This window comes from Panthera tigris, chromosome D4 (assembly GCF_018350195.1).
Source record: "Panthera tigris isolate Pti1 chromosome D4, P.tigris_Pti1_mat1.1, whole genome shotgun sequence".
NCBI lineage: Eukaryota > Metazoa > Chordata > Mammalia > Carnivora > Felidae > Panthera > Panthera tigris.
The window spans coordinates 70,788,096-71,196,106 of record NC_056672.1 but is presented as its reverse complement, the minus strand read 5'-3'; the positions used below and the strand labels follow the sequence as shown (position 1 = coordinate 71,196,106).

Sequence of the window (408,011 nt, the reverse complement as noted above, 5' to 3'; positions counted from 1 at the left end):
AAACTGAGAACTCTAGCTCACCTTGGATTCCAAGCACAAAATTGGTGTTACAGTCAATACTGACCGCTTACTGACATTAACACCAGGGTGGAAACTCCATGGTTGTTATTTTTGGTGGTCTCTATAGGCCATTGTATTGACTGTGACCCATAATAAAAGTAACTTCTTACATCTTGACCCAGAATTGTGTATGTGTGTATGAATCAATATAAAATCTTTAACTCAAATAAATGTTTTGTGAAATAATACACATACTCTTAACTATGTGTGATCTACTTTGATCCCTCCTCCACCCCCCCCCCCCACCATTTTAGATTCTTTTCAGACCCACTAAATTCATTTCCTGTCTTACAAATGGGTTGCAATTCACAGTTTGAAAAACATAGCTGAAAATAGTACTTAGGCTTGGCTGGATGTACTACGTTTTGGAGTTGCTTCCTATTTGGAAAGGGAGTCTACAAATGAAAATGTAGGTGTTTATTATTAAAACGTCCTCTTAGCTGATACTAAATATAATTGTGGGTTTTAGTAGCATTATGGATTGTAAGGAGCTTCTCATGGACTTCAACTTAAGAATGGCTTTTACTTGGCGGAAAATCAACTTTGGATATTTTTCAGAAGGCATATGGCCTCATAGAATTTGGTGTTTTTCCAGACCAGTATTTCCCCCTCTGCTAAGTGCCCTCTTTCATTTGCAGGACCTGGGACATGTCTCTAAGGCAAGAATGCAGTACAGGTCGGCTGTTTTCAGAAAGAGTGTAAGGGCAAGTATTGTGCTCTCGGCCCATATGGAGTGTTATACCTCATCAAATTGTATGCTTTTTAAACCTTTTGTTATTTACCGTTGGGAATTTCCCATGGTGCTGAGAGAGTGGTGCTGACACTTGAGCCTTTGCGCTCAGCGCTGTTTAGTTCATTTATTGTCGCTTTCTATAAGCACAGTTCCAATTTACACTCTTAATGCCTTCATCTCAACCAGCCAAGTCATTTGCACAACTAGTAATGTGAAATCATGGTCTCCCAGTGCAGCTTGTGTTGGGTGTGCACGGGTGCACATATCTCCTAAAAGGGTTACTAACTTAGTCTGTAATTGTGGGATGGTTCTGGTGAACAAATGGCAAAAGGACCCATGCATGGTTATGTCTTTGGCCCTCATTTTCCAAAGCTGTCTGGAACTGATTTTTTATTATTTTTTTTTCCCTGAGAACACTCAGTGCTACCGATCATACAAGTGGCTGTTTTAGAGTCTAATTACTGAATTCCTTATTCCTGGAATTAGGGCACTAGCTAGAGCTTCACAAATCTATTGATAACGTGACAAGGAGGGACCTGAAGTCTGACCATTGGAAATCAAAACAATGAAAGTAGTATAAAATCGTGTTTTTGGTGATAAAGAGCGGCAGTTTCTTTAATTAATGTTTGTGTCCAATTTGCAACTGCTGGCGTGTCTGCCTGTGGCAGCGTACCTGCCAATAAAACTGACTGCCACCAAATCCCCACTGCTTTCCCCTTCCACCTTTTCCTTGTGTATGCACTAACAAGAAAAAAGAAAAAAGATGTGACCTTGTTGATCTGTGCTCTCGTAGCGGTTGCACTGTGTGAACACTGTTTGCCCTTTGCGGGGCGTCTCCACCGGCTGCCGCCACAATATATTCATGCTGCTTGTTAAGTACAGGGAGTTCTTTTGACATTGGCACTCATTGTAATGTACAAATGTTGTTAAATGGATGTATATGTAACAGATTTTTGTATTTTATATGCAAAGTCTTCATAGAATCCTTTGCAATTTGTGCTGAACTAGTTAAGCATGTGATAGTCTTATTTGAAAGGAAAACTCTACCCATGCCCAAGAAGATAATACGTGGTAAATAAAAGCTGCATGATCAGTTCTTTTGAAGTAGTGCATTAATTTTTACTGGTTCTCATGGAAAATAGTTCAACTTCCAGGGAATTGGCTAGTTACATTTTAAAAACTGAAAAGGCTCCATTGCCTGCCATATCCTGAGCAACTTCTACTAAGCAGACATTTTTGGCTTAACTGGAAGTTCCAAGGCAAAGCAGAAACGCAGGCAGGATACCTGAAAAACTGCAGTCAAATACTTGGAGAAACATAATCACTGAAATAATTATTTTTTTGAGCAAGGTAATCTCAGATGAACACATAGAAGCAATAGACCAATCTTTTGACTAAGATTTTTTTTTTTTAATTTTTTAATGTTTCTTTTGAGAGAGAGAGAGAGACACAGAATCCAAAGCAGGCTGCAGGCTCTGAGCTGTCAGCACAGAGCCTGATGCAGGGCTTGAACTCATGAACCGCGAGATCATGAACTGAGCTGAGGTTGGACTCTTAAGCAACTGAGCTACCCAGGCGATCTTTGACCAAGATTAATGTACATAGTTGTGGACATAAAATGTCCAAAGTACAGGCACAGCCTACCCTAAACTGCCAAATAAATTTTTATGCTGTGGCAGATAGGCTTAAAAGGTGAGAGACCTTATTTTATCTGTAGTAGCAGCCAACAAGCCTAAGTCATTCCCCTCTGTTTCCTTTTCCCCTAAGTGCAAGTCCCAGATTGACTGATTGGATTAACAATTTGTTTTTAAAAAGAGGAATTTAAATCATAATGTTACAAAAAACCTGGAAATAACCAAACTTCCCAACAAGGCTTTTTTAAAGAAATGACATTTCTTTTATATTTAAGAACTGTTGATAAACCTGCCTTAGAAAGTTTAAAGGACAGGGGGCTCCTTGGTATCTCAGTCGGTTAAACATCCCACTCTTGATTTTAGCCCAGGTCATGATCTCATAGTTTGTGGGTCTGAGCCTTGTATTGGGCTCTGTGCTGACCATGTGGAACCCACTTGGGATTCTCACTCTCCCTCTCTCTCTGCCCTTCCCCTGTTTATACTCTAAGTCTCCTTCTCTCTCTCTCTCTCTCTCTCTAAATAAATAAACATTAAAAAAAAAAAAGTGTAAAGGACAGGGAGAAAACAGGTAATGGTTGAAGGACACCTAGTTTTTGTTTGAATATTCCTGAAAAGAATATTTTAAAACTGATTTTGGGTGTTAGCAATTAGATAACATTATTCTATTATGCCACTTTTGACTTCAGAACTATCTTCAAACACAAAATATTTTCTAAATAATCATTTGAAGCAAATGTTTTTTGAGTATTTATTTCAGAACTATAAAGATTTCTACTGTTTCTAGCCCCCAAGATCCCCAGTGTGATAACTGGTCATTCAAGCTGTTGTTTCCTTAGATGCATCATTTTTTTTCTGGCTTCTTTCATGATTTTCTTTTTGGATTTCAGCACTTTGACTACGATGTGCCAAGGTGTACTCTTCTATGTATCCTGTTTAAGATTTGCTTAGATTTTTGAATTTCTAAGTTTTGTGCTTCACCAAATTTGGGATATTTTGGTCAGTTTACTCAAAAGTTCTGTTTTTGTTTTGTGCCATATGCTCACTCCTCTCCTCCTGGGACTCCAATGACAGCTATGTTAACTCATTTGATACTGCTGTACAGACCTCTGAGGCATTTTAAAAAATCTGTCCTGGGGCACCTGTGTGGCTCAGTTGATTGAGCTTGATTTCAGCTCAGGTCATGATCCCAGGGTCGTGGAATCGAGCCCCGCCTTGGGCTCTGCACTAAGCGTGGAGCCTGTCTAGGATTCTCACTCTCCCCCTGCCCATCTCCCCCACCCCCCTGCTCACGCTCTCTCTCTCTCTCAAGCAAACAGAAAACCCCACAAACACCCTCAAACGCTTCTGTCTTTAATTCACTCACTTTTTGTTTACTATATCCATTCTGATATTAAAGACCATCCTGTGAAGTTTTATTTCAGCTCTTGTTTTCACTTTTAAATTTTGACTTCTTTTTCTAATATTTCCAATCTTTTCATTCATTAAGAACTTTTTTAAAGTTCACAAAGCATACCTATAATAACTGATTTTAAGTTCTTGTCTCATAGTGTCATATCTGGGTCACCTCAGGTTTAGTTTCTGTTCATTGTCCCCTTCCCACCCTCTGCCACCCCACCTTTTCCTGGTTCTTCATATGCCTAATGTTCTGGGATTATAGCCCGGACGTTGTGAATGTGGTAGAAATTCTGGACTCTATTACATGTATTCCTCCCAACGAGATGCTTTTCTTTTAGCAGGCACTTAGCAGGCTTAGACTCAAAACTGCAAACTATCTTACCTTTGGTGGTGGCAGCCCAGATCTCAGTTCAGTTATTATTTATTGTTATGTTTCCTTCACAGCTGTCTGCAACCTGCCATGCAATGTGTGTGCTTTCAGAGGTCAGCCACAACTCGGGCAGAGCTTACATGTAGAATGGGGAACTTCCCCTGCTGCCTTGTTTTTTTCTTTTTCTGGAATTTCCCCTTCACTTTCTGTCTTGGGCTCTGCCTCCCTTAGGCCAGAAAGCAGTGGTTTTTAATGAGAACATCAGCCCTTCTTTGCTCTGTTTTGGCTGTGTTTCACTTTAGACAAAAGCCCAAAATCCAGGGAACTTACCCTGTGTTGATCCCTTCCATGTTTTAGCTCTTTTCTAGTCTGCCTTTGTTGACTCCAGAACCGGTTTTGTGTTTTGTCCAGAGTTTAGTTGTTATATTATGTGGAAAGGTCAGTCTTCTGGAAAGTTTATAAATTACATTAAACTAAATACACCCCGGGCGCCTGGGTGGCTCAGTCGGTTGAGCGTCCGACTTTGGCTCAGGTCATGATCTCCTAGTTTGGTCTGTGAGTTCGAGCCCTGCTTCGGGCTCTGTGCTGACAGCTCAGAGCCTGGAGCCTGCTTCAGATTCTTTGTCTCCCTCTCTCTTTCTGTTCCTCCCCCGCTCACGGTCTGTCTCTCTCAAAAATGAATAAATGTTAAAACAAAAATTAAAAAAAAAAAAAAAACAACAAAAAGTAAATATACCCCCACCATATGATCCGGCAGTCAAACTCCTTGGTATTTACCCACATGAATTGAAAATTTAGGTCCACACAAAAACCTGCACGTGGATGTTTATATCAGCTTTATTCATAAAAAATTTCCAAGAAAGACTTGGAAGTAACGAAGATATCCTTCAGTAGGTGAATGGAAAGTTAACTGGAATATCCAGACAATGGAATATTTATTATCCGGCACTAAAAAGAAATGAGCTATCAAGCCATGAAGAGACTTGGAGGGAACTTAAATGAATATTACCAAGTTAAAGAGATCCGAAAAGGCTACATACTCTTATGATTCCAACTACATGACATCCTGGAAAAGGCAAAACTATGCAGACAGGAAAAAAGATAGTGGTTGCCAGGGAGGAGTGTGGAAGAAAGGATGAATAAGACAGGATTTTTAGGGCGGTGAAACTATTCTGTATGATACTATGATGCTGGTGTAGGACGCCAGAGTGAATCCTAATGTACACCTGGAGTTTGGGTGATAACAATGTAGCTTAGGTTCATCGATTATAACAGATTATAACAAACGCGTTGGTGCCAAATGTTGACAGTGGGGGAGGTTGTGCGCGCTTGAGGGCAGACGACATACGGCGGCGAATCTTTGTACTTTCTGCTCAACTTTGCAGTGTGAATCTAACTAACACTGCTGTAAAAAATAAAGTTAAGAAATAAATTATTTTTTAGGTAAATCTAAAAAGAGGATTTTATAGATTTGTTTTGGATTACAAAGGTAACAAATGCTTTTTGCACATATAACAAAACTAAAGATGAAAATAAAGATCACCTATCTGCAACTATTCAAAGATAGTATCTGTTAATATTTTAATGGCTACTCTTCTAGGAATAATAACAGTGACATAATTATTAATAAAAATAATAAAATGTTATTAATTTTTAACTTAATTTGTTTAATGTTCGGCTACTATTGACCTTCTGATGCTGCATTAGAAGGACGGTCCTCCGCTTCTGGACCTCGGTTGACTGTGGCCAACTGAAACAGTAAAATAAAAAAAAAAAAAAACGTGGTATGGGGCGCCTGGGTGGCTCAGTCAGTTGAGTTGACCCCCTTCACTCAGGTCTTGATCTCACAGTTAGTGAGTTCGGGCCCGCATCGGGCTCTGTGCTGACAGCTCAGAGCCTGGAGCCTACTTCTGATTTTGTGTCTCCCTCTCTCTCTGTCTCTCCCCCACATGCGCTCTGTCTCTCTCTGCCTCTCAAAAATAAAACTAATAAAAAAAATTTTTTTTAATAAAAAAAAAAAAAAGAAACATGGCTAAGGGGAGGTGGGGAGAACACAGCCTGTCACAAACATTACCTTTAAATAGTCTGAATTCCTGACCCAGACATCCATGAGATAAAAGAAAATGGCTAAAGGCACTGTTTTTGTTACTTTGTTATGCAGTAAAAGGACTGATAGTAGTTAAATTTTTATACCATGTTGGAAAATCATTTCACACTATCTACTAAAGGTGACTTAAGCATGTTCTGTCACTCCTAAGTATATATCTATCCTAAGTGTGCATATCATGTACCAAAAGACATACACATGCAGGGTTATAACAACATTAATTGAAATAGCCAACAAGTGGGGCCAATTCAAATATTTCACAATAGAACAAATAAAGTGTGTTGTGATCGTAAAATAGACTATTGAATACAGCAGTGAAAATGGGCAAACTGTAGCCATACACATCAACATGGATCTTGTAAGCATATTGTGGAGGGAAGCCAATCATGCCATCTGGCACACTATATGATGGCACAAAATCAGCAGGTAATGTTCTGCATGCACTTGAGAAGAATGTGTGCATGTGCATGTGTGTGTGCATGTGTGTGTGTGTGTGTGTGTGTGTGTGTGTGTGTGTGTGTGGTTGGGTGGGGAGTTCTATAAATGGTATTAAGTGTAATTGGCTTGTAGTGTTGTTCCAGTCTTCTCTCTCTTCTTGATAGGCTATCTAGTTGTTCTATCAATTGTTGAGAGCTGAGTGTATTAAAGTCTTCCAACTATTATTGAGTTGTCTACTTCTCCCTCTAATTCTGTCAGTTTCTGTTTCAAGTGTTTTGGGGGCTCTGTTTTTTAAGCGCATGTATCTGTATTTACTACTGTTAAGTCTTCTTGATGGATTGACCCCTCTATCATTATTAAATATAGGCTATCCTTTCCTGTTCCTTTGCATGTCTCGTATCGATTCCCCTCATGCCAGACTTGTTGCTGTTTTCTTTCTTTCTTTTTTTTTTTTTTAACGTTTATTTATTTTTGAGAGAGAGAATGAGACAGAGTGTGAGCGGGGGAGGGGTAGAGAGAAAGAGGGAAACCCAGAATCTGAAGCAGGCTCCAGGCTCTGAGCTGCCAGCACAGAGCCCGACACGGGGCTCCAACCCACAAACTGTGAGATCATGACCTGAGCTGAAGTCGGATGCTTAACCCAACTGAACCACCCAGGCGCCCCTCTGTTTTCTTTTTTAGTGACTTCCTGAACGATTCTGTAAAGTGTCAATTCTTTATTGTATGTGACCACGGAATGCTCTGCTCAGTTAGCTTAGCAATCAGCTATTAATTGGACAGAGATCTCTTCAGATGCCTTTCACCCAAAAGTTCTCTGTTCTGGTAGCTATTCCTGTTCCTCTGTTCCCCAAAGCTCCGTTACTCAAGACTGTTGTGTTTATATGACTATAACTGAAATTTTGGGAGTAATAGAGGGAGTAGAGCATACCTAAGACCAGCCAACAATCTAAAGTTCGAAATGAAGGATGAGTATTTTAATAGATCCCTAGCCTTCCCTGCTACTAGATATTTTTCATTGGTTATTACTCTGGATTCCTTTCAGTCTTCAGGGTTTCCAGGCTTTCTTCCTAATACTCTCTCCACTCTCCTGTCTTCCAGTTTTCCAAACCCTTCTCAGGAGCCAGGATTGAACTGTGCAATCCCATAACTTCATTTTTAAATAGAATAATTCAGTTGTCTTTATCATAGCCTTTTCCCATTGGCATGAGCCAGGGCCCTGCTTTCTCAACAAAACAGCCCCAGGGAGGTGGTTTTCTAAATAAAAGAACCACATAACCAGGAGATGAGATAATGCCACTCTTCTGAAAGGTAAAGTGGCTGGAGTCAGTTTTGCTATTAAACAGCACTTTTTCTTTTGTTTGGTTTTGTGAGAAATGATTATGAAAGCCTCGTTCACGTCTACCGTCTTTTGTAGAAACTCCTCCTGCTTCAATTTTGAAGGTATCACTTTGACACAGTGATTTTGTAGTTTGCCAGTGTTGCATCCACACGACTCCTGAAACAGAATGCTACGGGCACCAGTGAGAGTCACAGCAAAGTCTATTGCAATGAGAGGCAAGGCCGACCGATCGGGACCAACACTCTTGATAAGAGTGCGGCCCCGAACAGCCGGGGTACAGAGTTTTTATAACCGATCACATCGTTTTATCATCACCTGGGAACAGAACAAAGAAACAGGTTCCAGATGAGTTAGAAACAGTTGCCTAATGAGGTGTTTACTTTAGACTTTCTGCCTCTAAGTTGCAACCAGTGGATCTCCTTGACCCTGCCTCTCATGCTCTTTTCTTTGAACTTTTGTTTCCTTAATTGGTGAAGCCTAATTTACAAGGGTATGAGGTGTAGTTTACCAGAGCAAAGCAAGGCTGTTATCTCTTAACCTTCAGTGTCAACACAAAGCTGTTATTTTTCAAGCTAAGCATTAGCCCTACACTACAATTTAACCCTTACATTAGCAAAGAATTATTTTTTGTTCACTGACAAAATAACACAAGTGAACTCTAGATTTTGCGTCAGGATTCATTTAGTTTACTGGTTATGGAACTACTGTTATAAACTTTTACTGTTTCCTTCATGTAAGTTCTGCACTGTTCTTGTTAGAGTCATCCTAAGATTTCTCACAATTTTAATATGATTGATAATGGCATCTTTTTCTGGTCAGTATATCTTCCAACTGGCCACAAGAAAATTACTGATTTTTCTTTATTTATCTGTTATTATGGCAGTTAAACTCTTCATTGATGGAGAACGGTTTTAATTGGTCCTCTTCTTTTTTCTTGCACTATATGTGAACTAACTTGGATGTAAAATTTAAAAAATAAAAATTAATGTAATTTTTATAATTATATAATTTAATTATAAAAACATACTTTTTATAGAAATTAATAAAAATAAAAATTAAAAAATAAAAATTAATTAATAAAATTAAAATAAAAAATCACATAGTTTGGAAGTGATAATTTTATCTCCTTTCCTCCAATACCAGTGCCTGTTTTTTCTACTTAGTATCTAATTGTCAGTCTTCTAGCAAAATTATTGTTCCCTTGTTGCCTGCTGATGGAGAGACTTATTGTGAGCACTGACTTTTAGGAAAGTAAAGTTTCAAGCTGAATATTAAAACTGTGAAGTCACTAACTCTATGTTGTTTGCTGTGTTTTACAATCAAACAAGCCCACTGGGTGCAGAAGGTTTAACTATTGCAAGCTTATCATGGATGGGTCACTCCAGCCCATCATCCCCAAAATGTTATTCTACAACTTAATTAGCTCTATTGTTAATTCTTACATTAGTCTATTTGTTACTTCTTTTCCTAAGAAGGAAAAAAAAAAATCTGCTTATTCATGTGGTATGACCAAGTTTTCCTGATCATCCTTTATCTGGAGAGTCCATTCACCCTTGGTGATCCAGAGTATGGGAACTGTCATAAGGACACAGGAAACTGTGTGGGAACTGCGTACCTTGCAAAAAGAATGTGGTAGGTAATACATGTACCTGCTCTCCACACACAACTAAAGTAAACTACTCCCCTCCCCCCAACAAGATCTGGTTTATTGTGCCTTGGGAAGGTGGTTCTGAGGGTGACAGGTGCCACCCTGTCCCAGGGGGAGGCCCCAAGGACCAGTTAAGGCTACTGGTGGGAGAAGTAGGGCAGGGAGGCAGCCCCTGGAATGTGGCGAGGCTAGGCCGAGGCCTGGCATTGGTGGAAGGCCAGGACAAGGGCCCTGGCTGCCCAAGGTGGAAAGCACGGGGCTGGGCCCAGCTATGCCTACAGGAGGACGCGGGCACCCCAGGAAGTGGAACACAGGGTCACATGACACACAACATGAAATACAGGCACATGACTCATGAGTAGGCATGGAGACAGTGTGCACAGACTCACAGGCCTGAGAGACGCCCAACCTTGCTGGACGCATCGGCACTATGATGATACCATCCAGACTGCAGGGACACATGGAACACGCGGACTTGGTGGCCACAGGGGTAGTCCCAGGTCACAGAGTGTACTGGAGGAGAGGGACGTCGGGGCCGGTCTGGAGGTGCCCGGGGGCAGGGCCCACACAGCCTCACGGGGCTCGGTCTGCCGGCCATACCTTGTTGAGCAGCTTCCCCGTCTCCCCGTAAATGATGAACGCAATGTCCACGTCCAGGCTGACCCGGCGCACGGGGTGGAGGTGGGGGCAGTGCCCTTGCAGAATGCCTCCAGCCCCTCATTCCTCAGGCTCTGCGAGCCACACCTTCACGGTTCCGGTGTCCCTGCGCCTCCAGGCCCTGCCCTGGGGCTTGCTCACACGCGCAGGTGTGGTCCTGAAGCCATTACTTGCACCTGTGCGAGCATGCGGCTCAGCGGGTTCACGCCCCTCGGTACCAGCTGCGCCGGGAGGTCGTGAGGAAGAAGCCCGTGGCCTGATGGGGGTCCTGTTTTGGCACGGTGGCCGCGAAGCCCGCTGTGGCCCCTGCAGCCCTTGTTCCCCGCCCCCAGTCTCCCTGTCCCCGCGACAGGCTCCTCTGTGCTTGGCTTGGGAGAGGGCTGATAGTGGACGCACTGCACTCTGATGGCCCCGCCGCGCTCGCACGTGGCTGCCGAGCCTCGGGGTGACGCCGCAGGTGGGGCCGGGGCCTGGGGACCGGACAGGCCCCGACGCCCAGGCTGCGCACTCCTGCCCCTCGCCGCCCAGGGCCCGGCTGCCCCCGGCACCTCCAGCCGCCACTGCGTAGCCGCCTCCTGGGTGGGGACTGTCACGCACCGCGGGATGCCAGCCCCGCGGCCCGTGGGGCCAGTCCGGGTTCCCCAGACCCCGCCCGCCGCTGCCGCCCGGGACTTTGCTCCAGGAGCCGAGGGGCCACATGCCGCGAGACCCTCCAGAGCGAACTTTTGAAAAACGAATTTTTAATGGACTCTTTGAGGGTAAGTTTAAGATATTTTGCCCCTTGGACACTAACTACTGAAGTATTTTGGAACAAGGACGTTCTCTTACATAGCCACTATGCAGTTATGAAGATCAGGAAATTTAACTCTGATACAATACTGTTATCTAATCTACAGCCCATAATAAAGTTTCGTCTACTGACCTAGTAATATCCCTTAGAGCTATTTTTTTCCTGGTCTAATACTTGGTGCTGGGTCATGCATTCAGTTGTCATGTTTCTTTAATCTCCCTGAACATTTCTTAGCCCTTTTCCTTTGTTTGTTTCCTGACCTTGACAGTTCTGATAAGTATAGACTGGTTATTTTCAGAATGTGCCTTAATTTAAATTTGTCTGGTGTTCCCTCATGGTTTGATTTAGGTTATGTATTTTTTAATGTTTATTTATTTTTGAGGGTGGGGGGAGGGCCAAGAGAGGCAGGGTGGAGGTGGGGAGAGAATCCCAAGCAGGCTGCCAGCTATCAAACCAAGAGATCATGACCCGAGCCCAGATCAAAGAGTCTTGTTGCTTAACTGAATGAGCCACGCAGGTGCCCCTGGGTTAGGTATTTTTGAGAGCAAGCCCACAGAAGTGATGCTATGTCCGTCCTATCAGAAGGCACGTGGAGTCAGTTTGTCCAGTGGTTGGTGATGTTAAGGTGGCCATCCTCCAGGTCTCCCTGCTGTAAAGCTATTATTATCTTGTTTTTGAAATTAATAAGTGGGATACTTTGACACCATGTAAATATCCTGTTTCTCATCGAACTTTCACCTCTGATAACTATGATACTTCCATTTACCTGCGATCAATTTAACCTGCTCTAATCTATTACTACAGCAACCTTTAATGTCTTTCTAATGACATCATTTTTTTATATCTATTTTTTTGGCATCCTCCTGTAAGAAAGAGTTTTCCTTACTTCCTTTCAGAAGAACTCATGCATTCTTATTTTATTCTATGGATTATAATGTATTTTAACCATTATTTATTTTGATGCTCGAAATAATCTGTCCCAGATTTGGCCAATGGAAGTCTTATCAAGTGGGATTCTATGGTCTTTTGAAATATTCCTGTAATTCTTTGCATACTTCCTTATATTCTAGTGCAGTAAGCTACTCCAGGCCAATTTTGTCCTTTTCTGGCTCCAGCCTTGGAAAGAGGAACTACATTTCTTTTCAGATGAGAACTGTATTTAGAAACCAAGATCTGAAAACTGGAGGCATCACAATTCCTGACTTCAAGCTGTATTACAAAGCTGTAATCATCGGGATAGTATGTTACTGTCACAAAAACATGTATGCAGATCAATGGAATAGAATAGAGAGCCCAGAAATGGACCCACGAATATATGGCCAACTGATCTTCAATAAAGCAGGAAAGAATATCCAATGGAAAAAAGACAGTCTCTTCAGCATATGGTGTTGGGAAAACTGGACAGCACCATGAAGAAGAATGAAACTGAACCACTTTCTTACTCCCTACAGAAAAATAAAATGGATGAAAGGCCTAAATATAAGGCAGGAAACCATCAAAATCCTAGAGGAGAAAACAGGCAAACTCTTTGTGGCAGCAGCAACTTCTTACTAGTCGTGTCTCTGGAGGCAAGGGAAACGAAAGCAAAAATGAATTATTGGAACCTCATCAAGATAAAAAGGAAGGAAACAATCAGCAAAACTAAAAGGCAACTGACAGAATGGGTGAAGATATTTGCAAATGACATATCAGATAAAGGGTTAGTATCTAAAATCTGTAAAGAACTTATCGAACTCAACACCCTAAAAACAAATAATCCATTGAAGAAATGGGTGAAAGACATGACCAGACACTTTTCCAAAGAAATCATCCAGATGGCTAACAGATAAATGAAAAGATGCTCAACACCACTCATCATCAGGGTAATACGAATCAAAACCACAATGAGATACCACCTCACACCTCTCAGAATGGCTAAAATTAACAACTCAGGAAATAACAGTTGTTGATGAGGATGCAGAGAAAGGGGAACACTTTTGCACCGCTGGTGGGAATGCAAACTCGTGCAGCCACTCTGGAGAACAGTATGGAGTTTCCTCAAAAAACTTAAAAATAGAATTTCCCTGTGACCCAGCAATTGCACTACTAGGTATATATCCAAAGCATACAAAAATGCTGATTTGAAAGAGCACATGCACCCTAATGTTTATAGCGGTGCTATCAACAATAGCCAAAGTATGGAAAGACCCAAAATGTCCATCAACAACAGATGAATGGGTAAAGAAGATGATATATATATATATATATATATATATATATATATATATATATCATATCATATCATATATATAATGGAATATTACTTGGCGATGAAAAAGAATGAAATCTTTCCATTCACAACAATGTGGATGGAACGATAGTATATTATGCTAAGTGAAATAAGTCAGAGAAAGACAAGTATTTCATTCATTCATATGTGGAATTTAAGAAACACGACAGATGAACATAGGGGAAGGGAAAAAAAAATAAGATAAAAATAGAGAGGGAGGCAAACCGTAAGAGACTCTTAAATACAGAGAATCAACAGGATTGCTGGAGGGGTGTGGGGTGAGGGTATGGGCTAAATGGGTGACGGGCATTAAGTAGGGCACTTGCTGGGATGAACACTGGGTGTTATATGGACATGATGAATCACTAAATTCTATTCCTGAAACCATTATTACGCTATATGTTAACTAACTTGGATTAATTAAAATAAAAAAATAAAATTCACTAGATGTAGAAAATAAACAATTAGATTTATAAAAAAATAATAAGATTTATTAAAAAAATAAAAAGAAACTAAGATCTGGGTGCTAGGTGTGTCCATTGCTGCTGAGAGTTCATTGCTTGAAGGCCCTCTTCACTATGTATGCATTGAATAAAATTTAAAATTTCTGATCCCTTGTTGGGACAACTGTCTTAAAAGAGTAAACTTTGAAAACTAGGAGTAGTTCCACGAATGAAAAAATGTGTATCTTAGAATTCTAGGGAGAACTTTTCTCTGTAGACTGTTAAATATTCTACACTGTAATCATTCAAGAAAAAAAAGATGTAGCAAGGATGGACAGGGAGGAATAGAAGACTTTGTTTTTATGAGTTCTTTGAAATTATTTTGGGAGAACTGTGGGTTACTCTTGGTTTTTCAAAGTTTGATATAATTGCATCATTGACACATTATCCCTCAAGGACCTGAAGTTTTAAATCTCTGTATATTATGGCTGCTGAACTTTAAATTGTTCAGGGACAACAGGTATTCCCCCAAAACAACAGATGATTTAAATTTATGTAGTATGTTACTTGCTATCCTTTGGCACTTTTAGCTATGGAGGTGACAGTCAATACTTTTGAAAGAAATGAACTGCAGTGTTGATCTTTATATAATATGTTTAACATTTTTAACATGGATACATTCATTCTTTTCTTGCACATAGCTAACTTCACATAGTACATCATAAAACAATATTTTATTTGGAGTTGGTGACAGGGAATTCAGATGGGAGGACCAATTTTTCCTGGCTACTATTTTTTAAAATATTTTTTTAATTTTTATTTTTAAGTAATTTCTGCACTCAGTGTGGGGTTCAGACTCACGAGCCCAAGATCAAGAGTCACATGCTCCACTGACTGAGCCAGCCAGGCACCCCTCCTGACTACTATTTTTAAACGGTAGAAAAATATCAAGTTCCAGGCAACCGGGCTGATTTTTCATTCTAAAAAATAATTGTCTTTTTTGCCAGTCTTAAGAGTAATACACACTCACACACAAAATTAAGTTTTTTAAAATAATCTCTTACAATAATAAGATAAAATGTTTGTACCAAATTTGTTAAATATAAAACCTGGCAGAGAAGTTCCTAAGAAATAATCTGTTAACTAACAAACGAATAAGAACTATCTCTTGTGATGTAGGAAAAATGAAGCTCTTAAAAGGCAAAGCAAAAACTCTGCATGCTCAACAAGTTTCCGCAGAGGAAAGCCATACTGGTAGGCTTTCCCTAGAATGCTAACAGCATATTGAGCATTAAATGATAATGTTTGAACCTACAATGCAACTACTTTGGGGACAGATGAGGAAAACAGAAAACAACGGCGGGCTTGGTAATAGGCTAAGAATGAGATACAGTGAAGCAGAAGTCACAGAGAATAATGTAATATAATGAAAACTATTTGAAAACCATTGCGCTCCTGTTCTAGGCGCATGGTATAAGCTGTTGTCCCCAACGTGATTATTTCCACCATCCCCCTGCATGCCAGTTTTTGAAACGTGGAGAACTGGGGGGCAAATGATAACATTGACGGAAACTGGGAAACCGAGAAGGAACACCAGTGATAAGAAAGTGAACAGTGAAACATTGTAAAGTGAGCCACATCATTGAGGAATTTGCCTATGAAAGAAAGAGCAAAGCCTATGGCAGTGCGAGGGAAACAGGACAAGGGAGGGAAGTTTTCAGAACAAGGATATCTGAAAATAGAAAGGAAAAAACTAGTGGGAAAAGGAACACAATTAAAGGTGAAAAAGAGCAATCCGTGCAGAAGGAAGGTAAGTTTTTGTCTTTTCTTTTTGTTAACATGAAATGTGAAAAAACCCCAAAAACACTCAGCATCTCGTTTATAATTAGATGATCTATAATATTCTTTTCCAAGAGATTTTAAGGTAGCTTAAAAAGGGAGTTCAGTTTCTGCACCTTCTAGATCTTCATGGATTGTAATGTATAAGAAGAGTATTGCCTGGGTATAATTTTTAGCACTATTTACATGCTCACAAAAGGTATGGGTCCCAGTAATGAATGATACTGTCCCGTGGATGTGTCAGTGTTTAAAGAAGGTGGGCTATTTTGTGTGACTTGTAAACTGGTTCTTAAGTATAATCAGAATGGGTACCTACAATGCTTTAAACAATGTCATCATTTCTGAAGTGTATTGACCTCCAAGCTATTTGCTGGAAAGGAAAGAGTTCATTTAGACTCAGAACTTCATAGGTGTTAGTTTAAAATTCATTTATTTGTTTCTTTCAATATCCCTCCTCTTCTTTCAGTGAAGATCACTGCTAGTTTTTATTGTACAAGTAAGGTTTCTTTATCTCACTTATCTGGCTTACTTTTCTAATCCGTGCTCAGTTTATTCAGTGTTTTTTCATATTTTTTGGTCACACGGTACTTTCAAATCTACTGAAAAACTGCGTGCCGAGCAAGATAATAGGCTGAGATTCAGGTATTAAATATGTTTATCCTTGTTTTCAAATTTACTCTTTTCTAAATTTTGTTGTGGAAGAACCAACTTTTTATGTAGATCAAACCTGTCCCTCCCCCTTAGATAAACGATAAGTCTTGTGATTTCTTGTGGTCAAATAGAATTGTGTTTATACTAGTGAATATAAGTTTGAGAAGTGTTTTCCTAACTAAATGAACATTATGCTTGATCCATCTCTTTATGTCCTCAGATGAAATGAAGATTAATATTAGAATCACTACAGGTGCAAAAAAGGAGATGCAAGGAGAAAACCTCACCATTTGGAGCTTTTTTTTCCTGGAGGGTTTTTCTAGATACCCAAAGTTAGAGATTGTTCTCTTTGCCTTCAGTCTTGTGATGTATCTGATAACCCTCTTGGGCAACAGCACTCTTATTTTAGTCACTGTCCTAGAGTCACGCCTTCAAACCCCCATGTACTTATTCCTCGGAAATCTCTCTTTCATGGATATTTGTTACACGTCTGCTTCTATTCCCACGTTGCTGGTGAACTTGCTGTCATCCCAGAAAACCATTGTCTTTTCTGGGTGTGCTGTACAGATGTATCTGTCCCTTGCCATGGGCTCCACAGAGTGTGTGCTTCTGGCTGTGATGGCGTATGACCGCTACGTGGCCATTTGCAACTCACTGAGATACCCCATCATCATGAACAGGCAGGTCTGTGTGCAGATGGCCGCTGTCTCCTGGGTGACGGGTTGTCTGACTGCCCTGCTGGAAACCACTTGCGCCCTGCAGATACCCCTCTGTGGGAATCTCATAGACCACTTCACGTGTGAAATTCTGGCCGTGCTGAAGTTAGCTTGTGCACATTCCTTGCTCATGGACGTGATCATGCTGGTGGTCAGCGTGCTCCTCCTGCCCATCCCAATGCTCTTAATTTGTATCTCTTATGTCTTCATCCTTTCCACTATTCTGAGAATCAGCTCAGCAGAAGGAAGAAACAAAGCTTTTTCTACCTGTGGTGCCCACTTGACGGTGGTGATCTTGTACTATGGGGCTGCCCTCTCCATGTACCTAAAGCCTTCTTCCTCAAGCTCCCAAGAAGTAGATAAAATCATTTCACTGCTTTATGGAGTGCTCACCCCTATGTTGAACCCCATAATTTACAGTTTAAGAAACAAAGAAGTCAAAGATGCCATGAAAAAACTATTGTATCGAACACATGAAAATCTCTGACTGGATGCCCGCAGTTTTATCAGGGGGGTGTGCTCCTGGCAGAATTCCCCATAGAAATTCTAGACCGTACACTCACCCACAGAACACTGATTTGACCTTGAGCCCTATAATTTTACAGCTGTGAGGGATGTGTACACAGAAGTGACTGCCCGTGGACAATAGCAGGTTCGCGTTTGCATTTGGCAACATTTGCTGTCTCTTGTGTTTCACGGTTGGAGAAGTTTTAGGCTGCAGAGTCCTGACACATTGGCTCCTGAAAGAAATTTGGATAAATTTACTCAGTGAATGTTGGTGCCAGAAAAATTTTGGATATGTTCTCTGCCTTAAATCCTTTCTAGAAGGAGGTGGGACCATAGGAAAACAAACGAATAATAGAGATTGGCCTTGATTATGCAAACGAGAAAATTAAAGAAAAATTAAAAGGCTCGCTCACCATCACACAGTTGCAGAACTGGAACTACAACCCCATTATCCCTTCATCTTTGTAAACATGTTGGACCACAGCGTGGTGGCTCCCTAACTACCGTTCCTCGTTCAGAACTCCTGATCAGAGCTTCTGACTTTCTGAGTAAGGCATCCAGTACTCATCTGCCAACCTTGATTTGCTCACCTGCCAACCTTGCCTTTCTAACCACATTGATATTTGTGTAAATTTTATCTGTTTCTTTGCCAGTATACCACCCATATGCTAAGTCTTTTTGTGTGTTTGTCTTCTTTCTTCTTTTTGGGTGATTGACTTCGGAAGGGCAGGGAAATCTATTCTATTGTACCTTTCATGTTTACAGCAGTCATTCGGTAAACTAATAAATTTACCAGCTTTAAAGTAATCTGTTTGAGAAGTAAGTCCCCCTTGAGAAAATTAGGAAGAAACAATATAGGGCAATGAGGTATATTGCTTTATAAATAGCCAAAGATGACAGAGACAACATTTATATCCACGTTTGAGCTTTTATTTGTCTAAAAATATTGCTTGTTGAAAATGTGGACTCTAGGCCTCTACTCCCAGAATCTGATTCAGTAGCTCTGACGTGGGGTCCTGGTATTCTGCATTTATGATAGATCCCTGAGAAATTTTGATACAGATTTTGAGATGACCAGACTTTGGGAGACATTATTTCCAGCAAAAACTGATCATTCCAAAATAAATGTGGGATTAGTTCTCATTTCTTCCCTTTTTCCTTTTATTAAAGAATTAAAAAAATTTTTTTATTGTGTTTATTATTTTTTTTGAGAGAGAGAGATAGAGTGCGAGTGGGAGAGGGGCAGAGAGAAAGGGAAACACAGAATCTGAAGCAGGCTCCAGGCTGTGAGCTGTCAGCACAGAGTCCAATGTGGGACTTGAACTCACAAGCTGTGAAATCATGACCTGAGCTGAAGTCGACGCTCAATCAACTGAGCCACCCAGGTGCCCCTAAAAAAATTTTTTTTAATGTTTATTTTTGATATACAGAGAGAAGCAAACCATGAGCCAGGAGGGGAGGGGCAGAGAGAAAGGGAGACACAGAATCTGAAGCAGGCTCTAGGCTGTCAGCACAGAGACCGATGCGGGACTAAAACCATGGACTGCAGCTCATGACCTGACCTGAAGTGGGATGCTTAACTGACTGAGCCACCCAGGGGCCCCTACCTTTTTACCTTTTAATTTTGTTTTTCCTTTCATTGTTTGTGCCTCCATTGTACCTCCTCATTTGCCTACCTCCACTTCTAGAGTAGGGAAGGGGGGAGGGTTTTGAGTGGAGGAAGGTTAGCCCACTTGGTAAATTTTACCATATGAAAGACCCAAGAAGTTCTAGTATTGGATGTTGAGTTTGGTTTATTTAACTCATACACCTTTAGATCTAGGGCTTTCATGACATGTTTCTGGATGTGTAACCCCCATATAAAGACACTTGAAATAATCAACCAGCAAAATTCTAGTGATGCAGCAAGGGGACCAGTTTGATGCCAAAATTGCTAAGAGATGTTTGATAATGGAGGATGAAGACAAGCCCTGAGTAAATGGCTTTGGGGTAGTAGAGGAGAGCTGACCAGGAAGCTTTCATCCCTGGTGTGATTGTTCTTCTCTTTGGATACCTCAACCTTCACAACCAGATACCACATTCATTTCCTGGTAATTTCAGAGTCATTTTGAAGTGCCCTTCTGTGGGAGACTTTTATTAGAGTGGAGCTGGATTTCATGTTAGAGTAGAAGTAATGGCCTCCCAGAAGTAGCTGTCGTCTGTGTAGTACCAAGTATAAACAGGAATAACCAAAGTTCTAGAAACAGCTGAAATCTTTTCTTCAAAGAGTGAATTATGAGAACTTAAAGACACAGCAACTGAGTAACCTCTGTAATTAGTGATCAACTTTGATGCAAGGAACTGAGCAAATTGACACGGAGACCAGAGTTTCAGAATGGAATATGGATCAGAATGGGATGCTGAAACAGATTAGAGATGATCCAGATGTCAGAAAAGGACCCACAAAGGGACACAGGCAAATATCTCTGTAACAGCTCTTGGCTCAGATATGAGAGATTAGGAGTTATGGTAGTCACAGCCATATGTTATGCAAAGTTGCTGTGAAAAACAAGTGCATATAAATATAAATGTGGTTTATATAATATAGGCATATATATATCATATATCTATATGTCATATCTATATATCATCTATATATCATATATCATATATATATCACATATATATCATATATCCTATATATTCCTATATATATCACATATATATCATATATATTCCTATATATATCATATATATATCATATGTCATATGATCATATTTATATATATGCCTATATATGCCTATATTATAGGCAATCCTGAAGTTAATTATTGGTAACTTTAATAGGAGTGGTGCATTCCTTCATTTGGATTAGATTCCATCTCAACCAGTACTAACTACAATCATTACTTTTAGAGAGTCTCAGGTAAGGGATCCTTTTCAGGTATTGTTAAAAAGAGGAGTAAGGTAAAAGTATGCCTGGCACATCATTTCCTGGATGATTGCATAACCAGATTTATGCTGGAGAAAAATATGATCATGTCACTTCCCTGCTTAAATCCTTTAGTGGCTTTTAATTACCCTAAAAAAACTTGAAATCCTTAAGATGACATTCAAGGGTTTTCTTAATATGATTGCCCACCATTTACATCCTTGGCTCTGGGAACACACAACTCCTTTTGGTTTCATGGAAGTGGTATCCTGTGTCTTGCTTCTTCTCTTATTAGGAACGCTTATCACAATTTGTAACTTGATCATAATTTGTGGGTTTGCTTGTTTAATATCTATTTCACTGGTCTGTAGGTTCATTGAGGCAAAGGCTGTATCAGTTTCATCGGCTGTTGAATACCTAGGGCTTAGCACAAGGTCTGGCACAGAGAAGACATTTTGTGCATACTTTTTGTGAAGGACCAGCTGTTCAGTGAACATATGTTGAATAAAAATATGCATGTAATAAACCTTTGATGGCTATTGAATTTGGTGCTTGATCATCCCTGAAAGTGTCCCTGGTGACCTCTAGGTGTCAAAGAAGGCTGATAGTGGGGTTGGAGGGTAAATCATGAGTTGTATTTTAGACATGTTGAATTTGTCATTATTTTGAGATCTAGAAGTAGAAATATCAAGGAGTCAGTTGGGTATGCAGGTTGTAACTAATGAGAAAGATCAGCCTGGAGATACAAACTTGTGACATATTTGCACATATGTAATTAAGTGATGAACGTGGTTGACGTGAACTTAGGGAGAGGGTATAGAGTGAGAAAATAGCCTAAGATGAAACTAGAGAAACACTAATATTTAAAGCCCATCAAATAGGAAAAGCCAACAAAGGGGGATTGAAAAGGAGCTAACTCTAAGTAGGAAGAGGGCAAAAACCAGGACACAGATTCCAGTTTTGATCAAGATGAAGTAAACACACGCCATCTTGTTTCTCCCACTGAATGAAATTAAAAACTCTAAGCAGCCCAAATGTCCACTGACTGATGACTGGATAAAGAAGATGTGGTGTGTGTATATGTACACACACACACACACACACACACACACTGGAATACTACTCAGCCAAAAAAAAAAGAATGAAATCTTGCCATTTGCAATGACATGGCTGGAGCTAAAGAGTATAAATGCTAAGTGAAAGAAGTAGTCAGGGAAAGACAAATACTATATGATTTCACTCAGATGAAATTAAAAAAAACCAAAGCATATGAGCAAAGGAAAAAGAGACACAAACCAAGAAACAGACTCTTAACTATAGAGAACAAACTAATGATTACCCGAGGGGAGGTTGGTGGGGGGATGGGTGAAATAGGTGAGGGGGATTAAAGAGTGCACTTGTGATGAGCACTGGGTGATGTATGGAAGTGTTGAATCACTATATTGTGCACCTGAAAAGAATATTGCACTGCATGTTAACTGTACTGGAATTAAAATAAATACATACACACACATGCTCTAGACAGAATGTGTGGAGCAACTCTCTGAGGAGTCTGGAAAAGAAATGCTAACAGGCAGACCTGGGAAGGGAACTACCTTGCAAGCTACCAACAAACTCATGGTGAATTTTTTGCCTCTCCTCTCCCTGCCCCGATATCTCTTGGCTTTGGCTGCAGGGAAGGCTGAAACCCAAACCTGTGCCCTGGGATCAGATAGAAAGATAGACAGAAAGAGCTCCAGGTGACATTCCCTTTTCTTTTTTGGTCTGGAAGAGAGAAATGGGGCTCCTGTCCATCAGAAAGAGTGAAGTACATTCCCTGATGTTTTTCTGTTATCTCTTGCCCACATCCCCAGGCGGTCCTGTGGGGACAGTGGCGATACCAGCACTGGTGAATGGCAGGCAGCTGAAATCCTTAGGAAACAGCACTTCTTGACTGGAGGGCTGTGGTCCCAAGAGCATGGGAGGACCTTATAGTTTCTTCTCTCTCTCTATCTTCTCACTGTTTGGTACCTGAAGCAGGGACTTTTAGCTTCCAGAACTGTAAGAAAGTAAATTTTTTCTGTTTAAGTTACCCAGTCGGTGGTCTTCTGTTATGGCAGCTTGCATAGACTAATAGGTGGCCCCTTCCTCCATTTCCAAAGCCAGCAAATGAATCAAGTCTTTCTCATATTGCATCACTCTGACCCTGCTTCTGTCATCATATCTCTTTCTTCAATTCTGTTCTGTCTCTTCCTCCCACTTTTAAAGGCCCTTGTGATTATACTGGGCTGAGGCGGATAAGCTCTCTGTTTGTTGTAAGGTCAGCTGATTAGCAACCTTAATTCCATCTGCAACCTTATCTCCTTCGCCAGTTTGTATACAACACATTTTCTTTATCCATTCATCCATCAACGGACAGGACATTTGGGTTTCTTCCACCTCTTGGCTATTGTGAATAATGCCTTTGTGAACATGGGTGTACAGATATCTCTTTGAGATCCTGCTTTCAATTCTTTTGGATATGTAACCATGAGTGAGATTGCTGGAGCATATGATAATTCTATTTTAAATTTTTTTGAGGAAAACACCATACATTTTTTCCCAATTTCTCCACATCTTTGTCATCACATGTAATTTTCTGTTTTTCTTTTTTTTATACATTAACTGTCCTAATTGGTATAAGGCGATATTTCATTGTGGTTTTGACCTGCATTTCTTTAATGATTAGTGATGCTGAGCATCTTTTCATATAATTTTTGGACATTTGTTTACTTTACAGAAATGTTTACTCAAATGTTTTGCTTATTTTATTTTACTGTCTCTATTATGTCCTTGATTAAATTGTAAGTTCTTTAACATGGTACCTTGGCTCTCTTAAAATTCTTTTTTTCATTAGGCTTTAATTTTTTAGAGTAGTTTTAGGTTCCCAGTAGAGTTGAGGGGAAGGTACAGAGATTTCCCATACACTCCCTGCTCCTGTGCCCACAGCTTCCGCCATTATCAACACACCTCCACAGGAGGGGTACATTTGTTATTCAGTTGATGAACCTACGTTGACACATCACAATCACCCACAATTCATCATTTACAGTATGGTTTACTCATGGTGTTGTATATTCTGTGGGTGTGAACAAATATATAATGACCTGTAGCCATCATTATGGCTTCATATAGAGTATGAGGCTTCATGGTATTTGCAATATATAAAATAGAGTGAATTTCTTAAGCTTGAGAGTAATACTACTCTTGGACCCTTTCATGAATACTTTAAACTGTCTCTACCTCTCAATATTTCACTCTTTCTCTTAAGTAGAGATTACTTTACTTTGAAGGTACTTCAAATTTCCCTTAGGAGAAACTTTCTAAGAAGAAAACTTCTCTTACTAAGAAGTCTCAGTTGGATTTTCCCATGTTTGCTCTCAACCCCCTGCCTACCCAGGGGGCTGGGTCTCACGGTGTCTCATTTAACCTGTGTGCACTTCCAGAGCACCAGCGCCACTTGGGTTCTAAACTATAATGAGTCTCGACAAAGCACAGTTCCCTCCAGGGCAGTGAGAACCAGCCTGTGGCTTGTACCTGTGTAGTGGGAATAGTGTCATGATGAAGAAGTGAAGTGCTGCAGAGAAAGAAAAGCATTATGACTATTTTGGTTAGGTAGGTTTTGTCAACAAAGGCATTCTTGCACCATTGAAGAGTTGAGCCAAGTAGCTGCTTGTCCCAAAGGGCCATGGGAACATCTCAGAGGGTGATGGAGAATACGGAATAAGAGAAGTGGAGTGGTGTGCATGCATTTTCCTGCCCACTGAGCAAAGAAGTACCTTCTCAGTGTAACCCTCTTCTTATCTTCTATTTCTTTTTGTTTAACATTTATTTATTTTTAAGAGACAGAGAGAGACAGAGCACGAGTGGGGGAGGGGCAGAGAGAGAGGGAGACACAGAATCCGAAGCAGGCTCCAGGCTCTGAGCTGTCAGCACAGAGCCCAATGTGGGGCTTGAACCCATGAATCATGAGATGATGATCTGAGCTGAAGTTGGACACTTAACTGGTTGAGCCACCAAGGCATCCCTTATCTTCTATCTCTGTACCTCAAATGGGCCTCGTGTTAACCAATACGACTTTTCTCTATTTTTTTTAACTTTCCCTATGTTTTCTCTCTTTTTTTTAAGTAGTAAATAAGTCTTAGAGATTTAATGCACGGTATAAATATACACACCAATATTGCATTATAATCAAACTTGTTGAGAGACTAGAACTTAATTATTCCAACCACTAAAAAGAAATGATAATTATGTAATGTGATGGAGGTGCTAATTATCACTACAATGGAAATCGCTACCTTATAAAAATCTATCATATTAACATGTTGTACATCTTAAATTTATACAACATTGTAAGTCAAAAATATTTCAATAAGAAAAAGGAAAGGCAGTTTTAAGATAATAAACCAATACACACACATATATATATGTATAAGCAGATACATATATATGTGTGTATAAATATAAATATAAATATAAATATAAATATAAATATAAATATAAATAAACTGAAAAACAAAGATTAGCGTCAACTATCTTTGGCTTCCATAAAATGGTTCCACTACTTGCCTGTGAAGTGTTTAATGTTTTTCCAAGTCAAATCACTGAAAACAATTTTATAGAGTAACCCAGGAAGCAGAGCAATGATGTCATCAATTGAAAAGTTATAGGGGTGCCTGGGTAGCACAGTCGGTTAAGTCAGGTCATGATCTCACAGTTTGAGTTTGAGCCCTGTGCTGGGGTCTGTGCTGACAGCTCAGAGCCTGGAGCCTGCTTTGGATTCTGTCTCCTTCTCTCTCTGCCCCTCCCCACTTGTGCTCTCTCTGTCTCTCAAAAACAAATAAATGAAAAGTTATTAAACCTTTAGTTGCATTATATAATTATACAGGCATATCTTAAAGAATAGCTAACCCGTTGGCAATGAAGACAGACTGTCATTTACCTGACTTCTATATTAGAACTGAATTCAGGGATGCCTGGGTGGCTTAGTCAGCTACGCATCCAACTCTTATTTTGGTTTCAGGTCATAAACCCAGGGTTGTGGGATAGAGCCCCATGTTGGGCTCCACGCTGGGCGTGGAGTCTGCTGAAGATTCTCTTTCTCCCTCTCTCTCTCCCCTCTCCCCTGCTTTCATGCATTTTCTCAAAACAAAACAAAAACTGAGTTCAATTTACCATTTCTAATATTATTGAGAGAGCTTATTAGAACATAAGACTTTGATGACAGAGACCCAAATCTTTTTTTCCCCCAGAGTTTGCTAGTCAAACATGAATTCTTTTTCATACTTCTATAAATTCCTAACCTTTTTAGTCTTAAAAAAACCAAAAAGCCACAAATTAAAGTATGAAATTCGTAAGTTCCATTGTAATTATTAGCCTCAGCCTCCCCCATCAACATTTAGCCCAACTATGTATTTAATCTTCCTTTTTTCTTCACTCACCTGTATCTTTCAAAATCTCCCAGCGTTCAAAAAGACAGTCTTCTCCCTGATTAACAGCGCACAAAACTCTCACAAATTGCCTACTTTTTTTCCCTACAGTTTTATTCTATTAATTTGGGTTTACTTGTATATTATATTGTAAAACATTTTTTTAAAGTTTATTTATTTTGGGAGAGAGAAAGAGTGTGTGCGTGCAAGTTGGGGAGGGGCAGACAGAGAGGGAGAGAGAGAGAATCCCAAGCAGAGCCCGACATAGGCTTGATCCCACAAACTGTGAGATCATGATCTGAGCTGAAATCAACAGTTGGGCGCTTAGCTGACTGAGCCACCCAGGTGCCACTATAAAACATTTTAAATCAGCCTTTTCATTGGTATTTTGTTAACTAATTTAGAAGAAGTTCAAGTCCTGATGCCTTCTGTATGTATGGTAGGAGCACCAAAACACACCACAAAATATATTTTGTATTAGACATGGCTTTTTCAGTGAAGTAGAGCAGCTGTGCTCATCCAGTTAAACAAGTGGCCAATGGGGAACTGTAGAGTGAGGGGAGTCAAGGATCCAAAATAATCACATTCCAAATAATTAGTGAGATAGGAATATGTACGTTCCAAATGCCTATGTTTTATGAAAGTGTGTTACTGACAAAGGAGAACTAAAACAATTACTATTTTTTTTTTTTTTAATTTTTTTTTTCAACGTTTTTTTATTTATTTTTGGGACAGAGAGAGAGACAGAGCATGAACGGGGGAGGGGCAGAGAGAGAGGGAGACACAGAATCAGAAACAGGCTCCAGGCTCCGAGCCATCAGCCCAGAGCCTGACGCGGGGCTCGAACTCACGGACCGCGAGATCGTGACCTGGCTGAAGTCGGACGCTTAACCGACTGCGCCACCCAGGCGCCCCAAACAATTACTATTATTATTGAATTTATTTACCTTGAGAGAGATAGAACACATAAGGGGGGAGGGGCAGAGAGAGCAGGAGAGAGAGAATCCCAAGCAGGCTCTGCACTGTCAGTGAAGAGCACAGCTCAGGGCTCAAACTCACAAACCGTGAGATCATGATCTGAGCTGAAAGCAAGAGTCGGACGCTTAACCCACTGAGCCACCCAGGCACCCAAGAACTAGCAACAATTACTAAAGGACAAAGCGGCTAATTCTAGACGTTGGCTATACCTCTTGGCTGTATGTGTGTGTTCTCATCTGTTACTCCTCATCCATGTCCTTACCGGAACTGCTACAGTGGGAGGGATCCAAAGGTCTTCCATTTTTGCCAGAGCAGGCTACAGCTCTAAAGTGCATGGCTTTTCCACATTCTTTGACATCTCCTCTTACCCAAAATCCTCGTTGAGACTCCCTTCTGCCTTTTGGAAGAATGCAATCTCACCAGTTTCCCTAAAGTTGAGATAGAAATACATCACAAACGCAGAGTTCCATTTCCATAAGAAGGTACAGGTCAGAGCCTTGGCATTTCTCCTTCTCACCTTCTCCCTCTTCCCTGTGGGCTGTCGCCATGGACTTAGGGCTGTTTCACAGTTCGTGGAGCAGGGTGTCAACTTGGACCATGCTGTGAAGTTGCAGTCATCTCCACTGTGCATTCTCGCACAAGGGGAGGCATGCCATTTGTCTGCTTGAGGCATTCTGTCATTTCTGCTGACTGGGTATCATCAGAGATGCAGGACACCAAAATTCTTGGGACTCTTGAAGTCTGACATCAGTTTCACAAGGCTGAAATCAAGATGTCAGCAAGGCTGGTTCTTACTGGAGGCTAGGGAGAATCAAGTATCTCACCTTTTCCAGCTTCTAGAGGCCACCTACATCCTTCACTGCTATGCCCTGGCTCCAGCTTCAAAGCCCACAGTGTAGTATCAGCACACCTCCGCCTCTCTGTCCCTTGACACATCATAAAAGAAGACTGTTTCCCTGACAGAATGTGAATGGTAGCATAGTGCCCAGAACAAATTAAGGCTGTGGGTCAGAGCTATGCCTTCAACATCTGTTGGGTTTTTTTTTTTTTTTCATTTTTATTTTTTTAAATGTTTGTCTATTTTTGAGAGAGAGAGAGAGAGAGAGAGAGAGAGAGAGAGAGAGAGAAATAGAGAGGGAAGGAGTAGGGGAAGGGCAAGGAGAGAGGAATACAGAGGATCCAAAGTGGGCTCTGCACTGACAGCAGAGATCCCAACGTGGGGCTCGAACTCACAAACGGTGAGGCCATGATCTCGGCCAAAGTTGGAGGCTTCACTGACTGAGCCACCCAGGCGCCCCAATGTCTGTTAGCTCTAGAGAACATGTACCATCTACTCTAATTATCCAAGCAGTCCTGGGAGGCTCCGTCCACTCTCACATTGCCTACCAGCTGTGCTTCAAGGAGAGGAATTTTAGTAGTTCATCAAAATTCTTTTTAATTTCCTTTCTAGCATGTGCTGTCTTTCAGCCACAGGCAATAGTTAGCTCGATGGAATTTACATCTGGAGAACAACATTCCAATGTAAGAGAGACATTGATAAACAGGGACTATGTCATATTTTATGCACATACTTCCCGAGTACATTTTCCTTGAAAAATTATTTTGTCTTTTTTTGCATAGTCAATGAATAAATACATTCTTGTGAAAACCATTAAAGCACAACGATTTATCAGGCTGCTCCTTTGGATATATCCACAGTTCATCCCACTCTCACCACCAGGGTTAATTCTTCTAGTCAGACCTTTCTTATTCTTATTCAGCACTGTGGCAGTACTCAAACTTTATTGTGCTTAAGTATTACCTGGAAAGCAAGTGGTGGGCAAGCAGCTTGATTCCTCAGCCCTACTCTAGAGATTCTGATTCAGTAGGTTTGGGGGGAAGTGAGAATATGTTTTTCTGATTAAATCTTAAATAATGTTGACGTTGCTGATCCACAGACCACATTTTGAAAGGCACTGCTATTGGCATATGGTATAGAAGTGGTATAGAAATATTTAGTATAATTTTGTGTATATGGTGTTATGCAAATATTACACTGTTTATAATTTGCTTTTAAAAATTAATGTATCTTGGAAACAGCATCATGGCAAGAATATGGGTCTACCATGCTCTTTTAAGCTCCTACAGAGTATCTTATATTTCCTTCTGTTTCATTAGGTGCTTACTATAATTTGTTAGGATTTCCTTTCTTGTACAACAATTTGTGTTGATACTTGTCTGTTTAACGTTTGGTTTTTAATGTTCTTTTTATTAACTGAAACACAAGCACTAGCCAGAGGATGTATATCTTCTCTAAGTATAGTCACACACTTTAACTATTGTATTTCATCTTTTAAAGAAATCTTTCCTCAGAGACTCCTAACTTGCTAAAGTCTTTCCTGGTCATTCTCTAGACTTGGTATAGAACTGTGATCTCTATCAGTAATCTGTGGTCTCTATCAGTAATCTGGGATTGCTTTTGCTTCTGACTTGAGCTGTGTTCCCCAGTTCCTGATTTGATATTTTCCTCTCGCCTCTTCCCAAACTGCCTTGTTTTGTTAGTTCAATAGCTTTCCAGAAAAGGGTGCATGAGTGGTAATTTTTTTGTGACTTTGAATGTCTGGACATATCTTTGTTCTGTTGATGGTTTGGCTGGCTATAGAATTGTCAATATTTTGAAATTTCTTAATGATGTGTCTTTGTATGGATTTTTTTTTCAGCCACAGTTTGGGTACTGCTTGGAAACTTTCAATCTGAAATCTGATTGATTTCAGATATATATCTACATATATACATACTGTGATGATTTCCTTCTCTTTATTTTCTGGACTTTAAGTATTATGTTGGAACTTCTGGATTGGTACTCTAATGGGCTAATCTCTTGTCTTTGTGTTTTTGCTCTATCCACTGGGAGATTTTTGTAACTTCATCTTCCAACTTGTCTGTTTAGTTTTTCCTAGTTTTGACCTTGTTTTTACTTTCCAAGAACTATTTTTATTCTTTGAATGATTTTTTAACTTTTTTATGAATAGAATTTATTGTCAAATTGGCTTCCATACAACACCCAGTGCTCATCCCAACAAGTGCCCTCCTCAATGCCCATCACCCACTTTCCCTTCTCCCCCACCCACCCTGAGTTTGTTGTCTGTATTTAAGAGTCTCTTGTGGTTTGCTTCCCTCCCTCTCTGTACCTATTTTTTTCCCCTTTCCTTCCCCCATGGCCGTCTGTTAAGTGTCTCAAGATCCACATATGAGTGAAAACATATGATATCTGTCCTTCTCTGACTGACTTATTTCACTCAGCATAATAACTTCCAGTTCCATCCACATTGCTGCAAATGTGGATGATTTGCATTTCATCCACATGATTTCATCTGAATGATTTTTATACACTACAACTTCTTTATCCACTTATTTGTCAATGGACACCTAGGTTGTTTCAACATCTTGGCTGTCATAAATAAATAATACTGCCATGAACATGAGGGTGCAGATATCTCTTTGACATAATGTTTTAGTTTCCTTTGGATACATTCACAGAAGTGGGGTTACTGGATCATATGGTAGTTCTATTTTTATATTTTTGAGGAACCTCTATATCATTTTCCATAGTGGCTGCACTAATTGATATTCCCACCAACAGTATACAGGGCTCCCTTTTCTACACATCCTCACCAGCACTGTGCCTTGTCTTTTTGATGCTAGCCATCTTAGTAGATGTGAGGTGATATTTCATTCTGGTTTTGAATTAATTTCCCTGACGATTAGTGATGTTGAGCACCTTTTGATGTACTTCTGTTGGTTATTTGTATGTCTTCTTTGCAAAGGTATCTATTCAGATCCTCTGCCCATTTTAAAATTAGACTGTTTTTGCTATTGAATTGTGAGTTCTTTGTATATTTTGGAAATTAACCTCTTATATATAATTTGCAGATGTTTTCTACCATTCCACAGGTTGCCTTTTCATTTTGTTGATGGTTTCCTTTGCTGTGCAGAAGCCTTTTATATTAGATTTTGATTTATATATTTCAAAGCTGTGTAGTTAAATCTATAAAATATCATGACTGTTGTGTCTTTTTGATATATTGAAATGTGCTTGCACAGTTATTAATATGTAATAGTCCTCCTGGGTTACTCTAATAATTTTCATCTTGTATTTATTTCAATATTAATATTGTTATGGTTGGTTTTCCTCTAAGCATTCTCTTGATATACCGTTTCTCATCCCTTTATTTCAACATTGTCTTGTTATTTTAAGCCCATCTCTTAAATAGTTGAGTTTAATTTTAACCTCCTCAATCTGTGAGTCTGTCCTCTAAAATGAATTTTACTTATTAATATTTATTGTTATTTTATATTTAAGCCTGTTTGTACCCCTTATTTATTTGCTCATTCTTGCTATTCTTTTGTATTATTTTTTACTTCGCTCCCCACCCCCATTCTATTGTTTGTTGAATTGATGATTTCTTTTTTTTTTCCTGTTAGTGTATTAGAAGAAATAATGCCATACACATATTTAAACTTATATTTTCTAACAATGTCTATAAGTTAATACCTACATCTGTAGGGGCTCCTGGGTGGCTCAGTTGATTGAGCATCTGACTTTGGTTCAGGTCATGATCTGGTGGTCTGCCCCTCCCCTGCTTGCACTTTGTGTCTCTGAAATAAATAAAAGGTTAAAAAAATTAAAAAAAAACCCTACATCTGTAGAAGTTAGGTACTGTTATAGTGATGTTTTGTAATATGCTATCCCCCAGATAAACCCAAATAATAGCAGTCTTTTCACCATTCATGCATCTATGTAGTGGCTGAGGTTCAGCTGATATAGGCTGGGTGTGGTGACATAGCTTTGCTACTCATGGTGTCTCGGTTGATTGGTTGGAATACCTGTGCTCCATGTGTCTGTCATCCTCTCCTTGGAACAGCAGGCTGGGGCATGTCTTAATAGCAATAGTGTAGGCACAAGAGGGTAAGCTTAACTCTGAAAGCCCGTTTTAAGTCTCTGGTTGAGTCATAGCTGCTAACATGTCACATGTTCTAGCACACGGTGAATAGATAAGGATATATACTCCAAGGCATTATGAGGGCATTGCAAAATTACATGATAAGGAGTGTGGATGTGTGATCCCATTACTAAGGAGAGAGAGAACAGAGTAAGGATCCAGTCTACCAGGACGTTCTTCCCTTTAACAAGATGACCTTTAAAAAAATTTGTACAGTCCCTCTTTTTTTCCTCCCTACCATCTTCTATGTATATATTTGAGATTTTTGTTATTTGATATTGCTGTTATTTTTAATTTAAAAAATGTATACTTATTGAGACAGGGATATCCAGGGTGCTGCATGGATCTGAGTTCTGGCAGTGGCTGCTATGATGCACTGATCAGAGTCTCCATCAGGAAAGAGGGACTCTCAGCTGTGGGGATGTTGCCCCCATCCAGACTATTCTCAACTCTCAGACACTGTCAGGGATTGCCTTGACCGAAGAAGGTGCCTTGCCAAGACCATGCCCTCCTCCCAGGTGGTCCCATCCAATGACTGTTGAGTATGTTGAGTATGAGGATATCAAAGTCTGGCCCTTTTGCTCTAGTTTAGGGTGGTCCTCAAGGTTCATCCAACTTTTGGAACTCCTCAGAGAATCAGCTAAGGCTTCTTCTTCTTTTTTTTAATATGAAATTTATTGTCAGTTTGGTTTCCATACAACACCCAGTGCTCTCACCTAAGGCTTCTATTGCAATACATTGTATCACTGCACAGTTTCTGCCTAATCTTGCTCCCTTACCCTCCTTTCTCTTCCTGAAGTGTTGATTCTCAGAGCACTCCCAATTAAGCTTGTTTACATGCTAATTCCTATTTCAGATAACTTACCTGGGAACCCATCCCTGAGAGTTGACGTGCGTGGTCCCCCAAACCCAAACCAGATCAAAACAAAAGACACATGCTGGGATAAGATCCTGGAGCAGAACCACACATTACCTGGTTGGCAAAGAGAACTGTTACTGGTGGTAGCGGGAGCACCACGAGACCCTGACAAAAAAGCAGTATAATTGTGAAAAAATCTACTGTTGGGCAATTGGGACAGTGGATCAGTGGAAGGTAATGTGTTAGCAGGTACAATGTGTAAAGCAGATAGTAAAAATGAGAGAAAAAGCAACTATAAGTATAATAATATTGAATGTTTATTACTAAACTCAATTGAAACTTGGAAAAAGATAATGAAAAGTTAAGAAAGAGCAATTAGAAATTACAAGCTAAATGTGAAAGTCAAAGGGCCTACTTGGTATCATATGCAAATGTTCTCATGTCCTATGGCTGGAAAGCAGAGAAAACAAAGGACCAGGGTCATGAGATTAATTGTGAGTAGATGAGCCCTAAACCAAGGTATATCTGCAATGTCAAGGTTGGGAAACAATAGGACCCTGCCATCTTGGATGGGGACAGTGATATTAATGCATCCTAAAAATCTTGAATCCTCCAGATTTTTCTGAGTCTTTGAGCCTGAAGAAGTGGCCCACTTTCTTATAAGGGCTAGAATTCCTTCCTTGCTTGAAGATGATGCAAAGGCACCTCTCCCTTACCCCCATCAGGATGTATACCTGTCTCCCTTCCTGGCCCAAAGCCAAATCTCCCTTCCTGGGATTAAGTTATAATATCACCCAGGAGGGGATGTACTAGATCTGAAAGACAGGAAAAGAACACAACCTCAAAGGAGCCGTAGTATTTAGCTAGCATGTTTCAGCAAAAGCTGGGAGAAACATGGGGTTGGGTTTTGAGGGTCCCTGATCAAGAGGAGAGGAACAGGATTTAAGGTAGAGGAAAGGAGAGTGTGTCAATTTGAGAGCACTCTGTCAGGAATAGGATGTATATAAATAATATATAAATGTTTCAAATGTGAATATTTTTTGTGTTTTCATGTAACATAACTTTTCTTCAATTGAATACAGACCTCCATCATTTTCAGTCACTGCATGGTGTTCTATTATGAGGATGTATCATAATTTTAATGTTGTTTTGTGTGTCTCTGAATGAACACTGCTTTTCCTTTTTTGAGTAATTACATTTTGTCCATTGGTCAAGCAGCAAATTTTGTCCTACTGTTCTGTTACTCAGTCTTGCCATATTGTTTGCACTTTGGATGTCATTCACTATTCTTGATCAGCTTTTCCCTCTCTCTTTGGAATTGCTTCACATTTGTTTACTTTAGTGGAACAGAAAGAAAGAATTCTCAGTGATGTTGCTTTTACTAAAGACAGTTCTGAAAATACAGCAGCTTTTAATAAGTCTTATTTCCTCAACACATGCAGACTCTTTTAATTAAGAATTTTGTGTTGGTCTGAAAACTGCAAAGTTCTTTCACTATTGTGCCTTGTGGTTTTGTGATATAGAGAATGTACACAAAAGTAAGGATTAATTCTATGAAGACACACGGGTCTGCTCACCTGTTTGCCTCCACATTTTGGAAACCAAATAATCTAATAGGATAGTCAAGTGTGACTGGCTTCATCAAAATGTATTTCCAAAGCATACATGGAGGAAGTCTTTACATTGAACCTTTTGAAATGCCGTAATGGGAAAGAAGTGTACAAAATCTCTTAAATGGTCAACTTAAGGAGGATTGTATACAATAAACATATACATATATAATGGGGTCCTGATATTAACTTACAGTTGGTGTATAACTATGAGTGCTTTCCTTATTCTGTCAGGCTTAGACTTCTCTTCTCAAATAATTTAGGTTCTCTTGATGTTTTTCTATCTAGTGGTCATGAGGAAGCTTAATTTGCAAGACATATTTGAGGACATTGAGATAAAGTACTGGCCAAGTAAGATTTCTTCAAAGTAGTGAAGGGAATGTTGAGGACAATAGAATTCAAACAAAGAGCAGATAAGAACTCTACATACGTTTTTGGTGAAACAAAGAAAGAATGAAGACATGAGAGTAGAAACATTGGGTGAATTTGCGGATATCAGGTGGATCCAGCAAGGGGAAATTCTTTTGGGCACAGATTCATAGCCAAGTACTCCTCACTCATCTGAGTACCTTCTTGCTGGGTTTCATGGCATTACTTCTTTTCATGATCCCCAAATGTTGTAAACCCTCAGATATCAGAAACTTTTGGAAAAAGCTATGATCATTTAAGCAGAAAAAACTAACTTCCAACTTTAGGGGCCGTGGTGGAAAGCACCAATAATTGCATAGACGTGTGAAGACCTTTGATGCTACCAATGGTAGCTGGTGGGCAAGAAGAACATTGATGATAGGAGTTCTTTTATTTTTTTTTAAATATAATTTATTGTCAAATTGGCTTCCATACAACACCCAGTGCTCATCCCAACAAGTGCCCTCCTCAATGCCCATCACCCATTTTCTCCTCTCCCCCACCTCCCACCCACCCTCAGTTTGTTCTCTGTATTTAAGAGTCTCTTGTGGTTTGCTTCCCTCCCTCTCTGTAACTATTTTTCCCCCTTCCCTTCCCCCATGGCCTTGTGTTAAGTCTCTCAAGATCCACATATGAGTGAAAACATATAATATCTGTCCTTCTCTGACTGACTTATTTCACTCAGCATAATACCTTCCAGTATCATCCACGTTGTTGCAAATGGCATGATTTCATTCTTTCTCATTACAAAGTAGTATTCCATTGTATACATAAACCACATCTTCTTTACCCATTCATCAGTTGATGGACATTTAGGCTCTTTCCGTAATTTGGCTGTTGTTGAAAGCGCTGCTATAAACATTGGGGTACATGTGCCCCTACAAATCAAGACTCCTGTATACCTTGAGTAAATTCCTAGTAGTGCTATTGCTAGGTCATAGGGTAGTTCTATTTTTAATTTTTTGAGGAACCTCCACACTGTTTTCCAGAGTGGCTGCACCAGTGTGCATTCCCACCAACAGTGCAAGAGGGTTCCCGTTTCTGATAGGAGTTCTCTTATGGGGAAATTAACAAAGGTGGGTGTTGGCTCAGAGCAAAATGCCATATTATCATTATCCAAGTTTGTGATATTCCTTCAAGTTGGTATGCTCTGGGGGCAGTAAGAGTCTTTTTCCACCTTCTTCTCCTCCTTCTTCCCTTTCTTTCTCTTTCTTTAAAAATGTGTCTTTATCTTTTGCATTATCTCTTTCCACATGCCTTTGTGCCATTTCCTTCCACCTGAATCTGATCTTTCTCAATGCCCTGTTTTTATTTGAAAATAATTTGTGTGTCTTGTTAAAGTAAACAGGTTCATTCCGAAAGACCGATTCCTGGATGATTTAAAGGGATAAATTCATTAATGTCTTCTAATTTACTTTTTTCCAGCCTGATTTATTTTGCATCTTGGGCTCATGCTAATTTTTATAGGTGCACTAGGAGGCGCTGTTGAGTTTTAAATATCCCAGTAGTGTTTTCCTGGTTTATATTAATGCTGAACTTGCAATTCCTTTCATTTATGTCAGTATTTCACCTTCTGTGCTAGCAGTAGGGTATGAAAAAGATGTGTAGATTTGCTTCCAGTGCAGAAAAAAATAATGATGATTTAAAACAGTGCTTGTTGAAAGTTAGGGTAAGAAAAATGCATATTTGTGAAGGAGTATTGATTTTTTTTCTTTTGGCATTTATGGGTTATAAATTCACATTAGTGATACAGCCAATATACAAACCACAGTTGTAGCAACCAGAGAAGGAAACAGGATATGGCCCCTTTTGTAAGATGCTCATAATATTCCCAAGGAGGCAGGGGAAAACTCCATTCATCTGCAGTTTATTCAGAATGTTCTTTTCTTTCGCTTGTCATTTTGAAATGGATTTAACTGCTGGATTTAACTGGATTTAATGGATTTAACTGTTGCTAAAAAGTTACAGGAACAACAGCCTCATAGCTAGAAATCATCTGTTTCTTCACAAAACAAGTTCGCCCAGATCAGTCATGTGACCTCCCCAGCAGTGCCCAGCCCTCTGACCTGAGTCTTGTTGGAACAGCATCTCTTTGGGATTGAAAAAGAATTCATGTTCTAAGTCTTTCCTGCTATTTCTCTCAAGTTTGTTGCCTGCTGTAATGTCGAGTCCTTTTTCCTTTTAAACCACGTACTGCAAAGTCAACCTAAAAACCCAAATCCTTTCGACAGAGAATTCAATGTGCGGATTTGGGATAATATAAGCCACAAATGTCTGATCAGTATCTTACCACTACACAAGTTAAAAAAATTGATTAGGTGTGGTTTGAGTTTTCTCATTGGTAAAGCAAGGTTAGTTGTGTGAACATTTAAACTGTTTTTAGTATAATTCAAGCTGAACCTCAGAAGATTCTTAAATTTATGTTTGATTTTTTTGTGTATTAACAGAATCAAATCTAAGTCTGTTTTTTAAAATCTGAATTTAATACATATTCATCAGTTTACAAATATTTTGGGAATGATTAATTAATTTCCCTTAAAAAGCATTGATTAAAAACACATTTGTTTATGTAGTTACTATGTGCAGCTAATTACTTGTAATTCTTGTTCACCTGGTGTCCACACTCCACTGAGGCACCAAATATATCTGGATTTGCATCTGGCTCTCTTGGACAACCTATTTGATTCTCTGAGTATCAGACTGATGAGGACAAAAATACTTTCATCATAATGGCTTTGTAAGGATTAAATGAGGCACTGATGTAAAGTAGTCAAGGTAGCAAAGTGTTTGGTGGAATCTAGCATGTTCCCTTTTGTATCTACATAAGACCAGCGATGACGCAATAGGCAGAAACAGCAAGAGTCCAAACTGCTGCCTTGTGGTGTGTTCCCACATCATGGTGGAGAAATCTCACAAAGGTGAAGAAAGTAATACAAAGGGGTATGCACATTTCTTGCACTATGGTGTCAAAGGAAAAGTATATCTACTGTTCAAAACCTAGGATAAATTTGAGCTATTTATAATATATGCTGCACTCCAGAGTATTTTTTAAAAATTTTTAAATGTTTTTATTTATTTTTAAAGGAGAGAGAGAGACAGAGCATGAGCGGGGGAGGAACAGAGAGGGAGGGAGACACAGAATCCGAAGCAAGGCTCCAGGCTCTGAGCTGTCAGCACAGAGCCGGATGTGGGTCTCAAACCCATGAACCATGAGATCATGACCTGAGCCTAAGTCAGACGCTTAACAGACTGAGCCACCTAGGCACCCCTGCACTCCAGAGTATTTTAATCAAAGTTCTTGTGAATGACTTTGGATCAAAGAAATGAATCAAATAATCAACGGAAGTAGAGCCTCTATTTCCTTAGCACCGTATATTCGTGCTTAGAATATGGCACCTTTGAAAATTTATGTTAATTTTTTTTTTTAATTTTTATTTATTTTTGAAGGAGAGAGAGACGGAGCATGAGCAGGGGAGGAGCAGAGAGAGAGGGAGACATAGAATTTGAAGCAGGCTCCAGGCTCTAAGCTGTCAGCACAGAGCCCGATGCGGGGCTTGAACTCACGAACTGTGAGATCATGACCTGAGCCGAGGTCGGATGCTTAACCGACTGAGCTACCCAGGCGCCCCTATGTTAAATTTTTTTTTTAAGAGATACCAGGGCTCAAAGCCCAAGAAGTGCAAATGAACATGACTAAATATAAATCACTCTACTCTCATTGCCCTTCCTAGGGTCAGCCTCTGCTACATTCTTGGGTATCTTTCTATTGAGAGTAAATAGGCAGATAGATAGATAGATAGATAGATAGATAGATAGATAGATAGATGAATGGATATGGATATGGACACAGATATACATGTAGTTACAATCTTTTCACTCATTGGGATATAGCTTTAGGATACATTACTAGAAAAGGAATTGCATCAAAGGCCTTGTGCATTTATAATTTTTATATTGCCAAATTGCCCTCTGTAGAGAATATATATATATATCCTCTGTAGAGAATATATATATATATCCTCCCCATATATAAATATCACCAGTGCCTATATTCTTTTTGTTTGTTTGTTTTTAACTTAGGAAAAACTGGTATATAACATTATATTAGTTTCAGGTGTACAACATAGTAGTTTGATCTTTGCATATACTACAGAGTGATCACCACAGTAAGTCTCATAACCATCTGTCACCATACGGTTGACCCCCTTCACACTTTTTGCTCACTTCCCAGCCCCCTTCCCCTCTGATAACCAACAATCTGTTCTCTGTATCTATGAGTTTTGTTTGGTTTTTTAGATTCCACATATAAGTGAAATCATACAGTATTTGTCTTTCTTTCTCTGACTTATTTCACTTGTCATAATACCCTCAACAATACCTATATTCTTCAGCAGTACCATTTATTACTTTTTGGATCACAATTTGATAGGTAGAAATGATCTTTCAGTGCAGTTTCAGTGAAGTGTCTTTATTATGAGTGATATTATTACATTTTAGGAGCCATTTTTATTTTTTTCTGTGAATTGTCTTTTCATATCATTCACCTATGTTAGATTGGTCTCTTAGTCTTGTCATTAATATATTAAAAATGCATTAGGAAAATAAGACCTTTGTAATTTGAGTTGTGATTTTTTTTCCAGCTTTTTATTTATCTTTTGGCTTTTTTTTACGTGAATTTTCATATGCTGGCATTTTACATTTTTCTGTAATGTGGTCCCACTAAGATTATAAAAGCATAGAATTTGCCACATACTGAATCCCCATGTGTATTTTGCTGTGTTTAGAAAATTGCATTTTAAGATAGTTTACTTTTTCCTGGAATTATTATCTTTTATTCCAGAAGAAACATAATACTATTTCTAAAAGAGTTGGAGGAGACCAATATGGGTTATAGAAAGGGATTGTATTAAAGATTACATAATATCTAAGGCTAGATAGAGTAAGGCATCATAGCTTATTCAAAACCTTTGGAGGTCTTGCCTGGTGAATAGAAACAAATTATTTTAATCAGCACATTCATTGTATGCCTGTAAATGGATCCTTCTAAAAGCCTGAAACTCGTCCTTCTCTTATTTGGTTAAGACAACTTCATTTGGTGGGAATCTCTGTGAGCTTTAGGAATATCCCATTTGCATGGCCAATTACTTTTTAGCATTCCTGGGCATGTCTGTCATAGATGACAGGCGTATCTAGTCCAATAGCACAAAGTTACACTCCTAATATAGAGAAATGTTTTTTTTCAATTAGCTTGCTTACATGATTGATATATGTATGTGCATGTGTGTCCTTTAAAGGACAATAACGAGCCTTAGCAGAAAACTTCCAAAATATTTCTTATAAAACAGTAGAGCCCAACCTGATGAAGTTTCTCTACAATATTTGAAGAACTTCAGACAATCACGTGCTTATAATTGTAAATATTTAAATAGTGCCATTGGGAGAAATTTTGGTTTGTAAAAAGCTAGTGTAGAAATGTACTTGAAAACAATTTACATAACTGTAAAAAAAATTCTCAGTGATTAAAAATGGCTAAAGAAAGGCAAAGAGTGGGTTTCTTCCTAGCCCCTCTTAGAAGTCTCTGGTTTGTATTACTAAATGGCTACCTATAGCTTTACTCAACAGTTGTAACTTAAGGCCGCCAAGGCTGATTTCTTTGAGTGAAGGTTGCTGGATTGCTCTTTTTCCAATAAATGTAGAGTCTGATTTATTTCATGTTAAGCAGACAAAGATTCCCTTTGAAATATGTAGTCTGAGCGCCAAACACTAGACCCATTGTCTCTGAAACAATAAGCGCCACATTCAGGCCTTGGGAATGGTGAGCGATTTGCTTGTATTCCAGAACCAAAGAAGTTTTACACATCTAGAAAAGTGATGCACAGCTGAGTTTTCAATAATGCTAATACTGTGTGTATGAGTGCGGACATACACTGTGTGTATAGTGTTGTACCCTGGCTGGTATATGCCACTCATGGATCAGCCTTGCACTGACTTCTCATGATGCATTATTTATATATGTGTATGCTAATAGAAACCAATCACTTCAAATGGAAGTAGAAAGGATTTCTATTCATGCTCCATTTTGCAGATGAGTATATAGAATTAGATTATATTTGTTACATAAATTCCAGATGTAATGTGGCATTCAAAATTAGGGATTGCCTTGTGTCAGTTTCTGCAGATGCCAACCCTGAACTGAGTATTTATGTGCAAATGATTTATTAGGGAATTGCTCTCAGGAGCAACAGGTAAGGGAGTGGGAGAAACAGATCAGTGAAAAGAAGGAATCCAAGCAAGGGTACAATTCCTGGCACAGTTTTAGTCTCAGCTGGATTGTACAGGAGAGCTTTGGAGAGCAAATTAGCTCAGATTTTGTCCCAATTTGAAAGAGCTGGGCTTTGTGCTCGCTTCGGCAGCACATATACTAAAATTGGAACGATACAGAGAAGATTAGCATGGCCCCTGCGCAAGGATGACACGAAAGAGCTGGGCTTTCATAAGTCGTTCTTTGGCTCAGAGCCACCCAAACTAAGCTAAGGGGTACCTCATCTCTCAGATACTTCCAGCTTTTTGCACAGGCGTGCAAAGTGGTGTCTGTGGCTGAGGGCAATCTTCTGAAGATCATCACAAATGGGAGTCCATAGAAGCAAAAGCACAAAGAAGCTGGGGATGGGGGGTGTGTACAGAGAAATGGCTCAAGAGTTTCAAGGGGATCTGGATTCGATATCAACTGTTATTTGCTATAGGGATCACTTATTAGTTCTGATTAAATGATCCTAGTCATTAAATGAATAATTCATATAGTGATTCTAATACATTCCTTTTATTTTATTTATTTATTTTTTAATATGAAATTTATTGTCAAATTTGTTTCCATACAACACCCAGTGCTCATCCCAACAGGTACCCTCCTCAATGCCCATCATCCATCCTCCCCTCCCTCCCACCCCCCATTAAGCCTCAGGTTATTCTCAGTTTTTAAGAGTCTCTTATAGTTTGGCTCCCTCCCTCTCTAACTTTTTTTCCCTTCCCCTCCCCCATGGTCTTCTGTTAAGTTTCTCAGGATCCACGTAAGAGTGAAAACATATGGTATCTGTCTTTCTCTGTATGGCTTATTTCACTTAGCATCACACTCTCCAGTTCCATCCACCCTGCTACAAAGGGCCATATCTCATTCTTTCTCATTGCCAAGTAGTATTCCATTGTATATATAAACCACAACTTCTTTAGCCATTCATCAGTGGATGGACATGTAGGCTCTTTCCATAATTTGGCTATTGTTGAAAGTGCTGCTATAAACATTGGGGTACAAGTGCCCCTATGCATCAGCACTCCTGCTAATACATTCATTTTAAAAGAATTGTCAGTAGAATGATCCTTATCAGTTATTAGCTTAGCCAAGTGCTACAGTATAGGGAATCTTTCTCCTTACTATTTCTCAAGCACACCAGACGTACTTCTGTCTCACAGACTTTGTACTTGTTTCTTCTGCTTGGGTCTTACCCCATGGACTGATTTTTGGTAAAAGGTGAAAAAAATATGACTTTGTGATGGAGGCATTTGGCTGTTTCACCCTGATCCAGTCTTGCCACCATTGACTAGATGTCGTGTACCTCTTAATGTGATGTAATATGAAGTATATACAACATCCTCACAAAGTATTCTTTCCCCAAACTAAACAGAATTTGATCAAACCTTTCCCTAACTTCTGGTGTACGATATAAATATTATTGTTTTAGACAGTCAGTGTCCCTTAGGGCCATTGGGTTTGCCCAAGTTTTTACCACTTGTTTTGCTCATCTTCTCTTCTTGCATCTCAGCCATTTTACCAGGAATAATCTTCCTTCTAAGTATGTCTCTTAACACTGTGCTGACCAATTGGTAACCACCAGTCATATGGATATTGAGTACTTGAAATATAATTACTAGCCTGAATTGAGATTTGCTGTTAGTATAGAGTGTGTACCGGATTTCAAACACCAGGTACCAGAAAGGGTGAAATATCTCATTAATGGTTTTTATATTGATTACATATTGAAATAATTTTTAATATATTAGATTAAATAGACCAGTATTAAAATTAATTTTACCTTTTCATGCATTTAAAAATGTGGCTTTATGCCAGAGCATTTAAATTTACATATTGCTCATTATATTTCTATTGGGCAGCTTAGTTTTAGAATTTTCTTTAATGATGGTCTAATGGTGACAAATTCCTAATTTTTATTTTGTCTGAAATGTCTTTATACTTGCTCTCGAAACCTTTTTAAAAAATGTTTATTTATTTTTGAGAGAGAGAGAGAGGGAGGGAGAGGTAGGGGTAGAGAGAAGGAGACAGAGGATCCAAAGCTGGCTTGGTGCTGACAGCAGACAGTCTATAGTGGGGCTCAAAGTGGGACACAAACTCAAGAACCATGAGATCATGAGAACCATGAGATCGTGACCTAAGCCAAAGTTGGATGCTTAACTGACTGAGCCACCCAGGTGCCCCTGGATTTCTTATTATTTATCCTACTTGGAATTCACTGGATTTCCTGAAACTGTGTATTAGTTTCTTCAGTCAGTTCTGAGAAATTACTAGTCATTTTCTCTTAAGGTATTACCTCTTCCCCATTCTATTTCATCCCTCCTTCTGAAATTCCAAGTAGATGTATGTTAGAAATTTACTTTATCTTCTGTTTTTTTACCTACCTATTATGTTTTCCGTATTTTTTCCTCTGGAGGGTGCATACTGAATTAATTCTTTATAACTACCTAACATTTTGTTACTACTATTATTTGTGTCCAATCTTCTGGTTCAACTCTTCCATGGACTTTGCTAATTTCAATGATTTTATTATTATTTTTTGTTACTAGGAATATAATTTTGTTCTTTTTAAATCTGCTTATTTTTGTCTTAATCTCTTCAGGCTGCCATAATAAAAATACTATAGATTGGGTGGTTTAAATAACAAATATTCATTTCTCACAGTTCCAGAGGCTGGGAAGTCTAAGATCAAGGTGCTGGCAGATTGGTGTTTAGTGAGAGCCTGCTTCCTGGTTCAGAGATGTCTGTCTTCTCACTGTGTCCTCACATGGCAGAAGAGGTGAAGGAGTCCTTTGGGGTCTCTTTTTTAAGGGCACTAACCCATTCATGAAGGCTCCACACTCATGATCTAATTACCTCCCAAAGACTCCAACTTCTAATGTCATCACATTGGGGGCACGTTTCAACATACGAATTTTGAGGGGGCACAAGCATTCAGTCTATAGCATTTTTAATAGTCTCTTGTTTGTAATCATATTTTATTTTTTATTATTTTTATTATTTATTTATTTTTAAACTATTTTAAAACAGTTGATAATTTTCACATCTCACAATACAAATGAAAATTGCTTTTTTTTTTTTTTTTTTTGGTCTCACTACTCTTCTGCCAAAACTATTCTTTCTTTAATAGGAAGTGGGGGGGCAAGTCTTCCTTGTCATGCTGTTAGAAAACACCCAGAGTCACAGCACCATGATCTCCTAGTGAAGTAGAACGAGTAATATAAAATGGATATAAAGAAGCTCCCCTCTCTCCTTATTTGCCTGGTTGAGGCATTCCTGGCTGAGTGGGCACCATCACGGAATGGGTGGGAGGTCTCATCACTGGGGGCCCAAGTGTCATTGGCATGTGGCCTCCCATAGGTGGCCTCATTCCGGGAGCAGGTCACACTGGCATTGTCCCTGGCAGAGGAGGGCCTATCATCATGGGAAGGGCCTATATCATGGGAAGACCCAGCATACGGGGAGCTGGCATCATACCAGGGCAAGGAGGACCCAGGAAACTGGTGGGAGGTGGGATCATTGCCCCTGCAGGAGGAGAAGCAGAGAATGGAGTAGGAGGCATCTTGCCTTGTTGATATGCAGTGGTTGTTTTGTCGATCAGGCTCTGAGACTGCTTTCCCATCCATTTCTGATAGCATTTCACATTCTCTTTGTGCTTCCTACCTCTGTGGTGTGTCTTCCTCACAGATGGAGAGTCATGGGTGAGGTATGTGTCACTGGAGTCACAATAAAACTTTGGCATGTTGCTCTGCAGGCCACTGGCCATTCCCCAGCCCCTGAATCATATTTTAAACACTTCTTCCTTTTTCGTTTTAAATGTTTATTTATTTATTTTGAGAGAGAGAGAGAGAGACAGAGAGAAAGGGAGAGGAAGAATCCCAAGCAGTCTCCAACCTGACAGCACAGAGACCCAGATGGGGATCCATCTCACCAACCGTGAGATCATGACCTGAGCCGAAACCAAGAGTGGGTGTCTTAACCAACAGCCAACACTTATTTATTTCTTTAAATATCTTAATCCAATATACTTTTCCATATTCTGTGTCTAATAGTTGCAATATCTGAACTCTTTGAAAGTCTGCTTTTGCTCTCTACTATTACTATAGATTTTCTCTTCTGGTACCCTCTTTCCTTGTATATTTTGTGATTTCTTACTGTATGCTGTTCATATTCCTTGGATTTTTTTTGTGGGGGGGGGTGAATTCTTTGAGGCCTGTGTTGAAGGTTGGTTCATTCCAAAAGGATTTCTGTTTCCTTCTTCCAGGAGCCTAGGGGCATTAGTAATCCAGTGGGACAACTTTACAATTTCAGTTCCTCAAAATTTCAGACTCCTGTAGGGGTCCACTTGTGGAATGAGCTTTCCTTTTAGTTCATCAGAATATCATAAATGGCAGTCTTACGATTTCTTAAAAATAAAGTTCAAAAAATACTTTTCAACTTGCTCTACTTCATGGTGAGGAATTTATTTAGCTTTGGCATTCTCTGTCCTTTCTGTGATTTATTCTCGTGGAATTATTCCTAAATAGCATTTTCTTTTAACCAATGAAAGTTTCCTTGCAACTTCTTTTTTTTATTGGCTTTGAGTGCAACTCAAAAATTATATTTATAATAAGTTTTGTAGTTATTTTCTGTGTCAAATTGTTTTCTATACGTGCTGACAGCAGTGCCTGCATAGTTTGACTGTTGACTTCTGAAATCCTCTTTTGACTTCCTCAGCTATAGAATGTACTTTAGGACATTTCTATGAAGGGTGTACATTTGTGGCATTCCTGCTGAATCCTTGTATGAGAAGTTCTTTCTGTTGCTTGTGTTTGTGAAGGAGAAACTAAGTTTGGTATTTTGTTTCACTAGGATTTTTTCCCTCAACATTTTACAGAACACCTCCATTTTATAACAGAATTTAAATGTGTAATGGAGACTGGGGGAAACTTGAATTTCTTCCTTTCTAGGTAAGCTTTTCTTCCTCTTACATCTTATAGTACTTTTCTTTAGCTACATAATTAAAATAGTTTGCCTTTTTGTGTCTAGCAATGGTTTCTATTTCAATAACTGTTCCTGGAACATGATGAACCCTGTGTGTTTTGGTTTTTTTTTTTAAATAGATTCAGGCCTTTTTATTTTTTTTTAGCTGGAAAAATGTTCTTTGTTTTCTTCTTTCTTTTTTATTTTATTTTTTTTTATTTTTTTTATTTATTTTATTTATTTTTTTTAATTTTTTTTTCAACGTTTTTTATTTATTTTTGGGACAGAGAGAGACAGAGCATGAACGGGGGAGGGGCAGAGAGAGAGGGAGACACAGAATCGGAAACAGGCTCCAGGCTCCGAGCCATCAGCCCAGAGCCTGACGCGGGGCTCGAACTCACGGACCGCGAGATCGTGACCTGGCTGAAGTCGGACGCTTAACCGACTGCGCCACCCAGGCGCCCCATCTTTCTTTCTTTTTTAGTTTGTTCTTGGGTCCTCCTATTTCTTATTTCTTTCTTCAAGACACATCAATCTTAGGTTGGATTTTATTCCCTGTTCTTCTGTGTATGTCTGTTAAGTTCATGTGGTCAGCGTGTCATTGAAGGCCAATGTTTCGTTGATGGTTTTCTGTCAGGATGATCTAGCCAATTCCATGTTCTTAAAACTTACTATTTTTTCCTGTCATAATTAACATTTTTGTTCTCATTTCCTCTCTGTGTAGTGATACCTTCTCAAGTTTGTCTTCAATATATTGTTCCAGGTACATTAATGTCACTTCTGCTTTTGACCTCCTTCAATGGATTTCTAACTTTGTTATGATATATTGGACTTTCTTGTACTTTTTTCTAGCTTCTTCAGCATCTCTTTCCTCATTAAGCTGTATTCTTCATTAAAAGTTGCTATTTCTGTTTTACAAAAATCATATCTTCTGTGTCTTTGGGAACACTAGTTGCTAGAGTTTTTTTCTGGTTCTTTTAGAAATCATTTTATTATTTTTAACAGTATTTCTAAGTGTTTATTTATTTACTTAGAGAGAGGGAGAGAAAGAGCACACAAGTGGGAGAGAGACAGAGGGAGAGGGAGACGGAGAGGGAGAGGGAGAGAAAGAGACCCAACCAGGCTTCATGCAGTACGGAGCCTGATGTGGGGCTCAGTCCCATGGCCATGAGATCATGACCTGAGCCAAAATAGAAAGTTGGATGCTTAACCAACTGAGTCACCCAGGTGCCCCTTTTTAACAGTACTTCTATTCTGAGGTTTCATGCCTTATGGCTGGCTCCTTTCTTTGTTGCAGTATGTTTTCATTGATTCTATGTTGACTTGTTCATATACTTTTTAATATTTAGACCTATCCAAGCGTGACATGGTCTACAAATCAGGGTAGAACTTGTCAATATTTATAAGGTATTTAAAGAATTCAGATTCCTTTAGTACAAGTTTTTTCAAAATGTGGTCTACAGATTCCTAGATTTCTGGAAAGGTCCTTCTGGAAAGCCTCAATGAGCACGAGCCCACCTATCTGGGTTCTCCCACCCCTGAAAACAGAGCCACTTACACATCAAGTTTTTTTTTTTTTAATTTAACTTTATTTTTTATTTTTAAAAATTTACATCCAGATTAGTTAGTATATAGTGAAGCAATGATTTCCGGAGTAGATTCCTTAATGCCCCTTACCACATCAAGTTTTTATATTAGACACCATTTGAAGGAAGGGGCTAGCTGTGTAAGATATTTCTGAAAACTACTTTTTATATGTATGAATAACATCTTAGGCTAAGTTAGTCACTTTTGAAAGCTTTACTGTTTTAAGATATTAGGATACCAAAAAGTATGAAAGCTGAAGGAAAGAGGTCCCAAGAGAAAATAATGGATTAATAGCTGCCTGTTAGGCTTATGGGAGGAGTCAGTGACGTAACAAGAGGAAATGGATGTAAATTACTTTTACAGAAATTAGCCAGCTACCATGAAGAAGTGCTTCACTAAAATGAAATATGACTTGCAGGTGAATTCTGAGATCATGAGTAGGTCAGCTTAGGAGTTGATAAAGTGGCAGCTCCTTTTGTTTCCACTCCTTTGTGAGTGTCTAAAATATAACTGTTCCTCCACTGAATGCACAAGGATGTTGGTAATTTCTGCTAAGGGTACACAAGGGCACTGATTGGTTGTAGGGAGGGCAGATGACTTCAGAATGTCCACGGTAGGGACATCAGTGGGATTGAAGTCTCAAGATGGGAGATGAGACTTAAGGAACCTTCAGACCACTAAGAACAGAAGTTTTCATAGTAGTGTGCTTATTATGTGATGGCGATTGAATGGATTGAAAGTACAAGATTAAAATTTGAGGAAGGGTCTAGAATGAACATTAGTATAGAGTTTGGGAACATGGTAGAAGATGTAGATGGGAGTGTAGTTTTGGGAACTTGATCATTTCGTGCTTGGATCTTATAGTTAGCTTCTGTTGGGCTCAGCCAGAGTAAAAAGATGTATTGCATTTCCTCCCCCTTCTCTGTTTTCTTCTTCCTGTCACCTCATATTTTATTTTATAGATATAATAATCATAAACCTTTAAAATGTTTTTGTTTAAAAGCTTTCTCTTCCTATGCAAAGGACCGGTTTTTTTTTTTAAAAGGAATGAATAATTTGACATAAGACTTTTAGATGTCTATCTGTCTATCTATCTATCTATCTATCTATCTATCTATCTATCTATCTATTGGAACACTAACTGTAGAGTTTATGAATTCTAAGATATGTGGAGACTAAGAGGCCAGAAATGAGTTAGCTACCTTGAAGGGATGGTAGTTACTTACTCAAGATTGCCTTCGAGGCATGGAAAACTTTTTCCAAGAGTCTGCTGGTGTGTTGATGCATTCCAATGCTCCTAGCTTGAAGCAGTTGAGGCATGGGTTGAGGATGGGGAAGATCAGCAAAACACTTGGAAGTGTGGGCTTTCCTCTTTGAGAGAGTTGGCTTCTCTTCTGAATGAGTGCTGGGAATGCTATGAAGCCAGCCAGGCCCTCTGCCCCTCAGGCTGTGTCATTAGGAGGCAAGTGAGCCTGCCCCACCTTGAGAACCCTTCTTTCTCAGGAGAGAACACTGCCACTGTCTCCAAAGGTGGCCCAGGCTGCCCAGAAGTACCTGTTCAGCTGGAGTCATTTACACCCTTCAGCTAAACCTCACACAGTCCATGATGGCTTTTAGTAGCCTTTTCTGATATGGCACCACATAGAACGTGGTGCCTAAACTATGTCTGTGCAGCAAGATCTAGGAGGTTGTAGTTTAAGTAAGTATTCTGGTGATTTTGGTATAGACAGACCAGCATTCTTTCAAAAGATGTAGTTTATGGGATGAGCGCTGGGTGTTGTATGGAAACCAATTTGACAATAAATTTCATATTAAAAAAATTAAAAAGGCAAAGAGAGATTAAAAAAAAAAGATGTAGTTTAGAACCCCTGATTTAGTGCACAGACAACTGTGATATTGCATCTGCAGAGAGGACAGACCTAGGGGCTTATGAAGTAAATAGCCCTACCCAGTCTTGAAACATGAACTTCCCTGGGGCACCCCCATAGAATTTGTGTAGCATTAATAAGTCACTCTAATCCTTTATCCAGAATGTCCACATACATAGCAGTAATGACTTGGGACCACATTATCCCTTTTCTCTGTACCTCTGTGTAAGAGACTGTGGGTTGCCTTTTGAATATCTACTCTTCTTCCTTGCCAACAGATCTGGATTTTATTGATGTTAGTAATATACCCACCTGAAACACTACAAATTCCTGCCTTCCTTGATCATGGGGTAGCCTTTGACTTAATTCTACTCAATGAGATATAAGCAGAAATTGTCAGGTGAGGCTTAAGGAAAAGTTACTCATGCCCTTCTCTTTATTTCTGCCTGAAACATAGACATGATGGCTGGAGTGTTGGTAGCCATGTGGAAGGCAAGGATTAAAGTACAAAGCCAGAAGGAAACTGGGTACCTGGAGAGTGCTACTGTGAAGTTTTTGGGCTTCATAGAACTGCCAAAATAGCTTTAGTCTGCTTACCTCTGGACTTCAGTTATGTAGCAGACAAAGTAAACTTTAAATTTGATTAATCCACTGTTTTTGGTTTGCTATTAATAATCACTAAACTACAAGGTACCTGGTGGCTCAGTCAAGCATCTGACTTTGGTTCAGGTCATAATCTCACCATTTGTGAGTTCGAGCCCCACATCAGGCTCTGTGGTGACAGCTTGGAGACTGGAGCCTGTTTTGGATTCTGTGTCTCCCCCTCTTTCTGCCCTCCCCTGCTCTCTGTCTCTCTCTTAAAAATAAATAAACATTAAAAAATTAAAAAAAAATCACTAAATGAATTCCTAACTTTAACAGTTAAATAGTTAAAACCTCATAATATCTACATTATATCAGCATTTGCCTACTTTCTGGAGAAGCTTCAGGACATTCTAAAGCATCTCCAAGACATGCATGTAACCATTAACTTGTGCCACAAACCAAAGGGCCACCCCTTGTCAAACCAATAGAGATCACCAATTCCATGGCTTTTCAGCTCTAATTGCAGCTTCTAACTCTCCATACATAACCAGTGTGCTTCTCCACTCCTAAGCTTGAACGTCCAACCCTGATACCTTATGATGGGAAACCCCACATATACTGTGGGGAATACCAGAACCTGGGGCCCTGGCTAAGAGTGAAAATCATGGAACTCTGTATTCCACCTCAAGGATATCTCTCTATACTTCAAAGCTTATGGCTAGGTAAACCCAAGGAAACCTTGACTTTACTCCATGATGGAAGGGTAGGTTTCAGCACTTTTATGATTTTAGGCACCTTTCCTATCTAGCATGCTGCTATGAGCTTGTAAAACTTAGGCAGAGACAATAGCTCCTATCTCAGGTGTTTGGTTATTACTGTTCGTTGCTTCACCCTTTACTTTGGTCTCCATTTCTCTGATTTTCATCCTCTAGCTCCAGATACTGGCTTTTGGTCATCCCTTATGATGTTCCCTTCAGGCTCCCTTCCTCTGGTTTCCTGATCCCATTCTCCTGCTCATCTGTGTCTGGATGCTTGACTATAGTTCTGGGTAAGGGACATACTCATCTAGCTTTTGCGCTCGGCCTCTCTGCTGCTCAACCTCCTTATCAGAAATGGCACTTAGGCATCGAAACTTCTTAGGCATTGAAAACTTCCTTGTTTTCATAGGATTTTTTTGCCTACATGCTCCTCTTAGAGTCTTTCCTCAAACCCTTCTCACATAGGCATGGGTGGAGTAAATTACCTGATTTAAGATTTTAAGAAAGGAACGGGGCATGCATAACTCATCCCTTTATTTCCTTCCTTTTCTTAGAAGCAAACTTTCTGAAGGAAGCCCCACATACCGATTGGCTCTTCTATGCTGTACACTCTACAAGTACAGGCCCCAATGTGGAAAGGGCTGAGATTGTCTAGTTGGTCTGTGGTAAGGAGGCAAGCCTGCCTAATTCTGGGGGTACATATTATATCAGAAGGCCCACTTGGCAGATAGACTGAAAGCCATGTCCTTCCCTTATCAAAAATAAAGGAGATATTTTTGCCCTCCTCTGCTCACTTTTCTGTCTCTCAGTAGGTGCAGAATTCAGGCAGGAAAAGAGGAGTGCCATTAATTTGGGATCACTCAATTCTATGATATTTGAAATCAGCTTTTCTAATAGCCTAATGTACTCTGAAATCCTAATGCATTATGCAGATCGAGTGCAAATCCACATCTTCCTCTATACACTTCCTGAGCTTTTTCTAATGCAAAAGAATATGAGCCAAACACGAGACATAAATTGTGTACATATTTGTACTTTCTGGTACGCAGAGCTCACTTTGCTAAGGAACTGTTATGGTAGAGTGAAAAGGTCACATTATGGTGTAGTGGCATCATGGTATAGTGAAAAAGCATAGGAAAATCATCATAATCAGAGAAATCTAGGTGTAAATAATACTCTATCACTCAATTGTTGAGTTACCTTAGACATTTTACTTACGCTTTCCTTATTTCTTCTTAAAATGAGAATAATACCTAGCTCTTAAGATTATAGTGATAAGTAGTGTACTTGAAGGACTTGCCATGTAGAAGGAACTCAAAGTGTAAGTTTCTACTTCCTGTGTGGATCCAAAGAAATAGATCTCCTGTAAACTACATTGTTTGTGCTAAATTTGAATGCTTTCTAAATGATATTCCACCATGTCTAGTAAGAAATTTGGGATATTGTTTTACTCCCATTATCCTATGGAAATTTCTCCTTTGAATGCCTTTTTTAAAAATGTGGTTTACCAAGGTGAAGGAGTAAAAGGTACTCATCTGCCAAACAAATTAGCTAAATACTATTGTTGTCCTTTGTGCATGGCAAATCTTATGAGTAGACTTGGAAGATAGATTAAAACTAAAGTACAGGAAAGTACCTTTAAAATTAAGTTGGACTTCACTGTGTTTCTTTTTATGTCAATAGTTTACAAACTTTTAAAGTTTGCAATGTCATTTTTCCCCATCTTGGTTGTATTTTAGGGTATCTATCTGTTGAAAAGGCGCATATGCCCTATCAGTTTGTACAGTCCTTGCATACAATTTGCAGCCCCCACAGTTTCAGATCCCTCAGATTGGGAAATACTGCCTTTTGGGAGACGTTTTAAGGTTGAAAGGGTCTTATTTAGATCAGGTAACTCAAATCTTTCCCTTGGCTTTATGTTGATTTATTTTTTCAGGACACTGTGCTTCCCTAAACTCCAGATGAATCTTCAACATTAGGATGATGGGCACCAGATTCAGCACGCTGAAGGTTCAGCATTCAGTTGGAGTCAGATAGAAGGGCGCTTTCATATCCTCCTACTTTATCTGTAATCTTCAATGGCACGCAACATCTCCCAGGTGTATCAAATAGTTAATGGGCTCAGAGTTAGCTATTTCTTCAGTAAAAAGGTAAGTAGAAGATTATATATTCTCAGGTCAAAGTGATGACTAACAATACCTTCTCTGTGTGTGGCGGGGGGTGAGGGAGAGAGAGACATAGGGGAACTTATTGCTTTGTCTAATTTGGCTCAGTGGGACTGATGATATGTAAAAGTGTTCTTCCTCTTATTATAACACAAATGTTGGGACCCATCTGAGAAATTCATTCATGTAAAAATCAAAATAAAATACAGGTCTAACTTGGGGCGCCTGGGTGGCTCAGTCGGTCAAGCGTCCGACTTCGGCTCAGGTCACGATCTCGCGGTCCGTGAGTTCGAGCCCCGCGTCAGGCTCTGGGCAGATGGCTCAGAGCCTGGAGTCTGTTTCCGATTCTGTGTCTCCCTCTCTCTCTGCCCCTCCCCCGTTCATGCTCTGTCTCTCTCTGTCTCAAAAATAAATAAACGTTAAAAAAAAAAATACAGGTCTAACTCAAAAACATTAAAAAAAAGATGTTGGTTTTTACTGCTGCTTTATCATGGATAAGGAAGATAGGGTTTCAATGCACACCTTAGAACAAAACTTCTTAAAAATCCTCCTCAAGAATGTTTCTTCCCTAAAGTTTCACTCCATATGGTGGTTTTTACATCTCTCCCTTTCTCTTTTTCACCCTTTCCCTGAAACTCTTCCATCTCCTTTTTCATCCCTTATAGAATTCTACCAGCATATATTATTCAGGCACCCGTCAAGAAAAGGGCCACCTGAAGGCAGTGAGCTGAATGAAAACCCAATCCTGATCATTCTTGTCCCCCAGGCATGCCACTGGGAGCCTCTGTTCATCTTACAATTATATCATGGAATAGCACAGTGCAATGGAACAAGCACTATATTAGGACTCAGAAGACTTCTGCCACCAGCAAGTGGTGTGGCTTCAATAAACTTTTTTAATGCTGAACCCCATCTTTCTCATTACAAAATGGAACTAGTAATATTTACCTTACCAACCTCCAAGGGCTGTATGAAGGTCAAATTTAGTGGTGCATTCAAAGAAAGTATTTTAAGAATTAGAAACTACTTTGATGTTGCTATGAGTTCAAGAATGAGAACATGGTAACTGGAGGGGGACTCGGAGTTATCTAGTCTTACCCTTCACTTTAACAACAGGGAAGTTAAAACCCAGAAAGTGTCATGACTCACTCAAGCCCGTAAAGTCAGGTAGAAGCAAAATCAGGTTACAGACAATATTCCCAATGTTAGAGACTGGAGTTAGAATGAGTTTTCAATTGTTCAGTAATGAATTAACCACAGATTGATCCACTGGTTGTCAGTGCTGGATGTGATGCCAGTAGATCAAGGATGTGAAGGAAGAATAGAGTCAGAGACATTGCTGATCGTGGACAACAAGGGAGAACAACATAAAGTCGGGTGTAGGAAAGGGTGATGAGTTGTCACAAGAGGGTGGCTAGGAACTTGAAAAAGTCTGTAGAATCTGTTATTCTATCTATTCTAAAATGCTACACAAAGATATGTTTTGTTTGGAGTACCTATTTATTTTGAATGATTAATGATAGATTATCCACTCAAATTGAGCAGGTCTTAATTATGGCTATATAACAGCTGTGGATATGTGTCAGAAATTCATTTACTGGAATGAGAAAATTTCCCTTCCCCATGAGTCATGAGAATCTTCTTTCCACTGGAGTTTTATTTTGTTGAAGCCAGGGATTAAGCAATTGGTAAGTTATTTGGTTCATGATGTCCAGGATCTCATAATCTGTCTACACGTGTTGCTTATCTTTTAGACTTGGGTTCTCTACCACTCGTGTGAATAAACCTCAGATGAGGCAGATGGCCAGAACATTCTCTTCCTTGTAACTGGCAATATCATGAGAGGTCCAATGATGAGATAGTTTTTGGGTAGGGAGCTGGCACTCTCTAGGCATCAGATCGATATGTGTTAGGAATGAAGTTAGTGCGTTTACTCTTCTTTTATTTTTGTTTTTGTTTTTTCCACTTAAGTGTCACATGGTGTGTGTTCTTAAAGATTATTCTATTATCAAGTGTTACCATTTTTCTTAAGCAATTTCTTCAAGGGAAGTTTCATTACCTCTTTCTTTGAAATGATACTCTCCATCTGTTTTTCGTTGGCAACACAAGGAACAATTTCCAGTACCCAATTAAAGTTATGCAGGCTGACTTTCATTAATATGTCACCAAGCATTTCTAACTGTTGTGCATTATTTTCTTAGAGAATACAAAACCAAGGGCCCTTGATACTCAGTTTCTGAACTTTGTCTAGAGTTTACATATATTCTTAGGCCCTTCTTTAGAGGTACTAATGCTTTTTCTTGTTATGGAGAGAGCAGTGTTTAACGTGAGAGACAGTTCCTTGGAGAACTCTATGTTTAATAGGTGATTTAATAAGCTCATTTAGGTTCTTACCATGAATGTAAGTAGATGGCTGTGGTGAAAGTGTGTAACTTTAATACACATTCATGGGTTAGACTATCTTCTTATAAAATTTTGACATTCTCATGTCCTAGAGCACATTTCATTCATCACATCCCAAACTCTTGAACCTATTCTCAGGATGGACTTTTGTACAATATGAATATCTCTCATTGCTAGATTTGCAACTCAACACAGTTGATCTCATTGGAAGCAAAACAGACTCTGAAAGGGACTTTTTCAATTATAACATGGTTGGATTTTTTCCGGAAAAAAAAACAAACAAACCATCCCTGGAGAATGAAAAGGGGGACGGATCTTGAGAATGAAAAGAAGTGAAGTATTCTGCTCTTGGGAAGTAGGGGTTTTGTGGGGAGACAGAAGGGAGGAGGTGCGGGTGGAGGGAGGGAGGAAGAGAGGGAGCAGAGAGGAAGGAAGAAAGAGAAAGAGGGAGAGAGAATATGATAACTCTTAGCAGATGCTGAGGTCTGAAATCCTGGATCCAGTCATCCCAATCCTGACTGTGTCTTGGGGAAGATGGCTGCTTGTGCATATGGATAAGGCTGAAATAACTGAGAAGCAAAATCGAATTTGGACGATCTGTTGAAATGTCCAGAAGCCCATGGGCCCAAGTGACATGAATCCAGTCAGTATAGCATGGGGGCTGTGTTTACCATCCCCCCTTTTTTTTTGGCCTTGGGGTTTTATTTTAATAAAACCAATGATTGATCAAGTGGTAATTTATTTGGTTCATGAAGACCAGATTCTCACAGCCTCCCTACATGTGTTGCTTATCTTTCAGTCTTTTGTCCTCTACAGGCTGGTTGAATAAACTTCAGGTAAGTTCCATTCCCATTGGTAGAAAAGCCTGAACTGAAGGAACTCTCCCTGGTAGTGGACAGTTGTCATAGAGCTGATGGGTTGAAAGATTTTTGGTGGAGGTGTGTACCATTTTGCCATAAATCTGTCAGGAAACAAGCTGGATCATGCATAAGTGATAGAACTATCTGGGTTTCAACAGGGACACCATGTGACAATGTCAGGCCCAGTAGTGGTAGAGAAGAGAGTTACCTGGTAGGTGAAATTTTCTCTCTAAAAGGGACTTATAACCAGGAATGAGGCCTTGAAATGAGGAGTCAGTTCCTGGTGTTGGTGGGCTTATCTTGGATGAGGCAGTGGTGTGTGGAGAGAGATGAAGTATTCAAAAATGTGACTTTGTGTTCTGTCCTCAGCTGTTAAAGCAGGGAAATATCTATTGCACAATACTGATTCTATGGGATTTTCCTTAACACAAATCTATCTGGGACATACTTTGATAGGTATAAACAATATTTAACAATTCTAGGGTCTTAGTATTTATATTGTGTTTGTCTAATTAGAATCTTATTTAACTGCACATATTCCCAAACTAATATAGAGTTTTTAAAAAGCCATAAAATTATACATCAAAAAACATAAATTATGAATGTTAGACGAGAGAGGAAATAGGAGTCTTATGATCTTTTAACTCATATGACTTACCTTGCAACTCCCTAAGAAGAGCACTGTATGGCAAGACCATGACTTTGAAATTATGCTGATCAAGATTTGAATTATTTTTTAGTATGAACTTGAGCATCGATTTCCTTATGAATAAAGTCTACTTTGTTATAAGTCTTTTAAATAAAATTCTAGGTACCTGGTAGTTGCCTAGTTGGTAACTATTATGAATATGCATCATTTTTGTTCATGAATTATACTTTTATGTATATACATTCAGGTTCTTACATAATTAAAAAAAGATTCTTACATTTTTCGCCATCTTTTTTCCATCTTTTTCAGAAATTGTATGCATCGTATTTGTAAGCCTTGGCAATTTACCTTATCAGTAACAAACACCTCCTTGTTCAAGGGTGTAGGATTATAAATCTGTAAGTTAAGCATTGTTATATAGATACCATTTTACATTAATTTATAACCTGAATCTATGATTCTTTTTCTACTTGGGCATAAGGTCTCAATATTGGATTCAGAGTTATCTAAAACCTATGAAAAATTACTGGAGAGGGAAGTGAAATAGAATTTTATTTTATTATTTTAGAGAGAGAGAGAGAGAGAAAGTGGGGGAGGGACAAGGGGGAGAGAGAACCTTAAGCAGGCTCCATGCTCAGCTCGGAACCTGGTGCAAGGCTAGATCCCACAACACTGGGTTCATGACCTGAGCTGAAACCATGAGTTAGACACTTAACTGACGGAGCCACCCAGATGCCCTTCAGTGAGGTAGAATTTTAATGGACAAAGGAAATGAAAAAAATTATTAAGAAAGATAATGAAGTTAAATAATTGTGGGGAAAAAATCTCTGTTGGAAATGAAAGAAACAAGTAGATACCATTTCCCATTTAATGAAGTAGCAAAGTAAAGAAGAAAATGGTCAACCAGAACTTGAAGTTTTTTGTTTTTTTTTTAAGTTTACTTATTTTTGAGGGGGGAAGGGGGGAAGGGGTAGAGAGAGAGGGAGAGAGAGAGAATCCCAAGCAGGCTCTGTGCTGTCAGCGCAGAGCCCGAAGTGGGGCTTGAACACACAAACCGTGAGATCATGACCTGAGCGGAAATCAAGAGTTGGATGCTTAACCAACTGAGCCACCCAGGCACCCTGAATTTGGAAGTTTTTATTTTATTTATTTATTTATTTATTTATTTATTTATTTATTTATTTTTAACGTTTATTTATTTTTGAGACAGAGAGAGACAGAGCATGAACAGGGGAGGGGCAGAGAGAGAGGGAGACACAGAATCCGAAATAGGCTCCAAGCTGTCAGCACAGAGCCCGACGTGGGGCTCGAACTCATGAACTGTGAGATCATGACCTGAGCTGAAGTCGGACGCTTAACTGACCGAGCCACCCAGGCACCCCAATTTGGAAGTTTTTAAATGACAACATCAAACATTTGAAGAGGGAGTAATGAAAATGATAATTTTTTTTGTTTTTGTTTTTAGTGATAGTACCTTTTGCAGTAGAAAAAGTGAAATTGAAAAACTAATTTGATTATATTTATCTATTAAGACTCAAAATTATTTCATCGCATTGACTCACTATCTAACCCCTTCTGAGAATTTAGAATGTTATGAGTCAGGAAAAGGCTGAATATTCTCCTTACAATATTGGAAACAGCTTAAATGTGTAAATCTTGGGGATAGTTCAACAAATTTTATGGTGAAGAAATAATTCAACAAATATTATGAAGCCAGCAGAAGAAAAATGAAGACCAGGAGGCACCTGACAAATTGCTAATGATAAACTTTCAGGGAGAAAGGAAAAATGTAAAGAATGAATGTATGCTGTGGTAACAAGTGGAGAGATCTGCAATGTCCCTTTTCTGTTCAGGTGGAGGTCTGGCTTACTTCTCCCGGCTTTACATCCTCAGGTCTCATGGGTGACGGCCTCCCTTGAGTCCTTATTCCCCATTCCTAGTGTCCACTTGCTGCTTACGGAAAATACTGTTTGCCCTCCCTCCCATCCCTTTGGACCACACTTCATCCCGCATTAGGCTGAATTCTTTAGAGGGGAACTTCACCTAGTGCCTCAGTGGAGTAAGGGAGTTCTCAGCCCTTTTATATTTACCATTTACTGCCCACAGGGCCCCAGCACAGGTCCTTAGTGGAAAGGGATGGTGCTGAGACAAATCTGAACAGAGTACACAAAACTGAACTGGAGAGGACATCTGACTTCTTGGCCGAAGGATGTATGCTCCTTGTTCCCTTTTCTTATGTTGTTGTTTTTTCTTAATTTCAGAGAGAAAGAGAGTGCAAGAATGAGAGAGCATGAGTTGAGGAGAGGCGCAGTGAGGGAACAGAGAGAGAGAGAGAGAGAGAGAGAGGAGAGGGAGGGAGAATCCCAAGCAGGTTCCACACTCAGCATGGAGCTTGATCCCATGACCCTGGGATCATGACCCGAGCTGAAATCAAGAGTCAGACACTCAACCGACTGAGCCACCCAGGTGCCTCTTTTATGTTTTTTTATTTTTTATTTTTTATTTTTTTATTTTTAAACAAAGGAGCTTCTCACTTTTTAAGAGTACATAGCCCTGGATGGGCCACTGGATGCCCAAACCCACCTCAATTTAGAACGAGCACATTCTAAATGTTGTTATACTGACACCACTTGCACTCCCTCATCTCTCACACAAACTTCTGGGAGGTATTTGTACGGCATATGGTGAGCTTTGAGCGGACTATATAATTATGTAAAATCCTGACACTTTTTTTTCTGAATTACTTTGGTATTTACAGGATGGTTTTCACTGGATGGATACATTTATTTTTGTTTCTTATACAATATAGTTCTAGTTCTGCTACTGAATAGTTGTATAAACTTGGGAAACTTTCACTCTGAATTCCAAATTTGTGAAAAGGGCAGGTAGATATTGATGTTATTAAGACTCTCATTAGAAAACTCTGGGTGTCTTGGTTAAAGTTCAGAGTGAGTTTCCTATGGGCCTTTAATTTTCTGCTCACTCAGCTTGATTTCCTACTTTTCTCTCTTGGGTTTGTATAGTCCTCAGATTTTTTCTTTTTTTTTTTTTGGTGTAAACTTCAGTATTTTCAGATCCTATTTTCTTTTTTTGTGTGCTGAAAGGAGGCAATTATGTCTTTATGGCTTTGAGTTTTACTGTTGTGAGAAGACAGACAGGGTATAACTCAAGTAACAGTCTAGGAAGTTAAAAAATCTTCATAGTTATGTTCCTGAGCTGTATTTCCCAAGTTCCTTTTCAGCATGATAGCTGGAAATGTCTCTTAGATGGTGCTAAAAGTTGCTTTTATATAACTGAGCTTCCGAGTAAGCTACTTAGAGTAAGTTACCAGGTCTGGTAGAATTTTCAATTCATATTTTAGTCTTCTTTAATTTATTATTTTCATTTATTGTCTACACCTCTATGTCCATGAGTCAATCCATCTGTTTGTTGTTTTGCTAGATTCCCTTTTTAGCTTTATTGAGGAATAAATAACAAATCAAATTGTAATATATTTAAAGTATACAATGTGATGATTTGATGATTTGATATAGGTATATACTGTGAAAGGATTAACATCACCTCAGTATTACCTTTTTTGTGTGTGTGTGAAACATTTAAGTTCTACTCTCTTTGTAAGTTTCAGTTAAATAATATAGTCAATAGATGCTGGAGAGGATGTGGAGAAACAGGAACCCTCTTGCACTGTTGGTGGGAATGCAAATTGGTGCAGCCGCTCTGGAAAGCAGTGTGGAGGTTCCTCAGAAAATTAAAAATAGATCTACCCTATGACCCAGCAATAGCACTGCTAGGAATTTATCCAAGGGATACAGGAGTACTGATGCATAGGGGCACCTGTACCCCAATGTTTATAGCGGCACTCTCAACAATAGCCAAATTATGGAAAGAGCCTAAATGTCCATCAACTGATGAATGGATAAAGAAATTGTGGTTTATATACACAATGGAATACTACGTGGCAATGAGAAAAAATGAAATATGGCCTTTTGTAGCAACATGGATGGAACTGGAGAGTGTGATGCTAAGTGAAATGAGCCATACAGAGAAAGACAGATACCATATGGTTTCACTCTTATGTGGATCCTGAGAAACATAACAGAAACCCATGGGGGAGGGGAAGGAAGGAAAGAAAAAAAAAAAAAAGAGGTTAGAGTGGGAGAGAGCCAAAGCATAAGAGACTGTTAAAAACTGAGAACAAACTGAGGGTTGATGGGGGGTGGGAGGGAGGGCAGGGTGGGAGGGAGGGCAGGGTGGGTGATGGGTATTGAGGAGGGCACCTTTTGGGATGAGCACTGGGTGTTGTATGGAAACCAATTTGACAGTAAATTTCATATATTAAAAAAAAAAATAATATAGTCATATAATATAGTTATATAATACAGTATTATCAATTATAGTCACCATGTCATATTTAGACCCTCAGACCTGATTGATCCTGTAACTAGGAGTTTGTATTCTTTTTTTAAAGTTTATTTTTATTTATTTTGAGAGAGAGCAAGTAGGGGAGGGACAGAGAGAGAGGGAGAGAATTCCAAGCAGGCTCCAGACTGTCAGCTCAGAGCCTGATGCAGGGTTCGAACTCAGAAACCATGATGAGATCATGACCTGAGCCCAAATCAAGAGTCGGTTGTTTAACCGACAAGCCACCCAGATGCCTCTAAAAGTTTGTATTCTTTTATCAGCCTCTTCCTATTACCCCCACCATTTTACTCTGTTTCTTTTCTTTTCTTTCTTTTCTTTTTAGATATAGTGATACCATACAGTATTTGTCTTTCTCTTGTCTGGCTTATTTTACTTAGCATCATGCTTTCCAGGTTCATCTATGTTGCGGCAAATGGCAACATTTCCTTCTTTTTTAAGGCTGAATAATATTCCATTACAGCGTGCTCTGTCTCTGTCTCTGTCTCTGTCTCTCTCTCTCTCTCTCTCTCACACACACACACACACACACACACACACACACACTCTCTCTCTCTCTCTCTCTCTCTCTCTCTCTCTCTTTGACACATACTTAGGTCGTTTCCCTGCCTTGGCTGTTGTAGATAATGCTGCAATGAACATCCAAAAATTCACTGCCAAGACCAATGTCAAGAACTTATCCTTTATATTTTCTTCTAGGAGATTTACAGTTTCATGTCTTATGTTCAAATCATTAATCCATTTTGAGGCGATTTTATGTATGGTATAAGAGAGTGGTCCAGTTTCATATTTTTCATGTGGATATTCAGTTTTCCCTACACCATTTATTGAAGAGACTATCCTTTCCCTAATGTACATTCTCAGCTCCTGTGACACAATTAGTTGTCTAGATATTCATGGGTTTATTTCTGGGGACTGCATTCTTTTCCCCTTAATCTTTGCATCTATTTTTATACTAATACTATGCTATTTTAATTACTATAGCTTTGTAGTACAGTTTGAAATCAAGAAGTATGATGCCTCCAGCTTTGTTGTTCTTTGTCAGGATTATTTTGGCTGTTCAGGGTCTTTTGTGGCTCCATATAAATTTAATTGTTTTTCTATTTCTGTGAAAAATGCCATTGAAATTTTGATAGGGATTGCATTCACTCTGTATATCACTTCAGGTAGTATGGACATTTTAACAATTTTAATTTGAATATGGAGTATCTTTCTGTTTATTTGTGTCATCAGTTTCTTTCATCAATATTTTATAATTTTCAGTGTGTAGATCTTTTACTTCCTTGGTTAAATTTATTCCTAAGTATTTTATTCTTTTGATGTTATCATAAAAGGCATTATTTTCTTAATTTCTTGTTCTGATAGTTCATTTTTAGTATATAGACATGCTACTGATTTTCCCCCTGACTTTTGTGTATTGATTTTGTATCCTGCAACTTTCCTGAATTTGTTTATTAGTTCTAACAGTTCTTTGGTAGAGTATTCAGGTTTTTTTACATATAATATCTCATCATCTGTGAATAGAGGTAGCCTTTCTTATTCCTTTCTGATTTGGATGCCTTTTCTTTCCGTTTCTTGCCTCATTGCTCTGCGTAGGACTTCCAGTACTATGTTGACTAAAAATGGCAAGAGTGGGCATTCTTGTCTTGTTTCTGGAGCTGTAAAATTTGGGGCACTAAATGTGTGGTCCAAACCCTTTGTTCCTCAGGGAGAAGCTGGGAGTTAGGGATTCCCTCCCAACTGTATAGCACTGAGATAGGAGTGGGGTTTATGGTGAGACTGTGTCTCAGCCTTTCCTATCCATTTCTGTGTAGGTGTTTTCACATTTGTTGGGCATGTAGGAGTCACTCAGCTAGTTTCTGGACTTTTCTCAGAGGGAGTTGCTCCATGTGTAGCTGTACATTCAGTGTGTCTGTGGGAGGAGGGACATTGGGGAGCCTCCTGTATCACCATCTTGGTCTGGAGCCTCTCAGAGTTTATTGTTTAATGTGATAAACATAACACAATTGTGTACAAAATGAAGGGCAGCACATTGGAGAGACTGACTAATTTTCAGGAGAGACTTCAGAGAGAAGATGATACCTGAACTAAGTCTTAAATAAATAAATAAATAAATAAATACATACATACATACATATATACATAAACCAATATTTTTTCCAAGAAGACAAGAAAGCACAGAGAAATTCTAAGCAGAGGAAACTACATGGAAAAGCACAGAGATATGAAATAGAGTGGCGTGGGCCATAAGGAGAGGTCAGTGGGGTGAACAGGAGTTGCATCACTAAGAGCTTTGGGGGTCTTGCTAACAAGTTTGGATTTAATATTTTTGAGAATGGGGAGCAATTGAAGGGTATCAGTCAGAGGTGTGATCTTTTTTGTTCCTTAGAAGGCACCTGGGGCTTGTCAGTTAGGGTCTGACTCTTGATTTCAGCTCAGGTCATGACCTCACAGTTGTGAGATAGTGTTGGGCTCTGCACTGGACAGGGAGCGTACTTAAGATTCTCTCTCTTCCTCTCCTTCTGCCCCTCCCCAGCTCACACACATTCTCTCTCTCTTTTAAAAAAAGATAAAGAAATGTAGATTGACAGCAAGCAAGGCAGGAGGCATGGAGAGAAGCCATGAAGATGTCTAAATCAGAGAAGATGGATGCAGGAATTATCACATGGGGTGGAGAGCAAAGACAGGCTTTAAAATATTTAGGAGATAAATTTGACATGAATTTATTTTTGTATTTTTGGTAGTGGTATTTTTGGTATTGGAAGTGAGGAAGAGAAAGGAATCAAGGGTTACTTCCTGCTTCTGGATTGGGAAACTCAGTGACTTTTGTGGACATACACATAGAGAGAGGTGCTATAGAAATAAAAACCTTGCAATAGGATTCCAGATTAAGCTGCTCTAATAGAGACAAAACATAATTGCTTAAAAAAAGATAAAGTTTATTTTTCTCTCCTGTAAATATCAGCGTCTGACGTCGGCTCAGGTCATGATCTCACAGTTCATGAGTTCGACCCCTGCATCAGGCTCTCCACATATGGTCTAGTGAACTCAAAACTTTTGGAGATCTAGTCTCCTTCTCTCTTGTTGCTCTGTCATTTTCAGCATGTGGCTTCTATGTCAAGATCTAAGATGGCTGGGCCATCTTTGGCCATTGTGGATACATATTGTGCACATACCTTCCCTTCAAGGGCGTGATTCAGAAGCTGAACTTGTCATTTTTGCTTACATCCATTCTGCTCATATCCATTGAACAGTCTGAATCACAGGGCCATAGCTGTATGTGAAGAAGGCTGGAAAAAGTCTTAGCTTGGGCAGCTCTGTGCCAGTTAAAATTGTGTTCTATTATTTTTTTTTGAACTTTGTTTGTGTATGTATGTATATATGTATGTATGAATGAAATCTCTACACCCAGCATAGGGCTCTAAACTAACAACTCTGAGATCAAGGGTCATTTGCTTTTCCAACTGAGTCAGCCAGGTGTCCTGGTTGTATTCTATTATTAAAGGAATAAGGGGAGAGTGGATAGTGGAGAACTACCAGCAGTGCTTGCTGTATGCATGTTGATTTTCAAGTGGAAATGTCCAGTTTAGACTTGGCATATATAGGCGCAGATTAGAAATGGGGTCTGAGCTAAAGGTAAGGAATTTGCATTTAAGGCAAAGGTAAGGAATTTGCATTCTTCCCCAGTGGCAGAGACTGCAGATTCTCTTCAAGTAGACATTCTCCTTATCTTCCTATTAGTAATAGGGGTTTTAGAAGAGCAAGTGGCTGCCTTGCTGGAAACTGGTTATTAGCTTCTTTTGCAGATAGATGTTGTCATGTGATGAAGGAATGGACTTTTTAAAAAATTGTTTTTGTATTTTTTTAATATGAAATTTATTGTCAAATTGGTTTCCGTACAACACCCAGTGCTCATCCCAACAGGTGCCCTCCCCAATATCAATCACCCACCCTCCCCTTCCTCCCACCCCCCCCCATCAACCCTCAGTTTATTCTCAGTTTTTAAGAGTCTCTTATAGTTTGGCTCCCTCCCTAACTTTTTTTTCCCCTTCCCCTCCCCCATGGTCTTCTGTTAAGTTTCTCAGGATCCACATAAGAGTGAAAACATATGGTATCTGTCTTTCTCTGTATGGCTTATTTCACTTAGCATCACACTCTCCAGTTCCATCCACATTGCTACAAAAGGCCATATTTCATTCTTTCTCATTGCCATGTAGTATTCCATTGTGTATATAAACCGCATCTTCTTTATCCATTCGTCAGTTGATGGACATTTAGGCTCTTTCTACAATTTGGCTGTTGTTGAAAGTGCCGCTATAAACATCGGGGTACAAGTGCCCCTATGCATCAGCACTCCTGTATCCCTTGGGTAAATTCCTAGCAGTGCCATTGCTGGGTCATAGGGTAGATCTATTTTTAATTTTTTGAGGAACCTCCACACTGTTTTCCAGAGCAGCTGCACCAGTTTGCATTCCCACCAACAGTGCAAGTGGGTTCCCATTTCTCCACATCATCTCCAGCATCTATAATCTCCTGATTTGTTCATTTTGGCCACTCTGACTGGAATGAGGTGATATTTCAGTGTGGTTTTGATTTGTATTTCCCTGATGTGGGGTAAGGTTGAGCATCTTTTCATGTGCCTGTTGGCCATCTGGATATCTTCTTTAGAGAAGTGTCTATTCATGTTTTCTGCCCATTTCTTCACTGGATTATTTGTTTTTCAGGTATGGACTTTGGTGAGTTCTTTATAGATTTTGAATACTAGCCCTTTGTCTGATATGTCATTTGCAAATATCTTTTCCCATTCTGTCGGTTGCCTTTTAGTTTTGTTGATTGTTTCCTTTGCAGTGCAGAAGCTTTTTATCTTGATGAGGTCCCAATAGTTCATTTTTGCTTTTAATTCCCTTGCCTTTGGAGATGTGTCAAGTAAGAAATTTCTGTGGCTGAGGTCAGAGAGTTTTTTTCCTGCTTTCTCCTCTAGGGTTTTGACGGTTTCTTATCTCACATTCAGGTCCTTTATCCATTTTGAGTTTATTTCTGTGAGTGGTGTAAGAAAGTGGTCTAGTTTCATTCTTCTGCATGTTGCTGTCCAGTTCTCCCAGCATCATTTGTTAAAGAGACTGCTTTTTTCCATTGGATATTCTTTCCTGCTTTGTCAAAGATTAGTTGGTCATACTTTTGTGGGTCCAATTCTGGAGTCTCTATTCTATTCCATTGGTCTATGTGTCTGTTTTTGTGCCAATACCATGCTGTCTTGATGATTACAGCTTTGTAGTAGAGGCTAAAGTCTGGGATTGTGATGCCTCCCGCTTTGGTCTTCTTCTCAATATTACTTTGGCTCTTTGGGGTCTTTTGTGGTTCCATACAAATTTTAGGATTGCTTGTTCTAGCTTCGAGAAGAATGCTGGTGCAATTTTGATTGGGATTGCATTGAATGTGTAGATAGCTTTGGGTAGTATTGACATTTTAACAATATTTATTCTTCCAATCCATAAACATAGAATGTTTTTCCTGGAATTGACTTTTTTTAATGAAAAAAAAATTTTTTTTTGAGTTTTCTTATATCTTAAATGCAACAGGAAGAGAGAACCTGAGTTGACATTCTGGAGCAATAGGGGAGGACAGAATGTTGACAACTCAAGGCAACATAATTTGGTCTGATGCCTCCAACTTTCATGTTTAAATTACTTTTCTTCAACTGTTTTAGTTCTTTTCCAACCACCAGACTCAGAGAGCCTTAAATTCACAGGGTTACATAATTCCCATGTAACCAGGAGCAGCACCTTTTTGTATAAAAACATTCTTTAATGTTCACTGTCATTTACATTTAATTATTTTAGGGAAATAATTCTAGCCTTCTTTTCCTTCTGCCTTGTATTATAGTTATGTATGAAATTGTGACAGTTTTCACCGTTGAACTTAGAGTCCTTAGACCCATATCAACTTTACTCATTTTTGTACCTTTATGCCTGTCATGCTGTAGGTTCTGTAGAAATATATCTTGAGGTGAAGACAGTGCTGCTGGCCCAACCAGCTGGTCAGAGCAGCAGCTCTCCTATCTCGCCTTCTCCTTCTTCCATCTCCATTGCTATCATGTTTATTTGTTCGAAAAGGCAAAATGGAGGCATTTAAAAGACTAAGAGAACAGATGGGGTGCCTGGGTGGCTCAGTCTGCTAAGTGGCTGACTTTAGCTCAGGTCATGATCTCACAGTTCATGAGTTCGAGCCCCGCGTCGGACTCTCCACTGACAATGCAGAGCCTGCTTGGGATTCTCTCTCTCCCCCTTTCTCTCTGCCCCTCCCCCTCTCCTGCTCACTCACTCTCTCTGTCTCTCTTAAATAAATAAAATTAAAAATTAAGAAGATATTATTTAAAAAGATCAAGAGAGCAGAAAGCTGCTTTAGAAATTGTTTGAGTCCACAGGAGGGAAGCATAACAGGAGATGAGATAATGGGTTTGATACACTGCATAGTAAGTGTAATAAACTCCAAGCTGGGGAGACAGCAAGGGTGCTCTATGTGGGTTAATTGGTGCCCTGCCTACACTCAAGAGGAAAATAAATTTTCAACCACATCAAAGTCTTCTCCAGAAGAAAAAATGCTCATTAAAAATGCCACTTCCAGGAACCCTGGCAGCCAGACAATAGGAAGTCTGAAAAATCACCTCTGTTTGCCCTGCTGCTCCCTCAAACCTTGAACTATTGCCTTGAGAAGAACAAAGAAAGTATGTAGGTAATATATTTAAATTCATCTTCTTAGAAAGTGGAGTGATTTCATAGAGTTGGCTTCGATCCGTTTGAGGCCTCCCAAAGCCTCAAGATTTATTACTAGGAACATGTAAAAATTCACCCTTTGATACACACACACACCTCCATCCCATTCTTATGAAATGCTTACAGCTTAGGACATGGGTGCATGCAAGGTCATTCCACTTGCGGGGAGGTAAAATGCTGAGAAAAAGCAGATTGGTTTCTATATTTAATCCTGATAGAAAATTCCGTGGTTCAGAATTATTTGACTATCTCCCTCATTTATCCTAAGGCTGTGGGTCATTGTAAGATCTCTGAAGGCAGGGACCATATTTTATTACCTTTAAAACCTTTTTATTTTGGGATAGTTTTAGATATGTGGAAAAGTTGCAGATATTATAGATAATTCCCATATATCCTTTACCTAGTTTCTTCCAATGTTGTAACTATGGTACATTTTTTATTTAAAAAAATTTTTTTAATGTTTATTTATCTTTGAGACAGAGAGAGACAGAGCTTGAGCGGGGGGAGGGACAGAGAAAGAGAGGGAGACACAGAATCTGAAGCAGGCTCGGATTCGTGGGGCTCAAACTTGTAAAACACGAGAGCATGACCTGAGCTGAAGTCACTTAACTGACTGAGCCACCCAGACGCCCCAATGATACATTTTTTAAAACTAGGAAAGTAACATAGCACAATACTACTAACTAAAATAGAGACTTCTTTCAGATTATATCAATTTTACACTAATGTCCTTGCACTATTTCATAATTCAATTTAGGATACAGATTACTTTTAGATCTTACTCACTTTTATTTTCTGGCATGCAGGGCAGTGCCTGATACGTGCTCAGTATGTGTTTGCTGAGAGACCAAACTGGAGAAAACAACTAGAATTTAACAGTCAGTTACTTAGGAGGGCGCCCAAAGTGGGAACCATGGAGGTATCTGTTGCACAGAATTTAGGTTGGGGGCATCTGGGTGGTTCAGTCAGTTAAGCATCTGACTCTGGATTTCAGCTCAGGTCATGATCTCACGGTTCATGAGTTTAAGCCCTGTGTCAGGCTCTGTGCTGACATTGTGGAGCCTGCTTGGGATTCTCTCTCGCACTCTCTCTCCGCCCCTCCCCTGATTACATGTTCTCTTTCTCTCTCAAAATAAATAAATAATCTTTAAAAAAAAAAGGAATTTAGGTTGGGGGATGGTTAAGCAGTGGACCCTGGCATGGCAGCTGGCGAGTCATGGCAAACATGTGTTTTGAAAGCATCAGTAGAATGGTGGGGGCAGCAGACAACTTCAGTGGGCTGAGGAGTGAGTGGGGGGGGGACAGTGAGTGTAGAGAGCTTTTTAAGGAGTTTGTTCATGAAAGCGAGGGCAGAAAAAGCTCAGTGATGGGGAGAGAGAAGGGTCATGAGAGAGTTTTAGGAAGGGGAATGGTGAGCTGGCTTGTAATCAGAGAACGAGAAACTTGTTACCTAAGGTAACGCCCAGGAAATAGCAGAGGGAAATATGATTTGGAGTCTCGGTGGAAAAGCCATCCTTTGGAAAGGAGAAGAATAACTTCCTTCCATAGAACCAGAAAGAAAGGTGGGGATATGTGGCTGAATGTCATGCGTGCACTAGCCCAGTTTCCCTCTCTTCTTTCTCATTTGGTTTAATGGCTTCTAATATTCAAAGAGAAGTGGAAATACCAACCTTGGATAGGGAAGGAAGCAGGAACACATTGTAATAGAGGCTCTTAGAGACGGATAAATACTGTTGGAGTATCTGCTATGGGGTAAGGAAAATGAAAACAACTCAGAGTGGAAAAAAAAAGTATGATAAAGCATCACTGAGGGCCCAGAGATCATCAGGCTATAACATTTTGGGTCTGGAGCTAATGATACATTGGTGCCACTCTTAGGCAACCAGACTCCCCTGAGGATACACTAGCTTTTTAAAATTCACTTTTCCATTTCCTTTCATATTGTTACATCATTGGACAAATTATTTACTTTGTTCTAAAATTCTAAAAGTAACAGACTGTATTGAACTAATAATGAATAACTTTTGTTTTGTATTGTGGTTTCACAGAGTAAACTGTCATAATCACAAAGGATTTTTCTACTTTGTTTATAGTAAATAATTCTAGCAGTATTTGTTCTTTTTTTTTAAGAGCAGTTTTTTTAAAGTTTATTTATTTTGACAGAGAGAACAGAGGAGGGGCAGAGAGAGAGAGAGGGGGAGAGAGAGAGAGAGAGAGAGAGAGAGAATCCCAAGTAGGCTCCATGCTGTCAGCGTGGAGCCCGATGTGGGGCTCGAACCTACGAACAATAAGATCATGACCTGAGCCAAAACCAAGAGCCAGATGCTTAACCAACTGAACTACCCAGGTGCCTCTAGCAGTGTTTGTTCTAATAAAAGCAATAACTAAATCAGAATTTCTTGATCTCTTCTTATGTTATAGCACTTTGTAGCAGACATTTTACATATATCTACAAGGCATCTCAGTTTCAATGCGGGAACTGAGTCTTGGAGAGATTCATTCTTCTGACAAATATTGACTAAGAGCTCTTTATGTGTCAGGTTCATTTGAGGCTATTGGGATATATCAGTGAATGAACTAGACAAAGACCCCTGACCTGTGAAGTCACATTTTAGCAGAAGGTATAAGTGGGTAAGTATCTTACTTTGGGCTGCTATAATAGAATACCATGGACTGGGTTGTTTAAAACAACAGAAATTTATTTCTCATAGTTTTAGAGGCTGGAAGTACAAGATAAAGGCACTAGCAGATTTGACATCCGGGGAGAGCCTGATTCCTGGTCCATATACAGCTGTCTTTTCACTGTGTCCTCACAAGGCTGAAGGGGTGAGGGGCTTTCCCTCTGGGCGAACTCTCTGGGGTCTCTTTTATGAGGGTACTAATCCCATTCATGAAAGCCCCACCCTCATGACCTAATCATCTCCCAAAGGCCCTACTTCCAAATATCATCACATTGGGCATTAGATTTCAACATACGAATTTTGGGGGGACATGAGCACTGAGTCAATAGCAGTAAGTGATTTGCTTAAATTCACACAGATAATAACTAGTTGCAGAGACCGTTACTAACTTTTAACTGCCTTGTGCCCATTTCACCTTTTTTGGTTAATTTTTTGGGGAAAATTTGCTGCTTTTCCTATTTGATACAGTTTTGTAGTACTGTTAATCAAAGTGTCCTCTTATTAAGACTAGACATATAACTAGTCTTGACTAGGCTGGTTGACTAGGCCAATTGGATGCTTTTTCCCCCCATAAATGTGAATCCTGTATAAAGAAACAAAGTACTGAGAATCGCTGAAACTTGTCCGTCCTTCTGGTTTCCCAAAGACTTTTCTGAAATGAGATTCCCTGATGTGTCTATAGTTTTTGTCTTTTCCAAGTCTGTTTGCCAGCTTTCCCTTCAATTCTGAGAGCTTCATCATAATGTTGCTCTATCATCATCATCATCATCATCATCATCATCATATTTTCTTAAGTTAGTTATTTTCTGTTGCTTACCATCGAGGAAACTACATTTGTCTGATTTCAGAATCTATTCCTTTAGTGCACTAAAGTTTCACTTAGCATACATTCCACAACACATGGGAATTCCTGAGACATTGTTCCAGGGATTTTTTTTGTTGTTCCTACACATATTCTGATTTGAAAAATTTCTGTGTCTAGACAAAGTGAGACACTGAACCATCTGTGTCTCTTGATATGGAGTATGACTTAGAAAGGATGATCCCTGCTTTATTTCTCTTGGGGATATGTAGCAAGATGGACAGAATACCAAATTAACTTTTGCTCAGTTGGCCCTCCTATCATTGGGAAGTACTTTCAGGGTTTGCAGTTGTCTTGTGACAACTACATGTGCTTCGTTTGACATTATTCTAGTCCCATAGGTCCAGTCAACAGTTCCTACCAACTCTGGAGACTTACACTGCTAGAGTCTTATATTGGCTGGCCCTGGCTGTCCGTATTTAGCAGATGTTATAGGTACAGGAGGAATAACTGGTGCTGCTGTCACTTGCAGGGGTCATCTATATTGGTGGAAACATAGAAATGCTGTTCCTAGCCTCCCTGCAGGGCTGCAGCATTGTACAAACACTAGGGTACCACTCACATGGTAAGCATCACAAATGGCACTCCCAGGGGCAAACAAAGAAGTGTCTCTGACTCCTGGTGTGGAATTGGCTTCTTGCCTGTTTCTTCCTACTTGGTGTATACTCCTGGATGCTGGCCCAGACTTCTTTCTTAGAACTCTTAGGATTGAGAGCTGTTTCCTTAGGCCTTTGCTAGGAGTTTCAGATTCAGAACTTAGCTCTACCCTCTGGGTATCTTTTTCTCAGATGTTTTACATAAGAATTAATTCCTCCATATGCTCTGTGTGTGCAGAGACTCTCACTACTTGCTCGCCTGCCTCTTCTAGCTTTCTCTATAGAGTGTCACTAAAGAACCAGTTCTACCACTTAACAGCTTTCTGTAGTGTAAGAGCAGTCCCATTCCTCAAATTGGCAGAGCTCAGTGCAAAGATATAAATGAGTGCCCGCATATTATGATGACTAAATATTTATAAGTTATACTTTAGGCTAACACATTGTTACATAAAATATCTTCTATTCACCTACCTTGACTTATATATCTTCATAATGACTTAGAAGGTCAAGTTTCTTGGACTTCTAAGAGTTCCACATCTGAAAGTGGCAGCCTGGGGGAACCTGCACTCCCAGTCCACACTTTAGATCTTCTCTTCTCTCCCCTCCCCTCCCCTCCCCTTGTCTCTTCTTTTCCAACCTTTCCTCCCCTCTCTTCCCCTCACTCCCCTTCCCCCCCACCCCTCTCCTCAATGTGGCTCTGTGGATCATGTGCATGTGTGTAGGTATGCTAACCTACAGGTAGAAGTGCCATCCACCTCACAAACAGGCATCTCTTGGCCCCTCTTTGACTGTAGGGACATTCTTTTCATTGGTATGGTCTGCTCTTAGGAGGAAGGGCCCAGAGAAGAGGCCTGCTCTGGCTCTGAAAGCGACTCAGGGTAATTTTGGCAAAGGATTCAGGGGTCCAGGTGCAAGAAGCATGGTTTTGAGGGAGAAATGTAGGCTGTGGGTGACCATGAACCCTTGGCTCTGGGCAAGCCTTGGTCTATGAGAAAGAACATGGTCACAGAAGGCCAGGGATTCTCTTCCCAAATTTAAGGGTTTAAGGGTAGAGGATTGAGCCAGTCTCATTCTACTATAGTGCTGGTAGTGTATGCCAGTTCAGCCATGCTCTTTCTTCATAGGGAGCATTTGGGGCAGTAAGTAAATAATAGTTCTCTACATGTTTAAGATGGTGAAAAAAAAGTAATATATGATGTTTCTGACCTACTTCTTAGAAAGCAATGAACATGGAAGGACTCTCATTGTCTCTGGTTCTTCGGGTACATATGTGATATGACAAGTTGTTTCTGAATAGCGCTATGGACTAAAAAGACAAGCATGAATGAGAACTCAAATATCACATACATGGAAGAAAGCTTTATGCAACCCAAAACATCAGTGAGTATTTCACTCTGAATTCCATGCAAGAATTAATGACAAGTTGCCTTCCAGCCACTCTGTCTTTTTTCCATTCAGCAAACATTGAACACCTATTCTGTTTTGAATTCTGACTGGATGGCTAGAGAGAAAGGAGGTAAAATTTGAGCTGTACCTTGAGGGATAAGTAGGTTATTACTGGATGAGCAAATTGGAAGATGTCATTCAGGGGCAGGTTTCCTAATCTGTAATGTGGAAATAATAATAGTGGTTATCTTATAGGGATTTTATGAAGATTAAAAGAGTAATAAAGGAAAGACACATAGATCATAGCTCATACTCAATAAACATTCATTATCCCTATTATTTTTTCTGGGGAGAACAACAAGACACAGATAACTTGCCTAAGACACTGGGAGAAGGTTTTTGCATAAGGATAGTTTACACAAGAGGAGTGACAGGAGATTGGTTTGATGAACTAATTGAAACTATACTGAATTACCCAACAGAGTTCAAATATTGTTTGATAGGCAAGGGGACTCACTGATTGGATCAAGGGGAATCTTGAGAGGCCTGACATAGACTGACCATTTTAGAAAATTCACTCTTATGGTGTCAAAGAGGATGATTTGGAAGAGACTTGAAACAGGATGATCTGTAGTAATTCAGATAACAAAGGAGAAGGACTTGCATTAGGTTGAGGTTGCAGAATAGATAAGAGAGGGCAAATGTGTCAGTGAAGTTAGTGGTGCTTGGTGCAAAGGGTTAGGAGAGCAAAGTGACAAGGATACTTGAAGGTTTCTGGCTACTGTGGTAGCATGGATGGAGAGACTGTTGGTTGAGATAGGGGATGAAAAACCAGAGAAAGATTTTGGGGGTTTGGGGAAACCTAGAATTTGAGACATAGCTGTCTGGCAGAGACATCTAGTTGGCCATTGGTCACAGAGAGATCAGGTGGAAATACAAATGTGGAGTCTTCTTCACTTGTGTGATAGCTGAGGTCACGGGCAATGATCAGATATGTCAGTGATATTACAGAGCGAGAGAAAGGAGGCCTAAAAACATTCAGTAGAGAGGATAGGAGGAGGAGTAACAAAGGAAGGAGTGAAGGAATAATGAGAACGAGAAGCGATGGTGCAGAAAGTGTTACTGGAGCTGCAAGGAAGTGGGGTTAAGGTTGGCGAGTGCAAAGATAAGATGCTAAAATAAGGTAGAGGTTGAAAGGTGGCCATCGGGTTTGCCAGTTGGGAGGTCATTAGTGATCCTAGTGGGGCTGAGAATTGAATAGATGGCAACAAGAGGAAACAGCCAGTCAGATCTTGTTCTTATGAATTTTGGGGACATTTTTTGTTTGTTTGCCAGATTTGAGTGAATATGATATTACTTTTATAAAAACAAAAATAAAACCTCATATATATATATACATATATATATATATATATATTTGTGCATGGATATATTTATATATTTGTTTCTCATAGAGATTATGGAAAGATAATACTTTGTGGTTAGTCATGTTTGCCTTAAGATAATGGGAATGAAAGGGTGGGGGAGAAGGATGAGTGATATTTTCTTCATAAAATTTGTGTGTCTTCAGTGTTCATGAGTATTTATGTTGTAATAAAAATATTTAAAATATGGCATTGACTAATGGTTGACAACTTGAAAAATTAGATTTGTGCCTACCCAAAACTAAGGTGAGTATTAGTAATAATAGTAAGAAATAAAACACTGAGCATAAATAAGCCACCCAGGAAAATAGGATGAATATGCCTCAAAGCTCTGAAGTGTAGCTCTAAGCTTGGAAAAAAGTAAAGCAGAAAGTCTTGTATCTTTATTATGCAGAGTCAGGCACATGTAGGCTGTTATCAGATGGGTGAGGGCTTCCAGAAACTTCTGGTACAGTATTTCTGCAACCTCTCTGTTTTCTCTCTCTCCTTTGAAAGTTGATCAGGCAGGAGAGTGTGAGAAGTGACCCCTGAGTGTGCTTCCTGTGTGTCAGATTTTAGTACAAGAGAGCAATTGTCTTTTCTAATTGGACTCACCCTCCTTGAGAACCAAGAGTCTTTTTGTTCTGCTTTGTTTTTTGTTTTGTCTTGCAGAGTGCCAGGTTGGTCTTGCTTCCTCTCTGAACCTCGAAGCATTTAAAAATAAAATGACTGTACTTATAATCTTCTCGACTTTCCAAACTTCCTTGACTCGAAAATGTTAAAAGTCTCACTTCACCAAAACATCTCAATCCACTTAAAAAAATTTTATTTATTTTTTAAGATTTACCTCCAAGTTAGTTAGCATATAGTGCAACAGTGATTTCAGGAGTAGATTCCTTAATGTCGTTACCCATTTAGCCCATCCCCACTCCCACAACCCCCTCAGCAACCCTCTGTTCTCTAAAGTCTCTTATGTTTTGTCCCCCTCCCTGTTTTTATATTATTTTTGCTTCCCTTCCCTTATGTTCATCTGTTTCATATCTTAAAGTCCTCATGTGAGTAAAGTCATATGATATTTGTCTTTCTCTGACTAAGCTCGCTTAGCATAATACCCTCCAGTTCCATCCAAGTAGTTGCAAATGGCAAGATTTCATTCTTTTTGATTGCTGAGTAATACTCCATTGTATGTATATACCACATCTTTTTTATTCATTCATCCGTCTATTGACATTTGGGCTCTTTCCATCCTTTGGCTATTGTTGATGGTGCTGCTATAAACATTGGAGTGCATGTGCCCCTTCGAAACAGCACACCTGTATCCCTTGGATAAATACCTGGTAGTGCAATTGCTGGGTCGTAGGGCACCTCAATCCACTTTTGAGGAGTTCCTAACAAAGAGGTTATGACTTAGGATGAGGTTTTCCAGTTTTCAGATCAAACCAGTCATTTATCCTGGTCTCTGAAATCATGCTAAAGAAGAACTTCCAAAACATTTTAAAAAGCAGAAAAACCAGACCCAGTGATTTCCAAAGCTTAGAGTCCGAAGCATTCACAGTGGGAGCAAGACTCAAAAGGACCTCCCAAGATACCTTCTCTGTGTATCATTTAATAGTGACATAGGAAGAATAAAGCTTTAGTAAAATAGGTTTCTTACCTGTTTTGACTCTTTGAGCACCACCTCTTGGTTCTTTTTTTTTTTTTTTTTTTTTAACGTTTATTTATTTTTGAGACAGAGAGAGACAGAGCATGAACGGGGGAGGGTCAGAGAGAGGGAGACACAGAATCTGAAACAGGCTCCAGGCTCTGAGCTGTCAGCACAGAGCCCGACGAGGGGCTCGAACTCACGGACCGCAAGATCATGACCTGAGCCGAAGTCGGCCACTCAACTGACTGAGCTACCCAGGCGCCCCCCACCTCTTGGTTCTAAGAGTCAAGCAGTGTTCAAGTACTTTGCAGTATATGATAATTTTTATGGGATTTTTTGAGGATGACATAATTTGTCAAGAATCCACATGCTGAAAGCACATTGCTCTAAATTGGGCACATCCACATCTAACAACGTGTAAAACATTATTAAATGGGATTCTCATATCAGTTCAAGTTTTCCATCCTTAGTACGTGGCAATATCCCTTAGAAGTTGAATAATTTGGTTCTGATCCAGCCTAGCATCTGAAATTGTGTTTCTTCATGTCTGCATTAGAATGTCCTTTGCTTGTTTCACGTGTCACATCAGGATTTGCACACAGTTCTTAGGTTTGCATCTATGAACGTTCAAAATTTACTTTCTGTACAGAGTTTTGATTCTCTACAGTTTTTCCAGTAAAATGCTCATCATATGCTTGATGTTAACTTTGGGGGTAGGTGTTAGTCTGTTTGCTGGATCTAAAGGTCTGAGGTTCTTGGTGCTCCATCCTGTTTTTAATTCTCTCTGCTGGGAGTTTTCAGTCCAACAGTCTACAATAGCATTTCTGAACCCTGGATTCCCCTTAGAATCTCTTGGGGGATCTGTTAAATATAGATTATGATTAATCCATAGGGGTGAGACTTGAACATCAGTGTATTTTCTAAAGTCATTTTATTTTAAAAATGGTTTTTAATGTTTGTTTATTTTTGAGAGAGAGAGAGAGAGAGAGAGAGAGAGAGAGAGACAGAGTGCGAGTGGGGGAGGGGCAGAGGGAGAGGGAGACACAGAATCTGAAACAGGCTCCAGGCTCTGAGCTGTCAGCACAGAGCCTGACACGGGGCTTGAACTCACGAACTGTGAGGTCATGACCTGAGCTGAAGTCGGATGCTTAATCACTTAACAGACTGAGACACCCAGGCACCCCTAAAGTGATTTTAATGTGCAGCCTGGTTTGAGAAATATTACTCTAGAGTTAAAAGGGGGCATTTTTATGCTATTTCTTTTGGTAGGAATTTACTTCCTTGTTGGATGCCAAAAGTAATTAATCATCTGATTCTATAATGCAATGATACTTCCTGTGTAGCTCTATTAAATATCTCCCTAGCAGCAGTAGCTTGTGAATATGGCTCTTTCAGCATTTCACCTTCAATATTATGTAGGCTGGTAGCTATCATTATTAGTATAGGAGAGCCTTCTCTAAGACTTGGGCTTCTGGTTGCAGTTACTTGTAAGTTGACTTTCATAGGGTGTGTGGGCATCTGTCATCAATATTAAGTTGGAGAAGGACTAATAGACTTTTCTTTTTATTCTAGGTCTGGAATTTCTACGATATGGTTTAAATCTACAGGGTTTCTCAGAGATGCCAGGTTCTCTTTTTTTCTATTTCTCTGATCCCTACATGCAAGGATTTGAAGGTGCCATATCATCTACTATCTTCATACACAGTGATAGGTTGAAGCTTTCTGGAATAATGCCTGATTCACACTGCCCTGTAGGGGAGGCTAGCTTGGGTCGTACTATCTCTTTCTCCTAGCTGTTGTGTATAGAGCCAGTGGTTGAATTCTGAGGGACAATGCCCTATTTGAGACTGAGAAGCATGTACAAGATTGGCCATAAGAGCAAGAAGCTGGCATGAGGCTAGATTTAAAGGCCTACACAGTTCAACCTTGAACCCAACTCTGCGACCATCCAGAGTTTAATGAACTAGGAAAAATGACAAGTACATAGATCTCAATGAGTGAATGTGACGTAGCTCTGAAGAATTCTGGAGATAGAGGTCGGTGATTCTAACTACTTTTTTTTGTATTGTTAGGTTAGGTATCTCTGTGGGGAATACTATTTACTGGTGGCTGAGATGGGATAGACACTAAAGTAAACATTCTCAGGGTTATTTTGTCTGAATGGTTTGCTACATTCCAAAAGTATTGATATTGTTTGTGCAAGCATCAATTTTGTCTCTGCCTCAGTTGTAATGGATTTCAAATAAATATAGTGAAAATGATGTTTTAGTGAAGTTTATAAGGCTCACAGTTTGTGACCCTTGTGAATTGAAGACCATTAATTCCTTCATTTCTTCACTCAGCAAACATTTATTGGGTGCCTGTCATATGCTAGGTTTAGAATATAAAATTTATAGAACTCATCTTTACCACTTAAAAAATCTTTACTGACATATAATTCATACACTGTAAAATTCACCCATTAAAAGTATACAGTATACTTGATATGCCCATTCTGGACATTTGCCCATACATCTGCCTATTCTGGACATTTGATATAAATGGAATCATAATAAATGGTCTTTTATGTCTGGTCTCTTTCACTTAGCATAATGTTTTCAAGGTTCATTCATGTTGTAGTATGTATCAGTATTTCATTACTTTTTATTGCCAACTTCCATTCTATTTTATCGATATATTGCACTTTATTATCATTTGTTGACGGACATCTGGATTCTTTCTACTTTTTGGCTATTATAAATAAAGCTGCTGTGAACATTCATGTACAAAGTTCTTCTGGGTATATAGCAAGGAGTGGAATTGCTGCATCATATGTTAACTCAAAGTTTAACTTTACGTTGAAAAACTACCAAACTTTTCCAAAGTGACTGCATTACTTTATATTCCTATCAGCAACGAATGAGGGTTCTAATTTCTTTACATCCTTGCCAACTCTTGTTATCTGTTTTCTTGATTGTAGACATCCTAGATTTTGCTACTTTTACTGACCTCAAGTGTATGGTGTTTACAATCTTTTGGGTTTTCACAGTTGGGGTTTACAGATAATAGTATGGAAAATTATCTACTTTTAAATTGTGTTTTTCCATGGACAGTTTCACCGTGGGCTGTTTTAGTCTTTAAAAAAATAAAATGCGGTATGAGAATCTTTGCAGCAAAACAAGGTGGACTATGTGAGATCTATCAACTCTGAATGAACCCCATGAGTGAAAATTAATTCATACAGGAACAAGAGACCTCTGGCCCAGCCAGCTCTCAGCATTCTGAGAACCAGGGCTGTTCAGTGAGGCATGAGCCAGATCCTTGCGGTTGTTTGTCTGATCCCCATGGGAGAATACAGGAGGTCAACACAGCCTCTCACAGGCTTTCTCTTCAAAAATGAAAAGTGTGATTGGCAGGAGTGAGGAAAAGCGCCAGGATTGAGAGCCGGTCTGGCTCCCGATTCTAAAACTGAATAATGACCTCTGGATTAGGACATGAGAACAAGAGAGCTCTGTATTGCGAGTGTTGGACATAAGGGGCATGTTCTGTCCTGGCTGGCGATCTTGTACTGCAGGTAATATCTGGAGGCAGGAATGGGAGACAAACCTGCCAACCGCGGTGGCTGCTTACTGTCTGCCTGCCCAGAATCACACTGACAGTAGAGTTCCAATCCCGCCAGGCCTCACATTCTCACCAGCTGTGGCCGCCCCTCAAAATATAAACTCTTCTTGTCACCTGATCATTCATTTACATTCTTGCATTCTGATGGTGTTGTGTAAGTGCTCTTGCTTGACCCAAGTTCACACTATTCCTTTCCCTTTCCCACACCTTCCCTGTGCTATCTTCGGTCTCTTTTCTGAAGGATCCTCCCACCTCCTGCTTTAACCGAAATCAGGCTCTCACTTGAGGACATACCGCTTTCCCCACAGCCCTTGTGAGTGGAGGCTATAGAGCCTCATCTAAGTTTCAGGTACTACACAGAACAATGGTCTCCCCGATCCCTCTGCACCGTTCCCATTCCTCTCTTGGTTCCATTGGAAATTTTCCCTTTGGTGAAGTTCATCCTACCCAGCTAAGCCCCCCTCTAACTCCAGACGGCCGACGTCGCCCATGACTGCTCCTCCCCCTGTCCATGTATGTGATCCTTGGCTCAGTCCTTACAGTGTCTGAGTAAATACCATGCCGCGACAATGTTCCAGAACCCTATCTTCAAAGTTCTTTGACATTTTAAACTCTAACGACTCTCAGGCACCCGCTTCTAGAATTATACCTTACCTCCCCCATCACACACGGTGTGCTGATCTCTTAAATCTTATATTCCAACAACCCACTGTCTGTCATAATCTCCTATTCAGCCTGCTCCCTCTCTTGCATGTTCTATGCCTGTTCTCTCACCTCATTGTGGACCTACTTTCTCTCAACCAAAAATCTAGAATAGCGGGAAAAGTGAGGCTTTGGTTTCACTTTGCTGGTTTTAAGCCTACGTTTATTGTTCGTTAGCTGTCTTTATTTTTCTTATCTCTTAGTTATTTAGAATTCCTTTTTGAGTTATTTTCAGGGAAGATCAGTTTGGGGCCTTTGCATACCTGATTTATTTTTTATTGCATTTTCTCCAAAAAACTCAGAAAAACATTGTTGCAAAGCACTTATTGTTGTGGGTCAGTATCTGGGGCCAGACTGAGTTTTCTTTGTTGTATCTAGCAATAGACTGTGGTAGTTAGTGATTTCCCCATCCAGTTCTTCTGGTTCCTTTGGGAAAATCCACATGGTTCTGTTGAGTCTGTTAATAATGACGCCATGCAGGCTCCTTCCCCACTCCCCCTCCCCACATAATACAGGCTGGTGGATTAGGCAGAGTGGTATAATCACTAGAGATAGTGACTGCTTCTCAAATGGGATCCTGACTCAACCAGAACTCAATCAAGACTCACTGGGGATTGATATAAGGAACTGAGAAATAATTGTTTCTGCTAGGTTTGGTAAGTGAGCAATGTGAGTCAGAGCTGGTGGCTCTATCTACCTATCTATCTATCTGTATACCTACCTACTTACCTACCTACCTATGTGTGCATCATCGACCTACCTTACCTACCTCCTTATCTGTTATCCATCTACCTACCTACCTGTCTATCTATAGATATAATTACATATCTACCTATGTATAATATTTCTATATAGATATAATAAATATATTTATAGATAGATGATAAGAAAGGTAGGTAGCTACCAGTAATCTTCATAACCCCAGACTCACATGCTTCCTTACCAAATCTAGCAGAAACAATGATTTCCCCTAACTTCTTATACAGATGTATCTAAATAGGTATGTAGATAGATACAGATATCAATGGATAGACATAGAGGCAGAGAGATTGAGAGAATGAATATGAATATGAAGGTAGACAGAGGCACACAGAACTGCAAAATGGAAAGAGAAAGAGAGCCTGAAACCAAATTTGTCCTGAACTTCCCAGAACTTCCCAGAATACATGAATCAAACTTTTTTTTTTTTTTTTTTTGCTTAAGCTAATTTCTTGTCTTTAATCTCAGTTTCTTTTGCTTATACTTGAGGGACTTTTAACAAGTAGTAATGAATCCACTTTTTCTCTGAATATTTGTAGGATTTTTTTCTCACCCACGAAGTTCAAAAATGCCTGAAGAATATGGTTAAGTGGAGGTATCTCCTTAGTATCTTTGCCTGAATCTGTAAAAAAAAAAAAAAAAAAAAAAAAAGCCGTTTCTTTTATATCTCTTAATACTTTTGTTCTGTTTGTTCTTGTCTCTGTATGTTGAGTGTATTTAAGACCAATGATCCGTATTTGTCATTTCTTGACATTTCAACCTGTTGATCTTTTTCTCTGTAGCCTGGGAAAACTTCCAGTGTTGTGATTTTCAACATTGTATGTTCTGGTCTTCACCTCTCAGGAGGCAGGAGATTTTGCCTCCTGTTGTATTATTTTCCCGTCTACATTATTACTGTTACAAACTTCAGGTTTATTTTAAAATTTCCATCTATTTCTCAGCCTCTGCCTTTAAGTCTGTAATTTTAACGAGTCTATATTTTCTCAAATTTCTGGAAAGTACCAAGAAATTCACCTCACTTTTTTTTTCCTGTTACACGTCTTTTTCAATTTTTTTTTTCAACGTTTTTTATTTATTTTTGGGACAGAGAGAGACAGAGCATGAACGGGGGAGGGGCAGAGAGAGAGGGAGACACAGAATCGGAAACAGGCTCCAGGCTCCGAGCCATCAGCCCAGAGCCCGACGCGGGGCTCGAACTCACGGACCGCGAGATCGTGACCTGGCTGAAGTCGGACGCTTAACCGACTGCGCCACCCAGGCGCCCCAACACGTCTTTTTCAAATGCATATGCTTCCTCTGCAGAATATTTTCATAATCATAGGCTCATATATTTTATAGACTCCTTTTTTTCTTCTATTTATATCTTCGTGAATAAAGTGAGGTCTATTTACCTTTGGTGTTTACCTGTTTAAACAAGATAGCTGAGTTATCTTCGGATCTCCTCCCTGTATGTCTGATTACTATTAAAATAATAATAATAGCTAAAACAATATTATTTTTAGATTTTAAGCTGGAAGACTGACTGGCATATATTTACATTACTGGCAGATTAAGATGTGTGGAGAAGGAGCAGAATCCTGAACTATCACATGGGCAAGAATTTAGTTCTTCCTTTGAAGCTGTTGCACTGGATGCTAACTGTTCGTGTGTGGCCCTCCATGTGGCACGGCTTTATCTGTCCTCCATTCTTGTCCTGCTGACCAATGCCTCAAAATGAAACCTTGCCTCACTGGCGAGAAAGCGGTACTGTTTCAGAGGAGTCTTGCTACAGTGTCTGGAATAACAGCATGCTGTCGGGATCTCCTTGAACAGCTTCTTTGGAATGGTACTGATCCATGGCTACAAATACAATTCTAGGGAGTGTTTTCCTTATGTTCACTGCTACCTTCCTCCCAGCCCTTGCTCCTCCTCCACGTTGGCTGGTGTTAGTAGGGTTCTGCTAGGATGTTGTCTGCTCGCTTTTTTTCTCATTAGCAGATCATAAGTGTTGTCTCTCCATCTGGTTTTATAAGAACCATTCAGAGGCCATACAAAACCTCCTTTTCAATTTTTAGCACAGATGCAAGTTTTCTCCCATTTTTATCACCCTTTTCCCGTTTTAATGGGGCCTGGGAGGGGGGAAGAGGAAAGTTGGGCCCAGTTTCTCCAACTATCTCTTCAGTCTGTCCCTTTTATTCCACCCCCATTGCTACTGTTTTATCTTGTATCCCATCATGTCTAACTCTGTGTGTTTTTTGTTTTTTGTTTTTTACAGGAGTCCCCTACTGCATCTTTCTACCTCTTTTTTCAGGACTGCTCTTTTGGTGTTGACACCCAGTTGATTAGTGGCTTCACTCCAGGAGATATTTTGTTGTATTAGAGTTGTGTTTAGTTTCACATAATCAAAACAACTCTACTGTAGCTGAAGCAGAAAACGAGAAGACCAGAGGTGGTCAGTCTAGGACTGGTTGGGTGACTCAACCATGCCATCGGATGCAGGCTCCTTCTGCCCTCCTGCCCTTCCATTTCTGTGAGGTCTGCTGCACCTCCAGGCTGGGCCTGGGTTCCAGGAGGGAGAAAGGTGGGGAGGAAGACGCAGCACCAAGAGACTTCTACTTCCATTTCTTTGGCTGGGAGTTGGCTCGTTGCCACTCATACCTGACCAGAGGCAGGGAAATTGAATCTTTATCTTTTACAGACTCTATGGCAGAGGCAGGTGAGGAGGAAGGGAGTTAGAAAAGCAGGGAGGTCGATTAAATTCTGGTGTCTGCCACCTTCTTTGTTGCCAACATCTGTTGGTCAGAGGAAACTCTCGCAGCCCAGCACAGTCCTGGCCTCAGAATATTGTCTTTATACAGAGGGGAGAAAATTGGTTGGAGGGAGTATAGCTCTAAGTGGGTATTTTTTTTTTCTGCATCTACCACCTCCAGACTTCTGTTTCTCTAAATTAGGGAATATTAGTATTTCCCCTCAAATTCTGTCTGCTTTATTATACCGCACTGCACACTTAGTCAAGGAGAACAGTGATATATGGATTCAATAGTTGTTGAGGTTTGCACTATGAGGCTGGAACTTTTCCTTGGATTTTACATGGATTAGTTTTAATGATCATGCTTTCTTTTTTAAAAACAAATATAGTCTGCTTTCTTGATGGGAGATTTGTAAACATGTATGTATGTCACCAGCTTTCCCAAAGGTGTCCCTGTCTTTTTGTTTTTGTTTTTTGTATTTTTGGGTTTTTTTGGATGAAGGCAATTTTGTGGCCCCAGATCTTCAGGGCTCTTGCCTCCTTTATTTCTAGTAGCCCAGTCAGGCCTATTTATTTCTTTTCTTTCCTTTATTGGGTATGGCCTGGCCACTCCTTGGCATTTTGGATCACTCTAGACATTAAATGACTTTTTCCATTTCTTTTGTGTGTCTCAGTGGCCACAGCAGGTTCAGAGCTGCAGCCAGCTGTGCAGAAGGTCAGAGAATGCTAATGGGACATTTAGCACCAAGCAATCCTGCTTGCCTTTCTGTGGAAAACAAGACTGAATTGACAGAGGAGGAAATGCAATTCTAATTTAATGTAGAAGACAGTCCCAAGTTAGGACTGCCCGTTATATTAGTCATTGACAGATATAATTAAATATATTACTTCACAAGAAATAATGAGGGAGTGGGAGATCATTATGGTGTGTGTCACCAGACACATTCTGTACCAAGTACTTCTTTTGTAACATTGAAGATAGATTTAGATTGTGCTTAATAAACATACAGTAATTTGTGCACATTAGAATTATGTTGAAATTTGAATTTTGGGAATAAAAGTGTGATTTGGGGATGTATGCTAGTACAATTATAATTCGAAAGACTTTTAAGCTACATACCTATGGAAACATCTCTCCTTCTAAATGTTATTCTGCATTCTCACTCTCCCCCTGAGGCAGCTGGATCAATTGGAGAAATCAGGTAATTTGGAGTTAGAAGTCCTGGATCATTTACTAAATATGTCATTTCAGAGAAATCACTTGGTTCTTGACTCTCTGTTTTGTCACCTATAGGATGGTGATAGTGGCATATTTCAGAGTTGTTGGAAGTATCACACAGCAGGATGTACTTTGTAAATAGCAAAGTCTTACATATATGTAAGTATCTACTCTTTTGTAAACTGGTTTTTCATGTAACAGTTACAACACGCTTTTTAATTGGATGGATGGTATTCCATTTGTATGAATGAATCATATAAGTGGTTTAGGTTGTTTTGTATATCTATCTGTCTATCTGCCTGCCTATCTATCTATCTATCTATCTATCTATCTATCTATCTATCTATCTATCTTCCATCCCTATATATACATATGCTCTCTTAGAAACTTTTGAATATACAATACAGTATTAACTTTAGTCATCTCTCTGTAACTATGGGTGCAGTTTATTGTTGCTGCTGCTGCTTGTTTTAAATACATATACGGTATTTTATGTGTTATTCCAATTCATTGTAATGATCACTTATTGTTTGTACAATTGTGAAAAACTGTTCTGTGGTAAAACCTCACTCCCAAATTCTGCAGGGCAAAAATTCTACAAATAAGATAAGATGGCAAAAGATCGACTGTCAATGTCTTTTTACAGCATATATGGCAAGTAGGCTAATTTTCTTAATACATGAAGAGCTTTTAAATAAATCAACAAAAAAGTTGAAAACCCTAATATAATTTGGGTGAAGAACATGAATCAGCAGTTTATGGAAAAAAAATACAAATGGCATATATGTGAAAAGATGCTCATTTCTTTTAGTTAAAGAAATGAATTTAGATTCAGAGTGCTTTTTTTCACTTATCAGATTGGCAAAGAGGAAGAAATTTGAAAATGTTAAACATATTTGAAATTGTAGGAAAATAGAAATGCTTTATGGGCATATAAATTGGTGTGAATTTTTAGCAGTCAATTTTGCAATATTTTAAAACATTTCAATGCAAATTTTGGCCCATCATTTTCACTTCTAGGATTTTATCTTATACAAATAACTGGTGAATATAAAAAGATGGCATAAGAGTGTTCATGGTGACATTTTGCGTATCGATGTGTCAGCTAAACAAATAACCAAACTGTAAACTACCTGCATAGCCTGTATATCTCTCATTGTAGTACTGTTCAAATTATGTATATTCATAAAGTGAAATTTTATATAGCAACTAGAAAATGGACTGATCTCTATGTACTCATTTGAAAAGAAATTCCTGTTATGTTGATGACTGAGAAAAGGAAGATCAGACTTGCTTTTCATGCTTTAAAAATTTTTTTTAATTTTCTTAATTTTTTGGGAGACTGCAGGCAGGGGAGGGGCAGAGAGAGGGGAACAGAGGATCTGAAGCAGACTCTGCACTAACAGTGGTGAGCTGGATGTGGGGCTTGAATTCATGAACCCCGAGATCATGACCTGAGCTGAAGTTTGACGCTCAACCAACTGAGCCACGCAGGTGCCCCAAGATTTGTTTTTTATGCTTTTATGCACTTATGTCATATGTATGCAATCAAGTAGAAAAAAAATGTGATTGCTTATGCAGAGAGAACTTCTGGAAGAATATATAAGAAATTGTTGAAGGGGTTCAACTGTATGGTGATGGACGGGAACTAGATTTGTGGCGGATCACTTTGAAGTGTGTACAGATGTTGAATTGTAAAGCTGTGTGCCTGAAAATTACAAAATTAAAAAAAATTGTTGACAGTGATTATTTTCTGGGAATTAGATTGAAGTAAGCAAAAGAGAGGGGAGGAGTTTACTTTTTACTCACTTTATGTACCTTTGGAATTCTTCCTCCCCAGTATTTTATTATGAAAAAAATTACATTTTCAAAGTTTGTTTATTTTGAGAGAGAGAAAGAGAGAGAGCATGAGCAGGGGAGGGGCAGAGAGAAAGGAGAGAGAGAATCCTAAGCAGGTTTGGCACTGCCAGTGCAGAGCCTGATGTGGAGCTCGAACCCACAAACTGTGGGAACATGACCTGAGCCAAAACCAAGAATCAATCACTTAACTGACTGAGCCACTCAGGCGCTCCTGGAAAAATTTTAAAGTACAGAAAGTTTAAAGAACTATTCAGTGGACACCAATAAATTCTCCACCTAGGTGCTATGATGGTTTGTTATAATTGCTGTATCACTTAATTACAAAACAAGGATGATGAATTATTTTTACAATTTAGTAGGAAGTCAGAGTTTAAGCAAGAAGAGTACGTTAGAATAACGAAATAGAAAATCAAAGAAGTACATAAATCTATTGAAAGAGAAGACTAAATAGGATGATGTGACAAATATAAGCAGCTGTTAGGAGTACAAAGTTCAATGGAACAATTCTATGCAAGAGCAAAAGACATAGAGGCTCTGAAACAGGAGGAAACGGTTTCCTGCCTGCAGTTCTTCAGGTCTGAGGTCAAGGGAGAGTGGTCCCAGAGCTGAGAAACTCCAGGGAACAGGTAGCTTTCCGTCTCACATGAAAGGCCCTTTACGTGTGCCATGGTGATGGTCTTCAGACCCCTGAAGCTCTTCTCACACTTCAGCTAATATTAATCACCAGGGAAACTTGCTGACACATATTTGACCCTCACAAGCTCTATCTCTGTCCTTGTGTGGAAATGAAAGGTCTCACAAAAGACCTGTAACCAGTTAAGATCCGAGGGAGGCCTAGAGAGGAGAGTTTTGTTCTAAATTTCCTAGTTTCAACACTGAACCACATCTCTGTGTGTAAACATTGATTCAGTAGAAAAGAGTTGGGGTTCCCAAATCTGAACTCGTAACAAGCACCCTGGGTAACTTGATTGCAGGTAGGTGCTGCAGAGTATTGTCCTTCTCGAAGGATGTGGGGTTTTTTTTTAGCCCCCATGAAGATCCAGCTGCTCCAAGACCCTGCAGCATCCCTTTGCCAGGAATGCCTGTTTTCTTAAACAGCTCTTATTCATTTTCTAAATGATCTTAATTACTGAGTTCCTAAGGGAGTGAATCATAAAGAGCTTTATCTCTTGGTGCAGGTGAATGATCTCACCCACAGTGTTGTAAACCAGCTTGGACGGGGGTGGGGTCTAGAGAGAGGTGGTTATTATGATTTTTTAACTTTTAGTTCTTTGATTTAGCCCTGGTGCTGTGCCCCTCGGTGTAAACCTTCACTGGGGCATTTGATGCCATCTTCTCTAACCTCTGATTTATGGGAGGGGGGGTGAGGGGGTGGGCCTAACAGATTCATGTGTTTTAAATATTCTCTTTTCCGAGGGCTAAAAGTCACCAAGTCCCTTTCCTGGTGTTTTTCCTTGGAAGCTTTTTCTTACTGCTATCACAGAGTATTCGAATTCTCATCAATTTTCTTGTGACTTTTGTGGAATGTGCTGGTAGAATTGCAGCTGTCACATTGCCTACTTAGAACAGGTTTCCCTCCCCTGAAGGATTAGTAGGGACGCAAACTATTTGCAGTTGCCTCGACCCCACCTCTGACAGTTCTGTAACCCCATGAGAAAGAACAACCTCAGAGCTTCTCAGTCTTTCTGAGTGGCATGTTTCTCTTCCTTGTCTATTCTTGCCGTCTCTTTTTCCATTTTGGTTGGTCAATGTAAGTTAAAAAATTTGTTTCTATGGTGGCCCATCAGCTAAAAGAAAACATGCTGTCCCAAGTGATGAGTAACTTAATATTTATTTGTTTTTTTTAAATACAATGACCATTTCTTGAGCTCATCCTGTGCACCAGGCATTGTGCTAAATGCTAGAGACATGGGCGAAAAAGCAGACAGTGGCAGACAAGTCTCCCAAGAACCTTGACAAATCCAGGTTGAAAACACCCCATATAATGGGAACAGCCTGAGTAAAGGCCTGGGAGTAAGTCTGTAGCATGGAGGCTATTCAAATGTGGTTGGGATACAAAGTGCTTGGTGGGAAAGAAAAGATTTTTTGAAGACCTGGTATTACTGTCAAAAATCTGAACATTAATCAATAGGAAATTATTTCTTAATCAGTTTTTTTTTAAAAAAAATAAAGCTACAGAGGACATATCATTCTAACATAAAAATGCAGTAAGTAAAATAATGCTTCTATTTTCCTTTGTAATCAGTGAGGTGAGGGAAGTATGGCAAGAGCTGAGGAGGGTAGGGATGATGAAAGGAAAAGGGGAAGAAATTCATATTGACAGATGGTCCAACAGCAAGGATCAGCAAAGACAAAGCTACATAGAGAAGAAGGTAGATGGATGCATATCCTGAGGGCCTGGAATAGTGCCTGGTACATAGTAGGTGCTTATGAAATAGCTACTAAGTGAAAAACAGAATGAATGGCATGGGGAGAAAAAAATAAAAGGAAATAGGCAGATATTGCAAGGAAAATTTGACAGTACAGACAGAAACATCTATATTCCAAGGAAGCAGATTAGAAAGGGAGCTTGGGAGAAAGGACAGGGGGGACCCAAGGAGGCTCATAGATTAGGTGAGAGCTATTGAGCAAATGAGCCTTCACATACTCTGTGTCTTAGACATTGTGCTGGGTGAGGGCTGTAGGTCTGGGGAAAGTCACTCAATGCTTTTGAGTCTCATCTGTTAGAAAAAAAAGCATTGAAAGGAAATGGAATAGAATATAGTGTTGTAAAATGTTACAATCTGAGGCAGTTAGGTGGTGGGGATATGGGATTTTTGCTGTGCTATTCTCTGTATTTAAGTGTACTTTTAAACTTTTTCATAAAAAGATCTTAATAAATAATAGGAGGGCTAATGAACCGAGCATGGGCCCATCTCATTCCCTCCTCCCTGTAAAGTCACTGGAGTCACAGTAGTCAAGACATGGCCACAGACTGGATATGGGAGGGCAAATGGCAGAAGGTCACGTTTATTCTAACAGTTGGTGTTCTCATGACTAAGTGGGTGATTGTGTCTAATGGAATGACAGGTTTGGGAGGGAATCCAATAAATCCACTTGTCAGTAATTTTGGGGGAATGCTCAAGGAAATATTTGTAGACCAAAGGAAGTTCATTCCTTCTAGAGTTGGGGTTTCCACAAGGCACTGTGGGGAGGTTCACAGGCAGGGAGGCATGGAGGTGGGAAGCAGGGGTGGGGGGACTGGTTGGGAGGGGTGAGAAGAGAGACTGGGGGCCTTGACTTACAATTTTTAATAGTGAAGAAGGAGGAACCTTGGGTGGAAGCCTAGATGGAGGGTGTGGCGAGGAGAACAGCTGAATTTGTTGAATTATCCAGCCACAGCGTCCCCGGTGGAATGTTGACTTGTTGGCCTCTGCAGAATTGTTGGCCTCCCAGGTGCTGGGCACAGTTGCTCAGAGCAGCTCCTGCGGGGAAGGTCAAAGGGTCAGGAAGGAAGGAGGTCAGAGGGGAGAGCTAGAGATACCAGGCTCTACAAAATGCACTTATTTTTCTTGGCATCTGACAGGTGGATTAGATGAAATCTAGCTGCGGGCCTAGCCCAGTCAGGCCACAGATTCCCTGAACTGTTCTCACCACCCAATAAGTTCCTACCTTTGTAAGGTATCTCTTCCTCACATTTTTTCTTTTTTGGTGGACATTCTATGTCAGTGTTTATTTGCTAAATGACAGTTTAAGGGAATAAGTGTAATAACCTATTTGACTAAAGTGGTTTTTGAAAGTGACAAATCAGTTTACTTAATAAAAGAAAATTTGATGTTATTATGAATTCCAGATATTTAACACTCTTTTTCTTGGGGCGGGGGAAGCCTAACTCATTAACTGAATTAGAGAAAGATTTTTTTGATGTCTGAGATTGAGGCAGATTTTTAATTTTGTCTGCATGAAGGAAGATTCCTAATGCAATGATTGGTTTAGAAAATCATAAAACCACTTTGTAACATGTTCATGACAAAAAACAAATACTATGTCACCATGGATTCCAAACAAAATTAATATCATGTCCCAAATAAGTACTGCTGTTTAGAACATCGTAGAGGGGGATGGGAGAACACAAGCTTAATTAATTATTTCCTTGGTTGGAAAACAAAATCTTTGAACAAAGAGAACATTATCTCTATAAGACACTAACATTTCTAAGATTCCACCCCCAGTAAGGCCAGCAAACAATAAAGGCAAGCCTCTAACTGGGTTTCGAATCACTCACATCTCACATAAACTTGGAAAATTACAACAGAGAGTAATTGAGAGATTGTGTCTAGATAGTTGGAGTCAAAAGACTGGTCTGCTCCCTTTTCTGTATTTTCCCCTTCAGAGCATACGAACCAGGGTTCCTGTCCTTTATTTCTCTGCATCCACCCAGTCATCAAATCCTACTTATTATGATACTTCCAATGTCAGCTGTACTCAAACTTAAAATGTAATGGAGTGAGGGCTTTCACCAGAAGGGCTAAAATTATTGACTTCCAGGCACTGTCACGCACACTATTTTGTCCTTCTGGCAGCGCTCTGGTAAGGCCCTGTTAACTGTTGTCCTCATCAAGGTTTCACGGATGGGGAAACTGGTTCTCAGATGTGGCTGCCCATTCGCATGGCTGGGGTAGGGGTGGGGCTTTTAAAACTGTCAGTGCTCAGGCTACCATCCACTTGGACCAATTAAATCAGACCCTCTGAAGGCAAGACCTAGGCTTCTATGATTTTTTAGACCTCCTTAGGTGATTACCAAATGCACCAAAGGTTAGACCTACCGACTGTTAGAGGAATTGATTAAGCAGCACAAGGTCACAGGGATGACTGAGTGAAGGAATAGGGGTTGGAATCCAGGTCTGTTAGATTTTAGAGGCTCATCTTAACCTCTCCACTATATTGCCTCTCAAAGTATTTAGCACTTCTGGGCATGCACCGAATATTCTTGCGTCAGGGACATGTATAAGAATATTCATGGCAGCCCTTTTGGTAACGGGTGGAATCTAGGAACAAACAGAAGTGTTCAACAACAGTAGAATGGGTAAACTGTGGTGTGTACTAAGACTGAATGTTTGTGTTCTCCCCCATCCCAAATTCATAAGTTGAAGTGTTAACTCCCAGGGTGATGGTGTCAGGAGGTGGGGTCCTCTGAGAAGTGATTAGGTCATGAGGGTGGAGCTCCCGTGAATACAATTAGTGTGTTTGTAAAAGAGGCCCAAGAGAGCTTCATCATCCCTTCTGCCATGTGAGGACATCTTTATCAGACACCAGATCTTCTGGCACCTTGATCTTGGACTTAACTTCCCAAACTCCAGAACTGTGAGAACTTAAACTTCTGTTGTTCACAAGCCACCCAGTGTGTGGTATTCTGTTATAGCAAGCTGAATGGGCTAGCACAGTGTGTTAAGGGAATGGAATACGATACAGCAATAAAATAGAATTCCACCTTTTCACAAACATGAAACCATACAATTGTGTGTTTGGGTACATAATCATATTTGGAGAAATTTTCATAGAGAAGCAAAGCAAAGTTCATGAAGCAGAAATTGAGGGAAGGTGTTGGGTTATGGAAGGAGCACATAGAAAGCTTTGAATATAATGTTCTATTTCTTAAACTGGGTGGTGGGTAGGTATAAAGGTATTTTTGAAGTTTTTTATATTCTCTGTATGTTTTATAAACATTCCTTTGAGATCTGTTAATGTTTTAAATGATAAGAAAATAATAATTATTGTTTTTATGAAATACATTTTATTAATGCAATTCCAGAAATATAAAGTACTAAGCAAAAAACTAAAGACAAAAAAGAAAAAGCCCCACCAAAGATGTCACCACCCAGAAACACATATTAAGTGATAATCATTTCACAGTATTTTTTATGCAGACATACAGAAAGGACAGATATGTAGACAAATGAATTAGGATTGCTTCAGTTATCTAGTGTGTGTAACAAACCACCTCTAGAGTTAGTGGCTGTGACAACAAAACCCAGTTATTTACTCATGATTCTGCAACAGAGCAGAGCTTGCTGGGATGCCAGTCTTCACTCCATGTGTTGGCTGGAGGTACTCGTGCAGTTGCATTCAGCTGGGAACGTGGGTGGGGTTGGAACATCTAAGATCACTTCCATGTTCAGAATCTCTGCCGGGATGGCTCAGGGCCTCCTGGCTAGGTTTCTCTTTTTCCATGGGTTCTCATTACCCCATGGACCCTGAGACGGAGAAAGCAGAGGCTACAGGTATTTTAAGATCTAGGTGTGTAAATCCCAGAACATCCCCCTCCCATGCATTCTGTTGCTCAAAGTAAGTCACAAGGCCAGCTCAAGCTCAAGGGAAAAGGGAACAGACTCTCCCTCTCAATGTGCAGAGAGACATGGGTCTATAGGGATGGAGGGAAAGTTGGAGGCTCTTAGGAAATGATCCACCACTGTGTCTGTAATAAGTAGGCTGCTTTTCATAGTCTGTTGGCAGAAAGCTGGGTTTTCATGATGTTTTGAACAACTTCATTCAGTAATTATTACTGAATATCTATTATGTGTCAGGGACTGTTTTAATCATCATAAGAGCAAAGAACCAAGAGACAAAAACTGTCTTCATGGAGCCTACATTTGAATGATTTAGGCAATCATTCAGACTATATGCTGTTTTATACTAGAAATCAATAAAATTTGGCTAAAGAAAGTTTGGTTAATTTAAATAAAAGAATAAGAACAAGTGATAGCTGCTGACCTTAGTGGTCTACCTGAGCTCTGATAGAACTAATAGAAAAAGTTTCCAGAAATAGAAATCTTCTTGGGATTCCATTCAAATGAATTCAGCAAATATCTATTGTATACAGAAATATTTCCTGGCTTCCCAGCATGGGAGACAATTTTGGAAGCATTTGATTTGATTCAGTTAAGGGTTTAATGGATATATATGTGAGGTGCCAAAGGACGTACACAGGATTAAAACACAGGATACCTTCCCTCATGGTGGCAGCTATGTTGAATACTTGGTTTTTTGTTTATTTATTTTTTAATTTTAGAGAGAGAGCATGCATGAGCAGAGGAGGGGGTGAGAAACAGAGAGAGAGAGAGAGAGAGAATGCTACCGTAGGGCTTGATCCCATGACCCTGGGATCATGACGTGAGCTGAAATCAAGAGTCAGATGCTTTCTTGGCTGAGCCACCCAGGTGCCCCCATGTTGAATACTTACGACTATATATCTAAGGTATAAGTACCACAAGTTGCTATCAATGTGGTGCTGAGATCTGATAGAAGCCAGTATGTCATTCATTTCTGGGAATCACTGAGTCTTCATGAAGGAGAGAGAATTTAAGCTGGTTCTTGAAGATTTTTGTAAAAATATTTTTTAATGTTTATTTTGGAGAGAGGCAGAGTGTGAGTAGGGATGGGGCAGAGAGAGAGGGAGATACAGAATCCGAAGCAGACTCCAGGTTTGGAGCTGTCGGCACAGAGCCCGATGTGGGGCTTGAACTCACAAACCACGAGATCATGACCTGAGCTGAAGTTGGACGCTTAACCAACTGAGCCACCCAGGTGTCCCTGGTTCTTGAAGACTGACAACATTTTCATGTGGGTGGATGCTAGCAGGCCTGTAGAAGGCCAGAATTATCTGATGTACCCTATTACCATCCGTTCACATGGTGAGTGCATCTTTCCTCTTTGTTTCTAGCTGAAGCAGGCTGGTGTGGTCATTAATGGTTCTTCAACGATTTCCATTTTCTACCTGAATTCCTTGTTTAAATGACCTGTTTACATTACTACTCTGGGTGACATCTATGCCTAGAGATGTCTGCTAGTTGAAAATGAACAAACAGTAGCTTGGTGTTTCTTATCTCTAATGGACGTTCTGCAAATCCCTTAGCTTTAGCATTTAATGTGCAATGGATTTCTTTTAAAAAAAAATGAATAAAAGGAATAGAGAATGAAGGGCACACACATCCAGGTGCTGTGTGTAAACATCATGTTATTCTTATGTCAGGTGACTCTAAGCAGAGGATATGCAGTGCGAATGCAGTTGACATCACAGAACTGTGTGTGCCTCTCACTGACTTGGTAGCCTCTGTGAAAAATGGACTTGTGTTTGAGGTTGAACTTGTTAATCTCTGCTGTATTGAAATTTGTAAAACCATTTTCATTTGGATACTTCTTTATACAAAAGGCTAAAATGAGTCTAATTGCCCATGTAAGTCATGTCTTCTCTTTTGGTGCACTGTGTTCTCAGAGTAATATTTGTATTATTATCATTAACATATTTCCCTTTTTCCCTTCTCCAACAGATATTCATTTATTCATTCATTAAACAAATAAAGATATATTAAGCAACTACTATATCCTAGCCACTGTTATATGGCCTTGGATTACATTTATCAAGAAAACAGACAATACTCTATTGGGACTTACATTCTAGCAGGTGGGGACATAAAATGAATAATAAGCTCAATAAACAAGGAAATTCATATAGTGTGTTAAAAGGGGGTAAGTGCTATGAAAAATATAAGGGCACAGGGCTAGGGATGAGTGTGTGGGTTACAACTGGAAGTAGATTTGTCTAGGTGGTCCTCATTTAGAAGTGTGTTAGCCTCTGGTCATCTTAGCGTGAGAGTCTTTGGGGAAAAGGCAGCCACCAGGCCCAAAGGGACTTTGTCCAGAATGTTCTCACAATAGGCGGATAGGTTAGTGTGAACGGAGCCCAGTGAGCAAAGCAGGGAGAATAGAAGGAGAGGAAGTGAGAGAATTAATAGGAACAGATGGCATGGGGATTTATAGGACTTTGTTAGGATTCCAGCTTTAACTCTTAGTGACATGTGGAGTTAAATGTGAAGTTCTTCAGGAGATGTGGCTCTCACTTTCTTTGTGATATCATTGCCACATATTTCACTTCTACTATTGTTGTTATTCTTTGTGCTTTAACCATCAGTTGACTTTTTTGGGGGGTAACTTTTGGATTCATGCTTGCACGATATATCTTTTCTTCATTCTTTTATTTTACTATTTTTATTTTTAAATTACTATTATTATTTTTTAATTTTTTTAATATGAAATTTATTGTCAAATTAGTTTCCATCTAACACCCAGTGCTCATCCCAACAAGTGCCCTCCTCCCTGCCCATCACCCACCTTCCCCCTCCTTCCCACCCTCCATCAACCCTTAGTTTGTTCTCAGTTTTTAAGAGTCTCTTATGGTTTGGCTCCCTCCCTCTCTAACTTTTTTTTTCCTTCCCCTCCCCCAGGGTCTTCTGTTAAGTTTCTCAGGATCCACATAAGAGTGAAAATATATGGTATCTGTCTTTCTCTGTATGACTTATTTCACTTAGTATAACACTCTCCAGTTCCATCCACGTTGCTACAAAAGGCCATATTTCATTCTATCTCATTGCTATGTAGTATTCCATCGTGTATATAAACCACAATTTTTTTTATCCATTTGTCAGTTGATGGATATTTAGGCTCTTTCCATAATTTGGCTATTGTTGAAAGTGCTGCTATAAACATTGGGGTACAAGTGCCCCTATGCATCAGCACTCCTGTATCTCTAGGGTAAATTACTAGCAGTGCTATTTCTGGGTCACAGGGTAGATCTATTTTTAATTTTTTGAGGAACGTCCACACTGTTTTCCAGAGTGTCTGCACCAGTTTGCATTCCCACCAACAGTACAGGAGGGTTCCTTTTCCTCCGCGTCTTTGCCCACACTTGTTGTTTCTTATGCTTTTGATTTTAGCCATTGAGACAGGTGTGAGGTGAGGTTTCATTGTGGTTTTGATTTGCATTTCCCTGATGATTAGTGATATTGAGTATCTTTTCATGTGTCTTTTGGCCATTTGTATGTATTCTTTGGAGAAATATCTGTTCATGTCTTCTGCCCATCGTTTAATTAGATTATTTGCTTTTTTGGTGTTGAATTATTAAAATTATTTATATATCTTGGGTACTAATCTTTTATTGGATATGGCATTTGAAAATATCTTCTCCCATTCTGTAGGTTGTCTTTTAGTTTTGTTGATTGTTTCCTTTACTGTATCGAAGATTTCTACTTTGATGTATTCCCAATAGTTTATTTTTGCTTTTGTTTCCCTTGCCTCAGGAGACATGTCTAGAAAGATGTTGTTATGGCTGATGTCAGAGAAATCACTGCCTGTGCTCTCTTCTAGGATTTTTATGGCTTCAGGTTTCACATTTATGTCGTTAATCCATTTTGAGTTTATTTTTGTGTATGGTGTAAGAAAGTGGTCCAGTTTCATTCTTTTGCATGTAGCTGTCCAGTTTTGCCAACACCATTTGTTGAAGGGGCTGTCTTTTTCCCATGTTATTTTTTGCCTCCTTTCTTGAAGATTAATTGATTATATAATCATGCACTCTCTATTCCATTCTGTTGATCTATGTGTTTATTTTTGTGCCAGTACCAAACTGTTTTGATCGCTACAGCTTTGTAATATAACTTGAAATCTCGAATTGTGATACCTCCAGTTTTGCTTTTCTTTTTAAAGAATGCTTTGGCTGTTTGGGGTCTTTTGTGGTTCCTTACATGTTTTAGGATTGTTTGTTCTAGTTCTGTGAAAAATGTTGATGGTATTTTGATAGGGATTGCATTAAATCTGTAGATTTCTTTGGGTGGTATGGATATTTTAGCATTTGTTCCCCTGATCCATGAGCAGGGAATGTCTTTCCAGTTGTTTGTGTCATCTTCAATTTCTTTGATCAATATTTTGTAGTTTTCAGAGTACAGGTCTTTTACCTCCTTGATTAAGTTTATTCCTAGGTATTTTATTATGTTTGGTGCAATTGTAAATGGGATTGCTTTCTTAATTTTTCTTTCTGCTGTTTCATTAGTAGCATATAGAATAGAAATGCAACAGATTCCTACACATTGATTCTGTATCCTACAACCTTGCTGAATTCCTTTATCAGTTTTAGTGGTTTTATAGTGGAGCCTTTAAGGTTTTCTATATATAGTATCATGTCATCTGCAAATAGTGAAAGTTTTACTTCTTTATCAATTTGGATGCCTGTTATCCCTTTTTCTTGTCTGATTACTGTGGCTAGGACTTCCAGTACTATGCTGAATAAAAGTGGTGATAGTAGACATCCTTGTCTTGTTCTTGACCTTAGGAGAAAAGCTCTCAGTTTTTCTCTATTGAGGATGATGTTTTCTGTGGGTTTTGCATATAAAGCTTTTATTATGTTAAGGTATGTTCCCTCTAAACCTACTTTTTTGAGTGTATTTATCATGGATGGAATTTGTACTTTGTCAATTGCTTTTCTCTGCATTTATTGAAATGATCTTACGGTTTTATTCTTTCTCTTAATTGATGTTATGTATCAGGGTGATTGATTTGTGAATATTGAACCACCCTTGCATGCCTGGAATAAATCCTACTTGATCATGGTGAAAGATTTTTTTAAATGTATTGTTGGATTCATTTTGCTAATATTTTGTTGAGGATTTTTTTTTCATCTATGTTCATCAAGATATTGGTCTGTAGTTTTCCTTTTTGTGATATAATTATCTGGTTTTGATACCTGACTTCTATGACTGGCTTCATAGAATGAATTTGAAAGTTTTCTTTCCTCTTCTATTTTATGGAAAAGTTTGAGAAGAATAGGTATTAATAGGTTTTTTAATGGTTTGGTAGAATTCACCTGTGAAGCCATCTAGTCCTGGACTTTTGTTTGTTGGGAGTTTTTTGATTACTGATTCAATTTCATTTCTGGTAAGGGGTCTGTTAAAAATTTTTTCCTGTTTCAGTTTGGTAGACTATATATTTCTAGGAATTTATGCATTTCCTCTAGGTTGTTCAATTTATTGCCATCCAATTTTGTCTTTTATAGACATTTACTGCTTGTTCTCTTTTTTTTCTGGAGCAATTCTTTTTTTATTTATGTTTCCTGACCTTGATTTTTTTTGAAGAGTAAAGACAATTATTTTCTAGAATGTTCTTCAATTTAGATTTGTCTGATGTTTCTTAAGGCAATATTCACATTACTTATTTAAAATAGAGTCAACTGGGGTGCTTGGGTGGCTCAGCTGGTTAAGTGTCTGACTCTTGATTTTGGTTCAGGTCATGATCTCACAGTTCATGGGTTCAAGTCCTGCATTGGGCTCTGTACTGTCAGTGCAGAGCCTGCTTGGGATTCTCTGTTTCTCTCTCTTTCTGCTCCTCTCTACTCTCAAAAATAAATAAATAAACATTAAAAAATTAAAATAAAATAGAGGAAATTTGGAAACAACTTAAATTTGGCATTTTAGGGGTTCAATTAAACAAATTAGATATACCTATACTATGAGATAGTATGTAGTCATCAAAATAATAGTTATTGGTATTTAAATATTGACATGAAAAGTTGTTCTAAAGGTATTGAGTGCAAAAGGCAGTGCACAAAAGCAGTCTGTAAAGATGGTGCAATTTTTGTAAGCAAATTTATATTTATTAACATGGGCAGACTTGCACAGGAAATAGTGTAAAAGGAAATACACCAAGTTATTAATTCTAAGTGTTATTGTTTCTAAGTGATAACCCAGAGATTTTTCCCACTTTTTTCCTTTCAAAGTTTTTTTCTTATTTTTCTGTAATGAAGATCTATTGTTCATGAAATTTTAAAAAGGAGAAAGGTTTTGTTTTTCCTTTAAAACTAACAACCTTTTCAATTTTAAAATAGGAGTGCCTTTATTTTTCCAGGAAAAAAAAAAGAGAGAAAGAGTTAGATGAAGGGGCATTATGGTTTAATGGGAAATACAGTGAACTGAGATCAAGGCCTAATATTTCCATTTACTATTTATAAGATCTTGATCAGGTGCTTTATGATTTTTGGTTCTCAGTTTCCTCATCTTTAAAATGGTAATCATAGTATGAATTTCCTGTTTGCTTTGCAGAGTTGCTTTGAGGATCAAATGGGATAATGTGTGTTTCTGCTCTTTGTAATCTTTATAAACCAGTATCAATACCAATAAAAGGCATTCTTATTTTATTTTTCACAGAAAATATTCCAAGATCATTGCATGCCAGAGATGAATTTTCCCCAAAATTATTTACAGTAAAAAAAAAAACCTCATCAAACTACCAGGAATTTGAATGTCATCCTTAAAAGTTTCCAGTGTTACTAATCTTTTCATCTAGTGGAATAGAAAGAGCACTAAGAGGAATTAGCAGTTCAACCACTGTAACATTTATGGCTTATCTGTGTCTTTAGCTTGAATAATTTGGTTTTCCATTTCTGCTTCAATTTTTCGTTTTTTTTTACTTATTGCATGATCAGTTATTTCTTAGCTCTGACAGAATGTGGAAAGTTCTCCTTTCCTCTTTATGGAGTTCTGATATGGCACATCCTAGGAAGTAGAAATAAGAAAAAGCTGTTAATGAACATGCAGTAAAACCCATATGCTTCTGGAGTCTCAAGATTTCTGACAACAGTACAACCCATTTCTGTGATGGGAATGCCTCACTATCTTTTGCTCTTACTGCTGCTTGGGACTGTAGAGCAACGGAAGTGGCAGGGACTAGGAGAGGCAGCAGCCATGGCTGAATGAGACAACCTATGAGGAAGAGCTTTGGCTATAGGCAAGAGACTTCTGGAGCCATCCAGGAATTTTGCTGGAAACCCCAAGAGCTGGGTAAGAGGAGGCGTAAGGAAGCAGGAGTAAGACTCTATCAACTAGTCTTACAAGATTGCAGACCTAGAACATTGGTTTTGGTTCTGCCTATTTATCTAGATTCATAGGATGGTCTTAGGCTAGTGGTCTGTCATGCCACACAGTCGTGTATATTTTCATTGTGAATGTTAAATCAGTATTTAAGAAATAATTGTCGTTCACATAATAGATTTTGGAGGCCAAGTGGGCTTCTTATATCCAAAATATGGATATTCATTATGTTGCACAGAGTTCATTGGGAAAGAATTCACGATGGCAATGCAAAAGAAACCATTTGCAAGCCCACAACACACAGGATCCAGAGGTCACTGATTTACTGTAATGTATGGTTCAGCTGTTTTTTTTTTCTTAAATGAAGGCTTAAAATGTGTCCCCAAAGCAATCTAAACAGCTTAGACATTATCATAAACCACTTTGTGAAACAATATATTATAAAAATGAATTTTTTCCCTTAAAGACAAAGGCTGCTGAAAAATGAAATCTTTAAGGCTTCTTTTAAAGATCTTCATTTTTTTCTTGTAAATTTAATACTAAAGAAAGAAATAGATAATCAAGTAAAGCAATTAGGTCTATTTATTAAAAGCATGGCAGATTTATCTCCATCATAATCCAAGAGCCTTTCAATGCTAATTGTCTTTTAATTACGTAGGCCTTTGGTGTCTATCCTAATCCTGCAATGTTTTAGTAATATTGATGATTTCAGTGGTATATGGACTGAGTCTATACTCAACATGCAAATTTGGGAGATGAGTCAGGCTCAGTTCAAGTACATAATTTAGCTTTTTTTCACATCTATTTTCCTTTGTGATTCTTCATAGTATTCTGATATCATGAGATAATTTTTGATGGAATTAAATGCAAACAGCTCAAATTGGCACAGTAATTGTACCCTACATAGTATTATGTGTGGAGTGATTAAATGGCAATGTCAGTGGCATACTTACCCCAGATATGATGAATGGGGTTACAAAAGAAGCATCGTAACATCTTTCAGGCACATAATGAGGAACCCAAAGGAGGATTTATATTATTTTTTCCATTGCCCCAAAGGATGATCATTGGGTTAGAAAGGACAGAGTTGCCTATGATAAAAAGCTCTTGACAGGGTCAGTTCACAATAGAGACACAGGGAGCTGCAGCATCACGTAGCCTCATTTGGAAGTATGGGACAAATAACTATTTTTTTGTCTAAATATTTAAGAGGAATGTGCCAACTTGATGCTCTGTTAACCCCTTCAGTGGGTGGGATGGGCTGTGTAAAAGTCCTCAAAATTCCAGCTTCTAATCTCTGGAACCTGTAAATGTTAGATTATAGGGAAAAAGGACCTTTACATGTGTGATTAAGTTAAGGGTTTTGAGATGGAGAGATTATCTTGCATTACCTGGGTGGGCTCCAAATGCCTTGGCAAATGTCCTTATAAGAAAGAAGCAAAGGGAGACAAGACAGACACATATACAGAAGCGGAGGAAACAGTGTGACCACTGAGGCAGAGAGTATAGTGAAGGGGAGGAGGAGGATGAGGAAGAGATGTGATTTACTTTTGATTATTTAAATGGATTTCTATTTCTAGTCCTATCATGCCTGGCAGATAGAAAATCTATCTTTAGCTTTTGTGGGTTTGACTCCAACTCTCATGGGGTTCATGAGACCTCTGGGATTAGTGGGAGGCCCCTCTGCTCCTTAAGCACTGGGCCACTCAGGCCAGGACTAAGAGCCCCATATTTTCTGCATAGCCTCTTCCAACCAGGAGTCCCCTGCTTAATTGCTATATTGGGGGAACCACATGGCTCTCTCTGATGCTTCTGGGCCCCACTTTGGAGGTAAGTCCCAGGCAGATCTCTTCCACTTCCTTCCCTCTTCACTCTATCCAAGAGAACATGATTCTGATATGGGCAGGCAGCAAGGAGAACCCCATGCTCTTCTTCCTGCTATTCCCAAACATTGATTTATGAACCTAATCTTTTTTTAAGTTTATTTATTTTTTAGAGAGAGAGTGCACAAAAGTGGGGAAGGAGCAGAGAGAGAGGGGGAGAGAGAATCCTAAGTAGGCTCTGCGCTGTCAGCATGGAGCCTGACACAGGGTTCAAACTCATAAACCAACTGTGAGACCATGCCCTGAGCCAAAATCAAGAGTCGACACTTAACCAACTGAGCCACCCAAGTGCCCCTATGAACCTAATCTTTTAAGTTCTCTTTTTACTTATTTTTTTTAACATTTATTTATTTTTAAGAGACAGAGCACAAGCTGCAGAGGGGTAGAGAGAGAGAGGGAGACACAGAATCTGAAGCAGGATCCTGGCTCTGAGTTATCAGCACAGAGCCCAATGTAGGGCTTGAACCTACAAACAGTGAGATCATAAGGTGAAGTAGGACACTTAACTGACTGAGCCACCCAGGTGCCCCTTAAGTTCTCTCTTTAAATGCTTGAACTATTGGAGGACAAAAGCCAGAGCGAACCACATGGTTTCTCTGCATGCCAAAAAGAACATTATTTTTAAGGTGAAATGTGACAAACTGAAATAAACTCTTCCTTCCTTCCTTTTTTCCTACTTCAGTCAGTAATAATTCTATTTACTTAGCACAGTGCTTAGCAGGTGATATGGATTTAATAATTATATACTGAATACGATAAAGACCTTGCCAAAGGTTAACACTTGCCAACTACATGATTGAGCCAACTCAGATGTCTAGCCAGGCAAGTCTTTGGGTGACGGCAGCCTCAGCTGACATCTGAATGTAGTGGCATGAGAGACCCCCAAAGAGAGACTTAGCAAAGCCTGTCCCAAATTCCTGACCCTCAAAATTGTGAGCAAAATCAAATGATTGTAGTTTATACCACTAAACCATGGGACAATTTTTATACAGCAAGAGTGACTATAACAATCATGTGGCTTCGTGCATTTTAAGGAAAAATAAAAGCAAAGGTTTCAAGTGTCATTACTCTGCTATGCAAATACCAAAGCAGGCAGTTCCCTTGCCAGAATTCAGTCTTACATTTCATACATTGCGCCCTATCCCATCTTCTCCCTTGGTCTCCCCCTCTAGCCCTGCACCATTGTCCCCAACTCTTAGCAAGTCAGGGTGGTTCAGGATTTTCCTAGACTTGTTCATTATTCCAGTAGTCTTTAGCTCTATAAATTCTACTGTGTGAGGAATTCTTGTCCAAATCTAGCAGGAAAAAGGAATATGTGTTTTGTTCAAAGCCACTGATTGGATTTTGAATTATTTTGATTCTCTCTGACATTCCAAGAACAAGATGCTTGTTTTTCCAAGATTCTTTCCTGCTGAATAACAGACTACAAATCACAACGGAACGGACTTTTGTTGTGAACGGGCCACGTGGGCTCAACATTGTTTTTCCCTTCTCCCTTTTTGATTTTGCTTATACTTACCTTCCTTAGGTTACCATGGAGGCAGGAGGAACATGTAAGAATTGAGATTTTTCTTGAGAAATGTATAGACTTGTCACCTCTTGCCTTCATTACACTGACTTAATACTGCTCTGGCCAAAATTTAAAGAAAATCTAATGCATGACATAGGGAAAGTTTTGCGGACCAATAACAGAGAGATTTCACAATTCAACAGCAATTTGAGGAGATGCAGTCTATCCTTTCTTCCTTTATTTTTGTTATTTATTTATCAATACAAGAGAGTTTGTCATCTCTGGTATTTTTCTTGCCCTGGAAACAAGTCATTTTATTTTTTCTGGTTCATTTATTCATTCAGCAAACATTTATTGAGCACCTATAATGTGCTTCCCACTCTTCTAGCTATGGGAACCCATGGGTAAATAATATAAAGTCCCTGGCCTGATGGAGATTGCATAAATTAGATGGTATAAAGTGCTAAACAAAAGAATAAAATACAGTGAGAAGCAGAAGCATAGGTTTAGGGATGGAACAGAAGCTCTTTCTGTTTTATTTAGGTATAGTGTTGTCTTTTTGATAAAGTAACATTTGAGCAACATCTGAAGGAAATTTTGTAGACAGAAAAATGCCCTCTCCAAAGATTTCTATGTCTGAATCTCTGAAACTTGTACATGTTACCTTACATGTAAAGGGGATTTTCAGGTGTGATTAGGTTAATAACGACCTTGAGATGGGAAGATTAGGCCCACTGTAAGGGATTGTTACGAGAGGGGGGTGGGAGGTCAGTCAGAGAAGGAGATGCAACATGGGGAAGTAGAGTCAAGGAGATTTGAAGATTCTATGCTGCTGGCTTGAAGATGCAGGAAGGGGCTGTGAACCAAAGAAGCAAAGCTGCCTGTGCAGCTTCTAGAAGGTGAAAAAGGCATGCAAACAGATTCTGCTCTAGAACCTCCAGAAAGAGTACAGCTCTGCTGGCACCTGGGTCTTAGGATTTCTGACATCCAGAAGTATAAGGTAATAAATTTACAAGGGTTTAAACAATTTTTTTAGCTTATTTATTTTGAGAGGCAGAGAGAGGGGGAGAGGGAATCCCAAGCAGGTTTCCTACCATCAGCTCAGAACCCAACATGAGGCTTGGTCTCATGAACTGAGAGATCATGACCTGAGCCAAAATCAAGAGTTGGATGCTTAACCAACTGAGCCACCCAGGCGCCCCTAAATTTATGAGGTTTTTAAGCCACTAAGCTGGTGGTAATTTGTTACAGCAGCAATAGGAAAGAATACGCAAAGGCAGAAGCAAGGTTTGCAGGTAAGTGGGAAAAGAAAACCCAAAGGAAAGCAAAGCAAGGGCTAAGGCATTGAGGTGGAAGCAGGGTGGGTTGAAGGACAGGAAGGAGTTCATGTGGTCAAGAGTTGGTGGGGAGGACATAAGCGTGGGGGAGATGAGGCCACAGAATTGCTGGGTTATATGGATTGGGACCTTCTCTGTGAGCTGGGAATACAATAAACTATAAAGCATTCATTACAACTAATACGATATTGCTCAGTTTATTTGCTCTTTGTTTTCCCTAATTGCCAAAGCTCTTGATTTTTATGTTATTGAATATGTTAAAATTTCTTTTAAAGATACCTCTATTGCTATATGCTTAGAACTTCCTTTCACACCTCAAGGTCAATTAACCAGTTGTAATATCTTCCAGTTTTTAATGGTTTCATATGTACATTGAGATGTGTATTTCATATGTACATCTTAAATCTGGCTTGTTAATTTTTATATCTAGTATTAAGTAGGGCTTTCAACTTTATTATTCTTAACTTTTTTTTCCTCAGTGGAGGCCAATATTCTTGCATAATATTTGTTAGATAATTAATTATGTTCCCACTGATATGTGACACTTTATAGCATATTAAATTCTTACATATATTAAAATTTGTGTTCTCGCTATGTGTTCTGGTTTGTCTGTTCTGGACCAGTCCCTTCAGGCCTAAAACAAAGTGCATAGAAATATAGATTAGTAAATATTTTCTGAACAACTTGCAGAGGTCCGGAGGTAAGAAGGAATTTGACTCTTTGGGAAGCTAAAATCAATTGTTCATGTGGTTGGAACATAGGAGAAAAGAGGAGAGTAGGCAGTTGGGAGGGGGCAGTGTCTGGAAATGGAGGCACATGCAGGATTTGTAAGTCAAGCTGAGTAATTTACACTTTATTACAAGGGCAATGGAAAAGTACTTATTAAAAGGTTTGTGGCAGAATGAGCAGACACTTTTCCAAAGACATCCAGATGGCCAACAGACACACGAAGAGATGCTCAGCATCACTCATCATCAGGGAAATACAAATCAAAACCATAATGAGATACCACCTCACACCTCTCACAATGGCTAAAATTAACAACTCAGGCAATGACAGACATTGGTAAGAATGCAGAGAAAAGGGAACCCTCTTGCACTGTTGGTGGGGATGCAAACTGGTGCAGCCACTCTGGAGAACAGTATGGAGTTTCCTCAAAAAATTAAAAGTAGAACTACCCTATGATCCAGTAATAGCACTGCTTGGAATCTACCCAAATGTTACAGGAGTGCTGATGCATAAGGGTACATGTACCCCAATGTTTATGGCAGCACTTTCAACAATAGCCAAATTATGGAAAGAGCCTAAATGTCCATCAACTGATGAATAGATAAAGATGATGTAGATAAAGAAGATGTGGTATGTATGTATCTGTGTATATATACATATATATATATATATATATATATATGTATGTATACACACAGCACATATATACACAATGAAATACTATGCGGCAATGAAAAAGAATGAAATCTTGCCATTTGCAACAACGTGGGTGGAACTAGAGTGTATTATGCTAAGTGAAATAACTCAGAGAAAGACATATATGTCTCAGAGAAGGACCTATGATTTCACTCATGTGGAATTTAAGAAACACAACAGATGAATATAGAGGAAGGGAAGAAAAAATAAGATAAAAACAAAGAGGAAGGCAAACCATAAGAGACTGTTAAATACAGAGAACAAACTGAGGGGTTGCTGGAGGGGAGGTAGGTGGAGGAATGGGCTAAATGTTTGATGGGAATTAAAGAGGACACTTGTTGGGATGAGCACTGAGTGTTGTATGGAAGTGATAAATGACTAAATTCTACTCCTGAAATCATTATTACATCATATGCTAACCAACTTGGATTTAAATAATAATAATAATAATAATAATAATAATAATAATAATAATAAGGTTTGTAGCAGAGAAGTGACAGGACCAGATACAGCACATGCCAAGGCAATCATATTCTAAATGAACTCAGTGCAGAGCTAGAGTCAAAGCCAGAGATAACTGCAGGAATTTAAATTCTGCAGGAATATGTGAAATCTTGGGGGAGGGCAGTGGACTTCTGACCAAATGGACATTTGGATCACAGGTAATAGGTTAGATAAATGGTGGCACATCCATAATTTATTATTCTCCATATTGGAATGAAGTCTAAGTTCTAATCCCAACATTGTAAATGACGCTATAAGAGAATTTTAATGAGATGGGCAACAATTTGTGACATATTGCTAAATAAGCCTGGAAGGTGATTTATAGGTGATTGTTATCTTTTCTCTTGCTTATTTGAATATTGTGTTTTGAGAGAGAGAGAGAAAGAGAGAGAGAGAGAGAGAGAGAGAGAGAGAGAGAGAGAGAGAGAGAGGATCCCAAGCAGGCTCGATGCCCAGTGTGGAGCTGAGGTGAGGCTCCATCTCACGACTGTGAGATTATGACCTGAGCCAAAATCAAGAGTCAGGTGCTTCATTGACTGAGCCATCTAGGCGCCCCTGAATATTCTTTTTATAATACATTTGTTACATACATTTTATAACTAAAAAGGAAAAATTTACTCTAAGGAAAAAAGGCACTTGGATTCTGTATTTTCTGGGCTTTGTTTAACTGGAATGATGATTTTTTTTCTTTCACACAGGAATAACTACTCATGTGGAAATAATATTCTTGTGTTAGAGCTTTACCTCCAGAAAATCCTATGGACTTCTCTGTTTTGTTTTGCCTTTTTTTTTTATTGGATAGAATTTTGAGGCCAGCATAATGTCATAATGTTGGAGTTTGTTTTTGGTTGTTGTTGTTGTTGTTGTTGTTGTTGTTGTTGTTGTTTTATTTTTATTTATAATTTTTTAAAAAATGTTTATTCAGTTTTGAGAGAGAGACAGAGCACAAGCAGGGGAGGGACAGGGAGAGAGGGAGACACAGAATCTGAAGCAGGCTCCAGGCTTCGAGCTGTCAGCACAGATTCTGACCCAGGGCTTGAACCCGCAAACCACGAAATCATGACCTGAGCTGAAGTTGACTGCTTAACCGACTGAGCCACCCAGGCACCCTGTTGTTGTTTTTAAAATTTCCTTTGTGCCCCTGAAGGCTTGTAGGATATTTTCTTTATCCTTGTAGTTCAGAAATTTCAGCATGGGTCTGTTATTGGTAATTTCGTTTAGAACGTGTTAATTACTTTTGATATGAATAATCTTTATGTTTTTAAGTTCAGAAAAGTTATATGACTTAAAATTGTTCTGGTCTTGTGGGTGTGACCATCATTAATTCCTTGGTTAGATTTTCAATGTAAGTCCTTGATATTTAGAACTTCCCACATGAAATTATGTCATGTCCTTTACAGCTATTCTTTTAGAAGACTCTTCAAGTTGTTTCCCACATTTGCTTTCTTTGCCACATCATTTCTTCTCTTTGCAGATCTTAATTCTGCTATTTCAGTATCAGTTTCCTTTTTGTTCTTCCTTCTTTCATTCCACCCCCCATTCCTCTCTAATTTCCGTCCTGGTGTCTCTGTTGGTTGCACCATTTTACCTGTTCCTGTTCTCCCTCTTTCATATTTGCTCTGTCATTTTGCAACCCACTGAAGATGCCAAGTTTTAAACAATTTTCCTTTAGTTTCCCACCCAACATCATTTTCAAAGATAGGAGAGTCTCTTTTAGGTCTTCAGATTGATGATATGTTTTCTTTGTGATACATCATCTTTTCCACGGGGCTCCTTGACATTTTTTTTTCTTTTTAGGTTTTGGGAAAAATTTGAATGTGTAAGTTTTTACAAAAATCTAAAATGAATTAAAATTGAAACAATTTTAATTAAACATAGAAACTAAAATATTTTAGATTACAAAATTGACATCAAACATTTTTTTCTTTTTTTAATAAATGGAAAGACCTAATCAAACCTGGTGTTTACCTATATCATCAGTCAAGATGAGAGGATTCTCTTTGAGTCTTGGCACTATCTTATTGGGCGTCCCTTAGCCAAAATGCACCATGTTCCATACATTTATAGAGTGCATTCTGCTGAAACAAGGCATGTTTTTCTCTTACTTCCACTCTGTGAATCGAAGAGCATGTGAAACATCACAGTTAGCATATTGTACATTCTTATCAAGGCTCTTCCTTTTTCTGCCCTTGTGATGCATCTCTCCTTGTGTGGAGTCAGAGAAGGAGAGCAGAAGGATGAAGTGTCTGTACCGTCGTCCTTCAACTAAGCAGAGCCCTTTCTTTCACTTGATGAGGCTTGAGAATCTCTGGATTATTTTTCCTCAATCCAGCTCCACTGACATTTTAGTCAGTGATCATTCCTTTCCTTCCACACATTTCCATCACAGTGTCTATGAATCTTATTGCTGCTCTCAGAGATTTTACCACAATGTTACCACTGTTAAGCAGATGCCATTTGATACCAAAGTCTTATATTTCCCTCTATTTGGTGGAAATATCTAAGTCTTGTGTTTGATTAAAATATGTTTCCTCAACATAGTTTTCTTGCATAATTACTTATTCTACCACATTCTTACAATGTCTCTGTTAGTCTTTCCTTTCATTTCTTTTTAAGTCTCTTAAAATCCTTTTTGGAGTCTGGAGGGACATCAATAATAAATGAATACATGAAATGGGTCTTTAATTTAATAAAAGTAGCCAAATTACCAAGACTAAAATAATATATAACTTCAGAAAGTAATAATACTCAGAATTTCCAAGCCAGGTTGCAAACAGCGAATGCTTCCTGTATATGATTAGGCGAATTGTCCACTCAGCATCCTGGGTAAACGCTATCACATTTATCCCTGGGCCAAGAATGAATGAACTGTGACCCTAGAAGAATTAATTTGATGTTTACACTGCACTCTTGTTTTGAAGCAGCTCATGGCTATTTGCAGACTTTTCATTCATTCTGTAATAGTATCCTTGAGGAAGGAAGTGTTTCTATCTCTATAGACAAAGGGTTGGCGGGGGCTTCCAGATGGACATACAGGCATTCTTGACTGTATGTTTTTCAGTCCAGACCTGTGTATCTCCAAATTCTTTGTTTTTTTCCTCCATGTTATGCTGCCTCAGTATTGCCAAATAGTCCTGTCCTAATAACAAAGATTCTCTCTATCCTGCAGGAAACTGATAATTATACTCAACTGCAAATATTTTTGGTGCTATCATAGTTGCTGTGAAATCTTATTAGGTCTAAATTCTCAAAAGTATGACAGATGTTGAGAGAGCATTTCAAGACTACAGGAAATTTCCAGACAGTTCTCTGTGTAAAATAATCTCCCTTCCCCAGAATTGTTCAAGAATGTAAAATGATATAGATTATTTCTTAAAATGTGTGTGTTCCACACACCATTAGGCACTCTCGATCCTAAAAAATAAATAAGGCTAGTGAATAATTTTTCCTACTTTTATAAATATTTGATCTGGTCTCCCTAAATACCAGATTAATCTGGTGAAATCTGATGGGACTGTTACAAGTCTCGGAAAATTGTTTGAGAAATTGATGTTTTAGGTTCATGCATTGCTATGGTGTATATAACAAAGGGAGTAAATCTCTTTCCAAACATATTTTGGGTTCTATCATGCTTAATAATTGTGTGTACATTGTTTAGCTTGGGTCTTCTTCATGTTCCCAGTCTCCGTCTTTTATAAAGAATGTTGTTAATGCTCAGCCAGAAAGCTTTGTCACAGAAAAAGGTGGTAGACCACTGGAATTTCACTCTAGCAAGACAAAATAGCATTTGTGCTATACATTAGCTCCTTCCAAAGAGCTGAATTATTGAGCACCAGGAAACATGCCATAAAAACTAAGGACCATATATTTTACTTTGAAATAATGTTGGGGGAGGGAGGGAGTGAGAGAGAGAAAAAGAGAGAGACACAGAAAGAGATTGTTGATAGAAAATACTACTTAGGGAAGGATAATTTTAGAGTATGGTTGATTTAAGACAGTAACATCTAATTGCTTCATTAAACTGATTATCAAGTCATTTACATTTTTTGTCTCCTTTATTCTGATGACAAATATACCATTTTCCCATCTTGTGCCCTAATTTTCTCATCTATTTTTACAGCCAATGAATGTTGCTGCATAATTGGGCATTCTCTCTTTTGTTAGTGTTTTATTATACACCTCATACAAGACATGGTAGAAGATTGTTTCTGGTCCATGTCTTCACTGTGCCCCGAGAGTGACAGGAGACCCTAGAGAACCAGTAGTTCAGAGAGAGATCATTCAAATGAAACATGAGGTCGTAAAAAATGCCAGCAAGAGAGCTTGACGCAGTCACTCACACTATCCTAAAGATACCAACCATACCTCTCCGTACAGTGAATTTTACAGATTCCACGTATCTGGATTGGGTAGTGAAGAGTCTAGAATCAGACTGTCCAGGTTTAAATCCCAGTTCCATCACTTCTTAGCTGTGGGATCTTGGGTAGGTGGCTTCACCTTTTCTGGTGGTGGCAGCAAAGTCTGCCAGACTGGTTCTCTGATGTGACCTTGGCTGGGACTGCTCAGCCTGCCCTTGTTCTGCTAGGTGAAAACTTCCCAGCAATTTTAATAAACTTCTTATCACTTAATTCAGCCATAATTTATTCTGTTGCTTGTAACTAATGCCTCTAAATAGACACAGCCATCTAAAAGTAGCATGACCATGTCTCCATACATTTTAGTTCCCTTCTACTACCAAACTTCCATTGTATTTATTGTCCTAAAATGGACATGTAACATTCCATACCAAAACCAGTGGTGCTGTAGCCAGCCATTCAGTGTTTGCAGTGCCATCTGCTTTATCCATAAAATAGCAGTCTGCAATTATTTGATATTTCTTTTGCCTGTTCTACCAGCAAGTATTTATTGAGTACATAACAATGCTGGATCTACGTTAGGTATTAAAGTTTCATTATTTTTTAATGAATTTTTATTGCATACTTAATATAGCAATCTATTCTTTTTATTAAAAGTTGGAACGTTACAGAGTCAAAGCATGACCCCTCAAGGCCTCTCCACACCTTCATTAAAAAAAATTTTTTTTTAATGTTTATTTATTTTTGAGATAGAGTGCCAGTGGGTGGGGGGGGGGGTGCAGAAAGCCAGGGAAACACAGAATCCAAAGCAGATTCCAGGTTGTGAGCTGTCAGCACAGAGCCCGACACGGGCTTGAACTCACGAACCGTGAGGCCATGACCTGAGCCGAAGTCAGACGCTTAACCCACTGAGCCACCCAGGCGCCCTTCCACACCTTCTTAAGTGTAAATATATTTCAAGTTTAAAGTAATTTTCTAGATATCTTTCTCTACATATAAACAATAATAGAAACTAGATGGAAAAACAGCCACTCTACGTGTTCTGGGTGTAAGGACTTAAGATAGGTAGTAGGGACTTACACAGTCATTGGACCAGAAGGACTAGAGGAATGAAGGGCATGCTACTTCTAAATGGGTTTATCAGTTAGAGGGATTAGTTGTATGCAACAGAAATGTCTTTAGCTGATTGAAGCAGAAAAAGTCCTTATTAAAAATGATTAGAATGTTGAAATAATAGAAGAATCTTCTGGGTATCCTCTAATGAGCAAAGGACTGTTCAAAAATATACAACCAGCTCAGACCCTGGGAAGTCCATCTCTCTGCCTCCAACATATTACCCACTCATGCTGGCGAATGGGTACGTGCTACCGCGTCCCTAAGGAGTCGTGGTGGGAGTTGCCAATCCTGCAACCTTGGGAATGCAGGTGCTTTTTCCATATAAATCCACCCCATCTTTCACTACTTCCCGTTCCTTCATCCCACCAAAATCTCATTTTCCACTTAGCAACCCTGGGACAGAGTATGGAAAAAGTACACAGGGAAATCCTGGAATCATGATGATACACTTGGATGAATGTGGGGACTGACAGAACAGTTCAGAGACTTTAGGAATACTGTACAGTGAATCTTTCTTATGTAATGTTCTGTCTCCACCAAAAACATTACATAATCAATGGGCACTTGTGCACCACTGCCCTAGGAAACTTTCTGGTTTCTGCCTCATGAATCCCACTGACCATTCTTGTGTGTGTGAGTGTGTGTGCGTGTGCGTGTGTGTGTGTGTGTTTATGATATTGGAGCATGCTTCCAACTTTGGGTAGCACAGTATTTAATAGTGAAAAGAGTAAAACAGATTCAGAACAAGAATTCTTGATGCCACTGTTAGTATATAGTCCTGTAGAGGAATTATTGCCAATACAATAAAATCCAAGCGGTCCGAGAGCCCTTATGAACTCTTCACCTTCACACCTTCTTTTTTTTTAATTTTTAAATTTGTTATTCATTTATTTTTATTTAAGAAGTTTTAGTTAACATGCAGTACAATATTGGTTTTAGGAGTAGAATTCAGTGATTCATCACTTACATACAATACCCAGTGCTCACCACAACAAGTGCCCTCCTTAGTATCCATCACCCATGTAGCCCATCTCCTACCCACCATCTCCCTCTATCAACCCACTGTTTGTTTTCTATCATTAAAAGTCTCTTATGGTTTGTTTACCCCTCTTCCCTTTTTTTCCCCTTCCCTTATTTATCTGTTTTGTTTCTTAAATCCCACGTATGAGTAAAATCATATGGTATTGGTCTTTCCCTCCTTGACTTATTTTGCTTAGCATAATACATTCTAGCTCCATCCACATCATTGCAAATGGCAAGATTTTATTCTTTTTGATGGCCGAATAATATTCCTTTGTATATATACCACATCTTCTTTATCCATTCATCAGTCAATGGACATTTGGGCTCTCTTCATAGTTTGGCTATTGTTGATAATGCTGCTATAAATATTGGGGTGCATGTACTCCTTCAAATCTTTTTTTTTTTTGTATTTTTGTATCCTTTGAGTAAATACCTAATAGTGCAATTGCTGGATCGTAGGGTAGTTTTATTTTTAGTTTCTTGAGAAGCCTCTGTACTGTTTTCCAGAGTGGCTGCACCAGTTTGCATTCCCATCAGCAGTGCAAGAGCGTTCCCCTTAATAATTATAAATAAGGCAACTATTTGTGTCAGTTTCCCTAGGAATGTCCTGGTTTACCATTGTTGTCTCCAATTATCAATAGTGTTCAAGATTGAATGAAAAATTCCATAATCACCCTGTTTATAAAAGATTCCCTCCCTCTGGGAGTCATTATCCCAGTAAATCTCTATAGGGTTTTAAATCCCTAACTAGTTTAGCCATGTTCCCTAATGTTTGGAACAGATGTTTTCTGATTTCTTGTTTTCCACTCATGCCTTTTGAAATAATACTTCGGATTTCCCATTGCCTCTCAAGCATGCCCTCGTCTTGCTGACTTTGGTTACCTTTTTCTCTATGAGCATATTAGCAGACAGGCACTATGTTCCTTTCACTCTCTATTCTATGATTAGAATCCTTGATGGCCAACACCCAAAATTACAAGGTTGGCAGTTTCTGGAAATTTGTAATGGCTAAGGGAAAACTCATGATGTAATGTTAAGCAGAAGAAGGATATACAACTATTTCCATGTGTGTTACTAATTATGATTTTTTAATAGCTATGACTGGAAACAGTAATTTGAACTGGTAACTTTTCTTATCACCTCATGAGAAGATTATGAATCAAATATTATTTTGCCTTTTCTTCATGCAAATTATTTTTATTTCACAATTCAAACAAAGTCATATCATATTTTATAATCAGAAAAGGGATGTAAAATTAATGCAAAAGTGTTAGTGGTCTCTTTGGCCTTAAGAAGTTCAATGTCCAGAAAGTTCTAGAGGTGCTCCATCAATCTTTTAGTGGATGGATTTTATTTTTATTTATTAAAAAATTTTTTTAGTACAGTTGATACACAATATTACATTAGTTTCAGGTGTACAACATAGCTATTCAATTTTTCTTCTGCTACCCCAAGTGCTCACCCCAAGTGTAGCTACCGTCTGTCACCATTCAAGGCTGCTACAATATCATCAATTATGTTCCCTGTGCTGTGCCTTTTATTTTCCTGACTTATTCATTCCATAACTGGAAGCCTGTATCTCCTACCTCCCTTCATCTGGTTTGCCCATCCCCCTACTTTACCTCCCCTCAGGCAACCAAGTAGATGGATTGTAGATTAGTGACAAACTCCTCTACTTTTCCTTATTGACATATGAAAAGAGACTCTGAAAGACAGATTTTTAGGGCTTCTGTACAGAGTCTTGTGTGTTTCCTCCAGAGGAAGTAGAGTCAAGGTCTCCTTTGTTTTTCAGAAAACCTCTCATTAGAAACTTTCAGGAACTCCTAAATTTGTCAAGCTTTGTATTAACCCAGTTCGCAGTGAACCAGGGAAATTTGACTGGAGACTTCTGCATCACTGGGACAGATGGCTGGTTCTAGGCCCAGCTATTTCCTCTTCATATTCCAAACATTGGTTATATTATTTAATCCAGAATAAGACAATCAGTTAAGCATTGTGGAGGATCTCTGAGTAACTTGACCTTGTGAGAATGCTCATCTCTTCAGAGATGGCCAGCATGGTGTTGTGAAAAGAATATGACTTTCCAAATCAGGTTGGCCTTCGTTTGAATCTTTAATCCACCACTATCAGCTTTGTGTCTTTGGACATTATTGTTTTAAAACCCTTGTGACATTATTTCCTTAGAATAATCACAACTTGTCATTGATGGTTGGGAACATTTTAAAAGTGTCTTCTATGGTGCCTGATTTTGTAACAGGTACTCAGTACCTGTTAGGCAAATGATCTGCTTTAGCAGCTGGGATACAAAGATTGGCAAGTGTCCTAATTTTCAATTAGTTTTCCATGAATGCAGGGCCACCCCCAGTCCAGAGGGTGTCAGTGTTACTTCTGAATGCATGCAGGGGAGAGAAGGGGGACCAGCAAGTGGAGTAGGATTATTGGTGTTACTGCTTTCATTTTTGCCATGTGTTGTTGCTGTTACAAGGCTAGTCCTGCTCAGCTGGATGGGTGCCTGTCTACAGTTGAGGAAATGATTTTTTTAATTAAAAAAATTATTTTAATGTTTATTTCTGAGAAAGAGACAGAGACAGAGCATGAATGGGGGAGGGGCAGGGAGAGAATGGGAAACACAGAATCTGAAGCAGGCTCCAGGTTCTGAGCTGTCAGTACAGAGCCCCATGTGGGGCTCGAACTGACGGACCCATGAGATCATGACCTGAGCTGAAGTCAGATGCTCAACTGATCGAGTCTCCCAGGTGACCCTAGGAAATGGTTTTGAAGGTCTGGATTCCTGCCAGTGTCGTAGTGGTTCCTGGCTGGGCTACTGTGCTCTGTCCTTGGTCACATTCTTCAACCAGCTCAGCACTATGATAGAGTGGCCAAGTCTGCAGGACTTATTGCCCCTAGCCACCAGCTGCCTTTCTCCCTAAAACCTAGCCTTGTCTTGAGGCTCCACCACCTTCTCAAGGAAAATCAACCTTTTTTGTTTTCTCTCAATGACTTCTCCTTTTTTGTACTTGTCACTTACTTCTAGCATTGGCACCCTGGTTCATCCCATGTTTCCCTGATCTTGGACTTTTAGGGGGACAGGGACTGCAGTCTCCATCCTTTCCTCTTTGTAGATTCTGGGCTTCTAATGCACATTGATACATTCCCTACCTAGAGCTTTCAGGGAAGATGGACAGCCTTTCCCCAGGTGAAAAATGACTGCTGGCTTTATAGTGGCATAATCAACAGTAGCCACAGAAGTGAACTTTCACAGAACATAGACCAGGTCACAGGGGGCTACTTTCTGGGTGTCTTCTGCAATCAAGATGTGACTGCAGAATAAACACAAAGCAAAACAAAACAAAGCAAATAAAGCCCTTGTGCTTCATCAGTCATCGCTATTAGAGTTGTATTTGGCCAATTCTAAGACAACATTAACAATGGATGCAGCATTATTTTGGTTCCACTAAGGAAAATACAAAAGTAAGCAGGTAAGCAAACCAAAAAAACTTTTGCCGATAAAACCACAAAGCATCATTGATTGTAAGATCCATCCCAATTGCAGAGAGGGCAAAATATGAAAACAAAACAAAACAAGGACAGGGGCTTCTGGGTGGCTCAGTTGGTCAGGCAACCTACTTTGGCTCAGGTCATGATCTCACAGCTTGTGGGTTTGAGCCCTGTGTTGGGCTCTGTGCTGACAGCTCAGAGCCTGGAGCCAGCTTCGGATTCTGTATCCCTCTCTCGCTCTGCCCCTCACTTGCTCATGCTCTCTCTCTCTCTCTCTCTCTCTTAAGAATAAAGAAAACATTAAAAAAAATTAAAAACAAACAAACAAAACAAGGACAAAAACTGAACGCAAGAAAACAAACCTGAGACTTTAGAGTGGATGAAAGACGATAGATGACTTTTCCATCAGTGGGAATAAAGGAACCTCCTCCCTCAGTCAGTGGTTAGGAGACTACCCAGGCCAGACAGCATCCTGCAGATTCAGAGTAAGGCTAACAGGTTTGGGGTAAGGAGGCCGGGAGGAGGGAATAATGAGGTGGCTTTACTTGGTCTGCATTAAATGCAAGCATGTTAAATTCATGAGTGAACCACTCCCCCCCATTTTAAGTCTTTGTTTCAAACTTAGAATATATATATTTCTCCCTTCTTTCCATCTGGACTTTGTTGAAAACCTCAGGTCAAGCCAGCTTGAAAAAAAATACAGTGGAGTTACCTTCTAGAGTATGACATCATGTCTCCTCTGTTTCTCATTATAAAGTTGAGTTTCAGATGTTAAAATCATATCCTCCTCGCCCTTCTTGGCTTTCTTTTCCCCCTCCCCCCACAACTATCCCATCTTGTTGGAGTTCCATTGTTTTTACAGTTGAACCACAGTGCCAGACACACAAAATTATTAACCTGACATTGGGAAAACATCTTCTGACTAAGAATTCAGCCTCTATAGTTTTTAACTCTACAGGGTTTTTCATGTTTCTTCACCAGCTGCAGGTCTGCATATCATTTTTAACTTTCCAGTTTTGCCTGCTCTACAAGACGCTGTACTGATAAAATGAAAAACTTAGGATTTGTTAGAAAACATTACATAGTTTTTTGGGCAACATTTGAGATCATAACATAGCTTATAAAATAATGTATACAGTTTCATTTAAATTTTATAAAATAAATACTGATATAATTTTTAAAAAATTTAAAATAGTGGAAATATGGCACAATAATGGAACAGTGTTTTTTATTAACACTGGAAGATATAGAAAGACTATATAAAAATTTTAGCTATCAGCACAGAGCCTGACATGGGTCTTGATCCCACAAACTGTGAGATCATGACCTGAACCAAAATCAAGAGTTGGACGCTCAACCGACTAAACCACCTAGGAACCCCTGAAAAAAATTTCTTAGGAACAAGAATTCATAGGGAAACTACAACTTGAAATATAGCCCAAGTTATTATTTGAGTAAGTGTGGCCCCTACTATTTTATTAAAGAGGCATATTTGTCCAAGGTACCTATAAATATGAGTGAAAAATAGCAAACTAGTCGTTTCTAAAATAAATTACATTTTACAGAATTATGACAGTGGGATATATGAAGCTATCATCTACTTCTACTCTGCCATCTCTAAGCATCTATTCAGAGAAGCTGTAGAAAACTAGAAAGCAAGTAAAAGGGAACTAGCAAAAGTGTTGGTTGTGGAAGGAATGTAATCAGCAGGTAAAGTGCTTTAGGTAAGAATAGACAAGGAGAAACAGATGGGAAGGTGCATTTATAAATACGTATAAAACTTTGTACATTATAAAGGGAACACATTTTTTTCATAATCTATGGATATTTAAAAATATATGATCATCTATTAAGGTATAAAAATTGTCAATATGTATGGAACCACAAAAGCTCCTGAATAGCCAAAGCAATCTTGAGAAAGAAGAACAAAGCTGGAGGTATCTCACTTTTTCAAGATAACTACAAAGCTGTGGTAATGGAAACAGTATGGAACCGGCACAAAAGTAGGTATCTAGATCAATCGAATAGAGAGCCCAGAAATGAACGGACAGTTGTATGGTTAATTCATCTACGACAAAGGAGGCAAGAACATACAGTGGAGAAAAGATAGTCTTCAATAAATGCTGCTGGGAAAACTGGACAGCTACATGCAAAACAATGACACTGGGCTACTTCATTACACCATATACAAAAATAAACTCAAAATGCATGAAGGACCTAAATGTGAGACCTGAAACGATAAAAATCCTAGAAGAAAACACAGGCAGTGATTACTTTGACATTGGCCATTGCAACACTTTTCTAGATAGGTCTCTTCAGGCAAGGGAAACAAGAGCAAAAATAAACCATTTGGACTATGCCAAAATAAAAAGCTTTTGCATAGCAAAGGAAACCATCAACAAAATGAAAAGGCAGCCTACTGAAAGGGAGAAGATATTTGCAAATGATATGTCCAATAAGGAGTTAATATCCAAAATATATAAAGAACTTATTTGATTCAACACCAAAAAACCCCCAAATAATCCAATTAAAAATGGGCAGAAGACCTGCACAGACATTTTCCCAAAGAAGGCATACAGATGGCCAACAGACACATGAAATGAAACAGACACAGATATAAGTGAAACCACAATGAGATATCACTTTATACCTGTCAGAATGGCTAGAATGAAAAGAACAGGAAATAACAAGTGTTGGCAAGGATGCAGAGAAAGGGGAATCCTCTTGCATTGTTGGTGGGGATGCAAACTGGGAAACAGTATAGAGGTTTCTCAAGAACTAAAAATAGAAATAGCATACAATCTAGTAATTTCACTACTGGGTATTTATCCCCAACCCCCAACAAAATTGAAAACTCTAATTTGAAAAATATATGCACCCCTATGTTTATGGCAGCATTATTTACAATAGCCAAGATATGAAAACAACCCAAGTGTCCTTCAATAGATGAATGGATAAAGAATTGATACACACACACACACACACACACACACACACACACACACACACACACACTGGAATATTACTCAGCCATAAAAAGGATAAGATCTTGCCATATGGACAACATGGATGGACCTAGAGGGTATTATGCTAAATGAAATAAGTCAGAGAAAGACAAATACAATGTGATTTTATTTATATGTGGAATCTAAAAAGCAAAACAAATGAATAAGCAAACAAAAACCAGAAATAGACCCATAAATACAGAGAACAAACTGATGGTTGCCAGAGGGGAGGTGGGTGGATGGGATAGGCAAAATGGGTGAAGGGACGTGGGAGATACAGGCTTCCAGTTGTGGAATGAATAAATCACAGGAATAAAAGGTAGAGTATAGGATAAGTAGAATATAGTAAATGGTATTGTAATAGTGTCATATATAGTGACATATATATATATATATAGTGTCATAATAGTGACAGATAGTAGCTACATTTCTGGTGAGAATAGTATAACAGATAGCCTTGTCCAGTCACTATGCTATATACTTGAAACTAATGGAACATTGTGTGTCAAGTGTACTTCAATTAAATCCGTTATCAATAAACTTAAATACTAAAAATAATTCATATCCCATTGTTTGATCCACTGAAACAAAATTAGAAATTAAAAATTAAAAATTAAATCAGCTCACTGGAAACATTTTAAAAACTGTCAGGTGCTGATTCTTTTTTGCTGTTTATGTGTTCTCCCATTTTATATAGTAATAGAATTTTTAATTTAGCACTTGGCCATCCAGCGAAAGACTACATTTCTCAGGATCCTTTGATTCTAGATGTGGCCATGTGACTAAATTCTAATGTGGATGGCAGTGATATGAGCAATGTATACTTTGCAAATCCTTTCCTTCCCTCTTCTGCTTCTTCTGTGGGCTAGAATGTGGATATGATGTTAAGAACTACTTCAGTGATCTGAAATCATGATGTGGAGACCACATACTGTGGAAATTGGGTGGTAAATATCTTAGCAAGATAGAAAAAGGTCGAGCTGTCCTCAGCCCTAGCCTCCTACATGGACATTTACCTTATTTTAACCACTCTCCGCTAGGGCCTCTCACAGCAGCCAAACCTGATTTCTAACTAATTTGTCTCTTTTCTTGAGTTAAGTAGGAAAAAAAATTGCAGCTAGGATTATTGAAAATGATGATGAGAACACTGAATGTAAGTTCTTTATTTTAGCGGGGGAGGGACAGAGGGAGACGGAGAGAGAGAACCGTAAGCAGGATCCACCACGGCTTGGAGCCCGAGGTGGGGCTTGATCTCACAACCAGGAGATCAGGATCTGGAGATGCAAAATTCTATACCCATCTGTGATAAAATTCAAGGAAAACTTAAGGATAGACAGAAATACCTTAATATGAGAGTAAGTCTCTCAATCTAACATCAACATTCTGCTAGTGGCAAATGCTAAAGGCATTTTATCAAGAGGACAGGAATATTAGCTCTCATCATTTTTCTCCTTTCAAAATTTTTTTAACGTTTATTTATTTTTGAGACAGAGAGAGACAGAGCATGAACGGGGGAGGGGCAGAGAGAGAGGGAGACACAGAATCGGAAGCAGGCTCCAGGCTCTGAGCCATCAGCCCAGAGCCCGACGCGGGGCTTGAACTCATGGACCGTGAGATCGTGACCTGAGCTGAAGTCGGATGCTTAACCGACTGAGCCACCCAGGCACCCCTCCTTTCAGTTTTACTGATACGTAATTGATATATAGCACTGTATGACATATTTCCTCATTTTTAAAAATAGCTTTTTGGTAGTTCAAGCCAAGAACAAGGCAACACTGTCATTATTTCTTAGTGATATGCTCAGTGAAAAACAAACAACAACAACAACAACAAAGCCTAGACAGAAAAGAATAATGGAAATAAGGAAGTCAGTTAAAAAAACTATACTATGATTTTGCTATATATGAGAAACAACCCACTGATGAGTATGATGGAAAATATATAATTATAATTTCTACAAAAGTAATTTTTAAATTAACTAAGGAAGAAACTTAAAATGATATACAGAGAGTGTTCAAATACAAATGAATAAATGGAGGTATAACGTGTTTCTGATAGATTGACCCAATATATTACCAATTCTTCTTGGGTTAAAAAATAAACATTTTTAACACTGTTTTTAGTGGGCATAATTAATATAGTAAAATGTAAAAACTTTGATTTTATAGTTCAATAAATTTTTACAAATGTATATACCCCTTATGACCACTACACAAGATATAGAACATTTTCATATCCCTAGAAAGTTTCCTTATGTTCCTTCCCAGCCAACATTCCAACCCAAAAGTAATTACATTGTGGTATCTGTTATCGTGGATTAGTTTTGCCTGGTATTGAAATCCATAAAAACGCAACTCTACAGGAGGGTCTTTGACATATATCATTTTTTGTTTCTTTTCCTCTGTGGGGGAAAAATAATCTTAAAATTTGAATAGGTTTTTAAATGATAATTTAAAAAGGAATAAAAAAAGTAGAGAGTGAATTGCCTACAACATAGCTAACATGAAGTACTTCACAAACCTGCTTTGCTTCCGTTCAGTCTACTTCACTAGCTGATTTTTTCTGTGCTCATTTTGTGGTACTAATTTTAATAGTGTTCCTTTGTGTAAATTGATTTTCCCAGAACTCACCAGACCATAGGTCTGGATAGGGTGATTGTAGTAATAAATTCTCCTGGCACTTGTGCAAGACTAACAAAGAATGTCCAGGCTTTTAAAGTCTTACCTGGTTATTTTTGTGGTGTCTTACTTTAGCTCATGTTGTTCCCCCCTATGCACTGTTTTGAATATCTAATGTTCACGAAACTTGCCGAGAATTTTAAGTCAGCATCATCACTGCTGCTGGTGTCCGCCATGATGACATTGATGACATTGCCAAATGACTACATTTCTTTTCCTTCCTTGGGGAAGTAGCTCCTTTACCTCTCTTCTGCTGTCTACTCCAAGGTACTAGGTATGCCCTTTTATTCCATCCCAGTTAGAGAGTAGTCTCCCAAGCAAAGTTCATTTGAACTTTTTCCAGACACAAATGAAGGCAGACAAATGAATGCCCAAGCCACCTAGTCCACCTCTATGTGTCATGTCCAAATAGGAATGAATCTTCCTTACGATCATCTATAATACCCAAGAACGCATTCCTAGGCTGAGTTAGAAGGGATGGTGCTCCATTCCATTATCAATTTTCGCATTTTCCTTCACACAGGTGGAAACTCTACATCAGCAATGACTGTATTGCTAATACTTGTTTGACTTCAGTTAAACATTTGGCTTAATGGCCCTCATTTCCTTTCTCCAAATGACAAGTCACTATCTTTCCCTATATTCCAGTGACACTGAAGCACAACTGATGGACTCTAGTGAAACAAGTGGCAGGGAGGCCCAGGACAGACAGTGAAAAATCTTGACTCTAAACCAATGAATCAACTAAAGAGGCAAAAACCTCCCTAAGAAAGAGGACTGACCTTCTGAGCTTTTGCCCCTCAGGGAATATTAGTTTCACCTTTCCTGCTAACGTGATGGCAACCAGGCTGGGAACTTGGGATAGATTATTTATTCAATGTGACAGCCTCTCCTCCTCTTTCTCTCCCTCCTACCCTTTACCCATGACCTTTCCAGACTCTTCAAGGTTTCGTAAAACAAATGTCATCAAAGAATCAGACTTAGGTGGTTAGGCATTGATCACCTGAGTTACCTTTGTTTCCCTTTGTCTCAGAAAACAAAACTAAACAAAACACCCCACTCAAACAAAAAACCACATTTAAACATTTCCCAGGCGCTCTTTACCTATAGAAATTAATGGCAGCAACAGCAGCCTTTTAAAAATGTTAAATTATCTCACTGATTCTCAGAAAAAACAAAAGTGCTGTAGTTCCAACTGCCTGTGTGGTAGAAAGAAAGATGAATTCTTGAAAAAGGCCGGTTGAGTACGGCTTTCTCTTGTTAAAAGAGAGATTACTCAATGGGAACTGAAAGATCACAAATCTGCTTTTGGAACCGAAAGATAGAGTTATAATACCTTCGCAGAAATAAAACCTCCTCCCTCATTGAGCTACTCAAACACTGCACTGCTTGAATAATGTGCTAAGTTAAGTAGGGAGGCCTGTGATGCAGTAATTACCCCAAGGAGGCTGCAGGGAAAGGAAAGTACATTCCAGACACCTAATCATTTACAATTGAGTTTAATGAGGTAGTAATTTACAGCTTTGGGGGTGGAAGTATGGAAAGGTCCCTGCCAGTAACTGGGCAGACTCTTTTAAAATCCTGAAGTTTAATGAAGGCATTGGAGGGTGGAATCATGCGGCCAACCTTGTGTAATTCCATCTGCTCTGTGCTTGGACAGGAAGTAAATGACAGGGCACTTGGGACCTACATCTGGAAACAACATGTTTCAAAGGATTTTATAAATCCTGAAGTAAAAGAGGAAGAAGAAGAAAGAAAAAGAAGAAGAAGAAGAAGAAAAAAAAAAACAGGTGAAAGGGCATAGTTATGCGGGGGATGGGGAGGCACAACAGAGAAGGGTCAGTGCAGGTTCTTTTTAGTTGGAAGAAATAACATTTTCTAATGTCATGGTCAGTCATTGATAATAACTGACAAAGCATGCTCACCAAGCCCTGTGTGCAAACACATCGGACTGAGCTTTCCTTTTTGGATAGGATTTGGGTGAAGACTACAAAGCAGTCCAGGTCCACTGAACTTACCCGAACACCCCTTGTCAGTCTTTCAGTAATGTTGCTGGCACCTTCTTTATTGTCATCACTGAATGGTTCATAATTTACTGGGTTAATTGAGTTGTTCATTGGTACTTTTTAAATGCAGCTAGCACATGAAGGGGGTTTATCTTAAAGAGGCAGAAAAGGCTCAAGGCACAATTACGGAGCACGGGGGCAAAAAGTAGCTACTAGACTGGCTTTTCAGTAATCACACCAATGATGGACATATACACAAATCAGGATTTGATAGTGTTTTCTTCTCACTAGGGCTGGCTGTTCTTCATATTTTATTTTGTGTTACCCCGTTTCAACTCTCCCAAAGCAAGCCTCGTGCTCCCCAACATCCAAATCCTCCAAAACACTCTCCTGTTTGTAGCCAAGTTTTCTCATTCTTCTCTAGATGTTTCTGAAAGTAGGGAAGAAAGTGGATGGAATAATGAGAGTAGATGAAATGGAATAGAGAAGAGTCATTACATTTCTTGAATTTTAAGAGCATGGATCCAGGTTCAAACTCCTCTTTCCAGCAGTCTATCACAAAATATTTAAGAAGAAGGTATTATGTGCCTGTGCGCCAGGCAGGCGAGTGGTGTTAAAGGGAAACCAGACTTAACAGCAATCGATGCTACTTATCGTGATCACAATCACATTCATAATTGAAATCAGTGCTTGAGCATTTACCCCATGGTAGGTGGTTTCTGTGTATTGTTTTTTGATACTTTCTGAAAGTATGAAACAGGCCATACTTTTATCCCATTTTGCAGATGAGAAACCAGAGGCTCAGAGAAGTAAATAGCTCAAGGATAGGAAGGATAATAAGTAGAATGGAGAATTCAAACTCAAGTCTCTGATTTGAGAGCCTGCAGTCTTAATTCCTTTGTTATATTGCCTTCAATGTTATATGTTTGGATATCAGATTGTAGGGACTTTAAAAAGACTTGGCCACAAGGCAGAGTGAGGGTCCCGATGGCATTTAGGAAACCATTCCATTCCCCCCAAAGCAAAAATTCAATCTTTAAAGTATCTCATATGATATTTGAACTACCGAATACAGGAAAAGAAGGGTTTTTTTCTCATGTAATATATATTTTTTTACCATAGCTTTTCGATTCTGGCTCAGAAAAAGGGGGAAATTAGTGGGAAATTAGTTTTCCAAAGCTTTATTTTTCTATTTTCCAGAGAATGAATTGTTTTCCATGTCTTATTTTGAACACAGTCTTTTTCTGATTAAAAATCATAAATAAGTTTTTTAGTTTCTCAAGATCTATAATCTACCTTTTGAAAGTCTGGGTAAAATCTGCACACTGGAATAATAATTATTCTTTGGAAAGCTATATGTGCCTATTCACAATAGGAAACATGTGACAAGGTGTTTAGTTATGGTTTCAATCCGCATGAACTGGGGAGGGCTTTCACGTTAAATAAATCTTCACATATGTGACAAAAACAAGCTTCCATACACCACCGGTAATGCCAGCAGTGAAATCTGACACCAGAAGTGCTAATGAGGGTGGAAAAAATTTGAAAATTTTAATATTAAGCTCCTATTTCTCTCTCTTTTCAAGCCTGCAGAGTTAAAAGCCTGATTTTTGGAGTTTTCTTTGGTACTGCTAATTTATTTCCAGTTTTAAGGACATTATACTGCTAATCTTAGAAAAACAAATCTCTTACTTGGAAAAAGTATACTTAGTTAGCCACAAATAAGACTATCATCACTCTATAGAAGGTCATAGAGCTATTAAGTCAGCAACTTCCCATTCCCTGGACCAGTGGGTACCAACTTGTCTTGGATTGTTGATATCAGATATTACTCTCATGATGTAAGTTGTGCCGTATTTATCACCTCTCATATACCTTTGGCATGACTCAAACACAAATTGAAAATAAAAATTAAATCCGTGTATCTACTAAAATTCACTTTGATTCTCTTTTTTATCCTTTGGAGAAGGATACCAATGTTCCATTTGTTTAGCATAAAAGGGGGTTGGGCTCTTCTATTAAATAGATTTTCTTGTTTGTTTCTCCAGAAATTTTACCTCTTCAATTGCAGGCTTTAAAAACTTGCAGCCAGATTCTGTGGATATCTCTAAAATGTATGAGTTCCTTATGTACTTTTTCAAAAAAGGTACTGAATACAACTCAGTCGTATCCTCCCAACCTCCGATCATTGTTCTAAACACGTGTCTTATGCTGCCCTGTATTTGGACATCTTGCAGGAGAATCACTGCTGAGGTGTGAAGGGCTCTGGAGGTGTGAAGGGCTGTGGTAAGGCTGAACGAAACCAGACTAGGTCATTTATGTTCTTGTAAAGGCTTCTGGAAATTGTGTGTGTGTCTATGTGGGAGTGTGCTCTCTCTAGTACCTCACCGTTGGTCACTTTTAAGCTTCTGTGGTTGGAATACCTAACCCTAAACTTGTGGCTCTGAGAGAACTCACTAAGCTTCTTGTGTGTAAGCTTGGGTTTTGTGACATCTGCTTGGGTCATTTAGAGGCTGTGGTTGTTCCATTTCTCATTCTGGATTGTGTAGTAGATATATGAGATTGCCAGATTACTCACCTCTGAGTAAGTAGGCAATTTCTCTAATGTTATGCTTATTTTGCCAACTATTAAATGATTTCACAAGTCTCCATGGCAAATCTCCCTTCTATTATAGACCCTACTTCACTAATGATACTGCCATCTATTTCAATCACCTCATCAGAGGCACAGGTTGTGGCATGAGGCTTTGGGGTACGTGATTTGAAAGTCAGGTACAGCTGACTTTAAATATCTGCTCCCTAACTGGATAATTGCATCATCTTAGGCATGGTCATTTATTTATCCCACTGATCCATTTAACAAAAATTTATTGAATATTTGCTATGTGCCGGGCAATGTTCTGGGCCTTCAGGGTAGAGTTCCTGGAAGCTATAGATCAGTTGGGGACAACAGGCAACAAACAAGTGAGTGATTATATGGTATGTCAAATGGTGGTGGGGCACAAGGGAGGTGGAGGACAGGGTGTGAGAGAGGGAGACAGGTCAGGGGATATTTACGAAAGCTGTTTCAGTGGAGTGCTTGGGAAGAAAGCCTAACAGGAATGCATTCGAGAGAGAATGGGAAGAGTGGGATTTGAGACACTCTGTATAGTCAACATTTCATAGAATTTTTGCAGTGGGGTAAGGCAGAGATGTATTGCGGTAGCTGGGAGGGAATGTGGGGTCAAGTGAGGGTTTCATTTTAAGATCTAGCATTTTTGTGTGCTGTTGTGAACGACTCAGCAGACAGAGGGAAACTGAAGAAGCAGGGGAGAGAGGAAACAATTGTTGAAGTCGTGTTCTTGAGTTGGTGAGAGGGATGAAATCTCCCACACAAGTGAAGGGCTTGGTCTCAGCTCGGAGGCCATGAGTTTATCCACAGCCACAGGAGGGATGATGGAGGATCAGGGCACACATGCCCGTATGTCAGCAGACGTGGTGGGGAGTACATCAAAATCTTTTCCTGTTGCTTCTGTTTTCTCAGTGAACAAGCAAGCAGTCTCAGCATCCGAGAGAGAAGGGGAGGAAGCGTTGGACATGTGAGGACACAGAAAAAGGTACAAACTAACCGTGTAGAGGAGGCAAGTGAATGAGCTACTTAAATACAGTTGAATCACCTGGAGGCTCTAGGGGACCATTTGAGATTAGTGATCATCAGCGTAAAGCTACATGAGTTAGTGGAAGCACTGGATATTTCTGCCTCCATCCTCTCCTCTACTATGTATGAATTTCTATTCCCAGCCCCGAGTACACTACCTTCTCATTATAGATTTTTTTTTTTTTTTTGGTAAGTACGTACTGAATGGAGGAAGGAAAGAAAAATAAAAATTCTGCCTCTTATTTCCGTATTCAGTCCTTATAGATACCCTATTTCTGGCATTCAAAGATTAAAAAGCAAATCACTCTATACTTTGTATCTCTAGAGATAGATTAACAGTGATTTTTCTTTGGATTTACTTTGGAGATTCCATTTATTTTACTGAATATTTCTTATTTTTCTTCTGGTATGTCCGAATGATGAAGAACATTTCTTGGCACCCCTTTAACAAGACAAAGTCAGAAGAGATTTATTTTCTAACAACTGTTTCCCTTCCAGATAATGGCAAATTACATAAAACATTTCTAGGTCAACCAAGGCAACTGAGAAATTTTGACTTTGACCACGGCTGAGGCAATTTGCTGTGGAGATGGCTGGAGGCGCACACAGCCTCCTGAAGCCAGTTGGGGGGCTCTAATTGATTTCAGATGTGCTCCAAATAACACCGAAGATAAATGTCCCAGAGGTAGATTATTGGAGAGCTCTTTAGCTGTTTCTAATAAAACTTTCTTAAAAATTCCAAGTTTTTTTTTCTACAGATGCATATAATAATTCTAGCATGAACTAGAGGGCCTGAATGCAAACTACACATGTTTGTTAATAATTTTCCATTTCCCCCTAATAATGAAAGGAATTCATGGTTTTGGTATGAAAGCTGAAAATTATGGATAACTTTAGAGAAGAAAATAGAATCACCAGATATTTACATACATATATTTATCTAGTTGTGATCATATAAAATGAAGTTTTGTGTATATTAATTTTTATGTGATATATTATGAGCCTTTGCTCTCATCATTACAAATTTTTTGAAGTATGAATTCAGTAGTCTTATAATATTGTATAGTGGTGTCTTTTCTTCTCAGTTTTCCATGTAGTCTTGGGGATTCATAGAGGTGTCTTAAGGGCCACCACAGGGCTTGGGAGAAGCAAGAATTGGGAGAAGCAAGACCAATGGATTCCATGGCTTCCCTTGCACTTTTCAAACAGGTTCACAATGAACTACTTTAGATACTGGGCTTCTGCACAAAATTCTCCTTAAAGAAGAGTTCCCAAGCATATCAAAATTTGAAATCAATTACCGGTGAGCCATAATTTATTTAATCATTTGGTATTTCATATTCAGTTTTTCTATAGTTCATGTCATATCATGAACAATTTTGTACATACATATATATACATACATATATATACATTCACACATAATTCCATAATATAGATATATTAAATATAATAATGTATAAAATATATGAATAAATATATATATTAAAAATGTATAAAGTATGGGGGCACCTCAGTGGCTCAGTCGGTTGAGTGTCCAATTCTTGATTTTGGCTCAGGTCATGATCCTAGGATTGTGGCATCAGGCTCTGCACCGAGCACCGGGTCTCCTTAAGATTTTCTCTTTCTCGGGGCGCCTGGGTGGCTCAGTCGGTTAAGCATCCGACTTCAGCTCAGGTCATGATCTTACAGTCTATGAGTTCAAGCCCCGCATCAGGCTCTGTGCTGACAGCTCAGAGCCTGGAGCTTGCTTCAGATTTTGTGTCTCCCTCTCTCTCTCTGCCCCTCCCCTGCTCATGCTCTGTCTCTCTCTGTCTCAAAAATAAATAAAAACTTTAAAAAAAATATTAAAAAAAAAAGATTTTCTCTTTCTCTCCCTCTGCCTCTCTCCCCCACTCGCACACTGTCTCTCTCTCTCTCTTTCTCTGTCTCTGTCTCTGTCTCTCTCTCTCTGTAAAAAAAAAAAGTATAAAGTATATAAATATATAATTATTTTCTGGGATATGCAAATAGATAAAGGATATATAAATAGGTTTATAAATGGACCTGGATAGTGGGTCAGACATAGTATGTTATATTGTGCTCTGTAAATACAGCCCAGAGTACGGTTGTGTATCTTCAACTCCTAATGGCAATGTGGGAAAAGACTTGTCTCATAGCACACAAATTGCATTTTCCTGGTGTTATTTTCCATTTGTTGGTGAAAAAGTAACACATCACTGTTATTTTAATAAGCAATTATTTTATTATGGTAAGACTAGCCTTTATTCACATGATTATAGGTGATATTTTCTTACACAAATTTTCTTTGCTACTATTTTTATTGGGAGCAGTAGTGTTTTTCCAATGGCTTTTAAGACTTAGAAGTATGCTTTGCATATTAAGGGTATCAACTTTTTGCCTTATTTGTGGCTGTTTTTCCAGTACATCACTTAAGTGTTATGATAGTTTTTATATCATTTAACATGCTTTATGGAGTCTAATTTATCAGTTATTTGCTTTATGAATCTTTCATGGCCTTTACACTTGGAAAATCTCTTTCCATTTACTTAGACATTCATCTATAATTTCTGATATTCCAAAAGCTTCATTAAAACATTAATATTGGGGTGGCTGGGTGGCTTAGTCGGTTGAGCATCCAACTTCAGCCCAGGTCATGGGCTCGTGGTTCATGGATTTGAGCCCTGTGTCAGGCTCTGTGCTGACAGCTCTGGAGCCTGAAGCCTGCTTCAGATTCTGTGTGTCCTTCTCTTTCAGCCCCTCCCCAGCTCATTCTCTCTCTCTCTCTCTCAAAAATAAATAAACATTAAAAAATATTTAAAAAAATTAATATTAATTCACAGGAGTTTCCTTGGGATCAAGATATGCTTTGTTTTAAATTTATAATAGCTAATTTTAATGCTATTTTTTTGAATAACCCATACCAGCTTTATTGGATTATTAATGTAGGAGAATGCACTGATTTTATATATTGACCTTTTATACAACAATTTAGCTAAATTGTGTTGTTTGCTCTGGTAGTTTATGTGAAGAGTTTCTTGGAGTTTCTGAATGTTAAAAAATATCATCAGGAAATAATTGTTTTGTTTCTTCCTCTCCAACCTGTATGCCACTTATCTTTTCTTCTTTCCTTACCCCTCTGGCTAGGGCATCTGGTACAATGTTGAATGGAAGTATTGATTGTGAGTACCCTTATCATGTTCCTGTCTTTGAAGCAATGCTAACTTCTCACCATTCAGGGTTATTGTTATAGGTTTTCAGTAGATTCTGTTTATCAGGTTAAGGAAGCTCACTTTTACTTTTATTTGCTAGGAGTTCTTTAAAGTCATGAATTATTTTTGAATAATAAAAAATAATTTCCCTCATCCATTGATATGTTCATTTCTTTCCTATTCTATTTTGTGAAAGTGTTTAGATTAAACTAATTAGGTTTTCAGATGTGAACCCATCTGCAATTGAACACCATGTATTATTTATTTTATACACTGCTGGATTCAATTTGATAATATTTTATCTAGGTACTTTTTGATTTATATTTTTAAATAAGACTGGCCAATTCTCCTTTCTTGCAGTAGTATATACCTTGGAATCAAGGTTATATAAGCAATACAAAGTGAACTGGGGAGCATTCCTTATTTTTCCATCTTTTGGAAGAGAATATTTGATAGAGTTAGTCTGCAAAACCAAATGGGCCCAAGTAAACACTCGGTGTATGAGTGTGTGTGAGTGTGTGTGTGCATACATATTTCATAATAATAACAAATTTATTCTGGCAGGTTGTCTGCAGAAGTAGACATGAGCAATGGGACAATGTATACACATGAAAGTCCCCCAGTCAAGAATTAGTCTATTCACCGTTTTTTGAACTTGGGCTGGTGTGCCTTGCTTTGGCCAATAGAAGCAGCTTTGGTTGTGCTGTGCTACCTGTAGGCCTTTGAAGACCAGACAGCTTGGGTTCTGGTTCTCTTGACATGATCAGCCGCTGTGTAAAGAAACTCACACTAGATTACCAACAGAATCCAGGGGGAGAGATATTGATGGTGGGGGAGGGAGAGAGATGAGTGTGTGGGAGAGAGAGAGAGAAGAGAGGAAGGGAGGTGGGTGGGGGACAGGGAGGAAGGCCCAGCCAGTCTCAGTCCAATCCTGCCACCCCAGATGAAGCACCAGACACATGGTCAAAGCCATCTTGGAACATCCAGCCCCAGCTGAGGTGCTGTAGTCCACACAATATGAGGTGGAAATAAACTGTCTATTCAGAGACATACCAAAATTTCAGAATCATGAGAAGCAATGAATGCTTTTTTTTTTTTTTTTAATTTTTTTTTAACGTTTATTTATTTTTGAGGCAGAGACAGACAGAGCATGAACGGGGCAGGGGCAGAGAGAGAGGGAGACACAGAATGGGAAGCAGGCTCCAGGCTCTGAGCCATCAGCCCAGAGCCCCACGCGGGGCTCGAACTCATGGACCGCGAGATTGTGACCTGAGCTGAAGTCGGACGCTTAACCAACTGAGCCACCCAGGCGCCCCAATGAATGCTTTTTATACTAAATTCAAATGTTATCCTTGGGTCCGTTTCTGTCTCTTATCATTTATGGGATTGATATCATTGGGCATTTTTCCTGCCCGTCTCTCACATTGCTGTTAATATTATTTCATTACATATTTTACTCTGGTAGTGCAATTCCCTTGTTTTATTCTGGATTAAAAAAATTTGTAGCTATTCCTGTCTCTTTTTTCATTCAGGTGAACTTCAGAATATTTTTGTCAATTTTCTAAACCCTTGGGAAATTTCATTAGAATGACATTAAAGTTATTAGTTATTTTGGGAAGGATATTTGCATTATTATCTTTACAACCCAAATCATGATTTGTCTTTTCATATTTTCAAATACTTTTGCATTCCTTAGTAATTATTGTAGTATTTACATTTATTACTTAATTCTTCACTCACTCATTCATTACTAATTCAGAGGGTACATTTCTTTCTTATTTTTTTAAGATTTTTTCAATTGCAGTGTGGTTAACTCACAGTGTTATATTAGCTCTAAGTGTACAATATAGTGATTCAGCAATTCTCTACATGACTCAGAGTTCGTCATGATGGGTGTACTCTTAATCTCCATCACCTATTTCACCCATCGCCCCACCCACCTCTCTTCTAGTAACCATCAGTTTTCTATAGTTAAGGGTCCGGATTTTTTTTGTTTTGTTTGTTTTCTATTTTTGGTTTGGTTTTGTTTTGTCTCTTTCTCTTATTTCCCCCTTTGCTGCTGTTTTTTTTTTTTAATTTCTTAAATTCCACATATGAGTGAAATATGATATTTTTCTTTCTTTGGCTTATTTCACCTAGCATTTTGCTCTCTAGATCCATCTGTATTGCTGCAAATGGCAGGATTTCATTCTTTTTTAATGGCTGAATAATATTCTATTCTATTATATATCTATATATTATATATATTCCATTATCTATATAGCTATCTATTTACTATCTGTCATCTATCTATCATGTCTTCTTATCCATTCATCTATTAGTAGATACTTGGGTTGCTTCCGTAATTCAGCTATTATAAATAATGCTGCAATAGATACAGGGGTGCATAAACCCCTCAACTTATTGTTTTCATGTTCTTTGGGTAGATAACCAGTAGTGCAATTACTGGCTCATATGGTAATTCTATTTATAATTTTTTGAGGAACCTAAATACTATCTTCCACAGTGGTTGCACCATTTTGCATTCCCATCAACAGTGTGCAAGTGTTCCTTTGTCTCCACATCCTTGCCAATACTTGTGTCTTGTGTTTTTGATTTTAGTCATTCTGACATGTGTGAGGTTATATTTTGTTGCAGTTTTGATTTGCACTTCCCTGATAATGAGCATTTTTTCATGTGTCTGTTTGCCATCTGTATATTTTAACTGGATTATTTGCTTTTTTGGTGTTGAATTATTTAAGTTCTTTATATATCCTGGACACTAATCCTTTACTGGGTATGTCTTTTAAAAATATCTTCTCCTGCTCAGTAGGTTGTGTTTTAGTTTTCTTGGTTATTTCCTCTGTGGTACAAAAGTTTTATATTTTGAAATAGTCCCATCAGTTTATTTTTGCTTTTGTTTCCCTTGCCTCAGGGGACATATCTAGAAAGATTTTGTTATGGCCAATGTCAGAGAGATTACTGCCTGTGCTCTCTTCTAGGATTTGTATGGTTTCAGGTCTCACATTTAACCAGGTCCTTAATCCATTTTGAGCTTATTTTTGTGTATGGTATAAAAAAAAAATGGTCCAGTTTCATTCTTTTGCATATTGCTGCCCAGTTTTCCCAACACCATTTGCTGAAGAGGCTGTCTTTTTCCCCATGGTATATCCTTGCCTCTTTTCTCGAAGATTAATTGACCATATAATTGTGGGTTTATTTCTGGACTCTCTATTCCATTCTATTGATCTATGTATTTATTTTTGTGCCAGTTCCATACTGTTTTGATTGCTACAGCTTTGTAATATAACTTGAAATCTAGACTTGTGATACCTCCAAATTTGTTTTTCTTTTTCAAGATTGCTTCAGCTCTTTGGGGTCTTTTGTGGTTCCATACAAATTTCAGAATTGTTTGTTCTAGTTCTGGAAAAAATGCTGATGGTATTTTGATGGGGATTGCATTAAATCTGTAGATTGCTTTGGGTAGTATGGGCATTTTAACAATATTTTTTCTTTCAATACATGAGCATGGAATGTCGTTATTTGTGTCATCTTACATTTGTTTCAGCCGTGATTCATAGTTTTCAGAGTACAGGGCTTTCACTTCCTTGGTTAAGTTTATTCTTAGGTATTTTATTATTTTTGGTGCAATTGTAAAGGATTGTTTTCTTAATTTCTCCTTCTGTTGCTTCATGAATAGTGTATGGAAATGCAGTGAATTTCTATACATTGTTTTCTATACATTCCTGCAACCTCACTGAATTCCTGTATCAGTTCTAGTAGTTTTTTGATGGAGTCTTTGAGGTTTTCTATATATAGTATCATGTCATCTGCAAATAGTGTAAGTTTTACTATTTCTTCCTTACTATTTCTTCCTTTCTTACTATTTACTATTTCTTCCTTTACTATTTCTTCCTTACTAGTTTGGATGCCTTTCATTACTTACTCTTGTCTGAGTGCTGTGGCTGGGACTTCCACTTCTGTGTTGAATAAAAGTGGTGAGAGTGGCCATCCTTGTCTTGTTCCTGACCTTAGGGGAAAAGCTCTTAGTTTTTCCCTGTTGAGTATGGTGTTCGCTGTGAGTTTTTCATGTATGGCTTTAATTTTTTTAAAAAATGTTTTTTTTAATGTTTATTCATTTTTGAGAGAGTGTGAGAGAGAGAGAGAGTGAGAGAGAGCAAGCTTGAGCAGGGGAGGGGAAGAGAGAGGGAGACACAGAATCTGAAGCAGGCCCCAGGCTCTGAGCTGTCAGCACAGAGCCCAATGCAGGGCTCAAACCCATGAATCATGAGATCATTACCTCAGCCGAAGTCAGATGCTTAACCGACTGAGCCACCCAGGCACCCCTCATGTATGGTCTTTATTATGTTGAGGTATATTTCCTCCAAACCTACTTTGTTGAGTGTTTTTATCATGAATGGAATTTATACTTTGTCAAATGTTTTTTTCTGCATTTATTGAAATGTGCATTTTTTCTGCATTTATTGAAAAACCATATGACTGTATGGTTTTTATCCTTTCTCTTAATTGATGTGACGTATCACATTGGTTGGTTAATGAATGTTGAACCACTATTGCATCCCTTGAATAAATTCCACTTGATTGTGGTGAATGATTTTTTTTCAATATATGAAATTTATTGTCAAATTGGTTTCCATACAACACCCAGTGCTCATCCCAAAAGGTGCCCTCCTCAATACCCATCACCCACCCTCCCCTCCCTCCCACCCCCCATCAACCCTCAGTTTGTTCTCAGTTTTTAAGAGTCTCTTATGCTTTGGCTCTCTCCCACTCTAACCTCTTTTTTTTTTTTTTTCCTTCCCCTCCCCCATGGATTTCTGTTACGTTTCTCAGGATCCACATAAGAGTGAAACCGTATGGTATCTGTCTTTCTCTGTATGGCTTATTTCACTTAGCATCACACTCTCCAGTTCCATCCACGTTGCTACAAAGGGCCATATTTCGTTCTTTCTCATTGCCACGTAGTATTCCATTGTGTATATAAACCACAATTTCTTTATCCATTCATCAGTTGATGGACATTTGGGCTCTTTCCATAATTTGGCTATTGTTGAGAGTGCTGCTATAAACATTGGGGTACAAGTGCCCCTATGCATCAGTACTCCTGTATCCCTTGGGTAAATTCCTAGCAGTGCTATTGCTGGGTCATAGGGTAGGTCTATTTTTAATGTTTTGAGGAACCTCCACACTGTTTTCCAGAGTGGCTGCACCAGTTTGCATTCCCACCAACAGTGCAAGAGGGTTCCCGTTTCTCCACATCCTCACCAGCATCTATAGTCTCCTGATTTGTTCATTTTGGCCACTCTGACTGGCGTGAGGTGATATCTGAGTGTGGTTTTGATTTGTATTTCCCTGATGAGGAGCGACGTTGAGCATCTTTTCATGTGCCTGTTGGCCATCCAGATGTCTTCTTTAGAGAAGTGTCTATTCATGTTTTCTGCCCATTTCTTCACTGGGTTATTTGTTTTTGGGTGTGGAGTTTGGTGAGCTCTTTATAGATTTTGGATACTAGCCCTTTGTCCGATATGTCATTTGCAAATATCTTTTCCCATTCCGTTGGTTGCCTTTTAGTTTTGTTGGTTGTTTCCTTTGCTGTGCAGAAGCTTTTTATCTTCATAAGGTCCCAGTAATTCACTTTTGCTTTTAATTCCATTGCCTTTGGGGATGTGTCGAGTAAGAGATTGCTACGGCTGAGGTCAGAGAGGTCTTTTCCTGCTTTCTCCTCTAGGGTTTTGATGGTTTCCTGTCTCACATTCAGGTCCTTTATCCATTTTGAGTTTATGTTTGTGAATGGTGTGAGAAAGCGGTCTAGTTTCAACCTTCTGCATGTTGCTGTCCAGTTCTCCCAGCACCATTTGTTAAAGAGACTGTCTTTTTTCCATTGGATATTCTTTCCTGCTTTGTGAAAGATTAGTTGGCCATACGTTTGTGGGTCTAGTTCTGGGGTTTCTATTCTATTCCATTGGTCTATGTGTCTGTTTTTGTGCCATGGTGAATGATTTTTTAAAATGTATTGTTGGATTCAATTTGCTAACATCTTGTTGGGGATTTTTGCATCTATGTTCATTAAAGATATTGACCTGTGGTTCTCTCTTTTTGTGGCATGATTATCTGGTTTTGGAATCAGGATAGCGCTGACCTCATAGAATGAATTTGGAAGTTTTCCTTCCTCTTCTGTTTTATGGAAAAGTTTGAGAACTATTTTTTTAAATTGAATTTTTATTTATTTTAAGAGAGAAAGAGAGCACAAATGAGGGAGGGGCAGAGAGAGAGGGAGAGAGAAAATCCTAAGCAGGCTCCATGCTGTCAGTGCAGGCCTGATACAGGGCTTGATCTCACGAACTGTAAGAATGATTCATAACCTGAGCCAAAATCAAGAGTCAAACACTTAACTGACCGAACCACCCAGGAGCCCCAAGTACTGTTTTTTAAATGTTTGGTAGAATTCTCTTGTGAAGCCATCTGGTTCGGAACTTCTGTTTGGAGTTTTTTGATTACTAATTCAGTTTCCTTTCTGGCAATCAGTCTGTTCAAATTTTCTATTTCTTCCTGCTTCAGTTTTGGTAGGTTATATGTTTACAGGAATTTATCCATTTCTTCTAGGTTGTCCAGTTTGTTGGAATATGCTTTTTCATAATATTCTTTTAAGATCCATTACATTTTTGAGATGTTGGTTGCTATTTCTCCTCTTTAATTTCTAATTTTGTTTGAGCTCTCTCTCTCTCTCTTCTTTTTTTTTTTTTTTTTTTAAATTTTTTTTTTTCAACGTTTTTAATTTATTTTTGGGACAGAGAGAGACAGAGCATGAACAGGGGAGGGGCAGAGAGAGAGGGAGACACAGAATCGGAAACAGGCTCCAGGCTCCGAGCCATCAGCCCAGAGCCTGACGCGGGGCTCGAACTCACGGACCGTGAGATCGTGACCTGGCTGAAGTCGGACGCTTAACCGACTGCGCCACCCAGGCGCCCCTCTCTCTCTCTTCTTGATGGACCTGACTAGAAGTTTACCAATTTTGTTGATCTTTTCAAAGAACCAGCGTCTGGTTTCATTGACTTTTTTTAGTTTTTATATCATTTATTTCTGCTCTAATCTTTATTATTTCCTTTCTTCTGTTGGTTTTACATTTTATTTGTTCTCCTTTTTCTAACTCCTTTAGGTGTAAGTTTAGGTTATTATTTGGGTTTTTCTTGCTTCTTGAAGTGGGCCTGTATTGCTATAAACTTTTAGAACTGCTTTTGCTGTGTCCCAAAGATTTTGGACCATTGTATTTTCATTTTCAGTTGTCCCCCATACATTTATTTCTTCTTTGATATCTTAATTGACACATTTATTGTTTGTAGCATGTTATTTAATCTCCATGTATTTTGTGGTCTTTCCAAAATTTTTCTTGTGGTTGATTTATAATTTCATTGTGTTATAGTCAGAAAAGATGAATGGCATGATTTTGATCTTTTTGAATTTGTTGAGACTTGTTTTGTGTGCTAACATGTGATCTATTCTGGAGAATGTTCCATGTGCACTTGAAAATAATGTGTATTCTGTTCTTTTAGGATGGAATGTTCTGAATATATCTGTTAAATCCATCTGGTCCAGTGTGTCATTCACACACTGCATGTTTTACTTGTAGATTTTCTGTTTGGATGATCTGTCCATTGATATCAGTGGGGTGTTAAAGTCCCCTACTATTATTGTATTACCATTGATTAGTTCCTTTGTTTGTTATTAACTGTTTTAGTATTGGGGTATTTCCATGTTGAACGCATAAATATTTACAATTATTATGTCTTCTGTTGGAATGCCCTCTTAATGATTATGTAATGTCCTTCTTTGTCTCTTGTTACAATCTTTGTTTTAAAGTCTACTTTATCTAAGTATTGCTATCCTGGCTTTCTTTTCACATCCATTTGTATGGTAAATATTTCTCTACCCCCTCACTTTCAATCTGCATGTATCTTTAGGTCTGAAATGAATCTGTTATAGGCAGCATATAGGTGGGTCTTTTTGTTTTTATCCATTCTGTCCCCCTATGTCTTTTGATTGGATTGGAGTATTTAGTCCATTTATATTCAAAGTAATTATTCATAGGTATGTATTTATTGCCATTTTGTTATTTGTTTTGTGATTGTTTTTTGTAGATCTTCTCTGTTCCTTTCTTCTCTTGCTCCCTTCTCTCACCATAAGTTGGCTTTCCTTTCTCTTTATTTTCTTGAATATATATTACTGGTTTTTGATTTGTGGTTACCATTTGTTTTGTATATAACATCTTAGGCATATAGCAGTCTATATTAAGTTGATGGTCACTTAAGTTTGAGCCCATTCTTTACTCCTCTCCTCCCCACATTTTAGTTATGTGGTGTCATACTTTACATCTTTTTATTTTGTGAGTCCCTTGACTGATTTTTATAGATAAACTTATTTTTACTGGTTTTGCACTTCCTACTTTGCTTACTTTTACTTATGGTCTTTCCTTTCCATGCAAAGAGTCCCCTTCAACATTTCTTATAGGGCTGGTTTAGTGGTGATGAATTCCTTTTACTTTCATTTTTTTGGGAAACTTGTTATCTCTTCTATTCTGAATGATAGATAGCCTTGCTGTTAGAGTATTCTTGGCTGCAGTTTTATTCCTTTCAGCAATTTGAATATATCATGCCATTCCCTTCTTGACTGCAAAGTTTCTGGTGAAAAATCCACTGATAGCCTTATGGGGTTTCCCATGTGTGTAATTATTTTCTTTTCTCTTGCAGCTTTTAAAATTCTCTCTTTACCACTATTTTTTAGACTTGTTAATTATTATGTGTCTTTTTGTGGATCTCCTTGAGTTAATTTTGTTGGGGTATCTCGGTGCCTCCTGGATCTGAATTTTTGTTTCCTTTGCCAGATGAGGAAAATTTTCAGTTATTATTTCTTCAAATAAATTTTCTGCCCCCTTTTCTCTCTCTTCTTCTGAGATCACTTTAATGCAAATGTTATTAGTAGATGGAGTCACTGAGTTCCCTAAGTCTATTCTCATTTTGCATAATTCTTTTTTTCTCTTACCTGTTCAGTTTGATTAGTTTCCATTACTGTATCCTCCAGGCTGCTGATTTGTTCTTCTGCTTCCTCTGACCTGCTGTTTATTCCATCTTGTGTATTTTTAATTTCAATTGTGTTCTTCATCTCTGAATGATTCTTTTTAAAATCTCTTTGTGAAGGGTCTCACTAATGTTCTCCACTCTTAACTCCATTGAGTATCTTTATGATCATTACTCTAAATTCTCTATCAGGCATATTACTTATCTCTGTTTTGCTTAGGTCTCTTGCTATAATTTTGTCCTGTTCTTTCATTTGGGACATATTCCTCTGTCTCATCATTTTGTCCAGCTCTCTGTGTTTGTTTCTGTGTTAGGAAAGTCAGCTAAGTGTCCTGCTCTTGAAAGTAGTAGGTGGGGGACACACTATTACTAGGTGGTGGTGGTCCTCTGCCAGAGGCTAAGCTATAGCCAATGGAGGCCAATATGCAAAACATGTATGGGTGTGATGTGCAGTGCCTGCAAGTTTTACAAGCTTGTTCTCTGCCACAGGGGATGTGCAGCTGCCACTGAGACCAGGGCTGGCTGGGCCCATCTGCAAAGCATGTGGGGGCAGGTGTACAGTTTTAACAAAGTGTGCATGTCCTCCATGGGAGGTGACTGGTGGCTGCTTCTGGGACTGAAGCCCTGCAAAGCAGGCAGTTGGGAGACTTGGTGTTGGCAAGGTTTGTTGGGGGAGGTGACCCACAAAGCCAGGACTGAGGCTAGCTGGCTGCACGGGGTGGGGTGCTGTGTAAGCAAGTTATGTAGTAAATGCTGGTGCCACGCTGGTTCCCTGAGGTGGCTGTGTGTTTGTGCTGGGAGGGGGGTGAGTAGGGGTGGTAATGGCACCTGCCATATCCTTTGTTTCTGGAGGTGTCTCCCAGTGATCTCTGTCCTTCTGGGATGGTAAAGAATTCTCCCTTCCCTATGTCCCAGGCGTTTCTCAAACTGATACTTGTATGCTGAATTTCTGTGGGCTGTTGTGCTGTCTCCTTAAGAGTGGGGACTTGGCTTCCTATCATCCTCTCTTTCCCAAAGCTGAGCTGACCAATTGTTAAAGTTCCCAGCTTTAAGTCACTGGTTGTAAGAATTCATGAAATTTGGCCCCTCTAGTTTTTACCAAATATTGTGGGGATTCATCTTCCCTGTGCAGGCTACCCAGTGTGATAGTCTTTTTCTCTCCATACTGGCAGCTCCCTTCCTCCTACAGACAGGCCCACATGTCCGTTTAGCTCCCTATCAAGTCTCTGTCCTTCCTACCCATCTGATGTGACCTCTTCTCTACATTTAATTGTGGAGCTTATTCTTCTAGTCTTTGGGCCATTTTCTGGGTTATTTGCATGAATATGAGTGTTACCTAGTTGTATCCATAGGAGGAAGTGAGCTCAGGGTTCTCCTATTCTGCCATTTTCCCTGGAACCAAAGGACACATGTCTCATTGAGCTCAAATTTACAACCCATTACTAGCGAGTGTACAGGACTTTATAGAATGTGCTTTGGATACTAATCCTGTCACCTGGTATTATTTTATTCTCTCCTTCACCCTCTTTTTTATTTCATTTTTTATTTTATTGTGGTTCTGATATATTAGGGCTATCTGGAATCATACTGCAATACATTAATGACTGAACTTTTATACCCACACCTTGCTAGGTCATTGGATCCAGGCTGCCCCATGATGGGTATGACCATGGAGAAAGCAGTTCTAGGTAGAGGAGGCTGACCCTGAAGTTTCTGTCAGCTGGAGGCTTGCTACTGACCACATTCCTCTTAGCTGAGCAGTGAGTCCATTCTTGAAGGGGGACCTGGACAGTGTATTGCTGTGTTCAGCACAGTTCTGAGAAACTTGGGAAGGTCATGTCTTTGGCCATGCCAAATGGAGGTGGACAAAGTGGTTCTCTAAAGTATCTGCTGTTTCTTGCTGTTTTAAATTCTCTGTTTCTCTCAACCACAGCTTTTCCTCTTTTCCCTGATGGGTGTTTATTTAACTTGCTTTAAAGTCACTGGAGAAGCTTGACTTACAGCTTTGATGTAAAGAGTGACTGCAAGACCCTCAGCATGTAGCTGTTCACACATAAGCCACAGCAAGGCACAGCCCTGACAGAGCAAGAGGCCCCATTTCTGGCCCTGGAAGGAGATTCCAATTAAATAGTATTCATGGACTTACATTTAATTGAAACCTTTTGGCATGCCATTTTCATTGTTTCATCTTTCTATAGTGTTTTTGTGCTTGAAGATTTGCATGCAGTGCTAACTCCTAGACTTTCTGTAAGTAAATAGACCTAAACTTTCATTAATACATAAATTGGCTGCCATTTGCATTTCTCTCCATCTGGAATATGATGTCTCATATTTCCAATGGACATTTTGTCCCTGAAGCAATTTAATCAAATTCATCTGATGCCATCATTTTTTTAAAAATCTGTAAATTAAACAAAATTATTTTTCTCTTTTTATATTACGTGTTTCTTAAATCTCAATTAAACATTTTCCTTAGGATCGTTATCTACGGAAAGGAAGACAAATTTTGAAATGGATATAAAGGGGGGCACCTGGGTGGCTCAGTCAGTTGAGCTTCTGACTTCAGCTCAAGCCATGATCTCATGGCTTGTGAGTTCCAGCCCTGCGTCGGGCTCTGTGCTCATGGCTCTCGGAGCCTGGAGCCTGCTTTAGGTTCTGTGTCTCTCTGTCTCTCTCTCTCTCTCTGACCCTCCCCCTCTCACGCTCTGTCTCTCAAAAATAAACATTAAAAAATCTTTTTGAAATGGATATAAAGGTAGCAGAACCCCAAACAGGTTTTTTAAAATAAATTATGTAAATAAACAAGTTATTTACATAGTTGTATGCATTGAATTTCCAAAGAAATATAAAAATCTATTTACAATGAGATACTCTCAGGAACTAATTTAAAAGAGAAATCTGTGATTAAGGTATTGTAAACAATTAATGGCAACTGTTTAATAATGCTTACTTAGATATGGTGCTGCCAAATATGCTTTTACTTATTTTAATTTTTAATTTTTTCTTATTTTTTTAAATGTTTTTTTTTATTTTTTTATTTTTGAGAGAGAGAGAGACAGAGTGTGAGCGCGGGAGGTACAGAGAGAGAGGGAGACACAGAATCTGAATCAGGCTCCAGGCTCTGAGCTGTCAGCACAGAGCCTGATGTAGGGCTTGAACTCACAAACTGCGAGATCATGACCTGAGCCAAAGTTGGGACCTTTAACCGACAGAGCCACCTAGGTGTCCCCAAATTTGCTTTTATTTATTTATTTAAAAAAAAATTTTTTTTTTCAACGTTTTTTATTTATTTTTGGGACAGAGAGAGACAGAGCATGAATGGGGGAGGGGCAGAGAGAGAGGGAGACACAGAATCGGAAACAGGCTCCAGGCTCCGAGCCATCAGCCCAGAGCCTGACGCGGGGCTCGAACTCACAGACCGCGAGATCGTGACCTGGCTGAAGTCGGACGCCCAACCGACTGCGCCACCCAGGCGCCCCCCCAAATTTGCTTTTAAAACACAGTGTATGATATGCTCTTTCCCATTATTTCATTAGGCTCTTGTTGGTATGTAACACTAAATAAATAAAGACCCTAAAACCAAACCAAACTAAATGAATAAAGCCCCGAGAAACTACAGGTACTAGGAGACCACATTCCAAAGAACAGAAGGAAATTCCATCTGCTGCTGTGACACAGAAGCTGGGTTGAATCTAAAGGATCATGACCTCTACCCTCCCCTACTAACGCCATAGTGCACGGCAGGTGGGAAAATACAGCAGAAGGAGATTTTTACTCATCTCCAGTCTCTGGCCTTAGCTCTGAGACATGGAAGGCTTGCAAGCTGGCCCTCTTCACCACCTCATATATATGCACTTTTTGATAAGGGTGCCAAGTATGCTTCTCTCTCTCTAGTTCCTAGCCCCCATCAATATCTTCTCTTTTTCACTCATGGCAGCAACCTGACGGTTTCACAAACTATAGGAGAGGAATACAAGGATGTGTTGTTTCCCAAGAGGTGTATTTACTTCAGTTGAGAGGTAATAGGTCAGGGAATAAATGGAAAGAATGTGGAGGGTGGTAGGAAGCCTTTCTGGGTAGTAGACCTGAACAGAGTAAAACCTCAGGCTGTAGCCAGAGGCCTAGAGCCACACTAGAAGGTGGGGTACATCAGTGGGTCTGAGGTGGAGATCCAGTCAGGATGCAAATAAAGGGAAGAAGAGTGAAGATAATATACCTATTCTAGTGGAAGGCAAAATAAGGTCCAAGTTGATGTCTGCTTAAGCATGAAAAACAAGACAAAATGACATGCAGCCTATGAAATGTCCTTAAATTTGCATTTTTCATGCCATTACAACATAAGCATTTAAAAAATGTTATTAGAAAGTTACTTGCAACATATTTCAATGGCCATATATTACACTGAATGGATGTACTAATAGTCTCTTAATCTCCTAGTCTCAGGTATTTGTATTATTATTTTTCACTAACATAGACAAAAGTGTAATAGCCAAATCGGTGACAAAGATCCTATTGTAATCAATTTTTTTATTAGAAGGGAATTCTAGAACTGTGATTACTGGTAAATTACGACTAGTTTTTAAATTATCTTACTATACACTATACGGTTACTTTCCAAACACTGTAGCACTTTTTGCCACCACCACCAATTTATGAGAATGCTTATCTTAGTGGACAGCTACCATCAGTGGGCTCTTGTGTTTGTTTTCTTTTAACAACATCATGCCTGAAAATATTTCTATATTATCATTGTAATAATTTCCTTAATTAATAGGAACGTTGAACATTCACAATTATTGGAAGCAATGATTATTATACTCTCTCTTTTTTTTTAAATCTAATGTTTATTTATTTTGAGACAGAGAGAGAGAGCAAGTGGGGGAGGGGCAGAGAGTAGGAGAGAGACAATCCCCAAGCAGGCTCCATGCTGTCAGTGCAGAGCCCAACATGGGGCACAATCTCACAGACCGTGAGATCATAACCTGAGCCAAAATCAAGAGTTGGTCACTCAACTGACTGAGCCACTCAGGCGCCCCTATACTCTCTCTCTCTTTTGTGAAATCTCTTATCATATATTTTCATTTATTGTGCTAGTACTAGGAAAAATTTTAATGGTTTAATTTTCTATCCAGGTAAAGGGGGAAGACAGTTTTGTGATAGTCAAATTATAGGTTATATCACTAAATTAAACCATGAGAGCCATAAAATCCTCAGTATTTTTGAAAGCCTATTTTTAGAACTTAAATATCTATGATTTAGAGTGCCTGGGTGGCTCAGTCAGTTAAGTGTCTGACTTAGGCTCAGGTCATGATCTTGCAGTTCATGAGTTCGAGCCCCACCTTGGGCCCTGTGCTGACAGCTCAGAGCCTGGAGCCTGCTTTGGATTCTGTGTCTCCCTCTCTCTGTGTCTCTGCCTCTCCCTCGCTCTGTCTGTCTGTCTCTCTCAAAAATAAACATTAAAATTTTTTTAAAAAGAACTTAAATATCTATTATTAAATAGTAATAATTATAGTAATATTAATGACATATTTGTTATTTTTTGCTATGTATTTTAAGTATTAAATAAAAATTGTTTTAAGGTAAGAACTATATTTTATTTTGTTAATAGACAGGAAAAGCAAGACTTAAAGGGACAGAACTAGAATTCAAATCCGTATGTGACTCCAATACCTAGATTTCTACTCTTTGGACATAGTCCTTTATCACATTCACACCTGCAAGTCCTTTTTGGAAACATTATACTCTCTTGTTTAGCTCTCAGGATTCTGTAGCCTTTAGCTGTTTTTTTTTTTTTTTTAAGTAACACTTTTAAGAATGGAAATATAGTCTTAAAATTAATCATTATCCTAGGAAAACATAAATTTTGCTGGGTCAGTAGTATAAATTATTATAATGACAGTAATTGAGAATGTTTGTAAGATATTTCATATTTTACACACTATCTCACATATCCATATTTGCAACATATTGTGAAATAAAAAAGGAATTTATAAAACAGCATGTATCTCCGATCCTAATTTTGTTGTAAAATATGTATGTCTTCACAAATATCTGCAAATATATGCATCGTCAAAATACAAGTGTATATTCTAAAACACACACTAGTGAGTGAAGTTATGAGTAATTTTTAATTTTTTAAAAACTATAACATTATGTATTCTTTTTATACATCTTATTCTTTTTATAATTATTGTGCTTGATTATTTTTTATATTTTAAAAGCAACCTAAAGAGAATTAAAGGCAAATACCAGACTTAAAAATTTTTATGTATGATTAATATATTTGATATATAAAGAGTCTATATAATTTTATCAGACACAGATAGGAAACCTATTGTAGAATGGTAAAACATTATGACACTCGATCCTTATAGTAATCTAAGGTACATAGGACAGATTTTTTTAGACTAAGAAAGTACTACTTAGAGAAATTGGAGTGATTTTTTTTTTCAAACTCAAACAATTAATAATTTATGAAGCCAGCACTAGAATTAAAATTTTCTGAATATGAAAAGTCAGCTGTAAACTCTTAAATCAATTAATATTCCATTTTTAAGGACAAACATAGCCAAAGAAAGCAGCTGCAGTTCCTTGTAACTAGAAAAATAAGAAGAAAATGTCTTGGAGAAAATGAAGTCAGAACTTGGAAAATCAAGTGGTGATGGGAACCCCCCAGGTTGCTATCTGATGGTGGGTGTGCTCTTTCATAATGGAGCCAGTAGTGTGAGGACACCCTGAAAATCCAGGGGTGTGGTGCCCATGGAAAATAATTCCAGCTGGCCTCTGGCTTCCCACACTGGAGGGCCAATCCTTGCTGGATGCAGTCCAAATTACTCTGAGAGGCACCAGCCACAACCGTGCTAGTGTGTCAGCTTCAGAGCCAGATTTTCTCCTGACTCACATAAACACGGCCCAAATGTGCAGCTCCAGAGCCAAGTCTCCATTCCCTACTCACAAATTTCTGTTGAAATTGTTAGTTATTTCAAATACAGTTGCTTAAAATGGCTTAGTCTGCTCTGCAGACTTTCATTACTCTCCTGTGTCTCCTAAGTGGCTCTCCTAAGAAGCAATCATCCCAGAGCATTCCTGTTCTAGAGAGAGTGGAACTCAGGTGGATCAGGTTAGTTCCTTGGGCTTCCTTCAGTTCTGATATATTGTTGGACAAGCAGTTGGACTGAGGTCCCATCTTCACCAATATCCAGAGAAGAACTTCCCAGTTATGAAATAGATCCAGATATACAAGCTGATATAGCTTTAGATACACTAGTGTGGGATCCGCGATGTGACCCAGAGAAGTCTTAAATCCTTAGCCAGCATTGGAAGTGAGTATAAGGAGATGATGCTTCTTTATGAAATTTTGGAATCTGGGTTGAGAAGGGGAGCAAAAAATAGAACCTAGGAAATTTTGATGGAGATTTTAAGATAGCCACACAGTTGGAGTGACCAAACTCCATGTTTTCATGGAAGTGAAAAACAGTGATGTTCAAGTAAATAGTATGGTATCAGTGTCTGGTAAGGGTGACAGAATAACGTAAGTGCACTGCCCTCTTTGTTTTGGTCAGCTTTTTTGTCTTGTTTTTTTGGTTGTTCAGCACCTATTGCAGTATCTTTTGGAAATGATCTTTATTCCCATTAAATACAGTTTAGCGGGCCAGGAAGCCTAAGTGGAAGTTCTGTGCCTGAAGTTTAACTAGAAGCAGAATGATGAAAGGCTATTAATTCTTGGAGTTAATTTATTATGGCCTCAGCTCCTGGGGCAACAGTATGCTTGTTTCCTAAACTCTTTGGAGCAGTCTAGTGTCTGTATGTTCCTTGCTTGGTTTCCAAACCTTCCCTCCATCTGGTGAGCTTCCCTGTATCTTTCCAGTCAATTCCCTGTTTGTTTTTGTTTTGTGTTTTGTTTTTTGAGAGAGAGAGAGACAGAGGGAGGGCTAGAGAGAGAATCCAAGCAGGCTCCGGGCTCAGTGTGGAGCCCAACATGGGGCTCAATCCCATGACCCTGGGATCATGACCTGGGCTGAAACCAAGAGTCAGATATTCAGCCAACTGAGGCACCCAGGCACCTTTCCTTATTTGTTTAAGTTAGTCAGTATATGGTGATCACAACCAAAGAAACTTAACTAATACTCGAATATTCCAGGTGAGGCAAAGTAATTCAGTTTGAGCCTTGTGATGGTCACAGTACTAGCAGTATCCTGAGTCATTATAGGCAGTTCTATTTTTTGAGAGAAGAATGGAGCTATAATTCCAAAAAATTAAAATGATCAGGAGTGAAGGAGGTTACTGAAGGCAGACACAGCAAAGTAATAAATTTACTTCATAATTTATTTAGAGCTAGGATGGAGAATGCGAGTTGATTTCTTTTTCCCTACAGCATTTTGTTATGAAAAATTTTAAACATACAGCAAAGTTGAACAAATTTTACAGTGAACACCCCTATGTCTACTATCTACATTCTATTATGAGCATTTTACTCTACTTGCTTTGTCACATGTCTATCCAACCATCCCTCTATTAGTCCATCTTATTTTTGATGATGTAATTCAAGGTAAGTTGCAGGCTTCAATATATGGATATCTGTGTATTGTATTCTGTATGTCATCAACACGATCGAATATTAGTTTATGTAAAACCTACATACAATGTAAGTTTTTTTAATGTAAAACTTACAGTGAAATGTACAAGTCTTAGTTATTAATTTCCCGAGTTTTAACAAGTGCACATACTTGTTTCTATGGGTCTCTAATTATAGGGGTACTACAACATTACTGGAAATGTAATTATATGGAGAAAATTGTATTTAACACAGCTATTCTCGGGGAGAGTTCTATAGGTTGTTGAAGAGTGTTTTGCCTACATAGGCCCTTGGGGTGGGAAGAATTGGCTGCTAGAAAGCAAGCTCTAGTCACAGTCAGTGGGTCTGTGATTCCAGGGTAGTGTAGGCTGAGGTCCTCCTGACCAGCATTCAGTTGGTTTCTCCTTTAGGTAAAGGATGCTCATATACCTAAATAATATCCATTTGAAGATATACAAATGATTAGCTACCTGTAGTGTGAAATTATCTGTACGAATCCTCAGATGTCTCTGGGCCTGAAGTGAAAGGAAAATGCATGCTGACTAAATGTATGACAATTCTTTTTATGTCACTTTAATTACTAATTAGGAGACACATATTAGGTCTTAGTTCTTGTGCCCTTGCTACAGAATACTTGACTGAGAAGACTGGCAAGAAGGAGGAACAGTGGGTAGAGTTCTAAATTCATGAATGGTAGGCTCTGGACACTGGAACGGGATGGGCTAGAGTCTGGTTAGGACAGAATAAACTCCCTTTCTTCTACTCTTTGTTTTTCCTACAGAAGAATCTGTAATTGTCTGTGGTTGTCATGAATTAGTAAAACTCCAGATTCTGATATAGTCTCTCTACTTTTCTACTACCATTTCCTGCCCTTGACAGAAGAGGTGATCTGACCACTTAGCATAATTCGATTTTAAGCTTGACCCCACAGGGGTCTTTCAAAGGGTTGCCTTCACCTGGAAATAAAAGAAGTATGTGGTTCAATGAGACATCACCTCATAGCAGTTAGGATGGTTGTTATGAAAAGGACAAGAGATAACAAATGCTGGCTAAGATGTGGAGAAAAGGAAATCCTTATATACTATGGGTAGGGATGGAAATTGGTTGCAGTCATTATGGAAAACAGTATAGAGGTTCCACACAAAGTGAAAAATAGAACTTCCGTTCTACCATATGATCTACAATATGCTCCAGCAATCCCACTCCTGGGTGTATATCTGAAGGAAACAAAATCACTATTTTGAAGAGATATCCCCACTCCCATATTCATTATAGCATTGTTCACAATAGCTGAGATATGGAAACAACTTAATGTCCTTTGGTTGATGGATAGATCAAGAAAATGTTGTGTATGTATGTAATGGAATATTATCAGCCTTAAAAAAACAAGGAAATCCTGCCACTGGTGACGACATGGATGAACCTGAAGGGTGTTCTGCTAAATGAAGTAAGTCAGATAAAGACAAATACTGCATCGTATCACTTGTATGTGGCATCTTAAAAAAAAGCCAGTTTCATAGAAACAAAGAATAGAATGGTTGGCTGGGGCTGTGGGTAGGCGAAAATGAGGAGATGCAGATCAAAGGGTACAAACTTTCGTCTGTAAGATGAAGTTCCGAGGATCTAATGTATAGCATGGTGACCATACTTAATAGTATGGTACGGCACACTTGAAATTTGCTGAGAGTAGATCTGAAGCATTTTTAACACATACGCACACACACATGCACACATGCACGAGAGTTAACTACGTGAGATGATAGGTACACACTTAATTATCTTGGTCTTGGTAATCATTTCACAGTGTCAAATCACAAACAATATCAAATCATCAAGTTGTATACTTTAAATATATACTCTTTTTCTTCTGGGGATTTATTATTCATCTCTTCTATAAGAAGATCCTGTTTCTGGTGACCCTCTTTAAAAACTCAAGATGGTTGGATCGAGATGGTATGCAGACATAGGGGTTCTGACTCTTTGGGAGCACACACCGAAACTAGGGCTGAAAATGGGAATCTCTAGGTGCTTGGCTGCCCCAGAGCCCTAATCACCTTGAGGTTTTCTGGCTATGGGTCCAAAAATTATGGAAGCAGCCAGTTGTCACAATGTATTTTCATATATAATTTTTCTTATAAAATTAACTTCACTGTTCCAAAAAAAAATTTCATAACTTGTCATCCTAATTGCTGCTAGCATTTTGTTATGTGTTTCCTCTCAGCATGCTTTATAAATATGACTTAGGCTGGGGCACTTGGGTGGCTCAGTCAGTTAAATGTCAGACTCTCGGTTTCGGCTCAGGTCATGATCCCATGGTTTCATGAATTCGAGGCCTGGATGGGGCTCTGCGCTGACAGTGTGGAGCCTGCTTGGGATTCTCTCTCTCTCCCTCTCTCTGCCTCTTCCCCATTTGTGCTGTCTCTTTCTCAAAAAGGAATAAAAAAATTTAAAAAAAATATGACATCTGCCCATTATGTTTGTATATTTTATATTATTTTTACCTTTATTATTCAATCTTAAGATGTTTCCCAGGGCGTATCTTTTAGAGTTAACTTAAAATTTAATTAGAAAATTATTTTCTGAGGATTCCAAAGTATTTCAGTGAGTTAACTGATGATGGGATATTTAATGATTTTCCAATTCCTAGTCATATTTAGGTTGTCTCCATATTTTACTGGTATAAATAGCACTGACATGGGTGCTTTTTTGTACATAATATCACCATGCTTTCGTGCTTATGTACAAGTAGGAATGGAAGTTACTACTAAGGGCTATTACCATTTGCTGAGGAATGTGCATGTCCTATCCTCTGCACATGTAAGAACAGGTCACAAAGGGTAAAGAAAGAGAGAAAGCTAGCTCGTGAAGACAGTATAGATGTCTCCACTACCTGTGCAGGGTTGGCTAACTCTCCCGTCTACCAGCAATCTAAGCCAGGGAGCCTATTTTGTAGCGGATACACACTTCTGCCCTTTTGTAACTTAATATTTTAAATGTTGAAATACTTTTATTTACTTATTTTTTAAATGTTTATTTTTGAGAGAGAGAGAGAGAGAGAGAGAGAGAGGGCAGGGTGGGAGTGGGGGGGCAAGCAGGGGAGGGGCAGAGAGAAAGGGAGACACAGAATCCGAAGCAGGCTCCAGGTTCTGAGCTGTTGGCACAGAGCCTGACGTGGGGCTTGGATTCACAAACCCCGAGACCATGACCTGAGTGGAAGTGGGATACTTAACCGACTGAGCCACCCAGGTGCCCCTAAATATTTAAATACTTTTAATTGCTTAACATATTATTTGCCATTTTGCACTCATGCTGCTACTTATTTTACTTATGGAATTTTATATATGATTCCAAAACTTTTATACTGATAATGGCATAAATAACATACATTTCTCCTTATCATTATTATCAGCATCATCTCTACCAATGAATGAATATTTTTTGCTTTTCAGCCCAAAGTTTTAAGGCATTTTTTGTAAACCTGAAGTTTATTTTGTTTGTTAACCCCTTTTTGTGCCTTCCTTTACATTTTTTATTATTTTAAGATGTTTTCATTAAGTTGAATTTCTAGGTTAAATTATGCAAATATTCTGTGGCTCTTTATTCGTGGTACCAGATAAAGATGCCGCATTTGTTGTAGCTTCATCTACATTCAGTGTTTTTAAAAATCAAAACAAAACAAAATTGACATGATGTGTTTTGAAATAGAACTTTAGAACAGTAATCACAGTGCTGTGTAGCAGGAAGTTACAAAAGCATCTGGAAAAGGAGTTTCTGTCTCACTGACTGCCTATTAAGTGAATTTATTAGTATGTAACCCAGGGGTTGCTGACCTCTCCAGTTGTCAGAACTAGCACTTCCCTCTAATTCTGAATGAAAGGAATTATGTTTGGCCACAGGAAAGGTAGACTTTTCTCATTTTCCCCTCCCCAAGGTCTCTGGGACTCTCTATAGAATATTTGAGTGTTTCCCAGATCAGTCCTAGATTTCACTGCACGCTCGGGCCAGCGACCTCCCTCTGGCCTGCATCTCTGATCTTTGGATAATAACTTCTTATTATTTCTGAACTGGCTTCCGAAGGCCACTGCAGCTCACTCTGGAGAGCTGCAACCCAAATGGGGAGATAGGCCCATCGATTAGCACCCAGAAGTTAGCTGAGGCTGAAACATTTAAACAAAACTCTACTCATAATACCAGATACCTAAATAATACTAGATGCAGTATAGAGAAGAAAATGCTGGATATCAGATATGACTATTTCCAGGATTCATAAATTAAACCTATTCTCCATTTCCTGGACCCTCCAGGGCATCTATCTTGTTACCCTCACCCTATTACCAAGTTGTAGGAACTGGCTCATATCCCCCAAATGGAGTGTCTTTGACCTGGTGCCCTACAAGAGAGTCCAGACCTCTCAGTTCTTCTACAAAGAAGAAAATCCTTTCTCTCCACTCAGTTTTCGCCCAACATCCCGATTAAAAAATAAAATCTGTAGGTAAACACCTTTATCTATAATGAAGCCTCCAGAAGTTCGAAAGAGCACATGCTAAAAGACAGAGAGATTGATTTTTACAAACAGATTAAGCAAAAAACCCATCCATAAGGAAAATTTTAAAAATACTATACAAAATAGTATTGATTCAAAATTGAAATCTAACAATCAGGAATGAATATGAATAATATAATAAGTGATAAAATATAGCGGTGTTGCTTAAAGTGTAAGTCATAGTCATTGTGATTTGGAGAAAAATCTACACAATACATCTAAAAATTACTAGAATTAATAGAATAGTTCAGTAAAGGGTCTATAAGAAGAATATGTACAGAATTAAATGGTTTTAATTATTTACCATAATAGATAATGAAGAAGTATAATGAGGAAATGAAAATCCTACAAAAAGGAAATATTTAATGATAACTCAAGAAATGTGGGCATCCAATGAACAAAGTTATCAAATATACTAAGTGATTGAAAATTGACTTAAAGGTAGAATCCTATTATTTATGCATCTATTCTTTAATTCCACAATTATTTTTGCATGTGTATATTCCAGGGATAACGTTTAGCACTGGAAAGGAATACATCAGTGGACAAGACAGATACATGCTCTGCCTTCATGGGGATTACTGCCTATTATGGGAGATACATATTTTTAAAAATGTGCAGACTTAATTAACTTAATTAATTAAATGACTGTGCTAATTACAGCATAGAAAGTAGGGGCTACCGACACATGTGTAAACTATGAAGTGGGAGACAGTGGCACATTTGAGGAACTCCGGGAAGGCCATGGTAACTAAGGGCAGACAGAGAGTAAACTAGAGTTGCAGAGGGAAGGGAGCCCCGGATCATGTGGGGCCTTGTTGACCATATTAAAGATTCTGACCTTTATTCCAAGAGCAATTGGAAGCCATTGAAAGGTTTTATGAGGGTTTAAAAAAAAATATTAATGACAGGAAACAACCTATCCAACAGAAAGGAGAAGACTTTAAAAATTATAACTAGGGATGAAATATTTTCCATGATGAAAAATGTTTAGTGGGAACTTTTAGTGACATAGAAAAATGAAGGTAACTAAAATAAAATTTAATAGTAAGTATGGTATCAACTACGTTAATAGATGTACATGAATAGAAAAGGTCAGCAATGGTAAAATCTACGACTGAGGGTTTTAGTGAATCTTATTTCTTTAATATTTTTCTGAGTTTTCCCCATTTTCTGTAACAAATGTGCATTAATTTTACCCCTTGAGAAAAAAACTTTATGATATTTTAATTTCTGATCCCTTTTGAGTTGGTCGCTTCTGGAATAATTTATTTTGGGGCCCAATAAAAATGAATTTTAGGGTAAACTTCATGCATTTACTTTTCTTTGTTTAATTTTATTTGGGTATGAATGAGACTAATGTGTGTGTATGTGATTCCTATATCTGGTAACATGATAACTTGTACCCATGTGTGCGGAAAAGAATTAAGAAAGCAGGCTAGAAACTGCTATCCTTGGAAATGCCAATTTGCAAGTTGGCACTTGACTGGCATCTGGAAACTTGGATTTCTGGAAAATGGCCACCATTCACAGAACTGTTAAGAGTGGCTCACTGTGCCTAGACAGTTTGTACAAGCAATGTGGTTTCTGCTGAATGCTTGCTTTCCTTTTGGGAATCTGGAATTTCAGCACATGCTAGGCAGAGGGGGCCTGTGTGACCGGCCCCCAGTAAAAACCCCGTGTGCTGAGTTTCTAATAAACTTCGTTGGTAGACAACATTTTACATGTGTTGTCACAGCGCATTGCTGGGGAATTAAGTGCTTCTCCTGTGACTCCACTGGGAGAAAACTCTTCGAAGCTTTCATGATTCCTCTGGTCTTTTCTTTGATTTTGCTTTGATATTTTTGCTGTAATAAATCATAGTCATGAGTATGGCCTTGTGCTGAGTCTCCTGAGTCCTCCCAGCAGATCATCAAACCTGGGGTCTTGGGGACCCCCGACACAATAAGCCACCAACATCTTCATGTTGTTGAAACTCTTATGCCAGAATTGTGTTTTTAATTGACTATTAAAAGTCATTTAAATGTGGAAATTTAAGTGCAGAAGCATGCTGACCCCATATCAGTAAAACGTGATAGTATATTTATATTTGTATATGACACTTAGAAATAGTTAAACTCATGCTTATTTATGGCAAATATATTATTGACTTGGTTTGGGTATTGATGACTCACAATAGCAGCACAGTTATATTTGGAAACAAACATTTCTAAATAACTTCCAAATATTATGCAAGTCATCTAAAACCAAATAGTTGATACTTTGCCATATTTTCCTATTTACCTCAAAGTTAATAGAATTCAACACAGCATATAGTTTTAGCTTTGGACTTCATGAATGCATGTGTGTGTCTATGTGTAGTCTTGCTTTGTTTCACTGAACATTAAATTATGAATAATTTCATATAAGAAAATATCCCTTTAAACCAAAATCTCATGTGCCACAATGTTCTTTCTCATGAAAGTTCTACATAATCAACTAATCTCATCTTATGATACATTTACACAATTCCTCAATTTTTAGTATTTGAACAATACTAATTAACATTCCTGATCCAGATTTTTGAAGGATTATATTTTTAAAGAATTATGGGAATATATAACTGATAAAATGATATATAAAATTTAAATATATAAAACATAAAAGATTATATTCTAAAGATAATATAATTGAATATTTACATAATCTTGGAAGAAGATATTTAAAGCACGGTTTCTTTTTTTTCAAGTTGATTTATTTATTTTGAGAGGGCGGGGAGGAGCAGCAAGCGACAGGGAAAGAGAATCCCAAGGAGGCTCTGAGATGTCAATGCACAGCCTGACGCAAGGCTCCATCTCACAAACCGTGAGATCATGACCTGAGCCGAAATCAAGAGTCAGGTGACTAACCAACTGAGCCACCCAGGCGCCTCAAAGCATGGTTTCAAACAATGGCAGAAACCATAATGAAAAGATTGTTGGCTTTGTCTGCATAAGAATTTGAAACATATTTTCTATAAAGGAGAAAAATCATAAAAAGGTTAAAAGACAACAAAGGGGAACAGAGAAACAGAAAATGGAGAAAACTTTGCAACCCCTGTAACATTAAATATAACAGTGATAAATTACATGTTTATTAGAAAAAATAAACACAGCAACTTATATATGAGAATCAATGGGGAATTTGCAATGGCCCAAGAAAAATATGAAAAAAATATTTATCTTCATTATTGAAGATAATAAAAATATAAGTTAAAAATATGCAAATATATTTATTCTATCTTATCAGACTAAATACAAGGAAGAATTATAAGACCCAATGTGAACATGGGTGCAAAGAAGAACTCTTACCACAGGTGGGAATATAGATTAGCATAATATTTGGCATATACTAGTCCCCCCTCCAGATATTTGGTCATTAAATAAAAATGTATGAAAATAAACTTCTAGGATTGATTATTAGGAAAGGGTTTGTGAACACAAAGGCAACATTGTTCATAAGAAGGCAACAGGGGTTTTCTTGCACATTAACTCTATTCTTTTCTTTAACGTGGAGCCAAGTGGTGGGTGGAGTAAACTCAATAGACACTTCATCTTGCTTTCAGCAATGTGTATGACAGGACCTCTCCGATATATTTATAATCAGTAAAGAGAAATATATAGACTTAGTTAAATCTAAAGGTAGTTCTGTGGATGTTAGTTTTAATTAAACCTCATTCTAAGCCTATTGAATCAGAATCCCTACAGGTGAGCCCGGAGAATTTTTAAGCTACCCAGGTGACTCTTAGGTAAACTAGGGTCTGAGCACCTTTGGGCTAGATGCCAGATACAGTGGGAATTAACTAATGCATAAGGAGATTTTCATATTATCTTCAGTCTGTGTCCCCCAAGATGCCCTGATATTCTTTTCATAAATGACTCAGATCATGGTCTAAGGATCGTTCCTTACAAATTTTTAGATATCACGGAGCTGGAGGAGTTAATGAATACCTTGAATGATTGCATCAAATACAAAGGATTGGGACAACTAGATCAAGATGAAATTTGATGGAATTAGGTAAGGTCATATACTTTATTCCAAATATCACTGCACATGGGACAAGATGATAAAGATAGTTTTTGGCTTAGAATTACTGATTATGAATAAGATATGGGGCTTCAGGCACTCGTCTTTGACCCAATATCAGTAAACTTTGTGCATTAACTGCCCCAAAGGGGTAATATGGTTTTAGGATGCATTTATGTAAATGAAATAACCAGAATAACCAAGAAAATAAATGTTTATTGTGTGCCAATAAGTCCACATTGAATGTATTCAGGTTAGGTGCCAAATTCTAGGGAGGCTGTTCATAAATTAACCTATATTAAGAGAAAATCAACAAGGCTGAAAAAGTGACTTGAAATTATGCAGATGCAGATACATTGAAGAGGGATTTTTAGCCTAAAATAGAATAAACTAATAGTGGAGAAGGAGCTACATAGATTATTTATTTTTTAATTTTCTTTTTTTTGCTTGATTTAGTTTTATTATTATAAAATTAATATATTTGCATTATTTTAAAAATGAAAAATTGAAAAATATCTCTCTGCATATGCCTTTAGACATTATAGTATTTGGACACACACACAAATAACATCTAGGAGAGCTAATTCAATGTCAACCAACTTAAGTTTTGTAATATTTTGCAGATTTTTGAAGATGATTCTTTCATGCTTATTTTCTCAAAAAAAATTTACAATCATTTTGTCAAGTGAAAAAGAAGTCCTATTAAGATTTTTTTTGACGTACATGAATTTTATGGATTAGTTTAGGGAGTTTTCCTGTCCCAAATAAAACAGCCTTTATTTTACATCTTACTACAAAGTTCTCCAATTTTAAAATTGAGATATAATTCAAATACCATTAAATTTACCCCCAGCAAGTGTATAATTCAGTGGATTTTAATATATTCAGAGAGTTGTATAAACATCACCATTAATTCCAAAACATTTTCATTTTCCTAAAAGAAGCTCCCTGTCCATTTCACTGAGCATAATGTTTTCAAGGTTTGTCCATGTTGAGGCATATATTAGTACCTCATTTCTTTTTATGGCTGAATAATATTCCATTGTGTGTATAAACCACATTTTGTTTATCCATTCATCAGTTGATAGACTTGGGATGATTTATACTTTTTGGCCATTATGAATAATTCTACTATAAATGTTGCATGCAAGTTTTTGTGTGAACATATATTTTCAATTTTCTTGTCATATACCTAGGAGTGGAATTTCTGGATCATATGATTAGATTTTTGAAGAACTGTCAAACTAGTTTCTAAAGTGGCTACACCATTTTACAGTCCCACCAGCAATGTTCAAGGGTTCTAATTTTTGTATATCCTCACTTGTTATTGTGTATTTTTTTAAATTATAGCCATCCTATTGTGTGTGAAGTGGTATCTCATTATGGTTTTTATTTGCATTTCCTGATGGCTAATGACATTGAGCATATTCCCATGTGCTTATTGGCATATTTATATGTTATCTTTGGAGAAATGTCTGTTCAAATCCTTTGTACATTTTTTCAGTTGGGTTATTTGTTGAATTGTGAGAGTGCTTATGTATCCTGGATACAAGTACCTTATTGAGTATATGGTATGCAAATGTTTTCTCCCATTCTGTGGATTTTTTCACTTTCTTTCTAGTGTCTTTTGAAGCACATATGTTTTACATTTTTATAAAGTGTAATTTATGTGGGTTTTTTTTCTTTGTTTTTGGAGCTTTTAGCGTCATATCTAAGAATTCATTGCCTAATCCAAGTCATGAAGACTTGTGCTATTCTTTCTCCTAAGAGATTTATAGTTTTAGCTCTTACATTTAGGTCTGTGATCTGTTTTGAGTTAATTTTTAATGTGGTGTGAAGTAGTGGTCTAAATTCATTCTTTTGTATGTGAATGTACAGTTCTCTCAGCAACATTTGTTGAAAAGTCTATTCTTTCACATTGAATTGTCTTGGCACTCAAAAAAAAATCAATTGGCCATAAATGTATTTATAGCTTTATTTCTAGACTTTCAATTCTATTCTATTGATCTGTATGTCTATGCCAATGTAAGTGTCATACAATTTTGATTACTATGGCTTTGTAGTAAGTTTTAAAATTGGGAAGTGTGGGTCCTCCAACTTTGTAGTTCTTTTATAATGTTTTGACTATTCTGAATTCTTAGAATTTTCATATGATCATTTTGTTAATTTCTGCAAAAATAGAAGGCAACTGGGATTGTGTTAGGGAATTCATTGACTCTATAGATCAATTTGTAGAGAATTTCCCTTGTAACAATATTATGTCTTCCAATCCATGAACATGGAATGTCTTTCCTTTCATTTAGGTCTTTAACTTATTTTAATGATGTGCTGTAGTTTTCAGTGGTCAAATCTTGAACTTCTTTTTAGAAATGTATTCCCAAGTATTTAATTTATTTTTTGATAATATTGTAAATGGAGTTGTTTTCTGTAAAATAATTCCATTTATCTTTACTTTTTTTTTTGCTGTTGTCATATATTTTGCCTCTATATATGATATCAACCCCACAACACAATGCCATTATTTTTGCTTTTAGTTGTCAATTGTCTTTCACAGAAATTAAGGGGAAAAAGTGCTAGTCTTTATATTAGTTCAAGTATTTATCATTCACAGTGTTATTTATTCCTTTGTGTCAACACAGTTCTTTCTCTGATATGTCATTTCCTTCAGTCTAAAAAACTTCTTTACCTTAGCATTTCTTATAGCGCAGGTCTGGATACAAATTCTCTTATATTTCTTCTATCTGAAAATATCTTTATTTCATTTTTGTTTTTAGAGGATATATTCACTGGTTAAATAATTTTAGGTAGGCTTCTTTTGTTTGTTTAGCATTTTAAGATGACATTCCTGTGTGTTTTATCCTCCATAGTTTATGATAGAAAATCAGACATCATTTTTACCCTTGTTTTTCTGTATTTAATGCCCTTTTTTCTTCTATAGCTCCTATAAAGTTTTCTCTGTAGTAGTTTGACTGTAATATACCAGGTTTGATTTAAATTTTTTTTAGTTTATACTACTTGGAGTTTGCTGGGTTTCTTAGATCTGAAGGTTTATGGTTGTCACCAATTTTAGAAATTTTTAACCGTTAAGTTTTCAAGTATTTTTGACCCTTGCTCTTCTTATTCTTAGAATGTGGTTTTTACTTAAGGTTATGGTCCTTGTTTCTAAGACATGACATTTATGGCATTCTTAACAAGGCCTCTCCACACTGCCTGGACTAGGAATCTCATATCTCTCAATTCTGTATGATCTCTCTTGCCTCCAGTCAACCCTCAGTCCTGCATTATCTATGCTTTGCTGGACATTGTGGAGTCTCATCCTGTGAATATATAGCCTAGCCTTGTCCAGTAACCCACTGGGCACCCCATGCAGACTTCAGGACCCCTCCTCTGTGCAATTACTTCTCTTGAACCCTGATGCAAATTCCAGCTGCCTTAGTAGCTCCAAACTCTGGTTCCTACCTCATTAGCTCAGTGAGACTGCTGTGCTCTGCTTGGACTTCACCTCTCTACTCAGTCATCTGGAAATTGTCTCCAGGCAGAAATCTAGGGAAAATACGTCATTCATCTGCATTTTCCTTCTCTTAAGGATCATGATCCTACATTGCTTGTGGTTCAGTACCTGAAAGCAGTTGCCTTATATATTTCTTCTAATTTTAGATTTGTTTAGGGTGGTTACTCTGTCATGGCTGAAAATGGAATCTGCCTTTTCTTGTTAAATACTGTAGAGTACATAAAATATGGAGTCAGACCCATTTAGTTTAAATAAGGCTAGCAAATTTAGATGCCCACAGGAGTAATGCAATAACATTAAAAACAAGTAAGGTGGTCTAGATAGAACTCTTCTAGCTACTGACCTATATGTATTTCCTTTGAGAATGTGAGAGCCAAACAAAACATTCAAATTATGTTTCCAGCCTATTACAGTTCATGAGCCACTGGTAGCAATCTCTGTTAAATTTTGGATCCTGGCTTTGCTATGTTAGTCTCTTTAAGCCTCTGTTTTCAATTTGTAAATTTAGAATAGTTATACTTAACTCACAGACTTTTGTAAGGTTTAAGTGAAATCAATACAAATAATACTTGGTACATAATATTCTTTTAATAAATGGAAGCTCATCCAGTAGCTAGTTTTATCTATAGGTTCTGGATTCACCATCAACTCAGTCAAGTGAGTTAAGTCTTCTGGCTACTGTGACTGATGATTACCTTTCTCAGAAAGACTGTTGAGACCTGATCCTCCATGCTTCTCATTCCGTTGTAGTCAGTTACAGCATAAGTTAAATTTCTATTGTACTTGCGGCTTCCTTACTTTCGAACTAACCACTTATTTCTTCACCTCCCAAACTATTTTGCTGTTCTTTCTAGAATGGCTGCTCCCTAGCCAGCAACACCTATCCTCATATTTTCAATCTCTTGCCTGAGTACTCCTCTACTTCTTTGCCTTTAATGAAATCTGGGTCTTTCCTGAGAAGACCTGAAGCTCTTATAAGTGGCTGTGGCTGTTTACTTTCACAAAGCTTATGCACCTTAGGACCAGAAGGTAGTGTTGGTATCTTTCCAGCTTACTATTGCCACCTCCATTTCTCCACCATCTTATAAAAACCCTCTCCACTAGGCTTTTTCCATTGAAGCTCATTACCCTCCACCCTACTGCTTGCTGTCATATACCAACTTTCCTGGTCATTTCCCCACCATCCATCTAAAATATTAGCACTTGGCTAATCTTCTCCATCTCAGTTCCTCCCATCTTTCCACATCATCTATGGATAATGATTGTATGGATGATCCGTTCTGTGCCATTAACTCTACATTTTTAAAAGTAATCTCTATACCCAACATGGGGCTCAAACTCATGACCCCAAGATCAAGAGTCAATGCTCTACTACTGAGCCGGCCAGACACCTGTCTCCTTTGTAACCTAACATTCATTTCCAAAGGATTTTTCAGTACATTCAATTCTTTTATCACAACTATGCTTTACCCACAACAACCATGTCAATTCTCAGTCAATCCTAGACGACTTCAACAATTAGCTTTCTGCATTCCTTTTCCTGAGTTGCCAAGCCTTGTTGTAAAAAATAGCATAGTTCTGCAAATTTGTATTACTGTAAATTCATAGATGTTAAATTTAACATGGCACTTACTGCCATTCAGCAGTTCTTTGCTTGTTTTCTAGACAATTCCTTTTATAGGTAGCGGGTTGTATCCCAATTCTACAATTCACTAGGCTGTATGACCTTGGGAAAGTCTTTTAACCTCTCTGATTCTCCATTAATTAATTTCTAAAATGAGAACAGTGGTACCTACGTCAAAAGATTGTTTTAAGGATTAAAAAATGTATGTTAAAGAAATTTATCCACTGGATGGCACATAGTACTCAGTTAATGCTTGCCCTTTTTTTAATGGCAAATCCCAAATTTTACTGCTCTCTTTATGTCCTTTCCCTTGCATCTGCTTTCTTCCCCATTGCTCTCTACTCTTAGCAATTGTCTTGCCTTTGTGGACAACAGAGGTCAATACTTGTGGGACTTCTGCTTTCCCTTCATCTCCAGATAGATCAGGAACTGTATTCATTTTTTTTTTTTTTACTCTAAATGACTAGCGCAGGCTTGGCACATGAAAATATCCAATGTTTGTTCCATTGGATTTAAATGTCCTTATTTTTATGTTCCTTCCATGAAATTAGGAAAAGATAAGGTGGCAGGAATCACAATGCAATAATAAATTTGGAAATTAGGCTAAATATTTGCTTGTGATGGTTGGTGAAAAAAAAAATCCTCTGGTATTCAAAATTTGCCTGAAGGAGACTCAAGAATCAGAATCTGTCTAAACGAAAACACTCATTTAACTCTGATAATTAGTAAAATAAACAGAAAACAGATGAATACGCTGGATTTATTAGTAAACAACTATTTATGATCCAAATCATTTCCCCCCTATGATAGAGACTTCCCGGCTCAATATTGCAATATCTCAAATGTAAATAGTAAACCCAAATGGCTATTGACAACGATCAATGTGTTTTATGATAGCAGTATGGAGGGAGAATAAACATTCCCCTGCCAACTAAACACAACCAACCAAGCAAAACCATTTTAACCTTTCTTGGGTCAGGATTGGAGTCTAATAATGTTTTTTCAACATACACTCAAACTGAATTTCTGTGGCCAATTCTGACATTAAATTAACTTACTTTTCCTGAAGTAATCTTGGATTTAGGAGAGAACATTAAGATAATGTTATTTTCTTGAGGATATTTATTTTAGTGCATAAGTGTTTTAAGCTAAGATCTTGGTATAGAAATCTGAGATGGGGAGTTTTGGCAGAGAAAGCTTGTGGATTCAAACCCCATTGAAAAGTCATTTTCTCAACAACTTTTTTCCTCAAGAATATCCATTTTATTTGTGTTCTCCCAGTGGGGAGTATGTAGACTTTCATAAGGGTTTGAGAAGGGAAAAGGTCTCTGGTAGTTTCTGAAATGTGAGTACACTGAGAAAGTAAAATCAAACTAGTTGTGAGTCAGACACACTGCCAGGTAGGAATTGAGATAATTCAAAGATTGTCTACCTTCCACATGAAATTTAATGTACAGTTGCAGTGATCTATTCCTAGAATTGCTTATATAGATATAATAGGTTTTCTCCTTTTGTAGTAGAAAAACTGTAGCACACTTATCTCCCAATTTCTTTTCTTTGACTCCTCTCCGTTCAACCGATATATGTAATGTTCTTTTTCTTTTCATTAATTTCTCATATTTTTTTCAAAAAGAATCACCTGAGATTGAGAAGGAAACATTGATACAAGTTCAAATTGATATGCTATATTAATGTGTAAAGATGTGTTAAATCTAACTATGCATTCATAATGATGATCTATTAGTTAGAATTCTAGGTAACAGAAACCAAACTCCAATTAAACTTAAGGAAAAAGTGACCCTTGAATAACAGGGAGTTAAGTCTGGTGATCCTCCATGCAGTGGAAAATCTGTGTATAACTTTTGACTCCTTCAAAACTTAATAGTCTACAGTTGACTGGAAACCTCTTGATAACATAAAAAGCAGATCAACACATATTTTATATGTTGTATGTATCATGTACTGTAGTCTTACAATAAAGTATGCTAGAGAACAGAAAACATTATTAAGAAAATCATAAGAAAGAGAAAACACGTTTACAGTACTGTGCTGTATTTACTGAAAAAAAAATTCCTGTATGAATGGACCCATGTAGTTCAAACCCATGTTGTTGAAGGATTCTAGGGAATCTTATGGGATTCTTTTTTTTAATTTTTTTAATTTTTTAATATATGAAATTTATTGTCAAATTGGTTTCCATACAACACCCAGTGCTCATCCCAAAAGGTGCCCTCCTCAATACCCATCACCCACCCTCCCCTCCCTCCCACCCCCCATCAACCCTCAGTTTGTTCTCAGTTTTTAACAGTCTCTTATGCTTTGGCTCTCTCCCACTCTAACCTCTTTTTTTTTTTTTTTCCTTCCCCTCCCCCATGGGTTTCTGTTAAGTTTCTCAGGATCCACATAAGAGTGAAACCATATGGTATCTGTCTTTCTCTGTATGGCTTATTTCACTTAGCATCACACTCTCCAGTTCCATCCACGTTGCTACAAAAGGCCATATTTCATTCTTTCTCATTGCCAAGTAGTATTCCATTGTGTATATAAACCACAATTTCTTTATCCATTCATCAGTTGATGGACATTTAGGCTCTTTCCATAATTTGGCAATTGTTGAGAGTGCTGCTATAAACATTGGGGTACAAGTGCCCCTATGCATCAGTACTCCTGTATCCCTTGGATAAATTCCTAGCAGTGCTATTGCTGGGTCATAGGGTAGGTCTATTTTTAATTTTCTGAGGAACCTCCACACTGCTTTCCAGAGCGGCTGCACCAATTTGCATTCCCACCAACAGTGCAAGAGGGTTCCCGTTTCTCCACATCCTCTCCAGCATCTATAGTCTCCTGATTTGTTCATTTTGGCCACTCTGACTGGCGTGAGGTGATATCTGAGTGTGGTTTTGATTTGTATTTCCCTGATGAGGAGCGACATTGAACATCTTTTCATGTGCCTGTTGGCCATCTGGATGTCTTCTTTAGAGAAGTGTCTATTCATGTTTTCTGCCCATTTCTTCACTGGGTTATTTGTTTTTCGGGTGTGGAGTTTGGTGAGCTCTTTATAGATTTTGGATACTAGCCCTTTGTCCGATATGTCATTTGCAAATATCTTTTCCCATTCCATTGGTTGCCTTTTAGTTTTGTTGGTTGTTTCCTTTGCTGTGCAGAAGCTTTTTATCTTCATAAGGTCCCAGTAATTCACTTTTGCTTTTAATTCCATTGCCTTTGGGGATGTGTCGAGTAAGAGATTGCTACGGCTGAGGTCAGAGAGGTCTTTTCCTGCTTTCTCCTCTAAGGTTTTGATGGTTTCCTGTCTCACATTCAGGTCCTTTATCCATTTTGAGTTTATTTTTGTGAATGGTGTGAGACAGTGGTCTAGTTTCAACCTTCTGCATGTTGCTGTCCAGTTCTCCCAGCACCATTTGTTAAAGAGACTGTCTTTTTTCCATTGGATGTTCTTTCCTGCTTTGTGAAAGATTAGTTGGCCATACGTTTGTGGGTCTAGTTCTGGGGTTTCTATTCTATTCCATTGGTCTATGTGTCTGTTTTTGTGCCAATACCATGCTGTCTTGATGATGACAGCTTTGTAGTAGAGGCTAAAGTCTGGGATTGTGATGCCTCTGCTTTGGTCTTCTTCTTCAAAATTACTTTGGCTATTCGGGGCCTTTTGTGGTTCCATATGAATTTTAGGATTGCTTGTTCTAGCTTTGAGAAGAATGCTGGTGCAATTTTGATTGGGATTGCATTGAATGTGTAGATAGCTTTGGGTAGTATTGACATTTTGACAATATTTATTCTTCCAATCCATGAGCATGGAATGTCTTTCCATTTCTTTATATCTTCTTCAATTACCTTCATAAGCTTTCTATAGTTTTCAGCATACAGATCTTTTACATCTTTGGTTTGATTTATTCCTAGGTGTTTTATGCTTCTTGGTGCAATTGTGAATGGGATCAGTTTCTTTATTTGTCTTTCTGTTGCTTCATTGTTAGTGTATAAGAATGCAACTGATTTCTGTACATTGATTTTGTATCCTGCAACTTTGCTGAATTCATGTATCAGTTCTAGCAGACTTTTGGTGGAGTCTATCGGATTTTCCATGTATAATATCATGTAATCTGCAAAAAGCGAAAGCTTGACTTCATCTTTGTCAATTTTGATGCCTTTGATTTCCTTTTGTTGTCTGATTGCTGATGCTAGAACTTCCAGCACTACGTTAAACAACAGCGGTGAGAGTGGGCATCCCTGTCGTGTTCCTGATCTCAGGGAAAAAGCTCTCAGTTTTTCCCCATTGAGGATGATGTTAGCTGTGGGCTTTTCATAAATGGCTTTTATGATCTTTAAGTATGTTCCTTCTATCCCGACTTTCTCAAGGGTTTTTATTAAGAAAGGGTGCTGGATTTTGTCAAAGGCCTTTTCTGCATCAATTGACAGGATCATATGGTTCTTCTCTCTTTTTTTTTTTTGTTAATGTGATGTATCACGTTGATTGATTTGCGAATGTTGAACCAGCCCTGCATCCCAGGAATGAATCCCACTTGATCATGGTGAATAATTCTTTTTATATGCTGTTGAATTCGATTTGCTAGTATCTTATTGAGAATTTTTGCATCCATATTCATCAGGGATATTGGCCTGTAGTTCTCTTTTTTTACTGGGTCTCTGTCTGGTTTAGGAATCAAAGTAATACTGGCTTCATAGAATGAGTCTGGAAGTTTTCCTTCCCTTTCTATTTCTTGGACTAGCTTGAGAAGGATAGGTATTATCTCTGCTTTAAACGTCTGGTAGAACTCCCCTGGGAAGCCATCTGGTCCTGGACTCCTAGATTTTTGATAACCGATTCAATTTCTTCGCTGGTTATGGGTCTGTTCAAGCTTTCTATTTCCTCCTGATTGAGTTTTGGAAGAGTGTGGGTGTTTAGGAATTTGTCCATTTCTTCCAGGTTGTCCAATTTGTTGGCATATAATTTTTCATAGTATTCCCTGATAATTGTATCTCTGAGGGATTGGTTGTAATAATTCCATTTTCATTCATGATTTTATCTATTTGGGTCATCTCCCTTTTCTTTTTGAGAAGCCTGGCTAGAGGTTTGTCAATTTTGTTTATTTTTTCAAAAAACCAACTCTTGGTTTCGTTGATCTGCTCTACAGTTTTTTTAGATTCTATATTGTTTATTTCTGCTCTGATCTTTATTATTTCTCTTCTTCTGCTGGGTTTAGGCTGCCTTTGCTGCTCTGCTTCTATTTCCTTTAGGTGTGCTGTTAGATTTTGTATTTGGGATTTTTCTTGTTTCTTGAGATAGGCCTGGATTGCAATGTATTTTCCTCTCAGGACTGCCTTTGCTGCGTCCCAAAGTGTTTGGATTGTTGTATTTTCATTTTCGTTTGTTTCCATATATTTTTTAATTTCTTCTCTAATTGCCTGGTTGACCCACTCATTCGTTAGTAGGGTGTTCTTTAACCTCCATGCTTTTGGAGGTTTTCCAGACTTTTTCCTGTGGTTGATTTCAAGCTTCATAGCATTGTGGTCTGAAAGTATGCATGGTATAATTTCAATTCTTGTAAACTTATGAAGGGCTGTTTTGTGACCCAGTATATGATCTATCTTGGAGAATGTTCCATGTGCACTCGAGAAAAAAGTATATTCTGTTGCTTTGGGATGCAGAGTTCTAAATATATCTGTCAAGTCCATCTGATCCAATGTATCATTCAGGGCCCTTGTTTCTTTTTTTTTTTTTTTTTTTTAATTTTTTTTTTTTAAACGTTTATTTATTTTTGAGACAGAGAGAGACAGAGCATGAACGGGGGAAGGTCACAGAGAGAGGGAGACACAGAATCGGAAACAGGCTCCAGGCTCCGAGCCATCAGCCCAGAGCCTGACGCGGGGCTCGAACTCACGGACCGCGAGATCGTGACCTGGCTGAAGTCGGACGCTTAACCGACTGCGCCACCCAGGGGCCCCGGGCCCTTGTTTCTTTATTGACTGTGTGTCTAGATGATCTATCCATTTCTGTAAGTGGGGTGTTAAAGTCCCCTGCAATGACCACATTCTTATCAATAAGGTTGCTTATGTTTATGAGTAATTGTTTTATATATCTGGGGGCTCCGGTATTCGGCACATAGACATTTATAATTGTTAGCTCTTCCTGATGGATAGACCCTGTAATTATTATATAATGCCCTTCTTCATCTCTTGTTACAGCCTTTAATTTAAAGTCTAGTTTGTCTGATATAAGTATGGCTACTCCAGCTTTCTTTTGGCTTCCAGGAGCATGATAAATAGTTCTCCATCCCCTCACTCTCAATCTAAAGGTGTCCTCAGATCTAAAATGAGTCTCTTGTAGACAGCAAATAGATGGGTCTTGTTTTTTTATCCATTCTGATACCCTATGTCTTTTGGTTGGTGCATTTAATCCATTTACATTCAGTGTTATTATAGAAAGATACGGGTTTAGAGTCATTGTGATGTCTGTATGTTTTATGCTTGTAGTGATGTCTCTGGTACTTTGTCTCACAGGATCCCCCTTAGGATCTCTTGTAGGGCTGGTTTAGTGGTGACAAATTCCTTCAGTTTTTGTTTGTTTGGGAAGACCTTTATCTCTCCTTCTATTCTAAATGACAGACTTGCTGGATAAAGGATTCTCGGCTGCATATTTTTTCTGTTTAGCACACTGAAGATATCGTGCCAAGCCTTTCTGGCCTGCCAAGTTTCAAAAGAGAGATCAGTCATGAGTCTTATAGGTCTCCCTTTATATGTGAGGGCACGTTTATCCCTTGCTGCTTTCAGAATTTTCTCTTTATCCTTGTATTTTGCCAGTTTCACTATGATATGTCGTGCAGAAGATCGATTCAAGTTACGTCTGAAGGGAGTTCTCTGTGCCTCTTGGATTTCAATGCCTTTTTCCTTCCCCAGGTCAGGGAAGTTCTCAGCTATAATTTCTTCAAGTACCCCTTCAGCACCTTTCCCTCTCTCTTCCTCCTCTGGGATACCAATTATGCGTATATTATTTCTTTTTAGTGTATCACTTAGTTCTCTAATTTTCCCCTCATACTCCTGGATTTTTTTATCTCTCTTTCTCTCAGCTTCCTCTTTTTCCATAACTTTATCTTCTAGTTCACCTATTCTCTCCTCTGCCTCTTCAATCCGAGCTGTCGTCGTTTCCATTTTGTTTTGCATTTCATTTAAAGCGCTTTTCAGCTCCTCGTGACTGTTCCTTAGTCCCTTGATCTCTGTGGCAAGAGATTCTCTGCTGTCCTGTATACTGTTTTCAAGCCCAGCGATTAATTTTATGACTATTATTCTAAATTCACTTTCTGTTATATTATTTAAATCCTTTTTGATCAGTTCATTAGCTGTTGTTATTTCCTGGAGATTCTTCTGAGGGGAATTCTTCCGTTTGGTCATTTTGGATAGTCTCTGGAGTGGTGAGGACCCGCAGGGCACTTCCCCCGTGCTGTGGTGTATAACTGGAGTTGGTGGGCGGGGCCGCAGTCCGACCTGATGTCTGCCCCCAGCCCACCGCTGGGGCCACAGTCAGACTGGTGTGTGCCTTCTCTTCCCCTCTCCTAGGGGCGGGATTCACTGTGGGGTGGTGTGGCCCGTCTGGGCTACTTGCACACTGCCAGGCTTGTGGTGCTGGGGATCTGGCGAATTAGCTGGGGTGGGTAGGCAAGGTGCACAGGGGCAGGAGGGGCAGGCTTAGCTGGCTTCTCCTTAGGTGATCCACTTCAGGAGGGGCCCTGTGGCAGCGGGAGGGAGTCAGATCCGCTGCCGGAGGTTCGGCTCCGCAGGAGCACAGAGTTGGGTGTTTGCGCGGAGCGAGCAAGTTCCCCGGCGGGAACTGGTTCCCTTTGGGATTTTGGCTGGGGGATGGGCGAGGGAGATGGCGCTGGCGAGCGCCTTTGTTCCCCGCCAAGCTGAGCTCTGCCGTCCGGGGGGCTCAGCAGCTCTCCCTCCCTTTGTCCTCCAGCCTTCCCGCTTTCCGAGCAGAGCTGTTAACTTCTGACCTCCCAGACACTAAGTCGCGCTTGCTGTCGGAACACAGTCCGTCCGGCCCCTCTGCTTTTGCCGGCCAGACTCGGGGGCTCCGCTTGGCCGGCGAGCCGCCCCTCCGCCCCGGCTCCCTCCCGCCAGTCCGTGGAGCGCGCACCGCCTCGCCGCCCTTCCTACCCTCTTCCGTGGGCCTCTCGTCTGCGCTTGGCTCCGGAGACTCCGTTCTGCTAATCCTCTGGCGGTTTTCTGGGTTCTTTAGGCAGGTGTAGGTGGAATCTAAGTGATCAGCAGGACGCGCGGTGAGCCCAGCGTCCTCCTACGCCGCCATCTTCCCTCTCCCTATCTCTTGTGGGATTCAAGGGCAATATGATGCTGTACTTCAGGAATAAACTGCGAAGGAATTGCTTTCTATGTCTTCTTTCTCCATTTTTTCCCATGTTCTCACTGCACATCTGCATTATTCTTGACCCTACTTTTACTGGCCTATTCAGCTCTTCAGACTACATAGATGGACTTGTAAAAGGAGGGTGGAATTCCCAGAAAAGGTGTTGGGTTGGGCTAACCAAATTTAGTTGTTCACTATAAATCACTATGAAAATAACTTGTAGAAGTATCTTCATACAATGAGTGCTACACATTCTAGTTAGATCATTAGTTTAGTCCTTGTTATCTGAAAGCAGGGCCACATAAGCTTTTTGTTTATGCATTTCTGCGCTGATTATTCTGTCTCCTCACCCTTATACCCATTGTCTACCTTCTCTGTGTTGTTGTTTAACCTAGAAGAGTAACCTTTCCCCACTGTATCACCAAGACTATGTTGTCTCACTTCAAATTGGATTTAGCTGATGGAGGTCAGAAAGTGGTATGAGAGAGATATCAGAATATTTATTCCTTGATTCCAACTGCTTCAATGCTATATCTTTGACAATAGCTATAACTGTGCATGAGTACAGTTCGATACTGGTGACTCTCTTCTCACTGGGCCCCAGTAACACTAGTTCCTCCCCTTGTCTCTCAGCCTAGGGGTGGCAATGGCTCCCTATTAATGCTAATTTCAGAGTACCTTGACATTTCTTAATACTTCCCATATATTTGTAAGTAGCACTTTCATTAAAGTCTCATTTGAGCTACTGGGGAGAATTCTGTTTATTGTCAGGACTCTGGTATGTGGCAAAAAAAGTAGCCCTAGAATCAGACCCTCAGCATGGGAATTCTTGTGCAATGTTGCCCTCTCATTTAAGGAAAATAACCTGCCAGCTTGACTGTAAGTGGAGAATGAGAAAATGGTAAGAGGCTGTATGCAGTGGTATTACTAAAGTGGACTACTAAACTTACCATCAGTGGTATCTCTGATTGCAGCTGGTATTCCAAATGTGATATTTCTGCTGGAGGAAATGAATATACTTTCTGGTGTTTAGTGAGTTATATGCATTCCAAATGGTAGGAATAAACTCTGTTCACACTGTAAGTCTGGGACTTAGAACAGAATTGGTAATATGAGATATGTGGATGGACCTCACAGAATGGCCAAAGAGTTTGAAGATATTTGTATCTCATCAGATAGTAACCACTACAGAGGAAGATCTCAACAATCAGGTAGACAAGATGACCCATCCTTTGGATATCAGTCTCTCCCCTCAGTCCTCAAATGGCTTGTTTGGTGGGTTTATGCACAAAGTGGCCATATTGGCAGAGGTGGAGGTTATGCATGGATTCAGAAATGTAGATTTCATTTTATCAAGGTTAATTTGGTGGTTACCCTGATGATAGTCTACCTTATCAATAAGTGAGACCAATGCTGAGGCCCTGATAAGGCACCATTTCCAATGTGACCTGCCATCACCATCATAGAGCATGCAGCAATTCATTTTTAAAGAATACATACAGATTTCTGACAGAGATGTGCCTCACCCTGACAGCACTCCTCTGTGGATTTATAGACTGGACTGTCCATGGTCATGGTATTCCATACAATATTTCATCTGACTAGGAATGGTAAAAGAAGTATGTCAAAGATCTGTGCCTAAGAAATTCACTGGTGTTACCATGTACCTCATCCCTAGAAATAGTGAAGCACGTAGAGAAGGCAGTTGGGAGACAAAATTCTGCATGATTGGGATATTATTCTATAGGATGCAGCATATGCTTTAAATCAGCATGAATATTTGATCACACAACTCTTCAGGCTTTTAAAACATCTGGGCACTCTTTCTTTCAGAACTATAAGATTTAGCTTATTTGAGGCTACCCCTTCAGCTGATTTGAGGATCCTTCTGGAACTTGTATTCATATAGACTAAAAATCACTAAAGTACCTCAAGTGCCATATATTGGTCTCAATCAGTAGCAACAGCTTGTTAAAAGTTTTTAGTAGATTGACCAAAATCGTGCTAAAATATTTCAATACTGTTGTGCTTATGTTAGTGTTTATTTCTTTTTGTGTTTTATTAAAATGTGTAAACACTGTCATGAATATTATTCATTTTAAATAGATCTTTTGTTAATATGAATTGCTTTTTTAGACCCAATTCATGTTTTTTTGACTTTAATTCAAATTTATCTGATATTAATATTGTGATCATTGCTTTGTTTTTGCTAGCAATAACTTCATATCTTTGACCATGTCTTTATTATAGGCATTTTAATATTACTTTTGCTTTGAATTTGTTTCATAGAAATGGAATATGGCTGTACTTTGTTTTCTGACACATCTGAGAGGCTTTTTATTTCCTAGGGAAAGTGATTCAATTTCCATTTTATTATAGTTAATTTATTTTTTCTTATTTCTGGGATTTTCTATACTTTCCCATTAGTCTTTTTTTTTTTTTTTTTTCATTTTCTATCTTTTGCTCTATGGACTATGTTTTCTTTACTTTTACCTTTGCAATGCTTTGGAATATTACAAGTGATTGTCTTGAAATTCTTATACTGTTTTTCTCTGATTATCATAGAGTTGGGTATGAAACAGTGCGCCCCTCCCATTATTTTACTTCTTTTTCTCCCTTGTGTTAGCTGTTTGTACAAAAATCATATGGAGGTATTAATGCAAATTTTTCTGAAAACAATTTTTTGGATGTACATTTTCTGATTGTTTAATTTTTTTAATGTTCATTTATTTTTGAGAGAGAGAGAGAGCACACAACGGAGTGAGACACAGAATCTGAAGCAGGCTCCAGGCTCTGAGCTGTCAGCACAGAGCCAGATGCGGGACTCAAACTCATGAACCGTGAGATCATGACCTGAGCCAAAGTTTGACACTTAACCGACTGAGCCACCCAGGAGCCCTCATTTTCTGATTGTTTAGATATTTGGAAGTGTGAATTTCTTGCCTCCACTCCTGATAGGCAATTTGGATATAATCATTTGGATATAATCACTGAGTGTCTTCTGACATTTTAGTGGGGAGTGGGCATATGTGAAGTCGCCAGTTAAGAAAAAGAATGACCACAAAGAATCCAAAAACATCTTAAATTCTACATATAAGGACAGAGAGAGGGGGAGAATTAGGATCATGGAAAAGCTCATCGATATAGTGCAATACAAAATGGACATGTTCCTGCAGAACGTACAAGAAAAGGATAATAATGTAAAAGAAAAATGATAGGTATGGAAGACAGACCCAGAGCTTCCTCATAGGTAAAGCCTGTGATCCTGCAGAAGAGACCCAAAACAAATGTAACAGTAGGAACTATTCAACTGCAGGACAGGAAAACGTTCCTGAAGAAAATTAATCAAAAGAAGTTCACGATCAAATTCATTCTGGGAACACTTTTAATGATAAAGATGAAGGACAAACATCCTGTATTTCTAGGCAGATAAAAGAATTAATCTAAATGGGAAAGTACTTATTTGATTTAGTTTTGGTTCATGATCAGTTTTCACCTTTTCCCCAGTGTCTTCACAGTCTTTCTAGTAAGACATGGACAAGATAATTGGGGAACTGATGGCCAGATGTCACTGTAATCCAGAAGTATTTTACAGAGCTTTGAATAATCAGGCAAGGATGGGGCATCTGGGCAGCTCAGTGGGTTAAACGTCTGACTCTTGATTTCAGCTCAGGTCATGATCTCATGGTTCCTGAGTTCAAGCCCTGTGTCAGGCTCTACCCTGAGAGTGTGGAGGTTGCTTGGGATTCTCTCTCTCCCTCTGCCCTCCCCTTCTTTCTCTCTTTCTCAAAATAAATAAATAAACTAAAAAAAAAATCAGTCAAGGTTTAGTTCTTTTGAACTCTTAACTATCCCAGATCCAGCCATTGCTCCTTGTAAGTAGATGTTACTGACCAACAAAAGATGTTGGTGCTTTGTTACTGTCTCAAGCTCTTCTGTGTCTTGTGTGTGTTTCATTACAGAGATGCCAGTTTCCAGTTGGAAGCTTGGGCTGCTACACTCCAATCAGAGGAGACTCAAACTCTATTGGAACCTTGAACAATCAGCTATAGACGAGGAGAATAGAAAAATATCTGCCTTTTATATAAATTCTCTATTCTTGTGTGCCCTTGTATATTCTAGCCTGAAGTGATGTTATGTATCTTGGCCTTCTCGAGTCAGTTACCACAAGGATTTTAAGGCAGGTTGGCATACAAGTCATGGGTCAATGGTTTTGAAGTCTGAGTCTTCACACGGGTGGGTACTGAGTATCCTGGAATAGTCATGGTTCTTCTGGGATTTGAAATGCCATTCACTGGATGGGAGTTGTGTCTGCTGTCCTGGGGAGCCAGGTTTGCAGCAATTCGGCTGCATGAGTTGCTACTGACCATCAGGGACTTGGAGAAGATAGCTCCCTTCTAGTGAAAGAGAGCAAACAAATAAAAAGTTGTCTCAACCCTCTGGGCTATCTTACCTCTGTGCATTTTAGCAAACAAGTTGTGTTGAGGGACACGAAGGGCATAATGTTTGTAGGTGGAAACCCAAGCCCTATCATCCCTTCTTACAAAGCTTTAATATTTGAAAACAAAATGCTTTGAAATTTCAAACAGTCTGATAGAAACTGAAGGTGATAGAAGTCCCTCCTGCACCCTGCTGGGCTGCTGCCCTAGGAACGAAACTGTGGCTTGAAAGCAGTAAGTTATAGAATGTAACCTGGCTTGGGATCCGAGCACTGGGGTCCAAATTCTGCCCCTAAATAGCTGGAGGTACCAATTCACTTCTCCTTCCTTCACCTGTTTCCTCATCTCTAAAACAAAATGGTTGATCTTGAATCATATAAGGATCAAAGTAAAGAAGTAAAACATGTACAGTGCTTAGCCTAGCAGGTATATAGTAAGTGTTGTTAGAACTCGCTCCTCCATTCAACCTCCTGAGAAACATTCGGGATGAGAATGCTCTTAGCTAATTACGGAAACCACTAGGAAATTGCTTCCTATGGGTTAGACTTCAAATATTTGTTTGTTTTGTAGAAATGTATTGGGCTGCTTTCTGTAAGTGTTGTTCTGATTCAACACTTAATTATTGGGCAATCCAAAGAAGAAAGAAGTTGGTCTGTAAGTTATATGGGTAAGGTGACCTAGAAGGGGAACTGAAAAGGAGCGCCCAAAAGTGAGCAGCTGTCTGATAGTTAGGTCAAGACAAGTGCGAAAGAAACTCTTGAATAAATGTGGAAATTGATCAGCGAAAGGGAGGAAGCTTATTCATGTTTAATATGTCAAGTCTGGCACGACTTCCAATACTGCCTAATACATTTTTTTCCCAAGCAATATTTATTGAACACTTACTTTCTGCTGGCAACATAGATAGAACACAGATACTGGTTCCTGCCAGTAGGCTGATTATAATCCAGAGAGTTAGGGGGGCAAGTAAACAAACAACTGCAAATCACTAGGGTAGGTGCTTGGATAAATATGCGCACAAGAAACTCTGGTTGTACACAGGACAGCTGTGTGTGAGGGACTGCTTCAGGGCATCGGGGAAGGCTTCCTGGAGGCAGTGACTCCTGAATCTCAAAGGGTGAGCAGGAGTCCGTTAATCAAAGGAATGGATGGAAGAAACTTAGGGACGGGCACCATTGGAAATATGTGGACAGATTCTGGCAAGTGCGCTATATGAAGCATGGATGCACTGGGCTGTTTAAATGTCAACATGGGCATATCTGCCAGGTATAGGGTTCAATAATTGTGAATTGAGTGATTGAATGAGAGATTTTGTCATGCGTTCTACTGAAGCACAGATAAGTGTTTTCTACTGCCTTTTCCTGATCAGCCTATCATAAATCTGTTAAAAGAAAAATGAGATTAGTTTACCATGGCTCATTTTATGGAACCGTAATGGTTGTAGTGATCATGGATTTCTTTTTCAGTGGTTACAAGTTGCCCTCTTGATAAGAGTCAGTAATAAAATTTCTTAGTCTAGGGTTTGCAGAATTTACCTTTTTAAATATTAGAATCACATTTTTTCTCACATTTTCCAGAATTCAAGGATGAAGTGACTTGGAGATTTCATTGGTAGGTTCTCTCTGTAAACTTGTATATAATAATCACCTCCCCTTAACCAGCAGATTCCTCTGTGTTGGTTAGAATTAGGTTCCAGAAAGGGAATACTTTTGTAGAATAATTAAAAATATGGATTTGGGAATGAAATCAAGCCTAGCTTTGAAGCTTAGTTCTCCCACTCAATAGGTGTGTAACTTTGGGCAAGAGTATTAAATGTGACAACATCTGCAAAAGCAATGATTAATTTTCCTTCTCTGTCCTCTCTGCCTAGTTCGTTCTATTGATTTCCTCTTTTTTTTCCACAAACATTAAAAATCTTTAAACAGATAGTTTTTCCCAGTAGCCCTATCTTAATATAGAGTCTGTTTTCATTTTTCCATATTCAATTTTAATTCTTCTAGGTACTCAGATCCTTTATTATATTACCCGCTTTCACAATAGCACCTCAGCACTTGGATTGCTTTATAAATATAGTGTTTCGATGAGGTATATTGAAATTTGTTAGTTGGAAATTTTTTTAAAATTCAATAAACTTAGAAATCATCTTAGAAGTGAATTTCAGACTTTAATGACAAATTGATCATCACTCTAGATAGATGATGTAAAGGTCTGATAATGGTTTTATTCTCTTTGTGTATAGCTACATAATATTCTTTATAACCCACAAAGTAAATATCCTTGTACTCCTTTTACAAATGGAGAAATTGAGGCTCAGAGAGATTCAAGAGCTCAACCTATGGTGTATCTACAAAGTGACAGAGCTGGGATTCAAAGCCAGTTTTTTTCCCCACAACATTGTACCATGACACCTTCTATCTGATGACATTCATTAGTCTCATGTTTTATGCCTTTACACTTCTTATGAATTCTGCAGTAGCTTTATTCCTAGGTTTCTGTGGCTGTTCTTTTTTTTAAAATATAATTTATTGTCAAATTGGCTAACATACAGTGTGTAAAGTGTGCTGTTGGTTTTTGGGGTAGATTCCCGTGGTTCAGCTGCAGATGACCTCTATACCCTATTAATAGATGTTAATAATATGTCATGGTTGCTTCAGATAATTTCTTCTGTTAAAGAAATAAAATGTTACTGGTACAACAGAAGCTCATCTTTTCTTCCCCCGTCCCTCCTAGGAATGAGCTAGTACCTCAGAGTGCTCATGTAAGTCTTAAATCTTCGACCACAAACATATATGTGTAAACATAGTATTTAATTAACAGTAATACAGCCATTCTTTCATATATGTTTTCATATTTGAAAGAAGCAGACATCATTTCAAGATGACCCAATAAAGCCAATGTATCACTTAACAAGAATGTGGGAGGAAAAAAAATCTACCCAAAGCAGTATATTTAAAACAGATGCTCTAGTATCTGAACTGATTCAAAGAAAAGAATATTTTTAAAGCACAGGGTAAAAAAGGAAAAATGGTCACTGTCAAAAAATTTGTTGTTACTTTATATTTCAGGAGGGAGATATGTTAAAATATTTACTTTGGTTAAAACTGGTCAAGTAGGGAAAAATTGATACTAAAGGAGGAAATGGAATAAAAAGAAACCCAATGAGGCTTCTCTACACTTTGCATCCTGAGGACTGTAAGATTTCCGGCATGTTAGTTAAAGGCTCTGTAATTGGAGAGATTGCCTGATGAAACAAATTAGTACAGGCTATTTCTCCTTTGTCTTCGTAAACTTCCCAAATCATGGAATTTAAGTTATATGTGAAGATGCTCTGTCAAAATAGAATCTCCTGCTTCTTAAGTAATTGAAAGCACCTGGATGTTTGACCCTGGCTCACAACATCTGGGAAACATCCATCTTATTTTTTTTCCAAATGTACATTCACAAAAAAGCAAATATCTCTACGGTTTCCCAGGTAGATTTCAAAATTTTCCCTCATTCAATCTTTTGTTGAATTTTAATTCGTTGCTAAAATGATGCAATAGACATAGCAAAATAAAATCAAGGTGAAGGGAAACAGTTTAAACTTGCCTGCAATTCTTGGATGTTTTCACCTGGGCCTTATGCTTACCGTGGCTTCAGGTCTATGCCAAGACCCTAGCATTTCAGGGTTATTTCACTTGGATTTAGGATTCCTCTGTGGAATGTAGCCTCTGAATCGTAGCCCCTGGGAGCCAGGAAAAATAGGATGGAACTCAGGTGAGTTCTGCCTCAGATGTTGAGACATCCCCAGGCAATTAGTCTTCTGAAGCCAGGGAGTGCTTTCCAAACCCCTGGGACTATTTAATTCTGCATGATGGGTCCCAGTCCTGACTTCCTCTTATCGTTAGCTTGTCAGGTCCCTCTTTTGAAGTGAGGTGGAAGCAATTACTATAATTGCAGGATACAAGGGATCTTAAAATTTACGTGTCTGTAAATATTTTGATTGCTCATTAAAAACATCCATAGAATTTGTAGTAGAAATAACTAACTCTATGCTGAAGCCATAAACCCCTGATTTTCAAATAAATATCTCATGTTTGGAATAATACAGAGCAATCCTGTAACCATTTTAGAATACTTAGGCAAAAAGGAAAGTAAATCGTTAAACTCTTTAAAAATTTTTTTTAAGTTTTTTATTTATTTTGAGAGAGACAGAGACAGTGCGAGTGGGGGATGGGCAGAGAGAGGGGGAGACAGAATCCCAAGCACGTTCCGCAGTGCCAGTGCTGTCCGACGCTTAACCGACAGAGCCACCCAGGCGCCCTAAACTCTTAATAGTTAAGTTGGAATATGTCCATCCAACAGATATGTTTGAGGTGGCTGTTGGTAAATATGACTTTAGAAATAGTTTCTAAAGAGACTGATTTTTAAAAATGGCTTTGAACAGCAAAAGAATAGATTTTTAAAGAAAAAAAGAAACCTCCCTATACAATTGGTAGGGTTTTAGCAATAAAAACAGAACTCAAGCTTTGAAATCAAACAAGAAAGCTAAAAGTATATCAGGAAAAGACTTACTGATTTGTAAGCTCTATATCACGCAAAAGAAACAAAGGAAAGACATCACGAGAGGAAGAAACTTTTAGACATAACTCAAAAACCTCAAATTTTACCAATAATTTTTATTTTATTATTTTTTTTCTTTAAGAGAGAGAGAGAGTGCATTCATGCATGAGGGAGGAGGGCAGAGGGAGAGGGAGAGAATCTGAAGCAGGCTCCATGCTCAGCACCACCCTACGCAGGGCTTGATCTCACCCCTGTGAGGTCATGACCTGAGCCGAAGTCAAGAGACGCTTAACTGACTGAGCCACCCAGGTGCCCCTCATTTTTTAATTATTAAAATTTTTAAAATTTGGGTAGAGTTGGCACATAATGTTACACTGGTTGCATGTGTATAACATGGTGATGTGTGAAGCTATCCTATATGTCTCTATGTTAAGCTACCCTCACCACAAGGGTAGCTACCCTCTGTCACCATATGAGGCTATTACAGTATCATTGACTATATTCCCTGTGTTCTGCCTTTTATTCTTGCGACTTCTGCATTCTGTAACTAGAAGCCAGTGTCTCCTGCTTCTTTAACACATTTTGCCCATCACCCTACCTGCTTTCCTCTGGCAACCTTCAGTTTGTTCTCTGTACTTACAGGTCTGATTCTGCCTTTTGTTTATTCATTTGAGCTTTTTAGTTTCTGCACATGAGTGAAATCATATGGTTTTTGTCTGTCTCTGTCTGACTTATTTTACTTAGCGTTATACACTCTAGGTCCATGCATGTTGTTGCAAACGGCACAGCCTTATCCTTTTTTAGGGCTGTGTGGCATTCCGTTGCAAACAGAATGATTTTTATTTTTATCCTGAGTATTTGTCCCTAGAAGAATGTCTGCATATTAAGAGAAACGTGCTACCTACACAGACAAATTTCCAAGTCTCTGCAAAAAATCATCTCCTTCGTTGGTCTGTCACTGTCATAACCACCCTCCTCAGCTCTACTCAAGTTCCTGCCTGAGATCATTATCACTTAAAACCTCTTTGGAGAATTAGACAATTCATGAGAAAACATTAGACTAAAATTACCTCACATTAGACTGAACTGTTTGTATTTCATAACTTCTCACTGTTCTCTCTTAATGAATTCTTGCTTCCTCATTCTTCAAATCCCAACCTGAGGACCTTGTCCATGAAGCATTTAATAACATTCCCGCATGCTTCCTATGCAGATGGATGAATGGCATCTTCTTTTGTGCTGCCTCCACGCCTTGTGTAGACCTTGTTTATGACCATTGAATCACACTCGATTATTGACACACTTGTAAAATATACCGTGAGATCTTTAAGAATAATAATAGTTTTTTTTTTAAGCCTCGGAGCATTGCAAGGAACCTGTCGTATGGTAGGCTCAATATAATCCATGTTTCATGAGTAGACAATGGGAAGGTGAAGAAAAGTCCTGGGGCCCCACTGTGTGGCATATTGGTTTAGCTGAGTATGGCTCTAGAAGCTTGAGAGAAAGGATTACTTCAAAACTAATTTTGAGAGGAATGGGGAGTGGTTATTTAATAGGTAGAGAGTTTCAGGTTTGCAAGATGAGAAAGTTCTGGAGATTGATTACAGAATTTGAGTGACGAGAAAGAGGACATATGAACCCGAGAAATCATAGGTGGACCTAAAGCGCTCGTGACTGTGTCAAGTGGAGGTGAGAGCCACGTTAACTGATTACTTAAACATGTCTTTTTCCTTTTTGGTGCATAGTGTTTTGCAACTTCAATCTTGCTTGATTTTCTCAGCCACCCCGTGAACAGACACATTTTTAATCCTTTATTTTAAAGGCCAAGAGACTAAGATAAAAAGAAATGAAGTGATTTGTGTGAATTGAGTGGGAGGATCCATCGAGCCGAGCTGCTGAGGTGGACGATCAACTGTCCTGTGTTAACCATAGGGGCTGGGCACTCAGTCTCATGATGACTGGTCTCACCTACCGTGTACTAGGCTCAGAGGAAGCCACCTGCACCCACCTTCTACAGGGGCTCTCTGGTGGCTGGTCCAACAGGGTGCTTATAGGAGGTCATCTTAGAGCAAACAAGAGAGGAAGAGTTTTCTCTCAGAGATGGCAGCTGTCCTTTGTCAGGACCCGAGTTCTCTGAAGCAGCTAGTCTTTTGGTGGTAGACAAATTGAAATCTGTGGTATGGTCCACTCTCCATTCATGTTCCTTTGATGCTAATAGAAAAGTAACATGGGCCCTGATGGGTCATGAGAGCCTGAGTGCTTTGACTGTACAGGATCAATGTTTGTACCCATTTGTTCTTCTCTTCTTGGCCAGCCCTCACATTCAGCTGTTGTATAAGGGGATATTTGAGTGGGCATATGCCCCAGCAGACATTATTAATGCCACTTTCCAACCCAGCTTCAGCTGAGCCTATTGGATCAAAGCATTGATCTACCACCAGCTTCCAGGCTTCTGTATTGCCCTAAAATTATCCCAATTCGTCTCAGTGCTGGCTACTATAACAAAACTACCTTTATACCAACTCTGAGAAATCTCTCTTTGCATGGCCCCAAGATCCAGTTCTGGGAGTGTGACAGAGACCTCAAATTCCTCCCTGCTGGCTTCCCAGATGGAGACCAGGGTTCCTAGCCCCTGGGCAGTGGGATGTGGCCATGGAACTGAGTGTTGGCCAATAGACTGTGAGCAGGAATAGTACTAGCAACTTCTGGATTGGTTCTGTTTAAGCAAACCACTTTTCCTCTGCTTCTCCTCTGCCCTGTTCCCAAGGACTTGCCCAGTGAGCTCGCTTCAGTCGGGCTGACTTGGATGATAACCCTACAGCAGAAATTCTCATTTTTTTTCAGTCTCAGGACCTCTTCCCACTCTTAAAAATTATTTAGGACCCCAACTAGCATTTGTTTCTATGGGTGAATTTACCACATTTAGAAAGTAGAACCATGAAAATTTTACTAATCGTTTATTGAGTCATTTTAAAATAACTATAATAAATATTACATATTCACATAAGTAGTATATTTTTATGAAAACAATGTATTTTGCAATAAAAATTTAAATTGTGTATTAATTCATTTAAAATAATTGTGATATACCTAGTATATGTTAATATAAGTAATATTTTAATTAAAAAACTACATTTTCTAAGACAAAACATTTAGTGAGAAGAGAGTGATTGTTTTATACTTTTGCAGATCTTGTAGTGGCTGGCTTAACAGAAGACAGCTGGATTCTCACATATGCTTCTGCAGCCAATTTGTTGTGATATGTGATATGTTTGGTTGAAGTATATGACGAAAAGCAAGCTTCATGAGGATTCGTAGTTGGAAAAGGGAGGAGTGTTTTAGCAGCAATTTCAGAAAATTTTATTCTCCTTTGATATTACAACAAATGACAAGTGGTAGGTTTCCTTCCTTCCTTCCTTCCTTCCTTCCTTCCTTCCTTCCTTCGTTCCTTCCTACCTTTGAATTCAATAAAAAAATTTATTTCAACAGAAAACCCTAATAATGTACTATACATCAATGTGCTGGCTGGTCTAACTTTAAACTTATGACCACAAACCACAAGTGGACCCTTGGGGCTGCCTAGCAACCCTCCTCCTTTCTCTGCTCAGTTCCCTCTCCCTTCTTTGAAGCTCTTGCCTCTCGTTTCACTGAGAACATTGCTATAAGGACATAGTTTCTATATCCTCATGCTTCTTCCAAGTTTATCACATTGTCTCTATTTGTCTCCATATAGTCCACCTTCCTTTCTATTGCAATGGATTAATTATCTATGATCCTAAAAGCAATCTATCCATCCATGCCTGGGAGCCTACACACAGTCCTTACTCGAGAAATTAACCCTTGACAAGTGGTAGTATTTTTTTTTTTGAAAGAGGAAGACTGAGTGAGCACATGGGGAGGAGGGGTAGGGGGAGAGAGAAAGAATCTTAAGCAGGCTCCACGCTCAGTGCAGTGCCCAACATGGGGCTTGATCCTACAACCCTGGGATCATAACCTGAACTGAAATCAAGAGTTGGATACTTAAGCAACTGAGCCATGCAGACACCCCAACAAATGGTAGATTCTTAAAGATTAGTTGCATTGTGAAATCTGAAACTGTATCATAGAACTCAGTTTCATGAAAAGTCTATTGGTCTACTTGGTATTTTGAATGGATCTTTTGCCCATTCATGATGTTATAGTATTGGTTCACTGAGTTATCTAGATCTTTAAAATGTTGACGTATTTTGTGATACAACATCAAAACATCCCACCTCTTTATATCTGTACCAGTCACAGAAAAACAATTTAAACAATTTTTGATGTTTATTTATTTAAAAAAATTTTTTTAATGTTTATTCATTTTTGAAAGACAGAGAGAGGCAGAGCACAAGCAGGGGTGGGGCAGAGAGAGAGGGGGACACAGAATCTGAAGCAGGCTCCAGCCTCTGAGCTGTCAGCACAGAGCCCGACGCAGGGCTAAAACTCAGGAACCAAGAGATCATGACCTGAGCTGAAGTCAGACGCTCAAACGACTGAGCCACCCAGGCGCCCCTGATGTTTATTTTTGAGAGGGAGAGAGACAGAGCACAAGTGGGGGAGGGGCAGAGAGCGAGGGAGACACAGAATCTGAAGCAGGCTCCAGGCTCTGAGCTGTCAGGCCACAGCACTATACAGGGCTTGAGGCAACGAACCATGAGATCATGACCTAAGCCTAAGGTGGACGTTTAACTGACTGAGCCACCCAGATGCCCCTCAGAAAAACAATTGAAACAACTTAAAGATAGAAACACCTTTAAGTGCTGGGTAACTGTCAATTTCATGACACAGGTAAAAATATTCTGAAGTTGTAATTTTTGCTTAAAAGCTCAAATTTTGTAATTGGCAACAAACACTGTGCATTGTTTTAATTAAAGTTATAGAATCGCTTTTTCATTTTCAGAAAAATATCTGTCAGATACCCAAATATGAACACACATATTTTGATCTTTGATCTTTCTTTCAAGTAAAAATCATGCTTCAGGAAAAGAAAAAAGTAGCTAGCTCAGCTTGAAACTCAAAATTGCACAAGTGTGTTTCTTTGAGACAAACGTTACTTTCTATGCGTTAAGCTTCATGCATACAGCCAAATTCATCCGACAGAATTAAAAATTCTGAATTAAAAGAATCAAGGGTTGGGGTGCCTGGGTGGCTCGGCCGGTTAAGCGTCCGACTTCGGCTCAGGTCATGATTTCGCGGTCTGCGAGTTCGAGCCCCGCATCGGGCTCTGTGCTGACCACTCAGAGCCTGGAGCCTGTTTCGGATTCTGTGTCTCCCTCTCTCTCTGCCCCTCCCCTGTTCATGCTCTGTCTCTCTCTGTCTCAAAAATAAATAAACGTTAAATGTTTAAAAAAAAAAAAAGAATCAAGGGTTAATGAAGGTTCTACTTTTTACTGCTTCTTCAAAGACATTTTAAAGTGAAACTGGCTTTCCCTCCTGTGAATGTGTGGCAGTGAAGGGTACAGTGACTACTAGGCTCCTGGTACGCTGTGCTGTCCCTGCCTTGATTTGTGCCAACAATTTTATCTACCATTGCTTTTGTCCCATCAGCCCAAATATGGGTGCAGTGAAAAAGACATGATATCTTAGTATTATGAAAATAGTTTTGACCTATGGATCTCCTGAAGAGATCTCAGGGACTCTAATGCTGAAATATTGGGGAAGGCTAAAGACCTCCATGTTCTCGGATGTCTCTCCAGTGGCCATATGGAGCTGTCACAAAATGTTAAATGCAATGCCACAGTGAGGGCTACCCACAAAACTTAGACTTATGATCTACCGTTCTGAGTATTCTTTCTTCCTAGCTGAGTTAAGTGGTCAGGGATGGGAAAATGAGCTCCTTATGAAACCTTTTCTCAGGGCCTGGGAGGATGAGATAGGAACAGCAGGAGATATAGACTGGTGGTTTGCCAAAGTCCCTGTAGCCACAAGCTTCCTGGGAAGCATAACGGACCGTGTTGTTCCAATCTTCTGAAAACCCGGGCGACAAGGGATGTCAGAGGTTACTTTGCCTTGAAACTCTTCTACCAAAGACTTTGTATCTTCTGTAGCCCCACTTGGAGATTACAATCCCATCCCTCTGTCTGCTGGTCCTACAAACCACCTCCCCCATCCCACCTCAGCTCAAGGTATCAGAGGAGGCTAAATGCTGCGTGGGCTTTCTATGCTCTTTTCGTCTGCTCCACAGGGCTAGCAGGGTCCCTACCAGGCTTTTGGTGGCCTCCCTTGAAAAACAACACTCTTGTGACTGTAAATGAAGCTTGGTTCAAAGTAAAGAACATATGAGGGAAATGGGGAAGCCAGGTCTTATCCCCTTTGGAATGGGAATTCTGATGGCATTTTGGGAATTCTGTTTGTGGCAAGGATCTATTTGTGGTGTAACTCTGATGGTGACCTGACTTTCCTCATCGCTCATTTAGGATTCACCTTTCTTGGGTCTGCTAACTTGGTTACCATTCATCTGCCTGCATTTTTAGCTTCCAAGAATCTGCTGTTATTATTTTACTCTGAGTCAGCTCTGGGGGGGTGACAATAGACCCCCTTTATCTGGTGCTATGGTGCCCTGTGGTCATGGTCCATACCCTAACAAATTTGCTGTATTTCATCTGTAAATGAGAACCCAGGGCCACTTTAAATAGATGTAAAGTTTGTCCATGTGACAAAGTTGCCTGACCCAAGGAAGAAATGGCGGGTGACATCTAGCCCTGCTCTGCTCATCGAGCTGTGCTCCCCAGATGGATCTGTCCAGAGTGGGCATCTTTTTCTAATGTCTCTACAGAAGGGTTGCCTTTCTATAGCTCATACAAAGATACTTTCATAGAGGCTAGTGGCCCTCTGGGCATATATGTTGGCCCATCCTGGATCCTATGGATGGTGTTTCTTCTTCAGGACCTGTCCACGTAGGTTTTACCTGCAAGAGCTATCTATCAGGCCTTCCAGATACAAATACAATCGTTTGTGTTCTTTTTACCCAAAGGAACATGGCCCTGGAGGAGTGGCCCCCAGACTACACTTCCTTCTAGTTGGACAAGCTGGCCTTTCTTCTTTCTACCAACTAAGTTGCAATACCTAAGTTCTTCTACCAATCAATCTTCCTCCCATATCCACATCTAACATATACCCTCGTATGCTGCAAAGGAAGAAATTTTTTTTTTTTTTTTTTGCTGTGTGAACGTAGGAAGGAGTATCTGATAAGCCAGAGACCAATATGCAGCCAGTGGGCACCCGGTACTCACTGGTAGACCATGTGAGTGAGCACGCAAATGTGGTTCTGCTCTTATCACAACTAGATGATGTAGACTATGACAAGATCATGCACAGTCCTAGCAGCGACCACTCCTGTTGCTGCTATGGTTCCTGTTGTGCAACTCTCTGTCCAGGGCGACAGCACACAAGCAGAATCTGATACAGATATTTCTCCCCTTGCCACTGCCCCTCCCTGTCAGATTGTTCTATTAGCTTTCTGCATTTGCTGGTCCTGAAGTGCCTCCAAATCCCTGGGTTCCCTTCATCACAGCCTAGGTCACCAGTTCCTTTATTAAAAAGTCTAAAAAACTTTCATCTAGGAGTATGGTAGTTTCCTGCCCTTGGCTGGTACCCTCGTAATCATGAAATTACAGAACTCTGTCAACAAAGAGAAAGTCCTAGAAGCTTGGAGGTAGAGGGGGGTAGCTGGGTGAAGATGTTGGCACTACATGACTTTGGTTTTCTTAACAGCAACAGAGAAAGGTAGAATTTTTAAAAAAAATTTTTTTAACATTTATTTATTTTTGGGACAGAGAGAGAGCATGAAGGGGGGGTGGTCAGAGAGAGAGGGAGACACAGAATCCGAAGCAGGCTCCAGGCTCTGGGCCGTCAGCACACAGGGCTTGAACTCACAGACCGTGAGATCATAACCTGAGCCAAAGTTGGATGCCCAACCAAATGAGCCACCCAGGCACCCCGAAAGGTAGAAATTAATAGAGGCTTTTCTTATAGACTCTGAGTGAAAATTATTTTCAACCAAGATTCTATTCTTAGGAGAATATCCATTAAATATGAAATAGACTGAAGGTGTTTTCAGACATGCAGGGTCCCTGAGAATTTACGATCAAAGCATCCTTTCTCTGGAATTTATTGAAGGAGATGCTCCACCACAATGAGAGAGTAAATAATAAAAAGGAAGACATGGGACTGGGAAACAGGAAATCCCATGGGAGACGGAGGTGAAGGGCATCCTCAAGGTGAGGGCCCAGGGCGGCAACTGTGTAGCTGGCAGAGGGGAGCAGTGGACCAGTGAAAACACAGCAGCTGGCTCCAGGAGATAAGGCTCCAAAAGAAGAAATTAACAGAGTCTTTTTAAAAAAAATTTTTTTAACGTTTATTTATTTTTGAGAGACAGAGCGTGAGCAGGGGAGGGGCAAAGAGAGAGAGGGAGACACAGCATCTGAAGCAGGTTCCAGGCTCTGAGATGTCAGCCCAGAGCCCGTCGTAGGGCTCAAACCCATGAACTGTGAGATCATGACCTGAGCTGAAGTCGGGCACTTAACCGACTGAGTCACCCAGGCACCCCGAAATTAACAGAGTCTTAAAAGGAGATTTAGACAATGGAGAAGCATTTGAAAATCCATTAGTGATGAATATATAGAAAATAGAGCAAAATACAATTATTAATAGTGTAGAAGGCAGAGTTGTTTAAGAATGAAATGAGTAATTATAGCATACTTCCTGGCTCAACTGTAAGTAATGTAAAAACTGACTGTTGTTCTAACTAAAATTAATACATAAACATTTCGAGAGTACAAGGAGATAGGACATGTGTGATTGTGTGTGTGTGTGTGTGTGTGTGTGTGTGTGTGTGTGAGTGATAGGGGAAGTGGGGGAGAGATGCAAAGCAGTGTAGGCAAAGGTGCAGCCAACCAATAAATAACTGAGAAATCAAGAAATATTATGATAAGCATGCTATCGAGACATATAGAAGTAAACATTTAAAGAATAAGCTGAGGACTTTTTCAAAAAAAATTTTGTTTGTTTATTTTTGAGAGAGAGAGAGGGAGGGAGAGAACACAAGCTGTGGAGGCACAGAGAGAGGGAGACAAAGAATCCGAAGTGGGCTTTGCACTGTCAGCCTGATGCCTGAAGCAGGGCTTGATCTCACGAAATGTGGGATCATGACCTGAGCTGCAGTCAGATGCTCAACAGACTGAGCCACCCGGTTTCCCCTCAACTGAGGATTCTTTAAAGCAGTTGTCTTTGGGCAGCAGGACATGGGAGGGATCTCTGGTACAAAGGTTTGCTGTTTTATTTTTTTGTTTGTGATTTATTTTTATTTTGGTAACAAACATTATAAACTTTGAGTTTTGTGCAGGTGTAATTTTGAAAAATATGAAACGAAATTTAAAATGCAGAGAGTATATTAACATAATGGAAATATAACAGATTTTTCTTTTCTCTAAGTTGCCTTATTAATAAACAATACTTCATAGGACAAAACCAAAACCATTAACAAGTGGACCTGAAATGAGAGAGCTGGGCAGAAAAAAGTGTTCCCCTGGTCCCCTGGGCTTGCTCGAGGCCTCTCACCAGATGGCATGCTCAGCACCCACACAGCTCTTGTCTCTGACCCGCAGAACAAAATCCCATTTCCTTCCTGACCATGGTCAAAGTTCTCTGTTTTCTAATCACACCTCACCTCTTGACCTCTCTTACTCTTGACTGTTACAGTTTGTTGACTATAGTTTGTAGCTGTGTTTCCCAAAAAGATATGTCCAAGTCTTAACCCCAGGTACTTGTGAAGGTGGCTCTAGTAAGAAGTAGGGACTCTGCGTTAAGCATCTCAAGATGAGGTCATCCTGGTTTTAGGGTGAGTCCTAAGTCCACTGACTGGTGTTCTTACACAAGAGAGGGAAATTGAGACACAGAGACACAGAAGAGACATGGAAGAAGGCCACGTGAAGACACAGGAAGAGACAGGAGGGATATAGCCGGAGGCCAAGGAACAGCTAGAGCTACCAGAAGCTGGAAGAGGCAAGGAAGGGCAAGGAAGGGCAAGGAAGGGCAAGGAAGCTCCCCTGGAGCTTTTACAGGGAGCGTGGTCCTGACATCACCTTGATCTCCGACTCCTGGGCTTCAGATCTTCGAGATAAGAACTTTCTGTTGTTTTAAGCCTCGAAATCTGTGGTAGTTTGTTAGGGCAGCCCCGGGAAGCTGCTACAATAGGCTGATGCTCACGTTTTTTCTCAGGTATTCCTCTCACTGACCAAACATTTACTGAGCACCTGCTGTTCGTTAGGCCCTGCGCTGGGCCTCAGGGCTGGGGGGCAGTGTGTGGAGGCACAGGCTGCTTGTTTGATGAAGGCACCGTGGGCTGCATGGAAGCATCTGGGCTTCAGCTCAAACCGGAAGAGGCCACTTGAAGGATTGGAAAGCTGAGTGCTGCCCTTTGGAAAAAGAACTCAGGAGCTTTGTGTCACAGGGAGACTGGGTTACAATGGGGACTTGGGAAAGCCCAGTCAGTTAGGACTGGGGTTTTCACATGGGGAGCTTGGGTCCCATCATTGAGGAGACTCAGGCGGGTGGGAGGAACTTGTGATATTGGAAACAGGAAATTCAGCGTGTCTATTGAGTTCATAATATCAATTACAGGGGTGCCTGGGTGGCTCAGTCGGTTAAGCGTCCAACTCTTGGTTTCAGCTCAGGTCAGGATCTCACAGTTCATGAGTTCGAGCCCCGCATCGGGCTCTGTGCTGGCAGCACGGAGCCTGCTTGGGATTCTCTCTCTTCCCCTCTCTCTCTGCCCCTCCCCAGCTCATGCTGTCTCTCTCTCTCAAAATAAATAAGTAAACTTAAAAAAATAAATAAATAAAAATAAGAGCTTAAAAAATATATCAATTACAAGAAAGCCAAGCACAAGAAAATCTTGGCTGGTGGAATTATCAGAAGAAAGCATGACCAAACATTGTAAGGCGATGTATTTTAAAAGGTTAATAATAGTATACCTAATATTTTCTGAGTATTCTATGTACCATGCCAAATACTTTTTACTTGTTATTTCACGAAATTTTCCAACAGCCCTGTGAGGAGAGTACTGTTATTACCTCTGTTTTAATCATGAAAATTTGAGGCTTCTGTCTGGGGGAGGTCACACAATTTGTAAATGGCAGAGCTGGGATTCTAACTCAGCGACTTTCCACAATGTTGCATTCCCTTCAAAAAGTTTAGTTAGGTGGATAATAGAATGGGCCAGAAATTACAAAGTTTTGAACAAAGGCAGTCACAGTCAGTATGGGTGGGGAAAACAGAGGTGAGGCCTATTTCAAAAGTTGTATCCAATAGGACTTTGGTGACAAATTGAATGGGAAAGGAAAGGGGAAAAAATGATTGGTCCCACAAGCAGAGATGTTATCCACGAGTGGTTTTTTCTGCCTTTAAAATGTCATAATATATTCAGAATGTTGTGTTTTCAAATGTAAGAGTTTTGGAGAATAAACTCAATACAATCTGCCTAAAGCAGTTCACTACATCTTAAGGTACAAGAGACATGGGCCAAATCCCGTCCAAGCCACAGACAAGATGTAATGCCACTCACTGTCAGTGAGTTCTGTAGCAAAGATGATACAAAACCCAAGTACCCCGACAAACTTCTCTCCTGGATTGTCAGACTTCTGTAGAACTTAGTAATTGATTAACAGATTTTTACACAATACAATTGTGCATCATCAATACTCTTAATCATAAAATAAGGCTGATTTTTTTTTCCATTTAACTGCATCTTGGGAAATCCTTGGCACATATTTTATACCACATTTGTAATTGCCTTATTGGTTTCTAGGGCTGCATAACAAAACATCACAGCCTAGGTGACTTAAACAACAGAAATTTATTTTCTCACAGTTCTGGAGGCTGGAGGTCCAAGACTAATCAAGATGTCAGCAGGTTTGGTTTCTTCTGGGGCCTCTTTTCTTACCTTGCAGGTGACCACTTTTCTGCTGTGGTCTTCCATGGTCTTTCTTTTGTGCACATCAGCACCCAAATCTCTTCTTATAAAGACACCAGTCATATTGGGTTACTGTCCACCCTAAAGACCTTATTTTAACCTAATTACCTCTTTAAAGACCTTGTCTCCAAATACAACTACCTTCTGCGGTACCGGGGGTTAAAACTTCAACATGTGAATTTTGGGGTGGGGGTGGCAGTGGACAGTTCAGCCCATAATGTGGCCCAAGGTTAGAACTATATTCACACCATAGTAAGCCATTTCTTGAGATGATGGGATCCAGTCTCACAGGCCATTTGTGCAATCGGGACACAGCCAAATGTGACTTCACTACAAGACGCTTAGGGAAATGACCTCCTTCTTCCTTATTGTGTGGCCCGTTTCCCAGGGCTAACTAGGGGGTTCAGTCATTCTTTGGCTTTATTGCTGGCCATGGGGAAATCTACATCTGATATTTGAAAGGGATGAGAACATGGGTGGTGGAAGTTGAAACTGTTTGTTTAGATACAAGTCCATGGAGGAGCTGAATGAAATGTTGTGATCTCAGAGGGTGTCTTGGAACTGTCGGGAAACTTGGAAGGTCAATCCTATGGGGCTTCTAGAAATATGCCTCTTTTTCCCTAGTGCATCTCTCCCTATGAAAGGTCACCACACATTCATCAGTTTGACATCATGGAAGAAAGATCTCCTCCAATCTTGTTTTCCCATATATGTGGTTCAAAGTCCATTTTTTAAGGGGAAATAGTGTGGAGGTTTGTATATATTTCCTAATAAAACAAAGGGGGGGGGTAGTTTTTTCGCTACATTTTAATTGAAACACCTATTTCCAACTAATTACCTTTCTAATAATACGAAACACTATAATGGCCTTCTATTGTTTAAAACTCCTCCTCCCTCTCCCCAATGGAAAGATTCTTCTGTTCCCCTCTTCAGTGAAGGCCCTTCTATATTTGCCTCACCTATGGCCTCTCATTAAAGACTCAGAGCTGAAACTACTGCCTAGAATTTTCTCTTGAGCTGTAGAAGTCTATTGTCAGCTCCCTCTAGGTCTTGCCACTTGACAGCTTGATAGGCCCCTTATACTCAATATGTGCAAAACTGAACTTCTTAGTGTCCCTTGGAAATCTGCTCATCCCTCTATGTGCCCCATCTGGGTTCATGAACTTAATCACCCATCTCCTCAAAGAATTTAGGGGTACATTTGCTTTCTTCTCAGCTCTCATCTTCCACATCCAGACCCTGAATCCTACCGACTTCTGTCTTAAAAACATTTACTTCCTGGCAATGCTTTCCTCTTCATTCTTTTAAAATTAGGTCCCAACCAAGCCTAGTGCACTTGCTTCCCTGAGTGTCTCACTGTATCCCATCTCATCTCCTTCTCCTTTTGTTGGCACCCTAAGCCTATAAGAGGAATGTCAACTTCCTTAGCCAAACATTCCAGGCTCCCATCCTGGGCCTTAACGATTATCCAGCAACCTATCCTGAAATACATCCTTTGCCACAACTATTTACAAACCAACGTGCTGTTGCTTTTACATAACCTGATGTTCCCTGACTCGAGGTCATGAGCACTTGTGCACTTTGTCCTTCTGGCAAACTCCCATTTTTCTTGCAAGCGTTACATCCTTGTGATGCCTTGTGTGGTCCCCACAGCCCAGCCTTCGTGCCCTTTTGCTCTTTTCTGTGTGGCTCATGGCATATTTTGCAGCTCTTTCATTTTACTTATCAACTGAACTGGACCAGTTTCCTAGTCTGCCTTTTCAAAAATGTTTATTTATGTTTGAGAGAGAGAGAGAATGGCGCTCCTAAGTGGGGGAGGGGCAGAGAGAGACGGAGACAGAGGATCCCAAGCGGACTCCACGCTGACAGCACACAGACCATGAGATCATGACCTGAGCCAAAGTCGGACACCTATGCGACTGCGCCACCCAGGCGCCCCATCCTTGTCTGTCTTACACATCAGATTTCCAGTTCCTTATACTCAGGGACAGTTTTATTCATCTGCGTGTCTCCCTCCAGACTCTAGTCAGTGCATGGCACATAGTAGTCCCTTTAAGTATAGTGAGTAAATGTGAAAATACTTTGAAGGGTTTTTAAGTTTGATGGAAGCGTAAGGAATTTTGGAAAATGTTGTTACTTCAACATCTGTAATGAGTTATTGTTTTATTGCAAGAGTGATGGAATCAGGGTGAGAAGTGCCAGTCTGTGTCTATCTGTAGTAGTTAATTTCCTCAACTGTAAACCAGGAATAGTGATACTATCTAAGCCAGCTGTTGTGAGAATCAACGGTGATAAGGTGGGCAAAATTTATTTCTAAACTATAAATGCTGTTTTATGAAAACATGAGCTATGAACTAACATCAACTATGCTCAAGTCTGTCCCAAACTGAACGTATGTATTTTTATTTGTATGCACATGTATGTATACAAACATAAATACATGATTTTTTGTACTTTGTCTTGCTTGACAATTTAAAATAGGTCTCCACCATCTGTGTCACATTCCCTTGAATGGTGAGACAGTAGTTTCCTCATTTTTGAAGGAGAATAGTAGTTTGGTTTTTGTTTTTGTTTTTTTTTTTTTTGGTCAGATTAGGTCTCCATGAGCTGCTCATCGTCTATCAGTGTAATTAAATATAGAATTACCTATCAAAATTCGATCTGTTCTCAGAAATAATAGGAGAGAAATTGGATCCTACTTAGGTTAAGAGAATTGTTTCAAGTCAGAAAAATCAGTGGTTGAAAGACCTAAGCACATGTTTTTATTTTACATGAAAGAACCAATTGGTTTTACCAGAACCTCTTGGTGTTTTGAGAATAGGTAGGAGTTAGCACTGAGTTTTGAACCGAGGAATGATGAACAGATCTTTTACCCACCCCATTGGTATTTTCTGATTTTATATCAGGTATACAGACAGTGCCCATTTTGTTTACGACAGTCCTGGTGTATCCTTTCGTCTTGGTAGAAATAATGAAGCATCTTTTTCATTCTCTAGACTATCCCCATTTGGATAATAAATCATATATATGTTCATCCCAACCATAGTATATAGTGATCGATGAATGAATGAATTCCTAGCTTCATCCAACATGAAGGAAACAGAGATAAACATTTCAACTGTAGCATTCTGCATTGCATTATCCAGCAGTATTTTGCCTGGAAGCATAATTCAGCTATAGAAATAGATTCAGGTTCCCTAATATAGAAAAAGTAAAAAGATTCCTCTTCCCTCCCCACTTCTCCTTTCTCTAAACTTTCTCCATTTTCTTGTTTAAAAAAATCAATGTAGCAATAAACCCTGACAGTGCAGTGGAACCATCAAAGTTCAGGACAGGGAGAGGCTGTTGTGATAGAAACAGAGAGAATCTAAGGATTTCAGTGTTATTTTCTTAATATGTGTGGTTCTAACTTTAACCTGGTGATTAGATTTATAACATTTATTTGTAGAGTTAATATTGGTTCTATTTGATCAATAATTTGAGTTGCTTTAACCTGACTTTTAAAAATGGGATTCCTATTATTATAGTTATGGGTTTATTCTGCTTGTCCTTTGACCTTTCCATTTCAGAACACCTAGAAGTCATGGGAAAACAAGTCCTTTAATGTGGCTGAAATAAACACCTGCTGACCCCTCGGGAGACTGGCTGGGCATAAACACACATTTACGGAAGTTCTTTGAGCAGAAACTCAGTACTCCTTTGGCAAGAGCTCAGGCAGGCAGAGCAGCATCTCTCCTGGGGACAGAAAGTGTGACACAGCAGTCCAATTAGCATTAGTAGAAGCTGTCTGGCCAGGGAGCCTGCTGTGGACTGCAAAAAGCGTTCTCAAGCTACCGGGCGATCTCCTTCCCAGGTATTTACTTAAGCACCCTTGAGCCAAGACAAAGGGAAGTTCATGGGGTAGGATCTTGCTAAGGGAACAAATGCCTAAGCGAATGGAGGAAGCTAATTAAGGAGGAAAATCAGAATCCTGCTGGGATTTCATTTCCTTAAGTGCTCCAATCATTGGCTGGCTTACCTGGCTTTGCGAATGTCATTTTGTGGTCCTCCTCTGGGTGCAAATCCCCACCAAATGTCAGCCCCCCCCCCCCATATTGGAGAACACCCACAGGGACAGCTAGTGTAATGGGGCCTCCAACCTCCACCCTGGGATGCAGCAAATACAGATAGGGTGCCATGACTAGGAATGAAGGGAGGGATCATATGATCTTATTTATGTGTGGAATCTAAAAAAAGTGACTCACAGAAACAGAGACTAGAATGCAGGCTGCCACGGGCTAGGGTGGGAGAAGTGAGGAAATGCTGGTCAAAGGGTACAAAGTGCCAGTTATCAGATGATTAAGTTCTGAGGCTCTAATGTACAGCATGGTGATTATAGTTAATAATAACGTATCATATACTTGAAAGCTGCTAAGAAAATAAATTGTAAATGGTCTCACCAGACACAGATACACACAAACAGGTAACTGTGTGAGGTGGTGGATGTGTTAATTAGCTTGATGGTGATGACCAATTTACAATGTATACATATATCAAATTATCCCATTGTGGCTGTGCACCCTTCCCAGAAGAAGCACCGGGGGTCTGGCACCAGGGCGTCTGTAGAGTCAGGGCTGCCGATGCGCACAGGGTGCTGAGGGTGGAAGAAGACAGGCAGACGTGAGTTCAAGTTGGTAGGACAGGGGCTCAGACTGTTAATGGAGTCCTCCAGTGAGTAAGCTGACGATCTTCTAGCTCTGCCTGACACCCCAGCTCATCATTAAGAATGATGTTATTTCATAAAGAGGTAAATCAGGCTCAGCTGAACTGAGAGGTCTCTTGAGCCCCTTAATGAATAGCTGGTACATTTCCAACTTGTTTGGAACCTGACTTTTAAGAAAAAGAGCTTTACATTCTGTAACCTGAGATTGGTTCAGGGGGTAGAGGTCTCATTTTAACCTCGCGGAGTGTCGCCTTACAAACAACTTGTCTTTGCATATTTTGATAGTGTGGCAAAGTAAACATTTGTTGGGACGCTTAGGAACGGGAAGGTATAGAGTGGTTGCAACCTGGTCTAGGGAGACAGACCCAGATTTTAGTAGTTGCTTTGTCCTTTTCTGGGCCTTTCCCATTAATGAAGTGTAACTAATAACAATTAGGGATTTCATGAGATTTAAATCCCTGTGCTTATGCAGTAAGCTCTCATTGAATGAGACCAAATGGTTTATGAATGGATTTGTTAGGGAAAAAAGAATCAGTGCTGTTCTACTCACTTCCACCGTCTCTAAGGAGTTATCATTTGGTCAATCATTGACAGACTGTGGTTTTGCCTGATTGTGTTCCTGTCTGCAAGCTCTTGTATAATAGACATAAATCTTATAAGCCTTCTAGGACTAGTTATGACCCCTGAGGTGGAAAGGTATAGATTGAACTTCTGAGGTATGGATTAGACAAATTCCATCATCATAGTAAAAATAATATCTAACATTTAAAAAAAAATTTCTAGGTACCAGGTACTGTCCTAATGTGTTAAATGCATTTTCCCATTTAACCCAGTAATGACCCCCTGAACTGTTAATATTAAATATATGTCCTTCATTAAGAAAATCAGATAAGCAGAATTTATCAGGAGATTTTTTTAAAATTGCAAGCCTTTTCCCCCTGCTGTGGTGATTTTTCCTATCAGCTTTATTGAGGTATAGCTGACAAATAAGAATTGTATGTATTTAAGGTATTCAATATGATAATTTGATATGCATATACATGGTGCCACAATTAAGCTAATTTACATATCCATCACCTCACATAGTTACCTTTGTGTGTGGGGAGGGGTGAAAATACTTAAGATTTATTCTCTAAGCGACTTCCTAGTATATGATTGTTTTTAAGTTTTATTTTTATTTATTTTGCAAGAGAGATAAAAAGCAAGCAAGGGAGGGGCAGAGAGAGAGAGAGAGAGGGAGACAGAATTCCAAGCAGGCACTACACTGTCAGCATAGAGCCTGATGTGGGGCTTGAACTTATGAACTGTGAGATCATGACCAGAGCCAAAATCAAGACTCAGATGCTTAACTGACTAAGCCACCTAAGCGCCCCTCGACTTCCTAGTATATAATATAGTATTAACTGTAGTCACCATACTGTACAGTAGATCCCCAGAACTTATTCATCTTATAACTGCAAGTTTATTACCTTTGACCAGCATCTCCCCATTGCCCCCATTTCTACCTAGCCCCTGGCAATCTTGTCTAATCTCTTTCTGTGAGTTGACTTTTTTAGATTCCACATATAAGTGAAATTATAGAGTATTTGTCTTCTGTGTCTGGCTTAGTTCACTTAGCATAACATCCTCTAGATTCATTCACGTGACCTACGGTTGCAAATGATAAGATTTCCTTTTTATGGCTGTATAATATTCCATTTTCTTTATCCATTTATTCATTGATACAGGCTTAGGTTGTTTCTATATCTTGGTCACTGTGAATAATGCTGCAATGAACATGGGAGTGCAGATATCTCTTTGAGATACTGATTTAACTTCCTTAGGATATAGACTCAGAAGTAGGGTTGCTGGATCATAAGATAGTTCTATTTTTAACCGTTTAATGAAGCTCCATAGTATTTTTTATAAAGGCTGTACATTTCACTAATAGTACACAAGTGCTCTCCTTTCTCTACATCCTCACCAATACTTGTTGTCTCTTGTCTTTTTGATAGTGACATCCCAGGGAGCCTGGCTGGCTTGGTAGAGCATGCAACTCTTGATCTTGGGGTTGTGAGTTCCAGCTGCATGTTGGGTATAGAGATTACTTAAATTTTTAAAAATCTGATAATAGACATCTTAACGGGTGTGAGTTGATATCTGATTGTGGTTTGATTTGCCATTTTCTGATCATTTGTGATGTTGCATAAGGATCCAAAATATCATTTGATTTACAAGAACTCAACCTACAGTTGTTCACACACTTTGCTTCTATAAGACAAAGTGCATTGACGGATTTGGGGTTTTCAACAGTGTTCTTTCAAGTCGGGTTCTTCTGTTTCTTCTAATTCTTAATCTGGTGGGTCAGAAGGGACAAGGAAAACCTCAGGAACTCTGGGAAGCAACAGTTAAAAGCCTACATTGTCTCCCTCTCTTGAGATTTCCAAGAGGATGCTCATTGCACTTAGGCATGCTAGTGTTCCTCAGGCAGCATGGAGTTACTCGGACAGGAAGTAACCTGTACCCATAGCCTTGATCTTCACGGCTCATTCCTAGGGATTGTGCCACACAGTTCCATCTTTCTCTCAGTGACCTTTGGGGCTCCATCTTTCGCTTTGCCTGCATTACTTCTTTCTGTTCCCTCACCCTGTACTCTTGGGACTTAGATGTTCCCCTTTCTCTCCTTTTCCCCTGTCAAAGTCTACTCTCTGATTCTTCTGCCAAGCTAAAGCAGTGATTTTCAAACTATGACACAAAGACCACACACATCAGAGTTCCAACTGGGGCTTGTAAAAATTGCAGATTCTGGGCCCCATTCCCGATTTACCAAAGGAAACTCCCTGAAGTTGAGATGCTTGGAATCTGCATTTTGAATAAGCAATGCAGTGGCTGCCTTTACACATTAACGTTTGATAACCAATGACGAAAAATAGCCTAAAGTATTACTTTTTCCAGGGGAACTAAATTTTTAACAGAAATTGTCACTTTACATCGAAGGCTGTTACGTTAAAAGAAGAAAAAATTCTCTTTCTATAGCAATGGCTCTCAGCCCTGAATGTATATTAAAATCCCCTGGAAAGTTTTTTTTTTCTTTTTTAATGAAAAAGAGGTGCCTGTTAAGGCGACTTAACAGTCAGTTAAGTGTCCAACTTCGGCTCATGACATGATCTCACAGTTCGTGAGTTTGAGCCCCATGTGGAGCTCTGCACTAACAGTGTGCAGAGCCTGCTTGGGATTCTCTTTCCCTCTCTCCCTGCCCCTCCCTAGCTTGTGCACACTTACGTACTCCCTCTCAAAATAAATAAATAAACTGAAAAAAAAAATGAAAAATAAACCCACCTAAAACCATGCCTGACCCACACTTTATCCGAATCTCTGGAGGGAGGACGCACACATCAGTGTTTTTTAAAAGACCTTCCAGATGATTCTAATGTAAAGCCCAGGGTAAGCACTACTCTGAAGAATGGAAGGAGGATCAGAAACGTCGAGCATGTCTCACACTGAGTTTGCATTTGAGTTACGTGTGAGTTTTATTAAAAAGTGGAGATTCAATTCTGTGGATCCAGATGTCGCCTGCGATTTGCATTTCGAACAAGCTCCTCAGACCACACTTCATGTAACAAAGCAGTACAGACCTAGTTCTCAAACTTCGCTGCACTATGAGAATCAGCAGGGGACGATTACACTAAGCTGAAGCCCAGGCTCACTCTAGAGCCACTAAGTCAGAATTTCTGGGAATGAGTCCCAGGAATGGGAAGTTTTTGAGGCTTCCCAGGTGATTCCATTGTACATCAAGGGCTGGGAATCCATGCAGGAGAGGGTTGGTAAATTCATCTGAATCCCAAAGAAGGCGGGAGGTTTTAACCACACTGACCCTGAACAGCAGAAGAGGTTTAACCCTTAATTGATGTCGTCAGAATCTAGCATCGGTGAATTTTTAAATCTTAATTTGTTTCACTTGGTTTTTCGGAAAATTATTCTCCCTGAAGATTCCCACACGCACCTCCAGGCACCTGCCGTGTTCTGCCCTCATGGTGAGCACTCACGTGCTTCCGCTATTTCCTGGTCCCCAGCACGACCGGCGTGGGCTTCAGACCCAGTTCTTCCGTCATATCATGTTACTTTGCTCAGACATGGGCTGTGCTGACTTTCTAAGTAAGACATGAAAGGTCCAAAAACTGAAAAACATGTGAGGTCATAGGAAATCTTTTTAAAACAAATAATTTGGTGCTCATGGAAACAAGAAGCTTAATGACATTGTCTAAGAAAGTTGTCTGGAGAGACTTCCCACAGCTCTCGAGTGCCTCTTGGTTATCAGTTGCTGGAAGCATCCCAACTGGCTGGAAGGAGATCAGTTTGATGACATGTAAGGGCTGCTAGACGGAGGATTTTAGAATTTCGCTCCATGTTCAGCTCCATAGGGACAGATATTTCACTTTTTTCTCGGTGATCTAATAGAGAATTTTTGATTTGCAAACAAGTCTAAAAATAGATTCATATACCAACACTATTTCTCTTGACCTTCATTCTTTCCCCAGTGTGTGCTAAGATGGGTCTCATCTAAGTTCCTTACGTGAACCCTATTGCTTTTCTCCTGAGATTATTCTAGCATGTGACATAACCAGGGAAACCTTACCTAGTGATCCTTGTGTCTCCTGTAGGAAGTGACACACAAGCTTTCTGCTTCCTTGTCTGAGTCTTTTCGGGTCTTTGTCTTGGGATAAATGTCTCAGCACTATATTCCTGTGTAAGTTTTATAGTTGTTTTCTGTAGAAGGGAGGGGACTTACTCTGCTGCAACCCGCCCAATTATCTTTTAAAGAAATCTAAAAAACAGAAAAGGTCTTTTTTTTTAATTTTTAAAAACTTGTTATTTATTTTAGAGAGAGAGAGAGAGCATGCGTGCACAAAGGAGGGGCAGACGGAGAGGGAGAGAATCTTAAGCAAGCTCCATGCTCAGTGTGGAGCCTGGTGTGGGGCTTGATCCCACAACCCTGAGATCACAATCTAAGCTGCAGTCAAGAGTTGGATACTCAACCGACTGAGCCAGTCGGGTGCCCCCAGCAAAGGTCTTTTCATATTTACCGCCACATTTGCCATTTTACTTCTGTATTTGCCATGTTTACTTTGACTGCCCTTTATATTTTGCTGTCTTTTATATTTACTCTCAAATTTGTCATGTTAAATACATAAGGAATCATTAGGTTCTCAGCCAGAAGCACCAGCTAATTTACTCTTGAATTTCTGATTCTTGGAAAATATGAGATAATAAGTGTTTGCTATTTATGCTGCTAAATTTGGGGTTCATTTGTTACACAGCAACAGATAACTAATGCAATAATTTCATGTAGTTATAATTACTGTTTTAAAGTCCTTATCTGCTTATCCCGTCATCTCTTTCATCCATGGATTTGTTCCTATTGTCTGATTTTTCTCTGTTTTATAATACAAATTCCAAACAAGGGGAAAAAAAAACCACAAGAATTTTCCTACTTCTTGACACATATAGTAATAATTCTTAAAAAATTGTGGTAAAGTAGGGGTGTCTGGGTGGCTCAGTCGGTTAAGCTTTGATTCTTGATTTCAGCTCAGGTCATGATCTCACAGTTCCTGAGATCAAGCCCTGTGTTGGGCTTCACGCTGACAGTGTGGAACCTGTTTGGTATTCTTTCTCTCTTCTCTCTCTAGCCCTCCCTGGCTCTCTCTCTCTCTCTCTCTCTCAAAATAAATAAATAAAGATTTTTTTTTAAATGTAGTAAAGCATACATAACATAAAATTTACCATTTTAACTATTTTAAGGTGTACAATTCAGTAGCATTAAGTATATTCACAGTGTTTTGCAACCGTTACCTCTATCTAGTGTCAGAACAATTTTTTTCACCCCAAAAGGCAACATATACCCATTAAGTAATTATTCCTGATTTCCTTTTCCCAGCCCCTGGTCACCACTAATCTGCTTTCTGTCTCTATGTATTTGCTTATTCTGAATATTTCATATAAATGGCATCATAGAATATGTGATCTTTTGTGTTTGGCTTAGTACAATGTTTTCAAGTTTTCATGTCATAGCATGTATCAGTACTTCATTTCTTTTCATGACTAAATAATACTCCATTGAATGGACATACCACATTGTGTTTACCCATGTATCAATTGATGTACATTTGAGTTGTTTCTACCTTTTGGCTATTGTGAATAGTGTTGCTATGCGCATTCATGTGCAAGTTTTGTTTGAACATCTGTTTTCAATTTTTTGGTATATATCTTGAGGTAGGATTGCTAAGTCATATACTAATTTTATGTTTAATTCAATGAAAAGCCACCAAGCCATTTTTCACAGTGTCTGTTCCACTTTACATTTCCATTATAATGTGGGAATTTTTCCATACCTTTGCCCTTGTTATTTTCCGTATTTTCATATTATGGCCATTTTAGTGGGTGTGAAGTTTTGATTTACATTTACCTATTTACTAGTGATGTTGAGCATGTATAAAAATTTTTATTGGATTCTGGACATTGTGATGATTACCTTGTTGAGTGTCTAGATTTTGTTGCTTTCCTTTAATCAGTGTTGGATTTTATTTTGGAAAGCGATTAATTTACTTCTAGTTATTTTTTTTTATCATTTCAAGGCATTTTTAAAGCTCTGTTTGAGCATGTCAAAGGTAGCCTTTGTTCTAGGGCTAAGCCGTATTCTTAAAGTATAGACATCTGTAGATTCTAATGAATGCTATGAGTGTTCAGTGAGGTTTCTCCGCTTTGGCTCTCAGATTGAAATGTTTCTTAAAATCATACCATCTGCAGCAATGGGGATGGAACTGGAAGGTGTTATGCCGAGTGAAATAAGTCTGTCAGAGAAAGACAGATATCATATTTTTACACTCATATGTGGATCTTGAGAAACTTGACAGAAGACTATGGGGGAAGGGAAGGGGAAAAAAATAGTTACAAACAGAGAGGGAGGGAGGTAAACCACAAGAGACTATTAAATACAGAGAACAAACTAAGGGTGGATGGTGGAGATGGGGAGAGGTAAAATGGGTGATGGGCATTGAGGAGGGCACTTGTTGGGATGAGCACTGGGTGTTGTATGTAAGCCAGTTTGACAATAAATTATATTGAAAAAAGAAATGTTTCTTAACTGTGAAAGTTCTGGTAGTTGTTCAACTTACAGCTTCACATAAGTATTCTTGTGTAGTCTTACCCTATACATAAAAGCTTATTATTTGGTCAAACATTCAAGGTGATCCCCATGCAGATTTATGGAGCAATCTATCCATGCACCTCATTCCTTTCTGGTGCTCCATAAAAATTCTAGCCAGTTTGGCCTCCCTGAGCTCTGGTCGCTGTGTCCTCAGCTTATTAAGACCACTGTGCTCTGCTTACATTCCTCCTCCTTCTGTCGGTGTCTAGTAAATGCCTCCATGCAGAAAGCTGGGGTAATCCATTGGATTCAACTCATTTGTTTTTCTTCTATCAGGTGTCACAATCCTGTGCTGTCAATTGTATGCTGTCTAGAAATAGTTGTGATATATATATATATATCTCCCAGTTTTCTAGTTGTATACAATAGGAAGGCTAGTCTGGTATTAGTTATTCCGTCATGGCCAAAAGTAGAAATATAACTTTTTTTTTTTTAGATACTAGATCATGAAAGCTAGGAAGCTTCTTTCCCAAAGCTCCAGTTCACCTGCAAACCTCCAGTGCCTCTCATTAGTGACAGTGGGGTAATAAATTTGCTTGTTTCTGAACCAGACTCTTTGGTTATCTGATTATGCTCATTGTAAATCAATCACTATGGCAAGGTGGTCTGGAGTCCTTGATTTCCTTAATCCAATCAAGACTCACCCTTGACACTGAAGATGTAGTCAGGTGACCTCTAAAGTATTTGAAATCCATGGGGCAGGTGTGTATTCATAAATGAAAATTATGGGGTAGGCAATTTTAACAAATATTTGTTACATCCATGTTATAAATGTTAAGTAGAAGTACGGAGAAGTTAGGTGACCTGATCCAGCATCCCAAGTATAGTCAGTGACCAGATTAGGACTTAAACCCTAACCGATTTGACTCCAAAGGCAATGATGATGGCAGAGCAATATAATTAAATAGACTTCATAAATTATAAAACACTTTCACGTACCGTCTCTTGTTTTAATTTTTCTGTCAATCTAATGGGTTAAGCAACGCAGACATTGGCCCCATTTTACGGATGAGGAAACCGTATCTCAAAGAAACAAAGTGACTGATTCAAGAATGCATGGCTTGTGCAAAACTGGAACTGCAACCCACACCCTCATGTTCTTTCCGTGGAATACGATCATTCCAATATTCCTTTTAGTTATTTAGCCCAGTTTTTTGTTTTTTCCATTTCCCTTACCTGTTAAAGAGATAGATTCCAGAACTTCATCGTGAACCATTTGGTTTTTGTTTCTTAATTTTACAGCCGAGTTCCTTTCACTGGGAGTCACAAACCACATAACGAAAGATAAAACAATGTGTTTGTTTTATTCCTTTTCTTGGTGAAAGGTCTTGGCTCGTGGGATAAGTTAGCTTTGTTTGGCAACTTGAGATAATCAGAAATTGATTCCTTGAATCATTTTAATCTCTTTATCATTTTAATCTTTTCATGCAGAATTAAAGATGGTCATAGGTCAGAGACTACAGGCGAGAAGCTTGCCGTACATGCTTTTTCTAAAAGTAAAGAAAACAAGTGGAAGACAGTATCTTGGAAAGAACAAAGGCTTTGGAATCTGGGAGACCTGAATTTAGTCCCACCTTACTACTCAGTCACAACTATTTTAAGCCTCAGTTTTTTCATGTATAAAATGGGGATCATAATAAGTACTTGGTAGGGTCATTTTAAGAATTAAATGAAATAAAGAAGGTTCCTAATGTCACATAGTTAATGCTCAATAGCAGTGATTACCTCAGTTATTGCCTTATTATTGCCTTAGTACTATAGAAAATTCTCTGAGAATTTTCTGAGAGCAATATATTAACATTTTTATCTTTATCAGATCCTTTCTCCCAGGCTTATCAAATGCATCGGGAAGAGAATCAGGGTCCAAAGTCTTAGAAAAATGGGTTAGGCTGAAACAGTCACTTTCTCTTAGCCTGAAAACCATAGTAGACTTGAACAGTTGTGTGTAGAACAATTTGTAAGGACCCTGGAGCCAGAATGTCTGAGTTACTCCCTGGCTTTGTGATTTGAATACCTTTCTAAGCCTCAATTTCAACATCTATAAAATGAGGATGATGATAATAAATGTTAAATTAGTTAACAAAAAAAATGAGATAATCTATATAAAACACTCCATGACTGACACCTACTAAAAACTCAAGAAGGGCTGTTTCCTATTGCTCAAATTGGATAAGTACCTGAGGTAGAGAATGAAGACAATTTCTTGGTTCTCCATGAACTCTGCATTTAATTCCCAATATGTAGGCTTTCCCAACCAGTGGAATGCCAACGCCACTTTTTTTCTTTTTCTTTGTTATTATTATTTTTTTAGTCTCTCAAGAGCTGGACTATCTCTGGAAGCTAGATTGTAGAGAAGGTACTGAAAGTGTAATGGCCAAATGTTACCTGGGGCAGACCGATTCTGGTCAGAGGCTGTGAACCCTTAAAAAGAGGATGGGAGGAGCGCCTGGGTGGCTCAGTCAGTTAAGTGTCCGACTCTTGATTTTGGCTCAGGTCATGATCTCACAGTTTGTTAGTTCAAGCCCTTGTTAGTTCAAGAGCATTGGGCTCTTCACTAACAGGGCAAAGCCTGCTTGGGATTCTCTCTCTCCTTCTTTCTCTGCCCCTACCTCACTCTCTCTCTCAAAATAAATAAACTCAAAAAAAAAAAAAAAAAAAAAAGAGGATGAGAAAAATTACTGAGTTAGAAAATGCAGCCAGCAGAAGAGGGTGAGAGGCATGGAGTGGGGGCCAGAAGGAATTTGGGGAAACAGCATTCAGTGCAATGGTGTGGAGCAATGGCTTGAAGAAACTTCGAACAGATCTATGGCTTCAGGGGAGGAATAAGAGCATATTTCTAGGTCTGAGAATGGAGAAGTGGGTAAACAGACTTGAGGTCAGATAACACATTCATCTAGTGGCAACCCAGTGTGATGCCAAGTGGGAAACAGAAGAGTCCCCAAAGGGTCCACTGCCCAGACATCTCAGAAGGAGACTCCACTCACTGAGCACCTCTTATAGGCCAGTCAGTGTCGCATATATGTCATGTCAGTTAATCCTCACAGCAACTCTGTGGGGCAGGTACTGTTATCCAATCCATCCTAGTTCTAGAAATTTCCCCATGGTCACCTGACTAGTCAATGTTAGAACTAACCATCTTGTGTCATTCAGCATAACTTACGTTACCTTGCCCTCCGTAAAGCCCATGGAAAATACCACTGGAGATGGCAGCATATTTATATAAGCAAAAATTAGGTACATTAGGTATTAAACATCAGTAAGAGACTAAGTACAGCTGACAAAGAGAAATGGAGAGTGTAAATTTAATATAATGAGAGCAATTACTGATAAGCTAGGAATCATATGCACCGTAGATGTCAACTTGGAAACAGTCTAAAATTATTTGATTGTTCGAATGAGGACTCCATGTGTTAAAATAGTTTTTAATACAAAAATCTATGCTTCTTCCCTTCCCCCTGCCCCCAACATGAGAGTACTCCTTACCATATCTGGATTCATAGGAATCTAGGTTTACGGAGCTTTTTTAGAACTCTCAAGGAAACCATATGGTTCAGTAAGCACTTGCTACAGTTTTCCGCCAAACCCCAAGGAGCTCCTGCTGGTCACATATGGTGGCCTCTGTGAGCTCAATCTCTTCCCTCCACTCCCACCAAGAATGGGTGAAGGGTGTTTATCAGTTTTTAAAATCCATTGGGTACTTGGCTTACCTTGCAATCAACTCCTGCCTCAACAAATTCAGCCTAATGAGAGAGATCTGGGCCAAGGCATTCAGATTCTCTGCCTCCTGTGCTCTAGGAAGTTGGCTGGGCGGGGGGCGGATCTTTCACCCCTAAGACTTTTCTTTTAACTGGTTCCTTCTCTAAATAGCTGCTGGTCTGACAAAGTGACCTCAACACTGGCTTGAGGCCAGCAGAATATCCTCCCAAGAGAAGGCTGCAGCCCTCCAAGTCATCGCTTTCTGGAAAGAGGTCACATAGATCCTTCCGAGGATCTCTACAGACCCTCGGGGTAGACATTTTCCATCTGATCTCACAAAATTCTTATCAACGAGGTCAACTTGGCCTCTTTACTTTCCTAGGGGTCATGAGTAATGTGCTATCTGTTCTTTTTTTTAATTTTTAAATTAAAAAAAATTTTATATATAATTTATTGTCAAATTGGCTTACATACAACACCCATTGCTCATCCCAACATACCAGTTCTCTTTTAAAAGCTACCCTGCCCCCTCAACCAAGTTCGTATTTTCCAGTTCTGTAGCACCTGCTCTTTGTCTGGGTCAGTTTCCAGAACCATCTTCTAATTAAATTGGGGGTTTCTTTAGCGTTTCCATGTCTCTTCATAAATGCTTAAACCACCAGGTAACTAACTGTTCTCTTAGAGTAAATATGTCCCTCTGAGATGGACTTCACAGCCACACCATTTTATTTCAGGATGCACAACACCTTTCTCAGTGACTGCTTTCTACCAGTTGCCCCCAAATAGGGTTTTCCTGTTATTGATAGCTCTGGGCATTTTCTGCAGTTCTTCTGGCTTCTTCCTTTGTCCCTGGACAAGGACATTAATTATCACAATGTCCTACCCTCTATCAGGGTGTTAGTGGAAGGGAAAGTATTGGATAGAAAGAGTGCTGTAGTTTCTTTACAGTAGGGTATTACTGGTCACATTCTTGAATAACTTTTCCCCTAATACCTAACTCATCTGGAAGATATCCAGAAAATCAGCTGCCCCACTGAAGTCTTCTACCAGGAGGATTTTGATGTGTCCTTGATTTTGTACTTCAGAGCAGTATTTCCCCATGATATGCCTCTGGGAGAACAGAGTTAGGGATGAGAAAGTTGGGATCTTATTCCCTGCAGCAAAGGAGCTTTGTGGAATCATGTTGAGGATATATATAGGACTAGGTTCATTCTCTTGTGTGATTTAGCATCCCCCCCCCCCCCCCCAGGAAATAGGATGCCTAACACTAAAAACAGTGTTTGGCTTTTATAAGTCACTCTAAAAAATTTAATGAGACTCTAGTACTGAGATTATAGTGCTGAGGTGATTTCTTTTAGTCAATGACCAGTCCCTGTGGGCAGGGTTTGGACTGCAACCCCTGGTGAGCAAGAAGAGGAAGTGAGTAAGAGAAAAAGCTGATGAGGAGAGAGAAAGAGTGACAGGTTCCAGATCCTCCTTTGGTTTTCTTTCCTTTCCTTTCTTGAGCTCAGGGTGGGAGGGAAATAATAATCATCTTAGAAGTCTATAAGTGTTACTACCTTAAGGCAACAGATACAGAATCCTTAACAATAAGTACAAATCACTGAAAGTAGACATCTTTGGAAAATTTCAATTCAGGGAAAGTACAGAGACAGTTGTAGGATTTCTTTTCCACCCTACCTGAAGTATTCATTTACTACCTTCTCTTACACCTGCCAATTCTTTTAATCCACACTCTTTAAAAAAATTTTTTTTTAGTGTTTATTTATTTTTGAGAGAGAGAGAGAGAGTGAGCGAGCAGGGGAGGGGCAGAGAGAGGGAGGGAGACACAGAATCTGAAGCAGGCTCTAGACTCAGAGTTGTCAGCACAAAGCCTAACGTGGGGCTCAAGCTCATGAGCCCCGAGATCATGACCTGAGCCAAAATCAGACGCTTCACCAACTGAGCCATCCAGATACCCCGCTCTCCACCAACCACATTCTAATAAGTGGTACACTTCAAAGTAAAATTGTTCAAATACAAAACCAACAATAGCACAGTGGCATAACTAAGGTCAAATTTGAGAGTTACCTTTCTCACACATTCTGTGGATTTGGAAAAAAAAAATAGAAGTACAAAAATTGTGGAGAGATAAATGTCTTGATGTGAGAGTACATTTAAACAGGGAGAAAAGATCACAAACCCCGGGATTTCCTACCCAAGGAGATGGAAGGCATCCACTTCTTCAGCTCCCCTTCTCAGGCCAAGCGCTTCGCTAAAATCATCTTTTACTGAAAGTCTGCCGAAGGAAGGGGATCCTCAAATTCTGGAGCTTGGTTCCTAACTAAAACCCTGTGGGCTCAAAGTTCCAGCAATTCTTTGCTTTATGTGTGTGTGTGGGGGGGGGGGAGGGGAGGAGACATTCCTTTGTTATGGGAAGACCACAACAAATGCCTGATTGGGGTTGGAAAGGAGGGAGAACATGTAATTCCCAAGAACTAAAATCCTCTGCTATTCCTATAAAAGGTTGACTTCATTGTGGGCAGAGTTGGATCTTTGCAGATTTTGTTTCCTTTAGGAAGATACTGCTTTTCTAAATATGATTTAGACTGCACTGTTATTGAAAATTATTTGTTATTCTTATGAAGTGTGTGTGTGTGTGTGTGTGTGTGTGTGTTTTCACAGTTATCCATGGGCTATCCATACATAGTATAATATAATATACGTTAGTATTTTATATATGGTATATGTTACATATATTGTTATCTATGGTATATATTATATATATTATACATAGAAAATATATAATATATTCTACATGTAGAGTATACTGTATATTTTTACTCGAATACAATTTGCTTAATGAAAATCAATTGTTGAGTAAATCATTGAGGGGTCGGGGAATTGCTATGCTTATTTTAACTTTTTCTGAACAGACCTCTAATGAAGGCTGAAATTTTAAGAGCTCTTAGCACACAGAAAAGGCTCAGAACTTGACAAAGTACTGGGGGGTGGAGCGTAAGCTGATAGACATCAAAGATGGGAATGTGGGAATATTGGAATAGGAGGGTAGCAAGAAGTTTAGCCTGAAAGAAATGAAGTTGTGATAAGAGTAGCCTGGTGGGAATTAAAAAGGGGGAATTAAGCAGATAGTGCTGGACTCCATTTGCAGTGAGCTATGTGAGTTGTATAAATGAATAGGTTTGAAGCTTGGAATCTGTAATAGGATCCGTGTTTTAAAGCTAGAAGGGACTTTGGAAGGGAAAAAAAAAAATTGTCTATCAAGCACTAACTATGCACCAAGCATAATGCTTTCATGCATGTATTTTCCAGGGAGGTGATAGCTCTGAGGCTAGTTAGACATAGATTCAAATCTGGGCTCTTCCACTTTTTTGCTTTGTGACCCTCAGCAAATTAATTAACCTTTCTGAGCTCCAATGTCCTTATGTAAAACACAGGGAAAGAAAGTCTTCCTTTGGAAGGGTTTTGTGTGAATAAAAATTAAAGTGTTCTCTGACGTGCATGGAATATTGTAGCTACTCTGTGAATGTTAATTTTCTGCTATACCTTTAATAGTTTAGAACATCGAGGCTTAATGATCAGGTGCTATCTTTGGTAAGGAGATTTGGCCAAAATCAGGTATCCCTTTCCCTGGTCTGATTTTTCACTCCCATTACACTTTGTCACCACTCAAATTTGAATGACCTCTACTAGGCAACCTGGACACAGCTGGTGATGCCAGGTCACCAGGCGGTTTCTAGGAAGGCAACTACTCCTTTCTGTTTCCTAGAAAAGCATAAAAAGCAGGACTACTATGGAGACAGCAAGGCAGATCAACTGTCCCTGAAGGTACATCATTTAATCCAGTGGTTGGGCTAGAGAGAAAAGAACGATGAGATATTGTACAGTAGTAAATGGCAGGCACTCAGCAGGTCTGAGTAGAACAGTGCAGGCATTTATTAAGGAGAAAGTGTTTCTTGATGAGCCACTGGGAGAGTGAAGCTCAGCTTTGGAGTTCTTGTGGGTATAAGATGAAGCTATTTTTCAACTTTGAGATAATATTTCCTCTGTCATTTCCTGGCACAATTATCTGGACATTAACAAGACACATGACTGAACTTTGAACTCACTGATTGGGATTCACAGGGAGCAGAAGCTCCAAAATATCTGTGAGGTGGCTGTCGTCTCTTACCTACGCTGAGGCTCCAGCGCTGTCTTAGTCACTCTGGAGAGATCTAAAAGGGCACTGGTCCAAGCTCCTTCTCTTTTCCCATTTGTTTTCTATGGCAAAATTTACAAGGATGATCATGTCTGCGTATTGTACAAGTTAAGAGCCATGTGACTTGTGGTTTTTTGAACTTAACTGGTAGCTCTTTCCAGTGTGTAATATCCACCCTAGGAATACACCCTAGGAGCAGATACGTAGATCTGCTGATGTGCAGACATGAGACATCGTACCCTCTATTGGGGCTGTGGTCTTGGTGGGCAGACGGGAAACAGACACGCTGAGTGCTGTGTTCTCAGACAGTAACTGGAAGGATTGATGTCATTTTATAGTCCATATTTCACAATAAGGCACTAAGCCTACCTCTCTGTCCTCTCAGAACTGAACCATGTGCACGAGCCTAAAAAAGGAAAACTAAAAGCAGAACATGAAGAATATGTTCCATTATAAGCTTAGGAGGGAGGTGAAAAGTTTAAGCAAATGAAAAACAGGATCACTGTCAACGGTTGGATATTGTGATTCAACATACAAATGCACCCAGCCATTAAGCAACTGTCGACTGTCTTTTGGGGGCAAAAGAGAATACTACAGGTTATAAGATAGATGCCTAGCTGTTTTTCCTTAGCATGATAAAATGCAGGCTTTCCCCAGTTCTTATGTGCTACGGAGAGAGAGGTCTAGCGGAAATGAAAGAGCAGATCCTGCCACAGGGACATGAAGTTGGTATAATCAGAGCAGGGAAAAGACCATAGTATTTAGAATAAACAAGAAGGGGAGAGCCGTTTAATTGGTTCCTAATGTTCCATATAACACAGGCCAGAGCTCTTAAAAACCTAGTGGCTTATTTTTATTTGTGAATAGGCTTGATTTTTTTAAAAATGGGTTTTCCATCTGTGTTGGTAGAATTCCAGTCAAGAAACTCGGATTCTGGCCACTTTGATCTTGTGCTCACCTTTCAAAGCCATTAAAAAAAAAAAAAAAAGTCTTCTTTTTCCTTTATGTAAAAGTACTTCCAGCCAATATTTAATACGAAAGAGATGTTCATCAGACTTGGGATGGGCATATTGAAGCCATTCAGGGGTTGGCTCCTTCTTTCTGTCACTTCTTTTTCTCAAAGCCTACTTTTCTTCCCCACCCCGCCCCCCACCAGCCTGGATCCCTCAACGTATATTTCCTGCTGTGAATTTGTACAGCAGAGAGAGGTATAGGTGTCAATTAATCAAGTTATTATAAAAGTAAGTGAGAAGAATAAGGATTAAAGGGAGATTGCTGTGTAAGGGAGAAATGTGCATTAATTCAATGGCGAAAAGCTTTGACTGACAGCGGGCTGTGATTATTCCAGAGAGCTGACAATTTCAATACTGTGTCTGCCAGATCTTGATGTGAAGTCCAGACTTAGAGGCGGTATTTGGAAGATAATTCTCAGTGGGCACTGCTGATCCTTCCCCCACCTTCCTATCTCTAGGAAAGCTATCCGTCTATAAGTTACTTACATTCTGCAAATCAAATAGGTCTCTTTGTCAATTTTTGCAAACAAAACAATATTTTAAAAAGCAACCATTGATGATAAAATGGATCTTTTTTTTCAAGTGAAAGACCTTTTCTAATTCCTGGACACAAAGCTTAGTCATCTGAGACAATGCTACTAACCAGTTAACTTACATGAAATCAGCATTTTTCATAGAAGGTCAGCATGGGTATAGCATTTGTGCCTTTCCCAACGTTTAAAGGAAAACACTCAGGCAGACAGAAATGCCTCCACTTTAAGGAAAATGGATTTTTAATCAACCTTAATGTGCAAAAGAAGATGAATATTTGCATAGCAAAAAGAAGTCATTATTTGACCAAAAAAATTACTACAAATTTCCTTTAAATCACAGACTCTGGGAATACATATAGTTTAAATATACTTTATTAACCATAATTTCATTAATATACAGCTCTTTAGTAACATTGATCACCAGAAAAACAGTAAATTTCTAAACAGTTTTCTTTTAGCTTTTTGTTTTTAAGAAAACAACAACCACAGACTGCCTGTATTACTCACTTCTGCAGGCAACAGGTTTTGAAGAGATTTTTTTCATATTCTACTAACACAGAACTCTAAAAGCATATGGAAGAATGAAGACTTTTTATATAAGGCCCATAGGATGGAAACTCTCTTGAAAAATAATTAGTGAAATTGTGGTAAAGGATAAAGGAGGCAGGACAATGTCGGATTTTAAATATCTATTTTCACACATTCCCTATGATGGAAAAGAAACACTGGAGCGATAGGTCAGCTGTTTTAATGTCTCTCCCCAAATCAAAGAAGGAGGGGACTTTATGGATCCCAGCTGTGCTTACTTTTGGATTTCCTGGCTCTTTACCATTCTGTAGTCTGTAGTCTACGTGTCCAAAGCTCAAGGGAGATTTCAGCCCAGCAGCTCTTGCCCAACTTGGTTTTTTCCCTCCCTTCTCCTCCCTCCCCTCCCCTCTCCTTCCCTTTCTTTTCTCTTTCTTTTCCTTTCCTCTTTTCCGGTAAAGAGTATCAGATACTTGTATTGTTCAGCCTACTGCCATGATACACTTTAAATGCCAGAGCAAAGCAGGGTAGGATAGGAGAGAGAGACAGAGCGAGGATGAGAAAGAAGGCAGGAAGAAAGAGTAGAAGGGAAGGAGGAAGGCTAAAAACCAGAAAGTGAGTGCTCTGTATCATATTAAGTTCCAAAGAAGGAAAAAAGGAAGGGAGAAAGGAAAGGAGCCAAAAAGTTGAGTGGGCTGAAAGTCTGATCTATTTTTTTCTTTATTTTTTACTTCCTAAGGTCTAGTGTGCATCACAGTCATCTAGAAAGCTTTTTTTAAAAATGATTTATTTATTTATTGAGAAAGAGAGAGAGCACACATATGTGTGTGGGGGAGAGGGGAAGGAGGAGGGGCAGAGGGAAAGGGCGGGAGAGAATCTTAAGCGAGCTCCACGCTCAGCACAGGCTCAATCCCCAGCCTTGACTCAGGGCTCAGTCTCACAAATCATGACCTGAGCCAAAATCAAGAGTCAGACACTTAACAGAGTGAGCCACCCAGGCACCCCTAGAAAGCTTTTAAAATGAAGAATCCCAAGACTTGCTGACAGTTTCTGATTTGTCAGAGTCCCAGGAATCTGCATTTTAACAAGAAACAACTTAATAGCCATAATGTTGAAAAATAACAAAAACGTTGAAGGGCAGTTCTTCTCAGGTGTTGGGGCCTATAGATGTTGCCTGAAGATGGGCTGTATGGACACAATGAAGCCACAGAAGCAGTAGAAGAATGAACATTTCAGAAGGATCATGGTCAGGGAAGTGAGTAATGAATGAAACAGAAGTGATACTAATGAGATATAAAAGATGGGGTGAGTAGTTACAAAGATTCTTTTTAGATCGTAACATCCAGATTTGCCCGTTGAGATGAAATACAAGACAAGAAAAGGAGAAGAAATAGAAGATGACCAAGTTGTGTTAATTAAATTAGCCAAAACTCGTGGCTAAATTCCTTGATTACTTGGTCAGTCATATGTCCCAATGTTTCTCTCTGAGATACCTCTTGCACAATAAGGACGTCATAAGAAAGCACTGTCAGAAATAAATGACCGATTACATTTACTGCCCTTATTCCCAGAAGTTCTGCTGAGGAGCCTGCCTTTTTTTAGAGAGGAAGATGGAATTTTAAAATAATTTAAAGGAAATGGGATCCAGAAGAGATAGGATCTAAAATTGCCAACAGAAAGATGGAAGCCTGTTATTCCCTGCCTCAGAAGAGACAACTTCAAAACTTCAAAGTTCAAGTGCCCAATCTAAGAGTTGAGAGTTCAAATGGTATTTGGTTTGCCACTGGTGATTGCAAAATTTCTGTACATGAGGGAGTTGGAGACAGCCATACCGTTGGATGGAAGCCATCCTACGTAAGATTGAGAAAGTCAGCTGTTCATCTCAGAGAATAAAGGGGAATAGAGATTATTGGTGGTAGGGCGGGGTTGCTAAAGCCATTCCAGTCTCTTTTTCGCTGTGCCAATAAGGAGACTACTGCTCCCTGAAGCAGACTCACTGAAGGCCTCCCTAAAATATCTATAAAACCACAGAGAAAATGAAAACATGAGCCTTAAAGAGACTGATAAGCTATTGCCTGCATTCTGGCGGGGGCTCTGTTGGCTACAAAGACCTTGAATTACCTATGTACACCCTACCATCTGACATGAAGCCAGGTACAAAATCCCCACCACCGCAGACTCTTTGTTTCAACAACAGACACTCACTGGTCTGCCAATCCAATCGGTGTCCTCGGGTCATCCATACAAGGCCCTCCATGGGAATGTCTGGTTCCCCTACGTGGCACGAACTGGTGTGGGAAGCCATCTTTCCAGCCACCTCCCTGTGTCCATGTGGCATGATAGGTCTCCCACATTGTTGAACAGTGAATGAGCCAAGTATTGATAGGGCTTCCCTAGACCCCGGGAAGCAGTCCACTAGTTCCAGGGTCCTCAGTTTCCATGATAGCTTTCCAACATGTTTTTTACTGACCTCTACAATGCAAGGACAAAAATGAGATGACTGGTACCTAACCTCGTTGTATCTATTCTTTTTCTCCAAACTCTACTGTGAAACAAAGAATGGACTTTAACTCCTTCCTCTATGTCAGGGCCTTTGCTTCCTGAGTTCTCTGTGTTATACTTGCAGTGGAACTCTGTGATCAAGTTAGCAATTAAGTAAGTGAGAGCTTAAAGAATTTAGAAAATCCTTGTCTTTCTGAGCAAAGCCATTTGACAGTCAGAAGCTGAACATTTACTGTTTTCTTTCTCTTGCATTCCTGCTGTTAACAGTCCTAATTACCCCTGACGGTCATCCAAATTAGATGGATGCTCAAGAAAGGGAAACCACATTAAAATACTTACCATATTTTACAAATATTTACCCAGTTGATCATTTTTTAAGTGTTGCCTGTTTTTATTTGTAGGCTTTTTAAAGCGGTATGTAATCCCCTTCTTGAATAAGGGGAGAAAAGTACCATTGGGGGACAGTTGTACTTACCTTCCTTGCTACCTGGAGTGCTCACCTCCACCCCTTCCACACCCTCTTGTCTGCCTTCCTCAGGTCTCTGTCAAATGCCATGTTTCCAAAAGGTCTGACCATTCTGTCTCAATGAGTGCTCCCTTAATAACTCTGCATTCACTTTTCTCTCATCTTCTTTAAAGCTCTTACTGCTACCTGATGGGTAATTTGTTTATTGGCTGATTTTCTGTCTCCTGCTGGAATGTCAGCTCCTTGAGGGAGAGCTATGTTTTTTTCACTGATGTGTCCCCAAGGCCTAAAGTGGGACTTTTCTGTGTTTGTTAAGATGCGTGTTTTTCTGCTTTGACCTCATTTGGGGATGACTTATAACTGAAATTACAAATCACTTTTAAACCCCTAGAAGTAATTTTATGTAGTTATTTTGAAATCTTATGCTATTGCCATCTGTTTTATACTGTTGCTTCCAAAATATTTTCATCTATATTTATAAGTCCAATTGATTTGTACTTTCTTTTACTGTATGAAAACCTCCCTGTGCTTCTAATAATGTTTGCATTAGATGGTTAAAGCAATATTCTTTGAACACAAAGTTTCATGGCTATATCTTTTGATAAACTATAATATCTATTCATACGAACTGTCCATCTTAATCTCACTTAAGTTTTTTCCTTGCATATTACTTATTCTGAGCTTAATAGTGTTATCCAGGAGTTTTTATTATTTATTATTTATTTATTTATTTTATTATTTTTTTAATGTTTATTTATTTTTGAGAGAGACAGAGACAGAGTGAGAGCGGGGGAGGGCAGAGAGAAAGGGAGACACAGAATCCAAAGTAGGCTCCAGGCTCTGAGCTGTCAGCACAGAGCCCGATGTAGAGCTTCAACCCACAAACCATGAGATCATGAGCTGAGCTGAAGTCAGACACCTAACCGACTGAGCCACCCAGGGGCCTCCATGAGTTTTTAAACTATCGTTTGCATAACTTCTCATTTTGCTTATTTCCAAACTTCTATTTTCCTTTTGTTTTTGGTCTGCTTCTTTTAAACAATGGATAATTGTTATGTTATTCAAACACTCAGCTTTTAAAAAAAACTTCTAAAATTTTGTTCATTGATAACTGTACTTATATAAGTTTTCTGGTTATTTAGAAACAATTGTCAGACATCATATTATTTTATACTTAAATACTTCATTATGTATCTCTAAAAGAATATAACCCTTTAAAACATACCATAATACTATTATTACACCTAAAAATTAATAATTTCTTAATATCATCAATATCCAGTCTTCAAAATTTTCAATTATGTCATTTTAAAAAAAATTTAGGGGTGCCTGGGGAGCTCAGTTGGTTAAGCGTTGGACTTCAGCCCAGGTCATGATCTCACAGTTTGTAGGTTTGAGCCCTGCATCCGGCTTTGTGCTGACAGCTCAGAGCCTGGAGCCTGCTTCGGAGTCTGTGTCTCCCTCTCTCCTTGCCCCTTCCTTGTTTGTGCCTTGTCTCTGTCTCTGTCTCTCTCTCAAAAATAAATAAACATTAAAAAAAACAAAATTTATTTGTTCGAATCAGAATCCAACTAATGTTCATACATTGCTAATGTCCATTCATATTGACCATATGTCTCTTAAGTTCTGTCAAGTCTAAAGTTCCATGTCTCTCCCTGTGCTTTTTTTCTTACTGCTCTACCTTTCAGTCAAATCCCCCAAATAAAACCTTTCTGAGTTTTCAGGAGAGAGACTTTGGACTTGACAATGAATGGTATTCTTCACTGATAGCCTCTTACTTATTTGACATTTCTCAGGTCTTCACTGATATATTGGACTGAGTCAGGTGCAATAGGTCATCTGTCCCCGCTGCTTCTGCTATGTTCACTGCTCAACAGCAGTTTCACTAGATAATATGTATCATAAGTGAGAATCACATACAGTCATTTACATAAACTCTCTGAAAATCCTCATCTTTCTACTTTCTCTCGTTATATCCTGAGGTTGGGGGAAAGGGTTATATTAATGGCTAACGACCATTGTGATATCTTTTATTATACCATATAAATCTGTCCCCACTGGTTAGTACCTCTCTTTAGAAAGTGTGTGTATGGAATTTCTTTATTTTCAGCTGTCAACCTGAGTTACCATTTTTATAAAACTGGAAAAGTTTACTCAACATTCTATTAGATACATATAGCATCCATTCTCCTCTATTTCTCTTCCACATTCTTTATCTTCTCTATTAAGAATTCCACTGCTTTAAAAATAATATAAAAATAGGGAGAGGGACAAAACATAAGAGACTCTTAAATATGGAGAACAACAGAGGGTTACCGAGGGGTTGTGTGTGTGTGTGTGGGGGGGGTGGGCTAAATGGGTAAGGGGCATTAAGGAATCTACTCCTGAAATCATTGTTGCACTATATGCTAACTAACTTGGATGTAAATTAAAAAAATAAATTAAAAAAAAGAAGAAGAAGAACTCCACTGCTGGTCACCTGGGTGGCACGGTTGGTTAAGTGTCCGAATTCAGCTCAGGTCATGATCTCACAGTTCGTAAATTCAAGCCCCACATCAGACTCTGTGCTGACAGCTTGGAGCCTATAGCCTACTTCAGATTCTTTGTCTCCCTCTCTTTCTGCCTCTCCTCTGCTCGTGCTTTGTCTCTCTCTCTCTCTCTCTCTCTCTCAAAAATAAGTAAACATTAAAAAATTAAAAAAAAAAGAATTCCACTGCTTTGCTTTTTGCTGGGTGTTAATAATGATAACTAACATTTAAGTATTTTATGTGTTGGGCATTTAGATTTTGCATAAATTACCTCATTTAATCCTCATGGCAATCCAAGAAAAAAGGCACTATTATTAGCTCAGCGTTCTATATGAGGACTAGACACCTAGAAAAGTTAACTAAAACAGCACAAGATGAAATAGCTAAAAAGGGAGTGGAGCTGCTACAGATTGAACTTGGGGCACCTAACGATGAAGTCCATGGTCCCATCAAAACACTACCTTGTGATCACACTGTTCTAGGACAAGTCCAGCAGTGGATCTAACCAATTAATGTAATTTCCAGGAGTGTCCATTCTGCCCCTTATTGGTTTTGCTTTTATTTATTTATTTTTGACAATCCTATATTTAAATCTATAAGAATTTGTTCTTGCTTTCCACTTACTACTTTCTGATACAATCGAACGGTGGCCTGTTCTCATTTTATCTATGCACTATCCTTTAAATCTCATTGAAAATATCAGTTAGAATGTTTTTGAAAAGTTCTATTTTGTTTCCACCATTACTGCTGTTAACTGGGGACACTTTCTCTGATTTTTCAGAAGAGAACCACTCTTCTTTTGGGTGGCAGATTCTTTTCTTTTGTCTAGTCATTTTTCACCGTCCACTCATTAAGAACGAAGGGTTAGAACGACGAACAGCAGCCTCCATGGGCTTTGTCAACAGTCTTGTTGGATCACGTTTCCTTGGTAGTTCTCTTTCCTCCACTTCCCTCCTTGGGTAAGGCAGATACATGTAAGGATCTTGGATGAAGTGAGTTGGCTGGGCCGGGCCGGAAAAGTCTCTTCTTTTCAAGATATGCAAGCTAGAAGCCAATCTGAAGAATGGCCGCAGAACTGCTCGTTGAGTGAATTATTGGGTGCCAAAGCCTCACCTAGTTTACCCTATTAGTTGCCTCAAGTGAAGTTCAGGCTGAATGATGAGCCAGTCACTTTGTACGTGGGGTACTCCAGGTATGCTTTCGACATCCTATGGGTTACTCTCTACTGACTGATCCTCAACTTGCCTATTCACACAACCTTTGATCATGGGATTCCAGGGACATTGACATCTGCTTAGAAATGTAGTTGTCAGTAAAAAACAGCAAGGGGTTACTAGGGTGACGAAGCATGAGTGGGGTTTTATTGAAATACTGCCCTATTCCCCCCGCCCCCTCACCTCCGTGTGGTTTTGTGGTGGAAACTTTATTGAGCAGATTTTTTTTTTTTTTGAGCATCAGTCAACTTTAATAAAATAATCAAAAAAATAAAGAGACAAAGTTTAAACTAAAGGGATTAATATATCCATTCAACAAATTCGTATTTACTACATGCCATACATTATGTCAGGAACTGAGGATAAAGTAATGAACCAAACAGATACAAGTTCCTGTCCTCACAGAATTTACATTTTAGTTTAGAGAGGTGGGAAGGAACAAACAATAATAATAAATATACAAACAAGTATCAGGTGGTGATAAATGCCCTATGGAGAAATAAAGCTAGGAAGAAGAATCAGGAAGAGTAGGTGAAGTAGAGGAGGAGCACTGGGTGTTGTATGGAAACCAATTTGACAATAAATTTCATATATTGAAAAAAAATAAAAAATAAAATAAAATGATGAAATCATAAAAAAAAAGAAAAATACTGCTTTTGAAAGTATGTTTTTAAAAAAGTTTTCTGTCCAAATGTTTCCGTAACCATGAGGACTTCCCTAAGCATGCTTTAAAAAATAGCAGATTTTTTTAAAAAAGGATCGAATTCTAGTATGGTTAACTTGCAGTGTAATATTAATATCAGCTGTACAATATAGCCTTTCAACATTTCCATATATCACCAGGTGCTCATCAAGATAAATGTACTCTTAATCCCCTTCACCTTTTCACCCATCCCTGCCACCCACTTCCTCTCTGGTAAACCTCTGTTCTCTATAAAGAGTCTGTTTCGTGGTCATCTCTCTTTGTTTTCCTTTGTTTTTTTTTTGTTTTTGTTTTTTTTTGTTTTTTAAATTCCACATAAGGGTGAAATCATATGGTATTTGTCTTTCTCTCAGCATTATACTGTCTAGCTCCACCCATGTTGTTGTAAATGGCAAGGTTTCATTCTTTTTGTGGCAGAGTAATATTCCATTACATCTCTATATATCTTCTTTATCCACTTAGGTTGCTTCCAAATTTGGCTATTGTAAATTATGCTGCAATACATTTCCCTGATGATGTGCGATGTTGAACGTCTTTCCATGTGCCTGTTGGCCATCTGTATGTCTTCTTTGGAGAAATGTCTATTCATGTTCTTTGCCCATTTTTAATTGGATTATTTGTTTTTGTGTGTGTGTTGAGTTGTATAGGTTCTTTATATAGCTTGGATATTAACCCTTTATTGGATATATCATTTGTAGATATCTTTTCTCATTTAGTAGGTGGTCTTTTCATTTAGCAGAATTTTTGACTCCATTCTCTACTTTAGAAGCCTGCTACACAGAACTGTCCATTTTATTTATTGGAGCTGTCCTCACCAAATGAAATAGGGTGATAATCAGGCAGTGGCAGGAAGAATAGAAAAGGGTGTAGAGAGAGAAGTCTTGAGGTACTTCCAGGATCATCATCAAGTTAACGTTATAAAGAAGCAGAAATTTCACTTAAATATAAGACTTATAATCAAGGGTGATGAATTCAGTTGATAGTAGGAGAAACAAGAAGACACAGAGGGAACAGAGATTGAGATAGCAACTGAGTCACGTGTAAGGTGTGCTTTAAAGTGTCTATCAGCCTGCTGCTCTCAGAGATCCGGTTCCATCCTCATGAGATCTCTCACAGCAGCAGAGGGTATCTGGACTGAGGGACATCTGTGACAATCAAACTGTCTGACATTTGGGGGAAGATGATTGGCGTCTTAATCATCAAACCACACATACTTCTGAAGGTGAGAAAATAGAAAAGTGTTATATATTTTATGGGAAAAAAAATTCTCAACTTTCAATTTTTTTAAACTCTATTTGATGCACTTAAAATTATAGGGAGAGATACAGTATTTTTTGTTCTGGAATGTTCGTGAAAATCATTAGCAGGATGAGTGATGTCCTCCTGATGATTAAGAATGACACAGACATATCCCTCACAAAATCTAAACAGTCAAGTCTTAGAAATTAATTAAAATGAAGTTTTAATCGTTGAGGGGCTTCCCTCTTAATATTTAAGCGAGCTGTTTTCTCAATATTGTGTAATGAAAGTGTCAGCTTTGTTGTTAGAGGACAAAGCTGTAAGATGATGGCTGTAGTAGTGTAAGACTGAATACATTAGAAGACCCTGGCCAGATGGAATATAATTAAGGAGACATCATGGAATGGAAATCATCTGTTATGAAAAAGTGGAGAAGGAAATGGTGAAGGATTCAGAAAATAGGAGTAGTAGAATAGGTGCTAAGCTGCTATATAAAAAAAGAGAACTCCGAAATACAGGGGCTTAAATACGTAGGAATTTATTTCCCTGTCAAGTAACAGTCTAGTGGTGAGTGGTCCAGGGTGGTGGGAGCTCTCCTGTCTTGAGTCAGTCATTCAAGGACATTTTTTTCTTTCATCTTCTTGTTTCTCCAGTCTCTGGGGTACTATCCTTGCTAACTGAAATTGAATCAAGCTAGAAGGTGGAGGTCAAGCAATTTCCTTCTAAGCAAATGATATAGAAATGGCACCCATTTCTCCCACTCATACTCTTCCACTTTCATTGGTGAAAACTAGTCACATGATCATAACTGGTTGCAAAGTTGGCTTAGAAGTGGAGGCTCCAGCTGAACATCCACGTGCTCAGCTAAAATTCTACTATTAGGGAATGAGAAAAGTAAGGGTTTCTGGTGACCACTTGTAGTTGGCCACACCATGCTAATCCCTGTATAGGGAACAAATCTCTTGAAAAGCATGGAAACCCAGGTCAATGCCTTTCCCTAAAGCACGAGGCATCTTTGTGGGTTACTGGCTAAAAGGCAAGTCTCTGAAATCTGTCACAATAACACAAATGGAACCTTTCAGTTACTACCTGTTGAAAATGTTTTTTCAACTTTATCCCCAAGGATTCTGTGTGAAAGTACAAAACATTTTCTTTGCCTTTCAAAAAAGGGTAATGTAGACCCTCTCTTTTAATCCCCTAAGAGATTAGCTTTGCTCAGGGATATCCTTAAATCCCAACCTTTTTGTTTTTCTCCAGAGCCGCATTCAAGGGCTCCATTGTTTCCCCCTACAAAGGAACGCAAAGCAAACTCTCTCCAAAGGGGCCAGGGACTCTTAGTTCTTTCCTTCTGTCAGATCTCCTTGGGTAGCTCAAAAAACTTAAATAAGATTAGAATTGATTGGCTTATGAAAGTTAAAGATTTGAAGGACAGACTATAGATATACCTTGATCCAGGGGTTCAAATGATGTCTTCAAGATATTGTCTCACTCCCTCTATGTCTCTGTATGCTACTTTTCTGAGTGTCGGCTTACTCCTTTGGCAAGTTCTCATTCATGGTGCCCTCTAACATTTTAGGCATCTAGTCTCAGAGCTCCACTTATAACAGGAAAAGAGAATATTCTCCTTTCTCAGCAGCTCAAGCAAAATTACCCAAGATTGTACATCATTGGCTCTGATAGCATCACTGTCTCATCTTTGAATTGCTCAATGCGACGGTGGAATTGAATGCTTTCAATGGCCGGGACCACATCATAGGAGAAGGTTAAGTCAACAAAAAAACAGTATAAAGGAATATCAGGGTGTTGTTAGCAGAAGGGAGCATGGATGCTGGGGCAACAAAATAACAGCAGATGTCCAATACCCCACCCATTTGCCTATGGAATTGATGAATGAGAACTAGTCTTAGGATGACTTTTAAATACTTGCCTTTGAGTAAAGATATTTTCTACAGCCCTTTAAACTACTTGGTTTCCCTGAGTCATCCTCTTACAGTGCCATAGTCCAAATGTTTGTTGTTATCGTGTCCCCATGTCCTTTCACCTTGAAGGCGAGCATGTGCTTTCTCACTAGGACCTATCATGAGTTATATCACAGTAATTGCCATCTTGCAATTGTAATTCCATGTAGTTTTGATTTTATAGCCTGCTTCCATTTCCTTCACGCTGCACTTTATTTCTAATGCAAGTGAGTTGCTTTAAAAAAATCATGACCCACTTTAAGATAATGGGGGGACACCAAGACTAGAGCATTCATACCAAGAATAATTTGTGAAGGATTTCAGGAAAGAAAATCTCCTTTACTTCTTAAGCAGAATAATAGGCCTCTCCAAGATATAGATTTGATTGGTCCTACTGATAGGTAGTTATAGACACTGGCATATTCTCTAAGGTTTGTAACAGGTAAGACATTTGCCACAACCATAGCAAGACCCTTTCACATTAATGAGGACTAAGTAAGGAGGAGGGAATCTAGTTTTCTCATTATTGTCTTGGAACAAGCTATGTTAGTTGGGACTTCATGTAGTGTGACATGGGGTGGTCAAGAACACAGACTCAGACTTTTTCCCGTAGGTTGACATCCTACTTCTACCACTGACTTTTTTGACCTTAGGTAAGTTCCTTGACTTCACTATTCCTTGGTTTCTTCACTATAAAGTGGCAATAATAATAGTATTGACTTCACAGAGTTGATGTGGTATCTATACTAGTTAATATATATAAAATGTATAGAATAGTTCAAACTGAAAAAGTATGTAAGAGTCATGGAAGTGCAGAGCAAGAGCTTTGTTTCCTATTATTATTTAATTTTTTATGAATCATCATATATAAATATTCAAGTAACAAACTGAGGGAAGTGTTATTCAGTAGCACGTTCCTTGAAGACAACAACCAAAGCACAAAATCCACATTTTCTTTTTATGAATCCTGCCTAAATTATCCACATCTGAGCAAGAAAGTGGGAATGACATACTAATGGAAAAACAGGCTAATAAGCCTCCCCTAGTTTCATATTCAAGGGGTGGAATAATTTATGGGAAACCTCTCAAGGCTTCTAAATGCTGCAATCAAATCACTATATGGAGAAAGCTACAAAATCAAATTCCAAACAATGAAAACATCAGTTTCTTAATGGAACAGCTCCAACCATCTGGCATTCATATGTTGTTTGCAGGGGCAGTTATTGTGCAGACATAATGGCCCAATCCCACTTCTAGGCAAGAAGCTTTCATGAAGGAAGTTTACTCTGGCCATTTGTGGCTGGTTAATATTACCAGAAGAGGTGTTTTTTTTTTTTTTAAACTGTTCCACGGTTAATGTTTCAAATTCAGACTTTTTTTCGAGAGAGAGAACACAAGAAGGAGCTGCAAATATATTTGTAAAGCATAAGAGAATGGGCAGATTTCAACATCTCAGAAATAAATTTTCTTCAAGGCAATTTTTAAAAAAGAGGTGCTTTCACATAGACCAATGGAATAGAATAGAGAACCCAGAATTGGACCCACAAATGTATGGCCAATTAATCTTTGACAAAGCAGGAAAGGGTATCCAATGGAAAAAAGACAGTCTCTTTAACAAATGGTGCTGAGAGAACTGGACAGCAACATGCAGAAGAATGAAACTGGACCATGTTTTTACACCATACACAAAAATACACTTAAAATGGATGAAAGACCTAAATGTGAGACAGGAAACCATCAAAACCCTAGAGGAGAAACAAGCAACAACCTCTTTGACCTCAGCTGCAGCAACTTCTTACTTGACAAGTCTCTGAAGGCAAGGGAAATAAAAGCAAAAATGAACTATTGGGACCTCATCAAGATAAAAAGCTTCTGCACAGCAAAGGAAACAATCAACGAAACTAAAAGGCAACCAACAGAATGGGAAAAAATATTTGCAAATGACATATCAGACAAAGGGCTAGTATCCAAAATCTATAAAGAACTCACCAAAGTCCATACCTGAAAAACAAATAATCCCATGAAGCAATGGGCAGAAGACATGAATAGACACTTTTCCAAAGACATCAAAATGGCCAAGAGACACATGAAAAGATGCTCAACATCACTCATGATCAGGGAAGTACAAGTCAAAACCACACTGAGATACCATCTCACACTGGTCAGAGTGGCTAAATTTAACAACTCAGGAGACAACAGATGTTAGTGAGGATGCGGAGAAACGGAAACCCTCTTGCACTGTTGGTGGGAATGAAAGCTGGTGCAGCCACTCTGGAAAACAGTGTGGTGGTTCCTCAAAAATTAAAAATACAATTACCCTATGACTCAGCAATAGCACTACTAGGAATTTATCCAAAGGATATAGGAGTGCTGATTCATAGGGGCACATGTACCCCAATGTTTATAGCAGCACTTTCAATAATAGCCAAATTTATGGAAAGAGTCCAAATGTCCATCAACTGGATGAATGGATAAAGAAGATGTGGTTTATATATACAATGGAATACTATTTGGCAATGAGAAAGAATGAAATCCTGCCATCTGCAACAATGTGGATGGAACTGGAGGGTATCATGTTAAGTAAAATAAGTCAGTCAGAGAGAGACAGATATCATGTTTTCACTCATATGAGTGGAACTTGAGAAAATTAACAGAAGAATGTGGGGGAAGAAAAGTGGAAAAATAGTTCCAAACAGAGAAGGAGGAGGCAAACCCTAAGAGACTCTTAAATACAGAGAACAAACTGAGAGTTGATGGGGGTTGGGGGAGAGGGGAAAGTGGGTGACTGACATTGAGGAGGGCACTTTTGGGATGAGCACTGGGTGTTGTATGTAAGTGATGAATCATGGGAATCTACCCCCCAAACCCAGAGCACATTGTATAGACTGTATGTTAGCCAACTTGACAATAAATTTATATTTAAAAAAAAATTAAAAAGAGGTGCCTTGTTACATAGGCTGGATGCAGTCTTGATAATCAGTTATCTCTTCTAAATAGGTTTAAATTAAATATTGAATAATTCTCTTCCTGTACCTTAAAAACTGATTTTGAATAAAACTTGAAACACTTTTGATTGAACTGCCAATTTTGCTGGCATTTCCTCTTCCCCTTTGCTACAGAACTTGCCCTACAGTCAAAGTTTCATTCATTCACTCAAACTTAGTTAATCCAATAAGTATTTACTAAGTGCTAGATACTGAGTTAAGCATACACATTTAATAGAGGGTAAAAAGATGGGCTTTTAAGAAATGGGAACAGGTGTATTATGAAAAAGGCAAATTGATATAAAATGTTAAGAGCATGATAGGTTTTTGTTAAAAAAGATGATTAGAAGAGATGAAAAAGAAGATGGAAAACAAAAGGGAAGTGTGCAAGAAAATTTAAAAATAAATGCAAATAAAATCTATATTGGAGTGAAAAAATGCTATAGATAATAGGATCAATAATGTGGATTTAACACATTATAAGCTCTCCTAGGATGCAGGGAGAAAAGGCAAAGACATAAAAATGATAAGAGAGTAAGTGAATGAAGAATAGAGAACAAAGAGCCATTGTGTGGATAGGGCTGTTCCTGAAGGAGACAAAAAAAAAATAAATAAATAAATAAAAAAATAAGCAAAGGCAACAATTAACTATGTAGTAGAAGAAAAGTTTCCTGAACCTATTTTCTAAAGGTTTACAAACCTGTTTATAAACCTATTACATAAAGACCTATTTTTGTAGATTTGAAAGTGTTTCTAGGCTACACGGTAGTTCTATTTTTCTTTATCAAAACTTTCATTAATTTTTTTACATTTATTTATTTTTGGAGAGACATAGAGAGACAGAGCACAAGTAGGGGAGGGGCAGAGAGAGAGGGGGAGACACAGAATCGGAAGCAGGCTCCAGGCTCCGAGCTGTCAGCACAGAGCCAGGTGTGGGGCTCGAACTCACAAACCATGAGATCTTGACCTGAGCTGAAGTCGGATGCTTAACCAACTGAGCCACCCAGGGGCCCCCTTTATCAAAACGTTTTAAAAAATGTTTATTTATTTTGAGAGAGTGTACATGAGTGGGGGAAGGGCAGAGAGACAGAGAGAGAGACAGAGAGAGAGAGAGAGAGAGAGAGAGAGAGAGAGAGAGAGAATCCCAAGCAGGCTCCAGGCTATCAGCACACAGCCTGATGCAGGGCTTGATCCCATGAACCATGAGATCATGACCTGAGCTGAAATCAAGAACTGGATGCTTAACCAACTGAGCCACCCAGGCACCCCAAATTTTTCTTTTTTGGAAGAGAACAGAAAACAACCAAAGGCATGCAAAGACTATAATATATAACACCTGTAAAGTCTTGTTGAGAAATGTAAAAATTAGTCCAGGTGACCAAGTTATAGACCAAGTTGAAAGCATTTAAAAATTATTATTAAAAAGAAAGAATAAAATAAATTAATTAAGCATTCAGCACCAGAAACCAAAGAGAATTACAAAATAAACCTAAAAAAGTCAGTAGGAATGATTTCACCGTAAACAAAACAGTTAATGAGATGCCCACTAGAAAATGAATAACATTGATAAATAGACCCTAGATCTATTTTGTGTGTGTGTCAAAAGTAAAAAAAATACCATTATCAAAGCAAATCATCAAAAAAATAAAATATTAAAAAAAAAGAGGTTAGAGTGGGAGAGAGCCAAAGCATAAGAGACTCTTAAAAACTGAGAACAAACTGAGGGTTGATGGGGGGTGGGTGATGGGTATTGAGGAAGGCACCTTTTGGGATGAGCACTGGGTGTTGTATGGAAACCAATTTGACAATAAATTTCATATATTGAAAAAAAAATAAATAAAAACTTGAAACATAAACAAACAAAAATATTAATTTACAGTACTGGATAAACAAGAGTAAATACCCTATCAATTCCATTTCAAGCAATTTGAAAATCTCAACAAAGTGACTATTACATGGCAATTATTTAAATATAAGTAGTAAGATAATTTTAAAAAGACAGTAATTGTGGAACATATTTGTTACAGGTTGAGTTCTCTGGGAAGTAGACACTGGGGCTGAGTTAGGAGTGCAAAGGATTTATTGGGGAGTAACATCTATGAAAGAGGTAGAGGAAAAAGTGAGCCATCAGACCATGATACAGAACCAACAAAATTTTTGTGGGCCCAATACGGCTCTTGGGAACAAAGATGGTCCATTAGAGAAGTCCCACATTGGACAGTAATGACTAGGCCCTTGTATCACTCCCTTGCTCAGTCATTGGCCATGGTCCACTATGAGAAGAGCATACTCTTGGCTATCACTTTGCTCCTTTGTTGGCTGACGGGATGCCCCGGGGAGAATGTGGCCTCGCCTCAAAAGCTACAGAGGACCCTAAAGTACTAAAAACCATGGGTTATCTTTGCAGGTGGTCAAGGAATTCTTTCTTGAAACAGATCTGAATGACAGACCATCATGTCTGCCATAATGTACTCACTCTACGTGGATCCACTTCTGCAAACTTGTTGAGGTAGCAGGTATCTGGTGGGCCTCTCTTCTTGAAGATGAACTTAGAAGAGGGAGGTTAGTGCAGACTATAGCCTTTATCACTGCAGTTTGTCTCAGGACCACAACTGGGACTTCACTGCTCCCCTGCTCCTCTGCTTCCCACCCCTCATACGTTCTAAATTTCCCTCGCATCAGCTAACATCTCTGCCATGCTTAGTAACTTACCTCATGGTATGACTCAAACCCTTGTTTCTCAGGTGTCTGTGTCCTTGGTAACCACATTCTTCTTTAGTTGCTATATTTGTCTGTTCATAGTCATAACTTCCTGTCTGCTGGTCTCTAGACACAAGGACCCCAAAATGCCTAGGCAGAACCATAGCTTATAGTTCAATAGGACTTTGGCTGTAAGACTTTTAACCCTGGTAAGAGTACAGAACCTTTACCTTCTAGATCCCAGAATTGCATGGACAGAAGGATAAAGTCCTATAGTGAGTCACTGAGAGTGATGGTGAGTGGGGTCACTTCTTCTTCTACCCTCTAACTTCTGGGACCTGTGTATTTTTCCTGTTGGTGATGAAGCATCACATAAAGGTCTCTGATCCAATCCATACACTGCATCCTGAGAGATAGTTCCCCACCCTTGCAGGGTACTGTCTCCAAGTTGGTACTTCAGCTGTGTTCTTCAGCAGGACATTCCATCCCTCCACAGAAAGCTTCTGGGTGGGGTGATTTGTGATGAGAACACACAATGCACCTCCTTCATGGTAAACAAAATGCCTTGGTGGAATACTGTATGGGATTCCATGCCTGTGGATCTGGCATTTCATAACTCCTCAGTGATGCTGGCTGAGGTCCTGAGGGCAGGAAAAGCAATGCTATATCCAGAATAGATGTCTATTCCTGTGAAAATGAAACACAGGCCCTTCTAGCATGGAAGAGGCTCAACCTAGTCAACATGCCATTAAGTTACCAGTTGGTCTCTTCCAGAAATAGTCCATACAAGAGCTCAGAGTTGGTCCATGCTTTTGTCCACACCTGGGGCTTTGAATAGGTCTCTGGGGCTGATGGTTTGGACATTTAGAAGCAGCATGAGAGGGGTCAGCTTTGGTAAGTGGGGAGTGTCTACTGTTGGATCCATGCATAGACCCCCCTCTCTGTCCTGGTGGCCACTTCATTCATGTGTCCATTGTGGTGTTGACAAAGGCTGGTTCAGCATTCCTTCTGGTGGAGAAGTGTGGGAATTCTACCTCTTCCCTCTCCTTTACCAGTTGGAAGAATTATGGAAGCAGGAGGATCATGTTTATTCAAGTTAATCTTAGATTAGATTATGATACTACATATAATTTACACTTGCCAAAACCTATCCTTAATCGGTCAGATTCATGCTCTCTAGTTCTAAATTTCTACAAGTCAATGCCAATCTCTCTCTGGGAAGACGTCCAGTTGTGGTCGTTGTTGTTAATCTTTCAGAAACTTAAAGTCCCAGAAATGGGTTTTAAGGGTAACTTTTCACAGATATTGTTCTAGACGTTTTCATGGATATTAGAGATAAGTTAACCTCATCAGACAATTCTATCAAGGCTCAATTGTTATTGCTTCCTTCCTTCTGATCATACTGCATCTTCCCAAGAGTTTTAAGATGTTCAATGTTACTGTTTCAAACTCCTTACGGTCCATCTATATTGTGCAAATTTGCAGTGACTTCTGGAAGGTTATCTCTTGTCTGCATACTAATCGTCACAAGGCTGTGGCCACATCTTATATCAAATCGGTTCCTATTCTAAGGTTTATAATCTTTCCATGGTGCCAGCATGAGGTGGCCGAGGTTCTTAGAAATCATAAATAAGAACTCCAACTTTAGTAGGTGTTATGGGCTGAATTGTGTCTCTCCAAAATTCAGAAGTAGAGGCACTAACCCACAGTACCTCAGAGTGTGACTATACTTGGAGATAGGGCCTTTAAAGAGGAAATATAGGTGAAATGAGGTTCATTTGGGTGGGTACTGGTCCAATAGGACTAGTGTCCTTATAAGAGGATTAGGATACAGACACACACGCAGACTGAGGAAGACCAAGTGAAGACATACAGAAAAAACTGTCATCTGAAAGCCTAGGAAAAGAGACCTCAGAAGAAACAGCCACACCAACACTTTGATCTTGGACTTCTAGCCTCTAGATCAGCAGAAAAATACATTTCTGTTCTTTAAGCCACCCAGTCTGTGGTAATTTGTTCTGGCACTTCTAGCAACTATTGAATCTCAGTCAATGAACTTAGATATTCCAGAAATATTTTTCTATATTTCTGATTAAATTCTTACACTGGATCTCCCATTCCTCGGGGTAGGTGGGAAAACATGAGCTCAGTTCCTTTGGAGTTTTTATCCATTCTTGGGAAGTTAATTAGACACACCTATCCATACTGGTCATCCTTCCAGAGTTTGTATAATGTCTGTGTGTTGGAAGGGCCCATCCACCCACCATTGGTCCTTAAAGCTTGCCTTTAAGACTTCCTTTGTCCAAGTTCCTTGTTGGTGTGCCACCCATGAGACATGAACATACGTTACTAAGCTATTCTGGGTTCCATCTACCTAAACACACCTTGAGGTCTTTTCTTCTCCAGAGTCTTGCTTGGAACAGTTGCTACGAAGAAGGGCAGAAGTGCCCTCCGTTCTTGGGATACACAAAGCTTTCTTGGTTGCTCTCCTACTCCAAGAGTATTATTTTTCTTTTGGGTCCATACATACTACTCTATCCCTGTAAATCCCTTTATCCTAAGAGCTTAGGCTTTCTGCAAATATTTTTGGCTCTTTTGTTCTCTGTTTTGCCACACATTTTCCTGGGCAATGAGCAGAGAACATATGACTATTCAACAATGAGAGGGAGGAGAGTGGAAATACAAGCATAAGAAAACATCAGATAAAAATCTCAAAATGTAGTCTGTCATATAATTAGTATACCCCACTAAGAGCGGAAGAAATTATACACTATTGATTATAGAAATATGTTTTATGGTTACATAGAATTAGAATACTAGCTACAGAAAATCATAGGCTTTATACCTAGAAATAATCTACTGACTTGTTATAAAGTTAATTTTTCTCATGATATGTTTATTGTGCGTCTTGGTTTTACATAGGCGTACAATCATTTTCTGCTCTTAGGTGTGGTAGTGTCTCTATGTAATCACAACAGTAGCTCCCAGAGGATGTGTTGGCTGAGCATTATTCCATGTTTGTTTTAGGAATATTTTGTTAAATGTTTATTATTTATTTCTTTTTAATTTTTTTTAACGTTTATTTATTTTTGAGACAGAGAGAGACAGAGCATGAACGGGGGAGGGGCAGAGAGAGAGGGAGACAGAATCGGAAGCAGGCTCCAGGCTCTGAGCCATCAGCCCAGAGCCCGACGTGGGGCTCGAACTCACGGACCTCAAGATTGTGACCCGGGCTGAAGTCGGACGCTTAACCGACTGAGCCACCCAGGCGCCCCGTTTATTATTTATTTTTGAGACAGAGAGAGACAGAGCATGAGTGGGGGAGGGGCAGAGAGAGAGAGAGGGAGACACAGAATCCAAAGCAGGCTCCATCCAGGCTCCATCCAGGCTCCAAGTTGTCAGCACAGAGCCCTACGTGGGGCTCGAACTCACGAACCGTGAGATCACATCCTGTGCCAAAGTCAGATACTTAACTGACTGAGCCACCCACCCACCCCGGGAATATTACTGTAAGGATAGATCCAAATCATTTCACTTGCATTTAAAAATATATTATTTAGGCATAATTTCCAAACAATAAATTCTAGCAATCTTAAATGTTCAGTTCAATGAGTCTGGCCAATTACATACACCAATGTTACCACCACACAAAGCAAGATACAGGACATTTCCTTCACCCAAGGAATTTGGTCAATTTCTATTCCCTAGGCAATCATTGCTCTGTTTCTAACATTATAGATTAGTTTTGCCTGTTCTAGAATTTCACAGAAATGAAATCATAGAATATACACTGTTTTGTGTGTGCCTTCTTTTGTTTAGCATGTTTTTGAGATTCACCCATATTTTTGTGTATATCGGGAGTTTGTTCCTGATGTCGCTGACTCATCTGCATTCATGTCCATTTTTTTAAACCTTTGGAATTTACCCTGTCTCTGCTTCTGGCAGAGTATATGTTGGCAGAGCCATTCAGTTAAATGTAATCAGGGCCTAATCAAGCAAAGGTGTAACGTCTCTAACTTGCCTACTTTTGATGAGTGCCCACTCCAGAAGGCAGTACATCAGAATTTCTTTTTTTCTCGGATCGGTCCACAATCTAGGTATCACTGAACCCCTGAGATTACAGTCAAAATGTGTGTGAGTGTATATAATAGTTAAGCCAAGGTAACTGATAGATTCCCAAAATTTATTGGCTCAAAGAACACGAAATTTCTTTTTCAGGTGAAAGTCCAGAGAGGGTGTTCACATCAGTAGATAGACTCTCCCTCATATGGATGCTAAGGCATCAGGACTTTGGCTGCCTGTCATCTTCAACCCATGGTGTCCAAAGTTGGTGTGGGCATCACTATCCCAGTCAACCAAAAGGGACAAAGACCATGACGAAGCACATGTGAGAGAATTTTATAGGTAGTCCTAGACTTGGCAGATGTTACCTACGCTCAAATTCTACTGGAAAGAACTCAGCTACATGGCCTCAACTACCTCCAAGAGAGGCTTGGAATCTAGTCTAGCTGGTGCCCAAGAAGGCAAGAAAGAAGATTGTAGTCAGAGGCCTCTGCTACAATAGGTATCCTCTACATTTAGAGATATGAGCAGTTCATAGCTTTGATTACGTTCTGAAAAGGATCAAATCCAAAAACGTTTCAGAGGCTCCTGTACCACCAGTACTGCTGTTTTTACCTTACTCTCGAAGGTACAGTAGACAATGAGGTCAAAACAACAGAAACGACAGAATATACACAACTTAGGAAAACTCTCTGCCCCACTTTTGCACAGGGTGGCACAGTACTGTTCATATTCCTCGGAATACTCATTCCAGGGCTGGAGGCAGATATCATGTCAACCACCAGAACTCACAAGAATCCAGAATATTAGAATTAGTCATATCGTTTTTTGAAAGAAAGGAGCAGACTATGGTTTGTGCTTTTTGTACCTGGTGTAAGAAATTCTTCTCTGCTCTGAAACAATGAAGATAGTCTAAAAATATGGAGGTTTTGCTTTGCTAGATCGTCTAAAAATATGGAGGTTTTGCTTTGCTTTTAAAATCATTAAGAACTTATTTTTGTTCATGGTGTGAGGTGGGGATCCCATTTAAAACATATAGAGAGTGCTAATTATCTCAACATCATTAACTAAACAGAGTGTCTTTGATTTACTAATTTGCATTGACTTATGTCATTTATATGAATGGTTCTATTTCTGAACCTACATTTCTCTTTCACTAGATTATTGGGTGAGACAATAGGCCTCGCAGGTCTATGTGGCTCTGTTTCTGAACCTGCTTTTCTTGTTCATTAGATTATTTACCAATTACTGTACCAGTACCACATTATTACAATTGGTGAAGCTTTTGATATCTGAAGGGAAAATTTCCCCTCCCTATGCTTCTTCAGAACTATCTTGGTTATTCTTGGCCTCTTCCAATTCCACATGAATTTTACAATCACTTTGTCAAGGTCTATGAAAAACCCTATTACGATTAGGAGTAGGTTGAATTGTGGTCATGGAGTCTTCTCCTCCATGAACATGATGTATCTCTTCATTTACTTAGGCCTTTTTCTGTATTTCAATAAAGTTTTATATTTTTCTCTATAGATACCATACTGTTCTATGAGTTTTTATGCAAGTTATAATAAAGATTTGTTGCTATTATGAGTGAGACCTTTAAGAATTTATAATCTCTAATGGGCTGTGGCTTCTTTGTATATTGACCTTTTACTCAGCAATGTTGCTAAACTCTTATTTGTCTTATTAGTTTATTAGATTGGCTTGAATTTCTTATAGATAATGACATCATCTATAAATCATATTTTCTTGTTTTCTAACCCTTATGGCTTCTAAATTCTCTCCCCTCTTCCGTGTGTGTGTGTGTGTGTGTGTGTGTGTGTGTTAATGGCAAGGGGCTTCAGTACAATGCTGAGTAGAAACGCTAAAATGGTAAAGCTATCCTTGTTTTGCTCCTAACTTTAATATAAAAATGTTTAATAAATTAAAATTAAGAGTAATGTTTCTAGAATTAGGTTGTTGGTAGCAACTCTTTATTACGTTTCCTTTCCTAGTTTGCTAAGATTTAAAAAAAATAAATGAGTGTAAATTACTTTATATTTTCTAATCATCCTTACATTAGGGTATCGATCTCATGTGCTTATGTAGTACATCTTTAAAATACATGCTGAACTGGGATGGGTAATATCATATGTAAGAATAACATTTTTTAATGCCTTTCAAGATTGGCTAATAATTTTCCTTTGTATGTTTTCTTTCTGACTTGGGTATCAAGATTTTATTAGCTCGTAAGATCATTGAGATGATTTCCTCCTTTTTCTATTCTTTGAAACCATTTGAATAGAGATTGTCTGTAAAGATTTCATAAATCTTTCCCACTAAATCTTTGAGCTTTTTTATAGGTAGACTTAGAAATGGGAATTCAGTTTATTTAATGATTATAAATATATTCATGCTTTATTTATTTTTTTAGTGTTTATTCTTGAGAGAGACAGAGAGAGAGAGAGAGAGAGAGAAGAGAGAGAGGGAGAGAGAGAGAGAGAGAGAGAGAAGAGAGAGAGGGAGAGAGAGAGAGAGAGAGAAGAGAGAGAGGGAGAGAGGGAGAGAGAGAGAGAGAGAGAGAGAGAGAGAGAGAGAATGAGTGGGGAGGTGTAGAGAGAGAGGAGACACAGAATCTGAAGCAGGCTCCAGATTCTGAGCTGTCAGCACCAAGCCCAACCCTGGGCTGGAACTCATGGACCTCGAGGTCATAACCTGAGCTGAAGTTGGATGTTTAACTGACTCAGCCACTCAGCCATCTCTATATTCATATTTAAAATTTTTTGAATCAATAATTTCTGTAATTTATATTTTACTAAAAATATTTATTTTAGCTAAGCTTCTAATGCTCAGAATATTCTTAATATTAAAGAAATTCTACTGAAACTATCATCATAATCTCATTCATCATCTTGTTTTTCTCTTTTTTTCTCCACTATCAGTTTTAGTAGCAGTTTACCTATTTTTGTTTTATGATCCTTGCTATGATTTCTTTGTAGGTGAGTCTATTGTTAGCTCAAAATTATATATGTAGCACATACGCATATTTTTTTTCTTCTTCATTTTCTTCTTTTTCCCCCTTTGCTTTCTATCAAAGCCTTTTTATTTGGGCGAGGAAGACTGCAGGAAAGGATTTGCTTGTCCTTAATCTACTTCAGACTACCCAGATTACTCGTGCAGAAATGTGCGATAGGAAGCAGGGGAGCACAGAGGTCTCCATAGAGGACTTTCATTTTATTGCAGGGTAGTCCTCATACATGGCTGCTGCCCGGACAATCCCACCTTCCACTCCCCATTCCTGGAGTCTCCAAATGCCACTTCTATCCTCAAGAGTGTTATTTTTCATTTTTTTTTTTACTAAATTGGGTTGCCTCACCCACCTCTGCTACTGGCCTTTTAAAATAGAAAGGTTTCCTAAGGAGAATGCTTTCTTTCTAGTCAAAGGAAAAACACCAGACAGGCACCAATACCTCGTTTTAAGAAGGAAGAAACCTATGCCCCAGAGGCACCTGAAAAACTTTCCCAAGCAGGCTGAATTCTCTCAGGGGATTGTTTCACCAAAATATATTTTTTGAATCAGTATCTACATTAACAGATTGGAGGGAAAGTTTCCAACAGATCTTTCTGTTGATAGTTTTGATTACTCTCTTGTAGAAAATTTCAAAGGCTTTGTGCCAGACAGGAGGGAACATGGGGAGGCAGAGAACTGGCGTGACCAGCTCTGAACACATAATAGAGCCAAAAGCAGTGACAGCCAATTTTTCCTTCCTAAAACGCTTCGTAAATTATAGCCCTTGGACCACTCACTAGATAACATCAGGAATCTAACGAAGCCTATAGTATTCTTTAAGATATTAATGTAAACTGTACTTGAAATATTCCTCATTAAGATTCTCTTCATTTTGCTGAAAATATTTTTTCTCACATCTGACAGCACCAGCTGTCTTTGAGTCTTTGGCTCTGCTGAAGTCATTTGAAGAAACAAATCTAGAGAAACACTGCTTGGCAGACGATAAGAGAGAAAGGAGAAAGCATTTGGATGACTATCCAAGAAAGGGAATAGCCAGGACGGCAAGAGAGCCACAGGCAGGTAAAAAACACTGAAGAAAGTCTATCAAGGTATCCTTCATCTCTATTGAAACAACATCATCCATTTTAATGTTTTAAGAAGTCTGTTCAAATATATTTATTATCTTACTTTGATAAAGACAACTTGGAACCCAATAAAATAGACCATATTGGTATTATTATCCCATTTTACAGATGAGAAAACTGGCTCATTTGGAACATAGTACTAGTTTTGATGAATTAATCGCTGTGCTGAACTCAATTCTGTCTCGGACTTCATTTGGTCTCTCCTTTTACACTGGGCACACAACCTACATTGGATTTGAAAGTTATTGTCCTAAAGCTGGCTGCAGAGCAGTTTCATTCAGACAGGTCCACACTTGTCAGAAAGACAGGTCTGTCTAGGCTGACCTTGAATTTTGTTCTCCATCTCATGTTAGGCCATAGAAGAACAAATAAAGAGGAAATAAAGTGTTCTACAGCAAACAACTTAGAACTCTTGAATACATATGTCTTGTGTGGACAGAATTCCCCATTTGATGTTAGAAAGGACCAGTGTAGTTAAGGCAGTTAATATATAATCAAAGCAGAAGCAGCAATATTCCTTAAGACAGTAAGAGATAAAATCAATGTATTTGAAAAAAATTCAAGCTGAGTGGTCGGCAAGTAACTCATTTATACTTTGCTTTTGATTTATAAGGAGGGGCTAAACATTGAAATAATTTTTAAATCAATTAAATAATCTAATAATGTTTATTGATAAAGCCAATACTTTAAAAACTTAAAATATTCTTTTCAGTAGATATTAAAGTCTTGTCATTGAGAAACCTAGCAGTGAATAAAAAGAGGGTGTAGTAAGGAGACAGGAAAATTAGCTAAGTGATTTTCTGAGTTGGGTAGAGCTGTGGTTGAAAACAAAAGCCCTTAGAGCATGTATTCTCTTCTTATCAATGCATACTTTGTATTAGACTTTATAGTGGATATTGTCCTATTTGTCCAATATAATATGTTTTAGAGTTTAAGGTCAATGGCTCTCATTATTTGTGAGATAAGAGTATGTATATGCATTTCTGCACTGTACGTGAACATATTAGCACCGTGCATGTATTAACATTTCTAATTTTTTTTCACACTGTAAGTGGATTATTGTAAAATAAATCACAAATCGGCAGGAAAGGAGAGGAAGAATTGTTCGAAGTTGATTTTTTAAAAAAAGGAGGTGCCTGACTCGGTCGGCGGAGCGCGACTCTTGATCTTGGGGTTGTAGGCTCAATCCCCACTTTGGGTGTAGGGATTACTTAAAAAAACAAAATCTTCAAAAAAGGTGTGTGGGTGGGGGGTGGTATTTGATAGATTATGTTAAAAAGAACCCGCTTCAAGTAGTAACCCATGGCAGACAGGTCTTAGCCTTGCGTATCCACAAGGCGAACACAGTCAAGGTCCTAAGCAGTGACGGGCAGGAGATGGTCACGTTCTCTTACAAGGACACCTAACTGAAAGCTTGAAAAGTTTCCATCCCTTACAAGAAGCCTTCCCCTCCCCGCCCACTGCGGTTTAAAGGGACCTCTCCTTTCTGAGAAGCCCAAGATTACCGAGTGTCTACCACCAACGCAGCCCCCCATTGCTGTTCTGCGATTCTCAGACACAGTCATCCGTCCTGCCGAGTGAGTCCCCTACCCTATAGCTATCTTGGTCTCCTATGTACCGTTCCAGGCGAGAGCTCCCTCAGCTTTTACCCCTAAACAGCTACTTTTGATGTGTGGCGGCTTTAGCAGCGGAGCAACAGGCAGAGAATTGCCCAAAGTCCGGAAATCCTGGGAAGCCAAGGGTGGGAAGTGGGAGGTGGGTAGGAGGTGGCGCGGCTGGAAAGCCCCCGATGGACCGGGTGTGGCTGTAGGACCTGAGAGCGAACCTCTGTGGCTGCCACTTTCCTGAGAAGATCCCCAGGCCTCACTTAGTCCAGCGCGGCTCCCGCCCACACCTCCAGGTGTGCATTCCCCGCCCTTAATTACTCTCCTAAAACTGATAGTTCGCACTTGCAAAGTTTCACTGGGAAGGCGGAAGAGACGTGTATAATCCTGGCTATGGAGAACTAGGGGAGCACGGTCACACTTGCTTTGGTCTGCAGACCCAGTCAATCGAAAACTCAGAAACAGAAACGTGTGCACCTTTCTAGTAGAGAAGTCACCTCTTCGTTCTTTGCAGCCTCCAGTTAAAGGCTGTGCCGGGAGAAACTTTTATGTCTCCTGCAAAGTTCAGAAACTGAACTACCAGAGAGAGGCCATACTTCAGGGCTTTTGCGGGCCCCGCGATGTTTTCCTGAGCTTTTCAAGTGGGAAGAGTAGAGCGACAAAATGAAAATGCACCGTGTGGGGGAGCCCACCCAGCCCAGCACGCTGGCGGGCGCTGAGGTGAGCGCGCGCGGGTGGGGGGGGGGCGGTGAGCATCCGAGCCGGCGCCGCGGGTCTCCCGCCGCGGGTGGGTAGCACAGGGCTGTGGGGGGCGGCTAAGGTCGTGATGGGAGGCTTAGGTGCCCCTCCGCCCCCCGCCAGCCTCGGGGAAGGGAAGGGCAATGAATGAGGGAGGAGGAGCGCGGAGGGCCGGGGGGCCGGGGGCATCACGCCAGGTGAGGGAACGAGCTGGGGGGAGCAAGGAGGAGGGAGTCGGGGGTGCGGGAGTTGCTGACTTGTGCTACGTGGAGCGGGCAGAAAAGAAAGGCGGAGGAAGAAGAAAGGAGGCTGGCGTTCGCGCCGCTGCTTCGGCCCTCCCTCGGCGCCCCCTCCCCCGCCGCCCCGGCCAGCGCGCCAAAGCGCGAGCAGTCGGCCCGAGCCGCGGCTGGCGCTCCCCGGGCTGCGACTCCTCCGTCCGCTGCACAGCGCCGCCCGGATCTTGGGCGGCCTGGACCCCGGCGCCGCGGAGCCCTCCCCGGCTTCCCGGCGGGGTGGGCGCAGGGGGCGGCCCCGTTCCGGGCGACCGCCGAGGGGGCGGGCGAAGGGCCGGGGCGCGGGGAGCTACCGCGCTGCGGGAGGCCAGCCCGGGGGCGGCGGCGGCTGCGGCGGCGGCGGCGGCGGCGGGCGCAGGTAAAGGGGAGGGCGCGGGGCGGGGGACGGCGCCCCCTGGGCGCCGAGCCAGCGGCCGCCGAGTCGCCTGAGCCGCCACACGGCGCGCTCGTCTCGCGCCGTCCCGGGGCAGACGGGCTTTGTGGCTTTGCGTGCGAGTGTGCGAGCGAGTGTAAGTGTGTGTGCGCGCGCGCGCTCGCCTGTGTCGGCTGTGGGTGGGCGTGCGCGCTTGCGAGCTGGCGAGCGGGAGGCGAGGCTCCCCTGGTCTCCCCGACCAACCAGTTGACCGAGCCCCGGGAGGGAAGTTGCCGCAGCCGTCCGGGCCGCCGGCCCTTCCGTCCCCCGGCCAGGTCAGTGCGCCCCGGGGCCCGCGCTTTGTGCAGCGTCTGCGGCCCGGACCCGCCCAAGTGACACGTAGGTGGCCTCGGGTTACCTGGGTCTGGGTGGGAGCGCGAGGAGGCTTGCGGGGATGGGGGGGCCCGAAATTGCCCCAAAGCCGGGTCCAGGTGGACGTGGAACCCTGGGGCTCCCCGCGCCCCGCAGCCCGGAGCGCCCGCACTGCTTGCTTCTCACCGACTGCTTCGTAGTCTCTCCGGGGCTGCGGACTTTAAACTTAGTTTCTGTCCAGCCGCCTAACAAACACGCTTAGCAAGTAACTGGGAAATTGAAGGCAAGGGAGGGACCTGGCTTTGAATTGGTGGTTTTGAAACCGACAGGCTCGTTTGGTTTGTGTAGGACTAGCTTGTTATGAATGGATTTAAATTTTTTTCTTGTTTTTTTTTCTTTGCTGCCATTTGGCCTTTGATATGTAAGGGATGACGGCACCCAGGACTTGTTGCTGCCTTCAGCCTGGGGCCTGAGATTGTTGTTCTCCGTTGCTACTTCTCTTTCTTTTCTTTTTTGCTGAAATCTGTGGAGTTTTCATAAGTGTGAGCTTTCAGTGAGTGCTCGCTTGTTAAAGTTTCACCGTGAATGCGTCGTTTCCCATTGGAATAGATGCATATTTGCAAACCTGAGTATTGGAAACATGTAACTGCAGTTATTAGAGTAAAATCCTTTATTCCTTCAGGCTCTAACAGTCCGTGTTTTTCACGTATTTGCGTAAGTGTTGTTGGCCCAGCCTAAGCATAACTGTGAAGCCAGTGGTCTGTGACTCAAAGCCTGTGATTCTGGTTCAAGGAAGACTACATGGGGGGGGGGGGGGCGGGTGGAGACCTAAGTTCTCCTAGGAAGTGATTCCCTTGTCAAACAGAAGAGTGAGCCCGAGGGGAAAAGAGTGTATACTGGAGTTAGGGGCTATGTGGGCCGAACTGAATTACATTAACACTCACACTCTGCCATCTAGTTGTTTCTGCCCTTGGTTCTCTAAAAAGGGGTAGGAGTGAGCGAATTTGCCCCAAATGCAAAATTGTGAATAACGACTAGCATCGTAAGTATGTTAAGGCTGTGTTTTCTTGACACCGGTTAATGTCAGGGTGAAGAGCTGAGTAACAAGGGAAAGAGCGTAGCTGGAAGGCAGGGGCGGAATGAAGAGCCGGGCGGGAGGAGTGGGTTGTCATGATCTGAGCCCCTTGGCGCGCCGCGTCCCCTAGCGGTTCCACCTCAGCCGCTCAGGTCAGCTTGTCCTTCATCTCGGAGTCCTCATCTGGAAAATGGAGGGATGTGATGATCTTTGCTGTTCTTTCCAGCTTCCCCAAGTAATTAGAAACTGGTGGTTGGTTACCCCATGTTAGAACCATAGGAAACGAGTAAGGGAAAGTGCGGATGGGTTATTCCAGGAGGGACGTGACAGGACAAGAGGGCTAAAGGTACAAAACCTGCAGTGGGAGATGCTTGGAGGGGGAAGAGCCTTGACCTGGGGGTTGATTTGCCTCTGTTTTTTCTTTCCTTCTCCAAAAGGGCATCAACAGTACTCCCTCACCCCCATTCAATCTTCCATTATCCTATTAAAGTGAGTGAACCTGCTTAGCCGTAAGGCTGATATGAAGGTGAGTGATGTCTGTAGTCCAGCCTGACCCACTTCCCGTTTACATCATTGTCCCCAGATCAGCAGCTGCCCAGTGCTGTGAGCACTCGAGGATCTCAGTGTCCCTTTGAGTGATGGGGAAAAATACACAGACGGGAGCTTACGGGGCAGCCTTTTCAACAACTTGCATTTTGAAGCTTCTGTTTTTGCTTGAAGTTAATATTTACCAAACGGCGATTTCATTTCTTTTTTAAAAAAATTATACCCCAGACTTTTCGAGGTTTGAATCTGTTCTGTTAGACCTATTGGAAAGTTCAAAGAAAGTAAAACTCTCACGTGCTGAGTCTTTTTGATACATAATGGCCTTCAGTCTGAAGTTAGTGATTTTTAGGGCCAAGAATCTTATTTCAAATGCTTAGTAAGGAAAGTTGCAATCTGGGCAGAATACACTGTATCATTTTCACTGGGAAGCCCCAAGGGTTCAGCAAATAGCAAGACTTGAAATTTAGTTTGAGGTCAAGATTTTAATGTCTGTGCTTAATGTGTGGCTTGTCTTCCTTCTCTTTAGTTTTTTTGGTACCCATATTCGTACACACTTGAGGAACATGATTTATTTTAAAAGTGAAGTGTGATGTCATAAAACTGGGAACATAAGCTGTTGGCTTAAAGTCTGAAAGTTTGCTCTGGCCTCGTTAACTCAGCATCATACTACTTGGTTTCTTATTTTTACATATCATGTTACCCCGTCTCCCCCCCCCCCACCCCCACCCCATCTCTATTGTGTTATTATTTAAATATCTCATGGAGGAACTCTTATGGATGTCTTAGAAAGTTGGGAGAAAAGGAGGAAATTTTAATTGAATAAGCAATTACTGAATTCCTTCTATAGTGGCAGACACAAAGATGATGAAAAGGAGGCTCTAGAAAGAGCTGCATTGCAGAGAAAAAGCATGTAGCTAATTCCATTATGTAGTAGCTGGATGGTGGCTAAGAACCCTTGAGATGCTAGGGAATGGAAGGCGAACTTCTGACTCGGGAAGACTTCGCAGAAGGGCCTTGAAGGATGAAAATGATATGTCTCTTGAAAAACAAATGGTAGAGAGTGAAGATGTAGTTGGAGTCTGGGGTAACGAAGGCTGGAAAGGTTCCAGGCAGTAAGTTGTGGGGGGTGCAGGAAGCCAGTGAGTGACATTGCGAGGGGCGGGATGTCTCAAAGGGCTGAGCTTTTATTCCTTTCCATTTTTAAAAAAAGTTCATTTTCAGAGAGACAGAGACAGCATAAATGGGGGAGGGAGGGAGGGAGGGAGGGAGGGAGAGAGAGAGAGAGAGAGAGAGAATTCCAAGCAGGCTTCGTGTTTGCCAGTGCAGAGCCCTATGTGGGGCTCAGACCCATGAAACTGTGAGCTCATGACCTGAGCCGAAATCAAGAGTCAGTCACTTAAACAACTGAGCCACCCAGGCGGCCCTATTCCTTTCCAATTTGTTGTAATTCATGGCTAGTGAATTTCAGGGCGATGCTGCCCGCTTATCCAAATTATATACAAAGTATAGGATAAACAATAGGCAGTTTCTTCCTCCATAGTCCTGCCAAACTGGTAGTGTGGTCTTTTGAGAAATTTAATTTAGTAAAAATTAATGATGGTGGGATGCCTTTTGAGCATGTGAGTTAAAATCACTCTCCAGGCACAGAGCTGACCAAGAAAGCATTTTGTTTTGTTTAGGGAAGGGCCTGCTAGTTAATGCTAATTTAAACATGACTCTAATGGCAACCAACATTCTTGACCCTGTTTATGTTATACATAGTATTTAACGACAGTGGTTGAATATTTGTGGCACAGAAGAGAAAGAATTATTATTAGTTTCAAAATGGGGCTCATGCCCTTGTAAAGGGTCGTTGGGGGATGATCCAGTGGGGAGCTGGGGAGAGAGCAGCACTCTGGGTACTGCAGTGAGGGCTGACACAACTCTGAAAATTCTTTAAATTTAATTCCAGTGGAAGTGGCTTAATGGTGTAGACTGATACTTTTTTAAGAACCTCCTTTTCTGATTATCTGTTTGTCTCCTTCTAAATCTCTAGAGAGCTAAGGTGTCTAGTTCATTACCTCTCTGGATAGGAACAATCTCCATGGGATCTATTTGAGAGACAGGCATTCTGTGCATTTCTTTTCACACCACAATAGCCTCATGTCACAGGTGGGAATGGGTGGCTTTTCAGCTGTGTGTCAAAGGTGGGACTGGTTGGGGCAAGTCTTCTAATTGCCTTGAGTCTGGAGGTGCTGGGCTGCCCAGCCGCCCTACTAAGGGGAGATGAGGTCAGCTTCTTTCTTACTGTCTTTTTAAAAAAAATTTTTTTTAACGTTTATTCACTTTTTGAGACAGAGGGAGACAGAGCATGAATGGGGGAAGGTCAGAGAGAGAGGGAAACACAGAATCTGAAACAGGCTCCAGGCTCTGAGCTGTCAGCACAGAGCCCGACACGGGGCTCGAACTCACGGACCGCGAGATCATGACCTGAGCCGAAGTCGGACACCCAACCGACTGAGCCACCCAGGTGCCCCCTTACTGTCTTTGAATACAATTTGAATGAATGATTCTCCACCAGGTTATCTTTTGCAGGGCAACTGGAATTTGGCATGTTTAGTTCATTCATTTGAAGGAGTCCAGGATTCATATATTTCATTTCTTAGAAGAATGCATTTTTTGTTTCTTTGTTTTTTTGGGGAGTGAAGAGGGAAAGGGGGGTGGTGATTGTGATTTTATTTAAATACTCCCCCCCTTTTTTTCTCCCTTTCCCCTGCAGGGTTAGTATGGATTCAAAATCGTGTTGTTGTTATTGCTGACTTATGGGGGTGGGGCAAAGAAAATTATCTTAGTACTTTGATGTTAGCTCCTGTTATCTGATCAGTGCTAGAAACTTTAACCTTGAAGTTCATGTAAAATTCAAATTTCTTTCAGAAATGAAAGTGGACTGTTTTACTGTGTGCATGGATTTAGGTTATAATTTATTTTATTTTCATAGTACTGTTTTTAAAAAGTGCTATAATGATAGGGCAGACTCTTAACTTTAGTCCAGAGCTAAAACAAACGTGTACAAGCCTGAATGAGGTAGATCAGGCTGTGTTTGTTGTATTTAATATGGAGATAAAACAATTTCAAAACCAGTCTCTCTCTCTAAAAGAGAAAAAGTTTGACCAATAACACCTCTGACATGGATCTCTTTGCAGGGCAATTTCCATGATGGCCGTGATGGGTGCCTATGCTTTTGAAGGTTTAGGACTCTTTATGCAGAGAGTGCTACTGTGGAGCATTTCTTTGTAGCAAGTTTCCCTTTATCCATCTTCTTAAATATCAAAACGATGGACTAGATTTGATATCATGTAAATATGCTATCCTCAATTTTCTTTCTCCATGTTGAAGTGGTTCTCCTTGACCAATCCCTAAGCTTCCTTCATTCTGAAATTCTGCCCTAAGAGAAGGATATTCCTGGCTCTTTGGAAGGAGAAATGATTGAGGGGCAAAGGAGACCAGTTCTCTTCAACCCGAGCAGCACTGAATTGACTGTTGTATAACAAGCATTGTGCTAGGTACTCAGTGCTGGGAGTGGGGATAGGACTCCTACCTTCCAGGAGGTACAGGCATGTTAACAGATTCATTGTAACAAGCGATTCAGCGGCAGCAAGTGTGAGGAGCAAGATGAACACAGGGCACTATGGGAGCGCCAGAGAGGGACACCTGGCCCTCAGAGGTGTGGCGGTGGTGGTAAGGGCCAGGGTCAGGGAAGGCTGCTGGAGGCTTAGGATCTGGAAGGACCCTAGGAGATACATCAAGAAACCCAAAAGAGAAGAGAAGGGATCAAGAGAGAGGCAATCACTAGGCTTTGTATTTACAGATTTGCTATTGTCGGGTAAGTCAAAGTTTTTCTTTTTGTAGCTGTAAAATGGGAATAAGAACTGACATTATCTGCTTGCTAATTCTAGTTTTCATTTACTTGTTCCTTGATTTAATCTTTTATTCATTTATTCGCTCCATATTCAATAGATATTTGTTGCACTCCTAACATATACTGGGAAATTGTAGAAAACAAGACATGTGCGATTTCTTTTCAGGGAGCTTGCATTCGACCATGTTATTTTAATGGAAGTTCTTTTGAAATGCTTCAAATATCCAGCATGTTTGTTGAATTCTTCTTCTATTGGAGTCTCGGTGGCTTCGAGTAAGTTAGCTTTTCCCTTGTAAATGGGAGAAGAAGGAGGTAGAGCCTGGCATTCTCATTGTCATTTTATAAACTTGAAGTGTTTTGCTAGGATTTACCTGTTCATGTCAAGTCTAGAGACAGATGGAGCTGTGCCTTATCCGTAATCTTGGCCTCTTTCCATCTCATTTTGGATATTCTCGATTTTGACCCAACCTGTTTGAGTTTCTAGATTTAATTTATGACTTCCTAGAATAATCCAAATCTAGTGTGCATTCCGAAATCAGACTTATTTTGAGGTCACACGATGACGGTTCTTTGGTGTTAATGCATTTTACTTATCTTGTTTAAATCGCCGAGGGAATGAACACAGTAGGAAGTGTTCTAACCAGAAGAAGGGTGCTGCGTTCATTTACAAAAAGAACTGGGTTTTGTAATGATGCAGATGGTGTAGATGTGTTTAAAGCAATAACCTTCCTCTGCTCCTTTAACCTTACCTATGTGATGTACCTCCTTTGTCAACAGTTTGTTACAGAGCCTTCTGGACTTGTAGTGTTGCTTGCACAAAGCTACAGACATGTTTGTGTATGTATATATTTATATGTGTGTGCACGGGTATGTTTGTGTATACCCAAACACCTGTTTGTACGTGTGTGTGTGTGCACACACTCGCTCCTGCCTCTGTTCCTTCTAGAGAGTCTCCTTGAGGCCGCCACCATGCCTCAGAAGTGTGAAGTCCCCAAAGCACGTGTGACTCTTCTTGACTCTAAACGTGGTATTACTCAGCGAAGTTTCTGTCAGAGAGAGATGAATGTCTGGCTGTTATGAACAGGGAACAAGAAAATGATTTCCAGCTGCGTGACAAGCAAGACAAGAAGCATCCTTGCAGAGAATGTTATTCTCACAAGGACTCTGCTTCATCTGGGTCTCGGGTGTGGGGGGAGGGGCGGTGCGGAGCACGTGTTTGGCATGTGCGGACCTTTTGTTAGGTGGCAAACAGGGCGTCTGTGGTGGGCCCCTGACTACACTGAACAGAAGGCAGGTTTCATCGCACCAGTGTGCAGTGAGGACCCCTCTGAAGTCGGTGATCGGCTGGTGAGGGTGGCAGGCTCTTGCTCAGGGAGCATCACAGCTGAAACAGAATCGCCTTTTGTGAAGGGGCTGCTTGGCCATCTTGGGCTGTGATTTGTTGGAAGAGGGGTTATTGTCCTGTTAAGAAAATGAGGCATTCATTGTGGACTCCTCGGTGTTTATTGTACTTCCATACAGAACTGCTTGCTGTCCTTGGGGGAGACACAGAGACCTAGAGGTTCAAAGGGTAGGGCAGGATGGCTGGCTTCCAAATCCAGCAGAATCTGTTCTCTGGTCACTTTATCTGAGACCCTGTCAATTCAGTTGCATGCGGCTTCTGTGGTTAAGTTCTTCTCACGGTCTGCTGAGGACACTAAAACGCACACGTGAATGCCCGCACACACATACACACACACGCACGCACACACACACACACACACACACCCCAAGAAAGTATGGTCCCTGCTCTCAAGTAGCTCATAAACAGAGATAGCCCTGGAAACAAATCCCTCAGATGAGGTAGACAGTGATAAATATTTTCAACTGTGGTTTAAACAAAGTGCCATCTGAATATCTGAGGGTGGAGACAGTATCTCTGCCTTGGAGTGAAGGAAGGAGTTGCAGTAGGATTCTGGCCTCGGTGCACAAGTTGGCTGAGAAGCTCGGTGCATAGGGAACAGCAGAAGGCCCAGGCACTGAGTGTGAGTGACAGGTTAGGGTTTGTGGCAGAATGGTGGTATGCTTTGGGACAACCTTGCAGTGCCAACAGAAGGGTGTAAAGCCACTGGGACCATTAAAAAAAAAAAAAAAGAAGAAAAAAAGGACATTTGTTGCCATTAGCAGGTGGAACATGACAGTATGAGGATTCTTCCAGCGAGGCGTGTTGGTTTTAGGCAGAGATTTTCAGTTGATAGTTGGAAATTTGAGTTGGAAGCTTAGCTGAGAGGTCAGAGCTTGGCAGTATTGGGGGGGTGATTGTGACATGTCCAAGTAAATCGTACCAGTGAAATTTATGGGATAAGCTGAAGAGAACTTTTAGAGTGAGAAGAGCAATATATGCTTGGTGATTTTTTTTTTTAAATATAACAAAAATCTCCCCTTGCCCCTTTATTGAGGCATAATTGGCAAACAAAACGGTAAGATATTTAAAGTGTACAGTGCGATGATTTGATATATGTATACATTGTGAAGGGGCCTTCCTCCCATCAATATATTTGGTGTTTTAACAAGGACAAGATGTATTTTGATTCTGTAGGCTATTTTTTCTTTCTAGTAGGTGATTGAAATAGACTTCTTGGTTATCAAGCATTCACTGAACACCCACCGTGGATTCTCTTGATGGGATGATACAAAGAGGGTCGAGTTCCAGCTTGATGTTCCTGTGGGTGCATAAAAACTCCTGAAACCATCAATTCCAGAAAGGAAAAGACAGTTCTGAAACTAATTAGAACACTGGTGGTGGTTTGGGGGCTGAGAGGAATTGCAAAATACAATTTTAATTTACTGTAGGAATAGCAGCAGTGAAAGTCCCATTACTGTCATTGCTACAGTAAAAGACAAGCGGAGAAACTCAGCAAACTCTGGGAACCCCACTATCTTAAAGACCTGACAGAGAAACTCCCGACAGGTTTGTCGTGGGGATTTATAAAATCTGATCAAGTAAATGTAAGCTTCCGTTACCTAAGTAAGGTGTAAGTAGGATATGGTATAACTCTGCTGTTTTCTTGGTTTAAACAAACAAACAAAAAAACCTTTTCCAATTAACAGCGTATTTCCATTTTATACAATTATGTTGGCATGGCTTCTTGCATGTAAGAGAACAAAGATAAATCTGTTCTTAGTTGTTTTCTTTCTAAGCCATTATGATTCTTTAAAATTATACTCTTTTCCATTTGGTAGTAAGAACAGAACATGCTCATTTTAGAATTTGGACAGTACAGGAGACTCATCCATAGTTCTGCCACTCAAGAATAACTTCCTCATTTCAGGGTGCCTGGGTGGCTCTATCAGTTGAGTGTCTAACCCTTGATTTTTGCTCAGGTCTCGCTACTGTGAGATCAAGCCCTGAGGTTCTACACTGAGCATGGACCCTGCTTGAGATTCTCGCTCTCTCTCTAACCCTCCCGTGCCTGTCTGCGCTTTCCCTCTTTCTCAAAAAAAATAAATTAAAAAAATAAAAAATTAAGATGAAAGGATAATTTCTTCATTCCATTTTGGGAAAATTTCTTGCAGTTTTTCAAATATTTGACCTTATCAAATATTCAGTAGCATTTTCTGCATAGTATCGTAAGTACATCTGCCATTAACATCTTTCATTTTTAATTTCCAGTGACTACATGATATTCACAGTATTTAATATGTATCGTGTTTAATTATTTCTATCTCTGTTTGCTTCTTTTCTCTCTTTTAAGGGTGTCTGCTCCTCCACCATCTTTAAGTGCTGGTGTTCCCAGAGCTCTAGGCTTCTTCTAAAGAGTCTCCATGGTTGAGCTGATCTACACAGTGGACTGTGGTTTCGGGCCTTTGCCACATACAGTCTCTTCTGCCTGGAGTGCTCAGGTCCCTTGTATCTGTATGCTGTTCTCTCTCCATTTTCTGGTCTCAAGTGTCACCTTCTTAGTGTGACTTTCCCTAATAGCTACATTTAAAACAGTAAGACTTTGCCCATTTTTCTGCCTTGCCTGATATTTTCTTCTCCGCTGTATTTCCTTTTGACTTTTTAAAGGAGGGAAATTTATATAATTTCCATCACAGTTACTGCTGTTTTCCCAATGTATAGTGCAATGCCTTGCACACAGTAAAACTCAGAGTTCTTGAATAAAAATTTTTTGAGCTGACATGTTTTGAATTAAATATTAAATACTTACCGTCTACTGAGCGTGTTTTCATACATGAAATATGGTCTTGACTACCTGAGATTTACAATCTAGAGAAGGAGGTGACCATGAATAAGTAACTCCAAGCATGATGGGAATTACTGAGAAAAGCAGGGTATCCTGGAAGAGTGTAACGGGGAGACTAGCTTTGGGAGAGTGGGAAGAGTTTCTCCGAGAAAGTGGTATCTATATCGGGGCTGGAAAGATGAGTTGAATTCGTTTAGTAAAACTGGGGGGTGAGGATAGAAGAGGAAAGAGACGTTGATAAAGAAAAAGAAGGGCTAATTTGACTGGAAAAAAAATTAGGAAAATAGGCAAAAGTCTCAGCCTCACTTCTTGAGTTGGAATTAGGTCACTTGTTTTAAATGATGGAATTGCATAAGGGTAGAGATTGATTAACTTTGGCATTTTTGATATATAGTACTTCATTTTCAATAATTTTGAATTATCAACAGTATTTTTTACAAATTTTGTCAGTCATTGAGGGAGGAGGAATTTTCAGTCTAAAAGTAACAATGTTTTTAATGGAACCAGCTTAAATTCTGTTTTGTGCTAATAAAAATTGCTGTGAAAATGTAAAACAATACAGGGAAAGTAATCATTCTTGATAATACTTGACTTCATGGGAACACTACTGGTGGTTTGCTATGACTTGGCTGATTATTGCTTTATTGTGTACATGTAAACTTTTGTATAAACTTCGGTTTATTTATCATGGTAACTAAGTGAAGTTTGTATAGTTTCTCTTTCTGGTTGAGAGTTTCTGTGTCGTGATTCTTGAAAAGAGCAGGATGTTCTCTGGGTGACAAATACAGATATGTTACTAATTCAACCACTATAATATAATTCACATTCTCTGTGCCCTGATTCTATACTTGAGCTGTCATAGACTGATAATTGTCCTTTAGTCTCTATTTACAAATGGGCTTTTGTTAATTTCTTTATGGCACTTTCTATGTGTTAGCATAATATTAAGTAAAGGTTCCTGCTGGGCCTTTATTATGTGTTTATTAATATAAAATAACCTTCTGTGCATTTGGAGCTACATCCTCCTTTTTTCCTGCAACTGATGTTGTCAATACTCTTTTCTTTTTTGTTTTTGAGAAGACTTCACTTATCCTTCTGATTTTAAACTTTGGGTGTCATTTTATTTAATGTATTTTCCCTATAAACAGCATTTAATTGGATTTTGTTTTTACATACCCTCATAGGAAACTTACTGCTTTTACATTTATTGTTACAACTAACATGCTTGAACTTATTTCTTACACTTCCGTTTCTCTTTGTTATGAAAGGTACTATAGCCTTGAGTACAATGTACTGGCTTGCCTTTTTCCACCAATATTCAGCCACATGGGCTTACATAGATTACATGAAGTCTCTAAGTCTATGGATTTCTATTTGTAAAGAAACAACACACACACACACACACCCTGAATTAATGGTTTAAAAATGGTTGGCACACTGAATGTGTCAACTGCTGTTATTTTCATTGTTGATAGCTTCAGTCATATGAAATCGTTGGTAGTTGACTGCCGTTGACCTTTAAAAATGGCAGTTCTGTATGGTTCAATCTAATATCCTTCCTACCTTTATTTTCTTTTTCTGTGCATTGTTTGTTTCAGTACATCCATAGTATTTTGAAATGGCCAAGTCTAGATTTCAGTTGTACTAGTGACTGCCTCTATATTTCCAAGTACATTCCTAAACCTGGGTTTCTTTGTTCTCAAAGTCAAAGAACTAAATAACTTTTGATCCCACTCCTCTGCACAGCAAAGAATTTAGTATGCCTTAATTTTTCTTGCCTTCTTTTCCCTTCCCGATTTCTGCATAAATTTATATACATTTTTCCTCCTAAATTTTAAGTATAGACTTCAAATTTTTGTCTTCTATTTTGTAATAAAATCTGTCGCTGTATTTTGTACGTGTCTATTTTGACCCTCATTAGCTCTTGGGGACACGTAGGCCACTTGCTTTAGCTGGCTTGGAAGGTGTCTCCTATGTAGTTGGGGGATGTCCTCATATTTATCTGGCCAATGCATTCCTGAGCTAGACTTAGGAATTTTTCCTACATTAATCAGAGCATCTATCTTATTCAAGTTCAAAAGATGCAGTGTGCATCTTTCAGATTTATATGGTCCAAGAAAGTGCTTCTTATCCATCTTTCAAAGAGTGTGGTAGAAATAATGGCTTGATTTTTGGCTTCTCTCCCCTCTTTTTAGTCCTATTGCTGACTTTTCCCATTTTGTGCGCCTTTTTGAGCATTTTAATGGAAATTGGGAGGAACTGTATTGATCTGGTGTAGTGGTTTTCAACCTTTTTTTTTTTGTCCATGATCCAAGGTTACCAATGGTCATATACACGAATGAAACAAGTTTCATGCAGTTTAACTACATACAGTAAACTATAATACTTTTTGTTCCTATATTTTCTGTTATAGTCTGTTCATTTTCAGTAAAAAGTGCCAGTCGTAACTCAGAAATTTTGCAAACATTGATTTGGTCTTTTGCTGTTCCATGTGGAATTAGGGCCATTCATTATTCAACATGTCTTTATTGCATCCAATACCAGTTCCTGGGCTAGTAGCTGGGAATAGAGTGGTGCATAAAGCAGCCATTATCACTGGAGGCATGAAGCCTAGAGTCTACTGGGAAGGGGGATATTGACCAAAGGATCACCCGAATGTTTATGTACAAAATGTTATGGATATTAGAAGGGAAAAAGAAAAGGGAGTTTCAAAAGTGATTAAATGGGGAACCTTATCTGACTTTGGGGTGAGTCAGGATTTCCCGAAGGAAGTGACATTTGATGAGATCTGCAGAATGAGAAGGGGTTAAGTCTGCAAGGCTGAGGAGGGATGTGTGCACATGAGACAGTAGAGTCATAGAAGAAATGAGTAATAGAAGCGAAATAGAGCACTAAAAATGAATGACAGATGGAAAGCAAGCGTATGGTTGGGTGAGTTGGCAATTTTTTGTGATACTTAGTGGGCCTTCCTACTTGTGATTCCCCCTTCTCCCCTGCCACTTGATAAAATTCAAGTAGGAACAGAAAGAATATTTTGGGGGCATAGATGTAGATATATGTTGAAGCAGTTTTGTATTATAGCAGTTTTGTGTATTGCTAAATAATAATATTTGTTGCAAGCTTGTTCTTCAGTAGGAACTGTACAAAGCTCTGCATGGATTTGTAGATGTAGTTTTGGTTGGATTCAAAAATACTTTTATTATATAGTGTTGTTACCAATTCAGTAACTATGCATAATTTGTGAGAGTGTGAAGCACTGAAGTTAAGATTTGGTAAGTGAAGACCAGGTGACGGGATAAGTGTTTCATGGCTTTTCAGTAATTTTTTTTTCAATAATAGTTAGGGATTATTGCTATTAGGATTTGATTTTATGGCTTTTTTTTTTTTTTTTTTTTTTTTTTTTTTTTTTTTTACTTATTTTGCCATAGTAGGATTTTAGGGTTCTCCCCTCACCCTTTTTAAAAAGCTGTGTGAAGAGTTTAAACAAAATCAAATGGAAATCCATAAAGTAAGTTTGAAACTAAATGAGATGGATGGAAGATCAGGATTCAAGTGTCTGTTTTGCCACTGTCCATGGGGCCTTTAACGGTACCCGCACTTCCCAGGCCGTTAGGTCCTTGTCCAAAATAGATGACTTGGGGGCACCTCGGTGGCTCAGTCAGTTAAGCGTCCAACTTTGGCTCAGGTCACGATCTCACAGTTCATGGGTTCGGGTCCCACATCGGGCTCTGTGCTGACAGATCAGAGCCTGGGGTCTGCTTTGGATTGTGTGTCTCCCTCTCTCTCTGCCACTCTCCTGCTCATGCTCTGTCTCTCTCTCAAACATTAAAAAAGTTTTTAAAAAAATAAAAACAATAGAGGACGTGGTCAGACTGAGAAAGATAAATACCATATGATCTCACTCAAAAGCAGAATCTTAAAAACAAGTGAACAAACGAAAGCAGAATCAGACCTGTGAATACAGAGAACAAACTGGTTGTTGTCAAAGGGGAGGGGGTGGACAGATGGGCAAAATGGGTGAAGGAGAGTAGGAGATACAGGCTTCCGGTTATGGAATGAGTAAGTCACAGGGATGAAAGGTACAGCATAGGAAATGTCGTCAGTGTAATAGCCTTGTATGGTGACAGACGGTACCTACCCTTGTGAGCATATCCTATAACCTACAGAGAAATTGAATCACTGTGTTGTACACGTGAAACTAAGATAACATTGTCCACTGTACTCAAGTGAAAAGTTAAAAAACAGAGGACTTGGAATCCATTGCACTAATCATTCTCTTATTTGGTGACTCTGGACTTCTTATTTTCAACTTTGCTCTGGCTGTTTAATATTCAAAGAGTTGATGACCCCATGCCATTGAGCTAATTTAGTGTAAAAACTCCAGGTATTTACATCCTTATGTGTATTGTAAGGTAAGGCTAATGCTTCCCTTGGGAACACGGAAGGGGGGGGCAAAGATTAGGACTTTCCTGAGCAGATCCTTAGGGCTTTAACATCCTGGTTTGCTGTTTGTCCACACTTGAAATTAAATTTGTTTTTTTTAACCTTTGAGAGTCCATGAAGATGAAAAATCATTATCTTTGGTTTATATGCTGAGTGTTAGCTTTGGGGGAAATGTGCACTATCTAAGTTATATATAATCCACATTTTATAAAAACCCACTGGACAGTGAGTGATGTTATTTCAAGGAGATTTAAAGGGCTAAGGAATCACATGGAGGACTAATGCAGTTTTAATGACTATTCCAGGTTTAAGGAATATTTGGTAAAGAATGGGTCTTATGTGAAACAGATGAAAAGTACTTGACAACTCTGTTTTTCTTATACAAATATTAAGTCAGTTGATTAAATACATTTTTTTTTGTAATTTCAGAATAATTTTAAGTCCTTCTATTTCTCTTAGTGCCTTATATCACTTGTTCTTATTTTTGAGTAAAATATATTTGAGGAATAAAAAGACAAGATGCATGCTTTTTCTGTTTGAGCTTTACCAAATTCCTCATTCATGATAAATATTTATTCAAGAAGTCCAGGTAACTGTGGGTATTTTACTTAGTGTGTTTTGGTGCTGATTCATCAGCTCCTTTTCCTTTATTTGATGTTGAATATTTTCTCCTTAAGCTGATACCGTATGGAAGCCTGGCCAGGACCTCAGGGCTCCTGATCTGGGACAAGGCAGGGGTAGTGTGTGCAGTTGGTGTTAGGGATCTGGATTGAGCTTCAGTCCAGGCAGGTAATAGGCACAGGCATTGCTCAAGGCTAGTTAGTACTAGAAATAAGTTGGATCAGAAGGGTTTGGAGTTAAGGAGTTAAGTTCAACGCAGACAAAGCCAGGAGGAGGCACAGAGTGTTCTCATGCACCGCCTGGTGTTCTAAGGAGAGGCATTCTGGATAGCTTGAAGAGAGAAGTTGGATAGACAGAAGTCTGAAGCTCCCTGGAGGAATTTTATTTTCAGGAATGGGAGCATCATTTGAACGTCTCTGCTTATTCAAGGGAATGTCAACCCTTGTGTAGGACTTTGTCACCGTGACCTTGGGAAATGCAGTCTTGGCAACTCTTCTCGAGTGTTTGGCCACCTCAGAGTGGGGGACCACAAATCACAAATTCTTATCTGATTTAGGAATTAGAGACCTTGCTGAATATCTTCTTTAGGAGTAAAGATCAGCTCAGGTTTCATGTCTAAAAATATTATTCCTGTAAGAGTTACTGTAAAACATATTTAACATTCCATTAATTTTGGAAAAAAGTTTTAAGCATGTCCATTGTTGTTATAACAGACATTAGTGGACTATTTAGGGCTTATTCTAGTACAAGGAAAATGTACTTACCTAATTATTTGCTTACCTAGATCCTTTCCTTTATCGTCCCATTTTCATAATAGAATAACTCAGCTAGTAAAAATTTTTCAGTAAACATATCTTAAAGAATTTAAAACTGTTCAACTCTTCTAAAAATATGTATCTTAGTGTAAAAACACTGATTAGAATATTCTCTAAAATGCTTAAAATGTTTCTGAAGCCAGACATTATGAAACCATTGCATTATGGCAATATTTAAATAACAAACCCACTCACGTTTGCAGTTCCCCATTTTCCATTTAATCATGTTAATTTATGGCCTGTTTCCACTATGGTCTCTTTTATGGTCTACTTCTGCGTAGAGTTAACAAACGTGTTTTTGTTTCTGCTGACCATTTTCTTTAAAAAAAATTAATTAATTTTTTAATTCAAGAATAATAAACATCCAGTGTTATATTAGTTTCAAGGAGGTTGGACTTGAGGCAGTAGGGAAATGTGGGAACAGTGTTGGCATGCTAGATTGCTATTTCAGGAAGGCGCTTCTCCACACAGCCAGGAGAAATGGTGGTAGGTGGAAGCGACTGGGATATCCTAGCGGGGATAATGAAGGCCTGAATTAAGGCAGTGATAGTGGGTTTGGAGGGAAGGAGGCAGATGTGAAAGATATGTAATAGTGGAGTCACCAAACATTCACCAAGATGGAGGAATAAGAGCGAGTAAGGAGGGCACGGGAAGTGTACGAATTTGCCAGGGCTGCCATAACAAAATACCACAGACTGGGTGGCTGAAACAATGGAAATTTTTCTCACAATTATGGAAGCCAGAAGTTCAAGATCAAAGTGTTGGAGGGTTGGTTTCTTCTGAGGCATCTCATCTTGGCTTGCAGATGGTCACCTCCCTGTATCTTCACATCTTTCCTCTGTGTGTACATGTCTGTGTCCAAATTTCCTTCTCCTGGAAGGACACTAGTCGTATTGGATTAGGGCCCACCCTGATGACCTTATTTTAACTTAATTACCTCTTTAAAGACCCTATGTCCAAATAAGGGTAGATTTTGAGATAGTAGGATTTGGAACTTCAATGTATGGATCTTTGGGGGACACAGTTTAGCCCGTAACGGGACGGCCACCTGGTGATTCTAGTGTGCTTCCAAGTTTGAGAGGAGTGGTCTAGAGTGTGTGTGGTGGGTAAGCCAGAGAAGACACGTGCAAGAATGGTGCAGATTATTCCAGTGATGGGCCATAGGGGAGAGCAGGAGGGGAAGGGCAGAATTTAAAGAGGGTTCTTGCCTGATACTGACTTCTCCATGATGGATGCAAGAGTTACGGAGTCTATTTGAAAGGATTAGAGGCTTAGAAGAAATTCCATGAGAAATGAAAGAGAGCAGAGAGAAGTGGCAGCATTAATGGCTGCTGTTGGGGGCTCTGCTGAGATTAGAATACATTGATATCTTCATCTTGTCCTTAAGTTTTCTCCATGGGACCCCTGGAGGCTGTGAATGGAAGCAGAACAGGAGTTTGGAGTTTAATCAAAATTGGGGTGTTAAAGAGCAGAAAGGAGCATAGCAGGCTGGTGTGTGGGGAGCTCACGGGGTGGACTGTAGCATTTTGACTGGACAGGGCTGATGAGCCAGGGAATTGGAGGGGTGGGAAGCTGGGTAACTTGATCCAAGGCCAGACGTGTGATATGTAGAACAGCTGTATGGATGTCCAATTCCAGTTAGAAAGGGGGATTTTGAAGTGTCATGGGGGGAAATTCTGGGTAATGAGGGGCTAAGCAGAGAGGTCGGACTTTTGAATATGTTGAAATTGCCCTTGATAATGATTTGCTTAACGACTGAGTGTTTTGGAGGAGGGAATAGAGGGTAGGGGAGATTTACTAGATAATCTTTAAGATCCTTTCCAGCCTCATGATTTAAGAAATGTCATTTTTCTGAGTCACTATCTTCACCCCCCCCCCCCCCGCTTTTGGTATTTTAAAATCAGAGCAATCTAGAAAGTACCCATTTGACAATTCCAGTTTTATTGATCCCCTTGTAATTGTAAATGTTTGACAGATTATGGAATCCACTAATGCCTGGTTCGTAGAGTTCACACAGGGTGAAGAAGTACATTGGTCAGAAAATGTCTCCACCAAACTGCTGGCTTTTGAGGCCTATCATGGGCAATTGTAACAGGAAAGAGAGGAGTTACCGAAATTCTTTTTAAGGTAACATTAATTGGATTCATCTTTTACCACATGGTAAGGGTCATCGTTATTACATTTACCATTTCGGGTTTGGAATTTAGCCTCTTTATTGTGGATTTGTTGGTCCTGGGCATTTTCAGATTTAGTTTTGTGGTAGGATGTTTTGTCTGCAGTCTGCATCTGTATTTGGCAGTAGAATGAAATGTAGTTTTAAAAAACCAGAACCCAAAACAACAGAAAGAATTGTATGGGCCCATTTTGTGTTCAGTGTTAGGATTTCTTCTTGATATGTAAGGAAAGAACGCACCCCTGCATATAAAAATGATTGTTGAGTTTTTTTGTTGTTGTTGCTCACGTTGCCACAAATGTGGACATCAACAACTTTGACCTGGGGAAGAATGTATTCTCGGTTGCATAAAGCTTAGTTTGCGTACAAGAAAACTTGACAAAATTCTGAGAGAGAAACGAGAGAACCTCGCAGAAGCTACAGGCTGAATCCAAGTGGTGTTTCCTGCAACCCCTTTCTCTGTTGGGATTTCCTCTTTCTCTCCTCTTTTGGCGGGTTCCTCCAAATTGAGCAGTTCTCAGCTTTTTATCACTTATCTCCAAGGATCAAGTGTGAATAAATAATTGCTTTAGGCTGTTTATTTCCCCAAATTTAGCCCCATTTAATACTCTGCCCCTTTCCTCATTCTTCTACTACATCCCAGATACTGTTCTCCTTTTTAGGGACAACCTTGGACTGGAACTAAGAGAAGAGATTACCATTACTTGGTTCTAATCCCAAGTTAGCCATCAACTGAAACCAATTTAGATTATACTGGTCTTTTCGTTTCTGCCTTTATGGACTGCCAGGAGTTAGAGGGTGAGGGAGATTTGTGTGTGGCAAAGCCACAATAATTGAGCAATCATGGGGTAGGGCATTGGTGCTCACTCATTACTTTGCATCACAATCACCAGAGAATGTATTTAAGATGCAAAGACCCAGGTCCCCTGACAGTGGTTCCGATTCATGCAATCTGGGAAGGATCCAGGACTTGGCATTTTTCAGAACATGTGGGCCACATGATCTTGGAGAAACAATGGATTACAGGACTTCAATTTTTATAATTCTTAGATTCATAGTAATAGCATTTTCTGAAGCTGGGCCCATGTGAAATGGCGATTCTACCAAAATGTAGACTTTATTTCATTGCAGTAAGTATGTTCTCTAAGCACCTCATATATGAAAATTAACATGAGGGCAAGTGAGAGCTTGGTTTCACCGTATTTTGGCTTGGACAGAACCATCCAGCAAGGGTTCTGTACTGTCAGTAGTTTTAGGTGCCATCCTTTGAGAATAGCTGTGTTCTGAGTGGAGAGTGAAAAGGAGTTCTCTGAAGGATCTGTGAAATGCGTTGTGAAAGAGGAAAGAAAGAGAGAAAGGGATGACCTGATCACTACGTTCCTCTGCCTGCTACACCAAGTGTTTGAAGGATGAGATTCGGTGTAATTACAAAAAAGCAGCAACTACATACACCAAGAGAGAATTTCTAGTGAGTAGCCTGCCCAACGACTTCATGGCTGGCCTTGGAAGGTAGTGAGCTTCCCATCATTGGAAGTTTGCAGCAGCTACGGGAGAATGTAGATGAGATTAAAACATTGGACAAGAGGTTGTACAAGATGACCTCAGAAATTTCCTTCCAATTGGGAGATGCTATTAATTTTACACACAGCACTCTTAAAAGTTCTAGGACACTATTCAAGAATCCAAGGCTAAAGAAGACTAGGTAAACTATAGTTGGTCGATTGATTATACACACATACACTTCTGCGCACTGATGATAAATGCCAGGCTAGTTTGGGGTTGCTTTTGAAGTTTATTATTTGCAGGTGTAGAACCTCTTAGTTTTCCCTTGTAATGTTTCTGGAAGCAAAGTGCTCTCTTGAACTGTCTTTGATGATTTGATGTTTATACATCAAGTCTGCTGTGAATTTGGAAAGCACTGCAGAATCACTCCTTGAGAGATCAGAGGAAGACTGGATAGAACAAATTAAAAGTTTTGTCCTGAGACTTTGTATTCCTGTTCTTTGGCTAGGGATCTGCTTGTAGGAAGAGAGGGGGAGTCATGACATTTTGTGTGAAGTCAACCAGGCAATGTGAGGTTTTCCTGTCATTAGCTAGTAATAATGCATATTGAAGTCTCATAAAAGTATGTTGCCTATGATAAGAATCTTTATTTCTGAATAAATTAGAGATTAAAATCTGGTTTCTAGTTCGAAGACATTACATACCAACACACAAATCGTGTATCTGATGCGGATTTTGATGTCCTTAAAGAGAAGTGATAGCTGCCATGCAGTATTAGCTTTGCCCCCTTTTCTTGGTTTCATTGGTCTTTTCTCCTTATATTGAAAGGCCCTAGTAAATGTTGACTTTTCCCCTCTAAATGCCAATAATTGTAAATTTTAATGTGTTTTAAGATAGATGGTTTTAGTTCCTGTCTTATTTTCCTGGTTCTCGTTTCCACTGCTCTGATTCCCAAGACTCAAAATTGGGGCCAGATGTGTGTCAACATTGAGAAACCCTGACTGGCCCTCTTGTTCTCTCCCTCCCCTGATATTAATGCAAGAAGGAAACGGCACCACCAGGGATAGCCACTGTTAACATTCTTCTCTTATTTCTGCCAGTCATCCCCCTGCAGATTGCTTAATCAGCTCTGCGCATATTTTTGTTGTGCGCTTTAAAATTGTAACATTTAAAGGCCACGCTTTCCCATAACATTGTAAGTCTCTGCAAACACTGTATATAAATGTGTGGATATGCCACATATTTATTTTCAATTTTGAGGATTTTAAAATGGTGTTTTCTTGCACAAAGTTCTACCAGAATTCTAAGACACCTGCTTCACCTATGTATCCATATGCATATGTTATTTGCATATTTTTGAAACAAATGGAAATGTATAAAATGTAAACAACCCTAATAAAATAACAAATGAAAAATTTTAAAATATAAAAATCATAAATCACGCAGCAATTTAGCATCTATAGTAAAACCACTGTTAAAATACCAACTCTTTTATTCCATCTATATTTATACATATAATTTGTTTGATCATGGATTAGAAACTGTAGGTAAAAATCATTCAAATTCTTACAAACTAGAAATATTAGCTGTTAGCAGTTTGGTGTGTTTCTTCATGTACTCAAATACATAAATATGTTCAGCATTATTTTAAAAAGTTTTAGTAACTTTTCTTCTTATAAAAGTGATATATAGTTCCTTGAAAAAGATTAAAGAGCATAAATAAAAATTTTTTCCACTTAAAAATAAGCATAAACTAACCATTTTAAAAACCAATTCTTCCTGGGCACCTGGGTGGCTCAGTCAGTTGAGTGTCTAACTCTTGATTTTGGCTCAGGTCATGATCCCAGGGTTGTGGGATTGAGCCCCAGTCAGGCTCTGCACTGATTATGGAGATTGCTTGAGATTTTCTCTTTCTCTGTGTTTTCCTCTGCCCCTCTCTCTCATTCATGCTCTCTCTCTAAAACAAAACAAAACAAACAAAAACTCCCAAACCCCTAGTTCTTCTAAGTATGTGCACATGTCTGTAAACCCACACTTCTTAAAAATGACCCTAGAGCATATACTGCTTTTTTTTTTTTAATTTAAACATTTTTGTGTCAATAAATGCTCTGTTTTGGTGTGGATTTCTTTTTGATTTTTCTATTTCTTGAATCTGAGAATTCAAGTCTACCACCAATTCTGGGGCATTTTTGTGCATTATTTCTTTGACTAACATTTTATTCCTGTTCTGTCGGTCTTCTGGTTCTGGATGTCTATTTAAATGTTTGAAACTTTTTTGCCGTCTTTCCTACCTCTAACCTCACTTTCAAATTTCATCTGTCTGTTTCTGTCTTCCATTCTGTGTTATTTCTTTGTAGTAATGTTCCCATTTACTAACATTCCTGTTGGTTGCATTTAATCTGCTATTTCATTCACTCATTGAGTTTCTAGTTTGAAATACTATGTTTTTCATTTCTAGAAACTGGATCTTTTTCAGAGTTGCATGGTCATTTTTTAATATATCACACCTTTTATATATCCTCTTTGATTGTTAAACATATGAACATTTTTATTTTATAGGTTGTATCAGATAATTCCATTATCTATAGATTTTGTAGGCCTGACTCTACTTGTTGTTTTTAATGATTCTTGTATGTGTTGGCATGCTTCCTCATGTGTTTTGTGATTTTTTAAAAATGTGATCTCATGCTTCTAGGAATTTTTTCTTTGGGAATTCTTTGAGAACTCAAAGTGAATCAGTTCGGAAAGAACTTGTATTTCCTTCTACTGGATGCCTTGAGGCTGTCGAGTCCTGTCACATCAATTTAAATGTTCAGCTTGAGCTTTCTTGAGTGGCCACGTAGATTGTGTGAATTCAAGCCCCCAGTCTATTAAAGATAAGTGTCTGGATGTAAATTCTCAGGGGGAGACTCTCTCCTATTTATATTCAAGTCTGAGACAGTCCTATTTCCTCATGCACTTCCTATGTGATGCAGGTCAGTATTTTTTTCCCCACAAGTCACCTGTGTGGGTGGGATATCCTAAGTTTTTGTAGAGGTCTTTGATCTGACTTTGATTTTTCATTTGCTTTCTGCCTGTGAATTCACCTGGGATTGGGATGTAACTGGTTACTCGGTTCAGTGTTCTTTTCACCTTCACTGATTTCCTAAAACGTTTTGGCTTTCCAAGAGTTTCATGACTTTTTTGGGCCAACTTGGCTAGGCATTTATGAAGGCAGATGTGTGTGTGTGTGTGTGTGTGTGTGTGTGTGTGTGTGTGTGTGTGATGCATATGTGTACATACTCAGCAGTTTTAGATGACTTTGTACTGGAAGGGTGTTCAGGATATTTTGTCTTCAGTATTCCTGGCAAGTAAGTCTAAAGTGGGACTTTTTAATAGTAGGACACGTTTCATCCTTCAATTATATTTTTATTTACTTAAATTATTCCCTTCCTTGGAACCATAGGGTTGCTTTCAGTTTCTCTGTTATAAACGTTGTTGTAATGGATGTCCACATATACATGTCTTAGCATACGTCATTGATTATTTCCCCAGGATAAATATCTTGAGGCAGAATTGCTAGGTCAAAGATTATGCTTGTTTGGTTTTTGATAGATGATAGCAGAGTCCTCCTGAAGGATCAGGATAATTGTTCCATATTGAAACTCATGTTCATAGTACTCAAAAGTGCCATGCTTTATTAATACTGAGTGTTCGCTCATCATTTCTTTGAAAGGTGAATTATAACTTTTTCTTATGCTTATTGACCATTTGTGTTTCTCATATAAATTTCTGTTCATGTTTATTAATTGTTTTTCTATTAGGATGGTTATTTGTAGGTTTACTTTATTTGTTTAAGCTATATATATCATATATAATTCTTTTAAAACTTTTAAAATGTCAGTGGCTTTTCATATGATCTAAAACATTTTTCCAGTGTGCATTTCCTTTTTTTTTAATGCAAAGAAGCTTTAAATGTTTAGTCACCTTTATCAATCTTTTCTTTTATGGTTTTTGCTTTGACATTACGCTAAAATAGCCTTCTCTTTCTGTACAATTATATAAATGTTCTGTTATGTTTTAGGTCTGTTAAAACTTTATTTTTTATAGAAAATGTATTTGTTTATGTAATGTAAAGATCTATCTCTCACCGTAGGCCACTGTGAATTTTTATTCATGTCGATTTGCCTTGGTACCTGTTTGGAGGTATGAGTTGGATAAAGCCAAATTATTTGGAATTTTTTTTCATATTGAGACTGTTACTTTTTGAAATAGAATTGGCATAATAATGGAATTGGTAATGTAGATATTTATACAGGCAATGTTAACTCCAAATTCAAAATGAAAAGAGCAGATGAGTGTGTTGAGGAAGAAGGAATGAGCTAAGGGATGTGTTAAAGTAGATTAAGTATAATGCTTAACCACCATAGGGTCATCTTTCTACCAATTTGTGTATGTTTTTTCTTTATCTTCCTAGTGATCGTTGGGAATAGAATGTTTGGGGTTGACCAGCAAGGCTCTTGTGTTGTTGGGGTTTGCAGTGATTTGAGAAAGCTGAGAGGTCTCTGTTACTAGCACATTGTTTCTTGTGTGATGACCTTTTGTGTGTATTGGGTGGTCAATAAACATTTGTTGCATGGATGAATGAATGAAGGAGATTCACTGGCTAGGAAATATAGTTAAGTTGTATTTAAATACTTTGCACTTAGGAGTAAACCAGTTCTTTAGTTCATTCTTCATTTCTCATGGCCATATGTCCTCATTCATTTTTCCTTTCATTATTCATTTCATTATTGAGGACTGTCTGTCAGGCACACTGGGCATTAGTATAGAGAGAGAATTATGGTGCTGACTTTGTCCTCAAGGAGCACAAAGTCCAGCAGCTGTGTCATAAATCAATAGAGTTTAATGTGATGACTGTTATCTTTTGTGTACAAGGTGCAGAGATGATGGCATATACAAGGGCGCACCAGCTCTCTACTGGTGGTGGTGTGTGTGTGTGACTAAGAAGACTTCTGAGACTTGATAATGAAAGATAAAAAGGAGTTAACTTTGTGGATAGGTAGTGGAAGAGGGCATTTCAATCAGTGAAAATAGAATATGAAAAGACATAAAATAATACAGTGTTTTCTACAAACTTTAAGTGGTTTGGTTGGTAAATAATGGAGGACTTGATCATGCAAGAGGCAGAAGCCAGATTGTGGGGGATCTTATGGAGTGTGCAGATGAATCTGAGTTTGTCTACTCCCTCCCAGTTCTTGACAATTGAAAGGATTTCCACAGTTTTTTTTTCAGATAGATCACTATGGGAGGCTAAATTGGAGAGGGGGCAGAGAAGTGAAATAAGATAAACATAGGGATTCTTGCAGTTGTCTAGGGGACATGACCTGAACTAAGTAGGTGATGGTGGGCACTGGAGAAGAGAGAATGGATTTGATCTATTGGAAAGTGTTCTCGCCAAGATTTAGTGGCATGCTCAAGGTAGGAAATAGGAAGTTGGATTTGGGATATTTTAAAATTTGAGGTCCTTAAATTACATATAGGTCAGTTGGAGTGTGGGAGGATGTTCTGGAATGAGGATGCATATTAAGGAAGCATCAGCCTGCAAATGTCTGTGGGATCCATTGGTATGAAAAAGCTGGCCTAGGAAGAGTGAGCAGAAGAAGAGTAGAAAAGGGCTGAACAAAGAATTCAGGGGTGCACCAGCATTTCCAGAGAAACAGAGGAAGAGGATCTTGCAAAGGTGCCAAGGAAGAGCTGTCAGAAAGTTGGTTAAGAATCAAGGGAGCATGGTGTCATAAGTAGGGCAAATGAAACAACAACAACAACAACAACAAAAATAGTGAACAACAATGTAAAATTCCTTTTCCAGTAAGATAAGGACAGAGAAATATCCTTATTTAGAGGAAAGTGATATTTTCTCAAAATTTTGAGTGGTGAGGGCAGAAGCCATAGTGCATCATATAAGGATGCAGAAGCAATGAACACAAGCTCTTCCTTCAGTATTCTTGGCCTTAAAAAGAGAGGGTGGTGGAGGAGACAAAGGGGGAAAGAGGAAAAAGTAGTATTTGGGCTTAAGGGAGTACTTCTCTGTTTTCTTTTTAAAATCAGAATCATGTTTTCATTGAGGGCTGGGAATGGAGGTGAGAACAAAGCTGAAGGTACAGAAGAAAGAATAAAAATGAAGCAAACTTTAGTTCAAAACTAGAGATGGCCAACTGAGGACTAGGATGGATGGGGAGAAATGTCTTGCAAAGTCAGTGTTGGCCAAAATGACTGTTACTGTCATTGGAAGATGAAGGTTTTCAAGGCATACATTTACAAATGTTTATGGGCCCAAAGAACTATGGCAGCTGCCTACTGGGTGTATGATAGAGCCTTGATTATGTCTTCATGGAGCATTTAGTTGGCTCTTTCCTTCTAAGTCTGAATTGTTGGCATAAACTTTATTGGAATCATTAATGAGACTATGACATTACTAACAGTTTAAGAACACTGTATAAAAACAACAGTTGGCACAGTGTTCAAAGATATATCGGTTGCTACTTTTGGATTATTTTTTTGGCCTTATTCTGGTTTCTATTACATTCTTGTTTCTGTGAGCCAGGAGAACCTGAAGTACAATCAGAGGTGTTGGGGAATAATGAAGATCTGTGGCTTTCGCATCTTGCCTTCACTCCCATAAAGACCAGCTTAGTTTTGGGGTGCCTGGGTGGCTCAGTTGGTTGAGCGTCCAACTTCCGCTCAGGTCGTGGGCTCATGGCTCATGAGTTCGAGCCCCTTTAAGTGTAGAGCCTGCTTCAGATCCTCTGTCTCCCTCTCTCTCTCTCTCTCAAAAATAAAGAAAAAAAAGAGACTGGGTTAGTTTTCATACTCTAGCTCACAGATGGCTGCCTTCAGATGGATGGTGCTCTCGGGAAGGAAGGAAGCTCCTGGTCCTACCACTTTGGATGGACACTGGGTGACTCTGCCTGTTCTGTGATTGCTGCCACCACTTTTAGTCCCTGAATCCCAAATACTAGTTCACGTCACTCCATCTCCCCGAAACAGAAGGAAGTTTTCCTTCCAGGTAGGAAAACTCTAAGGCATTCTCAGAGATGCCTTCACATTCAATGAGTGGCACTTCCCACTAAGCAAATTTTATATTAGGTTTGCCCAGAGGATAGTCTCTAGATAATTTGTGTGCCATCCTGTTTTTCTCGCTTGGGCCAGCCTTTTTCTGAAGAAGCACCTGTGAGTGTATGCTGTGAACTCTCTTCTATCTTGGAGTAGTCTGGCTTGCCCACTAAACTCTAGGGATTGCGGCAGCCATAGTCTGTCCTTTTTTTGTTGAGAATCTACTTCTGTTGTTTAAATACTTTCCTATTGATTCCATGGGGCATGGGGATTCCACTTATAAATGGGCTCCTGATGAGCTACTTGGATTTCCAGAGTTCCTGATGTAGGTATGCAAATTGGGCTTCCTGTAGCCAACACTCCATATTAAAATTTTTTAAATGTTTGTTTATTTTTGAGACAGAGAGAGAATGAGAATGAGAATAAACAGGGGAGGGGCAGAGAGAGAGGGAGACACAGAATCCGAAGTAGGCTCCAGGCTCTGAGCTGTCAGCACAGAGCCTGACACGGGGCTCAAACTCATGAACCTTGAGATCATGACCTGAACCAAAGTCAGATGTTTAACTGACTGAGCTACCTAGGCTCACCCCGCCCCCACTAATACTTCCATATTTTAAAGAGAATTCGCACACCCCTCGTGGTTTAGACTTTGGGTAGACAAATATTTCTAGAGCCTGGCCTTTGTATTCCTCTTTTACTGACAGTTTTAATTGTGTTGTTCTATTAGCCTTGGCAGGAACAATCCTATCTGTATTTATGGCTTTATATCCTCTGGTTTATTTAACTTTGATTAGGGATAAGAGAATGCTCACCTATTTGGCTCTCAAAAGCTGATGGATATTGATTTGCATTTATTCTCACTATTCTTCTGTTAGTTACCTTTGTGTGACACTTTTCTTCATTTTTAAAGATAAGTTCTTTCTGAAAAGTGTTCTGGTTTTGTTTGATTAGCTTCGACATACAATGAATATTGTCTGGTAAAATTAAATTTATTTTGCCTTAAAGTAACTACAACATATACTCCAGTATTACAGTGATTTATTGTTTGGCGTGCAGAGTGAGGTGGCTTAGAAGTTCAAAATTGATTTCTCAAGGGAATTTTACAAGGACAGCATAACAGAGCAATGTGGATGAATATGTAATTGGAACCTGATTCTTTTTAAGGAATTTACTTAGGACAGCTCAGCGTTTCCATGCATTTACTTTAATGTTTTAATGTATTAATACTTTGATGTATTAAAAATGAGGAAAGACAGTGAACAGCAATAGTGGATTATGAGCTTATTATCACTAACATTCTTAATGTATACTTTGATCTAGCTAGATCTCATTCTGACTCCAGAATGACAGAACTTTCTGGAGACTACATTTTGTAGAAGAAAATAATCCTACTTCAGTTTTCATTAAAAAGTAATAAAGCTTTTTTCCACTTCACAATTCTTGTGGACAGCGTGCCAGCACTGTCCAATAGAAATGTTTGCAGTGATGGAAATGTTCTATTTTTGCACTTCTCCCCATTACGACGCATGACCATCATATCGGACGGTGCAGGCCCTGACCTTGGAGTTAAAATCATCCCCTGTTATGAGCTGTATGGCTCCACTGGATTCAAAAGGCTTTGCCTTTTGGGCAGGCACAGTTGCATGCTCAGGCATGAGAGTATGGTTGGGTGAGTGGTTCGGGACTTGGTGGACTGTAGCCTTGCCTCTCCTCTAGCCACACACCCTTCTGCAGTGAGCAAAGGCACCATTGGCGAGGATGGCTCCCCTGATTACCTCCAGAAGCTCTGTCCCTTAACTGCTGAAATGGAAGAAAATCCTGGCCCCATACCCCAAAGAAGTCTCCCCGCTCAAAGTGGGGCCCATTCTTTCCCAAGTTATAAATCAATGCGAAGAGACTTGGCTACGTGTAGTAATAGACAAGGAGATTCTTCATGTTAGAATTCTTCTTGTACCCATATCTCTTTAGAACAGCCTTGGGTTCTCTCACATTCAGGAGGCCATGAACCTGCCAATAGATTCTTTATTGTGCTCGCTGACTTACGAAAAAGGTTCTTTCCACAGACTTAGAATTACCAAAAGTGATGGGAGAAAGGGGAAATATGGATTGCTACCTGGTTGTTTCAGGAAGAAAAGCTGCACAGTACAGGGCTGTTCCCCGTTCTCTTTGGAACCCACTCTTTGTGCTGGAATAGGAGTTAGAGTGGAGGATGTCTGAACCTTCTCACTTCTAGTTGTTCTTTTTCAGCAAAGCATTCACTGGACGTTGACTGCTTTTAACTTACTCCACCTTCACTGTACTTAATAGATATCACTCCCAGGATTATTATTATTATTATTATTATTATTAATGGGAGGCTGTTATCCTTGGTTTCAGAGCCATGTTGAATTTTTGCTTGTCTTTATGTGCATTTTAACTGGAAATTGGGTGGAGACATATCAAGGAATTTGGGCTGATGTCATCTTCATTCAGAAGTCAGTTTATGACCACTTGCACAATTTATTGATTTAACCAAAGCTTTTGATCCCAGTGAAATGGTTCTTGAGTTGAACTGACCGATATCAAAGATTTTAGACTTCAGTGTTTAAGAGGATGGATAACAGCCACCTTGAGAAGCATGTAGTATATAGGAATTTTCTTTTGACAGATCAAATTCCATTTCCAAGTGATATAAAACCTATCTGTGTCCACATCCCTCTGCCTTTTTCAAAAATTTATAATCAATAACTTAAAAACCTTTGTATGAACCAGATATTTCTTTACAGTGGAGCCATGGTAAGGTCTCACGCTCATGAACAGGAAATGAATTTAAGAAGCCTCAAACCTGTTGGCTGATCTTTCCTTTTAGGAGAGCGTGCTGTTGACTTTGTCCATGTGAAAGCTGTTGGTTTTGGCATGCACCTTTCACCATTCAGATGGACAGCATTAAATTGCTTTATTCCACAGGTCATTTCATATAATGGTGTGGTGTGTACATTTTTAGTTCTCTTATTCTTGTGGACACACACTGGGATTGAGTCCTCAAAAATAACACGTTCTTAGCAGCTTCACTGAGTATGTTTTGTTAATGTTCAGGATTTATAAATGGTAACACCTGCACTCAGATCTTTTCATCAGTGGTCTGTGGAGTTTCAATTAGTCTTTATTGAAATAATTCAAAAGGTTCTTCCTAAGAAAATTTCTGGAAGTCCTCATAATTGAATAGGTAAAGTAGTCTTCATTTTTTTCCCCTTTTTTAAATTTGAATTTTAGTTCACATACAGAGCGATACTGGTTTCAGGAGTAGAATTCAGTGATTCATCACAAGTGCTGTCTTCAGTACATCACCCATCTAGTTCATCCCCCACCCACCTCCCTCCTACAACCCATAGTTTGTTCTCTATTATTAAGGGTCTCTTGTGGTTTGTATCCCCTCTCTTCCCTTTTTTTCCTTCCCTTCCCATGTGTTCATCTGCTTTGTTTCTTTTTTTTTTTTAAAGAGGGTTTATAGACTTCTTTTTTTTTTTTTAATTTTTTTTTCAACTTTTTTTTTTATTTTTATTTTTGGGACAGAGAGAGAGACAGAGCATGAACGGGGGAGGGGCAGAGAGAGAGGGAGACACAGAATCGGAAACAGGCTCCAGGCTCCGAGCCATCAGCCCAGAGCCTGACGCGGGGCTCGAACTCACAGACCGCGAGATCGTGACCTGGCTGAAGTCGGACGCTTAACCCACTGCGCCACCCAGGCGCCCCTCATCTGCTTTGTTTCTTAAATCCCACATATGAGTGAAATAATATATTTATCTTTCTCTGATTGACTTATTTCACTTAGGATAATACATTCTAGTTCCTTCCACATTGCAAATGGCAAGATTTCATTCTTTTTGATGGCTGAGTAATATTCCATTGTAGATATATAACCACATCTTTTTTTTTTAATGTTTATTTATTTATTTTGAGAGAGAGATAGAGAGTGAGAAGGGGAGGGGCAGAGCAAGAGGGAGACAGAATCCCAAGCAGGCTCCTCACCGGCAGTGAGGAGCCCGATGCAGGGCTCGAACCCACAAACCGTGATATCATGACCTGAGCCAAAATCAAGAGTCAGACGCTTAACTGACTGAGCCACCCAGGTGCCCCAATATAACCACATCTTCTTTATCCATTCATTAGTTGATGAACATTTGGGCTCTCTCCATAGTTTGGCTGTTGTTGATAATGCTGCTATAAACACTGGGGTGTATGTACCCCTTCAAATCTGTATTTTTGTATCCTTTGTGTAAATACCTAATAGTGCAATTGCTGGATCATAGAGTAGTTCTATTTTTAGTTTCTTGAGGAACCTCCATATTGTTCTCCAGAGTGACTACACCAGTTTGCATTCCCACCAACAGTGAAAGAAGGTTCCCCTTTCTCCAAATCTTCACAAACACCTGTCCTTTCTTATGTTGTTAATTTTAGCCATTCTGACAGGTGTGAGGTGGTATCTAATTGTGGTTTTGATTTGTATTTCCCAGATGATGAGTGATGTTGAGCATCTTTTCATGTGTCTGTTAACCATCTGGATGTCTTCTTTGGAAAGTGTCTATTCATGTCTTCTGTCCATTTCTTAACTGGGTTATTTCTCTTTTGGGTGCTGAGTTTGATAAGTTCTTTATAGATTTTAGATACTAACCCTTTATTCGATATGTCATTTGCAGATATCCTCTCCCATTCTTTCAGTTGCATTTTAGTTTTGTTGATTGTTTCCTTTGCAGTGCAGAAGCTTTTTACCATGGTGGGGTCCCAGTAGTTCATGTTTGCTTTTGCTTCCCTTGCCTTCAGTGACGTGTCTTAGTAAGAAGTTGCTGCAGCTGAGGTCAGAGGTTGTTGCCTGTCTTCTCCTGTAGGATTTTGATGGTTTTCTGTCTCACATTGAGGTCTTTCATTCATTTTGAGTTTAGTTTTGTGTATGATGTAAGAAAGTGGTCCAGTTTCATTCTTCTGCATGTTGCCATCCAGTTTTCCCAGCACCATTTGTTGAAAAGACCATCTTTTTTCCATTGGATATTCTTTCCTTCTTTGTTGAAGGTTAGTTCACTATATAGTTGTGGATCCATTTCTGGATTTTCTGTCCTGTTCCATTGATCTAGGTGTCTGTAATTGTGCTGGTATCATACTGTCTTGATGACTGCAGCTTTGTAATATAGCTTGAAATCTGATGCCTCCAGCTTTGCTTTTTTTTTTTTTTTTTTGAAGGATTTATTTGGCTATTACTGGGTCTTTTGTGGTTCCATACTTATTTTAGGATTGTTTGTTCTACCTTTGTGAAAAATGTTGGTGGTATTTTGATAGGGAGTGCATTAAACGTGTAGATTGCTTTGGGTAGTATAGATATTTTAACAATGTTTTTTCTTCCAATCCACAAGGATGGAATGCTTTTCCATTTCTTTGTGTCCTCTTCAATTTCTTTCATAAGTGTACTATAGTTTTCAGAGTATAGATCTTTTACCTGTTTAGTTAGGTTTATTCCCAGGTATCTTATTGTTTTGGGGAGTGATTCATAGATTTCTTTTTCTGCTGCTTCATTATTTGTGTATAGAAAAGCATCAGATTTCTGCACATTGATTTTTATATTCTGCAACTTTGCTGAATTCATGTATTCTGGCAATTTTTTGGTGGAGTCTTTCAGATTTTCTACATATCTTGTCATCTGCAAATAGTGGAAGTTTGATTTCTTCCTTGCCAGTTTGCATACCTTTTATTTCTTTTTGTTGTCTGATTGCTGAGGCTAAGACTTCCAGTACTGTGTTAAATGGTAATGGTGAGAGTGGGCATCCTTGTCTTATTCCTGGAAAATGAATAGGGGAAAGGCTCTCAGTTTTTCTCCATTAAGGATGATATTAGCTGTGGTTCTTTCATATGTGACCTTTATGATGTTCCATCTATCCTTACTTTGTTGAGGGTTTTTTTTTTTTTTTATCAAGAATGCATTCTGTGTTTTGTCAAATGCTTTTTTTTGCACTCATTGACAGGATCATATGGTTCTTATCCTTTCTTTTATTAATGTGGTGTATCACATTGACTGATTTGTAAATATTGAACCCAGGAATAAAATTTGTAAATACTGGAGCCCAGGAATAAATCCCACTTGATCATGGTGAATAATTCTTTTCATGTACTGTTGGATTGAATTTGTTAATATCTTGTTGAGAATTTTTGCATCTATGTTCATCAGGGATATTTGCCTGTAATTCTCCTTTTTAGTGGGTCTTTGTTTGATTTTGGAATCAAGGTGATGCTGGCAAGTAGTCCTCAGTTTGGATTACAGTGTAACTTATTTTAGTTTTTTTAAAGAAAAGACCAAATTTGCTTTTTATGCCTAGTATCATGAGCCTGTTTTTTTAATCAATAGCTCTGAACACTTATACTTCAGACACTGGTTTACCAGAGACTGGAGTCCTAAGTTATCTACTTTCTAGTTGTATCAAAGACCCGTTGAGGTAACTAATATATTAAAAGAACAGTTCAGTGAGTGATTCTCAAAGTGGAGTCCCTGGTCAGCCCCACCAGCATCACTTGAGAATGTGTTACTAAGTACAAATCGTTGCCCCATCCCAGACCTGCTGAATAAGAAACTCAGTAGGTTGGTGCTCAGCCATCTGGTGTTTGAACAAACCCTCCAATGAAATCTGAATGTTGCATACGTAGTTTGAGAACCACTAGTCTAATACAGTAGTTAACGCATCTGGCTTTCAACCTAGGCTCACTTTAGGCACTTGTTAAAATACGGATTCTTGGTTCACATCCACACAGAATCTGATTCAGTAAGCCTCAGGTAGGGCCCAGGAATCAGTGTTTTTATATTCTGTGGCAAAGCCTGCTTTGGGAACCTCTGCTCTCACCTTGTATCATATTAGATCGCTCAGTAGTATACATGTAGAATATAATGCATTGTCTATAAAGACAAATGTCTTTCTAGAACTCTGATTTAAGACAGTGGCTTGTAATCAGAGATTTACGTCAGAATTACTTAAGAGGACTTTAAAAATTTAGGTGACTGGAGTCTACTAAAAAGCTCTGGTTAGGGGTGAGGAGAGGTGTTCATTCTTGTGTATGTTCCGGGCTTAAGATTCTCGGCCCTCTGAGAACCATGGATTTTTAAAAACAATTTTATTTATTTTTTATTAAGTTTTAAATTTTAATTCCGGTATAGTTAACATACATTGTGATACTAGTTTCGGGTGTACAATATAGTGATTCAGCAATTCTCTGCATAACTCGGTGGTCATCGTGGTAAGTGTACTCTTAATCCTCTCCACCTAGGTCACTTACTCCCCCACCTGCCTCCCCTTTGGTGACTAGCTTGTTCTCTATAGTTAGGAGCCTGTTTGCTGATTGTCTCTCTCTCCCTTTTTCTCGTTTGTTTCCTAAATTCCACATGTGAATGAAATCATATTTGTCTTTCTCTGACTTATTTTTTAAAAAATATATATTTAAAATTTATTTATTTATTTATCGAGAGAGAGAGAGAGAGAGAGAGAGAGAGAGAGAGAGAGAGAATCCCAAGCAGGTTCCATACTGTCAGCACAGAGCCCGACGTGGGGTTCCATCCCACCAACCATGAGATCATGACCTGAGCCAGAATCAAGAGTTGGACACTTAACCGACTGAGCCACCCAGGTGCCCTGATGCCCCAGCTTTATTGAGCTATTATCAACCTATAACATTATCTAAGTTTAGGATATACAACATAATGATTTGCAACTTTATGTTGAAAAATGATTACCATAGTAAGGTTAGTTAACATAACCATTATCTCACATAATTACCTTTTTTTTTGTTTTTGGTAGTCATAACATTTAAGATCCACTCTCTTAATGACTTTCAAGTGTATAATACAGAATGTTAGTTACAGTCCTCTGTACAGATCCCCAGAGCTTAGTCATTTTATAGCTGGAATTTTGTACCCTTTGACCTACACCTCCCCATTTCCCTCACTCTCTGGCCCTGGGAACCCCCATTCAACCCAATACTTCTATGAGTTCACTGTTTTAGATTTTACATGTAAGTGAGGGCATACAATATTTGTCTTTCCCTGTCTGACATACATCACTTAGTATAATGCCTTCAGGGTCTATCAGTGTCACCAAAGGCAGAATTTCCCCTTTTTATGGCTGAATAATATGCCATTGTACATATATACAACACATTTCCTTTAGCCTTTCGTCTGTCCATGGATAGTTAGGTTGTTTCCATGTCTTGGCTATTGTTAATGTTGCCATAAAAATGGCAGTGCATATATTTCTTTGAGATCATGATTTTATTTCCTTTAGATATAAGCCCTGAAGTGGTATTGCTAGATCATATGGTATTTCTATTTTTAATTGAGTAACCTCCATACTGTTTTCCACAGTGACTGTACCAATTTATATTCCCACCAAGAGTGCACGAGGGTTCCTTTTTCTCCACTGCCTCTTGTCTTTCTGATAATAACCATTCTGTAGGCATGAGCTGGTATCTCATTGTGGTTTTGATCTGCATTTCCCTGATGATGAGTGCTGCTGAGCATCTTTTCAGGTATTCATTGGCCATTTGTGTGTCTTTGGAAAAATGTCTATTCAAGTCCTTTTTTTTTTTCAAGTCCTGTTTTTAAAATCACATTTTTTGTTTTGTCATTGAGTTGTATGAGTTCCTTATATATTTTAGATATTATTCCCTTATCAGATGTATGCTTTCCAATTATTTTTTTGTAGGTGCCTTTTCATTTTGCTGCTTGTTTCTTTTGCTGTGCAGAGATTTCTTAGTTTGAGGTAGTCCCACTTGTTTATTTTTGCTTTTATTGTTTGTGCTTTTGGTATCATATCCAAAAATTTGTTGCCAAGACCAATTTCAAGGAGCTTTTCCCTTATGTTTTTTTTGTCTAGTGCTTTTACAGTTTTGTCTTCTATTTAAGTCTCTAATTCATTTTGAGTTAATTTTTGTGAGTAGTATAAGACAAGGGTACAGTTTTATTCTTATTTTTGTATGTGGATGTCCAAATTTCTTAGCACCAAATTTCTTAGTTGAAAAGACTATCCTTGCTCCCACTGTGTATTCTTAGATTCCTTGTCGTATATTAACTGATCATAATTAATCATTAATTGTGGCCTTATTTCTCAAGCCTTAATTCTGTGTCAGTTGCTTATGTGTTTGTTTTTATGTGTTATTATTTTGATTACTGCAGCTTGTAATAAAGTTTGAAATCAGGAATTGTGTGCCTCTGTTTATTGTTCTTTCTCAGGACTGCTATGGCTATTTGGGTCTTTTGTGGTTCCATATGAATTTTAGAATTTTTTTCTATTGCTTCGAAAAATGCTATAGTAATATTGATAGAGAATGCATTGAATTGTTAGATGGCTTTTGGTAGTGTGGACATTTTAATAATATTTATCCTTATCCTCAAACACAGGATATCTTTAATTTGTGTCTCCCAGTTTTTTTTCACCAGTCTTCTAATTTTCAGCATGTATTTGCTGCCTTCGTCAAATAATAATTCTTAAGCATTTTGTTGTTTTTGATGCCATTATAAATGGGGTTGTTTTCTTTGTTTTTTTGAGGTAGTTGGTTGTTCATATGTAGAGACAAACGATTTTTGTTTACTCATTTTATATCCTGCAACTTTACTGAATTTATTCTAACAGATTTTTGGTGGAGTCGTTCAGATTTTCTGTGTATAAGTTTACATCATCTGCAAATAGAGACAACTTTCCTTCCTTTCTGACTTGGATGCCTTTTGTCTTTTTGCCTAATTGCCTTAATTAGAACTTCCAGTACTATATATAGGAGTGGTGAGAGTGGGCATCCTTGCCTTGTTCCTTATCTTAGTGAGGAAACTTTCAACCTTTCATTGTCAAGCATAATAATGTTAGTTGTGGGTTTGTCATACGTGGACTTTATTATTTTGAGGTGTGTTCCTTCTATTCCCAATTTGTTGAGAGTTTTTGTTATGAACAGATGTAGATTTTGTCAAATTCTTTTTCTGCATCTGTTGAGAGGATCATTTTTATCCTTTATAAATGTGGTTGTATGATGCTTACTGATTTGTGGACATTGAACCCTCCTTGCATCCCAGTGTTAAATCCCACTTGATCATGGTGTATGATCCTTTTCTTTTTTTTTTTTTTTTTAATTTTTTTTTTTTCAACGTTTTTTATTTATTTTTGGGACAGAGAGAGACAGAGCATGAACAGGGGAGGGGCAGAGAGAGAGGGAGACACAGAATCGGAAACAGGCTCCAGGCTCCGAGCCATCAGCCCAGAGCCTGACGCGGGGCTCGAACTCACGGACCGCGAGATCGTGACCTGGCTGAAGTCGGATGCTTAACCGACTGCGCCACCCAGGCGCCCCGGTGTATGATCCTTTTAATGTGCCGTTGAATTGGGTTTGCTAACATTTTGAGAATTTTTTCACCTGTGTTTATCAGGGGTATTGGCTTATGTGCTTTTGTAGTGTCCTTACATGGCTTTGGTATCTGGGTAATGTTGGCCTTGTAAGATGAGTTTGGGAGTACAGTTTTTTTGGAAGTGTTTGGGAGGGATTGGCACTCATTCTTTTCTCAGTGTTTGGTAGAATTCATCAGCAAAACTATCTAGTCCTGGCCTTTTCTTTGTAGGGAGGTTTTTGATTACTGTTGCTATTTCCTTGCTCACGTTGGGTCTGCTCAAATTTTCTATTTCTTTATGATTCCATCTTGGTAGGTTGCATGTTTCTAGGAATACATCTGTTTCTTCTAGATTGTCCAATTTGTTGGCATATAATCATTCAAACTTATGACTCCTGTTCTTATAGAACCTTCTGCAAGCTGGATGAAACTCGTTTGGAGATGGATAGGGTCCAGAAACTATGTAAGTGATGGAATATCTGCCCTTTGCTTTGAAATAAGCTCATCTGAGAACCTCTCTCAGCTCTGGGTCCCTGTCTCCTTTGTATTTTCCTGCATATAGTGGGTGTACTACAATTGTCAGTATCCTGGTTGTAGAAGAGTTAATGTTTTCCATTACCAGGCACTGACATAGGCAGTAGGGGAAATCTGGTTCATTTTGTTTCAAAATACACCATACCTCAAATAAGTACAAACAGCTGCAATGCGGGATTGGGGCCAAAAGAAATCAGTGTGGTGCTACAGACTCCAGCTGAGAGGAGTTCATGTAACATGGATCTGAGATCAGGCTCCAAAACGAAACCATCAGGCCCCAGCAGGAGAAGAGTCCTTGCTTGTCATCCCGGTCGCCTCCACAGCCACCACTCAAACAGGGATGGCTCTTGAGAGAGGTGACCGTTTCCTCTTCCCTCTGGAGCCGCTCCTTTGCCGTGGACTGAGCACACCACACTCAGTTTCCGGGAGCCCAGAACCACAGTAGGGTAAAATGAAGAAATCTTGGAACACAAAGGATTTATAGATATGCCTGCTTATTTTATCTCCATGACTTGGCTGAAAACAGCAACCACACTAACCCCGGCCCTACAGCACACTCCTTCCTTTTTAAGCCCCAGGAAATTCTTGGTCAGGTAGAAACTGCAGCCGCCGAGTCTGGTTGGTTGTTTTTCCTTCTCCCAGATTTTTCAGGTAACATCAGTTTAGCAAAACCGTTTTTCTTTTTCTGCTTCCTTTTATACCAGAATTCTCTTTTAAATTTTATGCTGCTTTCTCTTCTCTTTGGCTTAGCCATACAATACCTTTCTACATTAATGAGACTTGTTCTCAATGACACTCTCCATTCTTTACATATTTGGATTTCCCCCTGTGATGTTTCTGGACAAGTAGGACAGCATTTTTCAGGCTGATGGTTAGATGGTCAGAAGTCTTTCAAGTGGTATCTCACAGCTGTTTTTAGGTCTCCAGCTGGTTTTTAGGTCACATCTCAGGCATTGGGGTTTTGCGGCTACTTTGTGGTTTTATTATCTCGTTGCAGTTTATGAAAAAGGCTTCTTTTCCTTTCCATTTTCTGCTGCTTTCGTGATAAACAGCTTCACAAATAATTTTTTAAAGATATCCACTGTCACACTTAAAACCCTTTCATAAAAGGACAAGAGTTAGACTACCACTCATGTAAGTTAGGGAGGGGCCCTTTTTTGTTTGTTTGTTTTCATAGTTACTAAATCATTGTGAACTGAGCAGGACCATTTAATTCCCTTTGCTTCACATTCCTGATTTCTTCAACAGAGATGATAATACTTGAAATGTTACTCATAAAATTGTATTAATGAACGAGGCCAGCGTTTCCTCACTGACCTCTCAAGTTGGCAGAAACACCTTCGTGAATTCTCAGGAAAGGAAGGTATTTACATATCCTCAGCCCAGCTGGGAATAATTCACGCTGTAGCACAATAGCAGTGTTCTCGAGGTTTCCCTCTATACTTACTGTTCTAAAGAAGTCTGTTTTAAAGAGATATTGCCAGGAGGGACTTCGCTGAGGGAAAGTGGTGTATGTGGAGGGCAGGAAAGGAAATTAAATTAAGCGCCTCATTTTTCCCATGGCAAAGTAGATAACTGGTATTGTATTCAACGGCCTTTATTTTTTTCCCCTCCTCAAAACTTTGGGCAGGATGTCTAAGTCTAGACTTAGGACGTACAGGGTTTTTTTTTTTTTTTTTTCCTTCCTTTTCCCCAAAGGTAACTTACCTCTAGTTTAATTAGAAATTAGTGAAGGAAACTAGGTTTCTTATTTGGCTCTTGGAAATTCGAAAATAAATAACACGTTCGTATTTTTGAATAGCACGTTGTGGGCCAAACAGCATCTGGAAGCGATTATTCTTGCTGGTAGGCAGAAGAAATTTCATAATCCACCATCTTCAAAGAATGTGGTCCCTTGTCACATTTTCCCTATATCCTGGACACAGAAGACATCTTAAGGCCACATTGCTGGGATATCTGCCTGTTTCTTTGTTTTGTGTTGCATGTAAATGTATCTCTTTGATACTATAACTTCTTTCGCTTTGAAAATAAAGCAAAGCTTGGTGGTATGATGCTGCCTGCACTGTTTGCTGTGGTCCAGACTTCTCCTTTTTCAAGACCTATTTGACTTTTGGCAATGTGCCTCTTCTACTCAGCCATTTGTCTGAGACGTCTTTTCCTGTCTTCTCTAAAATCAGGCGCATGTGTGTCTGGGGTAGTCATGTAATTTGTAACAATGACTCCTGACCAGATTAAATTTTGAAAAATTCAATTTCTTCTCGGGCGTGTCTATTTGTATGTTAAACGGTGACACAGGAACACTTCCTTCCAATTAAACACATTTTCTTTTCTATGGCGGGGCTTCTGCTGCTCCTCCCACCTCCCCCCCACCTCCCTTTCAGACTTACAGAAAAGTTGCAAATAGAGTACAGAAGTACGAAGGGAACTTTTATCTCACTGAGTCAGTTAAGAGTGAATTGCTGACATGATGCCTTAACACCTCAAATACTTTATATTTCCCTGCATACAAAGATGTTCTTCATGTAGTCACAAAACCACCATCAAAATTAGGAAACGAACATCATCATTATCATTATATGTCAGCTGATTTTCAGATCGCTCCGAATTTTCCCCAGGTTGTCTCAATAAGATCCTTTAAAGCAAAGGATCCAATCCTGAATCTTGGTTTGTATTAGTTTCTCATGTCTCTTTTTCGTGTCCTTTAACATGGAACAGTTTCTTGGTGTTTTTCCCCCTTTTGTGACCTGATCTTTTAGAGGTTATAGGAAAGTTATTTTGTAGCATGTCGCTTGGGTTGGGTTGGACCCGTGTATCCTTCTGATTAGGTTCAGATTTTGAAACTTGGACAGGAGTGTCACAGAAGTGATGCTCTGTTCTTCTTATCGGGTCCTGTGAGGCGGCACATGTCAATTTATTTCAATTTCCCGTGATGTTCACTTTGATGACTTGATTAAGGTGGTGTCTTCCAGACTTCTCCACTACAAAGTTACGAATTTTCCTTTGTAATTAATGAGAATCTTGTGGGAAAGTTTTTGGGTCTATGTCAATATCTCATTTCTTGCCAATCCTCTATTAGTTTATTTATATTAAAATGAACTCATTATTTCTATTTTATTTAAAAGGTTATAAATTTAACCTTTAAAGGGTTATAAATCTGTTATTGTCATTTATTTTGAAGCTTAAAATTTTTATTTTGGGTCGGGAGGGTGCCCTTCAAGCACATTTCCTTGTTCTTTTAACATGTGCCCATGATTCTTTGAGTGCTGTCTTATTTTCTGGCAAAACAGGATATTCTGAGTGATCAGTACCACCTCAGGGCTTAATAAATATATATGTATTATCTTTGTATGCTTTTCAAAATGGGAGGATATATAGATATATAATTTCAATACAATTTAATTTTTATGGTATAAAAATTGTATACATTTTTATCATATAAAGTTAAATCGTATGTAAACATTGTTTTCATAACTTGATTGGCAAGTATTGTAGTACTGAGTGTTTAGATTGTTTCTGAAATTTGCCATTCGTATATGATAGTCCATTAAGTATCCTTGTAGCAAAATCTTTGCCCTTAGTATTAATTCTTTACACGGTATAAATTCCTAGATGCCCCCATTGACAGTAACTTTTGCTGTTACAAACTGTTATTCTGGGCGGAATCACTTTTCTTATCATAGCCATAGACTTGTATATTCTGGCCAGCTGTTTGGATACTTTGCCCCCTCTCCGATTTACTCTCTTTTCTTCCCTTTTTCCCTTCCCCTCACCTCCACTAATATGAATATGTATGCTCCCATTCCTTCTAAGCCTTTTGGGAATTCTGATTTTAGAAACATGCACTTGCTCTTAGAAGAAAATATCTTCTGTCTCCTCCGTTGGCTGTATTTTGTGGAGTCCAGCTTGGCCTGAGGCTTGGTTATAGAGGTTGTAATTCTCCTTGTCTTGAAACTTACATACTGTGAATACTCCAGCTTGGCGCAGAGGCTCTCTCCTGAAACATTCCTCAGTAAAATTTATCTGTGCTATGCTTCAGGGTATTTCCTCCCTTGGATGCAAATCCTAAATCCCATTAGTCTTTGCACTAGTGTGGATGTTCTATACAAATGACTGAGGGTCCTGGTGTGAGATAGCAAGACCAAGAGCTTAGACATTGTGGGCGTTGGGCTGTGGAAAGAAACAGGGTAGCAATAAGTCTGTCCCTTATCCAGGGCGCCTGGGTGGCTCAGTCGGTTGAGTGTCTGACTTCAGCTCAGGTCACGATCTCACAGACTGTGAGTTCGAGCCCTGCGTCGGGCTCTGGTCTAATGGCTCAGAGCCTGGAGCCTGCTTCCAGTTCTGTGTCTCCCTCTCTCTCTGCCCCTCCCCCGTTCATGCTCTGTCTCTCTCTGTCTCAAAAATAAATAAACGTTAAAAAAAAAAAAAATTTAAGTCTGTCCCTTATCCAAAGACAAATTTGTCCTACCTCTCAAGAGGATTTTCTTAGTCTTTTTAGTTGACTTTTCTTCCTTCATTTCCATCCCTTCTCTCCCTACTCTCTCGTGATTGAACACACTCACTTACCATTTTTCTCTAACTCTGAAGTCTGTAATTCTAGCTCATTCCTGATCCACTATTACTAAACTACCCCCCCTCTCCCATTTTCCAAGAATAGGACACAAACTAGCTTGAGTTTGAGACTATATACAGAGTATGGCCAACACATCTCTCGCCTTAGTAGTGACAACGATTCTGAGATTTTTCTGCCAATTGTGTTCTGACAATTCCTGGTTCTTTTGACACATTTCAGGATAGTGTCCCTCCCAGTCAAGAACACTGTTCACAAGTGAAAACTGTATGCCACTATATAGCATTTGAAATCAGCACGGTGCGTTTTTTAAAATAATTTTGGGCCAGTCTCTTCAATATGTAGAATACTGGACTCTGAACTGATAAGATCCATGTAAAATAGGGCGATTGTGATGCTTTTGTTTCTCCTCCTGCAGGCAGCGTGTATTCCTTCCTTGGAATGCGTCAGCTGAGTGCCATATGGAAAGAATGATAGACTTTTAGGCCAAATGTAGAATGAAAGGTCTGATTGAAAAGCTGGAGAAGCAAATGGAAAAACTGATCCTATATGTAGGAAAAGACTTCAGAACACGAAATATATTGTCTTCAGTGAATATATTGAAGCAAGATCTTGGGCCTGATACTTTGAAGAGGAGAGGAGAGTTTCTGCTGCCACAGGTAGAGATGTATTTTAAAACAAAACATGAGGAAATGATTTGGTTTCTCAAGTGCTTTTCTGATTTCTTTGTTCTAACTCTGCATGCGAAGCAGATGGACTGAGAGTGATCACAGCTTTCTTCGTCCCAGCTGGACCATTTGCCTCACTGGTTTTATGGGAAGCAGTGGTAAGGATAGAAAGTTCAGATAAAAAACATAGCATGGCCCCATAGGCACCCTTTATAGGCGTTTTGAGGCTGAAATTCTCCTTTTATTGACTTTAGAAATAAGACAGTATTGATTGACTCTCAAAAGGTGAAGAATGTTTTCCTTTTTCTTGTGATTTTCTGGAGTTTTTTATTATGGTTTATATGCATTTCAGTTTATATTCATTCCAGTTTATATGCCTTTCAATTATGTAGCTTTTCTTTTAATAGTTTTAATAACTCCATTTTTTTTTTTGGTCCTGTTATGGTCACAGGTATTCTGTGTTGACACGGACACCGCTTATGCTGACTCTCCTGAGCACATTATTTTGATGTTTCACATGATTGGTTGCATTATGTCATCAAGTGGATTTTTCAGGGTGAAATAGATCCTGATTCCATTGAATAAGAGTGCCTTGTTCTTGCTGTTGCAAGTAAATGACGGTTTGGGTGAACGCATGCTTTTTGAGTCATCCTATATTTCTGACAAAATCATGAAAGTTGTTACCATCTTGTCTTTCTTGTGGCCAGGGTGGGTCACAAGAGAAGGTGAGCCACCAATGGGTGGCTACGTCCAGTCCATTTTTGCCCCCTGTGATTTGATTCTTTTTCATCAATTGGATTTTTTTTTTTTAAATGGGAATTCTTTTAACTCTTGCAGTCTACTAACTTAACAAACTTGTGTTTTGATTGTAGGTAACGCACTTCATATTTTTCCTGGAATGTGGTGAGCTCTTCCCCCCCCCCCCCCCCCGCTTTTTAATTGTGGTCACCTATATATATAACATAAAATTTACTATCTTAACCATTTTCAAGTTTAGGTAGTGTTTAAGTATATTCACATTGTTGACAGATCTCCAGAACTCTTTTCATCTTGCAAAACTGAAACTCGGTACCCGTTAAACAACAAGTCCCATTCCCTCCTCTCCTAGACCCTGGTAACCACCTTTCCACTCTATTCCCTCTATGAATTTGACTACTCTAGGTCTAGGAACCACTATTCCCTCTATGAATTTGACTACTCTAGGTGTCTCATATAAGTGGAATCACAAAGTACTTGTCTTTTTGTTACTGGCTTATTTCACTTAGCATAATGCCCTCAAGGTTTATCCATGTTGTAATATGTGTCAGAATTTTCTTCTTTTTTAAGGCTGAATACTATTTCATGGTATTTCTATACCACACTGTTCATCCATTCACTTGTTGATGGATCCTTGAGTTGCTTCCACTTTTTAGCTATTGTGAATAATATTGCTACGAACATGGGTGAACCAGTATCTCTTTAAGACCCTGTTTTCAGTTCTTTTTTTTTAAAATTTTTTAAAAATTTTTTTAATGTTTTTATTTACTTTTGAGACAGAGAGAGACAAAGCATGAGCAGGGGAGGGGCAGAGATAGAGGGAGACACAGAATCCAAAGCAGGCTTCAGGCTCTGAGCTGTCAGCACAGAGCCCAACGTGGGGCTCGAACTCACGGACTGCGAGATCATGACCCGAGCCAAAGTCGGATGCCCAACCGACTGAGCCACCCAGGTGCCCTGATTCCTTTTTTTTTTTTTTTTTTTAATGTTTTATTGATTTTTGAGAGAGCACAAGTGGGGAAGGGGCAGAGAGAGAGGGACAGAGGATCTGAAGAGGGCTCTGCACTAACAGCAGCAAGCCCGATGGGGGGCTTGAACTCACAAACTGCATGATCATGACCTGAGCTGGAGTCGGACACTCAACTGACTGAGCTTCCTGGACGCCCTCAACTTTTGGTTATATATCCAGAAGTGGAATTGCTGGGTCATATGAGAATTCCATGTTTAACTTTTTGAGGAACCACCATCCTGAGCTGAGCCATTTTACCAGCAGCACATACAGTATCATCAGCAGTAAAATAAAGGCTCCAATTTCTTCACATCCCTGCTAATACTTATTTTCTGCTGTTTTGGTAGCAGTCATTCTAACGGATGTGAGGTGGTATCTTGTAGTTTTGATTTGCTTTCCCTCATTATTCAGATGTTGACTGTATTGGCCTGTGTCTTTTGGCCATTTGTATATGGAGAAATGTTCAAGTTTTTTATTCATGTTTTAATTGGGTTGTTGGATTTTTTTTGTTGAGTTGTATTGTAGGAGTTCTTTATGTATTCTGGATATTAACCCCTTTTTAGATTTAGGATTTGCAATATTTTCTCCCATTCCGTGGACTGTATTTTTACTTTTTTTTTTTAATGTTTATTTTTGAGAGAGTGTTAGTGGGGGAGGGGCAGAGAGCGAAGGAGACAGCAGATCTGAAGCAGGCTCTGTGATGTTAGCGCAGAGCCCAACGCAGGGCTCGAACTCACAAACCGTGAGATCATGACCTGGGCCAAAGTCAGAAGCTTAACCAACTGAGCCACCCAGGCGTCCCTGTATTGTCACTTTTTGTTTTTGTCCTTTGCACAGAAGTTTTAAATTTTGATTTAGTCTGTCTCATCTGTTTTTTGTGGTGAGCTCTTTAAGTCTACGAATTTAACATCTTTCAAGAAAAGTTTGCTTTTATTGTGAAATCACTGTTGTGCCATTTGTCCTTCTCAGATATACCAATTATCCTTAAATTGGATCTCTACTTTCAGTGCTCCCTGGCCATAACGTCTAAGGAGTCTAGTAAATTCTATTATTATAAGTGCGTGTGATTTTTCTCAAGCTCATCTTCCATGGCGTCAACTTGATTTTCTGTAGTGGCATTTCTGCCTGCTGTAGTTTTAAACTTACAGTGTCAGCGGTGATATTATTTTTCTTCTTCTTATTTTTTTTGCTTTTTTTTAAAGTTACACATGGTTGCGTTTTTTTTTTTTTTTAATGTTTATTTATTTTGAGAAACACAGAGAATAAGCGGGGCAGGGGCAGAGAGAGAAAGAGGGAGAGAGAGAATCCCAAGCAGGCTCTGTGCTGTCAGTGCAGAGCCTGACGCGGGGCTTGATCCCATGACTGTGAGATCATGACCTGAGCCGAAATCAAGAGTTGGACACTTAACTGACCGAGCCACCCAGGTGCCCCTAAAGTTTTACATGTTTGTGATGTAAAGTATCAAGCAGCTGTATGAGGCTTGCTCAAGAAAAGGAACTCCTTTCTCCCTACCATTTTACCCTTGCCATAGCTAGCATTTTTAATTATTTTAGTTACTTTGTTCAGTATTTGCATTGCACCTCCGAGATTTTTTACTTCTACTTTTTGACATATCAGTTTTAAATACTTACATATATATCCCACGTGGAAGATGTGCCTTACACATATTCCCATCTATACCTCTCCATCCTAATATAGTTAGGTCGTGATTTTGATTAGGCCACTACTCAGTGTTAATGCCATCATGACCTTGTTAATGTTAATAGTTGAGCCATCTAGAATTTTAGAAAAAGAGTCCTTTTTCCTCTTCTGCAAATTCTTACAAGAGGAAAAAAATTTTAATCATTCTTTTTATATTTACTTAGTCTTCTGTGTGCTTAGCATTCTGTGTACTCATTCAATCCTAAAATCTGTCAGTTCTAGAAGTCTCCTCTCAATAGATCCAGGTGGACAGTTATTCCATCAAGGCTGCTTTTTGAGTCCTATTACCTGTCATCCATTTATGCCAGAAATTCCTTTTGTTTTACACTCCTATTCCTGTATTACATGCCTTTCTTTTTCTCATTTTCCTCCCTGTTTTGCCAAAGAACATCCTCCAATAGAATTGGAGGTTGTAAATCACTTGCCTCATTGTCTTCTAGCTTCCTGGTTGCTGTTGAGAAGTCCAAAGACTTTCTGATCCCTAATTCTTTGTTTATGAGCCTCCCTCACCAACCCTCCCCCTCACCCCCCCCCCCCCAATTTCTGATTGGTCACAGGATTTTTTTTCTATCCCTACTGTTTAAAAAGTTTCCATGATGGTGTGCTTAATGTGGGCATATTAAAATCAGGTGGGCAGATAGGCAGGCACTCAGTAGACCCTAACAGTCAACAAACTTAAGACTTTCTACTTTAGGTAATGTTTCCAGGTATGTGACCCTCCCCTCCCCCACCCCTCCCCACCCTGTTTCCTTTATTCTTTCATTCTGGAATTGCTTTCGATTTAGCCTTTGGATCTCCTGGGCTGCTCCTCTACCATTTTCCTTCTTACTGTTCTCTTTTCCTTTGTTTTTTGCTCTACATTTTGGGCAAGTTTCTTAACTTGATATTCCAATCCTTCTACTACTGCATTTTGAATTAGCAGTTTCTAAGTATCCTGCTTTTGTTTCAGTGGGTGCAATGTCATCTTTCTGATGTTACTACTGCTAAATGTTTTCATCTGCTCAGATTCGAGAGCAGAGTCTTAGTCTTAGTCCTTAGGTGATACAAGCCTGGCTTCAGATGGTGGTTAGCTTTGGTAGGGGGAATAAATGCTAAGACAAGCTATAGCTCTGACCTCCCTATATCACATCTTCTTGTTCCTCCAGGTTTGAGGTTCAGAGTTTTTTTCTGCTTGGTTTCTGCCAGACTGTAGAGCTCTCTGCAGAAGGATACCACAAATTTCAAGCCTGAAAAAATTTCCTACTTCATCTAAAAGCTTCTATTTATGTGTACCACTTTTCTAAAACTTTGAGGATAAATTTATTCTTTCCTGGTTTTAGCATTGATGCCTTCTTTCCCCCTTTAGTACTTTTTGTTCATCTGATATGTTTTGGGGATGACAACTTTGAAATCTTTACCCCTGTAAGCCGCCCCGCCCCCACCGCCCCAGCTTCATTTTCTGCTTCACAAAAACTATTTTTTGCTTTATTTTTATTCTGTTTTCTGATTTATTGACTGCCTTCATTTAAGTTCATAATTCAGAATTTTTTCTTTTTTCTTTTTTTTTTGGTTAATGCAGGCTCATTCTGATCACATAATTTTTAAAGTTTTTTTTAATGTAGTACACTTATTATTAAGTAAATATTTGCTCTATCCTAGAATCTTCCCTTCTCTTGAAGCATAATATTTTTCATTTGCCTGGTGGGTTTGGATTTTTCTGTGTTGCTTATCCGTAGAGAGGGAGGTCTATGCATATGCAGTATCGGGTATTGCCCCGTGTTCTTTCAAGAGACTGAAATGAGTCACTGTTTGACTCAAGTCCAGATGGAGGAAAATGGTTAGATTTATAGTAGATTAATTTGCCAATTAGAAATTCATCTTCCTTTGAGGCCGAGGGAGCCAGCATCGGCTACAGAAGTAAACAAAGGGGAGTTCGCCTCAGAACCAGACTTTCTTTTAGGTATTTGGTGTGGCACTCAGCAGTTAGTAATAAGGTCATTGTCACTTAGCAACGTTGGCCATGTCAGAAGCCAGCTGGTAGAGGTTTCCCCCTGACATGTTTTCTGGGGGCAGTCCTCATGGCCACATGTAAATCAGAAGTAAATACAGCCAGAGATAACTTGTTCAGCTGAAGCCAGGAACCCCTTTTAAGGAGTGAGTGTAATTTAAATGTACTCCAATGCTTCCTGGCTTCGTTCCATCCAACTCTCATTCCTCTGAACTAGGAGCGTCATTATGAGTCTGTTAGGGTCTCTTTTGCTTATTTTCTGTCCAAAAAAAAGTGTAGTTTTGCATGAAGGGGATATTGTAGCTTCGTCCATCCGTCAGCTTCCCATATTGATTCTTTCTAGTCTATTTTTCTGAAAATTTAAGCCAGGGGTTCCATCTATGGCTTCTAGGGCTGATTTCAGGATAGTTCCTATTTTTGTTGGTTATTGGTTATTTCTCTAATAATCTGGCGCAGGAGAAATGAGCCGATGTAGCTCTCTTATTTGTGGATTGTGTTTTGTACATCTGTTTTGAATTGTAGGGAGGGATAATGAGGTAATTCATACCCAATGACTACAGGGGAATAGATGAATGGACCAGTAAATAAGTAAGTGACAGCTGATCTTGTGCAAGTGAGGGGCATGAGAGGTGGTTTGTGGTTTTGTGAAGAATGGCACAGATCAGAAGAGATGCCTAGGACGGAGAATGAAGAGGAGAGGAGGGGCAACAGTAATGACCCAAGGGTAGCTGGGTTCAATGGGGCCAACCCCCATCACTCTGTGGCTGGAGCACAGTCTTCCAGCTCAAGCAAAGGAAGCGGAGAGCTGGGTTGATGGCAGATTGGAAGAACTACAGGACAGGCATCCAAATGCTTGGGAGAGTTTGGAGAGAGATGAATTTCTATAGAAATCCAGTTAGTGCTGTGGTTGCCATTGTGAGGCTCTGGGAAAGCAGGGGACCAACATGTCTAAGTGAGCTGGCTTACTCGCTTAGGGACTGAATGGAATTATTCAAGATGTCTTGTCATCTTGTCTAGCTCTCCCCATGATTTGTGCAGTTTGGTAAATAAGCTGGGAGGTTAAGTCTTATAAATGTCATTTTAGGACTTCACTCCCACGAGACAGCTGATTGATATCCTCTGAGGTAGTATTGCTTAGCCCTTGTTTTTTTAGAGTTAAGTCACCATATGCCATTTCATAAAGGGCTCCTATCGTGTGAGAATAGGTTCGACAAAAGCCTCCCAACTAGACAGGTCTGAAATGCTTTAGGAGAAGGCAGTTAATTTTCTGCCTTATTTTCTTTCTTTCTTCTTGAATAGATGCAGCTACTAGTCTGGGCTATCTATTAGACAGCTCAAGGATGTGTAATGTACATGTAATGTACATCAGAACTAGGAACACATCATTACAGTTTTCTACAGAGGAGAGCGGTGGTGCAGGATTCTCTGTTTCAGAGTTTGGGGAAATTAGTTACCCTGTAGGACCTCTGACTTCCATGCTGCTGTCTTCAGGACTGTCTGAAACTTTTGCTTAAGAAAACTCTAAGCCCTTTCTCTCCTTACTTTGTGTTCACGCAGGGGGCTAGTCTGCAGAAAGAGCACGGCCTGGCGCGGGGCCTGGTTCAGGTGTCAGCTCCCTTATTTCTGGGCTGTGAGGCTTTGGGTGTGTGCATGCTGCACAACCTTTCAAAGCCCCAGGGTTTCTGTCCATGAAATGAGTTAACAGTGTCTGTCTCAAACTGTATGTGAAACGAGTTCTTCAGTGCTCATCCTCTCTTTGGCTTTCATTAAAACCCAGTCTTCTACCTTTCCTCCTTTGCCTTTTTTTAATGTTTTATTTATTTTATTTTTTTGAGAGGGAGAGAGAGAGCGCGTGTGCACGTGAGCAGGGGTGGGGCAGAGAGAGAGGGGGACAGAGGATCCGAAGTGGGCTCTGTGCTGACAGGCTGACAGCAGCAAGCCTGATGCAAGGCTTGAACTCACAAACTGTGAGATCATGACCTGAGCCAAAGTCAGATGCTCAACCCACTAAGCCACCCAGATGCCCCTCCCACTTTGTTTTTTAGCAGGGACGCCATCTGGCATATTCATCATATGTACTTCTATATCCTTTTCTGCACTACAGGCTAGCTGCCCACTATTCACCTTTCAGGCAATTCTCTGTACTCTGAATATTGAAAATATTTTAAGGGGGTATTGCTTAACGACTTAGCTTGGCAGAAATGATAAGGCCTGAGCACATAGCATGAGTCTTTAAGAATAAAATCTCACTTGCCTGCTTCTTTTCGGCGTTTTGGTTATCATGCTCTTGATACATTCATCCGTCCACACAAAATATGATAGGGCAAGACAACGTGAATTAGAAATACATGAAAAGGATAAAAGAAATATAAAAAGATAGGGGTGATAAAGATAAAATGATACCAGGACAAAACAGTGCACCATAGGGGTCCCGTAATTTCCTCGGTGTAGGCTTGGCACTCGAGCAGAAAGGCACTCCCACGTACATATACCTTTCTCCCAGACTGCTCACTTAAATTCACAGTATGGTAAACAACGCCCCCCGCCCCCAGCCCAAAGCTGCGACTAAGAACATCAGTGTTATCTCAGGGCACCTAAGGAATTTTGGGTCGAATGTTATACCAAAGTAGTTTGACAGCTTTACTTGTTAAGGACTATAGTCTCTCTAACAGAGGGAAGAAAATAGGAAGGGGCCGCAGTTCTAAACAAAAGCTTAAAAAATTGAAACTATAGTATGAAGGATAATGTGCAGTCAGGATAAAAATCAGAATTTAAAGTTCAGGGGCGCCTGGGTGGCTCAGTCGGTTGAGCGCCGACTTCGGCTCAGGTCATGATCTCGCGGTCCGTGAGTTTGAGCCCCGCATCGGGCCCCTGTGCTGACAGCTCAGAGCCCGGAGCCTGTTTCAGATTCTGTCTCCCTCTCTCTGACCCTCCCCCATTCATGCTCTGTCTCTCTCTGTCTCAAAAATAAATAAAAAAACGTTAAAAAAAAAAAAGAATTTAAAGTTCATAGAAGTTGCTGCCAAACCTAGATTATTTATGAGGAAGCAGTTGCGAGGTTTTGCGACTTACCCAGCATCATCAGCTAATACAGAGCAGTGCCAGAGGGTTTGGGGTTCAGAAGACTTGGATTAAGTATGCAGCTCAAGACTTAAATCTTTACTTTTACTGTAATGAAAAGTATCATTTTCCAGGAGTTAAAAGTGTTCAGGTATCGTCTTGCATGCTAGTGAAACTAGAAAGTATATTTCCAGACAAAAGCGCCCTGAGGTCAGGGCAGGCTCAGTTTTATTCTTTATGCTCCTGGTTCATGGTAGATGTTCAATAAATATGTTGTCAATAAAAGAAAGGATATTGTTAGGTGCTATGAAACCTAAAAATGAGAAATTTTCTTCAAATGGAAGAATTGTCTTAAATTCTTTTTCTAAAATTTTTTTAATGTTTTTATTTTTGAGAGAGAGAGCGAGTGGGAAAGGGGCAGAGAAAGAGAGGGAGACACAGAATCCAAAGCAGGCTCCAGGTTGTCAGCCCAGAGCCCGACGCAGGGCTCAAACTCACGAGCCATGAGATCATGACCTGAGCCGAAGTCGGATGCTCAACCGACTGAGCCACCCAGGTGCCCCACAGTTGTCTTAAATTCTTAAAAAAAATTCCCTCGGGACTGAATTGCAGTGTGGAAACAGTCACATCAGTCTCGTGACAGAAATTGGGCCACGCTTTCCTGCAGAGAACTCAGCATCTTTTTGAGTTTTCTTAATGAACATATTAATAACAGTAGGCGTGTTTATATTTTGTGCATATCTAGCGTCCTCTCTCCGAGGATGTCACAAAGACTGTAGAGGTGCACTTTTCCCCCACTCCTGTGCGAGACTGACTAACGAAGCCCTCCCACCTCCTCCCACCCGCACCACCCTTTGGAGTACTTGATTCATTCTCGTAACGGACTCCTATAACATTAGGATGTCTTGCCTTTTTAAAAAAATCTTAGTGGTGACTACGTTTCCTGAGGAAACGTAAACATGGAACGGACTCAATTGTCTTATGTTCCATACTAGACTGGGACTTGCTTGGGCCTCTAGTCCTGGTTCTGTCATGAATGGAATGTATGGCTAGTTTCTTTTCTTCTCCACACCTCAGTTTTTTCATCTGCAAGCGGGTATGCTTGGACTGGGTGATCTTTGAGACACTTGATGGTATTATTCTCTTTGCCCTTTCTGTTTAAACTGTCAGTTATCAATCGTGGGTCACCTGCTTATTGTTGAATGAAGAATGGGCTCTCCCCTTGGCCCACTACCCCCAGCTTTATCGCTTGAAACTGCCTCCCCGAAACATGTAGCCAGCAAGGAGACCTGGATTCAGACTTCTGACTATGCATCAGTGTAACATGATTTGGATGAATGGTACAGAAGTGCTGGCTCTGAGATGTTAGATGCTGTCTACCGGATTCTTTTCTTTTAGTGTTTTTCTTAATGTTTTTTCTTTTTTGAGAGAGAGAGAGTGCGAGTAGGGGTGGGGGAGCAGCAGAGAGGGAGAGGGAGACACTGAATCCGAAGTAGGCTCTAGGCTCTGAGCTGTCAGCAGGGAGCCCGACACGGGTTTTGAACTCATGAACTGCGAGATCATGACCTGAGCCAAAGTTGGATGCTTGACTGACTGAGCCACCCAGGCTCCCCCCTCCCCCCTACAACTGGATTCTTCTTTTCATTAAGCCAGTAGTTGGCATATGCAACGGGGGATTTTTGCTTCCTCTGGCCAGGAAGGAAGTGCTCGTCCTTTCAGGCTAAATGTGGGTTTTCCTCTCTTTTTCCAGGTACACAGTTTCTCCTAGCATGACCGTGATCTGATCAGCAGCTAACATAACTTGACTCCTGTGTCTGGTGCCACTGTGCTGGGGCCTGGTCACTGCCCACAACTACAGAGCTGCCATGGTGACCACCTTTACTTCCACCCCCGCAAATTCACAGCCCCAGGTAAGTGATTCAACTTGGTATAAGTTTGGGCTTATTAATCTTAATTTTGTCAAATATTTAAACTGAGTTTCCGAAAGTATGTTTCACTCTAGGGATGGTGTGTAACCTTCTAATTGTCATTTGGTGGGCATTTGGCTAAGAGTGCTTTTATGAAGGAGGTTCTCTTTAGTTCAAGAAGCAGCTGGGACAGTGAGCAAGTGATTATAGCAAGCCAGCCTCTGTTGGTACGAATCTGGGTTTTCAGGGGTTAGAATGTCTGGCTATTCCTATAGGCATCAAACTCCCAGTCAAGATGGTCAGTCGTAAATCCTGCTGCTCTCCCTCTCTTGGCTTTTTGTAGGGTTTTAATGAATATCTCAGGACAGAGCTAATCTTACACCAAGTTTTCTGAATGTGGTTTCTAGGTCTTCTTCCTGTAATTATTTTGCCTTTACCCGTTCTAGGAACTTTGAAAGGAAGATGTAAGTCCAGAAACTTCTGAACAGTAGTCATGGGTTACTTTCTCTGTCCAGCGAAGAAGAACAGTTGCATGGCAAGAATATTTTCTTCAGATTATTTTACAGTCTGATCTATTAGCGTATTAACCAGATTCTTTCAGTTTTAGCAGACAGTGTGGTACAGTCGGGGAAAAGAGCCTTTGGAATCGGTAGGCTTGAATTGACATCCTGATTGTTGGATAGCCTTAGACATGGTAACCTCACTCTGCTTCAATTTCTTCTCACGTCACCATACTTCGCAGGATGGTTGTATGGATTAAACGATAGGATATATACAGAGCTCATAGTAGGTACTCAACAATTATAGTTTTCCATCTGCACTTCCTTCACCTTCTCCCCCTCCTTTTAGAGTGTAACCCCCCCATCTCATTCATGACAATCATTTTTAAGCCATGGTTAAAGAAAAAACCTATACCTTTGAAAAAGAGCCGTATTGATTGAACTTTAAATCTTGATGCAGAATATTTTTTCACCCTTCTTTTGTCCTGCATCATTTTTCAGGCTACTAAATTCTGTATGCATTTCAAGTAGGGGTATTTGGAGGAGGGTGGAAGGAGGAAGGGGTAGGGAAAAGGGAACATTTTTACTTCATTTACTATAAATGCTTTTTGTCTCTTTTAAAAAATTAAAAAAAAAAAGACCTTGGAATTTTATGATATGGATAAAGTCCTCCTTTATTTACCATTTTAAAGTGTTTGGTATTTTCCAGAAAGCTTAGTGTTACCATCACCATGTGTGTTTCTCTTTCTGGTAAATGGATCTTGTGTTTCCAGCATTTTCATTGACCTTGGCTATTTGGTTTCCATTCCCCTCGATAGGTTTTTTGGTGCTGCAGAGACTTTGTGAATGGGTAATGAGATTTAGTGCCCACTGACTAAGGTCACCATGTCAGAGTCTGCTGCAGCTGCCTCCAGGCTATAGCCCTTCTTAGTTAGGCCCTAGCACAGCTTTTCTGGGCAAGGATTTTAACACCTCAGTCTTGGTGTCACCATTTGTCCAAATCTCCAGCGGGAGCCTCTTATCCACACATCTCTTTCCTCTCACACAAACTCTATCAGCTGGTGAGTAAGAGAAATATTTCTCAATGACTCATTTAATTAAAATGTTTAACATTGCCCAAGGTAGAAAGAGGTTGTATTTAATATAAACACTTGGGAAAATATGTATTCTTCTAAATCCTCTCTGGGAAGGTAAATTGGTTCAGTCTCTCTGGAGGGCAATTTGACAGTATCTATTCAAATGATATCCCTTTGCACATACCCTCTTCTCATCTTGGTAACTACATTAGAAAAACACTTGTACATGAGTCCAAGGAGACATGCATAAAGATATTCATTGAAGCGTTAGTTGAAGGCCAAGAAGTACAAAACATTCTGAATATACAATAGTGGAATGACAATAAATTCAGGCATGTTGAGATTTAAGTACCATGCAGCAGTTAAAAAAAAAAATACATATCTCAACACAACTCTATTTCCCTAAGATAGTTGACGGAAAAAGAAAGTAAAATGCAGACTAATTCAGGAAGACATCATTCAAACTGTAGAACCATATGTATTTAGGGATAAACATATGGTACATTCATGTAAACACATAGTGAAAGGTCTAGAACATACATTGCCAACGTGAATGATGTTTTCCCCAAGAGGGCAAAACTTGGATCTTGGGAGATTAAAAAAAAAAATCCCTTCAAATTTAAACCTACCTGACAATATCTTATTTTTTAATATTTAATTTCTCTCATTAGGGAGAATTTAAGTAAAGTTTTCTCACTGAGAATCACCAGTGGGAAAAAATAAGTCAAGCACTGGGCTGGATGTACAAGGATCCCCGTAGTCACACTGCCCGGGTTTAAATCCTGGCTCCAACATTTATTGACTGAGCACTTGAGGGTGGAGAAAAGGTATCCACCCTCTTAGTCCCTGCATTTCCTCATCTGCAAAATGAACATAATAATTACAGAGCCAATTTCATAGGATTATTTTAAGGATGAAATGAGATATGTATAACACTTAGAACAAAATCTAGTACAGAGTGCTCAAAACATCTTGGTTAATACTGTTCAGCAAGCTCACAGTGGCTGGCCTGGGGATCCAAGAATAAATAAGATACACAAGGCTTTTGCCTGCGGGGTTTAGAAAATGGAGTGGGACACAGAAAGATGAACAAGAAATTCCAATGCTTTGTCACAACTGCTATGATGGAAGTATGGCTACTCTAGGAGTGGAAGGGAAGCCTCCAGGAAAGACTTGGAGGACCAGGGGAGGCTTCTGGAAGGAAGACCACCAGGCTAGGAACTAATGTATCCTGACTTTGACAAGGGAGAAGAAACAGCGTGTGTGAATGTCGAATGTCCCGAGGGAAGAGAGAGAGCACGCACAGCATTTGGAAGTTAGTTTGGGATAGTTGCACTCTGCTGGGGTGTGAGGTTGTAAGCAGAGATGTGCTAGAGCCTGCTCTGCCGGCGCAGAAGATCTGATTGTTCAATTTTCAGGAATTGTGTGAACCAGTTGACTTCATGCTTGTAACTTGAAATCAGCCAGGGTGGAGTATTTAACCATGGAAATTGGCAAACACAGTCCCTTACTCTTAAGAGCCCATTGTTAGATATTCATCAGCATACTTCTGGTGGTAGAGGAGGTAGATGGGTTAGGTTACAAGGTTGGAGAAGATTCTGCAGGGCCTCGCAAGCTACACGGAGGAATTTGACGTTAATCTTGAAGCCTGTGTAGCTTTGGAGTTTTGGGTCTGGCTTCAAACCCTGACTTCTGACAATTTTGGTAAGTTTATTATTTAGTCTCAAGCAGGGTAGTGAGTCTCATTATTCTTAACATATGTTGGGAACAGTAGCCTCTGATAGTTGGAGGCACCCAAGCCCACTGGGAAGGAGTCAGCTGTCAACTAATAGGTCCCAAGGAGAGGGAGTTTCCTCTTCTGGAGAGATACAGACCATTGTTGGGTCACTTAGTTCCCAAGATCCTCTGGCGAATGATGGGCCTCCTAATTACCTATATGTCAATTCTTCGCATGTAATTTGTGCTGTCAGATTTTCATCCAAGGCTGACTTGCCCTAGCCCCCAAGTCTGTATTGATGTCTACTCTTCCAACATCAAGGTTTCTCCAGGTTCAGAGAAGATAAAAGTAATTTAAATATGGCATCTCTTCAGGCAAGGCGTAATAAGCATTTCACTCCATCAGCTTAGCCTGGTATTGTCTGGCACATCAACTTGCATTCTTTCAGAGTGAATTCAGGGACCTGTGTAAAGATACACCCACATTCAAGTGTGAAAGGCCTGACAATCCTTTTCTAAGGCAAAAACAACAATTAAAAAAAAAAAAAAAAAACCCTTTGGTTTTGTTTTCCTCTATTCATTTGGTAACAAAGAGAATTTTTCTAATCAAGGCTGCCTAATACTAGATATAAGCTAATTAATATGGACAGATAGCCTGTGATTGTTTCAGACAATAATAGGGAAGAAAGCTTCCATTGTCACCCCCGCTGGGGTTGCTGCTTAGCGAGTGAAAGATAGGCCTTGTGCTTTGAAGTGGGACAAGTTTGTATTCCCTGCTTTCCTCCCGACTAGACGGTAAGGCGGATTTTTGTTTTCTTCTGTTGAGAAAGCACCTTGTTCTTATGTAGTTAGATAAATACAGAGGCGAAACCAGACTAGCGGCAGCAGGGAGGCCGTGCGTAGCTGATTTATAGCTGTGTTAGTCCAGGCACCGTTAAAGAGTTCCTTACCCAAGGAAAGTTTCAGGGATGAACGGGAACATGTCATCATTAGGTTGAATTAACGTGTTCATGTCCCCCAGATATGGGCGTGGGGTGGAGGTGGGATAGGAAATAAAACAACTTGCCACTGTAAATGGTCATTTTCTGTTTCTAGAACTCTGTTTAGCATTACTTTAATTGTGCTTCATCCAATTACTGTGGGTAGAGGATGGATGAAGAGTTTTATTTTCCTTTTGAATGGAAGGGTCAGTAGTTCAATCCATGCATGAATGGTTTGGCCTCTCTCAAAGCCAGGACCAGTATTGAGAATTTCAAAGGTATTCAGATCCTACACCTGGGATTCCAGTAAGGGAGGACTGTATGGTATCAGTTATTTATAAGGTATTTCATTCTGCTTTCAATTGTGAAGTGACCTTCTTGGTTTTAAGCCCAGGAAACAAAAGCTGTTTTCGTCCGTCCATGTGATTTCCTGTAGCTGTCATGTCAAAGGCATGAATTTGGGTAGATATTCGGTGTTTTAACAGAGTGCTCCTCTAGTTCTGATCCGGCCTTTAGATGTGACACAATGAGGTCTCTACTTAAAGACGTCTCTATTTGTCATCTGGTGGAAGACCAGCATTTTTGAACATCATTACCAATGGGTTCCTCTGACAAAATCCATCATACTTCCAAAGTTTGGTTTTAGAGGTTTACTTCTGGTGTCAGAGACTAGATACTTTTGGATTAAAGCAATTCCATACTTAATGGGTTGCATTTTGGCTTTTTTTGTTTTGTTTTTTAGAACTTTTTATGATGGCAGTTTTCAAACATTCACAAACATAAAAAAGAATAATGTAACGAATACCAATATAGACATCACCTAGATTCAACAGTTGTTAGTATTTTGCCATACCTGTTTCACTTCCTCCCATTTTGGGGGGAGGAGGAACCGCTGTAAAGCAAATGCATGGCATCGTGTCCTCTCACCTCAACCCTTGTACATCAATATGCATCTCTAAAAATAGTTCATTTATATAGCCATAATACTGTTATCACACTTGACAAAATTTAATTGTTTTCTTAATGTTTATTTTTGAGAGAGCGAGACAGAGCGTGAGCAGGGGAGGGGCAGAGAGAGAGGGAGACACAGAATCGGAAGCAGGCTCCAGGCTCTGAGTTATCAGCACAGAGCCCGACAAGGGGCCCGAACCCATGAACTGTGAGATCACGACCTGAGCTGAAGTCCGTCCGGTGCTTAACCGACTGAGCCACCTAGGACCCCACACACTTAACAAAATTTAAAACAACTGCTTAATATCATTTTATACTCCTCCATATTCAGATTTCCCCAACTGCTTTTCTAAGAAGTAGTTTTGCAGTTATGTTATCTTCTAAAAACATTGGTCAGATCGGTTTTCTTCTCCACAAAACCATTTGGTGACTTTTTAAGATTTAAAAGACAAGCCCATATCCCCCCTTTATTCTCTAAGTCGGAAATAGATGGACCTAGCAACCAGAATGTTTCACCACTGAAGGATAGAAAAACTAGACCCATACAGAAGGTTCCAAAGTAAGAGAATGATTATAATTGTTAAGTTATTAGTCACAAACGTAAGGAATTGCAGATGCCTTGGTAGTGCTTTCAGACAAAAGTGTGAACAATTTGAGTATGAAGTATGTTTCCAGGGCCACACAACAAAGACATAGTGTGGTCTGGCTTCATCGAACATGGAACTGAGGAAAGAGCATGGGCTTAGATGTAGGTGAATTTTGGCTCAAGTCCCATGCCTAGGGCGTGTTTCAATATAGGTATCTTTTCCAGTTTTATTTCTTTTAATCTCTAGAATTCAAACTATACTGTGCTCCCAAATGTAAATGGCAGAATATCCATTCGGCATAAGATGGTGCCTTAGATACCTGACATGAAATCATTTCCTTTCTCTCCCTCCCACCCCCCCATAATTGTTCTAAGAATACTTTACAGGGAGAAGGTGGTTACCTCTGCATATGGTGTGTGTAGATGATGTGCTTATGTTGTATGCCAGAAGATCCATCAAAGGAAAGCCAAGTTAGATAAACAGTCTAAGGAAAACTCCAATGCATTGCCAGGAATAAATGCATGTGTAGATAAACACTGAGATTTCTGACTTATTCTATCTTGAACCATGTTTCTATTAGAGGTAAAATTTGTTCTCGTATTGCAATTTAAATTCATCTATGCTCCCTTTTGTGTTTATAAGCTCAGATAAAGCTTGAGAGGATATTTTATTTCAGAACATGAGGGCACATTGTTTTGGTTTTTTTCAAACTAAGTAAAATAAAGGTGGGGGAAGAGAGATCTAGAGTTAATTAGCTCACATGAGAAGAGGTCATGTGATTTTTATTTAGCCTGAGTCCAGGCGGTGGTGATTGGGAAATGTTTAACAATATACTCATTAAGTTTTTTTTTAGATTTTAATTCCAGTATAGTCAACATGCAGCGTTATATTAGTTTCAGGTGTACAATGCAGTGATTTGTCCGTGCTCATCATGACAAATTCTCTCCCTAATCCTCACCACCTATCTCACCCAGCCCCCACCCACCTCCCCTCTGGTAACCATCTGTTTGTTCTCTATAGTTAAGAATCTGTTCCTTGGTCTCTCTCTCTTTCTCTCTCTCTTTTTTCTTTGCTCATTTGTTTCTTAAATTCCACGTGTTACTGAAATCATGTGGTATTCGTCTTTCTCTGACAGCTTTCCTTTAGCATTATACCCTCTAGGTCCATCCATGTCGTTGTGAATGGCAAGGTTTCATTTCTTTTTATGGCTGGATAAAATTTCATTGTATATACACATCACGCCTTCTTTATTCATTCATCTATACGAGGGCACATTTTGAGTTTTCTGCTCATAGAAGAAAATTGTGCAAAGATACCTGGGGTAAACCACAAAGGAGACCTTTCATGTTTGCTTCTTTTTCTTTCTAATAAATTCTTTCTAATTAGTTTAGTCTTTAGTGATTAAAGCTGTTCCTTTATCCTTCAAAAGGGACATGGTTTTCTCCCTTTTACTGCCCATTATGGTGCCATTTGCCCATTTTCCTCTTCATGTGCCTAGCTTCTCCAGCTACGTTTCTTTGAACTGTCACTGCAGCTTTTCCATGAATAAACACTAAGATGAGGGCAATGCTCTGGTGTGTTTCCTAGCAGAGGAGAGCATAATCATAGAGTCCAGGAGATTTCTGTCTTTGGAGAACTGTACCTTGCTATATAATAAGACTGTCATTTAAAAAATCAGCCTTCATTTGCTGTGGGTGATGATATTGCCATTTCATAATTGCATAGCAGCACTTAAGAACTGCCCTTAAGTTAAACTTATTTCATAAATGATAATTCCAGGCAGGCACAGGCTGGGAGAAAGTGAAAGTGGATTGTTACTTTTTCTTTAGCATCAGACAAAATGTTTATGAAAGGGTCATGGAGTAGATTAGTTCTCGAAAGGCTAGGTTGGCAATATAGTAACTTTCAGAGATTCAGACCCCCTTTGGGAGCAAGAACCTCCACTTTTGCAGGAAGAGAATAGGATATGGTTGAACTAAATAGCTGCCTGGTCTCAGAATATGTGCACTTAGATGAACCCCCATCAGCCAGCTTTGGGTGGTTTTGGAGCCTTGAGACCTCAAAAGAAGGTGCATTCATCTGGATTCATCTTTGGGCCCCAACGCTAGGGACTTTGCATGCTCCCAAACTCCGTTTAGCATGACTTTAATTGTAGTTGATCAGGTTACTAAAGAAACCTGGCAAAAACAATGGAGGGGAGGACCCAGAAGAATCCCAGCCCTATGGCTTATGTTCAGGACTTCTCTCTGACATGCTGGATTATATATGAGTGACCAGTGGGAACTCAGGACTCAGCAGTCATGGTCAGGCAAAGATCCTACCTCTGTGAGCCACGTCAGGATGGAGACTCAGCTCATCAGCCTACTGTCTCTTTCAGGATTAGCTTGGCAAACTAGGGCTGCACAGCTTGCAGATGGGGCTTCAATTCGGTGACAGTGGAGAAAGAAAAGGTGAAAGAAACAAGGTGGCATGATAGGAAATCTGTGAGGATTATAGTTGTAGTTACGCCATGATGTTTAGCTTTCTCAGATGATGTATCTGGAGCATGCGTTCATTGTTTTGAGAACTTTTTTTGCATATTTTCCTTAAAATTAAAAAAAAATAAATCAATACAGTATTAAATGCTGCTGCTTTTTTTTGGTTAGACATTTTATTGCTTTTTCTAAACTAGCCACAGAAAAAGAAAGCAGACAAACTCTTTATAAGAATAAAAGAGTACCTAAGTGTAGGTAGTAGAATACAGCAAAGACTTAAATAGGTATGCAGTCCTGTCTTTTAAAAATTAAACACCTGAGGGTTTCCTGGGTGGCTCAGTTGGTTAAGTGTCTGACTCCTGGTTTTGGCTCAGGTCATGATCCCACGGTTCGTGAGTTCAAGCCCCGCATCAGCCTCTGCCCTGACAGTGTGGAGCCAGCTTGGAATTCTCTCTTTCACCCTCTCTTTCTCTGCCTCTCTCTCTTTCTCTCAAAATAAATAAATAAACTTTAAAAAATTGAACATTTGATATATATCCATTATATCTCAGTAATGAGAAACAACTGTTAGGTGGAATATTATCCAGAAAAGCTGTATATAAGTGTGTGAAAAGTTATCAAGCACCTAGGAATAATAACAAAATAGGTGTAAGAGCTCTTTGAGATTGTTTATCAAACTTTAATAGACATTAGAGATGACTTGGGACACCTGGGTGGCTCAGTTGGTTGAGCGTCTGACTCTTGGTTTTGGCTCAGGTCATGATCTCCTAGTTCCTGAGTTTGAGCCCTGCATCGGGCTCTGTGCTGACAGTGAGGAGCCTGCTTAGGATTCTTTCTCTCCCCCTCTCTCTGCCCCTTCCCTGCTCATGCTCTCTCTCACTCAAAAATAAATAAATAAAAACAAAACAAAACAAAGCAAAAGAGATGACTTAAATAGATAACTATCAGTAGATTGTAAGATTCATTGATTTGATGTGAGTTCCCTGCAAATGCATTTTATAGATTGAATGCGATCACAATAAAAATCCTATTTTTTTTGGAAGCCTCACAGGCCAGTTGTAACACTTATATAAAAATACAAAACATGGGGCGCCTGGGTGGCTCAGTCGGTTAAGCGGCCGACTTCGGCTCAGGTCACGATCTCACGGTCCGTGAGTTCGAGCCCCGCGTCAGGCTCTGTGCTGACAGCTCAGAGCCTGGAGCCTGTTTCAGATTCTGTGTCTCCCTCTCTCTGACCCTCCCCCGTTCATGCTCTGTCTCTCTGTGTCTCAAAAATAAATAATCGTTAAAAAAAAATTAAAAAAAAATACAAAACATAAAAAAAAAACCCAAAAATGATATAATCTTAAAGGAGAAGAGCTAGGTGGGAAAAGCTGCACTTCCAGGTATCAGAATTTATTATACAGTTATAATGAATAAGGCAGTGGGTGTTTGTGTAAGGATAGATAAACCATCAGAAGAAATAGACACTAATCTACACACATACCATTATAAAAAAATTGGAACATGGTAATAAGGAAACATTCTGCTGTTAGACAATTTCGATGGGCTAATGGGAAATAATTTTTCATTTTTTTCATGGATGAATTACTTACTATTTTCATCTGTGAGTTCAAGAAAGGTGTGTTTAAAGGTGGTGGTTGCTTTATGAAAGTCAAGCTCTCTGGGTTACTGAATTTGAAAGTTTCAAGAGAACAGATATTACAAAAACTGAGTAAGAAGTACTCAATCCTTACAAGTAGGTGATGTGTTTCTCTCCCTTTTATAGATGAGGAAACGAAGTCCTGAGAGGGGGGTGTTAGATAACCAGCATTTCAACTCAGGTCTCACAGATTCTAAGGCTTCAGCTCACCTCCTCTGCAAATCTGTGATGGTGCTTCCCATACCCCTTGCTGTCTCCCAGGAAACAGGAGTCGCAAGTGAAACACCCTCCCATATTCAGGTTATTCAATAATCACTCCTTGGGCCTGGTATAACCTGGAAGGGTGTTGCTACCCTTCCCTCTCCTTCCTTCCCCTCCGTCTTTTACTGACATCACAGCCAATTGGCTGTGACTCAGAATGAATTAGCTGTTTTGTTGTTGTGGTTGGTTTTTTGTTTTTGTTTTTGTTTTTTTTGTTTTATGTTAAGTAGAGACTAGCATAGAGTGGTGTAACACAGTCATATATCTGTTACCTGGCTTTGTGAAATTTGAACACTTTGATGTCATTGCTTCCAAATCTTTTGGTCTTTAATAAATGAAACAAATAATCACAGATAAAGCTGAAGCCCCTTGTAGTCTGCCAAAATATGACTCATTAGGCCTCTTGGCTCAGATCATAAGGTGATATTTGTCATCTCCTTGCATATGTTTGTGGGTACATATACATATGTGGGAAAATATAAACAATATATAGTATTTTTGCAAGTTTTAGGTTTACTTATTTTGAGAGAGAGAGAGAGAGAGAGAGAGAGAGAGTGCTTGTGTACATGCATGCACGCACACGAGGCCAGGGGAGGGACAGAGAGAGAGGGAGAGAGAATCCCAAGCAGGCTCCACACTCAGCACCGAGCCCAGCAGGAGGCTCGATCTCACAACTGTGAGATCATGGCCAGAGCTAAAATCAAGAATCACAACTTAACCAACAGAGTCACCCGGGGGCCCCTACTTCTGCAGAGTTTTAACATTCTTAAAAATGGTGTACTGCATTGTACTGAATGAAATGCTTGAGTCCTCAGCATATAGAAAGCTCTACTTTGTTCATTCTCACTGCTTTATAGCATACCTTTCTGTTTATATTGCAATTTACCCGTTTTCCAGTTGACAAATAATTATGTTGCTTCTGACATTTCGGTCATAAGAAATACTCTCTTATAGAAGAGTAACGATGAAAAGTCTTGGGCATGACTGCTTAGCACATGGGTGAGTTTTTCTAGGCTTAGACTTTCTCAGTCACGTGTATGAATGTGTCCAACTTTAGTGGTTTTTGCCAAATAGTTTTTCAAAGCAGACGTGCTAAATTTTACTCCCACCAACACCGAATGACCATCCTCACCAACTCTTGATATTTTCAGACGTGTTAATTTTTGCCAAGCCAGTGGAGATAAGTTGTATCTGACTGCAGTTTGTGTTTAACTCTCTCTTACTCCCTGGAAGAGTAATCTTTTCGTGTGATTATTGGCCATTAAGTTTCCTCTTCTGTGAATTGCCTATGCTTATCTTTGTCTATTCTGTTACTGCATTCTTTGGCTTTTCCCTTTTGATTTGTAGGAAGTTTTTACATTTTACTGTAAGTCTGTTTTGTGTGCATTGCCAAAATTTCTCCTAGTCTCCAGCTTCTCTTTTCACTAATTATAAAGTTCTGTTGCACAGAAGTCTTAAATTTCTAATTAGTCATTTTGTCAGTGTTTTGACCTTGTTTAGAAAAGTCTATTTATGGGTTACAAATAGATGCCTTATTTTCCTTTCAAAGTCTTAGAGACTTTTTTTTTCACATATTATATTTTTTCACGTATTTATATTACCTGAAATTAATTAATTTCTGTGTATATGGCATAGTTTATTTTTTCATACAGATGAATAGTTATGCCATTTTCTCCATTGATGGGTAAAGCAAGTCTCTAATACCGAGTTTCTGGCGCTCTGTTCCTTTGGTCATTCATGTATTCTGGGGGCAACATCACAATGTCTTAACTACTGTCACTTTCAATAAAATGTGGTATTCTATAGGGCAAAGAACTTCCAAGTTTTCCTGGATATTCAGATTCTTTTATAGCTCCATATCAACGTTTAGGAAACTTGTCAGGCACCATGAAGAACCCTTTGGGATTTTTTTCATTTTATTGTCCTGAATTAATATATTTATAGTGGGAATATTGGCATCTTAATATCTTTCTTTACCCATAAAATATTGTCTCTGTCTATAGGAACATAGTTGATTCATGTGGCTTGATGTTAACCGAGCAAACTTGCTAAATTCTATTCATACAGTTATCTTTGTATTTTCTGTGTAACGGATTATCTCATTTGTGAAAAACAATAAGGTTTTTCTTTTTCAATTCTTTTTGTTTTTTGTTTTTGTTTTGTTTTTCTTACAGTTTGGCTATGACCACGAGTACATGCTAAAAAGCAGTTGGTAATTTGTTTCATTTGTTTTAAAAAGGAGTACTTCCATCAACTATGACAATTGCCACAGATCTTTTATGAAGTTAAGGAAGCTCCCTTCTACTTCTAGATTGCCAAATTATCACAAAAGGGCACTAAAAATTACCAAACACATTTATTCATGTCTATTGAGATGATCATTGGCTTTATTTTCTTACCTTGAATTTGTGTGGTGAATTATATTATTAGATATTTAAATGCTAGATCATATTTGCATTCCGGAATAAACCCTGTTTAGTCTTGATATATAAAGCTATATTTGTATATTTTATATTTGTATATAATTATGTTATATAATTAGATATTTTAATAGAATTACATATAAACATGTATAAATATATAATATGTAATATATTATATAACATATTTAGGAGCTCTCATGTATGTTCCTTAAAAATATTGGCTAATAGCTTTTACTCCTTTTTAAAAATATTTATTTATTTTGAGAGAGAGAGCGTGAGTGGGGGAAGGGCAGAGAGAGAGGGAGAGCCCAATGTAGGGCTCGAATCCACGAACCATGACCTGAGCCGAAATCAAGAGCCAGATGCTTAATTGACTGAACTACCCAGGTGCCCCATTAATTTCTTTTATTCTTAATCTCCTTGTTTGTTCTCATAGTTATGGTGACTTCATACAAAGGTAACCAAATAAACTTTGACAATATAAAACCAAAACAATAATATCAAGTAATTTTTGGTAGGTTTGATAAATGGAAGCACAATGCTGAGTGGCGGTAACACGATACATGGGAGCAGAGGCACTGGAGGGAAGGCTTGCATCAAGGGAAGAGGGTCACCTTTAGGCTTAATCAAGAGTGCATGTGCAAATATTAAGAATAAGCATTAAAGAACGGAAATAGAAAGTATGGCTGTTGAAATCTTTGAAGTGGAAAGAGGGAAATACAGAAGCTCCGTCTGTTCAGTTCGGTCTTCCATCTGATGTTCTTGGGTCTAATCCTGCTGTGGACTTTGTCCTGGTTCTCACATGTTATTCCTCCTGTGCCCTTATTCTTCTGGATGATGCGTTTGTCTTGGGTGGGGGCTGCTCTGAGAGAGTGCGACCTGTCTGGCCGCACTGAGATCCGGCCCTTCGGAGAGGTTTGCTGCTGGCTAGTGCCAGACAATGTGGAGCAGGAAGGGGGAGGGGCTATCCCAAGCTCAGGACCATGGTTTCTGGTCATTTCTCCTTCTGTGGCTTCGCAGACTTGACAGATAGTTGAATTTCAAATCGCAACTGTATGTGATTTATAGGCTTGGGGTCATGACTCCTTTTATCTGTTTCCTAGCCTGGAGCCTAAGCTAAGACAGACAAACTTCCTTGTTTTCCCCAGAGCAATTGGGTAATTTTTTTGTTTTTTTTTTCCTGGTCTACTCTTTTACTGATGTGGAGATCTTGAAGACTTCTAGCTTAGTGATTGTTCTCAATGCTAGCTCACTGCCTCCTACAAAGCTGAGGGCCCATCTTCTTTGGCCCGGTCTCCATAATCTGTCAATGTATTGCCAGGGGGACCTATTGCCTTGGCTTGTGTTTCCCTTTTAACTCAATAATGCATTAAGAAGACTATTACATTTTCCCTATAACCTCTTAATGTTTTAATGATTTTTGTTTTCATTCCCTCTTCTTAGACCAACTCAAATTTTTCTCTGGAATTTTGGTAAGTAAAATGTTTCTCACTTTATCTCTGCCCATTACGAGGGGCTGTAACAGATATAAAGTATTTTCACGGAAGTACAATCTGCTTTCCCTAGTTTCTCTTTACATATGGACACATCTTATTCACATACGTTGTTACTTTAAAAGAAGAAGTAGTATTTTGTCTACCTTTTCAGGTAAACTCAAAAAATCTTGTAGTTGCCATTCTTCAGCTACTCTAAGAACTCTAGCTTTCAAACATTTTCAGCTTCTATCAGCATTGTTTTGTGGCCCATTTTCTATCTCTAGTGGCAGATCATCTCACTTTTTTGTTTGTTTCTAATTTGAGGCTCTAAAAGTGGGTGAGAACAATTTTGCTTAATAGAGACTTAATGGCAGTTAATTCTGTGCTCTTCTCTCTCTCTCTCTCTCTCTCTCTCTTTTCTTTTTTCTTTTCTTTTTTTTTTTTTTTTTTTGGAAGGGGGAAGAAATGTGTAGAAGGTCTGATTATTTTAGATTGAAGAACTTGAATTGCAGGGGTCTAAGAGAGCATCCACACCTTACTTTACGAATAAGAAAACCAACATTCAGAGCAGTTATGGGATTTACTGGAGACCAATTAGCTGGGGAGCATCAGAATCGGGAAGAAGTGTTCACTCCATTGTTGGACTTTAGCAGGAGTGGGAAACCAACTTGGCTTGATTTATATCTTATTACTGGTCATTTATCCAGCATAGATTAAAATCTCTCTTTTAGCATGTCGGTTGCATACATATTCACATTCTTATCTAAATAGTTACTAAATCACATAGGTTTAACCACCAGTCAGTTAGCTTGTGCCAAGTATTCCCTTTTTCACTTGGTCAATGAATATATTGTCTTTCAGGAGATGAGAAATCACACTGGGTGGACTGTGAGAGGCTCTACAGTGGGGGCACCAGGGGTCTGGTACCCTTGTCAGGTGTAGTGTAGGCCAGTGCCCCACCCATACCTGGCCTTCCAGGAATGTCTGTGACTGTGCAAATAATAAATGAAGTGCACAGTGAAAATGAACACCGTATGCACCTCTCTTCAGTGCGGGCTCGGCAGGATTGTTATGACTTCTTTTGAGATCACATGCTAGGGTGAGGTCAACTTCTGAGATTTGGAACATCTGCTCTGCAGAGCTCCAGGAGGCTCCTCCCTCCGCCCCATCATCCTGAGATGTGATTGGTGGATGTGAAAAAGGCATGGATGTGGGCTTCTCTTTTTAGCGGTGAGGACAGTATTTTTGGAATAATCCTGTTTCATTTACATCTTTGTTCCTTGGGCAGTGCAGAATTCTGTAACTTCTCTCATTACAGAGAGATTTCTAATTATGCTGATGAGGAGTTTAGCAGAATAAAGTTTAAAAAAGTCCTGAGTTTTGCCTGATCATATTTTTGTTTCCTCTAAATTTCTTACAATAAGTAGGATAATGATTCAATGAGGTGGTTTTTTCAAAATTTTGAAAATTATTGTTACAACTGTAATGATGTGTCTTGATTCTTTCTTGTGTAGTAAGAGAAAATTAACACATTCTTCTCCCGCATTTCAAGTTCTTATCGATAAAGGGATTTTACTTCCAGAGTAGGTTATTTTTATAAGTATGCTTTCAAGAATTATTGTTATTATTATTACTATTATTTTTTAATGTTTACTTTTGAGAGAGAGAGAGAGACAGAGTGCGAGCAGAGGAGGGGCAGAGAGAGAGGGAGACACAGAATCCTTAGCAGGCTCCAGGCTCTGAGCTGTCAGCACAGAGCCCGACACGGGGTTCGAACCCATAAACTGTGAGATCATGATCTGAGCCGAAGTTGGATGCTTAACTGACTGAGCCACCCAGGCACCCCTAAAGAATTATTTTTGATATTTGCTCTAAGTTTTGGAGCCACATGAAGAGCACTTACTTAGACTCCAGTGTTTTGGAGGGTTTTGATACTTGCTGCTACTGTTTCTGCTCTATTGTGTTTTTTATTTTTACTTTTCTCATGGCTTACTTGCCTTTGTAGTTTTTAGGAAGGAAATGTAGATGTTCTTTGGGACTGCCCACATTTTTGAGACCATTGTATATTATCCTCATATGGGGAACATGAATATAGTTGGCTGTGGAATTTATGGACCTCATTTTCTCCTTGTGATGGAGATTCTGATCGCTTGTGTTCTGTCCTTTGGAATTCTATGGCAGTAGCTTGATGATACCCTGTTCTGTCTCTTAGTTTAGATGTTGATTTGTTTGCTTTTTGTTTATTTTTATTTTTTTGTACTTAAAGATTTTTATCTTTACCCTTGAGATTGCAAAATCTAACCAAGCTGTATCTACATTTTAGTTGTTTTTAATTAGCTGTGTTTTGTAATTTATATAAATGTAAACCAGTAATCTGAGGTCTTTTCTTTTTTTTTTTTTTAACGTTTATTTATTTTTGAGACAGAGAGAGACAGAGCATGAACGGGGGAAGGGCAGAGAGAGAGGGAGACACAGAATCAGAACCAGACTCCAGGCTCTGAGCCATCAGCCCAGAGCCCGACGCGGGGCTCAAACTCATGGACCGCGAGATGGTGACCTGAGCTAAAGTTGGCCGCTTAACTGACTGAGCCACCCAGGCGCCCCTGAGGTCTTTTCTTCTTAAGCAGGAACTTAGGTTTCAAGCCATATTACTTCAGCTTTGTCCTAATCTTTCTTGGAGTCCTAGTATAACCACACGTTTCCATCTGTGTGCCCCCTTTCCTTATATTCCTGCCATCCCTCACCTTCTCTGAGCGCTGATGAATTTCTTAAGTATGTCTTCAGCCTGCCATTTCCGTTTTCTGGAATTTTTACACTCCATTTCACTGTTTGAATTGCTGTTTTTAATTCAGAAATTGTTTTCCATCTCTTTGGTGGGCACAATAGTGGTTTTTCAAAGATGTCCGATACTTAGTCTCTGGAACCTGTGAATATGCCTTACTTGGCAAGATGTGATTAAGTTAAGGATTTTAACGTGGGGAGATTTTCTTGGGTTATCTGGGTGGACTCAGTCTGGATGGACCCTTGTGGAATCACAAGGGTCTCTAAATGTGGAAATGAGGTGGGGCCGGGGGAGCTGGTGTTAGAATGAGGTAATGTGAGAAAGACTTGATGAGCTATTGCTGGCTTTGGGGATGGAAGTAGGCCATGAACCAAGGAGTGTGGACAGTCTCCACAAGTTGGAAAAGACAAGAAAAATTCACTCTAGAACCTCTGGAAAGGAACACAGCTCTGCTAACACCTTGATTTTAGCCCAGTGAAGCCCACTTTGGACTTCTGACCTCTAAGACTATAAAATAATAAATTTACATTTAAGCCACTAAACTTAATAATGGTTATTTGTTACAGTAGCAATAGGAACTATTACAATCTCTATGTAGTTTTTGCTGGTTTTTTGTTTGGTAGTTTGTTGTGTTTTTTTCATTTTGGTCTTCATGATGGCTTGTTTTATTTTCAGTGCTAGTACCCTAACAAAGTTCGCTGAGAATACAAATCAGAAATATCCTGTAACTTAATCTTTTTCTTTTTAAACACCCCCCCCCCCCGCCATAAACCTGCTTCAAGGGGAGGTGTTTTCTGTTCTTCAGAATGGTCCTCTCCTTTGCGGTTGCATTTTTGTCTTACCGTGTTTGATAATTTTTTTGCTGTTTGCTGTGTCATTATAGGCATGACTACCTGAATGGGTTATAGTCCAATCATAGTTAAGTTAGATTCTCCAGAGCTTAGTGTGGGTTTCACCCTAGGTCCCTTCGGTCCTGAAGAAGTAAGAAAGCCTGTGGCCATTACCCTATCGGTGGCTCTGCCAGGGTCTCCTTCACTTATTCTCCAGCCCTGCTTCTGCTTGTAGATGAAAAGAGAGGGGATTTAATTCTTCTTTCAGTTCAATCCTGTTATACATTCCTCTTTTTCTCAGGTATATTCTGCCTTTTACTACTTTAATCCCAGGCACATTTTATACTGTCTTAGTATTTAGCTGGAAATTTTTATGACATATAAAGTTGTTATCCAGAATTTTCTTAGTGTAGAATTTTAAATCTGAGGTTAACCTTATGCAAAATTTAGCTCAATCTTATTTCACAGATGATAAAATAATCATGTAAGTTATGTTGTTAAAGGTGGTGTGGCTTTAACGATTCAGTTTTTGAAGGATCCGAGATGGCAGAGGATTTGGTCACATGCCATTTGCTAATGCAGCATGTGGGATACGCTAGAGAATATCTGTCAGTTTCACTCTTCTTAACACATCGTGGCTTAAAAAGACAATTTGCGCTTTTTTATGTTTTTATCCTTAGTTTAGTTTTTCTAAGTTGGGAAAAGCGAAGAAGCTGCATGTATCACCAGTTGACTTTGTTAACAGTTGGTGTTCAGAAGTTGGAATGCTGTGAAGTACTATGTGCTTCGTATTTGGTGTAAAAATGTAGGTGTCCAGAAAAAGTAAATGGTTATAGGAGCTAAAGGAAAGAAGGCAGCCTTGCATTTATAGTTAGAATATATTTTTTGTATACTTTTTTTCTTTTCCAGAAAGGAAAGTTATGAAGTGTAAACATCTCTGGAATTATCTTTAATGGATTAATGCGACCTATATATTTGGCATCTAATCTAATGGTTGGATGCTATACGATAGTGAACACGAAGGTGAGAATCTCTGTTCTGATAGGGTTTATAGCCTAGTAGGAGGAAGAGTTAATTGAGCAATTATTAATATACGGTGTGGTAAGTGCTATTATGGGAAAAATATAGGGAATTGTAGTAGAAAACACCTTGCCTAGACTTGGGAATGGTTAGGGAAGTTGAGTAGAAAGAATAACCTTTCAACTGCACGAAGAATGAAAAAAAGGGAGCCAGGTAAAAATAGAGGGAAGATTGTTTGGGGCCAGTGGAAGTCAAGGTGTAGTCCCTGGACCGGCAGTGTCAGTATCGCCTGGGGCCCCACTTCACATCTGCTGAATCAGAAATTTTCAGAATATGTCAGTAGTCTGTATTTTAAAATCCCTCCAATCTGCGTTGTCTCCAATCTGATGTAGAAAACCACTGCTCTGAGAAACGGAGATGAGAGAGAGCACAACACATTACACAGAGCTGAAGCAGAGAGTTGGAAGTCATTAATAGTTTGAGTTGAGGTTGGAGGGCAGGTGAGGCCTGATAAGGTGGATGAAGAGTTTAGATTTTTATCTTAAGTGCACTTGTAAGCCACTGAAGCATTTTCAGTAGGAAAACAGCTTGGTCAACCTTGTCTTTTAGAAAGATCACTAGAGAGGAGATGGGCACTGGGTAGAAAGAACACTTAGTAATCCCCTGTAGTAATAATGCTGGTGGCCATGAGGATGGAATAAAGTATGCACGTTGAGTAGATGCTTAGGAAGGAGAATATACAAGGTTTGGTTATTAAGTGATGAGAATAAGGGGAGAAGGAATTCCCAGGGTTAGCCCTCAGGCCACTGGGGAGATAATGGTTCTCCAGGCTCTGGAATAGAGAAGATGGCAGTAGCAAGTTGGGGATCATGAAGGAAATTATGACTTTGTGTTTTATTTTGAGCACAGACACTGAGTACTGAGTGCCCTATGGGGTAGTTAGTCAGAGATACCAGTAGGCAATTTGATATTTGGCTAGAGCTTAGGAAAAAAGTATATGTTAAATTTGGGAGTATCGCTGGTATATAAGATAATTGAAATCTTGGGGGACATATTAGAAAACTCAGTGAAAATGTGTTGACTGAGTATATAACCAGTGTAGAAAGATCAATGTTGTGCAGAATGTGGGGAACCCTCAGAAATAAGAAGGACCAGCAATAGAGAAGGATCAAAATCCAGGAGAGTATGATGTCATGAAAGCCAAAGAAAGAATTATCTGAAAAGGGCTTTTCAGCCATGTGTCTAATGCTCTGAAGACAAGACTGGTGTTACTTGGGGAAGTTATATGGAACTAAAGAATTTAATGGAGTGGATTTGATGGAGGGGTTGGGGTAGAAGCCCTACTATAGTTAATTGAGATGTTAGTGAGAAATGAAGTAGTTGGCTATGAAGGAGAAAAAGGACCAAAGCTGCAAGGTCAAATGGGGTCATGACAGACCTGTCTCTTTCTCTCTTTCTCTCTTTCTCTCCTCTCCTCTATTTTCCCCTCCCCTCCCCTCCCCTCCCCTCCCCTCCCCTCCCCTCCCCTCCCCTCCCCTCCTCTCCTCTCCTCTCCTTTCCTTTCCTTTCCTGGCAGAAACTAAACTTACTTGAATGTAGATAGGAAAGATTAAGGGGAGAGGGAGAGAAGGAGGAGTGAGGGGGAGATACAAGGAGGAGAAAGGAAACAATTTATAGAACAAAGTTCTTGAAATAGTAGGAACACATAACACTTGGATGATAAAAGGCATACTCCTTCCATTGTAACAGAAGGAGAAAGGATGGATTCTTGACTAGGTCTTTTTTTGGTGGGAGAAGGGTGAAGGAGTCCCAGTCTGATGATTTCTGTTTTCCTCCTGTGGCAATTGCTGTGAAAAGAGGGAAGATGGGACTCAAAAGAGAACAGTAGGTGAGCTTAAGTTAGTCACTATGGAGAAAGTAGAGAATAACAATTAGGGAGAAAAACAGACTTCTTGTGCTACTGAAGTCTCAGATGAGGTTAGACTTATGAATTTATGTCAGAACCAATCTGCCAGATGTGTTGATTTTCTCTAACATTGCTCAGAAGCCTTGCTGTCAGTGTGGAAGTGGCAACCAACTGCACTCATCCAAGACTGGGGTTGCTCCAAGAAATTGTTGTGGAAGTACATCCAGGCAAGTAGATTAAAAGAGAAAGGTCTCTTCTTCCTTATCTGAAGTTACACAATTCAAGAAGGGCCGAAAACTGAAGATTTTTTCAAAAGTCACCTAGTGGCAAAGCCTGCTCAGAATGAATTTATGTGAGGCTATTTATAACCTTTGTTTATCAAATTTGTATATATTCATGCATTTTGCTTTAGAAAATAATGTGTGTGATTATGGAATGATGCTCTAAATTTTGTGTGGATGTTACATCATCTAAGGGTGATCTACTGTGTACCTGTTCTTAAAACCAGACAAATTTTGAATTCTGAAGGCTATCTGACCTCAGAATCTTCAAGAAGGGAATGTGTTCCTGTGTTAGCAATAAAGAGGCTGAAACATACTATGAAATCTAAGCCATATAAAGAAAAAAGGGGAGATGGGGAGGGTAATCCATTAGGGAAAGGTAGGATGCTTAAGGAAATAGATGACTTTGAAGAACTGATGTATTTGGGATGAAATGAGAAAATTGGAAGAATGGGAAGTGTGGTCAGTAATCAAATGTATAATTTATTTCCAAAGGGAGACAGTTCTGAGTGGTCACAAAGTGCAGGGTGTAACCATGGGAATGGGCAGCTGAGTTGTAATGGAATAGAAGGTCATTAGAGATGAGGTCAAGAAACTGAGAGGCAAGAAAATTAGATGAAATAGCCAGAGTACTGGCAAGATTTGGGGTGGAATGGGACACTGCAAGCCAGGTTCTCAGATCTCCAGTGAACAAAACTTTTGGAAGGTACATCAGATACCAAAATGTGTAAGACAAGGTCTTCTTTCCTTTCTTGGATGACAATCTCCTTAAGAAACAGGTGATAAATAACAATGCACGTGGTAAGTGTAATGACAGAAACATGATCTAAGAGCTATTAAAGTCTAAATAAGAGGCTTTAAATGTCTGGACAAGTCAGAAGACTAACCATTTAATAAGCCTTTCACACTGTTCCAGAATGTTCAGCGTTCGGTAAACATTTATGCGCAACCTGTAGATATTCAGTGGAACATTTGGTCAAAGATGGTGGTTGAAACTGTCGTATTTGCTAAGTCATTTATTAAACGTACAAGATAACAAAAAAGGATGTGAGCTGTCTTAAATAATTTCTGATTCTAGGAGTCTCGGAAAAACTGAAGGCTTCAGGCAAAGTGATTTATTCTTTTTGATGTGTAGTTTTCTCATGTCTCCTTTAGGCTACTTTATCTAATTTTGTTTCAGTAGTTTTATTGACTACCTATATTCTGTTATAAACTTGTTCAGTCCTTTTTTTGGATTCAAGTGAGTATAATTAATAAATGAATATATTCTAATTGATGTTGCAAAATAAGAAAAGACCCAATAAAACATGATCACTTCACATTTTAGAAAAACCTGAAGCATGCTTCACTTTTTGTAGAGCAGTGTCAAAATGTCAACTGCTCTTTGGAGGTTACATCAGGTAACATGTTTCTTATGTGCTCCAAAAAGAAAAACGTCCTCCAACGTCATAGATTGGTTGGCAAATGCTATTCTGGGGATAGGGAGTCATGGGGGTAGACAGTGCTGACCACAGGAATGTCGAACAGCAAATGCTGGCTTTGGGCTAAGAAGCTTTGATGCAGAGTGACCTCTTTGAAATGTTGGTGCTGATGGTCTTTGTGGGGACTTGCATTACAAAATGTTTGTTACAGATGGAACATACAATGTGAGAACAGAAATGAAGAATAATAGGGCAATAATACCCTATCTGTAAACCAACTATGTTTATAGATTCCCTAAATAACAGGTCAAAATAGGTTTCACTATGGTAAATATTCCAATTGCAATTCTCTGCAAAGTTTTCATCTGTCTCATGTATTTTAAGCAAGATTTCTGGGCCATGCGGCTTTTCTAGTAGACTTCAATGACATACAGCCACCAAGCACAGACCTTGTCATTTTTTTAACTCCAACTGTCTTTAATCTTGAGGGCAGTAATACAGTGAAAAGCCTTGGGGTTTCAACATAATAATAGAATGTTATGCAGGGTCAGATTTTCAAATTCTTTGCTTTTTTTTTTTTTTTTTTTTTTGCCACATTTACCATACTATACGTCTTTAAATTTGGATCTGTGGTTTCTTCTTTCTTTCTTTTTCATCTTTTTTCCCCTTCTCTTTTAGTTCACAGCCATGAATGAACCACAGTGCTTCTACAATGAGTCCATTGCCTTCTTTTATAACCGGAGTGGAAAGTATCTTGCCACAGAATGGAACACAGTCAGCAAGCTGGTGATGGGACTTGGAATCACCGTTTGTATCTTCATAATGTTGGCCAACCTACTGGTCATGGTAGCAATCTATGTCAACCGCCGCTTCCATTTTCCTATTTATTACTTAATGGCTAATCTGGCTGCTGCAGACTTCTTTGCTGGGTTGGCTTACTTCTACCTAATGTTCAACACGGGACCCAATACTCGGAGACTGACTGTCAGCACGTGGCTTCTCCGCCAGGGCCTAATTGACACCAGCCTGACAGCATCCGTGGCCAACTTACTGGCTATCGCAATTGAGAGGCACATTACGGTTTTCCGCATGCAGCTCCACACACGGATGAGCAACCGGCGGGTAGTGGTGGTGATTGTGGTCATCTGGACTATGGCCATCGTTATGGGCGCTATACCCAGTGTGGGCTGGAACTGCATCTGTGACATTGAAAATTGTTCCAACATGGCGCCCCTCTACAGTGACTCTTACTTAGTCTTCTGGGCCATTTTCAACTTGGTGACCTTTGTCGTAATGGTGGTTCTCTATGCTCATATCTTTGGTTATGTTCGCCAGAGGACTATGAGAATGTCTCGGCATAGTTCTGGACCCCGGCGGAATCGGGATACCATGATGAGTCTTCTGAAGACTGTCGTCATTGTGCTTGGTAAGTTTTGTCTCGACTGTTAAACTTACTGTGTGGATTTTCAGTGTCTTAACATACACCATATTAATTTAGGATAATGGTAGACAACAAATGAGCATCACCAGGTGTGTGTGTATATTCAGGAATTACAAGGGGATGAGGCCCTTTATAGCAAATGTCTGTGGTGAAGTCAGCACACAAGTCTTTTTATAATTACAGAATTGGTGTTAGGGAAATGTCTCAGTGGTGTGCTAAATGATGATGATGTGAAAGGGGCCATGAGTGAGTTTCGCTATCAAATATTGAAAATACCAGCTTTCAAAAGGTTTCCGTACAGCCCAAATTATGTTACTTTTGCCTTGTGGTCTTTTAATTATAGGTTTTCAGATAGAAAGTGCTTTTATGTAATATGCATATGCTTTCATGTGTAGTCATTTTTATGAGGCCATTTCTAAATAAGTTATCTTTCACATTCTGTAGTTGTTGCTACATACATGGAGGTAAACGTATCAAGGTTTTATATAGGTTTGCTACACAAAATGGATTGGAATTAATAGCATTCTATGACCATCTTTGTAAAAACTTATGTTTTATTCATTGATTTTGTTTTTAGTGGTGGAAATTAATTCATATTTCAAGGTGAAGAGCAAGATTTTATTCTTTTATATACACTCAGATAACTTTTGCCTTTATTGTTTTTCTTAGATTTAAACTCATGGTAATGATCAGAGGAGTGTATTTATTCATTTCTGTACTCAGAAAATAGTTCTGAGCACCTAATAAGTTCCAGGCCATGTGCTGACCCTTGGCACTGTACCCAAGAAGTGGACAGGCATAGGAAATTTCTTCTTCTTCTTTTTTTTAATGTTTATTTATTTTTGAGAGAGAGAGAGAGAGAGAGAGTGCATGTGCACAAGCATGCACAAGCGGGGGAGGGGCAGAGTGAGAAGGAGACACAGAATCCAAAGAAGGCTCCAGGCTCTGAGCTGTCAGTGCAGAGCCTGATGTGGGGCTTGAATCCATGAACTGTGAGATCATGACCTGAGCCAACGTGAGACACTTAACTAAGCCACCCGGGTGCCCCCAGAACATTTCTTTTTTTTTTTTTTTTAATGTTTATTTATTTTTGAGAGAGAGACAGAGAAAGACAGAGCGTGAGCACAAGAGTGGCAGAGAAAGAGGGAGACACAGAATCCAAAGCAGGCTCCAGGCTCTGAGCTGTCAGCACAGAGCCTGAGGTGGGACTTGAACCCACAAACCATGAGATCATGACCTGAGCTGAAGTCAGACCCTTAACTGACTGAGCCCCCGAGGCAGGCGCCCCTCAGAACATTTCTTTTTAAGCTTAGAGTACCTGTTTTAAAAGTTCACCCAGTGAGAATTTGTTTAAATAATTACCCTATTGAATTACATTTTCTCCATAGACTACATTCAAGCAAATGTGTGATCACAATTTGAAAACCTTTTTAAAAATCTTCAGCATTTCACCTTTTCCCACGGAAATTCAGTGGAAAGTTCCTCTAATGCTCTTGCTTCAATTTGTGAAGCAGATTGAATGAATGTAACTTGGGATTGTGTGGCTTCTCTGAAACTCTGGGAGTTCTATTAATTTTAGTCACTGGAAAGAGGGCCCTAATTATGGCTGAATAAACTAGCATTCTGGTCGATGAACTAGTTCCATCTATTTTGGTGAAAGTGAACGCACCAAGGAGATCATATCTGAGTATCCTGCTTGTGACCCTTTGGTAGACCGGTAAGAACAGAAACAAAACCTTGACATTGCTGACAAAATGCCCTGCAGACATGCCCTGTTTTAGTTTACCGTGGATGTTATTTTTGTGTGAAATTAAATAACATGAGATATTTTACTTCTGTCTTGATCAAATATTTATTTACTGATGTTCTGCATGTTGGCTGAAACTTCTCATGTGGGTGTACTTTTTCTATTATTATCTCAAGTGCTGCTTATAGGTCATAGAACCGCCGGTAACAAATGACCGCTGAACTTGGACTATGAACCTGCCAAGTTGTGTTTTAATTTTGCCCTTTGTATAATGCCTTGCCCATTCTGGTATGTAGTAAGCTTTAATGATTCATATAGAATTAACTTTTATGCCTCATTGGATTATTTTACAGGTTAAACGAGAGGTTTTTTTTTTTTGAGAGTTTATGAGGCAACAATTTCAGTGTAGATCTGCCCTAAGTGCCCCTTCTGCCCCACCATGCCAACCCCAAACATGAAAATAACAGAAATAATGTTGCCTTCTGAGGTTTAAACTAGTAGCTTCTACAAAGCTTGAATATGTGTAACTACCTCTGAAATAAATAGCATTATTTCTATAGGTGCATGATGGAAGAAATTTTAGAACATGGAAAACTCCAGGATGATAGCTGAAGAAATTTGGTGAAGCAAGACGTGTATGTGACTGTAATACAGGAAGGAGAAATTAAATAAATGGACTGTAGCCCTTTTGAGAAAAGCAGCGAGAATGAGAGAATGGGTGAGCTGTAGGGGATGGGTGGTTGCAAAGCTTAGAATAGAGAATTCACAGTCCTAAACAGTCAGATGTTTGCCAGGTGACGCCTGATACCATTCATACAATGTATTCCTCTGCTTGAATCCTGTGTAGTCATAACTATTTACATGGAAGGCATGGCTTGGTCTTCTAGACAGATCTAGTCTATTGGAAACTCTTCGTGAATTAGCTTATCGACAGTCAGGCTTTGTGGGTGCACATTTGGTTTTTAACATCTGCCCTTTCTGCCAGATTGCCAGCTTTGTGATGGGGTTGTAATGATGTGTTGTCCGTTTCCTCCACATTACCTGTCCTAGTATCTGGCACAAAGGAGGTGCTTATTAAGGTGCGGATGAATGAATGAATGAATGTGGTACCAAACCAAGTTGTCGAACCTTCAGAACTGAGGACCAGAGAAGGTCAAGGGGGCTTCACTAAGTTAATGCCACTGTATTCAGCTGTGTGGCAGAAGCCAGACCTAGCTACAATCCTGTCCCGTGCCTTCAAATCAAATACCGCAGCCTGGGAAGTGACTGGCCACAGTGGATGCTTAATAAAAAATGTGTTTATTTTACTTGCATTTACTGTGGAGATGATTAAGGTTTAATGACCTGTGTTAAAAACCTTCAGTTTCCATTTCACCATGTCAGAATGACCTCTGGGTTTCAGACCCGTTCAGTTTCCATGATCAACAGAAGGATGTGTTGGTCAGTAAGTCAGACTCTTAGGAGTCAACATAAAATAAAGATCTCTTTGAGATTTATCATAGCAATACCAGTAGCAATTTTTAAGCACCAGATTGCATATAAACGATTTTTTTAAATTTTTTTTAACTTTTATTTATTTTATTGAGACACAGAGAGACAGAGCACGAACAGGGGAGGGTCAGAGAGAGAGGGAGACACAGAATCCAAAACAGGCTCCGGGCTCAGAGCTGTCGGCATAGAGCCCGACGCGGGGCTCGAACTCACAAACCGTGAGATCATGACCTGAGCCGAAGTCGGACGCTCAACCGACTGAGCCACCCAGGCGCCCCCATATGAACTATTTTGAATGAGTACTGGATCTTAACATTTTTATTTGTCAAATACTTATATACCATTAATCATGTACCCAGCACTAGTCTACCTTAGAAATTAGTATTTGTAAAAACAAAAACAAAAACAAAAACAAAAAAACAAAAAAACCCTGCTGACTCTAAGTACAAGTAAGTATATGTTATATTCCAGAGGTAAAAACTGAGCTACAGAGAAGTTAGGTAATTTGCCCAAGGTCACACAGCTAGTTAAGGACAGGAGCTGGAATACATTTCAGACACTCTGGTTCCAGAGCCTGTGTGTGTGTGTGTGTGTGTGTGTGTGTGTGTGTGTGTGTGTGTTTACCTCCATACCATCCTGCCTCTCTATAATAAAAACAACTACCAGCACATGCTGTATTTTGTTATAAAGTTCCAACAGCACTGTGCTATTTAATTGAAACATTGTGATCCTGTTTGTTGCCATTGATACTTCCTAGCTATTTGTGTCTTCTTTCCTGGGGAGAAGAAAGCTTTAAGGGAACATTCCTTTCCTCCTTTTGCTTCCTCTAATGATGCTCATGGCTGTCATTTCATTAGATCCTTTCCACTGCTTGGCGTTGGAGTATCGGTAACTGACTGCTTCTGATTGAGGAAGTGTTTTGCTCAGAGTGTCGTTAACTTAAGGGTTCACAGTCCCAGTAAGAAGTCATGTAATCCTTCCCCAGCCCTGAATTCTCCCTACTTGACATTTTACCAAGAATTCCTTTTCAGTGTGTTCCACAGTTGAATCAGACTGGCAGTCAAGAAGTTCTACCTTATTTGACCACAGTCTATCTCGAGTTATAAGTCCTTGCCTTTCTTGCCGTATTCCTTGTGTGGACACTTGTGTGGGGGATAAGAAGAAAAGCGAAGAACCAGGATTTGGAAGGATAGAATAGTGGTTGTTGTGTGGAGGTTTTTGCATCTTAGTCCTGGGACAGGGTAAGGGACCAAATAGAAATATATATAAATCCAGGTGGGGCTTGTCTCTTTGGGGAAGAAGAAGGAGCCCAGGTTTTCCTAGTTGGATCAATTCTGGCTGGAAATGATCACCACTGAAGCCAAATTACTACTCACTACCCGTGTCCACCGTGCCAGGGTCAGTGCTTGCACTGCTCTCCATCCACCTTTTAGAAAGTTGTATTTCCCCCGTTTTATACTGAGGGAACTGAGTTAGGATGGGGCAAAAAACTTGCTCAAGGTCATTCATTTTATAAGTGGCAGAAGTGGAACTGAGCTGTAAGGTTGTTGTAGACCATGACCCATGACCCACAGGACACGGGCCCTCCACATATCGCATAAGAAGCTGTTCCTGGTGGTAATAATGGTGGTGGGCAGATGAGTTTAAGCCCATTGTTTTTTGCCCGCTCCGATGGAAGACAATGTAGCCAATATCCTGTTAGCAAATCTTTATGTACTTCTCAATTTAATGCAACAGACATGTTGAGTGCTAATAATGTGGTAAGGGATAAACAGACAAATATGGTAAGCACTGTCTTTACAGAGCTTCGGGTGGAGTAGAGGACATAAAAAGCCGTGAAACATTGGGGTCCATGTGCTGGGAGAGGTCTGGGCAGAGTATCCCAGGTGACCTCCTGGAGGAGGCAATACCGAGCTGAGGTGTTGATGCATGTGGGGGAGCCTGCCATTCTGTAGGATGGGGGTGGAGGGGAAGCTGAGCAGTAGCGGGAGCAAAGCTCCTCACCTTGAACCAAAGTAGTCAGGTGTGATTAGCATACGGTGGGCATGCCTTCATAACATACTAAGGCATCGAGGCTTCTGCCTGTAGGTGATCCGAGTTGGCGAGATTCACCAAGATTAAGAAGGCCAGTTCCTTACAGGGGTAACCATATAATTTATTGTCCAAACTGAGATGCTTTTGGTGGTGAAAACAGGCACTAACTAGTTGGGACACAGGGACAACAGGCCTAAACCAAGTCTGGTCAATGCCAGATGTGTGTCAGTCTGCTTCATAGTTCTACTTTTTATCTGTTTATATTCTTTCTACATTTTCCTTTGGCTTTTTAAAATGCAGATTTCAATGCTGGATTTAATTCACTGCATAGATGGTAAAGAAGAACTTCTGTTTTTTGTTGTTTTTTTTTTAAAGCAAGAATCTGTCCGGATTAGAATTTTAGAGCTGAAAGAGTCCTTGTAAATTACAAATAGTAAAAAACAGAACAAAACAAGCCCTACACTATCCGACTCCCTAATCTTACAAAAAACGAGACTGAGGCTCCCAAGTTAATTGAGAAATTTAGATCTGAGTTATCTGGTGGCCCAAACCAAGATCGAGGTTTGCCGACTTCCAGAAAGGTTCTATGCTTATTGCATATGCCTCCGTCTTGTTCAGTTGTCTTTATATTTTCTGTCATTTCCTTTCTTGTGAGCATCAGCATGTATTTATGTGGCTAGTGTTAGCATTGTGGCCATAAAGATACCTAGCACTCACAGAAAGGGTCCCCTTGAATCTGGCCTCATTATAACCACTTGGTAATCTCTCTAATGAAACTTTTGACAAAGTCACTGAAAACTGAATTACATGCACAGTATGTAGTCTTTACACATATTAGCATCCTGTCAGCTTTCTTAATAATAGCAATTGTATTGATTTTTCATTTATCTTGGTTTTTATCAGGTTTTGTTTTTAACCTGTAGTGTGTGTGTGTGTGTGTGTGTGTGTGTGTGTGTGTGTGTGTGTGTGTTCCCACTTAATATTCATTGAGGTGGATGTCTCTGGGATCTACTCCTGACTCTGCCATTAAACCATCTAGGTAATTCTGGGCAAGTTACTTTCTCTGTGCATTAATTTCTCTGTACCTTCATCTATAGGATTAAGTTGGCCAATTTGATTTCCAAGATTATTTACAGTTTTATATATTGGCCTATAAATAAAACGATAAGGACATAATTACTGTGGATCAAGCATGTAGCGTTTTCTAGTAGAAAACACAGAAATAGAATTTAAATAATAGCAAGGGATTATGATTTTTCTTCATATCAGCCTCTTTAATAGTTAGCTTCAGACATATATTCCCCATTTAAAGGAGTGGCACATTTATGGAAAATAATCTCAAATGGATTGATTTTGCTTTACTCTCCCATAGAGCACTCTGTGACAGGAAGAGAAGGCTTCCCAGCTGATCCCGTTGCTGGAGGAAAGGAGTGGATACAAGAGACTCTTATTCCTTGGCCGCTGGTGACCAGCTGCACATCCTGTTGCTCTGTAGGGGAACCAGAGCTGCCCCAAGTCTCCTCAGATCCCTGTGGCATCCCTGTTAAGACCTCTTTGAGGAAGAACCTAAGAGAATATTCATGAGAGCCCTGATTGTCTGGCCAGCCGTGAGGCTGGCTTGGCATCGTGGGTGTGGTCAGGAGGGACACCCTACAGAAGCCCCACAGTGCTGCCCAGACCCCAAATCCTGGGCCCTGGTCAGAAGCGAAAACAACTTTCAAATACCAGTTCTTTATACCCTTTTGTTGCCCAACTCCATTCAAATATTTTTACTCCGAAGAAACCTTTAAACAGAAACAAAAAACAAAAATACCACATGAACCTAACAGAGTTCCTTTTGAGGTGCGGACAGAGTGGCCAGAACATGAAGCTCTTTCTTATTTTAGGTCTGATTCAGACTTTGTATACCTGAGGCTCCTGTAAGTCCCCAGATGAATGCTGCACAGACATTTGTCCCTTTCATTAAGGATCTTAGAAGATGCAAGGATTCCTTGAACTGTGTGTGGTGACCATGGGGAATTGCTGTTACTTAGGGTTTGACAGTTTAGATCTGGAAGAAGATAGGCCAGAGTTTAGAATTCACGTTCTGACTCCTCTTTTAATAGTTTCATAACAATGAGTCAGTGATTTCACCTCTCAGTTTCAGAATTAATAAAAGGATCGTAGGGCCTTTATCAAGTGATGGTGAGCACTGGATGAGCTGACTCATGTGAAGCTCACGTCGTGGCCCAGGGTCTGGCTCATGTAAAACGCTGACTAGGTGGTAGCTAATATCATCATTACTATTAGGTCTTGTCTGCATATGTACCCTCCCCTTTTGTCTCTTTCTTTCTGTCATACCCACCCTACCAGCATAGATACAATGGTAAAATTTGGTGGTTGAGCTAGTGTTTCCTGTTCATTACATGGTGTAAAAGTCGTACTGTGTTTTAGCAGCTGCCGGCTCCAATAATAGGCTGTACCTTTTATTCGCAGTGGCCTTTGCTTTTCCAAAGATACATCTGTGTTGTAGAATTGCCTCCATCTTCCTTCTTGAGCCTCAGCCCTGTGTATTGAAAGTCCTGTTCGCATCATTAGTAATGGCAAGTTTGACCTGATAACTCTCTGAAGATGATTAAACGGCATTAACCATTAAAATGAATTTTTAAATGGAACAGGCCACTTTGTCAGTATCTATTAGAAAGGGTCATCAGTTCCTTCAGATGGACCTTCTGTGCTTAGGGTACAGCTGGTAGCCCAGCCACCATTTAGGGCACCATTCTGTTTGCTTTTGGCCTGCAATGAAGGACCAAGTCTGGCATAAATGGAAGAATGGCCAGGGGATGGGGTCATGACATCTTATTGCTGTTCCCCAGTCATCTCCAGCTTTAGAGAGTGACCAGCTATGATTCCTTTAGTGGGGGCCACCATCACTGTTTGCCTGGAAAGAAAAGGATAAAGGGTATTTGGCTACTTTCCTAATCTCTTAACATCTACTTCACCAATCTCCTTGGAATATCATTATGGACATTCCATGATGGCAGGACTATATCTTATTTGCCAGCACCTAGAACAGGGCCTAGAATTTAGCAAACTCTAGATATTTGTTGAATGAGTAAGTGAAATGTACCTTTTATTCCAGATAGAATTTTACCAGCTTCCCTGATAATAATAGAAATATACCTGTATACCTTAAAATCCAGTGTAATTTAATACTGAGTCTCATTCAAAGTAGCATTTATTATAAGGTAATTATAATAAGGCAGTTCCACATCCTGCCTGTCAAGGACGTTTTTTTAGGCCAAGTTTCAGCGTGAGCTTATTAATAATAGTTTATTTTGTCAGCAAACATGTATTGAGTGTCCTCTGTTAAGGAGTAGGGATGCAAAGATCAGTGAAGATATGGACCTATTCTCAAGGAGTTCTCATTTTAGTAGATCATGATAGATCATTTAAATAAATACAATAAAGTATTATAAATAAAATAAGCAAGGTGCTATAGGAATGCTGTCTTCTGATTGGGCAATGTCAGGAAAGACTTCATGATGGTGATTAGGAATTCTGTCTTAGATAATGTGTAGGAATTTGCCATGTGAACCCAGGCAAAGAAATAATTTCTATTAGATATTGTTGGTACCCTGTTGGATTAAATATTCAGTCACCTCCTTATATATTGCGATTAATATGTCACTTAGATATGACAATAACCCCTGTTAGGTGTGCAAATCTCCAGGGGGTGGGAAGGAAATCTTGCATAATTTTAAGACAATGTTGTGCTTATCATTTTTTGCCTACATTTTGCACTGGTACAATACATTCTTTTTTTTTTTTTTTAATTGACTGCAGTTAGCAGTTTCTCATTGAATTGGTTGTAAAGGAAATGAGTTTAACTGATTAACTATAAGGAAAGTGATGAATTTCTATATGTGTAAATTAACATCCTATGGGAAGTAAGAAGGGCTCTGTAGTGACATGTATGTTTCAGGACCTGAAAGATTATTGCCAGGAAATGTTGACACCTACCACTTACAATAAACACACATGTGTGCATGGGAATTACCAAATTTAGCAAATAAAAATAATTGTACAGGACATACTAACAAAAGTACTCATTGTTTATCTGAAATTCCAGTTGAACTGGGCATCATATATTTTATCCGGCAACCCCAGCACACATCAGCGGTGGGTGAGAAATAAAGCATTTTAGATGCCTGTCAACTCTCTCTACATAGATTTTTCTCTTTGTCTTACATATTTCCATATTATCTTGGCGATCAATTTAAGTTTACAAAGGGTTCCACTGATTCAATATTTCTGAGTTTTATTTTGAGTTGTCTAGAAATGGACATATCTGGCTTATAGAATCTTATATTTATTTCTCAGAATTTATGTATGCTTATGAACAGGCAAAGTGGTATATACATCCAGTTCAAAACTAGATCATTCTCTCCTCTTACATATGGTTTGTCACGCTCTTTGAAAAAAGTATTTTAACAAAGTTTGTTTTTCCGTATAAACAAAAGTGTTTTTTTTTCTCTTGTGTTTGTACCTTTGATATTTTTTCCTTTGAGGTCTAAATTACAGCCTTATGCCTCCAAGAAGCTACTTTTTATTCATGTATTTTAGCGAAGATGATAGTGTCTAGACTGAGTGCGGTCATGGCTTTACTTAAACCCTGGCAGGTCTCCTCCGCCAATAGAGGAGTCATTGTGATGATCCAAAGCAAATAAGAAGTTCTAATAGGGTGACACAGCAATAACAGGGTCTTTTTGAAGAAGTGGGATTTAATCTGGCATCGGGAGACTGGAAATTCATGGCTTCACCTATTCATCCTGCCCAAGCAGACCTCTGTTGACACAAAGGACGCTGCATTTTAAGTAGGGTTTTCCATGAGTTCATTCTAAATGGGTATTTCTGCACTTCAGAAAAGCTTCTCTTCATGCTACAGGCGTGAATTCATTCGCTCGAGTTATTTTCCTTTCTTTTGGGAGAGGGAAGATACACTTAGGAGCCCAGCCTTACAGGACCTGCCCAGGAAACTGATGAAGTGAAAAGTTGACAGGCTTTCGCTGCAGCCAGCAAGTGATTCACCATATTATGCTGGAGGGATTTGCTTTGCTAACCTTGCTGAGCACGTGGTGCCCTGGAACGCTCTTTTGTATATTGCTATCCCCACCACCCCTCCCCCTTGCCCAAAAGGAAAAGCCAGACCATAAATTGAGGAGCTGGAATCAGCGAGTGAACAAAAACAGAAGTTTGTATTTTGGACATCCTACAAAGTACATATGTAATGATCAAATACACAGAACTTGTAGAGATTAGAAACACTAGCTTTATTTAATTTGGCAAATGCTAAAGTCTTGGTGGGCGTAGGGGGCAAGAAAAGATGTTTTCATAAAAAGACATTTCCAAGGTACCATGCATATAGTCTAGCATATTTGCAAGTACCACTACATAACAGTTTATTTAAAATGCAAGAGGATGCTGTGGGAACTAAATGGGAGGAGTACATCTAACAGTAGTGTAGATTATTACATCGCTGGGCAAAGATGATAAGACTGCTATAATTCTATAATGGAATTTCTTAACATTGTAGCCTAATCTGATCTGGTCCTGTCACTTTTCAAGTGAGAAATTTGTCGCTAACGCCTACATAAATTTAAAAGACATTAGGAGCAGGAACAGAAAAAATTAGAAACAGAATTAGAAAATACATTCATTTAGGGTGCCTGTGTGGCTCAGTCAGTTAATCGTCTGACTTCTGCTCAGGTCATGACCTCACAGTTTGTGGGTTCGAGCTGTGCTGACAGCTCGGAGCCTGGAGCCTGCTTCAGATTCTGTGTCTCGCTTGCTCTCTCCCCCTCCCCTGCTCATGCTCTGTCAGTCTCTCAAAAATCAATAAACATTAAAAAAATACATTTATATGTTGATCTGTCTATATAATACTTTACATAGTAAGTGATCTATTAAAATATGTTACATATCCAATGTGTTGTGCCTCAGCAATCAGACTTTACTGATAGCGTTGCATGTAACTGTATTACTCAGTAATTTATTGAGGTTATGGGATATTTTGACCCATTGTTTTATGTAGAACTCAAAAAAATTTTTGTACTGTCTTTATAGATATTTAAATCAGAATTAGAGTAACATTTAACTTTTGTTGAGAAGGTATTTTCTGGAGTATATATTACTAATCTATTTTTTTTTTAATTTTTTTTTTAACATTTATTTTATTTTTGAGACAGAGAGAGAGCATGAATGGGGTAGGGTCAGAGAGAGGGAGACACAGAATCTGAAACAGGCTCCAGGCTCTGAGCTGTCAGCACAGAGCCCGACGCGGGGCTCGAACTCACGGACTACGAGATCATGACCTGAGCCGAAGTCGGACGCTTAACCGACCAAGCCACCCAGGCGCCCCTATTACTAATCTATTTTAATTCTTTCAATGATGTAATATTTGTCATAGTTAAGACATTTCTAGTTTGCTATATTTTTGTTCAGATTTAATGTAACTGAAATTTTCATGAGAATCAAATATGTTTGTATAGATTGTAAAATGAATTTATCAGTTTTTTTTTTTGGGGACATCTCAGATTGTAACAAATGTCTGCCATTGTGAGTTTTCATTTTTCCTCTCATGTTGACTTTACCTTGGCCTTACTTTATAGCTAAATTTTATCAAAAGTATTTGATTCGGAGGGGTTAATTAGTAATAAGTGTTATTAGGGTTTGGGTTTAATTTTATTTTTAATCAGGCTTTTCTACCAATTTTAACTTTTCATGAGTCAGTATTTATGGTTTTGTTTAAAAAAAAAAAGATGGTTAACATTTGAGAGCTTACTAGTCATCAAAACTCATTAAATCCTATTGCTTTGCCCCAAATATACATAATATAAAAATTTCAAGCAAGAATGTTAATCTCTCTGAACTTCAATTCCCTCATCTGGCAAATATGGATAATATATTTTTGTGAAGATCATATATGATAATGATTGTGAAAACTCTTTTTTATAGGGGCTGTCACATAAATGTAAGTGATGAATGTTTTTGCAGCTGCTGCTGATAGAGCAGCGAGCAAAAAAAAGTTTGGAATGCTAGGCAAGAAATGTGATGTTGTGTGGTTGCAAAGGCGTTAACTATATTCTGACTTCGAATTTGCCACTTACTTTGGGCAGTCCACTTAACCTTTATGATAGTTTCTTCATCTGTACCCTGAAGGGCTTCGCTATGTCAGTGTCTCTCCACGTGTGGTCCAAGGACCACCCGCGTGTGAATCACGTGGGATGCTGTGGAACAGGCTGATGGCTGGGCCCCAGCCTAGACCTACTGAGGCAGAATCCCTGTGGTGGCATCCAGGCATCCAGTTTAGTTACACAGACCTGGCATTAAACCTGTCCTTGCTCATCTCCAAAATCTATTTTCCACCTTTCCTACTAAAATGGACACGTTATGGGTACCACTTACACATGCGTTAGGACTGGCGATTACCCCCACACTTGTGTATTTGTACACTTGCTTTGTGAAAGATAGAATGAGACGAAGGTAAAGGGAGTTGGAGTTAGGGAGAAAACGTATTACTAAGATAAGATTCTTGGCCCTTGAAAAGTTTAAAGAAAATTGTTATTTTTGCACTAAGTAGACTGTATTCTCAAAATACGTGGAATAACCACACTAATTATTGTCACCCAAGGAAAATATGCCACCTTTAATTTAATGACTGAAAATGCATTTTAATGGCTTATTATGAAAATCCCTTGAGAAATCATGGCACATTGAAGATTTTTTCAGGTAGGCATGTAATTTTCTATTCTAAGGAAAAACTTTTTTTCTCCCCAAAAGAGGAGGTAAGGCAACCATGTTTGTTTTTTTTGGTGGGGGGTGTTTAACCTGATGCAGTTGTGTATGTCTTCATGGAGACCTTTACAGAGAAGGACAAATCAATCACTTAGTTGTTCATGGGCAACATAAAGAGTTTTCTTCCCCCCCCCCCCCCCAGTCCTTCATTTTATTCTGGAAGTAGTATGGCATAAAGAGCTTGGGATTTGGATTGATATGCACATGAGTTAAAAATCCCGGTTCAGCTGACATATAAGCTTGGACCTTGAGCAATATATTTGACCTTTCAGAGCTTTTGTTCTCTATCTATGATTGGAGAGAGTGTTACTTATCACTCTCTCCTCAAAAGGGGAGGTTATTTTGAGAATTAAATGAGATAGGTTAAGTGCTTAGAATGTTGTCTGGCACCTGTTTGAGTGAACATGAAGTTCTCATGCTTTACCTATTGTTCTGCATTCATGAAAGTTCCACCTGTGAGTGGTTGAAATTGTTTGAACTGTTTCCCCAGCATGGTCATTCGTCGGATCCATTCAGCCACTTTTATAGGTCTGTATTATCGTTAGTGGCATTTTCCCACTATCTGCCCATAGAAATGGAGCTGAGGGTGATATATGGGGATTCAGCCCATTAGTTTGTGCATTCATCTATCCATGTATCTCTTAATTATTCATTCAACCAATGAATGTAGAATCCTAGAAACATGGTGTGGAATGAGCCTTACAAAGATCATGGTATTCACACTCTTCTTCTGAAGCTGGAAGGACGCATGGTCTTTCAGCCTCTGCTCAACCATCTTGGATATGCGGAACACTCTGATGTCTCTAGAAACCAGACTGTGTTTGGATAAAGATGGAGGGTTACAGATATTTACCCACAGTCTGGGGTGGAACTATTTTCTAGGGTGCCACTTACTAGATCTAGTTATTTCTCTTTAGTGCTATAGAGAACACTGCAATTATTTACAAACCAGTTGAGCTCAAGTGACCTATACTGCCTTTTGTGTGTTGGCATAACAAATACCAAAATGCATAATCCCCACTCATTTACCAGTATGACCCAACTTCAAGGACGGGAGTAAGGCTGATAATAGATACAGTTACAAAGCTAATAGGGCCCTACCATCCTGAAGCCTGGTAGGAAAGATGCCACGTGTATACAGATGATTATTGTAAAAGGCACGAGGTAACAAAAATACCAAAAAAAAAAAAAAAAGTTCAGTAACGCTATCTAAAAATTGAGAGAAGGAAGAGAATTCTATCAGTAGGATATATCAGGAAAACTTTCTGTAAAAGAGGTTTTTGAGCGTTACAGTGTAAGTGATGATGTGGGAATGGGGTGTTGTTGGACTACATTTACCTCTGTAGGTACTGAATCCCTTTTAACATTTATGACTTTTTTCTTGATCACCAAAGTAATACATACCCATTGGGAGGAAAAGAGAAGAAAAGAAAATGAAAACATTAAAATTAAGAAAATTTGGAATTCTAAACCATTTGGAGAAAACCCAAAGTATTAAAATGAAAACGCTGTTTCTTTCCAATCCTTTGTTATAATGAATACTTTACAATTGAGATTATACAGTACATACAGTTTTGTTGCACAACTTAAAAAAAATACCCTGTGCTCGTTAATGCCATTAAGTAACCTTTGAAAAGATTATTGAAGTATAACTAACGTACAGTGTTCTATTAGTTTTTAGGTGTACAATATAGTGATTCAACTATTCATTACTCAGCACTCATCAAGATAAGTGCATTCTTTTTTTTAAGTTTATTTATTTATTTTGAGAGGGAGAGCATCTGCGTGCATGAGCAGGAGAGGGGGAGGGGCAGAGAGAGAAGGAAGCAGGCTCCACGCTGTCAGTGCAGAGCCTGACTCGGTCTTGATCTCATGAACCATAAGATCATGACCTCAGCCATTATCAAAAGTTGGATGCTTAACCAACTGAGCTACCCAGGCATCCCAAGATATGTGTATTCTCTTAATCCCCTTATTTCATCCATCCCCCACCTGTGTCCCCTCTGGCAACCACCATTCTCAGTATTTAAGAGTTTGTTTTTCTGTGTCTTTTTTTTCCTTTTTCATTGTTTTATTTTTTTAATTTCAGATATGAATAAAGTCACAGGGTATTTGTCTTTCTGACTTATTTCAGTTAGCATTATACCCTCTAGGTCTATCCATGTTATTGCAAATGGCAAGATTCATTCTTTTTTATGGCTGAGTAATATTTCTGTGTGTGTGTGTGTGTGTGTGTGTGTGTGTGTGTGTACATTCATCTCTCAGTGGACACTTGAATTGTTTCCATGATTTGGCTATTATAAATAATGCTGCAATAAACGTGGCAGTGCATATATCTTTTCACATTAGTGTGTTCCTTGGGTAAATACCCAGTGATGAAATTAGTGGCTTATATGGTAGTTATATTTTCAATTTTTTGAGAAACCTCCAGACGGTTTTCCACAGTGGCTCCACCAGAGTACTTCCGACCACCAGCCCGTGAGGGTTTCTTTTCCTTCACACCCTCTCCAACACTTGTTATTTTTTGTGATTTTTATTTGAGTCATTCTGACAGGTTTAAGGTGATAATATCTCATTGAGGTTTTGATCTGCATCTTCCTGATGATTAGTGGTGTTGAGCATCTTTTCATGTGTCTTGTGGGTCATTTGTATGAAAACACGAGTTATCTACACAGACTTCAGACATCCCAAATGATAGATCAGGGGGCATTTAGGTTGTCTCTCCCTCTTTCTCTTTGCTATGATAAATAACACTGAGATAAATATTATCTAATGTGAATCTTAACTCTCCTCACTGAGACTTTCTGAATCTTGATTATTTAATGTTCTCCATGAAGTATGTACCAATTTACACTCTTACACACATACAAAGGAATGAGAATACTTTGTTACATTCGTGCCAGGATTTGGATGGCTTTTTTTCTTTTTCTCTCAATGGTGCCATGTTGCAACCATTTGCGTTATTTTTATTCATAAGGACAGACATGAGCAAGCCTCGAAAAGCGATGGGTGCTTTTCCAGGACTGAGAAACTAAGAGTAAACAAAAATAGGAGTGCATTTAATAGTTAAATATCTGTACTGCTTTAAAGCACTTTGTTCCATGTAAAGGTCTAATGTGTATTTATTTCTTTAGAAACCGAAAGGCCTAACAACTGAACAGTAGAGCGCAGGGATAATAGTGCTACCTCTGAAGTGCCAACTGCCTGGATTCCAACCCTAGTCCTACCCCATAGCATTGTCAACTTGGGCCGTGTATTCAGTTGCCCCATGCTTTTGTTTCCTTGTCTGTATAACAAGAGGTAGGGCGGAAACAGAAAAGCCTCAGAAGATTAAGATGATTGCATAAGATGCCAGGATTGTAAGTACTTGGTAGATACTATTATAAAATACGTAACTTGGTGTTTGTATAGAATGATCATACTGCTGTGTCGAAACTGAAAGTCCCTGGATTAATCCTTATTGTCGTGCCTCTTCATTCATTACATTGTGAAGAGGAGGACGAGAAGGATCGGGACCTATTGTGCATCCAGGACTCAGTGGGACAGGTTTTCCTTGGACTGGGTGTGGCCTTCCTCACAAGGGATCCTGAACGTCTCTGAAAACAGCTCAATTCTGAGATCCCCCACTTTTCTGTCTTCCTGAGATAACTTTAGTCCCTAATGCAGAGGTTCCCATAAATTCTCAGTGTCCTTATTTCCATTTTTTCGGTGCCAAATAAATACATAAGAGTTTAATTGATGAAGCAGTTAAGTCAACTTAATAAGTGTGCAGTTCCTAATAATCTAGCAGACATTTTGTAAAACAGCAACAAAAAAATAAATTGAAAGAAAGATCATTTTTATCTAATTCCTAACCGCAACTACGAAGGGCTGTGTGTGCCTTTTGGGCACTGTACAACTTAGAACTTGGACTCAGATCAAATATTGCCATCCTCATTTCCTGTTTCACAGTGAGTTTTAGGCAACATTTGATTTTTATCATAGCAGACAATATCGCAAAAGCGTGTCACAGAAAGGAATTTAATGCCATCTAATGTTGAAACGGTGAACTACTTCGAGCTGGCAGTTTTCACATGGTTTCTCACAGATGCTGAATGTCACTGATGCCGTCGAACTTAAAATATCCGGCAGCGCTCTTTTTAAATCAAGCGTGGAACCCTAAGGTGCCTTGGGGGCACAGTTTGGGAACCAGGGCCCTACTGTATTTCTGTTTTTTGGTTTCACTTTACTTTTGTTTTCTTCTGGGTAGTTGCCTCCTCTTGTTCCCTAGTTCCTGTTTTTATTTATTTCTTGGTTCTAGCTGCCTCATTTCCTTCCCCTTTGCATAGGGCCATTCTCCGTCTAGTCTCCATCAAGCAGCGGCAATCTCTGTGGCTGCTCCAGGACCTTTGCAGCCCTAGACGCAGCCCTGGGGGTCCCATTAAGGTTTTGTAGCTTGCCGTAGGTCAGCTCTAAATCTTACAGGACTTTTTCAGTTCACAACTCCAGGGAGCGTCCTTTCCACCATTCATGCCTAATGGCATGCCAGCGATGTGGCTTATCTTTAAGTGTCCGTCTGTGGCACTCTCCCATGGATAGGCCCCCACACCAGACCTCCCAGCTCATCAGGGGCAGTCTCTGCTTCATACTGACAAAGAACTGCTCAGACCACATCTCCCTGCTGCTGTTCTGGGCCTGAAAATGTATTGGAAGATGTATTTGAAACATTCGAGTGGTTAACTGTGGTCTCTGAATTAGACTGCTTGCTTTTGTGTCCTGGGTTTACCGCTTACTGCTCAATTTCCTGAAACTCCATATTCCTCATCTATAAAATGGAGATAATAATAGGTTTTAATTCATGTGAGAACCAAATGAAGAAATGCATTAGTGCTCTTAGTGCGGTGCCTCACATTAACGAATGTTATTAAAGCACTTACTAAATGTTAACTGTTAACTTGTTTTTTCTGTCAGTAACTAGAAATTCACTCAGATATTTTAATTTTTGTTAGGAATAACGTAACAAACCACTCATTTTTTAATGTTTGATTGATTGTGTTTTTGAGAGAGAGACACTGCGTGAGCAGGGGAGGGCCAGAGAGAGAGAGGCAGGGAGTCCTAGAATCTGATGCAGGCTCCAGACTCTGAGCTGTCAGCACAGAGCCCGACGCGGGGCTCGAACTCACGAGCTGTGAGATCATGACCTGAACTGAAGTCAGATGCTTAACCCACTGAGCGACCCAGGTACCCCAGACCACTTATTTTTTTAAATTTAATGTCTGTCTCTGCCAGTTTATGAGAGAAAGCATCAATTATTAAAATGAAGAAGCCCTTGACGTTCTTATAACATGTGGTTTAGATGAACTAACGTGTCTTCATAAACCTATATAATCTCTTAAGAGTCTCATGACATTATACATGTATGCCTCATAGGTTTGACAGTGCAACTAATATCATTCCCATTTTAGAGGTGATAAAACTGAGTCTCAAGAGACTATGGGAATTGCTGAAGGTAACTCACTGTTTGCCTGGAGTCTACGCCCTCACGCAGGATTCGTAATTTCAGAACTAGCACCCCATACTTGCTATGTGGCTACCTTTTAATATTTCAAAAGTTAAAAATGAAAAAGGAAGGAAGGGAAAAAAAGGGAAGGAAGAAAGGAAAGGAAAAGTGGCTGTTACTCTTTGATTTTTGTAAACAATGAAAATTTGGCATTTCTGTGTCCAGTACACCTCAGTGTGGAAGTGGTTTCAATTGGCGTATAAGAATCACAATAGTTTGAAAGAACGTAGTCAGTACTTTGTTGCCAGAAATAATTCCAAAAGAGAAAATGCTTGGCCTTTGAACTGCATACCAAAAACTTGTATTCACCACACAAAAAATATATAATACTAGAATTTTTAAGTTCAGTTTCTGATCATCAGAAAAATGCTTCCAAAAAAGAGACAAACATCGTCCTCCCCCTCTTTTTTTTTTTTCCCAAATGTTCATAAGCCTAACCCTTTAACCCATACTAGAGCCACTGCTTCCTGACTGCTTTTTGGGCACAGTGGCATGGAAATACACCATTGGGGTATAATTTTGCACAGAGCAGAGAGAACATGGTATTTATGGAACTGAGCCTTGGCTGGGTAGCCTGGTGGAAGGCTGTGTTTTGATTTCAGTGTTCAAATAGAAGTGAAACCTAGGCTCCTCCTTTCAGGTCTGTAGGAAGCTTGCTGGTTCCATGTTTGTTTGTTAGTTTTCATGTCCCAGTGGCAGGGGAGGGAGAAGAAATGGTCTTCTAGCTCCAGGCTTGAAGTCCTTGACCTGAATGTGCTGAATCACTGTAACAATCTGAAAATGGAGCTTGATTCTCTGCTGGCTGACTAGAAAATTGTGGAGGCCGCAGGCTGGCCAGGCTAAACATTTCCGGGCCCTACTGGAGGCAGATTTCTTTAGGCAAGTAAGCGCTGAATCCTCCCAAGGACACCATGCGGTGGTCTTCCAGCCAAGCATCACGGGCATGGTGGCAGCAGCTTTAATTTAAGTATCTGAAACATTTAATGTGGGAGAGGTTGGCTAAGGATGCTGTGGACAGTTAAGAGTCTTGATGCTTATTTTAAATGCATCATTATATTAAAATACAATAATGCTTATTTTTTAAAACAAGCATCAAGGCTATAAAAAAAATATAAGTGATATATATCTAGCAACTCTTGAGGAAAAAAAGAGTCTGAAGTCTCCATTCCCCCTTTTTTTTTTGTTTAGTTAATACTATAAACAATTCCCATACAAACTATCTTTTTTAACAAATAGTTTTAAAGGCTTGTTTGTTTATTTTGAGAGAGTGAGCAGGGGAGGGGGGGGGGAGAGAGAGAGAGAGAGAGAGAGAGAGAGAGAGAGAGAGAGAGAGAGACTGACTCCCATGCAGGCTCTGTGCTGTCGGCACAGAGCCCAACATTGGGCTTAAATGCATGAACCGTGAGATCATGACCTGAGCTGAAACCAAGAGTCGGACACTTAACCTACTGGGCTACCCAGGCAGCCCCCAGACTGACTATCTTTAGATGTTGGATTTGTTTTCTGTGCTGCATAACAGATTGCCACAAACTTGGTGGTAAAACACCCATTTATTATCTCCGTTTCTGCAGGTCAGAATTCCAGGCACGCCTTAGTGGGTTCTGTGCTCAGGGTCCCACCAGGCTGAAATCAGCATGTTGGCTGGGCCCTGTTCTCATAGCAGGGCTAGACTAGGGCAGGATCTGCTTGCAAAAGCCCTCAGGTGGTTGGCAGCACGCATTTCTTTGTGTCTGCAGATTTCACAGCAGCTTGCTTCTTTCAAGTCAGCAAGGAAGAGAGAGAGAGCGTCTCCGTTGCTTCCATTCTAGTCTCTGGCCTCTAGATTCTTTTTTAAAAGAGCTTACTTGATTAGGTCCAACGGACCCGGGATAATCTCCTTTTTGATCAACTTAAAGTCAGTTTAATCACATCTGAAAATCCCTTCACCTTTGTCATATAATAGAACCTGCTCAACTTCTATAACCATTGCCATATTCAGTTTGTTAGAAGCAAGTTACAGGCTCTTCCCACACACAGGGGGAGGGCACTATAGGAGGGTATGACTCATTGGGGGTCACTTAGGGAGTGTAGCCACCATGGATGTGCATGTGTTTTAATACGATTACAGCAGAAGAAAAAAGGAATCATTGTTGGGGTGCCTGGGTAGCTCAGTCGGTTAAGCGTCCCACTTCAGCTCAGGTCATGATCGTGAGGTCTGTGAGTTCAAGCCCTGCTTTGGGCTCTGAGCTGTCATAAGAGCTCAGAGCCTGGAGTCTGCTTCAGATTCTGTGTCTTCCTCCCTCTCTGCTCCTCACCTGCTTGCACTCTGTCTTTTTCTCTCTCAAAAAAATAAGCATTAAAGAAATTTTTTAAAACAATCAGTGTTATTGAATGAAAGACTAAAGGACGTTATGTATTTAAGTCTACATTTGAAAAAAAAATATTTACACCAGAACTATATGCCTTTCCTTAAAGAATGCGTCCATAAACACTTCCATCTTGAAGTTTTCTTTGCCTCTGGCTGCTGAGACATTACTCTTAACTGGTTCTCTTGCCTCTTGCTGCTTTCCTTCACATGAACATCTTCCACTCTGTTTGATTTTGAAATGCCACACCTCTAACCTGACAGTTGCCTTTATCCACCTACCTCCAGGGGACCTAGAAGTCTTACACCCCAACCACTCACTTCCTGAGCACAGGGGCACGGAAACAGCTAATCACAGTGTAACTGCACGACTCTGTTGGGGTCCGGTTGTAATCTGAGTGTCAGATGAAAGGCCTGTGGGGTGACAGACATGAGGCTCATTTGGACCTCGCTGTTTAAAAGAGAAATGAAAATTTATTTTCTCCCTTTTGGTCTCTAGGAGACATGCTGGTTCCATTCATGCCGGGTGGTTTTTATGTTCTAATAGCAGGATTCTATAAACAGTCTTACAGACGTGTGCAAAGTGTGTGCCTGTGTTTGTTTACACTTTGTGGAGAGAAAAAAGAATTTAAGACAGCTTAAAAAGATGCGTACCATTCAGAGGACAAAGTTTAAAAATAAGCAAGCAAAAGAGAAAGGGAAGACGATATGCCAGAAAGTGACACGGAGTCAGATAAGGACATGCTTTCTGGCAGTTCATGCAGACATAAACACAAAAAGATTCATGATTTGGTGGCCATATGGTAAAATCAGAAGAAATAGCTTCTCTGAGTGCTGAGCCCAAAGAGACGTTTCTCCTATGGGTCTTCATTTGGACACGTTGGCCATGATGTGGCACATTGGACAACTTAGTGTTCACATGCAGCGCCATGTTGCCTAGATCATTTCTTAGAACATTCCTCCAGGGAGGCTGGTGGCCCGCTGTCACAGTGCGGTTCAGCGAAAGCCTTCTGTGGGCCTGGACTTTCCCATCTATTGGTTGACTCAATTTAGAATGAAAGGTGGCACAGTAGTTCTTAGTCTCTTTAAAACTTACTGCCTTGCACCCAAAAGTTTAGGAAATTTTTACGGTTTTGCTTTCCATCCCTTGGATTATGTTTAGAAGTGAATTTGGTTTATCTTCCAACTATAAAGTCTTTACTATTGAAAATGAACATACAGCCCGAAGAATTCTAGATCTTTTTCCAGCTGCCATTAAGAATCTTTTAGCTCATGGGGAGAATGAGTTATGTGGTTCACTGTGCATATTATATCATAGCCCTTTTTAAATTTTTTTTTTTTTACAGATAATACTTCTTGATAACTTCTGGACACTTTTTTACACCTAATTAAGTATAGATTGAAGTCAGTGGAATTTTTTGTTTTATTTATTTTTTGGTGAGTTGTGTGTGTGTTTGGGGGTGGGGGGAGTGGTAATTAACATTCTCTAGAGAAACCTGAGGAGCTTAAAAGGACATCTGCCTCATTAGAAGACTGTTCTACATCAGTTACAAGGAAAGCAAAGGGAGAGCCCATGGCCAAGCGAAGGATCTCTGTGTAATTATGAAGGGTATTTTGCAGAGCAAGGGACTGAGCAATCTAAACCTCATGGAGCTGAATCACAAAGATTGCATGTGATATTATTAACTAATCACTAATTTGTTCCTGATTTTCAAAGTAAATCCCATCCAGTGTCGTTGTTTTGTCATATATGTAAATATTTGAGAAGAATACAAAACTCATCCTGAATTTGACCACCACCATTTTGACATATTTCTATCTCGTGTTGTTTTTCTCTATGGCAATGTAGCTTTGTGGCTCTGAGTGAGGGCCTCTGGAGACATTGAGATCCCCAGACCCCACCATTTGTTAGCTGAATTGCCCAGAGAGGTTTCTTGAGCTCTCTGAACCTCAATTTTCTCATTTGTAAAAATAGAGATAGTGAGAGTTCCCTGCTCATAAAATGGAAACCATGAGTTATTCTCACAGACAAGATTGTTCTTAAATTTTGGTAGAAACTCATTTATGAAAGTCATTATAAACACAATAATAAAACAGTTGAAAAGCCAGGGAGATACCTACATAAGAAAACAAAGGGAAACATGATTAGAATCTATCAAGGACTAAGGGGCTGTAAATTCTTGGGTGTGGGACTTGCTTTCCCCTGGGAAGAGGCAACTTTTGAGATGATGGCGTTTTCTGTGGGCAGGAACAATGGAAAAAAGCAATAGGGGAACCTCTTTTAGTCCTTCATCTCCTGCCAAAGATAAAGGACTTGTTATTGTTAAGTTTGGAAATGTCTCATTAATACAGTTTAATAACAGCCAGCCTTTCTGTGGAGGAGTATAGCAGGTGCCCAACTGAACTTCGTAGCTACTCTTTCCACCTACAGCATCTTCCCTTTCCTCTCCATCCTGCAAAATAGTCACAGTGATCTTCCCAAACAATAATTCAGGTGGATCCCTACTGCCTAAGAAGGAAAGCTGAAATCTCTTGCCCTAATATTTTCATTCTTCCAGAATCACGGAAGCCTGATTCAAGAAACCTCTCGAGACTTGTGTCTCCTAATTCCCCTTTGCTTTCTGTGTCCCATCCAAAATGGGCTATTGTTCCTTGGGGATATTCTGCAGTTTCCTAATGGTCTGGTCTGCTTATTACATGGGCTTGTTTACCTAAAGCTAAAAATGGATATACTTACTCAAAATATATTTAAAACACCTTTCACCACTACTTTTGCAAAACTTGGACTTAAAGACTTTTAGAGTCAAAGTGTGTGTGTGTGTGTGTGTGTGTGTGTGTGTGTGTGTGTGATGACAAGTTGGTGCTGATTTTCACTTGTCTTAGGAGGAACCTTTCCGATTTGGCCCTATGGTAAATGCTACTTTGGCAAACGTGTGCTTAATGTAGTGGCTGCTCTGTCTGTATTTTCTGTGTGATGTGGTCTGGGGAGAAAATGTCTTTGAGTCAGATAGGTCTACACATTATTTCTAGATAGATAGATAGATAGATAGATAGATGTCACCTTTTGTATGCCAGATGAATTTCTGGGTGTGAGAATACAGTGGTGTACCTGGATTTGAACACAGACTTCAGTTTGAGTGGTAGCTTGACAAGTTAATGGCAATCAACTTTAGGTTCCTCATCTGAGAAATAGGAAGACTGATCCTACGCTGTGTTGAAGAATAAAAGCAATGTGTCTGCCATGAAGTCTTCGTTCAGCGCTTGTCAACATCCTTGCCTCATTTCTGTGCTAGACCTTCTGGAGGCTGAAAATCTGACCTTGCAATCCCCAGAGAGGCGAGATTAGCACCTTGTGAACTAAAAGCAGCCCTCTCTCTTCAGGAGTGTGAAGAAGGAAGGAAAGAGTGTTTGGGTGACATTTAGAGTGGAATCTTTAGCCCTCCTCTCTGGGTAGTTTCTGAGTAGTGAGAAAACTATGATGCTGAGACATTGTCTTCAGCAAGAGACATTATGGCTCTGTGTTAATAATTGGTTCACATTTAGACTATGCTAGTTTCTATCGTTGCTGAAAACCTGAGTATCTAAACATTAGCTCCATTAATAAGATTTCAGTGCTCCCTGACTGAGGAATGTCTGAAAATGGTTTTATTGTGAAGGGAGAAGCTCATTTAATTTGGCCTCTTCTTTCTTTGCTTGTAGAAGTAAAAACAATTAAATGAGAACTCTGTTGTCAGCAAAAAGGCCTTTGACCTCTATTAATTCTCTTTTTTTTGTAAACTATCATTAAAAGACTGGAGTTTTCCTTTTTCAAGGTTTTATGTTCTGTCCCTGGGTCTGGGATCAGACGTTTGCGTCTGTAAAGATGTCAAGAATTGCCTTTGAAGGAGGGAGATTCTTGGCAATACCCCGGCTTCCAAGTTCCAAGGTTCTGTGGTAGAAAGTTCTTCTACTCACCTCCATGAGGGAGAGGGTCACAGCAAATAAGCCTAGCCTTATGGGTGGTCAAAAGTAGGGTGTGTTTGGAAAGAAGTTGTGTTTTTCTTTCCATCATCTATTAAGTATTTAAAACCTGTGTTTTAACTATTTCATTTTTGCATTGCTTTTATGTTTTTCTCTCTCCCTTCCATGGTCCACAGGGACCCAGATTACTTTTCATCTGTCCACCTCCTCTCTCACTCCAGGTTTTCTACCGTTGATCTTCTTTAGACTGATACAGTGTCTCCCCAGCCTTTCTGCTTTCCTGCCATCCCTGATACAAGCACCTAGGCCTTTGTGTCTTACTGAGGAACACGAAGTAATAGGAGTAAGCGGGAGGTCCAAAATGGGCTCCACCACTCTGGTGTCTGGTCTTTAGTTCTCCTGTCCCTTCTGAAATGGAACCTAAAAGTCCCACTGAGCTCTTCCTGTTTATGGAGCACACCGCCTCTCCTTAAAGGATGCTGGGCATGCCCGGCCTGTCCTTCAGCATGGTTCTTCCAGTTCCATGGGCTTCCCCGCTCCCTTAGCAGCCATCTCTGAATTTTTGAGGCTTTCTGGGAAATTGTATCCAGGTGAGGGAGTTGCTGGTCCACAGAGGAGAAGGCATTTCTTCACAGTGTCTGGTTAACCAGTCTACCTAATGAGTCTCTCTGGCAGTCTTGAGTATTCTATTCAGCGCAGTTACTAAAATGTATGTATCCACTTAATTTATTATTCTACTCTATTTCCCTCTGGGTTTCTTTCAAAGACATTATGTGATAAGGCATTAATTTATATAGGAGTATTCTATTTTAAAACATTAATAATTGAAATTAAGCATTTATAATTAAGATATTTTAATAGTAATTTTTAATAGTAAAAATAGTTTATCAATATTTTAAGTATTGATAAATCATTGTATCACTTAAAATAATGTCTTAAAATATTTTAAAATAATAAAAATTGATTTTAAAATAGCTTACTGTTTCTTAAATATTTAAATACTAAATATTTAAAATTAATAGTACTTTAATTCCTAGTTTAAATGGAAAATGTTCTTAAAATATGCTTAAGGAGAAAAATGTGAAAAACCCACTGATTTGTTATTTCCCAAAAACAAATAAATAAGGAACCATTGATGGGAGGCTGAATTACTCAGAATAGAAAAGAGTTTAGCCTTTGTTCACTATAGTATAATTTTCTTAAGAATCCACTTTAGCTTTTCCCTGAAATCTGAACAGTGATGTGTGTGTGTGGTGGGGGGTGGGGTGGTTTAAGGATAAGTCTTTCTCGTTTTTTTTGGTATGAAAATTTTAGAACAATTAAGCAGATACATGTAAATTGAAAATCTCAAATATCCTTTGAATAGCGAGCCATTCTTCTCTCTATAGTTCCTGTTCTGCTCTAATCTCCAAATTATTATAATGTTGATTTCCTTCCATTGTAAAGGTAACATAAGATCAGTACAGAACATGAACAAATCAGGAAATACTGAAAAAGAAAGAAAATAGTCACCATCACACAGACATTAATGTTCCCTTTATCTGAGAAGGTCTTTCTGTCGTCCTGACATATGAACGGCAGAGGAGAATAAAGAATTAATGGATCAAGACATTTCCTGCAAACGCTTATAGATGTGGCCTGACTGGTCCCTGATGTAGGAGAGTCTGAGGTCAGTCTGACTATTCTCCCCTTACAGATAATCTGTTTATTTTGGCCTCGGTGGTTGTATGATTCTTTCTTTACGTTCCTTTCTCTGTACTCTCTTCCACCAAAGAGCCTATGCCATCGGAGCCTGAACATGACCCCTCACCTTTTTACAGTGTGAAGGGGGTTAGAACCATTAGTGCCTTGAAGCCTGCCAGGTCTCTAATGAATCATTCTAGATTGTTTTCCACCCATGTCTGTTAGTCTTAGTTTCTCTCTACCCTTCCCTTGATAGTTCTGTGATGTTACTCACTGGACAGCATATTATCAGGAACATTTGTTGTCTGTGACATCATTGCCATCAAATTCTTCAGTAAGATTATAATCGCTTAGATTTGGTGCTATCCTTTCCTCCCCGTTGTCAGAGTGATACCCATACATTTTTAATATTTTCAGGCGCATATTAGCTGTTATGACTAGGTATCTATATTACAATAACACAGACTATATAGATATTTGTAGGAGTTTTACTAATGTTAATTTCTTTAAATTACAAAATTATGAAATATTAATCTAAATTCATTCTGCATCAATGATGGATTTCCTCATAATTTTTAGAAACTTAATTTATCCTTGAGTTGGCCCTTAAAGTGATTCCAATATCACTATAGACACTTCAGTCTTACATATATAATTGATATATTTTATATCATATATCTATTTGCTGAATAGATTTATGTGTTATATAGAGAAACGCATTTTAATTTAAAAAGTGTTGTCCTAGAATAGGCCTAGAAGAAAACTTTTTAAAGTACTTTGATAATAGGCTAACAACTCTAACAGTTGTGAAAGTCAAATCCAAGAACAATATTTAAATATGAAAAAAAATTTTATTGCAGCATGACTGGAATGCATGCTTTTATTAGATAATTTTCTGAGGTGACCATTTTGGCATCTACTGGGTTGGTATTAGGAAAAGAGAAGATAAATTTGCATTTCTACTATAGGCTAAAATTATGAAGATGATATTCTTAATGGTTGCTTGTCTTTATTCAGAAGTTTTCTCTCAAAGAAAAGAACACATGGCTTGAAATAAGCTTTAAAAAAAAATCACCAGTGTCAGAGTCCTATTACACAAGTGAAGTAGGATTTATTTTATGGAAACCCTATTTTATGGAACACATTACACCGAGTGTGGAAGAGGTTACCACCGTCCTAATGTAGGAGACAGAGGATGACTCAGCATTGTAGTCATGTGGTAAGTAATCTCTGAGTCCCAAATAACACAGGAGAATTTTGGCTTCAGAAATAACCACTCTGTTGACTGTAGAACTTGATGTGTTTTTGTGCCGTAATCCTAACTAATCTGACCTCTTGAAATGCTTCACATTGTTTTCGAAATTATGTTTACCTCTGACAACTAAGTTTCTGCTGTAGAATGCTTCTATGCCAAGTGTTTCACATATGGGTTCTTACAGCAATCCTGTAAAGTAGGTATTGCCGTATATCCTTTTTACAAATGAAGAAACTGAGGCCCAGGGTATTAAACCAGGCCACTCAGCTGGCAAGTACACAAACCAGGGTGTTTGATCCCAGGTACATAGAACATCAAAGCTCAAACTCTTCACCTGTAAGCTTTCACTACCTTGTTGAATGACTGCACCTATTCTGTTTAGGAAAAATAATTCATTGTGGTCACAGACCATAAGAGATGGAGGGAAATTTATAGTCTTTTTAATCCTTACATATTACTGATAGAAAAATGGAGGCCTTTTTTACCTTTATGGTAAAACTGTGGTGTTTATACTCATTTATAAAACAGAGTGAAGGCATATTTTTGTTTTAAATGCATTTCTTTGTCTAGTGTACCAAACTATCCATACGTTGCCTAGCACTTCCCAAAGGTAAATTGCCTTGGGGCCATTTATACAAACAGAATATGGTAGCATGATGAGCTGAGGAAGAAGTGAAAGTATGTTGAGTTGATGTACTGTGATAGGTATTGGCTAATTTTCACATAATATACCTAGTTTCAGAGATTTGATATAGATTGATCTCAGAGGAATGCTAAATGAACAGCAGTATATAGTTGACTCTGCCTTGCTTACTTCTCTTCCCTCCCAGTGATGGCAAAGGAATGAATCATTCCACTAAGTGGAAATGGTCCATGCTCTGATAGCATATGTGACATTTGAAATCTGTCTCCTCTGTGCTTTGCGATCTGCGAGAGCCCTGAGTATGTCATACAAATACCTTTTTTGTTTGTAGACTTTCTCATAGTTTTTAGAGCACTTTTAGAGACAGCTGAATCATAAAGAATAATTTAGGATGGGTGAGAAGAATGGAGATTCGTAACTTCTAGAATAACCAACTTTTATCACTGCAAATGGCCCAGTTTGTCTTTTGGATGTACCTCTCCAGCCATTTCTCTTTCAAAAATGTGGAAACTGAGGCCTAGTAAGTTCTGGTGACTTACATTCCCAGGTAGATTCAGATATACATCTATCCCAGAGTGAGGTGGTGCCTTGTTCTGGACTTTCCCGTGAATGACTTTATACTTTTATATACATTTAGGTATCTGGTGTGCAGAATCCCAAGTAGATATTGTGGCTTTTAGGATTGCATCTCAATTTATTTACTCTGTGTGTGTGTGTGTGTGTGTGTGTGTGTGTGTGTGTGTGTGTGTTTGAGAGTGTGTGTGTGTGCACTCACACGAGTGGGGAAGGGGCAGAAGGAGAGAGAGAGAGACAAAGAGAGAGAAAATCTTAAGCAGACTCCATGCTCAGCTGGAGCCCAACGCAGGGCTCAATCCCATGACCTGAACCTAACCAAGAGGCGGACGTTCAGCAGACTGAGCCACCCAGGCACCCCTTATTTACAGTGTTTTTGAGTGTATCTCTTTGTATTTTTTTTAATGGTTGCTCTGGCTATGACAGTGTATATATGTGACTTAATATAGTGTAGTGATACCAATATTTTACCACTTTGAAGTGTGGAAGCCCTACTTCCTTTTAGGTTCCTTTACCTTCCCCACTTTTAAATATCATTGTTTTGAGTATCAGGTGGTTGTATAGTGTTTCTTTCAAATATCTAATATGTTTTATAAAACTCATGAGGAAGATTGTCTATTGTAGGTAGGCATATTTCGTTCCTTTTGTTCTTTTCATGTTCCAGGATTCCTTCTTTCACCATTTTCTTTCTGTTTGAATTCTTTTTTCAGCCATTCTTTAAAAGTAGGTCTGCTAGGGGTGCCTGCGTGGCTCAGTCTGTTGAGTGTCTGACTTCAGCTCAGGTCATGATCTCACAGTTTGTGGGTTCGAGCCCCACGTCAGGCTCTGTGCTGACAGCTCAGAGCCTGGAGCCTGCTTCAGATGCTGTGTCTTCCTCTCTCTCTCTGCCCCTCCCCTGCTCACACTCTGTCAATCTCCCTCTCAAAAAATAAATAAACATTAAAAAAATTTTTTTAAAGTAGGTCTGCTAGCAACAAATTCTTTTAGTTTTCCTTCATCTGAGGATGATGTCTTTTTTTCCCTTCATCCTAAAGATAGTTCTGCTGGATATAGAATTTGAAGATGACAGAGTTTTGGTTTTTGTGTTTTATTTTTTTTCCAGCAGTTGGAAAATGTGAGATTTCTTCTGGCGTCCATAGTTTTCAATAGGAAATTTGCTCTTATGTGAATTGATGTTCCCTTATGGATAATGTGTCATTTGTCTCTGGATACTGGCAACATTTTTTTTTTTTTGCTTCAGTTCTCAAAATTTAATTATGAAATGTCTTCGTGTGTTTCTTTGGGTTTTTTCTCTTCTAGTTTCATGCAGTTTGGAAAGTTTAAACCATTTATTCTTCTAATATTCTTTTAAACTCACTCTCTTGTCCTGTTCTTCTGGGACTCATGATATATATGAAGTTGTACCTTACTGTCCCAACCCCTGCCATTGGTTTTGTTTGTTTGGTCTTTTTTCTCTCTGTTGTTCAAATTCACTAGATTCTATTGATTATCAGATTCATTGATCTCTGTTCTCTGTCATTTCTACTATTGGACCTACTAAGTTTATTCTTATTATCACATCTTTATAACTTCAATTAGGTCCTTTTTTATAACTTCTAATTTTTGCTGAGATGTTTCTATTTTTTTTCATTTGTTCAAAGAATTTGCAATTGTATATTGAAGCAATGTTTGATGACTGCTTTAAAATCCTTGTCAATAATTCTAACATCTGATTCATCTCAGCGTTGCCATCTGTGGATTCTTTTCTCAATCAAGTAGTGATTTTCCTAGTTTTGGGTGCGATGGGTGATTTTTCATTATATCCTGGACATTTTGGCTGTTATATTAGTAGGTTGGGATCCTATGTCAATCTTTACTCTTACCAGGCAGTCATCCTAGTTAGGTTTAGTATGCACATCCCGTCCTAATTTTGTAAGCTGTTGCTTCCAATGACGATTACATTTCAGAGACTTTGTGGTACTGTTTTGATTGGCCTGGTTTATCTGGGGTTGCTAGGGATCCCACTGGTCCCTGTTGATTTCACCTGAGCAGATGGAGGAGGGGTTTCCCTGGGTTGGGCCTCCCAGTGCCTCTGGTGAGGGTGAGGAGAGGAATTCTTTGGCCGCTGAAGACAAACAGGCTTCCTGGCACTTGTGTTGTTCCTGTCTCTTCCTCCCCACCCCCCTCCAGATTGCAGGGAAGGACAGCACTTCCCAGGTGAGGCCTCTTTTGGGGGAGTCTCCCCTTCGCTGGGGCTGCCAGCTGCCTGTTGCCTCTTATTGTGGGAAGGGAGTCTTAGGCCTAGTGAGTAAGGAGAGTGCTCTCCCTGACCACTTCTTTTCCGGGGAGCTCCTGATTCATCCCCCTTGTCAGTGCTGCTGGCTAGCCCAGTGGTGTTGATGTGACTCTGAGCCTCGCTGGGCTGCCTCCTGTTGCTAGGTTCAGGGTGTGGAAAACCTGGGGTTGGTTGGCCTTCTCTTGTTAGGTTGGAGATCGCAAGACCATTCAATCATAGGGTCTCTACTGCGAACCTTCCTTTTTCTGCATTTCAGAGGGTCGTGTGTGTGTGTTTTGTTTTGTTTTGTTTTGTTTTTTGGGTTGCTTCTTCTGTTTTTCCCGCCAGGGTTTGTATTTTACTTAGCTGGGAGCCTCAGGGAGAAAGTAGTCTACGCCATCTTGTCTGGACCAGAAATCTTATTAGGGGACTTTGCAGCGTTCTGAGGGACCCCCGAAGACTACCTGTAATAGAAAAAATGAATTTGGTCAGTGGCTTCATTTCAGCAGAAAGTATTCTGTTTCTTTACACTTCTGCCTCTTGTAGTTGCCTGTAAACGAAACCAGAACACAAAACTATCCTCTCCCCACCACCCCCCCGCCCCTGCAACGTCCACTTCTGTAATCATGCTGCCACCACAGGCTTCTATGAATGGAAGTTCTTGTACTTTGGAGAATGTGGAAGAAGAGTTAAATTGAAGCCTCAATTTCGGTTTGCCACTCTTTGTGGTGGGAAAGTGAGTCAGCAGATGCTGTATTCTCGGGCTACCACTTCTCCCTCTACCTTCCTCCTCATCGCCTCTTGTCGACCTCACCAAACTTAACTTCCCAAGCCTGGGAGAATCGGCTCTTAAAGACAATCAAATCTTGCACATCAAACTCAAAAGGGGAAAGAAACTTCAAGTGTAGATGCCATCTGGCTTTGTTAGTCACCACTCTTCTCTTTCAGAAACTGATGAGCAGATATAGGCTTTCACTCTAAAGAGCAGTTTCTAGGAACAGACTGAAGAAAGTATTTGTTTAAAATTCTTTTGGGGATACCTGGGTGGCTCGGTTCGTTAAGCATCTGATTCTTTTTTTTTTCTTTAATGTTTATTTATTTTTGACAGACAGAGACAGAGCATGCATGGAGGAGGGGCAGAGAGAGAGACACACACACAGAATCCAAAGCAAGCTCCAGGCTCTGAGCTGTCAGCACAGAGCCGGATGCAGGGCTCGAACTCCCAGACCGCGAGATCATGACCTGAGCTGAAGTCGGACACTCGACTGACTGAGCCACCCGGGTGCCCCAAGCATCTGATTCTTGATTTCAACTCAGGTCATGATCTCAAAGTTTGTGAGTTCAAGCCCCATGTCGGGTTCTGTGTGGACAGTACAGAGCCTGCTTGGGATTCTCTCTCTCCCTCTCTCTGCTTCCCTGCTTATGTTCTGTCTCTCCCTCTCTAAATAAATAAATAAACTTAAATTAAAAAATAAAAAAATTTTTTGAATGATAATTATTTTAGCCACTCATTGTTCTATAACTGAAAATGCCCCAGCCCTTGGCACATATGAGCTAAAAATCTAGAAATTACAGAAAAGGTCGCTGGTGGAGATTTTGGATAAGGGTTCACATAACCAAATACTTCTTTTCCTTTTGAAAGAAATAGAAAGTTGAGGGGAATCTAAAGAAGTAGGAAATATAACTGCTATAATTTGAATGTGTCCCTCTCAAATTCATATGTTGACACCTACTCCCCCCCACCTCCCAGAGGTGGGTTCTTTGGGAGGTGCTTGGGTCATGAGAGTGGAGCCCCCATGGGGGTCACTAGTGTCCTTATAGAAGAGACCTCACTGAGCTCTCTAGTCTCTCCCGCCATATGAGGATACAGTGAGAAATTGGCCATCTACACCCTGAATGAAGGCTCTCACCAAAACTTGATCATGCTGTCACCCTGATCTGGGACTTCCAGCTTCTAGAACCGTGAGAAATACATTTTTGTTTACAGCCTGCCTAGTTTATGGTGTTTTGTCATAGCAGCGTCAATGAACTAAGACAGTCACTGTGTATATACACAAATGGAATTCTGAACTTCTGGAAATCATGCAAAGAGTTAGCAATGAATGATATTTTCTCACTTGGGTGTTAAAAATGTAATTTTATACTAGTGATCTCAACAGCGTTGGGGAGGCATGAGGCAGTGCATGAGAACTATAACATCAAAAGTGGGAAAATGTGACATACAAATTTATATGTAAATAGAAAATGTTATTTCTAGGTATGAAAGTGTTTGCAGCACAGAATACAATAACAGTTTTGCAGGACTTTAGAGGAAGATTTCATCTTAAATTATTTTAGGTATGAAATTATTTACTGTTTTAAGTTTTCATTTTCGTATTATGGTAGTGAGAAAAATGGCCCACCAAAAGTATCCATGTCTTTCTTCCTGGAACCCGTTAACATGTCCCCTTCACATGGCAAAAGGGACTTTGCAGTTGTGATTAAGTTAAGGACCTTGAGATGGGCAATTATGCTGGATTTTTGGCTTGGAGATGTAAGAAAGTTCCATGAGCCAAGGAACACAGGTGGCTTTTGAAAGGTGGGAGAGTCAAGGAGAAACAGGTTTTCCCCTAGAGCTATCCAGAAAGAAAATTCAGCTCTGCCAACCCTTTGATTTTAGCCCATCTCAGACTTCTGACCTCTAGACCTATAATATTATAAATCTGTGTTGTTTTGCACCACTAAGTTTGCCTTAATTTGTCACAGCGACAATAGAAAACTAATACAAATACCTGGTTACTGTTAAGAATGTTGCTGTTGACTTCATACACCTTTCTGTCTAAAAGTATTATCTAGACCACTGATTTTGTCTCCTCCCCCAACCCCCCCGCCACTGAGGACATTTGACAATGTCTAGATATGTTTTATTTTCAGGACCGGCGTGTACTACTGGCATCTAGTGGGTAGAGGCTAGGAATGCTGCTAAACATCTTACAACAGAAGACCACCCTCCACTCCCCCAAACCCTGCCCAAGAAAGCATTATCCAGTCCACAATGTCATTAGTGCCCAGGTTGAGAAATCCTGAACTAGGTTGATTTACCTACTGAAAGCATGCAGGAAGTTGAGGTCCCCTGTGCAGCTTGCTCTGAATTAACTGCCTAGTCTAGACCTGCCTGTCCAATTGGGTGGATATTAGACATGTGGCTATTTAAGTGCAATACAATTAAATAACTTTTAAATAGTTTCTCAGTCACACTTGCCATATTTCAGTGGGTACCATATTAGATAGCTCTGATATAGAACATTTCTATCACCATGGAAAGTTCTATTGGGCATAAAGATCTTCTAGACCCTTGCTACCCAAAGAGTTACGTATGGACAAATAAAAGCAGCATGACCTGGGAGCTTGTTAGAAGAGCAGACTCCCAGGTTTCACCCCAGACCGATTAAACTAGAGTCTGTATTTTCATAAGATTCCTATGCACATTTAAGTCTGAAAAACACTGGCCTCCGTGACTTTCTCTTGCCTTCTTGTTTCCTTTCTTCCCTCCTCTGTTGGTCCCCCCTGTACTGTTTACCTTTTAGTCCATGTAAACGCCTTTCTTTCCAACCTCAGCTTCTAGGCTCTTTCAGCCAGAACTTGGTCTTATCTCATCTCTACATTCCACCCCCAAAGATACTTAACACATCGTCTTGCACAAAATAGCTGCTTGGGGGGTGCCTGGGTGGCTCAGTCATTAAGCATCCGACTCTTGATCTCAGCTCAGGTCTTGATGTTAGGGTCGTGGGTTCAAGCCCCGTGTTGGGCTCCACGCTGGGCGTGCAGCCTACTTTAAAAAAAAATAGCTGCTTGGTATTATTGTTTCTGGATTGAATTTTGTTGAACTAACTTCTGAACAGTCTTAGTGTAGGTTGTTTTCCTTTTAACCAAAAGAATGGATGTTTTCATCTTTTACTTTATAATTTAATTTGGGCATTTCCTAGAGTTTCAACTATGAAAAAATACATAACCTTTACAAATACCTGGAAATTTCATAGTGAGTTTAAGGTTACTACTGATGTTATGATGTGAAGAAGAAAATGCAGCCTAAGTATGCTATATTTAGATTTTTCTCTGTAACAAAATGTACCAGACCTTTCCATTCTTAATATTAATTGCAAACATCTTCAGAATCATCATTTGGTCTGATGGAATAAGGCTTATTGCATTTTAAAAAATTGCCTAATGTTCATCTGAGTCATCTGAGGGTTATCAGGTTTTTTGGTATAGATCAAAATCTGTTACTTTATATGACAGCTAAAACTACAAGGAATTGTTCTTTCTTTGCACTTATACAATGAAAACATTCATAGATTGTTTTGGAGGTGAGGAGACATACACTACATGAAAGGCGTGATTTTGAGTATTGTAGCTAATAGCATAAATAAGAATTAACTTCTATAGAAAAGGGGGGACATTAAACTTCCAGTTTAATGGAAAACTCTTCAGGCTGTAAATGACCTTCTTCCTTTTGCAAGTAAGGAAACCGAGGCTCAGAGAAGTAAGAGTGGGGCAAAGGATGGAAAAGGCAAGGTTGAAGACCTTTCTTCTAGACTTCATTATCTTTATCTCAGAAATGTCTGCCGTAAACCAGATGATCCTTGGGTGCCTCGTAATTTTTAAAAAAAATTTTTAAACTTTATTTTTGAGAGAGAGAGAGAAAGAGTGAGTGGGGGAGGGGTGGAGAGAGAGGACAAAGGAGGGCAGGGAGACACAGAATTGGAAGCAGGTTCCAGGCTCTGAGCTGTCAGCACAGAGCCTGATGTGGGGCTTGAACTCATGAACCATGAGATCATGACCTGAGCTGAAGTCGGTCGCTCAACTGACTGAGCCACCCAGGTGCCCCAAGTGCCTTGTAATTTTTAAAACATTTTAAATCCAGCTGTCTTCATTTTAAATGTAGTGTTGTTTTTATAGCCTCATACTGCCTCTCTCGTGGACTGTTTCTGTGGAGGGGCAGGACGAGGGAAGCAGTGAGTAAAGAGGGGGAGAGGAGGAAGCCCTCACTACAATACTAGCACTGAAGTGAGATTTAAACCTATGTTTTTTTTAATTTCTGAGAGAGTGAGAGTGAGAGTGAGAGCCCACACATGCACAAAGGGGAGGGGTAGAGAGAGGGGACGAAGGATCTGAAGGATCATCTGCGCTAACAGCAGTGAGCCTGATGTAGGGTTTGAACTCACGAATTGTAAGATCATGATCCCAGGCAAAGTCAGACGCTTAACTGAGCCACCCAGGTGCCCCTAAACCCCTGGGTTTTTTTGCACGTATCAACCTACAAGAAAGAATTTTTACTCCCCATGTGGAGGAATAAGTGTCAAATTATATTAATTCTCTGAGGTCACCATTCTGCAATTCCACAACTACTAGACAAAATTAAACATTTTGTTAAATTCCTGAAAGCATAACCAGCACTGGAAAGAATTATTCGGTCCAGAAGTTTGGGTATGGATTGCTGAGAATTATAAGTAAAATGTTGTTTTAGGACATATTGCCTCTGAGGATAGGGCTATGGTTTTCCTTGGACTCCTGAGGGGTTGATGTCACAGAAATGATTAAGAACCACCAGTCTGTTCAGCTCCTGAAATATGTCTGGAGGCCAGTGAGAAGTGACTTGAACAAGACTGCAAGTCTAATTAGTAGGATTTCTTGAACTCCTTGTTTCCCCCATCCTTCCTTCAAAAATTCTGTGATTGAGGATTTTATGTAATCTTTATGAAATAATCCCAAAGTTTTCAAATTCAACAATAAGTTGTATAGAAACAACAATCACTGGTAAGCGTAGTGTGGCTATCTGCTTCGTTAAAAAAAAAAAATGTAGCTAATTTTAGTGAATACCCAGTTTCTTTTTCTTTCCACAGACCCTCAAGTTTCTATCTTTCTAGAATTAATTCTCCAGTTGTCTTTTTTGTTCTACCTCACCTCTTTGAAGAAAGTGCAGCGGAGGTGCTCTCAATTGAAGGTGCCTAAAACATGCACAAGAAAGCTAAGTGACATTCCATTCTCAAATGACGTGAATGTAGAGTTTTCTCCCTGTGTGATCTGTTTGCAATTCCAGTCCATCTGAGCTTTGCACGTATACTAAGGGTGTTGAAGGATAAGAGGACAGGATGCAGGAAAAAATGGTTCTGCCTGATTAAAAAGTGGCATCTTCATATACAGCTTACTGAACCCAACCCCCAACTTTTAAGCCATGTTTCAATGTATTATGTATTTGTTAAATGTGCTTATAGTACTTGACTCTAGAAGTCTTCAAACTCCCAGCCTCACTCTTATTTTACTATTATAATAATAATAATTTCATCTTATGGAACTTTCTGGTCCTATAGTATTCCATCCTACTGTGCAATTCTTGCCGGTCCTTTGCTTTCTTTTTCTTACCTACTTAAATGTAAGGCTACTTTCCACATCGTACCTCAGAACACGATGGGGAATTTTTTAAAAATCAGATACACGCAAACCACAAAACTAAATTTCACTTTTACGAGATGCCTTTAAATGTTCCACGCATGGGTTGCCCTGATAAGTGCAACCAGGCGTTATAAGAGATACTACGTAAAAATGCATTTAAAGGATGTAATTGCACCTCAACACTTTACATGGTTAAGATAAAAAGACTACAAAAGACTGGAAGATGCAGCAAGTGTCTGAAAAATAAAGGTTATTTAACAGGAAACGATGGGTAATATTCATGAAAAATGAGAACCCTAGAGAGTATCAGCAGAGTTTTAAAATCTCAAGTGGTAACAAGACAGATTACAAATTAGACTTGAGGGTCTTCAGTAGCATCCTGTCCCTGGATTAAATTGAGAAAGCCCAGTTCTGTCTCCAGTGTAAATGGAAGCAGACATTTCACTAACCCTTTGGAGCTGAAGGTAGGCCAATGAATTGCCACAGCTTGTATCTTCCCCAACATTATTCTCCCTGTGAGCCTGATCTGGTTAAGATCTTTGATTAAGAAAGGTCTATGAAGTGATGGGTAACTGGTGAGAAGAGCAAGAGAGATGTCCAGGTGGTTCAAGGATCCCCTTCCTCACGAAGCAAAAGTGGAGCCCCTCTGGGCTACATTTGCTTCCTTGCTGTTGCTGCTCTATTTTTTAGGAAAATTATTTTTTAATCTGTTTTTTCTCCCCCTGTAGCCAAGACTAGGCTGCGATGGGAATTCTCTCAGCCCTGGCCCTCTCCCAGCAGCCCAACTGTTTCAGGAGGGTGGGGTCCAGTCCCACAGAGGCTGGAGCCCCTCCAGTGCTGAGCACCGCACACTCATCGCTTATATTGCCTGATGAATCCCCACCATCCCCTCCTAAACTGTAACCTGTGAAAAACAGAAAGCTGAGGCCTGTGTCTACTCCCTAAAGAAGTTCCCTCCCTGCCTTATCTGTTTTCCTCAAACAGCTCAGCTGGGCCAGACCCTGTCATTAAAAAACAAGTCCATTTCATCCAGTTCCCCAGCTAGGAATCTGGCCTCTGCCTTAGGCCTCGACTGGGGAGGGGGGGGGGGGCAGGGGTGGGTCTTAGTCCTGCCTTTCCTGACTGTGGGCCTACATTACAAAGTAGCCGGGCCCCAGCGTCTGCCCAGAAACTCCCCTGGCTCTGGCTGGGCTGTGGGCAGCTGCCCCTGCATCACAGCTCTGAGCATGCTCAGAGTCACTTTTGTCACTTTTTTTTTTTTTACTGTGTTCCCAGGCTCTTTCTACAACACTGGAAGGGCATAGCAGGCCGAGGGAGCCCATTACTGTTTAGCGACTGTTCTCCTCTGTCTGAAGCACAGTAAAAGCAAGGATCATTTAAACTTGTTACTAATTTGTCTCTTAGCTCGAATCCTTTTCCAACTTAAAGTAGAAAGAGGGCCGACCCTGAAATTTGAGAGCTCATCAAGAAATCCTGATGAATGCTCTCAGAAGTTTCTTAAACAGGAAGAGGACATTCTAGTGGTCACTCTGTGGCTAGAGTGACTTTAGGCCTGGAGAACCAATAATAGTTCACTCCACATATCTGTATTTCTTGTAGATTTATTCCATGGGTTTTTCTGAAGGAAGAGGAAAGAGGAAAAGAACGAAGGGAGCCTGTCAGGTGGCCCGTTAGCCCACGGGGGGGGGGGGGTCTCCTTCAGTCCTCACAGCAGTGCTGAAAATGGTTTCCGCATTTGACAAAGAAGGAAATTAAGGCTCAGCAAAATTGAAGGAACTGTTGGATGTCTTGCCGGTAGTCAAGGAAAGAAACAGTGTGTGTGACCTCAGGCCTATCTCTTTTGTCTACTGAAGTGTGAATATTAAGACCCTTATCATCTTCCAAATCACACAGTCTGGGAGATTGAAAAACATTTTATCCCTAGGAAACCTCAGTCTGTCTTCCTCCCCACAGCTAGCTTGTTGAGTGCCCGCGGGAAAAATGCCTGCATATTGCCACCTGTTTCCTTAACTATTAAATATGCTCTTTATTAAAAAGAAAAACCCTGAAAGTTACAAAAATACAAAAAATACAAAAATTTTAAAAAATTAATTGCAATAAAATGTAAAGTCTATACACCACTACCGTGAGCCTTCGAGCTTCACTACTGCTAACAGTGTGATGTGTATCTTTCTAGACTTGGTGTAGTGTGTGGAGAGAATATATGTGTGTAAATACCTGTCGCCATCTTATAATGAATGGTGGGTGGTAGAAGTTTACAGATGTATATTTCACATATCTTCCTGTGTGGATAAATACCTACATGGAGCAGGGCCGATAGATAGAAGATTGTTAAGCTTAGAAATGTAACCATATTGCCCTTCAGAAAGACTGTCAAATGACTTTTTTGTCAACAGCATATGGATATGTCCATTTATTTATTACTCATCCCGTCGTTAGTAGGATTTTAAATCTTCCCCAAACTGCTGGCTATTCTTTTCAAGATAAGAATGTCATATTTAAGAGCTTTAGTTCTGAAGTCAGAAGGGCTTGCTACCATCGCATTCCTGGATCAAAAGACTCAGCCGCCGACCCACAGACAGTACCCACAGACCCTCAACCGTGGGCCTCCCCAGCACGAAGTCTGCACCACTAAGGTTACTGCTGCATGGTTTTGAGTGGGCCTGACTATGCTTCCTACCAAGAGATGGGAAGAAGAAACTAAAGATGGTCCGTGCTAGTCTTGGTCAGTCTCTTTCTTAGTCTCACTTTCTCCCCTCCCACCCATCTTTCTCCCCTTTCTCCTTTATTGAAGTATAATTAGCAGTAACAAACTGTACATATTTAAAGCATACAGTTTACATATAATTGACAATTTTTGGTGTAGCATTCTAAAAGTGCTCTGTACAGGGGCACCTGGGTGGCTCAGTCAGTTGAGTGTCTGACTCATGCCCCAGGTCATGATCACACGCTTTGTGGGTTTGAGTCCTGCATCGGGCTCTGTGCTGACAGCTCAGAGCCTGGAGCCTGCTTTGGATTCTGTGTCTCCCTCTCTCTCTGCCCCTCCCCCGCTCATGCTCTGTCTCTCTGTCAAAAATAAAACATTAAAAAATTTATTTAAAAGTGCTCTGTACGTACATGAGCATGTATATGTGGGGGTGGGTATGCACCTATGTATACATGCATAGTGTGGACCTGTTAACTTTCTCTTCACCAACATGATTGTTAACAAAACTTGGTAAAACGTAACAATTAAATGCCAATAGTCACTTTTCTCCTATCCACAGCAAAACTGCCTAAAAGCAATGTCTATCCTTGCAGTATCCAACTTCTCCTGTTCACTCTTGAATCTACTCCAGTCATGCTTCCATTCTCAAGACCCACTGAACTCTCATCGGTGAACTCCTCGGCACTGACTCCTTTATTTTAGTTGCTTGCAGGCTTCCTGACTTGTCCCTCTGCCTCTCTCTGTCTCCAACATCTCTTCTATTAGCAAATTAGATAAGCTTTACTATCAACACATATCTGTGATCACCTCCCCTTGTTGAAAGCCATCATTATCTCTTTTCTGGACTTCTGCATGTGCCTCTGACTGCTCTCCTTGCTTCCACACTTGCTCTCCCAGTCCCCAAATGCTGTCCCCCTCTACAAGAGATTTAAGTCATTTTGTTGTCTTTCAATCCCTTCTAGAACCTAAGGTCAAAGAGAGAAGAGATTTTTTTTCCTTTTTGATTCGCTGTGGTATCCTCAGTACCTAGAATAGTACCTAACACATAGTACATAGTACACATATATATTTAGACGGATAAAAAAGGAAGTTAGTAGACTATAGCCTTAAAGCCAAGTAATTCAGCTCCTGACAGTTACCAAGAATCGATTTATTTTTGCTCCCCAAACCGTTTATGTTGTATAATTAATTAAATATTACAGTATTGATATTTAAAAATGAGAACAAGAATATGTTTCTGGGAAAACTAAGGTGGATATTTTGTTAATACTTAAAGCAAGTTGCAAAAAGAAATTGCTTTAGATGTGCTGATGAGAACAACTAAGTTTGAAGAAAACCATAAAAAATCTGCAAGATTTTTGTACTCAAACTGCTTTACCAGAATTTTAAAGTTCTGACTCCACTCTGAAGGAGCCAATTTGGAAGTAACATGTGATACTTTATTGGTGTGGCTTTGCGTGGAAGATGATGCCGAGCTCCAATTAGCAGACCCAATTCAAATATAAAGTCTTGGCTCTGTATTAAAGGATTGGCAACTTAATACAAATTGGTATTTTAAGTTCAAATAAAACATTCAAGTATCATTTTTATAATTTCATGTTCTAAACATTTTTTAAATTTATTGATAGCTTCAATTGGGGCTTATTATAGACATCTGTGTGTTTGCCCATGCCTTTTTTGGTTGCTGTAGTTAAAGCATAGTAGCATATTGTACATATTTTTCTAGATCTTTTTTGCAGTGTATCTTGGCGATCATTTGGTATCTGTCAGGATAGAATATCTGAAGAAATGTAAGAAGTTGAATAGGATTCCACTTTATGAATACAATGTAATTTATTTTGCTTTTCTACCAGTGACCATTCTCTACCTAGACTATTTACTTCTCTATTCTCTACCTAGACTCTTTCTTACTTTTAAAAATAAACAATACTGAGAAACAAGTGTTGGCAGAGATGTGAAGAAAAAGAAACTCCTGTGCACTGTTGGTAGAAATGCAAACTGGCATAGCCAATGTGGAAAGTTGTATGGAGGCTCCTCAAAAAAAGTAAAAATACGACTATCATATAATCCAGTAATTCCACTACTGGGTATTTACCCAAAGAGTAGGAAAACACTAATTTGAAAAGACATATGCACCCGTATGGTTATTGCAGCATTATTTACAATAGCCAAATTATGGAAGCAGCCCAAGTGACCATCAGTTGATGAATGGATAAAGAAAATGTTGTGTGTGTGTATATACAATGGAATATTATTCAGCCATAAAAGAGAATGAGGGGCGCCTGGGTGGCTCAGTTGGTTAAGTGTCCGACTTCGGCTCAGGTCATGATCTTGCGGTCCGTCAGTTGGAGCCCCACATCAGGCTCTGTGCTGACAGCTCAGAGCCTGGAGCCTGCTTCAGATTCTGTGTCTCCCTCTCTCTCTGCCCCTTCCCCACTCACACTCTGTCTCTGTCTCTCTCTCAAAAATAAGTAAACATTAAAAAAAGAATGAAATCTTGTCATTTGTAACAACACAGATGGGATCTAGAGAGTATAATGCTAAGTGAAATAAGTCCGTCAGAGAAAGACAAATACCATATGATTTCAGTCACATGTAGAAGTTAAGAAATAAAACAAATGAACAAAGGAAACAACAAAGACAAACCAAGAAACAGAGTCTTAACTCTAGAAAACAAACTGATCGTTACCAGAAAGGAGGTGGGTGGGGGGTTGGGTGAAATATGTGCTGGGGCTTAAGCATATTCTCACCATGATGAACACTCAGTAATATATAGAATTACTGAATTACTATATTGTACACCTAATCACTTCTTGGCCTTCGGCTAAGATCAAGTGTACTCTATTGTACGCCTGAAACTAATAATATGACACTGTATGTTAACCATGCTGGAATTGAAATAAAATAATGCAAAGAATTCCTTGCACATGTGCAATTGTGTGTAACTGTATTTATAGGATAAATTCCTAGAAGTGATATTTTTGCAGTTTATTTTGAAGGCTGTACAACTGATAGACTTTTGTTCAGGATTTATGTCTGAATTTGCTTTGTAATTTTTAATCTTAGGTTTGAGCAACCAATATTTTACTCTGAACTTGTAATTACATAATTGAGATTCATATAGAAAAATTTGTTTATGATTTTCAATCTGGAATTCTTTAGCCTAAATACTCACTTCCCAATGGAATGATTGCTTGTATACTTTTTTTTTTTTTTAACTTAAAAGGTTTTGATAATGAGAGATATCTTAGGCACACAGCTATCATATTCTAGCAGAACAGTCTGTACATCCCTCCTATTCTGCCAAGAATCTGTGCTTTGTAAATATCAATCCAAGACATTTAGCAACCGTAGGAGGCATAGCCGATATTGAAAAGAATGATTTATATTTACCATTTCTGCTGTTCCTCTTTTCATGTCATTTGGATATATACATGCGTAGGCATGTTTTAAAAAAAACTAATAATTTTTAGGTTGGAAGAATATTTCACAGAATTTTCTGAATTTGCTTTTGGGTTAAATTTTTCCCCATTTTGTTAATAGAAAATGAATTAGAAATGAAATTTTCTTTACATTTCTTTGTCCTTGAAGTTGGTCTCTTGATTAGTACATATCTTGCTGATCCGTGCAAGTAGTTCATGAACTGTAAAGAATAAAATCCATAGGATTCTGTCATCAGCTACATTCTGTGAATATTTTCAACCAGATTTTAGTACTCATTTTTCAGACTTAATGTCATTTGGGGAGAATCTTAATTCATAGCTGAAAAACTAAATATGTTGCAAAGCCAGTGATAAATTCCTTGTTTGTGTTGCAAAACTAATTATAAATTCCTTGTTTATGTTGAACTTTTGCTAGGGAAAGATTCTGGGGGGTGGATTTTATTTATCTTTTTAAAGGAATAAATATTATTCAAATCACCTTGGTAACAGCTGGACCACAGTCATGCAATATGTTTAGTATCACTTTCTGAGTTAGTTGACGTTGGTCTGGAGTTGACAACACTGATTTTCAGTGAGATAGAAGATTTATCATTGTTAAAATAAGAGGTGAAATTTACTTTTTAAGAAAATTGCAATCACTAGGTTTAGAAGGCAAAACAGATTTCACCATTCTGAGAATGGCGAATTATTTTCTATGTGAAGAATATGTTAAGTGGCAGCCTTTTTGGTTGGGTCTCAGAGTCTACTACATGTGAAAGAAAATAAATCTCATTGTTTTTTTAAAGACGCTACAATGTGATGACTGTCCTCAATGTATGTATGAATATCCATGCACATACAGATATGTGTTATGTATACACTCGTACAGTGTGTGTGTGCATATATAAAAATTGTATTTATTTTTATAAGTGTAGAAACTGTCATTTGAAAACAGTAAGGACTTGCAAGAAAATCGTTTGGTAGGCATTGGGAGGCGCACTGTTTTATGGTTATTGGTGGGTGGTAATGCTCTGGTGAGCCAGTCTTCCCCTCAGCTATTTCACACCAAGACAGAGCTGGGTAGAAATCACACAACCTGTTTAGGGAGGAAGGGGTGAGATGGTGACCCATTTTAACATAGTTTAATATGTAATGGTTTTGTCGAACGTAAAGTCAAGCATTTCCTGTTTCATATGCTTATAGAGTCCTTAGCGGTCATATATTTCTCTAGGAGAATGTTAGCTACAGCTAAAAGTATGGCCGAGGATGTGTAAGGACATACAACTTAGTGCGTCTTTGTTTGGTAGCTGTCTCTTGATTTTTTTCGAATTTGGAGCTGAAACATGGCCATGCTGTTTCTGTATTATTTGAGCATTATTGCAACTTCGTTTTCCCCATTCATAGATAAGAACTTTCAGAGGAGTCTACTTCTCTCTATGTGATTGTCTAATGGAACTTTTCGCCCACCCATTAGATGGCATCACTGGATATTGTAAGTATAGGAAAATGCTGGCTTTGATGGCAATTCATTTCCCAGGGGGTCCCCTATTCTGGAAAGTCTCCTGCATAATGAACACACATTCCCTGAAGCATGGTGTCCCTGCAGTGGATTTGTGAGTATTATAGCATCTAACATTGAAACAGAAGTACTCTAGGAAACACAAAACAGCCTCAAATAAATTACAGTTAATATTCTCACAGATTCAAGAGGATGTTGTATTGAACAAATTAGGATACATTACTACATAAAACACCAATTGGATAACAAAATAATGTTCCTAGAGATAAAAAATCTACTTCCCTACCCTTCCCCATCACTAATAAACATTCAACATTAATTTCATATGCAATCAGAAAAAAGGCACACATTGAGAATTCAAAGCAACATTTCAAAAGTGCAAAATCATATACTAAAGTATCTCTAGACTGCAGGACTCTAATTTTTAAAATTTCCTATTTATACTTGTATGCATTTTCCAAACTTTCTATAAGAATAAAGATAATTCAAGGACTTAGCTTTATACCATTATTTAGACATCAGTTACTGAAAGGAAAACAGCTGATATGCTAGGAAGAAAAATTAGATTAATGAGAATTATCCTTATCCTCTCATAAATTATGAGTCTTCCTTGAGTTAAGTAAGCTATTACAAATTATGGGGACATCAATATATGAAAACAGTACACCAATTTGAGTGCCTATAAAAAAGGCAGGTATGACACTTGAAAAAGACTTGTGAATATTCACATTTAATATTATGCCTGGACACTGATTATGGTGATAAGTGATTAGAAGTATACTTTATATTCTAAAAAAAGGTAAGACAGTATATGCCAAAGGATATATTCTTTCGATACTCCCTGATAACTAGGGCATGGATATGAGACCTAATCATGGCCAAATTCCCCTGCATGGAACTTTGGATCCTGAGGGATTAACACAAAGGTGTGTTGGGTCAATAAGTGATTTTTTCTAGGTAGCTATTGCAGAATCCAGGATCTGATGAAGCAGCATCATCCTATTGAACCATTCCTGTAGCAGGAACTTGGGTAATGCCATGTCTCCCTTCATTACTGACCCAACATGGTTTTCCAGAACTCAGGAGATTCTGTAGATAATCTGATACCCATCCAGATTGTTAGCAATAGATTTATTTATGCTCCAGTAACAAATGCAGATATGGTGAGACTTTTGCATATACGATCCACCTCATGCCCTCTGAGTGCCTTGTAGCACCCATTCAAAGGGTGCTATCCTTGTTTTGGATATGTCTATTGGGCAGTTACCTGTGACTGATATGTGACAGATATATTGAATGCCCGCTGTATGCCAGCTACTGTTCTAGATGCTGGAGATACAGACATGAAAGAGACCACATTTACTTCTTTCACAAAGCTTACATTCTCATTGAAGGAAGATAGAAAATAAACATGTTAAACCAGTGAGATAGTTTTGGGTATAGTCATGAGATATGAAGACGATAAAACAGGAGAGTGTAGTGAGGAGAGTGTGCAACATTAGGTAGGATAACCAAGGATGGCTTTTGAGGAAGTGATATTTAATTGTGAGTAAGCAGATGGGAAGGTCTACAGAAGGAGTATTCCTAGGTAATAGGACTATAAATGCAAAGGTCCTGAGACAGAAATGACCTTGGCGCACGTGATTAGAATCTAGTGAATGAGTGATGAGCGGAAAGAGATGAGGTTGAAGAGATTGACAGGCCAGTCATATGGGGCAAATCCCAGTAAGGATTTCAAGTAGAAAGCCTTTGTAGGATTTTAAGCAGGAAAGTGATGTAATATGAATTGATTTATGCGTATGAAAGATCATTCTGGCTATTCTGTGCAAGCTTTAGGGAAGAAGCATGGAGGAAGAGGAATTGGTTAGGATCCTGTTGCAATAGGCAGATAAAAGGTATTGCTTACTTGGCTAGGGCTGTGGCCATGGAGAAGTGGTTTCTACCGGCTGTTCTCAAGCACAGATGTTCTATGAGAGATGACGCTGGCATGCTAGCCGCTTCGGCATGTGCTTTCCAATGTACAGTTGCAGATGAGATTTAGAGTCTGTTGTAGGGTATGGAGCAGGGGTGTGTGTGATACTCAGTGTTTAACGTGAAGGAGAGTATAACATGCCAGAAGCAGAGCAGTGTTGGCATTCTCCTTTGTGTGGGAAAGCCAACATTGTGTTGCTAAAAGACAGGATTAGCTAAAACTTTCATCCAGGAATATTCAAAAGAGAACTGAACAAGTATTCTGTTCTGCTTTGAGATCCTATGTTTTTTTGTTTATTTTTAAGATTTTATTTTTATGTAACCTCTACACCGAGCGTGGGGCTCAAACTCACAACCCCGAGGTCAAGAATCGCACGCTTCACCGACTGAGCCAGCCAGGCACCCCGAGATGTGTATGTTGTTAATGTCCTTCTTTAAAGGATAAACGTTGGGGCGCGTGGGCGATTCAGTCTGTTAAGTGCCCGACTTCGGCTCAGGTCATGATCTCGCGGTTCATGAGTTCGAGCCCCACGTCAGGCTCGGTGCTGACAGCTCAGAGCCCGGAGCCTGCTTCGGATTCTGTGTCTCCCTCTCACTCTGCCCCTCCTCCACTTGTGCTCTGTTTCTCTCTTTCAAAAATAAATATTTAAAAATTTTAAAGGATAAATGTTGCCCTCAGGGGTGAAGGAAATGTTAGAGTCCGTCGCACAATGAATGAGATCATGCAACTATAAACGTACGAAGCGTTTACTATGACCATGAAGAAGTGGAATTGCCTTGATTTTATCTTTTCAGTGTTCTAGGAAATGGATTTTATAAATAATCTAGGTTGCTCTTTTAGAGAAAAACTTTAATTTCAAAAAGCCATTTACGTCTTCATTGCAGTGATCCCTCAACTGCTAGACCTAGGCATAAGCCTTTCACCTGTGTTATCTAACACAGCCTCTTTTAAGGTATGTAATTTCGAAGGGTTTCCTCGCTGGCTGAGTCATTTCTGTGCACCTTAGTAGCAGAAATCATAATATAGCTACAAAAATTGGACTGAATTCTGGGATACCAAGCTGCTCCTTCTCTGAGGAAATTCCAATTTAGTGGCCGTGGAGGTAGTGTATGTTTTTGAACACCTATATGCCCCCTCAGCCTCTACCACAGGCCTCTGAGATTGGACTATCTCGTAGATCCTTTGAGAAACAAGAAATGCAGGGCCAAAGGAGAGGTTGACTTGAACACAGCACTGGTGTGGAATTGCGTTACCTTGACTTGTCTTGGATCTGTGGGTTGTCTGGGTGTGTATTTTTGTTTTTGTTTTCTTTTGCCTGTTTTGTTGTTCTGTTTGTTTGTTTGTTTGTTTGGTAAAAACACAAATTTGCCAGCCAGACTGGAAATGTTTTCTGGTTTTTCTTCATCAAAGGGTGCTCTCCCTAGCGGTCTTCTCTGTCAAGGACTTTCTCTCTTTAACTTTGGTTAAAGCTTGGTTATGTTCCATATGTAAGCAGAGTTCAACTGATTAGGGAAAAGTCACTCTAGAAAAAAGACTCTAATTGTGAGACCAGATGGTAAGCATTATTCCGCTGATGGGGTTGTGTAGATTTGAGGGAAGGTGTGGTAATACGATCTCATTCTGCAGCTGTGACCTGTTGTTCCAAAACAGCCTCCTTCCTCCCTGCTTTTTACGTCTACATTCCAGCACCTCTCCTTCCATCTTTGTGGGCATCGGGGCCTCACAGATTGATTTGACAGATGCGTAAGACAGGAATGAAGCTTGCTCTAAGAAGAGCAACTTCCACTATTCATTCTAACCCATGGATATTTTTTGAATATCTGTCTCCCCTGTTACATGTAACATGGCAGGTTGTGCAGAATGCAGCCACTCTTGTTCAGCACGCTGAGAGACAGTTGCCCAGGACTCAAATTGCCATGAGCCTATCCTGTCTTTAAGGCGTCTGCAGCTGAAGTCTTGCAGGTCCCTCAAAATTAAGATCAGTAAACTCGAGGGCATTATCTCTGTTTGCCTCCTCTCCCCTCAGAAAACACCAACCAACCCTTTCTCCTGTGTTTCCTCCTTCAATGAAAGGTAGCAACTTTCTTCCTTCACCACCCCCTCCAACCCCCACCGTGGAAAATCTAGAGGCACATCTAGACTCTTTCCATCTTCCCCATTTCATGCAGTCCGTTTCCTAATATTGCCAATATTGCCACTGCTCTAATTCAGGCTTTCTGTAGTTCTCTGGAATTTGGAAACATCTGATGTTTTTGTCTTTATTTTTATCCATTATTTTCTTCCTTCCACTGTATTAGAGCATTCCATGTTCAGTGAGACACAGACCAGTGAGGCTAATGACATTAGAATCTCACAGAGGGAAGTGTAAGAGAAAATCAATCTTTCTTACAAGCTCTGTGGGTTTATTGTAATATGTGGCAAGGCCTGAGAACCAGTGCTGTGCTGGAGAAATTTCAAATGTCTTAGCCAGGTATGCAAGGCCTTCATGACCTTGGCCATCTTATCTTCTGCCGCTTCTGCTTCTGACTTTAAAATCAATAACCATAAACTACTTATGATTCCTTTTTATTTCCCTACTGTTGCATACCATTCCTTGTGGGAATACATCCATCAGAAATGTCCTGGAAATATACAAACTACATAAAGCACTGTCCCTATCAAGTACTACATCCAGTAGCGTGCCATCTTGGTATAGGTGTTGAGCTGACCCATGAGAACCTCCAAAATAATGTGGGGCTCCTGTGCTTCCCTGTGTTCCCTCTCTTTTCCTTCTTCTTATCTTCCTTGGACTCAACAGCAAGTCCTTGGAATCTCTTATAATCAGGGTGGTATCATCTCAGAGCTTCCTGAAATGCCAGGTCTTCTCCAGTCCAAAACGTGCTTCCACATTGTGCCCTTGCAGGAAATCTGCTCTGGTTCTGTGCTACACCGGCCTTCACTTATTACGCCACTGACATTGGCAATAGGTAGTATAGTCCAGTAGATGTACAGGGTAGAGAGAGCTTTTACATGTTGTATCTCAGCGTGATCCTCAGCACTCCCTATGGAGTAGGCAAGGAGCTGTTACTTTTCCACTTTACTGATGTGGAGATGAGGTTCTTTTTACTCTTATTAACCTGCTCTCGGCATGTACTCGAGTCTCTGCAGATTAGGTGTCGATAGGGTCCATAATGCACATCTCAAGTTCCATCACCCAATTGAATTATGGTTGGCTACTTATTACTAAAGGGGCCTGGGTGTAGTTTTTGTTTTTAAAAGCTTGAGGGTAGGGGCACCTGGGTGGCTCAGTCAGTTAAGCGTCCGACTTCAGCTCAGGTCATGATCTCACAGCTTGTGAGTTCGAGCCCCATGTTGGGCTCTGTGCTGACAGCTCAGAGCCTGGAGCCTGCTTTGGATTCTATGTCTCTCTCTCTCTCTGCCCCTCCCCTGCTTGTGTTCGTTTTCTCTCTCAAAAATAAACATTAAAAAAATTTTTCATTAAAGAAGCTTGCGGGTAAATTCATAGTTGGAGCAAACTTGATTTCATAATATTCACTCACTATTGTTTATCTTTTAAAGATTTTATTTTTAAGTAATCTCTACACTCAACGTGGGGCTCGAACTCATAACCCTGAGATCAAGAGTAGCATGTTCTACTGACTGAGCCAGGCAGGCGCCCCACTCACTATTGTTTAGAAGCCTCATCACCTTGGAATGTTCCAGGCCCCCATTTTCCACTTCTGTGGCCCATCTTCACTTTTGGTCAGTGTGGTCCTTGGCACCTCTGTGAAAGAGGAGGGAAGGGAGAAGAAGGGAAAATGGTATGATTGGTTTTAGATGTTGATTTTTGAGGCCTGTACTATGAGTCCCTCGAATTACTTAAGTCTTAAAGAACCAAACACAGAGTATTGGGACTGTGTGATTGGGCCTGTGATCCTAGTACTGAAAACAGTTCCTTTCGGTGAAGAAGGGAGAGGACTCCAAGTTCCTCAATGAAGCATCCACATATATTAGCTCCTGTGTCAGGATGGTGTTTCCCACTTCCTGTCTCTAATCTTGCAAGTCTCCTTGCCTTTTTTTTTTTTTTTTCTTCAGTCTAAAAGTAAGGCCTATGGGCTAGTTTCTGAGACTATGGCTTTTATTAAAAAGATCTTGCTCTTTTTGAATTTTAAAAGTTGGAAGAAATTATAAGCGACAAATGACTATAGTTGAATTCTGTCACTTAAAGTCCTGTGGGAATAAGAATGTTCCCTTCTTCTGCCCAGGAGGAGAAAAAGATCATTTTATTTAAAATAAATCTGTTGAGCTGCATGTTGCTGGTATCTAATCAAGCTCTGAATTTGAGTTCAATTAGAGCTTTGATAAAAGAAAGGGAAAGGAAACTTGCAAGAATGCTCTCCCATTCATGAAGGGCCTGCGTGTTTTTAGTTTCCAAGTAAATGGAATAATGGGACCATGCATTTTCCATCCAAGCATTTTCCACCCTGAGAATAATTCCCTTCCTGGCTTCTCAATGAATAATGCATTATTTCTGAAACCCAAGAGGCAATTCCTTTGATTTCCCTTTATGTTTAGCTTTCTGAGTGATTTTCAAGCAAGGAAATTCAAGGACTTGGAATGAATGCTTTATTAACATTTTTACTTGAAGTTCAAATAGCTCCTTGGCTATTATCTCCTGATATTTGAAATATTTTTTTTTCTCTCTAAGGAGAATCTAAGGTATTGTATTTATTAGAAAATGAAGCACCTTGGACAGTCTTCAAAGTGAATAGCAGTTGAAAACCAATACACATTTGCGTTTTAGAACAAAGAGCTTTATGGGGGTACTTTTCTTCTTTATTTTCATTTCCCTGCTGAATAGGCTCAAAAAAGAAACCTCACATTCAAAACAGGGCTGTTTGGATACTAAATCTCATGTGTTTATGTTTTACAAAACTCAATCCTTGAGGCTAGTACAAATCCACAACCCCAGTCCAAGCCACTTAGGCCAGTGCCATTTAAATCTGAAGATTCTTCAGTGGTCATCCTGTTCCCTGTCTGTTCCCCGCGTGGCCTGATTGCACATACGGGGTGAGCGATGATGGGACGGGGTGGTGCCCACCGGTTCTGTTAGCCCACGTCCTCTTGGCCAAGGATCCCCTGCAGATCCTGGAGTGCCACGGTGGTAGATTTTAGTACTATTTCACAACCTCTACTTTCCCTGGGAGTCAAATGAGTGATTTCAGGAACAAAATCAACTGGAATTAAGAATTTCCATTCTTTTTACGCTTAGAGTAAAAGCCCAAACAATTCAGAATAGTTGGGGAAGAAATGAAAGTTGATCTAAATTAGTAAAACACCTAAACTATAAAATTTGGTTTAAAATATTTAATTTTCTTAAGTTCAGGAAGCAGGAATATAACATAGCATTTTCCTAGTTCCTTCACCTATATGATGGAATAGTGGTTTCTCTCCCAAATGGCTATTAAAGTGCTGATAAAATTAGTATTTGTAAGGCCTGTAGAAAAGCACCTTTTAAGTGATTGTTGAATAGAAAATAAACATCCATCTTCCTGTTGGAAATTTCTATTTCCAAATAGGCCCGTGATACTGAGCAGATCATAACAGTATTATTGTTGATACTGATAAAATATACTTAATGATTATTTTCTCAGCACCCATTTACTCCTTACAATAAACCTGATGAGGTAAATGTAATCATTTGTATTTTTCACATTAGAAAACTGAGGTAAGAAAGTAATTGCCTAAATTCACTCAGTTTTCGAAATAGCAAAGCAAGGATTTGAGTTCATTCAGCCTGAATTCAGAAATTATGCCTTAATCAAACATTAAAGGACATTTGTCACAGGTTTCCCTTCTGCTCCAAAACAACGTCGTACTGCTAAAAACCCTATCTTTGTAAGGGTTGAGGGGTGTATCCCCAAGTGTCTCAATTTCTTAGCAAACTATGTTTTGCTCAAAGTAGTCATCATCTTTCTCTCATAAATACTCAATTTCAGTAGGGTTTGAATCAATGAGATTTTATTAAATTATTTTCTCACTAAATTTTTTTTTATTTTTACAGAAGATGAACATTCCATTTCAGATGATGGTCTGGTGGCTTCGAATCTTAGTATTTTTATGTTGAACCAATATCAAATTCACATGACAGTTGCTTGCTTCATAATTATATATATATATATATATATATATATATATATATATATACACACATATATATATTTTGTTCTTCCATTGTAAAATCCTCTTGATCCCTGTCCTTGTAGGTGCCTTTATCATCTGCTGGACTCCTGGATTGGTCTTGTTACTTCTTGATGTGTGCTGTCCACAGTGTGATGTCCTGGCCTATGAGAAATTTTTCCTTCTGCTTGCTGAGTTCAACTCCGCCATGAACCCCATCATCTACTCCTACCGTGACAAGGAGATGAGCGCCACCTTCAGACAGATCCTCTGCTGCCAGCGCAGTGACAACACCAGTGGCCCCACAGAAGGCTCGGACCGCTCGGCTTCCTCCCTCAACCACACCATCTTGGCCGGAGTTCACAGCAATGACCACTCTGTGGTTTAGAAAGGAAACTAAGATGAGCAGCCAGCCATCATCGATTGAGGGATGAACGGCCTCCCCCTACCCAAATGCCAGGGCAAGGTGGGGTGTGAGAGAGAGAGGAAAAATAAACTCACGTACTTAAACACTAACCAATGGCAGTATTTGTTCCTAGACCCCCACAAGACTTGAGATACGTGGAAAATTAGCTTACGTGACAACCCTCATCCTGATCCCCGTTCCTTTTGACAGTAGAAAGTGGAGATCATGCCATGGAATCCATAATAGACTCCAGGGTGTCCATTTAGACTACACTAACTAGACTTCAAAAGATTTTGTGTGGTTTGGTGCAAGTCAGAATAAATTCTGACTAATTGAATCCACAACTTCATCTACATACAGGCTTCCCTCTTTTTATTTCCAAAGGATACATTTCATTTCATAAACATGTTTATGCCTATCAGCATGCTTGTGATGGATAAGACTGTAGGCTGTTGTTAAACTATTGTAACTCCATTTTTTTCCTTATGTAGGAAAATTGTGAATTAGAATTTTTTAGAGAGCATGCATGTAATGTATGTATGCAGTATGCCTTACTTAAAAAGATAAAAGGGTATCGATTTTAAATCTTCTAGGAAATAGAAGAACCTAGATGTCAAAGCCAGTATTTAGGTTGTGAAACAATGTTCTAATCATAATATTACCTTCTTGTCAAAGTGTTATAACACATCTAAAACAGGGAATGTAAGTTTATTACCAAAAGAATACGTAGTCTAAAAGAAGTCATAGAAGATGAAGCACATATTTATAATACCCAAGTGCATTCTAATTATCAGTACATCAGAAGAATTTTTAATAGCCTGTGTTTTTCTGTATTATAAAATAATACATAGTCATTGTAGAAAACTTGAAAAATGCAGAACTGTGTAAAACAGAAAAAATAATTACTGGTAATATCGTGACCCAGAAGTAACCACCGTTAACCACCGTAACCACAGCTTTTCCCCCGTGTATGCCTCTACGTATATCACATGCCTTTTTATATAATTGGGATCATACGTAAACGATTTTATAACCGTTTTTTTTTTTTCCACTGCAGAGTTGCCACATTTTCCTATGGCGTTAAAAATTTTACAAAAACATAATTTTAGTGGCTATATAATATTCCATGTAATGGATGCAATTCCGTTTATTTAACCATTCCCACATTGTTGACTACTTAGGTCATTTCTGATTTATGCTATTATAAATAATGTTGCAAAATTTTGTGTACATAAAACTTTGTCCATATAATTGATGATTTACTTAGGACATATTCCCATGAAGGATTTTTTTTTAAATGTGAAATGTCTTTTTATGCTCTTACCTTTTATAAAAAGGGATTTCCTGCTTTGCACCACATGGGTGGCAATTGTGAGGAAAGCCAGTGAAGTTACCTTTTTACAAAGGAAATGCAGTGGTCACTTTAGTTGAGAGTGACTTTTTCTCTATAACAAGATGGACTAGAAGCAGTCAATTGTCACAAATAACCAGGACCCCCTAATTAACATGTCTAGCAATCCCAAATTTTGTTTGAGGAACCGATTTCCAGCTCTTGGTCGCCACGGCTGTAATGTAGAAGTGAAGACAATGCGAATAAATCAAACATGCCAAGAGAATAAAGGATCTTCATATTAAGTAGCTTGGGACCCTCGTGTAGCAAATGGGTTGAGTGTGTCAGTATGTGACTGGATACTGTGTATTCTCTGGGAATCACCTCTAATAGATTCCCACCATAATGGGTGATACCTGTTTAATGAATTGTCCAGATGAACTAAAATTGCACCAGTTTGTTATAAGTAACCAGTAAAGTCACAGTCATGAAGCAGGTATGGGAAAGTTGGGAGTACGTTTAAGAGAAAGATGTCCAGAAGAATCATTGTCTAGGAAGGAAGAGGTCAGCATTTGAGCAGAGGGCAGACTTGTAAGGTGCCCACGGTGGAAAGAACATGGGGAACCAGTTAGCAGAAACATGTTTGCACATACTTTATCCAAAGTACAGAGCATTTTATGTTGGAAGTGAAAGAAATGAACTTGGACTTTCATGTGCATATATTCTGGACTATTTGAATTAAAAACATACTAATTGGATCTTAATAAATTCATTTTCAATCAGTGTTTGGCAATGTGTGGTTCTGGTCCGTGTTGTTTCTGTTGCTCAGGAATCTTCCAGCTTGCATCGCAAGGTGCCTTCCTTCTGTGGACAACTTCATGTCCCCATCACCAGGCCTTCTGACCTCTTGGGGTGAAGCAACCATATGCTTCCCCAACTCAGAACTGCTTTTTTTCTGTCAGTAATAAGTCTTACTCTTAACATGAGTTTCTTTTGGAAAAAGTGAGTTTATAAAAACATTATGATGACTTTATGAAAAACTTGGAGTTTATAAAATCACAGTGATCTTCATGCTTATCAATTTTAATAACTAACAAAAGTCATAGTTATCTTCCAATGATATGCTAATTATATTCTTTTTGTTGTGTTGCTAAGATGTTAAAAAAAAGTTAACATTTATTCATATGAATGAAGGTCTCCATGACATTTGGAAGAGAGTTCTGAACCTTTAAATTTAGGTGGATGTAAGATTGTTAGAAATCAGATATCTTAGAATTCTTCTTCACAAATTATTCACCCCTCACATATTCCATTTTTTAAATTAGTGAAACCATGATTTCCTAGTCTTGAAACATCAGCCGATATACAATTAATGAATCATACTGGTTTTCCCATTTTCGTTCCCAATTAACCATTAGGTTCCACTGTCCGTCTTCCTTCTAATTTATTCTGCTAGTCCCTCAACTTTTGAAATATAATTTTGTGATCTTGTTTCTAGCTCTTTTTCTTAAACCCAGCTTGTGACTCGTGCTAAATCAAAACTGTAGAAACATGTCTTAATTGGGTCCCTTCATTACACCAAGGTAAGAACATTTTTCTGGCAAGACTTTTTGAAACAAATCACTTATTTTTAGCACCAAGTGAGCTTTGCCTGCCCCTAAACCCTCAGAAGGATTGCGGTTTGTTTGTGTGTTGGGATGGGCTTGGATTTAGGTGTCATCTGACAGAAGAAATGTGTATAACTGAGGGCCAAAATGGGTCAACACTCTTCCAAAGCAGGGTCCGTTCATTCTGTAACATTCACCTGTAACTTGATAGTCTATACCTAAAATCTCAGGTTCTTCTGGGAAATTTATAATTCTCATATCTATAAATTATTTACTCATAATGTGCTTAAAAATGTGGTGTGTAAAGACCCTTTTAAAATCTAAAGCAGAGGTTGGCAAACTAGGACTCATTGACCAAATCTACCAGTTTTTGTATGAACTGAGGATGAGCTTTACATTCTTAAATGATTGGAGGGTTGAGGCAGAGGAATAGTTTGTAAGACATGGAAATTATATGAACTTCAAATTTCAGTGTCAAAGAGTTTTATTGGCGTTCAGCCACACTCATCAGTTTATTGTTTATGGCTTTTTTTGGTACTACAACAGCAGAATTGAATAGTTGCAACAGAGATCATCCCTCAAAGTCTAAAGTATTTACTATCTGACCAGTTGCAGAAAAACTGTGCCAACCCTTGATTTAGAGAATTCCATTTTCACTCCTGCTGTCCTTCTCATTTGCCTATATATTGTTTATTGGAAAAGGAAGGAGAAGTTGAACATACTATAATCTCTTGAGCTCTAGACTGCAGAAAAAACTATCAATTGCATTTCTCATACTAAACATAACTTTTATTTTGAAACAATCTCAAACTTAAAGTTTGCCAAATTTATAGAACATTTTTCCTGAACTATGTGTAAGTTGCCAACACGATGCCCCATCATCCTTGGATACTGTGTAATTCCTACAGGCAATATTCTCTGTCACAACCTCAATACAACCAATCAAAATCAGGAAATTATCACTGATAAACTACCATTTAATTCACAGCCCCATTCAAGTTTCACCGATTTTTCCACTAATATCCCTTGCAGCAAAAGAATCCTGCCTGGGTCGCTGGTTGTATTTAGTTACCACATTTCTTGAGTCTTCTTCAATCTTGAACAATCCCTAAGTCTTTTCTTGACCTTCAAGACCTTGTCATTTCAAGATCACAGGCCAGTCACTTTGTAGAATGTCTCTGCATCTGTGTTTATCTAATATTTCTTTATAATTAGATTCATGTTTATCTTTGGTAAAAGAACACAGAAGTGCTGCTGTGGTTCTTCTCATTGTATCCTGGCAAGTAGCCAACCATGTTGATTTGTTCCATTTCTGATGATGTCAATTTTGATTACCTAAGGTGTTTCCTGTCAGTTTCTCCACTGTGAAGAAAACTACTCTTTGTTTGTTTTCTTCTTTGTAATAATAGTATTTTGTAGGAAATATTCTATTCCTCCTGGAATTGTAATGTCTAGTCTTCGCATCCATTGGTATTTCTTGGATGAATGGATCATTGCTCTGATAGTTGCCAAATGATGAATAATTCTTTTTTCTCACAATTTTTAGTTTGCTTTCTACTATCAGGAAAAGTTCTGTCCTCTCCCATTCATTTATATCAGTATGGGCTCATGGATCCCAATTTTATTCAATTAGTTAGAACGTTGCTAACATTTTAAAATTAAACTTTCCTTTTCAGATTATCGTAGATTCCAATGCAGTTGTAAGAAGTACTGTGGACAGATTTCTCTACCCTTTACCCAGTTTTCCCAGTGAAACCGGGACAGTATCTTGCAAAACCATAGTATAAATCACAAGTAGGATATTGACGTTGATCCACGTATAGAGTGGTTCTACTATCACAAAGATCCCTCCTGTTGTACTTTTGTAGCCCCAGTCCTTGGGGCTCACCCCCATCCTGACCCCTGGCAATCACTAATCTGTTCTCCAGTTCTTCAAATACATTCTAACTATTTTTCATACAGAAACTTTTAAAACTTCTCTGTAACAACAGTTTCGTGGGGCTGATACTTCCCTAGAGGTTGTACAGGTATGTTAAGAGAGACTTTTGTGATTATAAAAATGATACAAACTTATAAACAGTTCAAGGAATACAAAAACGAATAAAGTAGAAAGTAAAAATCTCTCCGGATGGGTGGAAGCTAGGCCACAGATCTCTGTTGCATATATTGCCTAATAAACAGAGACCCTCACAAAGTGATCTTACATTTTGTTTTATGAAACTCTCAAATGTCTTCGCACTGGCATCAGGGAAGCCAGAATTCATTTTGCTTTGTATAATATTGTTTATAATGGGTTTGTATTTAATCCCTTGCATCTTTCTGGAAGGAATCTTAGTTTACTTTGTATTCTCCACCTCACATAACACAGTATTAAGGAGTACTTAAAACTCGCTTGTTTAAATGAAATAAAATGTGTCAACCACAAAGGCACTCTTGACCAAGAAATGGCTCCTTAGTTCCACAACCCTGATAAAGGTTTCCCCCACATTTAAGAATACTGCAGTTAAAATTAAATAGGAACAATAAAAAAAAAACAAGGTCAAGTCTTCTGAATTAATAGTTTATCAATATTAGTTTGTGCTTTCTGAGCGTGTCTTGTTTAATGTGCCTTGGTATGCTTTGGAAAGATTTTTAATATTAGTGTATGTTGAATTTGTAATGTGGCCTGCAGCTTACAGAAGACCCTCATGTAATTTGTATTTTGGTCTTTGCAAAGTGCCTGTTACACATGAGGAGACTGGATCTCAGAGGAAAAATCGGGGACCTAACAGTTGTTGTCTATAGAATTATTTAAACATAATTACATGTATATTATATTGCAATCCATAATTCCTCATATGTCCTTATCTTGGCTCCCCAAACAAATTATGAGTTCCTTGAGCCAGACAGTATACTGCACTATTTTAAGCCTTTAAAGAACTTAACGCAGTAAAAGCAATAGACGGTAACAGGTCATAAACAGGTGCATGATTTGTTCCGCGGGGTGCTTGTGCTTGTATAGACACGCAGGTACGCCCATACCCCAAACTAGATTATAAATTCTTTGAGAATGAGATAATTTGTACTTTGTGCCTCCTTTTTATGATCCAAATGCCTGGAACAAAACTAAAATACGGTGCTGTTTACTAAATGGTTTTTGACTGAGAACTGTAAAACCATAATTCAATGTGGTAGTTGTCATTATTCATTCTTTATTCATTCACAAAGACCTTTTGAGAACCCTCCATATACTAGCGCATATGGGACTGCTGTGAGTGAGACACACAAGTTCTTTTATAGAGCTTGATTAGAATTTGGGGCGCCTGGGTGGCTCAGTCGGTGGAGCGTCCGACTTTGGCTCATGGTTCGTGAGTTCGAGCCCCGCATCGGACTCTGTGCTGACAGCTCGGAGCCTGGAGCCTGGAGCCTGGAACCTGTTTCAGATTCTGTGTCTACCTCTCTCTGCCCCTCCCTGGCTCATGCTCTGTCTCTCTCTCAAAAATAAATAAACATTAAAATAAAGTTTTTTCAAGAATTTAGTAGGAGTGAGGGAGAAAGCGGGAAGAAATAAATAAGTTAAAAATAAATCACAACCAGGACATTACATAAATTGTATTGAGCTATAAAGGGAACTATGGCATGATAGAAATTGAAAATAAAAGGGACAAAAAGATGGTAAGAGGGACTACCTTTGTAAGAATAGTCTAGTAAGTTTCCATTTTAGCATAGGAACTGTCCCCTCAAAGCCCTCACCTTGTGGCCTGACTCGTATAAAGGTGTGGCTCTGCCAAGCTCCTGAGTTGCATCCACGCTAGTAGCTCATCCACATCAATACCACCATTAGGAAAAGGCCACACGTGGAGCACAGGTAGATAGGCATTCCCGGCAAGACGTGTAAACGCTTGGTGAGAGAAGGGACGCCATTTTGGAAAGAAGAACAAGTGTAGATTGTGAGATTGAGCCTTGGAAGGCAGGCAGGCAGGCATGATGTCTTGAGCAATTTTGAGGGTCATTTTATCCCGATAATTATGGGGAATCGGTTAAAGGATTTAAGCAAAGGAGTGGCACAGTCTCGTTTACATTTCAGAATACATTGAAGACAAGGAAGCCCGGAGCCAAAAGACAGTTGGTGGCTGTCACCTTAGCTGGGATGAAAGATGAAGGTAGTAATGGAGGTGAAGAGAGAAAGAGATGGCTGGCTTCGAGAAGGCTTGGGACCCGGAGATTGTGTGCCAAAAGTCATAATTCAGGTAATGCCCTTGGCCACTGACAGATGCGGATATGATGCGATGAGATAAGAAACGCAGATGAGGGGCGCCTGGGTGGCTCAGTCGGTTAAGCATCTGATTTCTGCTCAGGTCGTGATCTCAGTTTGTGGGTTTGAGCCCCACGTCAGGCTCTGTGCTGACAGCAGGCTCTGTGCTGAAGCTTGCTTCGGATTCTGTGTCTCCCTCTCTCTCTGCCCTTCCCCTGCTCTCTCTCTCTCTCTCTCTCTCAAAATTAAATAAATGTTAAAAATTTTTTTAAAAGAAATGCAAATGAGGAGCAAGTTTACAGGAAAATGATACTGAGTAAAATCTGAGCTCTCCATGAGCTACCCAAGGAGAACGATGCAGGAGCTAAGTGTCCACGTGATCCATGAGACCCAGGGCATCTCTCTGGACCGAAGATGTAGATTGTGGACTTTGAGGTCTTCTCCTCTCGTCCTGCCACATTCCTCTTCAAAATAGGAGGCACAGAGCCTTTGATATGTTTGAAGAGGAAGAAAAGGAAGGAAATAGGGAGAAACAAAAAGAGCAGAACTTAATATCTGAAACTATTGTCCAGGAAAATGTGGAGATGTTTCTTTTAAACAAAATGAGGTTAACTATCTGGAACATATTTGGGTTTTTTACTTGGTGACACAGAGGTATGTCCAAGGTTGGTAAATCTGTATCTGCCTCACTGTGTAATTGAAGTAGAGATTTTTAGAGCTCATCCATATTTTATTTCCCCCTCCTTCCTGGACTCTTGGAAATTGACAGCTCTTCTAGACAAGTCCATGGGACTAACCATGACCTGCGGACTCTGTGTGGATGTGACAAATGTCATGTCTAGGCTGAGAAAGTAAAAAGTCCTTGTGGTACTCTCCAGATCTTTTCCCTGAAAGCCAAACATGGAGATGTGAGAACATGAAGAGAACGAAGTCCCCATCCACCTGAGACCTTGAATGACTATGCAGAGTAAAATCCCTGCCATTCATACTGAATGAACAGCATGGTCAAGAAATGAACAAGAAATAAACATTCGCTGTGTTTTGTGGTTCATTTGTTAATGCAACATAACCTAACTTATGTTGACGAGCAGTATTAAATTTCGAGGAATACTAGGATTGTTTCTAACTTTTTCTGGATCATAGGGAATATGCATTGAAATTTTTAACTTTGGTGAAGAATACCAAAATGTATTCCAAAAAAATTGTACCAGCGTATAGTCCTACAACGTATCTCCATACAAAAATATGAAATCTAGACTCAGTCTTTACACTCCTCACAAGAATTAGCTCAAAATGGATCAAAATTTAAATGTCAAATACAAAACTATAAATCCCCTAGAAGTAAGTGTAGAAGTAAATCTAGATGGCCTTGGCTTTGGCAATGATTTTTTAGATACAACGCTAAAGACATGATCCAGGAAAGAAACTATTGATAAACTAGACCTCACTCATATTAAAAACATCTGCTCTGTAAAAGACACAAGAGAATGAAAAGATAAGCCATGGGCTGGGAGAAAATATTTGCAAAAGATTTATCTGATAAAGGACTGTTACCCAAAATGTACAAAGAACTCTTAAAACTCAACAATAAACAATCCAGTTTTAAAATGGGCAACGGACCTGCACTGGCACTGCGTCAGAGAAGTCCTATAGATAGCAAATAAGCACCTGAAAAGATACTCCTCAGCCTCTGCCATTAAGGAATTACACAAGTAAGAGAAAAATGAAATGCTGCTACACACCTATTAGAGTGGTGAAAATCTGACACAGGGACAAGATCAAATTCTGGTGAGAATGTGGAGCCATAGCAATTCTCGGCAGGAATCCGCAATGGTACAAGCCACTTTGGAAGACACATTGGTGATTTCTTCCAAAACTAAACTTCCTCTTAGCTTACCACCCAGCAGTCAGCCTCCTTGATATTCACCCAAAGGAGCTGAAAACCTAGGTCCGCACAAAAATCTGCACATGGATGTTTCTAGAGAGAGAGATACAGAGGTAACACCTTTTAGTTTTTGAGAAGCCCTGCTGTCTGGATGGTTCTTGGAGGCACCGACCTAGATCTCTCTGACATCTGAGGGAAAGATTTTGTAGTCAGTCGCAAGCTGAGCTTCGTTGATAGACCGTGTTTTCCTGACAACGCCCTCCATTTGTTCTGTGCCTGAAGCCCTTTATTTTGCTCAGCATCATTTGCCGCTTTTAGAAATGGACAGTTTTCAAACAATTTTGGACCCTTTATATTTAACAGTCTTTTCTTTAGCTCAGCTGTCTCCGGTTGCCATTTACTATAAATGACAAAAAGAAGACAAGCAAAACCTTCAACACTCAACCTGGAAGTCTAATTAAAGGACCCAGTTCATAGGTACGTTTTCTTCTTTCTATGTTGCTGTAGGTGTCAGTGTTACTAAACTTTCTGCTGCTATTTTAAAAGGATCCCTTTTCCTCCAGTTTCCCATAGTATGTTTCTCTCTTTTAAGTCTTCGGCAACAGCAGCCTTAAAGGTCACATTTAGGATGCTACCTTTGGAAATTTCACATGGTCACTTCTTTGGTGTTACTGGAGTATATCATCAAATCAGTTCTTCTGCTGGGGTCCCCTAAAGCTCAGTCGTGTGCCTGTTCTCTTCCTTTCTCGTATTTTCTTGCTAGGTACACTCATCTCATTCCATGATGTTAAAAACATCTAAAAGGGGCACCTGGGTAGGCTCAGTCGTTAAGCATCCGACTGTTCATTTCGGCTCAGGTCATGATCTCATGGTTTGTGAGATCGAGCCCTGAGTCGGGCTGAGTGTGGAGTCTGCTTGGGATTCTCTCTCTCCCTCTCTCTCTCTCTGCCCTTCCCCCACTCACACTCTTTCTCTTTCAAAACAAATAAACCTTAGAAAAACACATCTATCAACTGACAACTCTTAAATGTTTATCTGTGACTACTGCACAGGCTCTGGACTCCCCACCTTAAGGCTCCTCAGGACGCAAGAAAAATTAAAGCCCTAATTAGTTTTTCTGGTTTGTGTCCATCCCAGCTGACTGCATTTCTAGTTGCTTATTCATTATATTATTTACCTCTACTCATGTTTTCAAAAGTAGGATCATACTTTACCTTACCTTTTCTAAATTCCTTTTTAATATTTTTGTGCTTCCCTGGTGAAGCATCTGTTAAGCGTTATGTTGTGTTAAAACTTCTGGCACATAATCGGGGAAGAGTGGTAAACAAAGCAGATGTAGCATGTATCCTCCCAGAGCTTACAAACCAGAAAGGGGGGCAACCATTGGGAGAGTCATTATTATAGGTGAGATGAATATTATGGGGGGGACGGGGATTGAGCCCCAAGCAAGACTTCCATGAGAAAGTCCCTTTAAAAATTTTTTTTAAACTAAAATTGTTTGTTTTTATTTTTTAAATTTAAATCCAAGTTAGTGAACATATAATGTAATGATAATTTCAGGAATAGAGTTTGGTGATTCAGCACATATAACACCCGGTGTTCATCCCAACAAGTGCTCTCCTAAATGCCCATCACCCCTTTAGCCCTTCCCCCAACCCAATACCTGCCAGCAACACTCGGTTTGTTCTCCGTATTTAAGAGTCTCTTATGGTTTGCCTCCCTCTTTTTTTTTTTATCTCATTTTTGTTCTCCTTAGGTTCATCTGTTTTGTATCTTAAATTCTGTATATGGGTGAAATCATATGATACTTGTCTTTCTCTGACTGACTTATTTCGCTTAGCATAATACAGGCTAGTTCCACATACGTTATTGCAAATGGCAAGATTTCATTCTTTTTCATCGTCAGGTAGTATTCCATTGTATATAAATACATATATTTTTACCACATATTCTTTATCCATTCATCAGTTGGTGGACACTTGGGCTCTTTCCGTACTTTGTCTATTGTCGATAGTGCTGCTATAAACATTGGGGTACATGTGCCCCTATGAATCAGCATTTTTGTATCCTTTGGATAAATACCTAGCAGTGCAATTGCTGGGTCATAGGGTAGTTCTATTTTTAATTTTTTGAGGAACCTCCATACTGTTTTTCAGAGAGACTGCACCAGTTTGCATTCCCACCAGCAGTGCAAAAGCGTTCCTCTTTATGAGAAAGTCCCTTTAAAGTTCACAGCTGGGGACTGTAGAAGCTGTTTAGATAAAGGAAGGGCAGGAAAGGTTGATGGGACATCATGTGTAAACGCTTTAAAGCATGCTCTTAAGTACCTGAAAGATTATATACATGGGACATGAGAAAAGGGTGGGGGCCAAGAGTGGGATGATTATTAGGAATGATGTCAGGTGGAACCCTGTAATTCGTGCTCAGTTTTTCTTTTGAGTAAAGGGCAGTGAGCCACCCAAGAGTTTCAAGGCAAGGAGAGAAATGATGGGATATGTTGGTTCAAAAGTTTGCTGACTGGATAATAGTTTAGATGGGGACATCGGTGGATGAAAGAGATCAGTAGGATGCACTAACATGAAAACTGATGTTCCCTTAGACTAGGGTGTTGGCAGTGAAGATGGAAAAAAGTGGGAATATTTTAGATCTATGTAGGAGATGAAAGCAATCAAGATTTAGTTATGTGCTGGGATGTGTATTGTAAGGGGAGATAATTAATGTCTTGCCTCTGACTTACCACTACTTACCCTACTTAAATTGTAGGGACGCCATTTACTAAGACAGGAGAACTAACAGATTTGAGGTGAGGGCAAGAAGAAAAATAGGAGTTCATTTATAGATGTGTTTGGAAGTGGCTACCTCTGGGATATCTACGAGGAGGTCTGTTTACCTCTGAAGCACAGGGTTGAGTGTGTGGTAATAAGTTTCTCTTCTCAAAAGATATTATTTTTTAGGCAATGCTTGATATACATCACACATTTATGAGTGACTATCCCTCTGAAATCAGCAACAATATTTTTATTTTTATTTTTTTAAAATTTTTTTAACGTTTTATTTATTTTTGAGACAGAGAGAGACAGAGCATGAATGGGGGAGGGGCAGAGAGAGAGGGAGACACAGAACTGGAAGCAGGCTCCAGGCTCTGAACTATCAAACCAGAGCCCGACGCGGGGCTCGAACTCACGGAGCGCGAGATCGTGACCTGAGCCGAAGTCGGACGCTTAACCGACTGAGCCACCCAGGCGCCCCAGCAACAATATTTTTAAAAATGATGATCGCACCCTCTGGTCAAGCAGAACTAGCAACTTTCATTTAAAAAAAAAGTACACATCTGTTAAAAATGTAAAAGATACCGCTTTTTATATTCGTTATATTCCCTTCTCACTCTTAATGTATTAATATTTCCTTTACTTCTTGATTAGCTTTGGTAGAGGTTGTGAAATGTTTATCTTCCAGGCAACAGCTATCGGGTTGTGTCATTCCTCCTACTATCTTCCTATTACCTTCTTATATTTGAATTTTGTCCTTGATTCTATTTCTGTTAGTTTTCTTTTGGTATCCTTGCCTTATTTTATGACATGTGAGTTGAATGCTCCATTTACATACAAAACACTTTAAAGATGTGACTTTACCCTGAACCCTGAATTCCGATTTGGAAGAATCTATTCGATTTTTTAAAAGTTTAATTTAAAAGTTAATTTATCACGTAAAATTTAGGGGTGCCTGAGTGGCTCAGTCAGTTAAGCGTCTGACTTCAGCTCAGGTCAAGATCTCGTGGTTCACGAGTTCAAGGCCCTGCATTGGGCTCTGTGCTAACAGCTCAGAGCCTGGAGCCTGCTTCGGATTCTGTGTCTCCTGCTCTCTCTGCCCCTCCCCTGCTCATACTCTCTCTGTCTCTCTCTCTCTCTCTCTCTCAAAAATAAATAAACATTAAAAAATAAATTAAAAAAGTTAATTCATCATGTAAAATTTTAATTACCCTTTCACACAGAAGAATGGAGAAAGGAATGATACATTCAGAATATAGAATCATGTGGCCATATTAAATGAGGGTACTTTTAGTTTTGGAAGTGCTATGGAAAATGATAATCATTAAGAAGTATGTACCCTAAGTGTTCACTAGATTAATTTATACACGTACATTGGAGTAGAAATGGGATCATTTGGCATCAGTCCCAAGCAGGCCATTTAATAGAAAGAATCCTGTGACTCACCATTATGGGGAAGGCAAACCCAACTGAAGCCCAATGTTACGGTCTCCACTGGAGATATTTTCTCTCCATAATGCCCACAGCACAGATCTTAAGAAGGAAGCAGAATGGTGTAATACAGTGGCTCTTAAGACTATCCAGAGCCAATACTTCCCTTTTATTGACAATTTTTTTTTGTTTAAAAGTTATTAGCCTGAAATGGGATTCTTAAAATAACAATCTACCTAATTCAGAATTAAAAAAAAAAAAACCAACTATGTAATTCTTTAACTGCAATGTAATGGAAAACATAGAAAAGGAAACTAATTTACAGTAAAACGATGTACGGAAAAGCACTACAGTAGAGGAAAGAAAGGAGTCGGATGTTTGCACTAGTTCTGAATAAGTTTAGGTTTTAGAGAAACAAGATATTCTTCAACCAAATATAGTAAGTCCCACCAGTAATATAATCAGCGAAGCCCAACAGATTTAATTACATTAGACCCAGTAGCACATTATTTAAAGGTCAATGAAATGATTAAGGCAGTAACTGGAAGCAATGAGCCTTCTGAGATTTTCTGGGGTTGCCATTTCCTCCCAACTGTAGTTTGGAGCCCCCTGGTGGTAGTTGCCTTCCTCCAGCTCAGTATCCTCGGGAAGAATTCCGAATCCTGTTCTTCGTGTTCTTTGAACTGCGCTGTAACATTACTGGTTGGTTCCCTTATTAAATAATGAGCTCAACAAAACCTTTGCCATGTATTCGTTTTATTTTTCTATGAGAGTCATCACTTTATCTCTTAAAAAAATAGCCACTTAGCACTATCATCCCTTCAAAAACCATGTTGTTTTGAACAAATGCTAAAAGACCTGGTGGGTGGAAAGAGGCTGAGAGAAGGTAGACTGTGCATGAACTCATGGTATAAGGACATGTGGGGAACCACAGACAGCAGCACTGGCTGCCGCAAACACACAAAAGCAGGACAAGACCTACCACCCCTGGGCAGAACCCCAGATCCAATCCTCTGACATCAGGTGGGACCAGCGTGCAATCCTTGTGATTCTCAGAGACAGACCACAACCCCTCTTGCCAGTGTGGGGACATCCATGGTACCTTCTGTACCCAGATGCCTCCGGGGAGAGGTTTCCAAGATAAAATCAAGGAAAACATGGAATGAGGAGGAAAATTCCCAGAGGAGACTGGGCTAAGCTTCAATGAGCTAAGTTTTAAAATAGTTTTCGAAATATTATTTTGAAGTTCTTCACTTTCCCTGCATGATTGAGATTGATTTTTTTTTCTACCACTGAAGGGAAATAGGACCTCAAAAGATTGAATTCAGTTACAAAGAAATAAAGTCACGTTTTTACACCTCCAAGATGGAACTATAAATTTTAACTACATCATGCAAACATTGGATCGTGGCATACATATTCTATCTTAACTTGGTGTTTCCCCCTAATTCTGGACAACTTTCATGCACATGTGGACACGTGTATCTCAACTTGTAAATTGCTGCATGATATATACCATTGCATGTATTGTAATTAGAATCATGCTGGAGAACCACTGAAGTTTTTAAATTCTTCCCCCAGAAAAAAAATGCTGAGATAAGAATCATATAACTTTGTGCACTTGTCTAATTACTTCCCTAGGTAAATTTCTAGAAGTAAAATTGCTGACACAACAATGGGATATCTGTGTTCAATTTTTGATTCTACTTCCTGGATGTCCTTGGAGATTTCCAGTTACTAGTCCGTTTCCTTATGGCTTCATCAATATTGGTACCGAGCAATCTTTTGATTCTTAGCCAAACTGGTATGTGTTTATTTCACATTTTTGTTCTCATTTTGATTTCTTTGTTTTGGGTTGAGATCAAGAGTGTTTTCATAAGGTTATTATTTTTCTTTGTCCATCCTTTTTCTATTTTTTTTATGATTTACTGCTCATTTTTATTTGGAGCTTATTTATTTGTTATAACAGCCCTTTGTTTTTCTTACATATGGTGACTGTTTTTCCTAGCTTTGAAAATGTGTTCGGCCAGATAACCGTTCTTCCCTTAATTCTATATTATTTTCATTTCTGGCTTCTGAATTTTATGACAAAATCATTTTATTTGTTCTCTTTCATTTTATAAATGTCTTTAACTATCTTTGATGCCATTTATTTTGTACTTCTATTATTTTTAGTGGCTAAGTATTCAATCTCACTGCAATTTATTTAAGTGTATGATAAGAAGTGGAAATGCACCTTTGTTTTTTCTTTTTTTTTTAATTTTTTTTAATGTTTTATTTATTTTTGAGACAGAGAGAGACAGAGCATGAAGGGGGGAGGGGCAGAGAGAGAAGGAGACACAGAATCGGAAGCAGGCTCCAGGCTCTGAGCCATCAGCCTAGAGCTGGACGCGGGGCTCCAACTCACGGACCGCGAGATAGTGACCTGAGCTGAAGTCGGACGCTTAACCGACTGCGCCACCCAGGCGCCCTGTACCTTTGTTTTTTCTAAGAAGAAAGCCAATGTTTCTAACACCACTTATTGAATTGTTCATATGTGTATATATATGTGTTATAAATTTATGTGCATTTGGGGAAAGAGAAAGGATAAGAAAGAGGAAACATAGACTATAGATCTCAACTCTTTTCGTTTAACCATTTACATATGGTAATTTAATATTTTAATTATTAAAATGGTAAATTGGTTTAAAATATGACATGGACACTTATCCATACTGTTTCTTTGTGTCAAGATTTTTGTAGGTATTCTTATACATGTATTCTATTTACAATTTGGAATTAATGTGTCAGACCCAACAAAACCTTGAGAAGTTATGTGAGTTTCTTGCTAGATACACAGATCTGTGTTTTCTTTCTAATAAAGTTTGCGATTGATATATTTAATTTAATATATCATAGTTTATGCTCTTCCACTCTAGGTGCCAAATTCAGGTAGCTTTTCACAGTCTCTCGTTATGATTGTAATTTCGGCCAAATGAAGTGCTGACGGCTTCGACTGACATTGTTGAACATTTTTTTATTTACTTGATAAAATAAAATTTCTTGTTTGTTTGAACTGAGACTTCTCAAAATGTTAGTATTTCCAAGCCCGCTGTTTTCTTCTTTGTGTTTTCATTTCCAACTCTTTGTTATTTTGTTTTGGGCATGTAGCTTATCAACAGCAGAGAGCTTGGTTTTGCTTTACTATTTATTCCACGAGGCCTTCTACAGCCAGATTACTACATTCATTTTCTTTTTTCTCTTTATTATGCTTTTTTGTATCTTTATTTTCTCAGTTCTAATTTTCTATCTTGAAATTACTTCTCAGTTTCTTTGAAGTGGTACATTTAAGAATGATTTCTGGAGGCATGTTGATGTCTGTGTCCCCTGCAGCACCTGCTTCCAAAGCTCCTAAATCGTCTGCCTGTGGGGCCCCTGAGCTGACTGCTCCAGATTTGAAACTTCCGGAAAAGAACGTTCCGGCAGGAAAATAGGAGTGCTTGCTCCTGGAGAGATGAGTTGGTGGGATTAAGTGAAATGAAACCAATGGGATACAATTCAAAACCAGTGAGAAACTTGTGAGAAATCCAGCCTGATTGTATGTCTGAGAGACTGCTAGTGTCTCAGCATCACAAGATAAAGGGCTCTGGTAGCCCCTTAAAAAATAAATTAATTAAATTTAAGTTTAAAATGAAGTGTTTTCCAAAAATGTTTTAACCCTCTATCAATAAAAAGAATGTCCATGTCTATTTCCCTTTTTCAAATTCAGAAATTTACCAGTTTTAGTTCCTTCCTACCCTATTCCTCCAAGAAATTCTTCATATATCTTTAAAAATCTACATATTTGGGGGCACCTGGGTGGGTCAGGCGGTTAAGCATCCGACTCTTGGTTTGGGCTCAGGTCATGATCTCACGGTTTTGTGAGCGTGGGCCGGCATAGGGCTCTGTGCTGACATCACGGAGCCTGCTTGGGATTCTTGCTCTCCCTCTCTCTTTCTCTGTCCCTCCCCTGCTCACACTGTCTCTGTCTCTCTCAAAAATAAATAAATACTTAAAAAAATGTGCATATTTATTTTCAGATCCTTTTCTCATAATGCAGTTTCTCTTTGAAGGATCTTTGCTAACATGTGCCAATAAGGCCTTAGACTGCTCTGCTGATTATCTTGCTCATTAGGATTTTTTTTATACTGTATCTTCCTCTTTCTTTACCTCTTCATGCCAAATCGTTTTTCTTTTGGCTGCCATGCATGATTTTTTTCTTCCAGAAAGCATACTTTGTAACTGATTGTATGTGGGGAAACATATTTCAGTCTCCCCCCGCCCCCACCCCCATGAACATTTTTTGGCCCCGTTTACAGTTCTTGGGTAACAATCTTTTTCTTAAGAAATTTTTAACATTGCTCAGCTGTCTCTAATGTTGAGTGTTGCAGGAATGATAAATGTTGCCAGTATGGTACATTATCATAGTGGGGCATTTAATCTTGGGATTCAGAAATCAGAAATCTCTATCTTGGTATCTTTCTCCTGAATGTCTCTTGAATGCTTGAGAAGACCTAATATTTTGTAATGGTTGGAGGCAAAATTGGATATGTTTCCATTAGATCCATCCTATTGATGATGGTTTAGGACCTGTTGTTATTTTGCTCTTTTCTGTTTTCCCTGTCAACAACTGAGAAAGACATATTGAAATCTCCTTTGATGATACATTTGTCATTTTTTTCCTTCGGAAAAAATTTCTGTGAATTTCTACGTTATGTATTTTGAGGCTATTTTATTGGGAGTATTCATGTTTAAAATTTTTTTCCTAGTGAATTAAATCTTCTGCCATAATGTAGTGGTCCTTATTACCTCTAATAAGGCTTTTTAATTTAAAGGTTTTAAAATTTGAGGGGCGCCTGGGTGGCTCAGTCGGTTAAGTGGCCGACTTCGGCTCAGGTCATGATCTCACGGTCCGTGAGTTCGAGCCCCGCGTCGGGCTCTGTGCTGACAGCTCAGAGCCTGGAGCCCGTTTCAGATTCTGTGTCTCCCTCTCTCTCTGACCCTCCCCTGCTCATGCTCTGTCTCTCTCTGTCTCAAAAATAAATAAATGTTAAAAAAAAAATTTTTTTAAATAAAAAATAAATAAATAAAATTTGACATTAATATAATTGAATGCTTCTTTAACTTTTTTCTTCAGGACTCGGCAAGACCTTGCAATATAAACCTCAGGTAGCTCAAAGAAATCTTTTTCTATATGTTATTATTATTTTTTCATTTGCTCTCAAGTCTCCTTCTGGAAGACTTAATTATGTAGATGTATCATCCATATTATTGATCACTCCTCTTACCATTTCTATCAATGTCTCTTTTTGCTCTAAATTCTGGAATAATTCCCACTAAAATGAAAACTCTATGGGAGCAGGGATGCGTTTTCCTTGTGTATCCACAGTGTCTGGATATGTGTGAGAACAGAGGGCAGAGAAGGTACTTAGGTATATTTGAGTAGATGGGTGAATTCTTGGGGTGCTTGTTCTAACTTGTTTTCAGCAGTCCAGTGTTCCTTCTTCTATTTTTGTCCTCTATTATTTATTTTTAAGTTACATAAGTTATTTTTTCCCATAAGAACTCATTTATGTTCTCTGACTGCAGCTTTTCCCATCGCACCCTGCATACATTTTATGTATCCCTATGGTCTGTTAAATTGCACTGAAAATACCCAGTATGATTTTGTAAGTTTATTTATTTGTTTTGAGAGAGAGAGCGAGAAAGAGCAAGTGTGAGTTGGGGGGGGGGGGGAGAAAGAGAAAGAGAGAGAGAGAGAGAGGGAGAATCCCAGGCAGGTTCCATGCTCGTGCTATCAACACAGAGCCTGATGCAGGGGTTCATGGTTTGAGAGATCATGACCTGAGCCAAAATCAGGAGTCAGATGCTTAACCAACATATTGTGATTTTTAAAAAATATTTTTCCTGTTTTTGCTATCTTTCTGAGAGGAAGAACTCAGTATTAAGCCAGTGATCCTCTCTATCACAAGGTACTTTAATTTTTTTTTAAGCAAGCTTTACAGCCAATGTGGGGCTTGAGCTCATGACTCCTAGATCCAGAGTCACATGCTCTACTGACTGAGCCAGCCAGGTGCCCCATATTGCAAGGTACTTTTGATGAATATCTTGTTCCTTTTTTTAATTTTAATTTTAATTAATTAATTAATTAATTTACTTTTATTTATTTATTTATTTTTAGCAATCAAAAGTAAGCTTGATCAGTATTGGAGCTCATTTGAGCCTTTCAGCGATTACAGATGTCACTTTTTGATGCCCCCCGTATGGCTCAACATGACCAGTCACTGACTGGAGGAGTCTGGGAACCAGCTTTTCTGTGGGTATGGTTAATGGATGGAGATTCTGAAATTCATGCACTGTTGATTTATAATCAGGAATTATTAAACAATATTAACTTCATCGTTACTCTGAAAACCCTCTAAGTCTCTCCACTGGTAAAGATGAATAGGGTTAAGGGGGGGAAAGAAGTCAACATTCAAAGCTTTGGGGGCACAGGATTTCTTAATAAAGTTCAGACCTTAATGCTGGGATGAAGTGTGCAGACACCCCTCCACTCCTTAAAGACAGAGCACCTAAGAGACAGGTAGGTGCCAGTGGGACTCACTAAGGCAGCCAAATTCTGACTCTGAATTGCATTTCTTTTTCTTAAAAAAAAAAAAAAAAAAAAAAAAAAGCTTATTTACTTATTTAGAGAGAGAGAGCCCTGTGTGCGAGTGGGGGAGGGGCAGAGAGAGGGAGGGAAAGAGAGAATCCCAAGCAGGTTCCCTACTGTCCGCTCAGAACCTGATGCTGGGGTAGATGCTACGAACCGTGAGATCATGACCTGAGCTGAAACCGAGTTGGAGGCTTAACCAACGGAGCTACCCGGCCACTCCTGCATTTCTAATTCCTAACTGAAAGGCTCTGTCCACACTAGTGTTCATTCCCTCCCTGGTCGGTCACAGGCCCCAGCTGGGGTGGAGACTCATTCCTTTGTTTAGGTTGCTGGGAAGAGCGCCATCTAGTGGTCTATTATCAGAGATACAACCTCCGTGCCAGACATTTGGGACAGAGCTCCCAGGGTGCCATCTAAATAATACTGAATTGATTGTGTTTGCCTCTCAGGAATTTGCCCATCTGTCAGTGTTTAGTAAGGAGGGGTCTATGGTTGTCAACCTGAAAGACATCAGATATCCCCAGTGGAAGAGAGGGGGAAAGCTAGACTATAAATAAAAAGAGTTTCTGGGATCCCCACTTAATATTACAATATCGGGGTGTGTGTGTGTGTGTGTGTGTGTGTGTTGAGGGGTGAGTAACCCAAGGTTCAGAATTCTGCCTCTTTCTTGAAATGGCTCTCCAAACGGGAACCCTCTTGCACTGTTGGTGGGAATGCAAATTGGTGCAGCTGCTCTGGAAAACAGTGTGGAGGCTCCTCAAAAAATTAAAAATAGACCTACCCTATGACCCAGCAATAGCACTGCTAGGAATTTACCCAAGGGATACAGGAGTACTGATGCATAGGGGCACTTGTACCCCAATGTTTATAGCAGCACTCTCAGCAATAGCCAAATTATGGAAAGAGCCTAAATGCCCATCAACTGATGAATGGATAAAGAAATTGTGGTTTATATACACAATGGAATACTACGTGGCAATGAGAAAGAATGAAATATGGCCTTTTGTAGCAACGTGGATGGAACTGGAGAGTGTGATGCTAAGTGAAATAAGCCATACAGAGAAAGACAGATACCATGTTTTCACTCTTATGTGGATCCTGAGAAACTTAACAGAAACCCATGGGGGAGGGGAAAGAAAAAAAAAGAGGTTAGAGTGGAAGAGAGCCAAAGCATAAGAGACTCTTAAAAACAGAACAAACTGAGGGTTGATGGGGGGTGGGAGGGAGAAAGGGTGGGTGATGGGTATTGAGGAGGGCACCTTTTGGGATGAGCACTGGGTGTTGTATGGAAACCAATTTGACAATAAACTTCAGATATTGAAAAAAAAAAGAAGAAATGGCTCTCCAAGCCTTAGTACACAGATGTCTGACTCTGACCTCTCTGCCTCTATTGTAGGAAGAAGCTGTATTTGTATTTACCGCATAACATCATATGTGTGTGTGATATCTTATAAAAGAAATTGATTATGATAGAAAAACATATCTTTGCTTGCTTCCTCCTCCTACCCCCCACCCTATGTTCTGCTTTACCGTCCAGGCAGTGCTGGGGATATTTGCACCAATATGGAGAATTCCTTTGAGGAATCTTCAACTTAATACCAGTGGGGAGATAGTCAAGTGGAGAGAGAGCCGCAAAGACCCAGAAAAAATTCACTTCTTTCCTGAAAACACCACCTTAGAGGTAAAGCCACACCGAACAGGTGAGCTCCCTTGAATAAAAGCCGACGGGCAGTTTTAGCATCAAGTATGTTCAGGGTTGCCATGAACACGATTGGGACCAGCTTCTTTCACTCACACTTGTTAACAGCGAAAACAGGCTGCAGGGCATGGGGCTACCGAGCAAAGGAGGCTTGGTAGTGGAATACCTCTGCCGATGAACTATTTCAAAGCCTTCAGCCAAAGACTGAGGTATGTCCCGTGTTTAATCCTGAAAACCGAGCATGGATGTATAATGGCATATAATTGAAGTAAACAGTAATTTTCTCAATTGTAATGTATTGGAAGGACGGTAGTCTGTGTGGAGTCTACAAGCCTAGAGCCAAAGACTGACTCATTTATCCCCAGCCTGGTTTGGAGAGGGGGCTATGCAGGCTGGAATGAGTAGTGAGCCCTCGATAGGATTATCTCAATGGGGAGACGCCAGGGAGGTTCACATACTGCTTTGTTCTGGTTCGGTGCTCACTGAGAAATCTTTCTTTTTCAATTTTCAGTTTTTATTTGTAGGCATTATTTTATACGAGACATTTGTCATCTTTATCATAAAGTTGTATCTTTACACTGAGCATTTAAAAAAAGAGAAACACTTCAAAAAAAAATCACTCCGTTTAGCCCAACAACAATTTTTGGCACGTATTTTCTCCCAGTCTGTGTTCTACGAGTACGTATTATAATAATAGTGTGCAAACCGTCTTGTCTTCTGGTTTTCATTTAACGTTCTATCAGAAGCATGTCCCACACAGCTAAATCATATATATAATTACCATTTTTAAATATCTCGGCACAAGTATCCAAAGCTTGTCTATATTTACAACATAAAGAGAATTAAATATGAAATTTCTGGGCGACCATGTGAAAAGTTTTACTATAGAAGTTGTTCGTGACAGCCATATGGCTGGCTCCCTAATCGGATGCAGTGGTATGTTTTCATGAGTGTAGGGACTGGGCATCCAACTCGCCTTTCTCCAGACTCACCCAGGGATTTTCTGCCTGCCTATTTGTCCAGTTTTGGTGATGAATTTGGACCATGGGCCAGTCTTTTTGATCTAACATCTCCCCAAGACAGTGCCTTTCAGATTTCTGTCTCACAGACATCCCTCTGATCGACCACCACCCTCGCAAGACAAAGGCTTTTGGACTCTTGAGCCCTTGACACAACCCAATGTCCAGCGTCTTTGCACGTGACAAAGAAAAACTCAGAGAAAAGCGTTGGAAAAAATGAAAGTGTTTTTACTTGCAAAGTTTTGCAAGTTACTCCAGACTTCAAGAGAGCTGGGCTGCCAGAATAACTTAAAGTTAGCTTGTTGGTGGCAGGAAAAGCATGTCATCTTCACAATTTTGTCACACGATTGTCATCTGTACACAAAGGTTCACGTATATGTGGAGGCATCGGTCTTATGAAAGTCAAGGGTAAAATTGTCTTGGTTGGAGAATAAGGTAAAGGAAAGAGCTCAGTCTTTATTTATTTGGGGGAATAGTGCTGGGCAGAGTGTTCTTGCCGTTAAAAAAATTTTTATTAGGATGCAGTTTTTCCCCTCTGACTGAAGTTGGTGATAGGCTTAGTGTTAACAGCAGCAGGAACACAAGGCAGCTCTGCCTTCTCATTTGTCTTGGATAGAAACCAGGTGGAAACACAGAAGGATGCAATGGGAGGTCAGGGGAAGGACAAATTAATGATACACATTGGCTGTATCATTTATCTACAATATATCGCCTAACAGGCAGCCACAAAATCTCAGTGGTATTTAACAGCAAGCATTTTAATCTCACACACCTGTGAGTCCTCTGAGCTGACCAAAGTTGGACTTGGTTAGGTCGGTTCCCTGGAAAAGTTCTGCTGGGTGAGTTTCTTATGTTCCTTCTGGGACCAGCCCACTTGTTCTTCTTACAAGTGATGTCAGAAGTTTGTTTAAAGGGACTTGAAACTGATACATTATCATCCGTGCTTCTGTGCTGTTGGCCAAAGCAGGGCAAGGCCAACCTCAAAGATAAGTGTGGGTAAGTGTAGTTTGCTCATGATAAGCCATGGCAAAAATGCAAATGCAGAGAATGGGGAAGAATTATGGCCACCAATGCAGCCTGTCACACTGGGGATAAGGGAGGACTTCTTGGGAAAGGGACAAATGAACTGATCCACAAAACAGCATGACGTGTTTGGGAAAAATAGAAGTAATTAATTGAGGTTCAAGGGATAGGGGATGGTGATTGAAGATGAAGGTCTATAGATAGGAAGAGGCCAGAGCATGAAGGGCCTTGTGTACCAAGCAAAGGAGCTTTAATAATTTGGGGCCATGGAAAGCCTTTTTAGAGTCTTAGATTTGCCTTTGGTAAAGGTCCTTTCGGGTGAAGTATGTGGCATATATTGGCATGGTCCAGAAAGGTGTCAGGGAGCTCAGGAGAGAGAGTAGAGAGGCCATTGAAGGTGAGGTCATAAGATCTTGAATTAAAGCAGTGGAGATGGCGATAAAGCGGAGTAAAAGGATAGACATAAGGTAGAATCCACAAAACTTGATGAGCTGGTTGTTAGAGCTCTGAAAAGAAGGCTTGCTCCTCCTAGGGCGATGCACAGACTGGTGGTATCAGCTTCACAGGAGAAGCTCGTTTTCTGATTCCGATGTTGCTGGGAGTGGGGGTGGGACAGATGTTTAGCTTAGCTCAGTTTGGAGCCTGTAGCCTTTTGGTCTCTGGTTTGTTCTGGTGTTTTGGTCCCTAGATGATTTGACCTGTCTAGAGTTCTAGGTCTCAGGATAAAGGTCTGGGACTTGACTCTGGATTTGGATGAGGCTTCCCAGGGAAAGGGATTTAAACCCAAATAACTGAATTACCAAATAATTGAGTACTGAAGCCAGATCCCAGATGCAAGGAGTCTGCTAAAGAATAAGAAGAATCATCTGCCAGGTAGGAGGAAACCCAGAAAGGTTGTGTTATGAAAGCCCACGGAGGAAAGGTGTTCATCAAGGTCCAAAGCCATAAAGAAGTTAAGTGAGATTTTAATAAAAAGGTGTCTTGGGCTTAGGAACCAGCAGGTTAAAGGTGATATCCACGAGGATGATTTTAGATGAATGATGGTTTGAGTGGCTCGGCCAAGGTCACACATTCTACTTCTTTTTTTTTTTTAATGTTTATTTATTTTTGAGAGAGAGAGACAGACAGAGTGTGAGCAGGGGAGGAAGACACAGAATCCGCAGCAAGCTCCAGGCTCTGAGCTGTCAGCACAGAGCCCAACATGGGGCTCAAACTCACGAACCGTGACATCATGACCTGAGCTGAAGTCGGACGCTTAACCGACCGAATCACCCAGGCGACCCGGCACATGCTCCTTCTTATGTGGGCTGTTTGGAATTCAGACCAGGGCTCTGCTCTGTCAGTTTTCCTCTGGTACCTCTCAGTTGCTGATCTATTTCTAAAGACAATGTGTCGATTTCCTGACCACTAGAGCTTTGAAGGAGGGAGGAGAGTAAAGAGGCATACGTGAGTGTTTTATCAAAAAGTGCCTGGTAAATGTGTTAAGCTACAGCTCTTGGATATCCTCATAGACCGTAGGTGAACGGATAGATATACTTGGGCTCCTGGATAAAGCTGAGGACTCCCTTCAGCCTGGATCCCCGGTGACTCCAGCAGTCTGCGAGATACCCCATGACATTGTCACTCTGTAATTTCCTCACAGCCTCACGGACCTGAAAGGGCTCTGGGATTCTTTCTTTTTATTCCATGTAAGTGGAGGTTTTGACTACCCGGTCGGGGAAGGAGGAGATACATAATGTTGGTCCTTAGCTTTTCCACTCTCCCTTTGCACAAGTGTTTCCTTTCTCCGTGTGGGCCGTAAATCCTGTAACTAATAAAATGTCAAATCACCGTAACCTAAAGATCCATGACAAATCTTCTCCTTTTCCTTCCAGTTAAAATACGGACACACAAAAATAAACTATGTCCAACATTGTGGTTTCAAGTATTTTTCCAGGCAGAATAGGCAAGGGAAAAGAATGTAAAGAATCTTAACGGGTATGCATTCTTGGGAGGTGAAGCAAGACTTCATGATTTCCAGTTTATGGGGGCTGTGCAGCCTTAAAGACAGCTTCGAGCTCCAACCTCCCTCCCACGACTACTCCCCCACATCTTTATCTTGTGATTTTATTTTTCACAGTCTTCCATTCAGTTTCTTAGATTACTGGAATGTCGTATTGCTGAAAAGGATTTGAAGCTGATAGTCTGGTATTTTCCTATTTATGCAATCTATTAAATAGAAATAATTATTTTGCATTTTCGTTTTCAAGAGAAATCTTTCTTTTTCTTTTTATTGACTTACTGCATTGGGTGAAACTTCCAGAATAAGTTTAAGTTAGGGTAGTTAACAGCGGGCATGTTTTATCTTCGTTATTTACGTGTGCCTTCACTGGGACACCGCTACGTGTTATAGCTATTTGAGATACGTCTGTCCGCATTCTTCCATAATCGTTTAGGGCCTTTTTTCATCTGTCTTTTTGTTATTTCTTTCCCCTAGAAATAGATATTGAATGCTATCGAATGCTTTGTTGACACATGCTCTTTTTTAACTATAATTATTGACACATCCAATTACTATGTTTATTTAAATGGAACCATTCTTATATTCCTGGAATAATTCTTACTTGTTCATAAGTTTTCATTTTTGTAATAGCGTATGTTGATGGTGGAGTAACACAGTAGGTAAGCGAAGCGTTCTAGAGATGGATTGCCCGAATAGAAGTCCCAGGTCCCCTGTTTGCTAGTTATGTAAACTTGTGCACATTTCCGTAATCTCTCTGTGCCTCAGTTTCCTCAACTCTGTAGTGGGGATATTGGCCCCTACCCTATAGGGATGTTACATGTTACAAGATTATGCCAGTGAGGTATGGGTATAGCTAGGGTGCTTAGGGAGGGGTGGGTGGCGACAGCTAAGGGGAGTGGGATTTCTTTTTGGGGTGATGAAAATGTTTCCAAAATTAATTGTGATGGATACACACCTCTGTGAATATGCTAAAAGCCATTGAATAGTACACTTTAAATGGCTGAATTGTATCGTATGTTGACGCCCAGTTTATGTTAGCTAACAATATTGTTGCTGATAACAATATTAATGCTGGTAACAGTATTAATGCTGATAACAATATTTAGCGTCGCAAGTGAGAACTCGGGTTCTGTAACAGGATGACCTTACCCAGCACGACACCTTCCCCTCTGCACCACCTCAGGCAGGTTCCTTAACCTGTTTTATGTGTCTTAGGTTTCCCCAGTGTAAAATGAAAATAACAATAGTAGTTATCTCTTGGGTTGTTATAAAGAATAACTATATTAATACATTTCAAACCCTAAGAATAGTATCTGTTAGAGAGTAAGTTCCCAGCAAAGGTTAACTTTTATTTAAAATATTTGTCAGTTAATATTTTACTTAGGATTTAAAAAATCTTTATTCTAAATGGTATTTGTTGATTGCCCTCCTGTTTTTTTGTTTTTTAAAAAATAACCTCTTGTAAGAAAAGGGATGCTATGTTATTATTTATCCTGTTAAGAAATTACCAGCAAGAAAAAAGAAATAAAATGATCCCACAGTCCCATTGCTATCATTTTGGCATACAGCCTTTTTGTTTCTTGCTCACTCTCTCTGTCCCAGATAAATATGTGCACATATGTGTTTTGTTATATATTATAAATTAAATATGTGTATTTCATGTAATATACGTATTAATGCATCTAACACAATTTATAAGGATAATTCACAAAACGCAACTGTACTTTAAAATTAGTTTAAACACTTAAAGTAAACATATCTATATCTTGTTCTGCTCTCTAATTTGGTGGTCAGTATGTAAATTATCCAAGGGTTATTTTGGTTTGTGTGAATTGATGTAACGCACCTCCTTGCATTGCACATGGCAGAAAGCTAAAACCTGCAGCTCCCACGCATCTGTGCAACTAGTGTTTCTGATGTGATTTAGATTCTGTGAATTGAGCATAATTATGTGAGACTTAACTTTGCCAGGGAGTTGAATGGGGAGAAAAGTGGGCTATGTGACGTCCATTTCAGCGATACAGAAATTAGCAAAGGCAGTGTGTTTTCAGATCCAGCAACAGTAGAAAAAACTTAGCCATTTGGATGAACTTTTCTTGGGGCTTTGGGAGTCGTTTCTGGAAATACAGCCTATAGCCTATTTTTTTTTCCAGTCCTCTTAGAGATTCTATAAGCCATTTAGTACCATGTAATAAATTCCTTTCTCCTTAAACTAGCTGGAGAAGATACCAGGTTTTTGCAACTGAATGTGATCAATGCAAAACGAACTTTATTTTTCCCAAATAGAATTCATTAATCCATTGTCTTCCCACTGATTCGAAGTGTAACCTTTATCACATGCCAAATACTCATGTGTAGTTTAGTCTATCCTCCCCCCCCCCCCTTATCTCCCTCCTTAATTGATCTCTGGCTATAGCAGGATTCTGGGAGACAAGGCCCGGGGGGCAAGTCACATGTGTCTCTGGCCCACATTGGTCTTTTTATTTAATTGAACTTTTTCCGTTTATTCTACTGCCAATACCACACTTTTTTGCTTACTGTTTTATGGCAATCTTTAATATGTGTTTGGATAAGTGCCCCTATTAATCCAACATTTTATAAACCTCATGAATATTTTGTCAAATTCTAAATATATCTTCATTGAATTTTAATTGATTCAGGAGATAATTTACATCTTATAATATTAAATAGTCCTAGCTCAAAACATATGTCTCTCAACTTAAGCAGTCCTTATTTTCACCTTTTTGTTGTTACTGCTGTTTATATAGATCTCACAGATTTATTTTCATGTCAGTTCCCAGATATTTTCTACTGGTTGTGATTGAGAGTGACATAATCTGTGTTGTATATTGTACCCAGCTTTATCTAGAATATATTGATTTGTACATATTTATTTTTATTTTTTAATGTTTATTTATTTATTTTTGAGAGAGAGGGAGCAGGGGAGGGGCCGAGAGAGAGAGAGAGAGAGAGGGAGACAGGGAATCCAAAGTAGGCTCTGAGCTGTCAGTGCAGGGCCCAATGCGGGACTCAAACTCACGAACCATGAGATCACGACCTGATCGGAAGCCGGATGCTTAACTGACTGAACACGTTTATTTTTTTTAACTACCTCCCTGAACTCTTTCACAAATTCTTGTGATTTTCAGTTACTCATAGGCTATCCGCCTTATCTGTAAAATGATGGCATTACCTCCTTTCTAATATTTACACCATATCTTGTTGCGTAAAGTTATACAGTAAAACCTTGGTTTGTGAGCATAATTTGTTCTGGAAACATGCTTGTAATCCAAAGCACTTGTATATTAAAGTGAATTTCAAGAACCATTGGCTCAGTTGTGATCATGTGACATTCGGCATCATGTACTACTCCTATCGCAAAACATCACGCATTTATCAAGTTAAAATTTATGAGAAATGTTTGCTTGTCTTGAGGAACGCTCACAGAACAAGTTGTAACCCAAGGTTTTACTGTAATTAATTCAACATGATGGACCAGGTATCCTTTTGAAGGATCATCTTTGGACATCAGCAGGATCATGAGAAGGAGCCCTATGGGTTGGGCAGTTTTCTTGAGACTCAAGAGGTGTGTAGTGGGATCCGTTCCTCCTAGACCGTGATGCAACATACGCTCACCCACCCTTCTGTCCATTCCTTTCAAGATTCCCTTGCTTAGCATGGTCTTACTATCCCATATTTAGCCACAAATGATCTCATCATTTTTCCAATGGAAGATAACACAAATTTGTATCAATAGGAGCACTTGTTCTCTGTGTCCAAAATCTTTTCTTGACATCCATTCCTTCTATATTTCTGTGGCGGAGCCATGGTGTGCAAAAGCTATTTCTGACTATGGCGGCCATTAGAATATAAAAGAGAATTTTGTAAAGATTTGAAAGAATGGAAATATCCAGAGTTAATAAAAGTGGAGCAAAACAGGACGCTATTGTTGAATAAATGGATCCCTATGAACTTGCTGGAGAACAACTTGGCAACATACTTCAAGATCTTTATAATGCACATATGCTATGTTAATTAAAATCCTTTGGTTGCAAGTAACAGGAAGCAAGTTGAATTGACCGAAAGGAAAGGGGTTGGGAGTTTATTATAAGAATATAAGAATACAGAATTATCACAGGCAATTCACAATTCAAAGACAGAGTTGCAGATGGACCTGAAAACAGTATTAGAACCAGGATATACAAGGTTAGTTAGGGACTCAGCTCTTGAGTCTCATGTCTTCCCGCTCTGTGCATCTCTTTCTTTTATCTGCACTTGCCTGTTATTCATGTTTGTACTTGCCATGGAGTTTGGTTCTCAGAGGTACTGTGGATGACTTCTGACACCTCCTATATACTCCTCCAAATTCTATGCCCTTGATCTTGAACATGCCTCTTTGCCCGTGGTGTTTAAGCTTCCCTGTAAGGCCACTTGGTGTTCTGAGCTCTTTTTTTTTTTTTTTTTTAACGTTTATTTATTTTTGAGACAGAGAGAGAGACAGAGCATGAACGGGGGAGGGTCAGAGAGAGAGGGAGACACAGAATCGGAAACAGGCTCCAGGCTCTGAGCCGTCAGCACAGAGCCCAACGCGGGGCTCGAACTCACGGACCGCGAGATCGTGACCTGAGCCGAAGTCGGACGCTTAACCGACTGAGCCACCCAGGGGCCCCATGAGCTCTTAATTGTAGACTCGAGACTGTCCTCAGCTTTTGCTCAACATTTACATTTTGTTCTTCTGTCTGTCTTCTTCTTGGTCTGACCTTGGTTTCAAGGTTTGTTCCAACTGGCTTAGCAATAAGCTCTATCTGACATTGTATCACTAAACAAAGTGCCTAAACTACTACTTCGACATGGAGATAAGTGAGTTTAACAACTTTTGTTTTTAACTACATGTTAATCCTCGAAATAAGTTACTGGTCTTTCTGTAATTAGGGTAAGTGTGTAAGTGTTAGAACAGAGATTTGGTGCCAGTTTTGGTGTGGGATCCGCTGGAAAGAGAAATTGGACCTGTTCAAGCATCATTCTGGCTGGGGCTGCCGGTCTCTGCCCTAAGATAGTAAGGACGCAAGCTGGCTGTGTCTCTCATCTCATCTTTCTTGGCTTATGATCATGAAGTGACTCAGCTTGGGAGTTTATAAAACAATGAGTCGTCCCAAACTATAGAATGAAGCGTGGTACTTTAAAAAAAAATTTTTTTTTTTAACGTTTATTTATTTTTGAGACACAGAGAGACAGAGCATGAATGGGGGAGGGGCATAGAGAGAGAGGGAGACACAGAGAGACAGAGCATGAATGGGGGAGGAGCAGAGAGAGAGGGAGGCACAGAGAGACAGAGCATGAATGGGGGAGGGGCAGAGAGAGAGGGAGGCACAGAATCGGAAGCAGGCTCCAGGATCTGAGCCATCAGCCCAGAGCCCCACGCGGGGCTCGAACTCACGAACCGTGAGGTCGTGACCTGAGCTGAAGTCGGACGCTCAACCGACTGAGCCACCCAGGCGCCCCTGAAGCGTGGTACTTTTAAAAAATAACCTTAGTCATTACTGACTACTCCAGCCCCCTTTCTCCTTCCGTATGTTTATCTGTGATACATCTCTATCGCTGGTTACCCGTTCTTATTATTAGGTTATGGGTCTGAACGTGGAGTGATCACTACTACACTGGTCTTCTCTGGACAGCATGTGGCATGGAGTATATTATGTCAGTTACCTCCTGATTTTAGATAAGACAAAATAATTTCATAAACCAACCTGTGTAACAGACCAACAGACTGAAGTTTAGTCTTTAAGGTAATTTCTGCTGTGACTACATAATTTCAACTACATAATTTCATCAATTTTCTCTATTACTCTGATTCTTTTGGGGGTCCTCTTCCTGTTATAAAACGTAGGGACGCTGCAATTCTGTCTGCTTTGTCATATTAATAGTTCTAGGGGAAAAAAAGCCGTTAAAAAATTCCTGAAGCTATAGTGGGAGAGGGTTTGGAGGCTTTTTTGGCTTTAGGCAGGAAAAAGAGTATCTTTCAAGTTGAATGTTTCCTGAGATATTTGCTCCTATTAATTGGAAAGCCTTTCTTTTATGGTTGCTTTCTAGTTACAAATATTCAACAGCTTCTCAGCAGCAGGAGGTAGGGTTAAGAGCTGGGTACTTACGGGCCTTTTATCCCTTTCTGGGATAAGGTTTCTGTTTTTCTAAGAATGAAAAAATTCGCTAATTAATGTCCAGCTTATTTGTAGTTTTAATCATCATATCATTGCGTGGGTTGATGCCTCGGATGGTAACATGTATGGGGGAAGATATTTCTAAGAAATATCTCGTTTCCAAGAAACAAGACAGGATACTTAATACAGTGACACTAATCTATTTTTATGTATGCTAGAAGCAACCAAATATAACAATTTGAAGTCATTAAAACTATTCTCATTCGTGCTTGATAGGTTTTCCAAAGGTCTATTAGTCGTTACCCTTATTTGTTCACTGAAAGGGCATTTATAGAAATCAGCCATTTCTCTCTTTAACAATTGGCTCTGATCAATAATCTTTATTCTTTTTTTTCCACCAAACAAGTGAAGTTTTATCGTATTAGTTAGCTTGGTTAGCAGTTAACTTGCCATCTGTGGTTAACAGATTATTTTGCATGGAAAATTAATTGCTTTATTCTTTCAACCAGCATTATCCTCCATGGCCCGAAAATTAAATTTCTTTTTTGTTTTTGTTTTGGTGAACCATCCAGGACACATTCTCTCCTAATCTTCTCATATGTGTGTCAGCTGCTGGTTCTTATCCAAAAGTGGAATTCATTTAACTAAGCACTGCCAGGGCCTTTTTTGTGGGATTCCCCCCCTCCCTCCCATTTCTGGAGACTTCTATTCCTTCTGAATGTCCCTGTCTGGGAAAGATTATCTTGGCAAAGGAGGGGGACATTGGGAAATAAGAGAGGGCAGCTCTCTGTTGCCAAGCATAAGTAGTGCCTCACTGACTTCAGAGAAATGTGAGTGGGGCTGGTGGGAAGCTCAGAGAGTCCCGCAGTTTTTAAGAAGTGTAAGTGATCTCATTCTTTTCCTTAAATGACTTCGATCCCATGAAGCAAAAGGGATGCCTGACGGCCTGACTCTCAAGCTCTTTGTACGGAGCCATGGATACACAGATATGAGGTCCAACAATAGCAATGGGTGATTTAGGGGCACTCAAGTGATACTACTCTCAAAAATGAGTCACTTGATGGATTTGTCCAGTTTGCTGGGCTTTGTGACTACTGTACATTACACAGTTGTCCTAAAGAGCAGAGTGGTCTTCAAATGGTATGCCCAGTTGCTAAAAAATTAAAATACTTCAAGGATCTTCTGGGTCTTCCCTAGATCTACTAACTAAAGTGTTATTCATCTGGCAAGATGGGGGGTGGGGGGGCGGGGAGCTTCCTTGGATGGTTACCTTTCTAAGCTATCAGTGCCTGGGCCATATCAGTTGGTAAATATTTTAAGGATCACTCCTAATAACCAATCTTCTTTCCAGTTTTTCATCCTGACAACACATTCATTCAGTTTTTTATTCATTTATTCAACAAATACTTAACTGCTGACCCGCTAAATGCAAAGCACTGCTGTTGATGCCGGAGAACACACTAGTGAATATGATGGCGAGGTCCCTAATCCAGTGGTGTTTACATTTGAGTAGAGACAGCAATCAACATGAACACAAAGACGTAGATGCAATCACTTAGTAATGATGGGTGCTATGAAGGTGGTACAAACGTAATGAAATACAGTAGTCCCCACCCCTATTTGTGGTTTCCCTTTCTGCAGTTTCTGTTACCATGTCAACCGCTGCTGGGAAACAGATGCTCCTCCTTCTGGCGAAGCATCAGGTGGTCAATAGCAGCCTAACTCTACATCACCCGGCGTTCATGTCCTTTGGTCTCATCTAGTGGGCATGTTAGCACCTCACATCATCTAAGAGGAAGTGTGAGTCGGCACAATAAGATATTTTATGAGAGAGACCATATTGACATCACTTTATTCTAGTATGTTGTCATAACTTCTATTTTATTATTAGCTGCTGTTGTTAATCTCTTACTGTGCCTGATTTATAAATTCAACTTTATCATAGGTATGTATGTAGGAAAAAACATTATTTACAGGGTTCGGTACCATCCCTGTTTCAGGCATCCACTGGGGGTCTTGGAATGTATCCCCTGTGGGAAAGGGGGGGGGCAGTGTAACTGCCAAGGAGGAGTTCCTTAGGTGGAGGGGTCAGGAAAAGCCTTCCTGAGGGGAAGTGTTAGCTGAGACATTAATGTCTCATCTTCTAATGTCTGCTGGGCTCCATAGTGTGTCTAAGAGTGTTCAGGCTGCCAGCTGGGGCTCTACTCCACACACATCCAAAATCCTGGCTTAGGCATCTCAATGGCAATGGTAGCAGTGGAAGAAAGGGAACACGTTTTTCCAGATTCTTCCTATGTCACATTTGCTAGCATCGCTGGCTAAAGGAATTCACATGGACAAACCCAGAGACCAATAGGGGAAGTGCCATGAGGGTAAATAGCAAAGGATGGGGATAGAGTCAGAGGTGAAGAAATGGGGTCATTCGTGTAGTCAGTCAACCATACATTCTTCTGTGAAGTTTTCTATTTTAGCCAACTATTTAAATTTTTAAAAACATACTGTTTTTCTCTCCATTTATGTAGCAAATGTCCTTATAGTTTTGGATGCAGTATCTTAGTATCTTCTCAAACTTCTTGGAGAATACTAATTAGAATATTTTTCTTAGATTTTCTTAGTTCTGTGAAACATGGCTTTATTCTTAGG

General features: G+C 39.4%; 2 protein-coding genes, 1 non-coding gene and 1 pseudogene across 41 annotated transcripts; 3 read left to right on the top strand and 1 right to left on the bottom strand.

The window, feature by feature from the left end:
- The first annotated feature begins 15,613 nt into the window (after positions 1-15,613).
- LPAR1 (lysophosphatidic acid receptor 1) lies at positions 15,614-375,651 on the top strand. Of its 39 annotated transcripts, none has more exons than XM_042964096.1 (16): positions 15,614-15,693; positions 52,792-53,005; positions 70,546-70,755; positions 73,481-73,643; positions 85,781-85,864; positions 129,096-129,168; positions 130,419-130,512; positions 157,878-157,944; positions 158,548-158,645; positions 285,128-285,368; positions 285,459-285,535; positions 285,829-285,933; positions 286,250-286,280; positions 295,641-295,800; positions 318,801-319,548; positions 373,220-375,651. In XM_042964096.1, exons 14-16 carry the CDS (start codon positions 295,756-295,758, stop codon positions 373,519-373,521), a joined length of 1,095 nt encoding a protein of 364 aa, XP_042820030.1. In that variant the 5' UTR covers positions 15,614-15,693; positions 52,792-53,005; positions 70,546-70,755; positions 73,481-73,643; positions 85,781-85,864; positions 129,096-129,168; positions 130,419-130,512; positions 157,878-157,944; positions 158,548-158,645; positions 285,128-285,368; positions 285,459-285,535; positions 285,829-285,933; positions 286,250-286,280; positions 295,641-295,755; the 3' UTR covers positions 373,522-375,651. The 39 variants fall into 39 exon arrangements, with proteins under 39 accessions (XP_042820030.1, XP_042820026.1, XP_042820028.1 ...); XM_042964092.1 differs by having other exon boundaries at positions 285,829-285,987; XM_042964094.1 differs by lacking the exon at positions 285,459-285,535 and having other exon boundaries at positions 285,829-285,987.
- On the top strand, positions 15,618-18,287 carry LOC102969022 (olfactory receptor 2K2). Its single transcript, XM_007094285.3, has 2 exons — positions 15,618-15,693; positions 16,594-18,287. The coding sequence occupies exon 2, from the start codon at positions 16,599-16,601 to the stop codon at positions 17,574-17,576; it is 978 nt and encodes a 325-aa protein (XP_007094347.2). The 5' UTR covers positions 15,618-15,693; positions 16,594-16,598; the 3' UTR covers positions 17,577-18,287.
- LOC122233371 lies at positions 41,189-41,297 on the top strand. The gene has a single exon (XR_006210920.1). It is a non-coding gene; the product is annotated as a U6 spliceosomal RNA (small nuclear RNA).
- Positions 44,349-44,837, bottom strand: LOC102957002 (annotated as a pseudogene).
- Positions 375,652-408,011: the final 32,360 nt, after the last annotated feature.

Bases quoted from the DNA above. Each gene is read 5' to 3' on its own strand.
- LOC102969022 (XM_007094285.3), top strand. From the start codon at position 16,599: ATGAAGATTAATATTAGAATCACTACAGGTGCAAAAAAGGAGATGCAA.
- LPAR1 (XM_042964124.1), top strand. From the start codon at position 295,756: ATGGTGACCACCTTTACTTCCACCCCCGCAAATTCACAGCCCCAG. The intron at 295,801-318,800 runs GTAAGTGATTCA...CTTCTCTTTTAG, and splicing joins CCGCAAATTCACAGCCCCAG to TTCACAGCCATGAATGAACC. The intron at 319,549-373,219 runs GTAAGTTTTGTC...CTGTCCTTGTAG, and splicing joins GACTGTCGTCATTGTGCTTG to GTGCCTTTATCATCTGCTGG.